A 528,021-nucleotide genomic window follows, 5' to 3' on the forward strand; every position below is an offset into this window, starting at 1 on the left:
ATTAGGGATAAAGAGATTGGGTGTTCTCTCATGATCAAATCTTCTATCCTTCCTTGGGATGTTTGGCCATGGTAAATTATAAAGATCATGCGATTCATGTTGATCATGTCTTCTATCGTCCATTAGGGGGTTCGGTGATAAATCGGGACGTCTTGGAATTCGAATATCATGTGTTCCTTGTCGATCGCAACTTTCCTTATTCATTAGGGTTTTGTGCGATGGTGTGTTCAGGTTGGGTATACCAAGGTCACGTGTTACATGTTGATCATGTCTTCTCTTATCCATTGGGATGTTGTGTGATGGTACATTCTGGCTGGGAATAACAAGATTATGTGTCCCATTAAGAGCATTTTTTTCCTCACCAATTGGGACATTCTTGGATTGTGTATTTTGGCTGCGAACACAAAGATTACGTGTTCCATTCGTATCTTGTCTTTCATTGCTTGACGAAGGTGTTGTAAGTGTGGTATTCCTGGAATTTTGGCTGCATAAAATGACTGGTGCAGCAGTAACATTTGCACCCCTAAACATATCAAACTCCCGACTGCTTCGAGTGTCCACCACTGGGTCACAAGCATTACAACTGTTAACACTTGACACATCACTTCGCTCAACAGCCCCTGATTCAACTACCGCAAGCGTACCTGAGTTTTCTACTGTCACTTTGCCATCTAAGTTCATGTTATGGTCTATTTCCATTGCTTCTTTACGGAGTCCCTCAAGGCCGTCTTCTTGGTCCACTGAAGGTTCTTTCTCTTTACTCACCGACTTACTACGTTTGTTGGTAAAGGTTTGTTTGGCCCTCTTTGATTTAGTTGCCTTTGACTTCGATTTAGCACCCTTTTTTGTTGCTGTGGATTTTTTGCTGTGCGCTTCCTTCATGTTCAAAGGTTGTTCCGTCGGAGTGTCATTCGAATTTGCAATCCTATTCGAGAGCCTCGTCTTCTTACTACGTTTGCTAGAACCCTTCGTTTTCGTTTGAGCAACATCTAACTCACCAGTGCGCTGGTTCCCAGTTGGCGATGAAACTCTCTCAGATGTCACCTTTCCCGTGAAAGCACTATCTGAGACATCAGCAGATATTTCAGATGCTTCAATATTCTTAGATGATTTCCCAGCTTCCACAACCGCAATTAATGATTCATCCGAAACATTAGTTTTGTCAGGAGATGCACTGATTGATGCTTGTACATCAGAGGAACGCGACCTCTTAGCTTTCTTGTTTGTTTTACCAGAGTCCGTGGATTTTCTCATTTTCCTTCCTGCCGCCCGTAGCGCTTTCCTTTCTTGTTCTTCCTCTCTTCGTTTCCTCACCTCTTCCCGTTTCTGGCGTCTCTCGTGTTCCCTACAGGGCAGGTGCAAGCGAAGGCAAACTTTCTGATTGAATGTTCTCCCGCACGTGTCGCACTTATGGGGCTTCTTCTCAGCGTGAATGAACTTGTGAGTGTGTAAGTGGGAATCACGCTTGAAACATTTGCCACACACCTGAAATGGGATAAGAGCAAAGACAACTGCCATAAGACAAACAATTTTTTTTTACAATGAGAAGTTAACTAAGTACTCGGCACCATAACCGTGCTACAAATAACGTATGAAACTTCAACAGAACCACATGAAATCCTTCGTTGGTTTCACAGACATGTTCCTTTTTTTTATTTGTGCTGCATTATTTTAGCTCTGTTTTTGGAACCTTTGAAATCCTTCTCATTGGAGAACACGTCTGTATTCATTTGGCTTTTAATTATTTTGATTCCATACATATTTCAGGTGTTCACGGTTTTACTGGCTGCATATTAAAAGCATTTTATTATAATCTCTCATAAGCCTTCTGGTTTGCCTGTTAATATGCATATTTGGTTTGGACTCATTTGAAAGCAAATTTCGTTGGGCAGTAAGAAAGTTTGGCTTTGGTTTTGAACTCTTACCTCGCATTTAAAAGCTTTTTCGGTTGAATGTGAATACATGTGGGATTTCAGAGATCTCTTCTTCGCGAAAGACTTCTCACACAGCGAGCAATTGTAAGGAACCATGGCCTCGTGCCTCTTAGTGTGCGCGTCGAGGAATATTTTGCTTGTAAACTTCTTATTGCAATAACTGCACCCGTGGGATTTCTCTCGATGGACAATGCCATGATTTCGCAAATAACCTAAAAATGAATAAGTAGGGTTAGTGTATAACTTGCTTATAGAGCCATAGTAAGTCAAGCCTTTGTTTTTTTTGTCCATTCAATTATCAAGACAAAATATAAGAAGCTTAAAATGGGGAGAGGATCTAAAACCAAAGTTTTGTACGTCACCTGCATGTACCATCCGTATTTACTTGAAAATATCAGTATAACTTCCTCAAATTAATAATCAGATATTAATCAGTTATTACTCAGCTACTAATGACAAGAGGGTGAGGGGGGGTCACTGTCAAAAAAATGACCTATTTTCTGCATATAAGTGGGAATTACGGCTGGAAATACGTTAACATTTTTTACAGCGATTTTTGCGCTATTTAGCGGATTTAGGGTTAATTTCTATTTCAGTTATCACTAGCGTGAAACATTCAAAAGGCAATCCTACACATACACATAGTTTAATACAACTGAATAAGTACCCCCCCCCCTGACCGTGATTAGTATCTGAGTAGTAACTGACTAATAACTGAGGGTTTAGTATCTAGGATCACCGCGGTGTACTTTGTTAGTATCACAACAATTCCCCAAATCAGCCAATGTTTAAAAGTCCTTTAGTATGTTATGCAATCGTTTGTTATCTAACCTTGGGTTAAAAATCCTTTTCCACACTTGTCACAGTGAAACGTCTTGTTATTCGTCTCCGGGTTCTGTTTATCGCTATGTAGAGCCCTGTGCCGGTTGAAGTAGTGGATGCTGCTAAACTTGCGCTGGCACATTTGGCACGGGTACCATGTATCTGGACTATGAACATCGTACCTATGTTTTGTCAGCTGATATTGGCTTGGAAACTTTTTATTGCATTTGCCGCATTTCTTTACTGGACGCGTGTGGCGTCGACCTGTAAGATGAACAAGACCCATCGCCAAGAAAAGTATTGTCGATCAACCACTCCTTTGTTACCAATTGAAAAAAAAACGTTTATTTACAAGGGAACTTTAAAAAAATCCACGAGTGACGTCTACTACAATATTAACGATATTTGATTGAAAATATCTTGGTTACTCGCTTGAATTAGCCAAACGAAATGGATTTTTCTAGGTTTCAATTATGACTCATGTATGGAAGTACTTTCCCAGGGGGAAGCATTGTACACCAAACGCCATTTAATATGGATTCTTTGGGATGTTACTTATCTAGGGGATTTTACTAGGGTTCACTCACGACTCAAAATATCTTATGGGGGTTTCAGCTTAAATTAAGATCTTATTTCACCCTCCCCTCCCCCCCTCATCACAAGAGTATGGAAGTACTCCCCCAGGTATTGTACACTACATGCCATTTAATTTGGGCTTTTTAAGGGTTCACTTATATCTCAAATGTTATTCAACCCCCCCCCCCCCTCATCTTCTATGCATGGGAGTAGTCCCACAGGGGAAAGGTATTGTACACTACATGCCATTTAGTTTGTGTTCTTTGGTCTCATGAGAAGGCTCCCGTTTGGCGACCTCTGTGTTGATGTGGATCCTGAGCACCTCTTTAAGGAGGAATTCCTTGCCGCAGTGGTCGCAGAAGTTCCTTTTTCCTTGGGGGTCATCAGGGCTGGAGTCGAGCTCAGAGTGTTCATCTTCCACATGGAAACGAAGTTGAGCTTGCCAGTAGAACAACGTGTCGCAAAACTGTTGAGTATTTAAAGAAGTCATATTTTGGGGTATTATATTGGAAAAAAAAAACAGAATCGAACAAACTGGCTGACTTAAAAAACGTTGAAAATCGGAAACGTTGTTCAGCTTACCATCGAAAGGCCATAAAGGACATATAAATACTGGGAGGCCACAATACAAGAGACTGGTCATTTCCTTAAAACTTCACTCAAACATTCACATGACCGAAGACCCGAGACAAGACAAGTTAATACCCCCAGACATACTCTCAAATTTTCAACAACAAGAATTTGATAGCTAAAAGGCAGTCCTCCTAATTGTTTACGTTCAGCATTATTACCTTACAGGGGATCGTCCTGGTTTTGGTTTTCGCCTTTTCTTTAAGTTCAAAACTGTCCGCTGTGGCATTATCATCATTATCATTTAGGACTCTATCAAGATCGCCTTCATCGCTTAGCTAAAGAAAAAATACACAGAAATATTAATCTTGGAAATTGGGTATGCTCTTTGGAATTTGGATAAGCCATAGAAAATCTGCTAAATATCTACGTGTTAGTTATATAGTTGAGTCTTAGCATGCTCAACAGGCGATAGTTGCGTGAAAGACAGAAAAGCCGAGATAGTCTGCTTGAAAAAGCTTTCAATTTTTGGCCGAGTGCTACGTCGGATAGAAGGGCTTTTTTCTAGGGCGATTTTTGAGAACCTGTTTCATAGGTTAAGCTGAATCCCGAGGACTCGAATACAGATCATTCGAATTCCCTGCCAACTTGACTGACACCAACAAGAGACAAGAGAATCTATAAGAATCCGCGCTATTAAACAGGCAAACTGCTCTAAATTATCAGTCACATCCTAAAAAAAAAAACTTCCAATATACACACAGCTTTCACAAGTTTGAAATACTTTTCGCGTTTTCCGTTAAAAATCATGGGAGATGGTTACGTAATCGACCGGAAGTAAACTGGTGATAATGCGGCTTTAACAGGGCTCCACTGTACGCACAAAGCACTCAACTTGAAGCCGCATTGTAACCAGTTTACTTCCGGTCGATTACCTAACAATATCCGATGATTTTAAACGGAAAACGCAAAAAATATTTCAAAATATTGGAAGCAGTGTGTCTATTGGAAATTTCTTTGAAGGTGTGATTGGTAATTTAGAGCGTATGGCCTGTTAAATATCTCGGGTTCTAATAGATTCTTTTGTCTTTTAACGGTTGAGGTTTCCGTCGGACCTCCAGAAGTAAACTGGTGACAATGCGGCTTTAATAATGGTTTTGGTAACAACACTATTATACACCAGTACCTCACTATTAACACCATCATCTTTCCTTCTTGTCTTTAGTCTGCAGCTGCGGCGCCGGCTCTTGCAAGGCGGCATGACAGCTTCCTTAAAAGCTTCTTTGTCGTACAGCAACACCTCGTCCACAATGTCCTCAAAGTCAGGGTCTGCATTCTTCTGCTTGTCATCTTCACCATTCGACTCCTCCTCAGATTCAGAAGATTGTGCTTTAGCTTCAGCAGTTGAGGTTTTTACTGTGTTTTCTTGAATAGCTGACTTGGTATGCCCTAATGATGATATGCCATATATTTTTTTCTTGTTGAGAGATTTTCTTCTTATAACAGATTTTCTTGTACCTGTTGATTGAACAAGAACTTATTACACTTAATTTTCGCGAATTCAAAATTGTGCGATTTTGAGATGCCTATTTCGTGTCACTTTATTTTCGCGATTGCGCTCTTTTCGAAATATAAAATAAAATTAAAAAAAAAGGTCACGATTTTGGTACAATCAAATCAAGCAAAAAATTAAATGGAATTAAAATGTGTATCAATCATCAGTAAAAATCAGTGAATGTTTTGCTATCGAATATTTGAATAAGCAAAACCCAACAAAAGATTTATTAACAGGCTAAATTGAATTCCGAGAAAAAGTCTTCCTTATCATACGACTCACTACCTTTGCTTACGTACTATATGTTCATTTCATGGATGAAGTATGGCACGAGTCAAAGGTAATATTTGGTCCCATATTTTCTCAATAAATACAGCTGGGAATGTTATTCAACTATCTTGAACACTCTGTGTTGGTATATATCTACCCTATAAATAAAGTATTGCGAATTAAAGGGGGAATTACTTTCTCCCTATAATGATGATGAATTTGCGGACTAAATAGATAAGGTGTATCAAAAAAGATTAATGTTTTTATTTTCATGTCACTTAATTCTCACATTCTTCTAAAATTGAGACATGAAGATAATATTGCATCAGTACCTTGATGTCTAGTCGTCGGTACTGATGGACTTGAATCATCTCCATTCCACCCCCCTGGTACTTGTATCTGGATAAGGGAGTTTTGTATACTGTTCACATCAAGAACTTGCAGGTCACTGGAAAGTAAGAGTAATTGATCAGCAAACAGCCCATCATGACTGCCATCTCTGGACATTCTCAGAAATTCTCAGAATCTCAGAATACTTTTTCTTTAGTATTTCCTCCAAAGACTAATTGTTTTGTTTTATACAGGTACTGTATAAACTGAATAATGATTTGAACCACTGAAAGAGCCTCTGAAACAATTCAGCCTCTTTTTGGCATTTTTGGAAAAAGTAAGACTCTTGTTTGTTTTTTGTTCTTTTTGTGGGTGTGTGAACTGTATGTCCCTCCCACTTTTAAGTGGAAAAATATGTTTACAGAAAAAAAAAAGATAAAGGGACAAAATGACAAAGACATATTGCAAATGTTAAATCAAAATGTAAATATTATATATTATCCTGGTTAGATTATTCAGTACAAAAAATAGTCCCATCTCCTTTTAGAATTAAAATGTATAAGGCTAATAAAACAGTATGTATACCTGTCACATGGCATGGCCGGGGAGACCACTGCGCTTTCCATTCCTGTATCCTACAGATAAAAAATTGATCAGTTACTTGATATTGAAAGCAGTTTACTTTTGGTCGATTACATACAATCTCCAATGATTTTTAATGGAAAATGTGAAAAATATTTCAAAATTGTAAAGAAGTGTGTGTCTTGTAAGTTACTTTGAGGATGTGATAAGTTAGAGCAAATGGCCTGTTAAAAATAGATATAAAAATATCATATAAAAATAGATATAAAAATATTCTAATAGTTTTTTTTGTCTCTTGTTGGCTGAGGTTTCAATCGGCCGTCCAGAAGTAAACTGGTGACAATGCGGCTTCACACTAATCTATGTATTACTTTGAAAAATTTGTACACATTTTTTCATAAGAACTTTAAATTTAAAGAGTTCATGAGGGGCGCAAAAGTGGTAGGGAGGATCTTTTTAAAATTCTTGAAGAAAGACTTGAACACAAGCAGGGTTAAAAAACTCATGGTTTCATTTGTTTAAATAATGCCATTTTAGCACCAATTTTTTCATTTCTATTACTACTGTGCCTATCATCATGCCACAGAAAAAAAACAGTACCTGCAAAGGTATAATGGGCTGGTCAGCATTTGAATAATTGCCCTTATGGTTACAGCCTGGGTACCAAGCATACAAATCTTTGCTCTCATCTTCTCTTTTCTTGGAAATTGATTGATGTGGTGACCTTCTGAGTAGCATTGAACTTTTGACTCCTAAAGTAACAGATTTTCTTGGATCTGTTAAAAATATACACTTCATTTGAGAGATGCATTATTATATTTTATAAAAAGATGTAAAGTACCTTGATGATTTAATGGTTTTGTTATGTGAGAAGAGAGGGCTTCTTTTGCACTCCATACTTCTGGGAGTTCTATTTTGATAAGCGACGCTTGAATTGCCTTGACATCAAGAGTCTTAAGATCACTAGAGTTTAAAAAGACAATATCAATAACAGCTAAATATGAACAGGCTAACAGTAGAATAACATGTGTCATCTGAGGGGCTACAATAGTATCAAACAAATGCTAAGAATCTGTCCCCAAAAATTGTTTTACTGAGACACCCATCAGCTCCTTCCAGCATAATTTTTGTAGCAGAAAAACATCACATGCTTTTAAAGTATGGCTACCTTTCCTCATCGGGCTCAGAGGATGTTTTCTCAATAGGTTCCTCTTCTTCTTCTTTCTATATAAACAGAAGAGACATTTAGAAAATAAATGGATTATCATACAAATAAAGATAATATCACTCTGCCTTTATAAACTACAGATAAACCGCATAGCTAAATTGGTGATGCATGACCTTGGGAATCCAAAATCCTTGTCTAAGTTGTAAATAGATCTTAGTCAGACAAAAGCTTTGGGGGCGGTCTGGTTTTGATTGTTTGGGTTGATTAACTTACTGTATGCGCTATTCCCAAATGAAAAAAAGGAATTTCGGATTGTGGGGATCGTGCAACAACAAATTTCGATATAACACCTATACATTCTCAATATATACACCCCCAAAGTACTGATTTCAAACTCTTTACTCAAATTATAAAAAAAAAAACACCATTAAGGCACCATATAACAAACACAATAAATTCAGTCCTAATAATCAGTTGTGTAGCCAGGATTTGCTGATGGGGAATTGCAGGCCGAGATTCTAAGATATAACGACACATTTTGGCAGTCTAGGGGTGAGAGTACATGAACCTAACCCCATCTATGGGGGTGTAGCTGAGCGTCATTCAAATCTTTGCCGGAACTAACCCAATTTGTCTTTGAAACCCGGATTCCCAGGACCATAAGGATAAGAAAAAATGCTCATTTTGCCATTTTGTGCTACTATGGAATTTCTCAAAGCAACCAATAAGCAAATAGTGTGCAAGGTTTTCACTTTTCATTTGGACTTATGATGAAGCATTGGTTGTTCATTGCCTTTATGTATCCCTGTTATCCAGTACTTTTATTGCTGGAACGCAGAAAATTTGAATGAGCTTTATGCTTTGGGCATATTATAAGGGGGAAAGGTTAGAGGATATACTGTATGCACCTCACTGCAAATTGGGGTTTGGGGAGGGGGGAGTAACAGTCAGATCTGACACAAGTCCATAACATGGCAATTCCATCGTACTAAAGAGTGTCATATTGGTATGAAAGAGAAGTCTTCAATAAGCTCAAATTGGTCATATTTTGCTTTACTATGCCCAAACACGACATGTTTTATTTTTTAAACACAATTAGACACAATTTAGTGCTGCGAGGATGGTAATGGATCATTGGGCAAGTCAAATTACAAATAACCATCATCTACACATATACAAACATTTCTAATTTCTAGTAGTTTATTGAGTATAACATCTCTAAGCGTTTCAACTTTCAGCTGATGTGAGAACCATCACACATTACAGCTCTAGAAATTACTTATTCAATACGAGATTCTCAGTTGAACAAGAAATGATGGATTAACGTATCCAGTATTTTCTCTTATTTCCAAACAAAATCTCTACATCCAACAAACAGCTACGACATTTTACAAGAATACTACTTAGTATTAGCCAAATATAAGCTTACTAAACAAGAACTTACACGTGAATTGGCAACAACACATCCAGACTGCTGGGCCAATTTCTCGATTATCGAGTGAAGTTTGCGCCTGCAAAACAAATAATTGAGGATTCAATCTAGTGTTTGTCATGAGAATGTACAAACAAGGACGATATAGCTCGCATACCCGCGACTTCGTGAAATATCTGTCATGTTGTGGACAACAACAACATGTCCCTACTTGTCTTGTTGCTTGCTGTCTAAACATTAGGTCCCAGGCCCCGCAGAACGCATGCGCAAATGACATCGCATGACAGAAACAACAACAAAATTCCTTGGAAAATAATTCTTGGAGTACTTGACAAAAGTAAAGGCTTACAAAAACTTAAACAAGTGCGCGACCCAACGTAGCGTACTGCGACTCTGAAATTATCTAACATTTCTTGTCTTTAAGGGGGATAGGGGGTGGGGGGGGGGGGGGGTACATAAAGAACACTGGCGGCCTAGGTTTATACCGTGTCTGAATTTCAGATAAAGTAAGGATTTACAGATGAAAGACTTAATTATAGAATCCTAGAATCTTTTATCGGTGCGTGGACCCGCGCGCGCTCGTGCAACATGACGCACACTAGTGACGCAACAATCAAACGTGTTCCAATTTTTGAGATTCTCATTTCTGCTCCCCGGTTGTCCAGGGAAGCACACATTTCCTTCATCACACATTTTTCAGTCGCAATGGGCGCCGCGTGTTGTACAGCGCATGCGAAAGAGCCCGAAGTGCTTCAACAAATCGAAGGAAAACCCGTGGGATCAGAAGCGACAGGATTAAACCAATATGTGAAGAGTATCAATTTTGATAAAAACAATGGAGAAGACGCGATAAATGAGACGCAACCAGACGACAAGAGAGAGGAGGCTGGAGAGGATGACAATAATGATAGTGGCGCGATAGAGGATCAGGGGACGGCTCCTCGAGTTAGACGTGTCCACGTGATGCACGTCGACATGCGAGAAGAGCTTGCAAGAGGCGACAAGAACTTCACAGAGATTCTCCACGGACAAGGCATGAAGTCCGCGCGCGCTGGGAGACTGGTTCTGAGTAGCCGCAAGGTGGTGACCAACAGACCAGGTACACCCGCGCCTTGTCCTACGAGCAGACAAACCCACATGGATGGGATCAAGAAGCTTGTTAGTTCAACTCCCAGCACAAGCACTACTCGGGGGTACAAGGAAAAGGTATGCAAGACCTGTGAGCTCGAATCACTGAAAGAAGGAAACACAAGAACGAGCTCGAGTGATGAGAAAGCTACCGATGGAAAAAATTCATCCGACCGTACTCCTCCCTCAGCCCGGAAGACAGCCTCGGTCAAGAAGATATTGAGGAAGCGACCAAAAGGCGCGCGGAGGAGGTCCCAGGAGACGATTCCTGAAGAGATGAAGGAAGACACCTCTGCAAAGCCACAAGCCAGGGTGAGCGCGTGGAGAGATCACCGCAGGTACTATAGCAGCCCTGAAAGCAGTGACATGTCACTGAAGAGCTTCTCCTCCTGCGATATCGATGAGGATGAAACCAGCCTGGACTCAAAGTTTGACAGCGTGACTGCTCTGGGCCCCAGCTCCCCTGCGAGTTACTGCAGCAACGGGTTTACTACATGTGGTACACCTCGGACGTCTTCGGATGAAGAGCTCGTCACCTTGTTGACATCTACGGTGGACGGTAAGCCTAGACCAGTGCTTGCAAGCAAGCAGGCGTACGACAGACTGGCCGAGACACACGGTATCGTGGCAATCATCCTGAAGGACAACCTTCCTGGTTACCCCACCCCCGAACGCATCTCCGACGAGGAGTTGACCAGGTACGTCGAGCGATCAGCGCTAGATGAGATGGTACAAACCGAGGGCTGGAGAGAAGTTGCAGGGCAGTATAACTCGGACTCAGACAGCGAGGCGGAGGAGGATGTGCCACTAGCGTTCGCCGCCATCAAAGGACGTGACCCTGAGAAGGCAGACAAGGAGCGAGAGAAGAACATGTGGGTCATGTATCGCGCTTATCGCGCCATGAAAAAGGCAAGCCGCCGAGGACGCAAGTTCCTGACAGAGGTGAAGGGGTACCTGCAAGACAGAAAGGTGCGCAGGGTGTCTCCACTATTTGCCGAGGAGTTGTTTGTCCCTGTAAGACGTGAAGAACAGCAGTCGCAGGTCAGTGGAGGACAAGTCAAGTATGAGGAACAGGCCAGAGAGGCACTGGCCGTAGTGGAGGACGATTTGGACATTCAGGACCTTGAGTGAGCGTAGCTCCTGAAAGGTCTACTATGTTTTCATAAGGTTTCGAATAATTTATCAGAATTAGTGTGTATGTCTGAGTGCGATAGACATTTAGACATTTATTATTTAGCTACTCTAAATAATATACATGCGCAGAAACGTGATGGCGAGAAGGCTTTGCAAAAAGGAGAATCACTCTGGCTTGAGAAAGAACTGGACTCGCGAGATAGAAGAGTGAGAAGTCTCTACCTATATCAACATGTGTGACAGCAGAAAAGCGTCAATACAAAATTAGACACGGGAACCTCGAGACTTCTGATAGAAGCCTTAACAATGTGCCCATACTATATGTACTTTATATTAGAATTAGTGTGTATGTCTGAGTGTGGTAGATTTAGCGACTGGGACCCTTTAGGAACGCAGAGACGAACAACAAACAGTTCTGAATTACGATAAAGCAAGAGATACACCAAAACGTTTTGAAGGATGAAAAATTACCAAAGCCAAATACAAATAAATGAAGGCTCGGATGCTGAAAGAAAGGGGTTAAAAATACACCAAACGGTCATCAAGAAACAGCAAAAAAGTGAATAAATAAACATATAGAGGATCAGAAAATTTCACGAGAAAAGACTACAGATTTAGTTACTCTCACTGTAGAACTGATGTGCTATAGCCTAAAGATAAAGAAAATTAAGTCAAGAGTCACCTAGACGAAATCCATTTGTGCGCCGAATGGCTTTAATGAAGATACAAACGTATCGCGATAGAAGGAAAAGTGAGACGAAGAAGATAAAAACGGCTGCGAAAAGAGAGCGAGCCACAAGGGGAAGTAGTCAAACAGGTTAAAAGTGTTTTGATGAGAAGTTAATTGGGAAAGGGTTAACACGAGAATGAGATAGAAGTGGGCATGGAAGAAAGGCAAATAAAAGGTTCAACATAGAAATGAAGAGGAGAAGCAGTTTAATAAAAAGAAAGGATTGAGATGCTGAGAATTAGGAAGAAGAAGAAAGCGACTGATCAGAATAATAAAGATGGCGGAACAAGGGTAGAAATACGGAACGAAGGCTTGAGATCGACGGAAAATGTGATGGAATGGATGCGGTAGAATACCGATGGAGGGACGAAGAAGGCTAGCGTAAATGGTCGTAGGAAATGGAAAGTAAGACGATGGAAACCAACAGCACCCAGTCTACGCATGCGTGAATTAGCGGAAGCAAGGATCGTAGGGCACCGATGGGTTGCTGTTGGTTAGATTGGAAAAGATGGCAGAAGGTGGGACGGAATGGGGGTGGGGTATTTAGGAATGAAAGGAGAGGATTTGGCAGAGGTGATTGAGATGGAATGGCGTTTCGTTTTGTTTGTAAGGTAATTGGAATTTTAGCAGAGAGGTATGTAAGAATGATATTGAGTAAGAGATTACACGGATGCAAAGGGGTTATTGATAAAGTTTATGTTTGAAATTGATTCGGTGGAAAAGTTTACGAGTAAATAGAACCAAGAAAGTCGAGAAGATAAGAGCATTGTTGAAGAAAACGAAAAGATGAAACAAATAATGGACTAAAAAGAAACTACAAAGTATAGAATTAGAATTAAAGATCAAGATGTTGATAGTATATTGATAAGTACAGAATAATGGAAGAATGTGAAAACTAAGTCTGAATACAAAAGACGAACGACGAGAAATGAGGACAGTAGAAAATGGGATGGAAAATAAATCGAGTGTTAAAAAAGGATATGAATGACTATTCAAAATCTTGGAACAGCACGACGAAGAAGTTGCAACAAGTCGTGGATAATAAATCAACGAATTGGAATAAAGGGTCCCAGTAGAATTAAGCTGTACATAGAACTACTTATCAGTAAGCAAGGTATTGATTAATAAATGTCTAGAAATTCAAATCTCTCTGGATATCATTCTCTTTTTTCGATGTCATGATAATCTTTTTTTTTATTGCTTAGGTGATAGAACAATAATTGAACTAAAACGGTAATCTAAATAGATAAATAGTTACGTCGGCAAAAGCGGGTTAGAAAAAATAGGTTCTGCTGAGATTGCTTTCATTGCACAACAGCCATTTAAATGAACACAACATGAAATGTTGAAAATAAGGATTTCATGAGAATATTTTTAATGCGATTTGTCCTCACGGTAAATTATCTTGTGGGTCCATAGATGCTTGTGAAGCTTGAAACATTTACCGCAAGTCTGAAATAAATACTGATTTTCTTTTAAGTTCAATATTTGACGATCCTTCAGTAAGATATGAACCGCTTTTTGGTGATCTAGGGGGGTGGGGGTGGGGGGGCAGGGTGGGGGGGCAGGGTGCACGCCTTAAATTCAGCAGGTCCTCCAAATGCTTATTTAGTTCGCAAGACCATGATTCCATTTGAAAGCCAATGGATGTGTTATCTGGAAAAAAAAAAAAAAACGGGTCCAAACGGTGCCATGGTTGCGATCTCTTATTGATATCGAGGGTGGATCTACAGGTGGACCGAGTGGGCCCTGCCACCCCCCTCCCTATTTTTAGATATTTGGCTGAAAAATGACAATAAAAATAAGGAAATCCTAGGATGAACAATGAGCCCGGGCTTGAAAACCTTGTTTCAACCCCCTATTTTGGAATTCCTGGGTCCGTCCCTGGATAAGTACCTTCAAACAGCTCTTAACGAAAGACGCAACAGCAGGATGCAGTAAAGCATTTTTACCTCACACTTGTATGGCCTCTCACTGGAATGCACAGTCAGGTATGTTTATTTAACCTTTAGCAGCGTGAGAGCTGAATTACAGGCTAAGCGCAACATTAACTAATTTAAACAATACAAATATTTAACAGTGACAAATTCAGAAAAACGTTTAGTGTGACATTTCTTAAATCTATGCGTCTGCTGGTGTCTTAACGAGTAATAGTTAGTCTTTTTCGATCTTCTACTATCAGCTATATGGTAGAGGCCAGACAGCCGCAGAGCATCCTGGTATTGGCAACCAGGTATAATTATCTTAAGTGCTCTCCTCTGGATCTTTTCCAGTGCTTCAGAGAGGTAACACGGAATATTTGAAAAAATGACTGAGACATATTCAGTGATAGATCGAATTAGTGAGCATAGTATACAGTTACCATATCTTCTACGGGTACACCACATTTCTTAAGTGTTCTTAAAGCATATAATCGTCGGTTGGCTTTCTTGATTATATAGTCGCAGTGGACCCCCATGACAGGTCCTAAGAAAGATAGACACCGAGTAGTTTAAATGATTTGACACGTTCAATGAGGATGCCATCGGTGGTAATGGGGGGATACGTACAACTATTGTAATCAAGGAAGTCAATCGACATCGACTTACACTTGGCCGGCTTTAATTTCATGTTGTTACTGAAAGCGAAATCTTGAATGTCATTCACAATATATTTCATGTAAGATGGTGAGTTCCTTGGGATTATCTCCAGGACTGTCAAGTCATCTACATATTTGGCACGCGTTGCCCACTTAGAAACAAGGCCATTTACCATGATAGAAAAGAGAACAGGCCCTAATTTTGTACCCTGGGGAATTCCTCCATTAAGGTAGCGAACAAACGATGAAGCAGAGCCTATGCGAACTGATTGCGAACGGCCTTGGAGGAAAGCAGCAATCCACCTAACAAGACATGGGTGTAAATTAAAATTACTCAGTTTGCGAAGAAGAACGTGATGGTCAATCAGGTCGAAGCCTTTTTTAAAATCCGCAAAAAAAGAGGTTTATACTACAACTACCATTGTCCAAAGCCTCTAGGGCTAGGTGAATAATATAGGCGATTGCATGTTGGGTTGATTTCCCTGCAGCAGAAAACTGTTTGCAATCGAGTTCCTCGTATACCCTTGGGAGTGACCTTGCAAGCGTTAATCCCTCAATGACTTTTGCGATCTGGTTAGTCAGCGAGATCGGCCGGATATCCTCATCAACCCTTTTGGGCGGCATCTGCTTTGGCAGGGGGGTCACCACCGCGCGCTTCATGGACGAAGGGAGTATACCTTGTCTCAAGGAGATATTATACATGTGCGCAACCAGCGGTGCGAGTTCAAACGCAAACACTTTCAAGACTATGTTTGGAATGCCGTCGGGGCCTGGGGCTTTCTTGATTTTGGTGCTCCGCAGTGCAACATAAACTTCGCGATCAGTCACATAAAGCACAGTCATGTGTCTTTGAAGACTTCTTTTTCGGGGTAAGATCTTCCAACAAGTGGTACATTCATACAGCCTTCTCTGCTTGGTGTGTTGGGTTTCATGAATTTTGAGATGATAAGAATCAAAGATGTAACGCTTATCATAGAACTTGCACTTCAAAGGTTTTTCTTTCAAATGAACCCTTTAGTGAATAGCCAATGATGCTGTGGAAGAATGAACAAATCTGTCATCGCTAGGTGACCATAATTGAACACAGAAAAGGATCCAAGAAGGTTGAATAGTTATAATGTAGCTTCATGTCCCTGATTCAAAGGTCACAGTGATGGCTCATGGTGGAGATATGCATCGTTTTTGCTTTTATTACAGAATTGTGAGAAAGGGGGTGCTAGATTTGTTGATCAGATTTGTTTTTGTGTGAAGACAGATACAAAAGAGTTTAAAGTCAGTTGATTCTTTGTAAAAAGAAAAACATCCGCCTGATGACTTTTCATCAAAATTTAGGTATTCTTTTAAACAATGATGCCGTGCCTTAATACATTCCATTTCACAAATGTTTGGCGGATTTATAGTGCCCGGAAGTTTTTCTAGCCACGGCTCTCAGAGATATGTCCCAATACTGTTGTATGTATGTGTTTTTAGTGAACCTAGGAGGGTGAAGCGTGCGTGAACCCACTTGCTATCCATAAAGTGTGTAATTTCTTTTTGAAGCAAATGTCAAATACTATCCTGACTGTGCACCCCCTCATCCTCAGCAAATCCTGGGGGTGCACCTGACTTGAGATTTGCCATAAATGTGGTTCCAGGCTCTCCTCTGTTGAACTAAGATGCCCCAAGGTTATTTACATAGTAATACTCACTTTTAAATTTCTGTGCATGAATCCTAGTACTGAACCTGAAACTGCTGGTTCTTACAGGCTGACTGGCATGGTATAGCTGTTTCGTCCTTCACAAAGGTCCTACCAAAAATTGGAAATATTGACTTAAGTTTAAATTGCACTATTGACTTTGTGGTTGGGTCTTAGGGAGGTTGGTTTATTTGATTTATTTACTTTTAGTCAGGTGATTCTATAAAAGACTATATAATAAAAAGAGTCTTATTTGCATTGGCCAGGCGATGATAAACAAAGCTGCCATATTATGTATGGTGCCACCATTTTGCTGTCAACGGGAAGTTTGTCATGCAAAAAGTCACAAAAAGGGGGCCGAAGCAAGGGTTTTAAGAAAGGGGGACCGGATCCATTGCTCTACCATGTATTTTCTTATAATTCTTGTAATTTTTAAACCAGATATCTGAAAATGGGGTGCGCCCATGCCTATTGTTTCAAAGGAGCTTGTTGTAACAGCAAGTAGCATATTGAGATATTGCCTCTGTCTTTGTTACGTGTTAGTTCCTAGGTGTTGGAAGTATACAGCAAGAGGGGTACAGGGGAAATGCATCCCTCACCCCCCCCCCCCCCCCCCCCGCCAAAAAAAGGCTTCCAGTTTTATCACATGACATTTTCGTCAATACCTTGTGCCTCCTTAATAATCATGATATGTTATAACAATGAAAAGAGCAGTATTTTTCAGTCAGTACAACGGCTTGAGTTTGAAAAAATATATACTACATTTTTGGTCGAGACGATGGCTCCATTCAAGACGTCCAATAAACATTGCACCTTTGGGGGGGAGGGATGGTAGTTTTCCGATGCATTTAAAGTACAACTTATTTCATTTGTCGTATGTGAATGACAATTGGGTTTTGAACTTGTCACTCAAGTTTTTGATCAATGGTTTTATTTTCGAAAGTAAAGAAACAGTGAAAAGGCGCTATGGAAAAGCGTATCAAAGAAACAAGAGGTCAAAGACGATAGAGGAGGCCTGGGTACTAATGTTTAGACGACGACGAGAGCTTTGCTGCTTCTGATGGTTCGTCCAAAATGAGAGAAATACCAAATAATCGCGGGTAAGGGACAGAAACATGTAAACATATCAACTTAAAGAGATGCAAAAACTTATGCCTCAAGGAATGGTTTACTGCTTTCAGGAGGAAACTGCTTTCAATCATCGACAAACTTTCGGATCGTCCCGTCACATCATCTCTGGATTCACGTGTGAGTTTCAAACCGTTTCTACAAAATTCCTACCAGTATAATACATCGATTCAAGAGCCGTGTATACTGGAAATAAGATGAAAGCTGTATACCAAGCTCTCTAATATCAATAAACCATTAGAATTCGCTTTGAGAACGAATGATTTGGTTAAATAAATGTTTTGGCGCGAAAGTTTCAACACGACATATATATTCAAGATGGCGTATAAACAAGCGATCTAAATAAGGAGGCATCCAAAATGAAACGAGCTCTCTCAGTGGCGGATCTAGGATTTAGAAAAGGGGGGTGACTTTTTTGACAGTCTGTCGCGATTATTCTTTTTTCAGAATTTTAACCCATTGACTCCTGGCTTTTTTGGAGCTGAATTTACAAAAAACAGACTGAAAACAGATACCTCCCCCCCTATTCTGAGTTTTATACAGCCCGTTAAAGTCAAACACAGCTGCACCTAGTCAGCGGTATCTGAGCTTTCCAACAGTGCTTTGCGGTCCCCACTTTTAATCCCTCGTCGTTGTGCTAAAGCCAGCACAAGTTGATGGTTGCTTGTATTTTTCATAAAAAATACAGCTATGAGCATATTAGGAGAGTGTCTCAGGACATCATGAAGTCTTTTGGGGCATAATTGAGTGCTTTGCTTATGGATATTTGCAAGCAAAGGTGGATTCATGATGATTTTTTCTTGTTTAGCTTTGCCCGGATGAGAAAATAATTTTCTAATGAATCACCACAGCTCTCCTAAATGCTGTCTTTTCTGAAACCAAATTGATTCCAAAATTGTTTACACTGCTACTCTGGGTCTGTATGACATGTAATTGATTTGTTTGGCTTCGGGGTGAAAAGACTTATAAAAGACTTAAAAAACCATCTGACTTTGGGGAGAGGAGTGTTGACTGGCCCTCCCCTCGTGAATTTTCCCCTGGATCTCCCAGAATGCTTTGCAATACGTAAATATATTTTCGTGATTGTATAATCCTTCAAGGAATGGACATTGTGTTTTGAGGCCAAGGAAATGTACCTGGAGGATCAGAATAAAGGTATCTATATTTGTGTCTTGAGCTGTGTTTGCTGATCTCTCTCCCTTGTGTGGTATTTTGAGCGTTTTATTGAGAGGGGTGATTCTGCTTTTCTCTCCTTGTTCGATTTGAGATTTGTCAAAGAACCTGTGCTATTATTTGGCTTAAGAGTAGATGCCAACACCTTGGTTGGATGCATATCTGCAAGACCATTTATCCCTTAGACTGATGCCTGAGTATCTTCATCTTGTTGTGTTTATTTTGAATTTATGAATTTTTTGGGTTGTGGGTACTTCCCAAAGCCAGTACAGGCCGGTTGAGGGGTCAATGTGTTAAGAAACATATTTCATATTACAAATTCATCTACAAAATCGTGTTACTTATTAAAGGTTTGAATGAGAGAACCAATAGCATAATAGCTGCTACGGACTTTACCGGAAGAACACTTAGAAAAGAAGATAACGCCATCCGCCATTGTTGCACTGCCAAAAACGCCTACGCCTACATTTCCCAAAAATCATCCAGTTTGCGATTTCTATTTTCTGGTGCAAGTGCATCAATCACAATGCAATTTATATAAAGGAATTCTGACGGCCACTTGTCAAAAAATTTGGAAAGCTCATTGGCATGTTAATAAGTCCCTCGCAGCTTCAACTTGCTTTTCCACTCTACTATGTGCGAGCATGAATTTTCCAGTTGCACTTTGTCTAGCGTGTGATAATATATACACTGGAAGAATACATTTTAAAGAATGCTAGATAGATATTTGAATAGAAAAAAGTATTTGATGTATAGTGGTGCCCCCCTTCATAGAAGTAAATCGCCCTATCTTTTAGGGCATTAAATGCAACCAACTGCTATAAAATTATTACGCTTTTGTTGTTCCTTAGGGAGTCTCACAGGTCTCACAGTGATTTTAGAGCTTCGACCACACCCAATGTACTATCCTTAAGGGTTAAAAAATGTTGTTGAAAAGTGCTATCCCTTAGAAGGTTTTCTGCTTTTCTGTTCTGCCATTCATACCGATCTGATTCATGTTCCTGTTTTGCCTAGTGCAGTGGCCTGGTATTTTATTGTGATCAAATACTGTATCGCTTCTCAACGGAAGAAAAAGATACTGTAGCATGAACTAAATAACATGGTTATGGTTATGGTTATTCTGAATAAAACATTAAAAAGTCTGCAAACACTTAACAAAAACATGCGGATGTGGATCACAGGTGTGGACATTAGATCAATAGATCCATATCCTGGGAAAAGATGAGTTCAATAAACTTCGCACTACAGCAACAGTCAAATAGTGCTGTAAAGTTTTTTTGATGACAAAGTCTGTGTGTGATCCACTGTAAAGCTGGAATACTGGAAATATGTTTTTAGTGTTATAAAAAAAATGATGCTCTCTACTCTTCCCTCCCATACTTATGGAATTAGGGCTTTTGCTGGTAATTTTACTGCTACTTACTATTTCATTATATTTTCTTCTTTTAGAACAATCATGAACATGGAGGACAAAGTCAATCGAACTCTGCAGAATCTAGCAGGTATAGAAAAGTCTAATTACTAGAAATAAAAAGCATTTTCTTCTTCTTCATCAAACAGTGAAACACAGGATCAATAAAAGAAACAAAGATTACAGTAATTACCAACAATGATGTTCAATTAAATCAGAGAACCTGGAGACATGTACTGTTAAGAGTGTCCAAAAGGAAAATTGTTGTACTGGTTCCTATACTCATTGTTGTACTGGTTCCTATAATCATTGTTGTACTGGTTCCTATACTCATTGTTGTACTGGTTCCTATACTCATTGTTGTACTGGTTCCTCTACTCATTGTTGTACTGGTTCCTATACTCATTGTTGTACTGGTTCCTATACTCATTGTTGTACTGGTTCCTATACTCATTGTTGTACTGGTTCCTATACTCATTGTTGTACTGGTTCCTATACTCATTGTTGTACTGGTTCCTCTACTCATTGTTGTACTGGTTCCTATACTCATTGTTGTACTGGTTCCTATACTCATTGTTGTACTGGTTCCTCTACTCATTGTTGTACTGGTTCCTATACTCATTGTTGTACTGGTTCCTAAACTCATTGTTGTACTGGTTCTTCTACTCATTGTTGTACTGGTTCCTCTACTCATTGTTGTACTGGTTCCTATACTCATTGTTGAACTGGTTCCTATACTCATTGTTGTACTGGTTCCTATACTCATTGTTGTACTGGTTCCTCTACTCATTGTTGTACTGGTTCCTATACTCATTGTTGTACTGGTTCCTAAACTCATTGTTGTACTGGTTCTTCTACTCATTGTTGTACTGGTTCCTCTACTCATTGTTGTACTGGTTCCTATACTCATTGTTGAACTGGTTCCTATACTCATTGTTGTACTGGTTCCTAAACTCATTGTTGTACTGGTTCCTATACTCATTGTTGTACTGGTTCCTATACTCATTGTTGTACTGGTTCCTATACTCATTGTTGTACTGGTTCCTATAATCATTGTTGTACTGGTTCCTATACTCATTGTTGTACTGGTTCCTATACTCATTGTTGTACTGGTTCCTATACTCATTGTTGTACTGGTTCCTATACTCATTGTTGTACTGGTTCCTATACTCATTGTTGTACTGGTTCCTATACTCATTGTTGTACTGGTTCCTATACTCATTGTTGTACTGGTTCCTATACTCATTGTTGTACTGGTTCCTCTACTCATTGTTGTACTGGTTCCTATACTCATTGTTGTACTGGTTCCTATACTCATTGTTGTACTGGTTCCTCTACTCATTGTTGTACTGGTTCCTATACTCATTGTTGTACTGGTTCCTAAACTCATTGTTGTACTGGTTCTTCTACTCATTGTTGTACTGGTTCCTCTACTCATTGTTGTACTGGTTCCTATACTCATTGTTGAACTGGTTCCTATACTCATTGTTGTACTGGTTCCTATACTCATTGTTGTACTGGTTCCTCTACTCATTGTTGTACTGGTTCCTATACTCATTGTTGTACTGGTTCCTAAACTCATTGTTGTACTGGTTCTTCTACTCATTGTTGTACTGGTTCCTCTACTCATTGTTGTACTGGTTCCTCTACTCATTGTTGTACTGGTTCCTATACTCATTGTTGTACTGGTTCCTATACTCATTGTTGTACTGGTTCCTATACTCATTGTTGTACTGGTTCCTATACTCATTGTTGTACTGGTTCCTATACTCATTGTTGTACTGGTTCCTCTACTCATTGTTGTACTGGTTCCTATACTCATTGTTGTACTGGTTCCTATACTCATTGTTGTACTGGTTCCTCTACTCATTGTTGTACTGGTTCCTATACTCATTGTTGTACTGGTTCCTAAACTCATTGTTGTACTGGTTCTTCTACTCATTGTTGTACTGGTTCCTCTACTCATTGTTGTACTGGTTCCTATACTCATTGTTGAACTGGTTCCTATACTCATTGTTGTACTGGTTCCTATACTCATTGTTGTACTGGTTCCTCTACTCATTGTTGTACTGGTTCCTATACTCATTGTTGTACTGGTTCCTAAACTCATTGTTGTACTGGTTCTTCTACTCATTGTTGTACTGGTTCCTCTACTCATTGTTGTACTGGTTCCTATACTCATTGTTGAACTGGTTCCTATACTCATTGTTGTACTGGTTCCTAAACTCATTGTTGTACTGGTTCCTATACTCATTGTTGTACTGGTTCCTATACTCATTGTTGTACTGGTTCCTATACTCATTGTTGTACTGGTTCCTATAATCATTGTTGTACTGGTTCCTATACTCATTGTTGTACTGGTTCCTATACTCATTGTTGTACTGGTTCCTATACTCATTGTTGTACTGGTTCCTATACTCATTGTTGTACTGGTTCCTATACTCATTGTTGTACTGGTTCCTATACTCATTGTTGTACTGGTTCCTATACTCATTGTTGTACTGGTTCCTATACTCATTGTTGTACTGGTTCCTCTACTCATTGTTGTACTGGTTCCTATACTCATTGTTGTACTGGTTCCTATACTCATTGTTGTACTGGTTCCTCTACTCATTGTTGTACTGGTTCCTATACTCATTGTTGTACTGGTTCCTAAACTCATTGTTGTACTGGTTCTTCTACTCATTGTTGTACTGGTTCCTCTACTCATTGTTGTACTGGTTCCTATACTCATTGTTGAACTGGTTCCTATACTCATTGTTGTACTGGTTCCTATACTCATTGTTGTACTGGTTCCTCTACTCATTGTTGTACTGGTTCCTATACTCATTGTTGTACTGGTTCCTAAACTCATTGTTGTACTGGTTCTTCTACTCATTGTTGTACTGGTTCCTCTACTCATTGTTGTACTGGTTCCTATACTCATTGTTGAACTGGTTCCTATACTCATTGTTGTACTGGTTCCTAAACTCATTGTTGTACTGGTTCCTATACTCATTGTTGTACTGGTTCCTATACTCATTGTTGTACTGGTTCCTATACTCATTGTTGTACTGGTTCCTATACTCATTGTTGTACTGGTTCCTCTACTCATTGTTGTACTGGTTCCTATACTCATTGTTGTACTGGTTCCTATACTCATTGTTGTACTGGTTTCTATACTCATTGTTGTACTGGTTCCTATACTCATTGTTGTACTGGTTCCTATACTCATTGTTGTACTGGTTCCTATACTCATTGTTGTACTGGTTCCTATACTCATTGTTGTACTGGTTTCTAAACTCTAGGCTATAATGTGTGCTGCTTTTTACTCTTTCACATCCAGATTTACGAGACTTTTGCACCACTCCCCATAAAAATTGAGATGGGCAACCCCTCTCAACACACTCAGCCACCCATCCAAAATGCTCAAATTTCTTGCGAGACTTTTGCACCACCCCCCATAAAAAGGGAGATGGGCAACCCCTCTCAACACACTCAGCCACCCATCCAAAATGCTCAAATTTCTTGCGAGACTTTTGCACCACCCCCCATAAAAAGGGAGACGGGCAACCCCTCTCAACACACTCACCCACCTATCCAAAATGCTCAAATTTCTTGCGAGACTTTTGCACCACTCCCCATAAAAAGGGAGACGGGCAACCCCTCTCAACACACTCACCCACCCATCCAAAATGCTCAAATTTCTTGCGAGACTTTTGCACCACCCCCCATAAAAAGGGAGATGGGCAACCCCTCTCAACACACTCACCCACCCATCCAAAATGCTCAAATTTCTTGCGAGACTTTTGCACCACCCCCCATAAAAAGGGAGATGGGCAACCCCTCTCAACACACTCACCCACCCATCCAAAATGCTCAAATTTCTCGCGAGACTTTTGCACCACCCCCCATAAAAAGGGAGATGGGCAACCCCTCTCAACACACTCACCCACCCATCCAAAATGCTCAAATTTCTCGCGAGACTTTTGCACCACCCCCCATAAAAAGGGAGATGGGCAACCCCTCTCAACACACTCACCCACCCATCCAAAATGCTGAAATTTCTCGCATTCTTCTTCATTTTTAAACTACATACTGTATTTAATGAAGCTATCAAGAGTAAGAGAATTGAATTGAAAAATCAATATGTTTTTTCTTCAAAATTTTGTTTTATAGATTTTTAGTAAACACACCATAACAATGCTGAACAGGAGTTTTCTTACCGCAATAGTAAATCCCTTGGGAATCTGTATTATAAGTTACTTCAGCTATTAGGACTTTTTTTCTTGCAGCGTGTCATCCAGCATTATTACCAACTTAACAGTTAATGGGTGTGACAGTGATGTTGTGAACATTCCCTCTATTGCTCTGGCTCCTAGAAGCCATATAATGGCATTGGAAAGCATCACAAAGAATATAGTGACAACATGCAACACAGGGCAAAATCAGCAGGAACTAAATTTATCCTGCAGAAATAAGGTTGTAGATTTGTCAACAAGCAGCAGAAGTCAAACTTGTGCTAGCAGTGCAGAATGGTTTGGCAGATTTAGAAATGATGTTGATCCATATTCAGAGAAAGAGATGATATCTGACAGCATCTGCAGTGACACTGTTTCCTCAATTCCTGACATTTCCTCCCTTGTTACAATTGTGATTTCTAAAGGCTCCGTGGGCACAGCTCAATCACCTCTGCTTCGAATGGAACATGGACTGTGTCGCTTGTGTTCTGCTCCTGTCAGCAGTTTGTCAGACTTAATCACTCACTTGCGCCTAGCTCATCCAGGTAATTATCTCTAATTATCCCTTTACTGTACTGCAAATTTATTCATTTTTTGATCTTCTTTAAAATAACAACCAACTTACACCAGCCTGTCTATAGTATCTGTCACTTGCATATTGGCTGATATTTATCCAAGTTCAAAATACAAAAAGGAAACCCAGGTAGCCCAGAAACAAGGCATGTTAAGGAAACAAAGGATGGACAGGAACCCAACTTAACATTTCTTAAACATCATTTCATAAACAAGATTTACAATTTATTATGTCTCTCTAATAAATCCCTAAGCTAACCAGCCCTTGCGTTGGGCTCAGTCCTCTTTCTTGAGAAATAAAGCCAATGCCACTGAGCCATCATGCTAGAATGATATTACTAATGATATTAGTCATTATTCAATACCTTATATGGTTATAATGAATGATATTACTAGTCATTATCCAATACCTTATATGGTTATAATGAATGATATTACTAGTCATTATCCAATACCTTATACGGTTATAATGAATGATATTACTAGTCATTATCCAATACCTTATATGGTTATAATGAAAGATATTACTAGTCATTATCCAATACCTTATACGGTTATAATGAATGATATTACTAGTCATTATCCAATACCTTATATGGTTATAATGAATGATATTACTAGTCATTATCTAATACCTTATATGGTTATATTGAATGATATTACTAGTCATTATCCAATACCTTATATGGTTATAATGAATGATATTACTAGTCATTATCCAATACCTTATATGGTTATAATGAATGATATTACTAGTCATTATCCAATACCTTATATGGTTATAATGAATGATATTACTAGTCATTATCCAATACCTTATATGGTTATAATGAATGATATTACTAGTCATTATCCAATACCTTATATGGTTATAATGAATGATATTACTAGTCATTATCCAATACCTTATATGGTTATAATAAATGATATTACTAGTCATTATCCAATACCTTATATGGTTATAATGAATGATATTACTAGTCATTATCCAATACCTTATATGGTTATAATGAATGATATTACTAGTCATTATCCAATACCTTCTATGGTTATAATGAATGATATTACTAGTCATTATCCAATACCTTATATGGTTAGAGTACTAAGCAAATATAATAATGAATAGTATCATTCTAACATACTTAAATTATATAATTCAATGATTGTTTCGGTAACTGTTTTGATTTTTTTTCTCATTCTAGGACATTGCGCAAAGGGTGTGAAGACTCATGGCTACATAGGGAAAAAGACACAACCAACAACTCCCAACATTCCAAGCTCTAGTTCTGTAAAAAGGAAGGCTTTGATTGAAAAAAGAGATGGATTGTCATTGAGTGTGACTAAACAAAAGCTCCCAGTTGCTCAGTCTATTACATCTACACCAAGAAGAGCAGTAGCCATGCCTATACAAAAACAACCAGCAGTACAGTCAGAAGTCATGTCAACTGAATCAGGTGCTGTTATGCCAGCTAACAATTCACCAGTGGAGCCAAGACAAACAATTTCAGTGATCAATCCAATACCCATAAGTAAAACACAACCAGCTGGGTCTTCAACAACTCAGGCAATTACTGTATTAGCGATTGCTTGTACATCAACTTCACATGTTAGTAGTACATCAACTTCATATGTAAGTAGTACATCAACTTCACATGTTAGTAGTACATCAACTTCACATGTTAGTAGTACATCAACTCCACATGTTAGTAGTAAATCAACTTCACATGTCAGTAGTGCACCAACTTCACATGTTAGTAGTGCTACTAGGAAGGCAGTTACAGCATCAACACAAACGTCAGGGCCAGTGATGTGCGAACGTTGCAATAAGTGGTTTGGAACTGACCATTTACTGAAATTCCACATGGCAGAAACACATTCAGAGGCCGCAAAGTGTTTGGCAGCATCTGAAATGCAGTCCATTAAAGCTGCTAAAATTACTCAGTCATTGCTGGCACAAGCACAAGGCAACCCAGCATCAGGAGTATCACCATCCTCTACAGCAACACTCAAAACAGTCCTGCTACTTACACCAGAGATTCTAGAAAAATTAAAGGCAGCAGGAAATATAGTTATTTCAACAACTGAGGCACAAAAGGGAATCACAGTCTGCCAGCCTGGGGCAGTAAATAGACAAGGACAACATAAGCTGGCGACAAAAGTATCAACAAAGATTAGAACAGTGAATGGCCAGGGCACAGGGTCAGCAAAAAGTAGTGAAGCTGTTGGGCAAGGAAATCCTACAGCCACATGCAAGGAAAAATCAACGAATAGCCAAGGGTCAGGGCAAGGGACAAAGGATACTTCAGGCGGAACACAGACCTCTATCCAACAAAAAGCACAGCAACAAGTAAGTACACCAAGAAGAGCAGTAGCCATGCCTATACAAAAACAACCAGCAGTACAGTCAGAAGTCATGTCAACTGAATCAGGTGCTGTTATGCCAGCTAACAATTCACCAGTGGAGCCAAGACAAACAATTTCAGTGATCAATCCAATACCCATAAGTAAAACACAACCGGCTGGGTCTTCAACAACTCAGGCAATTACTGTATTAGCGATTGCTTGTACATCAACTTCACATGTTAGTAGTAAATCAACTTCACATGTTAGTAGTACATCAACTTCACATGTTAGTAGTAAATCAACTTCACATGTCAGTAGTGCACCAACTTCACATGTTAGTAGTGCTACTAGGAAGGCAGTTACAGCATCAACACAAACGTCAGGGCCAGTGATGTGCGAACGTTGCAATAAGTGGTTTGGAACTGACCATTTACTGAAATTCCACATGGCAGAAACACATTCAGAGGCCGCAAAAGGTTTGGCAGCATCTGAAATGCAGTCCATTAAAGCTGCTAAAATTACTCAGTCATTGCTGGCACAAGCACAAGGCAACCCAGCATCAGGAGTATCACCATCCTCTACAGCAACACTCAAAACAGTCCTGCTACTTACACCAGAGATTCTAGAAAAATTAAAGGCAGCAGGAAATATAGTTATTTCAACAACTGAGGCACAAAAGGGAATCACAGTCTGCCAGCCTGGAGCAGTAAATAGACAAGGACAACATAAGCTGGCGACAAAAGTAGCAACAAAGATTAGAACAGTGAATGGCCAGGGCACAGGGTCAGCAAATAGTAGTGAAGCTATTGGACAAGGAAATCCTACAGCCACATCCAAGGAAAAATCAACGAATAGCCAAGGGTCAGGGCAAGGGACAAAGGATACTTCAGGCGGAACACAGACCTCTATCCAAATAAAAGCACAGCAACAAGTGGACTTAAGCAACAAAATGGCAAGTACTCAAAAAGCAAGCACATCACAAGTGGCTCTTGTAAGACGAGGCAAAGCATCATCTGTGCCTCTGATAGATGCAGCAGAAGCACTTGCAGCAACAGCTGTATCAGTAACTCCAACAGCTTCTATAATAACAGCTGAGGAAACAGCATCAATGCAGCCAGTAAAACAAGCAACAGTGCCAAGAAAACGCAAGCAGGTTCTGGTTGAAGCAGTTGAAACTAACGTTGAGGTACAACATGTAACAGCTCATGTGAAAGCTAGGGTTCCTGTCATAGAAGTTGACATGGATGAAACGGAGGAGGAAGAGATGGAAGAAGATGAGAATTGGGCCAGTGAAGGTAGCCCGTCAGAAGAGGAATCTGTAGACTTTGATGACGATCCCGAGTTCGAGTTTAAGGGGGAAGATATCGAGTCAGATGATGATGATGCCCTTGAAGCTGCTGTGGTACCAACCTCCCAAAGACGTCGTCGCAGCACTAGAATCAAGAGGCAACAAAGACAAGATTCAGACGAAGTAAGTCTAGTATTCTTTGTTAGAAATAGTTTTCCTGGCAACAACAAATCCCTCACCAGAAAATCCACTTTTTACCAACTAAGTCTGCTATCCATCTGAAACTTCACTAACCCCTACCCTCCTGACAGCCTACTCCACTTAACACTATCCCCATAATTACCCTCCTGTTCTCACCCCTGCCACCAACCTCTACCCATACCACAACCACTATCCCCCTTTATGCCCCCCCTTCATCCTATGTACCCTGGTATACGAGTACCCTCTGTCAACCGAAAGCCTGGGTGGTGCAGTTGGCAGAGATCACTTGTTAATGCATTAACTATTGGTTTGTTATAAGTCCTCAGGAGAAGATTCGGAAGATGATGAGAGCAGTAGCAGTGATGAAGATGATGATAAGTCCACTCCAGAGCTTGCAGAAGAAAACGAGCAATTAACAAGAAGTATTCCATGCAAGGTAAGAGATGTTTTCAGACCTTTTATCTATAACACTGCAATTTTATGAGTGTATGTTAGGGGGTGGGTTTAGTTCAGGAAGGTGTGTTTTTATGGTTTAGGTTGATTCCATTTTTCTTTTATTGCTAGTTGTTTCTCTTTTCTTTTTTTTAAACCTATTTTCCCGCATTTGTTTTTTTTTCAAATTTATAAAACGGGTTGCAGTTTAAAGAACCCTCAAGGCCCCCTGACACACCTTGTAGTTTTCACATCCCTTTTCCCATCGCATGTCAGAGACATGTATATCAGCAAAATGATTGTAAAATATGTACTATTTTATATTGTTCTGTTTCGTCCAGCATTGTGAAAAGCTGTTTTACTGGCAAGTCCACCTTCGCTTCCACGTAGAAAGAAAACATGCAAGCATAAGTTCTTATCAAGGCAAGCTTGCAAAATGGAATCAACCTCAAAACATCCAACATCAAGAATCAGGGGAATCGGAACAAAATCAGGAGAAACTAGTTGAAGGTCAAGAACAGACCAATGTAGATAACCTAGACGAGAAAAAGGACAAAACAGATCAAGAACAGTACAAACCTGAAAAAACAGGGCAGGAACAAGAGAAAACCGATCAAGAGCTGGAGAAACCTGATATGGTTCAGGAAAAACAAGATAATGAGCAAGAGAAACCAGATAAGGGTCAGGAAAAACAATATCAAGAACAGGGAAACCCAGATAAGAATAAGGAAAAACAAGATCGTGAACAAGAGAAACCAGATAAGGATCTTGAAAAACAATATCAAAAACAGGAGAAACCAGATAAGGATCAGGAAAAACAAGATCGTGAAAAGGAGAAACCAGATAAGGATCAGGAAAAACAAGATCGAGAACAGGAGAAAACAGATAAGGAACGCGAGCAACCATATCAGGAACAGGATAAACCAGATCAAGAAAATACTGAACCTGGACCAAAACAAATTGGACCAGATGAAAGTTCATTGAATCGGGAGAGGGATACAAAGCTTGCTGACTATCAACAGAAAAATACTCCTGCCAACCCCAACTATTGTGACCATTGTGACAGAACATTCTTATTGAAAGAAGCGCTGAGGCTCCATATTAAAAAGGTCGTATCGAGACTGAAAGGGAAAACTCAAAAGATTCAACATGAAGGTTTGATAGTCATCATGACCACTATAATTACAGTAAATGCTTTTAGCACCCTGGAAGCTTATGATTGCTTTTTATTTAGAGTGAAGTGAGTGCTTACATAGAGTGACAAAGTCTAAAACATAATACGTCATTTTTTAGGTATTTTTCAACACAATTAAAAATCATTGGAGAAGAAAACACAATAATAATGTTCCAGTGTATAACATTTTTCTCAAAGATCCCATATGATTTGCACGCTGTATCTTTGACTTGTATTACTATTGTTGATCATTGTTCTCTTTAGAACTTGAAGACGAACCTGATGATATTAGGCCAAAGCGAGCCCCCCGCAAACTAGCATGTCAACAATGCGGAAGTGTGTTCGCGCAAAGGCGGGGATTGGAAAGACATATCCTTTTTATCCATACTAACCAAACGCCAGTCAAGTGTAGTGTATGCGAGAAATGGTTAAGGAACGAGTATGCACTTATTGGCCACAATAGGATTGAACACGCTGTACGCAATTTCGTCTGCCAGCACTGCGGAAAGAAGCTTGCCTCTAAAAGTATGTTTTAGTAGGTATTAGCCTAGCAATATGATTAGATTATTGAACATATTCAAAGTGGATTACAGACGATCAAACGGTCCTAAGAGTTCAGCCGTAGCAGAGTTCAGCCGTAGCAGAGTTCAGCCGTAGCAGAGTTCAGCCGTAGCAGAGTTCAGCCGTAGCAGAGTTCAGCCGTAGCAGAGTTCAGCCGTAGCAGAGTTCAGCCGTAGCAGAGTTCAGCCGTAGCAGAGTTCTGCCGTAGCAGAGTTCAGCCGTAGCAGAGTTCAGCCGTAGCAGAGTTCAGCCGTAGCAGAGTTCAGCCGTAGCAGAGGGTGGGGCACTGGGGACACATTTCAGCCCCAATATTTTCAAACATAGGGAAATGACCAGGAAGGGCCTGGCGCCCGTTTCTCGAAACACCCGAGAATTCTCGGGACCGAAAACTTTATTTTGCATTTTTGATAAAAATTTCGCATGTTTTCCTTCTGGAGAGCCGCTTTCATGTTTTAGAAACAGTTTAAACTTCCTCTTGGTTCGTATTCCAAATGATTACGCTCAATAGGGCTATTTTCGAAGTTTTGCTAAAGCCAAAAAGTTACCCGAAAAGTCTCGGGTGACTGCGAGGTCCCAAGAACCTTCTTAATATTTTAGCCATGTGATTTTCGGGCCCGAGAAGTTAGGGAAAGATAAAAATCTATAAAACCAAAAAGAGGATTATCCTTCACATGAATCTTTGTGGTAAAATACGATGTTTGACGATATTTCAACACATTTAGATACCATAAATTTTAAAGGAATTAGCCAGCTTTTCAAATTTAAGGAATAAAACGTTTTCGGGCCCGAGAATTCTCGGGTGTTTCGAGAAACGGGCCCCTGGCTGTGCCGCCAACCCCTCCTTATTTTCTTATGTTTCTGTAATGTGCCCTCTCCCCCTGCTACAGCTCTGACTCTCATCTCTATTTCACCAAAGCTTTTATGAGATAACAGAGAGTTGCTCATTGTCCTTAAGTCGTTAAGTTTAAAGAATGTCGACCAACTTCTACTTTGTTATTTTTTTATAATTGGAAATACAGCGGTTATTTTGCAAGAAAACTTCTAAATAACCATACATAATTGAAGTCTGATACTGATATAATGATACTATTACTTGCTTGTATTAGCCGATGTTTTTTTGTGACTTGGCATTGAGCGGAAGCATAAAATGGCTCCGTGAATGGCGTTCTTTAAACATATTATGTTTCCCTTTTAAGAAACCCTGAAGTGCCATCTTCAGCACCACACAGGAGAGCTACCTTACAAGTGCCGATTCTGTGACAAGCGCTTCGGAAAATCGAACAGTCTATTTGACCACGAGAATAGGCATACTGGCGAACTCCCCTTTAAGTGCGTTGTCTGTGGCAAAGCCTTTATCTCTCCGCAAGCGCTTGGAAGACACGCATTGGTCCATTCAGACGACAAACCTTTCAAGTGTGATGTACGTATAGAGTGGTACCTTAGTTAAGCAGCTACTTCCAAAAGTCCCGAAAAACTGGTCAATCAAAGTTGTATACTTCTCATCACGCGAAGTAAATGTATACACTGGATTGCATTGTAGTTATTAATGAGCGCAAACCCAATATAAGATGAAATACATGAATAAGAGCCCCGCCTAAACTTGTTACATTTTGTCGACTTCGTTGACGGACGGGACTGTACGTTAGCAGAGAAGTAACGAAAACTGACAGTACAACCTGCCACAACATTTTTTGATTCGAAGCTTGTTTTGTTATTATTCTCGGAGGATTAACCTCTCACTTCAAAGAACGTTTTATCTAGAAATAAAACGGCGCCTCGCCTGGGACACTTCAGTAATTTTGCTTATCCTGGGACCGCGGAGACCATTTTAAAGTGAAAGGCTAAAAATTTGGCCAAGACATACAAGTACATATCAGGAGCCCTATAAAAAATATGGAGCCCTGGAAAAATCAACCCAAGCCAAAAAGTGGTAGGCCTATAGCACTAGGCTAAAAATTACAAAGGCTACCTTTCTCGCCGGTGGAAATCCATATTGTACACTAATGAGTTATGTATTGCTTGCGATTCATTGCAGGTTTGCGACAAGTCCTTCAAGTCGGCATACGCTCAGAGAGTTCACAAGAGAAGTCATACTGACGACAAGCCGTTCAAGTGCGACACATGTGGGAGGAAATTTAACCAGAAAATCTGCCTGACACTTCACCTTCCCTGCAGAGAGGAGGAATTACGCAAGAAACGAGAAGAGGCGCGAAAAAGACGAGAGGAGAAACTAGCCGAGAAGGAATCGAGCAAATCTAGGAATAAAAGAAAGTCGAAGGAACAAAGGGATGAGCCGTCTCTCAAAAGGAGTACAGCCACACCCAAGAAAACAAGGAAGACAGCTGCTAAAGATTCAAGTGAAGTGGAGCGAATTCGCGGCGCAGGTGAATCCTCCAGTGAACCGTCTTCAAAAAGAAGCCAATCCACCAAAGGTAGAAAGAATGTTAATAAAGCTCCCAGTGGAGTGGATGGACCTCTTTCAGACGCTTCAGGGAAATCATCCAAAAAAGCATCCAGTAAATCACCGAAAGTTACCAAAGTAAAGGAGTCATCGATCACATCACAAAAAGCACCTAAGTCATCCAAGCAATCATCCAGTAAATCAACTAAAGGTACAAAGAAAAGAGTAGAAGAGGCATCAAGCACATCACAAAAAGCTCTACCGTTAATGACTGTTGGAGGACATTCATCAAAGGAAGCAGAAATATTAGGCGATGATAAAACAGAGATTAGAACTCGAAGAAGGACGAACTTGAAAGACAGTGAACCAGCACAGAAAATGTCAAGGAAAAGACCAAGTGAACGAGCCAAGCAGCGACAGCAGCAGTTTAAAAAGACCCGTGAAAACAATCTCGGCGAGTCGGAAACGGAAAATAACAATGTCTCAATGGACCTAATAGATGGCCTTGAGAAACTCCGCAAGGAAGCCCTGGATATAGACCATAGCATTGCAGAAGAGGACTCTTGTAAGGACAAATGGGCTGTTTCAGCAGCTGCTGAGCCACTTAATGTGTCTAGTGCTACGACGTCTAGAGGTCGGAGGGGTCGTTCTAGAAATGGAAAGAAATGATGTATTACTATTATCACAGGATTGGCTTAAAATGCGACGCGAACCAAGGAAATTAGCCAATCGGAAATGCGAGTAACACTGTTCCCATTAAAGCTGCATCGTCACCAGTTTACTTCCGGTCGATTACGTAACAACCTCCTTTTATTTTTAACGGAAAAGGCGAAAAATATTTCAAAATTGTGAAAGCAGGTGTCTTTTGGAAGTTTCTTTGAGGAGGTGATTGATAATTTAGATGAATGGCCTGTTAAATAGCGCAGATTCTAAAATATTCTTTTGTCTTTTAAGGGTTGAGATTTCCGTCGTACCTCCGGAAGTAAACTGGTGACAATGCGGCTTTAACCCGAACTTAACAACCAGAAGGTTTCAGGCTTGTTTTGATGTGGACTTAAACATTTTTGTGCCATGCTAATTTGCTATTGAAGTTTTGTCGATTACACAATTAGACGCGTTTCTTGTATTCTTACTGTATAACTTCCTAAATCTTCCTAAAAGTGGCCATGGTAGCGCTCGCCATTAGTGATCGATGAGGGATCCGTGTAGTTCACATCAAAAGCTGTAATTTACTTGGCCTGCTAGACTAAGCTAGATCGGCGATCATAAGGGAGAGCTAATATAGACTAGCATGACTGGAGTTGTTAGGGGTTTTGGGGGTTGACGGAGGGTCTAAGACAGTTTTGAGAGAATAAATAACATCCTTGGTGTTTTAGGAGTTGGAAGCTTACTCCTTAAGCCTTCTTGTTAACGTGAAACAGGGGTAACTGGAGCAAATCTCTTTTCATCGATCTTTGTTCTAAGCGAACGGTTGAGATTTTAAGAGGGTCGTCAATGCTGTGCATGTTAATGGTGAAGTATCCCATAATGCCTAGGGCACAACTAAAGCCTGCCACCACCTTGTTTGTTATTTTTATCAGTTACACACAAAAATATGACACTTTTTTGTTGATCATGGTTGAGATGATGATTTTTAACCAATAAATCAACAATTCTACCCGGTATCGCTCATTGTCATTGGCTGATTAAGAATTTCAGGAAGGAAACTACAGATTTCTGCGATTTTGAGTAATCTGCGAAATAGGGGTGGGGTGGGGGACTCCGATAAAAACAGATTGGGGTGATCGTCGGCAAAATCGATATTAACCCTAAGGATGGCACTTTGGGTGTGGTCAACAGAAATTCTTACGCCTAAGAGATAGCAAATTGGGTGTGGTCGAGGGAGTTTTTAACCCCTCCCCCCTAAGAGATAGCAGAATCGAAATAAAAAAAACGTTAAACAACTCCTTAGGGATAGCAATTGGTCGAATTTTATAGCCCCCCCCCCCCCCCCCCCCGGGTGCTATTGCCCAAACCCAAAGAAAACCCTGATGACCACCCCTTTCTGTTTTATAAGAGCGTTGGCAACTCGAAAGGTGTTCAAGTGATCAATTATCGACTATTGTTTCTTAAGTGTTCACTTTGCTTCTTAACAAGGTCTGAAAGCTCGAATTAGCATTCCTCTCAGGTTCAAAAAAATAACGGAAACTCCTAAACTCTAAGCATTCACGTGGGTATCCTGTGCTCTTAGTCCGAGAGTGGCCTGAGCTCCAATGTTTAGAAGCCAAAGAGCAATAACTTGATATGTTGGAGTGTTTCATGCTATAAATCTACTAAAATACCTTCACATCGAAGGTGAGAAAGGTTTTACCAAGTCAATCTATATTCGTATAGTGTTTATAAGTATTATTTTGCTGTATAATCCATCTCCTTAGGCGAAAAAGCACTCGATTGTCGATAAAGTCGCAGAAGATCGCACCTCGGGACCTCACGTGTAAGTTCGACTCATTTTCGAATATTTCGAAATTCCTTCATCTAACCTCATTTATCTCCAAGTAAAACAACAAACGCCAAATGCATATGCTATCAGCTGCAAACAAAGTGAGCGTAATATTATCTTTTCTGTCTCTAGTGAATAAGATGTTTCGGAGCGAAACTACAAACTCCTATGTTTAAAGACCAAGTTGCCTTCAGTGAGACATGATTTTTTCTTTTGTTAAAAAAAAGGAAAGAAAAGAAAACATGCAAGATTATAAGAGATTATATGAATTTTTAAAGCAAACACTGTGGTAAATTGATCTTGGTTTAAGATAGAAATGTAATTTATGTTTTTTTTAATACTGTCCTCTTTTGTTATTGATACTCTTGAGTTTGATTAAAAATAGTGGCACAATAATGATTTTCTGTGAACTTTTACCAAATTGTTTATAAACAAGTTTTAAGTAGTCTTAGTTATTTTTATTTGTAGACAAGTCATTTTCATACAAAAACATTATACCTTTTGCTGTTCATTATCAGGAAAGGGACATTCATTTTTATGCAAAAAGTTACACTGATAACATGTCTTGTACGTTCATCAACATTGCACGAAACATCATTTAGCGTGACTCGACTTTTCAATAACAATGATTGAATATTTATGTACATTCAATAAAATCAACGGAGAAACATAACGCAATTGGACATTCAATTCAATTGAAACGTACATTCTTTTGCGCACAATGGAAATTCAATTGCACGTTTTGACAATCAGTAGCATTTAACCACAGTCAGTTATATGAAATAGAAAATTCATTATTGCTATTAACAATAACGACAAGCCTTTTCAGACAATCATGTTCATCAAGGTGACATTCATGAATGTGGTTTGACAATTATTTGTTCGATTCAAACAAACATTAAAAGAGAAGAAAATATCATTAGTTTTAGTGTTGTTTTCGATTTTTGAAGTGAAATTTATACCTGAAATTGATCTCTATTAACACAGCAAGGTATATAGGTTTGCATAAAACAAAACCATTGCCCACATTTTGCTCCCGTGATATAAAGTGACTGTGGTATTTCTTCCACTTTGACCACAGACTTGGCGGTACGCTCTCCCCCTCTTCTAGCTCTTCCTTGTGTTCGAGGGGGATACAGTTTCTTGGCGGCATGTCTCGTACAAACGTTTCTTTTTTTCTGTAGCTATCGAGTGAGTATATGAATTTTTTTTGCTTTTACAGTATAAGCCCTTGTCTTCTTTTTTGGTAAAAAGAATTTATAGTTCTATAATTCTCATAATTTTAGGAGCTCTTCGTTTAAAGAAAAGAGAAAAAAAGTAACTCTAATGAAATTTTATTTTTCCTTGTTGTTTGTTTAAATGGGATAATTGGTTGTCAAACCACATTGATGAACATGATTGTCTGAAAAATATTATTAATTGTAGTTTATTTTAATAACACTAATGAATTTTCTATTTTTTATAACTGATTGTCAATAAACGCTACTAATTGTCCAAACGTGTAATAGAATTTTCGATTGCATGCAAAAGAATGTTCATTCCATTCGAATGAATACCCAATTATGTTATTGATTGTCCGTTAACTCTATTGAATGTTCGAGCATTATCAATCATTGTTATTAAAGGTCAAGTCACACTAAGGATGTTTCATGCAATGTTGATGAACAGACAATGCACGTTAACAATGGAAAAAATGGGTTGTGTATATGTAAGAATATGTTGAAACAGTCAGCATTCCATATTTTGCAGATGTATATAGGTACATCGTATGACTTCAGACACATAAAACATCCAAGACGATGGAAAGATCTGAAAAGCATGGGTAAGGCCAGCTAATAGCACCTAAATGGATAAAAAAAATCATGATTTCATCAGTTATTTTATTGTTCATAGGGGGAAGCTTCTTTCCATCATTAGCAAACTTGCCGAGCGGACAGGCCCTCTTGATGAATTTGTAAGTTTCAAGCACCCTTTTGTCAACATTCATTTCAAAGGCAAAATTGACAGCACCTGTAAAGTGTATATTATCAGATGCCCTAGTTGTAAGGCATGGCTATAATCTTAGATCAAGCTGTCAACATAGCGATTTGCTACAAGGGACCTCAAACAGGCTGAACAATTTTGTGCCTGTGCGTTTCCAAAATTAGCTCTGTTAGTGTGCGTTTGTATATCTGACCATCACTGTAATTTAGCTTCACCTGCTGAGTGGTAAATAGACTAGTATTATTATTATTGTTATTTTTGTTGTTGATGATTTTGTCGTTGAAGTTGTCGTTGTAGTTATTATTATTATTAATGTTGTTGTTGTTGTTGTTATTGTTATTATTATTATTACAATTGTGTGAAAAATTGTGTATCCCTCTCAGTAGGATGTTTGCACATCAAATTTGCAATGCAATCTTAAACTTATCTGATCAAACCCATGTTATTATTGCCTTATCAATCTTAAACCTTTATTTTGTATTTTTTCAGGATAAAGAAGAAGATGGAGGAAGAAGTGGTGAACCAATTTCTGAGAGCTCTACAAGGTTTGTTTTGATAACAAGAAATCTATGGGAACATTGATAAACTGTCTTTAAGAATTGATCAATAGGTATTAACACCCCTACCCTAAAATAGTATTAATTTAGTTTTAGTCTGAGTTTAATGTCTTGTGTATGTCCAGATTTGTTTTTTTTTTCTTTCTAGTGTATCAACTAGCATAATTGACGAGTTAACAAATGACCAAGGTGTATGCGATGTCACCAACATCCATGTTGTCACAGTTGATCTTCCTGGCAGTTCTACCTCAACTCTGGATACCCTCTCAAAACATACCCTAACTACCAACACTTCAATAAACAAACAAACAAAGCGTTCATCACGGAAAAGGAGAGATGTCGACTTGTCTAATTACATCACTACAATAAATAAACAAAGGACGAAGTATTCAACAATACTGAAGAAAAAGACAATTACATTGTCCAATAGTAGCACTAGTAGGTTGAAGTTACAGCAGGGAAAGCATTCAGTATTGAAGAAGATTGTTGATTTCTCGTCTAACAGTGCCAGTTTAAGGAAGCAAGCAAAGAGTTTGACAGCCAACAAGAAGCCTATCTCTACCACTAGCACTAAAGTAAACAAGCAACTAACAGGGAATGTTTCGTGGAAAGAGAAGAGCGTTAATTTGTCCACAAAAACTCAAAATAAAATTCAAGAGAGCGATGATACTCTAACACTCCGCAAATTGGTAGAGCCGGCTCTTCAACATTCAGAAAGCAGAATTACAGCTGTTTCATGCAAAGAAAAAACTGTTAATTTGTCCACAAAAACTCAAAGTCAAATTCATAAGACCAATAATACTGTATTACTTAGCAAATTTATGGACCCATCTGTTCACAATTTAGGAAGCAGGGTCACGGCTCGAAGAGTAGTTCAAGAGTCGTCTTCCAGGACTACACCAATACGGCAAGCATTGCTCTCAGTGGGCAAGTCTGCACCATTTGGCAGATATACTCCGTCTCTTTTCAGACCACTTCCATTAGCATTGGCCCCATTCAACATTACTGGAACAAATTATTCAATAGCGCGACCAGTGGCCGTTTCAGGATGTAGTATGGCAACACCCTCAGCGGTGAGCAGCAATACAGAGGTAACTAGTTTTGCTGGAATTACTCAGACACAAGGATCCAATCAAGCCCATGGAATTGTTGAAACTGAAGGGACCCCTCAGACTGCTGGGCTATCTAGTATTGAAGGGAGTGCAGGAGAACACGCAAAAAAACATCCTGATTCTGGTGGTGCTCCTGCCGGTATACTAGATGATGAAACTGCTGCTAGGGCGCTACCATTACGGGAAGCGGTTAGTTTATCACTCATGCCAACTCCACCAGCAAAAATTGCACCAAACATTACCAGAACAGTTCCTCCTCACTTGGAACGGAAGCCTGTTAAGTGTGGCCGGTGTACTAAGTGGTATAGGAATGTTCATTTGCTAAAAAGTCACAAGTGTGCTCCGGAATGGTATCAGCCAGTACCCCAAGCGTTGGTTACCCTAGCTGCATCATCAACGGAATCATCCCCAGAAAGAGTACTTCTGCAGTTGACTCCTGAAGTAGTTTCAAAGTTGAAGGAAGCGAGTGATATTGTATTGTCACAAACAAAAGAAAAAAGCGCAGCGAACACATCCCAGACTAAAACACTGAATGAACAACATGTCTTGCTAGCTATCAAGGAACCAATGTTAAGTGAAAAAGGAAGAGTCGCTGGACAGGGAAGTAAAGTGGTCAGTGACAGTAAAGTTGACGGTGAAGAGACATCTAAGTCTGGAACAATAAGTGAACAAGCGACAAGAGTAATAAAGATATTGAATAAGCAAGGTACAACATCTATCCATTTTCTGAAAGACAACGAGAAAGGAACTATGAACGGTAACAGGACAAGCACTGCAATTACAATAACACCGTCTGCATCTGAGTCAGGTGTATCCACCACTGCAGGAGCATGTGCAACAGCTGCTTCTTCGGTGACCTCATTTGTAAAATTCATAGTCCCAACTCAGGCATTGGTGATACCTAGGCAGGGGGTATCTGCGGTGCAGCAAGGTAAACAGATGGTATCTTTGGGCATGAAGGATGATAAGCCACTTCCAACACGAAGTATTCCATGCAAGGTGAGAGATGCAGTTTGTTGCAAAAAGCTCCGGCGAAGGGCTAACGCTCGAAACGTCAGAGCAACCACTCTGTTTCACGGAGGCGTTTAACATACCTTTCAACCTTGTGTTGATTCATACCTTGTCTACACCACGCCTACGCAGACCATCTAGTTTTTCTACAGCTTGCCTGTAGTCTTTCTACTTATACCAGTTTGTAGGAATGTTCACTGGCAGGTATAAGAGCAGACATAGGAGTGCATTTTGGGAATATTGTATAATAGATGTTTTTGGGGCAAGTAAGTTGGATTTAGGTTTGTCCTAAAGGAATGGGTTTGCTAAAGTTGTCTTTTGTGGCGTAATCGCTCGAACAAGGGCCTCCCTCGAATAATCGCCTCCTTCAAAGTCTGATTAATGTTTTTTTATTTCTGTATGCTATCCAGCACTGTGACAAGAAGTTCTATTGGCAAGTCCACCTTCGCTTCCATGTGGAAAGAAAACACGCAAATAGAAATACTGAAGAAAGGACTACCACCATGGACACACGGGATGAAGATCAAGTACAGAAGACACCAGATCAGGAACAGGACAAACCAGTTGAAGACCAGAAGAAACCGGATCGAGAACTGCACAAACACGACCAAGAACAGGACAAACAAGTTAAAGACGAGAACGATTTCGATCAAAAACAGGAGAAACCTCATCAAAAACATGACAAACCAGTTCAGGAGCAGCTCAATTACAGCTCTACGGATAAAAAGGAGGCTACACCAGATCATAAGGAAGCCAACTTAAATGAAACCCGGATAACAGTTAAACCGGGTCAGGAGCAGAATGAAGCCAACCAAGAGTATCACAATCGAGGGTCCGATCCACAAGAAAGCATATCAGATCTAAAGCGGGACAAGCCAAATGAAACGCGAAAAAATTCCGACCAGGAACTGGGCAAAATTGGTCAGAAACTGGGTCAAGAGATGGTCAAACCTGTTCAAGGACACTCACTGGATGATAAAAATACCAAACTGGATCAAGCACGGACCAAACCGGATCAAGGACAAGCCAAACCAGATCAAGCAAAGACCGAACCGGATCAAGGAAAAACCAAACCGGATCAAAGACAAGACAAACCGGATCAAGTACAGGCCAAATCAAGGGACAAACCCGATTCGGAACAGCCCCAACCAGACCAAGAACAAACTGACCCCAAACATGATGGACAAAAAGTAACAGAAAAAGATACGAATATCCTAGGACAAGACGGGGATGATAAGACTAAATCTAATGTGCAGATTGACGCATCAAGTGTTGATAAGCCGCAGCAAAACCCTGCGAAAGAGGATCCCCGTGCCAATGAGAACTATTGTGATCACTGCGATAAGACATTTGACCAGACGGAAGCCCTGAGGCTTCACGTTAAGAAGGCCGTTTGGGTGTTGAAGGGGAAGCTGAAGGAGGTGAAAGGTGCGATATTCCAAGTATAATATTTCATGTGATCAAGTATAAGAATATATAAGGGAAAAATGATGGGTAAAAGTGAGTCGTTTAGGTTATTGTCTAATATGTTATAAACACTTGATAGCATCTTAACAATTATAAACATGTTTTCGTAGAACGTTTTTTAATCGTACTTAACGTTAAACCGCCGGGAGTAGCCATACTTTGCATACAAAAACTTTGAAACAAAATAGCTTCTTATGAAACAAAAAATTTAAAATAAGATATCCTCTGAATGTGAACATGCATTATTGGATATGACGTGATGCGGTAATCCCGGTGCACCGCTAGTGTGCTAAAATGTTCTTTCGTATATTTGCCCATAACTCCAGCGTACTTTGCGGGCGCTCCCAAAACTCACTACCGCAAAATAGCCGCTGGAAAAAACTCCTAGTAAGACTAATTATGGGGGCGTGACACGTCGGAAGCTTAAGCCAATTTAAAAAAGCCGATGAAATCAAAATTATTCTGACGGAATTAAATACAGTTTCTTTCTCCGAGATACCAAAATAGAACGTCAGAAATATGTTCCTTTTCGGTAAGTGCATACTGAATAATTGTCTTGTTTTTGATTAGTTTGAACTTTTTGGGAAAAAACGCTGTCGTAGACAAAATGTGAAAACTTAGCCTTTGTTCACGTTAACCTTTGTTTACGTTATTTTCATGCTGCACCCCGACTCTCCAGCAGGCTAATTTTCATTCGTAAGTTTATTCAAACTCAAAAAATTCGTCTCAAAATAGATCTGATCTCCAAGCGCTTGGAGCTTCTTTGCTTGCAGTTGGACGATCGGCTTAAGCCGGCAAACGACCACAACGACAGGGTTTTTCGGGAACATTCCAGTCGCCAATTTTGCGGGCTTCTTTGAAAAGAAATGGCAAGATTTGGAATACCAGGCTTTTACCGAAGACTGTCGGTAGCTGAGCAAAAACATCGCTTCTTCTCACTTAACACGACTGTATCAAAGGCAATTCATAGATCCGATCGCGCGCACGAATATCTAATCAGAAAGTAGCAAATAGAAGCCAGGGAAGTGCAACCCAAATGTCCCAGAAAAGTCCCACAAATTGCACAACATGAGATGAGATCAGTGAGATGAGATCAGTGAGTCCTGCTCGGATTTATCTAAAATACAGAGGTTTATAGCCGTTTTTCTGCGACTTGGGAAATAAAACACAGAAACCTAACATAATGGAAACTTGTCTTGTGGTCCAAGCTTGGTGAAAATCTTGTAGAGAAGCATAGAAAAAGATGATTACGAGTTTGGTTGTTGAATGGAAACGGCACGAATCCAGCTCAAAATACGAAAACTTGGAAGTGATTAAATAAAGCGGTGCTCTCTTCGGTAGGTACTATGTGTTTTCAAAGCTATTCTTGTCGACTTGCAGTGATTTTAGTGCGGGGAAAATAGAAGAGAAAGCCGAATTCGCTGTTTACGTCTGACTTCTTACAACAAGTTTTATCGGCAAACGTCAAGATTTACAGCAAAAATTCAAACGATAGTCTCATTCTTATATGTAATTGAATTAACCTAGGTAGTGTCAAACACAAGTTTAATGGTAGGAATGACACATTGCTCTTGTAAGTGGTTTTTTGCTTTTTTTTCGTATCTTCGTATTAAATTTTACGTGTTTTTCTACAATTTGAGTCTCATCTCTACAATAAAAGCGGCCGGTCATAGAAAACAGGGCACTGACCACCTAGCACTGACCTACGAGCTAACTGAGCTACGCTGACCGGAAAATGGTTATTTGCTTGTCCAGATTCGCAGAAAAATATCTCAAAATCTTTTTCGGCGTCGATTGCCGACTTTTTGTGGGACATTTGTGGGACCACATGGCTGTTATTGCACCATCTCTTTCCTGATTGGCTATTCGTGCGCGCGTGATTGACATGTCGGATCTATGAATTGTTCTGGCTTCAGAGTTTCTCTTATCGCACCAAAAAAGCAACTTGATCCTTCAAAAAGGCAAAGCATTTGTCAGAGACGTGAATTAGGATTACAAGTAAACACTGCTGTGCTGTGAGGAGGCCTTTTTTCCGCACCTTAAAAAGGCCCAATCGCAGCAAAGCAGCTCCCTGCGTTTTGGAACTCAAAATTGTTATAAACTTTTCCAGCGGCTCTTATGAAGTAGTGACCTTTGGGAGTGCCCGCAAAGTACGCTGGATCCTAGAGCATGCAAAAACTGGTAGTCGACTGCCAAATTTGCGTTTTATATAAGACTTCAAAACATCCGCTATTTTACGCCAATGAATAATGTATATGGCAACTACCGAGCAACAAGAAAGTGAGCTACATTCATACAATCTAAAATGTTATGATCGACTTTTTTACTAGAAGATTTACCACCCTTCCTATATCATTATCAAACTTATGTGCTCCCTTCCAAATTTATAATTGTGTTTTTATCTGCTTGCAGAGCGGGACATATCATGTCCAAAATGCGACAGAACGTTTACGGAAGAACGCCATATGAGGTGTCATTTGTTCACCCACCAGGCACAGGCGGTGAAATGTGATGTGTGCCAAAAAATGTGTCGCAATGAAAATGCGCTCAAGGTTCACAAAGGCCGAGAGCACAGTGTCCTAGAATTCATCTGTGAGCACTGCGGAAAGAAGCGTTTGTCTAAAAGTATGTATTTATGATGGTTGTATTGAGACATGCTCTACAAGTCATGCATCCGTAGTAAATGCTATACACTTATGAAAAAGATAACTGCCAAAAATTACTCTGTAGAACAACACCGTTGGGTTCTTGTGTACGTTTATAGGTTTTTGACGAGTTGGCTTTATGGCTCTTCTGGATTTTTGAAGAGTTGGTTAATCTGTGTCTCCGCTTCTTTTGGGCACTCCGACGAGTTGGTGATACAGTATCTGTTTCTTTTCTGGATTCTTGACGAGTTGGTATTGTCTGTTACTCTTCTGGATTCTGGATTCTTGACGAGTTGGTTCTATCTGTTACTTTTCTTCCGCAGGCTTGACGAGTTGATTTTATCTGTTGCTCTAATGGGTTCTCGACGAGTTGGTTTTATCTGCTACTCTTCTTTAGAGATTCTGGACGAGTTTTTTTTTATCTGATACTCTTATGCATTCTTGACGAGTTGGTTTTGTCTGTTATCTATCTTTACATTCTTGACGAGTTGTTTTTATCTGTTACTCTTCTTGTGGATCCTTGACGAATTGTTTTAATGTTATAGATACATACCATGTCAATTTTCTTCTTTTTAATTGTTAACTTATCGAATTGTTTTTTCTGTTTTTCTCCAGAATCACTCGGCAACCACCTAAGAACTCACAGAGAAAAAATCCATAAATGCGGCTTCTGCGAAAAGAGTTTCTTCTCTTCTAACCGGCTCCAGGCCCACCAGGCTGTTCATACTGGAGATAAGCCCTACAAATGCAAGGAGTGCGGGAGGGGGTTTGTCCTGTGGAAAGATCTTAGCAATCATGGCTTCGTCCACAAAACTGACAAACCTTATAAGTGTGATGTAAGTTGACGATTGCCTATACTATCCAGGGTCGCCCCCTGCTCTATACTAACCGCTTGCTACTCGCCATTGATTTATGCTAGCAAATACCAAGAGAGAGAGAGAGAGAGCATCCGTCTTCATTGGGTAGTTTGAAGTATAAGACTTTGTTTTCGGATGGTTATTTCACAACACAATTTGTTTCCCAGCGTTGAGTCGAGGCAATGCAAAGCTTTGACTGATTAGAGCTCTTAAATGAATTCTATGAATTGGGTTTTCTTAGTCGAGCCCAGGGCTTCTATCTACACTGGTCGTTTGGTTGCTTTGTAATGCTGTTATTTTCGCTACTGAGTTCCGCCCTCGATTCCCATGAGTAATTGGTGCGGTTCTCCGTTCTGAGCATTTTTTGGTGGTTTTTTCCTCTCGCTATTAAATAATCAAGTATTTCTTTGAAAGCAAAGAAAATATAAAGAAGCTGTGTTTCGGTGTCAAATATGGGTCTGTGTTGCCCCTTCTTGGTAATCTTGTACAAATGCCTTCGTAAAAAAGAATTTACCTGAATATGACCAGCTGACCTTAATATGGAGGGGTGGTTGCTGCTGTTGAAGATGCATTTTAGTTTCATTCTTTAACCTTGTTCAAACCACAAACTACTTCTTTTCAGCTGTGTTTTTCGAAAAGACCTTGTTGTAATAAAATCATCTCGTGCGATTTATTTCAGATGTGCGACAAATCATACAAGAGACCAGACGCTCTGAGAGTCCACAAGATAAGTCACTCTGAAGACAAACCGTTTAAGTGCGACACATGTGGGAGGAAATTCAACCAGAAAATCTGCCTGACGCTTCACCTTCCCTGCAGAGAAGAGGAGAGACGCCAGAAACGGGAAGAAGCGCGTAAGAGACGAGAGGAGAAACTAGCGAAGAAGGAATCGAGCAAATCTAGTAATAAAAGAAAGTCGAAGGAACAAAGTGGTAATCCGTCTTTCAAAAGGATTAAGTCCACAACCAAGGGAAGAGAGACGGAAGTTACAAAAGATTTCCCAGTTGTGGAATCCTCAGATAAATCTTGCAGTGATATGTCCATAAAAAGAAGCAGAAAATGCAATAGTAGAAAGATTGTTACTAAAGATTCTGGGAAAGTGAAGGGTCATGGAGTTTCAGAGGAATCATCCAAAATGCCACCCAGTGAATCGTCTAAAGGAGCATCAAGTAGAACGCCAAGAATACCAAAGTCATCGATCGACGAAGACCACTTATCCAAAGAAACGGAAGTACCAGATAATGGCGGCAGAGAGACCAGAAGTAAACGCAGGGAGCAAAATGCCCCTGAAGAAGATAAGACCGTAAAGAGAACCTTACGAAAGAGAACTAGTGAACCGACAAAGCAATATGAGCCGAAAACAAAACAAACCCGTACCAGCAGGCGTGCTAAGTCACCAGCAGGAGCTGAAAAGAAGAACCTCCAAGCGGCCCAAGAAGACGGCCTTGCGGAACTCCGCAAAGAAGCTTTGTCCATAGACCATAATATAGCAGGAGACTCGTGCAAGGACGCCGAGGGTTCTAGTCCAGGTGTTTTTGAACAACTAGGCGTGTCTAGTGGTCTTAGGTCCAGAGGCTCACGAATTCCTGGTACGGCGAATCCAGAAGTCAGCAACCAAAACGTCCAGGAATCTAATGGCAGACAAACCCATCATCGGAGTGTTCCAGAAAGGGTCCCCCAAGACAATTTGACTGGGACGTCACTTGATTCATACCTTCTTGACCCTAGCAACATCATCAGACGTTCAGAGCCTAGAATATACAGCACTATCACACAAGGTTCGTCATCCGTTGGATATTCCCCATTGAATACTAGGTTACCCGACCAGGCCTTTCAGCATATGACTGAGTGCTCATCACGGCCTGGCAGCTCTTCGTATTCTTTTACAACAAACAGGAATCATACACAGGGAAGGCACCCCTGTGCGCAGGGTCCCTTATCTACAGGGCAAATCCCATTGAGCGTTAGCGTAACCAATCAGATGGCAAGCCCGGACTCGTGCATGTACTCTTCCAATGCAACACCCTATATGTCTTATAACACTAACGCTTATACCCAAGACAGACCTTTAATGCCCCACAGTGGAACAGGACTTGCTCCATGTGATGATTCATTCCCAAGTAGCAACCAAGAGGATCTTAGCAGCGTTTTGTTCTCTGCGATGGATCCTGATAACATCGCAAGTCTAGTGGAAAATACAGACATGTTCCTTTAGAGATAATCCCTCGAAGATATACATAGTTACATTTTGCCATTCTAAGAAGTTGGGATAGATACTCAAAGTTCTTTCCAAATAGGCAACTTGTTGAGTTTTTGAAGTGCTTATTCGGTTAAGATAACGTTTTTTAAATAAATATTCATGATTGTCAAGATACAGCTTTCAAGTATCATTATATCATACCAATGTATCCAGTCACAAAAAATATGTGTATAAAAAGGGAGTTCGTGTAAAAGATTGTTGTTGTTACAAATCACCCAGTCCCGAGTATTGCATTAAGGGTTATGCTGTTGTGGAAAAGTGAAAAACTTCAACCGCGAAGTCTCTAGTTCCGATTGGATACAATGTCTGGAGAATATGTATGTAAAAAGCAGAAGTTGAAATATTCCAACGTTTCGCCGAAAGATTCCAACGTGTACACCTATTTCCCAAAAGGTTGTCCGTGCAAATTGCGAATGGAAAATGGTACCTGGCTTATGGGTAGTAATTATTCGTAAAATTTAAGGTGTTAAATAAATTCCAGTAATGTCAGAGCCAAGCATTGGTAACCTTTAATGGATAATTGTTTTGATTTATCCATATTCTTCGAGACGCATGGTTACTTTCGGTCGTAAAACTGCCATTTGCCATTTGCACTGACAACATCTATTCAAATAGGTGTATACACGCGTTATCCTTGTAACGGTTTTAGTAGCCGTCGTAATGAAGGACTGAAAGAAAAGTCCGAAGCGTTGGAATCGTTCGACTTCTGTTTTGTCTGTCTTTCTGATACTGGGTTATGCTTGGGTAAACGAAAAAGGGGGATCTCAGGTTGGTATGTGCCTATATTACGCCTTGTATAACTTGCTTATATTTTATAAGTATAGTCTAGTCGCAAAAGAATTTTGCGTTAACTACAAGTTCAGGATAATAAAGTGCGAGCAAACTCGGATCTTGCAATCTTGTATAAATTTTGAGCAACTTTCGTCATGTTATATTGACCGTTATCATCGAGGCTAATAAGGAGTTTTTTTTACCCCTAAAAACTGCTTAAATGAAATTTCTTTAATTAAAGAAAGCCAATCATGCGCCATTTTTGTACTCCCGCGCGCACGAGTGCCGAATGAATCGAGCTAATTGTAACTAATTGATAAAGTTAATTATAAATGGCATTATTTGATAATAATTGAGATCAATTTACTAAATGATTATTTACAAAATTGATGACAATTGATTATCAAAATTAGGGTGAGTCTTATTGATAGAAATTGATAACAGTTGATAATCAAAACTCTAATTGATATAAATCGATAAGTAATTTCTAGCTAGATTGCGCCAAAGGCCTTTGATAATAATTGATATCGATCAATAACGGGAAAAAATTGAGTAAGTATTAACAATTGCTGGCAATAGTTGATAGCCATTTAGTGAACTGATATCAATTATTGCCAATTTATCAGCTTCGTTTTGCACTTGGTCTTCCTGTGGCAATTCTAATTTGCCAAAAAAAAAAACAGCGCTTCTGAGATGCTCATGTAGTCATTATTTCGAAAAATGACCGATTGGAACATCTTCATAGATGCGACCACTCCACGAACGCTAAGACCACGTAACTCGTAAACTAGTCTAGCTGATAAATCTTTCAAATATTGACTGGGTCTCCTGTGTTTGTATGGGGGACAGAAGCCTGAGTTCTAATGTTTGGAAGGTAAGAACAACGAGGATGAAAGTGTGTGAGATGTGTTTCTTGAGGAAAAAATGACCGAAAAACCTCCACGTCGAAGGTAGGGGAGATTGTATTCAATTTGTCTTCATTCTTCTTGCGATTGTGACTGTAATTGTGTTTTATGATCCTTCCCCTCAGGCAGAAATTGCACTTGATTGTCGAGAAACTCACAGAAAGAGTCGGGCCCCAGGTTTCATGTGTGAGTTGATTAGATCATCACATTATTGAGATTGTCATTAGTATATATCCTAGAAATAGGTTATTGTTCTAGTACACGAGATAAAATGGCTCATCCCTGTTCATTCTCTCTTTATTACTTTGACGAATCCGATTTTTGGCGCGAAGACATGTTGCCGTTTACTATCAGTAGTGAGCATATCTTGAATACTGGGCATAATATATAGCAGGGCATGTTGTTGGTGGTTGGCTTGTGTTATTCCTTTTGGTATTCAGGCTTATCTTGTCTGTTGATGTTATTCGTTTAATGCATTACTTCACACAGGTATAGCCATAACGTGAAGGTTATTGGGTAGCCTTAGGAGCCCACCCCTTCCCCTCCCCATCCCAAACCCTTTCAAATAAGATATGGGATGTGAACGAAATTCCAGATCATAAATCATAGTTAACACGAATTGCTGTGCTAAAATAGCTATTACAGAAACAAAGATTTTCAGTCACAGCTAAGAGAATTAAATTGTCAGAAATCATGAACAGAATTGAGACCTGATTACTTTAAAAATTTATAACCATTCTGTTTTTGGGCATACTCAATACAACCAAATAATTAATCCACTATACTATGCCATGTTCACCTAAATGACCTTTGATTGATTTAGTCTCAGATCAGTGATGGCCACAGCAAACGACGAGATGTGAAACATGCTTGCCTGACTCCTACAAGGTCAATCAACCAGTCACACTTTAGCTAGAAAGACTATAAGCACGCTGTAGGAAAACTATAAATTATATGCCTTTGTGAAAACAGATTAGCTTTGCTGACCGTTTTGTATTCCGATAAACAGGCCTTTTGAAAAGTACCACTATCACAGGCCTCTGTAATTGAGGTAAATCCACCAAATTTACAGGTAGTAGAAATCACTTGTGTTTTGTGTGGAGATAAAAATCACTTTTCTTACAGTGTAACTTAGTATTCACCATTTTTTTTTTGCTTTTGTGTTAAAGTTGTGTTTATGTTATTCAAAGATATGTACTTATGTTGAAGTTGTCATGCCAACCATGCAAGAGTTAGAGATTTTAAGGGAATATATATTGAATTTAGATAATGTGTGTTGTCACATTGCGATGATGTCGTTAATTTTGCTTTTTAGAGCAGTGTTAACCTTTGATATATGTTATCCAAAAATGATCAATATTCTGTTCCAAACATTTTAGCAAAGTTCCAATTTTGCAGTTCAAATTTTCCCCTATTAAAATCACATCAAAATAGCCTCTTATCATTCTCAGAGGGCCTGGATAAAGATCTAATGTGAAGCATCAGTGCAGCTTCTCTGTTTTCACAGAGGTGCACAGCATACCAATTAAACCCAGTCAGCCATTGCCCTGTAGGTTGGCCAGTTAGTTAGTCAGTCAGTCAGTCAGTCAGTCAGTCAGCCAGTCAGCCAGTCAGCCAGTCAGCCAGTCAGCCAGTTATTTATTCACTCAGTTGGCCAGTCATTAACCCATTGACTTCTGGCTTTTTTGGAGCTGAATTTACAAAAAACATATTCTGAGTTTTATACAGCCCGTCAAAGTCAAACACAGCTGCACCTAGTCAGCGGTATCCAAGCTTTCCAACAGTGCTTTGCGGTCCCCACCTTTAATCCCTCGTCGTTGTGCTGAAGCCAGCACAAGTTGATGGTTGCTTGTATTTTTCATCAAAAATACAGCTATGAGCATATTAGGAGAGTGTCTCAGGACATCATGAAGTCTTTTGGGGCATAATTGAGTGCTTTGCTTATGGATATTTGCAAGCAAAGGTGGATTCATGATGATTTTTTCTTGTTTGGCTTTGCCCGGATGAGAAAATAATTTTCTAATGAATCACCACAGCTCTCCTAAATGCTGTCTTTTCTGAAACCAAATTAATTCCAAAATTGTTTACACTGCTATTCTGGGTCTATATGACCTGGAATTGATTTGTTTGGCTTCGGGGTAAAAAGACTTCTAAAAAACCATCTGACTTTGGGGAGAGGAGTGTTGACTGGCCCTCCCCTTGTGAATTTTCCCCTGGATCTCCCAGAATGCTTTGCAATACGTAAAGATATTTCCGTGGTTGTCAATCCTTCAAGGAATGGACATTGTGTTTTGAGGCCAAGGAAATGTACCTGGAGGATCAGAATAAAGGTATCTATTTGTGTCTTGAGCTGTGTTTGCTGATCTCTCTCCCTTGTGTGGTATTTTGAGCGTTTTATTGAGAGGGGTGATTCAGCTTTTCTCTCCTTGTTCGATTTAAGATTTGTCAAAGAACCTGTGCTATTATTTGGCTTAAGAGTAGATGCCAACACCTTGGTTGGATGCATAACTGCAAGACTATTTATCCCTTAGACCGATGCCTGGGTATCTTCATCTTGTTGTGTTTATTTTGAATTTATGAATCTTTTGGGTTGTGGGTACTTCCCAAAGCCGGTACAGGCCGGTTGAGGGGTCAATGTGTTAATTCAGTCAGTCAGGTAGTTCTTTAGTGAGTTATTCAGTCATTCCATCAGCCAGCCAGTCAATTGGTCAGTCAGCTGGCAGGTGAGCCGGTATTTCCAATCTGTTAGACTGCATCTTGCTATTTGTTTGTTTGTTTTGGTTTACAGTATGTGGCAATTTAAAAATTTCCAATTGTTTTTTTTTAATACTAAACCTCTATCATTTCTATGATTGTGTAAACGTTTGCAGTGCATCACCTAGCATCACTGATGAACTTAGAGCTGGAGGTGATGAAAATGATATTCCCCAAGTAGTCGTCAGACTTCCTTTTACTGAGAAGAATGCAAGATTATCATTGCCTGATTACCAATTATCACCCCTTGCCAAACTGTACGTGAGTGGGATAAAAGAAACCTCTTATACGGAACAGAATGATCAAGAGACGGACACTGCTAGTGAGGGGGAAGAAGATTCTTCAGAGGAAATAATGGTAAAAGACATTTGCTTGAAGAGTTATTGAAAATACCTACTGTAGCTATACAACAACCTAGCAGTTGCATGATGTTGTACACTCCTATGTTGCATGATGTTGTACACTCCTATGTTGCATGATGTTGTACACTCCTATGTACTTCTGTCAAAACCTCAAACCGCCTTGCTTTGTGTCTACCCTCTGTATTAATAATAGGGTAATTTACTGACAGTGGCAAGAGAATGCCGCCTTCTGCACGGTTTATTGCATGCACATGTTGATTTTTGCTGGCGTCACATACTGAAGAGGACGTGAAAAAGCATGAAATGCCAAAACCAGCAAGAAAGTGTGTGCATGCAATTAATGTGCGTGAGGCACTGTCCTCTTGTCAGCATCATGGATCTAAATCACCCCATATGCTTCCTCCACAAATCCCACAAGGGGTTAAGTATTTTCCCTTTCCATGTATTTTGCTATGACAACACAGTGTCTGCATCAGATATTAAACTCAATAAGAAACAGGGACTATGGTAAAGGTTGGGGGACACAGCTATAGAAAACATATAATGGGAGGTACACAGCTATATAAAACATATAATGGGAGGTACACAGCTATATAAAATATATAACGGGAGGTACACAGCTATATAAAACATATAATGGGAGGTACACAGCTATATAAAACATATAATGGGAGGTACACTGCTATATAAAACATATAATGGGAGGTACACAGCTATATAAAATATATAACGGGAGATACACAGCTATATAAAACATACAATGGGAGGTACACTGCTATATAAAACATATAATGGGAGGTACACAGCTATATAGAACAGAAAATGGGAGGTACACAGCTATATAAAACAGAAAATGGGAGGTACACAGCTATATAAAACAGAAAATGGGAGGTACACAGCTGTATAAACATATAATGGGATGTACACTGCTATATAAAACAGAAAATGGGAGGTACACAGCTATATAAAACAGAAAATGGGAGGTACACAGCTATATAAAACAGAAAATGGGAGGTACACAGCTATATAAAACAGAAAATGGGAGGTACACAGCTATATAAAACAGAAAATGGGAGGTACACAGCTATATAAAACAGAAAATGGGAGGTACACAGCTATATAAAACAGAAAATGGGAGGTGCACAGCTATATAAAACAGAAAGTGGGAGGTACACAGCTATATAAAACATATAATGGGAGGTACACAGCTATATAAAACATATAATGGGAGGTACACAGCTATATAAAACATATAATGGGAGGTACACTGCTATATAAAACAGAAAATTGGAGGTAGACAGCTATATAAAACATATAATGGGAGGTACACAGCTATATAAAACATATAGGCTATCATGGATTTTATAAAAACACATAACAGGAGGTAATCATGGATTTCAGCTCCCATGCCTTTTTTCTACAATGTCAGTCCAAAGGGGCAGTACCTCTGTACCCCTGGATCCGACACTTAGCTATTATGTATAAATGAGTTAGGTTTTTTAATGGTCTCTCTGTTTTACAGATCAATGTTGAGGATACTGATAGTGCTCCTGAATGTGAGATCGAAAAGGGAAAGCAACATTCCAAGAAGTTAAGGTGTGATGTACCACAATTACCAAAGATTCACAGGACAGTTCCGTGTAAGGTATGTAAAGTATTGCCCTTTATTCTACGTTTTCAAATGGCTTGGGAAAGGGGAGGGGGAGCTGGTTTTCAAAGCTACAAAACAAACCTGGCATGGGTGCGGCTGATGGCCAAGAGAGTCTAAACTTCTTAGTTCTATATTCTCTATTCTCTCCTCTGAAAATTCCAAAAAGAATGTTTCAAAACTTAATTATTGTTGTTATTCCCTTAATGGCTACTGCTGGTCCTGCATTTACATGGTCGTTCCTAATGAAGTCACCCAGTTGGTTAAGAAATTTAGCCAGCTATAAATACGGTGATACAAGTGAAGTACAGACTCAATATGTGTCAGAGAAATAGTCCAGCTTTGAACGCCACTGTGCCTGTTGTACATGTTTTGTAGGAACTAATAATAAATAAATACATTGCAAGCCTTGGTTTAATCTGTTCCTAAATACCAGTAAGATCATGAAAAGCGTTCACACACGTTTTTCCATTGTTTTATTGTAAGCTACAAGGGATTCTTGTTGGTTTACTATTGGAATTTTCCCATACCAAGGCCCTGATTTATACATCCTCAGTTCATCAGCCCAGCGGGCAAAGTAGAATTTGAAACTGGGCTATTCACCTAAGAATGAGCAAAATGAACTGGCAAACTGGCAAAACATAGGAACAACCATGAATGTAGGAGAAAGGACATGTTCAGTTTTGTTACGTATTTGTCTAATGAAATCATCGTTGTTGTAGTTTTGTGACAAGAAGTTCTATTGGCAAGTCCACCTGCGCTTCCATGTAGAGAGGAAACATGCTGATAAAGAAACTGCTGGCAAGTCACTTAATGTCAATGACGAGTCTGATAGTCAAGATCTGCAGGTAGACGACATACCACAGCTTGAAAGGAATTCAGACTCTGAACAAATGGTTAACAACAATCACGCTGATGATACGAATTCAAACTCTGAAGAAAAATTTGAACAAATAGTAAACAACACGCCAGACAATGAAAGCAAATCAAACTCTGGACAAACCTCTGAACAATTGACAAACAACACGGTCACCGAAGGTAGGTATGAAGACTCTAGACAAAACTCCGAAGAATGTGTGAACAGAAGTATCTATAAAGATAAGGATTTAAATTCTGATAACTCTGAACGATCAATTGACAACAGACTACCTGAAGAAAGGAAGTCAAAATCTGAACAAAAGTCTGAACAATTGACTAACAACAGGATTTGTGAAGTTAACAGTTCAGACTCGGAAAAATTGGTTTGCAGCAGGCTTCTTGAAGATAGTGATTCACCCCCTGAGCAGTTAAACAACCTTGGACCACAGAATAACCAGAATACAAATAGAGAGAATGAAGTTCTTAATGGAAATGGTAGTAATGGTGGAAATGGTGGTGATGGTGATGAAACTCAAACCACAGATACTAGTTTGGATAGTCAACAAGTTACGGACGATGCACAGAAGGCCATGAATGAACTGCTGAATTACTGTGATCATTGTAATAGAACTTTTTATATCAGAGAACTTCTGAGGCAACATATTAAGACTGTGGTAAAAAATCTTGAAGGCAAAATAAGGATTATTCAAGGTATGTGCTAAGACCATCCTAAGTAGAAATTCATTATTACACCATCCAATATTTACACCACAGTGAGCATGATTTTGTTAGATTGGAAACAGCTGATGACAGAGAGAGAGCTGGGACGAAAGCATGAAATCAGACAGCAAAGACAATATCTTGTGTAAAGAGTGTTTTACTATCAATCAATCATGTGCGACGCCCTATGCCCCAGTCCTCTCACGGCCATTAGTTGCTTAAAAAGATGTCTGGGTGCTTAGTCAGGATTTGCATAGAAGGTTATTTGGGGATGGGTGGGTATATATCATCCAAAAATGTGCAACTTCAGGGGAATCTTTAATAAGAATATACTACCTATCTACCTATATATTACATATCGGGGATTTTGGCTGAATGTACACAACTACCCTTAAATAAGGCAAAGTACGCAGCCATTTTACGCTCCCGCACAATAACGAGTCACTCGTCACTCAAAGATTCCATTTCCATCGGCTAATTCAAGCAAGTAACTGAGAAACTATCAATAAAATGTCATGAATAAAGTATCAGACTTGAATCGTGGATGGTTATTTATTTACAAAGGAGTGTTTGATCGACATCTTCGACATCTCTATCATCATTTGCATAGCCCGACCATAACAAACTCCATTTCTCAAATCTAACCTTTTGAGATCATGAAATTAATTATTTTCATTTTCTTTTTTGTTTGTTTCTTGTAGAATTAACAGAGCCACAAACCCGCGAGTTTAGATGCAAAGAATGTGGCGAATTGTTTCCTAAGGAAGACAAGCTTAATGCTCATGTGTTAAAGCATCCCAACTACAAAGCGTTTGAATGCCATATTTGTCACTCCTGCTATGAAACCCTTGCCTGTCTAAGGAGGCATGCAACAGTTCACACTACTAAGCAGCGGAAAGGCAGATATGCTTGCGCATATTGTGGGAAGATCATGGCCAAACCAAGTAAGTCTTGGAGAAACCTGTTGCCAAACATTTCATATTTTGAAATAACCGTTTTGAATTTCAAAATTAAAAACTTTTACAATTTTGAAATTAATACATGCACGCTGATTGGCTAGAATGGGTTGAGATATGTGTAATTAATCTGCCTAAACAGAAATTGAACAGGTTCACAAAATATTGAATTTTATTGCAAAACATAATTGGATCGCGAAACATTGAATTGGTTCACAAAACATCAAATTGGTTCACAAAATGTTGAATTGTTTTGGGAATATAATTGGTTCACAAAGTATTGAATTGGATTGCGAAACATTGAATTGGTTCACAAAAAATTGAATTGGACCGCGAAACATAATTGGTTCACAAAGTATTGAATTTGGTCGCAAAACATTGGATTGGATCGCGAAACGTGAATAGTTCACAAAGTATTGAATTGGATCGCCAAACATTGAGTTGGTTCACCATTTACTGTTTACGCTGACGTAAACGTCACGAAACATGAATGGTTGACAAAGTATTGAATTGGATCGCCAAACATTGAATTGGTTCACCATTTACTGTTTACGCTGACGTAAACGTCACGAAACATGAATTGTTGACAAAGTATTTAATTGGATCGCCAAACATTGAATTGGTTCACCATTTACTGTTTACGCTGACGTAAACGTTATAGCCAAATTCGTTGTTGCGCGACCTCCCAGAATCCAAAATTCCTTTCTTCGTTTGGGATTAGCGCGTAGTCAATCAAACCAAACAATCAAAACCAGACAAACCGCCCCCAAATCTTGTGTCTGACTACGCGCTATTTCCAAACGAGACATGGATTTTGGATTCGCCGAGGCAACAACGAATTTGGCTGTAACGTTTTTTATTAAAGTTGTAATTAATTTACAACCCAGAATGTTTTTGATTTATTGCCGCTGTAGTTTTGACTTATAATTTTCAGGCGCGTTAAAGGAGCACGAGGCACTGCATAGCGGGCCCAGGCCCCACAGATGCCGCTCGTGCAAAAGAGGTTTTACTACCGCGGAGAAACTCGAGGAACATGAGCTCTTCCACCTTGGTCTGAAAGAGTACAAGTGCACCTTGTGTGACAAGGGCTTCCCAAACCTCTCTGCTCTTAAGGGCCATAAGTTGTATGTGCATGGGGAGAAGCGATTTAAATGTGAGGTGAGTATATATGTGAAAGCAAAAACAACCACAAATGCTACTGGTGCTAGTGATCAGTTCTCTCATGTCAGTATCGGGTTGTCAGATTGGTAGATCTGTAAGGAGCAGCTGTTCCAGTAGACTGTGACATCTCCTTTGACCCGCCTGTGTTTTGGAAGTCCCACACCTCTGGAACATGATAATCTCGTAGCCTGTGTATGCTCAGACCTTTACATGATTCTGCAGAGTTCATAACGCTTACCATACATCCGTCAAGATCATGATTTCACATAGATGGAGACTATTCAAGGTGCCTTCTTTACCATCGTTGTAGCTCTGTCACGCAACGAAGCGTTGTGCGATTGCGTGACAAAGCTACGACGGCCTAATGAAACTAGCATCGGGTCCAAGGGTACGTAATGATTCTCTAGTCATGATTTCAAGTGTCGAAGTTCTTCAGCATCGAAGTTCTTCAAGTTTAAAAAAAAAACACATTGGCGCAACCGCTGCCAATTGTTGATTAAGGTACGGTAATACGAGCAGCAAAATCGTACAACTTTTGTGGCAGCATTTGCAAAAAAAAAAGTTCGAGGGCGATGTTGCGCGTTTTACTACCGGCGAACCAATGCCCCAATGCAGCAATGCTGCCACAGAAGTTGTACGATTTTACTGCTCGTATTACCGTACCTTTGGAGTTTAAAAAGGGAGAAGGCGGCTGTACATAAGCTACATTCTGTTGAAAGTAAATATACCACAAACATTATCCATTAGGGTCACTAGATCCGCTTGAAAGTAGCGATGACGTGGCATGGTTCTTTAATTTATTTCTTCAGGAAGTTTTCTATGGGCACCAATACCCTCAGCTACTAATGTAGAGGGTAGAAAGGGTAGAAAGTCTACGCTTTTCAATTATTCACAAGCGCTGTGATCAATATGAAAATACAACTCGTAAGTAGGCACCCACTGCACCAGCCCCACACGTGTGGGGAGCAATCCTTGAATTGCTCATCATTCCTGAGTTTGCTCACAGAACCCTGTGATCATTAGGTTTGTGACAAGTCCTTCAAGCGAGAAGACCATTTGAGGGTTCATAGTCGCATTCATTCTGAAGACAAGCCGTTCAAGTGCGACACATGTGGGAAACAATTCAACCAGAAGGTCTGCCTGACACTCCACCTACCCTGCAGAGAGGAGGAGAGACGCCAGAAACGAGAAGAAGCGCGTAAGAGACGAGAGGAGAAACTAGCGAAGAAGGGCCCTACAACAAGTACTTCAAGCAGCAGAAAAAGGAGGAGAAAGTTCAATAGGAACGGTAGAAGCGCCGCCATCAAAGCTGCGGCTTCCAAGCTTTCAGAGAACGAAGACGAAACTACTAAAGGTTCTCAGAATGAGGTGGAATTAAGTGACGCTAAAGATGTAATCAGAACTCCAGAGCATGGGAAGATAAAGAAATCAGAGTGTTCAGAGGAAAATCAAACAACAGAAGTCATAGCAGATAGGACAAGAAAAAAAGCTATAGACAAGTCAATAGATTCGACGGTGACTGAACAAACATCAAATGGAGGTGACTTGGGAAATCAAGAGACGAAACAAAATCAGGTTAGCAGAAATACAAGGAAAAGACCAAAACGAGGAAGCCAGCTCACTCCCACCAGGACGCCGAAGAGAGCAAAACAAAACTTGGAAAAACAATCCGCAAGAGAGCTTGACAATCAGTCAGAGGACAAAGAAGACGTCCCTGAGGAACCCTGCAAAGGAGCTTCAGACATTCGTGGAAGCAGTGTGGAGAACAAAGGGATAGTGGAAGGGCCCGGTAAGGAATCATATGGTACAGCCGTTATGCGGCAGATTGGTGAAGGAGCCTCAGCTGCAATCCATGGAATTAGGATAGCAAGGGTTTCTTGCAAGGAAGCGCAACTCGAATCTGTAGCTGTTGACCAGATAGGCATATCTAACAGATCTCAACTACACACCAATGGGGCAAATAAGCGGAGCAGTGTCCATGTACTTAATAGGGATAATGGTATTACACAGGCTTCCAGCAATATTACGGGTAGCAAGGGTTATGTTTCAAGTGGTTCTATATTACCACTGAGGTCTCCAGTTTGCAAGGAATGGCGTGGAGCCACTACTACGAACAACTATCTTAAAAGCAGCTATCCTGATCAAGGGTCGTACGACCCTAATGCACAAGGGCCCTTACCTGTAGGGGTTCATCCATCTAACAGCTATGGTGCACAAGGCTTGTTCCACACTAATGGCCAAGGGCTCTTATCCACAAGGGCTCATCTAACTTGTACCAGCAGCTATGCGACCCAAGGCGCATTCAATCCTTGTGCGCAAGGGTCCTTATCAATTGGGCCCCATACAGGTAGTTCCAGCGGCCACTCTGAGCAAAAAGGTGCTCATCCGCCTAGAAGCATCAGCTATTCTGTTCAGGGATCGTACAACCCATGCGTGCAAGGACCTAACTTGCCCAGTAACTATAGGTACCCCACACATAGTTCATATGCGTCTTACGCACATGAAAATCACTCATCCAGTAGCATGCTCCAGGAGATGCCAAACCATGGTCCCTGTTTGTTTCCCTCTAGGGACTCTAACACTCAGTACAGTTGGTCTCAAGGGAGATCGGGAAGAAACCTAAGTAATTCAGGATTTGCAAGCACCATGTCTAGTGGCGACAATAGAAACCATATGATTGACAGGCAGTATGTAGGAGAATATCCAAATGATATAAGTAGTGCCATAATATCTGCAATTAACTCAGATAGTACAGATTTTGTAGACCAGGCAAACATGTTTTACTCAAATAGGTAATGGAGTGTTATAATCGATAGTAACAGACTTCCTCTAGTTAAACAGATTGGAGTCTAAACAATTGTTTAGCTTAGCAAACAATAGCCTAATTTTCAGCTGTGTACAATAGTCCTTTGCACCCTTTGAGCTCCACCACACCTTTTGAGCTCTCTCTCGTATGCATTTGAAAATAAGGCTAAGCAAACAGTTACTGTAAAGTATGTTTAATAATTACACTATATTATAATTATTTTTTTTCCTTCCCAAGGCTGTGTGCCTCTGGCATTACTTCTCATACTTCCAGTCTTCATTGATTTTGACACGGCATCCATGGATGGACGTTATTGTTATTTATTTTTTTAAATACAATAGATCTTGCATAATTAGAATAAATTATAGTAAATTATAAGAAGGGATTTCCAAATCAGACAAGTATATACCTATTCCAAATATGGTTGCACTTGGAGAACGTGTGTTTTGTCTTGCATTTACCCATGAACTATGTGGGACTGTGGGTTACGATTCATCAATTTCGTGTGAAACGTTATTTGAAATATGTGTATAAAGGTTTATAAGAGTTGTGCTGTATTCTTGTTAAGATATCTGCTCTTATGTCTTTAAAAATGAATTAAAATATTCATATTCTTTGGATTTTTATTTGGTTTTATGTAATATTATTTAAATACAATATTCTATATGATGTGATGATGTGATGATGACAAACTTTTATACAAATAACCACCATATTTGTTAAAAAATATTTATAACATAAGCAGCCAGAACTTGTACCAGGCATGTGTGTACAAAACTGACAACTGAAACAACCCTGCTCTGGTAGACTTACACACAGGTATTCTTATTGGGTTCCCTAAACTTGAAGATGTCAAACATCCAAAACTCGTCAGTTGCCCCCTCTCCTCCCTCACCATAAAAAAATATTGATTTATCTCCAAACCAGGAATAGAAAATGACGAAGAGAACATATTGCTAGCCCATTTAAATAAACTTTTAAGGTGAAGCTCATTCACTTAATATACTCTGCCATAGCATGTTGTTTATCCAATAAAATAACGGTTTAATATCAAAAACACAAAATTGTTAGCCTGTTCACATGCATCATAAACTGTTTTGGCCAAAGCTCATTTCGTTCATATAGTCTGCAATAGCATCTAATATCTCTAATAGAGTCTCTCGGTTTAAGCTCCTTAGTGTCGAGGACCTGGCAATCTGCAAGGAAAAATAAAACAGGAATTGTCTGAGGAATACAACATTGCAACATAAGTCTTGCTTGTATTACCCTGGTCCCAGAGCCTCGAGCGTCTCTGTTCAGTGGCCAGCGAGGTTGAGACGAGGCTCTGGCCTCTAGAAGCGCTATTTCGACTTCTGCCTCACTTCCATGTTAACGTTTTGTGATTAGCATGTGTCAGTTTCACGTGGTGCTACCTTGGATGTAAATATCTCTTCGCTCGGGAATCGAATTCACGAGTATGAAAAGCGCATGAAAACCCGATTTAAAAACAACAAAATTCATCAGAAAACCCATCTCTGGTAATACTACAATTACTGTAGAGTTAGTGAAAAGAATATGCCCATAGGAATATAACATTTTCATTCTAGGGAATACAACATTTTCTCGGGAAAGCGCTTCAAGGAGGAGAAAATCGCGGATAAGCTCGCAGTTATCCTCGGAACGAGTCTATCAAAGAACTCAAGAGGAAAATAACCAGTACAATCGCTTGCTTGGGATAGTTGAATCCAATATCGTTGAGGCGAGAGCAAACGCCGGGAATAAGCTGGAAAATCAGCGATTTCCCCGTAGCCGATCGTCAGCACAGAGAAGACATCTCGCCGCTTGATTAACTCGTAAAGAGACTCCTCTTGAACAAACTTTACATTTTCAATACTGGTAAATCTTGTAACTAATTCGAACTGAGCACTATTAAAATTACGATCAAGATAATCTATCGCTCGTCTACTTCGTTCGTTTAGATGTTTGTTATTGCGAACAATAAGAATTAAAAACCGGTTTTGAGCTTTTGAACTTGAAGCGAAAATACGATAGAAAACTGTTAGAATTTTTTGGTTTCAAGACCACACACCACACATCAATTGGCCAATCAGCGACCAAGTTCAGATTCTGAACCTAGCAGAAGTCATAATTGACACACGAGGCTCTGGAACCAGGGTATGCTTGCATGGGTAACTGAGTACAGATGACAAGTCTAGACTTTGTTGATACCTAAAAATAATCAGCATTTTTTAAGTAGATAGTTGCTAAGCAAGAATAAAAATAATGTTTTGGCACCGCATTCATGGAGGCCTAGCGGTGGGAACTGCCCCCGTATTTGAAGTTGGCAAATATATTCCGAAACAACAAGTATCTTGGCAGAGTCGTAGCAGGCCACGTATAATTGGGGGGGGGGGGGGGGGGGGGGTTCAAAACAGAAACATTAAGAAAATATTGAGGGGGGGGGGGAGGGTAAGACACACCCCTTTTGGTCATTTTCATACAATTTTCTAAAATATTGGGGGACACATGCCCCCAGTGCCCCACCCCCTGCTTCGGCTCGCCGAGGGCGCGCAACAACGAATTTAACTGTAAATTACCTTGGGGAAGTTATGCACAATTATATCAAGCGCATGTTTCTTCATATCAACTGCACCGATGGTGCTAGCAGCTTCAAGGATCTGCAAAACAGTATTGAACCGTTTGAGTCACGCACTGAGCTGCATAAGTTGCTGATGAAGAATAATTGAAATATGTACACACCTCAACTACATTCTGAAATGACACATTCTTCTCCAGGTTTTCCTTACAAAACGCCTATGGAAGAAACAAAATATGATTTTGAAATAATAATAGGAAAACAACATTTTAGCCGTATATGGGGTTGGATTGTTTATGTTATAAAATCTCGGTCAATAAGCTAACAGGAAACATAGCCTGAGTATCAGTCGATTTTATTCATAGGAAACGATAAAAGAGCCTGACACTTAAGCTTAAGGAAACCTATAGCATCTCTACGACAAGAAACCCATGGCGTCTAGGTTTGTAAGAAGAATACATGATGGCGAAAGGGTGGCGGTGTTTTTGTATTCTATCAGAACCCCAATACACAGACTTGTAAGACAGACATGGTAATAGAACGCTCAAAAGCAATATCTTGTTTGTAAGGGAAAGGGTGTATTCAGGCATGAGGTGACTATAGCTTATTTATACAAACTATCGAGCAAAAGCAATTTCTTGTTTGTAAGGCAATGGTTGCATTCAGATTATCATGGAGTTGTATCGATAGTGTCAATTGTAGCAGGGAAGTGCACTTCCCTGATTGTAGCTTACGGTGTTTCATATAGTAACTTTTTGCACAAGAATGTTTTTATTTTGTTGAATGAAATCTCACCTGGAGTCTGTTGTTTGTAAAGCCAAAGAAGAACGGAGCAGATAGAAGATATCTGTTGAGTGTCAAGATGAAATATCAAACAGCCTAGATTGTAGAGTATTCCCACCCAGACAAGTACTCAACAGGTTTGGGTGAATATTGGCATGGTAAAATAAACATCTGATTCTAAAGTCCAGATATATATGTAGCAGCCCGCTCTTAAGGCGTAACTGGCTGGATTGCCCCATTGTTCTATTGCTTTTCCCCATTGTTTTGACTGTGGTACATCCAATAAGGTGTGATCATTCCAAATAAGATGTAACTTCTGAGGGATGCTACATGACCCCTTAAGTCACCAACATCAGTACAATTGGTAATGGGTGATTCAATTTTAACTTTTATCCCCAACACCTCACCCTTATCCACTATTAGGAAACTTACTATGGTAGATAATGGAAGATAAGATGGAAGGGTTAAAAGGGTTACACTTGAGCTGGAGCCGTGCTCTGTTGTGTCAACCTTACCGCTATTTCAATATGTGTAATAGTGGTAGAAGCCTTATAAATAAATAAATAAATAAATATCATATGGCCAATGTCAGTGCACATGTTACATTTATTTTTGAAAGCTAAGATCTAGTGTGTGGCCCCCCATTTTCAGCTGTTGTAAGTCTTCAGGTCACTGATGTTGTGATATAAGGATACAGTGAATCCTCTGGCGGCATGGTAACATTGCCAAAGTAGATGTACTTCAGTAATGAGTCAAAGGCCTTCTGTGAGGGCACTGTCTCGCCAATAGTGATCTGAAGGAAAGGTAAGCAACTAATAAAACTTATGTTCCAAAAGGGTGACTATTAAAGTGTGAGACAATGTGCTGGGATCATACAACTCAGGCCGGTAGCCAGGATTTCGAGCGGGGAGTTTGGTTTACCCATTTGGCAGACCATTTTCTCTTAGGTAGCTCGTTCTAGCTCAAAGTGGTACTAAATTGCCCTTCATTATAGACCAGACCTTCCAGTTGAGTGGGGGTCTTTCCAAACCTCCCAAACCCACATTGGCTGCAGGCCTGCAACTATATGATGATGCCTGATTTTGATAGCCAACAATCCAATCATAATGGCATCAATCAAGAACATCCTCCGTTAGACCCTTCAAGGAAACCTTACTGTCACAGTGTTGTTTTCCGGCATGAATGACCTAAACATTGCCTCAAAGTAGCTGCACCGGGCTGCCAGGATAGCCTGGAAAGTAACACAAAGTTATTAGAGCAGGGGCGGATCCAGGGTTTCAAAATGGGAGGTGAATGATGGCCGGATAGACGGCTTACAACTGATCCAGTGGTTCTTCTGTTCTTTGTAGGTCACTACATAGATCTTAAAATACTTCACGCTGACTTAGATTTGTCGTGTCAGCAAAGTCAAACAGGCAAAGGCATTTATTTTCTTTAAACAAGCATTTTTTTACTTGTAAAGACAAGTGTGCGGAAAACATTGGCCACCCAGATTGCATATGGCAACGATGGCAATTAGGTTCAAAGGGTGTGCAGCCAAACAAGAATTCAAGTCAGGTTTTCTTTTCCCAACACCTAGAGATGCCTGCTGCCGAAGGGAGGTTGAGGCCATAATCACTAAAGAGTTTCTTGCAAATAATTTATAACAGCCTAACAACCTATAGCTTGTAGAACTGCCACTTAAAAATTCCAATTTGCCATTTGTGGCGACAAGATTTTGTAGTATTATTATAATTATTCAAGGTTATGAAAGCACCCAAATACCAATTGATAGATGGTGATACCACATACCTTGTGGGCACCCACAGGGTTTCCATCAACCTTGAGAGTAATATCATGGAAGTCCTGCCCACTACACAGGAATCCTGTCATGGCCTGCTCAAGGGTCTGTTCTGTTCATTAAAAGTTAAATGTTATTGAGATTAAAGCTCTTAGAGAGTCCATCGCATAATTCTCACACCAAAGGAGCCAGTCCCAACCCCAGCACAGGAGCCAATATCAACCCCAGATCACATCAGCTTAAATATTCTCTACAAGGTAAAAGGCTTACTCTGTTGGGGACTGTGAATTCTTTGTCTACCCAAATTTCAGTTCAAGCCTGGGGCTTATTTTATATGGAAAACCCAAAAATTAAACTAGAGATCAGAGTTAAAGTCATTAGTAAGTTTGTTTAATATATCTTTAAATTAAAACAGCAAGCAAGCAGACAAACACAGGACGAACACGGAACGAGCAAAGCAAGAGAAAAACTATAAATTATTGAAGGGGAAACGATTTCAGGCGAGATTTAAAGACAGAAATACTTTTGCTATTTTTAAAATATGTTGAGTCCTAGGTCATTGGCTAAAAAAATAACAAGATACAGCAAATCCAGGGAAGAACAATGAATCTGGACCAACTGTCATGAAACCATTGCTTCTGCCCCTTTTTTTTATCTGACCCTGAACACTGCATTTAACCTTTTTTGGAGAAGACATAAAAGATTCATTGTCATACGGTCCTTCAGCTGTAGTTTTTACAGGCTAACTGAAACACTCTAGTGATTGTAAACTGCAATGGGATACTGTATTCCTACTGACAGGTAATTTAGTTGAATGTGAAGCGCAGGTGAGTATACCCACAGACAGCACAGAGGATACTCATAGTTGAATGTGAAGCGCAGTTGAGTATACCCACAGAGGATACTCATAGTTGAATGTGAAGCGCAGGTGAGTATACCCACAGAGGATACTTATAGTTGAATGTGAAGCGCAGGTGAGTATACCCACAGAGGATACTTATAGTTGAATGTGAAGCGCAGGTGAGTATACCCACAGAGGATACTCATAGTTGAATTTGAAGCGCAGGTGAGTATACCCACAGAGGATACTCATAGTTGAATTTGAAGCGCAGGTGAGTATACCCACAGAGGATACTCATAGTTGAATGTGAAGCGCAGGTGAGTATACCCACAGAGGATACTCATAGTTGAATGTGAAGCGCAGGTGAGTATACCCACAGAGGATACTCATAGTTGAATGTGAAGCGCAGGTGAGCATACCCACAGACAGCACAGAGGATACTTATAGTTGAATGTGAAGCGCAGGTGAGCATACCCACAGACAGCACAGAGGATACTTATAGTTGAATGTGAAGCGCAGGTGAGCATACCCACAGAGGATACTCATAGTTGAATGTGAAGCGCAGGTGAGTATACCCACAGACAGCACAGAGGATACTTATAGTTGAATGTGAAGAGCAGGTGAGTATACCCACAGACAGCACAGAGGATACTTATAGTTGAATGTGAAGAGCAGGTGAGTATACCCACAGACAGCACAGAGGATACTTATAGTTGAATGTGAAGAGCAGGTGAGTATACCCACAGAGGATACTCATAGTTGAATGTGAAGCGCAGGTGAGCATACCCACAGACAGCACAGATGATACTTATAGTTGAATGTGAAGCGCAGGTGAGTATACCCACAGAGGATACTCATAGTTGAATGTGAAGCGCAGGTGAGTATACCCACAGAGGATACTCATAGTTGAATGTGAAGCGCAGGTGAGTATACCCACAGAGGATACTTATAGTTGAATGTGAAGCGCAGGTGAGTATACCCACAGAGGATACTCATAGTTGAATTTGAAGCGCAGGTGAGTATACCCACAGAGGATACTCATAGTTGAATGTGAAGCGCAGGTGAGTATACCCACAGAGGATACTTATAGTTGAATGTGAAGCGCAGGTGAGTATACCCACAGAGGATACTCATAGTTGAATGTGAAGCGCAGGTGAGTATACCCACAGAGGATACTCATAGTTGAATGTGAAGCGCAGGTGAGTATACCCACAGAGGATACTCATAGTTGAATGTGAAGCGCAGGTGAGTATACCCACAGAGGATACTTATAGATAAATAGCAGATCCGTTTTTGCAAGGTTTTTTTTTAAACATCATGAGGGAAGGTAGTTCATACCTGGGTGGTTTGATTTATCACTGGGAGTCATTGCAGCAGTCTGAAGAAAAATGTATAATGTTGATTAGGATAAACCAAGGAATTGATATGTAGGTCTAGGTCTAAGATTCTGAATCTGTGGCAAGTTGGTGGGTAACTCTGACCTGTGGGTGCGCTTGTCTCCGTCGGATGATGTCTACCATAAGGTCACGTGGTACAGACTCAAATTCTTTACTCATGATAATGCTGCTGTAATTGGCCTCTCTTACAATAAATCGAAGACAAAACTCCTGGAAACAACAACAACAACAACAAGAAAGATAAAGCATTTATATAGTGCTTGTACAGTATAAACTATGTTCTAAGTGCTTCACATTTAGAATCCTATTACGTAGGAACACAAGTTTTTAGTAAGATCACCGGTAAATTCAACAAGTCAAATTCAGAGACAAGAATCAGAAAGATACTATCCATGTCTTGACCCAGAATTGCACATTTGAGCAGAGATAAGAGGCCCCATACTCTATGCACTAACAAACTGGCCCACTCATGATTCCCAACAACAACGAAGGAGAGAGAGCAAGAAAGGAAAATGTCCATTCATTAGGATTAGAATTTAAGATGGGTTTATATGTATGTACAAGACATGCTAGCCCAGAAAGATGCTTTCCACACCCTCCCCTTTTTATAGCTGAGACCCCCACCCTTTGAACATTGGCCCATACCTTGAGTGACTCAAGCTGTAACCTAGCAGCCCGCTCAAGAGCCACCAGTACATTGTCCTGTGTGATGGAAGCCTCTATGTACTGCACACACAGGTGCTCAAATGATCCAATCTCAAGCTAGTGATGAACAATAGTTGAACCATATTTTAGGCGAATACATCTGATAGTAGGCAGCTGTAAGTTATATAGCTATTGGACATGATAGGTGAAGGTTTAGGGAAAGGGACACGGTACCTTGACAGCAAGGCCATAGACATCCATCATCAGACTGATGGCTTCAGAGCCATTTACATCTGAAAGTAAAAACTTCATCAAAAAATTCATCTATAATCAGTCATATGTCTGTGTGGGTAATCTTGTAAGGATGTCAAAAAAATGATTAAGCCAGATGACAGGATTTTGTTTACAATTATTATTCTTACATTTCTCCTTCAAGTCAAGTGTGTGTTGTCAGGGGTGTGTGTTGAGGGGTAATGGTTCATTTACAGTCACTAAATTTGCCAATTACATAAAACAAAACTCTGTGCTTCATAACACGGTACTTTGTGTCTTTAAAGTCAACTATTACCTATTGCATAAAACATTTCAGCTTATACACTTCACAACATTCAACTTGTGACTGAAAGGTGAGATGTTGTCAATAAAAACCCTCCTGAGTTCTATGCCATTTCACCACAGGGGTTTCATTAGGCCCTGGCGGCCGGCGGAAGCACCGGCTATTTTCCATCGAGCGCCGGCTACTTTTTTTAAAAAGTCGACATAAGTTTTATTTGAACAACAACAACAAAAATCCACCCCCTACTTATCAACCTCCACCGCCTACTCTGAAAGTAAATGAAAGCCCTGCACCATACCTTTGACAAGAGAATAGATGCTGTCCGTGTACATGTAGTGCAGAGTTATCTCAAAAGCTCTTGGATGTGCATCATGCAGTCTGATTTCTATCTGGCCTTCCTCCTCACCTGAGCCCTGAAATCCCACATTTGGATGAGCTTTGGGGAAATAACGGGGTTGGATCTAGGGGCGGACGAGGTCCCACGCCCCCCTATTTTCAGACATTTGGCTTAGAAATTACAAGAAATATAAGGAAATCCACTGAAAAACAATAACCCTGGCCTCTTTCTTGAAACTCTTGCTTTGCCCCTCCTCCTCCACCCTTTCTAGAACTTCTGGACCCACCCCTCAATAAAAATTCAATTTTAAGATTGGCAAGTGCAAAACTACCTGTATAGTTTCCTTCAGGTGCAAGAGATGTCTTCGTAGCCATGGTGACCTGGCAGCAACAAGAGCAGTGTGTGCAGGGAAAATTTTGTCATCCTTTAAAAAGAATTTCAATTAAGATTAATTTAATAATAAGAACGTGATATTAATGCGTATGTTCGTACCTCTCCAACAACAAAGACCATGTCACAAAACAATGTGATATTAATGCGTATGGTCGTACCTCTCCAACAACAAAGACCATGTCACAAAACAATGTGATATTAATGCGTATGGTCGTACCTCTCCAACAACAAAGACCATGTCACAAAACAACGTGATATTAATGCGTATGTTCGTACCTCTCCAAAAACAAAGACCATGTCACAAAACAATGTGATATTAATGCGTATGGTCGTACCTCTCCAACAACAAAGACCATGTCACAAAACAACGTGATATTAATGCGTATGGTCATACCTCTCCAACAACAAAGACCATGTCACAAAACAATGTGATATTAATGCGTATGTTCGTACCTCTCCAAAAACAAAGACCATGTCACAAAACAACGTGATATTAATGCGTATGGTCGTACCTCACCAACAACAAAGACCATGTCACAAAACTGTTGACTGCCCAGGAGTCGACCAAAATCATCTCGGAGGGTGCATCGAGGGTAGCTTACAAGCTATAATAATAGTATAAAAAGTACAAAATTAAACATGACAAGGTTTAATATTCCATACAACATACTTATTAAACATTTTCTTTGGCAAATGAAATTGTAAGCAAAATCAAGGCAACATTCTAACATTTAAGTACCTGAAATCTATAAAGCTCGCCACTTCTGACGTTGTTATCAATTGTTCCACCAAAGATAAAAAATGCATCATCTATCCTGACCCCTGCATGGAAGAGACGCCCTGTCGGCAGCTGAAATGGACAAGATCAGTCAGCTAAACACAATACTGCAATATGCGCCACAGCATTCTGTACACACCTGGTTGTCAGATGAAGGCTGAACTATGTCCCATGTTTGATCATCTAAGTCAAACCTAAAATAATGAATGATAGGAGTTTTGGTCACTGTTGAAAAGTCTATCAGTCTGCTCACCTATATTAACTTGGTGATAGCAGATCGCTGATAGGTTATGGCATGATTGACCTTCCTTAATACATTGGAACCCAACTTTATGGATACTCTTTTAATACAGATACCCTGTTTTTCTGGACAGTATTCAAAGTCCCCACAAAATCAATACGGACAACAGTCACTTTTATGTGTCCCGAAAGAAATTTTTCATACAAAATTCACCCTGCTTTACCGACAAAAGGAATTTGAGCCAATGCTCTTTTAAAGGCTTTATCAGATGTCCAGTCAGTTTGGTTCAACTGGAAACTAGAAGTATCAGTTCAGAGCAAAGTCAAAGACTTCAGGGTCCTTGAAAATGCCTTCCGAGCAGAGTTTCACAATCTTTGTTGAATTACTGTATAACGGATTCAGTTAGACTAATTGAGTTGAAATTGGCAATCGCAAGTACAGTTTTGTTGTCACTATGAATTTGAGAAAAAAAGAAATAACCGGAACATGTCACTAGTTCGCAAAGTACTTTATCCAAATGTTACTTGATACTTGAGTTTAAAAGATTAAAATTTCAATATGAAACATGTTGTGTTGCTGTAGAATGTGTTCTGAGAGTTTAGAATGCATTCTTGACATGTTTTAGGGCAGCCAACTTAATACGGACATCTTGATTATACAGACACTTATGAAAGCACCGAGTGTCCATATTAAGGGGGTTCCACTGTAGAAACAGGGCTTCTGGAATTACGCGGGATTCTTTGCTAAATTACGCGGAAAATCAATCATTACGCGCTAAATTACGCGGGGTTTGCAATACATTTTTCTTTAAAAATCAAAATTTTGCAGGATTCTTTACTGAATTACGCGCTAAATTACACGGAATATCAACTGTTACGCCCAAACTACATTTTGTACTGAAGGAAAGTACGAAATAACTTGAAAAGGTGGGTTTTTTTTCGTGAAAATATCTTAGGCATGTTTTCATTGGCTCCTAGCTACCAGCCAATTAAAAAAAGGTATTTTATTATTAGTCCTAGGCCTTCGCGGTTTAGCAAAGAACGCCTAGTCATTTTATTTGTTTTCGAAATTCTACGGAGCCCGGGAAGGGACATTTGAAAAACCTACTGCAAATTTATTTTTCGTGCGGTATACTTTTCGCGTCGTGAGGACTAGGTTTCAATTTTGTGTCTTTTTTTTTTCGTGAGTTTATTTTTTTTTCGTGAGTTTTAATTTTTTTTCGTGAGTTTCATTTTTTTCGTGAGTTTTATTTTTTTCTTGAGTTTTATTTTTTTTCGTGAGTTTCATTTTTTCGTGAGTTTTAATTTTTTTTGTGAGTTTAAATATTTTTTATGAGTTTTAATTTTTTTAGCGAGTTTCTGTTGTAGGTCACGTGGTGGGTCATGGGATAGGTGGAAAAAAGCATTATATAGACGTAAACGTGCAACATGGCTGCTGCACTGAGAAATATCCGCGACGGTTTTATAAAGGAATATTTTCACATGGGCTTCAGCTGCAAGGGAATTTCCAGTTGTTTGCTGTTTGACCATGGAATTCAGCTTAGCGGAAGACAGATTAAAAGAATTTTGGCAAAGCAAAGCCTCGGAAGACGGCGTTTCAGTGACTTCGATGACATAATCAAGACAACTGAGGACGAGCTTAAAGGAAGCGGTAGCATTGTCAGGTACCGAACTATGTGGCAGAAACTAATAGTTGACCATCAACTGTCTGTTAGCAAAGAATTTGTGAGGAACGCATTACTCATATTAGATCCGGATGGCGTGGAGAGACGCTCGAGAAACAGACTTCAACGACGGCAGTATCATGCTAAAGGGGCGAACTTCATTTGGCATTGGATGGTTAAGATAAGCTTAAGCCTTACGGATTTTGCATACATGGCTGCATCGACGATTACTCGAGAAGAATCATGTGGCTAGAAGTTGGACGTACAAATAACAATCCGGGTGTCGTAGCAAGTTATTTTCTAGACTGTGTTGAAAGTGTAGGAGGTACGGCAACAATTGTCCGTGGAGATATGGGTACTGAGAATGGCAAAGTAGTTGCTATTCAGCGCTTTTTACGGGATGAAGCCGAAGATAGTTGGTCAGGAGAAAAAAGTTTCCTTTATGGACGATCGGTTTCTAATCGGAGGATCGAGGCGTGGTGGGGACAATTAAGAAAGGGTTCATCTGAGTGGTGGATACAACATTTCAAGGATTTAAGAGACAGGGGTCTTTTTTGTGACGCGGATGCTGTACACGTAGAGAGTCTAAAGTTTTGTTACATGGGAGTGCTCCAACGCGAACTTCAAAGTGTAGCAAGCCTGTGGAATACCCATCGTATTCGACCCTCAACAAGAAGCAACAGTTCCCCTCCTGGTCGACCCTGCTTTCTTTACCACTATCCCGAGATGACAGGAGGTCAAGAATGCAGGTTTAATGTTGACGCCGATAATTTAGATGTTGCCAGAGAACTTTGCTGCCATGACTTGCCCCAAAATTCATCACCCAACTTTACTGAACTTGCTGAACTGATCATGAGGGAAGAAGGATTAAGAATGCAAGAAAATGGCAATGATGCACGAGCTTTGTATCTTACTCTTATCCAAGAGATTGAAAGAATAATGTAACTTTCTGCTGTTCTCCAGTTTAAATCATTCCGCACAGACGCGAGTAATTTGTTGTACATTGTTACCGCAGCCTATGGAAATAGACTATTCTTACTTTCTTCACTTAAGTAGGCCACTTTGTTTTACTGATAGAAGATACTCCATTACATTTTGTCGGTATTTGCGTTCCAGTTGGACCCAAAAGTTTTTGCACATGGTTCCGGGCCTTCTTAACGCAGCATTGTGTTAGGGAAAATGTCAGACAAGCTTAACGTGATTTTGTTCTTTCTAAAATAAATATTGTTACCACATGGAAACGCAGCGTTTGTTTCTTAAAATTCTTGTGTGCAACGAAGCATATTAGGGAGCAGATTAAAACACTTGCAATTTGGATAAAGGAGGTGACGGTCACCGTCTGATATCCCACACCCCCTCTGATTTTGAACACCTTACTTTTCTTTGTAAGAGTGCTGTTCAAAATCTAAGAGCATTAGATAAAATGATGGGAATTGTTTGATGTGGTTCTCGTCGAATTTAGTTTCATAACTAAGAGCTATTTAAAATTTGTATTTGAATTTTTAATACATTTTTTTCTAATTCTAGGTGGTAGGCTGCTGTCAACCCCCCCCCCCACCCCTCCCTAAATTGGGTCTAGCCTGAGGGTACCTCTTTTTACCTTTTCCCTTAGCCTCTCTCCTAATTGCGCTCGTAAAGAATTCAGACAGCGAACGTGAAACTTTCTAATTACGATTCATTCTGAAGACGCTTTGAAATCCAAAACAATTCCTTGTAGGCCCACTACGCTTGCTGATTTTCAATATTCATGAATGAAAATGTGTTAACACTCTCACAAGAAATCCGACTAAATTTGGAAGTATGCTATGATCTTATTTACCTCACAAACATACAAAATAATGCTGCATATCCTTCAGAGAACAAAACATTGAAGAACGCTACGTACCATAGTACCAATGGAAAAGCGTTTTTTTGATACAGTGTTCTTGCCTTAAAGTGGCCCGCGGGTAATTATTCCAAAGCTGCATTTCTGAAATAATTACCCACGGGCCACCTTAAATTATACTGGTTAGAAATGGGTAGAACCCAGGTAGGTACTTTATTTATGGTGAATTATTGTGTCACTGGATGTACATTGGAAAGTAAGGCCATAACTAAAAAAAGATAAAACTCACGAAAAAAATAAAACTCTCGAAAAAAAATGAAACTCACGAAAAAAATTAACTAACGAAAAAATTAAGTAAAACTCACGAAAAAATATTAAAACTCACGAAAAAAAACACAAAACTCACAAAAAAAAAAAGACACGAGAAATTGAAAACGTCCTCACGACGCACGAAATAAAATTGCAGTAGGTTTTTCAAACGTCGCTTCCCGGGCTCCGTAAAATTCAGTTCGAAACATCGCACTCTTATGAAGAATATCTCTCTTTTTTTTACGAGAAATAGAGGTAAGAACCCTAAAAGAACACATCAGCTGTGCAATTAAATGTTTTGTTTTTCAAAATTTAGCCAAATTACGCGGGATTACGTGGAAATTTGTGGATTACGCGGATTACGCGAAAAAAGCCAAATTAGGCGCTTCCGCACAAGCGCGTAATTCCAGAAGCCCTGTAGAAATTTAACAAAGGGTCCAAAGTCATAGCCATGTATTAACTGTTTGCTTGTGGCCTAGAGCACACGCATGTTCCCACTTATCTATCAATGAAAGAAGCATTAATGGGCAATTTTCAGAATAAAGCTAACCTTCAAAATTAGAGTTACTCAGGCGATATTTCATTTGCTTTTTAGAGAGATTATCCAAAGGTAGGTAGCTACCAGGGGTGTATCTAGTGCTTCTCAAAGGGGAGCACCAGAAGATAATATTTCAGCTCCCAAACATTACGAAACTCTATCCTAATGGGACGGAACTCCACATCCCCACCCCCTGGATACAGGACTGATTATGCCCTTGCATAATGATCTGTTTGGTACCTGTGTAGGTCAGCTGGCAGTGCATTATCTGCAACACCCCCATACACATAGAGATGCCTGTCATATGCAACCATAGTATGCCCATAGCGGCGTTGAGGGGGAGGGGCGGATCCTCGCAGTAAGTGTGCAGCAGGAATGAGACTCCATCTAAAAAAAAGAGAAGACATATCAACAAATTTTCCAATACCAATAATTGGAATGAAGGATGTGTTGATTATTGCTAGAAACGTAGTACAGCATAGTACCTCTATTATTCAGCCACCAACTTAAAATAGAACTGCTCTTAAGGAGTGTTCATTAAATACACCGAAGGGGGGGGGGGGGGAGATATTTACTCTCAAGACACCTTAAAACTCAGAGCCCTCCTTTCATTGCAAACTTTTTTTTAGTGCCTCCCCTTTCAGAACCCCAAAATTTTCAGTCCCCCCCCCTTAAAACCTCAAAAAACAAAAAGTCTTTAAATCTGGAAAATGAATACTGCGAAGTTGCCCTCCTTGTCCAAGTTGCTGATCCAGTCAATTTATCATTATTTCAGAGTCTGACATCTCTTCTTCCAGCTTTAGGTTTGGCCTTCACAATTTCATAATTTTTTTGCATGTAGAATCATGTAAAATGGTGTAGGGTTGGGTTGCAGGGTGGCAAAGAAAAAGTCACATGGTCAGTTAACTAATTATCTGTTAACTAATAATAAACAGTATTGGTAAATCCAACTGTTGTATACTGAAAGCTGGATCAGTGAATCCAACTTTCATCTACTGAAAGCTGAAGAATCTATACTATGGTTTTATAAAGACAAAAGTATTAAAAAATGGTCACTTGGCTTAATATTCAATCTATATTTGTGCTACAAACTAGATCACATCAGCAAAATCTTAAAGCTGAAAAGTATGGCTCCTAAAAAATTTAGAGCCCCCCTTTAGAGGACGGGTTTTTTTCGGAGCCACCCCATTTGGTGGCTAAACATTTTCGGAGCCTCCCCTCAATATCTTTCCCTCCCCTCTTCGGTGTAATTAAAAAACACTCTCTTATTAAGCTCAAAACTGCTATATTATTATTATTATTTATTTATTCTGACCTGTTTTCTTTGAAGCTAAATTGGAACATATCATTGGTAATTTTGGCACCACTTTGCCCTGAGAAAACAAACATGCTGTCTCTCGCCACGGCGACAGGAAAGTTACAACATGTTGGTGGGCGATCTCCATACTGCTGTACCTGCACAGCAACATCATAGTGTGTTAAAGTAGTGGTTAATTGACAGTGTTAATACACAAATAACCCACAAATAGAGCTAGAGTGTATCAAAGCATGTGAGGAGCTGATTCATGTATTTATCCAGGGTTGTGGCTAGTATGAGGGCAAAGGGAGCATTGAGCAGGCCCTGCCCCACCACACCTCTGAAAAGCCTGAATTTTCCCCCTCCCCCTTCCACATCAAAGGAATCACTGGGTAAATGTTGTCATGCTTGCCATGTGTGGCTTTCCGCTGTCCTACGGAAACCTTTATCACATACCATCCGCTGGCTTACAGGACTGAATATATGCATGCTATAAACATGGACCACTCCTTCAGTTTGTCTGCTATATGGTATATGTAGTTCTACTAAGGTGCATAATGATGTTTCCTCCAGTGATGATTTTTCCTCATCACAAGCAAGCTGATTAGAACATTTTGACTGATGTGCTTACTTACAACTATGTGAACTTAAAATTCTGCTTGGGAGAACTTTGAATCTATTTTGAATTAGAAAATAATAGGGAAGAACTGAGCTCTCACTGCAAAACAGAAGGCGTCTGATTGAGATATTGAATACTAAAAAGAACCTGATACTACCTCTTGCCAGTGAGGATTAGCATCAGATAGCTGTATTATCCACATGTCATTCAGCCTTTTATTGCCATCATATCCTGCAAATATCCACAGAGTATCTCTGTAAATGGCAGCCCCATGAGCTGATCTTGCAGGTGGCAGCCTAATAGGAAAGAAAAACCAATAATTGCTAAGTAGGATGATTGTTGGGTGAGTAAGTGAGTAAGTAAGTGAGTGAGTGAGTGAGTGAGTGAGTGAGTGAGTGAGTGAGTGAGAGAGTGAGAGAGTGAGTAAGTGAGTGAGTGAGTGAGTGAGTGAGTGAGTGAGTGAGTGAGTGAGTGAGTGAGTGAGTGAGTGAGTGAGTGAGTGAGTGAGTGAGAGAGTGAGAGAGTGAGTCAGTGAGCGAGCGAGCGAGCGAACAAGTGAGTGGGTGAGTGAGTGAATAAATAATAAGTAGGATGATTGTTGGGTGAGTGAGTGAGTGAGTGAGTGAGTGAGTGAGTGAGTGAGTGAGTGAGTGAGTGAGTGAGTGAGTGAGAGAAAGAGTGAGTGAGTGAGTGAGTGAGAGAGTGAGTGAGCCAGCAAGCGAGTGAATGGGTGAGTGAGTGAATAAATAATTTATGTAACAATGCAGAAATATTGAGGTGTACATTCATCAGTTTTGTTATATATCTCCTTTAGTTACTGTTACTGACCTGCCTTCAACATTCCATTCAATCCACTGCCCAGCATTAAAGCGGTATTCAAATAGATCATTCTTATTTTGTAAGTTTGAGTTGGAATAAAGGTCACCTAAAACAAATAAATAAGGTTTATATCTCAGGTAATAATATACTGATATTGCTAAAAGTATTAGAGCATCAGAATTGTCTCTGTTACCTGTGTAACCACCAAAGATCAACATGCTCTGTCCATATATCACGGCTGAATGGTGGTACCGTGGAGCAGGAGGGGCCCCCTTGGTGACGGCCCTGTCAAGCACACAAATGATACATAATAAGCTCTTGCTCAAGAGCAGATTCAGAATTTCATAAAGGGGGATGGACATAAGTTATCAGACAATCGTTCTATACAAAACAAACAAAAAAATTAATGATAATGTTTATTTATTGCTATTGTAATTTGAAGCTAGATTAGATACACCCAGTGTCAGGACAGATAACACTCAAGATATACAATAGATTACATATTCCTCACTGTGGAAAAATTGACAAATAATGTGTTTTTACCAAAAGTCTTCGATTCTTTGATAGTTTCTGATCTAATACTATTAGATAGACTGTATACAACAAGATAAAATACAATTCTTATTATTCCAAGAGGGTGACTTGGCTAAGTATTCTCACAGGGTGATGAAGAGTATTTTCTTGATTCGTGATTGGCTTAAAATTAAATTCGTAATTCGTGAAAAGCCTAAAAATAAATTCTTGAATCATGTTCGAGTACTCTTTCGTGTTCCGTGATTGGGGTACTTTTACTTTTGTGACTCGTGATTTCGCATGGCTAAATTCGTAAAATGTAACCGTAGACACCGATAATTATTAAATCACGAAATTCATGTAAAGAGAGTGACTGCAAAACAGTGCTCAACTTGACAGGAGCTGTAGTACAATCACTCTGCATCGATTGTAACAGTTTTTTTCGCCATTCATACATTAATATATAGAAGTAAACTTTGATATCATTGTTTGTAAGTTTAACTGAGGAGTGGATCAACTGCAGCATTGATCTATGTATATTAAATCATATATTCAGGAGCAAAGCAAAAGTTAAAACCATGGTTCTTGAAAGCTTCTTATTTTAAATTCGTGATTCATGATGAGAACCCCCTCTTCACCACCTTGCTCTAACTCATGGCCCTCTAGATCTGCCCCTGCTGCTGTTGTTTGTTTGTTTGTTGTTTTTGATGTTGTTATTGTAAAAACTAGAAACTGACTCACCTGCTCCAAGAGCACTCCTTGATGTCAAATCTCAACATGTCATTCAGCATTCTTTTACTGCAGTATAAAATGGATTCAAGCCATTAGACATAAAAGGGCAAGAAAATGTCAATGAGATTGGTACAATAAGCACAAGTACGGTAACTTTGGTTTGGGCAGGTTTGACATTGGTCTTTGCTACCATTTTCAGCGACAGTGTAGCTCTTACAATACTAATGAATGTGAATGTACATGGTCACTATTGGTAATTGATTATTTGATTTATAAGACTTGTAACAGTAATCCATGCTTAAAATTAAAATATTTAGTGATAAAATCAAGACTTGGCTCAAAGAACAATACATTGAGATAGTGTACTGTCTACAGATGAATAGAAAAACTACCTGTCATTTGATCAGGGAAGTGTAAGGAGATGGGATTGCAACTGCACAAATTAAACAATTTCAATCACACATTCTATGTTTGGGTCCTACAGAGCATCAAAATCTGTGTATTGCTTGTTGAATTTTGATACTTTACACACAAATAACAAAATAGGTCGATAGCAAGATACCTAAAGCTTCTACATCTGAAAATCAGGGCTTGTTAGAGGTAGTGTTCACGGCAAAATGTGTACTGATGCTTGTAGTGAAAGGCGCGAAACAAACATTTCAAACTGCCGTAGCCAATCAGAGTGCACCATTCACCTTTAATACAGTATATTCAGTTGCGATTCCATCTCCTTATACACTTCCCTGATTTGATACAGTCTGCTCATTATGTATAATTATTTGCTATGCAAGTATCAGGCTTATAAAACAAATCACCATTTTCTTACCCATTATCACCCCCAAAGACGTACAGTGCATCACTCCATGCCACAATGGTATGCTTGCTCCGCCTGGGGATCAAAGGGGAGAGAGGGCCACTTAATTAGTCTGGTCACGTAGGCATGGGAAGGAGGGCATAATTCAAGAGTAGGTACTTATTTGGGAGTGGCAATAAAACCAGCATGCTTTGAACAAACATTTCCAAATAGTATTGACAGAGGGTGGAGGGGTTAGACATTGACATGGCTCTAAAGAAGGGTTCGGGACTGTGAGTCAAATAATATATATATATATATATATATATATATATATATATATATATATATATATATATATATATATGTATGTATAAAGTGATAATGCACTAATCATTTGAAACCCCCACCCAGGGAAGTGTGGGGATAATATGGGGTTTAGAGCACTTTTGAACAAGAATTAATCCCGAGGGAGTGGGGAAATTAACAGTTTTTGACCCCAAGACTTGTCCCCACTATGATGGCTTGGGGACAAATGAATAACATCACAAATATATTTTGCAAAAGTCATGTCAGTTTCTGGTTTGAGACTCTTTGTCTTCTGTAGCAAGCAATTCCATGTATCAGCATGTGGCAAGCTGTATGGTGAAATGTTAAAAAACAATTTGAAATGGTAACTAATGCCAGATGAAGATATTTTCCCATTATTTTGGTAACTATCATTTTCATAGTTTTTAGTACAAATGTACCCACTGAAGTGTACTGGCTTTGAAAGATAAAGGCTTATTTCAGATGAATTGTTCTCAGGTAATTGCCTATAGTTTGCATCCCGAGGGGTAGGGGCATTTGACTGCAAGGGGGTGAGGCTTTTCTCTATTTTGTACAGGGTCAAAGACTAATCCCCCACCCTTGCCCGGGACCATGGGGGGGGGGGGGGGGGGGGGGGGGTAGGGGGTTCAATTGACAAGTGCATAAGGAGTGGAGTGAATATTAAGAAACAATCTGTACCCACTATTTGCATCTCCCCTACAATAATGGTTAAAGAAACCCCCAACTTATCTGCCTTTTTCTTGTTCCATTTACATACGTATTTGACTCACTTTGCTCCCACAAACTCGTCACAATCCGGCATTTTTTTCCATCGGTTAGATTTCTCAAATGGACCAAAATCCAGCGACAGTGTGTCAATCACTTCAGCTGCGTCTTCCATCTTGAAGGCTGGCCTCTGATTTGATGCCTTGATGTTGCTCATACTTGCAGTAGTTGTACCGTAGAAGATACCTTTATCTGTAATAGATGCAGAAGGAACGAGCCCCAGTGAAATGGTCTCACGTTTTGGTCATTTTAGAAGACTTGTAGCTAACACAACTTCAAAAGTAGTAAACGGAACTCGAGAGGACTGAGCCCATTTGGGTGGTTATGAGATTTTCGAGAGCTTCTATTTAACACATCACATCTTCTCTTCCTCGTTTCTCTCGATTTCCGATTTGACAACCTGCCCCGGTTTATACGAGTTTGGCATTTATAACAAGCCTTTCTATTGGTTCTTTTTATAACTTGTCCAATTGAAATCGATGTTAGAAACAACATCAGCATGACGTCATTTGTTTTTGAGCTAAAAAGCCAATCAAATGTGGCGTTAGAAATTTTGTCCTCCGACCGTTATCTGAGGGAAGCTGGTACGAGATTTAGACAAAATGGCGGCTCGGTTGAGCCGGGTTTTGCACTTACGAAATAAAGCGCTATTTTCGGGCATACGGCGCCTTGCTCAATGGGAAACTTTACAAAGTAATGGTCCATTAAGGCAATATTGTGTTCGCACTGTTTTATACGAAAAGGCCCAGGCTGTCAGGTATTCAAAAGCAAAGACGTGGATCACAAACCATGGAATTCACGACGCCTACATTGTGACATGTCAAAGGAGTATTACAACTTTTTCACGAGCAAATGACTCAAGCATCGACAAAGAGCAGGTTTTAGGCAAGCGTTACTGTGACCATTAACTCCAACTTTTTTATTATCTTTGCCCGCATTCCCCTTCCTCCGCATAGGTTAGTTGAACCCCCCTCCCCCCCCCCTCCCCCGAGGGCCGTAGCAGGGGGTGGGGCAGTGGGGGCATGTGCCCCCCCCCAATATTTGAAAAAAAATATACGAGAAAATGATCTGTAGTGGCGTGGCTGTGCCCCCGATATTTTCTTAATGTTTTTGTATTGTGCCCCTACAACACAGGCCTCCTATGGGACAGCCCCCTCCCAACTATCTGAAAACATATTCTGAATAATATATCTTCAGTCCCCCTAGCAGCTGATACAATATTCTTTTTATTGCTAATTAGTATAAATCTACTCACATACTATCACGAATCCTGCAATTTGATTGGCTACCGTACTCACTATCTATTGAGCGATAGATAGCGAGTAGCGAAAAAACTGAGTTTTTCGCAAAAACAACATAAATTTTTATTAAAATCATCAGTTATTCGAAGAAAGTATGCAAGTAGATACTAAAACAATTAGACTATGCGTCCTCGTTTTCTATGAGTCACATACGCCCCTTGTTGACTATCTTTTGACTCAGAGAAATCTCGAACTCGTAGTCTAATTGTTAAGTATAATTTCCATTCACTTCTCCCATTTACCTTTGATTGCAATTTCATTTTTGCCCCTAACCTACAAGTAGGGCTTTGCCGGTGAGTAAATTGGATCTGGCACTTGTCCCTAGGCAAATGGAACTGGAGATTCTGATTCTGTAAGAATCACACAAGCCAGTGAAATATTACACAAGTCATTTAAAACCCCACCTCCATGGTCCTAGAGAAGGGTGGGGATTTGGTTTTAACCCTGAACAAAACTGATAAAAGCAACCACCCCCTTAGGAAAAACTCCAGTCAAGTTTCGTAACCCCTCAGGGTACAACTACTTGACGATAAGCCATCTGTAATGAGCCAGTGCTCTTGGGTCATTTTTTTGTTTGAGTCAAAAACTGTCAATTCCACCACCACCCCCTCAGGACAGATTCTTGTTGTTCAAAAGTACTCACCATTTTAACCAACTCCTCACTGGGACCATAAGGGGGGGGGGGGGGGTAAATGACAAGTGGATACAGGGAAGGTTAGTGATTTTCACATGCATGGTAACAATTTTACAAAAACTTCCAGACACAATAGATCCGCCAAACATTTGTGAAATGGATTGAATTTAGGCTTGGCATCATTGTTTACGAATACCTAATTTTTAATGACGTCATCAAGCGATGACATCATCACACGACTTCACAACAGAAAAATTCTATAATTTAAGCTGTTAAAGTTTAAACATTTTTGTGAGGGTGGTGCCTACAAAGTAACTTATTAGTTTTGAATTCTGCCAAATAATAAAATTTCGCTAAGTAAAGAGATATGTCCCAACACCCTTTAGATAGTCCTTCTCTATGCTCCACTTAATTGTGTTCTCTGGCATTTATGCCTTACTAAGTGTTGTGTTTTAAGATAACTGTTTTCCCACTCAGTTCTGTATTCTGGTTGAAACTATTGCTTTAACTCTGCAGATTATAAAAGTATTCCCAGGCTTGTCCAGGAGAGCTTGGCAAATAAAGGTCATAAAGATGATGTTATCCAGAGCCAAATAGCCATTCTCAATAAACTGATGCAAGTCAGAGAGAAAACAGCAAATATTGATGCTGTCAAGGAAATGACAGACAAATGTAAGTTTTAATCTAATGAAATATATGGCCAGGCAAGCAAATAGTACTAAATGTAACACTCTGTTTTCATTTGTAAAAAAAATAAAATGCTAGTTTTCACCAGGACGTAATGAGCAAGTGTAATGATAGAATTTTTTTCATACTTAAAACCAAGCATAAAAAATAAAATTCTTATATAATTAGATTCTTCTTCTGTTTAACTGGTTCAAACTTGTTTGTGGCTTGCATTTAATCTACAGTAGTTTTTGCATGCCAGCTACAATAAAAGCGCAATAGCTCCTTATTCCTTGGATCCGACTCCATGCTATACACTCACCAACCACAAGGTTCACATCTCCTTGTAAATTTATAGAAATTGAAAAGTTTTATCAAATACTCCTAATTTCAGTGCCTGATAAACTGGTATATGAGCTTGCTGCCACCGTCTTTGGTCTTTCATCCATTGGTAAGTTGCCTATAAATATTGAGAATTTGAGATGTACTGTGCTGATGTTTGTATGTTTGTGGACACAGTTGGTGAGGATGCTATTGCAATGTCTGCTCCTCTTTTCCGATTTGCTAGCTTGGCCGGCAACACTGATGCAAAGTACACATATGCCAAGCTCCTGCAATTAGGTAGGTATTACAAGCTCCAGCTCTTCTTTTCTATCACCCTGAGGAAGGCTGTTGTACACAGCCGAAATATAGGTGCTGTTGACCATAACAAAGTGTTATGATTAAGTGTCTCTTGCTATTAGTTAAATTGTATCGAGAATCTAGTTTTGACAACACAAAGAGATGCTTGTGATTTATTAATATTTATTCTTATTTATATTGAAATACAGTATAATAAGACTGCTTTCTCTGTTTTCTCTGTAAGGCGAGGGTGTCAGTCCGGATCCAATAGAGGCAGGAAAAATGTTCAAAGAGCTTGCAGAAAAGGGTCACCCGTTTGCACAGGTAACCACAAGGACAATTTTCAGTTCAGGCAACCAAATACCTCACTCCTTGCAATGAAATACCCTCTGAAATCAAGTGCATCTTAGGGCAGCCTTGGTCAGTCTTTGTATATAAGTGGAAAGGGGGGAAGGATAGAGTGAACATTTTCCTTGCCCAATCACTGGACTTCAAGATTTGTGGGGAAAGAAAAGAGGGGGCATCAAAATATTATTCATTATAGCACAACATAGACAATACTTACTCCAATCTGTTGTGACCCTGGAACAGTTGACCCACGTGTATTGCCGTTCAGTGTTTATTGCAATAGGGTAGGGTGGGAGGCTCTCAATTTTTTTCCAACTACCCCTTATGATATAAGGTATTATCATGACATTTTTTGTTGTTCAAATTGGCTTGGATTCACCACCCCCCTGCCCTCCTTTCCCCCTTATATTATCCATTTTTCTGGACTTGAAAGTAAGCAACATTCTGATCATAACTTTCCACTGATGCCTCTAATGTTGTAAAATTATTTCCTTGCCATGTCAGCAGATTGTTTGCTCACTTGTGAATCTTTATCTTATTCTATTCTTTATATAAAAGTTCAGTTTAGGCCAGTTGCATTATGCTGGTGTTGGTGTGGATCAGAACTTCAAGATTGCATTGGAACTATTTGAGGTAAGCATACCATTTCCATGTGTGTTTTGACGTAATTTATTAATTTGTTAGAGTTATTGAATTAGTTTATCAAGAGTGTATTCCCTCTCACCTTTTATATTTTATTTTTAGCTAAGTGCAAAGAATGGTATTCTGCCTGCCTATAGCCAATTGGGTAAGTTTGAGGAAATACTTCTTCCTATTTTACAGTCCCAATTATAAGTTTATTGGCCCCTTAGTAACAACTCTAGCTTGTCTCCCCACCCCCCAACCCAGGGGCATAGCCAGGGTGTGGCCTAGGGCCCCCCCTTTTTAGCAGCCAAAAATACAGTTAATTAATGAGACATTATCTAAAATATAGTAGAAAATGCCTTGAAAGTCTCTTTTGGGCCCCCTCCTGTTAAAAATCCTGGCTAAGCCGCTGCAACCTCTGCCATTCACTTGGCTCAGTCCCCTGGATGGCCACTAGATAGATGTAGGGGATCATATGCTTTGAATATTTAAGTTGCATCCGTCATCTGTTTCAGGAAACATGTATAGAACAGGTCAGGGTGTAGAGGAAAACCCTGAAAAAGCTTTTCAGATTTTCAAAGAAGGAGCAGATAAAGGTAATAAAAGAAGGTAATAATAATTAAATGTAGATCATAAAATACAATTTGGAGCAAAATATTGTTCAAACATGAAAAAAAATTTTTATGCAAACACTTGGCATTCATAGGATGCCATTTCTATTTTTCATATATCTATCAGTTCAGGCTTGTCCCAGGTTTGTGACTTTGGATTGCTCTCCATCTATGCTCAAGGAAAACTGTCTGAGATTGTGGATTGTCGAAGCACGGGTGGCCTAGTGTGTTAGCGCGTCAGCCTCTCACCACTGTGGGCCAGGTTCGAATCGTGGCTTTGACTGTGGATTTTTCTGGGTTCCTGCCTTGATTCGAATTTGTGTCACAAGTGAGTTGAAATTATTCTCCCGTGTTTCCAGTCTTCTCGGAGGACACTAAACTGGAAGTCACATCTCTTCAAGCTGCACTACACTAACCTGAACCAAAGGGACGTAAAAGAACCACTGGGGACGCAATAAACCCTCTGGCAGTGACCACCCCCAGTGACAGTGCTTACTAACCCAGGGCCATATGTTAGAAAACCGTATGTTGCCCTTGATAAACAAAGATTAATCTGAAAAACTGAAACTGATTGACAAAACTGAATTCTAATTTTATTACTTATGTTTATGTTGGTGTGTTCTTGTGCAAGTTATTTGTTGTAAGAGGATCATGTGTATTGTTATCTATTAATTTAAATGGCTAATTTTATTATTAATGATGTTCTGTGACAATGTTATTGCAGGAGACATATCAGCCCTCATGGCTGTGGCATACTGTTACAGCCATGGTGTTGGAGTTCAAGAAGACAGTTGCAAGTCATTCGAGTTTCACAAAAAAGCAGCCGATCAGGGTGAGATAATAGGCCTTCATTCCATGGCTGCACAAGTCTGCGTTACTGTAGCTAGCATGGGTCAGGGGATCTACACCTGATAACTTGAACTGTATCTGCCTGGCAAAATATAAAAGGCTTTCCCTCTCAAAGAAACGTTTCTATTGTAGCTATGATGCCGTGCCTGGATTATATTAATAATATATATTTATTTTCTAGGATACGCCAGTGCCCAGTATAATGTAGGGGTGCATTATTTTGCTGGACGTGGGGTGCAGCTTGACATGAAACTAGCTGCAGAGTATTTCCAATTGGCTGCTCAGCAGGGCTTTGAGTTAGCACAGGTGAGACAAGGTGCAAAGGGTCTTAGACTATCAAATGTTATGTTGGGACCCTTATCCATCTGTGTATCACATTGCGTCAAAGGAAAGGCAAAAATAAAAGTGCTTGAGATTTCAAGCCCTGAATAAGTTCTTCTTCTTAGAATGCAAAATCCCAATGAACACTGCATCATTTTTTTCCGTTTAGGCCACATAAAACATATTACGTTTCTTGGTCGCGATTTCTTACTAGAGAGCATTTTTTTTTAGGGGGGGCGGTTTTTATATTTTTTTTTTCTTCTTATCTCAAAATAAGGATTCAGTGCGACACTGTGAAAGGGTTTCCCGATGACAACTTTCGATGTATGGCTCGATTGGATGTCTATGTCTTGCTGTTTCGTGTAAACGTAAAAAAAATTGTGGCACAAATTCTGGATTCGAGAGACTACCGGATACGAAATTTTTTTGTGTGGCCTTAAAAAAGGACATATGTTTCACAAGTTTTGCCATTGTATTTCTCTTATTTTTTTTGTCTCAATTCCAGATTAACCTGGGTAATATGTACTACAATGGACTTGGAGTCGAGAAAAACTTGCTAAAAGCACAAGAGTTATATCAACAAGCTTCAAGAACAAATCCCAATGCTAAACTTCTACTAGAGGAACTAGAAAGCGAACTTAAAGGGAAAGATGATGATAAGAATAGCTAAACATTAATAGTTAGTAGTTATTGTACAATAGGTATCAAGGATTCATGGCCCAGTTAGGGAAAAGCTGTTTAATAAATAGAACCATTTCTAATTTTGAAACACGATTGGAAACTATTTTAAGGAAAAAAATACCAGCGTGTGAGTCCTAGACTACCAGGTTCGAGAGAGCTATTTCCCTACCTCGTGTCCTAGACTACCAGGTTCGAGAGAGCTATTTCCTACCTCGTGTCCTAGACTACCAGGTTCGAGAGAGCTATTTCCCTACCTCGTGTCCTAGACTACCAGGTTCGAGAGAGCTATTTCCCTACCTCGTGTCCTAGACTACCAGGTTCGAGAGAGCTATTTCCCTACCTCGTGTCCTAGACTACCAGGTTCGAGAGAGCTATTTCCCTACCTCGTGTCCTAGACTACCAGGTTCAAGAGAGCTATTTCCCTACCTCCTGTCCTAGACTACCAGGTTCAAGAGAGCTATTTCCCTACCTCGTGTCCTAGACTACCAGGTTCGAGAGAGCTATTTCCCTACCTCGTGTCCTAGACTACCAGGTTCGAGAGAGCTATTTCCCTACCTCGTGTCCTAGACTACCAGGTTCGAGAGAGCTATTTCCCTACCTCGTGTCCTAGACTACCAGGTTCGAGAGAGCTATTTCCCTACCTCGTGTCCTAGACTACCAGGTTCAAGAGAGCTATTTCCCTACCTCGTGTCCTAGACTACCAGGTTCGAGAGAGCTATTTCCCTACCTCGTGTCCTAGACTACCAGGTTCGAGAGAGCTATTTCCCTACCTCGTGTCCTAGACTACCAGGTTCGAGAGAGCTATTTCCCTACCTCGTGTCCTAGACTACCAGGTTCGAGAGAGCTATTTCCCTACCTCATGTCCTAGACTACCAGGTTCGAGAGAGCTATTTCCCTACCTCGTGTCCTAGACTACCAGGTTCGAGAGAGCTATTTCCCTACCTCGTGAGCTATTTATTGTGATGAGTGATATTCGTCCACTTGCTAATGGTACAAACGGACAAGGAGTTGAGCGGGATTCGGGTATTTTTTAGGGCCGGAAACGAGATCATGGAATACTGGTGATGGAATGTTAGCTTCTAGCAGGGGCGTACGCAGCCTATAGGCCTGCAGTCACTGGAGTGCATAAAACTTTGGCGATCTTATTTGCATAACGAGGTGGGGGGGAATCAAATGTTTACTCATTCATTTTTATGTACGTAGTTTTATACTGTATATTTGATGAGGGTAAAAACTATAATTTTCTTTATCATTATAGTCTACAGATGATTTCCAAACATATTATGTCGTTCAGTGCCACCGACGACTGAAGTCCTATTTCAGATCGAGGATGACAGAGGATCGTGAAATATTCTCAAAAGTCTGACGCATTGACGCTTCCCTGCTAGCAGAGGCCTCTTAGAGGCCTCTGCTAGCAGGGAACATTGACGCCAATTTCAAACTCAAAAGCGGGAGCTATGAAATCTTCACGGGGATGCGGGTTGAGGGGCCACGCCCTCATTCAGCTTCTGAATGCTTTGACTGCAACTTGTTAAAATCCTGCGTACGCCCCTACCTAGAAATGAGATCAGGATTTTTTTGTCAACAAGGACTAGAAAGATACCCTGAAAACGGCTAAAATAAAAGTTCGAGCAAAGAGAAGGGAGCAGAGTAAGAAGAAGAGAGAAAGCTGACGTCCCTTTCCATTTTTTAAACTAAAAGAGGATGGGAAAAGCCCCTCTACCCAATAGTACTGGGAAGACGAGATGGAAAAACAAAAGCGGCCAGAGATTTAGAATTGTCAAAATATCGACCATATTTGAAAAAAGAAAGGATTATCTTTTTTTTAATAGACCAGTGGTGACTCCAGCCGAAGATCTCTATAATTTTTTTATGTCCTCTATAAATTACTTTATGTTTTGATATTTTTACTGTACGTTCGCCTCACAGCCTAGTGTGACAGGAGTTGCGTGACTAATAACGCAACGCCAATTGCTCACCGGAAGTAGATGTATTTTTTTTAAGTTCGGTTTGTATTGAATTGTTCAAAATCCATGCAAAGATAACTTACGTAACAATTAATTGATAGACAACAATATAAATTAACGCTAAGAATTACTTTCAGAGCGAAATGGGGTGTCTTACCGGAAGTGCGTTGTGCTGACTTGGTGACGTCCTACTGACCTGTAATGTAGGAAATGTTCAAGTCGGCCGTCCACTCTTACTATAACAACATAAACCGAATGCACACTTCCCTTAGTCGAGAACGTTTTCCTTACCTGGTTATAGTTAAACTTTTTGTGTAAACTTGGTGAGTGAAATTCCCAGTAGAACATTCAGCGTTGATGGATCGAATTTGTTCCTTGTTTGGAGTTAGATACTGGACGCAGGGCTATTTATAAAAGATGGAAGGGCTGCAGACGGAAAGCGCAGACACGACAGAACTGTTTGAACCTGCGAAAAGTCAAACAGAGGGAGAGCAAAAAAGTAGGTATCCGACTTGCTGATAATGTGATAACAATTACATTGCGTTGCTGAGTGCTGCGATTTTTCGCCGTGCGATTTACGCTCCTATGAAACAAAGATGATATTCGAGTTTGACTTTGTAATTGTAGATTGTGAGTTGTAATAATCACATTTTAGTTCAATTCATTTTGTCGTAAGTACTGTAAAATATCACTGCATGGATCTCCAGTATCCGGACCACATTAGCAGCCGATAAAACCTGTTTTATAACCCCGTGCTAATGCCTTTTTTCGCGAGCATACCGCAGAGCTTGAACGCTACCGGTGTGGAAAGCTATGTTAGAACCACAATTATAAAGGCAGCTCGATTAAATTTTAATAGTATCTTTGGGGGAATAGATGGAACGAAATATCTTATGTACAGTTATGTTCTTGTGCTTCATAGAATTCTATTTCTAAGTTGTGTTATGTTGTTATATCCAGTTTGATAATATCATACAAAAGTAATGGGCCATTACGATGTGGCCAGCGGTTTTATTAAAGGAGAAAAGCATTCAAGAAATACCGCAAATCCCAAAATCAACTGCCGTTTTTTTTTTCTTTTTGCTATTTATCCGACAGAAAAATTAAGTAGTGCATACAAATGTTGTTTGTGAATATTTTTGTTTGTTCATAATTACTATGTATTGGTTTGGGGGAGGGGGGGGGGGGGTTGCTTCCCAACCCTCTGATAGCGTAGCAAATGCGCGGCCGATAGCTATCACGTGATCATGGATGAGTTACTCGGGTACACGATCGTAGAACTTCCAAAGCAAAATGTGAAAAATAAAGAGCAAAAAAATATGCCGGACGGCCGAGTTTGCCCCGATCACTTCAGGGGATGGCTCCTCAAATGGACGAACTACATAAAGGGTTACCAGAGACGCTGGTTTGTGCTTTCCAATGGTCTTTTATCGTATTACAGGTAAAGCCGCTCTCTTTCTATGAAATTCAAAATGGCGGAAGGATCGACCCACTTTCGCTTTGAATATCGTTTCTTCGTTTACCCCCTACTACCATGCTATCGGCTTTAAATGGGTCTTCATTGCTAGGAATCAAGCCGAAATGGCACACACATGCCGCGGGACCATCAATTTAGCTGGAGCTTTTATCGACACTGAAGACGCTTGTAGTTTCGTTATCTCAAATGGCGGTACGCAAGTTTTTCATCTCCGCGCATCGACCGAAGTAGAGAGACAACGATGGGTGACAGCTCTGGAACTTGCAAAAGCCAAGGCTATAAAAATGCTCGAATCAGGTTTGTGGTCTTAAGAGGGAGAAATATATTGCTGAGCTTGTCCCCAACAGTCATCATATTGCAATGATGATTGATCTCCATACTTAATAAGCTTACTATAAGTTACGTTAGAATAAGAAATATCAAGCATTAAAATGTTAGCAGGCGTTAAACGTCATTTGTTTCCCATTTGACATTTACTATAAAGAGGATGTACGTATATTTGAAGAACAAAAGTGATGGGAAATGTACACTATTTGTTAGTAACCTTTCCAGAACATTGTTTGAGCTTTCTGTGATCAGATTGCTGATTGTTTTGTGGTCTGGTGCTGTCTGGTTATCTCCCTATCACTAACCTGGCTGAAAGGATGGTATTTGTGAAGATTGGAGTATTTTTGGGGGCTATTTTGTGAGGCAACATTATTTGTGATTACTTCTGTTCTATATTTAGATTCCTCTTCATGAGAAAATATTCATTTATGGTGCAGCCTCGAAAAGCAATTTAAGATAACAGTAACTCTGGACAACAATAATCATTTGGGATTCCATCAACTGTAAAATAAATCGAAACTTTCTCAGTGGATCAGTTTTTTGATTGCTATTACACCTGAAATCTGCGTTGCTAGATTTCCCTTAGTCCAAATTCCTTGCATCATTGGGAAAAGCATCTGTAATCAATCAAACTTTCAGTGCAGGTTTCATTATTAGGTTTGATTGACTAAAACAAGATAGGGATTTTAGATTCTGGGGAGTCATGAAATTATAATTTCGGTTATTAACTTATAATTCTTTAGACCTATAATTCTTTAGAAAAAGAATTAAAATTGCACTACAGATCACTCAAATAATAATCAAAGAAGGCTTCTCTAACTATATTCAAAGATTGGTTTTATCTTAATTCCATCACAATACAACCTTTTGCTAAGATGCACATTTCTTTGCATGTAAAAACACCTAACACACATTGTTATCATAGCAATGTTGAAATGGAAATAGTCTACTTTTTGGCTGCCAAGGCAGGTTCACCCTGCACACTCTCCTGTGTTTGCACCTATGATTTATACCATGAAACGCCTAAATGTTTGTTTTTCTTTGACCTTATTTGTTAAAATTTCATTTTGTAAAATTCTTATAGCCAGGTTAAAACCTGTTATAAATATAGCTCACCTTACACTAAGAATTATTTTAATGTGTGGTCCAAATGAAGCATCCCTTGCTCTCAAGAGAATACTCTTTCTCTTTTTTTTCTGTTGCCTTAAATAATTGTTTAAATGTTTGAATTAGACTTTTTTCCTCTCAGAATCTCTTTTCCCTTTTATATTCAGCTATAATAAAACAAAGGTTAATGAGGTGGGGTTATAAAATTTGTAACCTACTTTGTGTGACATAAAATCTTCCCTCTCAAAATCAATTATCGTCTTTGATCTCAAAACCATTAGTGTGTCATGTCTAATGAATGAACCAATCACAAGCTACGCTGACTTTTGATATCTGGAGGCCATTTCTGTGTCATGAGTGTCAAATCGAGCCAATCAGAGACCTGAGAGGTGTTGTAGGGCCCCCTCAGGTGACTAGTTGATGCTCCCAGTGTCTTGGATCATCTTTGTCTATGTTTACCATATCATTATTTAATCAGCAAAAATACTATATTTGGAAAATCTAGTAGAAATCCCAGCAAGGTGCAGTGACCTTGTAGGAGGACTCTTCAGAAGGTACAGTTTATTTGGTAGATTTCTTTCACAAATTTTGAATCTAATTTTTTTAAATTTCATGTTTTTTTTATTCTTGTCATCATAGCCTGAGGTTTTACTTGTGACCATAAATACATTATGCAACTTTTATTTGAACTGAAATGCATAGATATCCATGGAACAGTATTCTGATTTACTCTTCTCGGTTCATCGCACTTTCTGCCCATTGATTGCCTACATAGTTTTTTAATTCAACCACTGAAAACATTTTTTCAGATTTTATAGCCCAGTGAGCACTGATCATGCGTTTAAACATGTCTTTAAACTATACAAAATTATAATTTACAAACAAGTGTCATTTTCTGTAAGGATGTCTTGGCTCATGTTTCTAATAGAGTGCTCTTCCATGTGAAGTGAAGGACTTATAAGTTCCATGGTATTTTTGTGACTTTAGTTTCTTATCCAAGATTTTTCACTGATAGAAGCAGGTACCTGCCAACTCAATTAAACATCATTTTTCACTCTCATATTCAAAAGTGACCAAAAAACTGTTTCCAAATTATTTATCCTCCAAAATACCACCTACATTTTTGTTAATCAACTTTAAATTATACTTTTTTAATAAAAAAGCATTATGTTCCAAATTTTTCCCATTATTATTTTTGCTTGTTTTACCATGTAATTTTCATTGTTTTAACCATAAATACCACAATATACAAATAAGGGCTAATAGTTTGAGGGCTGATGTATCACACTACATGCCAAGTTTTTTAAACAATTTTTTTCTTGTGTAAAACACAAGTGCATCTGCTGCAATTTAAGAGATTGAACAAATGCCTTTCGTCTCTGCACTGTGATGTTTGCATTCCGTGTGAGAAGACAAAACACAGTTGAGGAAATTGAACTTGTTGGGACTTTTCCAGACAAACAAACTAATGACCGTGTTACTGTGTGCAGAAGGCTTTCGGCTCTTTGTTTCAGAGCCAACTCCCATATAGGTATACTGTATCAGTCATTTAATGTTTATGTTAAGGGCTGAGGCACATTTATGCTATGTTGCACAAACATCAACAAAGACATGTAGAATTTATTATTATTATTATGCATCCTTTGCTAATGCAATAGCTGGGTTTATTCTGCTTTACATAATTGAAAACACCTGACATCAATGATTACAGTAGTGACAGAAAGTAATGCAACCAAATTTTGCCTAAATTCGCCGAACATTTGACAATAACATCCAAAAACATCCGTAATTTTGTTTTGCACACTCCCCAAATTTTGGCAAGTTTTCATTTAAGCAAGAATTTTAGGCAAATGTGGTTCTAGCTGAACTTCACCAGAATTTTGCTGTTCTAATTTTCGGATAGACTTATATGTACAGCAGAAATTCCTGAGACACTAATCTAATCTGCTAATGTTGGCAAAGCGATTTCGGAGAACACAAGTTTTCTTTTTTGTAGAGACAGAGGATTCTTCTTAATCGAAATCTCAAACTTCGATTCACTTAACATAGTCTACTGCTAAAGCAAAGCTTCATGGAAAACCAAAGCACATAATACATAGAAAGTACAGTGTACAGAAAAAGAGCTCATTTACAACAAATGTTGAAATCAAAAACCCTCAACTTTGCCGAAATTTCAGTACTGTATATATTTATTTAGTTTAGTACAAGAATCTGTAACAAGTACTGTATTTCACCGGGATGAGTTCTTAGAAAATAAGTTGTTCTATCAATATAAAGTATATCCATTGTCAAACCAGTTCACTTAGTCCTTTAGGCTAGGCTGGTGTAGCTCTTTATTCCTTTTTGCATAGCTCAGGCGAAAATTTTTCGTACTTAGACATATATATATTTTTTTACAAAACAGTCATTTATATCCCAATAAATATCCCTTTAAGTGTTCCAGCCGTAAAATCTGGCATAAGCAGGCTTCTGTTTTCAGGATAACATTAAGGGTTACCTTGGCTGTGAGGCAAAGCAATGGAGACTTTTTCAAAGCAATACATTTGCTTATTATTTGTTTTTTTGGATCTCAAGACCACATTTAATTGCCACATAGGAAATCTTATATGATGCAATGAAGTTAAAATTGAACAAAAATGTTTAGCCTGATTTAAAAGTTTGCAAGGGCTGAGGACCAGAGCTATTCTCGCAGTACTCTCAAATATTCAATAGCAACATCTGCTTTGATAGTTTTGGATTATCCATAGCCACATGTACAAAATAACACATTGTGCAATTAATTGTCTCTGTCAACTCTCAGGCTTTCCTAGTACATAGACCTGTTTACCTTCGAAATCTTGTCCAATTTGTGGTTTCGGACGAAGCTGTAAACACATCTAAAGGCCTATTTACACAAACACAATTTTGACTTTTACTTGTATGTAGTATAGTCAAGTCGCTAGTTTCAAGTCAGGCTGTGTAACCAGGCCTCAGATGTGCAGATGTGATAAGTCTTTATTTGAAGCGCGTGCACAATGCTGAAAACCACCAGCTGTAGTACGCATTTCTTAGCATGGCTAACTTTATTTGTTTCATGTAGACGAGGAGGAAGAAGGTGCAAGTGATCATGCGGAGAATATCAAGCCCCTGAGCAGTAAACTAAGCGACTTGCAGACATGTAATGACCTGGTGGGAAAGCATGGCTCAGCACTTCAGAGGGCTATCGGCGAGCTACAAGAGATCGAAGATAATCACACACTTTTTAACAAGCTCAAAGCTGTCAACGAGAAGGCAACACTCTTCAGAATAACCTCAAATGCCATGATCAGTGTAAGTGATCCACACGTTTTCAACATGAGGTAGAGAAACACGGGTGGAACAAATGGGGAGGGGGGCAAGTTTGCCCCATAGCCCCTCCCTTTATGGAAGAGTTTTTTAGAGGAAAGGGGGAGCTGAATTCCTGAATTCACTTCCAGCCATGTGTAGGGAGGTTATGGGCCTTAGAACTTGGGCATTGCATGTGAATGAGATATTATAAAATCTTGATGGTTTTGACGAGAAGATGTATAAATTAAAATGGTACTAATAGCTTAGCTATTTTGATTGGCAAATTTGGAAATTGATTTGGAATTTGGTAATCCTTTGACCCTTGAAACATAGAAACATTTTTACTTTCTAGGCCTGTGCGGAATTCTTGGAACTGGCCCAGGCACAGGAGAAGAAGTGGCAAAAATCACTCCAGTATGAGAGAAACCAGCGCATCAATCTTGAAGAGACAGTTGAAGTTCTGGGACGACAACACTATCTCTTGGAGCGCAAATGTCAGCGTCAGTCAGGCACTCCTGGAATGGGACCACCTACCCAGGGTCAGACAAATGATGATGACGATGACGAGGATGACTTCTTTGATGCAATATCTGAACACCCAGAAAAACTAGGCTTTCCACACACTGAGAGCAGAGAAAGTTTACAGAGCACTGCAAGCTCCGAGGAAAGTAGCTCTCTCAGTGACTTGTCAATACCTGCTCAAGATGCTTTATCGGAAACCCCTAAGACTGAAGCCAAAGTCAAGAATGATGTAAACATTTGTACCACAGTATCGACCATTCCTGCTATTGGGGCATTTGGCCATTTCTCATCATCGGTAAGAAGAGTAATTGAGTGTTCCATTTTGTTTGGTCAACCACCAGCCACACATTGTTTAATAAGTCTGTGCAAATACTCTATTGTCGATCACCTGGCTAAGATAAGAGCAGCCACAAGATATGTGGCAGTTACTGTATTATACTTGTTCAAGGCCAAATTTCTGTTGCTTTCAACAGTAACCTGTTTGCTGTTATTATCATATTGAAAGACAAATTACAGTGCTAATACTTTATTGTTGACCACCCTCGTAACTGTGCAACAACTGGTTGCTTACAGTATTAGGGCTGGCCTCTAATAAGAAAAGAAACTGAAAATATGGCTAAGATAAGAGCAGCCACAAAATACGTGGCAGTTATTATACTTGTTCAAGGCCAAATTTCTCTTGCTTTCAACAGTATCCTTTTCTAACTAATGTGCAATAGCCACAAAAGTTATCAAAAAATGTCTGCAGATTTAATCAAGAACTACAGTAAAAAGTCGCTGCAACAAATTCTGCTGTCTGATTGGTTCTAAGATGAACATGTACACAGGGGCCATATTTTCCTATTCATTTGCCTGCAATTAAAAGTTAGGAAAAAAAGCTATTTATAGGTTTTACTGTGACCTCAGTCTGAAATTGATACTCTTTTTATGAAGGACGCAAACTTAGGGTTGTGTTAACTATATTGTGTGATGCTAATTCAAGTAAATGTAGTAATCGTTGCTGATCCCAATTATAAAATGATCCAACCTTTAGAGTAATGTATATTAGTTTCTCTCTTGTGCTTATGTTATTTTTTTGTCCTAGCTCTCCATCGATAGAACCCCTCTCAAGACTTACAGAACATCCATCCCACCTAGGCCAGACATTAGCATTAACCTCTGGAGTATACTAAAGAATTGTATAGGAAAGGAGCTAACCAAAATACCTATGCCGGTAGGTCATGTTACTATGTAGTCGACATGGGATACTATGAAATGCATATGTTAACGACTGTTTATACTAATGATAACTTTTTGTGGATTTTTGCGGATTCACTATTTTCCTGTTATCAGCAGCCACTTATTAGGAACTCACATATGCCAGTGAGGAATCAATTTTCTTGTTCTTTTGATATCTTATGCAGTGATATGGAAACCATGAGTTTCTCATATTGGTCGATTGGGCTCAGAGATTTAATTAATTAATTAATTCACCCAGTTCAATTAATACATAAAGTACTGTACTACTTAATTGATTAAAGTAATTAAATTGATTGATTGATTGATTAATTAATTAATTGATATTTGTTGAATCATCCTGCAGGTTAACTTTAATGAGCCGTTATCAATGCTCCAAAGAATAACAGAAGAATTAGAATATAGTGAGGTCCTTGACAAGGCAGCCGCCTGTACCTCCTCACTGGAACAGATGTGCTATGTAGCAGCATTCACTGTGTCCTCCTACTCTACAACAAGCAATAGAACAAATAAGCCCTTCAACCCACTACTGGGGGAGACATTTGAGTGTGATCGCTCAGAAGACTATGGATGGAGATCTCTGGCTGAGCAGGTGGAGTTTGTGAATAACAGTCAGCTCTGGCTATTATAGCCTGCTTGCAGGCCGTACTCGCAGTTATTATTGCGGGAAACCCTCTCTGGTGATTGATCTTGTATTATAAGCTGCATGGTTCCTGGGGGCGAGCGCAAAAATGGATGCAGGGCAGGGGTGAGGGAGGAAAGAGAATGAGGAAAAAACCGCCTGCACTAATAACTGTGATTCACAAGTCAGCCCCTAACTAATAATGACTTCCGGTAGTCTTGTCACGTATTCTTCTCGAGCCAATCATAACCGAAAAATGTTTTCCTTCGCTTTGCTCTCCACTACAGCAAATAAAAAACATCTCTCTCTACGAATAATTTATTTTTAATCTCTAAGCAGAAAAGTATAAACAATCAGAATTCGAAGGAAAACCTGCAAGTCTGCTCCAGGCTGTCAGACAGAATTTGTAAGCATCCCATTGTTTTTCGATCAATCACAAACCCCGTCTGCTGGTGGACGGGATTCAAAGTTTGTCCTGAGAATCACGGGTACTAGTGCAGGCGGTTTCTCCCTCCTCTCTCCTTTCCCCCCTGCCCTGCGTCCGTTTTTGTGCTCTAACACTGAGTACTGCCTGCAAGCAGGCTATTGCTATTACAAACACCCTTGGATAATAACTAAGGGTGCGTTTTTTCACTTATGATTCCAGAATGAGAATGATTAGAATAGAAAGAGCTTGTGTTCATGTATCCTGCTTTTCCATTTCGGAATGGAATGGAGGCCATTCCACCTATTCTGCTACCTGTAGCAGAATGACTCGAATGCCATTCTGAACATTCTCAACCAACCATTCCCATTCCAGAACGATAGGAAAAAAAGACGTGTTTACTATGATAGAGTGAATGGTACCTAGATCTGCCTCTGAATAGTTTATAGTTCTGCTCCTGACCAATTTATGCATGTTATTTATTCATTCATTCATTCATTCATTCATTCATTCATTCATTCATTCATTCATTCATTCATTCATTCATTTATTTATTTATTTATTTATTTATTGGTTCACAGGTCAGCCATCACCCTCCAGCATCAGCATTTCATGCAGAACACAAGGACTGGATCTTCTGGCAAGAGTTCTCGGCCACCAGTAAGTTCCGTGGCAAATACTTGCAGATCATACCTCAGGGGATAGCGCACCTCAAGTTTATAAAGTCTGGTAACCACTACACATGGAGGAAAGTCACCACCACCGTGCATAATATCATTGTTGGCAAACTCTGGATTGATCAGGTACAGAGACAAAGTCTTTGTCTTCGCATTGAACAGATATCTCAGGGGGAGTGGGACATGGTCTGGTATTGAACAGATATCTCACGGGGGACATGGTCTGGTATTGAACAGATATCTCAGGGGGGACATGGTCTGGTATTGAACAGATATCTCACGGGGTACATGGTCTGGTATTGAACAGATATCTCAGGGGGGACATGGTCTGGTATTGAACAGAAATCTCAGGGGGGACATGGTCTGGTATTGAACAGATATCTCAGGGGGGACATGGTCTGGTATTGAACAGAAATCTCAGGGGGAGGGACAAGTTCTTGGTATTGATCAAATAACTCAGGGGGATATGGTCTGGTATTGAACAGATATCTTAGGAGAGAGGGATAGTTGGTTTCGGAAAACTAACCTATTCATGCAGTATAAACATGATGACATAACCAGGGACATGATAACAATATTTTTATTCAATAACTGCTTCAAGACAACATGGGGCTTGAAATCATGTAATTTTCTAGTGTAGCTATGCCAGCATGTGTGGCTGATAATGGTTGAATTTCAAATGACTTAAACAACAAGGAAAGCCAGGGGGGCTCAGGGGGGGTCGTCTGATTTGAAGGTCTGCTCAGAGCAAAAAAAAATAGATATAACGTTTGGCTGGATGTACCGTGCACATCAATATGTCTTTAAAATTACTATAAAAAAAACTTTTTATAATAATTATCTTTATTATTATCGCTATTTGTTAAAAAGCACCCTATTAATAACATTTTAAATACAAGATTTAATTTATTTGAAGTATTGATTGCCTAATGTAATAAGGCGAGGAGAGGGGTATACCTGAATTTGGTCTGCTGAAATGGAAAAACAAACCACCCTTCAAATCCTGGCTACAGCCTGTATTCTATAGCTCATCCCTGTCTCAAAGGTGTTTGTTTGTCTGATATTTTTTAATGATCGTGTTGTGTGCATCTTTGTGGGGTGTCTCTGTGTGACATTGTATGAGTAAAATGCCTTTTAAAAATATTTTCTGTTATAATTTCAGTCTGGAGAAATGGACATTGCCAATCACACAACCAACGAGAACTGTCACTTAAAGTATGATGCATATAACTACTTTGGGAGAGATACCCCTCGGAAGGTGTGTTGTGATTAACTTTGTGTTTTATAAGAAGTATTTCCTCTGATCTGTTGATCAACCACTGATATAGTTAACAATTGAAAATACTTTGTTAATTTGTACAAAATAACCATCCCCGATTAAAGCCTACACTATACCTTTTTCACAATATGGATTCTTTGGGTATTGTGCAGGAGCATAACAATTGGCCTTCTTTAATTGACATCTTGGTACATAACAGGTCACGGGAGTTGTAACAGACTCTACCAAGACTGTGCGCTATGTCATATCAGGAACTTGGGATAACAAAATAGAGGCAGCCAAAGTGGTCTATTTGAAGTCCCCAGGCGTAAAGGCCCAGGGATCATCCTCGCAAAAGGGGCAGCCTCAAACATTGCCTCCTGTCGTGCTGTGGAAAAGAGTTCTGCCTCCGTAAGTTATACTGGGATACACATAATTGTCATGAGATATTGAAAACTAAAAGATATGTTAGAGATAACAGCAATAAAACATGGGGTGTTGTTTGGGTTTCAGATATTAAAACTTTATGCTACAGTTGGCCTAGAAAAGAAATGATGGAAAAGCAAAGGTGTTTGCCTCTAGGCAAATACCCAAAATTTGCTGGAGGGGAGTGCACAGTTATATATCAGTATCCTATGGCAAAAGGATAGTATTTGACATCCCTTTAATAGGAAATAACCCATTTTTTGGCATCCACTTGGGGGATGTATGAGGTGCCAGGCTTCCTTTTATACATCCTACTTTTGTTTTCAAACATCATGTATGATTAAAAGATCCTTGTTATACACAAGATCTAAAAATAATTTGAATCCCAATAACAAGATTTTCGCAACAAAAGAATAGCAAAGCTGCATCCTTTTAGAATTCATCTATTAGTGAGCAATACTAACTACTTTGCACTTTACACAGCCCTGAGAATGAGAAGATGTATGCAATGACTTCATTCGCCATAACCCTGAACGAGCCAGAGGACCATGTAGCTCCCACTGACTCCAGGTTCCGACCAGACCAACGGCTAATGGAGAATTGTCACTGGGAGGAAGCCAATCAGGAGAAGCTACGGATAGAGGACCAGCAGCGGACGAGACGCCGCAAGAGGGAGCAGGAGGCAGCGGAGGCTCTATCAGATGGTATCTTCTATGAAGGGTACTCCCCTTCCTGGTTTGAGAAGATCGTTGATGAGCTTACAGATATGCCGATGCACGTTTACAAAGGGGGTTATTGGGAGGCTAAGGAGAAAAAGGACTGGGGTTCTTGTCCGGATATCTTTTGATTATGATAGAATTGGAGAGCATTTCCGATTGATACTAATCTGGAATAGCAGCTCTGTGGGAGAGCAATGGACATTGAGAAAGAAAGTTTACCAAGTAAAAACACATGGTCATTAGGTGATTTCTTGTCTGCCATATTTTTGAAGGAGCAATATCTTATTGGCCACTGTTGATCTGTTTAAAGATTTTATTAAAATACACAGTGGCTTGACCCTATTGCCATCCTAGGGCACAAATTTGAGTGCATTGCTTAACTACAAAGAAATAAAAATCAGTTATAGATGATGGTCATGAGGTGTGCCCCGCTGTGAGATTGATAGGAGTAGCATGTGGAATAAGAAGTAGCTTGCTGGCACAAGCTATGACTTTCAAGATGTTACAGCACTTACTCACAGCAAGGCACCATCCTCCACCACCTGTGAGCTTCACGTATGGTTTTACAGGAAGGGTATGGCTGTACACATGGTTAAACAAAGTTAGACTAGACACCCCAAGTCCTCTTAATACTGTGTACTGATGTTGACTGGGCATCCCTATACGTAAGGTTTTACAGGAAGGGTATGGCTGTACACAAGGTTAAACAAAGTTAGACTAGACACCCCAAATCCTCTTAATGCTGTGTACTGATGTTGACTGGGCATCCCTATACACATGGTTTTACAGGAAGGGTATGGCTGTACACAGGGTTAAACAAAGTTAGACTTTACACCACAAGTCCTCTTAATGCTGTGTACTGAAATGAAGAATCCATTGCTGCAAGTGCATGTGTTTGCCAGCTGTGATGCGAATGCTTTTAATCCTACGGCTCCGTAGTTGGAGGAGGATGAGCACTTAGATCTAGGGGTACAACCCTGCAACTCAGAGGGGAAGTGATGGTTGCATAAAATCATAGACATCTAAAGAACCCTCTTGCCATACTATCTCATAGTGGCTATGTTACTATTCCACTTTCTCAGTTTGCTCTTGATAGGTTCATACTATATTGTCTCTTGAGAGAATTATTACAGCTCAAAAATTCTGTTACAAATTTATTAAAGAAAATTAAAATTACTTTTTTGTCAAAAAGTAATCTTTTGATATTCTGTCAAAACATTGTCAGTGTTTTCAAAAATAAATCAGATAGGTATTAATTTGGTCATTGTAAAGGGTTAGTAATAACATTTTTATTTTAGAGTTTATCAAAGTGATATATTTATCACTGAATATTAGATGTCACCATTAATGCAAAGCAATAAACCATGTGGATTTGTGAGTTGTTGTTTTTATTTGTATGTCTGGCTGTGGGACAGTATAAGAATGTAGTACTATTTACAGTAATTCCACCCTTGCAATTTTGTTAATGTTTTATACCCTGGGTTTAAACTAACGTAAAATATTCACGCCTAATGGATCAGATGGATGGATGCAAATGGTTGAAACTGCTTGAGCCTTTTCATTCTCGCCCTAGCCTACTTGTAGGCTTTGATAGTTTTTCCGGCACGAAAACCCTGAAAACAGGAAAACACATTTGACAAAGTTCGCATACCATGGCCGCCATCTTGGATAAAGCACTCCGCAGGGGGAGGAGGAGAAAAAAAATGCATTTTTTTCTCCCCCTCCCCATGCAGAGCCACCATAGCACTATGGTGGCAGTGGGAAAAACTATCAAAACCTACAAGTAGGGTATTTTCCCCTGTTATAAATCTTGGCACAAACACATAAAAATAGACTGTCAAAATATCTGGCTAATAAGTTATCACACCCTCAGCATGAACAAGCCTCAACCTCATGTCTGTTTTGGACAACTATTTTATCATTTGGCAACATTATTCCTTCTATTGATTTAAATATTTCTTTCTGTTTGATTTCTTCAAGTATTGAGTCTACCAGGGCTTCAAAACAGTCTGTGACATTGATGTTTTTCTCTGCACTTGTCTCAAAGAATGGCAGACCAAGTTCCTTGGCAAGGCCTCTCCCCTCTGCCACAGATACCTCGCGCTCACAATCAAGGTGGCATTTGTTGCCAACAAGTACAGCTTTTGCTTCTTGTTCACAGTTGTGCTGCATCTCCCCATACCTGGTAAAAAAAAAATCACAAACCACCCTATAAAACACTATAGGTTCACAAACCACCCTATAAAACACTATAGGTCCACAAACCACCCTATAAAACACTAGGTTCACAAACCACCCTATAAAACACTAGGTTCACAAACCACCCTATAAAACACTAGGTTCACAAACCACCCTATAAAACACTATAGGTTCACAAACCACCCTATAAAACACTATAGGTTCACAAACCACCCTATAAAACACTATAGGTTCACAAACCACCCTATAAAACACTATAGGTTCACAAACCACCCTATAAAACACTATAGGTTCACAAACCACCCTATAAAACACTATAGGTTCACAAACCACCCTATAAAACACTATAGGTTCACAAACCACCCTATAAAACACTAGGTTCACAAACCACCCTATAAAACACTAGGTTCACAAACCACCCTATAAAACAGTAGGTTCACAAACCACCCTATATAAAACACTATAGGTTCACAAACCACCCTATATAAAACACTATAGGTTCACAAACCACCCTATATAAAACACTATAGGTTCACAAACCACCCTATAAAACACTATAGGTTCACAAACCACCCTATAAAACACTATAGGTTCACAAACCACCCTATAAAACACTATAGGTTCACAAACCACCCTATAAAACACTATAGGTTCACAAACCACCCAATAAAACACTAGGTTCACAAACCACCCTATATAAAACACTATAGGTTCACAAACCACCCTATAAAACACTATAGGTTCACAAACCACCCTATAAAACACTATAGGTTCACAAACCACCCTATAAAACACTATAGGTTCACAAACCACCCTATAAAACACTATAGGTTCACAAACCACCCTATAAAACACTATAGGTTCACAAACCACCCTATAAAACACTATAGGTTCACAAACCACCCTATAAAACACTAGGTTCACAAACCACCCTATAAAACACTAGGTTCACAAACCACCCTATAAAACACTAGGTTCACAAACCACCCTATAAAACAGTAGGTTCACAAACCACCCTATATAAAACACTATAGGTTCACAAACCACCCTATATAAAACACTATAGGTTCACAAACCACCCTATATAAAACACTATAGGTTCACAAACCACCCTATAAAACACTATAGGTTCACAAACCACCCTATAAAACACTATAGGTTCACAAACCACCCTATAAAACACTATAGGTTCACAAACCACCCTATAAAACACTATAGGTTCACAAACCACCCAATAAAACACTAGGTTCACAAACCACCCTATATAAAACACTATAGGTTCACAAACCACCCTATAAAACACTATAGGTTCACAAACCACCCTATAAAACACTATAGGTTCACAAACCACCCTATAAAACACTATAGGTTCACAAACCACCCTATAAAACACTATAGGTTCACAAACCACCCTATAAAACACTATAGGTTCACAAACCACCCTATAAAACACTAGGTTCACAAACCACCCTATAAAACACTAGGTTCACAAACCACCCTATATAAAACACTATAGGTTCACAAACCACCCTATATAAAACACTATAGGTTCACAAACCACCCTATAAAACACTATAAGTTTACAAACCACTCTATAAAACACTATAGGTTCACAAACCACCCTATAAAAAACTAGGTTCACAAACCACCCTATAAAACACTATAGGTTTACAAACCACCCTTTATGCCCACAAACCACCCTATATAAAGGACTATAGGTGACAGTTAAATAAACAACCCACAACACCCACCACCCTATAAAACACTATAGGTTCACAAACCACCCTATAAAACACTATAGGTTCACAAACCACCCTATAAAACGCTATAGGTTCACAAACCACCCTATAAAACACTATAGGTTCACAAACCACCCTATAAAACACTATAGGTTCACAAACCACCCTATAAAACACTATAGGTTCACAAACCACCCTATAAAACACTATAGGTTCACAAACCACCCTATAAAACACTATAGGTTCACAAACCACCCTATAAAACACTATAGGTTTACAAACCACCCTTTATGCCCACAAACCACCCTATATAAAGGACTATAGGTGACAGTTAAATAAACAACCCACAACACCCACCACCCTATAAAACACTATAGGTTCACAAACCACCCTATAAAACACTATAGGTTCACAAACCACCCTATAAAACGCTATAGGTTCACAAACCACCCTATAAAACACTATAGGTTCACAAACCACCCTATAAAACACTATAGGTTCACAAACCACCCTATAAAACACTATAGGTTCACAAACCACCCTATAAAACACTATAGGTTCACAAACCACCCTATAAAACACTATAGGTTTACAAACCACCCTATAAAACACTATAGGTTCACAAACCACCCTATAAAACACTATAGGTTCACAAACCACCCTATAAAACACTATAGGTTCACAAACCACCCTATAAAACACTATAGGTTCACAAACCACCCTATAAAACACTATAGGTTCACAAACCACCCTATAAAACACTATAGGTTTACAAACCTCTCTATAAAACACTGTTCACAAACCACCCTATAAAACACTAGGTTCACAAGCCACCCTATAAAACACTATAGGTTTACAAACCACCCTTTATGCCCAAAAACCACCCTATATAAAGGACTATAGGTGACAGTTAAATAAACAACCCACAACACCCACCATCATCAACTGGCCATTTATAAGACTGACCCTAACTGAAAATGAATTTCAGTTTAGTCTGACCAAAACTGAATTGTGTTGCCAGTAGCAAAAAAATTGGAACTGGCCTTAACTTTTTGAAGCATAGCAAGAAATAATGCCCTGTGTTCCCACAGACAAACCGGGGCATTAGTCAGTCTCGTGATATTATTTTCTGAACCACAATTCTCCTTAAAAACCACACACAAGGCTAATATCATTTTCCGGAAGGATCACGAGACTGACCAATATCTTGGTTTGCCTGTGTTGTATCTTGTTTTTGCAACTCGCAATGTAACCTGCAAAACTACTTCAGGATATAGCCAAATCTTAGCCTGGGTATCAGGCTATTTTATTTTTCAAAAGTCGGACAGGAAAAATAAAAGTCTTGTCATGTTTCTCGCCGGCGCGATAGAAACATAGGAGGGCCTGATACTCAGGTTAGCCAAATCCTAGATCCGCCATTGTTGATTCGAGTGTACGTACCAGTGACCGACGCTGCAAAACGACTGTCTGCTTGTTATATCATACACCAAGAGTACACCAGTTGCTCCTCTATAATAACTCGCCACCGCAGTACGGAAACGCTCATGACCTGCGGTATCCCAGATCTGAAGTTTGATTCGTTTGCCATCTCTTGTCAAAGTTTTGCAGCGAAAATCGACCCCAACAGTGGAGTGTAAACTTCTATTAAATATCTTATCTGTATATCTGTATAATAGCGAGGTTTTGCCGCACTTGTAGTCGCCAACGATAACGATTTTAAAGAAATAATCGGCGCGTTCTTCTCCCCTCGCAGCCGCCATATTGATGTTTACTTTCACTTCTCGTTTCGGAAATACCACAGGAAGACCAAAAGCATAACGGTGTCAAGGAGGCTCATTCCCTGCTAGCAGAGGCCTCTTTTCTCTGTATTTCGCTGGGCTGGAGTTCGCGAACTGTAAATGAATCAAAGGCTCCATAAAGCCAACTCGTGAATGCAAATTTATTTTTCTAGTTATTGTCTTGTGTGCATCAAAAATATACAGGATACTGAGCAAAGCATGAACACATCCAACATCATCATCATCATCATCATCATTATTAATATTATTAAAAATTAAAAAAAAAAGCAGAATAAATAGCGCTATCGGTGGGAATCGATACCGGGTCGCTACGGTCGGAATCAGTTTCCACACCCGCTAACGTGGCATTGCTGAATCAACTTGTAACTAAAATTACATTTAAAATCCTTTTGGTATCGTACCGAGTTGGGTGAGGGGTGGTTGATGGTTTCAGTGGGGAGGGATGGGTGGCGGTTTCAAATTCTTAAGCGCTTTTTATAAGAACGCGGGGGATATAACCTAGTTTTTTTAAGCACGGGATTTTAAATTGTTCAACAAATTTGTTGGCGGTTGCATATTTACCGCTTGAAATCCGTTGGTTTAAAAAAAACGTTCATATATAAAGAATCATTTGCTAAATAAAAGTGTGGGGGTGGGGGGGCGCTGCCCGCCACTTTTAAAAGTAGGGTGGGGGCTGGCCCTTGCTTGCCCCTCCCCTTCTGCTGCCCCTGATTTGATCATTAGGTCAACATCCTCGCTTCCTAGTCTTACCGTATACGCTGTGCATCAAGCTTGATGATCTATATCTTGTATTTGATGCTCGATAGCAAAGGCCATTATGTAAAGATAAAACCATCAAATGCCATTGTCGCTATCTCCCAGTTTTCTTCGCGTCAATCTATCAAGCGCCAACAAAACACTGAAGTTCAACCCGGTGATAAATCAAGAGATTCTTCTTCACGTTGTTTAAACCACACACTAGACGCCATTACACAATAACTCCACAACCTGAATGACTACGCAAAACTCATTAAACTGTGCAATGCCATGGTTTACTGCGTTCAGCTTTCTCTGTCTTCTCACCGGCGTTTACAGCCTAGTCCCAGGCGTTCCTATCGGGTTTCCTGTGGTTGGGTCTCCTGTGGATGGTAAGAGTTGTGACGTCACAGAAAAGCATCTCCCAGTGCTGAAAAAGGGCCCCGGTAGAGCTTCGTTTCAGGCTGCCCTTGGTCGTGAGAGAACTGGGAACTAGTCTACGCTCGGTTACGAACTTATCACACAAACGGCGGCGAGTTAATCCGAGATATTAAACAGGCCACCCGCTCTAAATTATCAATCACATCCTCAAAGAAACTTCCAATAAACACTGCTTTCAATATTTTGAAATATTTTTCGCGTTTTCCGTTAAAAATCATCGGAGATTGTTACGTAATCGACCGGAAGTAAACTGGTGACAATGCGGCTTTAACCCCTTTTGTATATAACTTAATGACATGTATACAAAAACTGGAATTAATTTTGAGTTTTAAATTAGAGATGTGGGTCAGTTTCAGCTGTTGTGAATTTCGAAATTAACAGTAAAATCTAAAAAAATACCTGGATAAATAGACTAACCTTAATAAGTTCAAGCCCTTATAAGTATTAGAAAAAGTGAGTGAGAAGGTAAATCTGAGTTATGGAGACGAGGCCTGCTGTAAACAATGTGCTCGGTTCCATAACTCAGACAGCCCTTTTTCGTAAATCCAAGTATCAAGCCAGTGCTGTTAATATTAAACCACTCCCAGAAAAACGTATCCATATTGGTTGTTCTAGCGACGATTTATGTCTTCATGTGAACGTTACTTGTATTTTTGGAAGTCTGGTTCAGCGAATTGTTCGGGAAAAGGTTCGGAACTCGCCGCCGTTCGTGTGTTAAGTTCGTAACCGAGTGTAGACTAGTTCCCAGTTTTCCCACGACCAAGGGCAACCTGGGTGATGGAAACGAAGCTCTACCGCTGAAAAACGCTAAGACTAGTTCCAGTACCGCGCGGTTAAACTAGCCTTTTTGTTTTGAACTGTCACATTTTGGCGAATGCTAAGAAAACTAGACCAAACCTAAGGCTATAATTTTCTTCATGACTCCCTCATTATCACACAAATCTGTCATCTTTTGTACAGTATGGTTTTAATGCTGTACAGTTAGTCAAATCAGCGACTGAAGTCAGCCTTTCGAACCTTTTTTCGAACGATTCAACACTACGATTGTGCTTGTTTTCGCCAGAGCACGCGCATGCGCATACGTTATTCAGCACTGTCCCCATCCTCCCATCTGTGGGTGAGCTCGTCACAACCCCCAGGCTACCTCACGGTTTATCTCTGAGCACAGGAAACCCAGTAAGAACGCCTGGGACTAGGCTGCGACGTGCAGATTTGTGCACGGCCTGAATCACGGAGGGTTTTAAGAAAAAGAAGATCTGGACAAAAATATCTGGGCAAAAAGCCAAAAAAAAATGAGAAAAAAAATTGTGCAGGCCGATCTTACCCTCACAAAGCTTTGTGCAGCAAGAAAAAAAATCGTGCAAACCTGAGGCTTCAAAAAAGAAATTATTCGAGCAGACAAAAAATAGCCCAACCCTCCCAATCCTTTTCTACTTGTCTGTACCTAATTGAATTTCGCGAAGATGCCGAAGGAAAAAACAGATAGATATAAGTACAAACTACTGGGGATCATAAACGAGGCAAAAGGGTCTTTTTTCTTGGTTTTATTCAAAGTACCCGGAGGTACCACACACAGACTAGATTATAGAGCTAAGCTTGCTGTACCTATAAGGACCAGACTGCAATCCATGTGGGAATCCTACATGATATAGTGAAATGAACGTAAAACAATCCAAGAGGGAACGGGGAGCATTGGATACGTTTATTATTATTATTTTTTTTAATGAACCAATCAGCTAAAAGAATGGGGGGGGGGGGGGCAAATCAGTTGGTATCTCGTCTTAGCGTATTTACAAAAAAAATCAATTAAGTGTTAAGTCAACTCTAGCCTGGGAAACAAACTTTCGAAAAGCGCCCAAGAAAAGCTACCGGTAGAAGCCGCACTTCGGCCGCGCTCGGCCGGGGGCGTGTACGCCTTGTGTACGCGCCTGCTCAAGGACTTCCGTTCCAGAAGAAAAAAAAACATTTTAAATGCACCTAATCAACCTGTCCACCTGCTTTATAACACTAGAATTCTTTTTCCATTGACATTATGCATATCTGTCAGGTGACCCTGCATACTGTGTCAGGGTTCTCCCCCCGTCAACAGCTAGTATTACTGTGCCAGGGTTCTACCCCCGTCAACAGCTAGGACCTGCCCAGTGACGTACCCTGCCTGGGCCAAGTACAGCACAGCCTCAGTGATATCTGCAAGCTCGCCCTGCCGGCCCAAAGGGACATTCTTCAAGATCTCGGCTTCCTTCTCCTCACTCCAGTCTCCAGGCACCATGATGAATCCAGGACTTACACCATTCACTCTCACGTCAGGGGCAAAATCCTTTGCCAGGGCCTGTGTGCACATGTGTAGGCCAGCCTTACTCACGCAGTACACTGAGTGATTTGCCAGAGGTCTTTCAGCATGGATATCAATCATGTTGATAATGGAACCATGTGATCTCTTCAAGTGTGGGAATGCGGCCTATAAACCATCAAAAATACAAATGTAGTGTGGTACAAGTAATGTGCAAACAATAAACAGTATGTAGTGCGTAGACAGTCAGCCAGGAGCCTAAGACAGTAGCCACTTACCCAAGTTCTTTAATGAGAAAAAAAATCACATTTGTTTGGTTGCCAAGTGGGTGTGTGCTCCCTTATGCTTACCCCCTAGCTACACATCAGGGTGTTGGTGGTGTTGGTGGGGGTAGGGAGGTTGTCTAGCTACACATCAGGGTGTTGGTGGTGTTGGTGGGGGTAGGGAGGTTGTCTAGTTACATATCAGGGTGTTGGTGGTGTTGGTGGGGGTAGGGAGGTTGTCTAGCTACACATCAGGGTGTTGGTGGGGGTAGGGAGGTTGTCTAGCTACATATCAGGCACCCACCGTGTTGGTGGTGTTGGTGGGGGTAGGGAGGTTGTCTAGCTATACATCACGGTGTTGGTGGGGGTAGGGAGGTTGTCTAGCTACACATCAGGGTGTTGGTGGGGGTAGAGGGGTTGTCTAGCTACACATCACGGTGTTGGTGGTGTTGGTGGGGGTAGGGAGGTTGTCTAGCTACACATCACGGTGTTGGTGGTGTTGGTGGGGGTAGGGAGGTTGTCTAGCTACACATCAGGGTGTTGGTGGTGTTGGTGGGGGTGAGAAGGTTGTCTAGCTACACATCACGGTGTTGGTGGTGTTGGTTGGGGTAGGGAGGTTGTCTAGCTAAACATCAGGGTGTTGGTGGTGTTGGTGGTGGTAGGGAGGTTGTCTAGCTACACATCAGGGTGTTGGTGGTGTTGGCAGGGGTAGGGAGGTTGTCTAGCTACACATCAGGGTGTTGGTGGTGTTGGCGGGGGTAGGGAGGTTGTCTAGCTACACATCAGGGTGTTGGTGGTGGTAGGGAGGTTGTCTAGGTTTCTGGACAGGCTTATCATAAGCTATCCTTACCTGAGATAAAAAGAATGGAAAACTCAAGTTCACACCCATAAGCTTGTTCCATGTTTCTTCTTGTACACTGCCTGATTCTGTTGGGCAGAATTGAGATGCATTGTTCACAAGAAGGTCCAGTTGTCCAAATGCTGTTACAGTGTCTTCTATTAGCTTTCTTGCTGTTTCTTGAATATTGGTGCTGAGGTCTGCCTTCAACATGATGGCAGAGTCTGAACGCACACTGACAACAAAAACAATAACAAAAATTGTCAAGTGATTGGAAAAAATAACTAACTAATTTGCTTCACCAGATCAAGGTGGCAAACAGACCCAACATGGCTGATAAAATGAAATGCTTGTCAAGTGGCTTGTTAAAAAAAAAGCTTGACACAGACTTAGCTTTTTAAGTATTTTCCCCCTTCTTCCTAAAACAACTCCTATATACAGTATTACATTATCATTGCATAATGAGTACAGGCCTTGTCATGCTTTATTTCTAAGAAGATCCTGGTCACAGGCAAAAGGGACTGCAGACTTTTGAATACATCATGTTGCAAGTGCTGAACTAAGGTGTTAAAAAGGCTTTATTTACCTGTTCATTTCCTGGACAATCTTCTCAGCATCTTCTCCAGAGTTGTTGTAATGGATAACAACCCTGAAACCCGATCCATGAAGTGCTCTTACAATACCAGCACCAAGTCGCTTGGCAGCTCCTGTCACTAGAGCTACGTGTTGGTTAGATGGAGTAATCTGGTTAGGCTCTCTTCCTGGACATACAACACCATATACGCTAGCACCATGGAGTTCACTATGCTCTGTTGCTTGTGCCTGGCTCTCTTTTATGTCTTTCTCAATGCCATCACCCTCACATAGTTCATTTTCTGTGAATACCACAGTAGGGTAGAAGCCTCTAAAACCCTTTTGTATATCATAAGGGAACCATGTATACACACTTTGAATGCATTTTAAGGCTTTGTTTTCCAATGATAAACCCTGTTCTGTGAGAATTTTAAGGTTTGGCGAAACATCAGCAAGAGGAATGATAGCTGGTAGGCACCTGCTACCAAAATAAACATACCAAAAAGGCTCATCACTGACTGCCAATTCCATCCCAATTATTGAAAGGGTCATTTTATGGCCATCATCATAGTGTGAATTGCAATCATCTTCTATCTCATTCAAAATGCCTCTCAATCTGAAATAAAGAAACTAGTACTGTAAATAATACATCATTAATGATATTATACATTCCCCAATTATTATATATTCCCCAAGCAGCATAACAGGATGAGGTGAGCCAGGGGATGAGACCATCCCACCATCCCAATTAGGGAAAGGTCATTATTCATGGTGACCCTCCCCCAAAAAGGTGACAAAAATAAAGGCCCTCCCCAAAACAAAAAGAAACTAAATCCATTAACTTTGTTCATTCTCCCAGGAGGACCAAACAATTTTATGATTGTATAAACGCTCTTGCTACAGTGCCGTGATGTAAAAAAATTAGACTGGGCACTTAACCAAGAAAAAAAATGCTTTATATTTTGTTAACTGGGAGACGGCCTGAATGTCACTGTTTTCAGTATGTGTCCCAATTGTGCTGATTTATATTTAGGCACTATTTTGTGTTTGGAGCACTATTTCACAAAAGGGAGTGGAAAAACTATACAAAAGATAAGGCCCTCACCTAAACCCTGTTTAAAAATTTAGGCTCTTCCTCAAATCTTCCCCCAAAATTTGCAACCCTCCCCCAAACATAGCCACCCTTTCCCCCTCTAAATAATGACCCTTCCCTTAGCAGAGGTTTTGCTTAGAACATAAAAAGAAATATATGAAAATGCACAGGGGAACAAAAAATATGAGTCCCCTTCCTTGAAATCCTTGCTTTGGCCCACCTTTTGGAACACCTGGATCCCCCTCCTTCATGATCAGCAGTGCAATGCACCAATTATCTTATAATTGTGATAAATTCGGTTATAAATTGAAATAGAGAGCTGAATTTTTAACAGAATTTTAGGCATTAGAAAGCCCAATTAAATGGTCAACAAGCAAATTTAATACTTGATTTTATATAACTTCTAATACGGGTGCACCCTTTATTAGCCAATCCTGTGTCTGATGAGCAGTTGTGAGATAAGATAAACATTATAGCTACAAAACCTGAAAAAGTAACTATAAACTCACCTAGCAGGATCAAGACTTATTTGTACCAAAGCTGCCATGTTGATTTTATGAACCCTGTGAATATAAGAAGAAATATAAGAAATTCACAGAGGAACAGTGCCTCCCCTTCCTTGGAATCCTTGCTTTGGCCCAATTTTTTTTAACTCCTGGATCCACCCCCCACCCCCTCCCTTTCCTGACCTGGGTAATTGCAATGTACCAGGAATATTACAATTATGATACATTTGTTTATAAAATAAAAATAAGCAGCAGAATTTTAAACTGAATCAAAAGCCCAAATTTAAAAGGGCAATGAGCAGGTGTAAAGCAGAAAGTATTCTTTTCTTATTGAAAAGCTGTAAATGAAATTTCTAATACAGGTGCACCTTTTTTGCCAATCCTGGTTTTTTGACTGATGTAGCAGTTGTGAGATAAGATAAACATTTCAGTACCATACTGAAACAATGCCGTAAATTTATTTTGTTGTCTTCATAAGAAAGATGACAATTCTTATGACCATTAAGATCTAACTCACATATCAGGACATTCACAGCTGTAGTCTTCATCTGGTCCTGGGAAGGTTGTGTGAAAAGCCTTGGAAAACTTTGCTACTTTCATCTTCTTCTTCAGAAGGCCAACAGCTCTTGAAACTTTCTCACATTGGTCGGTTCTAGATTCAATTGAGACAAGGTATTCTTTCCAATTGAGATCTTCAGCTTTAATATCTATAGTGGTTGTATTGTGGGTTTTTTGGTTTAGGTACAATTTGAGAGTGACTTTCACAGCTTGGGCATAATACAACTTAAGACAAATCCGAGCAACTTTTACTGCCATAACATAGACGCTATCCCTTTCACCGTCCAGATGTTCTCTGATATCTTTCAAATATTGGGAAATATGGTGTACACCATGGTAATATGCAGCGAAACATCTTGATAGACTTGGTTCCGTGAACTGTAGCACAACACTGGCAGATGTCTTTGGATAACCGTTAAGTAAGTCATCAACTTCCCACTGTACTTCATTCATGTTTTGTATGTTGCACTAAAAGTCAATAAATTAGTCAATAGATTAGTCAAGAAATGTTTATTCAAATGAAGCCATCTAATCAGCTTATTGCAATGATAAATTGTTATGCAAAACCATTCATCAACAAATTGTTATCAACAGTGAGCGATGCGTGGATTGAGAGATACGAGAAAGGTTCTTTGTAAATTTTTCAGAGCCCATGCCGGAGCTTCAATTCGCTTGAAGAAAAATTAAGTGTTTGCGAGGGGTGAATGTTTTAGTCAATCGATCTGCAGCTCTATGCATAATGAAAAGGTTAGGTTGCCCTTATTACGCCATTTTTTAATACTAAAAAAGGCTGTTGAACACACAGGCTGATGAATCCTAGACGTGGCGACAGGGATCTCTTAGGATTTGGGGTCAAAATCCGCCAAGCCGTAAATCAATCTGCCGATGAATCCTCCTTTTAAGTGTCGTCCCTCGATCTGCCCCTAAGAGCAGTGTCTCTGTTTTTGAAAGGGACGAGTGGCTAGATGGACTGTACATTATAATAATTTAGTGGAAAACCCTTTAAAACAACGTCTAGACTCCTCAAGAAAGATATTCATTACCTTAAGCGAAGATTGGAAGGAACGAGCAGCCAAGCGTGATGATAACCTTTTTTACGATGGTTGGAGTTGAAACTCAAGAAGCTTCGGGAGAGCGAAAGGGGACTCAAGATTATGGAGACACAGGAAGCCCGGTTTACACAGGCTGCCCTGGCTGGTCCAACCGAGATATACCATGCACGATAAATTTTTATGGTAAAAGCATAGTCTTTTTTTATGATGCATCACAGCTCTAAATTTCTTGTAAAATAAAGGGTGTCTACAAAACGAAGATCTAAAACCTGTGACCCCAAAAGCTATGACCCCCCAAAAATTTATATTATTTTTTAGTCTACCTTGTTTCCCAAATGGCTAACAGCGCGAAAGTTTCATATGGAATCAGTGATCCTAATGAGGTTATTCAGCGAATTTTGTTGTGCTTTTCATGGAGGAATTATTCTCATGTGCGTGCCAATGAACTATTTTAATCTTCGTTTATTTGTCACATTAAAAATCGTAGTTGCACTCATTTTTTAGACACGCTTCTTTGCCCGAAAAAATATCCCAAAAACTCTCCCGGTAACCTAACAGACCCGACAATTACCAGTAATTTAGAAAAACGCCCCCAGAAAAGTGCGCGGAAGAGTGTTTATAAAACAAAGCTTTTGCGTAGCGTGCCGATACGGGTTCCCGACAAGTAAATTATAATATTTCCAAAGTTTATGAATAGATTAGCTAAATAGTTATTGAAATCCTAGTTTTGTCGATGTCTGTAGACAACTTGCACCCCAAAAATTGCTGTGTAGCCATTTTGGGAAACAAGGTAGGCTAAATAATAACTGCAAAATTTTGGGGGTCGTAGCTTTTGGGGTCACAGGTTTTATGTTTTAGGTCTTCGTTTTGTAGTCACCCGCAAAATAAACAAAATGGCTTTGCTCAGATACTTTGCTCAGATATACAGTAAATCAATACACACATTAACCACCACACACCTCACAACCCCTCACAATCCATCACACACCATCACACACCATCACACTCCATCACAACCCATCACAACCCATCACACACCATCACACTCCATCACAACCCATCACACACCATCACACTCCATCACACACCATCACAACCCATCACACTTCATCACAACCCATCACAACCCCTCACAATCCATCACAACCCATCACACACCATCACACTCCATCACAACCCATCACACTCCATCACACACCATCACACTCCATCACAACCCATCACACCCCATCACACCCCCTCACAATCTATCACAACCCATCACACACCATCACACTCTATCACACTCCATCACAACCTATCACACACCATCACACTCCATCACACTCCATCACACACCATCACACTCCATCACAACCCATCACACACCATCGCACTCCATCACACTCCATCACACACCATCACACACCATCACACTCCATCACAACCCCTCACAATCCATCACAACCCATCACACACCATCACACTCCATCACAACCCAACACACTCCATCACACACCATCACACTCCATCACAACCCATCACACCCCATCACAACCCCTCACAATCTATCACAACCCATCACACACCATCACACTCCATCACAACCCATCACACTCCATCACACTTCATCACACACCATCACAACCCCTCACAATCAATCACACGCCATCACACTCTATCACACCCTATCACACAGCATCACACTCCATCACACTCCATCACAACCCCTCACACACCATCACAACCCATCACACCCCATCACACACCATCACAACCTATCACACTCCATCACACTCCATCACAACCCATCACACACCATCACACTCCATCACACTCCATCACACTCCATCACAACCCATCACACTCCATCACAACCCATCACACACCATTACACACTATCACAACCCATCACACACCATCACAACCCATCACACGCCATCACACACCATCACACTCCATCACAACCCATCACACCCCATCACACACCATCACAACCTATCACACTTCATCACACACCATCACACTCCATCACACACCATCACACACCATCACACTCCATCACAACCCATCACACTCCATCACACTCCATCACACCCCCTCACACACCATCACAACCCATCACACTCCATCACACACCATCACAACCTATCACACTCCATCACACACCATCACACTCCATCACAACCCATCACACACCATCACACACCATCACAACCCATCACACTCCATCACAACCCATCACACACCATTACACTCCATCACAACCCATCACACTCCATTACACTCCATCACACTCCATCACAACCCATCACACACCATCACACTCCATCACAACCCATCACACTCCATCACAACCCATCACACACCATCACACACCATCACAACCCATCACAACCCATCACACACCATTACACACTATCACAACCCATCACACACCATCACAACCCATCACACGCCATCACACACCATCACACGCCATCACACTCCATCACACTCCATCACACCCCATCACACTCCATCACACACCATCACAACCCCTCACACACCATCACAACCAATCACACACCATCACACTCCATCACACTCCTTCACAACCAATCACAATCCATCACACCCTATCACACTCCATCACACAACATCAAACTCCATCACACAGCATCACAATTAAGAAGAGCGAAATGTAATGAAAAAAAAAAACGCTTCAATCTCGGTATCACAGGACATCAATTTCAGTATCACAGGAACATCTGATGTTATGTTCATTAAAAAGTGTTCATTAAATACCCTGAGGGACTCAGGACACTTTTATAGAATTTCCTAGTTTTAACTTTACAAGATCCCTTAGGCTCTACAGTAAAATGACAAAAATGGATGCATGCTCCTTTATGGCATTATGTCGAGAAACCCATAAGGAGATGCAGGACTTCAAGTTTTGAGAGGGTAAAATTCCCAATTTTGTCAATTGCTTCAACTTCCTCTAACATGTTCATATTTTGGTAATCAAAGTGAAAAAAAATTCTATTGTCTAGTGACGATTTCCCCACATATAGCATTTTCTTTTGTACTAAATATACACAAAGAACAGATCGCTATTACAGGCCTAAGGCAAGAAATTGGAGCCTCCATTTGTTTACCTATTTAGCTGACCATTTCCCCTTGAATATTTCGTCCCAGCTCAAAGTAATTAGTTTTCTTAGGAGTGGACATGCTAGTTAAAAGGGCTACTCCAAATTTTTTATCTTTTTTTTCTTCTACGTCTCAATATCAGGCTTTTCGCGTAGAGAAAACTTATTCATTGATTCACTGTTGTATCACCCGGATTTGTAACAATCAACGGGATATGTAACAACAACCAGGTTTGTAACAACAATTAACCAGATATGTAACACAACCGGATTTGTAACAAAAATCAACCGGATATGTAACAGACTAGTCAATCGGATTTGTAACAAAAATCTACCGGATTTGTAACAACATTTAACAACCGGATTTGTAACAACCTAATGGATTTCGTCATATCGTTTGCATACAAACTCCATTTATAACAAAGGTGAAACATTCCAAGTCTTCGTTGGTTCTAAGGTAGGGGGGGAGGGGAATCTAGCGACAACGTCATCAAAATACCGTTCGGTGCATATCGTTGACTAGTTAGCCTGCGTATGTTGAGCAATCATAGTAATTAGGGACGTGTCATTATTAAGCGGGGGAGGGCTCTTTTTTGGGGAGGTCCTAATTTTTTTCGTATGTCTAAAGGGAGGTTCTTTTTTTTTCAAATCTCTCAAGAAAGGGTCCTAAATTTTTTTTCAAATCTCTTAAGGGAGGGTCCTATATTTTTTTCAAAATATTTTGTGATAATATATCTTTGCTCCATCACATAAACCTCAACATGGAACCCATTCATCTGCACAGTACTGTCTAGTATTGTGTTGCTTTACGAATCAAACACGAACCATATACCAATATTTCATATATAAAATTTCTATTTTCTAATAGAATAAAACAGACCCTGCAACAGACCCTGCGTCTCCTCAGGAACCTTGAATGTTACCTGTGTTAGTCTCTAAAGATATGGAACGATAACACTACTTATAACACGGCTTGCGAATGTTTTATTGTGTTACACCTGAAAAAGAGTAAAAATCCACTCGCAACGATCCTCGATATTTTTTGCCTAAATATTTGATAAAGCCACCATTTCAGTATTCCAGAACAACGGTATCAGGCTCTTTATTACCGGATAGATACTAGCGAGTAACGGAGGAAGCTTGGTCATGCCGCACAGCATTAAACTGGTCCTATCCATCGAACGAACACTTAGAGTGTTTATAAAAAATGTGATTTCGAAGAAAAGATTGAACCTTTGAAACGTGATTTCCGATTTTTGAAACTCATGAAACGTCTAGGGACCCCCCGTGAAAAACTTGACTTCTAAAAACTTCTTCCCAGTGCTTTTTTAATTTTATCAGAGCCTAAGTATTAACATTCTTGGAATGTCCAATGGTGGTCCATGAATATAATAAAAAGTGCACTGGTTATAGGAGGTGCATTAATTTTCTGATAAATCCATTTACACCTTGCGCACCTCCTAGCAAACCAAACAAGTATGTAGCATTCAACGCGCGGCAGCCGTATTTCTGGCGAGCCGACAGCATTCGGAGATCGGAATATTTTCTCTAGTTTCTTGCTTTCATGGCTAGGTAAAAAGTGTTGATTGGAATACTTGAAATGATGGATCTAGAGAGTATATTGTCAGCATTAAAGAAGATCGTTTTATCGAAAAATAGCGGGAAATAATTGAGGATAAATACATCAGACTTCGACAAGCGGACATCACAGTTTCAAATGGAGATTTCCCTTTTGAGAACTACTGCCTCTATCCTGGTGAAAATTAGCTAGTTACCAACTAAACCCCGTTGTATGGATAGAAGCTTCTTTTTTCGTGATGTGAACCTGTATGGTGATATTTCTTTTTACCAAATCAGACCGTTATGAATGTATGAATTCGATCATTTTACCACGTGCGTATGGGAAGTGCGCTCGCTAAGTTATTTGTAAAAACATTTCAATTCAGAACTACAAATTGATAAAAAAAATAACCTTTACTGAATCGCAAAACATCTGCCAAAGATCAAGGAAAGTACAAAGCGGTGTTTGATGGATATCTCGGAATTTTGGTATGTTTATTATGGTTCTTGATTAGATCTATTTCCCTGCTAGCAGAGGCCTCTTTTCTCTGTATTTCAGAAAAGAGGCCCTGCTAGCAGGGAATAGATCTATAGATTTGACTGGCAAAATCCATACGAAGACATCGCATTGTGGGATTTGAATACTTTCTAAGTTATTTGTTTTTGGTAAACAACAATTCAGGATATTAATAACTAATCATTACTTTCAATTGAGAATACATTGAAAATGTTGTAAACCGATTGTAAGTCAAAGAAACCATGGCAAACACTAAGATTATGTTCTCTAAACTTGGGACATCGAATAGAAGTCAATCGCAGTTGAAACCCGCATGTCTTGATTTAACCAATTCTTGACATCTTTTTCTCAAATAAATTTGTGAAAGTTATTCAGGATTAATGTGAATACTGTACATTAATTCTAATAACACTGTATTGATTCGTGTTATTATTAAAGATGAATTGTGTCAGAAGCATTTGTGTCTTGTTTCCTCATGCTGACTAAATTTAATATATCAACTCCCAATAAACTTGTGAAATAATCATATAGTTTTTAAACAGTTTAAGAATTTCATTTTCACATATTCGGGATTTTTTGCTTTTATGTAATATTGTCTAGCTATGTACTGCGCATATGCATTTTGTTTTCTGCTTGAGTGGATTTGCAAAACTTGTGAAAACCGCCAGGGAGAGAGGGAGTCCTGGAATGGGTGAAAGTGAGTTTTTTTCATACCTATATTGGATTGTTTGCAAATGTATGATTTCGATCTGTTTTGCACAAACTATTTTATTAAGTTAGGAAAATGTGGTGTGGCTTCTCCCTCTGCTCCTATGAAAGATTTCTACATGTGGTTATGATATGACTACAGTCACTCAGAGAAATACTTATTGAAGTATTTCACCATACTTGACTAATAAAAGCAAACACAGGAATGACACATATCATAGTGCAAAGAAAAATAATTGCATTCATTGTACCTTCCCCTAAAAAACAGATATGTCCTGATATCTAAGAAAAGCATACTGTTTATAATTAGTGGTAGCTACTATGGTTCAATAAATATTGTGAACACTACACGTATTTGATTAATCATTGTGCTGGTTATAATTTCGAAATTCAGAAATATTAGATTAACATTGATGATTGCAAAATATATTACAATTTAAATTCATTATAAATCAGAAACATTTTTATTAGAACATGCTAAGAACATGCCGAGGCTCAGTAGATAGCAGCAAAATATTGCTTTGTTAGTGTGATGGCCTTTAAAATGCAGAAACGAATTGCTTTCATAGTTTTTTTCTATTGATCATTTGTGTAATTCTTTGTGTAATTTATCAGCTTGAGGCTAATAATTGTTTTAGTATTATTACCCAAGTCAATCCTAAGATTTCACTAACAAAAAACAGTTCTAATTTATTTACTTTTGGGGATTTTTCTACATCACAATCGTGCATACACTTTTATGTTAAGTTCAAAATCTTGTACAATTTCTTATATATTCACTTGGGAAATTATACTATTAATACTATTAACCTCTATTGTTTGATTGCATGCTTTGGTAAATTAATGGCCAAAAAATGCCAAAATGGCCAATAGTCAACATGAGAGAGTACCCAGTGCAGGGAAGCCAGAGCTTTGTAAATGTTGCATTCAATTCACAAGTTGGCCAATAACATTGCTTTGGTTTTAGGTTTTCCAACAGTCATGGCTATATACAAGCAAGGAAAAACGCTCAAAATAGATTCGCTTGCCCTTCCTCCACAAATATACAATACTTTAAACTCACTAGGTCGACAATTTACTGTGATAAGTGTCACTTAAATTACGATTTTATAGTGTATACAGAGACAACGGAAAACATTCAATACGGACAACAAAGCTCAATTCAGATTCGCTTGCCCTTTCTCAACAAATAGAAAATACTTTGACCTCACTAGAAAGACAATTTACTGGGTTATTTGAATAAATTGATAACTGTCGGGCATTTAATCCATCCAAAGACCTGTCCCGACAGTCGGGCACATACCCACTGCGTATTTGATATGCTTCTATATTTCAATTTTGGTCTAATGTTTACAAGATGGTAGGCAATGTTTGGTTAGAATTTTCTTGGTGATACAGCAACCTTTCTTTGGGGGGGGGCTTTAGTCCAGACCTGGGACTCTCTTTGCGCTCGACATTCTGGCTCGCGTGAAAGAGGGTCCAGTATTTATTGCATGCGCATGTGCGAAAATACACCGCATATATGCTGTGTGGCCTGGTTGCTTAGTTCAAGATGGCTGCGGAAGGGACGAGCGAGGGTTTATTTCAGAAATAATACGCTGATTTTGGTCGTGGATAAATACTTAATTGTTAATCTTTTCTGAGAACAGGACAGATGATAATAAGAGTCTGGAAAATATATCAATCAAAGAGCTTTTCCGTTTTCGTTATTTTCACGCGCGCGCTTTAGGCAATAGCGTCATTTCAAACGAGCGCGCGCTTTTTTGGAATTTTATTTTCAATCACATTTTATCGCGTTTTTATAGAAAACAAATTCCAAGCAGTTCGCTGATATTCCTTCACATGTACAAAACATTTTTTTTAACTTAGCGATGATCGATTTTCGGAGCTCTGCACTCGACAAGGTCTAGCGGGAATCGACCCTCCTTAGGCACGTCCGTTATTGCGCGCACTCGTATTTCAACTTTTGCCGTGAAGATCGCTGATTGGTACATGTTCGCGCATGCGCATGCAATAAATACTGGACCCTCTTTCACGCGAGCCAGAATGTCGAGTGCAAGGAGTCCCAGGTCTGGACAAGGGGGGCTTATCAGAGAGGGGGCGCTTATTGGGGAGGGGGCGCATATTTCATTTCTGGGGGAAATACCAGTTTCAGAATCGATTGAAAAAAAAAACCCTTTATTTAAGAAACGACTAAAACAACAGTAAAAATGGAGGGGTCTTCATTGTTTTAAAAATCGATGATTAACACCGAGATTAACACCATTCAGGTTGTGCTTTTGTTGATATTTTCAAGAGGGAGAAATTCGAGGTCGCGAGTGTGTTTGTGTGTGTGTGTGTGTGTGGGGGGGGGTGCTTATCCGAATCATAACGGTATTTAAAGCCAGCTTTCCACTAGCGTAGGAAAAGGAGTCAGAGAAGGAAACGGCGAGGGAAGAGAAAAAACCGTTCCGTTTCTTCATTTTCCGCTGTCTTTCCTGCTTGTTTGATTTTTACACCCACAGTATAAGAAACAGGCGCGTTTCCAGGATTGGCCGAGGGAGAGGGGGGAGGGGTGCGTAGTAGTCAGAGTATTTAAAGATTCCTCAATAAGAAATGACTCACTTTTTGGCCGCAAAGGACGGGGGGTGCGCGCACACTCTACGCACCCCTCTGTGTACGCGCCTTAGAAAGGTATCAGACTACTGAGGATGCTAATAAATAATAATGACGTAGTCGACCCGACAATAGAGGTTTCATAGTACTTTTTGGTTCACTTCATTCAACCTTAGTTGCGTTTTCCATTTGAGTAATTGTTCGATGGTGACCATGTTCCCGCCACAAACGATGACCAAGGCTGTCTTGATAGTACCCAGTCTCCCGTCAACCTGCAGCTTTGGAAGAATGTTTTCGTAAATAGCAGCGAGTGTCGCACCACAGCTGGGCTCCACAAGCATACGGTGATCATCTGTCAAGGGAGAACAGCGTCAAAAATATGGGCCTTGGTACCTGTGTTATATACATCTTCCCCACTACTTCCCACAACTATTTGCGACGCGCGCGTGAAACTAAGGATGAAAGCAAACTTTGACGCCTACCTCGGTTTCACTCTTACGTCGCAAAGAGTTGTGGGAAGTAGTTGGGAGGGTGAATCGCGTGAAGCCTGGCTCAGGTCTCGTGGTTTGGAAATTTAGTCGGAAAAGCTCTAATTCTAGTCATACATGTCCGTGGTCTTGGATTTATAGACTTTTAATTGGCAGTGCACACAGATGCTTAGATAAGCATTGCAACGAATTTCAAATATGTTACCGGGTTTTGTCGCTCATTTTTTCAAAACAATGGCCACAATTCGGGCGTTGAATTCTTATCAGGTCGCTTGTTTGAGACCAAATTATATTGCTCAGTCGCATTTTAAAAAATCTAGGCGTAAAAACCCAAATTTTACCAAGCGGAAGAAGCCATGTTGGATTTGAGGCTTCCCGTGGTCCCGCGGGCAAAGAAAAAAAGTTCCCCCACCTCCACTTATTTTTATTCCGCTGACCCTTGGAACCACATGTAGGCTCATACCCAACTAGATTTCTGGAAGCCCTTCCTTTGGTGAATGCCAGTAAAAATAGGAGAAAAACATGTCCGTGCTGCGCGCGGTTCTAGGTCACCACAAGTTTGTTTGCGCATTAAGTGTATCGCTCTGCTCGCCAAGGGGAGGAGGGCCGTCAAAAGAAGGCGGTACTCCCCTGTGCCGTGACAAACCTATGGCCGCGAACCGCGCGCGCAACACGGACATTTTTATGCCTGGCATATTTATATCTATTTTTACTGACATTCGCCAAAGGAAAAGCTAGGCTGTTAGCAGTCTAAAACCCAATATGGCTCCCCCCCCCGTCAGTTCGCAGCTCTTACAAGCTGCAATTTGATTGGGCAAATGAAATTACTCTTGCTGAGTAAGTACGCAGCTGCTTTGTCTCCTATTATCTTTGTTCTACAAAGGAATTCTTTTGTCTCTATTCTTCTCGTTCTTTGTGTCGAGGTGCGGATATTGTTCATTTGCCCAATCAAATCGCAGCTTGTAAGAGTTGCGTACTGACCCCTTCCGCTTAGCCTGAGTAGCATCTGCAAACTGAGCGAAAAAGGGAGCGAGTTGTCCATCTCCCCAGGCGCGCACGTTTTGCCGTTTTCCCGCAGTGCGCTTGCTGAGTAGGCTACACACCGCCTGGTGGCATTTGATACCAAATGGTTGCGCACTCTGGAAAACAGTCACACAAAAGGAAAAAAAAGCAAAAGTTAAAAGAGTAAAAGACAAAAACGATCGCCCCTAAAACCACCCCAAAGTGACACGCTAACACAACAAATACATCACTTAACACTAAATATCATCTCTAAAAAAAGAAACGAAGGTAAATATAGACTGGGGCAACCAATTGTAGAACTTACTGGCAAATCTTTCACATGCGTTGACGGCCTGGCTATCTGTACACACGCAACTGATCACGTTGTGTTCCTTAGTCCATTCCAGTGCCCTTTCTGCAACACGTGTTGCACCCAAAGTTTTGGCAATGCTAAACGGAACATATATGAATTACTTCCACATGACAACAAAACATGGCTTATACAGTAAATATGAACCTTTGATGCAGTCGATGCTTAACTCTCAAGGGGACAGGGAGTTCTCAGATTTTTCAGGGGGGGGGGGGGGAGTTCTCTGATAAAAATCTGACAACCCCCGAGAGAACAAAAAGGGACTTTTTATGCCTTTGCAGTATCTCCACGGGACGTTTATTGTCAGATTTGGCTACATACCAGAGTGCACACCCCCCCCCCCCCCCCACCCTCGGTACGGGCCTGACTCTTTTGACGAAGTGTGCTTCCGCCAAGGCGCCATAACTTCCTGTACAGGCCAAGCAAATGTGGAGGTAAATATTCATGGTACAGCGCTATTTCTTTTTATTCTAAAGTGTTGCATTCCTATGGGAGGCCATTATGGGTTGTTCAGCCTGCGAATCAACCAATAAGAGTACATGTAAAAATGTAGCTGTATAAAAAAACCTTTTGCTGATATTTCCTTACGGCTGTTTTAATAAAAATATGTAATTGTCCCACCATTTTAAACCCAAATAATTACATTTTCAGGACGAGAATTTGTTAAAAGAAGTATTCAGGCTTTTATTACACTAGGTAATAATTCAACACAAGGTTGAAAAAGTATGTTGAACGCCTCTGTGAACAGGTTCACCAAAAAATGGTAGTCGACTAAACACCAAGTGATGCCATCTTAATAGAAATCACAACAAGCCATCAACTCACCTTCTGATGCCATCTAAAGTGACAAGTTCGCCGGCTTTTACTGATGCTTCAAAACTATTGGCTCCTTCAGTCTCCATGGCGATGACAGGGACGTCCTTCCAGCCAACATCATGTAAGCCTTGCAGTACACCGCACAACAGGCCTCCACCACCGACACACACCACCACAACATCAGGCTTGTTCTTGATCTGTTCCGATGATTCGTGTATGACAGATGCCACGCCTTCCCTGTCACAAAACTACTCTTAACATACACCTATTTCAATAAAGGTTGTCAGTGCAAATGGCGATTGGCAAATGGCGATTGGCAAATGGCAGTTCTACGACCGAAAGTAACCATGCGTCTTAAAGAATATGGGTAAATCAAAACAATTATCCATTAAAGGTTACCAATGCTTGGCTCTGATATTGCTGGACTTTATTTATAACCTTAAACTTTACGAATAACTAGTACCCATAAGCCATTTACCATTTGCCATTCGCCATTTGCACTGACAACCTTTTGTGAAATAGGTGTAACACTAGCAAGGATAACATCCCACCTTTCAGCCTTAATCTGGATATATTTTCAGTTGCAACACAGGTTATACAGATTGGAGTTTAAGAAGGGATTTAGATTAGCTTAAACCACAAAATAACCTTCCTCATATTTCATGCATTGCACCTCTTTCAAAAGATCCTTGATAAACCTCTGCATAATCTATACATTCTAATGTGCCTTTGATGGATAAGTATTGGAATCTTCATAATTTTAAGAAAAATGCTTTTCAAATCAAATGACACCTTTGACAACACTAATGATAAATGAATAATTGCAATTTCAATAACAACATAAAACTATACTGACCAGATATCAGGGTGGTTAAATGGTGGTACATAAGTGTAGCCTAAAAAAAGATGCAAAAATAAATATATATTCACTTATATTGGTTTTTACTCTGCTAATAACAGGGACTTTAAGATTTGTGATGGTGGAGAATCCACAATGGCACACGCAAATTTTTAGCACATATGCTAGAAAAAAGATGGTAAACATACTCAAATATTGTGTGTGCACCAACATAGACTCTCCCCATCAATGTTACGGTCCCTATTATCATGAGGGGGGGGGGGGGGGGGCACACTATAGGTCACAAATGCTGATAATATTAAAGGGCATCCAGGGTGTTGTACTCTAGGGGTAATTCACAGATTTGGAAGCTTGGAAGCTCTGAATGTCCAAATCCTTGACATGCAACTAGAATTCTCTGAGGCAGATTTAGGGGTGGGCTAAGCGGGCCCTGGCCACCCTATTTTCAAATATTTGGCTTAAAAATAACGAGTTATAAGGAATTACACTGAAGAACATTGAATCCGCCCCCCCTTTCTTGAAACCTATGCTTCTGCCCCCCCTGGATCTGCCCCTGATTCTACAAATGCTATTTCAGCTGTTAATACCTTTTTCTTGGACTAGTTTCCTAGCATACCCATCTGCTTCATCCCAAACCTTCCAAGAAAAAAAATGGTTAACAACTTCCCCACCTTTCATCTAGCAATTGGCCAATTATTTGGTAAATAGATCAACTTTTTGTAGTCTCCCGCTCAGCTATTCTTAGTAACTGTCAGGCAATGTTCCAATTCTAGTGGGGATGGGAGGATTGCATGCGATAGCCAATTTAGGGCAAAGTCACATGTGCTCTGGTTCTTGTTGACAAAATAACAACAACAAAAGCAAACTGTTCAGCGCTTAAGAATCAGCCAGAAAGTTTCTTTGTCAGAAAGGTTTTTATTTTCATTGAAAGATGTTGTTTTTTTTTCGTTGAGTGACAGCTGCAGCCATTTCTGTGAGCAGGCGCGTACCCAGGATTGGCTGAGGGGGAAAAGAGTAGTATTTAAAGATTCCTTAATAAGAAATGACCCAAGGGGGTGGAGTGCGTCCCCCTGTGTACACAACTGCTGAGAACAAAGAACTTCTTTATGTAGCTAAATATCCGTCCCCCACTTCCTTTTTCTTCTGACAATCAGTAGGAGTGGGGGAGTCTACAATTCATCACTCAAGAGTAACCATTATGGATGTTAAAAGGGGATAATCCTTGCACATAGCACACTCACATCACCATGCACTGTGACATTAGCTCCCTCTTCCCGGAGACGCACCACCATTGATTCTGGAGTAGTACTAGGTACTATGATGTCACAAGGAGTGTCAAGCATCCGTGCCGAGTAGGCTGCGGCAAGTCCAGCATTGCCACCTTACAACACCAAAAGAAAACTCAGATTTTATTTGGTAAGATAAAAGAATGGGAGGTAAGGTTCCATGCTAGCATAATCAGGCATTTTCATTTATCAATCATTCATCAACCGATATTTTTGCAGGACAAACCATTGAGACATAAAGTCTTCTATTCAATGAATTTGCAGTACACAGCCAAACAACACAGATCTACAAACAAAATAATCATGCCCCATAAAAAAATGAAAATTAGAAAGTAAAACAGTTTCTCCTTGCTTAACCAAAAAAATGAAATGTTTTCTTACATCTTTAATACAAGTAAGCACTATTGGAAAGCACAATGCATAGGATATGGAGCTACTTATTTGTCATTGAAAATCAAAACTAAATTAGTATGGGGGGGGTAAAATATCTTATAATTTTGAGACTGAATATCATACAAATACAGGAGGGTCTGGGGGCATACTGGGGCAAGTATGAAAACTTTGGACGAATGATAAAAGATACAGAAAATAGCAGTTTTTCTACCTTTTTACACTTAATTCTCGCAACATCAAAATTTCGCTTTTTTTGAGATGGCAATATTTCGCAACACTTTATTTTCGTGATTTTCCTATTTTCGTAAAAACCAGATCACTTTATTTTCGCGATTTTGGGATAATAAAATCAAGGAAAACAAGTGGAGTTAAAATGTATGTAATCATCAAAACTGAAACAATTTGTAACAAAGATGCGTGGGCTAAATTTAGTTTCATAAAAATCTATAAATACAAGTCCAACTCAACCCCTTACCACGTTAGATGACTAAGTAGACAAGGTGTTTTCATAAAGCTTATTAAACGGCCAATATTCCCCCAAAGGCTTCTTGTGTACTCACTTAATTTTCATGCATCCTAATTTTCGCGAATTTTGCGATTTTAAAAAATTCGCGAAAATGAAGTGATGCGAAAATTATGTGTACTAAGGTATTTCTTCCATATATACATGTTTTGATACCACCAATCTAATAAGTGTCCCCTGCCTTTTTCGCCACCTATGTCCACAAGCTCTGAGCGAGTATGGGTGAAAGGCTGGATGATGGGCTTCCTGTGGTGAGCTTTTTTAAAAGTTAAAATGGTGTCCCAATGGTCTCTTCACTCTGTAGGACACTGAAATCTAGCGTTCGCAAATCACACTTAAATGGCCCTAAACTCGAAAAATAATCACTTCACAGATGTTCATTAAGTATCTTTATTGGGATATTTCATCATTTAAAAGTTAAAAAATTACGGTTTAGAAGCGATATTTTGAATACATATGCATACCTGTCAACCTCCAAAAATCTCAAGGCTTGAGAATTCTTTGGGGGGGAGGGGTTGGGTATATTCTTTTTGGGGGAGGAGGGGTGTTTTATCTTGCAGGCGTTTGCTGTATTGAAAGCTCTCACGAACAAATCAAAATTGCGCTACGCAATGGAATTATTGTTTCAAATATCTTAACACATTGACCCCTCAACCGGCCTGTACCGGCTTTGGGAAGTACCCACAACCCAAAAAATTCATAAATTCAAAATAAACACAACAAGATGAAGATACTCAGGCATCAGTCTAAGGGATAAATGGTCTTGCAGATATGCATCCAACCAAGGTGTTGGCATCTACTCTTAAGCCAAATAATAGCACAGGTTCTTTGACAAATCTGAAATCGAACAAGGAGAGAAAAGCAGAATCACCCCTCTCAATAAAACGCTCAAAATACCACACAAGGGAAAGAGATCAGCAAACACAGCTCAAGACACAAATAGATACCTTTATTCTGATCCTCCAGGTACATTTCCTTGGCCTCAAAACACAATGTCCATTCCTTGAAGGATTGAACAACCACGAAAATATCTTTATGCATTGCAAAGCATTCTGGGAGATCCAGGGGAAAATTCACGAGGGGAGGGCTAGTCAACACTCCTCTCCCCAAAGTCAGATGGTTTTTTATAAGTCTTTTCACCCCGAAGCCAAACGAATCAATTCCAGGTCATACAGACCCAGAATAGCAGTGTAAACAATTTTACAATCAATTTGGTTTCAGAAAAGACACCATTTAGGAGAGCTGTGGTGATTCATTAGAAAATTATTTTCTCATCCGGGCAAAGCCAAACAAGAAAAAATCATCATGAATCCACCTTTGCTTGCAAATATCCATAAGCAAAGCACTCAATTATGCCCCAAAAGACTTCATGATGTCCTGAGACACTCTCCTAATATGCTCATAGCTGTATTTTTGATAAAAAATACAAGCAACCATCAACTTGTGCTGGCTTCAGCACATCGACGAGGGATTAAAAGTGGGGACCGCAAAGCACTGTTGGAAAGCTTGGATACCGCTGACTAGGTGCAGCTGTGTTTGACTTTGACGGGCTGTATAAAACTCAGAATAGGGGGGAGGTATCTGTTTTCAGTCTGTTTTTTTGTAAATTCAGCTCCAAAAAAGCCAGGAGTCAATGGGTTAATAGAAAATAGACAAAATGACGATTTTCTATAGAATACTTTTTCGGAAGTGATAAAAATCTCTAAAAAAGCGGAAGATTTGGTGCTCACTGTGCAAGAGCGGGAGAAGGGGTCCAAAATCTTGAGATTCCCACCTAATGCAGGAGAGTTGACAGGTATGCATATGAAAAGCCGGTTTAGCTTTTAAAAAATCTCACCACAGGAAGCCCATCATCCAGCCTTTCACCCGTACTCGCTCAGAGCCTGGGGGGCCTGTGCTATGTCTGCACATTTTCAAATATGCACGGCAGAAAAATGAGGGAGGGTGGGGCAGTAGTGTTGGTGAGAGAGGGAAGGGGTGAGCTGTGTGAAAGCAGAAGGCGTAGAGAACATTTATTCAATACAAACCTTAGATGCTAAAAACCCTGAAATATTCTCACCTGATGAGCAAACAAGGTGTTGCGATCCTCTCTGTACAGCCTGTAAAGGCAAATAAGAGGAATAAAAAAAAACAAAGTTATAAAACATGTGACATGGAAAACTTGGATCTTGGATCTAAAGGTGAAAATCACTTCAAGGTAAGGAAAACGTCTGATCTGTGGTCAAAACAACAACAACCTCAAACCTTTTGGCATAGATTTCCAACACCTCTTATTTTGAAAGAGCCGCACGGTTGCACGTTGTCTAGCTTGATGTAGACGGAGCACTTTGCTTTTCTCGAGAGAGGATGGCTTTCTAATAGAGGGGTCTTCACGTGTAAGGAATGCATGCTTCAAGCTTGTAGTTCAGATTATAAAAGTATATAAGCATTACTAAAAAGGATTAACTGCTGTGAGCCACACTATACGTGGCATTTCTTCAAATTTCAATATTTATATGTGGCCATTCGATTTTGTTCTTGTTGTTGTAATGTTTCCATGCTCCTGAGGCCTGGGCGCTAGACTCGTGATATTAGCCGCGCATGGCAATTTTTTTTTAAATATAAAATAGTGATTATTTTATCAAGCAAGCCGTCGTCAAATCCAAGAAAAGCAAGAATTTCCTTAACAGCTCATATAAAAACTAAGGTGAGAAAATGGAAATTGGTTGATTTTCTGTCCATAGGAATAGAAAAAATAAATCAACCAATAGGAAACGAGTACTTTTCTGACTTAAAAAGAATGTAATTCCTACAATGTTACATGTTCTTTGCTTACCGGCTAACATTTTGTTCAAGTATCTTAAAAAATTAAGTTAAAAGCTCTCTGCAAACTGTCCTATCTGTTAGGTATAATTTGTTGTAAATGTGAGAGCAAATGTACAAATATTTGGAGATATTCTATACATGGCCATTGATGAAAATAAAAAATCTTTGTACATACGATGTTCAGCAATGGTTTTGAACAGCGGTGAAACGCACCAGAATATGATTTGCGCATGTCAAGTACGAACTCTGCGCCTGCGCATACGATTACATCTAATTCTCCATCTGTGTTTTCGAAGGTTTTGCCTTAGCGTACGTTGTTGTTTAAAATAGTGTTTTAGTGTATACTTTGACATTTTTAAAATTCCACCAGGTCAGTTGCCTTTGTAGAGGATCCAGCTAGTAGTGTGCAAAGTTTGTCGTTGTTTCGTCCATTGCTAGTGACATAAACAGCCTCCATGTTTGACTTTAGCTGAAGGCGGGTAAATCTGCGGACAACCATGTAGTATGAAAGATACTCTGAATTTGGCGCAAAATTAAGCTGGTCTTTTGGTATATTTACCTGAAAATCTATTGGAGACTGTTGGAATTCATATCACCATGGACTACGACCACTTGGATCCCGAGGGGAGCTTGATGGATGTAAGCGAACGTAGTATTTGTCTATTTCAGCATCAAAGTACGAGTTTATTTTGACAACCCTGAAAATGTGTTTCTTTATATCTCCTTTTCGTTTATTTCTTTTTAGCAAATACAAGCATTGATACAACCACCATCCTCGGAAATCCCTGTAAAGAAGGCGAAGAAAACGGACAAAGAAGCTCGCAAAGTCGGACGTAGCGTTAACCACGACAATTGTGATAGTTGTGGGGAAGGAGGCGATTTGTTGTGTTGTGATCAGTGCCCGTGCGCCTTTCATCTCAGCTGCTGGTGAGTAAAGCTGTCCTCTCAACCCGCTCTTATATCTCCATGCTCTCCGGGTACTTGTGTTGTTTCTAGTCTCAAAACTACGTCGTAAATTGTTTGCAATGCTGCGCGCGTTTGTACGAGAATGGTATGTCGATCGCTGGTGGATGGCCCATAGTTCATTGCAAGACTGTTGAAAATCTCTTGAGTGCTTCTTCCTAAAATATAAAATTTCGTTTCCTTTGTTGTGTCCTTCGATTGATTCGCGTTCTAAGTTTAGCCGTGCTATTTCTAGTTTTGATTTCAATTGTTTAACGCCTCTTCTACAGTGATCATTTCCTCTTCTCTGACGAATTACCCGTCCCCCTCATGAATGCAAACAAATGTTCTTTGTGAAGAAGAGACTATCGGTAGATATGACCTTAATTTTCTTTACGTCTCATGTTTTTTCTAAAAAAAATAATAAGATTTTTGATGTGTTTTGTTTAAATGCCCTTGTAGATAGAAATGAATAATTAGTCTGAGCAAGTTTTTGTTTTTTACTTGAGAAAACTCTGGTGTTATTGGTTTAATCTTGCTATCGTGCAAGATGGTCAATGCCTTGACCCTGTTATATCTTTATTTTCACTTGATTTGAATGTAGCATATGCTTTCAAAACGTTTTTAATTCTTCACGAGTCATAAAAATCTAGTTTATAAAAAATTCTAAAAACATACCCTATGCATGTTGAAACTCCCACATTTTGCTTTGTATTGAAAAACATTAATAGAGCATTAGTGATTGATTTAGTGATGATTTTATTTATATGAATAAGTTATTTTAACTTACAGAAAGGTAGAACCGTGGAACCTGAATTTTACGATATGCCTCCAGAGAAATAAAATGTATTGTAAAATGGAGGTATCATTGCAAACAGGTCCTCCATTTCACAATATCAAGGAAAATCCATTGAAAATATTGTTGTAGCGAGAACGTGTTAATTTTCAACATTTATGCAAATTAATAATATGATAACTGTACTCTGTGTAATACTGTACAGGTACTCTCTTAAAGACTGTAAATCTCCATCTAATAAGATCTGTCAAGTAAAAAAAAATTAACTGTACTGTACGTGTGTGGTGTCTTGAGTTTTCTCTCTTTGTTGATTAACAGAATAAGTAATATCATTGAAACGAGGTCAAAATTACACTTTGGAGAACAGATTTGTATCGTAAAATTGAGAATATCGTTGTATCCAATATCGTAAGATCAAGGTAATTTCTTATACATTTTACTGTATTTCCACTGGTAAATAGGAATGTCATAGTAAAATCGAGGTTATCGTTAAATCCAGTGTCGTAATATCCAGGTCCCACTGTATAGTGCTTTTCTAGATCTATTTTACTGAAGTGTTCATAGAAGCATTTGTCCCACCTTTTAAAGTTCAGTATTAGCTATTAAAGTGAGATAAATGCAAGTAGAAAATAACAAAGTATTCAAGACTTTTAAACAAAAGTATTTTTAAATGGATTACAGGCTATTCCACAAGGACAACTAAACTTTGACTTTACTGAGGGTTTCAGAACTTCCACACTCAACAAAGTCAATAAAATGCATACACAAAAAATGTCTACATTATCTTTCTAAGCCACGATTACAAGCACACACTTTTCCCGGATACTTAACAGTAAAGAACTCTGTTTAGTACAAAATAAATGCTAAATTGCTTCCTTGATCAACACATGTCTGCAGAACAAATTCAAAGTGCCAAATTGTTGAACTGTTTGAATGCTTTCAATTACTTACATTCATAATCTACATAAACAATGACAAAGAAGTGCCTGGTTGCCTATAAGGAATGTGCTTGTATTAATTTTTTATAATAATGTCATAGTTTGGCTTTATTATATCACATAAAATTTTATGATTGATATTATGTTCATCTTCAGTGACCCTCCTCTGGAAGAAGATGATATCCCTGATGGAGAGTGGCTCTGCATTGAATGTCGCAATAAACAGAAGCAGGTGAAAGATTAGTTTGATTTCATCCTTAAGAGTTTTTTTTTTTTTTTTGCTAGCTGCAAGCATCGAAATGAAAAGTTTTGTGGCCCAACTGAATTTCTATTGTTATATCAAGATTTCCACTTGATAAGGGTCCATCATATAAAGTATTCACTGTCTTTCTACATAATTTACTGAAAAGATAGATGTTTTGTGCACAGTAATTTTCACCCGCTGTCAGCTTTTTGCCTTTTCAAGCTTTGTTTTAATGTTTGAAAAAGTTTTTTTTTTTAATTTTGAGGTGATTTTATTTTCCCCATGTTCATTTTATTGAAGGTGAAAAAACTCTAAATAAAAACATTGTTCCAGGACCAAAAAAATGGAAAAGAAGTGCCTGAAAAAGGCGGAGAGGAAAAAGAAAATGAAAAAGAAAAGGAAAATGAAAAGCGGACTGAAAAAGCCAAAGAGAAAGATGTCCAAGTGACTAAGCAAAATGAAAGTATAAACCCGGACTCACCATTCTCTACTTTGGTCAAAATGAGCACTGGAAAGAACCCGTCAACATTCCAGCTGCCACCAGAGCTCAAGTGTACCACGGTATTTCCTGGTAAGTCCGGTTCCAGAGCTCAAGTGTACCACGGTATTTCCTGGTAAGTCCGGTTCCAGGGCTCAAGTGTACCACAGTATTTCCTGGTAAGTCCGGTTCCAGGGCTCAAGTGTACCACAGTATTTCCTGGTAAGTCTGGTTCCAGGGCTCAATTGTACCACAGTATTTCCTGGTAAGTCCGGTTCCAGAGCTCAAGTGTACCACGGTATTTCCTGGTAAGTCCGGTTCCAGGGCTCAAGTGTACCACAGTATTTCCTGGTAAGTCAGGTTCCAGGGTTCAAGTGTACCACGGTATTTCCTGGTAAGTCCGGATCCAGGGCTCAAGTGTACCACTGTATTTCCTGGTAAGTCCGGTTCCAGGGCTCAAGTGTACCACAGTATTTCCTGGTAAGTCCGGTTCCAGGGCTCAAGTGTACCACAGTATTTCCTGGTAAGTCCGGTTGCAGGGCTCAAGTGTACCACAGTATTTCCTGGTAAGTCCGGTTGCAGGGCTCAAGTGTACCACGGTATTTCCTGGTAAGTCCGGTTCCAGAGCTCAAGTGTACCACGGTATTTCCTGGTAAGTCCGGTTCCAGGGCTCAAGTGTACCACAGTATTTCCTGGTAAGTCTGGTTCCAGGGCTCAAGTGTACCACAGTATTTCCTGGTAAGTCCGGTTCCAGGGCTCAAGTGTACCACAGTATTTCCTGGTAAGTCCGGTTCCAGAGCTCAAGTGTACCACAATATTTTCTGGTAAGTCCGGTTCCAGGGTTCAAGTGTACCACAGTATTTCCTGGTAAGTCCGGTTCCAGGGTTCAAGTGTACCCCAGTATTTCCTTGTAAGTCCGGTTCCAGGGTTCAAGTGTACCCCAGTATTTCCTTGTAAGTCCGGTTCCAGGGCTCAAATGTACCACAGTATTTCCTGGTATGTCCGGTTCCAGAGCTCAAGTGTACCACAGTATTTCCTTGTAAGTCCGGTTCCAGGGTTCAAGTGTACCACGGTATTTCCTGGTAATTCCGTTTCCAGGGCTCAAGTGTACCACGGTATTTCCTGGTAAGTCAGGTTCCAGGGTTCAAGTGTACCACAGTATTTCCTTGTAAGTCCGGTTCCAGGGCTCAAATGTACCACAGTATTTCCTGGTAAGTCCGGTTCTAGAGCTCAAGTGTACCACAGTATTTCCTGGTAAGTCCGGTTCCAGAGCTCAAGTGTACCACAGTATTTCCTGGTAAGCCCGGTTCCAGGGCTCAAGTGTACCACAGTATTTCCTGGTAAGTCCGGTTGCAGGGCTCAAGTGTACCACAGTATTTCCTGGTAAGTCCGGTTCCAGAGCTCAAGTGTACCACAGTATTTCCTGGTAAGTCCGGTTCCAGAGTTCAAGTGTACCACAGTATTTCCTGGTAAGTCCAGTTGCAGGGCTCAAGTGTACCACGGTATTACCTGGTAAGTCCGGTTCCAGGGTTCAAGTGTACCACAGTATTTCCTGGTAAGTCTGGTTCCAGGGCTCAAGTGTACCACGGTATTTCCTTGTAAGTCCGGTTCCAGGGCTCAAGTGTACCACAGTATTTCCTGGTAAGTCTGGTACCAGTGCTCAAGTGTACCACGGTATTTCCTGGTAAGTCCGGTTCCAGGGCTCAAGTGTACCACGGTATTTCCTGGTAAGTCCGGTTCCAGAGCTCAAGTGTACCACGGTATTTCCTGGGAAGTCCGGTTCCAGGGTTCAAGTGTACCACAGTATTTCCTGGTAAGTCCGGTTCCAGGGTTCAAGTGTACCACAGTATTTCCTTGTAAGTCCGGTTCCAGGGCTCAAATGTACCACAGTATTTCCTGGTAAGTCCGATTCCAGAGCTCAAGTGTACCACAGTATTTCCTGGTAAGTCCGGTTCCAGGGTTCAAGTGTACCACGGTATTCCCTGGTAAGTCCGGTTCCAGGGCTCAAGTGTACCACGGTATTTCCTGGTAAGTCCGGTTCCAGGGTTCAAGTGTACCACAGTATTTCCTTGTAAGTCCGGTTCCAGGGCTCAAATGTACCACAGTATTTCCTGGTAAGTCCGGTTCCAGAGCTCAAGTGTACCACAGTATTTCCTGGTAAGTCCGTTTCCAGAGCTCAAGTGTACCACAGTATTTCCTGGTAAGTCCGGTTCCAGGGTTCAATGTACCACAGTATTTCCCGGTAAGTCTGGTTCCAGAGCTCAAGTGTACCACAGTATTTCCTGGTAAGTCATGTTCCAGGGCTCAAATGTACAACAATAATTTCCTGGTACGTCAGGTTCCAGTGTTTTGTGTTTCCAAATACTGTAAGTTGTCATTGGTTTACCCCCTTCAATGAAGTAAGAAATTCATTACATATTTAGCAGTAAATGCTTGCTTTAGTCATTTAGGCACACATTCACATATTTGAGTCCTCAGAGGGTACACAAATCATATGTGGGTGCTTATTTATAACTCAGTGCTTATATTAGCTTCTATCTCATGTTTAAACCATGCCTGTAGTTATCTCTGCCTGTTTTGGTGTGTAAACCCTTATCAGGTATCACCCCTTCTACCTCCCCATCCACCTCTCCCTTGTTATGCTGTAGTAGGTCATTTCCTGCATGGAATGAATGAGACATTTATTCGTGTATATGTTTGCTATTAACAAGTCCATGATCTCTTCCTCTTCAGGTGACAGGAAAAGAAAAGGAAGCACTGAAGACAAAGGGTCTTCCTCAAAGAGTTCCAAATTGTAAGTGGACAAGCAAGATTAAGATATAGTATTTCTTTGTCTAGTAGTACTAATGTCTAGGTTGGAATCAAATTGATTAAGGATACCGTAGACCCAAGCAGTAATTACCCCTAATGTCCCAGCAAAATCGCTCACGCTCGCGTCGGATTAAAGCAAATGCCAACAAACTATATATCAAGTTAAAGCTTAATGATTGTACTTTCCTCCTAAGATAATCATTTATTATACGCGCTTAATTTTGAGTGCTTTTGCCTGGTCCAAAGTGCGAAATTGAACAATTTTAAACATGCAAATTATTTATACACACCAAAAGTGCGTAACCTCCCGGGTCTTTCGTCATGTACTAAACTGACAAACCGTGTCTACATTTGACGTCACACAGCCTTGTTGATTAATAATCAAGGGTCAAAGTTAGGTGTGGAATATTTGTGCCTGGTTACAACGCACTAATTAAGTCAGTAGCAAAAAAAGTGTACCTTTAATTCACATATTTAGATGTGAATTAAAGATAGTGAGATGGGGTGGAATTTGATTGCGAGATATCTGGGATTGAAGTTGTGTAAACATTAGAAGCAGCGTGACAGTAATGACAGACGAAGAGCAAATAGAGCCGCGTAAGGCAACCAATCACATTGCACGCTCTACACGCAGCGGGAAAACTCTAAGGCGCTCAAATGTCATAGCGCTAGTCGTGCAAATAAAGGAAGATGCCTAGACCGAAGCGAGCTTGCACCAAAGAAAAGAAGAGCGCGGAAAAATTACAAAGACCGTGAATGGAGACAACTCTACGTCTTGGGCTTTCTTCCTCGCTTAGCCTTCTTCGAAGTAAGCCAAGGATTCTTACTTAATCTTGGCGTAGTTTACAACTATGCAAAATTTAGAGTAAATGCTTATAAAGTTGATATAAATACGAATAAATATAGGATAAAACGTCAAAATGATATGACACGCTTGTATACTAATTTGAGGGAAAAGCCGGGGGGATGTTGATCGCGGGACTTTGAGCTTATTAAACAGGATTATGGGACGCTTTCGAGAATATTGACGCTTTCGAGAGTAACGCTACACTTGTTCGTATTCAGTTTTTCTTGAATATCTGGTGGAGTATTTAAGATTTTGGTGGTATTTTTTTGCTATTTCTTTGTGCCTATTGTCATCAAATGACATAATGAAATATAGCGTTTTTGGGTTGAAGATGGAGAGACAGAAGTAAGGCATGTCATTGTTGTCATGTCAGTAACATTTTTTTAATATTTTCATTGGAACCCTGTTTTGTGAACACTTGTAGTGATAAAAGATTACATATTCAATTATTACATCTTCCATACATTTTCTATAAATCATAACATTCTTAATAAAGACAGCTTGTTTTTGATTAACAACAAATGACTGTGGAAACTCTCGCTCATGTCCCCACATTCTCTTCATTTCCCACATGCTACCATTGTGCTATGTCGTATTGGAAAATTTGTTTTATATCTCCAAGGTAATTGTCCTCTGTTATTCCAGTAAACTTTGATTCTCATGTGCTGACTGATGTGTTTTTCAGGGCTGGGGAGGAAGATGGTTTTCCCCCAACTCGACTGTGCTTCACCTGTAGCAGGTACAAATACTTCTACCTCTATCATCACCATTAAATGGCCGCAGTACAGAGGAGGCCAGTGCTACCTACTCATTTAATGCTAATAAATTTAATCAAACAATATTGATGGCTAATTTTGAGCTAAAATGCAAATAATTTTGACTAGGCAATTCATATGAACAATCGATGTATACCATGTTTGATCTGACATGAACATTAAGATCATAAACTGTAAAAAAAGGCCAAGAGCAATGAGGTATACAGAAGTTTACACCTTTTGCTCTTGTCAATTTTATTACTTTTTATGTGTTTAAATATTATCAAAACAATTCTAAAACTACTGTAACTCCTCTGTTTTTTGTTTTTGTTTTTTTTTTTAAAGGACTGAATTGTTTGGCAAGCTGGTTCAGTGTGATTTCTGTCCGCTGGGATTTCATATGGACTGTATCAATCCTCCGCTGACCACACCCCCCTCTGGCATGTGGATGTGTCCAAACCATGCTGAGCATGCAGAGGTAATAAGATACAAAAAATATCAGAATCTCTTGTGGTTTTATAATTTCTTTGTGGCTGAATACTGTGAACCTAACAACAACCAATTGTGTTATGTGAAAAAATAAGTCTGCAGGTCTGAATTGTGTGACTATTTTGTTTTGTTGTTGTTTTGGATATTCAAAACTCTCATGGTTTTTAGAAATAGAAATCAAGCCAAGCTGTTTTTATTGATGGATGGTTTGTGATTCAGAGTTATTAAAGCAGATTTAATTCACCACTGGGATCTCATCCCATGCTAATCGAATCAACATTATTTCCCAGTTTATTTATTACTGCTGCAATTAGTAAAGGGTCATGGTATAACTGGACTTCTGATTGGTATTTTACAGCCAGGATTAAGGGATCCAAGATTTAGCAAGCGATGTCAAGCATACAATGACTTGAAAAACAATGTTTCTCAACACACTGTCAAACTGGATTTCTTGGATAGAGTTAAAAGGTCAGTACAACCCCAAACACTATTGAATTATATGTACCATGTTTGCATTTTCTCATTGGGCAGTTTTTTACAAAAGTACAAATAAGGGCTAACTGTCTTTTTCATAGGGCAAGAATTTGTTACAAAGTATATTTTATGCTTCTGCAAATATTAGGGTAGCAACTGAACTTAGCTCTAGGAAACATTCAAAAGGTATTCTATATGTGATGCATATTATTTTGTTCTTTGTGTACTACACTTGGTCAAGATTGACATGCATGTTTGCATTTTTAGAGCAGCATGGTACTCTATGGTTGATTCCAAAGTCAAAGTCCTGTTTTAAGGCTTACAATCAACAGCTTTTACCACTTATCAGGGCTTCTGGAATTATGCGAAAGCACGTAATTTGGCATTCTCCGCGTAATCCGCAAATTTCTGCGTAATCCCGCGTAATTTGGCTAAAGTTTAAAAGACAAAAAATTTAAGTGCACAGCTGATGTGTTCTTACCTCTATTTCTCGTAAAAAATGACAGATATTCTTGGTAAGAGTGCGATATTTCGAACTGAATTTCGAAAACAAATAAAATGACTAGGCGTTTTTTGCTATGAAAACTCACCTAAGATATTTTGGCGTAAAAAATAAACCTTTTCAAGTTATTTCGTACTTTCCTTCAGTACAAAATATAGTTTGGGCGTAGCAATTGATATTCCGTGCAATTTAGCGCGTAATTCAGTAAAGAATCCCGCACAATTTCGATTTTTAAAGAAATATGTATTGCAAAATCCCATGTAATTGAGCGCATAATGATTGATTTTCCGCGTAATTTAACAAAGAATCCCGTGTAATTTTAAGGTTTTTTCCGCATAATTACGGAAAAAAACTTATACGAGGATATGGCTAAGGATATCTGTATTAATATGTAAATGACTGACATCATTTGTTGTAGACTGAAGAAGCACCCATACTTCCGGAGAAAGCCCTATCTGCCAATAAAAAGACGCTCTTCCTTGGTATGTGATAAAAATTGGAGGCATGATTCACATGGGTCACCTCCCCAACAATTTGCATTGGTGGAAAATAACAAACATGAAATTCTACTATAACTAGGGCAGATACTGTTACAGTTGTTTTAAACCCTGATTATGGCAGCCAAATATTATTTGTATGTTTGTTTGTTTGTTTGTTTATGTATTCATTTACACCTAAAGATTTTGACTTAGCCTTACTTTAACCCCCTCCCTGTTTTTCTACGAACATGATTCTAGAGGGCTGTCCCCTTAGTGTTTAACTGCCGTAACTATGTATGTTTGCCGTAACGTATGTTTTTAACTTGTTAGGTTCCTCAAAGCATCAAGGACCACTATTCAATGCCTCCACTCACTCAACTGCCAGATCACATCAGAAGGATGCAGGAGCCTGTTCCTCTGTACTCCTTACCCTTAGCCACACCCACTAGTGAGGAACAGGAGGAGGTGAGTCCATCTTACTGAGAAATCCTAGGGATCTATTCACGCACCTTTACCCCTTATCCCTAGCCACACCCACTTGTGAGGAACAGGAGGAGGTGAGTCCATCTTACTGAGAAATCCTAGGGATCTATTCATACCCCCATACCCCTACCCTTAGCTACACCCACTAGTGAGGAACAGGAGAAGGTGAGTCCATCTTACTGAGAAATCTCAGGGATCCTCTTATTCATACCCCCATACCCATACCCCTAGCCACACCCAGTTATGAGGAACAGAAGGAGGTGAGTCCATCTTACTAAGAAATCTTAAAGCCGCATTGTCACCAGTTTACTTCCGGTCGATCACGTAACAATCTCCTATGATTTTTAACGAAAAATGCGAAAAATATTTCCAAATATTGAAAGCATTGTGTTTATTGGAAGTTTCTTTGAGGATGTGATTGATGATTAAGAGCGGAAGGCCTGTTTAATATCTCGGATTCTAATAGATTCTTTTGTCTTTTGACGGTTGAGGTTTCCGTCGGACCTCCGGAAGTAAACTAGTGACAATGTGGCTTTAAGGATCTATTCATGCCCCTTTACCCCTTACCCCTAGCCACACCCACTTGTGAGGAACAAAAGGTGGTGTGTCCATCTTACACTAGTGTGGAACAAGAGGAGGTGAGCCCATCTTGATAAGAAATCTCAGGGATCTATTCATGCCCCTTTACCCCTTACCCCTAGCCACACCCAGTAGTGTGTAACAGGAGGAAGTAAGTCAATCTTTCTAAGAAAATCTAGGAATCTATTTGTGCACCCTTACCCCTAGTCACACCCACGTGTGAGGATCAAGATTTGGAGTGTCCATCTTGCTGAGAAATCTTAGGGATCTACTGTATTCAATCTATTTGAGGGGACAATTATTGAAAATGTCTATGTCCTTCCATTATTGTTTGATCATTGTCATTTTTACAGTACATTACTGTGGATGGCTCCTATTTGCGTACTATCCATACAAAGATTGTTAGATTTTTGCATCTTCTTTCTTTTTTTTTCTTCTTCAGTGGCTGAAATGTGTGGTGAATCTCCAGTGCGGCATTGCCAAACACCTTTCTCAAGCTCCAAGCAACAAACTCTTAGTGTCCAGTTGTGCCACAAACCTTTCGGAGACTAGCACGTCAGTGAAGGCAGACACTCCAAGTGTTGCCACCGTAGCTTCTATGGTCAATTCCCTTGCAACAGGCACCATATCCAGGGAAGCTCTGTACAATGGTGTCAAGAGTGACATGGCGACACCTGTACCTTCAACAAGTAGTGTTGCCAATGCTTGCATCAGCAGAGTGGTTACGACGACGATAACAACATCCAGTGGTGGGAAGACAGTGACAAAGCCAGTCACTATACTTTATGCATCGCCGTCCAAGCTGCAAGCGTCAATAAATGGTCCCCTGAACTGTGCGAAGCCAATAGGTAGTACTGCTCTTTCTTCGCAAATCGCTGCCATGGCATCGGCTGGGTCCTTTACGAACTTTAATTCGGTTTCAATCAAGCGTGATCCTGGTGATACTGATACAAAACAAAACCCTACAGATGCTGTAAAATTCCTTAGTGACTTGGGCCACTTAAACAATCTCAAGGCAAAACCACCTGTTATTGGCACTTCGGTTATTCCTGGGACTTCGGTAGCTAGAACACTTTCTCAACAGTCAACATCAACTCTAAGCATGTTGCCTGGGGTGAGCAAAGTTGGTGCCAACACACCGACTAAACTTATTGTCCTTACGAGTAACAACAGTGGGAATATTATTAAGACTATTGGCCTTGCATCCAGCTCAGCTGGTCACATACCAGCAGGTATTGCCCTAGCTGGTACAGCAACTAATGTTGCCAGCTCCGTAAAAGTTACTTCAGCACCATTTACTGCAGGAACACTAACAGTTGGTGCGAATACAAGTCCAGGAAGAGTGCAAGGGGGCGTTTCTACTCCAATAGCTACTGCAAATGCAATAAACAGCATTTGTGCTGCAACCGGAGTGGATGCATTCAATGGTGAGTTTGAAGATTACACTTACTAGAGAAACGACCAGGTTTATTTGTTTTTAGTATTTAAGGATAGTCTTTTTAAAGCAAAACACTGTGTGTTTGGTGTCTTTATCCTCAATGCTTTCGTAATAAAGTCCAGAAAGTTGTGTAAAAAAATGTTCAAAGTGAGACAAATTGCTGAAGATGCTTTCTTAGCGGCTATGGAATCATCGATAAAATGTCCTTAAAAATGAAGTGTTGTTTCTGTACAGTAAGCTACATTTGTGTTTTAGAAACAGAACTGGGAAAACTGGATTCAAGACTTATACAAGTACTAGCCTATCAAAGATTGCAACAACTACTAACACAGACAAAGGTAACACTATCTTATCCCGAATTACGCACCTCTGAATCAGTGGAGAGATCTCCAGGCTCTATTTTAATTTAGAGCATTTTAGAGCATTGTCTTTTCTGTCGTATTGTAGTACCCTTGTGTTAACCATACCAATTCTATGTCATAATATTTGTTGCCAGTTTACTATACAAATCGGCAAAGTTGATCTTCCTAATTTTTGTCTTTCTATTTCTTCAGCCAGTACCTCCAAGCCCTGTTTCTGCTCGTAAAATCACTTTTAACGGCCTAAAGGACGGCCTGGTATTACCACACAATTCAGGTATGCTTAATACAATCTCCTATGCATCATTCATTTTTCTGTGCTTAAATGTGTCTTAAAGTTTGAAGAAAGCCAATAAGCATGCAAACCTCACTGTATTGATTGAAACAAACTAGGAGGATTGCGTCATGTTCTAATGAGCACTAATGAATTTCTTTGCCACGCTTGTGCATTAGTGAAATTAATGCCAATAAGATAGTACGTTTCTCGCATCCTTATTGGCCTACTTCACAAAACTGTCAAGGTGGCCACGGTAGCGCGCGTCGTATCAGATAACACGTTTCTCGCATCCTTATTGGCTTACCCCACAAAACTGTCAAGGTGGCCACGGTAGCGCGCATCGTATCAGATAACACGTTTCTCGCATCCTTATTGGCCTACCCCACAAAACTGTCAAGGTGGCCACGGTAGCTCGCGTCCCATTGTAAATGAAATACTTGAACACCTAGATGGAGTTTGATCATAGTATAAGGATAAGTTTAAATGTGATATTATCCATGATCCATATTCACTGCAAATGCATGCAAATAAATCAAGTCGATTGTTTCATCTTCATCTGCATGCATTAGCGTTAAATACGACTCATGGCCAATACGACGTCTGAACTTAGCTTAACTTTTATACAATTCTTTAAGTTCCGACAGGTCGGTCTATTGCAGTTCTTTGCCCTCTCACTGGGACAGGCCCATCAATGGCGATGGTCCACAAATGTCTCACTATAGGAAAAGGTACTGACATGCACCCATAACTCATTTCTAAAGTATTTGTCATGTAACAAGCGGGAAATGGGGATTGGCAAATGGTAGATCTACGGTCGGAGCTACCATTGGTTCTTATTATATTTCAACCAAATGCAGGAGAAAATGATCAATTATGTGATAATCCATTAAAGACCATCAATGTATGACTTTGGCATCGCTGGAGTTTTTTTTATAACTTTTATGTTTGCGAATAATTAGTAGCCATTAGCTCTTTTCGGGCTTGGAACTGCTATTCGCCATTTGCCGTTTGCACCGACAACGTTTTTTGAGAGTGTTTTTTTTTATCTAGAGCTATTCTATTAGCCATCAGCGTAATCAGAGTGATTAGCACAGCACAAACTAAAATGTCGGGTTTTTGTATTGTGATGTAAACGCAACAGATGATGAATATATGGGGAGAGCTGTAGGGTATGAAAGGATGGGGGAGTAGTATTTAGGTGTGATGAATATATGAATATAAACCATAGGGGTATCAGCACCCCACCCCCCCCTACAACGGCCGAAGGTTCACTTTCGGTTCTCGATAGACGTGCTATTTTTGTAGACAAAACTATAATACATAAGCTAGATCACTCTAGTATGTAGCCATATCTGACAATAAACTTCCCGTGGAGATACTGCAAAGGAATAAAAAAAAATCCTTTTTTGTTCTTTTTGGAGTGGTCAAATTTTCATCAAATATCCCCCCCCCCCCCCCCCCCCCACGAAAAATTTTCGGATTCCACCCCCACCCACCCCCCCCCCCCCCCCCAAGAAAAACCCTGGGTACGGGCCTGGGTAAAGACTTTGGTCGTGTTCAATGCGAACCTAGAGAGGGCAAGTACTAATTGTATGTAGTGATTGCAAACCATATAATTTCACTGCGGTCTCCCGTTAATAATCAAACAACTGCTGATATATCTATTCAAACCATGCTAGCCATGTTAAGTTCGATGCGCACGTTGTGTTTTTCAGGTGTAGATTCAGATGTCTGTCTTCAGGACTACAGCCCGTGTAACTTCGTGTCCGAGAAGCACTGCTGTATTTTCTATGACGAGGTAATTGATCAATAATTATGTTTAAATAGCTACATTTCCCTTCACTCTGTGCTTGCGTCTATTCGCGCCCGAGTCTCTTCTAATAAGCCGAATGAGCAAAGCCGAAAGCGTTAAGCCGATTTGAGCCTCTCGTCGTGCCTTCGCTTTTTTCGTATCGCTTGAACTCCTGAAAAAATCCACATATTAAAATAATCCCAAACTTTTCTAAACTTTAGATGGGAAGAAGTCTTATCCATGCAGTATGATTGTGATTGTATATATTATTGATTTGTAATTAGTAATTATTCCTGTTTTGTTCTGATTTTCATAGTCTTCCAAGCAATACGAACTAATCAATTACAGCGAGCATGGCACTTACGTAGATAACGTTCTCTACTCGTGCGACTTCTCGGACAAGCCTAACCGTCACGTGACCTCCTCCAAGGACCTCAACCCAAATAAGGTCAGCAAATCGAAGCTTCTAGAAACAGCAGACGCCAAAAAAACCAACAAGGTCGTGCGGAGAACTCTGGGTTTCGGCGTCCAGGAGATTAACAAGGCGTGCAATTGTACCACGAGCAGTTCTAACTTGATTGGTAGCAGCGGTGCAGGCTGGGAAGGCACGGCACTATTGCATCATGGGAGCTACATCAAGGTTGGCTGTGTGCAGTTCGTGTTCAGTATTACGAACAATGCGTCCAAGTTACCGCCCATCGCTAAGAACCTCACTATCTCGACCAACACCGTTAGCCACCCTACTCCGGTCAAGTGAACTGTTCTGTGTAATGTTTTAGTGCGACGCAAGCTTCCGTGGCCACCTTGACAGTTTTAGAGCACGGGAAGCGTACTGTTTGATTGCCATGAACTTCACTAGCCAATCAGCGCGGTGGTTCAGTGCGCATCAGAACACGGCAGAACACTCCTTGTTATTGAGTTTGTGTTAACCAAGCATGCTAAATTTCTCTTGTCTGTCTTGGTGGCCACGATAGTTTGACTTTGTCTGAACAACGTTTTTGTCATGAAGATGGTGCATTCTTTTATGATATCGTGTAAACGGTGCTTAATTTCGTGATATCGTGTAGACGATGCATTATTCAATGATATCGTGTAAACGGTGCATAATTTCATGGTATCGTGTGAACGATACATAATTTTATGATAACGTGTAGACGGTGCATTTTTTTTTCATGATATCGTGTAGACGGTGCATTCTTTCTTGATAGCGTGTAAACGGTGCATTCTTTCATGATAGCGTGTAAACGGTGCATAATTTCATGATATCGTGTAGATGGTGCATAATTTCATGGTATCGTGTGAACGGTGCATAATTTCGTGATATCATGTAGACGGTGCATTATTTCATGGTATCGTATAAACGATGCAATATTACATTATATCGTATAAATGGTGCATTATTTTTGTAACATAATAGCTTCGAGGCCTTTTATTCAAACAATTTCTGTGACATAAATGTACATATGTTTTAAAAATTAAGGTTTTTATCACCGCTTGTGAACCTAAGTACATGCTTCGAATGCGTTCTTCTCACCTATTTAATTTCTACACGGTGGTTATTTATTCGTTTTATGGATTTTAACCCCCTCCAGTAGGTTTCAACGATTTGGGTTTGCGTGAGCCAAGGCGGTCCAGCCATTCTTGGACCCAAGCCTTTTCTGCATAAAATGATCGAGGAGGCATTGAACCAAGGATGTTATTGTTTGGTTAGTGACGTCATCCCTTGATTAATGATAGCGTATCAAAGTAGATCTCTAGAAGACAACGGATGCAAACATACCATCCCATTTTATTTGCATTATAAAGTAACCCAGATATCACTATATAAATGGACCACAGCAATATTTGTGTAAAATTTGATATCATGTTTTCACGCCCTGGATTTGACTGACTGGTTCCATAGCGAAATGTCCACATTACCCCACGCTCAACACCTCGGACCCTATATAGGGTTGAGCCTTTAGGTACTCTCCTGTATTTAGCTCGTTGTGCTACGTACAATTTCTCGAATAAAAGACTTGATACGTAAGACATGTTGTGCTTATTGGCTCCTCTACTAAGCATTAGGCGTATACACTGTTGTCCTCAAAGTACACTTATCTTGTCAGCAAAACCTTTTGTTAGTTTTTTCATGATATATTGGAAAGCACACAATGTATATAAAAACTCGAAATAATTATTTTTTATCATTTTATTTTTTATTTTTATTAGATAATTTATTTACCAAATGCAATCGAAAATATCGCTTTTATCTTTTTTATTCGGTAAAACAGCAGGTGAAAATGGATGCTTTTTCACACTTTGTTAGGATAACAAAATAGCGGCTGACAGATGATGTTTAAACCTCCGCAGAAACTAAACAGTATATATCCTTGTTTACAATCTGACTCCAAATCTTCAGCAATTTCTTTTATGAAACACTGTAGACGGCCCGTGCGAATAAGAGGGCGTGGTATTGAGAAGAGTCGACTAGGAGTAAAATACGTCCTCCATATCTTCCTCATAACATGAAAGTTGATCCCCAAAATACTGAAGAAAAAAAACGCTCACCCCCACCTCGAAAAAATGTTCAAAGACGCCTCCCTTGATCCCGATCACTTCCTTTCCCAAGTGGTGCTTAGCTTGTGAGCACGGTCTGAAATCTAACTTAGACTTTGGATACTGGTTGTAATACCGAGGAGCAGAAGTTTCTAGGCGCGATGACGAGGCGGCGGGGAGGCTTGAGGATAGAAAAGGAGGGAGAAGACAACTTCTCGCTCCTTTCTCTTCTCTCGCCCCCTACCCCCCTCACCCCCTCCGCAGGCCCACGTTATCTCGCGCCTGTGACCCCGATCGACGCCCTAGGTTCCCGAGGATGTTCTAGTAGTATGACCACTTGTTCAAACAAGTCGAAATTAAGCGGGGGCACTGGGAGCATGTGCCCCCCTCCCATAATATCATAAACAATTATAAGGAAATGACCAGAAGGGTGAGGTTAGCCCCCCCTTCATCTTACGTGACATGCTGCTACGGCGACTCTGGAAACAGAAGATCATGCAAAGAATACGTTCTTCCGTAAGTATGTATATGTATATATATATTTTTTACAATCATTCCTCTCAGTAAGCCGGATCAGAGATTCCAGATTTTTGTTAAAACTTAGAAACGTAGTCTTCCGCGCATTAGAAACGTCGAGTCGTTTTAGTAAAAAACAATGAAGCTGAACATTGACCAATCAGAAGTAATGTTATGATCTCAGTAGCCAATCAGCGCGCGATTTTTCGGTTGGGTCAAGAGCGTGATCCATGAGGGATCAAATGCAAAGCGAGCACTTCGCGCCAATTGACCTTCCCTCACATAGCTCCGTGTCTTCGTAGAATTTATACAGATAGTAGTTTTATAATATATATCATAACGACATGGAGTCGGAGCCAAACTATCTACAAGACCTTCTAGCTGAAAAAGAAAGCTTAGACCCGTCATTTATCCATTGCATGAGGCTTTTAACATCGGGTAAGTTAGATCAGGCGCACTCGAGCAAAACTGCATGCATTCCTTCACCAGTTTGCTTACAAAACAATCAATCCTATGATCATTGAGCCAAACTCTCAGGTACTTAATTCATCCGCTAGATTTTCTTCATATTAATTTCAGATTTGGGTAGCGATTAGTCATTAAAATTGGGTCTTTGAGGCAGGTTTTTTAATGAATACATAACCAGGCTCGCTTGATGAATGCGTGAGCTGAAACTTGTCTTTACATCTTAGTTCGTTCGGCATGTATTCTCTGTAAATACCCACCAAAACTCCACATTAAAAGGAATTTCTCATTATCATCTGCGGCCAGAAGAAATTTATATTTCACTTTCACATTTAGACTCTTAAATTGATTAAAATTTTTAGAAAGAAAAAACCAAAGACATCGCATTCACATTTCACAACTCGGCGATTTTTGATTGATGAAAGATCATTTTTGTCATCTTAAATTTCTCCCTCCTTCTCGAATTCTTTCACGAAACGTTCAAGTACTCAGTCGCTGAAACGTTATTTCTACTATCCGCATTAAAACTTTCCATCTTGTCCACAAAATAACAAACATTTTCTTAAAGCCTGGCGTCTTTGTGATGTGTCCGCCATGTTTTCGTCCTGATTTCTAAATGTTGGTCTTTCTCGGTCAAATCTGCATTTTATATCACATTGTGGTCAATTTTTCCATAAAAGCATTGATAAAAATGCTAAAAATGAGAGGTTAAATGTTATGGTGGTGAAAGTTAGGATAGGGTCCTGACTATCTGTTGTCTGTCTATTGTTTCCCCATTTTGTATTTTCCCTGCTGTTTATTCGAATATTAATAATTACTTAAAAATGCACGATCCATTTTGCTATAGATATGGCTGTTTATCCTCATTATCCCATCCTCCAGATTACTTTTTTTGAAGCTTTGTATTGATATGAAATAAATTGCCCCTCAACACCGCTAACAAGGCCTTGTATTCTTGAACTTTATTTATAAAACCACTCATTTGTAAACTTTTACTGCAGAGCTAATTTATCACCGTAAAAGACGGAATAAAGTTAGATAATAATACGATTCGAGAGAGATGCTATATAGTATCCTTTTCGAGTTGAACAAGGTTTTGCTAGTATGGTGATGGTCAATTCGAGTACAATAAAATTTAGTGTAACTTGGACCATAGGAATACAGCACTAGAGATGCATCCTAGCGGAACAATGCAAATGCTGAAGTTATTGTATGCTACGACCCAGGGATTTTATTGGAATGCTATATAATCCTTAAGATTAGAATATATTGCATTCAGGTATGAGAGTGTACCATCTGTTTATCAATAAAGCATGCAATTTCAAACTAACCCAAGTAGGAGGTATTGTTAGGCCTCAGATAATTGCTCACCATACTGTACCTAATTTGGCATTGCCCTAGATACTTTCCCATGATAAAAGGGTGTTATACTTTTATTTATAGGGCAGCATTCAAATTGATATAAAAATATATTGTGCAATTGAGGCCTTGTTTTGTTTAAAATGCTACAAATGTTTGGGACATTGATAGCAATAGACTAACCATCATCTCTGGCCCAAAAACAAAGACCAAATTTAGACTGCTAGAGATTAGGGCAGATCTCCTGGTAATTCTGAAGGCGTTACATCAGTGCCAATATAATGGTTATGTTTGTAGAAATCAACAGGGTCCAAAGTGGCGGCACGCTTGTGATGTCCCCCATGTCTGAAGATGAAAAAGCAAAAAATGGAGAGAAGGGAGAAGGCAGTGAAGAGGACCCACTTGTAGAAGGGGGACAACGCCCTCCTAGGGAGCGACGTGAGCCTAGACAATGGAGAAGGCCCTTTCCCACTGAGGAAGGCAAACTATACAAGCCTGTTAAATTATCAGAGAAAGTCTTTATCCCAGTTAAAGACCACCCGAAGGTATTATAATATGGGGGAGTTTTTCCTATTTGTTCATTGCCTGTTGAGTCATTCCCAGATACAATGAATAGTGGAACAGCATTATCACACCCGAGAGACCAAAATTGGTTTAGTTAGTAAGGAATTTTAGGTCATATAATAGAAACAAGTCAAATACTCAGAGTTAGTTCAAGATAGTGGGAAATAAGAGTTGGCCAAGTTTTAGTTATTATGCTTCCACTGTAACTGTTGATGATCTGTGATATGAAACACTCTATTCCAGTTTAACTTTGTTGGCAAGTTGCTTGGCCCCCGTGGCAACACATTCAAGCGGCTGCAGAACAGCACTGGCACCAAGATGTCAATATTGGGCAAGGGTTCCATGAGAGACAAAGAAAAGGTATGTGGCTCTACACTGCTAGGCTACCATGCTAGCCACATTCCAATGTCGCAACTAGTACACAACTCCCAACACCATAAGGGAGTGTTCATTAAATACACTGAGGGGGGAGGGGGGAGATATTAAGGGGGGGGGGCTCCAAAAATTTGTTACCACCAAAAGGGGTGCTCTGAAAAAAAGGTCTTAACGGAAAAAGAAAGAAAATTTTGGGGTTCTATAAGGTGGAGCACTGAAAAAATGTTAACAATGAATGGGGGGGCTCTGAAATTTATGGGTGTCTTGAGTAAAAATACCCCCCCCCCCCTCAGTGTATTTAATGAACACTCCCTAAAGTAGCCATCCTTCATTCAGCAAACATGGCGAATGGCAGTTAATAATCTAGATCTTATTGGTACAAGGGCAAAAGGAAGAGCGGCCCTCTAGTAATGATTATTGTATTTTATATGATGGGGGTTCGGCTTGGAGATAGTAAAGAACTAAAGACCCTTCCTCTGCTGACAAAATGTATTACAGGTGATAATAGCATTTGATGCAACATTGTCACTCTATTGTTTTTGTTATGTTTATAATGATAGAGTAATAACTTTCTGTATGATTTCTCAGGAGGAAGAATTGCGTGCTACTGAAGACCCCAAATATGCCCACTTGGGTGAGGAACTTCATGTGCTGATTGAGGTGGAGGCACCCCCGGGTCAGGCACACGCCCGTCTTGGCATCGCCATAGAGGAGATAAAGAAATACCTGATCCCAGTAAGCTCACAGCATTTATCTTGTATGAAAAGTGACTGCTAAGAACCCTGGCCCGTGTTGCCTTTTCTTGTGACTGTGTTGGCACACTAGCTGTAAACTGTGTGGAATAGTCAATATCAGTTCTAAAGGGGAGTGTGTATGGATCTATGTTAGCACCATTAATGAACTAAAGACAAGAAAGTATTCTCAATCAACTTGTTTTTATCATTTCAAGGAGATGAACGATGAGATTCATCAGGAACAAATGAGAGAAATGGCTATCCTCAACTCAATAGAAGACACCAACAACAACCCAGCACCTCCCCAGGCAGCACAACCCTTACCAACACCCACCGCGCGAGGGAGACCCAGGCCACGCCCTATTGCTGCCACACCAGGCCACCCACTAGGGATACCTGTAAGCCGAACTGGACCCCCTATTGGCATGAGACCCAGAATCTCGCACCACCACCAGACGCTTACTGCAGCTGCCAGGTCTGCGGCAGGGCTGCCGTCGTCACCAACACTTGCACAGCCTGCACCTAGAGCGCAGGCTCCACACGCAGGAGATCCTTATGTAAGTTGCCCAGGAGATGCAAGCATTGTATTATAATGCACTAGTCATTTGAAACCCCCACCCCCATGGTCCCTGGGAAGTGTGGGGTTTATGTGTGGGCTTAGAGCACTTTTGAACAAGAATTTTTCCAGAGGGTGTGGGGAAATTGTCCCCACCATGGGGGCTTGGGGACAAATGAATAACATCACAAATGTACTTTGCAAAAGTCATGTCAGTTCCTGGTTTGAGACTCTTTCTCTTCTGTAGCAAGCAATCCCATTTATCAGCGTGTGGCAAGCTGCATGGTGAAATGTGCAAAAACGAACATGAATGATAACTAATGGCAGATGAAGATTATTTATTTTTAATTTTTTTTTATAACTGTTATCTTCATAGTTATTAGTACAAATTTACTCTCCAAAATGTACTGGCTTTGAAAGATTAAGGCTTATTTCAGATAACTTGTTGTCAGGAGTTGCCTATAGTTTGCATCCCGAGGGGTAGGGGCATTTGACTGCTGTTTTGTACAGGGTGAAAGTCTAATCCCCCACCCTTCCCCGGGACCATGGGGGTTTCAATTGACTAATGCATAAAAATGCAGTACTGTTCATACTGTTCATAAAAACATATTTTTTTATAGTGTTTTTATAGTTGGAACAACATGCTATATCAAGACCAAGGTTTAAGTTTGTTGCGTCTGATTATTAAAATGATAAAGTACATTAATAATTGTACGACCCCAGTTATAATTTTAAGAAGATGCCTATTCTGTAAAGTGGTTAATGGGTGATTGTCATACTGTCCTTTCATACCATATGAGTTCCTAATTGCCACTTAATCAAGATCAAAATATGATTTCATTAAACTTTTTATAACTAAAAATGCTTTTCAGCTATAAATATTATTGTTTGGTTGATGCCAAATGACTTCTTAATTGTCACTGTAATGTTAATTTTATTGAACATTTGATCTTTGTAATGCTGTGCAATTATAGATATATTGCTTATTATTCATATAACAAAGCTGGACGTTTTAAACTGTAAATATTATCGGTTGATATGACATGTTAATCTAGGTTATGCAACAGTTGATTATTCCAGATCAGACGCACCATCTGGAGCGTCTACCCATTCATGTAAGTTTTGCAAACTAAACATGCTCGCTCCTAAAACTCTTTTCTAACCAAATATCAATAAATACTTTAAAAATAATACATATTAATACTTAAAAATTATACTCTAAACATATAGAATAGAAGTCTTTCTAACAAAAAAGGCTCATCTACTGTTTAATGGTCTCCCATCTGTTTGTTTTTTTACAAAATGACAATTTGTTTAAAAAAAGATTTAGGTAAGACCTTCCCAAATGTGAGTGTTTTTTTTTTCCTATTGATTAATATGCCCTATACACCACAATCTCTGGGGGTGGGGGGTGGGAGATCAATGTTTGTTGCTGGGTTTAAGGTTTTCAAATGAGATTTACAACAAATGCTATATAGGGAAGTTCAAAGAGATTGATGATGGAGTGATCAATCACATGAATGTGAATTCATTTTTTATAGGCATTTCAAATGGTTTTTGATTTTTCATAGCAAGCATACAATGATATATGTCCACAGGCCCTTGAAATATAAAATATAACAATTTTAGTTTCCTTAACAGCTTGAGAAACTTTTTATGCATTTGTCATTGTAGTACTTTGTGCAAGTATATTAAGTAATTGTGTAATGTTCATATTTCTGATTGAACAGGAGACCTACGACCCCACATATGCTGCGTATGAGGCTGCTTACGCTGAGGCGGAGTAAGTAGAGCCTGGATAACCAGCTTCACCAGCACTGCTGGCCCCCATTGTTGACACTTCTTGTACTCCATGTTAGGAGGTGCTGCAGACCAGTTTGCCATTATTCTTTTTCTTGTGGTCAACCAAGCCAGGCAGTGCCAGCAGAAGAGAATGTTAGGAAAATCAATGCGATCAGCAAATTTTCTCAAAGATTGCATGGGCTTCTGATTTTCAATGTTCAAAGGACTTCAACTGCAGATTTTTCTTTGTTTGCTTGTTTTAAAAATGTATTTTTGAACACATCCTGAGTAATCTAGTCTCAAATACGACCTTTAGCTGTTGACATTTAGATCTGCCTCACTCCAACTACTCAACATCTAACATGTTTATTACTCTATAGCGATGTCCAGTACTATGACTATGGGCGTGGTCCCGCCGAGATCTATGAGACGGCCTACCCAAGTAAGTAATGAGAACCAAGCATTTAATCTTAGGATGTCTTTAAGTGTTTTTTTTTTTTTTTAAACTAAATCATCTTCCTTACGTGGTATAATAGCTTTTTTAATATCTTTGAAGCGAGTAAAGCTTTTGAGAAATTGGAAGTTAATACTTGTCAAATGCATATTTTAAACTTGAACTTTTAAATGTTCTGTTTATGTTAAAAGCTTGTTTGCGTTGAATAACAGATCTAGCTCCTCATTGATGTATTTTCGAAATGGCTTCTTGGTGATAAAGCGCTAGATAATGCTTAAATACTCTTAGGGGTTTCATTAGGCCCCAGCGGCCGGCGGAAGCACCAGCTATTTTTCGCCAAGTGTCGGCTACTTTTTTTTAAAGTTGACTTAAGTGTTCTTTGAACTAAAAAGATAAATGACTTCCACCCCCTACTTATCAATCTCCACTGCTTATTGTGAAAGTTAATGAAAGCCCTGACTCTTTTGGCTCACTTACCCTTATTACAAGTAAATCACTATAAAAAGTTTGCTTTTCTAATCATCTAAATTGTGTATATAAATTCCTTGTTCTAGCTGCTGTCAGACTTCAGCCCACTGGCTACAAGACACCTCAACTTAGGCCAGCAAAGAAAGTTGCGCGTGAAGCTACTTTGCCATATTAAAGCGATTTACATAAATGATCACCTGGCACTATTTTTATAGCCACTTTTATATGTTTTTGGTCTAGAACAGAACTTATGACCATGGGTCACTCTTGTTAGGGCGTGGGAAGTAAGTTATAGTGATTTCTTAGTTGTTTACAGCAAGTCATTGCCTACAGTAATTTAAAATGGAATTGCCTTCTGATTAAACTTTCCATAAAAAATATATTCTATATGACTAGTCCCATAAAATATCACAAGATGATCTGGAATTATCCTCCTAAAACTCTCTCCTAAACTTTACTTAAATAAGCCTTATTAAAACCACACACCTGATAATCACAAATAAATCACATCTGATAAATCGTAGGTAGTTTATACTTGTGTTCTTGCCACATATCACCATCTTTACTCAGTGCACAAGGAAATAAACTTATTAAGAATACTAATAACTTAACCCTTTCCCCTGTTGATGATTTATAGAGATGTGTGTTTTATGATAGGGCTAATAAAGTTTTATGGTTCTTTTGAGAGAAACCTATTGTAAAATTGCTTAACTGCCTTTATGATTATTGAATAATTAATAAAGAAGTGAACAATTAAAAATGTGTTGTTTTCCTAAACAAATCTAAATTTAAACTACCTCTAAAAACGTTGTATCTAATATTTGTCTTACCCAGATGCAGGTTTTAATGCAGCAACAGTCTGCAAGTTTAATACTAAATTCCTGAATAACTTTCTCACTTGTCCCAAATCTAAATTTGAATAAGGCCTGAAATATTAAATTATAAAACCATTGAAAACTCTACAGATATAAAATATTAAAGGCATCAGAAGGCATTCGCAAGTAAAACCTGGATGTGTTCTAACCGAGTTTCAGCATTTTCAATAAGAGTATTTTAATAAGATGACAGTCTTGTACAATTAGTCATCTAGCGTTTGTAAACATATTTTTGTATTGAGATTGATTTTTCTAAGGAAAAGGATATTTTTGACAATTCCTATCTTTTGTATTCATACTACTCATAGAAATAAAGGAATCGAAGTTGTTGCTTGTTTTGTAAAGAATTTAATTTGTTTCCATGATAAATTATGTTAATCCAGCGTAGAATTCAGGCAGTTGGTTAAGTGTCGGGCCAAATCATGCAACAAGGAATCCGACATCAATATCGAGGAGTTAGCTATTTGTAAATTTCTTCTGTTTTCTAAATGGTATATAAAAATCGCTTGAAACACTAACAGAACAATGTAACAAATGACAGTTATTCTACCAAGATATGTAAAAAACCTACAATTGGACTTAAAGACACTTAAATTATTTAAGCATGTGATTTAGAAATTTTGTGCCCTTGCCTTTTTGCCTGATATGGCTCGTGTTAGAATTGAAAATTGTGATATAAGTTTAGCTGGGATAAATAATTATCTAAGATTTCTAGCTTTGATGAAATGATAGTTCCCTAATGTTTGTAATATTTTTTTTCCGCCATGTTCTTTAAATAATTGTTCTTATAACTTGTAATCATGAATCTCTTAAGTTTGACTTCTAAATCAATCTAAGGAGACGCCAAGTGGGAATGTGCTTTCGATAATCATGTCAACTGATCACTCTTAAAAGGATTCACCTTTGAATAAGAACCTTGATCTGCGCAGTCCTTGATGAATGCACTGAGCATTCAATAACTGAGTCTCACTTGAAGCAGTAAATATCAACGTTAAACTGGACTGGGAGCTTAGGTTAAACACAGAGGGATGTGTGTCAGCGTATCTCCAAGGTAAAATATAACTTGAAGGGATCAGATACTAATTCTACTTGTTGATTAATCCTTTTCACAGTTCCCTGTGGTATCTTAACTAAGCCTTTATTTATGAGTGAGGTATTTATTGGCTAGACATTGTTAGGGAACACTTTTGAGAGCCTTAGTCTGCCACCCATTCGTCATTGACATATTATGTGATGAAATCTCCAATCCATTTGCTAGGATGCCAAAATTGTAGCTACAGTATGTAACGGTCTCTGACACATGCTTTTTTGTCGTCCTAACAAACCATTTCCATTGGCTGATTAGGAGAAGCTTTTGTGCTGTTTGTTAGGGACTGACAGTCAAATGTGCAAGGTTAAGCGTCCCACCCCCATCCCCCCCTACCCCCCTAAAGCCGATTATTGAGTTCATTCAAAATCTTGTTTGATTATTTCCTGAGAAGATTTTATTCTTGAAACGAGTTTTCGAATTTTTAAAGCAAACCTTGATAATATGGATAAGACTTTGTTGTTGTTTTATATTTGAATCGAGACCTATTTTACCCCATTATCAATCACTCAAGCCTTTTGTTGCTTGGCTAAGAAACAGTAGTTGGAATTTTGTCCTATTTGTTGAGATGTCATACAGAACACGACGAACCAAAAGAAAAGTGAGTCTATTCGAAAATTGGAAAACCTTTTTTCAAAAATGGAAAGTTCTTTGCAAATAATCAAATGAAATTTCAACTAATAATGATAATAGGCTTTAGGGGGGCCACGCTTGGCCTGGTTTGACTCTACACTATACATAATGAGCAGACTGGCTTCCTGATGATGACTTTGATCCCTCTCCAAATTACACAGGGGACAGTGAATAGGAGTATAACTAAAGTCTCTAAGGAATTTGAAGAGCCTCTTTCTCTTTAACATTTTCTTACCTCTAACTTGTCTCACTTTCTCTAATCACAACTCCTTATCAAAAAGGACTGCTAAATTGTGAACTGCCACTTAGTAGTAGCTATAATTAAAAACATTAAATCTTAACACTCACTACTTTTAAAATAAATCTGCACAGTTTCATCTGACAATACAAGAGACCATCACATTTGAATAATATCCCTATTTTTTCTTTTATAGTTGTGAAAAGAATAAAGCCAGAGAGGTGATAGTACAAATGTTGGCCAACAGAGATTTGTGGACCCTCTAGGTGTGCCCAAGGTCAACCACAGCACAGTACAGCAAGGGTAAGTTTATCTGTTCATACCCTCTGAGACTGTTTAGTGCACTAGAAGATCTACAGGGCGATATTGCCAATTACACCCCAAGAACTTCATAAAGACCTTTTTTGGAGTTTTTGAAGTGTGATAAACATGTCCATAAGATATTACATTGCTTCTCAATTGGAATGTAAAACTACCTCTGTCATTTGAAAATCTTAAAGCTAAGTGTTGAAAACACCCCACCCTTCCTTTCCGGGGCCCCCTCCTCTTTCCCTTGAATCAATGACCTCCACTCAAGTAAGCAAAGGAATTTTTACACTGCTATGTGTATCATCTTTGATGCCACTGATCTAATGGAAAGCTCTGTCCTTCTTTCTTCAGTTGTTGCCAAGAAGCAAGGCCATTGCCAAGTTTTTCGTTAAGTTCTGACGTTTCAGCAGAATCTAGTGTATTGTTGCCACCGGAATTCGAAAACCATGTCTTGCCTGCAAACACAGTATACCCAATTGCAAAACTGAACAATATTCAAATCTATTTCTGTAGACTGTTTTACCAGAAATTCCAGGAATTTCATTCTATAGCAGACGTAATAAGTCGTTTAAATGATAGAAAAATAAGGATCAGAGATCTTTCCGTATGTGATATGGTTTTGTGTTAAATTTTGAAAGCCATTTAGAAATTTAAAAAGTATTTCATAAAAACAACCGTCTAAACCAATCAAAGTTTGATATTTTCAATATTGTATCTCAAACAACAAAACATTGATTGGTCAAAGCAGTTTGATTAGGTGCTATTTACAGACAAGAAATTAATTTGGATTCTTTTCGGTTGCAAAACAAGGAATTTTTTAACGTATGCCTTAAACTGGATTGAAGGCTCTGTACAGAAAATAGTTTTACTCGTTTGATCTTGGTATTCAGGACGAAATATGTCATTTTTGCAATTTTTTGTCTCTTCTATTCATGGAATCACATGATTATTAGCTCAAGGGTTACTGTTACCAAGCAGGGTTACACTAAGTGGGTGAGGTGGGGTAAGGGGTAACTGTTACCAAGCAGGGTTACACTAAGCGGGTAAGGTAGGGTGAGGGGTTACTGTTACCAAGCAAGGTTACACTCAGCGGGTGAGGTGGGGTAAGGGGTTACTGTTACCAAACAGGGTTACACTAAGCGGGTAAGGTGGGGTGAGGGGTAACTGTTACCAAGCAGGGTTACACTAAGCGGGTGAGGTGGGGTAAGGGGTTACTGTTACCAAGCAGGGTTACACTAATCGTGTGAGGTGGGGTAAGGGGTAACTGTTACCAAACAGGGTTACACTAAGCGGGTGAGGTGGGGTAAGGTGTTACTGTTACCAAGCAGGGTTACACTAATCGTGTGAGGTGGGGTAAGGGGTAACTGTTACCAAGCAGGGTTACACTAATCGTGTGAGGTGGGGTAAGGGGTAACTGTTACCAAGCAGGGTTACACTCAGCGGGTGAGGTGGGGTAAGGGGTAACTGTTACCAAACAGGGTTACACTAAGCGGGTGAGGTGGGGTAAGGTGTTACTGTTACCAAGCAGGGTTACACTAATCGTGTGAGGTGGGGTAAGGGGTAACTGTTACCAAGCAGGGTTACACTAAGCGGGTGAGGTGGGGTAAGGGGTTACTGTTACCAAACAGGGTTAGACTAAGCGGGTGAGGTGGGGTAAGGGGTTACTGTTACCAAGCAGGATTACACTAAGCGGGTGAGGTGGGGTAAGGGGTTACTGTTACCAAGCAGGGTTACACTAAGCGGGTGAGGTGGGGTAAGGGGTTACTGTTACCAAGCAGGGTTAGACTAAGCGGGTGAGGTGGGGTAAGGGGTTACTGTTACCAAACAGGGTTACACTAAGCGGGTAAGGTGGGGTGAGGGGTTACTGTTACCAAACAGGGTTACACTAAGCGGGTGAGGTGGGTGAAGGGGTTACTGTTACCAAACAGGGTTAGACTAAGCGGGTGAGGTGGGGTAAGGGGTTACTGTTACCAAGCAGGGTTACACTAAGCGGGTGAGGTGGGGTAAGGGGTTACTGTTACCAAGCAGGGTTACACTAAGCAGGTGAGGTGGGGTAAGGGGTTACTGTTACCAAACAGGGTTAGACTAAGCGGGTGAGGTGGGGTAAGGGGTTACTGTTACCAAACAGGGTTACACTAAGCGGGTGAGGTGGGGTAAGGGGTTACTGTTACCAAGCAGGGTTACACTAAGCGGGTGAGGTGGGGTAAGGGGTTACTGTTACCAAACAGGGTTACACTAAGCGGGTAAGGTGGGGTGAGGGGTTACTGTTACCAAACAGGGTTACACTAAGCGGGTGAGGTGGGTGAAGGGGTTACTGTTACCAAACAAGGTTACACTCAGCGGGTGATGGGGGGTGAGGGGTTACTGTTACCAAACAGGGTTAGACTAATCGTGTGAGGTGGGGTGAGGGGTTACTGTTACCAAACAGGGTTACACTAAGCGGGTAAGGTAGGGTAAGGGGTTACTGTTACCAAACAGGGTTACACTAAGTGGGTGAGGTGGGGTGAGGGGTTACTGTTACCAAACAGGGTTACACTCAGTGGGTGAGGTGGGGTGAGGGGTTCCTGTTACCAAACAGGGTTACACTCAGTGGGTGAGGTAGGGTGAGGGGTTACTGTTACCAAACAGGGTTACACTAAGTGGGTGAGGTGGGGTGAGGGGTAACTGTTACCAAACAGGATTACACTCAGCGGGTGAGGTGGGGTAAGGGGTTACTGTTACCAAGCAGGGTTACACTAAGCGGGTGAGGTGGGGTAAGGGGTTACTGTTACCAAACAGGGTTACACTAAGTGGGTGAGGTGGGGTGAGGGGTAACTGTTACCAAACAGGATTACACTCAGCGGGTGAGGTGGGGTAAGGGGTTACTGTTACCAAGCAGGGTTACACTAAGCGGGTGAGGTGGGGTAAGGGGTAACTGTTACCAAGCAGGGTTACACTAAGCGGGTGAGGTGGGGTAAGGGGTTACTGTTACCAAGCAGGGTTACACTAAGCGGGTGAGGTGGGGTAAGGGGTTACTGTTACCAAACAGGGTTACACTCAGTGGGTGAGGTGGGGTAAGGTGTTACTGTTACCAAGCAGGGTTACACTAAGCGGGTGAGGTGGGGTAAGGGGTTACTGTTACCAAGCAGGGTTACACTAAGCGGGTGAGGTGGGGTAAGGGGTTACTGTTACCAAACAGGGTTACACTCAGTGGGTGAGGTGGAGTGAGGGGTTACTGTTACCAAACAAGGTTACACTCAGCGGGTGAGGTGGGGTAAGGGGTTACTGTTACCAAACAGGGTTACACTCAGCGGGTGAGGTGGGGTGAGGGGTTACTGTTACCAAACAGGGTTAGACTAGGGATGCAGCACTGACTAACCATCAGACGACAGAGCAAAAAAATGGTAAGTCTTCCCTAAATAAGGTCTGGTTAACTTCGGTAAGCTTGAATTTTCGCATAGAAGTTCCTTATGTAATGTAAACCAACATATCAAAAAGTGTTTTTCTTTGAAATGAGGCTTGAGTGCAATTTTCAATTCAGCAGACAAAACGCTAAAAATACCACACACGGGAAGAGATCAGCAAATACAACTCAAGACACAAATATATACCTTTATTCTGATCCTCCAGGTCACAATATCTACTCCGAGAAGGCTTCTTGAATCATCTTGCTGCCATTATAGATTGCAAAGGATTTTGGGAGATTCACGGACAAAAATTAGGTGTGAAATGATCAACACTGGTCACTCAGCCATTTAAGCTAAAAGCCAAACAAATCAATTCCAGGTCATACAGAGCCAGAATAGCAGTTAAAACAATTTTGGAATTAATTTATCAGATTAGGAACAAGAAGAATTCCCCATAAATCCACATTTGCTTGGAAAACATTCATAAGCACAGCACCCAATTATGCATCAATAGACTTGATGATGTCCTAGGGCACTCTCCCAATATGCTCATAGCTGTATTTTTGATGACAAATATAAGCAACCATCACCTTGATGAGGGATTAGAGATGGGACCGCAAAGCACTATTGAAAATTGCGTTACTAGTGATTTTGTTGAGTTTCAGAGCAGCTTTTATCCGCTAAATCGTTCGTAGTTTGTTTTGCTAGCTTTTTGTATGGCCGCGCGACAGTTCACTAGGTTCAGTTAGTAGTATAAAGCTGTAAGGTAGATAACAATAGCAACATGGCGGCTTCCAGAAATCGCTGCCGTGTGCTTTGCATGAGCCCGCTCTGTCTCCGCTTTCCCTGGGGCCACCCCTAGTGAAAACACTGCCTTGGTAAGCCTATGAAATGCCGTCCCTGGGCCACCCTTAGTGAAAACACTGTCTTGATAAGCCACCCCTAGTGAAAACACCCTCTTGACAAGCCACCCCTAGTGAAAACACTGTCTTGATAAGCCACCCCTAGTGTAAACACTGTCTTGATAAGCCACCCCTAGTGAAAACACCCTCTTGATAAGCCACCCCTAGTGAAAACACCCTCTTGATAAGCCACCCTTAGTGTAAACACTGCCTTGATAAGCCACCCCTAGTGTAAACACTGCCTTGATAAGCCACCCCTAGTGAAAACACTGCCTTGATAAGCCACCCCTAGTGTAAACACTGTCTTGATAAGCCACCCCTAGTGAAAACACTGTCTTGATAAGCCACCCCTAGTGAAAACAGTCTTGATAAGCCACCCCTTGTGAAAACACCGTCTTGATAAGCCACGCCTAGTGTAAACACTGTCTTGATAAGCCACCCCTAGTGTAAACACTGCCTTGATAAGCCACCCCTAGTGAAAACACTGCCTTGATAAGCCACCCCTAGTGTAAACACTGTCTTGATAAGCCACCCCTAGTGAAAACACTGCCTTGATAAGCCACCCCTAGTGAAAACACTGCCTTGATAAGCCACCCCTAGTGTAAACACTGTCTTGATAAGCCACCCCTAGTGAAAACACTGTCTTGATAAGCCATCCCTAGTGAAAACAGTCTTGATAAGCCACCCCTAGTGAAAACACTGTCTTGATAAGCCATCCCTAGTGAAAACAGTCTTGATAAGCCACCCCTAGTGTAAACACTGTCTTGATAAGCCACCCCTAGTGAAAACACTGTCTTGATAAGCCATCCCTAGTGAAAACAGTCTTGATAAGCCACGCCTAGTGTGAACACTGTCTTGATAAGCCACGCCTAGTGAAAACACTGTCTTGATAAGCCACCCCTAGTGAAAACACTGCCTTGATAAGCCACCCCTAGTGTAAACACTGCCTTGATAAGCCACCCCTAGTATAAACACTGCCTTGATAAGCCACCCCTAGTGAAAAAACCGTCTTGAGCCACCCCTAGTGAAAACACTGTCTTGATAAGCCACCCCTAGTGAAAACACTGTCTTGATAAGCCACGCCTAGTGTAAACACTGCCTTGATAAGCCACCCCTAGTGTAAACACTGCCTTGATAAGACACCCCTAGTGAAAACACTGTCTTGATAAGCCACGCCTAGTGTAAACACTGTCTTGATAAGCCACCCCTAGTGAAAACACTGTCTTGATAAGCCACCCCTAGTGAAAACACTGCCTTGATAAGACACCCCTTGTGAAAACACCGTCTTGATAAGCCACGCCTAGTGTAAACACTGTCTTGATAAGCCACGCCTAGTGTAAACACTGTCTTGATAAGCCACCCCTAGTGAAAACACTGCCTTGATAAGCCACCCCTAGTGAAAACACTGTCTTGATAAGCCACCCCTAGTGAAAACACTGTCTTGATGAGCCACCCCTAGTGAAAACCGTCTTGAGCCACCCCTAGTGTAAACACTGTCTTGATAAGCCACCCCTAGTGAAAACACTGTCTTGATAAGCCACGCCTAGTGTAAACACTGTCTTGATAAGCCACCCCTAGTGAAAACACTGCCTTGATAAGACACCCCTTGTGAAAACACCGTCTTGATAAGCCACGCCTAGTGTAAACACTGTCTTGATAAGCAACGCCTAGTGAAAACACTGTCTTGATAAGCCACCCCTAGTGAAAACACTGCCTTGATAAGCCACCCCTAGTGAAAACACTGTTTGATAAGCCACCCCTAGTGAAAACACTGTCTTGATAAGCCACCCCTAGTGAAAACACTGTCTTGATAAGCCATCCCTAGTGAAAACAGTGTTTGATAAGACACCCCTTGTGAAAACACTGTCTTGATAAGACACCCCTAGTGAAAACACTGTTTGATAAGCCACCCCTTGTGAAAACACCGTCTTGATAAGCCACCCCTAGTGAAAACACTGCCTTGATAAGCCACCCCTAGTGAAAACACTGTTTGATAAGCCACCCCTAGTGAAAACACTGTCTTGATAAGCCACCCCTAGTGAAAACACTGTCTTGATAAGCCATCCCTAGTGAAAACAGTCTTGATAAGCCATCCCTAGTGAAAACACTGTCTTGATAAGCCACCCCTAGTGAAAACACTGTCTTGATAAGCCACTCCTAGTGAAAGCACTGTCTTGATAAGCCATCCCTTGTGAAAACAGTCTTGATAAGCCATCCCTAGTGAAAACACTGTCTTGATAAGCCACCCCTAGTGTAAACACTGTCTTGACAAGCCACTCCTAGTGAAAACACTGTCTTGATAAGCCACCCCTAGTGAAAACACTGTCTTGATAAGCCACCCCTAGTGAAAACACCCTCTTGATAAGCCACCCCTAGTGTAAACACTGTCTTGATAAGCCACCCCTAGTGAAAACACCCTCTTGATAAGCCACCCCTAGTGAAAACACCCTCTTGATAAGCCACCCCTAGTGAAAACACCCTCTTGATAAGCCACCCCTAGTGTAAACACTGCCTTGATAAGCCACCCCTAGTGAAAACACTGCCTTGATAAGCCACCCCTAGTGTAAACACTGTCTTGATAAGCCACCCCTAGTGAAAACACTGTCTTGATAAGCCACCCCTAGTGAAAACAGTCTTGATAAGCCACCCCTTGTGAAAACACCGTCTTGATAAGCCACGCCTAGTGTAAACACTGTCTTGATAAGCCACCCCTAGTGTAAACACTGCCTTGATAAGCCACTCCTAGTGAAAACACTGCCTTGATAAGCCACCCCTAGTGTAAACACTGTCTTGATAAGCCACCCCTAGTGAAAACACTGCCTTGATAAGCCACCCCTAGTGAAAACACTGCCTTGATAAGCCACCCCTAGTGTAAACACTGTCTTGATAAGCCACCCCTAGTGAAAACACTGTCTTGATAAGCCATCCCTAGTGAAAACAGTCTTGATAAGCCACCCCTAGTGAAAACACTGCCTTGATAAGCCACCCCTAGTGAAAACACTGTCTTGATAAGCCACCCCTAGTGAAAACACTGTCTTGATAAGCCACCCCTAGTGAAAACACTGTCTTGATAAGCCACCCCTAGTGAAAACACTGTCTTGATCAGCCACCCCTAGTGAAAACACCGCCTTGATAAGCCACCCCTAGTGAAAACACCGTCTTGATAAGACACCCCTTGTGAAAACACTGTCTTGATAAGCCACGCCTAGTGAAAACACTGTCTTGATGAGCCACCCCTAGTGAAAACACTGCCTTGATAAGCCACCCCTAGTGAAAACACTGTCTTGATAAGCCACCCCTGGTGTAAACACTGTCTTGATAAGCCACCCCTAGTGTAAGCACCGTCTTGATAAGCCACCCCTAGTGAAAACACTGTCTTGATAAGCCACCCCTGGTGTAAACACTGTCTTGATAAGCCACCCCTAGTGTAAACACTGTCTTGATAAGCCACGCCTAGTGAAAACACTGCCTTGATAAGCCACCCCTAGTGAAAACACTGTCTTGATAAGCCACCCCTAGTGTAAACACTGCCTTGATAAGCCACCCCTTGTGGAAACACTGTCTTGATAAGCCTATGAGATGCTCGTGCGAGCAGCGAAGATGGTAAAATGATGTGAGATAAAGCTGTTTTTATCTCTTTTTTGGTGACACTGCAATTAGACATGGGCGCTTAAACACGAACGCGCGCTATAAAAGGGATAGCTCCAACACCTTTTTCGCAAGCTCTCGCGCAAGTCGTCGCCATTCAAAAGCTTCATTGAGTGAGGACCTCTGAAACTGCCAAAAGAGCAAAAAGTAAAGCCGTACGACAACTGTAAAGTACAAGAGTTTGTTTAAGAACTATCAGGCATATTCGGAAAAGTTTTTGGAGTCAATTCTCTACAAAAACTAGAGCAAAACCTGTCATTGAGAAATTAAACACAGCGCGCGTTCGTTTGAATTGAAAAATAAAATTCAAAAACAGCGTGCGCGCGCTCATTTGAAATGGCGGCATTCAGGTGCGCGCGCGAACAAACAAGAAAATTAAAAACAAAAGGCTAATAAATAGACTGTGTTTACTTCAATGATGTGTTTTTGACCAATTTTGAGCTTTACTATTGCTTTCTTAACTCTCTCTACGGAGCCCTGAACTACCAAGAGACCATGATACAGCTATGATATAAGAGAACGAATCCCGTGGCCCATACGTGGGCCCATGATGTCTTCCTTGAAAGCTATTTTTAGATTGCGCGAGCTTGTCAATCATATGGAGAACTGGGAAAAGCCCCACTAATAGTACAAATTTCTCCCCTGGTGGCAAAATATTGGTGCCGAATAAAAAGTAGGATATATGAAAACACCTTAGTGGGGGAAACGGCGTAGATCAGCCTATCTTCAACATCTAATGTCCCTGTAAGGTTTATCAATTCCCTATTTGCTTGGTGTGATTCAAAGACACTACAGGAAATAGATATTGAAGGCCAACAAATTCATACCCTAGGAAAATATATTAAGAAAGTACTATATAAAAGTTATTCAACATATTGGAGAACCCAGGCACAGAAAAATCAAAATAGTGTAAAGCTACGCACTTATTGCAAGATCAAGACAAATTTTAAACTAGAAAAATATTTATCAGAAGCTAATGTTAAACGCCGACAATCTATGACTAGATTGCGTGTCTCGGCACACAAACTAGCAATTGAAACAGGCCGCTATAAAAATTTACCTTATGAATTAAGGATTTATGAAAAATTTGAAAAAAATAAGGTTGGGGATGAGTACCATACCTTAATGGAATGCGACTATGTCAACGATATACGTCGAGTATTTTTTCATGATCTATTTGCAATCAATAACTTTTTTAAACTGTTAAGGCCAAAACAGATGACTCCATTATGAGCCTAGTCCTGGAATTTTGTGATGATGTAATTAAATATTATGAATAGAGAATAGGCATATAAGCCAACCTACTTTGTATATTATCCTAATATACCTGTATTGGTATTTATTGGAATAAAGTTATTATTATTATTATCATATCATGCATTTATGGTTCGTCGCGCCATATTTGGTTATGGACACCTCGCGAGTTACTACATTTTCACAACAAACATTGTTTATACGAAAACAACCGCCAATCGTGTACAATAACTCGTCAGTTTATGTCTATAGCATTCTTATGGCCTTTCAAAACAATAAACAAATTGCGCAAAACAAAATGTTGTTTGGGAGCATGCGTTCATTCTGTTTTTTCGCCTTAGAGCCTAATTGTTGTTCAGCTTATTTTTAACATACCTCATCAGTCCCGCTTTATTATTGAATAAAACTGTATTGTTACAACTTTATTGTTTCGTTTGAGCAAAGCGATAAATTAGAGAAAACTAATTTTCTTCGGTCTCAAATGCCGCTATATTTTTATGTCTGTGTTAACTGTATTCTCACCGCTATGTTAGTTTCTTCCAAATGAATAAAGCAAATTGGTCCGACGAACAGGAAATGTGATAATTCACATCCGATATTAGGTTCAAACGCGAGACAAACAATTTACAATTATTTCTCAAGGTAGTGAAATTTGAACAACACGTTTATAACAAGATATGGGATCCCAGGGATTGTTTTTAAACACTGATCATGAAATCGAATCCAGAGAACACACTTTTAAAAGCACACGTTATTTGTATTATTGCTCGAGGTTGAAATAAAGATTTACTTAGTATCAAATTAATGTGGCTTCTTCATCTTCGGCAATTATCGAAATCAAAACGTCTATCCTGAGATCATTTTTTATCTTTTTAGCATAGAGAAACGAGAAAAAAACTATGTTTTGATTTCCTGTTACCACTAGTCTTAATTACTAAACCCTGTTACCCCGATGGTGCATTTAAGCTTTAAGCGTTTTGTAATCATTTCAGGAGAAAAAGATACATTTGGTACAGCTAAAAGGGCCGAGTTGTCAAGGTCTATCCAAACGCTAGGACGGGATCGGTGCAGGTGCAAGCGACTTTTATTTGCTCTAACCCACCATACACAAGCCATTAAACATGCACTATTATCCCTCTTGTGCTAAAAAGCAAATCGTAGTTCGTTTACTGTCAAGAGGAGCCAATTACATGAGCGGCCCAATTTACATAGGAAGAAAGAGGCTATTGATTTCCTTGTTCCCTTATCAATCATGATCATCTCGAGGTTGGACGTACCATAATCTGCCTTGAAATCATGAACTCTACAAGAAATATATCGGACCCAAAGGAAACTCTTGACAGATTGACGTTGAATTCTGTTACTGGGGTATTGTTTATGATTTTTTACGTTACAGTATTTCTGCTCTCGCTTGTTGGAAACTCTTTGGTGTTACTAGTTTGCTACAAAAGCCTTCGCGGTCGTCGAGGATTCGAATCAGTCAAGGGCCCATTCTTTAATCAGTACATCGCAAATCTTGCAGTATCCGATCTCCTATTCACAATACTCACGCTGTTTGATGCGATGTACACGATAAATGGTGAGTGGATGACGGGAATCATCACTTGTAAGACTCAGGGATTCCTTCTGGAGACCTGCTACACTGCATCGATCCTTACCCTTATTGCAATAAGTCGCGAGCGCGTCACTGCTATCGCCTCGCTGGAAATGAGCTCCCGTGTGCAGAGGGGAAAAGAACGCCGAGTAAACATCACCATAGTTTGGTTGCTAGCTATCGTGATTTGTTCGCCTTTGTTGTTCGCGTACACACTGTATGATGACAACAACGGGTTTATTAAATGTCGCAACATGAACTGGGGTGACACCGGGCGTCGTGTGTACTACAGTTTAACGGCAGTCCTTCTATTTCTTTTCCCGCTTTTTCTCATGGCGTGGTCGCACGTCAAGATCAATCGCGTACTCAAGTCCCAAGTTGCGCCTTCAGAACACATGCTCAAAGCCATCCGTACTCGTCAGAAAAAGGCTAGCAGAATCCTGTTGATGGTGATCATGGTGTTTTTTCTCTTCTGGTCACCGTTTATCGTGATGCGGACGCTGCGATATTTTCGTTGGTACAACGCCATAGGGCCGTGGAAGTTTGTCCAACTTGTTGTTATAGCGTCATCTGCTACAAACCCTTTTGTGTACTGCTTCTACAGCGTTCAGTTCCGCAGACTGTTTAAGACTTTTGTCACTTGTAGATGTACTGGCCTGACGAGGAATGATACAAACACAACAAGTGAGCCGTCATTGACGAATGCAGCACTTTGAAGATATTGTCAGATAACACTCTTTTAAACGCCAAGGACAGTAAAAGAAAACCTTTGAAGCCAGCAAAATTATTTTTCCAAGAGATAGTCGATCGGGGGCTTCATTATGAGACTTCATTATGAAGTGGAAAATTCTGGATTCGTTAATTGAAAATTGAAATATTGGAAATGGAATCAAAACGGCATAGTTTATTGACAAACCGTAGCAAAAAAAACTCTAATCTTACACGCGCTGCTGTTCTTTCGGTTATATTATTTTTCTAACACTAAAAAACATCATTTCACAAATAGATTGACTGACTATTGTTACTCTTTTTTCTAATCCAAGCCAATTTAGAATGCTGTTTTACAGGAAGTCCGCGCTATATATTGGGTAACTATGATACTAGGTAATGATCAGTATCCGAGTCGGGGGAGGGGGAGGGGGGGTATTCCATAAGTTATGTTAGTATACTTTCTGTGTTTGTGCTTTATCATAAGTATTTCACATGTCGGTGCCATTGACGTCGGCAGGCGAGACAAATATTAGCTTCTCCACGCGAATATAAATAAACATTGTGAAAATACTTGATATGCTTATTATAACTAGTAGACCCCTGAATATACACCCAGCTTTATGCCAACTCCTCATTTTTAAATTGTAGCGTATTAGCAAAAACGGCGTTATCCGAATTCAAAACGAAGTTTTATAATGCAACGTGCGGGTCCTAAAATAACTCTGTACCTAAAGTAACCCGTTGCTTGGCAACCAAAGTACATTTTGCGAGCCAAAGTACGATCTGGTATGTTTATATTTTTGTTGTTTGTCTTTCAGCTTATCAATTGGCTCTAGGTTCGCACATTTCGTGAGATGTGTTGTGAGTTATGAAGTGTAATAAAAATCTCCAAGTGCAATCTTCGTGTTGTTGACCCTCGTTTACACCTTATGTAAAGTCAACTGATTGTATTAAATCTAAATCAGTTTTGCGTCTTCAATGGTGTTATCCGTGTTACTGTGTTTCCAAAGAACTCAATGCTCGTTTGTGAAAAGACTTGGTACGGCAACACTTTTTAAATAAAGGAAAGGGGCGGAAACATATTCAAATTCGCGCTTTTTTCTTTTTTGCACACCACTGCGCATGCCACTCAAACTATTCGCACTCTTCGCAAATACCGTGCTTTTGATTTCCGTCGTGTTTTTGTTTTCGCTCAAACCATTGATATTGCCGGGAAATATGTCAATGTATTAAAGGCTTTTTTTTCCAATGATTCCCTAAAAGATTATAAAATTGCTGATCACTAGGGATGTTTAGAAGTTTACTTCCCTCGAACGCCAGCCCAGCGAAATACAGAAAAGAGGCTGCTAGCAGGAAAGAAGATTACGACCGGCAAGTCCACAACAGTTGGATTAGGGAACATACAAAGTTGATTCATGTCTGTATAACAGTAGTAATTAAAGTATGAAGAGATAAACTATACTTGTGCCATGCTTAAAAGATGATTGCGTGTTTTTTTAGACTCAAGCTGGCAGCTGCCTCGCGTATCGTAGTTTACGCAAACCAAACAAACAGACACGTAGCATCATTTAGCAATTTATTGTTCTATGATCGTTGCGCAAATCACATAATTATTATAATCAGCAGTGACGTTATCGTGTCAAATATTAGCAATGACAAGTTCTCGACCAATCACCTCTCAGCATTTGTCCCTGTTGTAGCGAGCGTGATCGGGGTTGTACGTGGCCGCTTTGATGCATTTTGCGGCAGCTAAGTCGCATTCACACAGCTGGGACCTGCACTCGCCTTGACCTCTCACTGTGAAAGATACGAGGATTCATGGAATAAGCGGTTTCTTCGGTGATGGATACAAGCTTCCTTCTCAGTCAATTCTCCTCTTCTTCTCTTAAAACAAACCGGAACCGAGAAAATGGCGGTTGAAGGTGGCATGGGTGTCCGATGGCGAAGCGCTCCCTACCCCTCCCTCTCAATTTGTCACGTTTGCTCATCATTGGGCTACGCTCCCTCTCCCTCAATATTTCACGTTTGCTCGCCACAGGGCTCCCACGTGTTGATTTTTTTATTTTTTATTTTTGGTTTTTCCAACTCGCAAAGATGCCTGTTGAGGAGACTAGGGTATCATATGAACACGAGTGCTCTCCTCGAAGAGCTTTGAAAGAACTATCGCGCACAAAATGCTCTTCGAAGAACAGTACATAGGCTTATTCAAGTCCATAAACCCGGAGAGAGAAGTGAGACAAAGTACTTCAGTGAACGAATGATCTACAAACCCCACTCGGACTTATGCCCTATGAACAGGTTGTTCACATTCAATCCACGAGTTGCAGTCTCTGAAAGTCAATGTATCCCCCCTCCCTCAATGTGTACCCCTCCCTCATCCCTCCTCCCCCCTCCCACGGGATGTTTATATACCAACTATCTATCTCCTCACCCCACGAGTTGCAGTCGCTAGTGTTAAGTGTATCCCCCCCCCCCCTCCCTCACCGGATTGTCTATATACTCACCGCACGAGTTGCAGTCGCTAGTGTAAGTGTATCCCCCCAACCCCTCTCTCACGGGATTGTCTATATACTCACCGCACGAGTTGCAGTCGCTAGTGTAAGTGTATCCCCCCAACCCCTCTCTCACGGGATTGTCTATATACTCACCGCACGAGTTGCAGTCGCTAGTGTAAGTGTATCCCCCCACCCCCTCTCTCACGGGATTGTCTATATACTCACCACACGAGTTGCAGTCGCTAGTGTAAGTGTATCCCCCCAACCCCTCTCTCACGGGATTGTCTATATACTAACCGCACGAGTTGCAGTCGCTAGTGAAAGTGTATCCCCCCACCCCCTCTCTCACGGGATTGTCTATATACTCACCGCACGAGTTGCAGTCGCTAGTGTAAGTGTATCCCCCCAACCCCTCTCTCACGGGATTGTCTATATACTCACCGCACGAGTTGCAGTCGCTAGTGTAAGTGTATCCCCCACCCCCTCTCTCACGGGATTGTCTATATACTCACCGCACGAGTTGCAGTCGCTAGTGTAAGTGTATCCCCCCAACCCCTCTCTCACGGGATTGTCTATATACTCACCGCACGAATTACTGTCGCTAGTGTAAGTGTATCCCCCCACCCCCTTTCTCACGGGATTGTCTATATACTCACCGCATGAATTACAGTCGCTAGAGGTGGCGTATGTTTCCCGGTAGAGCGCATCTTCGTTTGGCCCGCACACCTGTGACTCACTAATCCCTTTGTAGCAACGGCCCTTCTCCATACAGCACCTAGAAAAGACGATACATAACGGATGAAATAACCATCATCGTCGTCATCTTTATTCATCTTCATAATTTATCATGAACTTCTTCTCGTCAATAATTTGTCATCACAAAACATAAAAAAATTCACATAGTAAACAACGACATGAAAATTGCGTTTACGTTTGCATCTTATTGATGTTTTTGGTACTTATTTAAAAATTTAACAGCGTCTTAAAAGCAAGCAAAACGAAAGCCAATAGTACCCGGACAGACGGTCACATCCTCGGGAACCTGGGGCGTCGAGGCCAGTGAGAACGAGGCGCGAGCCCGCCTGCCGCCTCGTTATGCCTCTACCGCGACGTCCTGGGTTCCTGAGACGTACATATAAAAAGAGATACTTACCTGTCAAGATCGTCCACTGGCTCGCCTTTGCCCTCGTAGCCGCAGTGGCAGCCATATTGGATGTACTTGAAGAGTGGCTTGCCAGTATGACAGAGGAGCAGCCTATTCATGTCCCTTAGTCCTCTTTTCGCATATGGTGCGTAACGTGCGTGTGGTGTCAAAGCCTGGGAATTCAAGACAGGTCAGGCCCGTACCCAGGATTTTTTTTTTTTTTTGGGGGGGGGGAAATCTGAAAAAAGTGGACCTAACTAATTTTCCCGGGAGGGGGGGGGGTGAGTTCTTTGATTAAAATCCACCACCAAAAATGACCACTCCCGAAAAAAAAAATAGGGATTTTTTTATGTCTTTGCAGTATCTCCACGGGGCGTTTTTTGTCGGATTTGGCTACATACCTGAGTGATCTAGCTTATGCTTTATAATTTTGTCTACAAAAAGCACGTCTATTGATAACCGAAAGTGGACCTTCGGCCGTTGTGGGAGGGGGGTGGGGGGTGCGTTCGCACCCCCTGCATCCCCCTGGGTACGGGCCTGCAGGTATTCCATATAGTGTTCGTTGGGGCTGGTGGGCTGGTGTCCATATGTTCGTCGCAGGCTCGGCACATTATGTCAGGCGATCGTGTACTATTATATGGAAACTCACCCTGCAATCGTGTGCGACCGTGTGCAAAAATATGGAAACTACTTTGCGATCAAACGGTCAACACCGACAAATCCCCCCCCCCCCTCACCCAGCCCCCCAAGACAGTAAGACAACTGTTCTACAAAATAATCATCTACATAAATTACTAGAGGCCACATGTCACATCGGATCATACCGATCGCACCCCGGCGAAAAGAATCCATATCAATCAATGGTTGTCGTATTTCTAAATGGTCTAAAAGAGCCTGGGGCGAGCGCGCGGGAGACCTGTGATATTCTAAAACGTAAGGGACTAGGCTCCATTTCCAAGATGGCTGCCAGCAAAATCGTAGTAAACACAAATTCCTGCAAGTTAACCTGAAAATTCTCGATTTACAAAGCCTTAGAGCGATAAAAAAAGAGATAATAGAGAAAAAGAGATGATTGAAGCGGACTCCCAAATATGGTAGGTAAAGCCTAATAAGGAAATGACCGAGCAAGCTCGAAAAAACGACAGTTTTTATAACAAGATTGACTGATATGCTGGCAGAATGTAACCTAAACGAAAAAATAAATATCCCACACCCCATGCGCCCCCCCCCCCCCCCCCCCCCCAACTCGAAAGCTTGTACACGTACCTCGCTCAGTGCGGCGATCACGACCAGGATACATAGTGACGTTATCGCCCTCATGATGACGTGGTGAGCCCTAACCTAGGGAAATAGAGGATATGTGTTTAGTAAAGAAATAAAAGTATACGTGGTGAGTTGACATAGACACAGACAGACGTAGTTTTATTAGGGTACTGTATAAGCTGCAATGACTTGGCATCTTTCGATCATCTAGTCATGTTAGAAAGCGCTATAGAAATCAATAAATTATTATTATTATTTTGTGATCAGCTCTCTTCTTATATTTACAGTGAAGAATATACTTGACAATGTGTTTTCTGTGTTTTTTGGGGGGGTCCATGAGATTTTTGGCTCAACACAGAAAAGAGACACAAGAGTTTTCTTAGCCTATTTTCAGATGCAAAGCTATTTTTCTCTTCTAGCTTTTTCTCTCTTCTGCTGCCTTAAAAGTTAAAAAAAAAAACATAGCTGAAATCACGATGAGGTTTGTCTTTGGCTTGGAAATAAGGTTTTGAAGTGAATCATTTCCCTAACCAGAACAAAGCTAGTATACCCTTTATGTTGAATACTCAAAATGAGTGCGCGCGACCAATTTTATAATTAGAGCACGAGAATTTTGATAAATAAGACAAAGACAATACAAAAAAAATGAGTGTAAAGGGTAATATGATAGAACGAATACTTTTTTGCTTTTTTATCTGTGGCAAAATTAATGTTAAGAAAAACGCCTTATTTCATTGATTTTTAAATTCTTATAAACTCAAAAAAAGTGTACGTAGTATGTACAAGTTATACTTACTTGGGTTTACAGAGCGGTTTGGTGAGATGAAGACTGGATTGTCTGCGTGTGAAAGTTCTGAGTCAGCAACGGTATATATAGCTGTCGGTCCTTGTGGAATTGCGCCTCAGATTACAACATTAATGTCCCAGTAAGTGTATAGGGTACTGGTGCTGATTACTACAGATAGTTGACAATGGAAATAAAGTAGCTTTATCGGATCGTGATTACACCCCCAATCTATTCCATTATCTTAAATCTTAAATTTTGGAAGTAGTCTTTTTACCGAGAGTTGGCTTACAGCCTTTTGTGAAAGATCGTCTAACAACACCCTATGGGGCCCAGAAGCTGAAAGTCTTTACCTGCCCCCCCCCCCCCTCTCGCTCTCTCTCTCTCTCTCTCTCTCTCTCTCTCTCTCTCTCTCTCTCTCTCTCTCTCCCTCTCTCTCTCTCTCTCTCTCTCTCTCTCTCTCTCTCTCTCTCTCTCTCTCTCTCTCTCTCTCTCTCTCTCTCTCTCTCTCTCTCTCTCTCTCTCTGAGAAGGAAGTTTTATTCATAAAAAGTGCAGTAATCAGAGAGTTTCTCGAGAAAGACAAAAATTTTATTCCACTTAAAAATTAGATTAAGAAATTTAGACTTTGAACTTTAAGTTCCAAAGGTCTTGAGATCAGATTAGTCTCTAAAACCATAGAAACCTAAGTTACAAGATAAAAGGTTTGAATACTTTGACAAAGAGATAACAGGAGTCTTTTTACAGGATTTTTCTGATTGAAAATGCGTTACCTAGTGCTGACGATAATGAGAGATGATAATCGTGATCCATTGTTCGCTCAACTATAACCACCTGAGGGGGGGAAGGGTGTAAAATCATCACATTTAAAAAAAAGGCATGTTCAAGAATAGAAAAGAATTGAATAGGCTGCCAAATGGTTCTAGTTCCTTCCTGAAGAAGAGGGATGGAGGGAGGCATGCGATGTAGAGTTTGATATTTTAAATATTTTATTTTTTAATCTGGCACCGTGTAAAAAATATTTGAGCGTGTTTCCAAACAAAGAATATAATTACAATAAATTATATCATATGCGAAAAGTCTGGCAACTCTTTATCGAGAGCAAAAGACTGAGTTCTTCAGCATAGACGCATCATAGCTAGAATTTAGTGAAGGGGAGTGAGCGAAATCCGAAAAAGTGGACCTAATTCTTCCTGGGGAGGGAGGGAGTTCTCTGATAAAAATCTGACCACCCCCGAAAGAACAAAAATGGATTTTTTTATGCCTTTGCAGTATCTCGACGGGACGTTTATTGTCAGATTTGGCTACAAAAAATAGTCTGACTTAAGGATTAATGACATACCAGAGTGATTAGCTTATGACTAGCTTGTGCTTTATAGTTTTCTACAGATAGCACGTCTATTTAGAACGCGTAATAACCACAGTACCCCTCGCAGCATCAAGTAAGTTACCAGCCCTATTTTACTGTGATCCCTGTTGCAGCTGATGCAACTAACTACGAGGCAAATAATCAACCTTTTTGTTAAATAACGTATAGCATTAGTTTGTTTGTAAGCGTGCTTGCAAAATCTGATATGAATCAGGCACGGCGACGGTGTGTAATAACTGGCTCTTAGCGTAATAACAAATTGCTCTTAATGTAAAAACGGCACGTAACGTAATACCACGTGGCTCTTAATGTAATAACCGTCTCTTAGCGTAATATCAAGTGGCTCCTAATGTAATAACTGGCTCTTAGCGTAATAACAAGTCGCTCTGTAATAACTGGCTCTTAGCGTAATAACAAGTTACTCTGTAATAACTGGCCCTTAGCTTAATAACAAGTTACTCTGTAATAACTGGCCCTTAGCTTAATAACAAGTTGCTCTTAATGTAATGTTGGCTCCTAACGTTATACCATGTGGCTCCTAATGTAATAACTGAAGCTGCAAAAGTGAGGTCCCCAAGTTCCACTTGTTATTACGCTAAGAGCCGTTATTACATTAATATCCAGTTTAGACTTAGGGCTTCACGGCTCGAATTTCATGAAAAAGCCGTAAAATGCGACTACAAACAACTTAAAAAACGAAACAGGCTCAGGACGTACTTTCTGGCTGCTCGTAAGTGCCAAATTAGTAGCTCCAAGAGAGCGAATGCTCTCCTGGTAGCTTGAGGATCAGGCGATTTTATTTTTTAAAAGTTGGAGATGAAAAATGAATATTAAGATAAATATTCGCTAAATAAAATAAGTAGATTATCGCTTCCCAGTGTATACTTCAAAGGGAACGATAGAAGGGCCTGACACTCAGGCTCAGGCTACTTTGCTTTTTGTTGTTGTTATTTCCCGCCAAAAGCCGGGACGCGCGCGAGTTTGGCACCCCAGAAATCAAGTCAAAGTAAAATCCAATGAATCGCAGCATCTGGCCTAGTCCCAGGATTTTTTACCCGTTTTTTTGGGGGGGTTCCTGTGGCTAAAAGTTATGACGTCATATAAAACCATCTGCCCCTAGCCTGACTTATTAGACGGCACGTGATCGTTCGTTTCACTTCCTGCTCCATGTTCTGTTGGTGAGCGCAGACATAGCACAGGAAACCCAGTAAGAAGCCCTGGGTCTAGGCTGATTGACACCTTTCCGCGCGCTTTCTGCACGGACTTTCTAATAAATTTCTGATTCCATCTTCCAATGACTGGTCGCCTGATGACCACTCATGCTCGTGAAAATCCGCGCATAATTCAACGCTCCAGCCGTCCAGCTGTTCGACCGAGAAAAGGAGTAAACACTTTTGAAGGAGCAGAAGCGTCTTCGACCAATTTGACCAGCGCAATGAGACTGCTTCTGTTCTTTACTGTGTTAGAGATAAGCTTGAGTTTTATACAGTCGGTGGATGGGAATGAATCTGATTGCCCTTGCGCGTCTCATCAGTGCGGTAACTGCTACTGTTGCTTGAGCGACACAGAGGAAAAGGTATTTTTATGACATTTGAAGTGTTTTATTAGGCAATAATGCTTACATTCCCTTATAAATAAATATATAAATAATATTGGGAGATTAAATTGGTGATACATTAAGGGCATTTAATCTAGAAAAACTAAAATGGAAAAACGTGTGATGTGTCATTAAACTAGGAAAAAACACAACGATGCCATTTCCATATACATCTGACCGGGCCAATACTACTAAATGAATTATGTAAATACATTTATAACAGAGTTTCTATTCTGTTTCTTGTATTATGGATATGCATATGTTTATTATTTTTTAGGCAATGGATGGGGCTGCATCACAAATTAAGAGGGCGATTTGCCCGTGTGTTTCGCAACAGTGCGGGAGTTGCTTTTGCTGTTTAAATCACAAGTAAGAGAAGGTATTTACCGCACTTAAAAACTCAATTTTGATAATTATTCTTCCAAGTCTTTTCAGACAGCACTCTTATACTTCGTAATTTTGAAATGTGATTATTCAAAACTGATGACGCGTTATCAATCTCGAAATAAATATGTAATATTTGAAGTTTTGGCTTGCAAAGAGAAAATGTAGCAAGATATATATATATATATATATATATATATAAAATGATGGTTGAAGGCTTTCATAGAAAGTGCTCAATACTCGAAAGTAGAAAGTATATATATATATATAAGGGCACATATAGAAAAACAAAAAAAAGGAAAAAAAGTGTGTAAACGGTGTTTTACTTAATTGAAATTTCAAATAAAAACCCATTGTTTAATATCCAGAGAAGAAAGGTGTGAAACAAATGGTGAATGTAGAAATTTCCCGTTTTGATTCAGATTTACTGTTTTCTGCAAACTGGCAAAAGACGCCACATGGTCCATCTACATCTGACCGGGCCAATACTACGAAATAAATACTATATTACCTTTTATAACAAAGATATCAAAGCTAAACCTGAAAAACTCAAGGTAATAGGTATCATATGAAACAAGGGTAGTATTTGACTTCAATTTGAAATGACCCACTTTTTGGCGGCAGTGGGGGAGAGGGGGGGGCACGCGACCCCTCTTCCCCCTAGTCTGTAAAACTTCTGAGTCACGCAATACTTCCGAATCTTTGCAACACTTCTGATTCTTTGCATGCTTTTATTTTTTCCGCTTGGGTTTCTGGTTATTCCGTTTTTAGGGAAACCAAATGATCGAAAATATTTTGCTCAATACGGTGGGAATTTTTGGTATTGACAACAAAACATATAGCTATCAAAAGCTACTAAGAGGTTTTACTTCGGATATGATGTCGGCCGGGATAAGGGTGGGAGGGCGCGGTGGACAGTTTCCCTTGGTAGAAACCTCTCGACAACACTTAGTCGATTTTCCCCTGTTTTTCAGTGATCGCTTCAGATGCGAAACTGGACAAGAGATAACAACGAGAACACTAAGTAGATAAGATGCGTTAAGTTTCAGTTTAATTCCTTCTTGGTACGGCTAATGTGTTTGCTATCTAAAAGAGCATAGATATAAAAAGTCTCTGGGTGTGCAACCAGAAGAAGAATGTTGGACAAACAAAGCTAGTTTGAACGGACAGTGGATAACGCATTAGCGAAAGGACAGTGTAGTCTCGTCTTTAACATCATTCATGTCATTTTCCTATGGTTTATTTTGTTATTGTTTTAAAAGCTCGCAGTTGTAAACTTGAAAAATACATTTTGTATCTTTTTCCTTTTTATTTGTTGTGAAAAATGTTGTGAAAATCAGGGCGAAGAAGACGCACGAGGAGAAGGAAGCGAGCGGGAAGGCAGGAAGGGGAGTTTTTCGCACAGGTATCCCAAGCTCACAGTTTGTGATCTGACTCTTAGTTTGTAGTAAACACATGGAGTTAAAATGAGCTGTTCATTCTACTATAAAATAAAATAAAATATAAAAAAACCTAAATAATATTTGCATTGTTGTGTCTTCAATGTAGTCTCGATGAAATTCTAAGCTATTTTAGCGAGTAGTGTGCGAGCTACGCTGTGGAGTTTCCAATATGTATGTATTTCATAGTATACTACTTTAAACTAAGAGTCAGATCTAATCAGATTACATACTGTGAGCTTGGGATACCTGTGGTTTTCCATGTGATTTCAAACGCTCTCCGCCTTGAACGGCTGCGCGGTAGAATGTTCACTCGAAGGTTGTAGCCAATGAATGTCTGCCATAACGAACGTTTTTTCGTGTTATTTTATAAAAAAAAATTTTGTTGGAGTGATAAACTCGTGAATCAAAGTGTGATAGTCAAATTGTAACAGTCAGGAAAACACAAAAGGGAACAATGGAATAAAAGAGCGTAATAAAGTGTAATTCACGGGTTACTGAAAAGCACTCTTTAAAACTTGCAGGTAGGGAAAGGTCATTATTTATCGGGGGGAGGGCTTCTAAGTTGAATTTTTTCCAGTTAAAAAATTTCGACCCTTCCCTTCATTTAAAGCCCAAAAATTGTGACCCTCCCCGAAAAAGGCGACGAAACATTAAGGACCTCCCCCCAGAACAAAAAGACGCTAAATCCATAACTTTATTCATGGTGTTGGTTTGAGAAAAATACAAACTACATAGGTTTCCCTACAGGTCTGTTTCGTGGTTGCCCACTCATCAGGGGATTTAATGAGAATATTCCTACCATCGTATATATACTATTAACATTGAAATTTACATAATAATAGACTGATAGTTTTAGCTAAGGCGGTAAGAGGAACAATAGCGAGTTACATAAATATGCAGGGCGGAACGTGTGAAAAATTGATAGCGCGAAAATTTAACGGTGACGGGATTAACAGTTCTAATTGTTTCGTAGCAGGGCTTTGTTTCTGTGGCTGCACGAGGACACGAGTTCATTGATCTGACTCTTAGTTTGTAGTAAACACATGGAGTTAAAATGAGCTGTTCATTCTACTATAAAATAAAATAAAATATAAAAAAACCTAAATATGTATTTACATAATAAATATGTATTTACATAATAAATATGTATTTACATAATTCATTTAGTAGTATTGGCCCGGTCAGATGTACATGGAAATGGCATCGTTGTGTTTTTTCCTAGTTTAATGACACATCACACGTTTTTCCATTTTAGTTTTTCTAGATTAAATGCCCTTAATGTATCACCGATTTAATCTCCCAATATTATTTATATATTTATTTATAAAGGAATGTAAGCATTATTGCCTAATAAAACACTTCAAATGTCATAAAAATACCTTTTCCTCTGTGTCGCTCAAGCAACAGTAGCAGTTACCGCACTGATGAGACGCGCAAGGGCAATCAGATTCATTCCCATCCACCGACTGTATAAAACTCAAGCTTATCTCTAACACAGTAAAGAACAGAAGCAGTCTCATTGCGTGTCCTCGTGCCGCCACAGAAACAAAGCCCTGCTACGAAACAATTAGAACTGTTAATCCCGTCACCGTTAAATTTTCGCGCTATCAATTTTTCACACGTTCCGCCCTGCATATTTATGTAACTCGCTATTGTTCCTCTTACCGCCTTAGCTAAAACTATCAGTCTATTATTATGTAAATTTCAATGTTAATAGTATATATACGATGGTAGGAATATTCTCATTAAATCCCCTGATGAGTGGGCAACCACGAAACAGACCTGTAGGGAAACCTATGTAGTTTGTATTTTTCTCAAACCAACACTATACACCGCTCTACTTTCGAGTATTGAGCACTTTCTATGAAAGCCTTCAACCATCATTTTAACTTTATTCATGTATATTTTCGGTCGCGTTAACGCTATTTCACAAAATGGAGTAAAAAAAGTATTCAGGTACAGTATATTACCTTCGAGCAGGAAATATTGAGAAAACGGGAAATGCTTAATTAAGGGAGAACCCAACGCGCGCCGATGATGATGCCGTTCGTGTTGACTCGCTTGACTTGCTTGACTCGCTTGACTCGCTTGACTTGCTTGACTTGCTCTCTATTATGTGTGTGAGGAGGGCAACTAAGCAGACAGCCAATGGAAGGGTCGGGGGAGCCCGCCTTTGAGCATCAAGTCAGGAGCAGTGTTGATTTCAAGCCCATATTCAAAGGGTATACACCTATTTCAACAAACGTTGTCAGTGCAAACGGCGAATGGCAATTGGCAAATGGCAGTTCTAAGGCTAATCACTGCTTATGGGTATAATTATTTGTGATTAAAGAAGATAAGTAATATAATCGAATAAACTATCAACATTTTCCTTTATTTAGTAAAAAGTTTAGGAGTTCCATGTTTTATTTTGACAGAGCGGTACCAGGCAACGTAAGATTTGTGGGGGGGGGGGGGGGGCACAATACAGAAACATGGAGAAAATATGGGGGGGGGGCACAGCCACGCCCCTTCTGGACAAAACAATACAACAACAACACTTTTTATTTTCTTTGTTCAAAGTTTACATATATGGGCGAGCATTCCCGCAAAAAGCATAGCATATAATCCTCAGTGAAATGTTGTTTATTATTATTTTTAAAACCTAAATTGCATCATAAGAGCTCCTCTCCACCAGAAGTTTTATATATAGTATTTATTTATTTATTTATTTATTTATTTATTTATCTATTTATCTATTTATCTATTTATCTATTTATCTATTTATCTATTTATCTATCTATTTATCTATTTATCTATTTATCTATTTATCTATTTATCTATGTATTTAATTATTTATTTATTTATTTATTTAATTAATTTTTAGGGGGTCTGGGGTTCTCCCACGAAAATTGTGAAAATCCAGACTATAAAAAGGCTCGGAAATTGATCAGAATACCTGCTTCAAAAGAAGGCCCTCCCCTAAACCGTGTTAAAAAATTGAGGCCCTCCCCCAAATTGGCATTCAAAAAATTGCAACCCTTCCCCCAAACATAGCAGCCCATCCCCTTATACCAAAATGCATTTCCATCGTCCTTTTTTTCTCTCTTCCGGTGAAAATGCTAAATAAGTCGAAAAGAAAATTCATGTGTTTTGATTTGCTATATGACTCGGATACTCGCATTGTTGTGTTTGTGGTTTGAAAATAGTAATTTTAACTGGTTTGTTAGTGGCTCTAGAGCGAGTTTACTAGAGTACCTGCCGAACACGATACAACAACGCTGATACTGAAAACCGCGCGAGTTCGCTAAACAACAACCACTTCAGCCAAACATCCCAAAAGGTAGGTCGGATTTCATACTCCATTCTTGAATTACATTCCGAATTTAATCTAAGGAACATAACATGTCAAATACTGTTACGTGAATGAATAACGCGATTGTGTTCACCAAATATAACAAACCAAACATCACTCTAGATATTTTTGTCACTTGACATGAATACCGCATAGCAAAACAAAAACATTATTTTTCTTGACTTTGCGTACACAGTCCTTTTCTAGTTCAATTCCCTCCAATACAAATCCGTGTTCCCCCAACATTGTTTGCTGATGGTACTTATTTTAGAAAAACAATACATCGGTATAAATTGTCTTTATTTTTTATTTGCATGGAAAGACTTCGTCAACCGTGCTCTCATTTGATTTCTTGAAACACATTTTTAATATTCTCATTTATAATACCTCTCCTCTACTTCCCTTAAGTATGGTCATGGTCGGCACAACAGAAAAATCTCCAACCAAGCTTCACTGGTAAGTGTTCAAGCGGTTGATTCCGTCCTGCGTAGAGCTTTCTGTGTCTGCGCATCATGGAAAGCGTTTGTGAAACACTTGTCGCAGGCGTGAATACAAGAAAAATTCTGACCTGTTTACGAGGAAACACTGGCGCTTCAATAACAAAATGAAGACGTGCAGCTCATACTTAACGTAATAACTAAAAAAATCTTGACCTGTTTACGTAAATTATTGTAAACATTTTTTGCATCAAGATAAAAAAAATAGAAACGCGGCTTTCTTATCAGCGTAAAAAGATAGTTGCGCAGGGGAGGGAGGTGGAGGAGAGGCGGTTAGGGCGAAGTGAACAATAAAAACACTTTAGCCCTTGTCGATAAAATAAAATAAAAAGTTTCTCGATAAAACTACCTAGACTTTAAACAGAACAAACAGAAACTTTATTTCTAAAATAGCGGGAAAAGCGAGTTCATATTCAAACTGTTCCCGTCCTAGCTAGACCGTAAAACGAATTTCACGTCGTTGTTTGGCGGAGAGCGGTTTTAAATCTATCGGACAGAACGCATTTTCACGCACGGCTTTCGGATTCCTAAATTAATTCCATTGTTTTCTACCATCGCCTCCTCGTTGCCGTATTGTTATCTACATGAAATGAACTGTCTGATACATTTCAGCCGTTTTCCTCCAAAACACGACGTGAAAACCGTTTCATGGTTTAAACGAGGACAAGCCCCCTTTTGGTCCAATAAGGCAGAAACCAGGCCTTATTCTTCCTTATTTGCAACCATAAAAACGTTTCTTTTTTTTTTCTAGTTTGGAGTTCACGTGATTACGGAAGCCCATGAGGGCCACTCAAGGTTTTCGTTAACAACATCTCACCTTTCGGTCACGACTTTGAACTATTTGCGTCACGACAACTCACTTTGAGTGTCACGACAAAGCACTATTTGATTATCGCTTAAAACATTGCAGGTTTAGTTCACCATATCGCACTTTGTGTCTCAAAACATCGCACTTTGTGTCTTAAAAAACTCATCATTTTGCCTATGCTTAAAACATTTCAGTATATCGTTCACGACACTCAACTTTGTGCTTATAACATAGCAACTATTTTCTATTGCATAAAATATTTAACTTTGTGCTTTATAACATGGGACTTTGTGTCTAAAAAAATCTCGCGATTTGCCGAATGCGCAGATCATTCCAGTTTTTGTCTGTGCATTAAATATTCAACTTTGTGCTTGATAACATGAGACTTTGTGTCTTAAAAAATCTCGCGGTTTACCGAATGCGCAAATCATTTCAGGTTTTGTCTATTGCATAAAATGATTCTTGTAATTTTTGAGGTGAGCTTACCCCCAGGGGCTTCGTAAACTTTATGACTTGTAAACAGAAGAGAAACACATTTTCTGTGACCATCTTTAGTTGGTTGAGCAGGTCCCTGAAAAGAAACTAACTTTCCTCGATATCAGACCCCCAAAACGACAACGTTTTCTTCATATAGAACACAAAATATGTTGTCGGCAATTTTGTAACCTGCACACTATAGTGTCATTTAAATGGATCTGGTACATGTCTATTTTTTCTCATTAATACAGAAGGTCACGTGACCTTGTTAGCATGAAAACGAGGCTCAATATTAAAGACTATCATACCATTCTCGTACCGTATTTTCAGTATACAGCACAGTAGTTAACATATCTCTTGAAAAGCGAATCATCATCTTTGCAAGAGACAAGGTGGTGTTGGGAGGGGGGATGGGGGCTGGAGAAAATCCATCCATCCCTCTTTCGTGCCTAAAATACAAATTCCGCATCGTTTGGTCCAAAGAAAAAAAAGCCCCACTACGGAAACTGTAGGCTTCTCTACAAGATCTTCTGAATTGTCATTTCTCTGACAAATAATACACAGCTTAAAAACAACTTTGCCATCATTAGATTCAGAGAGGTTGGTTGCCATTTCAGAAAGAGGCGGGAGAGGAACGTGCTCCACTACATACTCTGTAAATCCAATATGGCTGACCTCAAATATGATGAGAGACTCCGCTGACCAAATATATTCAAAAATACCGCTGACTAGCAAGTGTGCAGCATGTATGTCGTTCTTGCAATTTTGTTTCATTTAATAAGTGCTGACTTCAATAGAACAATTATAAATTTATCATTTACTTCTGCATTTCTGCAATAATACTATTCTGTGCTTCATGTTTTGCCTAGAGGTTCTAATCAATATAAACCACCTAAAAAGCCACCCTCAATGTTTTTGTTATTAATGCTTAGGATTTAAATATACGGCCTCGTTTTCATGCTGCAATTTACGGGGCCTTACTATACCAACCCCCCGCGAGCGCTGGTGCAGGTTACAAAATTGCCGACCACGTTTTTTGTGCTCAATAGGTTCCCCTTAATAAAACTAGATAGGTGGTTTGCTTTCACCACGAAAATCTCACGGGACTTTGATTCATGATATATGCTCCCTGACGATAAACCAGGCTAGGATCAGGTATAAACACATTTTTTTTGTTGCGATTGCTATCATCGTCATTGCTTTTCTTCCCACTCCAGGTTTTGGTTCCCTTCTTCCTTCAATAGCTGGTCTCCTTGGACGTGGAATTGGAGTTTTGTTGGAACTGCCTGTCGGGAAGGTGAACACCAAACAGCTGGCAACGAGGGTCAGATGAAGGCCACGCCTTCGCAGAAAAGTCCTAGTCCCGTGACCACCAAGTTGGAGGGAAAAACTGAGGACTAGGGATCAGTCCTGCGATCGTGTTGTCCGCGAGGAATTGAGGACCAAGCACTAATCAAGGACTAGTCCCATTTGTTGGCGGTGATGTCTTATAATACAGCCCCTCTCCCTTATGGTACAATTAGATAGGAAGCTGTTTTGAGACTGTTTAGAAATGATAACAGTGAAGAGTTATAAAGGGATACTAGTAAAAAAAAAAAATTTAGAAAGTCAAAACACGTGGTAATTTTTTTTTATATCAAAACAGATTGTTTGACTTAGAACCACTCTATTCTATATATGTATGTATCCACCAAAAATAAAATAAAAATCAACTGTCAAACTATGTCCGGACCCTCTAAGGGGACGACCATTTGACTTTTGCGGGGGGGGGGGGGGGGGGGGGGGGAGGCGCTTTTTTTGGATAAAAATATCCTGCACCAATTGGTGGACAAAAAAATATCCTGCAACGCCAAATGCTTTGAAAAAAATTTATAGAGGTTTGGCTCACATTAGTTTACAACTGAATCAATGGCATTTTTATTTTTGTTTTTAAATATCTCTTAAATTAATAAGAGGAAGAACCCAATATTAGACACTTGCATATTTTTGTTTCTCAGCCGAATAACCTCTAGCATGGAACAACAGGTCATTTACTATTCTTGGTGACAAACAGCTTTTCTTCGCAAGACTACTGTAGGTTATTACTCTAGTCTCTCATCCCCTTCTTGCACGTCTTTTAAACTAAGCACCTCCATGTTGCCACGCCCTCGCGTCTCGGCACGTAGTGTCTCATCAATACTTCTGTAACAACCGGGGTCAACCAAACAGACCTACAAAGAGACATACAATAAAAATAAAAACGTTTTTAAATTAGCACCATTCTATTGTTTCAAATACTAAAAAAAATAGGCAAAATAACAGAAAATGCCTCATAGCTGATCTGGTAAGAATACAAGAATACTAAGTTTTCCAAGATGTGATTCCAAGCATTGAGTGACCCTAATGCCCACTAGAAAATGTCGGTAATGAAAATTAAGAGATAATGCAGGTTTACTTACAATTTCCAGGTCCATATCCCATTCTTCGCTTTCGACTTTTGTCATGAGGGGTCTCAACTTTTCCTGGACCTTCTTGGCATCTTTACCCGGTAGGACCAGACGAAGACGCATTTGGGCACGGTCTATCTGCATGGTCTCCTTTAATTGCCGAATGACTTCAAGCGCCTATGATAAAATAAACAGCATCTAAAGTGGAACTTATCATTTGTGGCAGGGGGTATCATACATCTGACATTTCATTACATCACATGCAAATAAGGCCAACAAGACAAAGTTTTAAAGAAGGATAGCCAGTTATATGTGTTCTAATGACATATATGATAAGAATGCAAATGGACTGCCATTTAATGTTCTAGTGAGCATAGTATTTCCCTGCCTCACTGACGGCTGGATAATTGAAGTTGGTGGCGATCAACCAAACCCCGCATAAGATCCCATATTAAAGTGCAATAAATTTTACTATGGCCACTTTGAAAGTTTTGTTAAGACCGCTAAAAATGTGAGAACCATGCTTTTTTATTGATGTAATCATCACTAACCAATCAGAGAGAGGCAAAGAAATGGTTCAGAGCCCATTCAAACCCCGCATAAGATCACATATTACATACTAGTATCAATTTATTATATGGCTTATTTTTAGATATTTGTACGAGAAGGAAAACTTATGCTGCTAAAGTGAAAGAAGGAACTCTTTCTGGATCTACAAGTCACGAGTGCTCAACTCCAATGCTCGGAATAAGGAGTCGATTTGTAAAATGACCATGGAAAATTGCTTTTTACGCCGATTTAACCGACTTTCACATAAAAACATCAATTCTTTTATGTTATTTCATTTAGATTAGTTATGTTCACGGAAAATCGTCTTCAAACTCCCTGTTTTATGATAATTTTCCGCCATAATGATTGCAACGCGCGCCACAATTTCAAGTTTGCTGAAATTATATTTGTGATAGAAAAAGGTAGCAAATCGTCTCTTTATACGGGGAATAAAGGCAAATCACTTGAGGAATTTACCTGCATAATGAATCCTCATTCAAGAGAAGTATTTTAGTGAATATATCTTACTGTCTGTGGAGAATTCAAGTAAAAGAAAACATCTCTACGATCAGTTCGAGTAGAAAGTAACAATCAATTGGGACAAAATTATTTCACAAAATGTGTTGGTCAAAATTCAGAGGATGTCTTTATTAATTAGAAGTTCTGAATTTGTGGATGATTAAAAGCATTGTGTGGAAATACGAGCTGGATTTCACTGAATGGTCATTGCAAACAAAATCTTCACGAACATCAGCGAAACTGTCAGAAGCAACGAAAAAAGGTAAACAAAGTTGGAAATTATATTGAGGAAAAATAAATAAGTAAGCTTACGTAATAAAGCTCACTGCCAGAATATTAATATTGAAACTCATCGTTGTAAAGATGGCAACAAATTGCTATTACAGTGCAACCTTCTTGTTGTTGATTTTCTCTAGTGAGTTGTCTGTCCGGAAAATTTTTTGTAATGACCGCGGTCGTTACAGCAGGATTCGGACCGCTCAACAGCCAATCAGCGTGCGCCATTCCACCGGAAGTGGTTATTGCTATATAATAAAGTGCAATAAATACTACTATGGCTACTATAAATGCTACTATGGTTTAGAGCCCATTCAAACACAGCAGAATCCTCCTGGTTGTGAAGTTTGTTCCTATCAAAAGAGTGATTCTCCTTTTATTAATTAGTTAATTGTCTTGGTCGCCATGACAGCATGTGTCACCCTGTAAATTTGGTGGAAATTAATTGTCACCAGTTTACTTCTGGAGGTCCGACGGAAACCTCCGAGATATCTAACAGGCCATCCGCTCTAAATTATTAACCACATCCTCAAAAAGACTTCAAATAGACACACTGCTTTCAATATTTTGAAATGTTTTTCACGTTTTCTGTTAAAAATCATGGGAGATTGTTAGGTAATCAACTGGAAGTAAACTGGTGACAATGCAGCTTTAATATTGGTAAAAAAACAAATAATAAAAAAAAAGTTATGCCCTTGTTTCAATAATTACCTGTTGCTTAGAGCTTCTTGTTGGAATGACAGAGTAGTGAATATCCTTCATCGCACGTTCAATGACTCCAACAGGGTAAGGACGTTTTGTCTCTGGGTTGACACATTTATCTGCTACTATTGTCGCAATATCTCGGAATGATGACTCAAGTTGTTGATTTCTTTCTTTTTCTGATACCTGGAGTTCACCTTTAGCTAGAATCTAATAAACAAAATAAACTAGCTTACCGATCCGGTATGAAATCTGTCGTTGTAATTTGTCACTAGTGATTAGTGACAAATTACCGGATAGTGATGTTCAGGCCTGATTTCTAGCTGGGCTTTTACGGTCACTTCTCTATTTTATTCCATTATTATTTTTGTAGTTTTCTTGAGTATCTATTGTAACTTTATTTAATGATTTTCTTGTTAACTCATTACTGTTGAATCTGTTGTATCGCGACCAATGTTTTCAAAACATGATTTGTTTTAGTTTTTTGTTCCATCAGTAAAACCATTCTGAGCCAATGAGCTTTGTGCACTTCCTTGGCTATCCTCTGGACGAAAACCAGACAGTGTCGTGACAGAAAGCCAGGCAACTGCACTAGGCAAGAGATGGCAGAATCTGATTGGCTTAGAATAATTTGACTGGCGGAACAGAAAATCCTAAAAGACAAAAACAAATCATGCTTTAAAAAGGCTGTATTGCGATACAAAGGATTCAACAGTAAAGTTGGAAATAAAAATGGTTATGGGTATCCAGCAATAGCTACTTAGAGGCATTTTGAAATGGTGTCTCTTTTTTGAAAAAATCTTTTTTTGTGCCATCAAACATGTGTGTGTATGAAATACATTTTCAACAAGGTCCCCTTACCCTTCCCAAGTTTTGTCAATGCTACTCAAGGATCAAGCATGAGAAATAGGTCAGGAGAATGAGTTTCACTACCATGAAATCACCGTGCACATAAAGGAGGCTGGTCACATCACAAAGTGAGACCAACATCCCTGGTGTGCCTAGTTTGTCCTTTGAAGCCTGCTGTGTATTGATTAGAACTGCTGTCTCCGCTCAGTCGCTGACAGCAGCAATAATGTTCTCAGGAGAATACTTATTCCACTTTTTGATATGTTAGTTTTAAATATGGCTTTCCATATCCCCGGCACAATCTTGTTAAAAAATATGACAAAATTTCAAGGCATGAAATATAAAATCTTTGTTAAAACTCATACAGGTGTATTTTTCTCATAAAACTGGTACTAACCTTAAGACATATATCTGTTTGGTTGTCAGTGCCGAATGCTCTAACAAGGTCTTCATTCTTGGCGACTTGGCCTTTGGATACATTAGTAAAGACTGTGTGTGTTTGAAGGACTTCATCTATATCTTTTTCCCTAAAAAACAAACAAAGATAGCATAGTAAAACATGCTGGGAAAAGAGAAGTGACAAATTGCATTCATACATTAAAGTCCAACTTCTTTTCTTGGTATACTCATGAATTGATTCAAGGTCATTACTGATTACCATAGTCCTTATGTGAAGAACGATATTTCCTTATTTCCCTCCCCCTCCTCTCTTTTTGTTCATGCCCCCCCCCCACACATTTATTTCCCCTTCCCCCAATGTCGAGGACCAAGTTCCCAGGTGTCTGACAACAACATAATTGAAAGGGGGAGGAGTGGGTCTGAGGCAAAGGGGGTGGGTTAGAAAGGTGTTTTGTCATGACTTGAACACATGGAAAGTGTTTTTCGTTGAAAAAATTAACGACATTCAATTCGCTGATTGTAGCAAGGCAAAGAACCTACCCAATCACGAAACAAAGTTACTCTGTATTTCAAGTAGCGGTCTTACAAAAAAAGCATCAAATCTAGAAGATTCTTGCATCAGCTGTTCTGGACTGTTACAAGTACTAAAGAATGTTTATGCTAAGGAAAGACTTTGATGACGAGTTCTATGGTTTATAGAAGCCATCAGTCAATAATACAAAATTACAAAATCAATTAATAAATAACACTTGCTAGAAGTTACAAAGATATAGATCTTCAAGAAAGATGGAAGAGTAGAAATATTCCATTCATCACGTTTATAATCACAACTTTGATTTTGACATAACTAGTCACATGGAATCACAGTCTAAGTGCAAAAGCAATAATTGGGGAATTCAAAACATGACCTTACACTTTTGAAGTAATTCAGTGAAAAGAGCGACATCTCCATGACAGAATAGAAGAATATAAAACCCAGTAGAATTATTTAGTTTAACAATCCTCAAAATACCGAAGAATAGATCTAGAACAAGACGTGTACGTGACTTATTGTAGAGAAATGAAGTATAAAACTTACACGTTGGTCCTCCAAGACATAACTTTGTTTTTGTAGCAAGCAATCTCAAATCTTTTCCCAGACTTTTTTAGCCTCACAACTGCAACATTTGTAAGTTTGACTTGATTTGTAGGCGTGAAGATATTCGCCATAACTAACGGTAAATGTGAAATGGATAAAAAAGGAAAAATAATATTATATTATATAGAAATTTATGGCGACTTCGATTTACACTGTGGGAATAACCGCTGACCTCAGCACATTGTACTGTGACAATCCCGACACTGGAGGGGAGGGGGCAAGGACTCAATATGCAACCTCATGGAAATACCACAGGCATCCAGGAGGTGAGGAATGTTCAATTTGTAACCATGACAAAGATACGGTCGATAAAGAATGCGTTGCACGGGCTATAGGATAATTTGACTACAAAATGAAGTCTTATGTCTTGTTAGTGTTGAATAAAACACGTATCCCTACTTCAACTGGATGTATTTGCCTTGGTTTCGCTCCCAACTCCTTAACCTGGGACAACCACCTCAAGTACATTCACAATAAGATCTCCAAGCGACTAGGCTTGTTAAAAAGGACAAAGAAATTCCTGTCACTTAAAGCAAGAACCCTGTTCTACCATTCGCTCATACAGCCAATATTAGACTATGGTGCTATCGTCTGGGGCTCGACCAAAAAGCAACACATCGACGATATGGTCAAGTTCCAGAAACGATGTGCGCGGGTTATCCTCGATAAGAAATGGGATGCACCTTCAAAACCACTTTTTGAAGAACTAAATATTGTCCCCTTCGACAAAAGAATAATCTACCTACAACTTGTTTTGCTCTTTAAGGCAATGAACAATATGACCCCATGCTATATCAGAGATATGTTCGTTAAGTGTAGTGATGTACATAACAAGAACACTAAAAATGCAGCAAACCATAACTTAGTACTTCCAAAGGCTCGGACTACATTAGGAAAAAACAGCTTTAAGTTTGTAGCAGCTAAAAGGTGGAATGCATTGCCACTAGAAATCAAAGAAGCCAAGTCAATCACCGCCTTCTCCGCAAAACTAAGAGAATACATCACAACTCTGTAAATAAGTTTATAAATCAGCAAAGGATTGTTATTGTAAATAGTTTCGTCAAAGATTTTGCTGTAAACAGATTTGTAAATAGCTTTTATTAATTTTGTTTCTGTTGAGGGCCATGCTTACATTATCATTGTGATATTAAGTGAATCCCTTATTAAAAAAGGCATCTCTCTCTCTCCCACACAGCGAGCTCTGTCCCTACGAGGTAACTTGACCCCCAGCTGCGCATTTTTTCTCTTCTTCTATCAAATAGTGGTGAAGAGAAAAAGAGGTCTCGTGCTCCACTGATCTGCTCTCGAATTCTCACAAACAAATACACCTCGGTTTTCAAAACTCAATAAAGGCACGCGAGGAATTTTTTTTTTCGTAACACCGATTTTATACAGCCCCACCCCTCCCTAGATAAAACGGAAATAAATAACACATGAAAACGAGGTTAGGTTGTCTTGCCTTGATCTGTTCAGTAAATATATCTTCTGCATATTTTAGAATTTGGAAAGAAAACTTATCGAGAAGCCAGAAATAGCTATTATCACTCTATCTATTCGAAGAGAGGAAGCTGTGCGGTATCTGTGCATTGAGCGTTGGGTTACAATTCAACACAGCAGTGTAAATCCACTCCAAAAATGCTCGAAGGTGCTGACATTGACGGGGATAAGTCGCAAGTTTAGGGCAAGTGTGTCTTCGTACAGGAAGCGTAACTGTAAACTCTATACGGGGCCAGGGTCACAGAGTACGTAAGCTCAAGCTAAAAACACAAACACAACTGTTGCGAGTGTAATTTGCAAGCGAAGGGGACGATCAAGATCTTAGAGAGAGAGAGCAACGGGGTATTTTGTCTGATGTTCTCTTGCGCTTCACAGCTAGCCGTTTGAGTAAGACGTCCCGGGATTCTTTGTACTTGTATATCTCGTGGATGTGTCCAAAGTTATGAATGGTTTTACGGACTCTTCGCTAGAGTTACACATTCTAGAGCACAAACTTCGGGTAACCAACGTGAAGAAACATGCGATCAGCAACTATATGCACGCACTGGTCAAGATTTCCTTACTTCCACACTCCAGGTAGATAACTTAAAATATTGTTTACTATAATGTGCTTTCTTGGAGTAATTGTTTTATTGGTTTGCTTGCTATTCATTTTGCATGTGTTTATAGATGGGTGGTTAGTTTTAGATTTATTGATTTGGATTTGTTGGCTGTGTAAACCTGCTATTGTCGACCACATGAAAAGAGAATAACATTCTTTTAATGTTTTGCGTAATATGTTGATACCGAGGTGCTAGAAATAAGATCATTCCTTTCTGTTGCAGTCCAAAGTTTTTTAGTTTTACAGAGACCCGCGATGGATATACTGTTATCGCAGAAGATGAGCTTTACCGAGGTGTGTTGATTATGACTTATTTTTTTCTGAATTATAGGCGTTACACCAATTATATAACATAGGATTATTAAACATTTATTAGATGGTGAAAGGTTCATTATATGTTTCATAGGTTGTGTGCATATGATATTAACTAGTATCTATGGTTTTGCCTTTAGAGTAGAAGGTTTAAAAAAATCAGCAATATAGTAGTTTTTTTAGTGTGGGAAAGAAAAAACAATTTTCATAAAATCAATTAATATATTTATAATTCCTCTTAGTAGAGTGTCCAACATATTAACTTTTAAATCATTTTTCTAAAAATAAAGAGGTAAAATCCTCCCCCCTCCAAATAGTTGTTATTGTAAATTAGACTTTTACATTTTTGGGATTCTTACATCTATTGCCCAGCATGAAAATGCTTCAAATAGATACAAATATCCACAAAATACCACAAATCAAGAATTTTGTTTTTCAAATCCTCTTGTCAGAACTCAAGATTTTCAAGGCAAATTGTATTAATTCCAACTAAGCCATGATATATGGTTGTCCTCTCTATCCTAGTGAACTTGATATTACAAAAAAACAATTACATATAATAAAAATAGTCCTTCCTGCTGCAACCTTGATGGGTTGGGATTCAGCCCCACTAGCTTTCTTTTGCCTTAATCGTTATTTGGTCAAGTACAGTAAGGGTATCTTTACATGATCCTGAGGTTGAGCACCAAACCCAGCTAAAGGTCAACCCTGGTTCAATCCTATTTCCATAACCTCCTGTAAACCTTTACATGAACCAGGGACACTTCCCTGCATGAATCTGCCTCTAACCCACATTAATTTTCCTCCTGGGGCAACCTGGTTCTCAGATTGGGTTGATCGTTGGAAATCTGCCACATTTGTTAATTTTCCCATGTAAACACAAGTTCACTAGCCAGCATAGGCTTATGTTACATTTACTATTTTGTTATCAGAGCTGCCTGTAGGAGAGTGTATTGATGTAGCTGACCCCCTCTGGAGAGTGTTAACAGTCTCAGCAGGGGCACTTGGCTCATTAAACTTGACTGGCATAAGCAAGATTGTCAAGAGTGTCATTTCCCCTCTGGCAGATAACAAGATTTCTGTACTTATAATCTCCACCTACCAGTCAGATTATGTGCTAGTAAGTTCTTTTATTTGTTTAATCATTTAGTAATTTCATTTATTTATTTGTTTGTTTGTTTGTTTGCTTGCTTGCTTGTTTTTTTTTGTCTGTATGTTTGTTTGTTTACAATCTCCAATGTTAAAATAATAGAACACATGATTTAGAGTAGCATAAAAGAGCTTATATTGTGAATTAGATGGGGATAGGGGAAGGTTGGGGAAGGGTGACACTTTTAAAGCCCTTAAATGTGTTGTGCTCTTTCTACTGCCTTTTTCCCCCTGCCAGAAATAAAAGATAAGTTTGACAAAGGGGAGGATGGGGCAAGGGGGTTAACCTATCCCCACCCCCACCCCTGAGGGCTAACCTATCCCCACCCCACACCCCCAGGGGACTAACCTATACCCACCACCCACCCCCAGGGGACTAACCTATACCCACCCCACACCCCCGGTGGGCTAACCTATCCCCACCCCTCACACTGGATAGAGGGTGTACTGACATTAGTGTTGCCAGGGGCTCATGAGTAGGGGCAATCATCTGTATTATATAAGTGTCCAAGCGTTTCCAAGGATCAGGCTATTTTTAGACGCGCGCCCACGAACGGGCCAATCAGCTACTTTACCGTTGGTCGCGCGCGAGTGACGTGAGGCTGCACACGCAAATTGCAGTTAGGAAGAATATTTTTCTATCCATCATCCGTCCATTTTGTTTGTTTACCAATAAAAATGCAATTTAGAATAGGTAGGTTTGGATTCATATCAAAAAAGAGAGCAACAAAAGTCAAAGTACCAAAGAGAGAACATAGCTTTTTACCTGAGACTGCGGGTGCAGTTGAGCTCAGCCAAAACGTCAACTCAAAGGTCGAATCTGATTAGCTCATCTGCGCGTCTTAAAATAGCCTGATCCTAGGAAACGCCGTGACACCAATATAATACCAGAATGTGGGGAAGTTGATTGCCCCTACTCATGAGCCCCTGGTGTTGCTCAGTAACAACGTTGCTACGCTGATGGCGTTGAGCACGCGCGTACAAAACACCAAATTCGTCAGTCGCAAGCTTTCTTGAAATAAAAGAAACAAAAATATGCACTCAAAGTTCACAAAAAGGACTTTAACTTGATCTCAACCTTACCTTATTTCCCATGTTTGTAAAAACAAACAAACATTCCGCGAAGATTTTCAAGGCAATGTTTTTAAAGCCCAATTGTTCAATTTCCACTATATCTGTGCACACTGCAACACCGGTTGCAGACGCTCGCGCACGCACTAAAAATCTTATTTCAGAGTATGTATCCGAATTTATAAAATACTATTTCAGTTTTGATCATGACATGACAGATATCGTTCCTAAGAAGTGTAAATACCACAAAACAATATTAAAAATTTGTTTTTAAACTTCATTTCAATTTCATTATCAGATCATCTGAGATATCAGCATGTTTGAGCAGGCTGTCTGTGCACGCGCGGGCTTTGTTTTACTTCCGGTTCTGCGTTTTCTAAAAAAAGTTTTTATTGTCGCGAAATTATTTCAAAATGCAATATTTTTTCATTATTCCTTATTATTGAAATCTCCTTTATATGGCCAAGCATGGATTTAGCGTTAATCTAACAGAAACAGAAATTATATCAAATAATCTGGATTTCAGGACCTTTGAAAAATCGTCAAAATATAATTCCTGAATCATTTCTAAAACACATGCTTGGCTTAATGCGCCCACCTCTCAAGATTCATAAAACGTATTCAATTTTTATTTTCGAGCAAGTTTATTTGAAATATTTGCTTTTTTCTGTGTCTATGATGTCACACAATGGTGCCACGGGGTAACGTCATCATAACAGTCAGCACACTTTTGTTGGTCAACTTGGCAAATATCAGACACTTTCTACAAGGCTATATTCACTTTTCCTAAGCAACAGATGTCAGTACACCCTTAAAATTTTAGTTGAAATGTATGAGTCTACATTTTTAAGATTTTAATGCTTCAAAATGTAAATTATTATATACAAAATTCCCCTCATATTTTTCTATTGTACGACGGTCAAGTGCTAAGTGACTTTATTATCTCAAAACCATGACGTCATACAACGTCACGCAATCATACATAATACAACATCCCCCTTTCAGTTTACACAAGATCATGTCCATAAACTTATAACTAACAAACTTGAATTGGAACGGTCTAAATGCTAATTTGCATCCACACTAAATAATCATCATAATCAGGTGTTCAGTGACACTTGTGAACGTCCAACTAATAATAAATCATGTCTGGATTATTAGTGGGCTTTAAAAGTCTGCCCGACCTTCTAACTACTGCCTTAGATGGGCTAGGGGAGGGAGACGCAGCAGGTCCTGGCGATCCTTCTCCTCCTTCGCGTACTGGTGGTCGGTTGGAAGGGCTCGGTAGGGAGCTGGACTCTCCAGATGTCGCCACTGGTTCATGGACTAACGCTCTTCTGTTCCTTCTGATCTCTGAGCCATTTTCTGTTACCAGTTGGTAGGATCTCGGGCTTGCAAGTTTCTTCTCTATCTCTCCGTACCTTTGCTGGTCCCTTATGAACACCTTGTCCCCTTGGTGGAGTGTTGGGAGTTCCACAGCTCTGTGGCGAGAGTTGTAGTTACTGGAGTAGCGCTCTCGATATTCTTGTTCTCTCTTAAGCAGCTGTTCTTGGTCGATCTTTCGGGGTTTTAGGTTCTCGGGGACCGATGGCAACTTGTTACGCAGTTTCCGCCCCATCAGAATCTCACTAGGGGTTAGGCCGTTGGCCAGGGGGGGCAGAACGGTATGCTAGGAGACCAAGGTGTGGGTTTGTGTTCTTTCGCAGGATGTTCTTGGCGGTCTGAACCGCTCTCTCGACCTCACCATTTGCTTGTGGGTAGTGTGGAGAGGAGGTGATGTGGGTGAACCCCATGTCCTTGGCAAAGTTGGTAAATTCCTGGCTAACATACTGGGGTCCGTTATCCGAGACGACTGTGTCCGGTATTCCGTGCAGAGCAAAAATCTCGCACATGTGGCGCGTGACTGCAGCTGAGGTAGTTGATCCTAGCTTTCAGGATTCAAACCATCGGCTTGCGTAGTTGACAACGATAAGGTAGTCGGTCTGTTCTAGTTCAAAGAGGTCTGTACCGGCCCGGCTCCATGGTAGGTTTGGGAAAGACAGCGCCATAAGGGGTTCTCTTCGCTCTGGTCTGAGTTTGGCGCAAGTTTGGCATCTGTTGACCGTTGCTTCTATCTGTTTGGTTATGAGCGGCCACCACACCGAGGAGCTCGCGCGCCCTTGGCACTTGGTAATGCCAAGATGGCCTTCATGTAATCATACATCAGGATTCCTCGGTTGACCGTCAAGTGTTGCTTCTTCTCCCAGTATGGCTTCAGGAGTGGTAGGGATGGCATAATGGGAGGCCATCCCTCTAAGCAGTAGGTCTTCACCTGCTTGCATATGGCGTCGCAGTCCTGGGCTTCCTGGATGTCTTTGAGGCGCCGTTCCGTTGCAGGTAGGGACTCTAGGACTGATTCGCTGTGTTCTTCTAATTCCTCGATTTGTTTTAAGTCCTGGGGAGTGGGACTGCTTGTGGGTGCACGAGACAGGGCGTCTGCTGTGTTTTGGTGCACTCCTTGCACGTAAGTGACCTCTGGTGAATACCTGGCCATTCGGAGGCGAAACCTCAAAACCCTCGGGGGCAGCTTGGAGAGGTCTGTGCTTGAGAGAAGGGGTACCAGTGGGCGGTGGTCCGTTTCTAGGGTGAATGGTGTCCCAAGGATGTAGTCTGAGAACTTTTCACATGCCCACGTGGCGGCCAGCGCCTCCTTCTCGATGACTGCGTATCGCTTCTCCGTGTCGTTTAGAGAGCGTGAAGCGAAGGCAATTGGGCGCCGGTTACCGCTGCTGTCGCTTTGCAGTAAGACTGCTCCAAGCCCGTCCTGGCATGCATCGGCAGCGACGATGCTTCGTTTGTTTGGATCGTAGTGTGCCAGCATATCTGTAGAGGTCAGTTTCGTCTTGATCGCCTGAAAGGCCCTTTCCTGAGGCTGATCCCAAAGCCACTGCTGCTCTTTCTTAAGTAGCTGGCGTAGGGGCTCATTGATGGTTGCTAGGTCGGGTATAAATTTGGCCAGCTGGTTGACCATACCATTGAAACGCTGGAGCTCTGTCACAGTGGTAGGTCGGGAAAAATCTTGGATTGCTTTGGTTTTCTCCGGGTCTGCTTCTACCCCATCCTCCGAGATTACATGCCCGAGAAACTTCATGCGCTGTTTAGAGAACTCACATTTCTCGTTCAATGTGACTCCAGCGTCCTTGAGCCGCTGTAACACTTTTCGGACACGGCTGTCGTGAAGCTCCTGTGTCGGCCCATGTATGAGGATGTCATCCATGTGACAAACTGTGCCATCGAGGCCCTCTAGGATTCGAGACATGGTACGCTGAAATATTTCAGGGGCTGAGCTGATTCCAAATGGGAGGCGGTTGAAGCAGTACCTGCCAAATGGTGTGACAAAGGTGGTGAGCAACCGAGACTCCTCGTCGAGGGGTATTTGCCAAAATCCAGAGTTGGCGTCTAGCTTGGTGAAGACTTTGCTGTCCTTAAGCTTTGCCAAGTTCTCGTCGACACTTGCCATAGGGTGGATCTCTCGTTTTACTGCCTTGTTCAGCGGTGTCAGGTCAACGCAGATCCTTACATCACCATTGCGCTTGGGAGCGATCACCATGCCTGAGCACCAGTCTGTGGGCTCACTTACTGGTGAGATTACCTTCTGACGAACCATGGCCAGTAGCTTCTCTTTGACCTTAGGGAGAAGTGGGTGCGGTACACGTCGGGGTGTGTATAGACAAACTGATACTGCGTCCGGTTTCAGAGGTATCTTGTACTTATCCTTCATGAGGCCCAGCCCTTTGAATTCTGCCTTGAAATTAGGGGCGGTCTCCACATTGTGCACTGCTGCTGACGGTATTAACAGCTGGAGTGCCTGGATTGCTGACTTGGAAAGTAGATTCTTAGATTGGTTCTTCATGACGTAAACATTTTCGCGGTGTGTCCTCCCTCCGACTGCAAATAAGGCGTCTGTTATCTGTCCTTTTATCAAGTGGGACAAGTTCACTCCACCGGGTCCTCTGAACATGCTTGTCGCCTTGTCCAGTCGCCGGTTTTCCAACCACGGTGCCTTGTCGCCAACCACTGTCACCTTTGACCCACTATCAAGTTTCAAGGTACAGGGGTTGTGGTTTATGAGCACTTCCGCTGACCAGAATTCATCGTTGGTGGTGCTCACTTCGCCCATGAAGTAGCAGTCGTCTAAATAGTAATCTTCCTGGTAGCTTCCTTCCTCTTCTCTATTTACTTCATGCACTTGTTTGTTTGACCGACAGACTACGGCGTAGTGGCCTGTTTTGCCGCAGTTACGGCACTTTGCATCCTTAGCAGGACAATCTTTCTTGACATGGTCTGCCTTTTTTCCACACCAGTGACAGGAGGTGGAGGAGTTATGGCTTCCCGGGGTTGTTGGTCTACGGTCTTGGGTTTGCCTTCTTTTGTTGCCGTTTGTTTTTTGTTGTCCACCGTTGTTACCGTTGTTACCCCGGCCCTTTCTTTGGTTGTTTCTTCTGTTCGGCTGCCTCTTATCTGTATGGTGAATGGTTTCTGTCTGGCTCGAGTATGGTTTCCCGCTTATCACTTGTCGGTGAGTTCTTGAGATCTCGGCAGCTCGAAGGCTTTCAACCACCTTATCTAGGCTTGGCACCGGCCGTTCCCTTAAAAGGCGTTCACGTCCACTCTCATCGGTAGTACCTATGACTATCCGATCTCGGATGAGAGAGTCCTTCAAGTCACCGAACTCACAAGAGTTGGCTAGATGACGCAGGCGGACGACATATTCGTCGACGGACTCGGAGGGCTTCTGTGTTGCAGAGTTGAAAACAAACCGTTCATACAGCACGTTGCGTTGGGGTACAAAGTATTTTCTAAGCTCTTCTATAATCCTCTTCGGGTCTTTCCTGTCGGCGTTGGTCAGGGTGGGTAATGAGTTCATTATCTTCTTGCTTTCAGGGCCCATTACCGTGCAAAGTGTTGCGGCTACTATTTCCTTGCCTGGAGGGGATGTCAATTTCGACCTTAGATCGGTAGCAATGGTATAATAGTCCCATGAGGATTCGAAGTCCCGCCAGTTCTCCACTACGTCTCCCTGTAACGACATTGGGGGTGGGGCTGGGATCTGATATGTAGCCATTACTGTAAATGAATTCGCACAATAACAAAGACAGATTGATAATTTTATGAAGTAAATAACGCTTAAAAAATATCTGAAAAAATATGCGCGAAAAAACGTCGCGAAAAAGAACGTACTAGAAAATTATAGCGTATCATACATAATACAACATTTTCTACAAAACTGAGTAGGTTTTGTTTGAATCCTGATACTTAAGATCCCAGTTACAACTAGCTTTGTTTTCCTGTTGATCTTGATTTCCAGTATTTCCTTTATTTTTTTCCCCTAAATTCTAAATCCCAGTTCTAAATGAGGTTTTGTAAAACACATTTGTTTTGTTCTCAGGTAAAAGACTTAGATTTGCTTTCTGCAATAAACTGTCTCTCCAATAACTTCAAGGTCTTCATGGACAAAGGCTCTCGTCTTGAGCCTGTTTCTCCTACATTGCAAGAGAAAATGAATGCTATGCAACACCCAAGCACTGCCCCGCCAGGTGGGGATACCTGTGGTGAAGCATTACCTCCCTACCCATACTGCATTGTGTTTCAATTCTTACTATAATTTTACGGATAGATTTGCAGTATAGTATTTGATAGCTTAGGAGCATTTTTATGCATTTTTCTGAGTGATAAACCTTGATATTGGGTGCACTTTAATTTACCTTACCATGTTTTATTTTTATTAGGAGATTTTTTATCCAAAATCTTGAGAGAAGCTGAGTGTTGTTCTAGTATTCTTCAAATAAAGAAAATCCAAGAATACAACTTTGATTCGGAAAGTTGTTTTCAAGGATTCCTGCACTATGCTTTTCAAACAACAAGCCAAGTTTTAAGTATTTTTGTTTCAAGTTTGTTATGTCTGAGATGGGTGGGATAGGTTGGAGAAGCTTCAACTGCTGTAGAATCAGTAGTGATATACAGGGCCGTAGCAGGGGGCATGTGCTCCCCCAATAATTTGGAAAATTATACGAAAAGGAGTAGGGGCGTGGCTGTGCCCCCAGTATTTTCTAAATGTTTCTGTATTGTGCCCCCTAACATTTCGAGGACTGCTACGTCACTGATATAGTAAAAAATCTTTTAACCAACTTTTGTTTTCCTTTGCAGTTAAACCTCGGCCAATTACTCATCCATTTGTCTGCCCACTTAACAAGTTTTACATTTCAAGTCTGGACATGAAAACCCTACACCAACTGACACCTATTATACTAGACCTCATGTTCTACTCAAAGTAAGTGAACGCCCTACACCAACTAGCACCTTACACCAACTAACACCCTACTTCAAATAACACCCATCATACTAGACCTCATGTTCTACTCAAAGTAAGTGAACGCCCTACACCAACTAACACCCTATACCAACTAACACCCATCATACTAGACCTCATGCTCTACTCAAAGTAAGTGAACGCCCTACACCAACTAGCACCTTACATCAACTAACACCCTACTTCAAATAACACTCATTATACTAGACCTCATGTTATACTCAAAGTAAGTGAACGCCCTACACCAACTAACACCCTACACCAACTAACACCCATCATACTAGACCTCATGTTCTACTTAAAGTAAGTGAACACCCTACACCAACTAGCACCTTACACCAACTACAACACCCATCATACTAGACCTCATGTTCTACTCAAAGTAAGTGAACGCCCTACACCAACTAGCACCTTACACCAACTAACACCCATCATACTAGACCTCATGTTCTACTCAAAGTTAACGCCCTACACCAACTAGCACCTTACACCAACTAACACCCATCATACTACACCTCATGTTCTACTTAAAGTAAGTGAACGCCCTACACCAACTAGCACCTTACATCAACTAACACCCTACTTCAAATAACACTCATCATACTAGACCTCATGTTCTACTCAAAGTAAGTGAACGCCCTACACCAACTAGCACCTTACACCAACTAACACCCTACTTCAAATAACACCCATCATACTAGACCTCATGTTCTACTCAAAGTAAGTGAACGCCCTACACCAACTAACACCCTACACCAACTAACACCCATCATACTAGACCTCATGTTCTACTCAAAGTTAGTGAACGCCCTACACCAACTAGCACCTTACATCAACTAACACCCTACTTCAAATAACACTCATCATACTAGACCTCATGTTCTACTCAAAGTAAGTGAACGCCCTACACCAACTAACACCCTACACCAACTAACACCCATCATACTAGACCTCATGTTCTACTTAAAGTAAGTGAACGCCCTACACCAACTAGCACCTTACACCAACTACAACACCCATCATACTAGACCTCATGTTCTACTCAAAGTAAGTGAACGCCCTACACCAACTAGCACCTTACACCAACTAACACCCATCATACTAGACCTCATGTTCTACTCAAAGTAAGTGAACGCCCTACACCAACTAGCACCTTACACCAACTACAACACCCATCATACTAGACCTCATGTTCTACTCAAAGTAAGTGAACGCCCTACACCAACTAACACCCATCATACTAGACCTCATGTTCTACTCAAAGTAAGTGAACGCCCTACACCAACTAGCACCTTACACCAACTAACACCCATCATACTAGACCTCATGTTCTACTTAAAGTAAGTGAACGCCCTACACCAACTAGCACCTTACACCAACTACAACACCCATCATACTAGACCTCATGTTCTACTTAAAGTGAACGCCCTACACCAACTAGCACCTTACACCAGCTAACACCCTACTTCAAATAACACCCATCATACTAGACCTCATGTTCTACTCAAAGTAAATGAATGCCCTACACTAACAAACACCCTACACCAACTAACACCCCACACCAACTAACACCCATCATACTAGACCTCATGTTATACTCAAAGTTATTGACACCCTACACCAACTACCATTCAATGTACATACATGATACACATAGATGCCTATACAACACTTTCGGTATTATAGCAACACTGTTCTTGTTACTCAAAAATTAAAACTACATATTGCATATAATTTTATCAGTTCACGACCACAACGTGGAGAAGATTTTGAGCAGTTCTTTCACCTGTCAATTGTGGATGGTGATATTTCACTTTTGCTTGATGAACTTGCACTTTCAAGGTAATAATACATCATCGTTTTCATACCGTAAATGCTTAAATAAGCACACAGGGGGCATCATTTATTTGATGGGGTTTCACGGAGGGCTCTGATTCAAGGATGGGTCCTAATATGAAGCTGGGGGCCTATTTTAAATTAATACTTCTACTTCTTATGAGTAGATCATATTGTTTTCAATCGTTTGTATTTTGTAAAATAGACTGAGCATCAATAAGACAAACAAATCGACCACGAATCCGCAATAAAGCCCATAGAAACTCTAAATAGCTTTTCGTTACACGTATTGTATACAACATTTTGTTTCGGCATCATCCAGTCTACAGTCAATGCAGTTATTCAGATACAGTTCTTCCGATCCAGTCAGAGATTTTGGGGCCCATATTTCTATTTCCCTGTCAATCAGTAATGGTATCCACAGCGATTTTGCTGCAAAGTATACAAAACGTACTGAAGGCAAACAAGGCAAATAGGTGCTTAAATTACCCTAAACTTCAAATTACATCAATGAGGCCGCTTTTGCATAAAAATGGACGAAACTTTAACAACAAACAGATACATTTTCAAACTTCATGGCAAAATTCATTTTAGTCATATCTAAAAAAAATTACTGCAGGCTGTCAGTCCCCCAGTGCCCCACCCCCTGCTACGGCCCTGAGAATATAATGGCAATAACCAGGTTCCTAGTCCTGTTTAATAGGGTAAAACCACGCATATCTCGCAATTCTTTTCACCCCTTAGAAGTTACATTCTAACTACATCATCCAGCTATGATGAATTGAGTTAGTAAGTCTCCTTGAAGGCAGACGTTCCAGATTTTACCGTAACATGGGGTAAGTTTATGTCACTTCTTGTTCCAGATTTCCTAAGGGCAGTCTGCTGACATGTAACAGTGAGGAATGCTGGCGCATGATACGTATTGGGGATCATCCGCTTGGTTTTGGTGAGTAATACAACAAGGAACATGAAAGCTTGGTTTGTAATGGTTCTAGGATAATGTTTACTCCTTAATGCCTCACCCATGACATAAAAATTTATATAAGCGCCGGGGCGCTTTTTCAAGCATTTCAACATCCCCATGCCTTCCTCCGACTCTTTGTGATTCACGCGTGAACCCGAGGTCAGGCCGCAAACCTCGTCATCTTGTCAACGTTTTGTCTCCTCACCTCCCAAAGAGTTGTTGGAAGGCTTGGGAAAGCTGACTTGTGGTAATGTCAGATTCAGTTTTGTCCAATGACGTGTAAGGTGTTGCATTGTGGGTAACAGGGGACCATGCTGTTTTGCTACAAGCATGCACCACGATAATACCAACCAGAATGCTTTGCAGTGATAATAGCATGCTGTGCACGTCCCTAACCAGAATGCCTTGCAAAACTAACTGGTCTTCAGTAATAACCCAGCATGCGTTATGATGATCCTAACCAAAAAGCACTGCGACACTACCAATCTGCAAATGATATTTCAAGTTAACCAGCATGCTAAGCAGATAACCTGTTGCCTCCAGATGAGTGCGGTGTAGCAGCAGAGATAGCGGAGCCCCTGGCGGATGCGCAAATGACAGCGTACTACCTCAGTACCTACGCCTTGGGCCATACTCTGGTATGTTGAGCGGTGGGTGAGTCAAGCGCGCACAGACCAGACAATATCCGTGAATTATCGAGGCTCTGTTATAAGCGAGACATCACAATAAAACGTCTTTGGAAACCTTTGTCAAAGACTTTGGGTCTGACTTGTGTGGCTCCGGGTCTGACTTGTGTGACTCTGAGTCTGACTTGCGTGACACTGGGTCTGACTTGCGTGACTCTGAGTCTGACTTGCGTGACACTGGATCTGACGTGCGTGACTCTGGTCTGACTTACATGACTCTGGGGGCTAATTTCCTTGTCATTTGTTCTGACTTTCGTGACTCTGGCTCTGACTTGCGTGACCAGGGGTCTGACTTGCGTGACACTAAATCCGACTTGCGTGACACTGTATCCTACTTGCGTGACACAGTTTTTTTGTGTATATTTTGAATATCTTATCAATTTGAAAAATATAATTATCAATTTATTATTAGGATGGATTAAATCTGCAGTGATCTTATTCAGAGTCTGCGAAAAAGCTCACTTCGTTGTTTCTGTCTGCGCGCGATTGTCTTATGCACTTGCAATCCTGAGCTCATATGGTGAGACGGGCTCCCTGTGTCAGAAACCTATGACGGCCCCCCTGTGTCAAGGTTAATTTGATGGGTATCCTGTGTCATATTGTGGTTTACTGTTGATTGTAGAGCAGACGGGGGTTGTGGCGCAGGCCTCGGAGCCTTTAGCTGACGCAGACATCATTACTTTCTGTATCTGCTCTTACAAATATGATTACCAGCTGGTATGTATTGGAAATTCTCTAAAGAAGGCCAATTTCGCCAACTCCGCCATTTCACGCCCCCGCTAAATACCGAGCAACTCAACATATACATTTCTATCGGCTAAGAAGCGAATAACAAATCGAATTCCGTCGATAAAGTATCAGACTTCAATATTGAAGGATTATTTTGAAGGGTTATTTTGCAAAAAAAGGACTGTTGTATTTTCAAATGTAACATCCTAAGCTTAACTTCGGAATAGCGTGCCACATAATTGGGTTCCATTGTAAATGATGACTTGTTCTTTAAAAATTAAGGCGTGAAGTTGTTTTGTGAAACATTTGTTGGCAGGGTATTTTGGAGTTCCTCCCAATTACAAAGGAACGTCATGTCGACACTTTCCAACGTGATTCTGTGATATTGTATACGTTAACCAGGATTTAATTGATTTATTGGTCTACAAAATCAGAATGGAGTAAATACGAATAAGCATCCCATGTCGTATCCCTCAAGGTGTCCTATCCTAGCTCCCAGAGATTGTTTAGATAGAGAATCTCAAAATGGTGAATTTCCGATTTATGGACATGATGATATTGTGGTATTTAATATTTTTACATGACATTATGTCTATGACGCCTCCCTACAATCGTCCCGCCCGTACCACTACCCCTACCCCGCCCCCTAACGATTATAAAAACCTTGCCAAGTCCTAACTCGATACTGATACCTTTCATATTTTATTCAGTTTTATATGAAGTGTGTGACTGTCTCTTCTTCTTTTCTCAACAGATTCCAGAGTCCGAGCTACAGAATGCTTTGGATATTTTAAATCCCTTAAAAGTGTGACAAGCATCAGAGAAAGATTATAGGCATTTACTTAATAAAAGGAAAAATGCTTCTTTAATTAGCCCCGAACAATAGGATACGGATTACTTAGTGAACGATAGTGAGAAATAAAACAAATAATCCTTAATAAACTTCAAAAGACTAATAAGAAATTAGAAATTTTCAAATTACTCGAAATATCAGTTTTGATTATTTGTTGTCTAACAAACATTTTTGTTGTCTAACAAACATTTCTACGACGGGAGTTTGAGGGGCAAGAAAAAGTAGTTACCAGGACAGTGAGAATGAAAGAGGATGAAATTCCTGTATTTATGTTGTACAGTGGAAACTCGATACAACGATGATAACGATCACCGATGTCGAGTACGGACAACAGCAAAAGGAATTAATATGTTGATATGTGGGAAATGATCTTAACGATTACTCGTTATAATGTTGTAATGTGTTTGTCCATTGCATATCATCATTATATCGAGGTTACATTGTATATCAAATGTATTTGTAAAATTCATTATTTATTCTTTGCGAGTGAAACCAACCCTGGCACAGTATTCGGATCATATGTACACCCCTGTTAACACCAAACAAATCTGCTATCACTAAAGCGTGGGGAGGGTTTGAATAGATAGCAGTGAAATGCTGGGGTTGATGAATTATTAAACAGTAGCATTAACTTTTGATACAGGTGTCTACTAATAAGCCTTGAAAACACATGGACATACTTTTGTCAAGGCATTTACTTTCATTTTAAGGCAGGGCGGGGCAATACAGAAACATCAAGAAAATATTTTGGGGCACGGCCACGCCCCTACTGGTCATTTCCTTATATTTTTTTAAAATATTAGGGGGGGGGGCGTGCCTCAAGTACCCTACCCCTGTCTCGGGTGACAAGGAACTTTTTTTTCTCAGTTTTTGGCGCACGGAAACAAGCTGTTGCTATCTGCATTTTAGCATGAAAAAGTTAACATTTCCGTCCATGCATTTTCTTTTCTCTAGGGGCGTAATGGAATGCGACCCGATTACCGATTGGATAACAAAGAGAAGCATTCACTGTATTGTATTTATTTACTAGTGGGATAAAATACTTGATTACTTTAAAATACTACTTTTAAGTGTTGAAAAACATGTATCTAAGTACGTTTATATATTTTGTACTTATTGTACTTATTTACGGGTTTAATAAATATGTTTGATTTTATAAAAAAACATAATCTCGAAATATTCAATATTCTGGGTACACTTGTAAACGTTCCTGGAAACCTCATGTCGAACAACTATGCAAAAAGGCTAATACCCGCATATCCCTACTAAGCCGTATTGCTCCTCTCCTGACGTAAGCTGCCGCAATACATTACTACAATGCCTGCATTCATAGTCAGATCCTCTACTACGTTATCGCATGGGGCAATTCCTACGATTTCAGTGGACTCTCGTCTAGACATTGGTAAGGCTTCCGGAGTTTTTTTTTTTTTTTTTTTTTAAACTGCATCTCCTGAAATTTTCCGCTCCTTGACTAAAATTTTCAAGCTGAGTATATCCTCTGGTGTTATTCCTGATCCTTGGAAAAGTGCGAAAGTGTCACCACTTTTTAAAGATGGGTCTCTTTTTGACCGTACGAATTTTCGTCCCATCTCCGTACTTTGTATTCTATCCTAAGTTCTCGAGCGCCACACCTATACTAGGTTTTATAATTTTCTTACGTCTCAAGACCTCCTGACAGATGGGAACCTCATGTCGACAACAACAACTATTTTGCCGTGCATTCCGTTTTTATATCGACTGCCGTTCTGCTACATTTCCTAAACCCAGTCTAAAATGGGAAAAAAGTAACCCTAATGTGGTTTACTTCGTATTATATGCTGCTAACAGAAAACGTACATAATTTCCGACTTTCTGCTTTCTAGAAACCTTAGAGAAAAAGGTCGCCGTTTTCGTTCTTATCCGTGGGAATAGACCGATGATCAAAATTGTCGACATTTTTTAAGCGCATTCTATATCTGCAATTATAACATAGCTACATTCTAAAACGCGCTCTGATTGGCTCATTTTCTATGAACAAGAAATGGATATACCATAGAGATATACCATAAAAGAAAAAAAAAATCATTGCTGACAACAAAAAGTTCGCCAGATAAATACAACTCTACGACCTTTATACTTCCTTTTTGAGCTGCATTGTCTTTCTACATATGATGAATGAGGACGCATATTACTCGTGTTTTTCCCTTTAAGAAGGGAAAATGTTGTACCAATGGCAATGTTTTTAGAGAGCGAAAGTCGCCGATTTTCAAATCTGTCGGAAAAGGAACTAGAAAGCATTTTGTCAGAGAAACAATCAGAAAAGACAAAAAAGACAACAAATTGGTGTGTCTCCACGTTTAAAGGTACGGTACTATATATTTGAATTAAAACATTATTAAGAATTGTGCAATTTGAAAGGATAATTGTTAAGAATTACGTTAAAATTACTAAATAGTAACAGTGACAGTGACAACAAGAAAAACACCAATGAAACAGTTTTGCGAACTTTGTGGATTTATTATAAACAAATAATCAATTCTAACCTTTTTCCTGTATAATTACAGCTTGGTGCAAGGAAAAACAAAGACGTACTCCTGTAGAAGACATGAGCCTTGGACAACTTGATGCAAACCTCCGTCGTTTTTACGCTGAAGCAAGAAAAATAAACAGAGAAATGTACAGCAAGAAGGAACTACTCGGCTTTCGGCATGCCATTGAACGCCATCTCAACCAGCCACCCTTGTCGAGAAGCCTTAAGCTGTCTACCGACCCTAGATTAAAGTGGTCAAACGAGATGCTGGATGCTCAGCTTGTACAGATGAAGAGAAATGGCCTTGAGAACACCAAACACAAACCCGCCATCGAGGATGAAGACCTAAAAAAGCTCAAAACTTCCAAAGCACTTTCTCCGGATAGACCATCCGTCATCCAGTCTTCTAAGAAATGTGTGGTTCCACGTGGTCCTGCACTTTTGTAGAAGAGGTAGAGAGGGTCAGCGAGCATTGAAAAAAACGAGCTTCCTGTTTGAACAAGATGCAAGCGGCCGCCGCTACGTAACCATGTCGCACGACAAAGAACCATCCTGGAGGATTGAACGACAACGCGAGTTCAGAGAGACAAGCCCGAATGAATACCTGTCAACCCAAAAAATTTTTAAACCTGGAGATTCCTACTGGGAGGTTCGCGTATGTGTGTGTGTGTGGGGTGGGGGGGGGGGGGGGGGAGGAGGGGAGGTAGGCCTGAGTGATAATTGAATTTGAATTTGATATACGGGATAATGCACTGTTTTATTAGGTTTAGGTGGTCTATTTTGCTACAACTTTAATAACAATGCAAACAGTTTTACTTTATCATAATACACATTCCCATAAATGCACCATTTTCCACCACCACAACTCCATAACAACGATAAAAAGTGGCTTTTTCATATTCAAATCCACATACAATTATAACGATCGGCCCTAAGACAGACATGGTCTTTGTTATCCGACAGGGTGGTAACGGGTATTTTCGTGAAACAAGATTTGGCCATTTTTTACTGTCGAGAAACGACTATTTAAAAGGCTATTTGTCTGTCCGTGAAACGTGATCCATACCCCCTTTCACCACCCTGATACGAGTTACTACTTTCTCCTCACCATCTGGTAAAGAACCCCTCCCCCTGAAGTTATCTGCCCTGGGGCTCATCGGTGGTCCCGGTTGTAGACCAAAGTGGTGGTCTTGGCAGATTTCAGGAGCTCAGGAGGGAGCTTGATGCCGTCTGGCTGGTTGCTCTGCTCCAGCTTGACCGTCATGATGCTTGACAGCGTACCCTCGTGGTCTAAGCAGGAGCGGTAGGGTGTCATGTTCTTCTTTATCATGGAGAACACCCTCTCCTCAGCTGCATTGGAGTGTGGTATGGTCAATACCAGCTGGGCGACCTTGGAGAGACGCGGAAAGCGTGGTTGGCCATCAGGTGATACCAGGCCATTTAAGTAGCCCCACACAGCATCTGGCCTCAGGCACCCACCATCAACCAAGCTGGCTTGCCTGACAGCGCTAGGAAGGTCACCATCTGACATCAGAGAGAAGTCGTTCACCTCTCGGTAGAGGGCCTCCAGTTCGATGGCTGACCCAAAAGGGAGAAGGTTCGGATACCTATAAAAATGTGCAAACAAAATAAATTAATCGACAAAAACCAATGTGGTCGCGTACGAGAGCAATGAACAATAAATAGCATACTATTTCTAATCAGCACAGTTACAAACCTCTGAACAAAGAAAACCGGCATGTCAGCATCGATGGTCTCTCGCTCTTCAAAGTGTACAAACCCTGCGTTTACTAGCAGGTCTTCCTTAAAAGACATGCGCTTAAGGGCGTACTGGAAAGCTGAGGCATAAAACAGGTTGGTTCCCTTGTAACATGTTGATGCGGCGTCAGGGCTAACATCGCCGGCGGCAACAAGCTAATTCAAAGAAGTCTTCGTGATAAGCCCAACATCCACATTGGACTCTATGAATAAATATTGAGGACATGGGGGTTAGTAAATATTGCCACGAACGCATTACTGAAAAACCTCCGTAGATAATTTCAATGTTCACGACGGCAAAAAAAAACTACATGGAGAAATTGCAGCGTTTTCATGTATGGAACCGATCGCCTAGATACAGTTAACACCCACATATAAGAACACATGGATAAAGAACATCAGGCTGAAATTTGGCAAATAAAGCACCACTGTTATAAGAACAATATCAGCCTGGAAAAAAATGTTCTTATAAAATGGGAAGGGTGTCAAAATTACACAAATTACCATAAGAACTATACAAGTCATACACCCTTCTTGGTTACTGTTTTGTTTCATTACTGATTTCAGTAGACTATTTGAACATTAGGTTTTTAATTATTGTTCCATCAATTTTATATAAATGTCCGAAAACATGATTAAAATTTTTAGCAACATTTTTTTATGCTGTACAGCACTAAATTTAAAAAAAAAATTAAGAACATTTAAGAACATCCTGAGGCTGATTTTTCACTAAGCATTCTATAAATAAGAACACAATCAGTCTGACCTCTGAAATTGTGTGTTCTTATATGCGGGTGTTTACCGTAGTGCGCCAGGCATCTTGTTGCCACCAAGTTAGATTGGTGGTCTCATTCGAGTGAGAGAAAGATGAAACCGTGAAAATCCAACACATTGTCTCTGATCATAATTGAGGACCTAGCCGTCTTATGATTACTAACGTGAGTGTGACATCTGGTTTTGTTACCAACCTGGCAAATGCTTGGATGCATCCAGGAGCTCTTCCATTGACGCTGCTTGGTGGACGGTCTTTCGTGGGATAAACTTCATCGCCAGCTGCTGGAGGAAGCGTTTAAGGCTCGAGCTAATGGCGCCAATGAGAGGGTCGTCTCTCTGAAGAACTAGGTTGAGGTTTAGGAAGATCTGCAAGGCGGCCTGATAAAACAGGAGATAGACCTCTGTCATGGGGTTTCCGAAGGTTACTTTAAGCCTCTTGAAGCGTGGTGCACTTTCCCCCTCCGACAGGAAGTAGGATCGTAGTGTAGGATACCGTGTAAGCAGCCGGGTTACCACTTTCTCCATGCTGAGCCATCTAGTACTTCCATATTTCAGGATCTTATGATACTCTTGATCACAGAACTGAGCATACTCGACTAGCTTCGCCTTCCGCTTTGTTGATTGGTCGAACCAATAAAACACATCCACCATAAGATCTTGGACGTCGAATCCGGTTGCTTCTGTCAGTGCAGTCGAGGCCTCCATTGCAGTGTTGTGTACCACATGGCACTGACATCCACTGAAATACACCACGTCGTTCTTCGACTGGACCCTCGTCATGATGGAGCTACGTTTCCCGACGTTAACGCTGGCGTTATCAACTAAAGATAAAGCAACAACAAATTAACACCCGTTTAACTAAAAAAGGACGGTGACAGAAGCAGATTATAAAAACGTACGCGGCTATCATTGGCATGGGGTTTCATAACACCGTCCTCCGAGGCTACCAGCCCATGTACATCAGGCCAATTTAAATTAATATAGCGATATAAAAAATACCGTGAAACCTCTAAAACCCCCACCCCTTTACTCCTAAGCGCTTGCGATACAGCCTCGTGTACTATAGTCTCATGTAGCCTAGCGTCCTATACAATACCTCCAAATGCCACGCAATTTTGCCAAGGAATATCAAGAGATGTCAGACCATCCATCTATGCTGGCGAAGATATCCTCAGCTGTACCCCCACTTGTCATGCAGATGTCGAGGAAGCTTGTCTTCACCCGCTGCAACTGACTGTCGTATATCCTAACCGTAAGCGGGTTCATCTTCTGCGTGCCATTATCGTTGGATCCGTCGTCGGCTAGGGAAAAAGGTGAAGATTTCATGCCCTCGACCAATGCGCTTCTGTTCAATAAAAAGACGTTACACATTAATAAATGCAATCATGGCCTGGGTTTTAATTGCGATTTTAACTAGGAATTTGTAAACACTAACTAGGCATTCTAAACATCTGGTTGGGGGGGGGGGGAAGGGGGGGGAGAACACATTGAATTGGATGTATTTATACATGCCATCGCAACAAACTTGGCAGTTTGATTTTTCAGACGACAGAAATGCGTACTCGGAGTTTGAACTTTGTGTTTGTGCGAATGGGGTTATAGTCCGAAAAAAGAATTAAATAAAAGACCGCTCGGGCATATAATATCGCATACGCAATAATCGCAAATTTAAACTAATCCGAAATTTAAACTGCCATTACGCAGTTGAATTATTTAGTAAGAACGCGTTGTCGTTCCCCTGTTGTTGTTCAGATTGATTTTCTTCAAAGCAATTGGACGCCAGGAGGGGGGGGGGAGTACTCTATCATGTTGACTATACGAGGATGCTACGCCCGAAAGGGGTCCGTTTGATGCTCGAACTGTACGAAAGGATTACAATTTTGCGGTGATTTCACTATATACAAGAATAGCGGATTCGCGATTTTCACCATAATACGGTGTTTTTGCTTTCATAACTTTTTGCTTTCAACTTTATAAAAAGGGTACTTTTTCAATTCACTATATAGGTCCAAAGTCTGGGCGGAGCATCCCTGTATACAGATCTTCGAAGAATAACTCTCCATGGACCCGACCGGTCAATGAAATTTTCATCTCTATTTCATTTAATTATTTCCTTTTGTGGATCTGCCAGCCCAGCGAAATAAAGAAAAAGGACTGGCGTCTATATAGCAGGGGATCTGTGGGGAAAAAGTGACAACTCCAGCCCCTCCCCCAGGAGTCGAAATTGCCTGATCGGCCATGAATGAATTGTCCTAGACCTAATTAAATTCCTACTTTAAAAATTAATATATTTTGGCCGGTTGTTTCCAGCAACTTTTTTTGAATCCACTTCATTACAGTGGAATCATTTATTTATGCTCCAGCTAATGCAAAAGACACAATTATTTTTCTAAAAGTGTAGGAAACGATCAATGCTAGTGGAAAGCGTGTGGAATTTTACGAATTGCTGTTTGTTGGCAACGCAAAATAGTCGATTTTACTCACCTGGCGAATTAAATGCTTGCGTCTGAACGTCAAGTGGAGCTATATCTTTCAGCTTTTTCTCCACTAGGTTTCTTAACCCTATGAATCCCGAAGGAAGTGCCCCTAAAAACTCTCTTTGAATGCCACCGAAATCGATGGTTTGCGCCATGTTTACAGATGGCACAGTGTCTGGCTTTTTGGGGGAAAAACCGCGTACTACTCCACGTGCGTGACCTATGAGACGATGCATGCAATTGGCTTATAACTAACCAATCAACTCAGCTGATGTATTTTTTATTTCTATTACGGTCAATGGTTTGTCTACTGCTTAACCAATCATCCCATATGTAGTTTTATATCCCCTGTCTGGCATCGGTTTCTCGACGATTCGCAAAAAAAATAACTCACACGTGTTTTTCAAAACATTGTATTCATCATCACAGAGTTTTCGGGCAATTACAACTTAAAGTCTCCGAGAATACTACTGAAACTGGAGATTTAGCGTTAAACCTGGAGACCTGGAGATTTGCTGCAAAACCTGGAGACTCCCGGTTTATCCGGGAGAGTTGACAGATCTGCGAATGTACGAGACAGACCACCCCATCCGAAAAAATAAACTCATAAAAATGTTTGAGAATATAATTTAGTTTATTTTTTTCCATAAGCTTGAGATGCCGCTTTCGTATGATGGCTTCAAAGCTATTCAATTGTATATTTCGAAACTGAATCCCAAATGTGAAACATTTTTCCAGTATCCAAAGAAATGCTGGCGTCCCGACGACGACGTGTGGTTTGACAACAAGCCTGTCGGAGTAAACAAACTGGACGGTATGATGAAAGAGATAAGCCGTGAAGCAAACCTCTCACGTTAATACACAAACCACTGTGTCAGAGCCACTGCAATAACTTTGATGTCTAATGCTGGAGTTCCAAACCGCCATATTATGGCCATTTCTGGTCATAGAAACGAGCAAAGCTTGCCGCACTACAACACATGGCCGTCTACAGAGCTAGCTTCACCATTGCTCCGATGTTATTTCACGCAGTTTGACCTCAGGACAGTCCGTAGTCCCGATGAATCCTCAACAAGAAGCAGTGAGTCTTTCGACGGCTGTCCAGCAGAATAATGTGGTCGCTAATGTTACCAAGAGCCAAGACATGCCATTTGGATCCTTGTTCAGTAACTGCACAATCCAAAATGTGCAGGTTGTGATGGAAAAAACTGATCACTGAAATCGAACTGCAAGTGAAACCCCGTAAAAGCTGTAGCAATCTTGGTTTGGAAAAATTGTTGTAGAAACTTTTTAAAGACTTTTCTTTCCATTTTCTACTCAGTAGTAGTAGGTTTCCCGTAAGATTGGACTCTTGGATTGTCATATGTTGTAGAGAGAAGTGTTCTCGAAATCCCGTAATAAAAATTTTGCTAGTGTGTTGAGCACGTGTGTCTGGGCACGCACGATGATTATGTAATCACTTTTTCGGAAATTAAATTTTCGCTCTTTGCTATGTTATAAAAGCAATGGTTCATACTTAGCGTGCGTATTTCCAGTTCTGGAAGCACTTGCATAGTTTAAAGAGCACTCTGGCAGCTAGAGTAGCACCCGGCTGCGACTCTTACGCCACCATCGTGCTCTCACAGGCGTACTAGAATCAGTCCCTTGTGATCCTTCGGGAAAATAAAATATCATTTGAAGTTTTGTCTTGACTGTTTTCTGAATAAAGCTAGTTACATTACTATATTAGCCTCGTCTTTATCTTTAATTAGGATAATTGCCCCTAGCAAGCTAATCCGGCAATGAGCGGTCGACGACCAAGGACCAATGGATAAAAAAAAAAAAAAAAAAAAAGCTGACTACAACAACAGAATAAATAAATAAATAATAATAAATAATACATAAATAAACAGTACAATCAAGTAATAATAATGATACACAAAAAACACATTAAAAACAAATAAATAAAGCATACGATCATTGCAGGATTAGCTCGCTAGGCAAGGCCGCACGAAATTGTGTTACAGTTGATATATTGTTAAAGCATGATTGAGACAGTGAGTTCCAAACTGGAACAGATCTTACATAGAACGAAAACTTGTAACAATTTACTGCTGGTGTTGGATGGTCAAACTGGAAACAATGACGGGCACTAGTCCTAGTAGCATAATTGAAGTGTCTCAGCTTAATGTCAGTGGGAAAGTCAATGTTTACGTGATGAAAATTAACATTGTAAAATAAAGAAATATCATTTACCACTCTACGATTTTGTAACGATTGCCATCCTAGTTGGGCAATCATGTTTGAAACACTACTATCTCTACGATAATCGTTTGTGACAAAGCGGGCAGCGCGGCGTTGAATTGACTCGACACAGTTGGTGTCCTTTTGAGTGTGTGGAGACCACGCTGGGGAGGCATATTCAGCTACAGGACGCACAAGACTAATGTAGGCTTTCTCCTTGACCTCAGCGGGACATGATGATAAGTTCCTCTGGAGAATGTTTAGCACCCTGTTCGCTTTCTTCTTGATCTCGTCACACTGTTTGGACCAGTTAAGACTAGGCGTGATGTAAATGCCTAAGTACTTTTGAAACCGCACACCTTCCAGAACAGAACCACATAATGTGTAGGAACCTTGAAATGGGAAGCGCTTCAAAGTGATCGACATCACGTAGCATTTTTTAGGGGCGAATGACATCTGCCACCGTTTGGCCCATTGCTCAAGGTAATGCAGGTCTTGTTGTAAGATTGCGTAGTCGGAATGGTCATGGATGGGGCGATAGAGTACACTGTCATCAGCAAAAAGCTTCACTTGTGATTGGATACCAGATGGCATGTCATTGATGAACATTAGAAATAATATTGGTCCCAATACAGTGCCTTGCGGCACTCCAGACAGCACAGTTGACCAGCTTGAACAGGCACCATTTACAACAACTCGTTGCCTACGGTCAATCAGAAAGTTTCTAAGCCATATAAGCATTTTTCCTCTGACACCATAGAACTGAGCCTTAGCAAGAAGACGTTCGTGGGGAACAGAGTCAAATGCTTTGGCGAAATCCAAAAAGATGACATCTACTTGGCCATGAGCATTTAACACTGAGGCCCAGTCATGAATCACTGAGACTAACTGCGTTGTACAGGAGAGACCTTTCTGAAAACCATGCTGGTGGTGTGAGATAATGCTATGTTCCGAGAGGTGGCTTGTGAGTTGTTTACATACTATATGCTCCATGACCTTGCATACGAGGGAGGTTAGGGATACCGGTCTGTAATTCTTTGGGTCAGCTCTGTGACCCTTCTTGAAAATTGCAACAACGTTCGCATCTTTCCAGGAAGATGGCAGTTTTCCCGAGTCGTACGACTGCTGGAAGAGAGAGGCAAATATTGGCGCCAGTTCACAAGCGGCCTCTTTGAGGAGACGCGCGGGGATAGAGTCAGGTCCGCAAGCCTTGTCGGTCTGAATAAGTTGGAGTTGTTTTTGTATACCGGCCGCGGAGAAAATGATGTCTGTGACGTCCGGGAAAGGCGAGCCGTCGAGAACAGGAACATTTGTGAGATCTTCGTGTGTAAACACGCTATCATATTGTGCCCTTAGTGCTTCCGCTTTCGCAACGTCTGACGCGCACACATGGTTGTCCCAGAATAGGGTTGGTATTCCAAGAGAGTCGGACCGCAGGAGTTTCAAGTAGGACCACGCCCTTTTGACCCCGTGAGGTCGAGAAGTTACAGAATCGGACGCAATCCCGTTCATCACCTCATTGATGTATCTGTTATGCTCTTCTCTTATGCGTTTACTTGCGCTGTTACGTAGATTCCGGTATGAATTTAGGTCTTTATCTTTGCCACTACGTTTTGCCTTTTTGAAAGCCCTATCACGTTTCCTCATCAAACGTTTGACGGATGGGTTTATCCACGGCAGGTGACGTTTGCCTTTAGTCATCTTGTGGGGTATAAATCTGTCCATAACGTCTGTGATGCAGTTAGAGACATCTGACCAGTTCTCTTCAACGGACCTGTGTTGACAATCTGTAAGGTAGCCCGACGCGAAAGATAACAAATGAGACCTTAGGCCTACAAAGTCGGCTTTGTGGAACTGGTAAGTGTGTTATAATTAAGGGAAATTGTGGCGCAGAAAGGGTTTAGTCCCTCGAACTAGCTTTATTGAGAAAACAGTCAAGACACAACTTCAAATTATATTTTATTTTCCCGAAGGATCACGAGGGACTGATTCTAATGCTGGTCCGCCTGTGGTACTCTCTAAACTATGCGCGTGCTTCCAGAACTGGATATACGCACGATAAGAATGGACCATCCCTTTAATAGACGGCAAACCTGTCCGTATTATTCTGCAAAAAGGAGGGCCATATATTATTAAATTGTAATAGGTTATTATGCAACCCTCTTGAAATTAAGTTTATTGTATTGTATTGTGGGAATGATCAAGGCTTTTGCAAAGGACATTAAGAGGAGTTCGCCAGGACTCTTTACATCTCCTTTTACGCCTTACGGAAATAAAGTGGAAACAAGTGCCTACAATAGAATTGATGGAAATTTAATTTGTTTGCTGAATGGCAATGAAATCTACCATCCAATCTTAACCAATTGTAACATACATTAGGCAGTTGGCAGGTGTTAATGATAAAATATACTGTTATTGGTTATGAATTTCAGCCCCAATACGCTGATGCAACAATTGAAAAGTAATTCAAAGAGGTTATACAATGCTATGCTACGAAGTTCTCCAATGGTATCACACATCAGTGTGGTTTAATCACTATTAAACTCCGCCGCCCAAGAAAATATGACAAAAGCAAGTGACGTGCATTCAGAGTTAATTAAATTCATTTGGTTGCATCGTATTTTCTATTCATTTAGAAACGTTCGGAGGAACAGTGCAAATAAGACGAGGTCGCACATAGCTCGTTTCTAAGGTAAACAAAATGCAGGAATTTTAAACGTTAAAAGAGCGTACATACAAGCTTAATTTTTCTATATTTCTATCTTATGCTTATAGGTTTTATACATAGCATACTAAAAGCTTTATATCTGATGTTTTAAAAGTCAATCGAACAGGTGCAGTTAAAATCATCTCCGATTTTTTTATGGGTTTTAAAATCAAACATTCTAAACATTCATCGAGTACAAACCTCAAATGTTATACCCGGAGCTGTTTCCCATGTTGCGATTTCTTTGGTGTTTTAAAATTATTTTTGAAACAGGTTTTTTATTCGATCATACATTCTCAAACTCATGAATTAAAAAAAAAACTTGAAAACATAATACAATGCGAAGTATTTTAAATAGTTATTGTTATTTATTCAATAAAGCACATTGTTTGTACTTGATGAAGACACGAAACTTGTTTTCTTGTACGTTTTTAAACCAGATTAGAAGGTACCTCGCGCCTTATTCGTGTTTTATATTACTTCCTTGAGTGAGCAATTTAGTTTGGAATAAGTTTATTCGAAAGGCTTCATGAAATTTGCCGATTTTTGTTAAAGCCCTGCTCTTCTACGGGACCCTAGCTGCTTCTCAATGCTTACCCTGTTGTCTTCATCATTATTCAGATGAACTCTTGGGAGCACTTTTGTTTGATTTATAATTCTTTATCTACTTATGAGAAAATTTCGAGCGAAACTCGAGTTAAAATGAGGTCAAAACAAATGCAGGGCGACTAATAAGTTTTCCTGGGCAAAAACCCCCCACCGTAGCAATTCAAGAGAAAAAAGGAGCCATTTCATGAAAAGCTTATTTTTGGCGTAAATATGTTTTGGGCCCGACTCGAGCTCATTTTAGCCCGGGCGCAGCGAGCGTTCGATTTCAATGTTTGACAAACATCTTTGAATGTTTAGCCAAGCTTTAAGGTAAGCAAAATGCAGACATTTTAAACGTTAAAAGAACGTACATACAAGCTTAATTTTTCTATATTTCCATCTTATGCTTCTATACAGAGCATACTAAAAGCTTTATATCGGAAGTTTTAAAAGTCAATCGAACAGGTGCAGTTATAATCATCTCCGATTTTTTTATGTGTTTTAAAATGCTGGGCGACTTATAAGTTTTCCTAGTGGTAAAACCCCCCGCACTAGCAATTCAATAGAGAAAAAGGAGCCATTTCGTGAAAAGCTTATTTTTGACTAGATGTAAAAGTAAAGCTAGTTACATCACTATATTAGACTCGTGTGTTATAATTAAGGGAATTGTGGCGCAGAAAGGGTTTAGTCCCTCGAACTAGCTTTATTGAGAAAACAGTCAAGACACAACTTCAAATTATATTTTATTTTCCCGAAGGATCACGGGGGACTGATTCTAATGCTGGTCCGCCTGTGGTACTCTCTAAACTATGCGCGTGCTTCCAGAACTGGATATACGCACGATAAGAATGGACCATCCCTTTAATAGACGGCAAACCTGTCCGTATTATTCTGCAAAAAGGAGGGCCATATATTATTAAATTGTAATAGGTTATTATGCAACCCTCTTGAAATTAAGTTTATTGTATTGTATTGTGGGAATGATCAAGGCTTTTGCAAAGGACATTAAGAGGAGTTCGCCAGGACTCTTTACATCTCCTATTACGCCTTAGGGAACAAAGTGGAAACAAGTGCCTACAATAGAATTGATGGAAATTTAATTTGTTTGCTGAATGGCAATGAAATCTACCATCCAATCTTAACCAATTGTAACACACATCAGGCAGTTGGCAGGTGTTAATGATAAAATATACTGTTATTGGTTATGAATTTCAGCCCCAATACGCTGATGCAACAATTGAAAAGTAATTCAAAGAGGTTATACAATGCTATGCTACGAAGTTCTCCAATGGTATCACACATCAGTGTGGTTTAATCACTATTAAACTCCGCCGCCCAAGAAAATATGACAAAAGCAAGTGACGTGCATTCAGAGTTAATTAAATTCATTCGGATGCATCGTATTATCTATTCATTTAGAAACGTTCGGAGGAACAGTGCAAATAAGACGAGGTCGCACATAGCTCGTTTCTAAGGTAAACAAAATGCAGGAATTTTAAACGTTAAAAGAGCGTACATACAAGCTTAATTTTTCTATATTTCTATCTTATGCTTCTAGGTTTTATACATAGGATACTAAAAGCTTTATATCTGATGTTTTAAAAGTCAATCGAACAGGTGCAGTTAAAATCATCTCCGATTTTTTTATGGGTTTTAAAATCAAACATTCTAAACATTCACCGAGTACAAACCTCAAATGTTATACCCGGAGCTGTTTCCCATGTTGCGATTTCTTTGATGTTTTAAAATCATTTTTGAAACAGGTTTTTTATTCGATCATACATTCTCAAACTCATGAATTGAAAAAAACTTGAAAACATAATACAATGCGAAGTATTTTAAATAGTTATTGTTATTTATTCAATAAAGCACATTGTTTGTACTTGATGAGTACACGAAACTTGTTTTCTTGTACGTTTTTAAACCAGATTAGAAGGTACCTCGCGCCTTATTCGTGTTTTATATTACTTCCTTGAGTGAGCAATTTAGTTTGGAATAAGTTTATTCGAAAGGCTTCATGAAATTTGCCGATTTTTGTTAAAGCCCTGCTGTTCTACGGGGACCCTAGCTGCTTCTCAATGCTTACCCTGTTGTCTTCATCATTATTCAGATGAACTCTTTTAGACAATCAACAATTAGGGGTTTACACTTTTTGGGAGCACTTTTGTTTGATTTATAATTCTTTATCTACTTATGAGAAAATTTCGAGCGAAACTCGAGTTAAAATGAGGTCAAAACAAATGCAGGGCGACTAATAAGTTTTCCTGGGCAAAAACCCCCCACCGTAGCAATTCAAGAGAAAAAAGGAGCCATTTCGTGAAAGCTAATTTTTGGCGTAAATATGTTTTGGGCCCGACTCGAGCTCATTTTAGCCCGAGCGCAGCGAGCGTTCGATTTCAATGTTTGACAAACATGTTTGAATGTTTAGCCAGGCTTTAAGGTAAGCAAAATGCAGAAATTTTAAACGTTAAAAGAGCGTACATACAAGCTTATTTTTTCCATCTTATGCTTCTATACAGAGCATACTAAAAGCTTTATATCGGATGTTTTAAAAGTCAACCGAACAGTTGCAGTTATAATCATCTCCGATTTTTTGATGAGTTTTAAAATGCTGGCCGACTTATAAGTTTTCCTAGTGGTAAACCCCCCCGCAGTAGCAATTCAATAGAGAAAAAAGGAGCCATTTCGTGAAAAGCTTATTTTTGACTAGATGTAAATGTTGTCGTAACTGATGCGCCGTCTTTAATCACACAGATGAAACAATCAGCAAACATCGAACAGGATGAGCTTGCCACAGTTGTCCTCGAGGACTTCAAGTCTAACACCACCCTCCACGGGCTTCCTCATGCCCTAAACAGCACTCGGAATTGGCGCAAGGCACTCTGGGTCTGCCTGACGCTCGGGTCAGCGGCAGCGCTTGTAACCCAATTGACCGAAAACTGGGAAACTCTTTTTTCTTATGAAATCGTAAAGTTGTCAACCCCGAAGTTACATGAGAATCTTACCTTCCCAGCAGTGACGATCTGCAACGAGAATAATCTACGAAAGAGCAAAGTTACAAACACTTCATTACAACAGGTGTATGAATACTTACGAAATAAAACAATTGGTAATGTGACAGATCAGGTCTTAGATTATCCGTTAGGGATGACAAAAGTGTTTGGAAAGGACGGCCATGACATGAGAGACATGCTTCTTACTGCATCCTGGAACGGACTTGTTTCTGTAACCTCCCAAGACTTTCAGCCCTACTTTTATTCAAAGGTAAAGTCCTTTTTGAGAATCTTATAAAGTGGTGCATGAAGGGCGTGGCGTGGAGGAAGAGATGGGTTCCATTTGTGCAGTTGTCCGTTGTTTAGTATATGATAATACTCTTTGATTAAGCAGCATTGTCACCAGTTTACTTCAAGAGGGCTGACGGAAACATCAACCGACAAGAGACAAAAGGATCTTTTAGAATCAACGCTACCCTCAAAGAAACTTGATAGATAGATACACTGTTCTTACAATTTTGAAATATTTTTCGCGTTTTCCGTTAAAAATCATCGTAGATTGTTGCATTATCGACTGAAAGTTAACTGGTGACATCGCCGCTTTAATGTTAGCAGTTATTTGATCTGTTTTCTCAAACCTTTGCTTTTTTATTTAAAGTTTGCATTGGTTGCAAATGTTATCCTTTTATTGCCTTATAAGTTTAAATAAGGAAATCAATCTTTATTTCAGTATGGAAAATGCTTTGTATTCAACGGTTCACAAAACAAAACAAGTCCCGCAAGAACAACTACACTTAAGGGCATGGGGTCGGGATTTGAGGCGCTACTCGATATTCAGCCTGAAGAATACATGGATTTATCATCTAATGAGGCATCTAGCGCGATTGGACTTGTAGTTAACATACACGATCAGCACCAGGACCCCGCGATAATAGATACAGGAGTATCAGTTGCACCTGGATCAAGAGTAGATTTTGCCATAAAGCTGACACAGGTGAGCTAGTACCACCACCACCATCATCACCACCACCACCACCACCACCATCACCACCACCATCACCACAACCACTAACTACCGCCACCATCATCATCATCACCACCAGCACCACCGCCACCACCACCATCATCACCACAATCATCACCACCATCACCACAACCACTAACTACCACCACCACCAACACCACCATCACCATCACCATCACCACCACAACCACCGTCACCACAACCACCACCGCAACCACTAACTACCGCCACCACCACCATTATCATCATCACCACCAGCACCAGCACCAGCACCACCACCGCCATCACCACCACAAAACCACCACCACCACCATCATCATCATCATCTCCAAACTACCATCATCTAAATAATAGTCATTACTATCACCAAAATCAGACCCCACAAGTCCTCTTTCGGTCCGCAATAGATGTGCTATTTTGTAGACAAAACTATACAGCACGGATAAAAAAGGCAATCTAGATCACTCGGTATAAACCTAAAAGTCAAACTTTCTTTGTAGCTTAATCCGAAAACAAATGTCCCGTGGTGATTGCAATGGCATAAAATGGCCTATTTTGTTCTTTCGGGGTGGTGAGATTTATTATCAGAAAACTCACCCCCTTCCTACGAACCCCTTCCCCCGGAAAAAAAATAGGTCCACTTTTCTGATTTCGCACCGTGTCTAACTACTGAGAAAATCCTGGGTGCGGGCCTGAAAACAGTCATAATATCATCATCAGCGAAAAAAAAAATGAAAAAAAATTCAAGCAACGCTTGGGGTCGAATAATATTCACCAGCCAAATGAAGTCACGAGAATACAGTATATAACATATAGTCCTAGAAAAGTGATCATTATTCGTTCAAAAAATAAGGCCCTCATCTAAATCCCCCAAATCCGAGCGTCAACATTTCTCCCATCCCCCACTTAATCATTTAATCATGATTATGACTGCTGCTCTCTCACAACAGTATTTCACATTGCGGTTATTCCATATGTACTCATAAACATATTTACTCTTTGCAGCAAAAGCGACTACCATTCCCTTACCCATCTAAGTGCGAAAAGGTGGAAAAAGCAAGGCTCCCATTGACTGACAGGGTTTATTCTGTCAGTCGATGTGAAGAAGAATGCAGAGCCAAAGATTTGGAAGATAGGTGTGGATGCAGGTTTCTGGACTTCGCCAATGGTAAAAGATTCTAATGTGAATTAAGCTTTTACCGTGAAAGCTTGTGAAAGCTCAAATGTTACCACCCTTGCATTCCAGACAAGGATGTTCCCTACTGTACACCAAGAGACAAGAAATGCACAATGAGTAAGTAGAGGGGAAAAGAGAGGGGCATTGTAGCTCCCTACTGTACCATGAAAGCGATATGTGTTTGTGTTTTCTTTGCTTGCCTTGTTTGCCTTATTGCTAATAAATGAATGAATGAATGAATAAATAAATGAACGCTCCTAGTGATGGGCCCACTCATATTATTTATATCACAGCTGTACGGTTCTAGTGATGGCCTCACTCATAGTACCTATATCACAGTTGTACGGTCCTAGTGATGGGCTCACTCATAGTTCCTATATCACAGTTATACACTCCTAGTGATGGGCTCACTAATAGTACCTATATCACAGTTGTACGCTCCTAGTGATGGGCTCACTCATAGTACCTATATCACAGTTGTACGCTCCTAGTGATGGGCTCACTCATAGTACCTATATCACAGTTGTACGCTCCTAGTGATGGGCTCACTCACAGTACCTGTATCACAGTTGTACGCTACTAGTGATAGGCTTACTCATAGTACCTATATCACAGTTGTACGCTCCTAGTGATGGGCTCACTCATAGTACCTATATCACAGTTGTACACTCCTAGTGATGGGCTCACTCATGGTACCTATATCACAGTTGTACACTCCTAGTGATGGGCTCACTCATAGCACCTATATCACAGTTGTACGCTCCAAGTGATGGGCTCACTCATAGTACCTATATCACAGTTGTAAGCTCCTAGTGATGGGCTCACTCATAGTACCTATATCACAGTTGTACACTCCTAGTGATGGGCTCACTCATAGTACCTATATCACAGTTGTAAGCTCCTAGTGATGGGTCACTCATAGTACCTATATCACAGTTGTACGCTCCTAGTGATGGGCTCACTCATAGTACCTATCACAGTTGTACACTCCTAGTGATGGGCTCACTCATAGTACCTATATCACAGTTGTACGCTATTGGTAATGGGCTCACTCATAGTACCTATATCACAGTTGTACGCTCCTAGTGATGGGCTCACCTATAGAACCTATATCACAGTTGTACGCTATTGGTAATGGGTTCACTCATTGTACCCATGTCACAGTTGTACGCTCCTAGTGATGGGCTCACTCATAGTACCTATATCACAGTTGTACGCTCCTAGTGATGGGTTCACTCATTGTACCTATATCACAGTTGTACGCTCCTAGTGATGGGCCCACTCATAGTACCTCTATCACAGTTGTACGCTCCTAGTGATGGGCTCACTCATAGTACCTATATCACAGTTGTACGCGCTCCTAGTGATGGGCTCACTCATAGCACCTATATAAAATTTGTACGCTATTGGTAATGAGCTCACTCATAGTACCTATATCACAGTTGTACGCTCCTAGTGATGGGCTCACTCATAGTACCTATATCACAGTTGTACGCTCCTAGTGATGGGTTCACTCATAGTACCTCTATCACAGTTGTACGCTCCTAGTGATGGGCTCACTCATAGTACCTATATCACAGTTGTACGCTCCTAGTGATGGGCTCACTCATACTACCTATATTACAGTTTGACGCTCCTAGTGATGGGCTCACTCATAGTACCTATATCACAGTTGAACGCTCCTAGTGATGGGCTCACTCATAGTACCTATATAACAGTTGTACGCTCCTAGTGATGGGCTCACTCTTAGTACCTATATCACAGTTGTACGCTCCTAGTGATGGGCACACTCGTAGTACCTACATCACAGTTGTACGCTCCTAGTGATGGGCTCACTCATAGTACCTATATCACAGTTGTACGCTCCTAGTGATGGGCTCACTCATAGTACCTGTATCACAGTTGTACGCTCCTAGTGATGGGCTCACTCATAGTACCTATATCACAGTTTTAAGCTCCTAGTGATGGGCTCACTCATAGTACCTATATCACAGTTGTACACTCCTAGTGATGGGCTCATTCATAGTGCTTATCACAGTTGTACACTCCTAGTGATGGGTTCACTCATAGTACCTATATCACAGTTGTACGCTCCTAGTGATGGGCTCACTCATAGTACCTATCACAGTTGTACGCTCCTAGTGATGGGCTCACTCATAGTACCTATATCACAGTTGTACACTCCTAGTAAAGGGCTCATTCATAGTACCTATCACAGTTGTACACTCCTATTGAAAGGCTCACTCATGGTACCTATATCACAGTTGTACACTCCTAGTGATGGGCTCACTCATAGCACCTATATCACAGTTGTACGCTCCAAGTGATGGGCTCACTCATAGTACCTATATCACAGTTGTAAGCTCCTACTGATGGGCTCACTCATAGTACCTATATCACAGTTGTACGCTCCTAGTGATGGGCTCACTCATAGTACCTATATCACAGTTGTAAGCTCCTATTGATTGGCTCACTCATAGTACCTATATCACAGTTGTACGCTCCTAGTGATGGGCTCACTCATAGTACCTATATCACAGTTGTAAGCTCCTACTGATGGGCTCACTCATAGTACCTATATGCAGTTGTACGCTCCTAGTGATGGGCTCACTCATAGTACCTATATCACAGTTGTAAGCTCCTATTGATTGGCTCACTCATAGTACCTATATCACAGTTGTACACTCCTAGTGATGGGCTCACTCATAGTACCTATATCACAGTTGTACACTCCTAGTGATGGGCTCACTCATAGTACCTATATCACAGTTGTACGCTCCTAGTGATGGGCTCACTCATAGTACCTATATTACAGTTGTATGCTCCTAGTGATGGGCACACTCGTAGTACCTACATCACAGTTGTACGCTCCTAGTGATGGGCTCACTCATAGTACCTATATCACAGTTGTAAGCTCCTATTGATTGGCTCACTCATAGTACCTATATCACAGCTGTACGCTCCTAGTGATGGGCTCACTCATAGTACCTATATCACAGTTGTACACTCCTATTGATTGGCTCACTCATAGTACCTATATCACAGTTGTACACTCCTAGTGATGGGCTCAATCATAGTACCTATATCACAGATGTACGCTCCTAGCGATGGGCTCACTCATAGTACCTACATCACAGTTGTACGCTCCTAGTGATGGGCTCACTCATAGTACCTATATCACAGATGTACGCTCCTAGCGATGGGCTCACTCATAGTACCTGTATCACAGTTGTACGCTCCTAGTGATGGGCTCACCTATAGAACCTATATCACAGTTGTACGCTCCTAGTGATGGGCTCACCTATAGAACCTATATCACAGTTGTACGGTATTGGTAATGGGTTCACTCATTGTACCCATGTCACAGTTGTACGCTCCTAGTGATGGGCTCACTCATAGTACCTATATCACAGTTGTACGCTCCTAGTGATGGGTTCACTCATAGTACCTATATCACAGTTGTACGCTCCTAGTGATGGGCTCACTCATAGTACCTCTATCACAGTTGTACGCTCCTAGTGATGGGCTCACTCATACTACCTATATCACAGTTGTACGCGCTCCTAGTGATGGGCTCACTCATAGCACCTATATAAAATTTGTACGCTATTGGTAATGGGCTCACTCATAGTACCTATATCACAGTTGTACGCTCCTAGTGATGGGCTCACTCATAGTACCTATATCACAGTTGTACGCTCCTAGTGATGGGCTCACTCATAGTACCTATATCACAGTTATACACTCCTAGTGATGGGCTCACTAATAGTACCTATATCACATTTCTACACTCCTTGTGATGGGCTCACTCATAGTACCTATATCACAGTTGTATGCTCCTAATGATGGGCTCACTCATAGTACCTATATCACAGTTGTACGCTCCTAGTGATGGGCTCACTCATAGTACCTATATCACAGTTGTATGCTTCTAGTGATTGGCTCACTCATAGTACCTATATCACAGTTGTACACTCCTAGTGATGGACTCACTCATAGTACCTATATCACATTTCTACACTCCTTGTGATGGGCTCACTCATAGTACCTATATCACAGTTGTATGCTCCTAGTGATGGGCTCACTCATAGTACCTATATCACAGTTGTACGCTCCTAGTGATGGGCTCACTCATAGTACCTATATCACAGTTGTACGCTCCTAGTGATGGACTCACTCATAGTACCTATATCACAGTTGTACACTCCTAGTGATGGGCTCATTCATAGTGCCTATCACAGTTGTACACTCCTAGTGATGGGTTCACTCATAGTACCTATATCACAGTTGTACACTCCTAGTGAAGGGCTCATTCATAGTACCTATCACAGTTGTACGCTTCTAGTGATGGGATCACTCATAGTACCTATATCACAGTTGTACGATCCTAGTGATGGGATCACTCATAGTACCTATATCACAGTTGTACGCTCCTAGTGATGGGCTCACTCACAGTACCTATATAACAGTTGTACGGTCCTAGTGATGGGCTCACTCATAGTACCTATATCACAGTTGTATGCTCCTAGTGATAGGCTCACTTATAGTACCTATATCACAGTTGTACGCTCCTAGAGATGGGCTCACTCATAGTACCTATATCACAGTTGTACACTCCTAGTGATGGACTCACTCATAGTACCTATATCACAGTTGTACGCCCCTAGTGATGGGCTCACTCATAGTACCTATATCAAAGTTGTACGCCCCTAGTGATGGGCTCACTCATAGTACCTATATCACAGTTATACACTCCTAGTGATGGGCTCACTCATAGTACCTATATCACAGTTGTACACTCCTAGTGATGGGCTCACTCATAGTACCTATATCACAGTTGTACACTCCTAGTGATGGGCTCACTCATAGTACCTATATCACAGTTGTACGCTCCTAGTGATGGACTCACTCATAGTACCTATATCACAGTTGTACACTCCTAGTGATGGGCTAACTCATAGTACCTATATCACAGTTGTACACTCCTAGTGATGGGCTCACTCATAGTACCTATATCACAGTTGTACACTCCTAGTGATGGGCTCACTCATAGTACCTATATCACAGTTGTAAACTCCTTGTGATGGGCTCACTCATAGTACCTATATCACAGTTATATTCTCCTAGTGATGGACTCACTCATAGTACCTATATCACAGTTGTACGCTCCTAGTGATGGGCTCACTCATAGTACCTATATCACAGTTATACACTCCTAGTGATGGGCTCATTTATAGTACCTATATCACAGTTGTACGCTCCTAGTGATGGGCTCATTTATAGTACCTATATCACAGTTGTACGCTCCTAGTGATGGGTTCGCTCACAGTACCTATATCAGTTGTACACTCCTAGTGATGGGCTCACTCATAGTACCTATATCACAGATGTACGATCCTAGTGATGGGCTCACTCATAGTACCTATATCACAGTTGTACACTCCTAGTGATGGGCTAACTCATAGTACCTATATCACAGTTGTACGCTCCTAGTGATGGACTCACTCATAGTACCTATATCACAGTTGTACACTTCTAGTGATGGGCTAACTCATAGTACCTATATCACAGTTGTAAGCTCCTAGTGATGGACTCACTCATAGTACCTATATCACAGTTATACACTCCTAGTGATGGGCTCATTCATAGTGCCTATCACAGCTGTACGCTCCTAGTGATGGGCTCACTCATAGTACCTATATCACAGTTGTATGCTCCTAGTGATGGGCTCAATCATAGTACCTATATCACAGTTGTACACTCCTAGTGATGGGCTCACTCATAGTACCTATATCACAGTTGTACACTCCTAGTGATGGGCTCACTCATAGTACCTATATCACAGTTGTACACTCCTAGTGATGGGCTCACTCATAGTACCTATATCACAGTTGTACGCTCCTAGTGATGGACTCACTCATAGTACCTATATCACAGTTGTACGCTCCTAGTGATGGGCTCATTCATAGTGCCTATCACAGCTGTACGCTCCTAGTGATGGGCTCACTCATAGTACCTATATCACAGTTGTACGCTCCTAGTGATGGGCTCATTCATAGTGCCTATCACAGCTGTACGCTCCTAGCGATGGGCTCACTCATAGTACCTATATCACAGTTGTACGCTCCTAGTGATGGGCTCACTCATAGTACCTATATCACAGTTGTACGCTCCTAGTGATGGGTTCGCTCATAGCACCTATATAAAATTTGTTAGCTATTGGTAATGGGCTCACTCATAGTACCTATATCACAGTTGTACGCTCTTAGTGATGGGCTCACTCATAGTACCTATATCACAGTTGTACGCTCCTAGTGATGGGCTCACTCATAGTACCTATATCACAGTTGTACGCTTCTAGTGATGGGCTCACTCATAGTACCTATATCACAGTTGTATGCTCCTAATGATGGGCTCACTCATAGTACCTATATCACAGTTGTATGCTCCTAGTGATGGGCTCAATCATAGTACCTATATCACAGTTGTATGCTTCTAGTGATTGGCTCACTCATAGTACCTATATCACAGTTATACACTCCTTGTGATGGGCTCACTCACAGTACCTATATCACAGTTGTATGCTCCTAATGATGGGCTCACTCATAGTACCTATATCACAGTTGTATGCTCCTAATGATGGGCTCAATCATAGTACCTATATCACAGTTGTATGCTCCTAGTGATGGGCTCACTTATAGTACCTATATCACAGTTGTACGCTCCTAGAGATGGGCTCACTCATAGTACCTATATCACAGTTGTACACTCCTAGTGATGGACTCACTCATAGTACCTATATCACAGTTGTACTCCTCTAGTGATGGGCTCACTCATAGTACCTATATCAAAGTTGTACGCCCCTAGTGATGGGCTCACTCATAGTACCTATATCACAGTTATACACTCCTAGTGATGGGCTCACTCATAGTACCTATATCACAGTTGTACACTCCTAGTGATGGGCTCACTCATAGTACCTATATCACAGTTGTACGCTCCTAGTGATGGACTCACTCATAGTACCTATATCACAGTTGTACACTCCTAGTGATGGGCTCATTCATAGTGCCTATATCACAGTTGTACGCTCCTAGTGATGGGCTCACTCATAGTACCTATATCACAGTTGTACGCTCCTAGTGATGGGCTCACTCATAGTACCTATATCACAGTTGTACGCTCCTAGTGATGGGCTCACTCATAGTACCTATATCACAGTTGTACGCTCCTAGTGATGGGCTCATTTATAGTACCTATATCACAGTTGTACGCTCCTAGTGATGGGCTCACTCATAGTACCTATATTACAGTTCCACGCTCCTAGTGATGGGCTCACTCATAGTACCTATATCACAGTTGTACGCTCCTAGTGATGGGCTCACTCATAGTACCTATATCACAGTTGTACGCTCCTATTGATGGGTTCACTCATAGTACCTATATCACAGTTGTACGCTCCTAGTGATGGGCTCACTCATAGTACCTATATCACAGTTGTACGCTCCTAGTGATGGGCTCACTCATAGTACCTATATCACAGTTGTACGCCCCTAGTGATGGGCTCACTCATAGTATATTACAGTTGTACGCTCATAGTGATGGGCTCACTCATAGTACCTATATCACAGTTGTACGCTCCTAGTGATGGGCTCACTCATAGTACCTATATCACAGTTGTACGCTCCTAGTGATGGGCTCACTCACAGTACCTATATCACAGTTGTACGCTCCTAGTGATGGGCTCATTTATAGTACCTATATCACAGTTGTACGCTCCTAGTGATGGGCTCACTCATACTACCTATATCACAGTTGTACGCTCCTAGTGATGGGCTCACTCATAGTACCTATATCACAGTTGTACGCTCCTAGTGATGGGCTCACTTATAGTACCTATATTACAGTTCCACGCTCCTAGTGATGGACTCACTCATAGTACCTATATCACAGTTGTACGCTCCTAGTTATGGGATCACTCATAGTACCTATATCACAGTTGTACGCCCCTAGTGATGGGCTCACTCATAGTATATTACAGTTGTACGCTCCTAGTGATGGGATCACTCATAGTACCTATATCACAGTTGTACGCTCCTAGTGATGGGCTCACTCATAGTACCTATATCACAGTTGTACGCTCCTAGTGATGGGCTCACTCATAGTACCTATATCACAGTTGTACGCTCCTAGTGATGGGCTCACTCATAGTACCTATATCACAGTTGTACGCTCCTAGTGATGGGCTCACTCATAGTACCTATATCACAGTTGTACGCTCCTAGTGATGGGCTCACTCATAGTACCTATATCACAGTTGTACGCCCCTAGTGATGGGCTCACTCATAGTACCTATATCACAGTTGTACGCTCCTAGTGATGGGATCACTCATAGTACCTATATCACAGTTGTACGCTCCTAGTGATGGGCTCACTCATAGTACCTATATTACAGTTCCACGCTCCTAGTGATGGGCTCACTCATAGTACCTATATCACAGTTGTACGCTCCTAGTGATGGGCTCACTCATAGTACCTATATCACAGTTGTACGCTCCTAGTGATGGGCTCATTTATAGTACCTATATCACAGTTGTACGCTCCTAGTGATGGGCTCACTCATAGTACCTATATCACAGTTCTGCGCTCCTAGTGATGGGCTCACTCATAGTACCTATATCACAGTTATACGCTCCTAGTGATGGGCTCACTCATAGTACCTATATCACAGTTGTACGCTCCTAGTGATGGGATCACTCATAGTACCTATATCACAGTTCTGCGCTCCTAGTGATGGGCTCACTCATAGTACCTATATCACAGTTCTGCGCTCCTAGTGATGGGCTCACTCATAGTACCTATATCACAGTTGTACGCTCCTAGTGATGGGCTCATTTATAGTACCTATATCACAGTTGTACGCTCCTAGTGATGGGCTCACTCATAGTACCTATATCACAGTTGCTTGCTCCTAGTGATGGGCTCACTCATAGTACCTATATCACAGTTGTACGCTCCTAGTGATGGGCTCACTCATAGTACCTATATCACAGTTGTACGCTCTTAGTGATGGGCTCACTCATAGTACCTATATAACAGGTGTACGCTCCTAGTGATGGGCTCACTCATAGTACCTATATCACAGTTGTACGCTCCTAGTGATGGGCTCACTCATAGTACCTATATCACAGTTGTACGCTCCTAGTGATGGGCTCACTCATAGTACCTATATAACAGTTGTACGCTCCTAGTGATGGGCTCACTCATAGTACCTATATCACAGTTGTACGCTCCTAGTGATGGCCTCACTCGTAGTACCTATATCACAGTTGTACACTCCTAGTGATGGGCTCACTCATAGTACCTATATCACAGTTGTACGCTCCTAGTGATGGGTTCACTCATAGTACCTATATCACAGTTCTACACCCCTTGTGATGGGCTCACATATAATACTTATATCACAGTTGTACACTCTTACTGATTGAGTACTGCAACACCAAATGGTAGACTTTTTGCATGATGTCTATATTTCCTCCTCTCCCCCTCCTCAGCACCCCTAGCTCCACCCCTGTGATTGCAAACTAAACATGATTATCATGTCACAGAGGTGCCATACACCCATACAAAATGCTCCTGTCCCACCCCGTGTGAGGAGAATATCTACGAGGTCAGGACCTCTGCTGCATATCACCCAACAGACTACTTCCTCAAACAGGCAGCTCGGCTCTACTACAACGTCACAAACCTCACCACGGAGGCGTCCATCCGGGACTTTGAGCAGTTTTACAGGTGCATATACCTGTCAAACTTTGAAAATCTCAAGACTTGATAATTTTTTCGGGGGAGGGGTGGGTTATATTCATTTTTTCGGGGGGAGGGGTGGGTTTAGCCTTGCAGGCGATTGCAGTATAGAAAGCTCTCACGAACAAATCCACTTATCGATCTCACGAGGTTGTTAGATTAATTGTGCTACACAAAGGAATTATTGTTTCAAATATTTTCAATAATAGAAAATAGGCAAAATGACAATTTTCTATAGAATAATTTTTCGGAAGCGATAAAAATCGCTAAATAGCGGGAGATTTGGTGCTCAACGCGGGAGAGCGGGAGAAGGGGTCCAAAATCTTGAGACTCCCACCTAATGCGGGAAAGTTGACAGGCATGATTATTGTAGGATTCTAGTCCCTGGCATTTTCGGGTGTTTGAGGTTTGCTGTGATTGAAATTTGACGTCACCTGGCTCATTCCAGCCCCTCTGCCTCACGGCCACAGGGATCCCAAACAGAACGTCAGGGACTAGGACGAGTCGTCAGGCGTATGAATTTTATATTATGGGGAGGTAGGAAATATTTGGGGGTGCAAAATGTTTGAAAAGTGATTTTGTGAAACTATAAACATAATACAAAAAATAAACATAATACAAAGTGCAAGTTCATGTCTATCACCTTGGAACATTGGACATTTTTGCACATTTTCGATGTTCATATTTTATACATCGATACCAATCAGAGCGCGCTTTCTTATAATATAGTTTTCTAAAAAAATATATTTTAACTTTTTCTTACAAAATGTTTTTTTGTGTGGTTTGTAGGAAGCGAGCCGCTTACATCCGCGTATACTTCGAATCTTTGACCTCGGATCTTATCGAAGAAAAGGCTACCTACGAACTGCCCAGTTTTTTATGTAAGTAGATGAATGTCTGAATTAGCGGCTGAATTAGAAGCAAATATTAGCAATATCGCATGGAACATGCGAGATGTTCGTGTTTCTTGGAAGGGAAGTAGCAGAGGGTGTGGCACTGGGGGCACATACCCCCCCCAATATTTTGAAAATTAGGAAATGACCAGTAGGGGCGTGGCTGTGCCCCCCAATATTTTCTTGTATGGTGTCCCCCCAATCTTACGTGGCCTGCTAAGGCTCTGCTTGGAAAGTGATAACGTCGTAACAGTGAATACGATTGGTGAGGTCTCGACACAGGTAGCCCAGGCTCTGTCAATGAGTAATTTGAACCGACCGCCTCATTGACCGTTAATAGAGAGAACATATGGAGTTGTTACTTTATGCAAGTATTCCTCCATAAAAATGTAATCAATTCAATCCAACGTGATGTAGTATTTGTAGCCGTCTATTATTTCCACGTTTAAGCGATCTAGAGCGCAGTTGGGGCCGCTTTAGCGCTGATCGGTGAAATTTAGAATTCCCTCGCTCCAAATGCGCTCTAAATCGCTTAAACGTGTAAATAATAGACAAATACAACTACTATCTCAAGTTGGATTGAATTGATTACATTTTTATGGAAAAATACTTGCATAAAGTAACAACTTCGCCGGTCGGTTTAAATTACTCATTGACAGAGCCTGGGCTACCTGTGGTCTCGAGAGGTATGACAGTGCGTAGGGCCACGCGACTATATTATTCTTATGCATATGTGATAAAAGATTTCCAATTTTTTTCAAAAACTTAATTTCAGCTGATATCGGCGGTAGTGTGGGACTGTTTCTCGGCTGCAGTGTCCTGACAGCTTGTGAGTTCCTGGAACTGTTCGCTGTGACGGTCGCTTCTCTATTCATGAAGTTTTTCAGACGCAACAACAACAACGTTAGAGATTTTAGGGCATAAACTTCATACCAGAAGATTAATCAAACACTACAAGGTATAAAACGACACTCATTAATCGAGCCTGTGTTATTAGAGGAGACACGCACGCTTGGCGTCAGCATGAGCGCGATCTCCCCAAAACTAGATTGTAATGTAAGATAACATTTTAATTGTTAAAAAAAACAAATAGATCTCATTTTTTTTGTGCGTCCAGGCGTCTGTCCTCTAATAGATGCGCAGAATAAAGACGTCACAGCGTCTTGGCGCAATTTGTAATACCTTTTGCAATTTGTAATAAAGTTGTTGCGTACTCGACTGGGTCTTGTTGCGTACTTTTTTTGTGCATGACACGCCGTGACGTCAACTGTTCATCTATTAGGACAGACGGACGCAAAAATGAGATCTATTTGTTAAGTACTCTTTTCACTATTTTTTTTTATAAGAACGTCTAATTTTCAGTTGAGGTTGGGCCGTTCTTATTTTGGGAGAATTTTAAGGTAGGAAATGTTCTTAAGGATGTTCTCTTCTATGATTATAGAAGAGAACAACTGATCAATAGCAATAATATCTTAGGTTGCTACTGTGAACACAATTAGATTTTGCATTTTAGAACGCATCAGACGCATTTCAGAACGCATCAGATGCATTTTAGAACGCATCAGACGCATTTTAGAACGCATCAGGCGCATCAGACGCATTTTAGAACGCATCAGATGCATTTTAGAACGCATCAGACGCATCAGACGCATTTTAGAACGCATCAGACGCATTTTAGAACGCATCAGACGCATCAGACGCATTTTAAAACGCATCAGATGCATCAGACGCATTTTAGAACGCATCAGATGCATTTTAGAACGCATCAGATGCATTTTAGAACGCATCAGACGCATTTTAGAACGCATCAGACGCATCAGACGCATTTTAAAACGCATCAGATGCATCAGACGCATTTTAGAACGCATCAGATGCATTTTAGAACGCATCATTTTGCTGCTATCTGAGCCTTGGCATGTTCTTAGAATTTCTTATAAAAAAGATTCTTATATAAAAAAAGAGTGTATGATAAAAAATTTGCAGGCATCATTTGTCTGATCATTTGTAAGAATATGGAAGAATGTGTCAACAATCCAAAACAGGGCTGTTTGTAGCTGGCTCTGATGTGGAAACAAACCTGGGGGAAGGGGGCATAATAGAAACGCTGGAGAAGTATGCCCGTGGTACCGTATACAGTGACTCATAATTGAATTGGGCAAAAATCACGTACCGAGCATAGTTTTTTTTTTGGCTCAGTGAATATATAATAAATAAGTTACGTGACATTTCTAGCTTTGCAAATGCCTTTTAAGGTAGAAAACCTTTTTAAGATCAACTCTGTATATAATAGTATCTTTATTATATAGCCGACTGTGTATAAAAATATGTTTGTGTATATAACTAAATTCTCGGCAGCAACGTAGAATGTGTAATGCGTTTAAGTAAAATTGGGCATGGCTATTTTGCTTTTATCATTATTACAAGATGGACACCTTTTCCATTGTTCTTGCAAGTCCAGGCCCGTACCCAGGGGGTGCAGGGGGTGTGTTTGAACCCCCCCCACACACACACACACAACGGCAGGCATATCAAGAAAATTCAGCAAAAAATTGTCGTTTTTGCCAAACGCGTTCATTTCCATATAAGGAAACTAATATATTCCTTATTTGTAAAAAGCTGCATGATTCTTGTCATTTTTAAGGTTGTCGTATCGCAGGGGCTTCGTAAACGTTGTGGCTTGTAAATAGAAGAGAAAAACAGTGACTGTGACCACCTGTACTCTATAGAGAAAGCATCTAAAAACAAACTAAGATTCCTCGGTACCCTAAGATTCCTCGGTACCAGACCCCCAAAACGACAACGTTTTCTTCATATAAAAATCCACTTCCGATCAGCAATATACGTAGTATTTGTAGATGAAACTTTAAAGGACAGCGAATAAGATAAAAAGGCATTCTAGATCACTCTGGTATAACATAATGTGTCAGACTTTTTTGTGGCAAAATCCGAAAAAAGAAGTCCCATACGGCATTAAAAATCCTTTTTTTTATTCATTCGTGGGTGGTTTCCATGGGTACCAAGAGCCTCCAGACTTCTCTCGTCCAGTGACTTTCAGCCAAAATGCCGCGGCTGGCTGAGCGTCTCGTCCAGTGAGGACGAGAGAAGTCTGTAGGCTCTGGTACCCATGGTAGGGGGTGGTCAGATTTTTATCAGAAAACTCAGAATACTAATGAAGGATATGAAACCTTGAATAGAAATGAGCAAAAAAACAAAAGTTTTTCGTCACAGATTTAATAATAAGAACGATTGAATATTAACAATACATCGATTCAATTGTCATGAAAGCAAATTTTGTATTTGTAACCCTTGAAATTCAACAATAAGTTCAGCCGAATTTTAATGTGCAATTTTGTTAAACTCATCGTCAGATAAGTTGGGGTCAGGTATCGGAGCGCGTACTGGTCGCCCAACCAGGTGCTTGAAAAGAAGGGACTGTGGCTCGGCTACCATGGGACCTCCTGACCCCAACAAAACCAAGCACCAGCCACAAGAATGAACAGGAGGTATCTTTTATTAAACCAAACTAGCAGAAGCGGCTGCTAACGCCTCTACGGGGGTACGGATGTAGCCTTTATACGCGTCACTAAACCAACGGCCAACAGATTGAATCAGATGATCTGAGAGCCCATTCCTAGCCGCCACGGTGGCGGCACCAATACGGAAGCTGTGGCTGGAGTAATCACCGGCGAAACCTGCTGCTCGCATAATCTGTCGCAAGCAAGACGTCAGGATAGGTTGAGATAAGGGCTGACCCGACTGCAACAAAAAGAGAGGACCCGGTGTACCTCCTCTCAAGTGCAAGTAAGCTAGGATGGCCTCAACCGCACACAGGGTAGGTCTGGCTTTACCAATATAGATAAAGGTTCCTTTGCGAAAGGGGTCAGTCTTAGAGGCCTTGATGTTGACATGTATGTACTTGGGAACCGACATGGAATCTAAGGTAATGTCCTGAGGCTGAAGGTGTCGCTGTGACGAGAAGCTGTTCAACGAGTCTACAGTAAACTCAGATGCTCTCTGAAAGCCAAAGTAGGCGAGGCAGCAGGCAGCTCAAAACATTAGGTGATCTGGAATCCCGAGGTCAGGTGGCGGTGGATAATATACATTACCTCATCGGTAATCGGTAACCGGGACGAGGGATTCACACCGCGAACCCTTCTGATGCCCCTCAATACTCTCTCGAGTCGTAAACAGCCCGCAAGAGGGTCCTGGAACCCCTGTTCAATGTGCATAGCACGAACTCCAGACAAGTAAACCTTGATTGACGACGGCTGAACAAAATCCGCAAGAAAGGAGGCAAACAAGCAAAGCGTCCACTCATCTGCCGGGCATGGAGACCCGGTCAAGGGGTTGAGCTTTCCCAATTGCGCGCAAAAGTTGACAAACTTCCGCTGAAATGTAGCATACGACTTACGAGTGGACGGGGCAAGTCCCTCGGAGATGAACCGCCAGCACCTTGTTTCTAAGGGTGAAAGATATCCGCCAGAAGCCACGCTGGGATGGGAGTAGGGGATGTACGTGCCCAAGGCGCCAAGCGCAGAAATTCCTGCCAATTGAAACGGGACAGAGCGATTTTCAATCCCTGGAACATGGGCTGCAGCGAAAGAAAAACCACATCTCGCAGCCCACATGAGTAGCCTACGCAGCAATTTCATGATGCACGGAACCTTCGAGGTCCTAGAGTTAACGATGTGAACCACGGCTTCATTGTCAGACCTGAAAAGGACATGTCCCCTACCCCATCCGTGTCCCCATACATGCGCTGCGATAATAATAGGGAAGAGCTCCTTGTAAGCTATTGACTGCGAGGTCTGAGAGGCGAACCAGAGCCCATTAAACCACTCCGACCCACAATAAGCTCCATAGCCAAAGGCGCCTGCTGCGTCAGAGGTGACGATAACCGTAGGAGTGGCTTCTAAACCAGGATAAAGCAAGAAGCTGACACCGTTCCAAGATTCCAAGAACTGTTGCCACCACGCCAAGTTGCGACGAGTTTCATTGTTAATGCGAATTGGGTGTCTGTCATGTCTGAAGCATCGGAGTTGATCGATCAAGCGCCGGATGAACGCCCGGCCAGGCCACACTACTTTACAGCGTGATAAAGGTGGCCGATTAAAGATTCTAAATCGTGCCTAGTGCACCAATCTAGGCGAGACCACTTATTAATGAGTGCGCGTAGTTCGCCAACTTGTCTGCTGGTAACCGGGCTACGCGGTTGACTGAATCTAGTTCTATACCTTGAACGGTAAGTGTCGAGGAGGGGCCATCACACTTGCCCGGGTGCAGAGGAAGGCCAAGATTGGTGCAGACCTGTAGCGCCACTGACAGAACTCGCACAAACCGCGGAGAGTCGGGTTGGCCCGCCAAAATAAAATTGTCAAGGTAGTGCATAATGTCCGACACCTGGTGATTGGTGATTGGATTGGGACGTTCCGGTACGCCGACATGACGTCGAATTTTGCAATTAAAGCCCCCGGGCCGAATTTGTCTACGATGCGAATGATATCGTTCACTCGTATGTAGTGCAAGGTAAACTGTTCGGGATCAATCCCGTCATTCACGCTTGCGCCTTCAGGCGATGATAGGTCGACAATCAAACGCCACTTCCCGGGCTGCCCGCTCTTAGGGATCACCCCAAATTCGCTGATGTGTAGGTTGGGGAATATAGGGTATGCAAACGGCCCAGCCACTCTACCTAGCGATACCTCATTCGCCAGATAATCGCCGACCACCGAAGGGTGCTCCTGTGCAGATTGCTTATTCTTTTTGCTCGACTGGAGTGCTGAAGACCCGTCAAATCCTACTCTAAACCCATGGCGTATACCATCCAGTACATATGCCACCAGGTGTTGATCGGGGTGTTTAATCAACTGTGCAGCGAACCTGTCGGGCTTTAGAGGCGTCACCGATGGGACTGATGCGGGCAATGCTGCAACAAAATGTCACTCATCAACTCCCAAAACCACTAGAGCAGGCAGGCTGAAAACAGAGGAGGGGAGGGGGCAAGCTGGCCCCTGCCGCGAGCTCAGAGGATCCTTGAAGATAGAAGTACCTTAGTAGTTGGTGAACTTGGGTGAAGTGTGGAATCCCGCGAGCGGTGTCGAATAGCTCGATGAATGGTGGTGAACCTTAGCACCACGCGGGCGTAGATCGAACCCCCCTCGGAGCAGATCTGGTCGTACCAACCACTCTTCTTGAACACCCTGTTCGAATAAGCGACCTGTGATAAACGCAAACCTTGCTATCGCGCATGCAAAGTAACACCCAGCGCGAAGCATCCTGGGAGAAGGATGACGAACTATATCACGTGCGCAGCAAAGCCCTACGCGAAAAAACACGTATGAGCGACCTTTCACCGCGTATGTACCGAAACAACCCGGCGCGAAGCATCCTGGGAGAAGGGCGAACCTTTCCATTCCGCATGCGCAGTAACAAACCCTGCGTGTAGTATCCAAGGAGAAAACCGGTCCGAACCAGGTCACATGCGCTGTAACAACCCTGCGCGAATTATCCTGGGAGAAGGGCGAGCCTTACCATCCCACACGCGCAGCAACAACCCTGCGAGTTGTATCCTGGGCGAAGACTGAACCGAAGCAAGTACCGTGCGCAGTAACAACCCTGCGCGAAGCATCCTGGGAGAAGGGTGAACCTTTTCATCCCGTATGCGTAGTAATAACCCTGCGCGACGCATCCTGGGCGTAAATTTGAACGGACAAAGTTGCGTGCGCAGTGACAACCCTGCGCGAGTAATCCCGAGAGAAGGGCGACCTCACCATCCCACATGCGCAGTAACAGCCCCGCGCGAAGGGCCCCGCTTGAGACAACGTGCGTGCGTGGAGGACGGCAAACCTGTTCAGCGCCGAAACCACACTGCATTATTATTATTATTATTATTATTATTATTATTATTATTATTATTATTATTATTATTATTATTATTATTATTATTATTATTATTATATTATATTATATTATATTATATTATATTATATTATATTATATTATATTATATTATATTATATTATATTATATTATATTATATTATATTATATTATATTATATTATATTATATTATATTATATTATATTATATTATATTATATTATATTATATTATATTATATTATATTATATTATATTATATTATATTATATTATATTATATTATATTATATTATATTATATTATATTATATTATATTATATTATATTATATTATATTATATTATATTATATTATATTATATTATATTATTATTATTATTTTTAATTAATGTTCCAACCAACCTACGTGCGCAATATCCCCCACGGGAAGCATCCTGGAAAGCGGGCGAGCCTTCCTATCCCCACCGGTGCCGCAACCTGCGCGAAGAGTCCGGGAAAAGGAATAACCTCAACATACTCCGCCCCTCTTACCGGGTGTAATAACAACCTTCGCACTCGTAGTAGCGGCGCGGTATCCTAGACCAGAAGCGAAGTCCGAAACCTAGACTTGGCCTCGAGGGAGGGAAGAAGGTGGGAAATACCAATCACGTGCCCGCAACAACTCTGCGCTAAGTATGCTGGGAGACGGCACGCTAATATAACACCTAACACCATAGAATAAAGCCAAAGTCATGTATATGTAACGGTACCAAAAGAACTTGTGGTTAATAGAGCTCGACTGCTCTTGACAAGTGCATCCAAAAGTTAGGCTAACCGAGCCTAATACTACATACACAATAGATGCTCCTACTAATTGACTACGCAATAATGAGCCTAGTGAGCATAAAAAGTGTCACTTATCCGACCTATAGGTTAATATAGGTTTGCAAAGTCAACATCTACAACCTTATCGGTGATGGCGTTTCGGAGGCTTGGTGCTGGGAGAGGAGGAGCGCGCTCTGTTTGGTTTGCGTCCCCGGCTAGCACACTCCACTTGTGGGTGAGGTCCGGAACAGGTCGCACAGCGGTGGGAAAACTGACAGACAGGAAACGTCGGTGAAGTGAACTTCCCACGATTCCACGAGTAACATATCCCGTCAGCAGATGAGGATGCCCGGGGCGATGCACCTGACGTATGGAAGCTAAACAGCTGTGCGTCTATCATGGGACCAATCGGTCAGTTGGTTTGCGGCTGCCTGTTCTCGAAAGGCACGATCGTACGACAACCAAGCTTTCTCACCGAATTGACGAAAGGTAGCAGAATGGAAAGTTTATACTTTGTGAGATCTTGCCACCGATCAGGAAAATAAGACACTAGTACCGTCGAATAAATAGTGAAGGCTTCGCACCACGACACGACGTCCTCCAGCCGCCTTTTCGGTTTCTTGGAGCGGGGAGCCGACAACAACAATGCCCGTCGAGTAACAATTGAGGTTCAGGCTCGGGCATTGGCGAGAGATTTGCTGGTAGCAACTCGGCGAGGTCGACAAACTTATTCGACACAATCTGAAGAACCACCTTCGAGGGGATCGGGGAATAACCCTGGGCCCACCACAAACGGCTTGTGTAAAATTGGGACTGTTGATAAGGGACTAGTTGTCGCTGGGGTGGACAAAGTTGACACGAGTGGAGTCATCAGTGGAGTAGACCCGGCCAACGATAAACCAGAGCAAACCGCTGCGAGCGATGTTGAGGAAAACACTTGTAAAGATTCTGGAACCGACCTACCTCCCGGGCAAACCGGCGACGGTGCAACCGAGGTGCTTGCCTGGGGCAGTGAGAAGGAATTTGACGTCGTCCCGGCCGCCGCAACCACTGTTGTGCCTGCGCTAGAGACAGGAGTTTTGTTGTTACATGGTTGGTTGTTAGCGCTAAGTTGTGCCTGAAATGCCTGCTGCAAGGCCATTTGAATCGCTTCAATCACTTCAGAGGCCAGACTAGGTGTTGTTGTTCCGGTAGGATTCATAATTGGCTCTTTTTTGTGAGTGAAAACTATGATCTTTTTGACTGAAAAGCGTGGATCATAGGTTAGCTTCACTCGAAACGCTGCCAGTGCAAGAAAGGCGCGGGGTGGTCCTTCTCCTGACCAGGGGCCGGCATTCGGGCCCCAGGGCGCGCGACCGTGACTCGGTTTAACTTCATCTAAATTTCATTCAGGCACATGAAAATTACTCCACCAGCAAAGTTAGGCTGTGGTGTGTCTATCTGAGGCGTCTACTCACTCGTTCCGCTTGTTCATTGTCGTCGACATTACACTTCTTGAAAATAGATATTTGGCGTAATGAAAATAAGTCGCTCTCCTTCGCTGTCAGTGAGCTCCATTGTTGCAGCGTGCTCACACTAGCTCACACTGTAACTCCGGGTTACGGAAATTTTGCAATTAACTCCACCTTTTGGAATTGAGTCTGTGCATGGATGAGCCCCGCTCTATATAAATGTTAATTTTGATTGTGTACAGTATTGATCTAATGAGCTTGTCAAGTTTGTGCAATCAACCAACAACTCTCCCGGGTATTCTTGCAGGTCAATAATGATCTGAACCTCGTTTTTTTATCCAAAAAAGTCAACTATTATTGAGGTTTGTTTCTTTTTCCCCTGTTTAAATTGTTATTTACTGCCTCCGTCCTCGGTATTTAACCCTTACTTATTCAACTGTAGACTGTGTAAGGGATAAATAAAACATACTTAGTGTAATAAGTTGACTTGAAGGCCTTTTATTCACCTATTTTGTTAACACAGTACAAAACATGGCGGACTACACGAGGAACTCAATCCGGGTGCGCATGTGCGAAAGATATGCTAATTAACCGGAAGTAAAACTATAACATCCCCTTCTCTAAGCTGAAAAGCTGAAAAATTACATGAGTACAAATGTGACTGGTAGTGTCCAATTAGGGGTGTAAAAAAAAACAAAGAACTTTGCAGTACTAATAATAACATAGTTCAATATCTAATGTTTGTGTAGCAAATGCTACAAGTTCAGTCTGTCTGGGGGCTTCACTGTCCGTGTTGATCTGCGTAATGGTGGACCACTTTGGGTAGGTGTGGACTTCGCAGGGGTACCAGGTGTAGACGTCCTTGGCTCTGTTGGGGGTTGGTTGCCGTTAGGTGCTGGTTCTGCTACAGGCTCGTAGTCATCAGTAGCTGAGGTATTATTCAAGCTTAGTTTTTCACCTGTGGGACGAATGTGTCTGCGGTTTCTGGTGAGAGTACTGCCATTGGCCATGTCCACAATGTGCGAGCGTGGGGTTGGCGCAGCGGCTCGAACTATTCCTGGCTCCCATTTGGAGTTGAGGGGGTTGAAGACTCTGACAGCGTCCTGAGGGTAGACAGGCTGTAGACACTTGGAAGTCCTGTCGTAATATGATTTCTGTCGGTCTTGTCTGGCTTGCAGCTTGACATTGGCATCATAGTCAGGTTTGTTCAGTAGTGCATGCCTGGAAGTAGCTGGCAGGTTAGACTGATATATTCTGGAATTTAGCAACTCTGCTGGTGATGGCAGGGTGTGACCCAAAGGGGTTGTTCTCAGGCACAGCATGGCTAGATGTGGGTCTTGTCCTGATTCCTTGCACTTTTGAAGGAGATCCTTGACAGTTTGCACATTTCTCTCTATGAAGCCATTAGCCTCCTTGTAGTATGGGCTTGTAGTTGTATGAATAAATCCATAGGTGCTGCTGAAAACCTTGAATAGAGCAGACGTAAACTGGGTGTCATGTCCTGTGACAAGTTTGTCTGGTATGCCATGTTCCTCAAATATTCCTTTGAGGTGAGCGATGACAGTAGATGATTGGATGTTAGTTAGCTTGCGCACAATTGGGAACTTACTGTAGTAATCAGAGAGTAGTAAGTATGGTGAACCGTTCCAGGAGAACAAGTCAGATGCTAGGGTGTGCCAGGGCCTTGGTGGAACATCATGAGGCATTAGCGGTTCTTTAGTGTTCATGGACTGATTATGCTGACAGGGAGCACAACTCTTGACCATGTTGTCGATGTCGGCATTGATGTTCGCCCAAAAGACTGATCCCTTGGCTCTGAGCTTGCATTTTTCCGCACCCTGGTGTGCATAGTGTAGCTGCTGTAGAACATCTGGTTGCAGGGTCTTTGGAATTACAATTCGGGTACCCTTCAGGACCAATCCATCGGCGACAGTAAGTTCGTCACGATAGTTCCAGTATGGGTGTAGTAACTCAGGGCATTCAGCTCTTTTGTTTGGCCAACCTTGGGCGATGACGGCACAAAGTGAGTGAAGTGTTGTGTCCTTCCTCGTCTCCTCTTGGATCTGCGTTATCCTAGTAGGGCTAGCATTGAGGTGCAAGTGTAGCTCATGTATAGAGACATCAAGTCCAGCGATAGTGTCACCGGGACTTGGGTTAAGTCGTGAGAGGGCGTCGGCCAGGGGTATGTCCTTCCCTGGGACATATCGAATGTCGATGTCGTATTTCTGTATCCGCAGCATCATCCTGGCAATGCGGGGTGGCGCGCTGGCCAGATGCTTTTTGAATATTGCCTCCAGTGGCTTGTGGTCCGTGTGGACCTGGACGTGGCGTCCATAAGCGTAGTAGTGGAATTTCTCGAGACCATGGACGACTGCAAGCATTTCCCTTTCTATGTTGGAGTACCTCCTCTCGGTTTCAGTGAGTAGCTTACTTCTGTACTCCACAGGGCCTTTATCTTGGATGAGTGTCGCGCCGAGGCCACGTTGAGATGCATCCACCTGGATTACGACAGGCTTGGTGCTGTCGAAATACTGCAGCGAGGCTGGCGATGTGATGAGTTTCTTGATGTCATCTACAGCTTTCTGGTGTTCTGGGCACCACTGGAATTGACTACTTTTCCTTGTCAAGTCCCAGAGGACCGCTGCTGTTGAAGCGAGGTTGGGTATGAAACGGCTAAGGTATTGCGTCATACCTAGGAAGACTTGGAGATCTGTGAGGCTCGTTGAAGGATCCATGTTGTTGATGGCTTCAACCTTAGCAGGGTCAAGTTTCAGACCATCTGCACTTAGGGTGTGTCCGAAGAAGACAAGTTCCTTGCTGGCAATTTTGCATTTGTCAGCATTGAATTTCAGACCAGTTTCACGGGCACGCTCCATTACTGCTTTCAGGTTATTGTCATGCTCCTTACGGTTGCGTCCGTAAACAACTATGTCGTCTGTGATGCCTGTCACCCCAGGTAAGTCACCAAAGGTTTCATCGACCTTCTTTTGGAAGATGTCCTGAGCACAAATCAGACCAAAGGGTAGTCGTAGGAATCTGAATCTTCCATGGGGAGAGTTGAATGTTGTATAGAGTGAGCTTTCCTGGTCAAGCTTTATGTTCCAATAACCGCTGCGGGCGTCAACTATGGAGAAGTACTCGGATCCACTTAGCTTTGATAAGACTTCATCAAGAGTGGGTGTACGATGATGTGGACGTTTGATGGCGCAGTTGAGGTCCTTTGGATCAAGGCAGAGTCGTATGGAGCCATTCCGCTTTGTGGAACAGACTAGCGAGTTGACCCAGTCAGTGGGTTCATCAACCTTGGTGATGATTCCTTGCTGTATGAGGGATTCCAACTCCTTGCGCAGAGGCTCCTGAAGTGCTTCAGGGACTCGTCGTGGCGGGTGAACCACAGCGGGTACTGTAGGGTCAAGTGTGATATGGAACTCTCCGCTGAAGCATCCGATGCCTTCGAAGCAGTCAGCATACTGTCTTAGTAGAGCTGCCTTTGCCTCAGGGTCATCCTTGGGTACTTGAGCTGGTCGTATTTCGGCTGGCTCAGCCTGGTCTTTGCTTAGACTGTGGTTAAGGGTTACAAGCTTCATTGCAGTACATGTGGGTAGTCCTAGGATTGTAGGTCCTGTCGTGTTTACAACATGAAATTCATGAGGGCTGGACTGACCGTTATGTAGTAAAGTGAGGTTGCAGGTACCGTAGTGTTGTACTTCATGGCCTCCATATGCTGTTATCCTTGTATCTGATGGGGCTAAGCTGAGGGGCTTGCCGTCTATGTCGCAGAGTGACTCTGGATAGATGTGCTTGTAGTTGCTTAATGGGATCACATTTCCTTCAGCACCAGTGTCAATCTTGCATAACAGTGGTAGTGTCCCGTTACTCGAGTTAACCTGTATGTTGACGAGCGCTTGAGTGATCTGTCGAGACATACTATCAATGGTCAGAGAGTGAAAATATAACTGTGGGGAATCTAGGGGCTCAGGTGCAGTGCTAGCATTCTCATTGCTGAGGGTGTTTATCTGTTGCTTTGATTTGTTCCAGTTTCCCCGCCTGCCTCTTCCCCTCGGGGTGGGACCTTGGGGTTTGGTGGAACGGCAAACCTTGGCCCAGTGGTTTGGTTTCCCACAGTTGCTGCATTTTGTTCCGTTTGCGGGGCACAGGGATTTTTGTGTCACATTATGGCTAGTGCCACAGTTCCCACAAGTTTGTATTTGTTTATTTTCACGTGAGTGTGTCTTGGGATGTGAAGAAGGGCTTTTGTGGGTTGTTGCGTGTACAGGTATAGTGTTTGTGCCTCTAATATCTTGTAACTGAGCCGAAGTGGCTTCCTCAGTCCTGGCTATGTCTATTGCCTTAGCGAGCGTTAGAGTTTTGTCTAACTCGAGGAGTTTAGCCTGGACACGTGGGCGGCGAGACCCGAAAATTAGAGCGTCAATAATGTGTTCGTCTACATTATCATACCTGCATTCGCTGGCTAGCAATCTTACTTTCTTTATAAATGAATCCACTGGTTCATCGTCCCTTTGCTTCAGAGTGCGTAGTTTAAATCGTGCTAAGCGAAAATTGCTCTTGGGGGCGACGTATTCTTCAAACTTCTCCCAGTAAGTTGACAGCTTTTTCTTCTCGTCTGAGGTTAGCGACCACGTAGAAACTAATTCAATTCCTTCTTCTCCCGTCCATATCAACAGATAACTGACCTTTTCTTCCTCCGATTTGGACTTAAGCGGGCCAGAAAAGTACAATTCGACGGTTGCCTTGAACTTTTTTTAGCGCTTGTTGAAGATCGGTTGCATTCCAGTCCATACGAGGGCTAGTGAGTCCAGTGAGTTCGGCCATTTTCCTTGTGTAAACTTGCTAGATTTCTCGTAAAATACCGACCTGGTATGTTTGAGAGTGATTTTCCTTCAGTTTGCTTCTGACACCATGTAATAAGTTGACTTGAAGGCCTTTTATTCACCTATTTTGTTAACACAGTACAAAACATGGCGGACTACACGAGGAACTCAATCCGGGTGCGCATGTGCGAAAGATATGCTAATTAACCGGAAGTAAAACTATAACACTTAGAGACCAAAAAGATTATGCAATTGCTTTCCAGCCGATAAATGTCTTTTTACTGGGATACCTGTGGTAGCCCAGTCATAAAATGCAACTGGGTTTTTTTTGCTCGCGATACCGCCATCTTTGATTTTGAGATTCCAGCTTACAGAGACAGTGCTGAAAAAACGCAAGACTAATTCCAGTACCGCGCGGTTAAACCAGCCTTTTTGTTTTGAAATGGCGGCGTTTTACCGGCGAACTGTCACATTTTGGCGAATGCTAAGAAAACTAGATCAAACCTAAGGCTAAAATTTCATTATCAAACAAATCTGTCATTTTTTGTACAGTATGGTTTTAATTCTGTACAGTAAGTCAAAACAGCGACCGAAGTCAGCCTTTCGTACCTTTACTCGAACGATTTTGTTTGCTTTCGCCAAAACACGAGCATGCGAATACGTTATTCAGCACTCTCGCTCTCAGATCCATGTTATTTGTGAAGTTGAAGGCCAGATTCGCGATTTCATTACTGCATATATTACCATAGTCTCAATCTCTACCATGTAATTGTGCAAAATTATCTCTTTAATACTTTAATAAATTACTCCCCTATACAATAGTATAAAGTAGCTAACGCTAATACTGGGGAGGGCACAGTCAGTTTACAGCCGGCGGAGATGCGGAGGCACCTTTAGTTGCCTGATGGCTGGCAAAGCTGCTGTTTTAAAGGACTCCAGATTACTTAGGTTTACAATATTATCAGGAAGTAAATTCCATGCTCTTATTGTTCTAGGAAAAAAAGAATAATTAAAGGAAAGAATATTCGAGTGCAATTGTTGAAAGCTGAGTGAGTGCCTCCGAGTGGATCGATTTGTCGGAACGACACAGCTAGGGAGAGGACAAGCCACGAGATTATTACAAAATTTATACAGTAATACTATTTGATGGTAAAGTCGCCTTATTTCCAATGTGTCCCTGTTTAGCTGGTTAACCAGTTCAGATGATCTTGCTTGGTAGTTATAATTGTTGCAGACAAAACGAGCAGCGTTCTTCTGAACTTGCTCCAACTGCAAAACATCTGTGTCAGTGTAGGGACTCCAAGATGTTGACGCATACTCAAGTATCGGTCTAACAAGAGGTACGCACGTTCCTTAACTGCAGGGGCACAGGGTTTTAAAGTTCTTCTGATCACACCCAGTGTTCTGCTGGCCTTTGTAGCTATTTTGGCACAGTGAGGGCCCCAGCGCAGTTGCTCGTTACACCGTACTCCTAGGTAATCTTGATCTGATACTTGGGCAAAGGACGTACTTGCTGTATACTGATAACATGACGGTCTCCGCTTCTTGGTGACTGACAACAAGTAACACTTGGTTACATTAAACTCCATCTGCCAAGCTGCTGACCAATCAAGTACATTATCCATATCATCTTGAAGTGCAGTATGGTCATCCATGGAAGTGATTGGGCGGTATATGATGGTGTCATCTGCAAATAGCCTGATTTGAGAATTTGATGCTTTAGAGATATCGTTGATATACAACAAAAACAGGGTCGGTCCCAGTACGGAACGCTGTAGTACTCCTGATGTTACTTGTACTTTATCAGAGTGGGTGCCATTGACTGCCACATACTGGGACCTCTTATTTAGGAAACCAGATATCCAAGCCAATGTTTTTCCCCTCATGCCATAATAAGAGAGCTTTTTCAAAAGCTTTGGGTGTGACACTTTGTCAAAAGGTTTACTGTAGTCTAGGAGCAGAGCATCCACTTGGCCATGATGGTTTAGCACGGTTGCCCAGTCATAAAATGTGAGGATTAGTTGGGTCTCACAAGACAAACCCGCACGAAAGCCATGTTAAATATTGATAATATGTTGTTAGATGATATGTGTTTGTTCAGATGGCTGAGAACAATGTGTTCCATGATCTTGTAACTGATACAGGTAAGAGAGATAGGGCGATAGTTTTCCGGAAGATCTTCAGCTGACTTTTTATGTATTGGGACGACCATCGCATTTAGCCAAATTGCTGGTAAGGTCCCCTCATTGTAGCTTTGGTTGAAAATAAAGCACAGCATCCCGGAAAGTTCCTTTGCCAGATCCCGTAACACACGGGGTGAGATACCATCAGGACCACTGCTCTTGGATACATTTAATCTCAAATCTCAAGCTGGATTGATTTCGCTTTATTTACTCGTGTTTCCATTTGCGACCCGATCAAGACCCGGGACACGCGGCAAGGCTCGAGATTATTAGAATTATCTATTGCCTGCTTTAGACAAATGCAGTTTACTTCAAGACGTAATTAAATGTGCTCTGGACACTCATGAATGGACTCGAGGTATTTACCTTTATTACTTAATCTATTTTGAAGTGGAAGTAATTGGAACTTTTTGATAAAAAAAAGTCTCCTACAAATCGCTATGAATGAGTCTCAAAGAAATAACCTGAGTATCAGGCCCTTCTTTGTTTCCATCGCGCCGGCGAGAAACAAGACAAGGGCCTGATACAAGAACTGTTCAAATCTCATGTTCTCTTGCCGGATTCCGTCATGGCTCCTGATTGGTAAAAATACAAAGGGCACTTGAATGGGACGCGCTGATTGGTTCAGCTATATATATAGTACCCTAACCCGTCGGATGCTCGTTCTCAGAGTAATGGTGATGTGAAAATCCTGTAGTAATTTAGTGTTATGTGGATCTGCAGTCATATACTTAAATCGTAAATCTCCTCAGCTGTCGTTACTAAAATTATTACCCTTGCATATAACAACAATTAATGTAGTTTTGTTTTACATAAATGATGTTTATAATTTGATTTGGGCATTTGATTGTGCCACCCCACGAGTCATTGGAAAATTGACAGCCGACGTATTTTGACAGAGGAGCGGCAGGCGTCGCGTCTAGTATTTGTGTCAGGCGTACTTTTATTTTTCCTCTCCAACTTTTGAAAAATAAAATACCCTGATACTCAGGCTACAAAGAAGTGACTACCTTACATCGCGACACTTAACTGGCTAACCATAAGACAAAGTTTGTTTTCTTACTATAAAATATCTTGATCTCTCTTATTGAATGTCATGATTTTATCATGACATATGTGTAAATTGAGACAAGTTCCAACAGAATATCGAGCAGTTTTCATCAATATTCGTAACAAAAATTGTATTAAGTAACTCTAACTTTTTTAGAAAAAAACATGTCAGTAGCCATGTGTAGTGTAAGATATGTAAAACTATGAAAATTATTTTTGGTATTTTAGTGCTTACTTATTTTTTTTTGGTATTTTGTTCCTTCCTTTAGATAATTTATGTTTTTTTCCAAAATACCTTTTATCCCTCATTGAATGTTATTTTAGTTTTATGGAACATTTTCAATGAAATCTAGAGCATTGAGTTGTCTTTCTAGTGCTGTTAATGATATGTATATGCTATATTTCAAGTCTGGATATTCTATAGCCCTCTCATTTACTTCAAAATAAAAATGTTTAAACAATATGATAGCATAAATAGATATTGCTGTTTACTTTGCACATACATAAATGAAATAATAAATTAAATCTAAATTATATTGTTAATACAATATGGCTCACATTGGGTGTTAAAATAAATTTACCCCTAACACATTCTCATTTTTCCTGAATTTTATTTCGGTGCTACCTCTGCTGCGGGGAAATTATTTGTAAGATTTGTTACACTGCAAGAGATGGGACAATCAGCCCCATCTAATTAAATGGAGCACACCTCAAGTCCACCCCCACCTCAAGAGATGATGCTTTTTACCTTTCTTGCCCCAATCATTGTTGTGATATGGCATTTACAATAAAAGCAAGATTAAAATATATTTTTATTATATCCAAAGGTGGTGGGCAGTAGCTATCTTTCTCATACATGTCACAACACAGGGCCCAAACAAATTGCAGATCTCAGGTATCCCAGTCAACCCTGCGCTCAGGGTCTAGTTAAAATAAGGTTGCGCCCTTGATAATCCATGTTTCGTTAGCCGTATAGCCTATGGGTAACTATATGATAAATATCAGAATCCTGTTTTTTTTAAAAACACGTGTTAGGCACATATACAAGAATACTACAACTTTCATAGCATTGATTTCTTTTTATTTACGCTTTTATAACACTTATTTGATACCCATGAAAAACTGTGGGTTACATCACAGGATCTCTTCGAGTGCAACCTCGTTTGAAATACGAGTATAACCACAGGTAGCCCAGGCAATGGTTGCTTGTCGTAGCAAGCAACCATTGCCTGGGCTACCTGTGGTATAACATCGAATAGAAGTTCATGAGCGAAAAACCCCTATTTCCCCGTAGCTACATCACCTGCTTAGAGCTTAACAAAGCCAGTATTCGGTTATAAGATAACAGAGTTATCATCCATCCATTGACGTCATACCTGACAGAGTCAAGTGACATTTGGTTATTGTAAAAGCTTTTTCGTTTATATAATTTAGCAATTGGATAAAGGTAGCTTAGACTGACTGTTCATAAAGTAAATTGAAATACCCGCGCTATATGAGTTGAAAAAGGTAAGTTCAAACGGAAAGTAATCGCAAATGGTATAGGGTGTTCAGCAATGACAAAAAACAGTTTTTTGACAGGGAGCGTTCGAAAGGGCGAAGAACAAACGGTTTTCGCTTCCTTCCTTATCAAGGAACAATCGGTTTCTCAACTCAAGGAAAACTTTACGCTGTCACAAATAGCGCAGACACTATGTTCACAATAATCAATTCATTTCAGCGCTTTAAAGTGCTGGCAGTGTTAATTGAGTATCATTGGTTGAAAGAGAGCAAAAAGAAGATAAATGTTATAAAGTGTTTGGTGAGGGGACGACGCTATGCTTTGGGGTTAGCAAGAGGTTATTGCATACAGGGTAAGATGTGGTTTGTAAAACATAATTTGTAGATTTATGGTAATAGCATATCAAGTCTTTGGTACATTGGTACAAAAATATTTCTGATAAAATCGGAGAAAAATAGTATATGTAGAAAAGGCACAACAAAACAATTGCAAAACCCCCTCTACCGAGGGTTTTGGCTACTTTACGCCATAACATTCTCAAGGTATGAGTATTGAAGATATATAATATAATACTATATTAGTATACTTTCATTTTTGAGCCCTCTAAAATCTTTTTATTCTAGAGTTCAAATCAAAGTTGAATGATAATTGTGATATGGACTTTGTTGTTCTAATAAAACAAATATTGTGTTTAATTCCCCGGAAAAATGATAGCGCATCGGTTTGAGGTGTTTGTCAGAATCAGAATTGAAATCAATTGTAACGACGGGGACCTTAACAGTGGAAAGTCGAAAAAAGGAAATAGAAGATAATCTTGAGTTGGGGATTGAGAAATATTCGCTGATAATTACAGCTTTGTGGTAAAGAAAACGTTTCTCGCATCGGTAAGTTCTGACAGATTTGGAATAAACGAATAGCAAGGCAGTAGCAAAAACATTATTCTTATGGGGGCAAGCCTCAAATATTTCTAATTTACTTTGGGGCCAGACGCTACTTTTTTTATGTATTTTGCAAAATTCCTGCTCTTTTAAGGATACAGCTACCCTCCCTTGCTCCCGTGCTAGCTACAGCCCTGAATAGGCAATTCAAAATGGATTTCGTACGATGATGTTCGATGGTGATACTTTTCATATTTATCAGGATTAGGCAACAGAATATGATTAGTAGGAAGGCAGCGGGCGCGTACCCAGGATTGGCCGAGGGGCGGGGTGCGCATGCGCAGTCAAGGGCATCGTGTGGAAAAAACACAGTATTATTTGAGGATTGACCCAGTTTTTGGCCGCAAAAGGGAGGGGGGGGGGTGCGGCCACCCTGCGCACTCCCCTGGGTACGGCCCTGAACAGGGTGTGTACACATAGGGCTGATGCATAGGATGCGCGCGCAACGCATCTTAGCCGCCAAAAAGTGGGCCATTTCTTCTTGAGCGCTCGTCAAAGACTACCCTTTTCCCCATATCAAACTTATATTGCAATATGTAATGAACATTTAGCTTTTGCTAGTGCCCAGGTACACTCGTATGATATTTTACAACTGCGCATGAGCTAAAGTATCACATTTCGCCGGAGTTTAGTCAACATCATGGAGCCATTGCGGTAGTTAGGCCAAAGAATAATTCGACTGAGATTATATTCTAGGTTTTCGATGAAAGAATACCTAGAATTATTAAAGTAAGCAGTGTATTGGTCGAGAACTATATCCTGCGATTATCAACGATGTAGACAAAACCCGAAACAGAGTGACACTTTGTGGGATATAGTTCTGCTGGATGATCGGAGGACACGCAGCAAAGACCGACCAGGGTTCCACCATTTATAGTCCAACGATATTCCTTCAGGCTCTTCTCTGTCGAAAGAAAATGCGCTACTTATGGGGAGCTATACCAGAAAATTATTATTTATCTAGGACTAAAAGATGGTGGCAATGATATTTTATATCGCCTTTTATTCGTGAGGAAATACTTTGAGAAAAAAATACAAGCGCGCAAAACTTTGCAACCCATTACCTATCTCAACGAAAATATAAGTATTAGGTACGAAATTGAGTGAAAACAATAATAAATTTCAAATTTGTCGAGTAATTGTATCGATCTTTTAACATTGAGAAGCAAAAGGTCTAATTCTGGTGTGTTTGTTTATCACCATGTAGCCTGCTGTTTATGAGATGCCAACTCCAAACTTTCAGTCCCGAAAACCCAATCCCAATTTCTCGATAATCAAAGTTATTCTCATTGATTTTTAAAGCTTAGATAATGGTCTTTCTAGAATCGATGGTAACACGTGCATCATTGTAAAAGAATTGAGTGGAAAAAAACAAAATCTTCTCGGTGTTTTGATTACTGACATTGAATCTACTGTAAATTAGATGCCAAATCGAAACTTTCAGTCCCGGAATGGACGCCAATCTAAGACAGAGTAAGAAACCAAAGAAAAACAAGTTTTATTTTCTTTACCTTTTTAGTAGTATAACACTGACAACAAGGACCCTATTTTTTCAGACCCGGGTTACGACGTAAATATAAGAACCTACTAGACTCAAAACGTTTTTTACCACTGGTGACAACCACTGGTGACAACCACTGGTGACAACCACTGGTGACAACCACTGGTGACAACCACTGGTGACAACTACTGGTGACTACCACTCGTGACAACCACTCGTGACAACCACTCGTGACAACCACTCGTGACAACCACTCGTGACAACCACTGGTGGCAACCACTGGTGACAACCACTGGTGACAACCACTCGTGAAACCACTCGTGACAACCACTCGTGACAACCACTCGTGACAACCACTGGTAAGAAAACCACTGGTGACAACCACTGGTGACAACCACTCGTGACAACCACTTGTGACAACCACTGGTGACAACCACTCGTGACAACCACTCGTGACAACCACTCGTGACAACCACTGGTGACAACCCCTCATGACAACCACTCGTGACAACCACTGGTGACAACCACTCGTGACAACCACTCGTGACAACCACATATGTGACAAACACATGTGACAACCACTCGTGACAACCACTGGTGACAACCACTGGTGACAACCACTCGTGACAACCACTCGTGACAACCACTCGTGACAACCACTCGTGACAACCACTCGTGACAAAACCACTGGTGACTACCACTGGTGACTACCACTCGTGACAACCACTCGTGACAACCACTCGTGACAAAACCTCTCGTTTGACAGCTACTATTTGAAGACCGTTCGTGACAATAATTTTCTTCCATTACACATAGGCTTTTTCTCAATCGCTTATTAGATACAAACGTACAATTTAACTCAATACTTTAGCAATATAAAAAATAGCGTAATTATTAATTTGCTTCATTGTTTAACAATTATAAGTTTGTTGTCGGCATTTATCAGCAGCTTAGATTTTTTTAAGAAGGAAAGAAATGTCATACCATAAACATAAAAAGTATTTGTGTAATGAAATCCTTAGATCAAATTACGCAACTTCGTGTTAGATTCTATATTCTGAGAAACATGAAAGTAAATATTCATTTTATACTATTTCATTCCGGTTACCTAAGTCACTTGGTAACGAGGTTTGAGACCTCGAGGGGAAATAAAAAATACTTAAAAATAGTAATGTTTTTTTTTGTAAAAAAAAAAAAAAAAACTAAAACTCGCTGTTTAGTATCGCGGTGTTATTTACATACATTTAAGGCGCCTGTCAGGGAATGCGGCGCTTATTCATTCATACTAAGATGGGGAGGGGTGCTAGAAAATTTATTTCTAATGAGGCTGTCAATACATACTACAGTGTATTGCCCCAATTACGGAAAGTTTTTGCATTTAGCACCATAACTTTATAGGAATAAATAGAACACTTTTGATATTTTGCCAGTAACAAGATTAGACGTTAACCTAAAAAAATACTTATAATATATATACATATTTTTTTCAAGTTTAGGGCGCCGTGCTCGAAAAGCATGTGTCACTGATTTGCCCTAATCCCGGTCTTGGTAGATCTTTCATCCACGTTAATTACATTGAGACGCTTTATTTTCCTGGAAGAAATTAATTAAAAATTGGCTTTTATTCGATAGCAATTGATCCTAATCAAACCAAACTCATACAGATGAAGGGTCTTAGTAAGATCTTTCATCCACACTAATTAAATTGAGATCGCACAAATTTCCAGAAAGAAATTAACAGAATACCACTAATTGATCCGAATAAAACCAAACTCATACAGATGAAGGGTCTTAGTAAGGTCTCTCATCCCTGTTAATTACATTGAGATCGCACCATTTTCCAGGAAATAATAAACAGAATACCACTCGTAACAATTAGCTTTTATTCGATAGCAATTGATCCGAATCAAACCAAACTCATACAGATAAAGGGTCTTAGTAAGATCTTTCATCCACACTAATTACATTGAGATCGCACCAATTTCCAGGAAGAAATTAACAGAATACCACTCGTGACAATTGGCTTTAATTCGATAGGAATTAATCCGAATCAAACCAAATTCATTTCAGATAAAGGAACTTTATGGTCTTGCCCATTTACCGCCATGACAGGTTATTTACGGAGAGGGGAGGGATGGCATGTGTCGGACAAGGTAACTGACCTCTTATAGTCTAGTTACGAATGTAGTACGAAAAATTGCTTTTAAGCACTGAAGAAAAGATATGAACAACGCTTCTAACAAGACCCTCTTCTAGACAAGGTTTTTTTTATTGATTTCTTATTCGGAACTTTCAACGGAAATCGGAACGCTAAACCTACGAAGGCTAAAACTACGAACGCTTGCATGTGTTACCTCTGACAAGACGCGCTTTTAAAACAAGGGTTTTTTGTTACTAATCCGATAGCAGATAGATCTGCTTGCATATGCAACAGGACGCATTTCTCCGGATGGCTGCTTCTGCATGAGTACTGCCCCCAATCGAAAGCTGCGGAAACTACAGTCTCTTTCTCGGGGCTATACAGTGCAAGCACTCTCTCTGAAGCCATTTCTTCTTTCAAGTCATCGAAGGCATTATCTTGCGCCTTGCCCCAAACCCATGCGCTATTCTTCTTAAGCAGGTCGCGAAGTGGTTGCGTCCTCTCTGCCAGATTGGGACAGAACTTCATTAGTTGGTTCATCATCCCGAGAAATCGTCTCAGGCTAGGGATGTCCCTAGGTACATCCATGTCGACGATAGCTTTCACCTTGGCGGGATTTTTCTTGATCCCCCTCGTTATCGATTACCTGTCCAAGGTACTCAATCTTCTTCTCTGAGAACTTACACTTGTCTGGGTTCAGTGTCATGCCGATTTCCGTGATGCGGTGAAGGACGGCAGCCAGCATCTTATCGTGCTCCGCTTGGTCTTTTCCAACGACCAGGATGTAGTCCATATGACATAGTGTGCCTTCTAGTCCAGCCAGCTCCTGGTCCATTTTCTTCTGAAAGTATTCCGGTGCAGAGGAGATTCCGTATGGCAGACGGCGAAACATATACCGCCCAAAAGGAGTGATAAAGGTAGTAAGCTTAGCGCTTTCCTCGCTTAAGGGAACTTGGTGGAAGCCTGAGTTAGCGTCAAGTTTGGAGTAGATCGATCCTTTGGCTATGTTTCCGAGAGTCTCTTCCACTTTAGGCATTTGGTATACTTCTCTTCAGACTTCTTTGTTGAGCTTTGTGAGGTCGACGCATATTCGCACGGTTCCATTTGGCTTTGGTACCACTACTATCGGTGCGCACCAGTCCGTGGGCTCGTCTACTGGTTCTATCACGCCGTGCTCCACCATCCGGTTTATCTCTTGCTCCACTTTCTTTTGCAGTGGGAGCGGTACTCGTCGAGGGGTTGTCAAACAAAATGACTTAGCTCCTTCCTTAAGACGGATCGTGTACTCTCCGCTTAGTTTACCTAGACCATTGAAGAGGTGTGGATTCTTGCGAACTATGGTTTCGTTGTTGATGAATGGTTCTTCATTTTGCTGGTTGGCGCTGCAATCGATAGCCCTGACACTGTAGGTATTGGGGATTTCGTGTATTAACCCTAGCTTGCGGATAGCTGGGATCCCTACAAGCAGTTTTGTTGCACCTCTCACTACGTAGACACATTCTTCGATGCATGCTTCCCCGAGCTGTAGGTTCATGATTGTTTGTCCAACAGTTTCTAGTGGTGTATCCCCTGCGCCTATCAGCTTTCTGTCTGACGGCGAGAGTTTCCCATACACCTCTCTGTACACGGTTTCCGGCATCACAGAGACCTGGGCTCCGGTATCAATACACCACGTTAGCTCGCGTTTCTCTACTCTCAGCTTCACATGCCATCCAGGATCGCGAATATAATCGGTAGATATCTCAGGCATTAATGCTTCGGCCTCACTGACTTGATCTTCGGAAGACGTGATGTTGACGTTTTTATCTTGATCCGGTAATGTATTATCTGTTTGAGGGACTGCCAAAACCCGTCCCACGAATGTCGGGTTATGCTCTAAAACCTCACCCTCATGTGCATCTTCTACTTGACTTACTCTTGTATTCGGTTTGCTTCTACATACAGCAGCGAAGTGCCCAACTTTGGTGCATTTATCACAACGCACGTTAGCTGCTGGACAGTTGATTTTGCCTCGAGGATGGTCTCTGCCACAGTATCCGCATCTATCAAGTGGCTGTCTCCGTTGACTTTTTGTCTCGGACCGCTGTGCATACTGGGGTGCTGTTTTTCCAGGTGCTCTCAATCCTACTCTCTCGATTGTTGCTGTCTTTGATTCTTGTAGTTCCCGACTAGATGCTTCTTTCATCGAGAGGATTGTTATTGTTTTATCGAGTGAAAGCCCTGCCCCTTCGTCGTACAACTTCAATTTAGACCTATCATCTACACAGGAAAAGGTAAGCATTTTCCCTTATAGCTTGCTCGAGGAATTCGGGTGGGAATTTACATTCTGCAGCCCTTTCTCTTACAGTGACTACCCAGGAGTCAAAACTCTGATTTGGTTCTCGTTGGAGCTGGCACCAGAACTTCTCGCGGAGCATTAACTGTGGGTCTCGTTTAGTAAAATATTGGTCAAACTTCTCTATCACCGTCTTGTAATTATCCGGGTTTTCGCCCGGTATAGGGTCTCCACCATCTGGGTTTGGTTGATCAGGGCGAAATACAAAGTTACTATATATTTCTAGGCATTTGTCTCCAATATGATTGAGCAGTAAACCCACCTTGACTTCGTCAGGCTTCGTGGAGGTGGCAGTGGCCGTCAAATAAATTTCGAATTTTTGCTTCCACTTTTTCCAAGCAAACGCTGGGTTTCCGCTTGAAATTTCCAATACTTCGGGTGGTTTCACGAATGGCGTGCTGCTTGCCATCTTCTGGCACCATGTAGTAAGACGTTTATTGTGTCTAAGATACTCTAAGGTGCTACCATACAAACGTAGTCCGATCGCTCTAGGAGGCCGCCATCTTACTTCGACCCAGTCCCTCTAGTCCCTCTGCTACTACAGGTAGCCCAATACTACACCTATAACTAAGCGAAATATACTGGTTCCGCCGGTTCCTCTTTTTAGTAATGCCGACATTCACGTGCTCTGCTGCTAAACGGAGCTGTGCACATGAGACTCCATCTGCTACAAAAGGTCAAATTAATTACTCAATGTAATTAATGTCGATGAAAGATCTCACTAAGACCCTTTATCTGTATGAGTTTGGTTTGATTCGGATCAATTGCTATCGAATTAAAGCCAATTGTCACGAGTGGTATTCTGTTTATTATTTCCTGGAAAATGGTGCGATCTCAATGTAATTAACAGGGATGAGAGACCTTACTCAGACCCTTCATCTGTATGAGTTTGGTTTGATTCGGATCAATTGCTATCAAATTTAGCGCCAATTGTCACGATTGGTATTCTGTTAATTATTTCCTGGAAAATGGTGCGATCTCAATGTAATTGTTGTGGATGAAAGATCTTACTAAGACCCTTCATCTGTATGAGTTTGGTTTGATTCGGATCAATTGCTATTGAATAAAAGCCAATTGTCACGATTGGTATTTTGTTAATTATTTCCTGGAAAATGGTGCGATCTCAATGTAATTAACACGGATGAGAGACCTTACTAAGACCCTTCATCTGTATGAGTTTGGTTTGATTCGGATCAATTGCTATCAAATGTAGCGCCAATTGTCACGAGTGGTATTCTGTTAATTATTTCCTGGAAAATGGTGCGATCTCAATGTAATTAATGTGAATGAAAGATCTTACTAAGACCCTTCATCTGCATGAGTTTGGTTTGATTCGAATCAATTGCTATTGAATTAAAGCCAATTGTCACGAGTGATATTCTGTTTATTTCTTCCTGGAAATTCGGTCCTATCTCCATCTAATTAACGTGGATGAAAGATCTTACTAAGAACCTCCATCTATATGAGTTTGGTTTGATTCGAATCAATTGCTTTTGAATAAAAGCCAATTGCTATGAGTGGTATTCTGTTAATTTCTTTTCTGGAAACTGTTGCTATCTCAATGTAGTAAACGTGAAGGAAAGATCTTACCAAGACCCGAACAATATCTCTATTACACTTCGAATTTTTGATCAAGCGTTGAGTTAAATTGCACGTATTTTTCTTTCTTTTTAATGGCCTCTTATAGCCAAATTTATTGTTGCGCGACCTCCCAGAATCCATAATTAGCGCGTTAGTCAACCAAACCAAACCGTCAAAACCAGACAAACCGCCCCCAAAGCTTTTGTCTGACTACGCGCTATTCCCAAACGAGATAAGAATTTTGGATTCGCCGTGGTCGCGCAACAACAAATTTGGCTATAACTTATTAACGTTAATTATTGTTACGAAAAGTTTTCAAGACGCTTGTGTTCTTCACGAGTGGTTGTCACCAGTGGTTTTGTCACGAGTGGTTGTCACGAGTGGTTGTCACCAGTGGTTTTGTCACCAGTGGTTGTCACGAGTGGTTGTCACCAGTGGTAAAAAACGTTTTGATCCCTGCTCATAAGAACAGCTAATGATATTATCCGCTTTCAGGAATCTTAACAAACAATGCACCACGGATATCTCGCCATCAGCTGGATTTTAGCATCCACTGTCCAGTTCACCACAGGCTCAGGCGATGGCCTTCTGGTGAGCGACTGCGGAAACAAGCGAAGCGGTGTGACACACAGGGTACCCAACCACACTTTAGCGGCGCCTGTCTTGTTTGTGAAGACAGTAGACTCCGAGATGGAGTGCCTCATAGCGTGTGTGCGAACGAGCGGCTGCCTGTCCTTTGACGTGGAGGTCTGCACAGGCGGTCAGCGGTGTTATTTGTATAACACTGATAAGTATCGTGAACCCGACAAGTTGGCGCGGAGAGCTGGGACCGACCATTTTTTCTTTGAGGTATGGGAGCATCCGTGTTGACGATCAACTATTCGATGAATCAGCAGCAAAGCGTTTGTACTTTCCATACCATTCCCAAAAAGTGGTTGTATTATATACAACCTATAAACTGATCGAAAATCGCGAGAGCCCTTTGTCGATAAATACAGACAAATAAAGGGGGGGGGGGGGGGGGGTGGGGATGGGCTATTCGACGCTTGTTCTCGGCTACATATAACAGGCTTCACCAGAAACTGTTTTTAACATTAAAGCTCCTTAAAGTGGCAATCCCAACAGTTTACTTTCGTCGGGCCGAAGGAAACCTCAACTGATAAAAGACAAAAGAATCTATTAGAATCTGCTTTACATATTTAACAGGCCATCCGCTTTGAATTATCAGTCACATGCTCGAAGAAGCTTTCAAAAGGCACATTACTTTTATAATTTTGAAATATTTTCGCGCTTTCCGTTGAAAGTCATCGAAATTGTTACGTGATTGACCGGAAGTAAGCTGATGACGTTGCCACTTTAAGTGAGTGCTTTAGACTTGAAAGTCGTCATCTTTTCCAGAACTCGTGCACTTCAAACTCGTGTTGCCATGGCTACACCTGCATCCCAAGATATCACAATCAATCGTTCAGTTGCGAGTCAGCGCCGAACAGCACAAAACGTACGTGTCTCCTTAGATAAGCTATGAGACCTGAAAAAACCCTAAAGGTTACTTCACACACGCGCTACTTCGAGTAAGCTGCTTCCACCTATTTCAAATTAGGTTGCACACAGAGAATCCATGTCGTAATGCAAGGGTATCTTCGTGAGTATCAAATAAATAAACAAATGAGCGTAAATAAAATCAAATACAGGTTATGAAAATTATAGACCCTATCGGCTAAGGGTGTTTACGTCTTGTTACCACCCAATTCACTTTCAATTAACTTTTGTTTGTTTTCACTACATTCGTGCAATCGGTCGAGTGAGGAAAATTTTACAATTGTAACCACCCAAAGGAATCATCACATGATCTGAATTGGGTGGCAACAAGATGTAAACACCGTTAGCCGATAGGGTCTATTGATAGTTATTTACTGTGCCTGTAAATATAATCACGACTTTCAAAGACCTGGTTTCATCCATTAAGACGACGTACCCATAAGCACTATAAGCCATTGCGGGCTGCGACATACGGATTCTCGAATGCAACCTTACATGAAATATTTGTGTATTCATACCAATACACCTAGGGTAAAGGTGGTACACTGAGAGGTAGTGTATAAATAAATTTGGGATGCTTATCACTCTCTTTGCAGCTGTGGATTACGAGAGTGCGTTACAAATTGGCCGAGCCAAAGACATTCGAATTGGCGTAGCCACAGAACACACCTAAGATCGGAATTGGTGGGGGGGGGGGGGAGGTTCTGGAGGGGGGGCTGGTTGTGGATGGGTCGTGGGTACTGTAGCGAAGATCAATTTTCAAATACATAATGTGTATTCTTCCGACCATTTTAACTCTTGAGGGGTGGGTCCCTTTTATTTTTCAAAAATCATGCATGTCCTTTGGGTGTCAGAAAAATTCCCTACTACTACTGGTACAAAGAAAAGAGCCCCATTACATGATATGAAAAACATCTTACACATATATGAAAACATATGCTCAACTGAGAAGCTTTTCTCAAAAATTAAATAGTAGACCAATAAGGAGGAATAGGTTCCCAGGGACACAGGCTTCCCAAAGAAATGATTGTGTTGATTGAATGTCACATGAATGTTGTTTTCCGACTCCAGATTTTGGTCTTCGTGTTTTTATGATATCGGACTCCAAAAAGTACTGGTCCGTCGACACCAGTAAAAATCTGGATGGTGCTGAAGTCAAGCTCTCGGAGGCCAATGGCTCGCAGTTCGTTATCCACGTGCAAGAAGGACATGACGGCGTTGGTCAGGTCTCATTTGAAATGATGGAGAACCCGGGGTATTACGTCACACACAACGATGACACTAGTACACCACTCCTTTTAAAGCATTGCCAATCATTCGAAGGTAAACCTTGCGGTGGTTGCTAGTGAAAATGAAAGTAATGTTGGTGCATGATTATGACGTATTTAAATACAAGCTTCAAAAGTCATTGCGTGATCATGCTAACAAGGGGGTGCATTTCATAATTAAAATAAATTGTTACCATACAAACGCCTTAATGTGCAACGATGACAATAGCGATGATGATGATGACGATGTTAGTGATGATACGCACACGAGAATAATATTTGCTTTTTATAGGCCGAAAAGAGATATTCCACATGAAGCATTCAAGATCGAACAACACCGTGTTATTTACTCTTCAAAACCCTGAGCAAAACACTATACTACAAGAATTTTACAATGTTTACCTGGCATTCGAGGAAACCAATGGTTCCCTTTTTGGTTGGGAATGACTTACGATGCAACCCATGGTATAGTTCCTAATCAAGAGACTATTAAAACTACTTTGCTTTTAAGGAAACCAATCACTCCAGAGTGGGAAAGATTCAAAGATACAGTGTAAGTATTTGCGTAAAACTACAAATAAGGCGAGCAGGGGATGAATAAAGACAAAAACATCGACAAATAAATAAATAATATGAAATCAAAATGCGATTTAATTATATACAACTAAATCATCATAAAGTAATCTTTTTCAAAGTTTATTCAGACTCTCTTGCTTGATATGCTTGGCTGAATGTTCAGCACTTTCTCAACAACATCAACAGATTGAGTTGGATCTTCTCGATCAACTACAAGTTTTAAGAATCGATCCTCGCGTCCTTGTGAAGGAATCGACTTGCACTAGCAAAACCATGTGACATTTTACGAAACAACGTGACAATTTCGCGCTTGTGCTTCGAGTATTGGCGGGAAAAAAGTAAAATTAACATGGCGACTTAGCCCTTTTCGCCCGACAGAAATCAACAAATGTTTCCCTTACTATATACCTTTACGTGTTGACAAGGCGCGCGTTTGTTACGCATAGAGTAACAGCTGGTGTAACTGCCTATGCTTATAAGGAGAACCACAATTGATCATGCGGGATGCAAAGGTCGTTACTTATACTTTATTTTGGAAAGTATTGGAAAACCTCTAAATGTCCTTTTGACCTGGTCTCATCGATTGGGTCTTACCATCAATTCCTTCTCGGCGCCTAATGAGCCGCAAAACGTCCTCTCTCTCATACTTAAGTAGGTCCAAAACGTCGCTAACACATTAGTATTTCAACATCTCATTTCTTTGGCTGCTTTGGCTCCAAAAAGTCGATCGATTGCTGAAGAACGTGCCCTTTCTTCGACCCATGATAGATCCCTCAACTATTTTGTTACCGTTAGCTGTTTTTTGCCCTAAAATGAGTGAAACCGTGTTAGCAAGTGCTTTTATGATGATGGGGTGATGATTATGATGATGATGATGGTGGTGGTTGTGGTGAAGATGGTGATGATGATGATGGTGATGGTGTAATGGTGGTGGTTGTGTTGATGATGATGATGGTGATGGTGTAATGGTGGTGGTTGTGTTGATGATGGTGATGGTATGGTGATGTAATGGTGGTGATGATGATGATGGTGGTGATGGTGATGATGATGGTGATTGTGATGGTAGTGATGGTAATTGATGGTGATGATGATGATGGTGGTGATGGTGATGATGATGGTGATGGTGTAATGGTGGTGGTGATGGTGGTGATGATGGTGGTGATGATGGTGGTGATGGTGATGGCGGGGTTCTTAATTACAAGGAATAATGTCGATGACGATATTTAAAGTCACTACATGATTGTATCAAGAATAATGGCAGAGAGTTGGTGGTGATGGTGGTGATGATGATTCAAATGTCCAAATGGTGATATCAGCATTGATTGTTATCGTTATGGTGACCGTTATTATTCGGTGTATATGAAAAAAAGGACTAACTAAGAACCTAAACAGCCTGAGTTGTCAAAAAGTACCCCGATTAATGAGAACCTATCAAGCCTGATCTTGAAAATTCTTGGGTTGTATGTACTAACTTCCACCAGCTATACTGGGGCGGTAGACACAACAGAGCTAGGCCCCACATCAAGTGTCCCCGTGTTTGTATTGTTAGTAAGCACTGTCACTGGGGGTGGTCACTGCCAGAGGGTTTATTGCGTCCCCAGTGGTTCTTTTACATTCCTTCGGTTCAGGTTAGTGTAGTGCAGCTTGAAGAGACGGGACCTCCAGTTTAGTGTCCTTATCCGAGAAGACTGGAAACACGGGAGAATAACTTCAACTCACTTGTGACACAAATTCGAATAAAGGCAAGAAACAGGAAAAAATCCACAGTTTGTGCCAGGATTCGAACCTGAGCCACAGCGGTGAGAGCCCGATGCGCTAACACACTTGGCCACCCGTGCTTCCATCTACATATCGGTCATGTCAGGTTCTTATATGCAGGTCTTTACGGTACCTTTAGAGTGTTTAGGGCACACTTCAAGCCCATCCCGTCCGCTACATCCCTCAGATACATAATCTCTTTCTCTGTCAGCGTTGTTGGGAATGTCAACTCCTTCACCTGGTTATCAGCCGAAAAGTTCCTGTAAATCAATAAGGACATGTAAACATCTAAACTTGACAATAATCGAAAAGACCCTGAAATAGCGAAATATCAACAAACAAGCTCTACCGCAATGGCACTGGATATCGTGAGGAAAACAAACGCCCCACTCTAGAGTCTACCGCAGTGTATCAACACGTACATCACATATGAGTTGTTGATAAAAACAAACCGTAATGTTCCAATATTATTCCACAAGGCCGCGAGAATCGCAGAATGTTCATTGGGAAAGTTTTTCTTTTCACAGGAAAGAAACCAGAAAATGGAACATTCAGAGTCGAACTCTGAGAGAAAGTCTGAATGAGTTTATGAAAATTGGTATAGATATACAGTACCTGAGTCTCTCAGATAACTCATCAGTTACAGGTAGCGGTGCATCTGTTGTGGTCTCCCCCTGTGCCTTTCCTATGTAAAGGTATCATACAAACATGACTTAGAAAAATAATTTATAACATTTATACAGCGCTTATACCATGTTCTAAGCGCTTCATATTCAAAATTCTATTACGTATGTATTAAGAATGTCTCATACTGGAACTGAGGAACACAGGCTTCTAGTAAGCTCACATATGTCCAACAAGTCAAATTCAGGGCCGAGAAATAGAAAAGATACTATCCATGTCCCGAACCCGTTTCAGCAGAGGTGAGAGCCCAATACTGGGCTAACACACTGTGCCACCCGTGATTTCCAACTTAGTATGGAAATCGACCACAGATACCATTACTGTAGCACGATCAAGTACTGACCATTATCCGTCACATTCAGGCCTCGAAACATCCTCATACACTGCTCCTTCTCCAGGGCCTTGAACCGCTCCACATTCCTGCAACACAACGATCTACTTAAAGCGGCATTGTCACCAGTTTACTTCAGGAGGGCAGAGGGAAAACTCAACCGCCAAAAAAACAAAAGAATCTGTTAGAATCCACGCTACTAAACAGGCCATCCGCTCTAAATTATCAGTCACATTCTCTACGAAACGTCTAATAGACACACTGCTTTTACAATTTTGAAATTGTATTCGCGCTTTCCGTTAAAAATCATCGAACATTGTTACTTAATCTACCCGAATAAAACTGGTAACAATGCCAAGGATGTTTGACTGATTGAAGTATATCTCCATTACTTGCTTGGGTTAGTGGATGGGAATCAAGGCTTTCTTTGGGTTGGTATTGTAAAGGAGCGTAAAGTGCCGGTGTGACAAGCTGGACGCGGAAACAAAAAGGCAATTTAGTAGGTGGAAATTATTGGCGAGAGTTTCGAAAACCGTAGTAATGACAACTAAAGTCAAAACATTTGTCAATTTGTTCACATGGCTGCTACAATGTGAAGGTAATGTATTCTTCTTATACATTTACAGCCCATAGAAGCTTTTTTACTAAAATTATAAGGAAATGACTAGTAGGGGCGTGGCCCATCCAATATCTCTGTATGGTGCCCCTCCTGTATATTAAGACTCCCTATGGCCCTGCAGCCCTATAGTACACGACAAGATGTCAAAAATGTTTCTTTTATTTTTTTGCATTAGAGAACATCAATGCAATGGGTGCAAATGTATACTGTATATAGAAAGGACATTAATTAATTCTCATTAGACAAAACGCAAGATAAAAGACGGAGAGTTTTGATAAGGCTTGTGAGGGTACTACTTACTTGTCCAGGGTGACCAGTGCGTCCCTGATGTCCTTACTTCCTGGACAGTAACGCCGTGCCTTGATCAGGTTATCACGTGCCTTGTCAAACTCTCCCTGCTTCATGAAGGCCTAGAATCAATAAAACCACAATTCTTCTGTTACAAACATTCATGTACCGTTCTTAAAATCCCATTTTTTTCTGGATCAAAGTTTTACAGTGTACTGTACCTTTCCCATTTTGTAAAATGCCTTTGGGTTCTTGGGATCAATAAAGAGCACCTGAATAAATCAAAGGTAGAAAGGTAAGAACAACATTACAAAACAGCTACTTGTTTGTTCTTGCGCAAACTTTTTTTCTTTCAAAGACATTTCAATGACATCACATATGGAGGTCAATATGGTTCAGAACATGCGCCCTAGCACTAGAAATGTAATGCCATTCATTTTGTGGTTAGGTGGAAGGTGGAAGGGGAGGCAAAGGGAGGAGGGGGTAGAAGTCAGTCTTTGATTTTTTTTTTATCCGGCAGGAGAAGGGAGGAGTTGTACTATCAATGTCAGTTCTTAGGAATTGTGTGATGCGTATGAGTACTTTCGTACACCAAAAAAACAAGGACAAAAAACAGGTAAACCAGGCATTCATTTGAGTAGCAAACTAAATCCACTTGAATCAACAGACCATTTCTATTTCAAAGACCATTTCCATTTCAAATAACGCATCATTTCATGTTTCCAAAAATATGTCTTTTTTATGATTTTTTATTATTACACATAATGTGAATGGGCTAACTTAAACGCAAGGCAAAGATGGGTGATTTCCTAATTCGATTATTCTGCTACACGTCTCAAGAGCAATATTTTGGATTGCAAAATCCAAATCTTCAACTTGAGTAGTATATTATGAAATATTCTTTTCTATATGTAGATCAACATTTTGACTTACTGGATCAGGTATGCCTTTTACTAGCTATACTGTACCTAAGTCATGCTAAGTCATGGGAACCTGTCCTCATACACTAACCTTCCTGGCGTACTTAATGCACCTTGCCTCTTGGTTCTGGTCCAGAGCACATTGCGACATGTTGCTGTATAGTTTTAAAAGAACCTGGTTCATCATATTCTCTTCATCTTCATTTTGAAGTCGACACTCCTCCAACAGCTTGGTGGCCTGGTGGGTCAAACAAGGATTAGAAGTCAGTTGATTGGTGGATTGTTTTGACACTTCCCTGACGCTAATATAATTACACTACAAACTATAGAACAGAAAAAAAAAGTATGAAGAGGGGAAAGTAAACGGATGCTAGATCCCTGTGAAGCCAACCCCTACACTATGGATATGGCAACTGTTTACAATAATAACGATAAAAGTTGAACTACCTTATTCTTCTCTATTTTCACACATTTTAAATTTCACAAAAAAAATTCTTGGCACATTTCGAGTCTTTAATTTCGCGATCGCAGTGAAAAATTATGTTTGCGGCGGTTTTAATTTCGGGAATTTGATGTTTAAGTTAATTATTTTCGTTTCATTGAAACAAATCGAAAACGCTGTCCATTAGTGGCAGTTGAATATAAATCGCCTGAAAAGTCAGTCTTACAGTAATGTGGACAAGTGTTGTTCTCTCGATTCAATTATCAAGTAGTGTTACATTTCTTCAATAAAAGATCCCCAAAAAAATTCGTGGGATCAAAGTTTGCGCTCTTTATTTTTTGAAATCAATAAAAATGTGAATTTTTAAAGTACGCTCGAAAATTAGGCAGAATAAGGTATAATTGTATACGCCTATTTTAAAAAACGTTGTCATTGCAAACGGCAAATTGCGATTGTCAAATGGCAGTTCTACGACCGAAAGGACCCATGGGTCCAAAAATATTTGTTGCAGATTCAGAAAAATATAAATAAAACATACAACTGTCCATTTAATGTAATTAATATATGGTTCTGACATCGCTTGAGTTTATTTATCACCTTTATTTTTACAAATAAATACTACCCATAAACACCTTTCGGTTGTAGAACTGCCATTTGGCAATTGCCATTTGCTGTTCGCACTGACAACCTTTATTGAAATAGGTGTAAACACTGTAGAGTGATTAGCATTAGCTCGGTTTTAGTAATCAGTAGATGGTGTCTATGGCAGTGTTGTGAGATTGTGACAACTTTTCCTTCATTTCAGTCTTTTTCCATATCTTACCCTTGAGTACTTGGTAAAAGCTTTGTGATACAACTTCTTCTTATAAAGGTCATTTCCTGTCTGAGATCAAAGTATTCAGTATTGATCAGTATGTAAACCCAAACTCTGTTCAAAATCAAAATTCATGAGTGACGCAGTTCTTCTTACTTCTCTGTCACCATTGGCAACCGCCAACAGATGTTCAAACGAAGCTTTTCTTCTCTCTCCCTATCAAAAAGTCACACAACAGAAATTTTATTATGCCCTGAAGGGGGGGATACAACATCCAACAGACCTCTTCCCCATGCACAAAGATCAAGCACTATGGAAAAGCCTGCAAAGTCTTCGAGCATTTCCGCTTCCCTGGCTCTATTCCTGTGCTATTTTTCTACGAGCATGTCCACTGTAGTAGACCGTAGTCCTGTGCTCTTTTATAAGAGCATGTCTCCTTCATGTCTTCTTTCCCTTAGAGGGTCCCTCATGGTAATGTTGACATCAAATGAAAAGAGGTCTTATTAAGTATATGGCTATGTTGTTTGTGGTGTCCAAGTCTACTATAAGTATGGTACAGTATATGTGTATTATTTATCTATTTTTAAAAGTAGAAAAATCGGAATAAATAAAGCACTTAAAAGTGGCTCAGATCGGGAAGCCAGAGCAGTAGCTGGGCAAATAAGATAGGTTGGGGGGGCACAATACAGAAACACTAAGAAAATATTGGGGGGGGGGCACAGCCACGCCCCAACTGGTCGTTTCCTTATATATATATTAACAAATATTGGGGGGGGGGCACATGCCCCAAGTGCCCCCTGCTAGAGCCATGTAAGCAGTCGTTACTGAACTAAACTGTATTGTGTGATAGATTAGAGTGCTAGATTATAAATCAATATTAAAATGTTCTGCTTGTACCTCAGGGAAGTTGGATTCCAGGTCACCTTCAGGCCCATGGTCAACAAAGCTCAGCAACTCAACTTCCCACATCACTAGCAAGCAATGAAATCATTGAAGAAGCACACAGTCTTATTAGGAAAAAATGATTTGTAGGAAAATTCACAAAGCCAGAGAAAATAACAAAACATCAACAAAAAGAAACAACAACAAGAGCTGGAGCTGTTTCTTGTAGTCACCTGTAGCACCAGGCACCCTGGGTTCACATCCGAGATCTTTGAAGACATACTCTTTGTCAAACAAGAATCGTGAGAGTTCTCCTTTTCTCATGGTTGATACACCAATGTCCAGTCCGGGGAAAGCTCCTGTTAAAACAAGCATGCATGCTGTTAAAACACTGTTTTATAATTTCTTTTTGAATTGCATATATAAGTGACCTTATACTATACGTTTTGTACCTTCGCCAAGTCTCATTTGCTCTGGCTTGCCTCTAAACCGTGATGAATCATATGGTTCATCACAGAACTCCTTGTAGCCATTTGAATGGACTGAAAATTTGAAATAAGTGCAGATACGAATATCACTACCAAAGAATGATTTACAATACTTTGTTTTAAATTCAAACATTTCTCAAATCATTTACAATGATAAAAGCTTTAGAGGAAGCAGGGCTTACAGCGAACAGTTGCAGTTTTAGGCACCACAGGGCCAGTTCCTTGGCGGATGATTTTTTTCAGCACCCCACCATCACCAGTTAGGTCTTCCATACCTTGGGCCATCTTCTCAAATGGTGTCTAAATAGTAGAGACAATCATGAGAACATTTTCTGAATTGGACTGTACATCAGAAATGGAGTGACACTTTTTCCCAACAAAGCTTGTAAGTAGTTACGGATTATGAAATCACAGGTGGCCTAGTGTGAACTGCGCTTAGAACATGGTTTGTAAAATGCTATATAAATGCTGTATTTATTCATTCATTCATTCATTCATTCATTCACTCATTTATTTATTTTTAAGGATGGATTTACCAGGGCTCAATTTTTTTAAATTTAAACTAAAAGAAAACTAAAAACTTCATGCTGAAGTTTTCTTTTAGATTGGTTGTGTAATGGACTTGACATCTAAAAAAATGGGAAACGTGCATGTGGTTGGGCTTCAGGTACAGTGGCTGCACTTAAAAACTATACCCTACCATGGAATAAAGTTGTGTGCTTTTTTGTGGAATGAGGAAAACTGCAGAGCATATAGAAATGCCCCTGGAGCAGAAGGGGAGAACCAAGTAACTTAATCAATTGTGGAGCTATAGTATATAATTCAAACCCAGGTCCTAGTGGTAAGAGGCACTGAGACTGCACATCAACACTGCCAACTGCATCACTTCCCAGGCAAAAGTGTACAGCAATGACTAATATTATTGTAACATTTTCCACGGCAAAAACGTGGCAACTGTGTCCAAGATTTTTCCACAAGGCGTGGCCGAAATCTGCAGTTATGTTAACAAGAGTTAGGGTTATGTCATTCAAAAGTGAAACCACAACTGTTTCTTTCTAGTACAGTACATTACTAAGTACATACCTTAGAATTGTTTTCTTCATCATTTACACTATCTTCATCATCATCTACTCCAAGGACTTCATGATTTAATTGCTGGAACATTTGCTCCGAGTCAAAATAAGGCCCAGTGTCCTCGTCATCACTGTTATGGACTGCAAACAATATTAAGAATGTCATAAGAGAAAAACAAAACTACAAAAAGTAGTAGTATTATATTAGTAGTATTTTGCAATCCAAGAGACCTAGAATTTCCGATATTTGAATATCACTTCTTTGCAACCACATTTTTGGGATAAAACAATCACAAATGAAATCATTTAGTAGTTACTGGGCTTGAACTATGGCCAGCGATAGAAAAACTATAAAAAAAAAACATCAAGAAGTATGAGGCTAGCAGTTGTAGATAAGAAATGTTTCAAATTTTTCAATTGCAGCTTTGGCAGACAGATATTATACAATAGCAATACTGTAGCAGTAAACTTTGTTTATCAAGCAAAATGGGTACAATTGAGTCAAAGAGACGCCAACAAGAATGTGTAAAATATAGATAAAAATAATGTAAAGCCAAAATAATGGTTTTAAAAGGCTGCCAACAAGTAGAGCAAAATGCTTATGAACATCTACTGTCCGGATACTGACAGTCATGTTAATGACAATATGCAAAACATGTAATTTATTACAGTACCAGAATAACTTACAATCATTGTTTTGTTCATCAATCTCAAAGAATGCACCCTCTCCTCTGCGCAGCTGTGCAAGGTCAACACCCTCTTTCAGGTTAACAGCATATCTGTTAGGGACCTAATATCACAGGGTTACATTTGAATGAGTAACAAAATAACAGGTTACTTTTGTGTGTATTTGAGGTTTTACAGAGAAACCTTAAGAAAAGAGAAAAATTAAGGAAAGAGGCCAAAAAATGCATCGTTTTATTTTACAACATTTCCAACACATATATTTTATGGTTGGTGAAACCAAAAATCAATATTGTTATGCCAAGATCATAGTTGAGATTACTGTATTATATCAAGTATTGTGATACTCAGGATGCACTCTACTTTATGCATATGGGAAAAATTAAATGTCTACCTTACAAGTACTTTATTTTTATGGTATTAGAACCTAAATAATATCTGACACTTCAGATTTATGCTAAAATACCTCGCATACAAAACACAACCACGACTAAGGTCTTTTTCTAGACATAGGTGATACAATTTTGTTTGGTGATTGTTCAGCAGTTTAATAATAGGGAAACTATAGACTGAGGAACAAACAATTCAATTTATCATGAAATGCCTAAGGGAAAGTCCGTTTATTATCCCGAGGGGGGGGGGGGGGTGTGAGGATTTGGATAAAAGTAAGGGATAAAATTAGTTGACCCCCCCTTCAGGAGGAGCAAAATTTTCCATGCCCCCCTTACCTTCCCCCATATTTTCGGTGCCCCCCCCCCCCCCCCCCACTGAAAATCATAGAAAGAAGAGCAAAGGCAGGAATGGCAATTGACAATGTGAAAGGAATGCGATCAAGAGATTAGCTGCAAGCTGGACAGAAAGTGAAGGGGAAGAAATTGGCTGAAAACATTTTAATTAAAAAAATGAGGCACTCTATTTCTCAAAGATGAAAATAACTCCAGCTTGCAACTTGATAATGGTTGATGCTTTAGATGACGTAAAAGAAGCAAAAAAGGCTTTTCGATCATCTTCTTGCAAGAAAAGCGAAGCATGAGAAAAGAGTAAAGACAGAAAGCGAGGAAGACAGCGAATCAGATATGAGAGAGGATTTTGATGATGGAGAATAAGCGCTTATAGCATTAAAATGTTCTATTTATATTTTAGATATGGAACATAAGCATTGGAAACCATAAAAAGATGTATTTAGGGTGTATACAGGTTTGCATTGCATAGATAAAATGTGGCTTTATACATATACTGGACTCCTGGATTGTGCATGCCAAATAACTGCCCCCAAACCCAGCCAAGTTACACCAAAAAGTCTGATTAGACACTTTTTCAAATCATACAGTAGAGACAACACCCAAAGAAATCAGTGACCCCCCCTTTTAAAAATCCAAACACTTTCGATGCCCCCCCTTTAGACCTCAAAAATTTCTCAAGGCCCCCCCACACTATCCTCAGTATCCCCCCACAGTAACCCCCCCCCTCCCCCTCCAGATAATAAATGAACTTTCCCTAAGGACCAAAATAGCATCCTCGGACAATGGCGGATTTGACGAGTGACTTTCATCACAATTGGTTATTGTGGGACTTTTTTTATGGCTTCTTTTTATCTTCGCTGATTCAAGTCAAAGAGAAGATTTCAAACACCATTTTGTGGTGCACAAGAAAAGATTATTTCTGGTTTTGCGAATTTTCGGACTATGATTTTTTTTCGAGTCCTCAATAAGAGAGCTCTCGAATGATTAATAACTAGATGAAGTGGAACATTCTTGTCTATAACAAACAAAAAGCGCTAGAAAACTGTTTTCTCTAGTGTCATGGAACGAAAGGTGTCAAAATATATAATGACATCTACATCTACATTGTTAATCCACAAAGGGGTTACCATCACTGTGGATATAAATTAATTGTATAAATAAATACATTAATTAATTAATTAACTAAAATAAATAAAAAAAATAAATAAATAAATAAAAATAAATAAAAAAAAATAAATAAATAAAAAAACATAAAATAAAATGATAATAGAAATAATAATAATAATAATAATAATAATAATAATAATAATAATAATAATAAATAAAAAATAAATAATAATACAAATAAAAATAAGGCAGAATAAAAATAATAATAAGGCAGAATAAAAAAAAAGATTAAATAAAGTAAAAAGATAAAAATCGTTTAAACAGCATTATTGGTATTAATATAATTTTATTGATTTAATTTAATTTTATTCGTTCTCTAAAAATATCTGCACTAGTGGAATCCAGGGTAAGGCGGGGCAGCTTGTTCCATTCTTTTATTGTCCTACAGAAAAACGAGTTCTTATAAGCTTCTGTTCTTGGACATAACTCAATAAATTTATCTGGATGAGAGCTGCGTAATTGGCAGGTGCGTCTATCAATATTGTCTGGTATCTCAAGTGCTGATTTTTTGTTAACAGCCTTGTAAAATAATGTAAGCCTGGCATCCTGGCACCTTTTAGAGAGAGGGGGCCACTCCAAATCGTTTAGGATGTTTGTGACTGTGCCAGGAGTCCTATCCCAGCAATTTTTAACAAAACGACCCGCCCTCCTTTGAACCTTCTCAATCTGTTTGACGTGTTTCTTCAACCATGGATCCCAGGCAGAGCTGGCATACTCTAAGTGTGGAAAAACGAGCGATTTATAAGCAGCTTCCTTAATGTTCTCTGGGCAGTTGCTTAGGTTGCACCTAAGAAAACCTAAGGTCTGGTTGGCTTTGGACACTTTGTTGTTTATATGCCAGCTCCAGTCAAGTGTGTTCGAGAGCTCGACGCCTAGGTATAGATGGTGTTCAACTGGTTTAAGGATGTGGTTCATCAATGTGTAGTTAAATACTATAGGTTCCCTATTTCTCGTGACTCTCATGACAAAACATTTTGTTGGGTTAAAGGACATGAGCCATTTCTCTGCCCATTTCTCGATGGAGGTAAGATCAGACTGGAGCTGATGTGCATCAGAAGTTGCCTCGATGACACTGTATAAAAGAGTATCATCAGCAAACAATCTTATGGTAGAAGATTTACAATCATTGCCGATGTCATTTATGTAGAGTAAAAGCATCAGTGGGCCGAAAACGGTCCCCTGGGGCACACCAGATGACACACTTATAGGGGCAGATGAGACTCCATCAACAAGAACGGATTGTTCCCTGTGTTAACCAGGTTGTAAGCCAGGTCTTTAGGAGACCCCGAATTCCATAAAAATCCAGCTTGGAAATAAGCCGCTGGTGGGGAACAATATCAAAGGCTTTACTAAAATCCATGATGATCAGATCAGTTTGTCTGCCGAGATCTAGAGCTTTCCCCACATCCTCTAGGGTGGTTATTAATTGCGTTTCACAGGAAAAGAACCTGCGAAAACCATGTTGGAACTTGACGAGGATATTATGGGTATCAAGATGATTCATTATGTCATGGAAAATAATGTGCTCAAGTATTTTACAAGGTACAGCAGTCAGTGAAATAGGACGGTAGTTGGAAGGGATATTCTTATTTCCCTTTTTGAACACTGGGGTCACATTTGCACTGAGCCAGTCATTCGGGAGAGTACCGGTCTCTAAAGATTGTGTGAACAAGAACGTCAGAGCTGGGGCGATTTCATGGGCAGCTTCTTGTAAAATTTTACAGGGGATTAAATCAGGGCCATTAGCTTTCTTCAGGTTAACATTTTAAAGTAGTTTGATAACACCGTTGTTGTAATATGTATATTGCCCTCCTTGGGTTCCCTGTGGCCCCTGATGTTTGATTGGGACCCCCCGTAGGGGCTGGTTCCTCGTTGAAGCTCGGAGTTAGTTGTAATTTAGATTTTGAGAAATATTAGTTGAATTAAACCACAAATTGAAAGCATAATCGTGAGGATCTGAACTTATAACATGGTGTCAGAAGTCAAGTAAAAGTTTAACGAGAATCAAGGTAAAGAATATCGAGAAAAGAATTGAAATTATGGCAGAAGTAGAGTCGCACAGGACTCCTGGTCCACTGGTGCTGGATGCCCAAGCCTCAGAAAATTGGAGGAAATTTATTATGCAGTTCGAAATTTACCTAGTGGCGAAAGGAAAGGATGAGAAACCTGACAAGTTGAAGGTGAACTTGCTACTCAATTGTGCTGGAGCAGATGCAATTGAAGAATATAGTCATTTTGTTTTCAACGAAGGAGAAAGCAATGAATCTTATGAAGATGTGTGTAGAAAGTTCAAGGAACACTGTCAGGGAGCTAGAAACGTCATCTATGAGCGCCTTGTGTTTAATCAAAGAAACCAGAAAGAAGGTGAGAGGATGGACAATTTCGTGAGTGAGCTGAAACGCTTATCGTTGACATGTGAGTTTGGGACCCTCAGAGATAAACTGATCAGAGATCGTATTGTGGGAGGGGTGCTCTCAAATGAGTTGAGAGGGGAGTTGTTAAAAAAGCCAGATTTGACACTCCAAAGTGCCCATGATTACTGTAGAACCTATGAAGCTGCTGAGTTGCAGAAATTCAAGTTTGCTTCACCAACTGGTTCACAGCAGCCATTGAGTGTACACCCAGTTCAAGGAAAAGAGAGATCACCTAATCCTACCTGTAAGTTTTGTGGTTTTCAGCACCGTTTCACAAAACCAAGTATTTGTCCTGCCTTAAGAAAGAAATGTAGAAATTGCCAACAAGAGGGACACTTTGCAAAGTTGTGTCCTCTTAAGGGTAAGAAAGAAACACCGGTCAGCACAGTAGAGCAAGAGAACCAGTTTGAGAGTATGGGCCAAGGTGATCGTGGGGGTGATCCACACTTATACTTTGGATCAGTAGAACTTGGGACTGTGTCCAGCCCCAATAGCACAAAGAAGAGCGTGATTACCCTTAGGATTGCACAAAAAGAGGTAAAAGTGAAAGCTGATACAGGTGCAGAGGCCAATGTGATGCCATATCATGTATATAAGGCCATCACTACACAACCGCTACGAAAGATTCATCAGCCTCTTAAAGGATGGCTCGCAGACAAGGCAATTCATCCTGTTGGATGTGTTCGCCTTCCAACCCAGTACAAGAACCGAAAAATAGATCTGCTGTACCTTGTTGTGCATGGAGAGTTTACACCCCTGTTGAGTTGTGAAGCCTGCCTAGACTTAGAGGTGCTCAAGTTTATGAATCTTGACCTGATAGACACACCAGAAAGACTGGCTAAGGAGACCACACAAGGGAATGGCAACAAGCCGAATGCAGAATTGTTGGTAGAAGATCCGGTTCTATCCCAGTACCAAGATTGTTTTAGTAACAAACCGGGAAGACTGCCAAACAAGGTACACCTAGAGATAGATCCATCAGTGCCTGCAGTAGTCCACCCCCCTAGGAAGATCCCCATATCCCTGCTTGAACCGACAAGAGAAAAACTCCAAGAGATGGAACAAGATGGGATTATCGTTAAAGAAGAAGAGCACACACCGTGGGTGTCTTCAATGTTGGTTGTTGACAAACGAAAAGAGAAGGACAGAGCCAACCCACCATCTAAAGACAGTGTCCGTATCTGCATCGATCCCAGGGATCTGAATAAGGCCCTCAAGAGGCCACACTACCCCATGGTCACTGTTGAGCAAGTTGCCAATCGCCTTTCTGGAGCTACAATGTTCACCACACTGGATGCATGCAGTGGATACTGGCAGGTGGAGGTAGATGAGGAAAGCTCGAAACTTCTGACATTCAACACACCTTGGGGACGGTATAGATTTACACGGCTGCCATTTGGAATTTCATCTGCTCCTGAGATATACCAACGAGAGATGGACAGGCTCTTCGCTGGAGTTGCAGTTGAAATAATTGTTGATGATTTTTTAATCCATGGAAAAGATATAAGTGATGTTGATAGGAAGATGATAGCAGTACTTGAAAGAAGCAGAGAGGTGGGCCTGAAATTTAATCCAAAGAAGATCAAGCTTCGAGTTCCAGAAGTAAGCTATGTCGGACATGTGTTCACATCCGAGGGTTTGAAACCAGATCCTGAGAAAGTGCGTGCAATTAGTGAGATGCCACCCCCATCAGACAAAGATGGCGTGCAGCGATTCTTAGGAACAATCAACTACTTGGACAAGTTCATTGAACACAAAGCTGATCTGCAAGGCCCAATCTCCCAGCTGACCCAGCAAGTAGCAGTTTTCACCTGGGAGAAGCCTCAACAAGAGGCATTCGAGAAGCTCAAAGCTGTGATCACCCATGCACCAGTGTTGGCCTATTTTGACAATCACAAACAGACCATTCTGAATGTAGATGCGAGTAGCACTGGCCTTGGTGCAGTCATCATCCAAGAGGGTAAGCCGATTGCCTTTGGTTCAAAGACTTTGTCGTCTTGTGAGCAGAGATATGCTAACATTGAAAGAGAGTTGTTAGCTATACTATGGGGAGCAGACAAGTTCCACACGTATGTATATGGCAGGCGAGTGATTGTAGAAACTGATCACAAACCATTGGAGGCAATTTTTAGGAAGCCCCTAAATGAATGCCCACCACGATTGCAGAGAATGCTTCTGAAGCTAACCAAGTATGATTTGGATGTGAGATATGTCCCAGGCAAGAAACAAATCATCTCTGATTGTTTGAGTAGAGCCCCACTCACTGACACTACGCCAGTAAGTGAACCAGAGGATGTGATTGGAATCAATCTGATTGAAAATCTGGGAATTGAGAATTCCACATTAAAGAAATTCAGAGATGCATCAAGTAACGATGAAACCTCACGAGTAGTAATGGAATATGTCCTAGAGGGTTGGCCAGAAGACAAGGATCAGGTTGACGAACTGGCAAGAGAATACTGGAATTACAAGGAAGAGATTAGTGTTGAAGATGGTTTGCTGTTCAAATCTGATAGAATTGTAGTACCAAGATCCATGAGAGCTGAAGTACTTGAAGATATACATGGAGCACACATGGGTGAGAGTAAGAGTCTGAGTTTGGCAAGAGACTATGTCTTTTGGCCCTCCATGACTGCCCATATTAAGGACCGAGTACGTTCATGTCAGATTTGTAATGCATTCCGCAACCAACAGCAGAGAGAAACCCTACATCCACATGACCTTCCAGGTCTACCGTGGCAGGTTGTTGTAACTGACCTTTTTGAATTTGCTGGCCATTCCTACTTGATTGTGGTTGATTTCTATTCGAAGTATTTTGAAGTTGAACTACTTCGGCAGTCCACTGCCATGTGTGTTGTCAACACCTTGAAGCAAATCTTTGCAAGATTTGGCATTCCAGCCAAAGTGATCAGCGACAATGGCCCACAATATAGTAACACCCGCAATATTTTCAGTACTACCCATGAGTTTAAGCAGTTTGCAGAAGCTTGGGGATTCCAGCATGTAACCAGCTCACCCGAGTATCCCCAGTCCAATGGTGCTGCGGAAAGAGCTGTCCAGACTGCAAAGCGAATCTTTAAGAAAGCAGCAGCAGAGAATAAAGACCCATTTGAAGGTTTATTAAAGTACAGAAATACACCTTTTGACGACATAGGTGTCTCACCTGCCCAACTACTCATGAGTAGGCGTACACGTTCAACACTACCTACCCATCGACGTTTGTTGGTACCTCACCCAGTAGACCCTCACAGAGTGGTAAAGGCATTAGCCCATCGACAAGCAAGTTCACGGATGAGCTATGATCAACACAGCCGGGACCTTCCCCCTTTGGAAGTTGGGGACAAAGTTAGAGTTCGTGTAAACAAAGATAAAGAATGGTGTAAAGCAGAAGTCCTGCCAAGGTCATATGTAGTTGAAGATGAGAAAGGACGTGTATTTCGAAGAAATCGAAGGGACATCATTTCTGTCCCGAAGGACACACCCATGAATCCGAAGATGCCAGTGGCTCCCACATACATGAGTCCTCAACCTCAAGTGGTCGCTAGGAAAGCGCAGATCAATGAACCGCCAAGTCCATTGAAAGTACAGGAAGATCAGAGAGAAACAGAAGCACATTCACCCATCAGAACAAGAGCTGGTCGTGAAGTGAAGAAGCCACAAAGACTTATTGAACAATGTTAAGAACATTTTTTGGGTTTTCTTTGAACGTTTATTGAAGTTTTGAAAGGGGGGAGATGTTGTAATATGTATATTGCCCTCCTTGGGTTCCCTGTGGCCCCTGATGTTTGATTGGGACCCCCCGTAGGGGCTGGTTCCTCGTTGAAGCTCGGAGTTAGTTGTAATTTAGATTTTGAGAAATATTAGTTGAATTAAACCACGAATTGAAAGCATAATCGTGAGGATCTGAACTTATAACAACCGTCTATAGATATTAAAGTAGACGGTATAGTCGGATAAGGACTTGGTCCAAGTGTAGGTATAGAACTATTATTTTCATGAGTAAAAACGGACTGGAACTATGAACTCAGAGCAGGTGCCTTACCAAGACTGTCACTGACTAATTCACCCTTATCATCGCGTAGGGGAGCAACACCAACATCATGGGTCTTTTTGGACTTGGTGTACGTCCAGAACCGTTTGGTTATGGTATGGTTTGCTGTTTCACCACCCTCTGGGACTGTTAAGAGCTGGGACACATACTCGCTGTGTGCCTTAGCGAAATTTTTCTTTACGAGTTTACACAAGTCTTTAATTTTTTTCCAAGCAGCAAGGTTGTTACAGTGTTTGGCATGGTTATATAGACGTTGCTTTTTTCGGATTAACCTTTTAATGGAACTAGTGATCCATGGCAAGTTCCATCTACCACCGATGTTTTTTTGTGGGATATGTTTTTTCATGATCTCAGTGATTGTGGTTTTAAAGAAATCATAGTTTTCATTGATCAATTTATGATAGGCCTCATTGTTGAAGTAATTATCAAGATGTTTTTTAAGGTCAGTTTTCACTGCCCCCATATTACCTTTCTTAAATACAAAGACTTTACGAGGCTTTTTCTTGTTGAAAGAGGGCTTCAAGTTTAGATCAAATAACACCAGATCATGATCACTCATGCCGGGCTCAACCACTAGGTCTAATACCATCTCTGGGCAAGTGGTGAGAACAAGATCGAGGGTGAAACTCGAGATCTTTACACAAAACATGAAATACGTGGTCATTTCACTTACATATCCATCATTACTAGAAAGCATAAGGTCTTCAAAAGATTCTACGGGCTCTGGATCTTCCATGTCGGACTTCTTCGTTGAAATATCGCAAAAATATACAGAAATCCCCTGTACAAGCCACTAACGCGGCGCTCTCTGACAAGACATGGAAGTGCCAGGCATTACTCGTATACCTACGAGGCACTTTGTAACCACAGGTAGACCGGTAACGCAAAAAAGATCAGGAAAAATGATGGGAAGAAAAAGGCCAGAATAAGAATTCTATTTAGTCTTTATTTCCATAGGGGATAAGCGGAAGTATAAGAAGAGAGAGCGCCTTCAAGTTGGATTCCTCATCAACTCCCCTCACGTCCTAGCCCTAGTATCAGGCGATTTTATTTTACAAAAGTCGGATAGGAAAAAAAAAAAAAATATCCCTTCCCGGTATATACTTCATGGGGAACGATAAAAGGTCTAGTTTGCTCATGCTCGTCAACACAGCTGCCGCTGGTATGTGCGCAGTGCGTGGGCGCGAATCAAAATTTACAAGATCTTTCCCTATCAGAATGTTGTGATGCTCCCATATGTAACCTCCTTTTTCTCGGCCGTTTGCCGGCAGATCTCGCCCGATCGGGAATTTTAATGTAGCAAGAGATGACTTCGAGGATGAAGTTACGGGTTTCAACGGATATTTGCGCGGATTGCAGCGCTCCCGGTGAGAAAAGTAGAAGCGTGATTTGATTTGCAAACACCTCGTCAAAACAATGCGGCAATTTTGTTTCCCTTTCTCTGTTTATTTGTTTCTTTTCACGGGGCTAACAATTGAGGGGTATTTGATCTCTGCTCTCTCGTTTAGCGCCAGAATGGGCTTCTCTGAATCGCTGTGTGATGATTTGCGATGAGTGTTGTAGCGTTCACAGAAGTCTTGGCCGCCATGTCTCGCAAGTAAAGCATTCAAAACATCCAATATGGCCTCCAACCTTACACACGGTAAGTCAAATAAAAACCCGTCAATTCCTGAACCGTAAAGCCTTCCTAAATGTCCCTGCACCCTCCCCTGCTTTGCGTGCTCTGATAATGGGGCCTCACGCACTGGCGTCTAGTCTTTACCAATTTCTTGTTCATTCGACACACAATCTTTATCAGATGATCTCCGAGGTCATGCTTTCGTCTCAAATCATATATAATTGTACTTATCGGAACTCATTGCACAAGTTTTGAGCATTCTAGAATCACCCTTCATCGCAAATGGAAGCCGAAAGCTAGAGTGAATGCCCCCTTTGTACAGATTTGCCATTTCCTGTTCAGCTAACGCTAAATCGAAAACATTCTGACATGTTGTTTTCCCGCAATATTTATTCTTTGTATTACCTACACGGAAATCAATCTCTAAGGCGTGTGTCTCGCGTATGCTGTTCCGAGGGCATGAACATACCTTTTCATGTTATTTTTGAATTTCTTACGTTGATATTCAGGCATTGGGCTCTTTGAATGGCTATTATAAAGCACTAATCACTTAGCCAAGTGTCACTTCGTTGTATTGTTCAAGTGAGGATATAAGATGCTGTTAACATTTTAACACGCCAAGAACAACTTTGACTGGTGAAATGTTTAAAGAAACTTCTTGTATAAAAACAAATCTCCCAATTATTCTGTAATCTTCAATTCATTGCAGGGCCCATTTAAATGCAAGTAGTGAATTCCTCCTATCAAAACCCCAGAAGCTAAGCTAGCTGAACGGTCAGATGTCTAGTTTTTGATGCTATTGCCCCAAGCTATATTGATTTTAGAGAGTGATGTAGTGGTGATAAGATGGATTATGCTTAATTTTAGAATAATATTACTGTAACCATGCTCTATGTTTTAGTTGACATTTTAAATTTTGATGTTTTTGATGTGACATATACTATATGCATTATACTGTATGCATTATACATTATGTTGTTGGGTATTTTGTTATTGATTCAAGAAATGGTAGTTCAACAATATGTCACACTAATTGTGTTATAATATATGCCTGCTTTCAGATGGTGGTTCAACTTGTCAACCATGGTGCAAACTCCATTTGGGAACACAACTATTGTACTCCCACGATGGAACATGGACAGTCAAAAACCACTATCCGGAAACCAAATCCTAAAGATAATGTGCAGTATGTATCTCTTGTTACAAAGGGCATTTAAGAAGGCCAGTCACGCTGCCATTTTACGCTCCTGCTCAATGGCGAGTCACACAAAGCATCCATTTTCATCAGCTTATTCAAGCAAGTAACCAAGATATCTACAATCAAATGCCGTCAATAACATATCAAACTTCATTCGGAGATTGTTATTTTGAAGCTCCCTTGCGAATAAACTGCTGTATTTTCAATGATAAACAAGAACATAGGATTGACATTCTCTAACACTGACTGCTTTTGTACTAAACACAAAAGACTTCACATCATAGGATTTGTAGAAAACTTTGAACAACAATTATGTTAGGAATCTTTAAACAACAGTTAGTGCATTGCTGTCATTAACATTGAATAACAACAATTGACCACAGCAGTTCTACTGAATTCCATTTATACCCCCACACCAGGTGCATTGACCACACCCTTAGCATTAGCTGAAAATCAAGCCCTTCCCAAAGGCTTATCTACTCAGTGTTCACTAATTCAACGCTTAGCAGGCCATGCTTGAGGACCCAAGATAATCTCTAGAGATGATCTCTATAATGATTCTCAGAATATTGGACTGGTTCTCCCATTTTTTCATACCTCCATGTATGAATATACATTAGATTTCCATCGCTGATTGCTACATTTTAATGCACATTAAATTGCCTTTTAATCAAATATTATAAAATGCACATCATACTGTATCATTATCACTTGCAGTCCAACAAAGTCTAACTTCATCAAAGCCAAGTACCAAAAACTATCATTTGTACACCGTTTATCCAGTAAAGATGACGATGCCTCACAGTTGGGCCTGGTATGTATTTAATATGTATTGGCTAAGTGCATGGAGTTGCTACCCAATTGCGTTACATCCTAAATTGAGCGTTCCATTTTAGCGTTCCCTTTTGAGCGTCGTTCCCTTTGAGCGTTCCCTTTTGAGCGTTCCCTCAAAGCTAAAAAAGTAAATTTAGCAAATTTACCTGAAAATTCTAAATATCATTTTTTTGTCATAATTTTCCAAGCAGGCGGGTACTTTTGTTTGTCTGATAAAGTTATTAAAAGAACAATCCAGCCCTGTTATGTACATGTACATGAAATAACTTTTTCAAGTGAATAGCAAAGAGAAAAAATTCAAATATATGTCTCAGCCCCTTAGAATAAAAAAACATCTCTTGTATTTCACATACACCTATGGAAAGGTACTGGGGAAGCATCCTTCACAATTTAACACTCTGTCTATAAATCATTTCAACATACATTTAATGTTACAGTGACATTACAGTTTTGATTTCATTTTAATTGACAGCAACTGCATTCTTGTGTGAGAACAACCAACCTAGAAACTAGCTTAAGGCTGTTATCAATGGGAGCACCAGCGAACTACATGCATCCTGTAAGTACTGAGATATACACCTGATTCAAATTACGTTGTCAGTTCAGAAAGCAAATGGCGAATGGCAGTTCTACGACCGAAAGGAACCATCCTCTCAAGATATTTTGTCCAAAGAAAAATAACGGCTATTAATACATGATTCAGGCATCATTGGAGCTTATTTATGACCCCTTTTTCTTACAAATAATTTGTACCCATCAGCACCTTTTGGTCGTTGAACTGAATAGAAATGGCCAAACAACCCCCTCCAAATGCCTTAAATTCTGGCTACGCCCTCCGCTCCCCCTGCTTAAATTTCTGGCTATGCCCTCCCCTCCCCTCCCCTCCCCTGCTCAGAATCTAGATAGGCCCTTCCCCCTTCTCAAAATCCCAGGAATGCCCTCCTCTTCCCCCTTCTCAAATTCCTGGATACGCCCTTCCTTCCCCCTGCTTAAAATGCCGGCTGTAGGCCTGCATAATGCAAAACACGTTTTTTTCAATTACTAGACCTGGACAATCTATTGCAAGATTTTTATTTCAGCATAGATATCAGCATCTTCCATTATTCCTATTATAATATACATATCTAAAATTACTCAATTCTGATTGGCTGAGAGCAGTGCTTTTTCAGGTAATTCGTTGCAGAAAAAAAGGTAATTCAGTGCAGTATTACTGGATGCTGATTGGCTTACAAACAATTGAAACAAATTTGAACCAATCAAATCACGGTAAAACAGTGTGCGCTCTTGTCAAAATTGGCGTGACTCCTCAACAGCGTATGCAATGAGTTGTGAACGTTAAAAACTTTTAAATCGAAATCATTATTTGTTGACTTTTTCTCAACAAATAATGTGTCTGTTTCTATAAAATGTTGCCATGTATATTATAAAAAGGTTATCATACAATTTCTTGTTCAATTTGGACAAAATTGCCACTCGTGAGTTTTTCAAAAGCTGAAATTGCACTCGCCGAAGCAGCTTGTATAATTTGAGCTTTTGAAAATCTCCTCATGCAAATTATTCACAAATTGAACTCAAAACCATAAGATTACCTATACTAATAGTATTGGAGGGTCAAATATATGTCCTTTTCATTTACCAATGAAATCTATAATTCCTGTGGGCATGTCATTAATGAGTAAGTGAACTCTGAGAAATATGGTCTGAGGGTAGTATGTACAGCAGGAATCAGTAATATTGTATTTGTAGGTGCTTTAATATTTATCCCTGCTCCCTTTTCTAGGAGAAAGGCAACAGCCCACTTCACATTGCCGCTAATGCCGGGCAGGCTCTACAAGTTGAGCTTTTAGTTGTCCATGGTGCTGATCCAACGATATTGGATATGAATGCCAAGACACCAATAGATTACGCAATGTGAGTCATATTATCCTACCCTGCATTGTGCAATACTGGAATATGTGGAAGCACGGGTGGCCTAGTGTGTTCGAATCCTGGCTCAAACTGGGGATTTTTTCGGGTTCCTGCCTTGATTCGAATTTGTGTCACAAGTGAGTTGAAGTTATTCTCCCGTGTTTCCAGTCTTCTCGGATAAGGACACTAAACCAGAGGTCCCGTCTCTTCAAGCTGCATTACACTAACCTGAACTGAAGGGACAAAAAAGAACCACTGGGGACGCAATAAACCCTCTGGCAGTGACCACCCTCAGTGACAGGGCTTACTAACAATACACACACGGGGGCACTTGATGTGGAGCCCTAGCTTTGTTGTGCCTTCCGCACCAGTATAGCTGGTGGAAGTTAGTACAAAGATCTATTACATATGAATACCAAGACACCAAAATAGACAATGCAATGTGAGTCATATGACCCCACCCTATAATATTAGATATGAACGCCAAGACACCAATAGATTACACAATGTGAGTCATATTATCCCACCCTACAATATCTGATATATAAATACCAAGACACCAATAGATTACACAATGTGAGTCATATGACCCCACCCTACAATATCTGATATATAAATGCCAAGACACCAATAGATTACACAATGTGAGTCATATTATCCCACCCTACAATATCTGATATATAAATACCAAGACACCAATAGATTACACAATGTGAGTCATATGACCCCACCCTACAATATCTGATATATAAATGCCAAGACACCAATAGATTACACAATGTGAGTCATATTACCCCACCCTACAATATCTGATATATAAATACCAAGACACCAATAGATTACACAATGTGAGTCATATGACCCCACCCTACAATATCTGATATATAAATACCAAGACACCAATAGATTACACAATGTGAGTCATATGACCCCACCCTACAATATCTGATATATAAATACCAAGACACCAATAGATTACACAATGTGAGTCATATGACCCCACCCTACAATATCTGATATATAAATACCAAGACACCAATAGATTACACAATGTGAGTCATATTACCCCACCCTACAATATCTGATATATAAATGCCAAGACACCAATAGATTACACAATGTGAGTCATATTATCCCACCCTACAATATCTGATATATAAATGCCAAGACACCAATAGATTACACAATGTGAGTCATATTATCCCACCCTACAATATCTGATATATAAATACCAAGACACCAATAGATTACACAATGTGAGTCATATGACCCCACCCTACAATATCTGATATATAAATGCCAAGACACCAATAGATTACACAATGTGAGTCATATTATCCCACCCTACAATATCTGATATATAAATACCAAGACACCAATAGATTACACAATGTGAGTCATATGACCCCACCCTACAATATCTGATATATAAATGCCAAGACACCAATAGATTACACAATGTGAGTCATATTACCCCACCCTACAATATCTGATATATAAATGCCAAGACACCAATAGATTACACAATGTGAGTCATATTACCCCACCCTACAATATCTGATATATAAATACCAAGACACCAATAGATTACACAATGTGAGTCATATGACCCCACCCTACAATATCTGATATATAAATACCAAGACACCAATAGATTATACAATGTGAATCATTTGACCCCATCTACAATATCTGATATATAAATACCAAGACACCAATAGATTACACAATGTGAGTCATATTATCCTACCCTACAATATCTGATATATAAATGCCAAGACACCAATAGATTACACAATGTGAGTCATATGACCCCACCCTACAATATCTGATATATAAATACCAAGACACCAATAGATTACACAATGTGAGTCATATTATCCCACCCTACAATATCTGATATATAAATACCAAGACACCAATAGATTACACAATGTGAGTCATATGACCCCACCCTACAATATCTGATATATAAATGCCAAGACACCAATAGATTACACAATGTGAGTCATATTATCCCACCCTACAATATCTGATATATAAATACCAAGACACCAATAGATTACACAATGTGAGTCATATGACCCCACCCTACAATATCTGATATATAAATACCAAGACACCAATAGATTACACAATGTGAGTCATATTACCCCACCCTACAATATCTGATATATAAATACCAAGACACCAATAGATTACACAATGTGAGTCATATTATCCCACCCTACAATATCTGATATATAAATGCCAAGACACCAATAGATTACACAATGTGAGTCATATTATCCTACCCTACAATATCTGATATATAAATACCAAGACACCAATAGATTACACAATGTGAGTCATATTATCCCACCCTACAATATCTGATATATAAATACCAAGACACCAATAGATTACACAATGTGAGTCATATGACCCCACCCTACAATATCTGATATATAAATGCCAAGACACCAATAGATTACACAATGTGAGTCATATGACCCCACCCTACAATATCTGATATATAAATACCAAGACACCAATAGATTACACAATGTGAGTCATATGACCCCACCCTACAATATCTGATATATAAATGCCAAGACACCAATAGATTACACAATGTGAGTCATATTATCCTACCCTACAATATCTGATATATAAATACCAAGACACCAATAGATTACACAATGTGAGTCATATGACCCCACCCTACAATATCTGATATATAAATACCAAGACACCAATAGATTACACAATGTGAGTCATATGACCCCACCCTACAATATCTGATATATAAATGCCAAGACACCAATAGATTACACAATGTGAGTCATATTATCCCACCCTACAACATCTGATATATAAATACCAAGACACCAATAGATTACACAATGTGAGTCATATGACCCCACCCTACAATATCTGATATATAAATACCAAGACACCAATAGATTACACAATGTGAGTCATATGACCCCACCCTACAATATCTGATATATAAATGCCAAGACACCAATAGATTACACAATGTGAGTCATATGACCCCACCCAACAATATCTGATATATAAATACCAAGACACCAATAGATTACACAATGTGAGTCATATGACCACACCCTACAATATCTGATATATAAATGCCAAGACACCAATAGATTACACAATGTGAGTCATATGACCCCACCCTACAATATCTGATATATAAATACCAAGACACCAATAGATTATACAATGTGAGTCATATTATCCCACCCTACAATATCTGATATATAAATGCCAAGACACCAATAGATTACACAATGTGAGTCATATTACCCCACCCTACAATATCTGATATATAAATGCCAAGACACCAATAGATTACACAATGTGAGTCATATGACCCCACCCTACAATATCTGATATATAAATACCAAGACACCAATAGATTACACAATGTGAGTCATATGACCCCACCCTACAATATCTGATATATAAATGCCAAGACACCAATAGATTACACAATGTGAGTCATATGACCCCACCCTACAATATCTGATATATAAATACCAAGACACCAATAGATTACACAATGTGAGTCATATGACCCCACCCTACAATATCTGATATATAAATACCAAGACACCAATAGATTATACAATGTGAGTCATATGACCCCACCCTACAATATCTGATATATAAATACCAAGACACCAATAGATTACACAATGTGAGTCATATGACCCCACCCTACAATATCTGATATATAAATGCCAAGACACCAATAGATTACACAATGTGAGTCATATTACCCCACCCTACAATATCTGATATATAAATGCCAAGACACCAATACATTACACAATGTGAGTCATATTATCCCACCCTACAATATCTGATATATAAATGCCAAGACACCAATAGATTACACAATGTGAGTCATATGACCCCACCCTACAATATCTGATATATAAATGCCAAGACACCAATAGATTACACAATGTGAGTCATATGACCCCACCCTACAATATCTGATATATAAATGCCAAGACACCAATAGATTACACAATGTGAGTCATATTATCCCACCCTACAATATCTGATATATAAATGCCAAGACACCAATAGATTACACAATGTGAGTCATTTGACCCCACCCTACAATATCTGATATATAAATGCCAAGACACCAATAGATTACACAATGTGAGTCATATTATCCCACCCTACAATATCTGATATATAAATGCCAAGACACCAATAGATTACACAATGTGAGTCATATGACCCCACCCTACAATATCTGATATATAAATACCAAGACACCAATAGATTACACAATGTGAGTCATATGACCCCACCCTACAATATCTGATATATAAATACCAAGACACCAATAGATTACACAATGTGAGTCATATGACCCCACCCTACAATATCTGATATATAAATACCAAGACACCAATAGATTACACAATGTGAGTCATATGACCCCACCCTACAATATCTGATATATAAATACCAAGACACCAATAGATTACACAATGTGAGTCATATTATCCCACCCTACAATATCTGATATATAAATACCAAGACACCAATAGATTACACAATGTGAGTCATATTATCCCACCCTACAATATCTGATATATAAATGCCAAGACACCAATAGATTACACAATGTGAGTCATATTATCCCACCCTACAATATCTGATATATAAATACCAAGACACCAATAGATTACACAATGTGAGTCATATTATCCCACCCTACAATATCTGATATATAAATGCCAAGACACCAATAGATTACACAATGTGAGTCATATGACCCCACCCTACAATATCTGATATATAAATACCAAGACACCAATAGATTACACAATGTGAGTCATATGACCCCACCCTACAATATCTGATATATAAATACCAAGACACCAATAGATTACACAATGTGAGTCATATGACCCCACCCTACAATATCTGATATATAAATACCAAGACACCAATAGATTACACAATGTGAGTCATATTATCCCACCCTACAATATCTGATATATAAATACCAAGACACCAATAGATTACACAATGTGAGTCATATTATCCCACCCTACAATATCTGATATATAAATGCCAAGACACCAATAGATTACACAATGTGAGTCATATGACCCCACCCTACAATATCTGATATATAAATACCAAGACACCAATAGATTACACAATGTGAGTCATATGACCCCACCCTACAATATCTGATATATAAATACCAAGACACCAATAGATTACACAATGTGAGTCATATGACCCCACCCTACAATATCTGATATATAAATACCAAGACACCAATAGATTACACAATGTGAGTCATATTATCCCACCCTACAATATCTGATATATAAATACCAAGACACCAATAGATTACACAATGTGAGTCATATGACCCCACCCTACAATATCTGATATATAAATACCAAGACACCAATAGATTACACAATGTGAGTCATATTATCCTACCCTACAATATCTGATATATAAATACCAAGACACCAATAGATTACACAATGTGAGTCATATTACCCCACCCTACAATATCTGATATATAAATACCAAGACACCAATAGATTACACAATGTGAGTCATATGACCCCACCCTACAATATCTGATATATAAATACCAAGACACCAATAGATTACACAATGTGAGTCATATGACCCCACCCTACAATATCTGATATATAAATACCAAGACACCAATAGATTACACAATGTGAGTCATATGACCCCACCCTACAATATCTGATATATAAATACCAAGACACCAATAGATTACACAATGTGAGTCATATGACCCCACCCTACAATATCTGATATATAAATACCAAGACACCAATAGATTACACAATGTGAGTCATATGACCCCACCCTACAATATCTGATATATAAATACCAAGACACCAATAGATTACACAATGTGAGTCATATGACCCCACCCTACAATATCTGATATATAAATACCGAGACACCAATAGATTACACAATGTGAGTCATATTATCCTACCCTACAATATCTGATATATAAATACCAAGACACCAATAGATTACACAATGTGAGTCATATTACCCCACCCTACAATATCTGATATATAAATACCAAGACACCAATAGATTACACAATGTGAGTCATATTATCCTACCCTACAATATCTGATATATAAATACCAAGACACCAATAGATTACACAATGTGAGTCATATGACCCCACCCTACAATATCTGATATATAAATACCAAGACACCAATAGATTACACAATGTGAGTCATATGACCCCACCCTACAATATCTGATATATAAATACCGAGACACCAATAGATTACACAATGTGAGTCATATTATCCTACCCTACAATATCTGATATATAAATACCAAGACACCAATAGATTACACAATGTGAGTCATATGACCCCACCCTACAATATCTGATATATAAATACCAAGACACCAATAGATTACACAATGTGAGTCATATGACCCCACCCTACAATATCTGATATATAAATACCAAGACACCAATAGATTACACAATGTGAGTCATATGACCCCACCCTACAATATCTGATATATAAATACCAAGACACCAATAGATTACACAATGTGAGTCATATGACCCCACCCTACAATATCTGATATATAAATACCAAGACACCAATAGATTACACAATGTGAGTCATATGACCCCACCCTACAATATCTGATATATAAATACCAAGACACCAATAGATTACACAATGTGAGTCATATTATCCCACCCTACAATATCTGATATATAAATACCAAGACACCAATAGATTACACAATGTGAGTCATATGACCCCACCCTACAATATCTGATATATAAATACCAAGACACCAATAGATTACACAATGTGAGTCATATGACCCCACCCTACAATATCTGATATATAAATACCAAGACACCAATAGATTACACAATGTGAGTCATATTATCCCACCCTACAATATCTGATATATAAATACCAAGACACCAATAGATTACACAATGTGAGTCATATGACCCCACCCTACAATATCTGATATATAAATGCCAAGACACCAATAGATTACACAATGTGAGTCATATTATCCCACCCTACAATATCTGATATATAAATACCAAGACACCAATAGATTACACAATGTGAGTCATATTATCCCACCCTACAATATCTGATATATAAATACCAAGACACCAATAGATTACACAATGTGAGTCATATTATCCCACCCTACAATATCTGATATATAAATACCAAGACACCAATAGATTACACAATGTGAGTCATATGACCCCACCCTACAATATCTGATATATAAATGCCAAGACACCAATAGATTACACAATGTGAGTCATATTATCCCACCCTACAATATCTGATATATAAATACCAAGACACCAATAGATTACACAATGTGAGTCATATTATCCCACCCTACAATATCTGATATATAAATACCAAGACACCAATAGATTACACAATGTGAGTCATATTATCCCACCCTACAATATCTGATATATAAATACCAAGACACCAATAGATTACACAATGTGAGTCATATTATCCCACCCTACAATATCTGATATATAAATACCAAGACACCAATAGATTACACAATGTGAGTCATATTATCCCACCCTACAATATCTGATATATAAATACCAAGACACCAATAGATTACACAATGTGAGTCATATTATCCCACCCTACAATATCTGATATATAAATGCCAAGACACCAATAGATTACACAATGTGAGTCATATGACCCCACCCTACAATATCAGATATATAAATACCAAGACACCAATAGATTACACAATGTGAGTCATATTATCCCACCCTACAATATCTGATATATAAATACCAAGACACCAATAGATTACACAATGTGAGTCATATTATCCCACCCTACAATATCTGATATATAAATACCAAGACACCAATAGATTACACAATGTGAGTCATATTATCCCACCCTACAATATCTGATATATAAATACCAAGACACCAATAGATTACACAATGTGAGTCATATGACCCCACCCTACAATATCTGATATATAAATGCCAAGACACCAATAGATTACACAATGTGAGTCATATTATCCCACCCTACAATATCTGATATATAAATACCAAGACACCAATAGATTACACAATGTGAGTCATATTATCCCACCCTACAATATCTGATATATAAATACCAAGACACCAATAGATTACACAATGTGAGTCATATTATCCCACCCTACAATATCTGATATATAAATACCAAGACACCAATAGATTACACAATGTGAGTCATATGACCCCACCCTACAATATCTGATATATAAATACCAAGACACCAATAGATTACACAATGTGAGTCATATTATCCCACCCTACAATATCTGATATATAAATGCCAAGACACCAATAGATTACACAATGTGAGTCATATGACCCCACCCTACAATATCTGATATATAAATACCAAGACACCAATAGATTACACAATGTGAGTCATATGACCCCACCCTACAATATCTGATATATAAATGCCAAGACACCAATAGATTACACAATGTGAGTCATATTATCCCACCCTACAATATCTGATATATAAATACCAAGACACCAATAGATTACACAATGTGAGTCATATGACCCCACCCTACAATATCTGATATATAAATGCCAAGACACCAATAGATTACACAATGTGAGTCATATTACCCCACCCTACAATATCTGATATATAAATGCCAAGACACCAATAGATTACACAATGTGAGTCATATGACCCCACCCTACAATATCTGATATATAAATACCAAGACACCAATAGATTACACAATGTGAGTCATATGACCCCACCCTACAATATCTGATATATAAATACCAAGACACCAATAGATTACACAATGTGAGTCATATGACCCCACCCTACAATATCTGATATATAAATGCCAAGACACCAATAGATTACACAATGTGAGTCATATTACCCCACCCTACAATATCTGATATATAAATACCAAGACACCAATAGATTACACAATGTGAGTCATATGACCCCACCCTACAATATCTGATATATAAATGCCAAGACACCAATAGATTACACAATGTGAGTCATATGACCCCACCCTACAATATCTGATATATAAATACCAAGACACCAATAGATTACACAATGTGAGTCATATGACCCCACCCTACAATATCTGATATATAAATGCCAAGACACCAATAGATTACACAATGTGAGTCATATTACCCCACCCTACAATATCTGATATATAAATGCCAAGACACCAATAGATTACACAATGTGAGTCATATGACCCCACCCTACAATATCTGATATATAAATGCCAAGACACCAATAGATTACACAATGTGAGTCATATTATCCCACCCTACAATATCTGATATATAAATGCCAAGACACCAATAGATTACACAATGTGAGTCATATTACCCCACCCTACAATATCTGATATATAAATGCCAAGACACCAATAGATTACACAATGTGAGTCATATGACCCCACCCTACAATATCTGATATATAAATACCAAGACACCAATAGATTACACAATGTGAGTCATATGACCCCACCCTACAATATCTGATATATAAATGCCAAGACACCAATAGATTACACAATGTGAGTCATATGACCCCACCCTACAATATCTGATATATAAATACCAAGACACCAATAGATTACACAATGTGAGTCATATTATCCCACCCTACAATATCTGATATATAAATACCAAGACACCAATAGATTACACAATGTGAGTCATATTACCCCACCCTACAATATCTGATATTTAAATACCAAGACACCAATAGATTACACAATGTGAGTCATATGACCCCACCCTACAATATCTGATATATAAATGCCAAGACACCAATAGATTACACAATGTGAGTCATATTATCCCACCCTACAATATCTGATATATAAATACCAAGACACCAATAGATTACACAATGTGAGTCATATTACCCCACCCTACAATATCTGATATATAAATACCAAGACACCAATAGATTACACAATGTGAGTCATATGACCCCACCCTACAATATCTGATATATAAATGCCAAGACACCAATAGATTACACAATGTGAGTCATATTATCCCACCCTACAATATCTGATATATAAATGCCAAGACACCAATAGATTACACAATGTGAGTCATATTATCCCACCCTACAATATCTGATATATAAATACCAAGACACCAATAGATTACACAATGTGAGTCATATTATCCCACCCTACAATATCTGATATATAAATACCAAGACACCAATAGATTACACAATGTGAGTCATATTATCCCACCCTACAATATCTGATATATAAATACCAAGACACCAATAGATTACACAATGTGAGTCATATTATCCCACCCTACAATATCTGATATATAAATACCAAGACACCAATAGATTACACAATGTGAGTCATATTATCCTACCCTACAATATCTGATATATAAATACCAAGACACCAATAGATTACACAATGTGAGTCATATTATCCCACCCTACAATATCTGATATATAAATGCCAAGACACCAATAGATTACACAATGTGAGTCATATGACCCCACCCTACAATATCTGATATATAAATACCAAGACACCAATAGATTACACAATGTGAGTCATATTATCCCACCCTACAATATCTGATATATAAATGCCAAGACACCAATAGATTACACAATGTGAGTCATATGACCCCACCCTACAATATCTGATATATAAATACCAAGACACCAATAGATTACACAATGTGAGTCATATGACCCCACCCTACAATATCTGATATATAAATGCCAAGACACCAATAGATTACACAATGTGAGTCATATTACCCCACCCTACAATATCTGATATATAAATGCCAAGACACCAATAGATTACACAATGTGAGTCATATGACCCCACCCTACAATATCTGATATATAAATACCAAGACACCAATAGATTACACAATGTGAGTCATATGACCCCACCCTACAATATCTGATATATAAATACCAAGACACCAATAGATTACACAATGTGAGTCATTATATCCTACCCTACAATATCTGATATATAAATACCAAGACACCAATAGATTACACAATGTGAGTCATATGACCCCACCCTACAATATCTGATATATAAATACCAAGACACCAATAGATTACACAATGTGAGTCATATTATCCCACCCTACAATATCTGATATATAAATACCAAGACACCAATAGATTACACAATGTGAGTCATATTATCCCACCCTACAATATCTGATATATAAATACCAAGACACCAATAGATTACACAATGTGAGTCATATTATCCCACCCTACAATATCTGATATATAAATACCAAGACACCAATAGATTACACAATGTGAGTCATATTATCCCACCCTACAATATCTGATATATAAATACCAAGACACCAATAGATTACACAATGTGAGTCATATGACCCCACCCTACAATATCTGATATATAAATACCAAGACACCAATAGATTACACAATGTGAGTCATATGACCCCACCCTACAATATCTGATATATAAATGCCAAGACACCAATAGATTACACAATGTGAGTCATATTATCCCACCCTACAATATCTGATATATAAATACCAAGACACCAATAGATTACACAATGTGAGTCATATTATCCCACCCTACAATATCTGATATATAAATGCCAAGACACCAATAGATTACACAATGTGAGTCATATTATCCCACCCTACAATATCTGATATATAAATGCCAAGACACCAATAGATTACACAATGTGAGTCATATTATCCCACCCTACAATATCTGATATATAAATACCAAGACACCAATAGATTATACAATGTGAATCATTTGACCCCATCTACACAATATTGGGTAATTCCATAAAATATTCGTACCCCCACAATGGGAGGCTTTATTTCCCTCCCCCCCCCTATGCTCCTGGAAATTCTGAAATACTCAGCCCCCCCCCCCCCCCCTGTGCTTTAGGAATTCCGAACTACCTTATCCCCAATACTTCCAGAATTCTGATTTCTTGGCAAGACCCCCTCTTGCCCTCCAGGAATCTTTGGGTTTTTTTAATTATTAAGAAAATGCAATAATTAAGTTATTCAACATGCAAATTAAATGGGAGTCACTATTTACATGCAAAATTCTTTTTATCTGTACTCAAAACTAATAAAGAGTCACTAACATCAAGTAAATTTTAGGATTTATTTTAGGATTCCATCTGCAATTGCTAATGTCACACTTTTCCTTGTTTCACATCTTCCTTATACAGAACCCCAATGGCGTCTTAGTCTTCATTTCACCACTGGATTCCCCCCTCATACCATCCTGGCTTGAATGCTGTTCCTTTCAGATCCTTATCTGACAATAAAACTGCTACCTTTCTCCCAATTTTCTGGAATACCCATTAAATATAAATGTCAAGACACCATGAAAATAGATAATGGAATGTGAGTCATTTGCTCCATCCCACAATATTTGGTATAGTTACCAAAACACCAATAGATAACACATTGTGAGTCATATGACTCCATATTGCAAGCCTCTGTAAACTTTAGGTAATACTTTAGTATTTACTGTATTGTTTCCCCGTAAAGAATGATGCACAGGCATTTCTAACTCCCCTTGGTCATGCACCAGGCCTAAAGAATAATAACATTACTGCATAAATAAATTTATACATCAGTGAGCTTGTATTGTATATTCATTTTGAAGGAAGTGTTATTTGATTTTTGTTTCACAGAGAAGCCGGCCACAGGGACTTAGCCCAGCGACTGTTTGAGTTACAGTTTGACCTGACAGACAGGTTGACATACTACTTGTGCGGAAGAAGACCAGGTACATTAGATAAATCTTTAAGTCCCATTGTCACCAGTTTACTTCAAGAGGGCCGATGGAAACATCAACCCACAAGAGACAAAAAAAATTTCCAAAATCTGTGCTATTTAACAGGCCATCTGCTCTAAATTATCAGTCACATTCTCGAAGATTGACACACTGCTTTGGGACCACCCCTCCCTTACACCATATCCACCAAATCCACCATTTGCCATAGCCCTATGCCTTGGCCATGCTACTTGCAGTGTTAAGTATCTGCTAAGTATGGGGGACCACCCCTCCCCCTAACTTTTCACCAAATCCACTATTGGTTATGGATTGATTCGTAGAGCCACTCCTCCCCCATCCTACAGCATTATTTCCATTTGGCTATTTGCCACTAGTGCTTGACAAATGGACATTCCAAATGACAAATTATCTATGTGGGACAGTGTTGGACAGTATTGAAAATTTGATACAAACTTGTGGCCCTCCGTAAAGAATCAACAATCAAATTACAATAATTATAATAATCAATAATATTTATAGTGAAATAGATTGAAAACCATGTCCGAGGCTTGACATTGGGAGATAGTGTAAGCGTATTGCAGCTTTGAAAGATATGTATCAAATGAATGAATGAATGAATGATTAAATGAATGAATGAATTTGGTGGTACACATAAGATCCTTAGCATGCAACAAACATTCTTTATTGATTGTTAAATTTTAGCTCTCAGTTAAGCTTTATTGAAAAGAATAATGTTGCATTTAAAGTGTTTCTAAAATAAATGGCTTTCTCAAAAGACTTCTATTGTCTTTCCAGATCACCATAGTGGAGCTAGATACCTTATACCATCTATTGCTGACAGGTAAGTCTACTCAACTGTTCGAGTGTCGGTCATTGGAGAGTCAGGGTGGACATGCCAACTGGCAGAGTAACTACAGAGCTATTAACTTATCTGCATTAGAAGGGGGGGCCAGAATTTGGTCCTCATAACAAGCCTAATTTTTGTGAGAATGTTCATGAACATTATCACAAAAATTAGGCAGAGAATGTATGAATGCATTATCTGTATCCACCTGTATTGCTTGGGTTTTTTCACATATTATTTACTGTATTTCACCCGATTTCACTCTTCTGTTTTACTTTTTTCTTAATTTTTGTAGTTGCCTGGATCTGTCTGTAGATGCACAGAAAGCAAAGTTAAAATTAAAAGCAGTGAGTATCCTTCATTCAAATACTGGACAATAAAATATTTAGACAACCGTGTGATAGTATATTCATTTTACAGCTCAGCAACCACCTATTTGAAGAGCTTGCTGCTGATGTGTATGATGAAGTTGACAGAAGAGAATGTGACTCAAGTATGTTTTACTTTTCATGTGTACAAAGACATCCTTTTTCATTATTTTATGGTATAGCTTTAGATTTATGTTAAAAGACTAAAACACTGTACTGCCATGAGAAGCATTTCACAGAGGTTGAGCATTTATACAAACAGGAATGCCTATAATAAAAATAAAGCTTACCTAAATGAACATGGAATAACATCAAATAAAAATAAACTACTGACTTGTTTACTTAAAACGTTTGTCTGTAATGTTTCTGGATATTGTTATGCAGTTTTTCGTAAGATTTGCTTGGCTAATTACTGTATACTTGAATCACATCTTAGACAATTCATCCAGTATACAATTGTTATTTGCATTTTAGTATGGCTGGCAAATCAAAACCACAGTGCACTAGTTAATGACACAACTACAGTCCCCTTCTTACCTGTAAACCCTGGATTCTCATCTACACGCAATCAGGTGAGTTATTCATTTTGGGTTTTGTTGGTGTAGATTGTTTAAAGTCGCAATCGCACACGTTTACTGCCAGTCAATTACATAACAATCTCCAATGATTTTTTAACAGACAATGTGAAAAACATTTCAAAATTGTAAAAGCTGTGTTTATTGGAAGTTTCTTCAAGGATGTTCCTGTTAAATAAGCGCAGATTCTAATAGATTCTTTTGTCTTTAATTGGTTGAGGTTTCTGTTGGCCCGACGGAAGTAAACTGGTGCCGCTTTAACGCTTAAAATTTCACAATTAGTTTTGTCAGTCACAATACAGTATGTTTACATAAAGATTTTTGCTTCTTATTTCAGGGAAGACAGAAACTCGCATTGTTTAATGCCCAGGAGCTCACTACACTCATCATAGATATTTTAAATGAAGCTCGGCGAAGGGAGCAAGACTCGAATCCTGATCTTGCACAAGGTAGGCGACATGCCTGTATTTTGACAGAGCGACGAGCATTAGCGTGGTCACCTTGCATGAACATGAACCTCACTAGCCAACCATTGAAGAAAAAACGATTAAGTTCACATCAGATCACGACAACATCCTCATAGTTATGGAGTTTGTGTCAATCAAAACTAGGAATTCCCTTTGAGATTTGTGGAGTATAGCTAAATATTTAAAAATAGGCACAGTCTAGGCCTGCTTGGACCATTCCCTAGATCTGCCCCTGACCCTGACTATTCCCATGGTGGTTAAAATAAGAGTTAAAGGGACAAAGAATTAAAATACCTCAATAAAATCCTACCCAAAGTAACACCTATGTCTCAGAGGTCTAGTGCACACTGCATGAATTCTCAAGCCTAATGCATGTGGTATAGTCTCCATGCTACATCAAGTAAAGTACATTCCACTAAAGGGTCTACATAGCATAAAAATATAATGGTAAAAGCTTGGTATTAAAACTCTATGGACTTTTCATAGGGTATATGGACTCTGGTATATTCCCGATTGAGGAGGACATGTCACATGACTACGATGAAGTGCCGTCTGATGATGAACATGCTCCATCAGAACAGGTATACATGTGTATTGAGGTAGTACTATTGAGCAGGTATGCATTTTTATTGAGGTAGTACTATTGAACAGGTATACGTCTGTATCAAGGTAGTACTATTGAACAGGTATACATGTGTATTGAGGTAGTACTATTGAACAGGTATGCATCTGTATTGAAGTAGTACTATTGAACAGGTATACATCTGTATTGAGGTAGTACTATTGAACAGGTATGCATCTGTATTGAGGGAGTACTATTGAACAGGTATACATCTGTATTGAGGTAGTACTATTGAACAGGTATGCATCTGTATCGAGGTAGTACTATTGAACAGGTATGCATCTTTATTGAGGTAGTACTATTGAACAGGTATACATCTGTATTGAGGTTGTACTATTGAACAGGTATGCATCTGTATTGAGGTAGTACTATTGAACAGGTATACATGTGTATTGAGGTAGTACTATTGAACAGGTATGCATCTGTATTGAGGTAGTACTATTGAACAGGTATACATGTGTATTGAGGTAGTACCATTGAACAGGTATACATGTGTATTGAGGTAGTACTATTGAACAGGTATACATCTGTATTGAGGTAGTACTATTGAACAGGTATGCATCTGTATTGAGGGAGTACTATTGAACAGGTATACATCTGTATTGAGGTAGTACTATTGAACAGGTATGCATCTGTATTGAGGGAGTACTATTGGACAGGTATTCATCTGTATTGAGGTAGTGCTATTGAACAGGTATACATCTGTATTGAGGTAGTACTATTGAACAGGTATACATCTGTATTGAGGTAGTACTATTGAACAGGTATGCATCTTTATTGAGGTAGTACTATTGAACAGGTATACATCTGTATTGAGGTTGTACTATTGAACAGGTATACATCTGTATTGAGGTAGTACTATTGAACAGGTATGCATCTGTATTGAGGTAGTACTATTGAACAGGTATGCATCTTTATTGGGGTAGTACTATTGAACAGGTATACATGTGTATTGAGGTAGTACCATTGAACAGGTATACATGTGTATTGAGGTAGTACTATTGAACAGGTATACATCTGTATTGAGGTAGTACTATTGAACATGTATACATGTGTATTGAGGCAGTACTATTGAACAGGTATGCATCTGTATTGAGGGAGTACTATTGAACAGGTATACATGTGTATTGAGGGAGTACTATCGAACAGGTATGCATCTTTATTGAGGTAGTACTATTGAACAGGTATACATCTGTATTGATGTAGTACTATTGAACAGGTATACATGTGTATTGAGGTAGTACTATTGAACAGGTATACATCTGTATTGAGGTAGTGCTATTGAACAGGTATACATGTGTATTGAGGTAGTACTATTGAACAGGTATACATCTGTATTGAGGTAGTGCTATTGAACATGTATGCATGTGTATTGAGGTAGTACTATTGAACAGGTATACATCTGTATTGAGGTAGTACTATTGAACAGGTATGCATCTGTATTGAGGTAGTACTATTGAACAGGTATACATGTGTATTGAGGTAGTACTATTGAACAGGTATACATCTGTATTGAGGTAGTACTATTGAACAGGTATGCATCTTTATTGAGGTAGTACTATTGAACAGGTATACATATGTATTGAGGTTGTACTATTGAACAGGTATGCATCTGTATTGAGGTAGTACTATTGAACAGGTATACATGTGTATTGAGGTAGTACTATTGAACAGGTATACATGTGTATTGAGGTAGTACTATTGAACAGGTATACATCTGTATTGATGTAGTACTATTGAACAGGTATACATGTGTATTGAGGTAGTACTATTGAACAGGTATACATGTGTATTGAGGTAGTACTATTGAACAGGTATACATGTGTATTGAGGTAGTACTATTGAACAGGTATACATGTGTATTGAGGTAGTACTATTGAACAGGTATACATCTGTATTGAGGTAGTACTATTGAACAGGTATGCATCTGTATTGAGGGAGTACTATTGAACAGGTATACATCTGTATTGAGGTAGTACTATTGAACATGTATACATGTGTATTGAGTTAGTGCTATTGAACAGGTATGCATCTTTATTGGGGTAGTACTATTGAACAGGTATACATCTGTATTGAGGTAGTGCTATTGAACATGTATACATGTGTATTGAGTTAGTGCTATTGAACAGGTATGCATCTTTATTGAGGTAGTACTATTGAACAGGTATACATCTGTATTGAGGTAGTGCTATTGAACAGGTATACATCTGTATTGAGGGAGTACTATTGAACAGGTATACATCTGTATTGAGGTAGTGCTATTGAACATGTATACATGTGTATTGAGGCAGTACTATTGAACAGGTATGCATCTTTATTGAGGTAGTACTATTGAACAGGTATACATCTGTATTGAGGTAGTGCTATTGAACAGGTATGCATCTGTATTGAGGGAGTACTATTGAACAGGTATACATCTGTATTGAGGTAGTACTATTGAACATGTATACATGTGTATTGAGTTAGTGCTATTGAACAGGTATACATCTGTATTGAGGTAGTGCTATTGAACATGTATACGTGTGTATTGAGTTAGTGCTATTGAACAGGTATGCATCTTTATTGGGGTAGTACTATTGAACAGGTATACATCTGTATTGAGGTAGTACTATTGAACAGGTATACATCTGTATTGAGGTAGTACTATTGAACAGGTATACATCTGTATTGAGGTAGTACTATTGAACAGGTATACATCTGTATTGAGGTAGTACTATTGAACAGGTATACATCTGTATTGAGGTAGTACTATTGAACAGGTATACATGTGTATTGAGGTAGTACTATTGAACAGGTATACATCTGTATTGAGGTAGTACTATTGAACAGGTATGCATCTGTATTGAGGTAGTGCTATTGAACAGGTATACATCTGTATTGAGGTAGTGCTATTGAACAGGTATGCATCTGTATCGAGGTAGTGCTATTGAACAGGTATGCATCTGTATTGAGGTAGTACTATTGAACAGGTATGCATCTGTATCGAGGTAGTACTATTGAACAGGTATGCATCTTTATTGAGGTAGTACTATTGAACAGGTATACATCTGTATTGAGGGAGTACTATTGAACAGGTATACATCTGTATTAAGGTAGTACTATTGAACAGGTATGCATCTGTATTGAGGTTGTACTATTGAACAGGTATGCATCTGTATTGAGGTAGTACTATTGAACAGGTATGCATCTGTATCGAGGTAGTACTATTGAACAGGTATGCATCTTTATTGAGGTAGTACTATTGAACAGGTATACATCTGTATTGAGGGAGTACTATTGAACAGGTATACATCTGTATTGAGGTAGTACTATTGAACAGGTATACATCTGTATTGAGGTAGTGCTATTGAACAGGTATACATCTGTATTAAGGTAGTACTATTGAACAGGTATACATCTGTATTGAGGTAGTACTATTGAACAGGTATACATCTGTATTGAGGTAGTGCTATTGAACATGTATGCATGTGTATTGAGGTAGTACTATTGAACAGGTATGCATCTTTATTGAGGTAGTACTATTGAACAGGTATACATCTGTATTGAGGTAGTGCTATTGAACAGGTATGCATCTGTATCGAGGTAGTACTATTGAACAGGTATGCATCTTTATTGAGGTAGTACTATTGAACAGGTATACATCTGAATTGAGGTAGTACTATTGAACAGGTATACATCTGTATTGAGGTAGTACTATTGAACAGGTATACATCTGTATTGAGGTAGTACTATTGAACAGGTATACATCTGTATTGAGGTAGTGCTATTGAACAGGTATACATCTGTATCGAGGTAGTACTATTGAACAGGTATGCATCTGTATCGAGGTAGTACTATTGAACAGGTATGCATCTGTATCGAGGTAGTACTATTGAACAGGTATACATCTGTATTGAGGTAGTGCTATTGAACATGTATGCATGTGTATTGAGGTAGTACTATTGAACAGGTATGCATCTTTATTGAGGTAGTACTATTGAACAGGTATGCATCTGTATTGAGGTAGTACTATTGAACAGGTATGCATCTGTATCGAGGTAGTACTATTGAACAGGTATGCATCTTTATTGAGGTAGTACTATTGAACAGGTATACATCTGAATTGAGGTAGTACTATTGAACAGGTATACATCTGTATTGAGGTAGTACTATTGAACAGGTATACATCTGTATTGAGGTAGTACTATTGAACAGGTATACATCTGTATTGAGGTAGTGCTATTGAACAGGTATACATCTGTATCGAGGTAGTACTATTGAACAGGTATGCATCTGTATCGAGGTAGTACTATTGAACAGGTATGCATCTGTATCGAGGTAGTACTATTGAACAGGTATACATGTGTATTGAGGTAGTGCTATTGAACAGGTATGCATCTTTATTGAGGTAGTGCTATTGAACAGGTATACATCTGTATTGAGGTAGAGTAGTACTATTGAACAAGGGACAAGATCTCAACACAAAAAACATTGTCAAATTTGGTGACTCTTCTTTGTCACACAACCTAGTTTGTCAATTAATTAATTACTATGTGCAGTTAAACGGCTTCTTGGAGTGATACATACTAGTAAACCAATTGCTTGGATTTTTAAATTTATATGCTCCTTTCATTGTTTTGCCTTCAAGTATGAAAGGATCGTATCTATAGCTATATTATCATAAGCTCTTTTAATCACTAGTCACGTTTTATTAAATTCACAGCAAAATGCAGTCCTGCCAAGATCTCAGAAACTTAGTTCGATTGAAAAGGTATGTTGCAGAATGGCCTATGAAGCACACCCTTCAGTTGAGGTATGAGGTAATGATGAGGTAATGATAAGGTAATGACCAGTAGGGGCGTGGCTGCCACCTCTTTTTCTTGATGTTCCTGTATGGACCCCCCCCCTCGCCCCACCCCGCCAGTATTTGAAGGCCTGTTACTACTATCCTGGTAGAAATAATAGGGACTTTAAGATGCGACAACGGCTACGGCTAGGACGGAGTGACCGAGATAACACTTTAACGCTAAGCGACAAATTCCACTATAGTTTCAATAAAATTATCTAGACTTTATATTCAGGAACAAACTGTAATTAACCGTAAACTTTAATTCTAGCATAGGAAACAGAGAAAGGTGAATTTATACTCCAACCGGCCACGTACTCGCCAGACCGTATAACTTGGAATTTTACGTGGTGTTTCGGCGGAGAACGGTTGGAAATCTATCAGACAAAAGCATTTTCACGTGCATCCTTTCAATTCTCAAATTAAATTCATTGTTTTTTTACAGTCGCCGTACTCGTAACCGTGCTCATATCTTAAAGTCCCTATAGCATTTTGTTGGATGTTTTAACTGAACAAGACCACTTAATTTGCTGACTTGTTTTAAAAAGATGTTTTGAAGTCCATTCAAAATTTGATCTGTTTGTGCATTATTTAGGGCACTTCGACAAGCTTTGTTCTGGAGGACACGGTGCCAATGGAAAATTATCTTGAGCTAAAGCGTGCATTAGCCACAGCGGAGGTAATTGTAATCCCCACCAGGCGCGTAGGCTAGATTGGAGTTGGGGAGTGCTTTTTTACAAACAGCCTTTGTCAGCCGCCATTTTGTCTTCTAGCAAAATACCAAGTGGGAAAAGCATCCATTTCCATCGGCTGATTTGGGGAAGCCAATGTGGCGTTTTCGATTGAATTTTTAAAATAAAGTATTTTACTTTGTTAATAGACGGTTATTTCGAGATTTTAACGCATTATCTGCCTTCCAATATTAAATGAAAAAAATAACAAAGGTGTGGCTGACAATGGCACTTCCCTTAGGACACTATTTCCCCATTTAAAGTCCAATTATATACTTTAGTCAATAGAAGCCGCATTTCCACTTAGACGCGAAGGATTACTTTACCTTGGTCTAATTTTAAAAACATTTTTGAAGGGTTTTTTTAATAGTCATCTAAATTAACGGGAGAAATGGGCAGCGTAGGACGTGCATCTTCTCTTTTATCGCTTGTCAACTCTCTGCTCAACTTTCTAACTTATAACTTCTCCTAACTTTATAACCCTTTATAGTGGCCTATTGTTATAGGGTTTCGTTTCACCGAAAACAAAAACAAAAAGACAATGAAAATTTAAACTCGACTTTATTCTTTTATGATAATTAATATTGTGTATTGCAATTTAAAAACTTAAGTTTTCGATATTTGTCTTCAAAAATCCATGGAATAAAAACATTGATGCCCACCTTAGAATATAAGTAAAATATATATATATAAATCAAAATATTTCTCTTCTGTCTTTCTGAAGTTATTTATATTCGATTATTTATTTATTTATTTATTTCTTGCTACTGTGAAATAACTGTTACTCTTTGTGTTGTTCACTCTGTTTGAATTCCATTCTTTCTCCTCAGGCTCGCATCCAGCAGTTGTTACAAGTTAACGCTTCTATGAGTCAAGGCATACAGGAGCTCCAGTCAGTGGTGTGTGAATGCTGAATGCACTTTTTTTTAATAAAAATTATTAAATTTTGGGGCTGTTCGCTATTCTCCTAGGAGTTTCCCCACCCGTTGGTCTCTAAGTGGTCAATTATTTGCCCCTCACTAGAAGAGATTCTCATTCTTTTTATACATAGGTTCAGAAGTTACGCGAGGACAAGCTGATACTCCAACGGCAACTAGGGGTCGCAGACGATCTCCCTGAGGCCGATTCTGTATTCGATAGCTTGACCTCGCCACATACTTACGATAACGCTCATCAGTACAGCAACGCAGACATTCTACTTAGTCTGGAAAACGCAATGCCGGTGAGTGCATTCTAAACGAAGTATTCTTCATTTTGTAGGTTGTTAAACCTCTATTAATCCAACTACTCCTTTACCGACCAAAACCGGCTCCGAATATTACAGCAATGTCGACTGTCTTCTTAGCCTGACAAATACAATGTCGGTGAATGTGGCACAAATAAGGGAACTTCTATGAAAACCTAGTGCTGATAATAACCTTGATGTGCTAGTGCTGATAACAGATATTATAATATAATAATTATAAGTGTTTCAAGTATAAAAAGTTCAAGAATAAGATTTTGTTATCTTTTTCTAGCAAATTCCACTCGCACCAAACGAAGATGATGACGACGATGATCACGTGGATATCGACGAAATCACGCCTTACGCATGCCCAGGAGCCCTGCTGAAGAAGAACGCATCGCAGGCTCAAACACCAGCTATGGAACAGAGAAGTGATCAATCGCCTGGTGGCAAGAAGCCAAACCCGTACGACAACGTACCCAATGAAGACGTGGATGATGAGGAGGCCCCACGCATTAACGCCTCAGAGGGGAGACGTAAGTAGGGGGGGGGGGGGGGTATGTGAACGCATCAGGGGAGTTAGAAAGAGCTTTAAACTTATTAACACGGGCAAGAGAAATAAACGCCAGAACACGAAGAAACACTTCACCTGTTGGGAGTGTCTACATTGGTGCAAATGGCAATTTTTTGGTCAGAGAATGCTCAATGCTTTGTTTGTCCCGGATGCATTGTGTACGGTGACTTGAGTGTTGACTCTATGTTCTATTATATGACTCGACATGAGTTTTGCATCGATAGCCTCTTATTTTCTTGGCGTACCAGGTGAACCAACTGATAGCCAGATCGACGAGGAGGCCGAGCGCCTGATCCATGAGGCCGAGGATATGGTGTCTGCAGCAGCGCGTGAGTTTGAGCCTTCCCAAGAGGACGTGGTCAGATGCACAGAGCAGATCACCAAGAAGATCCAGGAGCTACTCCTGTCCGCACAAGCAGGCAGACATAGCAGGTAACACACTGAGCGTGACAAGGTAACGCAACACACCAAGTGTGACTAGTTAGCGCACATAGAGCTACAAGGTAAAGCAACACACCTAGCGTGACGTGTTAAAGTAACATACCTAGCGTGACAGACCAATTAAGGTAACGCAACTGTACAGGACCCAAAATGATCCTGTACACAAGTCAACTAGCGTGACAAGGGAATGATGCAACACACCTTGCGTGACAGGATAACGCACTACACCTAGTGTTACAAGGATAAACGCAACAATGTTCTGCAGTGCTACTACCGTGACTAAGGGTAGACGAAGTAGGTAAAGCAAGGAGCCTTGGATGATTTGGCAGTTGATGTTATTTATGAAAACCTTATCATCACTCATGTCTTTTTCAGGTTTATACCTTGTTCCAGTAATATATACACCGCCGTTAACGACATGGCTGGACTTTTCCCCGAGGTAAAAAAATAAGCTCTCATGTAAATTATGCGCCTCACTTGCATCTGTCCCGTTCCCAAAAACAGTTCAATGCAGTTGCCTTTGCAGTAGCCTGCGCAGTAAGCGTTCTGTAGGGTTTCAGCGGGAATAGAGACCGAGAGAGGATTATGCGCGGAGAATGGATGAGACGAAGAGTGGGAAGAGAGGCGAATGAAAGTTTCCTTATTCAGCCGCAATCTTAAAAAGTCACGTGTTACTGACTTGCATTCTAGAACCCGGATGTCGATGCAGTGCGCGTGTCCTTGCAGTTGATGGTCAGCAGTGCTGCTCGTCTGCAGGTGGAATGTAAGAGTGCGGTGTTGCCTGGCAACACCGTGGACATGGCTTTCCTCACGCAGCAAGTCATCCAGTGCGCGTACGACATCGCCAAGGCGGCCAAGCAACTCGTCACGACCTTCTCTGTGGAGTAGACTTACCGGGCGCATTATGTAGCTCGCCTCACCCCACCCCACCCCCCTAAGCTACGTCTATCGATTCTTGTCATATAACAACGCCTATTAAAGGCTTGTCATATAACTGGGATATATGTACATTACTGCTTTGATGTTGGTGCATTTTGAGACTTGAGTCGCTTTACACGGCTCGGATGGAACTATCGCCTGACCTAATGTAGAGCATGACACCGATGCGTTGCGTGACTTGGATTTCTTGAAGGATACATTACATGACCTGATGTAGAGTAGGAATGCGATGCGTTGCGTGACTTGAATTCCTTTATGGATACATTACATGACCTGATGTAGAGCAGGAATGGGATGCGTTGCGTGACTTGAATTCCTTGATGGATACATTACATGACCTGATGTAGAGCAGGAATGGGATGCGTTGCGTGACTTGAATTCCTTGATGGATACATTACATGACCTGATGTAGAGCATGACACCGATGCGTTGCGTGACTTGGATTTCTTGAAGGATACATTACATGACCTGATGTAGAGTAGGAATGCGATGCGTTGCGTGACTTGAATTCCTTTATGGATACATTACATGACCTGATGTAGAGCAGGAATGGGATGCGTTGCGTGACTTGAATTCCTTGATGGATACATTACATGACCTGATGTAGAGCAGGAATGGGATGCGTTGCGTGACTTGAATTCCTTGATGGATACATTACATGACCTGATGTAGAGCATGACTCCGATGCGTTGCGTAACTCTGATTTCTTGATGGATACATTGCGTTACGTGACCTGATGTAGAGCATGACACCGATTCGTTGCGTGACTTGAATTCCTTGATGGATACATTACGTGACCTGATGTCAGTTGCTGTTTTGATACAAATCGTAGCGCACTGAGTTACGGGTGTAATAATTTTGTCTGCTTGAGGACAATACGTGGCATAGGTGTAACGTCATGTAATGTGACCAAGCCATAGGTTGCCATATTTTAAGGGGAGGGGGGGGGGGGGGGCGCTGATAGAATCTAAAAGAAGTCTCACCAAAAAATAGGTAACAACATTAAGTAGGGGGATGGCGCTGTTACTTACTATCTAAGAAAATGTGTCCATGTCATTGGTAGCTACATAGGAGACTACAAGAAATCAGAGTTGTCAAGTTAGTAGAAATAAAGCAGAAAGTAGCGGTGAGAGAGATTTGCTACGCGTGAAAATATCCTCTTTTGAAATGTTTTGATATTAATGACGACTAAATCAAGATTTCGATCCATGCCCACGTGATATATATAATCTCAAAACGTTTACCTTAGGTTTTTCAATTTACGACCAATTTATAGGGAATCCAAATATATAACATTAAAAAATAGCATACTAAAACTACTATACTATTTGAAAAGTACAAATAAATGATATAAAAAAGCTCTCGCATAATTGTTTTACCGGTGGCGCGGCTATTCTCACTACTAACGTACTTGGAATGTCACGGGGTAATCTAGAGTTATCCAATAAGATAGTACCTAGGGGTGTGGATACCCACGTGTACCTGGGATATATAATGATAATGTCCTGACTCATTCTGGGAAGAAAGGAGCCCCACCCACCCCCCCCTAATGACGGTGCACACACTCTAGCATACCCTCATCGATACCCTTTTGCCATAGCCAGGAGCGGGTACTTCCCGTAACTTAGTATACCCGTGGCATGACAATAGGGAGTGGTGAGGATATGTAACTACCCTCATCGCTACCCTTTTGCCACAGCCAGGAGCGGGTGCTTCCCCTAACTTAGTTTACCCGTGGCATGACAATAGGGAGTGGTGAGGATATGTAACTACCCTCATCGCTACCCTTTTGCCATAGCCAGGAGCGGGTGCTTCCCATAACTTAGTATACCCGTGGCATGACAATAGGGAGTGGTGAGGATATGTAACTACCCTCATCGCTACCCTTTTGCCACAGCCAGGAGCGGGTACTTCCCATAACTTAGTTTACCCGTGGCATGACAATAGGGAGTGGTGAGGATATGTAACTACCCTCATCGCTACCCTTTTGCCACAGCCAGGAGCGGGTGCTGCGCATAACTTAGTATACCCGTGGCATGACAATAGGGAGTGGTGAGGATATGTAACTACCCTCATCGCTACCCTTTTGCCACAGCCAGGAGCGGGTGCTGCGCATAACTTAGTATACCCGTGGCATGACAATAGGGAGTGGTGAGGATATGTAACTACCCTCATCGCTACCCTTTTGCCACAGCCAGGAGCGGGTACTTCCCATAACTTAGTATACCCGTGGCATGACAATAGGGAGTGGTGAGGATATGTAACTACCCTCATCGCTACCCTTTTGCCACAGCCAGGAGCGGGTGCTGCGCATAACTTAGTATACCCGTGGCATGACAATAGGGAGTGGTGAGGATATGTAACTACCCTCATCGCTACCCTTTTGCCACAGCCAGGAGCGGGTGCTGCGCATAACTTAGTATACCCGTGGCATGACAATAGGGAGTGGTGAGGATATGTAACTACCCTCATCGCTACCCTTTTGCCACAGCCAGGAGCGGGTGCTGCGCATAACTTAGTATACCCGTGGCATGACAATAGGGAGTGGTGAGGATATGTAACTACCCTCATCGCTACCCTTTTGCCATAGCCAGGAGCGGGTGCTTCCCATAACTTAGTATACCCGTGGCATGACAATAGGGAGTGGTGAGGATATGTAACTACCCTCATCGCTACCCTTTTGCCACAGCCAGGAGCGGGTACTTCCCATAACTTAGTATACCCGTGGCATGACAATAGGGAGTGGTGAGGATATGTAACTACCCTCATCGCTACCCTTTTGCCACAGCCAGGAGCGGGTGCTGCGCATAACTTAGTATACCCGTGGCATGACAATAGGGAGTGGTGAGGATATGTAACTACCCTCATCGCTACCCTTTTGCCACAGCCAGGAGCGGGTGCTTCCCATAACTTAGTATACCCGTGGCATGACAATAGGGAGTGGTGAGGATATGTAACTACCCTCATCGCTACCCTTTTGCCATAGCCAGGAGCGGGTGCTTCCCATAACTTAGTATACCCGTGGCATGACAATAGGGAGTGGTGAGGATATGTAACTACCCTCATCGCTACCCTTTTGCCACAGCCAGGAGCGGGTACTTCCCATAACTTAGTATACCCGTGGCATGACAATAGGGAGTGGTGAGGATATGTAACTACCCTCATCGCTACCCTTTTGCCACAGCCAGGAGCGGGTGCTGCGCATAACTTAGTATACCCGTGGCATGACAATAGGGAGTGGTGAGGATATGTAACTACCCTCATCGCTACCCTTTTGCCACAGCCAGGAGCGGGTGCTTCCCATAACTTAGTATACCCGTGGCATGACAATAGGGAGTGGTGAGGATATGTAACTACCCTCATCGCTACCCTTTTGCCACAGCCAGGAGCGGGTGCTTCCCATAACTTAGTATACCCGTGGCATGACAATAGGGAGTGGTGAGGATATGTAACTACCCTCATCGCTACCCTTTTGCCACAGCCAGGAGCGGGTGCTTCCTATAACTTAATATACCCGTGGCATGACAATAGGGAGTGGTGAGGATATGTAACTACCCTCATCGCTACCCTTTTGCCACAGCCAGGAGCGGGTGCTGCGCATAACTTAGTATACCCGTGGCATGACAATAGGGAGTGGTGAGGATATGTAACTACCCTCGTCGCTACCCTTTTGCCATAGCGAGGAGCGGGTGCTTCCCATAACTTAGTATACCCGTGGCATGACAATAGGGAGTGGTGAGGATATGTAACTACCCTCGTCGCTACCCTTTTGCCATAGCGAGGAGCGGGTGCTTCCCATAACTTAGTATACCCGTGGCATGACAATAGGGAGTGGTGAGGATATGTAACTACCCTCATCGCTACCCTTTTGCCATAGCGAGGAGCGGGTGCTTCCCATAACTTAGTATACCCGTGGCATGACAATAGGGAGTGGTGAGGATATGTAACTACCCTCATCGCTACCCTTTTGCCATAGCCAGGAGCGGGTGCTTCCCATAACTTAGTATACCCGTGGCATGACAATAGGGAGTGGTGAGGATATGTAACTACCCTCATCGCTACCCTTTTGCCACAGCCAGGAGCGGGTGCTTCCCATAACTTAGTTTACCCGTGGCATGACAATAGGGAGTGGTGAGGATATGTAACTACCCTCATCGCTACCCTTTTGCCATAGCGAGGAGCGGGTGCTTCCCATAACTTAGTATACCCGTGGCATGACAATAGGGAGTGGTGAGGATATGTAACTACCCTCATCGCTACCCTTTTGCCACAGCCAGGAGCGGGTGCTTCCCGTAACTTAGTTTACCCGTGGCATGACAATAGGGAGTGGTGAGGATATGTAACTACCCTCATCGCTACCCTTTTGCCACAGCCAGGAGGGGGTGCTTCCCATAACTTAGTATACCCGTGGCATGACAATAGGGAGTGGTGAGGATATGTAACTACCCTCATCGCTACCCTTTTGCCACAGCCAGGAGCGCGTGCTTCCCGTAACTTAGTATACCCGTGGCATGACAATAGGGAGTGGTGAGGATATGTAACTACCCTCATCGCTACCCTTTTGCCATAGCCAGGAGCGGGTGCTTCCCATAACTTAGTATACCTGTGGCATGACAATAGAGAGTGGTGAGGATATGTAACTACCCTCATCGCTACCCTTTTGCCATAGCCAGGAGCGGGTGCTTCCCATAACTTAGTTTACCCGTGGCATGACAATAGGGATTGGTGAGGATATGTAACTACCCTTATCGCTACCCTTTTGCCACAGCCAGGAGCGGGTGCTTCCCATAACTTAGTAAACCCGTGGCATGACAATAGGGAGTGGTGAGGATATGTAACTACCCTCATCGCTACCCTTTTGCCACAGCCAGGAGCGGGTGCTTCCCATAACTTAGTATCCCGTGGCATAACAATAGGGAGTGCTGAGGATATGTAACTATTCGTTTTTCGCGAGCGCGGGAAACCTATTATGTTCAAAAGCGTTAGGGCCTGGGCCTATTTTCAGAATGGCGGCCTTAAAAATCGTAGAAAACAGGAATTCCTGGAAGTTTACGTGGAAATTCTTGACGTACACAGCTCTAGGGCGCCAAAAAAGCGAAACGATGATTAAAGCGGACTTCCAATGGTATGTAATGTCCTAATAAGTATTGATTGATAATGATATGGGCGAGAAACATCAAACCCCGAAGTTTTGGCCATTGTTTCATTGTAAAGCTGTTGTAGGTCTGATCCTACCCCAGGCTTGCCTTCCGCGCCAATAAAGGAATTGGGAAAGAGGCTGAGTAAACTTCACCTCAAAGATTTCTACGGACATACCAATTTATCTTCATGCTCGAATTAATAAAATAATCTTAGTTGGGAAGTAAATGTCTCTGTTTGTGTTGACGTTTCTTCCTTAGAACCTCGAAATTTACGATTTTAGAGCGATAAGTTTGTCTTTCATTTCTGTGTCGATACTAAGAATGTTAAAGGGACAGGGGGTACTTACCATAGAAGTAGACGGGAGTCATCGTCTTACCTTTTATTGTATAAACTCTATCCCTTAGGGTCTGTTCAAAGATTGTTCCGATTCTGCTGTCTCTTAGAGGTTTTGGCTTCAACAGTTTCGCGGAACGCCTAAATCTTCTTTTACAGGTCAATGCAACTGAGCGATTAATATACTGCCTGCTTTTGTTGCAGGTACCTAACGGCAGTGCTATCTCTTAGGATTAACAATTGCAACAACACCCAATATAATGTCTCTTATAATAGGGATAATAATTTTGTGGACCACACCCAAAGTGCAACCCTTTGGGCTTAGATATCACCCCCGTCTGTTTATGGAACAAGGCTGGCAATTTTATTCAGACTACCACAGTCTCAACGCAATTTTCTACAGTCTACCTATAGGCGGTGGAGTTTTATTTCAGCGAGAAAAGCCTGAGTTCGTTATTCGGCCGCAGCGCTACCTGTTGACGTATAGGGACGCGTGACATATAGGGGAGTTCGTCAAAATTTCCTATACGGACGCTCAAATCACAGGTAGCCCAAGCTCTTTATTTTCCCTATTGATTTTACGGTAAACATAGGGCGAAAAACAAAATTAGTGAAAAATAAAAAAGAACTGGTTGAAAAGACTTGTGTAGTCTAGTGTTGTGTTTATGTTGACTTTTTGCGTGTTCTTTGGCCTTTTTCAAGATTCACGATTTGAAATTTTAAACGAACGAAGACACGACACAACACTGTTTATTTATTTTTCACTAATTTTGATTTTCGCACAATGTTTACTGTAAAACCAATAGGGACAAATAAAGAGTTTGGGCTACCTGTGGGAAAATTAGACCTAGCAAAATTGTTCTTGCCGTGCTGACAACAGCGATGGCGTATAAATTTTTGCCGGGGCCTTCGCGGGCAAAAATACAACTTCTCTTTCTCAATCTTTTCTAGTAAATGTGTTTTTCATCCTTACAAAAGGACAATAAAAGTAACGAAGACTGCAGGGTTTTGAAGGTAAAGTTTTCAATTTTCGTTTATCTGCGCGCGCTGCAAACACCGGTTGCATGTGCTCGCGCACGCACTAGAAAACACGCCATTTCAAACGAGCGCGCGCTGTTTTGATTTTGTAAAATACTGTTTTCGTTGTTTGTGTTGTAGCAAAAAAAAATTTCCCATAGTTTTCCGTGGTATGTACTTTTATACACTACGATATTCGTCATTTCATGTTCAAAATTTACAGCGGAATCTGTCGAAAATAACAATGCAAGATCAACTTTCCACACTCCCCCACACGGCAAGAAAAATTTTGCTTGTATGAGCACAATCATATGTATACCACTGTATACGTGTATACCACTGTATACCACTGTATTTTTAACCGTCTGTCAAATGTTGGAAATGTGTCAATACAAGTACTGTTGAAATTGTTTTCGTCACTCGTTGTACCAGTGTTACTGTACGGTTGTGAAATTTGGGGTACATGCCTTTTAGGAAGGGCTTCATCGTATAAAATTTTTAAGACTAAATTTTTCAAAGTATCCAATGATTTCGAAAAACTACAACTGAAGTTTTTCAAGCGTATACTAGGAGTCCACTCAAAAACTACAAATTAAACTATATATGGAGAACTGGGAAAAGCCCCACTAATAGTACAAATTTCTTCCCTGGTGGCAAAATATTGGTGCCGAATAAAAAGTAGGATATATGAAAACACCTTAGTGGGGGAAACGGCGAAGATCAGCCTTTCTTCAACATCTAATGTCCCTGTAAGGTTTATCAATTCCCTATTTGCTTGGTGTGATTTAAAGACACTACAGGAAATAGATATTGAAGGCCAACAAATTCGATACCCTAGGAAAATATATTAAGAAAGTACTATATAAAAGTTATGCAACATTTTGGAGAACCCAGGCACAGTTAAATCAAAATAGTGGAAAGCTACGCACTTATTGCAAGATCAAGACAAATTTTAAACTAGAAAAATATTTATCAGAAGCTAATGTTAGACGCCGACAATCTATGACTAGATTGCGTGTCTCGGCACACAAACTAGCAATTGAAACAGGCCGCTATAAAAATTTACCTTATGAATTAAGGATTTGTGAAAAATGTGAAAAAAATAAGGTTGGGGATGAGTACCATACCTTAATGGAATGCGACTATGTCGATGATATACGTCGAGTATTTTTTAATGATCTATTTGCAATCAATAACTCTTTCAAACTGTTAAGGCCAAAAGACCTTTTTTTGTATATTATGAGCTTAACAGATGACTCCATTACGAGCCTAGTCCTGAAATTTTGTGATGATGTAATTAAATATTATGAATAGAGGATAGGCATATAAGCCAACCTATTTTGTATATTACCCTAATATACCTGTATTGGTATTTATTGGAATAAAGTTATAATTATCATTATTTGTAAAGCATATTATTATCATTATTTTTAACTTGTATTATCCTTGAATCTTGTTATCTGTATTATATATTATTATGTTAAATTTTACTCGATGTAAATTGCCCGATTCAACCTTTTCGCTGCAATGCAATAATTTTTCACATTTGTGTAAGTTTCACAAATTTTATTACAGCTCTTGAATGTACGAACAGCTCTTGGAGATACAATATGTGTGGGGCTCTGCTTTGGGCTGTTCCTAAATATAATATGTCTTATCTAATATGTCTTAAATAAACTGTCATAATAGGGGATCAAGTTATTTTTATTTCAAACTGTTTTTAATGTTCATGTAGATGAACAAACGTGAGGATCTTAATTAACTATTCGCTATGATAGTTAAAAACAGTAGAAAGTCGAGTAAATATGGCAAGCTACAATCGTGGTCACATGACCTACAATCGTGGTCACATGATCTACATCGTGGTCACATGACCTACAATCGTGGTCACATTGCCTTGTGACACAGGTTTCCGGTGACATTAAAAAAGCGTGCGCGCATAATCTATTTTTGTTTTGACTTGAATGCTCCTATAGAACCTATAATGTCAAAATAACGCAAATCAGGACTGTTTTATAATAAAGTTAATTCTATTTACTATTAGCTTAGCGTTTATGGACTTCGCGAAAAGAGTTTTAACATCCAAGTTATAAGGCCTTGAGTGCTGCTTTCACATACTTTATGGAACGCGCCATTTATCCCCCCCCCCCCCCCCCCCGCCCTCTGTCTCCCCCCCCCCTCCCTCTTCAATTTTGGATGATTTTTACCATGATTGTAGTTAAAAGTTCCTAGGCTGTGCTGCGATCTGTGGTATTTGCTTGATAGCATTTTTTGCCTTATTTTGCAGTGAGGCCGACGAGGAATTAGCTTCCCTGGCTAACCACCTCAGCTGTTCTGTTATCAACAACGATAGCGACTTCTTCATATTTGATCTTCATACCAAGGATTCATCCCTGTACTACCATTGCAATAGGCTGGGCAACGCATCTCGGCTGAGCTATACATCAGAGATAAATGTGTGCGCTATCTCGGCCTTAGTCCAGATCTATTCCCGTTATTTGCCTCACTACTGGGTGATGATTTTGTAAGCTTCGAAATGTTACAATATACTAAAAAATTCGTAAAACAAAACACATGGCCTCCGCTTATTCATCGAATCACAATTTTGTGTCTTTCAAGACTGACACGCATAAATTGTATGACAGTAGTGTGATTAATTGTGGTGGTTAATTCAGTTTTATGTCCGGAAAGAATAGCTGAAATTTGACATGCTCTTAAAAGGCTTTCTCGAAATGCAATAGTAATACAAAAAGTATGAAAACTAAATTTTAGTCCTACTCACGACAGTGGTTCAGCGGTTCGGACATTTTGTTTTCGTCCGCAGTATTCACGAGTTGGCTCACAGAGCCTTTTATTTTATATGCTATCTATGACTACACGCTGCCTCAGCAAATCCTGCCCACACATAGGTTAGAGCAACGCTATAGGGTAGAGCGACGCCAGAGGTTAGAGCGACGCCATAGGGTAAAACGACGCCATAGTGTAGAACGACGCCATAGGTTGGAGTGACGCCATAGGGTAAAGCGATTACAAAACCAATAAAAATGAATGCAGCCAAAACCGGAGAGAGAGAGAGAAAAATAATAAACGAGATGCAGACTAGAAAATAAAATGCACGACTAAACTCCCCACCCCACCACAGTCCCTCAATGTCAATCTCATTGTATCTGTTGTGATGATCTGATTGTGATGATTGCGTATGCCGAGGTTTGACATCTCTATTGTTATCTTTGTCTTTTGTTTAGGGAAGAAGCCAGAGTCATTCGCTTCTGATGTCTCTCTGTATCACAGTCTTTATAATGCGATAACTAGCAAGGATGCTCTGGAAACGAGTATGGACTAAGTTGCACTTCCCCTGTAGTCCTGTGTTATGGCGGTATAACCATCTCAGTAGATTTTGACTAGCAAGTTCTTGTGGCAACTTCACTGTCGTTGATATAGGAATGCCAACTTAATGGCTACCCCTCCACACCCAATACATCGTATATATAGGTATTGTGGGGTACTAGTCAATGGTATGAATATTACAATTGAGACTATAAGGTTAGTTGCTGTTAGGTTGCGAGCATAGGTGATGGCAATGCAATGATATGATTGAATAGGGCTTTGTTAGCTAGTTTGGCTATCCGACGGAGTTTTAGACTAGCAAAGGTCGCATGCGTGATCCGCACAATTGGCATCACGCTAGCCCGGTCGCAGCTCTAGATCCCACATGGATCTGAGCTGTGGTTTAAAGCACTTCGTTCGAGTCGAAGTCGCCCTGCAGTTTTTTTGCCGATGAAGTTTAACTGAGGCAAACCGGCTATGCCATGCTGACGAGTCCTAATAAGGACGAAACAGCTGTCCATGGTTGCCGAACTACACGGGTAATAGACTGTGCTAGCGTCCCGTCTTGGCCCGACTGGTGCCAATGTGTGTATGCTAGTGTGCTTCTAAAGTTCGCTTTGTTAGCAATATAAAGGATTAGTATTGGCGATGTTATGTAGATTTTAATGATATTTTAATGCACTATAGAGGACCTATGAACAGCGACCAGGCCCGTACCCAGGGGGGTGTACCCCTCCCCCCCCCAAAAAAAACGACCGATGGTCCACTTTTGGTTGTCAATAGAAGGGCTATTTGTTGACAAAACTATAAAGCATCAGCTAGATCACTCTAGTACGTAGCCCAATCCGACAATAAACGTCCTGTGGAGATAATGCAAAGGCATAAAAAATCCCTCTTTGTTCTTTCGGGGGTGGTCGGATTTTATCAAGGAATTCCCCCCCCCCCCCCTCCGGAAAAATTAGGTCCACTTTTTCAGATTACGCACCCCTACCCCCCCCCCCTCCCCCCCCCCCCCCCCAAGAAAAATCCTGGGTACGGGCCTGGCGACGTCGACTTTGATGCATAGTTTGGAGGGGTTGGTTATGGTTATAGTACATCGTCGGGTGTAGTATCTTGAATATAATTTATACAATTTTCGTTCTCTATAAAAAAAATGTCTGTAAACAAATTGTAAACCAATAATTCTTGATGCTACTTTTGCAATATGTAAAAGGACATTTGAATGAATTTGTATAATTATTTTCTTGCTGCACAAAGCTTTTGTGGGGGTTAGATCAGCCTGCACAATTTTTTTTCTTTATTATTTCCTTGCTCGAATAATATACTAGAATTACTATACTATAAGTACAAATAAAAGATATAAAAAAACTTTCGCGTATAGTTGGTTTACCCGTGGCGTGGCGAGTTGCATCAAACCACGGAAGTTTTGATTTTTACAGTAAAAAAAAAACTGGGTTTTTTAAAATGTTCACCCCACTATAAATGGACGTTATTTGCATCTATGTAAAACCGAAATACTATGAATGACACAAAAGATCGTGGACGATTTGAGAGGAGCGGTGACAACTTGCATGAGGAGTACATGCCTAGCTCAGGTGGCTGAGAGGGAAAATTTAGTTTCAGAAAAGACAGCATTTAGAAGAGCTGTGGTGATTCATTAGAAAATTATTTTCTCATCCAGGCAAAGCTAAACAAGAAAAAAATTACATGAATCAAGAAAATGAAAACCATGTAATAAGCACAGCACTCAATTATGCCCGAATAGACTTAATGATGTCCTAGGGCAATCTCTCAATATGCTAATTATATTAAAAATACGAGCAGCCCCCCAATCTTTGAAACACAAAAATCCCTCCAATAATAAGCCCCCCCCCCGAATATAGCCCCCGGGGGTTATACTCGGAGGGCTATATAAAAGCAATTTACATCCTTTGAACAAGTACCGTCAATGACCTTTATAATAAACGCCGCCATCTAATGAACGCCCCTTCCCCTCCGACCATCGGGTATTTATTAGAAAGGGGCGTTCTTTACAACTATGAAAATATAACAAATCCATTCAAGTGCAGTGAGGTTCTCTAGTCTCAGCCAGGCTCACTTTAAATTATAGCCTGCGTAGCAAGCGTTTACCGTGCGACAAATGAAATGATTTAACGGTGCAAGTATGCAGTAAACGGAAACGATAAGTAGGCCTTGTTATTCCTGGATGCTTGACAAAAGAAAATTGCTGACATCCTAAGCTATGAGATCAGGAACGTTAAAGAGCGGTACCCTTATTTTGGACCTTACATTGAAAAAGACGCTTCTTGCTTACCAGTGTTGATTAAGCTGATTAAGATGACAATTAAATTACCATTTATATTTCCGGAATTCCAATGTCGTTTGTTTTCAAGCTGGCAGGAAAGGAAGCGGGGGGGGGGGGGGAGGGGGGGGATAGTGGTGTTTTATAGAGAGGGCGATTATAAGAGAGGGGCGTTTATTAAAAAACTTGTAAGCTTAGGGGGGGGGGCGTTCATTACATCAGAGGCGTACTTAAGAAGGGGGCGTTTATTAGGTCATTTACGGTAATGGCTGTTCAATTCAACGTTATTTGTTCTCAAGTCGGCCTAGTTACAACCTTTGACAAAGTCTTTTCTTATTGTCCTTTTCGTAACCGATTTTTGATCAACGATTTTAAGTCGATCATGTTAAGTAGTAACGGTTGTGTTCTCAATAAAATCATTTTTACCAAAAAACCGGGCCATGAACACAGTAATGTTTAATGCCATAGACAATGGTCAATGTTTCATTAAGACCAATAATAAGCTCCCCCGAATATAAGCCCCCCCAAAAAGGCCCTTTAAAATGTATAAGCCCTTGGGCTTATTATCGGAATTTTACGGTATCTGTTTTAGGTGTTTTTTTTTTGGTAAATTCAGCTCAAAATAGTCAAAATCGATTAAAAATTGGGGAAACTATTCACTCTCGTTACAGCTGGAATGCTTCATCATGAGAGCGCAGATTCAGACATGGAAGAAAGGAAGTCATCAAAGGCACCTCAGGTAGCCGCCGCACAGGTCTGATCCGACCACAGGCTTCCCGCGTGAGTGAAGGAGTTAGGAATAAACTTCACCATAAAGATTTCTACGGACATAGTAGAAATCCCCTGAGATATACCTTCATGCGCTCATTCACGAAATGAACTTAGTTGGGATGTAAATGTCTCTGCTTGTGGTGTTGCTTCTTCAATAAAACCTCGATTTCAAGATTTTAGAGCGATATAGGCTTGTCTCCCATTTCTGTGTCGATATTTGTCGATACTAAGTATGTTAATGGAGAGGGGGGACTTAATAAAAGTTAAAAGTAGACGGGTTTGATTGCCCTATCTTTTTGGTAAAAAATTCTATTGCCATCCCTGAGGGTGTGTTCATAAAGATTCTTCCGATTCTGATGTCCCTCAGGAAAGAGGGTCTTGCGCCAAAGCACACAGCTATTTGTCCCAATACTTTTGATATTACGGTAAACATAGGGCGCAAAAAAAGTAAACATAAACACAACACTATAGACTAAATTTGACTACATTTGTCATTTCAGCAAGTTGCTTTTTATTTTTCACCAAGAGAGCATAAGATAAGAGAGAGATACTTTGGTATTACTCGCGCGCCATGTCGATTCCGAATCTGGCTATTTTTAGTAACCACCACCCCACCACTGCGCGTGAGGATTTGCTCAGTTTATTTTGGCCAACTCCCCCGCGGGTTGCGTGTTGTTGTTTTGCCAACTCGATAGGAAATTATATTTACCCGGAGGGTCAGTTTACTTACCTGACGGGGAGATGTAGTTCTTCGAACTCCTTCGTAGACTGATACGAGCAATACATATGCAGATCGCGGCCGCGCGCAGTCTGGGTACCACCTTTAAAAAAGTTGCAGGCGTTCCTAGCTTCCTCTTTGAGAGTAGTGCGGAGGTATCAACAAACGAATGACAGTAACAGGGCGGGGAGGAACAGTATAATGTCCACTCCGGATGGAGATCTGTATTGCTCGTATCAGTCTACGAAGGAGTTCGAGGAGCTACATCTCCCCGTCAGGTAAGTAAACTGACCCTTTCTTCACTCCTTCTCCGACTGATACTCCCAATACATATGCAGATTTCGTAGAGTTACTGGCATGAGTATAAATATAACTCTGAATGTAACTAAAGAAACTTTTAATTAAGCCATAGTAACTACTGAAATACAGGACTCTATTGAATCTCACTGAGCCTATAGTTCATGGAGCCTTCCAAGGCTAAACAATAACTAACAACTCTACCAGTAAGTTAGGTCAATGCACATATCTAAATGTAAATACAAGCTATTAATAGCTGTGAATTAATGTAGATAATCACAAAACTGTTCTGACTAAAAGGTCAGAATAACAAGGAAACTCATGTTAAATCATGTATTGGACAGTGTGTCCAGCACAGCCCTTGAAAATTGTCCCTTCTCTGGGGATCTCAAATAGAATTTCCTAAAAGTCTGTGCTGACGACCAGTCTGCAGCTTCTAAAATGACCTCTAGGGGGATCCCTGCTTTGGCGGCTGCAGATGTTGAGGCGTTCCTCGTAGAATGGCCAGTAAACTGGCACAAGATCCCTGCAAGTCGCATAGAGGTCCTTAGCCACCTTGCCAATGTCTGACTAGAAATGGGCCGATGAGGCCTGACGTAAGATATCAGGAGATGTGAAGATTTCCTGATCTTCTCAGTCTTCATCCGGTATTCTTGCAATGCCCCTACCACGCAAATCCTGGGGTTGCTTGGATAGGCAGGCAAGTAAATCTGCCTGGGCGGGTGACCTGGTCGAGACACCTTTGTGTGTTCTGCCAATGTAAAAGTCCAAGAGTCCTTCTTGACAGACCTGAAGTCCAGGTCTAGTTTGACCAGTTCATGTGCCCGTGCAGATGAGGTCAAAGCCAGCAAGGCACCCAGGTTAATGGACAGCTGTTTCAGGGAAAGCGTACACTGCTGATTCCAGGTTGCCAAGAATTCTAGAAGGCATTTAACATCCCACGTCGAGCTAAGCCGTAGGGTTGGAGGCTTCAGTCTAAATATCCCTTTCATGTCCTGTATTCTAGAGGTCTCTCAGAAAATACTTCCGTCAAAAAGGAAAGGACTTCATTAACAGGTGCTGTCAAGGGGCACAGACCTAGAAGAACACCACTGGGACCAGCATTTCCAGGGACCCTAATAACGTTTCTTGGTTGACTCAGACCAGGAAGCCAGTAAAATATCTGTCACTGCTGCTGAGTAGCCTATAGCTTGGTATGCATTCCCGATAGTGGCCATGCAGTCAGATTGAGGGATTCGCACAGTGGGTGTACAGCTTCCAGATCGAATGGGAGTGTCAGAAGTGTCTTGCCTTTGGGGAGTCGATAGGGTGCCCCTGTTAGCATCGACAGAATCTGAGGATACCAGGGCTGTCCCGGCCAGTTCGGGGCCACTAAGAGAGTTGTGGCCCTGTCCTCGCGCACCTTCTGCAGGATACGAGGAAGGAGCATCACTGTTGGGTGAATGAAGCTCGTCCACTGACCCCAGTTCAGTCGGAAAGCATCCACTGCTGAGGCCCCGGGATCCGGGTACCTCGACACGTACAAGGGCACCTGATGGTTCAGACGAGAAGCGAATAGATCTATCTGAGGAACATAAAAGCGGAGTGTTATGTCCCTGAAGACATCCCTGCGTAGCATCTATTCCGTCCGAGAGTTGAACTCCCTCGACGCTGTGTCCCCTTCGACATTCAACACGCCCCGTAGGTGTCTGGCTGTTACCCAGGAGCCCCTGTTCAACAACATAGACCAAATCTCTAGTGCTAGAAGGGGACAGGGTGGGGGAACGTGTCCCTCCCCTCCGATTGACATATGCCACTGCAGTTGTATTGTCCATTTCAAGAAGAATGTGACGTGGGGTGGTCTCCATCGGGCTTAGGAATGATTGAAGTGCTAGAAGTGCTGATTTGAGCTCCAGACAGTTTATGTGTTGTTTTGCCTCCGATGCACTCCAACGTCCCCCTGTAACTGTCCCATTGCAAGTCACCCCCCAACCCTTTAATGATGCATCGGTTCTTATGGAGAGATCGAACGGGGGTGGAGTGAAATCCTGTTTGTTGAGTGTGTAGGGTGTTGGGGACAACCACTACTGCAGATCCTGCAGTGATGACTGCGTAAGAACTAGCCTTGTTTTCCGCTTCCACCCCATGCTGTGGAGTGTTTGCGCTTGTAGCCTTTGAAGGGAACGATAGTGGAGAGGTGCCGCCCACAGGGCCGTCTGGGTTGCGTAGCTCATCCTGCCTGATAGGCTTGACAGCTCCCCTAAAGATGTCTCCTGTGACGTCACTTGTCCCTGACAGCTGTTCACAATTTTCTGTATTTTCTCCTCGGGGAAAGAGATCGTCATCTGCACTGTATCTAGCACCGCTCCCAGAAACACCAATTGTTGCGTTGGGGCCACTGAGCACTTTTACGGTTTCACTACAAACCCCAGGTTGGATAGCATATCCAGGACTTGCTGGAATATTGTCCTTAGCATATGGTCTTGATGATGAATGATCAATATATCGTCGAGATAGATCACTGTTCGTAGTCCCTCGGAACGGAGTTGTGCTATTGTCGGACGCATGACCTTTGTGGATACTCGAGGCGCTGTCCCGAGACCGAACAGGAGACATTGGAATTCGTACACAGTCCCTACGAACAGAAACCGAAGGTATTTCCTGGACTCTCTGTGGACTGGAATTGAGTAGTATGCATCCTTTAGGTCGAGTTTCATCATAAAGTCCTTCTCCTGAAGGAGAGAGCATGCTGTGTGTAGGCCCTCCATTTTGAATTTTTCCTTCATCAGGAATCTGTTCAAGGCCTTCAGGTTGATGACGGGGCGGAATTCCCCGGAACCTTTGCCCTTTTCTACTAGAAATACTGTTGATAGAAATTGCTGGGGGTGCGGTTTCACCCCCTGGACCGCCCCTTTTGTCAGAAGAGACTGTATGGCCTCCCTTAGGAGGTCTGCTGGTTGACCCTTTCGAGTAACGGTTACCCTTGCCCGCCACTGTCGTGGCGGTCTCACAAATGGTATCTTGTACCCTGATATTGTGTTCAGAGTCCACCTGTCCCTTGTTAACATTTTCCAGTTTGTAAGGAAATGTCTTAACCGGCCAGCATTGCCATTGGCGAAGTGAAAAGCTGATGGTAGATAGTCAGCTACTGCTGGGTCGTGCTGTGTCTGTAGACGGTCTGGACCTTCCATCTGGCTTGGTATACTTGTTTCCAGAGCCTCCTGATTTGTTGAAGCCGGACCACGACCTTTTTTCTGTCTGAGAAATTAGACCGCCCTCTTCCCCTAGTTTGGGAAGAACCACGAAATGGCTGTGAGCGATTAGTGAAGGGAAGTATTTCCTTTGGCTTGCTAATTAGCTTCGTATTTGAGGAGCTGTGGTCATGCTCTGACCGTATCTTCTCATGGAACTTATGTGGGAAGAGGTGCTTGTCAGTTGGGATTCCCCTTGCGAATTGTCCTCTTGCCGATCTAGGTGAGGAATTCTGAGAAACGTCGTTGACGCCATTCATTCAGTCTTGAGTTATCATTTCCAAGCATAACAAGGGCGTCTTCTAGCATACCCTTCATAGAATCAGGGTCTGCCCCTTCCTTGTCATCTTCCTCTGGTGTGTCGGTCATACTCGTAGAAAAACTGATGTATTTCGGTGTAAAATAAGTAGGAAAATGGCTTTGCAAGAAAATGGCGGTCGACCGTAGCACGCCACGAAAGAAAGAGGAAGCTAGGAACGCCTGCAACATTTCTTAAATGTGGTACCCAGACCGCGCGCGGCCGCGATCTGCATATGTATTGCGAGTATCAGTCGAAGAAGGAGTGAAGAAGAATGAAAAGAGATCATGTAAAATAACTCGGAAGAAGATAACAAGTCTAACTTAAGTAAGCAAGATTGGCAAATATACTCACAGAAAGCTAAATCCCCGAATAGTTTGACTGTTTTGTTAGTGTGAGCGGCGAAGGCAAGTAAAGAAGAAAGAAAAAACCGACGAGCGATAAAATGGCTGTGATGCGTTTGATTCAAATCCCGACTCCAGCTTGTATAATAACAACATAATGATATAACATATAATAATAACAACATCAAAGAAGTACAGTAATATATCCCTTCTCTTTTTCTCACTATTACAAAAGCTCAGATACTTCAGCTTGCTGGCTTTGATCATCACAAAAATGCATTCCCTCGCTAAAAGGATAGTTTTATGAAATGTAAGTATTTTTTCTCGAACCCTTCTCAATTCACCGGAATATTCACAAAAAATCAATATCATATCTGATGTCTAACTTACAGATTTCGATTGACCAGTAGGAAGATAATAAATGTTGAGAAACCACGAAGAAGCTGCACGTTAGAGCGAAAACGGTGTTTGAAGCACGAGGTTTTCCGCTCTCGATTTTGAATGATGATTTTGAAGTCTCGTTTTCGAAATCTTGCAATCTTGTAATAAACCGCAACTGCCCGTATCATTAATGCTAGAATAAAGTTTTCGATGGTATTTGTGCAAATAGGTTTTTTTTTTCGGTTTCGAGTCACAAAACAGCTGCAAACAACAAGATGTAAATGCCAAAGCGCGGGGGTAGGGTGAGTAAAAATGCTCACTCGCAGTGGTGGGGTGGTTACTAAAAATAGCCAGATTCGGAATCGACATGGCGCGTGGCAGGGGCTCATAAGTAGGGGCAATCATCTGTTAAACTCATCGTCTGATAAGTTTGGGGTCAGGTATCGGATAGCTTGGTAACCGCCTAACCAAGCGCACCCGAGGAGCCGGGCCTCCGGGCCACAGCTCCCCGCCAAACGGTGCTTGAAAAGGAGGGACTGAGGAACGGAGAGAATGGTGCCTCCTGACCCCAAACATCATGTAACAAGCACCGCTGAACGACTACACGGTACCGAGAACCGTAAATCTAGATGAGCCTCCATGTTTCAAGCTGACGGTTAAGAGCTTTTGGGCTTAGGGCAGACCTAACGAACCCTGCGGCCAGCGGCTGGCGGCTGGCGGCTTAGAGCTTTTGGGGCTTAGGGCGGATCTAAGGAACCCTGCGGCCAGCGGTGTAGAGCTTTTTGGGCTTAGGGCGGACCTAACGAACCCTACGGCCAGCGGCTGGCGGCTACCTTTTGCTCGTTTCATATACAATTCGCAGTCGCAGGCAAAACAACTAAACAGATTTTAGTCTATCTTTTACATTTGATATAGAATCTTAGTTCACTACTTTGTTAACAAAGCCAACAGACGGCTTTATGCTCTACAACAACTGAAAATCTTTAAGAAAGACTGTGACTATCCTATAGCCCGTAACATTCTTGTTTTTGTGCGTGTGGACATCCATAGCATGCGTAGTGGCGGTTATGTTGAGTTAAAGAGCAATTTACGCGAACTCGTTCGTAGTTTGTTTTATCTTTTTGAATGGCCTCAAGGAGCTCGTAGCTCGGGGCTCGTGAATGGCCGCAGTAGGTGCTCGTGGGCTCAGGTGTCCCTCTAGATCGGGTGAGCGCTCGGAGATGGTTCGGAGGAACCGCCTTCGGCAGTCACACAATTGTCGCGCCTAATTTGGGGACTTTTTGGGCTCTCCGCCGAAGAAAAGACGGCTAACAGTGCAGTGCGTTACCTATTTGGAGCGCCAGTGTTGAAAAACGCAAGACTAGTTCCAATACCGCGCGGTTAAACCAGCCTTTTTGTTTTGAAATGGCGGCTTTTTACCGGCAAACTGTCACATTTAGGCGAATGCTAAGGAAACTAGACCAAACCTAAGGCTATAATTTTCTTTATGCCTCCCTCATTATCACTTAAATCTGTCATCCTTTGTACAGTATGGTTTTAATGCTGTACAGTTAGTCAAATCAGCGACTTAAGTCAGCCTTTCGTACCTTTTCTCGAACGATTCAACACTACGATTGTGCTTGTTTTCGCCAGAGCACGCGCATGCGCATACGTTATTCAGCACTGTCGCACGGAGCACAGCCTCAGTTCAAATAGGAGAAAAAATCAATTAAATTTTACCAAACACTAACGGACAAATATCTTCCAAAAGTCTCCGTCTGTCGGTGTATCTCCCAGGTCGTCACAATTGTGTTTTACAGCCCAAATATACATGTCTCTCTCAAAGAGCGAATGGTCATACATCCTTTGATACGGAGGCCAAATGATATCTGTCTCTCCCCAGAGTCCCTTATAGTAGTGGCCAAGTGCGTCTCTGCCCCATCTCTCACACCGACCGCTTAGCATCGAGTTGTCTGTGGCGCCCCTGGTGAAGGAGCCACAGGCAGCTGGGAAGTTGTTTGTCTTCGCGGTGAAGAAGTCCACGACTGCTTTCCCCTTGCTGTCCGGGGTTGTGATGATGTGCAGAGTTCGCCCCACTTTCTGCTTGTGGCAAACGAATCGCATTTGGGTGAATGAGGTCAACTGCTGGAGTTCTCTCAATGCATCCATGGTTATGCCTAAAAGAGGGAGACATGGCCTATCAATAAGTCTTGTTTTGAAAACTGTCGTTTTTCTTGTTCGCTCGGTCAATTAGGTCTATTACATACCATATTTGTAGGGCGTACAGACACGTACAGACACGTGCCCCCCCCCCCCCCTAAAAAAAATTTAATTTAAGGAAATGACCAATGGGGGCGTGGCTTTACCCCACATACTTTTTTGTTTCTGTATTGTGCCCACCTTAACAATTTATTTTAAACAGTTGAAGAATCGTCAAATATTTTCCGTATGATACAATATGGTATGTAGTCCCGTAGCAGTTATAGTTTCGTATCACTCAGCATTTGATTTATCTTTTTCTTAATCTTTTTTTTCTTTTTTTTTTAGATTTGAAGCATCCAAAATTACCTAAATGAGATAGAGGATAAAAACTATAATTTTCTTAATCATGGTAGTCTACAGATGATTTCAAAAAAATATTGTTATGTCATTCAGTGCCACGCGACGGCTGAAGTCCTAATTCAGATCGAAGATGACAGAGGATCGTGTAATATTCTCAAAAGTCTGACGCATTGACGCCAAATTCAAACCCCAAAGCGGGAGCTATGAAATCTTCACGGGATGCGGGTTGAGGGGTCACGCCCTCATCCAGCTTCTGAATGCTCTGACTGTAACTTGTTAAAATCATGCTAATGGTTTGTTCAGAAAGTATTTATTTGGAAGCGTTTTTCATAATTGTTACTATAATGAGCGGCGTTTACTGCACAGTGAACTGAGGATGTCCTAATTTTGATACGAGTTCTCAGAAGAATGTTGTTTTTGTGTATGGGTTTTTTCTGGCTGGATGCGATATTTTCGATTTACATTGCTTGAGCCCTGTTGAGGCCACATTAGTAATAGGCCACATTTGTAATAAACTGATTTCTCATGAAAGAAACATCGTATTATATCCAAACTTCGTAGGTGCCATGAAGGTGTCATGGGGTTCGCAACCAGATGATCACGTGATATGTGACGTCATACATGACGTCATTTAAAAATAAGAAGCAAAGATAAAAGATATGTCATGATAGACACATCGTCAGGCTGTAAAACAAGATGCCATGAGAGTGTCAATGACGTGAGACAGAATGGTCACGTGATATATGACGTTATGGACGACGAAATCGAAATATTCATATCCCAAGTTGAAACATCGTCAGAAATCCAAACTCGGAAGAATATCATGTAGCTTAGGCAGGCGTTAAGGCAGGTCCAAAAGGTAGATCACGTAATGTGCGACCTCATCGATAGCGTCACCAGCAGTCGTAAACCTTTATATTAAAATTATCGGACAAAAATAATCAAAGTTCTGGTTTCGAGCTCTGCTTTTAGGCAGTGCCTTAAGTTATCTGATAAACAAAAAGAGTTTGAATTTTCTAAGAGAAAGGAAGACGTTATTCAAAATGACGTCATCGATTATGCAAACTCAAGTCGATAATGCAAACATCAAGGATCATATCTTATCCCGTAAAAGAAAGACTAATATGCTCTTGACAACAAAATGCATATTTAGTCATATCACGATAAAACAAGGGCAATTCTGATCATTAATAATAATCAACTATTATTCTCGCAATCAATGTGTTCCCAACAGTAATAGTAATTAAAAATGTTTCTTAATAAAGTAAAAAATTATTTTGACTCAATAATAATAAAACACACGCCCTATCATGTTATAAGATTGATAGCAGGTGATTACAATGATACGAGTGTCCATCTGGCATTCCATGTACGCGCCCATCTATCTCGGGTGAAAAAAATTTTTTTAGACACATACACAAGGCGTCACAATGCACGCCCTTTTAGATCGACTAAAAACTAAGCGTTTGCCCTCGACTCACTGTGTGGTGGATCTTAAAATAATATTTTTTTTGCCCAAGAGATGGGCGCGTGTATATCGGGGTTCTACTGTATCAATAACATAAATTACTCTCAGTTTGTTTGCCTTGATAAGCTTGGTTCTTGAGATATATATTTTTTTCCTTTGATGACGTCATCGATGACGTTACACTGCCTTAACATTAGTGTTGTCATACGATTGTTCCTTCATGAGATATGGATATTTTTATGACGTCATCGATAACGTCACACATCACGTGACCATCTCGTTGCACCCCCTTGATACCTACATGACACCTATCAAGTTTTATTGTCATACGTGCTTCTTTCATTGGATATGGATATTTTTGTTTTTGGTGACGTCATTGATTACGTCACATATCACGTGATCATCTGATTGCACCCCCCTTGACACCTACATGACACCTACCAAGTTTGGTTGTCGTACGATGTTGCTTTTCATAAGATATCAGATAGTTTATTACAAATGTGGCCTACCTTATTACAAATGTGGCCGTTATAACAAATGTGGCAGGTTATAACATACTCTATGGGCCTCAACAGGCCCTCCGCAAAAACGATACGGCAATTTTAATATAAAGTGATACGGAACTGCTTATCGTACTATGTACCCATTGCAAAAACCCTGGATGCGCACAATACCTAACCTGATATGTAGTGGAAACTTGAAAACTCGAACCGTTGCTAGCTCAAGGTGATTTCTTTTCCCCTTAAATCATTTTTATTTAATATTTCAACAATTGGATACTCGAATTACCTATCCGAACTATTTCCGATACCCCTTGACCCCTTGGAGGCTAGATTTACTGTAGTTAAAAACTTAGATATATCTATCTGACTGAGGTTGTAGAAAAGACAAGTTCTTATAGTGAAATCGTTTGTAAGATGCTGATGACACAATCCCTAACATTACAGGTGACCATCGAAAGTGAATAGATAAAAGATCTATCCGGAAAGATTTGTCATACCCATGTATCCCTCTCGGAACTTTGCCATTGAGCGAAAAGATTCCTCGGGCGTGAAGGTAGTGTTCCGTGAGGCCTCATATGTCAAGTTCAGCGTCATCGTCCACCCTCCTGGAAAATTTTTACATAAACATCATATACTAACGATTATTTTTTTCGGGGTCCGGTATCCATCAAATTGCGCGCTCTGATTGGCTCTCTTGAGGTCCGGTATCCTACGATCCGGACCCCGCGATAACGGACCGCTCACCTCCAAAACTGATTTGTAAAATGCCCATCAAAAACGGGATTTTTACCCCCGAGGTTATAGATCTTCAAACTAAAACGGCATTTTATTTGTTATTTTATCTAGAATCCTTAACTTTACGGAAAATCGGCTTCAAACTCACTGTGTTTTGACAATTTCCCGCCATAATGATTTTGGAACGCGCGCGACAATTTCAAGTTTGATGTAAGTTTATTTGGGATAAAAAAGGCCGCAAATCGTCTCTTCATACGAAAAAAAACGACAAAATCACTCTGGAATTTACCTGCATAACATATCCACATTCAAAAGAAGTCCCTTAGTGAATATATCTTATCGAACAAACAGTGTGTAAAATAGATATTACCGTCTCTTTTTGTAGGTCCCAAAAATTGAAAACGCATGACCAAATTTTGCTACAGCACTCACGTCACTTTAACCTTACCACCACCGTTTCCACACGTCCCTTCAAACATACCATCCCCCCCTCCCCACACCTCCCTTCAAACATACCATCCCCCCTCCCCACACAACACTCCAAGCATACCATCTCCCCTCCCCACACGTCTTTCCAAACATACCATCCCCCCTCCCCACACGACACTCCAAGCATACCATCTCCCCTCCCCACACGTCTTTCCAAACATACCATCCCCCCCTCCCCACACCTCCCTTCAAACATACCATTCCCCCTCCCCACACGTCACTCCAAACATACCATCTCCCCTCCCCACACGTCTTTCCAAACATATACCATCCCCCCTCCCCCTCACAAACACGCACACGCAACACCCTCTGAAAACAATCCTGAATCCTACCCTGCAGCTGCCAATTATTATATGATGTACCTTCTTCGTCCGCCATATCGCAATATACAGGGAATGCCGATCCTGTCTTTTCCGGGTCGATGTAGTACTTCCCACTTCCGCAGCTCCTTCCTTGGTCCATGATATCTTTGCATGACAAACCTGGCGGCTCTGAATGATAAAATAACATGTGCGTAAGATCCTTATCGTAACTGGTCTTTTCTGCACTTTAGAGGATGAGCTATAGATGTCCGTAAATAGCATAATCGCACAAAAATTTTCCCTATGCTTTGCGCGTTCCGCAATTACATAAGCCCTTTGTAGAAATAAAACTATAAAAGCCAAACCTAAATTGGAAGCAAGAAACAAAATGCACCCCTTGAAAATCAGATGCATGTTAAGAAATTAACTTTCAGCCCAAATAAATTTGGATAACTGGAAGTTTAAAAATCTGGACGAGCATACCAATCTTTATCTTGGACTAAACCAATTTCCCATCAATAAAGTGCAAAAACGGATAAGAACGGATAAGAAGTCGCACAGCACGATTTTCATAGAAACAATAAGGGGGATTACGTTCGGTTAAGTTTTCACGAGTTTTATTTAATTATATACAGTAACTAGAGATTTCTTTCCGAGTAGCGTTAAATATGTATGCCATCAAGGATGTTTTCTTTGTAAAATGTCATCCAGTGAAAACCTTCTATGGCAACCCTAGGTGTACTTGAGTTATTAATATCGATATACTAATAAATTCTTAGAGTTTTTACGAAGCTTTCATATATTAAAATGTTTTGATTGCAGATGTGTCTTTCGCTTGATGAATAATAAATGGGTCACAGATAAAAATGCGTGCACTTAAGGCTAAGTTCAAAAGTCGCATTATCCATGAGCCGTATTCAATGCAAATGCGTGCAAATAAAGATAAAACAATCGGCTCGATTCATTTGCATGAACTTATATTGAATACGGCTCATGGATAATACGACGTTTGAACTTAGCCTAAGGGGTGTTTTTGGTTAGTCTTAAAGCCGCATTATCACCATTTTTACTTTCGAAGGTCCGACGGAAACCTCAACCGTTAAAAGACAATAGAATCTATTAGAACCAGCGCTATTTAACAAGCCATCCGCTCTAAATTTTCACTGTTTAGCGTTGTTTTTAGTAATACTTAATTCAATAGAGAATGGCTACAAGTGCCATTAGGGTCATACAAGATATTTACAGCACCTTCACAATGTCTCCCTGTGTACCCAGCATGACATGCACACGTATAATTGTCGTCATGGTAACGTGCTTGGCAGCTGCCGTTATTCAGGCAAGGTTGGAAAAAGCAGCGGGTCTGTAAAGATCATATAAAAAAATCTTCAGTTGTAACTCATGGTCATACAAACCTATCCGCGCCTTAGCAGCTTAGAGATTTTCAAAAGTTTGACTGTGTTTTCTTTTAAGTGCATATCGCTTTTCTGCATTGTGACTTTCTTTTGATTAACATTCTGATGACTTACGCCTAAAAATTGTTTTTTTTTTTTCACAATTAACAGCTTTTAAATCAAACTTTTTTCCTAGCTAAGAGCCGTAAGGACATAACTTTCCATAATTATTCAATTGTGACATATTTCACAACAATAACCAGGCTGGCCCGGATCTCATGACAACAAAAAACATATCCGGGGCTAAAAAAGCAGAAATAATAAAAAATCTTGATCATAAAATGACTTACATCAATACTATAGTGGGTCCAGCTTGTGTTTGTCTGTATTTTTGAGGACGAGTTATAGATGTCGGTAGATAGTACCTCGCACAAAAACTTGGATCTGCCGTCAGACGTTTTCTCGAGGTTCAGCGAAAAGCAAGAGTCATTTCGCAGACACGCCAAAACACACGCGCCTGGTCTTTCCACCGTCAATGTTAGTTTTTCTGACACATTCAAGAATTTGTTGCTGTGTTTACGGAATTTCCCAAGACTTTTGGCATTTCTCCTATTAAGGCTATTTGAGGCAAGAAATATCTCCGCATTTACTGACAATAAGTATGACAACTGGACAATAATGTAGCACGATAATGCTGCATCCATCTCTTTGGCAGCTTTTCTTTATTTTCAGGTAGAAACGTTGAACTATGTGTTACTAGGTACCTTAACTTAACCAATGAACGATCAACTTGAAGCATTTGTCATCAAAAGCCCCCCTTTGATTCTCGGATTTCCCACCGTTTAGGATAATGCGTACTACACAATCGACTCGGTAGTTCACTCTGCAACTATACCATTGCACCTGTCAGGACATAGATATTGTAAGGATTCTTCAAAATACGTATCTAGCCCAGCCCCTTGCGCATGAATTCCTTTAGTTTGCCGTGAGGGGCTGGGGAGACGTACCAACTATTACTGACTACAGGAAACCCTATTAGAAACCCGTGTAAGGAGGCTTGGGACTAGGCTGGTACATATATAGTTCCATTTTTGAGTAACTAGTTTAATTGGAAAAAATATATATAACTCCAAAATGGTGGTAGCGGCTATGAAAAGTCGCTTGGAAAAGGGGTAAGGAAAACAGTCACTAGGATATAAAATGGATCGAAATCGAAATGGAGCAACACTGATTTAGCTAAAACCTTTAAAAGAAAAAGTCGACAACAACGCAGATTTATGTTTTTTAGAACGATATTTCGGCAGGCCAATACCTGCCTTCTTCAGCTTATACGCCGGTTAAAGCCACCGTCAGTGTCAGCGCGAGCTATCAGTGTGGCTTCTCTTGCTGCCAGTAGCCATCAGAAAAGCGAGCTCAATCAATTTGGGTTTCCCTTGGAACGAGCCGGAAACATACATTGCAATATACCACTCTTGCATTGGTTAATTTCCTTTACATTCAGCTGTAGGTCTTTTTGTCCCATTTCTTTTATTGAGTTGTTGCATCAAACGGGAGGCCTGTGCTCCCAGTAATTGATTAATCATCCGCTGTCCAGAAAAATATATCGTGGACGCACTTCCCTCTCCGCCCGGAAAATTGTTTCCTTTTCCCTACGTAGTTCATGTCACACACACGGTGTGATTTTATGATCGCCATATAAGTATGCGTGCGCCCGAGTAAAGGGCCGAAGCCTTATTAGACCGGTAAGTGAACCTTATAAAGACATTAGTGAGTGCTTTCTTGAGTAAAATATGGTTTGTTTTGGGTAAAACCACGAACATCGCGTCTATGTGAAGTGGGTGTGTCGAATATTTTGTAAGTTGAGATGTCTTTTGCTGGCTCGTTTTGGCCGTAATCTCAGGTTATACGCCATATTTTCATATATCAACGTGTTTGTAAGCTAATTTATTATATTTATTGTCCGTTGTTGTGCATTTTGACTTATTTTTTACGGGTTTGTACGATATGTATGTCGCTATTTCTGCTTTCGCTTTGAAACTTTGCTCGTGGGGAGGGGAGGGAGGGAAAGAGCGAGGAAATAGCAAATGTTTCATGATAGTTAAATATGGTCCACTCTTTTGGAGTCTCTAGAATGAAAAAAATCATTCAAATTCTTTCCACACATCCATTTAACTTGACCAACAGATTCTTTAGCCAGTTAAAATTGGCTAGTTGAGTAGTAAAGAAGGCAGAGTTATAGAATTTTTGTGTATTTGGATAGAAAAGGTTTAAATCTAGATGGGTCTTGTCCCTGTTTACTGGAGTTTAAAGAATGGCTTAGAAATTATTTGCCAATTTCAAACCATACCAATGTCACAGAATTACTGCTGCCCACAATGCATTTATCTCCCATGTAGTTCTTTATTTTCTAGATTTCTTTAAGTAAAAGGTTATGCAGACTTTAACAATAAATGATTTCTTTCGTTCAGGAATTATGGCCTCTGACTCCCACCGCGAGAACTTCCTGCGCCTTTTGCAACTGCTGATAGAGGGGGGTACGACAGCACTGAGAACATACTTTGATGCCATCCACCCCCCTGCCACCCTTGCAGGGGTTCTCGCCGCCAAGCACAGTCAACTCCAAAACTTGTACAAGAAAGGCATCATAAATTCTTCCCAATGGCCATTGCTTTATCCTCCAAGTGGAAATCCTGATTCTAAGCTATTTGATATAACTCTGCTGACCATGTTACTAAGAAATATCTGTGGAATCCTGACTCCCACTGATCCATTCTGGAGTACTTACCCACCTGACACAGATAACTCTGATAAGGCTCATTTAGTGAGGATACGGATGTTGAGAAATGAATTTGGCCATCGCACCACTATCACTATCAATGATTCTGACTTTGAGGCCTATTGGCAGAAGATCTCAGATGCACTGGTGTCCCTTGGGGCCGAAAAGGCTGAGATTGGTGAAATGAAAACAAGGCCCCAGGGAACCAAGGATTATCATGGGACTCTTCAAAGATGGATTCACTGTGACTTACAAGAGCTGAAAATGGAATCTGAAAAAGTGCAGAATATGGGTATGTAAGGCTTAGTGCAAGGGGCAGGGGCTGTCTGGAAAGGAAACTTTGTCTAACCTTATCAATATACTAAGATACACAAAACATAAATTATGTTCGATAAAATTATTCTTTTTCTGAAGTCGTATTTTGAAATTACGTTTGCAAATTGATTGGTTTTATCGATAGAATATGAAATTATACCTTAATTGACATTGGGTGACATTGAATTGTCATTGAATTTCTTGTTACACAGCAATCCTTCTCAAGGATTTCCAAATATCGTCACAGCTGTCACAGTTGTGATATCCAGGGGGTTGGTCTTGGTTTTTGCTAAGGGAAAGGGGGGGGGGGGGAGGGTGAGCCAATGGTTATTCCATCATGATTTTTAATTCTTGTAACCAAACCGCAATGCAAACACAATGCAATATATAAAAAGCAGTCCATACACATATTTTTGTCAGGTGATAGTTTGATACACCTTGAGTAGAATATAAAACTCTCTTTTGTATCCTTGGAGTAAAAAAAAGGTTTAAATATGGTGAAGTTGGGAACTGTGAAATCTGCACTCTTAGTGGGGAAGTGTGAAATCTGCCCTCTTAGCGGGGAACTGTGAAATCTGCCCTCTTAGTGGGGAACTGTGAAATCTGCATTCTTAGGGGGGAACTGTGAAATCTGACCTCTTAGCGGAGAACTGTGAAATCTGCACTCTTAGCGGGGAACTGTGAAATCTGCACTCTTAGCGGGGAACTGTGAAATCTGCACTCTTAGTGGGGAACTGTGAAATCTGCACTCTTAGCGGGGAACTGTGAAATCTGCACTCTTAGCGGGGACATGTGAATTCTGCACTCTTAGTGGGGAACTGTGAAATCTGCACTCTTAGCGGGGAACTGTGAAATCTGCACTCTTAGTGGGGAACTGTGAAATCTGCACTCTTAGCGGGGAACTGTGAAATCTGCACTCTTAGCGGGGACATGTGAATTCTGCACTCTTAGTGGGGAACTGTGAAATCTGCACTCTTAGCGGGGACATGTGAAATCTGCACTCTTAGCGGGGAACTGTGAAATCTGCACTCTTAGCGGGGACATGTGAAATCTGCACTCTTAGCGGGGAACTGTGAAATCTGTACTCTTAGGGGGGTCTGTGGGCATGCTACCTCTGGAAGATTTTGAAAGCTTGGAAATGCTGGAAATTGCTATTTTCAGCTCATTCTTTGTAGTGTCTCCCTGCTCTTTTCTAACTTAACAATTAGTGTTATAAACACATTTTACTTTGCAGCCCAAGGAGAGGGGGGAGGGAGGTTAGCACCCTTGTAAACCTATTACTCTACAAGTGTCTGTCTCTCCTGCTCTGTCTTCTGCTGACTGATGGCTAAATGTATCGAAGTGTCCTGCCCCAGTCAATGTTCTTACAGAAAGTTGTCTTTGTTGTTCCAGGTGGGAAGGTGAATAGTAAGGATGCCGATGGGGGTGTGGCCAAAAAAATGGATGAGGTGACTGAGAAAATGTCTGAATTATCATCTACTACTGAAAAAGCTACTGGGGATATTCAACAGCACATGTCTGAACTGTCAGCTGAAGTCACATGTAAAAGTGATTCAAATACAGAAAAGATTGTGTCTGAAGTTAAAGGTGATTTGAAAGAAATTAAAGAAAAGATTGTGTCTGCAATAGCCTCACTCCAAGTTGAATCACCAAGTAAGCGAAACAGCGTTCTTTCCTTTTTCTGCTCACATGTTCATCAATGATGTAGAATTCATTTTAGACTATTATACTCTGTTCCCGTCAGTGTGTTAACAGCAAGGTGTTGTTTCAGGTCGGAAGATAGAGAGCAAAGATGCGGCCACTATAACTGAGGAAGACAAGGCTGCATCTATGAGGTAAATCCACATTATCTTTTATGTAAAAGATACACAAAAGGGCAATTAAAAAGAAAAGATTTAGCCAGAGACTGCTAGGAATTTCTAGAGCACATCGATTAAAAGCTCTAGATTCCTATATTGAAAATTGCCATTTATAGCCAAATTCGTTGTTGCAGGACCTCCCAGAATCCGGCAATAGCGCGTATTCAATCAAACTAAACAATCAAACCAGACAAACTGCCCCCAAAGCTTTTGTCTGACTACGCGCTATTCCTAACTGAGACAAGGATTTTGGATTCGTCGTGGTAGGGCAACAATGAATTTGGTTGCAATATTTCGAAAGGGCCTTAAAAGCAGAGGTCTATACTTCTGTGTGTAAATTTGTCATACCATTGTGTGTGTTTAGGGAATTTTTTTCTTTCTCCAAACAAAGTGATGTTGCCAACTTTTTTTCATACATACCATAATCATGTTTTTTTATTGGGTCACCATGTGTGCACTTGTGGGAATTTCTGATATTTCTTTCTCCAATCAAATAAAGTGATGTTGCCAACTTTTTTTCATACATACCATAATCATGTTTTTTTATTGGGTCACCATGTGTGCACTTGTGGGAATTTCTGATATTTCTTTCTCCAATCAAATAAAGTGATGTCGCCAACTTTTTTTCATACATACCATAATCATGTTTTTTTATTGGGTCACCATGTGTGCACTTGTGGGAATTTCTGATATTTCTTTCTCCAATCAAATAAAGTGATGTCGCCAACTTTTTTTCATACATACCATAATCATGTTTTTTTATTGGGTCACCATGTGTGCACTTGTGGGAATTTCTGATATTTCTTTCTCCAATCAAATAAAGTGATGTTGCCAACTTTTTTTCATACATACCATAATCATGTTTTTTTATTGGGTCACCATGTGTGCACTTGTGGGAATTTCTGATATTTCTTTCTCCAATCAAATAAAGTGATGTTGCCAACTTTTTTTCATACATACCATAATCATGTTTTTTTATTGGGTCACCATGTGTGCACTTGTGGGAATTTCTGATATTTCTTTCTCCAATCAAATAAAGTGATGTTGCCAACTTTTTTTCATACATACCATAATCATGTTTTTTTATTGGGTCCCCACGTGTGTGCTTGGGGGAATTTCTGATATTTTTTTTAACCTGAGTATCAGGCCCTCCTTTGTTTCTATCGCCCCGGCGAGAAACAATTCTCCAACTTTTGAAAAAAAAAATCCTCTGATACTCAGGCTAATATTTCTTTCTCCAAACAAATAAAGTGATGCCGGCAACTTTGCTTTGTTACAAGATGGTGGTAACCTTGTTTGTTTATGTGTTAGTTTTAAATGTACAGTACATTACCTTACTTGTATTAGTTTGTTCAAACCCAGGTCATCAGGCTCAGATGATAAAGATCCCCCAATGAAAAAAGGTAAATATCTTAATTTAAAATTTCATTACTTTATACAGTATTTAAAAAAGTAAGCTCTGTACTTTGGCTTTTCAAAGCCATTAAAATCTCAAATATGTTTACTTGAATATGAAGGTTAGATGTGATAAGGGGCAAGGAGTCTCACTTTTAATAAGTCCTGATCTCTCCCATGTGTTATGTTTTATCCCAAATTAGTCACCACTACAAAGACCTCAAACCTTGCCGTCTACAGGTTATTCTCAGTCATGATATTTTAGTGATGCAAAAGGTGAAATGTTGGCAACAGAGATACTGAGGGGTTGTTTAGGCTTTGGATTACACACTAACTGGGTATAGAGAAAAAATAATGAAACTGAATTTTAGATCAGAAAACAATGAGTCTGTCAGACTTACATGTCATTTGCAATGTTCTGAGGTTTCATTTTTTTTCTGTTGTCTATTTTTCATTTTCATGCCAATGCTTTTAGAATTTAGAAACATACAACTATTTGCGACCCATTTGATGAGAGGTTTCTATCTAGATTTCCCTGCTAGCAGAGGCCTCTTTTCTCTGTATTTCGCTGGGCTGGAGTTCGCGAGGAAAAGATACCTCTGCCATGGGTCGAAACTGTCTCTGTTTCGCATGCGTTAGCGTTAATAAGCGACCGACGTGCCAAAACCAGTACCATCGCGCGAAAGCTGTCAATATGCTAATATACTTTGCATGGGTTTAGTCGGAAATCATGAATCAAACTCCGGTTAGTTCTCCTCTCCGAAAAAAAGAACAAAACTGTTCAATTTCAATCACCTAAAACGTCACTAAAAAGATTGAACAACGAACGCAGCAAAGACGAGTTTTGTCTTGTTTGTGGGATTAATTTTAAGACATCTGGGCAGGCGAGTTTCTTCAATGTAAATATCGCACAGTTGGATTCGAAGAAAATGTTACAAAACTTTTTGGTAAACTTAGATCAGCTATTCCCAGAAGAATATGCAAAACCTGTAAACGGAAGATTGACTCGTTAGTCAAAAGAGAGAAAATTCTGAATGAAGATAAGGCATTGAATGGCTTCTTTTATAATTCGTCGCGTGATATTTCTACGGAGGACGCCGTTTCGAATGCGGGCTTATTATCCCGCAGCGGATATACGTTTTATGCATGCGCTAGTCATTGTGGGCTCAAATAGTGGCCAGTAATTAATGAACGGAGCATGCGCTCTGGATCTCGTCCACGATCGTGGACGGCGGTTTGATCAAACGAACTTGCGACCCATGGCAGAGGTATCTTTTCCTCGCGAACTCCAGCACAGCGAAATACAGAGAAAAGAGGCCTCTGCTAGCAGGGAATATCTAGATCTGCTCTGTGTCTAATTGATGGCATTTTTGTTTGTTTTAGTGATTCAAGACTTTGTTAAGTATCTTCATCAGAGGTACACCACAGGTGAAGATATATCAATAGAGCCACTTGAAGACATGGGTGACGGCAACTTCACGCTAGAGAACATGTTCACAGAGCTGGAGATCACCAAGAAAGACACCGAAATCAAGGTGCCGATGTATGACATCTTTACTGCTAGTGAACCATCCAAGACGGTACGGAGTGTTCTCCTGGAGGGGGAATCTGGGGTGGGCAAGACCACCTTTTGCCAAAAACTTGCTTACGACTGGGCAAAGGGGGCCTTGCCCAAGTCTTTCCCCCAGGTGGAAATACTCCTCTCTCTTAAATCAAAAGAAATGAGCGGTGGTGGCTTATGGAAAGCCATTAGCGAGCAGCTCGTTCCTGAGGAAACTAATGACGATGAGAGAGAGGAGTTATTCCACTATTTAAAAGAGAACCAAGAAAAGGTCTTGATTATTTTAGACGGTTATGATGAATTGCCCTCACATGCGAGTGTCAAAGAGAGCATAAATAAGGTAGTGAGCAAGGAAGCTTTGCCTTTCTCCTATACTCTCATAACAAGTAGACCAGAGAAGAGGCTAAGTAAGTATTTTATAGGGGGCAATGTGCTACAAGTCAAGGGGTTACATGATGTAGCTAGTTACGTTAGTAATTTCTTTAATTCTGTTGAGGAATATGTTGAATTTCCTTTAGAGCGCATTTCAAAAGGAATATTTAATTTGGACTTATCAAATCCGCTTACATTAGTACTGTTCTGTTTATGTTACAAAGAGTACTTTCAGACTAGCCAGGAAAAAGGTTTCCTAGAAGGCATGACCCTTAGAGAACTGTACGAAAAGATAGTGAACTCACGAATCAGGAGAAACTCTGAAAAGCTTAACCGCGACTTAGATGAAGAGGAAATCCAAGAGCTGATTTTAAAAATAGGGAAAATTGCTTTCGATGCCCTTAAAGGTAACACCGTAACTTTCTCTATTAGTAAAACATCACAACACCTCATCAACGAAGGATTTTTTGTCAGGCAAAAATCGCTTAGTGTATTTAGACCAGTGGAGACGTTTGCATTTTCCCACCAGTCCTTCCAGGAATATTTCTGTGCCGCATATTTAGCGAGCAGACTTGGGCAAGGAGTTGTTGAACCTGAAGTAATTGGTGATCTGCGTTTATTTGATTGCGTTGATTGCTATAGCCTCGCTGCGATGGTGGGTAGTAATGCAGTGAATGTTGTTGAATCTCTTGCTCGGAAAGTTTCTGAATTTCCACCACAAGGTATTCCTATTTGTGATGATGATATTGGCTCTAACGCTCTTCAATTGCTGTGTCAGTGTCTTGTGGAATGCAAAAAAGTAGCAAGCGAATTTGTCAATTTGTTAAAAAACGTGTACCAGTTTTTACCGTGTAGAGTTTCTGTTTATTCTGATCGTTCGTCCACACTGTTAGGACTGTCATATTTGTTATCTCAAGATTTGACTTATTTTGAGAGCCTGCAAGCAATTAGTTGTGTCAGCGGTTCGCGTCCTCTTAGTGACCTTACTATCATTACAGTTTTATTAAAATAGCAAAGATATTGGTATGGCAACTGTGATTCCTGGTCAGTTAACAGAAGTGTTAGCCGCTTCTTCATCGGTTCAAAAGCTCTACATCGTGTTCGAGGCGTTCCCATTTCATGATGGAAATTTTGAAAAAGCCATGGCTAATGTGCTATCACGTAACACATCTTTGCGGTATCTCCGTCTGTGGTGTATCTTCGATGAGCCCGAGTACGAGATGGGGACGAGTTTATTCAAATCTCTGAAGAACAACTCAACACTGTCAGCAATTCACATTCATTTCAATAGCTTAGGTGATGCATGTGCAAGCGAGCTCGCCAAGGTCTTAGTAGTTAACACTAGTCTCAATGTTGTTTATATTGGTGGTGAGTATTTAGGGGATGCTGGTGTTGCAAGTATTGCTGAAGCATTGATGGTCAATACAACGGTACGAGCTCTCGGGATAAGAGGTGATAACATGACGCCTGAAGCAGGACGAGCATTGGGTGAAATGTTTAGACACAACACTACTATCACTTGCCTTTCACTATTTCATGGTAAAATTGGTTATTCCGGTGCACTGTGTATCGCTTCTGGTTTTTCGCAAAACACAACACTCGAAAAGATTCAAATAGAAAATGCTGGTATAGGTGCCACCGGCGTTTCGGCTTTAGCAAAAGTCATTCAAAATGCTACGCATTTAGATTTGTCAAGGAACATTATAGGTACAAAAGGAGCAAAAGCTATTGCTAAAGTTATAGAAAACAGTTGCAAGCTCAAATATCTACGTATTGATCGTTGTAATATAGATGTGCTTGGTGTGAGAGATATTGCTAAAGCCTTGTCAAAAAACACAAATCTAGAGGAACTGTCCGTAGCTTGTGCTGGTATAGATGACGAAGGAATGTGTGAGCTCGCCCGGTCTGTGGCTAAAAATAAATCCCTGCAGGTTCTTATCATCACCTACAATAACATCAGCGAGGTAGGTAAGCGGGCTATAATTGAGGCATGTGCGGAGAGTCAGTCGCTAAACCACCTGTTCCACGAGAACGACCCGATTCTCAACACATGCCTCAAGCCTCACTCGGTGTGTCTCCGCAGCCGTGAATTCTTCTATCGATTCTTGTTTTCTAGTTCCTTGCAGGGTTTTACCTTAAAATTCCCAGAGTACAAACAATACGAGCAAGGTTAGACAGTAAAGTTCAGGATTTCGTTATAGCTTTAGAGAGATATGCTCGTGAACGATTTGGTATTTAGTTGCAGCTATCGTCTTGTCTTATCGCGTGACGTAGAGGGGATATGCGGGATATTTTTGTTTCCCGAAAATCGCATGAGGCATTTTATATATTCACGGCCAATAAAATGACCTCAAAGCTTATCACTTTTAGATGATTGTAGATGGTCTAAATGAAAATGGTTCCCTTGGTTTACGTTTTTTTATGTTTTTTTTTCTTCTTTTTTTGCGGCGCTTTATCGAGTGGAATTTATTAGTGATGTTTTTCACCTCCTTATAATGGTAGTATATTTTCCTTTGATGAGGTATTCCTCGACAGTATATCTGTAAAAAGCATGTTTTTAAACAAAACAAAAGTTAGAACGGTTAAGATTAAAATAAGCGCTGGCCCAAGAGACCATTTACATTTATACACTTTTTCAACTTCTTCAATCTTTTCATCTTCATGTTTTTGCAGAACTTTATTGAGTAGATAACTTAGTTGATTTGTGATGTTTTGCGCCTTATTATAATGGCCCGAAAAAAAAAACGAGTTTCTTTTTAAACCTGTGAACGAATGTGATAAAAAGAAAACACGAAATGGAATAATGACACCACAAAAAGGTGTAATATTGCTATGGTGTACTTCACGGGTTCATGAAAGCCTCTCTAGTAGCACTGTTAATGATATTCATTTCTTTATACCTGCCTCACAATGACGGCATGGAGTTTTTCTTTACTTTCCCTTCACTTTTGGAAGTAAAAATGCTATGGCGCTTTGTCAAGTATATTTATCACTGTAGCAAGTGTTTTTACTGTACCTAATGTAAATATTATCTGAATAAAAGAAAAAGAACTAATGGCACCGTTTTGCTTATGTTTATTGCTGAAGACCAGAAGCCTATGGAAGTTTTGAGAGGGGGTCATCATCTAGTTCTCAGGGGAGGGAGAGTGATATTACCTCTACCTTTATAAAACGGCCGCGGACAACCTTTTCTAGTCCCGAATGTCTTATTTACTGTTACTTTTACCTTTATTTAGCGGCCGCGGACACCCTTTTCGGGTCCCGAATGTGTTATTTACTGTTACTTCTACCTTTATTATGCGACCGCAGACACCCTTTTCCAGTCCCGAATGTGTTATTTACTGTTACTTCTACCCTTATTAAGCGGCCGCGGGTGGTTGGCCGCTTTATAGAGGTACCACTGTATACATCACTTGGCACGGTCCCTAGGGTGGCCGCTTAGTAGAGGTAACACTGTATACATCACTTGGCACGGTCCCTAGGGTGGCCGCTTAATAGAGGTACCACTGTATACATCACTTGGCACGGTCCCTAGGGTGGCCGCTTAATAGAGGTACCACTGTATACATCACTTAGCACGGTCCCTAGGGTGGTCGCTTAATAGAGGTACCGGTATACATCACTTGGCCCGGTCCCTAGGGTGATCGCTTAATACCACTGTACACATTACTTGGTACGGTCTCTGTATTTCCATGGTGCCCAGGAGGAAGCTATAAGGGTATCTTATATATTTTTGAGATTACACATAACTCAAGCAAATGACTTAATTAATCCATTTTACAGTAAAAATTTAACTTTTTCTCGCGAACTAGAAGCACGAGCTCCCACGGAGCCGCAAACTAATGATTTTCAATTCCAAAATTTCTTCTTTGAATTTTCTTGTGCCTCCTCCCTCCCCCCCCCCCCCCCCCCCCCCCCATACACACTTTTAGGAAAGCCCCGCCGCTCCTGTTAGATATCTCCACACTTCCACACACACACACACATCAGCTTTCCCAAGGAGATGTTTGTCAAGGTTTTATACAACAAAGGCTGACGATGACCAAGCATGCCATGCCCGCTCGACACCGAAACTCGATTTGCCTATATCCATCTTCGCATTGTTTATTTGTGTGAACAAATCAACGATTATTTTTGACGACAATCGGATAATCTCTATTTTTTCGCACGAGCCCCAACGGAGCCGCAAACTAATGATTTTTAATTCCAGAATTTCGTTTTTGAATTTTCTTGGCTTGATAAGTATCCGGAATCTATCAACTGCTCAGACGTTAGAAATACCGCTTATTCTGAATAAATACACATCACAAGGCAATGAGAGTTTATTGTGACCTTTATTCTAGGATATAAGACAATTACAAGAGGTGATCGATCGTGGAAATATACGAGCTAGTTACTGAGATTGACTAGAGACTGACTCAGAGAGGTTGGTAAGCCTGTGTATGGCCCCAGTGACCCAGAGACCTATAAAAATCTGAGATTATGATTACTTATGGTGACTTACAGCCAAGTTCGTTGTTGCGCGACCACAACAACATTTTTTGAAAATATTTTTTTTTCTTTCTTTTTTTTTTCTTTCTTTCTTTCTTTTTTGTTTGAACTGATCAGAAAGTGGTCCAGAAAATTATGAAGATCTCATAAGGAAAAAATCGCCTTCTTTCGGATTATTTGATTTTGTCCCGGTCAATTTGAGTCCAGTTTATATTTAACTCTCCGTAATTGAAGCGCAGTTGATGTAGCTAGCGTGACGTCCAAGCGCGTGATCCAAGCGTGACTCGGCGCCAAAAAGTACAAAAGTAGACGATTGCTGTTTGAAAACTTAGCAATAACTAAGCGCTAAATCGGTATAGAAACGTTTTATAAACGCATATTATTGCTATTTCCTTACGTATTACATAGAAATTTGCAAGCGTCTAAACCAGAACCTTTTCATAAGAATGTCCAGCCTGAGATTTCGCCAAATTTTAAGAAAATGCTAAGAACATGCCGAGGCTCATATAGCAGAAAAATATTTCTTAGTCCTGGTGCGTTCTAAAATGCAGAATAAAATTGTGCTCATAGTAACAACCTTATTATTGCTATTGGTCATTAGTGTAATTCGTTTCCTAATAATTCATTGGGTATTATATTCTTATAAACACTAAAATTTAAGAACATCGTTAAGAACATTTTCAGCTTTTTTAAAGAACGGCCCAGCCTTAACTGAAAGTTAAGATTGTAGTCAAGCGCCAAGTCAAGCGCCATAAAACCATTTGACTGCATGGTTTCATGAAAATTTGGACAAAGCGGTTTGACTGAATACTGGGGAAGGGGATAGGGGTATGCTAGGGATATTTCCAGACATAATGGAGTTTGATATTCTGACTTCGTGTCGGTACATCGAATTTGATTCAGCAGCGCGGCGAAGTGTTGAGTCGATGCTGACTCATATGGCTCTACTTGTGAGATTATTGTTGTACAGTATCACATACTTGAAATATGATGTCTGATCTTTTTTTGTGATATTTGTTTAGGTTGTCCCGTCAAGCCTGGTTTGCGGATAAGAGAAAGCTGTTAAGACCTTGATGTGTTATCAGAAAATGCAATGGAAACTTATTCTTGGTGTGAACCGTTGTGTATGTGAAAAAATAAATAAACGTTTAAATCAAAAGAACAACAAATACTTCATGTAATTAATACCCTGACGCGTGTTAATACCCTGACGTGTCTTGATTTATATGGGATTTCTTTCCCTGTTCCTCCCGCCCTTGCTCTCATCTTGAAAAAGACGTTTTGGTTTCGCGCGCTACCTCCTCCGCAGGCCTCTCGAGTGATTTGGGAAAAAGACTTTTTTCGAATTCGGGCTTCCTGTGGTGTGTTCAAGAAAGAGTGGGGGCCTGGGTTAGGGAAAAAGAGATTTTCTTTTCTTTTGTCCCCCTTTTCTCTTCCGGGTTTTCGCTTCAACTCGCCACAGGAACCCCGATCCATAAAAATACTGAAATATTACAAAAACACTCGAGATGCCTGCGAAGGAGGCTATCCTAGAACGATAAAAGCGACCGGCTATGCATGACACCAAAATCGAGATGGGTTCGTGCATGACGATCAGTTCCAATAGTCCGAGTCAGAGACAGAAAACTCGCCGAAGGAACCCCGATAATAGGGGCCTTATGCAAGGACGACGCCGACGGCTAAGAAAACGAAATCGAAAGAGATGCGTTCGCGCTTGGCGATTAGTTTCAATATAATTGCAATGAAATAACAAAAGCATTTTCTATCAGAGACTGAAAAAAATAAACTAAGGACATCATTTCTACAGTAGCGAACGCAGTTAGAGGAGTTTACAGTAAAAACGTCCGCGTCCTCAATTGACCGTGGAACTTGGAGTTTTCACCACGTCGTGGTTTGGTGAAAAACGGCTACAATTTATCAGACAGGACGCATTTTCATGTACTGTTATGGAATTCTGAATCAAATTCCATTGTTTTCTGCCTTCGTCTTCCACGTTGCCGTCATATCAATATTTGGGTGACCTTCAAACCCGCTCGGTCAATCTCTGGGAGGCCTGGGTCTAAGGGCTTTTCAAGATTAGTGAGATGAAAATTTAACCAAGCTGTCAGGTTTTTTTGAACAAATTCTTGCCACGAGTCTCAAATTGACAGGAATCAGCATTTTTCACCATATTTTCTGGAGATCAGGGAGCGGGAAAACTTTAGCTCTTCTAAATATGGGCATCAATGACCATATAAGGCAATGCAAACGAAGGACACTATCCTTGGGGAATATGTTTGATATGGGTCAAACAAATCGTTTCCAGATCCAAGGAACCCAGAAAAAGACTGAAAACAATTTTTGAATAAGCAGGCAAAAGAGGCACCGCAGTGCATTGTTGGGAACTTCAATGCACACTGTCTTGGGCCAGCGGTAGCTAGTTGTTTGGAGGGGGTGTTTTTCACCTAATTTTGCTCAAATGTACTCAGGAGTAAAGAGGATAGAACACAAGGATATTCGATCCATGTTTCGCGAGCGCGCTTCAGCTATTTAAAAAGGGTCCAAATCCAGTTTCCCGGCCGTTATTCTCGCAAAATCCCGATGTATTATACAGGGGAGGGGGTAGGGGGGTGGGGGAAGGGGGGGGGGGGGAGGCTAAAAAAGGAAGGCCTAAATTTTGAAGGGTTTGCAGTCTTAGAAAGTGAAGTCCGCTGAACAGCAAGGCAAGCATAAACAAGAAGAAATTTGAAAAATTCCGTTCCAGGTAAACAAATTTCGTTTCCGGTAGCCCTAATCTCGTTTTCCCGGCCCAAAATAAGGAGAATCCCGGCTCCCGTTTTACAACTTCAGAATCCTCTTTAAAGCCCCCCCCCCCCCCCCCTTCATTTTCTTTGGTTCCAGTGCTTTATCAACACCTTCCCTTTGCTGACATATATCGCGCGTGAAACACTGCTGTACACCACGGGATCAGCAACTAGGGACGAGTCGACTATGCTAGTAAAACTAGCATAATATGCTAGTAGCATTGCTCGATTTTAATCAAAATTTTGCTCAAATTATCTTGCTTTTGAAGTATGCCCATTTTTTCCAACATTATGCTCGACAAAAAATGGGAAAAACATTAATGAAAAGTGGATCTTTAAACTTTATGTTGATCTTTTTTCTTTAAGAACATGCCGAGGCTCAGATAGCAAAGACAATTACCCTCGCAAAATAAGTTTGTTGGGTAGGATTAAGCGATTAAATGAGAACAATTTGTTTATCGATTCCACCAAGAATATCTGGTAAAACCCTGACAAGCCTTTGCAAAAACCTTGTGACTTTCCTCCCGCCAAACTATGAATGCCAACCAACGCCCCCGACTGGTCTTCCAAAATTAAAAAAATAAGGCGATGGTTGCATGCTCGATTTCTTCCTGGATTTGCTTGTTGTGTTTATTGTTTATAATTAGGGATAATGTATTCTAAAAATGATTTTAGTATCCAACACAGAAAACCTTTGAAACCAGAGATAATCAGTCCTGCGCACGGTAGCTTCTATTTATAACGATGCTAGTTTTGTACGATGGACTGTGTTCACCTATAAAAGTCGCCATAATATGGGCTTCCCTTCTTTCTTGATCAATATTTCCTAGAAGCTTCTATTCATATTAAGGATTATTTTTATTCAAGAATTTCACTACATTAAACTATAGACTGCTCCCAAGGGGCAACACTTTTCAAAGTCCATAATGCGCCTTTCTTTCAATCATTTCAAAAATCTTAAATCATATAATTTTCAAACTTTGCTTTATCCTTGCAATGGCATCTAAGTATAGCAAAGAATTCGGAAATTGTCTTAATCAGCGAAAGCCGACTGCTGCTATACCAAGAATTAAACACAAATAGGGGTGAGTGGCTGGTAAAATATGGTCATGGCATACATAACTTGATGCATGGCCCCAGTGATCCTTAGGGCCCATAAACAACTGAGATTATTAGATTACTTATAAGGTGAAATAGCTTTGTAAGCTTTTTCCATAAACTGTCTTTTTACTCTAATTACGCCTTGAAAGAGTAAAGGAAAGTTAATGACCCGGAATGAAGTAAAGTATTTCTAAGGTTAACAGTCGTTGGTTTGCTTGTTAAATTCTTTTTGTCTTTCTATTGTGTTCTCTCCTTTATTTTCCAGAACAATGGGATAATCTCTATATTTTTCTTGTTAAGCAAAGTCTTGCTGGAATTTCAGCGATGCAAATGGGGGCAGTGTGGCGTACCGGAGGTATATAATAGACTAGATTTTGTCCATGTGATAAGTTAAGTGCTATCTCCGATAGCAACCCATACAGACGCCCGCCACCTGAATCTCTCGTCGAACCATGTACCATCATAAAGGGTCATTTAGCTTTTGTGTCATCCGCTTCATGTGTATGTTTGGGCTCAAATCTCGTGGCGCGTTTTGCCACTTTTTTAAAGCTGAAAAACTTGCTTAATTGTCATAAAACCATAAAACCAACGCCATAAAACCATTTGACTGTATGGTATCATGAACATTTGGAGGAGGGGAGGGATATGCGAAGAATATTTCCAGATTTCCAATTCCAGGGGTAGCAAATGCATGGCATCATTGATTTTTCGATGTTGATCTATACCTTACCTATACCTATGCCTTACCTATCCTCTACTGGAGACCTAAGATCCTACGCAGATGATGACGTTTTGGCACGCAGTTGTCTCTTCGGCTATCGACTAGACGGCTTGAACTCAGCCGGTGATACCCTGCCAGAAGGTCTCTAGCAGTTTTGCCGATAACAAGGAGATAATAGAATTGTGGTCTGTTTCCACAGGATCACACGATGAATTCCTTACTGAAAGTGGCTGTTGTCTGCCTTGTGATGCTTGTTGGTATGAAGTAGCGGTAAGTGGCTGTTGTCTGCCTTGTGATGCTTGTTGGTATGAAGTAAGCGGTAAGTGGCTGTTGTCTGCCTTGTGATGCTTGTTGTATGAAGTAGCGGTAAGTGGCTGTTGTCTGCCTTGTGATGCTTGTTGTATGAAGTAGCGGTAAGTGGCTGTTGTCTGCCTTGTGATGCTTGTTGTATGAAGTAGCGGTAAGTGGCTGTTGTCTGTCTTGTGATGCTTGTTGTATGAAGTAAGCGGTAAGTGGCTGTTGTCTGCCTTGTGATGCTTGTTGTATGAAGTAAGCGGTAAGTGGCTGTTGTCTGTCTTGTGATGCTTGTTGGTATGAAGTAAGCGGTAAGTGGCTGTTGTCTACCTTGTGATGCTTGTTGTATGCAGTAAGCGGTAAGTGATCAGGTTTCTCAAGGCTTCATTTGATGTTTTAGAAAAGAAAATGACGTATCGCTATATAGTGGTCCCACTGTATTGCCTTTGTTCGTATTGATCATAATATAACTTGCCGTAGCTATAGAAAACTACGGGGAGGGGCAAAGCCTCAGTCGTTTATTGGCTAGCGGGCAAGATGCGTTTCAGTAATCTCGAGCTTGTTTTACGAAGGTAAAATAATGACGACAATTTTTTGGTCAACCCCGCCTTGGCAGAAAGCTAGATCCGCCCCTGATAAAGTATATATTTAATCATTACTAGACCTCGAGGCTGATTGGACTATATTCACACTCAAATTCTATTCAAATTCAAATTAATTGTTTAGAATTCACCAACTAATTATACCAAATTATACCTAATTATACCACCAACTGCCATTCAGAATTACATAGGCGAGCCATTGCCGATTGCTGTCGAGGTCGCGCTAAAAATTATATGTATTACCTCAATTTATTTTTCAGTTGTTTTCTTGCCATTGAAATCCTCATTCATTCAGCCGCCATTTTCCCGAGCATTTCGCTACTCATTGTCATCACTAATAGACCATTAGTAGCTCAGCCAATCAGAATGCAGGATTTGTGACTTCTAAATTTGTGTAATGTAGGTATATACAAGATAATAGCTGGCGAAAACATTCGCGTTTAGCATAAAGTATTTTTTATCTTTTCATAAGCTATTATCATTAGTTTTTTTTTATCTTTTCATAAGTTGTTATCATTAGGTTTTTTTTTATCGCTTCAGCGCTTGCGGCACAAGGGCACACACCCTTGATCGGCCCTTTTAGGCGAGTAGGAAAAAAACACGGAAACATCTTTTTGATAATAAATTCTACCTGACTAAAAAGTGCACCCTAATTACATGGTCATCACCTTATAAAATACCCATTTGCAACATTGTTCCTTACGTTTTACTTTCTCTACAAACTCGAGTTTGTTTGAATGTCTCTACAAACTCAAGTTGTTTGAATGTCTCTACAAACTCAAGTTGTTTGAATGTCTCTACAAACTCAAGTTGTTTGAATGTCTCTACAAACTCAAGTTGTTTGAATGTCTCTACAAACTCAAGTTGTTTAAATGTCTCTACAAACTCAAGTTGTTTGAATGTCTCTACAAACTCAAGTTGTTTGAATGTCTCTACAAACTCAAGTTGTTTGAATGTCTCTGCAAACTCAAGTTGTTTGAATGTCTCTAGAAACTCAAGTTGTTTGAATGTCTCTACAAACTCAAGTTGTTTGAATGTCTCTACAAACCCAAGTTGTTTGAATGTCTCTACAAACTCAAGTTGTTTGAATGTCTCTACAAACTCAAGTTGTTTGAATGTCTCTTCAAACTCAAGTTGTTTGAATGTCTCTACAAACTCAAGTTGTTTGAATGTCTCTACAAACTCAAGTTGTTTGAATGTCTCTACAAACTCAAGTTGTTTGAATGTCTCTGCAAACTCAAGTCGTTTGAATGTCTCTACAAACTCAAGTTGTTTGCATGTCTCTACAAACTCAAGTTGTTTGAATGTCTCTTCAAACTCAAGTTGTTTGAATGTCTCTACAAACTCAAGTTGTTTGAATGTCTCTACAAACTCAAGTTGTTTGCATGTCTCTACAAACTCAAGTTGTTTGAATGTCTCTACAAACTCAAGTTGTTTGAATGTCTCTACAAACTCAAGTTGTTTGAATGTCTCTACAAACTCAAGTTGTTTGAATGTCTCTACAAACTCTAAGTTGTTTGAATGTCTCTACAAACTCAAGTTGTTTGAATGTATCAGGAAGGTGTGGGAAAAAAGTTTCAAGCAAGCTTTTTAATCTAGTCAGTTTTGCTGTGTTTGCAATCAAATTTCGTGTTGTGAGTCAGGTTTTGAACATCTGAATCCAATCAGTGAGGGAGGTTCGGTGTCGTAGTGCCCTATGGGCGATATAACGGTGTTGAATTTTGGTTCCGCCAATCGAGTCTTTTGGTCCCTTGCTTGCCATAATCGTGAGATCGAGCTTCTATTGTGAGATTATTGTTGTACAGTATCACACTTGAAATATGACGTCTGATCTTTTTTTGTGATCTTTGTTTAGGTTGTCCCATCAAGCCTGGTTTGCGGATGATAGAAAGCTGTTAAAACCTTCATGTGTTTTTAGAATATCCAATGGAAACTGATTTTAGCAAAAAAAAAAAAAAAGAAGAAGAAGAAAAAACTATCTTGGTGTGAACCGTTTTGTATGTGAAATAATAAATAAACTTTTAAATCAAAAGAACAACAAGTACTTCATCTATTTTATAATTATAGTTAATACCCTGACATGTGTTGATATATATTGGATTCATTCCCCTATCTTGAAAAAGATGTTTTGGTTTATCCCGCGCGCGATAAGACTTTCAGCCAATAGGCGCCCGCAAATGATCCCGCCCGCAAATGAACCCCAAAAAGGCAGACGCAAGGCCCGCAAATGATCCCGCCCGCAAATGAACCCCAAAAAGGCAGACGCAAGGCCCGCAAATGATCCCGGCCCGCAAATGACCCCCCCCCCCCCCGGAAAAAAAACATAGCAGGCCCGCAAATGATCCCGTAATAATTTACGGAATGGAACACGGAATGAAGTACTCGATAAAAAAATAACCTTTTCTTTCTGTAAAAGGAAATTATACATTTTAATTTAAAAAATGAAAATACATTAAAAAAATAAAGCAATATACTTTCTCTTAACTCTCTGTATTTATGTGCAAAGACTAGACTTCTATCACAATAACCTATGATAAATGTATGCAGGATTTAGCGTGTTTTTAGCGACCGGGATACGGGAATTCTAGAAAAACACATGCGGAATTCAATCCAATATTAGATTACAACAAGAGAGTATTATGATAATCTCTTGCTTACAAATATATTTCTAACTTGTTTTTCTCTGACTTCGTGGATCACACATATTCGATAAAAGCGCAAGATTATTGTTCCTAAAGAGTTTCTTACTATTGACGATATGAGGAAAAATTATTTGGGATAACGGGATCTAGGGAAAAGTTATTTTAAAACTGTCACATGTGACAACAAGAGACTTGGAGTCGATAAAAAGGCGATAATACTGTTGACATTATCACGTTTTATGTTTATTTCTTTATTTTTTTTTTTAATATCAACGTCGATTATCTAACAAAAGCGTAAAATAAATCTGATATTTTCACCTTTGGTAACACAATAAAATATAAAAATGCCTATCAAGTTCATTATTTTCAATTTCTGACTACATCAAGGGGACACAACAATTTTTTTCTAATTTTAAACACGCGATTTAGATTATAAGTATAATCAATCCAAACTAAAGAATATATAATTAAAAAACTCTTGATTACAATAAATGGTCGATCAAATCAAAATGTAATTTTGTGAAGTTTGAAATAGTGCAGAGAAAAGCTGACGTTACAATGATTCTATTATAAATATAGTATATTGCTTTGTTTTTTTTTATGTATTTTCATTTTTCAAAGTTCATTTAAATTTATTTTACAGAAATGAAGTGTTCTTTTTTCATCTTGCATAGAGCCTATCAATCAATCAATCAATCAATCAATCAATTTTATTTGGTACCCTTATACATGATTATATATCAGGTGTTTTTCCAAATAGTTAAGATAAAAAGGAGGTTGTCATTATCCGTGGTGTGCATTTATTCTTTTTGGCATTCAAATCTTTTTCTTGTGCAGTCAAAAATATATTTTGCAGTTTCCCTGTTAATGATCTCGTTTCTTTGATCCATGGTAATAATAAAAAGGAAAGCTCTTTCAGATGTCATTGCATTTAAGTTGATATTAGTTTTGTCTTTGATAACACTATAGTATGCCTTTCTAATCGCGTTGTATGTAGGGCATTTTACAAGAAAGTGTTCTTCGTTTTCTATTCCATTTTTGCAAATCGTGCACCTCCTCTCATTTGGGGGCACATATGGTTTGGCATGTCTACCTGTTTCGATGGCCAAATTATGATTGCTTAGTCTTAATTTTGTGACGGCAATTCTGTGTTGTACATTATTAATTTGGGTAAGATATTTTTCAAGTTCGTAGACCACCTTGAAGGTCCTGAAAGTTCGCAATTTATTCTTTTGGCGTGGGTCTCTTCTACTATCATTGTGAATCTCACTTAGCCACACCTGTCGCTCGATATCTTCAAAGCGCATCTTTATTAAATTTATAGACGTGTTTGGGGCATCAAGCCATATATAGCCCAAGCCTGCTCGATCTAAAATGTTTTTCAGTTTGTGCACCCAAGTTACCTTGCTGTTATTTTCTAAAGAATCTAGGAAAGCCAACACAGCAAGTTTACTGTGGTCAGAATTTATCATTTTTTGCCAATATTTTATTGCTCTACATTTGGCTTTTAAACGCATTGGAAATCTACCGACCTCGGATCTACATGCATTAGAACTGCAGTACCTGTTGACGCCTAGCAGCCAACGTATAAACCTTGTGTGTACAGATTCTATGGGGTCTTTTTCTAGTTTGTCATTGCAGTCTGTTCCCCACACCTCGCTACTATATAATAGAATTGGGGTTACAAGGGTATCAAAGAGCCTAAGTGTTAGAGTTATTTTGTCTCTAAAGTGGTTTCCCATTTCTTTTCGAAGCTTATACAAAGCTTTTAGTCCGACCTTCTTTATTTCTTGCTTTGCTAGGCTGAAGTTCCCAAAGGTGCTAAAATGCACCCCAAGGTATTTATATGACTTGACAATGTCAACTTTACTGTTTCTGTATTTAAAGAGATAGTTGTTCATTGTTTTCCCAGAGTTATTAAATATCATTATCTTAGTTTTTTCTAGATTAACAGTGAGTTTTGCTTCATCACAAAATTCGCTTAGTTTGTCTAAATATTTTTGTAGCCCCGTGGCAGTCTTCGAGACGATTACCAAATCGTCGGCATAAAGTAAACAACTAATAGGTCGTGAATTGAGTTCGACATCGTTGCAATTTCTTACTGTATTTAGTTCCTCGGACAAGCTGCTGAGATAAAAATTAAATAGTGTCGGGGAAATCATACATCCCTGTTTCACTCCGTTGTAACACCTAAAGGCTGGCGTTAACAGATTTCTAATTTTGACTGAGGACTTATCATTTGTGTAAATTGATTTCAAAACTTCAAGAAATCGCCCTGTTACGCCTGAACGCTCTAGCTTATCAAAAAGTTTGTGTCTTGGTACTCTGTCGAAAGCTTTACTGAAATCAACATAACACGTAAATAGGAAGTTTTGTTTCTTTTTTGGCTTTGCTTTAACGTATTTGTCAATCAAAGATTTTAGGATGAAAATACTATCCACTGTTCCATGCTCTTTTCTGAATCCTCCCTGCTCAGGTTTGATTATTTTTCTTTCGACAAGGTAATTGTACAATCTGTTGTTCATTATGGATGTGAAAACTTTTCCTAGTGACGAGAGTAAGGTAATACCTCTAAAATTTTCCGGTTTACTAGGATCTCCTTTTTTCAGGATCGGTACTATCAGACCATAACTCCAGCTAGATGGGTATTCCCCACTATTCAAAATTTTATTAAACAAAATTTGTAATGGCTTTTTCAGAGTTTCTTCGCCGCACTTTAATACTTCGTTTAAAATATTATCAGCGCCGGGTGCTTTACCCGTTTTTAGACTTTTTATGGCGTTAGTTATTTCGAGTTCCGTGAATTCGTGATCCAATGGCCCTTGCCTATTGTTTATTCGCGTTTTTTCTACTTCTTCCATTGTATTTTGTGATTCTATTGTCGCGTTTAATTGTTCGAAGTGCTGATGAAAAACAGCAGCTTCTTCGGGTCTAATTGGATGTGATTGTTTATGTGTATTGCTGTTGAAAATCCTATTTATTTGTTTCCAAGTGTTTTTAGAGTTTCTGAAATCGATACTGTTTACTATATTATTATAATGCGTATACTTTTTCCGCCTACAGAGTTTTTTAAAAGACTTCTTTTTTTCCTTCAAGACGGCTCCTAGCTCGCGTTGGTCAGGCTGCTTTGAAAGTAATTTGCCTAGTGAGCGTAAATTTTCTTTTTCATTTTTACATTCCTTGTCGAACCACATTTTGTTAACGCTGCTCTCTTTAATGTCATTGTTTTGGTAGCGCAGTCCTGCGTTTTCGCATGCGGATAAGAGCGTTTCTGTAAAAAGATCTACTGATGTGTCTACGCAATTATTATTTAAAGCCGCATTTAAATTTGTTTGCATTTCTTCGGACTCGAACAATAGCTTTAACTCGCTACTGATCTCGTTATTCCAGCGCAATCTTTTGAGCTCACTTAGTTGTACGTTTTCTGAATTATCCTTTTGTTTAAATGTAAATTTCAGGTTTAGACTGCATGAAAGCGAACAGTGATCAGTCAGGTGTGGCTCAAGCGGATTCACAATGAAATAATCAACAATGTCTAAACTTTCATTATTTACAATTATGTAATCAACAACGCTGCTTCCGTTGTATCGAAAGCAGGTTTTCTTACCTTCAAGGTCACCTACTACTCTGCCGTTCAAAATTCGCATATTGAGTGCAGTGCACGTTTCTATTAAATTTCTTCCTCGGCTGTCAATCACCTTAGAGTCTTGTGAATTTCTATTATTTGGAATATCAATTTGGTAATCTTTTGGTAGACCCATAAATTCGTCATTTTGTTCATCATCCAGAGCAAATTCTTGCAAAATACCCGTTCTTGCATTAAAGTCCCCTTGGATAATGACATCCCCCTTTAGAGAGAGCCTTAATATTTCAAATTCAAGTTCTTCTAGAATGTCTTCTTCATAATTATTACATCGCCCGTTTGCTGGGCTTAGATACACAGTTCCTAAATAAATGTCTTTTTGTAAGTTGAAAATATTTTTACACAATTTAACCCATAGGACATTTTCATTATCTGTTGGTATATATTTAACTCCACTGGAAATATTTTCTCTGATGTACACGGCTATACCCCCCGATTTTTTGTATCTTGTTGAATCTCTATGTTTTACAAAATGTTTATAGTTGTTTATTTTGAGATCGGAATTTTGATTTGCATGCGTTTCCACTATCCCAAAAATGTCGTGTCTTTTAATAGTGCTTAAAGTATCATTAAATTTTAACTTATTTCCCACAACCCTACTGTTGAAACCGTTTAAGTTCCAACAACCAAAACGAATCTTTTTCTGATTACATGTGAATTAAATTGTTTAAACATATGCACTTATCTTGGACGGTGCGCAAACCCCTGTCTTTTGAAATATTCCGCCAATGCGTCAAGTGCTCGGAAAGGTGGTGGAAGTGTCGGAAATGCTTCATTATAGCTTGAATTCCATGGGGGTCTTTGTCTTCTTTGTCTGTTAAATTTCCTAGCTTGTTGTCCTTCTCGATTGGATTCCTTGTCTTCGCTTCTCAGACCAACTTGTACCTTGATGTTCGTCACTAACTTTTTGGTACCAACTTGATTGTTCAAGTGGATGTCATCGTAGAAGGAGTCCTCATCGATGTTTCCAAATCGGTCCGCAGTGACTTTTTGATTGTTGATGAAATTACATAATCCCTGATTGTTCCGACAGATTTCTTCGTAATAATAATTTACGTCATCTACTTTTACATTGTCTCCCTTGAGACTGTATAAAACTCCCGACACATAGATGTTTGCTTTCGGCCAACGTGATTTTAATTTCTGAACACATCTTTGCATGTTGTCAGCGATGTCTGTTGCTCTAGACTTCCTTAAATCATTTACCCCGGAGTGAACCACAATACATTCGTAGTCGTTTTTGTCTTCTTTTGTAAGCGAATCGATGTACTCCTCCATTTCCTGCGTTCCACCTTGTACGTATTGCTTATTTACAAATCGGCTTGGACAGAATCTACGGTTGTTTATACCTCTGAGAACGGAATCACCCAGTAGTAGAACTGGTCCATTACTACTGCCACTGGTTTGCGCAGCACTGCTTGGTTGATTGGGGCGATTTTCCCGTTGCTGAGTCCTTGGGTGGCTAATAGTATCCCGAGGTGTTTCAAGTCGGCTGTTTCTGTGACTAGCATACTGTCTGTTTATATCTATTGCCTCTCTCTGACCGGATTGCCGTGACTGATCAAGTATTTCAATTCGGTGACTTTCGCTGGTTTCTTGACTGCATACTTTAATTGCTTCCGTCTGTTCGCGTGAGTGGGTTGATTGCGTGGTCTCGTGAATCTGCGCCACTGTTTCTTCTGTCTTTAGGAGTTGATCCTTAATTTCTCCTAAGTCGCCTAATATTTTGAGGATTGTTTCCGCTGTTGATGCAGATTTATTTTTGACGGACTTAAACTCGCTTGTTACTTTGTTTGACAGGTTGGAGACTTGTTTAGCGACATCTTTAATACTTTCGCTTATTTCAAACTTGAGTGAGTCGATTTGACTTTCACAATGCATCTTCACATCGGACAGACCATTCTTTATCTTCTGTTTCCAATCCTCCAAATCAATACTTTGCTCCCCAATCTCGATCGTATTTTTGGAAACTTGACTTTCTATTTTCGAGTTAAACTCTCTTTGAGTTGCCATAAAAGCTTCGATCTCTTCATAGCGAGCATCATGCATCGCTTTTTCGCCTTTCTCTTCGTCCTGTTTCTTGCTCGATTGTGATATCTCTTCGCCCGCTTCTGCTTGATCAGTTTCGGTCTCAGCATTTTCGTTATTGCCACTATTTGTGTTTACTAGATCGGTGAGTTTTGAGATATAACCATCTTTACCCGCACCTTGTATCTGGAGTGTATTCGTGCTGGTGTAGAAATTAACCGTCACCGATTCAAATTTAAGTACCCTTGTTGCTCCATTCCTACTTATGCTGACAAATTTATCGTTATTTCCTTCCTCTAAGTAGGACAACAGAAATTCTTTTAGTTGATCAGAGTCTCCGCTCCATCTGAATTGCTTTTTCTTGTTAATACTTAATAGTTTCTTGTGCTCCGTTATCCCAACTATGTCCGCCATGACTTCTCTTCACGCACACTTCATTCCGCGTTCCATTCCTCAAATTATTACGGGATCATTTGCGGGCCTGCAAGGTGGTTTTTGGAGGTCATTTGCGGGCCTTGCGTCTGCGTTTTTGGGGGTCATTTGCGGGCCGGGATCATTTGCGGGCCGGGATTATTTGCGGGCCGGGGATCATTTACGGCCCGGGATCATTCGCGGGCCGGGATCATTTGCGGGCCGGGATCATTTGAGGGCCGGGATCATTTGCGGGCCGGGATCATTTGCGGGCCGGGATTATTTGCGGCCGGGATCATTTGCGGGCCGGGGATCATTTACGGCCCGGGATCATTCGCGGGCCGGGATCATTTGCGGGCCGGGATCATTTGAGGGCCGGGATCATTTGCGTGCCGGGATCATTTACGGCCCGGGATCATTTGCGGGCCGGGATCATTTGCGGGCCGGGAATCATTTGCGGGCCGGGATCATTTGCGGGCCGGGGATCATTTGCGGGCCGGGGATCATTTGCGGGCCGGGATCATTTGCGGGCCGGGAATCATTTACGGGCCGGGGATCATTTGCGGGCCGGGATCATTTGCGGGCCTGGGGCTCGTTTCTCGAAACACCCGAGAATTCTCGGGCCCGAAAACGATTTATTTCTTAAATTTGAAAAGCTGGCTAATTTCTATAAAATTTATGGTATCTAAATGTGTTGAAATATCGTCAAACATCGTAGTTTACCACAAAGATTCATGTAAAGGATGATTCTCTTTTTCGATTTATTGATTTTAATCTTTCCCGAACTTCTCGGGCCCGAAATTCACATGGCTTAAATATTAAGAAGGTTCTCGGGACCTCGCAGTCACCCGAGACTTTTCGGGTAACTTTTTGTGTTCAGCAAAACTTCAAAAATTGCCCTATTGAGTTCCGAAAAACGGGTGACTGTCAGACCTGCACAAGCTGATCACGTGACCTTTGAGTGGCAAATTCAAGCCAAAATAAAGACGGAAATGACTGCGCCCATCACGCCAGAAAACGACGAAAAAATAAAATCTTTAAATGAAAATAAGCCTCCATAAGTCCGTAAAATATGGGCCCAACTCCAAAACGTCAGAAATGCAAACTAAATATCACCAGACCCGGATACTCATAGATTCATCAGAGGGATAGATGGTCTTCAAAAGCGCATCTATGCAATGTAACACAAAATTTTAACCTTGATTTCTGAAAAAAAAACTCGTAGGTGAACTTGACTAGTTTTGTGGAGTGGAGGGGGGGGGGGGGGGGTCACTCTGTTGGTTAGGTGGGGGAGCAAGAGATAACATGCCCCATTTGGAGCTCTATACCTACAATGCATATTGACTTCCAAATAGAATACACCTGAACATACACCACGCTTTGAAGGGGCTACTAAACGGACTTTAATTTGAACGATTACCCGCGATATAATACTCCTGTTTTTTCTTTTACAAAAGCTCGAGTGTTTTCGACATTTTTTTTGGAAAAAGGGCTTTTATCGATTTCGGGCTTCCTGTGTCGTGATCAAGAAAGGGATCGATTTGATCATCTTCCGGCTCCGGTTCACCCCGCCAAAGGAAGCCATATCATAAAAAAGTTCCGAAAAAGTACAAAAACACTGTCAAAATGCCTGCAGAGGAGGCTACTAAAATACAGTAAGGCTAAACTGCAGAATACACGTCCACTTATTTGCATTTTCCTTGTATTTACTGCCTCGTTCTATAGAAATCGAGGTGTGAAGTCTCATTGTTAACTCTTTGTGGACGGGTATAATGCAGTTGCTTCTACAGTAATTGTTGAATTTGAACCTTTGCTTGACAAACAACCTCAGGTACTGGGGAGGGGGAGGAGGCTAATCCATCCATTTCGCAAGCGCTTTAGCATATTTTTATTCACATCCCCCCGCCCCCGATCATTTTTTGCTCTGGCGTCTACACCGCGGGCTCGGATACTGGCACATATATCACGGATTTGCTGTATTCGAAAGATAAATCATGCGTAATGACAAAGTAATAACCTGTATCTAGCCGTTTGTGTACTTCTAGCTATATTTGCAGATAGTCTTAGCATGATAAATGTTATATCAGTTTCCCGATTTTCATCCGTAGGCAGAGGCACGGAAAGTTCGTCTGGGAACTGCAACACTGTTGTTTGGCTCAGAAGACTTAATGGGACTATATGACTGCAATGGTATCTTAGACAATACTGAAGAGCTGAGGAAGCAGATGGATGAGCAAGGGTATTAGAGTGCATGACATAACGCAATCACAGTCATACAGCGCACCAGTGAAAGAGTCACAGAGTGAGGAAATGGCGGGAGGGGAGGGGTAGGGGGAGGGGGAGGGGGCAAGACGTAGACAAGACATATCCTTATGAAAAGTCATTTAAACCTACAATATATATTGACTTAAATCCAAATATATGTCTCTTCAAGCTGAACTACACTAACCTGAACCAAAGGGAGGCAAAAGAACCACTGGGGATGCAATAAACCCTCTGGCAGTGACCACCCTCATTGACAGTGCTTACTGAAAATTCACTCAAGGGGGCACTTGATTTTGAGCCTAGCTCTGTTGTACCTTCCGTACCAGTATAACTGGTGGAAATTCAATAAAATATAAAACAAATTATTTTTGTTGGAGTTTTATTTGAAATTTTTTCACGTGCTCTAATCCCTTAAGGATTTTGGGTAGATGCACTTGCACAGTTCTACACAAAGTAGGGTTTTGTATGTTGCCCTTGCCATCGCCTATGACGCAGAACACTTTATTAGCATCAATTGCATTTATCTACACTAGTAAATAATAGTACACTGCACTCAGTATGTTGATGCACTATTTGCAGTATGGTGTTAACCTTTGTTTTTTAGATATTTGTTCATTCGCCAGCTGCATAACAGAGATGATGTGCTCAGTGCAAGGGAGGCTGTGCTTCAGCACATTCAATCCAAGGTACCAGAAGCATTTGACCCAGACAAACCCCTACAAGATGGGGTTTTGAAATTGGACACAGAGGATAAGAAAAACAAATTCAAAGAAGTAACCAGCAGAATACAGGTATGTTGTACACCATGTGTACTGTATGTGAAAAATGGTGCTATTTACTATATATACTATTTTCTACTATTTCTAATAAATCATGGTGAAAGTCAATCATCCAAAATATATTTCTGATATATCAAACAATGCAGGGAAAGTTTTTTCAAAATTTTTCAAAATAATGAGAGTTTTAGATAAATTCAAGAAAAATGAAAACAACAGTATCAAACAAAATTGAACAAACAGACTTACATTCAAACTAGGTCAAGCGTGCCCCCCTATTAATGAGTTCAATTTTCAAAATGTTGTTTGATTATTTGCTGAGAAGTTTTCATTCTTAAAATGAGTTTTCAAATTTTCGAGTCAAAGCTTGATAATCTTGGTAAGACTTTGTCATCATCAAGAGAACCAGAGGCAAATAGTAAATTTTCAAATAATGAACTCAATGATTGGCACTAGGGGGACATGCTAGACCTGGTTTTACTGAAAATCTTTATATTTTTTTATTTATTTAATCAATTGTTTTTGTTATAAACTTCTTAGTTGTATTACTTTGCTATTACTTTAATTATAACTATATTCTTTAATCTACTCTGACATAATTCCTAATAAAATGTAACAAAACTCTAATTATTTCATCAAATTCTGCAAAGGGTGACAATGATCTAGTGTGCTGTGAAGCTGTCAAGAAAGTGCTGGAAGGTGATAGTGGTAAGGAAGTGATTATTTGTTGTTGTTGTTGTTTGTTTGTTTGCTTTTTTGAGATGGACAGTTTTTCTTATTGCAGTCAAACAATTCTTCAGGAAGTTTTTTGGACAAGATTCAAAGACTTTTACTTATAAGTGGTTAAGGTTGGTGCAGATTCAATTGTATTGGGCCTAACCTAATAGACACAAAACACTTAAACTAAAAGACAACAATTAAAAGACAAAAAAAACACCTCACAAATACTAGCCTCCTGCTCAGGCGTCTCGAGTGTTTTGGGGCTTTTATTAGGAAAAAGGGCTTTTATCGATTTCAGGCTTTCTGTGGTGTGATCAAGAAAGGGAACAATCATTTTTTTGTCCCCTCCCCTCTTTCCGCTTCCAGTTCCGGTTCAACTTGCCACAGGAAGCCCAAATCATGAAAATACTTAAAAAGTACAAAAAAACATTCAAGATACCTGCAGAGGAGGCTACTAAAATGCAGTAATTGTTGAGTTTGAACCTTTAGCATGACAAGCCTTAAACCCCGGACATGCTAACCAGATAAACAACCTCTGGCACCGTGGGGCAGAGGAGCTGGGCTTTAAAAAAGAAAAAAAATGAAACAAGTTTTTCCGTCTGTATTTCGCTCTATTCTCTGTATTCTCTCTAATTCCAAACATTAGGCATTTTTCGAGCCCCCTGTGCTTTCCACCACTTCTCTACTTTATAATTAGCTTTTTTAATTAATAATTAATCTATAACATTTGTTATCACTATCTTGTTTACAGGGCTGTAGAACCATGTGGATTCACAGGTGTCCATGTTGATAATGTGTACATGTCACGTGGCACTGACAAGCTTCTCACTGTCTGGACTCCCTTCAGTGATGTTACCATGGAAATGGGATCACTGGCCATGTGCGAAGGTTCACACAAACTGCCAAGGTACCCCTCTTGTGCTTTTCACATTAACATGGAAACGTGGTCACCACAAAAGTAATGTAAATGGGAGTCACAGGTGGCCTTGTGTGTTCGCATGTCAGCATATTGGGCCTCTCACCTCTGCTGAAATGGGTTTGATTCCTGGTTAAGTCATGTATCTTTCAGTTTCTCTGCAATGAATTTGATTTGTTGAATATATGTAATCTTACTAAAAGCGTGTGTTCCACAGTTACAGGATGGGCGATTCTCATTGTTTGCTATATAGATTCTATATAATTATTTAGTAGATTGATTTAGCAATAGTTTACCACTTGCATGGCCATCAAGTTCAAAGTCAGGATCAGTTAACCCATTGACTCCTGGCTATTTTTGAGCTGAATTTACAAAAAAAAACAACTGAAAACAGATACCCCCCCCTATTCTGAGTTTTATACAGCCGGTCAAAGTCAAACACAGCTGCACCTAGTCAGCGGTATCCAAGCTTTCCAACAGTGCTTTGCGGTCCCCACTTTTAATCCCTCGTCGTTGTACTGAAGCCAGCACAAGTTGATGGTTGCTTGTATTTTTCATCAAAAATACAGCTATGAGCATATTAGGAGAGTGTCTCAGGACATCATGAAGTCTTTTGGGGCATAATTGAGTGCTTTGCTTATGGATATTTGCAAGCAAAGGTGGATTCATGATGATTTTTTCTTGTTTGGCTTTGCCTGGATGAGAAAATAATTTTCTAATGAATCACCACAGCTCTCCTAAATGCTGACTTTTCTGAAACCAAATTGATTTCAAAATTGTTTACACTGCTATTCTGGGTCTGTATGACCTGGAATTGATTTGTTTGGCTTCGGGGTGAAAAGACTTATAAAAACCATCTGACTTTGGGGAGAGAAGTGTTGACTGGCCCTCCCCTCGTGAATTTTCCCCTGTATCTCCCAGAATGCTTTGCAGTACGTAAAGACATCTTCGTGGTTGTACAATCCTTCAAGGAGTGGACATTGTGTTTTGAGGCCATGGAAATGTACCTGGAGGATCAGAATAAAGGTATCTATTTGTGTCTTGAGCTGTGTTTGCTGATCTCTCTCCCTTGTGTGGTATTTTGGGCGTTTTATTGAGAGGGGTGATTCTGCTTTTCTCTCCTTGTTCGATTTGAGATTTGTCAAAGAACCTGTGCTATTATTTGGCTTTAGAGTAGATGCCAACACCTTGGTTGGATGCATATCTGCAAGACCATTTATCCCTTAGACTGATGCCTGAGTATCTTCATCTTGTTGTGTTTATTTTGCATTTATGAATTTTGGGTTGTGGGTACTTCCCAAAGCCGGTACAGGCCGGTTGAGGGGTCAATGTGTTAATAACATGGACCTTAAGCAACGACGACGGCAACTCGGACGCTGACGGCAGAAAACATCATCACTGACATTACCATCATCATCACTGGCATCAATATCACAGACATCACAATTATCATGACATCATTATCACTGACAACACCATCATCATCACTGACAATATCATCATCATCACTGACAACACCATCATCATCACTGACATTTCCATCATCATGACTCGATCGTCGGATGGTCGGATCAATCATCCGTAAACTTTTTCTTGTCTTTCTGTGCTTTAGCAACACAGCGATCCTTAGATCATATGTATACTTCCGGTGTTCAACTTCCGGCTAAAGCCTAGTACCATAAAAGGAGCGCTACGATCATTCCTTAGTATGACCGTAAAGTATATATAAGCTAGTTTCTTCAGAAAAGTCTTCCATGTGGATTAAGCGTGCGCATGCGCCTTCGTCACTGACGTCAATCGGTCTACTACGGTTCAGTCCAATTCAAGCGGTTAGTTTGCAAACAAAACAAGTAAAATGCTAGAGCAAAGCTTATAATTCTCTTTGTTTTAGTACTTGCCAATTCGCGTCTCTGGGTTTTCGCGTTGTTTGTTTGAATTTGTGCTCAAAGAGCGACTAGCCAAAACTGCGACTTTTAAGTCCGAGAAACACAAGGGAAAAGCCTCTGTTAGCAGGGTCTCTGTTTGCAGAGTAATAAAAAACGACTCTGTTAGAAGGACAAAATTATACTGTTCTTGTGTGTCATGACATCGAGAAGAAAAAAGGTATAAGGACATTTTTATGTACTCTCAGTATCCTGTATATCTTTTATGCACACAAGATAATAACTTGAAAAATAAATTTGCATTCACGAGTTGGCTCACAGAGCCTTGATCATTACCTTCATCATAGTTGCCATCTTTATCACTTGTTACTTGTTTATGTGACACTTCTTCTTTTTTCCAGCTTTGACCATTTCCAGGACACTTATGGTAGCTTAGATCTTGATAAGGAGGGTGTGGTTGGTTCTGGCTGGTTTTCCGAGGATGCAAATGAGATAACTCAGAGATTTGGAGGCAAATGGAAGACTGCAGATTTTAAAGCTGGAGATGTACTTATATTTACTCAAAGGTATCATTATTAATGCTTTAGTCCTTAAAATTGAAAAGAGAAATGGTCCTTTTTAAAGATAAAAAGTTCTGCTTTAATTCTAAATTGGGAGAGTCAATTGTTGGGTTGAGGGCTCCTCACAGAACAATTTTAGATGATACAAAGTTGCTTTGCCGCAACACCTTTATTCTTTTATTTAGAAACTTTGTGTTTTGATGTATGGAAAACTATCCGCAATAATCCTTGTTCATTCAACTACCACCAAATCCCAATAACCTGAACTCAGAAATAAGATAATTCGAAATCGGATAACTTGAAATCTGAGGATTCAAATTCAAACAACTTAAACTCATATTTCGTTTGTTTTTTCACTTCCCTAGACGGTTGATATGTGTAGCTATATAGTTCCCAAGGTGAGAAATTTTACCTATCTGGATAAACAGTGTTTCTTTGTGTGTCTTTTTACAGGACAGTCCACATGTCTAGTGTGAACGCAACTCAACGTGTGCGAATCAGCTGTGACACAAGGTAAGACAGTCACTCTGAGAATACTTAGATTTATTCCAAGAAGCACGTGATCTGCATATAACACCATATATGGGCGTCTTATCGTTATGCCTGTTTCTTATAGGCTCATCTATTCAGGTTACACTCGATACTGTGTCCTATTTCCGCCCTCTCGTTCTTTGTAGGTCTTATCTATTGACGTGATTTGCACGTGATACTATATGCTGTGACTTCTCTCTCCTTTTGTGTGGGTGTTATGGGGTAATTTATTCACGTAATTTCCAGGTGATACTATGGGCTGTGACCGCCCTTTCAACCTGTGTGGGTCTTATGGACTTATGGGGTGATTTATTCACGTGATTTGCACGTGATACCATGTGCTTTGGCCTGCCCTCTCCACTCGTCATGTGTGGGTCTTATGGACTTATCTATTCACGTGATTTGCACCTGTTTCCATGTGCTATGACCCCATCCTCTCCTTCATGTGTGGGTTTTATTGACTTTTCTATTCACGTGATTTGCACTTGATGCCATGTGCTATGTTTACGGCCCGCCCTCTCGGTCTACCTGCATCACTATATTTATCTACTCACGTGATTTGTACAGATGGCTCGCCGAAAGTGACGTCGCAGACCCTCGCTACATGGCGCCAATCGCACCCCGTAAGCCCAAATATGGCTCATTCGGGCTTGGAGTCCAAGTTGCCCCAGATGCTGTGACAATGGAGAAGAAGAAGAGAGAATGGGGGTTTCTGTGACTTTCACGTGATTTGCACGTGATACCATCATTTGCTATGACCATACTCCGAACGGTTAGACAACTTAGATGGTTTAGAATTCTATAAGAAGATTTTCAATAAGGACGTTAGCTTTGTATAATTACAGCGGTGTCGGTTAGAGAGATGGAGTTTTTTTTTGGAAGCTAATGACCGCTGATACAACTTGGTCGAGTCGAAGGCATAGAAACCGCCTCAGACATCCAGCATACGACTCATATCTGACCAACCGGACAGCTTAGATCAAAACTTGTTTTTTTGTGAAGGGAGGAAAACCCTCATAGCAAAGACGACAACCGGCTCTGACTCATCTCACGTAGGGATCCGGAATCAAACCCAGAACCCAGTGGTGTGAGGCACCGGCACTACAGAGCGACTGGGAAACCTGTGGTGTGAGGCACAGGCACTACAGAGCGACTGGGAAACCTGTGGTGTGAGGCACAGGCACTACAGAGCGACTGGGAAACCTGTGGTGTGAGGCACCGGCGCTACAGAGCGACCGGGAAACCTGTGGTGTGAGGCACCGGCGCTACAGAGCGACCGGGAAACCTGTGGTGAGAGGCACAGGCACTACGGAGCGACCGGGAAACCTGTGGTGAGAGGCACAGGCACTACAGAGCGACCGGGAAACCTGTGGTGAGAGGCACAGGCACTACAGAGCGACCGGGAAACCTGTGGTGAGAGGCACCGGCGCTACAGAGCGACGCTCTGCCAACTGTGCCACCTAGGCTCCCCTTGACAGTTGAACGAAGGCATTGAGATGAGAAGGGGGACATTGGGACGTGGTATCGGCACCGGACAGGGCGTGTTATGCATGATTTTTGCGATTGAAATAAAATACAAAAGCTTAAACATTCTCCGACGTATTTTCAAGAACCAAAGACAGTGTATTCATATGTAAACTGATTTATCAAGAAAATGCTGGCCCTGTACACCTCAAAATCGAACGATTTGTGTTATGTTACGCCGTTATGGGCACCTGAAAAATGTTTCCAGCTCCTATCTCAGGCCCGTAGTCATGGGAGGGGGGTCATTAACCAATTTAGCGTGGAGATATTTTCTCATCTCTCAATTCATCCCCAAACTATACAAATATCGTCACTATGTAAACGACTATGCCCCAGCGGACAAGTAGGAATTTCACGGACCACGTGACCAAGTTCCACCACATTGAAGGAGCGTGAAAACGCTCCCTGAGCAACCAAAACTCTGTTTATGTCAGTAAGTCGTCCTTAAAAAACAATACTTCGCAATTCTCTCGCGTTTTTAACGTTGTACTTTTCTGATCATGCGTTCTATTTTAGGCATTGAAAGGGTTGGTGTGGTTTGATTTTCACACCAATTCATACGGTAAGCTCATAACTACAATCTAAATATTTATTTTGTTTTTATTACCCTCTTACTAACCGAGAGTGAGGTCATGCCGAGAAATATCCGGGAAACTTCAAGGCATACCGTCTTGGGTCAGCGGTAGCTTAGCTAACTGATATTGTTGGACTTGAAATAGGGGGGTCTGTTTTCAGTCTGTTTTGTTTACAATTTTGCTCAAAAGTTCCCAGGAATGAAAGGGTTAAAGTTTTTAATAGACCAAGCGAAGGGAAAGCACTAAAAATAAAATAATATTTTTGACTTGACATTTTTTTAAAACCTAGGTCACTGTGATCACTATTATGTCAATGGACCTATGCGAATCAGTCTGAAGTTTCGTGTTCACTTACATCCTTGCCTCTTGATAAATTCACCATTCCATTTCAGAGTTGAAAGAACTATTAACTGTTTATTTAGCTCATATTTAACCGTACGGGCAGATAACACGAGCATTTCGCAGGTGATTTTAATAGGACGGGGGTTGAATACAAAACTTCGGCATTTTTTGAATTAAAGTCACATAGTTGGTAGTTGGCAGTAAGTACTCCTTTCTGATCATTTAGTTTGCCCCTCTTTATCGCATAAATATCTCATGGACTCTAGCAATTGATGCAATTTATGGTTAATCTTTGGCTAGTAGTGTTTGCTATTAGCGTGAAAGCTGTGATTTTCTTTTTTACATAAGATAGCGATATTTGAGTAGTTGACTTGATAATTTGATAGTTGATAATTTCCTCCTTGAGATGAATTTGACACATCTTTCCCATTCATATTTAAACTTTTTTTAGGTATCTGGTCAAAAGAGCGCGACATTCTAGAACATTTTGGGGGCTGTTCTAACAAAGGTAATTGTCTTTATGGGTTGTGTAGTTCCAAAAAATATCCATTCCCCCCCATCCCCCCTCCTATTGAGGGGTCTGAGGTATGACCCCCCACCCCTCTGGAATTTCCAACCCCCTAAAAAAAATAAATACAGTAACTGTTAAGGAAAAAGGGCAGGTTAAATTATATAAAAATAACAGATATTCTTGTAGAATACTAAAGTTATAACAAACCTTCACGTCAATGATTGAATAATTTAATGACTGGACGAAATTAACGAAGAAATGTCCTGTCGAATTGATAGAGCAAAGGAACTAAAACACAAAATCACGAACTTCAAACCAAAATTTCCGTCTGTCGTCGCTTTTACACTGCGCGATGACAAAAAGCGAAAAGCGGAATTCGATTTAGTATTTGCCGAATGTGTTTATTTATACGAGCAAATGAAATTCAAATGTATATTTGTCAAATAAAACTCGCGTAGACGCCGTGTCCGCAGAAATGCCGTATTCACGCGGCACCGTGTCCGCAGAGCTACCAAACCCCTCTTTTCTTTAGTCCCTCTCTATAAAGTCCCTATTTTCTTAAGCCCCTTCCTTTCTACCAAGCCCCTATTTCCATAAGCCCCTGCCTTACTAACAAGCTCCTCTTTTCATCCCCCTTGCTATAGTTCTATAACGTAATGGAACTCACACAACGATGTAAGCGCTGAGTAAGTTGCTTTTTGTTGCTGTTATTTTGCCGCTAAAAGCCTGAGCGCGCGCTAGTTTGCCGCCAAAACAGTCACGTGGTCTCTTAGCGCAAGGCCTCTATTTGAGAATCGTAATCAATCAAGCTCGCTAATTTATGTGGTTCGTAGTTAGAGTAAAGGGTTGAAATGTTCTCAAGGAGAAATGAAAATAGTTCGAGTTGATAGGAACGTCGAGCAGTTAGGGTCATACTGTACCTAAAAAATTGGAGGTATCAGTTTACCTAATTATTATGCAAAATGGCGGCCATAGCCTCAGCGAGAGAACCACTCAGAAAACGTTCTTCTGTCGGCGGAATAATACTCCTACCCATGATTTGTTGCGTTTAATGTATGCTAGAGAAACCCGGACGCTGTATGGAGAATCAGTGCGATCATGGGCGAGAAAATATTTATTTCAAGATTTACGGCCAAGGTCACTCAAAATTTCTCTCCAATATGTGCCCGATCGATCTGAGAATCGTTGGAATTTTCGTTAGGTCCGGACGGTGTCAGCATAAAAGGGAATACAAAGCGAACACCTCGTGGGTACCCCATGGGTACCCCGCCATTTAGTTGTTTACGTTTTCGCAAGTGACATGCCGTATCATGGAATCTCACGTTCAGTACCTGAGAGCGTGTTTGAGGTAACTCGCATACATCAAAGTCGCAGAAGAAAGGTGGCCGACTAAAACAAGCAAGAAGCAGAGTTGTGGTCAACCATTTTTGTCTTGTCTTCACTTTTTGGTTGGGGTGCTTTGCTAGAGTTGCGAAGATAATCGTTGAAACTGAAAGGGACTGGCCTAGTGAAGTGAGCACTTGCGTATGAGCTTATTTATCTGGGATATTTTTTTTCAAGGGGTATGCACTTGGGATACACAACGAGTGGGATATTCAATATTCTGCAGTATGAAGTATGCCATAATAAATCATTGTATAACTATTTTATACCATGCTAGATGGCAACTTATTATACGTAAATCCAGTGCACGATGCAAAGTTTGAGTGGATACTGTCAAATAAACAGCAATTTCTGCATTCTGATTTGCCGTATTTTCTTTGGCTTGGTATAAAGATACATGCCTACATTTAAAGACTTCTGCATGGAAAGGAATCAGAAGTTTAGTGCTTATACATTTGTTATCTTTTCTTTTATAATGGTGGAATGTTCATGTAAACTAAGTCAGGCATTGGACAAAGTTTCTGTTCAAAAGAAGAAAGTACATGTGGGTGTAATTGTTATTTTCGAAACATTGTCGGGCTAAAATGGGATGCCTGATTTGATATCAAAAATATAATTTTTAATGTTTGAAAATGATTCTGTCTGTTGTCCTATATTTTCTGTAGGGCTTTCATGTCTATACCTCATTCCAATGAACACACCCATACAGAGACAGATCCAGGGGTGGCAATGGGGGTGATTTTCTTCTGAAGACATTTCTCATATAACCGTCACGAAATTTTCCTCATATGTCATGCTTATAATTTTCACCCTCTGCTCATTGCTTTCCTTGTTGGTTTTCTGGCCAATGATGGTGGCTAGTTTTAATTTCTGGTGCACACTAGCAAAGCACAGCATCACATAATTCCCCCGCTAGAATACGAAAAGTGACTAAGGAACACAAAATACTAGAAACAATGCAATCTTAGTATATAACATTCAAAATCATGACATATTTCATTCAAAACCATGATCATTTCTGCTGCTTTACCACACTTAGAGGCCAAAATAATGCAGTATTGTTGCTAGTTTGCACTAGACTTGTAAAATTTAACAAGATTTTATGAATTTTAGTTAGTTGACATGGTGGCAAATGACATTTCACCAGGAGGGGAAGTTATACACAAGGAGGGCTTGAACAACAATTTAGTAAAGTACAGAAAACTATTATTCATTGCTTAGCACCTTAAAAGCCCCTTTTATGCTAGAGTACTGGGATTGTGTCCAAAAAATAAAACCCTCCTAATTATAAATACTGTCACACTTTAAAATCTATAGTAAAAGCTCTGATAATAAAGAATTAAATTATGAAATAAACTACATTTTGGGGGGATATAAACTAGTGAAGCAAAAAAATATTTTAGTGTCCAGTGGAGTACAATGACTGTGGTCACACAAGTAAACTTGCACCCAGAATACTAGGTTGTTCAAGTTTGTGGGAGCATCTACACATTTAAGCCCCCCCCCCCCCCCCCCCTCTCTCTCTTTCGCTTATTTTTTATAAGTACTTCATGTTTGATACATTCACTGTAGGTCTGTTGCATTTTGATCAAACGTGAAACTATTGAGAAAATTAAAATCCCCGGCTTTATAGTAGACCCCTGGTATGAAGTTGTTGCCTTGAAGAACAGTCTAAATAACTAAAATACCTCGTGGTTTAGATAGAAACACAAAGGGCATAGTTAGAAGTTCTCTATTTAATTTTGTATCAAGTGAAACTTTGACAATAGTGTTTTAGTTACTGTACATAGCTTATTACAACGCATTCGCATGGGATTCGCATCAAGTCGACAGTGCTTCCCGGTTCTGTGTTCATCGTTTAGCGAACTATAAGTGCGTTGTTTTTCGATATTGAATGTGGCATATCATTTTCAGGGTGTCAAACAGCTTCAAAGAAACGGTTAGGCTGTATATTCGTACTCCCCTTCGCGCCGCCATTTTGGGTAATCTGCTGTGATTGGATAATTTCTTTATTTACAAAATGCCTCCGATTTTAGTTATGACCCTAACTGTCGAGTTAACCTGGTTACTGAACTCAAGGAAAACCAAACTCAGTTCGAGTTTGTGGGCTTCGAGTTATCCGGGTTACTGAACTCAAGGAAAACCAAACTCAGTTCGAGTTTGTGGATTTCGAGTTATCCGGGTTACTGAACTCAAGGAAAACCAGCTTCAGTTCGAGTTATTGTGGACTTCGAGTTATCCAGGTTACTGGACGAGTTAACCAAACTCAGTTCGAGTTATTGTGGACAAAAGCCAAGGTAATCCATACTTATTTGAGTTGAATTTGACTAGTTATTAATTAAAATTCGAGTTAGCGGATTTACTGATTATTTTGTACCGCAAAATGAAATATTTTAGAATAAGGGTCCCCAAATGGTCTTTGGCGAGCACCCCGTTTCTTATGCGAGACCGAGCATTTTTAGGCGGAAAAATTGCGCGAGCGTGCGAGCATTAGCCGAAAAATTTCGCGACCTTTCGTCCAGCGGTAAGGCCGTATTACGTTTTTGGTCGCTATTTCTTCCGGTTTTTATTTTTCCTTTTTTTTTTCATTTACTTATCAACTCAAAATTAGGCTTTTTCGCGTGAAGAAAAATGATTCATTCTTAGTGAAGTTAAAGGGTTTCCCGAACACAGCTTTCGATTTATGGTATGATCGAATGATATCTTTTGCCATTTCCTGTCATCGAAGAGCGCAAAAGTAAAAATAAAGTCACACGATTCTAGAGGTTTTTACAGAAAATAATCGAAATAGAAAATAAAAAAGGGACAAATTTTGGACAAGGGGGCGACCAGAAAATACAATGTTTTTTTTTTATATGGAACGAATTACAAGCACCAAACTCCGTTAAAAATGCTTAAAATTCCAGTTCGCGACAAAAATATTTATTATGATATATGGCCTGGTATAGGCAATTTTCTGTGGCGTTATGAATTACCCACCACATTTTGGTTAACCTTGGTTTCATATTGGGTGAATAGGATTTATCCTGGTAAATTGTGCTTGCTATCCTTTCGTAAAAACTGTAGCTTTAAGCTTTAGAGGTAACATAAACTAAATGTTTTCTGTGGAAGTTCTCCTCAAAAACAGATGTGCTTTATATAATGTACTTTTCATGGAGTCAAGAAGTCTATTCTGTTTTCCTTTTATCATTAAAGCAGCAAACGTTCAGAAGCTCTTTAAGAGTTTTTTAAAAAGAAAAAATGTTCATAAGCAAAATGGTAGTTTTTTATGGAATTAATTAGTCGGCCTCTTTTGTATGGCAACTTTAAAGGGGAAGCGTCCATATGTGATCTACCGGCTCTGTTCCGGCTGAAAATGTAAAATGGGCTCTTTTTCCTTTTATCTTTCACAAGACAAATAAGAATAGCGATACGTGTGGGAGATGTAATATGTATAAAAAGATGTATAAAAATCCTACAAAGTACTATATGAATTTTATATAAATTTTATAAAAACGCTATCGTTTCTTGTTAACACTTTTTTCCCTATTTTCAATCGTTCTTAATACTTATCCTGAAGAGATTTACGAAACCATCGCATATGCTCTTGCAATTTCTTCTTCGAGTGTCCCTTTTTCTCTCGGGATTTAACCCGCGTGTGTCCTTCTTCCCCGCGGGATAGGTTATCACGTGTGTCCCGCTTTCCCTCTTGATTTAACATGTTCTCCCGCGTGTGTTCTTCTTCCCCGCGGGATAGGTTATCACGTGTGTCCCGCTTTCCCTCTTGATTTAACATGTTATCCCGCGTGTGTTCTTCCCCGCGGGATAAGTTATCACGTGTGTCCCACTCTCCCTCTTGATTTAACATGTTATCCCGCGCGTGTTCTTCTTTCCCGTGTAATAAGTTATCACGTGTGTCCCGCTTTCCCTCTTGATTTAACATGTTATCCCGCGCGTGTTCTTCTTTCCCGTGGGATAAGTTATCACGTGTGTCCCGCTTTCCCTCTTGATCTAACATGTTACCCCGCGTGTGTACTTCTTTCCCGCGGGATAGGTTATCACGTGTGTCCCGCTTTCCCTCTTGATTTAACATGTTATCCCGCGTGTGTTCTTCCCCGCGGGATAGGTTATCACGTGTGTCCCGCTTTCCCTCTTGATTTAACATGTTATCCCGCGTGTGTCCTTCTTTCCCGCGGGATAAGTTATCACGTGTGTCCCGCTTTCCCTCTTGATTTAACATGTTATCCCGCGTGTGTTCTTCTTTCTCGTGGGATAAGTTATCACGTGTATCCCGCTTTCCCTCTTGATCTAACATGTTATCCCGCGTGTGTCCTTTTTTCCCGTGGGATAAGTTATCACGTGTATCCCGCTTTCCCTCTTGATTTAACATGTTATCCCGCGTGTGTCCTTCTTTCCCGTGGGATAAGTTATCACGTGTGTCCCGCTTTCCCTCTTGATTTAACATGTTATCCCGCATGTGTCCTTCTTTCCCGTGGGATAAGTTTTCCATTGTGTATCCGAGTGTGAAAGAGCGGGTGACCCACTATTCCACATTGATTGCGTTAACCCATGTGCGTATTCCTTCCTGCGGGATTGAACAGGCTATCCGGTGTCTTATGTCGTTTCCGCCGGAAATGGTTATCCCTTAGTTGGCCAATTTTCCAATGGTCAAATTATTTTTTGTTTTTCTTTTTACCGCAAATACCTACCTATATCTCGTTGGCATGGTCTTGATTTTGTTTGTTTTTTATGATTTTTTTCTATTGTGCAAACTATCCCGGTAATAAAAAAGGTCCAACAGCTTCTCAACATATAGTTTCACCTGAGTGCTTCGACTTCTTACGAACAAGAAATTAACCTCCTGCAGCATGTTTTCAAACCGCCACAATCCACTCCACATAAAAGGCAACCCTTTGGCTCCTTGTTGGCGGGAAATCTCGCGATTTGCAACCGGTGATGGCTTCCCGCTGTTTCCTCCACGCTTGTCTTGTTAAGTCAATTAGCAAATCTACTTCCTATTTTGCAATTTAGAGATTTTACGGTCGCTCATTTTGTATTTTTTTACATATCTCTTTTGAGCTAGAACCTCAAAATAGGCCTGATCAATTTTTTTCAGATTCGATGATCAAAATCGAATTCAACTTTGTTTCTAGTCTAACATATTTGAAGTGCTATCCGTTCCAATCCTTTGTATATTTGACCAATCTTTCTATATAGAAATTAAATTTTGTCTCATAAACACTTTTTCCCTAAAATTCGTCATAAATAATTTTGAATTTTGATTCTCAAAAAGCTTAAAAATTTTTCCTTCAAATTATATTGATATTTACCGATGTATTCTCTGGCGTAGCTTATTTTATTTGAATTAGATTTTTATTCACTCTAGAGTATTCAGCGCTCCATTACACGCCTCCATTCGCGGCCCCACACGACGAGCGAAATTAAGTGGCAATAAAAGTAGCACGATTTTTTTTTTATTTCCTTTAATTATTTAGGTAACTGGTGTCTTGGAAATATAGGCGTTCCGGTTTGTCTTTTATTTCAGTTTTATTATGTAATAAGATGCATAGACCCACTAACTGTCTGCAGGAGATGGCTATCTCACGACTGGGCATGTTGGTAGGATTTCTGCTAGATTTTACTCGCCTGAGTATCAGACGAAATTATTTTTCTAATATTGGAGAGGAAACATAAAATTACCAATCACAAAGGAGAATGAGAATCTCGCTCTTGTCAGTCTTTAAATAGGACTAAGTTAAACGCATAGGATTCTGGATATATAAGCTTGACCACCGACCAGAAATACTTTATTTTGTGTTCCTCGTTACCGTTTTGTTTATCAAGGATCGGCAAAAATGTCTGTCATTATGTTTTAGAATGGCTGCATTTGTCATGAAGTCAAAACAACCTTTGGAGATAGAAAAAGGGTTTTTGTTAGGTCTAGAATTATTTACTTTTTTTTTCTTTTTTACAATTTTTCGAGTTTGAATTGTGTAGTTCCAGAAAATTTCCATATCCCCCCCCCCATGGAGAGGATTGGAAATTCCGGGGGAGTGAAGATTATCTCACACAAGTTAAAAATGCAGTTAATCACAGAATTGCGCTAACAAAGCCTAGACTAGGCAACCACAAACTAGCTATCGAAACAGGACGCCACACAAAACCGTACACTCCCCCTGAACAAAGAATGACCTGCCCAATATGCCTGTTCACTTCATGATAAAATGCCCGGCATATAGTGAATTGAGGGAACAAATGTATAGGTTTTTTCAATCCGCAACAAATAAGAATCTAAAAGCGATGACTCCTGCCATAGCATTTTTGAAGGTGATTACTCTGAATTAGTTTGAGAGTGCAACCAAAAAAAGAAATAGCTCAATTTGTTTGGGAAGCAACAACAATAAGGGAAAGTGCTTTGTAATGAGAACTATAAAATTACATCGCTACAAAGTACGATGATAGAGAATTTATTGTAAATAGAAATATAATTGAAAACCAATTGTAAATTTTGTTTTTCAATTTGAATGTATTTGGAGCAACGCCCGTGAATCCATGATGAAAAGGTTCCAAATAAAATAATTGAATTGAATTGTTTGAGGGTCAAACGCCCAGGAATTTCCAGAGGGAAGGGAGAGAAGGGATAAGGGGGGAGGGGGGTAAATGCCCTTTTTCCTTAACAGTTACTGTATTTATTTTTTTTCCAGGGGGTTGGAAATTCCAGAGGGGTTAGGGGGTCATACCTCCGACCCCCTCCATGAAATTGGTTTATCGAGATTACTTGGACGAACCGTTATTCTGTCAGAAAAAGGTTTTTTGGTTAGGTCTAGAATATCTTTTTGTTTTCTTCTTTTTTGGCGTGCTACTTCACATATTTTTACACGCAAATCCACCACCATTTAATACTCAACGTGGTGATTTATGCAAGTGCGCCGGTGTTTATAGAACCCAATATTGAGTCAACCTTTCCGTAAAATTTGTTATATCGCTGTTTATTGCTTTGATCCACTAATGAATTTAACGTTGGGACGCGTGTCTTTGTCTTTAGTTGAAAGTGCCGTTTACCCAGCAGGAAAGGCTGTATTTACACAACGTATTTCACAATAGGGACTTCTGTAATGGTCAGAACAAATAGACAAAGAGTTGAGAAAATAAGAGAAAGCTAGAGCTCCCCTTAAGACAATATCCTAAATAATGCACTACTATTAAACAAATCATTTAAGATCCGCTTTTTTCTGAGCGAAATGTAATCACGAGCCAACTGAAGTCACACTATTTTGTTACACGCTCTTTAATTTATCGAGCTAAGTCATTTATCACAAACTACTGGCAAGCATGTGAAAATTAAGTCACAAGTAATGAGCGTACTTTGTAGTTTTTTATGCACCTATTGACTGGCCGTGGTTGGTAAGTCACGCAAATATAATTTTTCAATTTTTTATGAGATATCCAGATCGTTTTGTCAAGATTAGTCAAAAATGAAGAAACAAATATATATAAGTAGAAGTATTTTTATAGAACTAAGCAGATTTGACTGACCTCTATTGTGTGCTTAGAACATTTCAAGCGTCCAAGGTTAAAATTTGACACTAAATTTATCTTATCACCTTTTTTTACGTTATCGTGAAAATATGCGCTTACATACCTAAAATAGACAGGAGTTTAAAAAGTAATTTTAGGAATATCATGAGTCAAATCGGCCTCATCAATTTTGATAATGTGTGAATAAAACTTTGTTAAAGGCCAAAGTTTATTTTTTGGTATCACCAGTGTTGTCTGTAGCTTTCTAAGTTGTATACACTACACGTTGTATACACTACACGTGTTCTTTGTCAGCGCCTTTGTTTTATTTCTGCTTTATTACTGTAACAAGTCAGTTTTGTTCTTAATTTGGAAGGCTCCTTTTAATGGAATCATTCTAAGGTTTAACACATTTCCAGTTTGAAAAATAACTTGCTCAAAAGAACAAAGTAAATTCCATTTGTTCTTATAATGGTCCTTTATCTAAAAAGGTTGAAGGATGAAGCATTTGCCCCGCTTCCGCTTTTCACTCCGGAGTCAACCTGATTACTGTAGCACAGGATGTATACTTTAATTCCATTCTTACTCTCCATCGCTTTTTATTCGTTTAATTAGAAAATACTCTCTAACAATTTTTCACATCTATTCTAAATAGTTCATATGTTAGTATAGACTATGTTTCCTCGGATAAATTAGGGCCGGATTGCCGTCGCAAATTCGACCTTTATTGTGGTAGGGGCTATATTCCCGGTGCTTTCTTCACCTGCTGAACAAGATGCCGTACTCTACTTTGTTTTGAATCCCCCAAAAGTAATTATGTGTAATATTTAATTTATAAGGTCGGCGCAGCGTCCGCAATACAGTTTGTTATCGTTGTCTTTCATTTTAATTGGAACGCGGCATGTGAGTCTATTTTTGCGGAATTAAACGTTTTGCCGTCGCCCGGCCTTCTCATCTCAACAATTTCGCTGTCTTCAGAGAACCCCGTCACTGCTCTATATGGAAAGCCCTTTGAGTGTCACGTGATTGGCAGCTGTTTCATCAGTCGGTTGTTTGGTGAGAGTGTGCACCTGCCCCTATTCAAAATAAATACTTCATCTATAACCTTCTGAAAGACATTGCAGGCGTTCCGCATAAAGTGCTCTGGGCGGAAACGCCGCACTTAAAACAAATATCCTTCCTTACTTTATGACATAAATTTACGAATAAAAAACTGCATTGGTAATTTTCGATTTTTCAGCACTGAAATGGGTTCTCGTTTTGAAGCACTTAAATGGTTTTGAACGGCGTGTCGTAGGTCCGGATGTGAAGGAAACTATAAGACAGAGCGCTTATGAGATATCGAAATTATCTTATTCCGGAAGGCTTGTTCTGATGTTAGTAAGAGAGTCACACGTGGACCGGAAAAGAGCATTTTCCCTGAAAAACTCGTAAACATAGCAGCAGATGTCTTTTCTTGTCTAATTCCGTCGGGACCAAATTGATGTTCCCTAATTCACGGCAGAAATTTAATGGAGAATATGAGAAAAAACAAACAGATCTGAAATCTCGTTCGCAAATGTAAGTCACCGAAGGACCGTTTCAAGGTGATTTTATTTTATCATTTTTATCGTAAAAGTTATTTTCTTATTATTTTTTTGCGTAAGATAAAGGTAGTTCGCTAATTTTAATTTCGCTGAGAGTAATTTCTTAGTTAAATAGTGGAGTTTAATTTCGTTCGGACAGTAGATGAATGTGTGTTCAGCTGTCTGCCGTGTCTTGATTCAGGTTGGCACCGGGCGTGAAAACACACTGTTTCTCTGACGAGTTTACCAAAGGCCTAAGATTTTTTTATACAAATTCCCCTCTTGTTCAATACAGGTGGACCGTGCGACTTTGCATAACAATACTCATTATACAAGCGGACAAGGAAAAAAACGATAGTGAGGAATTTCTTCATAATTAATCCGAGTTATAGGAGAGAAAACTAATGGCAGAGGCTAAATCACCAGTACTGCGTCATTTATAAGTTTCTTTACATGGTAAGTCATGGGAAAGTGTTGGGAATTGAAGGTCGGCGATAAGGAATGGATTCTAGAGTTGAAACTGCGAAAACCGCGCTGAAAAGCGACCGATTTCATTCAGCGGAGAGACGTCACACACACTGGACATCAGATCGAGGCTATTGTGACTGGCGAAGAGCGCTCACGGCCACAAACTTTTGTCTGCTTACGCGCAGGTTTTCCCCTTCGCTTCGTCGGATTTGACTCTGTGAATATCCACGATTACTAAGAACGGGCAGAGGAACTTCGCCCGATTTGTTCGCCTCAATGGAATTGAGGAATGGATGAGTTTACGTTTTCTGTTGGGGATGTGGTTTTAGCAGAGTGGGAAGACAAACTTTTCTACGCGAAGATTCAGAGCATCGATCCAATCTCGTCCTACTGCAAACTGATATTCGACGATAACTCCGTCGAGGAATGCCCCTTCGCCAAAATCCATAGTGGTGTGTTATACCACGTTAATTCCTTTATTCAATTTTGTTTCCTACGCTGGGGAAAATACGGACACTTTGAAATCCGGTCTTAAAGAGAGAACTAAAAGTTTGTGTGTATAACATGGATACTTTGTGACGGACAACGCAGCCATCGCTGGTCTTTAAACTAAGTTTAGAATGGAGACCCGAAGAAGCTAGGATTAGAATTGAATCAATGCAGTACTAAGACGTGGTTTTTCTCTCTAGTAACGGAGACGACTGCCGAAATTGTGTGTATTATTTGCAAAGACGGAAATTCAGCGTCACCGAACGAAATCGTCCTTTGCGACAAGTGTGGAATTGGTGAGTACGAAAGTCTTATTTTGAAGTTTTATTAGTCACGATGGAGGAGTAAGGCGCTCTCTCGAATTCTCTTTACATGTGCTTGATCTCCGGTCGCCATAATAAAAAGCTCTGACCGTCGGTAATGTCCCACCTGCTTTTACGTCTGTTTCTCGATCCTCTAACAACCAGTTTGCAGGTTTCTGCTACGTGGATAAACGAACAATACTCGACCAGAAAAAAATATTTCTTTTATTTCTACCTGTCGCAAGTAAGCATCTATTAATATTCTCGAGCAAGAGAATTATTTCTTGTGGAATTATTGTTACCATCTGTTCCGGCGTTCTGCCGACGTTATAAAAAGGTTTAAATGGATATGTATATATGCGTTTGTCGTATTTATATGCTATAGGCGAGAATCTATTTTCAATTCCAATACTCTAAAAATCTGTTTTTATAACGATCGTAGACTTTTAGGAAGTATTGCTCTTAGACGCCTGATAGGATCTTTAAGTTTTGCAGTGCGTGATGAAAAAAACTACCAAAAGCGCTAGTGTGAACAATCGAATAGGTATTTTGACGGCCACACATTTGGTTGTCAAGGAGCCAGAAGTTTGGAAAGTTAAATAATTCTTGAGAACAGATTTAAGGCGTTAAGTTACGACGGAAACCGAACTGTTTCTCATATCGAACCTAATGAATGTTATCATATCGACGATACGAGAGGAAATTACGAAATTGGTTGTGATATTCCTAGGGTCGATGACGTAAATTTGTTATTTCGGGATACTTCACAATTGATTAATAGAAAAACTAGACTGTTTTGCTTAAAAAGAGAAAGATCTATGCAATTTTACGAGCAATCAAACGACTGCAAAAAAAAAGTCATAAAGTAAATGGGAATTAAAAAAAAATACCGCGACCGATCTTATGTTGTCTAGTTATGGACCGTGTTTAAACAGAAGGTTTGGTACGGTATACGGCTTAACTAGATTCTCATCTCGCTCCCCGCAGCTAAACTGATTAAATAAAGAAGTGTTCTCCCTCGCGAAAAGGGATTATTACAATTAAGTCATTTCACGGGATTCGCCATGCGAGAATATTATTTAGTCTTACAACCGATGTGTGAACTTTCATCATTGCCATTTCATCCGTCTAACTTCCGTACTTTGTTACATTAAAGTGTCAGAAAGTTCTTCAGGTGATTTGGACTTGTTTTGTCGATATGAGTGTTGTATGAAAGAGATATCGGCAGAGAAAAGCGGACTATTTTTCGCTGTTTCTGTAATCATCTGATAGCAGCTGGCGATGAGCCGAGAGAACTTTCCAAAGACTATCACTCTTCGTATCAAACGCCATTAAAATTTAAACACCGCAGTTAAATATGAATCCGCGTTAAGTTACTTAGTCCTAGAGGGAAAAAAAAAACAATATTACCATTTTATTACAAGGACGAAGGAGTTTATTTGAAACGGTTCGGTGTGGATGCTTCGAGTTTTATTTGATTCCGCGTCTTGCCGCGATGTTAAGTACTTTGTGCCATCTGCTGGGTCACCACGGAGATGGTGTCTCGCTGCTAGCCTTCTAACAACCTGGTTCAACCTTCCACTGAATTTCACTCAATGTTTTATGCGGCTCTTAAGTGAAACTCAGTGGTAGAGTTATTGGCTTTAATATTTAATGCCATTTTCAATGCGTTTCACGGCGGGTTTTGGAGCTAGTCTTACGCTTATATGTGTAGCAGCAGCTGTCAGGGGAAGCCAGATTGTGTATAAAATATTTAATGTTTTTTTTCTTATCTAGATGCATTATCTAAAGCTCTTTGCCAAGCTGATCTTTACTAATATTGTTACCTTTTATTGATATTTGCCCACGCAAAAAATACAGTCTCACTAGGAATTTCAGTAAACCCTTAGTATTATTGTGCTTCTTTTCAATAACTTCGGAAAAATCGGAAACGACTCAAGTATTATCTTCAATGTTTCCGACCTATTTCCGATGTATTATGATTAAAGAGCTAAAAATTAAAACCAATTATAACAATTTCTTAAGTTAAGGTCTCTCGGGTGACCAGGTTGCCATAGCATTATGACTACAGAATTTATGTCGTTGCTAGGCTACGCCACTTTTGGTGTCCTGATACTAGAAGCTCTAAGGATCTTTTTTTTCGAGATTTGTTCTAAACTACCTGCTTATAAGTGAAAGAAACATGTGATGCATAAGTTGAAAATTTAGAGAAAAAATATAGTTTAATAGTAATGGCGATAGCGAAGATGATGTTGGTGGCGATGAATATAGAATGAAATTTTAGTCTCGCCTCATGGATATCTTTCAAGCTACTTACACGAGAACCATGTGACTGGACATCCGAGAGATAGCCCCGCGGTATATGTTGCTTAGCAACACTGTCTGATACATTTCAGCAGTTTTCCTCTAAACCAAAACCTAAAAATACCACTCAGCAGTCTAGTGAGGACAACGACTTTGTGCTGTAAACCTGACTAAGATTTTTCGCGATGGTGGAAAGGTTGGTGTAAGTGGTGGTGATAACAATGGTAGTGGTGATGATGATGGTGGTGGTAGTGGTAGTGGCAGTGGTGGTAGTAGTGATGATGGTGGTAGTGGCGATAATAATAATGGTGTTAGTAGTGATGATGATGATGGTAGTGGTAGTGGTGGTAGTAGTGATGATGGTGGTAGTGGTGATAATAATAATGGTGTTAGTAGTAGTGATTATGGTGGTAGTGGTGATAATGATGATGGTAATGGTAGGGATGATGATGATGGTGGTAGTGGTAGTAGTGATGTGGTAGTAGTGATAATGATGATGGTGTTTGTAATGATGATGATGGTGGTGGTAGTAATAGCGGTGATGATGATGGTGGTAGTGTTCATAATGATGATACTGTCGCCGCTTCGCTCGCTCAACCCACAGGCCAAAAAAGTAGGCGAACTGCTACCCAGCTCTTGCTAACATGCAGCTTAATAAGCGCCAGCATTACTGGACTAGCGTCTCGCCAGCGCTTTACCTGCAATGTTGGCGCTGTTTTGGTGCTTAAGACCAAACCATCTGTGGTTCCTGGCTTAAAGCCGCATTGTCACCAGTTTACTTCCGGAAATCCGACGGAAACTTCAACCGTTAAAAGACAAAAGAATCTATTAGAATCCGAGATATTTAACAGGCCATCCGCTCTAAATTATCGATCAAATCCTCAAAGAAACTTCCAATAGACACACTGCTTTCAATATTTTAAAATATTTTTCGCGTTTTCTGTTAAAAATCATCGGAGATTGTTACGTAATCGACCGGAGGTCAACTGGTGACAATGCGGCTTTAAATAGCTCGGTTAGCACTCCCGTTATTTTACAGACATAATCATGGCAGATGGAAGCCTTATTAAGAAGTAATTGAGAAAACCTCAAGAAAACCTTTTGTCTATTTTTGTTGCAATGAATTTCCTCGCTTTAATTAACCATTCGCGACCTTTATAAGTAATCTTATAAAATAATCCTCTTATCATAACAACCGCGTCCGTGGTGTATGAACTGTTTTTTAGATCATCTTCGGGCGTTGTCCCTAAGTGGTGGTTTTGCTCGTTCCCTCTTTTGCCTTATTCTGCTCTCCCCACCCCTACGCCTCCCCTTGCACCCCAATCCCCATCCTACCTATCCTCCTCTTCGCACTGAACTAAATTTATTACGCTAACTTTGTTTTGTCCATTGAGGCGTTTTTTTATTCCCTCGAGCGCCGCCGATACGGACGCTAGATTTTTATTGCTGTGACTTATGCGAGAACAAATTGCTTTTCTCGATCGACTAATAGTGCATTTAGTTCTCATTTTACATGCATAGCCGACTCGTATATCCTGCCTTACAGCGCGATTAAACGCTCATTGATTTTCTGATGACCTTATTAAACAATTCGCTGTCAACTTGTTAAGCAAACGTGAAATATAGATCAGTTTAGGAGGTGTTTTCCTTATTCTTGATCACGTTCTTGGAAATCATATCCTTATTCCGAGATAACCGAAGGGTTTTCCGGGTGCTAGTGGAAACGTTGCTTGGATGGTCACGCGTCCCACATGGCTTGCATTAACGCGTGTCTATATTCCACCTGATCGACTACTCATGTGCTTATGCTCACGACTGGCACTTTAAGAAATTGTGTCAGCGGCCATTTTAATGTTATTCTAGCAAAATACCAAGCGTGAGAAAGTGACCATCTCCACCGGCTGATTTAGGAATTGGATTTGGTAAATGAATGTAACTTTTTGTCTTTTTGAATTTTTTTTCGCTCAAGGTTGTCTTGTTAATGTTGAATAAATCTTAAACAGAGGTGTGGGCCTTGATTGAAGAAGACACGCGATATCTTTTTCTAGTCAAATGTTCGGCACGAGAAACAAAGGAGAAACTCCCGAGATTCCCAAGCACGTTTATTATCATACTATTTTTCTACCATCACATGCACTTAACGATTTTGTCGTAGCGATTAAGCTACGGGACCTACTTATCCCAATAATATTTATATCATTTATTGCATTATTTTATTTTAGTCCACTGAGCACCCCCTCCCCCCCCCCCCCCCCCTACCCACTTCTTTCTTTGGAACCATTGTTGGAAAATCCTAGTTAAAATCGAAATGCTAAGCAATGGCCGAAACAGAATAAAAGATCAAGCAAGAAAAAATGATAAGCATAACAAACAACACCGGTACCCTTAGCAAGTTGTTAAGGTACTCAGACACTTTTGAGTTGACATTATATTGTTATCCTATAAACACTATCTAGAAAGTGTTAACACGAATTCAGTTGTGTATAGTTACACTCTTTCTTGACTAATATTAGGATTTTTGTTTTGTTTTGGACAACCGTTCTAGAATCACTCTTTCCAAACAAAACTTTCTATGTGCCTTTTTAACTGCAAATTACAGTATTTATTTTGCCAGCCCATTAAAGTTCTGTTCTCAGGAAGAACTGCACCAATGAGATTCTTTATAAGACTTCCCGAAACCCCGGAAACGACATCTCATTGCTAATCGTTCAGTTTGAATTAAATATTCGCATTAAGACAATGCAGTCTGTAGTTGAGAACGGTTTCAAACGGAGCAGGCAATAAAACCGGTAGGAATCATTCGTATCTACAAAAAAAACTACGAGTTGCTTTAAGGTGAGATTAGAAGAGGCGAGAATTTGCATCTAATTAAGTAAACCTCATTTTTAGCGTACAACTCCAAACTAACTTCTATAGGGACGTGTATAAATCTTTTATCATTAAAACCTTAAATTGGCAAGCATCGAGAATACTTAGAAAGTATGAAGTATAAGAATATATTATTTAAGCTGCTGATTATATCTTTTAATATATTTTTATATTTTGGCATTCTGCACTTATTATTTATGCTTTCTTAAGTTTTTTATTGCTATTCGGAAGATGTCCTTTTCATCGCCCCGCGCACCGGGAGAGCAATAGTTTTCACCTTATTCTTATTTCCTCCGGTTTCTATTTCTTTCATCGCAATTACCCCTAACCCGATAAAGAGACCCAAGGTCCGAGTAAATAATCACATCCCGTTTCCGCTGTGGCTTGATGGCTTTATTGACTGTGTGAATAGGAACGTGGATTTTATTGGCGCATGAAAACCTCGTCCTTAAATTTCTGTCATTGTAGATTAAGGGCACTGGTGTCTTTACCATTATATATCACAAAAAGAAGCTCTTGACTGGCACTTTTCCGGCGTTTGTTATTGAAACTATACTGTTCACCGGCTATGGTATTAATCAAGAATGATGAGAACTTCATCTGACCAACTGCACGTTCTAGTTTAAATAGATAACAATTTCACTCACAAAATCAAATAATGCCGAGTGTGTGTGTTTGACACCTTTTTGATGGCTCTCTGTCCTCTGTGGTTTACATTAGTCTCTGACACTCACATGATTGATATTACTAACACTATTTTAACGCTATTAAGTGCGAAAAGTAATCCCCTTCTACTTCAGTGTGTTTGTATGTGAAAGCACTTATTTCATTTTGTAGTAGTCGCGAAAAGAAATACGAATTTTGGGGAGCACCTTAAAATTTTAATCAACGTTTATTGCATCTTTTTTCTTGTTTTGGTTGATTTTTCCTTGTTTGGCTTGATGTTTGTATTATGATGAGATATTTCATAAGGAAGCTTCCGTTTTAAGAGAGAATACTCTTATTGTTTATTTTCACGTAAGTTTGAAAACGAAAATATGAGCCGTCGAATATCGCCTTCCTCAGAATAACTCAAATCTATATACAAAATTGTGTTTTTTTTCTAGGCCTCCTAAGATTTACTTTTATTTTCTTTCTTTTTTTTATGAATGTCATGTGATATGAGTAATTTTCCTGGTTCCCGCTTTTCGCTTTTCAAACCGCATTAATTTCGTTAGGTAAAGATGCCATAGAAAACGGCCCCCAAAAACCTTTCTGTTTTTTTTTTTCATAATATCAGTGAGAAGTTTTCAAACCCTTGAAGTATACAGTATTTATTTAAAGAAATATCGTGTGGTAATTGTGGCTTTAACGTTTGTTAAGGCCTACATAAAGTCCTTATAAGTACCAAAGTATGTGGCTTGTGTACCGTTTCTATAGTTCCACATATTCATCCGAACTTTGCTAAATATTTACCGTCTATAAATTGGGTCGTTCTTTACCCGGGGGTTACGTTGTCATGCAACGGCTAAATCAGCTCTCATCGCAACTTAGCAACGTCTCCCCTTTTATAACGGCAAAGCATGAGCGTCAGGTTCTATTTCAGCTTTAAAGAATGTCGATCAACTAATAGAACGGTCTATTCACAACAAAACTTCAAAATAATAATCCACGAATGAAGCCACATATTTTGTTGACTGTTTGATTGAAAATTTCTCAGATACTCATTCGAATTAGCCAATGGAAATGGGTGGATTAATGACTTGGTTTTGTGCGGGACCTTAAATAATATGCTCTGAGGTTGGCCTTCCAAATGGTAAGAAAGTGTTTTTGTTCTTTTTGGTACCATTTTAACAGTGCTCGACTTGCTAAGGCGTAAGTCCGTGAAGGGTTATTAAGTACTTTGTATTGTCGTAACACGTGTGTGTGGATGTGTCCAGCGGTCTTGTCTCCCCGTGCATGCCCAGACGTTCTTGTCGTTTCTAAGATATGCGGCGGCTGTGGCACATATGGCTAGTTTCCATGGCAACTGTCTGGTAACCAAGTGCGGTCACGTGAAATTGTTATTCTGCAGCTGTAGGATAAGGAGGTAAGATAGGAACTGAGCATGTGAGTGAATCAGCTTTGGCATATGATTTACAATGTCAGGATTAACGCGGTCATAATATGTACTCTCCATATTATTCTGTCAATCGCATTTCTTCAACGTAGATTTTGTTGCAATGCATTTATTTTCAATAAAACCAATACCTTTTTTTTAATTTAAAGCGCTTAAAATTTGTTTGTATACGAAGTATATTTATTGGTATAAAGATTTTGACGCCTCCGGTGCCTGCATGCTGAGTAGGGAGAGGAGATGAAGAGAGTTATTTTAGGCAAAAAGACAAATGAAACTTTTTATAGAAAACCTAACTAGATTAAAATACAAGTAGAAATTAGACCCGCGAAGACCCGCGCGTAGAAATAAGTGATTACAGTAAAAATATTATTTGACATTAAAGCTTGTAGCTTAAATGATATATATTTTAGTAGAAAAAGATATTGCATATCTTTAAGTGTGTGCACATGTTTTGCGACTTCTTTTAACGATTCTAGGCGCTAATACTGCGTTGCGCACCTAAAACGGCGAAAAAAAAAAGAAAAAACGGCGACCCATTCAACTGTATTTTTTGTTTGTCAAATGATACCTCGTAAATAATTAAAGAGGGGGTGGAGGGGGAGGGGCTAAGAGCGTCTTTTCCCTCTAGGGCATAGTTAATTTGTCTAGGGCTAGTGAATGGGCTAAGCAAGCACTTATAGCATGCGCTGCTTAGCTAACGAACACTGAGTTTATTAAAGAATGTCAAACACCAACTCCTTTGTTATTTTGTATCATTAAAAATACAGCGGTTTACTCGCAAGGAAACTTCAAAATAACAATCTTCGAATGAAGTCTGATACGATATTTGATTGGAAATATCTTGGAAACTTCGTTGAATTAGCCGATGGAAATGGATGGAAATGGACTCGCCATTGAGCGGGAGCAAAACATGACGGCTTGATTGGCCTACTTTAAGCATTTCGTTTTTTAATAAGAATTACGCATCGAGTGCATTAAAGTCCGTGAATCCGACTTGTGTGACACTGTTGTTTTGTTTTTGTTTTGAATGTTTAGAACTCCCATCATTTTGAAAAATATAACTTACCCAGCATTGTTTGATATCGTAGAAATATAATCGAGTCGATTTTATTGTAGGATGGATTGTATTTCAGCATGATTCAAACGGATTTAATTCACATGCATGGTGTTTTCATAGCCTACAAAACCACGCGTCACGTAAATTGGATCGACTGGCTTTAAATTAGAGATTGAACAGTGCCGCTGGTCTAAATGGTAAGGGCGGGGATCTGACTCTGTCCCGGTCTGGAAAGTCCTTGCTATGATCCTTTTTCATTGGCGAGTATTCAAGCATAGTATAGTATACAGGGTTCGCTTTGAAATAACAGTTTGCGACTATTGACCTAAGTAGTGCGAGTATCCGACCGATTTTCAAGAAACATTCGGCGCAATAGATCATATCCATAATATGTTAAAATGTGGCGATGTAATAAATTAATATTATTTTGTTAATATTATTCGGGTCCCTCCCGCTCCCACCTGTCTTCCAATTGACAATGTAGACAGTGTTCGCATGCACCTGCCTCTCTCTCGCGCCCAACTCGTAGAATAAATCCATACATCGATATTGTACAAGTTTTTTTTCGCAGTAATGGCCTTTCCAAGGGATAATATCCAAACACACAATCATAAATGATATTCGTTCTATGAGACATCAAGTGGGATCATATTGCCTAAACTCTATTATTGTTCGGAAATAAAAGTGTTAATCTATATCAAATATAGTGTGGTAGAGAAGATTTGCAGTCTTAAATGAAGCAATTTTCATGCAATAAAAACGATCGTTTAACCTCGGAGAAGAATTTTTTAATGTTTACGAGAAATGCGCGCCAATTAAATTTTTATTGCTACCGTGAATGTTCTTTTTTGTTGTAAAATTTGAGCATTAATTTTTCACCCGAATCAGGTGTTTCAGCGGGATTAAGAAAACATATCTTTTTAAGTGTTTTTTGTTTATTCCGGGCACGGAAGTCCTCTGTTGATTGACTAAGAGAGAAACTGGTCATGTGCACGTGTGTTAATGACTTGGTACACGAGCCGTGGTGTCTCTGCTCACCCCAGAGCCGTTATTCCAATCGTCAGCAAGTGACCCATAGTTTCTATCTTGTCCTGGTCATTTCCTAGTATTTTATCTACGATCGATATATTCCTCATGTATATGTGCGATCCGCCAATCAGTAGGCTTTTCCGCGGATTACTCGCGCCAAATAACCGGTACTCCAGTCGGTATCTGGGGATTGAGTAGCTCAGAATTTCCGGCCCAGCTGAGCCATCTCAAATATAATATTACGCTAAAAGGTTGTTTTGAGTTCGCTCATGTAGCTAAGCAAGCGTAGAATGATATGGAGAAAAGCATTTCTTTCCGCGCGTCACAACAAGCTGTGATGACTCTTTGCGAGCGATTTGCCCTTTCGTGTGGCGAAAAAAGACGGAAAATTCGCGTTAAACAAACCATGTCAGTGAATTTGCGATAAACATAAATGAATTGATCTTGCAATAAAAGCAGTAAGACCTCCCCATCAGGCCAGATCCGGTCTTTCGGAGGCGCCATTATTGGTAAAGCGGTAATCCGTAGGCTAAAATCGGAGAGTCTCAAGACTCTCAAGTATTTGCTGCTTGTCTCTTCCATCCTATGACGTCATCAGGAAGCTATCAGAATTAGATGAAGCCCAAGTATTAACCGATCAACAGTAAGACGGATAGTCTCGCGCGCCATCGACGCTACACTCTCTCACTCGGCTCAAGGGACAGCCTCATGCAAGTAACACATCAACCATGCTTTTCACCAAGGTAAAGTGTGGCAAATTGCTAGTTCCTTGGCATTTAATCCACGTTTATTTTATTCTTTCACCTGCCACGGTGATGGTTGATCAGAGGGTGCAGTAATGCTAGAATTGAAGCGAGTCTTGTTGCACGAAAATTGTGCGTTTTATCGACCCCGAGTCAACTCTATGTGCTACCTTAATCGGTTGAATTTCAACAAAGCGAAGACAAACCGTCGTGACTTTCATCATCGCTCGAAGCGAATCACGGAGAAGCTGAGAGCCGCCAGAGTCTTAAAACCAGCTGCACAAACTCGGCGTCCTAGGGATTTTCAAACCACTTTAGATGCAATGAATTCACAATCAAAAGAGCCACCAAGAGTGAAGGTCGTATTCTGGTCGCTTCTTGAGAATAACGGCTAGCTTTGAGCTCTCGCGGTGAAATTTAGACCGATGCGCGGAATTATGAAAATCTTATCGCTCGACATTCAAATGGACGTCAGGTTTAATTTCAAAGCCGCCACAATGGCTTACAGACATTCAATTTAAATAATAAATAACATCTTTAGATTACTCGGTTTTATTCACGGCTGCAGTTGTGAAGTTTTAAACTTTAACGCTAATGGGTTATGGCGCCTGGTCTGAAATTTGTCTATTTCGGGATGCCTGTGCTCAATTGATTTCTAGGATTGTGTTCGCGGCAAAAGTAGAGCCCACAGCGTTACCATACTAATTAAGGTGAAAATACACGGGTGGAGTAAAGCCTAAGAGGAGTTCCTTAGCTTAGAACTTATGCTTGTGTTTACACTTGCTCTTTTGTGTATAAACAGCAGTTGCAAGCCACTGACAAAACCGAAACCTGTGTAAACGCACCTGACTTTCGGCATTGTGTGCGATTAACTCCGGATCTGATGACTTCTACGTGCGCGGACCCATTTTCACGCTAAGAAAGACCCCTGTGGTCCCTTATCGCTAATGCTCTCGTATCGCTGTTAATTACGACCTAGCTTAGATTGCTGCGAGCCGCGTGTGATAGCTACCTCACCGTCATATCGCGTCTATTAAGTCAACATAATTTTCCTTCCGTACACTATCCCTTCCGATCGTGCTTTCTCTTATCTTCTCTTACTTCCTGTGATGTGCCTTTGGCGCACCATTCGCACCGCTTCCATCCTCAATGCCGGCTTTAGCGAGATGATAATCCAGCATATCTCTCTAGTACCTTACTTCTCCTCTTAATACCGCGTTCGGTACGAGTAGAAAGTCCTCACTTTAAATGGCGCGCGCCCTGGGCTCGACGTGTATTTATGTACCTATACATCCGACACTAATGACATGTTTATCTCTCTCGCATCTCGAGCTCCTGACCCCCCATTCACTGCTAAATAAATCCCTGCGGTTATTCCGTCGTGTGGATCTTCTTTAAGTGTTCCTCTCTCATCTCTCGACTCGATCACTGGTTGTTATTTCAAATGCTTTCCGCTGAAACCTTTTTGTGTGATATTAAGTCCACGGAGCTTGAATATTGGTCAGGAAGTAAGTTTGACAAGCGTACGACTAAAGCGTCGGAAGTGAAACAGTCGTGAACAGGTGATACGTATAATATGTACATGAGCTCTCTTTTTACCCTGTCTGGACCTAATCAATGAAAAAAGGAACACAATGTCTTTTTTTAAAGCCGTCAACAATAGAAAGAGTAGTTGACGGGATTACAAACATGTGACATATAGCCTAACCTCCTGTACTTATCGACATTTCTTTTGTTGCCTTTTTCATTTTGCGGTCATGAGATCATAATGAGCGCTTACCGTGCGAAATTCTCGAATGCAGCCTTTGAAAAATCTGCCGAGTGAACAATAGTCAGCATTTTCTATTATCCGAAGATAACCAACGGTTTTCCGACCTCTTAATATTTAAGTCGTCCTTTATGCCAAGATGGATTTGGGATTAGTGATGTTTTCTCTCGCAGAATTGTGCTTTTATCGAATTAACGAGTTCGATCCATTAGCCTTTAAAATTTACCCCCAAAAAAAGTGTTTCACTTTTTTTATAGATTTAAAAAAAATCATTCTTTAATTTTTTCGTGTAAACGGCTGGTCGATTGGTCATTCCGTTTTTCTTTCCGGAAAGTCAGTGGGGTATCCTTTCTTAAAGATTCCTTCTCTCATTGGGAGCCGGGAAAGCAGTAGGAAAAAAAAGCATGCGCTTTCACTTGTTGTTTGTTTTCTCCCGTCTATTAGCATCAACGTCTCCAAAAGCATTCCCAGAATTTAAAGTGACTTTAAATAACACACCCTCTCTCGTCGTTTCCTCATTTGCCGTGTACTTGTGCGCAGTTTGTATAGATGTGAATTCGTGAGAGCAGTTTTGTTTGCGTTTTAATGTCTTATGTGATGCGCGCCGCCATGACACTCAGGAAACGAGTTTTGTTCCTAATTTCCTGTGTTTTAGTTGTTCGTTCTCATCAGGGCCTACAGCTGACAATGACCCCAAATACACCTGAACCCCATTGGCCCCAGTCGCAGGCTTTGTTTGCCGGTGATTACCATCGCGCTCTCCCATTCACAGTCAACCATAGTAGGACGAACTTCACCACTCTTTCGTCCAGTTTCCCGCGTAAACATTCGGCACTGGAATAATTTCAACTGTTGAACCAGTTGCTTGGCCTTCATTGTTTCACAAATGGCCAGTAATTGAACGAAATTATTGTGCTTGGGATTTTTTACAGCTCGTTGTATCAGCTGCCTGGCGAAATTATTCCCTTTTCTTCCCAAACACGGCCGGTGGTCATCGTCTCGCGGGGAAGATTTCCGCAGATCTGCGGGGAAATTTCCGTAATCGAAACTGCTAGAAATCGCAGGCAATTCAAGAAGTGCCTTCTAATATACTGCTTCGACGAATCTTGACTAAATGTTTCTGCCGAGGTAGGTGGAAAGCTAATAGCAACGTCGACTATGATCGATGAAAATTAAGCTCGAAAATTAAAAGTCGATGGAGCTAAAAGCCGCCTTTATAATATCGCTTTAAAAGGCTTTTTTTTTTTCTGGTGGTCGCGAAGGTTTCCGTAAAAGCCGTGTGTGTGGTTTTACGTTTTTCAAGGATAATCTCTTGAGTTACGTGCTTGCTTTTCAAGATACAAGGGGCCTTTTTGTGTTTCAAACAAATACAAATAACTTTTATATATGCTATACATGTTATCTTTTAGCTCTCGGGTATGGTCAGTGTTTGATGACTAACTTTTATGATTATCAGCTACCAGTTCAATAATTATTGCATAGCTTGTCTTAACTAGACGGCTATGCTATATTCTCAGATCCAAATATGATAGAGAAAACCGAGCAAAGAATATGTTTTGTTTTGTTCTCGTAGCCAGAAAATCGTTTTGACATTTAAGAATATACAAATATTCATATTGGCTTTGTATTTTGTCGGTAATATTGATGGAAGCATTATCTAAACCCAAGCTCTTTTAGCATCTCAAGATATATTTCCACTCTTCGCGGATTATTTCTGGGTATTAGTGTTTATATTTAAGAACTAGCGTTTATGCGAGAGCTCTATCACCTGCAATATCGGGTAATAAATCCCGATATTGTGCTCAAAAGTTAATTCTAGAATTGAGTGTTTTTGTTTTATATGCAAGGTGTTTTCGGCATCCCTAATGATTAGATTGTGACTTGTTTGGTGTTCTGCGAGCGAGAGCTAATCTTTTATTTTTCACTAAATTAACTTTCGTTTTCATTCCGCATCCCCCGTGAAGTGACTCTATTCTTAGAGTGTGAGCAGACCTCGCTAATATCTGTACTTATTAAGTCACGAGAGAGAAGCCGAGTCATGCGAAGACCCGAATTTTTCTCCTCTGTATTCGCTCTCTGTGTGTGTGAATGGCGCGCTAATGCCATCTGCGTGTCTCTATTCATTTCGTCTTGCATCTTCCCCCAGCGGGTGGCTGTGCTCCCGCAGGGATAAACAACTCTCACCTACTCTCACTCAAAGTTATTTTTTTCGCATAAAAGCTTCTAAACTTGTGAGGTATCTAAGGCGCATTAGACCTTGCCACCGCTGACCACATAGCAGGCTCCTACAAATCATCAGTCCTAATCAAAATGATTTCACTCAGAAATTTCATTCTAAATTTGACTGGTGTGAAATAATCCACGTTATTTGGCTTGTGATTGAATGAGTTATGATTCTTTGAACAAGGTGTCGATGTCGAATGGTGAACAGAAGTTTCATGGCCAAATGTGTGCTTTCTTGAAAGCAACTAAAAATGGCAACATGAAGCTAGCTAACAGGGTAGCCGAGGGGTTGCGTGTGATTGTCACATCTGCGCCCACCTTAGACAGAGAATGCCATTTAAAAGCAGCTGCTGTCAATTACCGGCACCGAGGGAGGGGAATAGGGGGGTGAGGTTGGAGGCAGGAATTTTATTGTATTTTCCTTGTTTTTATAGAACTTCGAAAGCTCGATATAACGTTATGGCTAATATAGAGGAATTCTTTATAACGATATTATCCCATATGTTTATTGTTGGCGGAATCCGAATTCACGAGTGCCATGGTCCCATTTTAAAGCCATTAGAAAAAGTTTTGCCTCAGGAGGAAACACAGAGAGGAGCTCGGCATTCAAATATTAATGGGAAAATTTCCTTGCTAATACGTACCTGTTAAAAATATTTGTATATTTATTTTCCTAAATATTAAAAAAATAAGTTAAGTAGCTTATGTCTTATACTAAAAATTTTTATCCAATAATAACAAGCAGTTCACATTGAGCAACTATATTTGTTACATATGTATTACATATGTAAATTTGTTTTTATTTCTGAACATTTTAAAAGATCCTAATCCACACTCGTAGCTCATTTGGACGGAAAAATGATTTTATCTGCTCATTGAAGGAGGTGTTGTTATTATTTCATAAGTTCCGTTTCACTTTTTTTTTAATTTTTAAGCACGGATGTTCTATTATTTCAACATTTCCGAACTCGTCTTCACTCGTCACGTTCGAGTCTTGTCGATCACGTCTCAGCCAATCACGTCGATTCAGAATTGTGCTACAGAAATCCGTGTATCTAAGACGTTTGTCCTTCGTTTCTGTTGCTCCCGGCGTTCCTTGCGGTCTCCTTAGACTTTCGAGCTTGATTTAGACTTGATTATGTACAATCTAGAGGGTCCCCTTCTCAATGGGAATAAGTAGTGTTCAGAGCTGTTAAATGGCTCCCTATCGAGTGTTTTTCAGACTCATACCAAGCCCACACTCTTAACGGTGACGAGTGTGGGAAGTTTTGCGTCGTGTTCGCGTCGGGATGCAGCACCCATTTTAATGCACTGCATAGAGCTTGACGATTGTCACAACCCGACACGAAAAAGCTTATCTCGCTATACCAATCAAAATTAGAAAGTTAACCCTTGGCTTCCATGGCAACCCACCTCTAATTATCCCATTTTCATTCGGTCGACACGCCGAGTGACTTGATGTGTCGGGGAGACACACGCAGCGCCATCGTGTACAATCATGTACTGTGTTGTGTTCTCTCAGCTTCTTAAACACGTACGGTCTGAGCAAGCCACCTTACGCGCGTACAATCATGTACTGTGTTGTATTCTCTCAGCTTCGTAAACACGTACGGTCTGAGCAAGCCACCTTACACGCAGACTGAGTGGCGATGACAAACGTCTGTGGCCTGTGTTTGTAGAGTTGTCCCAAGACGTCTCTCCACGTCGAATAGTACCTATTTTGTGTCAAGTCAGGGGATCGTGTTTACTTATCCTTTTGTGTGTGTGGTTTTTGATGCGTTTGATGCGTATTAGCGGGAAAAGTGCTTCTAAGCTTCATTACTATTAGGAAGCCTAGTCTTCTCAGACTAAGTGCACTAATCTCTGTTGTATCTATGATTTATGATTTCTGTATTTATTTGTAAAGAGCGTTTGTTTCTAAAACATCTGCATGGTCACTCCAATTGTGAATTGCGTGACAAATGGCTCTCCGTTATAGGGCACTATGCACAATGCAATTCACCCCCCCCCCCCAAAAAAAAAATAATAATAATAATAAAATTAATATGTCATCATTCGCATATCCTGGAAACAGAGCCTTTAGTGTTTTTGTCAATCTAACAGGGGGTAGGTAAAACGGAGTTTTAGCCTCTTTAACCTACAGTATCATTATCCACCATTAATGGCGCTTTTTATGGCGTAACTGACTTCTCGCTTTGCGTGACACACTAATCGATTCTTCTATGTTCCAGGATACCATCAGCTGTGTCACGACCCTTCCATTCCTGCGAAAGCCGTCGAGCCGGATGAGCCTTGGATGTGCAGATACTGTTCTGTAGGAGCGTTCTGCCCATACCTTCAGAACCCCTTTGAGGCGAAAGACAAGAAACAGCCACTGCGCAGACGCAGAATTCATACGGTGAGTTGCACACGTTACCCAGCATGCATTGCGATAACCCAACATTTGTATTTCAGTGGTTTATTATGTTTTGCTTAATGCACTTAAATGGTCTAAAAGAGCCTGGGGCTAGCACGCGGGAAACCTGTGATGTTTTAAAAGCCCCAATGCCTCGGCCTTTTCAAAATGGCGGGCTGTAAAATCGTAGTAAACAAAAATTCCTGCAAGTTTAAGTGGGACTTTTTGACGTACACAGTTTTTGACGATTTAAAAGCAAAATAAAATAAAAAAGATTGCAGCGAAATTCCAAATATGGTATGTAATGTCCAAATTAAAGAATTGACCAAGCGAGTGAAAAAACGATAGTTTTCAAAACAAAATTGATTGATATGGTCAAGTATAAAATTTAGTTTGCCGACAAAATGCGTGGTAATGTTCTGGGATCAAATTTACAGTTCGGGTTTCACTTACAGTTTGACGATAGCAGCGGTGTCAAAATTCGGTAATGCGTTACACTTTTTCGAACGCCTTAGTAACACTTCCTTGTAGCGCGCTGAAGGTCGGTTCTCACTTGGGCATAAGCGCTAGCGCAGCGCACGTCATTTTCCGATTCTGGCTGGAACGCAAGCGCAAGAGGAAGCGCAAGAAAACGCAACTGCTTGATTTTCGTGCGCTTGCGCTTGTGTTTGACCGATTCTCATTGGCGTTGTGCTTCCGTTTGCGCTTGTATCCTAGTGAAAACCAATCTTGAAGGGAACGGTTGCAATACGTGTCACGCTAGCTGTGGCTTTACCTGTGTCGTGATCGACAATGCGTGACAAATAGCGCAACTTCCACGTTTTACGTCTCAGTAACACTTCTTTGTAGCGCGCTGAACGTCGAATGATTGTATCGTCAGTTGTTCTTGCTTAATACTCAATAAATCTTAAGGAAATTCGCGCGGAATGATTGCCACCAGATCCGATAAGTCGAGAAATTTCAGCGCAGCTTTTAGATTATCAACAACCAATAGCAAGACCGCTTGGTCGGGTTTCAGAAGTGTTTTATATTGGTACTTCATTGGATTGATGTATCGATTTGTTGTTGAGCAAGGAGAATCATCGTTACCCAAGTGAATGCAAGATAGAGAATTTGCGCGACGCAGTATTTTGTGTCTAAGGTTCGTTACCGTTTATTGCGTTTTGTCTTTCTCTCGCAGGTTTTTTGACAGATCAGAATCGTTTGTTCTCTGTATTGGTAGTGTTCACTACATACCAATGACCTGTTATTCTAATGTGTTATTGATATATTGTTGATATTATATATTGGTGATGTTGAAATTCGATAACAGTATATAGCAATAGAATGAATACTTTTTTATTCACATCATTTTTCACTTTTTATTTTAGCGAAACAGCTTTTTCCGTGTTTGTAAATGCCACAGAATAACACTTCCTGTGTGTTCTCCCATTAATTTCTGTACACATTTCGAGATTCTAAAACTATTTGCTGACACTTACTGTTTACACTACTAAGTTATTTTACTACAGCTTAGATTTCGATTTATATCGCTTTAGGATTCGATAGAATGTTTGATTAGTCTGATGTTATCGCCGGAGAAGAAGCGCATTAGAGCGTAAGTGTCAGATAATCTCTCAGACTAATGACTGCTCCACCACGGTGATTAAACACTTTCAGGATGCCAACATAATGGGACAGAAAATTTACATGTCTCAGTCAAATAAACACTATAATTCCCTTTTAACACTATTCTACTTTGGCTTTTTATTTGTCAGTATATCTGACCCAAATACTTGTGCAAATCACGGGCACTTAGTCCATTTTTTTAGTACAGAGGAGTATCTCAGGATAATTTCATGAGACTGTACCGATTTCATTTACATTTCAGATACGTAAAGAGGGCAGTTTAAGTTCGGGTAATTCGACGGAGGACGAGGATAGGAAAGGCCTTCCTCGTGAAATGTCGAGTTACTTTTACTCGCTTCCTTCACAACACCGAGACGGACACAGATCGCGTGGGCGTCCACCACTCAGCCACAACAGGCACCCCAGTGACAAGAAGACAGCCCGCGAGTCATCCCGCGGGACGGTACGAACACCTGCGAGGACACGTGACCAGCACGTGGACAGGGAAAACGACATGGAGTTGAGCTCTAGAAAAACCCATGGAAGACACGGAGAGCGCACGGAATCGCGTTTTCACTCCCCAGGGAGATCAAAGTCTTCTGATGATCTAGCAGAGCCCGCTAAAGATCGATCGCGTGAGACAACGCCTACAATGGATCAAAAAGGAGAGGACTCGAGCAAAAAGAATTATCGTCGCGAGTTGCCGCGCGAGAAACAGCGCTTAACGCAGGATTTAGCGAAGCAGAAGAGACTTCTAAGCGAGGACTTAGCAAGGGCTCAAACGTTACAACGGGCTCCCGTGAAGAGCGAGACTGGGGATAGTGAGGATTCCCCGAGGAGCCCCGCAAGCGACTGCTCCACCGGGCGAGATTTGAGCATGTACGAGAAATGCTACGGAGGTTTATCTCCTGATAGTCAAAGCAGTGCGGCGATTCCAGAAAAAGTTGAAAAAGCTACGGATAAAAACAAGTGCGATACTGTCGGGGAGTCGCTATTTGAGCGCGTCCTGCAACGGAGTACACAGGAGAATAAGAAAATTGAATTTGTCAGTGATGACTCTTTGGGTATGTGCGGAGGTGGTGGTAGCCATAGCAACCACATTTTGACTGACAGTAGCCATGGTAACGTCACAAGGACCGATAAAGTCGCTCTTCCAGTGGTCGAGAATGTCACTGACGATGAGCTTCCGGTGGATGCTCGAAGTGTTGAACTGACTGTGAATGGAGTTGCTTCGCCAGATAACGTCCGGGATGCCTGTGGTGAGATGGATAAAAACTCGACACAAAATGTGGATAAATTGCCTGGGGATGGATCTGTTAACAATTGCGCATGCGCAGATCAGCCAGAGGGGTATTTGGTTAATGGTATTGACGATAAGACCAAATCGCCAAAATCAGATCACAGTATCAAAAGTGACATCAAAATATTGGATAATGACGAAGTTCAGTGTGAGCACTCGCATAAGTACGGCAACGCGCATGAAAGTGATGATCACGCATGCGCAGAATCTAATTGTAAGGATGACCATTCAGAGAAAGAGGCTGAAGACATGGACAATAATGAAGGAAAAAGCAGCACACTTTACGGACAGGAATCGGACTCTAATAATGAAGGAATGTCGGATGCGGAGGAGTTGAGTGATTCTGAGCTCGCCTCATCAGGGCGGTCTAAAGTGAAACGAAAAAAGAAAAAGAAGTGTAAGTCCAAGTCCCCAACAAAGGCTGATTCGCCTCAGAGACCGCTCAGGCGAAGCAAATCGAGTAAAAGGATCGGTCGCCCACCAAAAACAAATAAGAAATCTCAACCGCTTGATTCGGACAGTGAAGAAAACGTGGAACAGCTTGAAGAAGAAGAAAACGCGGAAAACTTGGATTCAGTTAATATCAACGAAGATGTTGCGGGGGATAGCAAGCGAAAGGAGGAAGAGAGAGGCGAGGGTGGGGAAGAATTTTCCCCCGAGGAGGGTACTGAGGGTAGAGACGACGGTAGTCCCTCACATCAGGATTCAGACACGGAGGATAACAGTCAGGATATTTTTTCCCTGACGGAGTCGGAACGGCTGGAGCTTGAGGAGCAAGGACGAAGGGAACGAGCTCGCAAGGAGAAGCGAATCGCCGCGAGACACAAACGCAAAAGCGAGGAGAAGGACAGAGATAAAGAACGCGCAACACCGCCTCATTTGATCAGCCAGAATCGCTTTGCACGCGACCTGCCTAGGCACAACTGGCTGGTTGAGAGGCTACTGCAGCAGAAGAAATTAGGGCAGGAAGCCCTGAAACCAGGAAGTGACGAGAATCCAGATAACGAAGAGGAGGAGGAAGGGGAGGAGGAGGGTGTCAAGGAGGAGGAGAAGGGGGAAGCAGAGGTAGCGGAAGAGGAGGCGGTACCAGTGGGTGTGGCACCTCCTAATAAGGTAAAGCCCGTGGACGACCAGGAGCCCGGTAGCCCTCACAAAGACGAATTCCAATCTGAGCTTCACAAGAGCTTTCTCAGGAGGAGTTTCCCTTCTAAGGTGCCGCGAACACCGCCCAAGCTGAAGCCGTCATCTCCTGACAACAACACCGGCGACAAGCCTGTGCCTCCTCCACTCAAACACAAGCTACAGCACAAGGAGCTCTCGGCGCTTGAACCTGTGCCCAAACTAAAGAAGATTGTCACAGAGTCAGAGAAACCAGAGGAAACACCGGCAGAAAAACAGAGCGAGAGACCTGAGAGCCCCAAGGAAGGTGAAAACAACAAGTCGCAAAGCCCAATAGAAATCCTAGACGACGAGGAAGACAAGAGAAATAAGTTCGGCGCAAGTGAATCTCAAGACGGGATCAAAACCGAGAGGTCCGAGTCACGGGAGGATAGTGTTTCCCCGGAAAAGCGTTCAACGTTTTCTCCGGCCAAAAAAGGCATCGCTTTCTCTCCGCCTAAAAAAGTCGCCCACTCGGTTAGTCCGACTCTGCCCGGAAGCGGAAGCGAGTGCGGTAGTCACGTTACGCCACATCACAGAGCAGCAATACTTATTCCAGTTGTGCCGATGCACGATGTAAATGGGGTCCCTATTCCGCCGAGTATGGGTCCTTCGTCACCTCACTTAAACGGACGCTCACCGAGAACATTCACCCCTCAGTTGATAACCCATAATGTCCCTTTCTCGAGTTCAGGCATGTTTGGCTCTCCCCTTCCACCGAGTCGCTACACCGCGGGCTCATGCATGCACCATATGCTCCCTGGACACAAGGCCAGCCCGTGTAAACGCGACGTCAACTGCCCATTTCATGGAGCCTCGCCCCGCGGGATGCCGCCCTCGGGAATCCTCGGGCTCCCTTCGCATCATGGGATGATCCCTTCGTACGGTCAACATGGACACGACTTCTCGCAAATACTGGGAAGGGAACAACGGGAGTGCGATAAGCCGCACTGCACAAGCGCTGATTGCAAACTACGGCACGACAAGGGGTCGCCCAAGCCGCGCGACAATGAACAGGGGGGCAGTGACAAAATGGCCACGCCCAAAGTGGTGAAGCCTATAGCGCACGTTCCTGGAAGGCGACCTCCACTAATGTTGTCCCATCTGCAGCAAATCGGAGGGCGACCTCCCCATGGTTTCGGCGATATCGACCCTCTGATGGAAGAGAAGGCCCGGAGAGGAATCGAGCCTCTTACATCCCCACACGCAATGAACAAATCACCGGAGAGATCTCCACGCGAGGGAGCTGACAGACGGGGGTTGCCCATGACCCTGTCCGACTTGAACCGTAGGCGTGAGCAGGGCGTGCCTTCGGAAGGCCCAATTCCCGGACTCAAGCGACCGGATTTCTTACTGCCATCTTTCGGGTCGCCCCCGGGAGGTCTCAGTAAACCTGGTTTATTACACCCGAAGGATGCTGTGATGTTTTCGACCATTCGCGGACAGCCTTGCGTTGTTTCCCAAGCGGATAAGCGCGATGCCATTCGGCGAATGGAGGAAAGAGAACATGCTGCGTATATGGAAAATCTGCTGAAGTCCGGCCCCCCACGGCTACGTCCACTTGAAGAGCACGCCAGAGAGCTTGGAGCGCTGAGAAACTACAGTGATCAGAAGAAACGAGAAGAGATGGCGATGAGAGAGAGCTTCCTTGCGCGTGAACAAAACGCAATGCTTTATAGAAGATTCGGCAAGGAGCACGCGGGAATTCCGCCGGCGAAATTATTCGATGAACGGTCCGTTCCTCCAGCTTCTAGAGAGTCCTTCATTAACTCGCTTGCTAGAACCAAGGAGGCCGATTTTCGGCTGCTTGGAGCCCATGGCAATTCGTCTATCATGAGTGGGAGGAGCATGGAGGAACGAAAGACTAGTGTGGAGGAAGAAAAAGGGGGGCTTGATGCGGATAGCACTCGACGAAGCTCATCTGCGGATACGGAAAGGCGTGAGCGGGAAATGCGCGAGGATCAGGCGATGAAGGAACTCGATCGTCGACGCAACATCGAACTGATGCACGAGAAAGAGCAGGAAAAACGTATGAACGCCGAGCGAGAGGCGATTCGCAATCAGGTGATGGTGCGAGAAAGAATGAAGGAACTACATGGCGCAGAAGCGGAGAAGCATTTTAACTTGTTTAGACACCCACGGGACACATCACCGCCTCAGTTTCTACGCAGGGATTTCTACTCGGACAGGCTAATGGTTGGCGACCTAATGCGGCCAGACCACCGCCTGGATCTGAGGGCGGCGGCGCTGCAGGATCTACAGAGACGTCACGAGGCTATGAGAGCGGGAGAGGCATCACACAGGGAACTACTGGGGAGAATGGCCTCATCACACAAACCTGGTATGTGTACTTTATTGTGTCTTTGCCGCATTTCCAGTATTCGTATCACCTTTTAGCCTCAGGGGTGCATCTTGGGGTTGTCACAGGGAAGGCACCGGAAGTGGGTACTCGTAGGAGCGCATCTAGGGGTTGTCACAGGGAAAGCACCGGAAGTGGGTACTCGTAGGAGCGCATCTAAGGGTGGGCACAGAAGCGTACCTTCAGGAGCGGATCTAAAATCTTATATAGCGGGATAGAAAAGAGGGCCCAGATATAGGTTTGATACTTTATTTGTTATTTCATAACGAAGAAAGAGACTCAAAAAGAGGTGGGTCTCAATCCAACCCCTCCCCTCTTGTCCCCTCAGAGGCATCGTTTGGTTATACGAATTTACATATTGTTGTATAATATCTTATTGTATAAATACCGCTAAATCAAATCCAATCTGCTAGGTCCCCCAGGCGATCGTCCCGTACACCCAGATGTCAGTCGGTCGCTAGGAGACGTTCGTAGCCACTCCCCCCTCACTGCATCCCGCTCCTTTCCCCTGTCCATGGCGTCCCGTCAAGCGATGGACCGACTCGCTGCCGCTGCGGCCGGCAAGAGTACATCTCTACTGAAGGAGCCCGAGAAAGACGTGTCTCCCCACATCAGAGCGGTAAGGAAGCTTCTCGGGATTTGTGAGAGTGAGGGTGTGGCACGGCAGAAAGGGAATTTATTTGATAAACTCGGGTGGTTGATTTGGTTATTCCGTCTTAATCCAAGTACATGAATGATTAGAGTATTCGATACCATGTATAACTCAACTAGCGTCTGAACCGGGAATAGCGCTACTGCGCTAGGAACTGTGTGTACTGCGCCACGCCAGGCCCCGAAATCACTCCTAAGTGGTGGAAGTGCCACTTTAATATTCCTCCACGAGAAGCAAAATGATATTAAAGTTTGCTAAGCCTTATTTTTCTATCTAATGCTAATTATCTCGTTGGTTGTCAGGAAATGGAGAGAGAACGTGATCGAGAGCGACATCGTCTGAGTCTTGAGCAAATCGACGCCAATCGGCGGTTGCTTCACGCGGAGCTTAAAGACAAGGTTAATCCACTAGTATTGAACCGCGATCTGGGGCCGCGAGACCGCGAGAAAGAGATCGCGGCCCTTCGCGCGCGGGAGCGCCTTATGACCATGGAGCGCATGAATGAGGAGCGGAAACGCAAGCTAGACGAGCCTGAGGGGATCCCAGGTAGGAGGATGTCATCCCCGCAATTCGGACATCCCTTGGACCGTGCGGAGTACGAGAGAGCAAAGAGACTCAAAACAGGCGTTGAGCCTCCCACGGGAATGCCTCGGGTCCTACCCGCGGGACACCCGTTAGAGGGTAAACCAAAGGACGATCGAGGTCGTTCTATAGAGCTTGATCTCGGCAAGCCTCCAGGCGCAGTCATGGATCGTGAAATATGGATGCGGGAACGAGAGCGCGCCTTACGGGCGCGGGAGGAACTTTCCCGTATGAAGGTGGGGCTTCCCCCGCACGTTCAGGGTTTCGGTACACCCAAAGACAGGCCGGACGGTCCCCCGCGAGAGGGCGTGGCACGCCCCAAGGGGGAAGAAGATGGTGTGAATCTGTGTTCGGTGTGCAAGAGAGATGCGTCGTTCTTGTGCTCTGGATGTCAGGGAGCGTGGTACTGCAGTGCCGAGTGCCAGGTGAGAGATCCTATCACTATATTTAAAGAGCCTTTGTTTGTCCCCTTTCACCATCCTTGGAGAAGCACCAAGTGCGAGAGAGAATTCATCTATATCGGCTGATTTAGGCATGCTTAATTAAGTTAAAAAAGTTTTTTTTGTATAAAACAAGTTAACTTTCAGTTTCTTTTGCCCCGACGAAGGGCTAGAGCTCGAAACATCAGCGCAACCACTCTGTTGGATAGAGGCGTTCGACATTTTTTTTCCACCTTGTGTTGATTTATAGCTTAACTATAATACAACAGTATAACAATATAACAATTTGATAGTTCTCGATCTTGAACTTGAATTAGTCTTCCTGTACGATACATTCTTCTTTCACATCAAATCTAAAATGTGTTGCTTATAAAGCATGATTTTCCTGACAGGTGTTTTCATTTTGTGTCTTTAGTTATCCGCCTGGAGCAAACACAGCCGAGACTGCGGTCAATCCCAGAGACAGTGATGTATTCAGTGGCCACTACAAGCACACGCATGCGTCAAAATTTAGAATTATATTCTTGGGAACTTACTCCCATATATATACGAATGGGAAAAAGAATTGAACGCTTAATGATGTTCGTGAAGCTCACATAGAAAACACTTCTTAATTGTACATTATGTTAGAAATGAAGCCCATTTAGATATTTATTTATGTATTTATTCAATCTTATGCACCTTAGGGGTTTATAAAAGCGTTATTTTTTCGAAATGTGTGCATATTTTTGTCGTATTTTTTACTTTAAATATCAATGTAGGAAAACAAATAACGTTAATTGTTGTAGTATATGGCTTCAAAAAGTCATGTAATCGGTTTTAGTTTGTTTGGTGTAACCTTATACGGCTGAAATTCAGTCATCAAATTATCTAAATGAATGACACTGCCTAGGTGTCAAATCCCAAAGTATTGATTCAACGGTGAGTCGTGTTTATATGACAGGTGAAAGTAACTTCGAGCTCTCATTGGCTCGCTGTTTTCCAAATATTATTTTAGATCAATGAGCGTTCATAGTTTCAGTCACGTGACATAAATGCTGCCTTACCTGACGCAATCAACCTCGTTCTTAGGGTCTCATTGGGACGAGGCTTTGATGCAGTTGAGCATGCACTGGCTGGTGATTGTCTTGCGGTGAATACCAAAGAGCATGCGCAATAGAATCACCAACTTTTGGTGCCAATGGAATAATGAGAAATAATAAGTAAGTTAATTTTGAGTTAAGTTTGTGTTTTCTCTATTTTTTACATTTAAGAGTCATGCCTTGTCAGCAGATACGCGTGATATTTATTCGTAGTATTTATTTCGTGGCATGTATTGGTATCAGATAATGAGGACTTTACTCACAACGCATTATTTTTTCCTCCAGAATTAAAGAATTTCGGTGCGATTCATAAAAAAGTCGTAATGCTCAGTTTAATCCTGTTTGACTCTTAAGCCTGCTGTAATAAGGCAGTGGGTGCGTATCGAATTGTTTTGGTGTAATGGAGGCCTTGTGAATTGTTCATACTAATATACGTGTACGTAAAACTGTATATGTATTTGATATTTCATGTCTGGAAATAAAAACAAATTTGTTTTACACACAGTGTGATTCTACTCCTTGTTCTCCTGAAAAGATGATCGGCTGAAGTCAGATGAACACCTCCCCACTCCTCTAAGGATTCACTCGCTCAGGCTCCCCAAGGGCCGACTCTCCTCTCGAAGAATCTCTCACTCCCCAAGGGCTAACTCCAGTGTTACCCTCCCCCCCCCCCCCCCCCAAGTAGCTTTTCCCTCCAAGGGCCCACTCTCCTCTCTCAAAGACGCTCTCCCTCCCCCCCAAGATCTTTTTGCAGGGTCAAACTACCCCCCCCTCTCAAGGAACTCCCCTCAACTATTAAGCAAAGTATTCTTGAAGTATGTTCTCTCAACTCCTTACACTGGATTCGAATACTCAATACTGCAATTTGGATCTTTTTAGTTTCAGCAAACACGGTGGCGGAACCAGATGGTCTAGTTTTTTCCTATTTATTCCCAATTTTAGGAGAAATGTATTTGGTATATTAGTTACTACATTACCTCATGATTGTCATATAGTGATGCTTTATTTATCTGTTTTTTGGACCTGTCCCGGCTTTCGCAGGCCCGTACCCAGGATTTTTTCTTGGTTGGGTGCGAAATAAAAAAAAGGGGACCTAATATATGGCGGGGAGGGAGTTCTCTGATAAAAATCTAACCCTGCCTTTGCAGTATCTCCAAGGGAGGTTTAATGTCGGATTTGGCTACATACCAGAGTGAGTTTTGTCTATTAGCATTTGTCTAAGCACGTCTATTGAGAACCGAAAGTGAACCTTTTGGGCTACCCCCTAGGTACGGGCCTGTTTCGGAATGATATACCCCTGTCCCTCCTGTTCCGCCCCCTGAATCCATTGAAACGCGTTTGTGTGCTTTCCCGGCACCTGATGATAACTTTGTATAGATACGCTGATGTGCAAATAGCATTAAGCGCTCTATTTTCATTCAGTTTCATTATTTGGCGGGAACCGCAAGCTCCCAGTCCCATCTCTAGCGTGTTTGACACGCAAACTACAATGACCATCATGCATTGCGCCATTTCTGTTATCTGAAGAACTGAAATTCGCACGGTAACCGCGGGTCGCAGCCGTTAGCTCTCGCCTTTTGGCGCTAGAACCCTTAACTAGATTTCTCAAGGCTAGCTCCTGAGCTATGATCGAAAATGAGTTTGGAGTTTAACGTGGACGAAAGGCAAAAGGCGTTGGAATTCTTGCAGCAATTCGTCGCAGATAAAGCCGATATCAGTGAAAATGACACGCTACCATTCCGTGTTGTGCCTTTCTCTATTCGTCCCGAGGAGCTACGAGGCGAGTGTATAGATTGGACTTTAGAGTACTGCAGAAGAAGGCAAGTATTTTTTTTAGAGAAGTAGCTAATGCGCTCGATGAATGTAGTGATTTTGCGGGGGTTCGTGCAACTAGGCCCGTGTCGGAAGGTTTAGTTTACTGACACATTTCACTCATTGTTTACACTAATGTGTAAAAACAGTTGAGACCATGACAAGACAACGAACAGCGTAACCGAAAAATGTTTGCGTTTTGTTTACCTAATTCTATTAACTTACTTGGGGCCAGGTAGCGTCTTTACAGCTCAGCTTTGAAGATATGTGTTCTTTGTGAATTAGCGAAGAACCTCAATTCGTCACGTACAGTGATTGCGAAAGGTTCTAGAATGGATTTGGAGTTCTGTTTTACATGTGTTGTTGTATTATTCTAGTCAATACACTTGTGTTCTGCCAAAATCAATTAGTCATATTTACCAACTGTAAGCATCTGCCATTTTTATCTAAAATATTTAACTTTAGGGCTTGTATCCGAACAATACACCACACACAACTAAGCTCACACAACTAAGCAAAAATCGTTGTTACGTTTTACATGAAATTCCATCGGTGTCAACAAATTTCTTATTTATTTTAAATATTCATTTAATCAATAATCAGAATCAATACCAGAAATGTTCATAAAACAAATTGATAACTGTAATATTACTGTAGTGAGTATGTACTCGTTCATACTGCGCCTTTAATCTAACGGCTGAAAATTCAGTTTGGTTAGCATGTTCAAGTATACTGTAATAGCTGTCAAAATTCATGTACGCACCTAGACACAAAGGTCAGCTTTTTTCGCGTGCGATGGTAGATCCATTGGGGAGGAGATCAAAGAGGGTGGGCTTGGCAACTGGCTTCCCCTTCAGACTGTGCTTTTAGTGGGGAAATGGGAGGTAAAATGTAAAAAAATTACCTAGTGCCATATGTTTTATATAGCGCGCCCCTCCCCCCCCCCACAGACACACATGGACCCCCTGTTAAGAACGATAAATCATTGATCTACTGCAACTTTGTGTTTGGGAGAGAAAGGTTGTAGCGGGAAGTCCTTATTCAACAAGAAAAACATAGACTACCAAACTGATATCACCAAAGAGATCAGGGCCTGGATTGAACCTGGGTTTAGAAGTGAGAGGCTAATGCACAAGAGTGCTAGGATAAAAGCATAACCCCTGGCTTTTTATTCCCCTCCCTTCTCCTTCCATATTGTTGAGGATGAGATATCAAAGTACTACTTTATATGCACAACAATCCAAAGTTTCCCCCAAGGCAGGATTTTCCCCAGCCTCCCATAACACCAGACTTGTGGAATATCTTAGAGAATGTAATAGTTAATAGTTCACAGCATTTATTGGATAAGCTGTTTGACCCAGGGAAATTGTCTTTTAGCAAATGTCCTGAGCAGCTAGCAGCAATCATTACTCATGAAGTTACTTCAAATGTTTGTCAGACTGATCTATCAGATCTCAAGATTGAAAAAGAGGACCGTAAGTACCATATCTTGATAAACATTTTGATGATGGATTTTCTAAAGATTTTAAATACTAAGTTAAGTGCCAAATTGAGGTACCAATAGGAATAGAAGTACCTACTGGATAAATCTTAAAATTTAATAGAAGTGCCTACCTGCTCTCTCTTCACCATGGCCAACATTTTGCCAAAATGTTTGAATATATAGTAGCTAGTAAGCTTTGTACTGCACATAATTTTTCATGAGCCCTACCCAAAAATCCTAGAGTTTTCTATAAACTTAAAGCCGCAATCACACCAGTTTACTTCTGTCTGGCTAATGGAAGCATCATCCGATAAAAGACAAAAGAATCTATTAGAATCTCCACTATTTAATTGGCTATCTGCTCAAAATTATCAGTTACATGATCGAAGAAACTTTCAAAAGACACACTGCTTAAACAATTTTGAAATATTTTTTTGTTTTCCATTCAAAATAATTGGATTTGTTGTTACATGATTTACTGGAAGTAAACTGGTTATATTGCTGGCGATAGCTTACTGGCCAGATCATTCGGTGTACCAATAAATATTATTTTAGGTTCTTTTTGCACACTGTAATGAGAACAATTGTGGTTCCATGATTGCAGAATATGATGCTTCCAAACTTGCAAGACTTGTCTTCAACACAGTTCACCAAGTTTGCCAGAAGTGGAGTGAAGAGCCACCTACATTCTATAAGTCCAGTTACACATATGAGACATCTGTGTATGCAATTAAGAACACACGTCGTAAGATGGAGGACAAACATGTTATAATGCCTCACTTCAATAGTCTGTTTGGTCTTCCCAAGGTACATTACACACAACCTAACTCCTGAAAAAAAAAATACATTTAATTTCAAAGTTTCATGCTGCATTAGGCTCACTTTAGCCCCTGGTGAATGGTTTCAACAAGCCTTTGACAAGCATTCAGTTTTATTGAATGAATAGTTCAGTTTTGATGGTTGGTTTGTTATCCCAATTAATCATGGTTGAATGGTATTGAGCACAGAATTAGCCTAATTGCTTTCAAAGACATTCAATTTTTTATTCAAGATCTATTCAACACTTCTACTGTATTGTTCTTGAGATAATCACATGGAAGACGGGTCGTTTATCTGTTTAGCTGGGTCATTCGATTTTGTTTAATCCATACATGCACAGTACTTTCTCTCAGAAAAATATTTCTTTGTCCCCTGAAAATGTGACAACACAAGGATTTATCCTTTTCACAATAACTATCCCATTGCTTGTTGCATGTGTTTTTCATGTTCAAAATCAACTTCCAGATTCCACTTTAATTTAACTCCCGTACATAAGTTACTAACTCCTATTGTTCAAATTTTTGGTACCCAGGGTGGTATGGGAGTAAACCCTTTTAAGCGACCAGCTACTGTACTTAACAACCCCAATTTTTAGGTTGTGCTTACAAAAACTTCAACTGTACCTGATCTGACATTGGGTAAAAAAGTCTTCAAGGATTCTAACAAAAGTTAACAATAATACAGTAACAATATTATATTCTTTTTGAAAGCTGTACATATCGCACAAATTCATGTTTTGTGTCAAGTTTATAACTTTTTATTGACTAGAAGTGTTCTTTGATGCAGAAACTGCCTTGTTAGAGATCACACTTGAAAATCATTTGAAAATACAGTACCTCTACTATTATAATAGATCATTATAATGTTATTTGATATTTGATAAATGACTCTTGCATTATAATTTTTGGCGCCTCTTAGTTTAGTCTGAAATTTGCCTCAAAAGGGGAATGAATTTTTTTATAAAATGATGTTTATCAAACTGTATTCTTGACTGTCAGGATTCTCCCAACTATGCATATTTTGCTGTATTTGATGGCCATGGTGGAATTGATGCTGCAACATTTGCCGCCACCCATCTACACTGCTTCTTGGCTCAGAACGAACATCTAGTCAAAAACCCAGGACTTGCACTGCATGAAACATTCCAGAATACAGACTGCAGCTTTGGCGCAAGAGCTATATCAGAGGTGAATTATATACTACTGTGCAAGGATACAGCATCCTGTTACAGTGTGAGCAGTAAAACAGCGAACAGTGGAAATATTGTATGTTAACCATAGGAATATTTGTTGTGATGAGTCAGATTTAAGGTATCCTAACAGTCAAATGAAACATTTCTTGACATTTTTCCGTTGTCTGAACCCTTCCTTGTCATCTGTCAGAAGGTAATCATCATTTCATGCACAATTTTAGGTCTCCTTGTTTATACTGGTTGTGCTGTTATTAATCAGATGCAAAGCAATATACCCTTGACTTTCCTTGTTCAGTTTAAAGCCTTAGAAAACCTGACACACACAAAAAAGTTTGCTTCTTGTTGTTTGCTTATTTCCAAATACATGGGAAGTTGGTAAGTCCTTTCATGATGAAATGTTTAACAACTTACAATTACTGTACAAATATGTTTCTTTCCATGTCTCCAATCATATAAGATATAATGTACAATATAGCAGTCATCAAACTGTAAACTGTTAGAAATGTATATAATTATATGCCTATGTCTTGTTTTAACATGTGTATTTAATGCAAGTGTGTTTATTGCCTTACAATTAGGGCTTGCGAAGTGGCTGCACTGCTGTCTCAATTTTAATTACAAATGAAGCCCTATACCTTGCCTGGCTAGGTGACTCTCAAGCAATCCTATGCAAAGATGGAGAATTCATAGAACTTATGCAGCCACATAAACCAGAAAGACAGGTATGTGATTGATTTAGGGGGTGTGCACACAAGTGTGTATGGGTATATTTGGATATTGGTGAGGTGAGATGCTTTTCTGTTTTTAAGTTTATTTTTGCTGTTGTCTCCAGGATGAGAAAGATCGCATTGAAGGGCTAGGTGGGTGTGTCATCTGGTTTGGAGCTTGGAGAGTCAATGGAAGCCTTTCAGTCTCCAGAGCAATTGGTGATGCTGAACATAAGCCATTTATATCTGGGGAACCGGATGTTGCAGAGTATACCCTTGATGGTGAGCAAGGTTGATTTCAAATTAAAACAAACATAGATATATCAATTAAGATGCATTGGCTGCACTGCTATTTTTGGTACAGAATGGAAATGAAGCATGGTGAAGAGGGTTGGAACACAGTATACTGTATCTTTCATATGCACAGCCAATGAAATAAGCATGTCTTGCTTGATAAAAGGCTGCTCATTCCATTACTGTCAAGTTATTTAATGGAAATGAATTAAAAATAATTTGAAAACAAATACGCTCAGGCCCATAGCCAGGATTTTGATCGGGGGGAGGGGGGGTCCTAGCTTGCATTGGTACTCAATTTTTCTTCATCAGAGCAGACCTTCCAGTTGAGTGGGGTGGTTCTTCCGAACCCCTCGAACCCCCCCTGGCTACGGGCCTGATGCTGTCCATTGGTGAACCACCTGCTTTAACAGTGCTGTGTAGGGACAAGTGTTTGTATGAAACCATTTGTATGCACTTTTAGACTGCTGTTTGTTTGCTTCTAGGTGATGAAGAATTTGTGATCCTTGCATGTGATGGGCTTTGGGATACTGTAAAGCCAGAGCAAGCCATCAAACTTGTGAAAGAACACATCGCAAGTGGAAATGACAGATGTGATGTGGCAAAAGTTCTTGTTGACGAGGCCAAGCAGGAGGGATCAAGCGACAATATATCTGTTCTCGTAGTATTCTTAGATGCACACAGAAAAGAAAAAAAGAAAAATTCATCCATTTCAACACCAGTATCCAATGCATTAGTTGATAAAATAAGTGAATCCCATCGATGTGCTGGAATTGGAGATGGTTTGGAGAATGATGAAGACTCCTTAGGATCTTTAGTAGCTAAAGTGAAAGTATCAACTGAAACTACCATAGAAGAAAGAACAGATAATTTTTCTTGCAAAGTTACTTGTACAGATGACAATCACTGTATGAATGAGGTAAAATCTGAAGATAATTGTCATCATTTTGACATAAAAACAAGTGATGAGTCCTAAGATCAGATTCTGTTTAGTCTATTTAGGGTTTACCAGAAATGTTGTTTTATGGTCAAAGTGTGTTAAGCTGTTATAAAGAAGCTACAAATGTATACCTATATTTTACATAAAAATTGCATCCATTCATGGTAAAATTGCTTGAAAGTCCTTTTGGCTTTTGCCAATTTATCAATGTAACTATGGGTGCTACCGAATCATATTCTATATATTATATAAACCTATATCAAATTAATTTTATTTTTATATAATTCAAAGGCTGCAGTCAAGGCTTAGTTGGAAGATTTGAAAAAAAAAACAACTCTAATTGATTACACTCATTTTATTCATTATTGTTACTGAAATTATTGTTACTGAAAAAAAAAAGGGTAAATGTAAAAACAAGCTCTATGTCTTCCCAGTTGTGGCCCTATATGCTGTGGATTGAGATCCTACCCATTCATTTGTATATTACTACTAGTGAAAAAAATAAACTTTATATTTATTGCTGTTTCATTTTTTTTGTAATGTACAGCGTACAGCCCAGTATACATATAAATGCATTAATACATTGCAAATCATTAAATTATTATTTCATTTACATTTATGGTTGGAATTGAAGCTCAATCAAAGTTTAGCTGCACATGAGAACATGTTATGCATTTTTCTGCGTGTTGGATGAACATGCGAAAGGCTTGATTTAATTGCTCCAACTCTTTCTGGGCCATGTTGATGGACTCTTGTAAAACTCTGTTGTCATCCTCTAGCTGCAAAAATTGTCGTCGCCTAAATTAAACAAAATTGTCGTTAAAACAAGAGAAACTACATTTTAAAGAGAAGTAGAACAAATTTGAATCTTTATTTCCCCTACTTTTTTGCTCGATATTTTCGACTGCTGATGACGTTGCGAGCTCGCCTGTTCTGGTCGGTTTTGTACGTTCTCGTCTTTTCTGTGACAGCATTGCTAAGATTTTCAGGATTTTCGAAATAAATCCCGATAGTCGGCTGCATCTGGTTTTGATGACTAGCTTCCGCCAGAAACTGCATTGTGAAACCAATTGAGAAATAAGTTTTAGTTACAAACCAAAATGTTTTAAGTATGTTGCAACAACCGGACATTACAAACAAAAGGTGGTTATTTTATTTTCTATAAATCTGGCGAATACTTAGATCACTACTTACCCCTGGTCCTTTTTGCTCGAAGAAGTTGTTAAGGTCTAGTAAAGAAAAACTCATTTTCCAAAGAATTTACGTCGAATTGTAACTTTGTGGGACGTCACTGTTTGTTTTGAAAAAAAATTGTTTTCAAATTTCCCGCGGTGGATGACGCGCGTGTGACTAGTGACGTCAGCATGGCGCCAACATCCTTTCAGCCAATCAAAAACAGCTACAAGAATGTGATATTTATCATGAGGGGGAGTCGGTTCCCTGCTAGCAGAGGCGATAATGGGGGCAATTTCCAGGCTAATTTTTTTTTCGTTCTCTTAACCTACTATCAAGTAGCATGCTATAGTATTTTTTTTTCAATCGCATACTGATGTCTCGGGTTTTGACTATAGCCCTTCTAGAATGGATAATGGCAAATATTTGATTGAAAAAAAAAACTTCTTATTCGGTACGTAATTTGATTATATTGATTTGATGGGACCGCTAGGGAATGCGCGAGGCACAAATTCTGAATGCCTAACATTTTTATTTCAAATCAACGAAAATTTCCCTCGGTTTCTAGCAACAACCAATAGAATTCCGTGTTTTAAGTCACGTGATATAAGTTGAGCTTCGAGAGTTGATGGGAACTATAAATTTGTAATGGTTTGTATAAGAAGATTATTCACCCCGAATTTCTCCGTTGCATTACCGCAGTGAGGACAGGAAAGGAGAGTTAGAGATGGAGGAAAACTCCGTAGAGGTAGGGCTTCAAATATAGATGAATCCCATTGCTTTTAAAGATAAATATCACTTGTGTTTCAATCGGGGTTTCAAACCGTCCGCCATCTTTTGACAAGTGCTAGTTTTGGTACTGTTCTCTTCTGAATTTTATCAAAATGTATAACTTAAATGTCTTTTCTGTAGGACATAAGTTAAGTTAAACACAACTATTTGATATAATTTCGGCGCTGTCGGCATCAGATTCTGGTACTCGTTTTTTTTTCGAGAACAACCGTCAACCTACTTTTTTTCCATAAAAAATCCAGTGAATTTTTTAACAGAATTTTCAATCGGCGGCTAATGGGTGATTATTTTATGTGTGTGTTTTAAAATTTCATGTTCTATTCTCGTTGATTTGATTAGGTAAAGCAGTTTTATAATTATTTATATTTTTTGAAACAGTTTCTTTTTAAGGCTGGAAAGAGGATGACACTCACTTCTATTCCAATTTGTTTTCGAATAAATATAAATGTATTCTCGTTATATACTTGTCATGTATAGTGATAACATGGGTAAAAACAGAATTTTTTTCTCGCGTCCCCTTAATTATTTGTTTATAACTATGATTACTTTTTAATTGCATGCATTAATTGTATGAAATTTTCGTTGTTGTTGCTGCCATTGCTATTGTTGTTGTTGCTTTGTAGTTATTCGATATTAGATTTGGACTCTTATAGAAATGATCTAGTTGCTCTTGCCATGTTATTCAATCTCGGTGCATAAACAGGAGCATCCGTACTACTACATGTACTCAGCATTAATAGAGTTATCCTAAAACACTATTTAGATTGCAAACAATAAATTTGTTTATGGATTATTGTAAGGATCAGATTTCTCCTCACACAGATTTGTTGTTGCATGTTGACTGAGTATCCAAATCCAATTCTGGGAATAGTCAATCATACCACCGTGATCAATCAATTCCCTTGCTTTCTACCTTAAAATGGTTTATGACTTGACAGCAAAAACATGAAAGCCATTGATTGGTCTAGATCGTTAAATGCCTACACCCCCTACTGCAAAGCAAGATGAGGATTTTGGATTTGCCAAGGTCATTTAATAATGAATATAGCTATAAAGTTTGAAATAACTATTCATGTGAAAAAAGATTATAAAATTTCCATAACAAGGAGGAAATTTTGTTCCTATCACAGATTACCCCCTTTGCCCCTCCCCACTTTTCTTTCCTGGGTACTCTGGGAGTATCCTAGATTATTGTCTTGCTGACTCCTTGATTTTCAAATACCTCCCTGTTATTTTAGCTACCTTATCATACATAATTTTCGTGACATAAAAACTTTGAGATAGTTTGGCAATATTTTGCGACAATTTATTATAGCGTTTTCATTATTTTTGTACAAAAAAAAAACAGGTAGCTTTATTAAAAGCTTGGGTGGCTCCTTTTTTTTTCTTTACAGTCTCACATAACAGAAATATTCTTGTATGCATTTTTTCTTACTTTTCATTTATTTGTTGTTCGCATCTGAATCAGCTTTTATCGGGACCAAGTGGAGAGAATGATCATTGGGAGTCTAATGAATCAGGCTACTCCTTCTAACAACTTTAGTTTCCTAATCGTATCCACTGCTAATAAGGAATCTGGCGAGGCATATCCACAAAATATACTGAATCATATGAATCCGATATATATTTTGTTCTATATTCAAAAAGGTTTTCTGTCCATGTAGCATACTTATCGGATTGTAATCACCTTTTCACACCTATCAGATGATTCCAGATTTACTTCATACTCAGGTATTTGCACTAAGAAAACTGTAACTTTTTAGGTTGTGGCCATCATTCCAGAACACGATGACAACAAAAAAAGTATTTCAATTAAAATAACTTTTGGGTGGAGAAACTTTCTAGCTGATTCACAAGTGCAGAATGCTGTATGTTGTTATTTTGCCAAAGTCGAAAAGTGCTCAAGTTTGCCACCCATAAAATCACTAATGATTTCTTATTGCAGACCGCTAAATATCAATCAATTAAATTGTATGTTTTTTAACTATATCACAGGCTAGCTAGTAATCAGCGACATCTATACTTTTATTTGCAACATTTTATTTTTTTGTTTGTACTGTAGAGTTTGTCTGAGCTGTTCCGATGCTTCATTTGTATGGAGCGTTTGCAGGATGCTCGGCTATGCCCCCACTGCTCCAAGCTGTGTTGCTTCCTGTGTATCAGGGTATGTAGAGCATTCATTAATGAATTTCATACTTTAGTGGCATTTTGAACATTATTATTCTAGTCTCGGCCAGTCTTGAAACAACTCTCACTGTACCCAAGGAGCCAAGAAATGCAGACATGTAATAGCATAACTAACTGCTAAAATCACTTACAGATTCTAATAATTTATCTATTTATATTCAGATACTACTTGACCAACACTTATAATTCAGCTGAATGGCTACAATTATGGGCAAATACTGTAAAACTATTCAATCATATTAAACTCTGCAACTCACGAAACCTAAGGGGCCAAGAAATGCAGACCTGTAATAGCATATAACTAACTGCTAAAATCACTTACAGATTCTAATTATTTATATATTTAAGACACTACTTTGACCAAACCTTGTAATTTAGCTGAATGGCTACAATTATGGGCAAATACTGTACAACAATTCAATCAATTATGTTTCTTTTTATTGAAAGTTTCTCCACTTTTCTTGTTGAACTTCTCTGACTTCCTACATTTTACCAAGAGTGCAGAATCAATAGATGATATTGATAGGTTGTTTTACTTTTTTCTTCAGCGTTGGCTCACAGAGCAGAGACCACAATGCCCACATTGCAGGTACATTTTTAAATGTAAAAATTGCTTTTTTAGTGCTTGAAACACCTTGAATTTGTTGCTTAACTTAAACTTTATCAAGGATAATTTACAAACAGTAGGAGTATTTGATTCTTAGGAGTAGGAGGAATATTTGTTTTTTTCTTTTTCCAGTCTCTGTTTAACACAAACAATACATACATTATACATTTACACATACTGTAGATATTATTTCCTGCACTTTTTTTGTCTAAACCTGTCTAAAAATAACTGTTATCAGCTTTGTTTTTGTTGTGTCATGACTGTGGCTTACTAAAAGAACCTCACTTCCTCCCTTTCTGCTTCATCTACTTGCTTCAACTCCTACCACCTATTGTCCCTGTATCCTTCCTCCAATCCAAGTGTCTTTGTGTGTGTTTTGTTACCAGAGCTTCTGTACATCTCCATGAGCTTGTGCATTGCCGTTGGGTAGAAGAAGTCACACAGGTACTTGCATCTGTCACTATTAACCAGAAATGTTATGTTTTTCTGCCAAGGCTCCCCCCTTCCATTATAGTACTACACTTAGTTTAGTCTACATTTTTGTTCCTTTCCCCTCCCTTCTTGAAAAGGAGACTCTTTTTCCTTGTACACACCCCCTTTCTCCACTTGTATCCATATCCCCTTTCACCTCCTACCCATACTCCCTTTCATCTCCTACCAAACCCACTTTCACCTCTGACCCATACCGTATTTACCGGCGTATAATGCACACTTTTTTACTCCCAAAATGACTCCCAAAAACGGGGTGCGCATTATTTGTGAAATCCATTGTTATCAGTATGATAAAAAGCAGAAATCAATAAGAAAATGCAGCGATCCCATTTAGTAGGTGAGAAACAGTCACAAAAATCGCTTTAAAATAACCAGTAAAAGGTAGTCTAAACATGGAATATCGTAAATTTCGCCATCATGTGTTTTGTAAGAAAATAAGCCCAGAAACACAACAAGTATTTATGCATCCTTCACGATTTTCTTGTTGTCTGCCATGTTGGAATTTACTTTACTCAGTCTCTCCAAGGTGAGGGACAACAAGAAAATCGCAAAGGATGCAATAATGCTGTTTTTCTGGCGAGTTTCCTAGCTTAATATTTTCTTACAAAACACATACGCTGCTTATGCCTAAGAGGTTCAAAGTGATTATCACCTTCAAGTTCAGATAAGCATTTAGCGTACTTATGTATAAATATTAGATTAATGTATAAATATTAGAATTGTGAATCGGAATATTTATCTTATCTTGATACTTCTGTTTCTTTTTTGGTTGTTTCTTATTTCTTTCTATTTCTATTGGGTTCATATTATACGCGGGTTTTCGAATTTTCTTTTTAAAAAAGGCCTTGAAAATTGGGGTGCAGATTATACGTAGGTGCTCATTATACGCCAGTAAACACAGTACCCCCTTTCACCTTCGACACATACCCCCTCTCACCTCGGACCCATTACCCCCTTTTACTTTCTACCCATACCCCCTCTCACCTTCTACCCATACCCCCTCTCACCTTCTACCCATACCCCCTTTCACCTCCTACCCATACTCCCTTTCACCTCCTACCCATACCCCCTTTCACCTCCTACCCTACCCCCTTTCACCTCCTACCCATACCCCCTCTCACCTCCTACCCATACCCCTTTCACCTCCTACCCATACCCCCTTTCACTTCCTACCATACCCCCTTTCATTTCCTTCTCATACCCCCTTTCACCTCCTACCCATACCCCCTTTCACCTCCTACCCATACTCTCTTTTACCTCCTACCCATACCCCCTTTCACCTCCTACCCATACCCCCTTTCACCTCCTACCCATACTCCCTTTCACCTCCTACCCATACCCCCCTTTCACCTCCTACCCATACCCCCTTTCACCTCCTACCCATACTCTCTTTTACCTCCTACCCATACCCCCTTTCACCTCCTACCCATACCCCCTTTCACCTCCTACCCATACTCTCCTTTACCTCCTACCCATACCCCCTTTCACCTCCTACCCATACCCCCTTTCACCTCCTACCCATACTCTCTTTTACCTCCTACCCATACCCCCTTTCACCTCCTACCCATACCCCCTTTCACCTCCTACCCATACTCTCCTTTACCTCCTACCCATACCCCCTTTCACCTCCTACCCATACCCCCTTTCATCTCCTACCCATACTCTCTTTTACCTCCTAACCATACTCCCTTTCACCTCCTACCCATACCCCCTTTCACCTCCTACCCATACCCCCTTTCACCTCCTACCCATACTCCCTTTCACCTTCTACCCATGCCCCCTTCCACCTCCTACCCATACCCCCTTTCACCTCCTACCCATACCCCCTTTCACCTCCTACCCATACTCCCTTTCACCTTCTACCCATGCCCCCTTTCAACTCCTACCCATACCCCCTTTCATCTCCTACCCATACCCCCTTTCACCTCGTACCCATACTCCCTTTCACCTCCTACCCATACTCCCTTTCACCTCCTTCCCATGCCCACTTTCACCTCCTACCCATACCCCCTTTTACTTCCTACCATACCCCCTTTCATTTCCTTCCCATATCCCCTTTCATTTCCTACCCATACCCCCTTTCACCTCCTACCCATGCCCCCTTACACCTCCTTCCCATACCCCCTTTCATTTCCTACCCATACCCCCTTTCACCTCCTACCCATACCCCTTTCACCTCCTACCCATACCCCCTTTCACCTCCTACCCATACCCCCTCTCACCTCCTACCCATACCCCTTTCACCTCCTACCCATACCCCCTTTCACTTCCTACCATACCCCCTTTCATTTCCTTCTCATACCCCCTTTCACCTCCTACCCATACCCCCTTTCACCTCCTACCCATACTCCCTTTCACCTCCTACCCATACCCCCTTTCACCTGCTACCCATACCCCTTTCACCTCCTACCCATACCCCTTCCACCTCCTACCCATACTGACTTTCACCTCCTACCCATACCCCCTTTCACCTCCTACCCATACCCCCTTTCACCTCCTACCCATGCCCCTCTCACCTCCTACCCATACTCCCTTTCACCTCCTACCCATACCCTCTCTCACCTCCTACCCATACTCCCTTTCACCTCCTACCCATACCCCCTTTCACCTCCTACCCATACTCCCTTTCACCTCCTACCCATACCCCCTCTCACCTCCTACTCATACCCCTTTCACCTCCTACCCACACCCCCTTTCATTTCCTACCCATACCCCCTTTCACCTCCTACCCATGCCCCTCTCACCTCCTACCAATGCCCCTCTCACCTCCTACCCATACCCCCTTTCACCTCCTTCCCATGCCCCCTTTCACCTCCTAGCCATACCCCCTATTACTTCCTACCCATACCCCTTTCACCTCCTACCCATACCCCCTTTCACTTCCTACCCATACCCCCTTTCACCTCCTACCCATGCCCCCTTTCACCTCCTTCCCATACCCCCTTTCATTTCCTACCCATACCCCCTTTCACCTCCTACCCATACCCCCTTTCACCTCCTACCCATACCCCCTTTCACCTCCTACCCATACCCCCTCTCACCTCCTACCCATACCCCTTTCACCTCCTACCCATACCCCCTTTCACTTCCTACCATACCCCCTTTCATTTCCTTCTCATACCCCCTTTCACCTCCTACCCATACCCCCTTTCACCTCCTACCCATACTCTCTTTTACCTCCTACCCATACCCCCTTTCACCTCCTACCCATACCCCCTTTCACCTCCTACCCATACTCCCTTTCACCTCCTACCCATACCCCCCTTTCACCTCCTACCCATACCCCCTTTCACCTCCTACCCATACTCTCTTTTACCTCCTACCCATACCCCCTTTCACCTCCTACCCATACCCCCTTTCACCTCCTACCCATACTCTCCTTTACCTCCTACCCATACCCCCTTTCACCTCCTACCCATCCCCCCTTTCACCTCCTACCCATACTCTCTTTTACCTCCTACCCATACCCCCTTTCACCTCCTACCCATGCCCCCTTTCAACTCCTACCCATACCCCCTTTCATCTCCTACCCATACCCCCTTTCACCTCGTACCCATACTCCCTTTCACCTCCTACCCATACTCCCTTTCACCTCCTTCCCATGCCCACTTTCACCTCCTACCCATACCCCCTTTTACTTCCTACCATACCCCCTTTCATTTCCTTCCCATATCCCCTTTCATTTCCTACCCATACCCCCTTTCACCTCCTACCCATGCCCCCTTACACCTCCTTCCCATACCCCCTTTCATTTCCTACCCATACCCCCTTTCACCTCCTACCCATACCCCTTTCACCTCCTACCCATACCCCCTTTCACCTCCTACCCATACCCCCTCTCACCTCCTACCCATACCCCTTTCACCTCCTACCCATACCCCCTTTCACTTCCTACCATACCCCCTTTCATTTCCTTCTCATACCCCCTTTCACCTCCTACCCATACCCCCTTTCACCTCCTACCCATACTCCCTTTCACCTCCTACCCATACCCCCTTTCACCTGCTACCCATACCCCTTTCACCTCCTACCCATACCCCTTCCACCTCCTACCCATACTGACTTTCACCTCCTACCCATACCCCCTTTCACCTCCTACCCATACCCCCTTTCACCTCCTACCCATGCCCCTCTCACCTCCTACCCATACTCCCTTTCACCTCCTACCCATACCCTCTCTCACCTCCTACCCATACTCCCTTTCACCTCCTACCCATACCCCCTTTCACCTCCTACCCATACTCCCTTTCACCTCCTACCCATACCCCCTCTCACCTCCTACTCATACCCCTTTCACCTCCTACCCACACCCCCTTTCATTTCCTACCCATACCCCCTTTCACCTCCTACCCATGCCCCTCTCACCTCCTACCAATGCCCCTCTCACCTCCTACCCATACCCCCTTTCACCTCCTTCCCATGCCCCCTTTCACCTCCTAGCCATACCCCCTATTACTTCCTACCCATACCCCTTTCACCTCCTACCCATACCCCCTTTCACTTCCTACCCATACCCCCTTTCACCTCCTACCCATGCCCCCTTTCACCTCCTTCCCATACCCCCTTTCATTTCCTACCCATACCCCCTTTCACCTCCTACCCATACCCCCTTTCACCTCCTACCCATACCCCCTTTCACCTCCTACCCATACCCCCTCTCACCTCCTACCCATACCCCTTTCACCTCCTACCCATACCCCCTTTCACTTCCTACCATACCCCCTTTCATTTCCTTCTCATACCCCCTTTCACCTCCTACCCATACCCCCTTTCACCTCCTACCCATACTCTCTTTTACCTCCTACCCATACCCCCTTTCACCTCCTACCCATACCCCCTTTCACCTCCTACCCATACTCCCTTTCACCTCCTACCCATACCCCCCTTTCACCTCCTACCCATACCCCCTTTCACCTCCTACCCATACTCTCTTTTACCTCCTACCCATACCCCCTTTCACCTCCTACCCATACCCCCTTTCACCTCCTACCCATACTCTCCTTTACCTCCTACCCATACCCCCTTTCACCTCCTACCCATCCCCCCTTTCACCTCCTACCCATACTCTCTTTTACCTCCTACCCATACCCCCTTTCACCTCCTACCCATACCCCCTTTCACCTCCTACCCATACTCTCCTTTACCTCCTACCCATACCCCCTTTCACCTCCTACCCATACCCCCTTTCATCTCCTACCCATACTCTCTTTTACCTCCTACCCATACCCCCTCTCACCTCCTACCCATACCCCTTTCACCTCCTACCCATACCCCCTTTCACTTCCTACCATACCCCCTTTCATTTCCTTCTCATACCCCCTTTCACCTCCTACCCATACCCCCTTTCACCTCCTACCCATACTCCCTTTCACCTCCTACCCATACCCCCTTTCACCTGCTACCCATACCCCTTTCACCTCCTACCCATACCCCTTTCACCTCCTACCCATACTGACTTTCACCTCCTACCCATACCCCCTTTCACCTCCTACCCATACCCCCTTTCACCTCCTACCCATGCCCCTCTCACCTCCTACCCATACTCCCTTTCACCTCCTACCCATACCCTCTCTCACCTCCTACCCATACTCCCTTTCACCTCCTACCCATACCCCCTTTCACCTCCTACCCATACTCCCTTTCACCTCCTACCCATACCCCCTCTCACCTCCTACTCATACCCCTTTCACCTCCTACCCACACCCCCTTTCATTTCCTACCCATACCCCCTTTCACCTCCTACCCATGCCCCTCTCACCTCCTACCAATGCCCCTCTCACCTCCTACCCATACCCCCTTTCACCTCCTTCCCATGCCCCCTTTCACCTCCTAGCCATACCCCCTATTACTTCCTACCCATACCCCTTTCACCTCCTACCCATACCCCCTTTCACTTCCTACCCATACCCCCTTTCACCTCCTACCCATGCCCCCTTTCACCTCCTTCCCATACCCCCTTTCATTTCCTACCCATACCCCCTTTCACCTCCTACCCATACCCCCTTTCACCTCCTACCCATACCCCCTTTCACCTCCTACCCATACCCCCTCTCACCTCCTACCCATACCCCTTTCACCTCCTACCCATACCCCCTTTCACTTCCTACCATACCCCCTTTCATTTCCTTCTCATACCCCCTTTCACCTCCTACCCATACCCCCTTTCACCTCCTACCCATACTCTCTTTTACCTCCTACCCATACCCCCTTTCACCTCCTACCCATACTCCCTTTCACCTCCTACCCATACCCCCCTTTCACCTCCTACCCATACCCCCTTTCACCTCCTACCCATACTCTCTTTTACCTCCTACCCATACCCCCTTTCACCTCCTACCCATACCCCCTTTCACCTCCTACCCATACTCTCCTTTACCTCCTACCCATACCCCCTTTCACCTCCTACCCATCCCCCCTTTCACCTCCTACCCATACTCTCTTTTACCTCCTACCCATACCCCCTTTCACCTCCTACCCATACCCCCTTTCACCTCCTACCCATACTCTCCTTTACCTCCTACCCATACCCCCTTTCACCTCCTACCCATACTCCCTTTCATCTCCTACCCATACTCTCTTTTACCTCCTAACCATACTCCCTTTCACCTCCTACCCATACCCCCTTTCACCTCCTACCCATACCCCCTTTCACCTCCTACCCATACTCCCTTTCACCTTCTACCCATGCCCCCTTCCACCTCCTACCCATACCCCCTTTCACCTCCTACCCATACCCCCTTTCACCTCCTACCCATACTCCCTTTCACCTTCTACCCATGCCCCCTTTCAACTCCTACCCATACCCCCTTTCATCTCCTACCCATACCCCCTTTCACCTCGTACCCATACTCCCTTTCACCTCCTACCCATACTCCCTTTCACCTCCTACCCATACCCCCTTTCACCTCTTACCCATACTCCCTTTCACCTCCTACCCATACCCCCTTTCACCTCCTACCCATACCCCTTTCACCTCCTACCCATACCCCTTTCACCTCCTACCCATACTGACTTTCACCTCCTACCCATACCCCCTTTCACCTCCTACCCATACCCCCTTTCACCTCCTACCCATGCCCCTCTCACCTCCTACCCATACTCCCTTTCACCTCCTACCCATACCCTCTCTCACCTCCTACCCATACTCCCTTTCACCTCCTACCCATACCCCCTTTCACCTCCTACCCATACTCCCTTTCACCTCCTACCCATACCCCCTCTCACCTCCTACTCATACCCCTTTCACCTCCTACCCATACCCACTTTCACCTCCTACCCATGCCCCCTTTCACCTCCTACCCATACTCTCTTTCACCTCCTATCCATACCCCCTTTCACCTCCTACCCATACCCCCTCTCACCTCCTTCCCATACCCCCTTTCACCTCCTACCCATACCCCCTCTCACCTTCTACCCATACCCCCTCTCACCTACCCATACCCCCTCTCACCTTCTACCCATACCCCCTTTCACCTCCTACCCATACCCCCTCTCACCTTCTACCCATACCCCCTCTCACCTTCTACCCATACCCCCTTTCACCTTCTACCCATACCCCCTCTCACCTACCCATACCCCCTCTCACCTCCTACCCATACCCCCTCTCACCTTCTACCCATACCCCCTCTCACCTTCTACCCATACCCCCTCTCACCTTCTACCTATACCCCCTCTCACCTTCTACCTATACCCCCTCTCACCTTCTACCTATACCCCCTCTCACCTTCTACCCATACCCCCTCTCACCTTCTACCTATACCCCTGTATTGGCAAATGCTTACTATTGAGATACTGAAGAACTAGTCTTGCTGTTGTAGCAAATAGACTCGCTTCAGCTGACGGTCCCAAGCAAGGCTCGAGAGGATGCAGATAAAGACAGGTATTGGAAACTGAGCTAATATTCCAGCCTTCTCTTTCTCTTTCATCAATATTATTCTATGTTGCTCTTCTTTAAGCAGTTCTTATGTCAATATTATTCACTCTGTTCACTCTCAGAAAAAGAAAAAGAAAAAGATTGACAGGGGCGGATATTTTGTCCTAGAATAAGGGGGACTAGGAGGCGGTTATAATTCGGATGTAGCTACTAGCTAATTTATTAGTGACGTTTTGGTACTTCATGTCTCACAATTCAGCGCATCGAAAGGTTTGGATAAGTTACGTACGTATAGATATTGTGTTTTGTTTTGTTTTTCATTCATAAAGCGATCCATCATTCTAAAATTCATCGTATTTTAATAACTAAATCTTAGTCTACTCTAGTATAAAAATAGCTCTATTCTATTTTTAAAGCATGAAATAATTGATGATTATATTTTCAAAATGAAAGTGTGAAGATGTTTCCAAATTCAAAATAATACAAAACAATGTCGCGTTTGTCTTTAATCGATGTTTTCACATGGGGGAGTCTGAAATATTTATTATTTAAAAGATATTGCGAGATTGCCCTTGATTTTGAAAGATATTTTAAACAAGGTTTACTGTACTTTTCAGGATATTAGCATGTACATATGCTAAGTCTAAGTCTATGACGCCAAAGGAAATCCCAATTTATAAATTAGGATTGCCGAGCAGGTGAAAAAGATAGGACTATCGCTCCATTTTGGACATGCACCCTGAACATTAAAATAATAAAAATAAAATATAAAATCTAGCGCGCGCATCTTTTTTAGCGCATCACGGTGGTAAAGGTAAACCGTATTAACCTGGAAAAATATTATTTTACCCGAGCATGTTCCCAGTGCGACAGGACAACAAGCCGCCGATGTTGATCAACAACCCACACGAATTCAATATCCGTTAAAATAAATGTCATGTTTGCGATAATTTTAAAAAAGCTTATTCTAGTTTACGATCGTCAGCAGAGTTCAATTATATTTAATCTAGGTGGTTTGTACAAGTGCACACAGCGTAAAAGCACTTTGAAAAAAATCCCTTATTGGGCTTATTTTCCCCTAGAAGAAGGAAGGGCTTAGACATGGCTTAGACATGTGTGTGTGTCGGAGGGGGGGGGGGGGGGGGCTCAAAATTTGATTTTCACCATTTTTGATATTTGGTATTTGGCCCTACCAAAGTATCAGATGAAGTAGTTTGCTACCGTATACCGCTTGTCTTTTCACTGTCGTTTCTTAAGTACCCTCGTCCTTGTTTCATCTATCAAATTCAATCGAAAACATCGCAACAGCTTCTGCGGTTCAGCCGATGGACATACTTTCCTAGGATGGCAAAATGGTAGATGACAGAGGTTATTTAAAGCATTAGAATAGCTACTTATACTCTTTGTAAAGTCTTATGGACTCGTAGGGGAGGGGAGGTGAGGGGGCTTAATAGATATGCAATAGGCTTATTTGAAAATCTGGTCTCGGTGGGGTGAAGGGTGGGGTGAGGGGTGGGGTGAAGGGTGGGGTTGTCGCGAGTGTTGTTCCAATGTTTGTAGGGTCTAATCGGTTTACTTCAGTTTTGTTGTTGTCTCAAGCCAAACAAACCGCCGTTTGCAACTATTCTGAATTACCATTATGAAAAAAGGAAACTATTGTGAATTACTATTATGAATGTGGTTTATGCACGTTTGATATTGTTATCACAGATTTAAAAAAAAACTTTCGAAACCAACTAAGCACTTCGTTCAGTCATGACCCATTTTGCACTGGCTTCTTTTACGTCGGTGAAATTCACCGTCAACTGAGTGGAGTCACTTTCACGTAAACTGCTCATTTAAAAAATATGTAACATTAATCAATTAATTCGTGAAGCCTCTAGAATTCAGCGCAAACGATTCTCCCGAACCTGTTCGCAAAACAGAATTGGCGATTGATGAGAATCGACCTGTTTTTCTGATGGAAGAGCCTAGATAATTCATTACTACAACCGCGTGTGACGGGATGTGAAATAGCGGAAGTACTATAGACGTATGTGCGAAGTGGGCGATCCTCATTGTAGAGTGATGCGCTTATTGACAATGAGTTCCCTTGTACAAAGACTTGTGCCTACGAGCGCCTCATTTGCATCCGTTTCCGACCCCGTAATGTATGCACCCCGTCAAACACCTGGGAGTCTGCACGATTCAAACAACGCGTGATAACATTTCTCTGCGCTCAGAAAAAAAATGCAAAGTCCGGAGCTCCTGGAGGTGGAAATGTGTCAGTTGTGGAAAATCAAATGTAAGAGAGACTACAGCTTGGACCGACTTCGTATCCTTGATTGCCGTTTTAGATGCATTTTTGCCTTCGTTTCTGTGTCTTTCTAAGGAAAATAGGTATTGTTTCAGTGGGAGCGCTAAAGCAGTCGGTAGTTATTTGGTCGTGGAAGATTTCACAGAGACCGTCTTCTTCTAAAGATAGGTACAGTAAACCTACTACACACTCACAATCGCTCTATTCCATGTTTATTTGCAGCCGTCCACTGCTTGCTCATTTCATGTTTGTTTTTTGAACTACCCATACTCAAATGGCTGGGAAATAAACACATAAACAACAGAAACACTCGTGGTTTTTTCTCGCTCGCGCTCGTTACGCCGCTTTTATTTACCTTGTTGCGGGTGGTGTTTCATCGTCCTCGTCTCTTACTCGCTGTCTTTGCGAGCAGAGCAAGAAAATACGTCATCTCAAATGGACTGGTCTTTTTTAGTCTTCTTTTTATATAGCTGCTGTAGTTTCTATTTTGCAAGGGAAGAATAGAAAATACAATTTTCGGCTTTCACCGAAACTTCCCCCGCATGTTGTAGCTTGGTATGATTCAAACTACCAAAGCTAAGCTTTAAAGTGCAAAATTTGCCCACAATAAGATCTAAGAGGTCATAGCACATTTAAGAATTCTTTATATCCCCAACACGATGCCTTAATCGTTAGTTGTGTGTGCGTGTATTTGTAACATGTGAATTCAGGGGATGGGGATGTATGAGTACATAATCGCTAAAATAAAGTACTTCTGCCAATATGGACACATGTCTGCCCGTCTGTCTGTCTGCTGTCTGTCTATCTGTCCGCCCTTTTGTCTGTCTGTCTGTCCATATGTCTGTTTGTCTGTCCGTCCGTCTCTCTGTATGTCTGTCTGTCTCTATGTCTATATGTCCGTCCGTCCATCTGTCTGTCTGTCTATCTGTCCGCCCTTCTGTCTGTCCATATGTCCGTTTGTCTGTCCGTCCGTCTGTCCATATCTCTGTCTGCGATCTGTCTGTCTGTCTGTCCGCCTCTCTGTCTGTCTGTCCGTATGTCTGTTTGTCTGTCTGTCCGTCTGTCCGTCCATCTGTCTGTCTGTCGGCCTCTCTGTCTGTCTGTCCGTATGTCTGTTTGTCTGTCTGTCCGTCTGTCCGTCCATCTGTCTGTCTGTCCGCCTCTCTGTCTGTCTGTCTGTCTCTATGTCTATCTGTCCGTCCGTCCGTCTGTCTGTCTGTCCGTATGTCTGTTTGTCTGTCTGTCCGTCTGTCCGTCCATCTGTGTGTCTGTCCGCCTCTCTGTCTGTCTGTCCGTATGTCTGTTTGTCTGTCTGTCCGTCTGTCCGTCCATCTGTCTGTCTGTCCGCCTCTCTGTCTGTCTGTCTGTCTCTATGTCTATCTGTCCGTCTGTCCGTCCATCTGTCTGTCTGTCCGCCTCTCTGTCTGTCTGTCCGTATGTCTGTTTATCTGTCCGTCCGTCCGTCTGTCTGTAACAAAGATATTAAGAGAATGATTAAGTGAAAAATTTGTAATGTTCATTAGGTTTCTACTAGTTTTACAAGTTTCTAACTTTGATTCACTTTTACTTATAACAGTATACCAAATCCAGTATAACTTGAGCAACACGCTTAACTAATATGATTGTTGAGTGCACCTAGAATACTCTCGCTAAACCAATACAAACGTGGTGCCGCGCAGTTGGTGAAGATAGGATAATATAGAAACTGGTCATACCAAGTGGTATACTACCAAACCATTTAAGGGTTGCCTAGCACCTGCAGCATACTCTTGCCCATCACCATCTTCACAATCAATAGTTATTTGGTCGTGGAAGGTTTCACAGAGACCGTCTTCTTCTAAAGATAGGTACAGTAAACCTACTACACACTCACAATCGCTCTATTCCATGTTTATTTGCAGCCGTCCACTGCTTGCTCATTTCATGTTTGTTTTTTGAACTACCCATACTCAAATGGCTGGGAAATAAACACATAAACACTCGTGGTTTCTTCTCACTCGCGCTCGTTACGCCGCTTTTATTTACCTTGTTGCGGGTGGTGTTTCATCGTCCTCGTCTCTTCTTACTCGCTGTCTTTGCGAGCAGAGCAAGAAAATACGTCATCTCAAATGGACAGGTCTTTTTTTAGTCTTTTTTTTATATAGCTGCTGTAGTTTCTATTTTGCAAGGGAAGAATAGAAAATACAATTTTCGGCTTTCACCGGAACTTCCCCCGCATGTTGTAGCTTGGTATGATTCAAACTACCAAAGCTAAGCTTTAAAGTGCAAAATTTGCCCACAATAAGATCTAAGAGGTCATAGCACATTTAAGAATTCTTTATATCCCCAACACGATGCCTTAATCGTTAGTTGTGTGTGCGTGTATTTGTAACATGTGAATTCAGGGGATGGGGATGTATGAGTACATAATCGCTAAAATAAAGTACTTCTGCCAATATGGACACATGTCTGCCCGTCTGTCTGTCTGCTGTCTGTCTATCTGTCCGCCCTTTTGTCTGTCTGTCTGTCCATATGTCTGTTTGTCTGTCCGTCCGTCTCTCTGTATGTCTGTCTGTCTCTATGTCTATATGTCCGTCCATCTGTCTGTCTGTCTATCTGTCCGCCCTTCTGTCTGTCCATATGTCCGTTTGTCTGTCCGTCCGTCTGTCCATATCTCTGTCTGCGATCTGTCTGTCTGTCTGTCCGCCTCTCTGTCTGTCTGTCCGTATGTCTGTTTGTCTGTCTGTCCGTCTGTCCGTCCATCTGTCTGTCTGTCGGCCTCTCTGTCTGTCTGTCCGTATGTCTGTTTGTCTGTCTGTCCGTCTGTCCGTCCATCTGTCTGTCTGTCCGCCTCTCTGTCTGTCTGTCTGTCTCTATGTCTATCTGTCCGTCCGTCCGTCTGTCTGTCTGTCCGTATGTCTGTTTGTCTGTCTGTCCGTCTGTCCGTCCATCTGTGTGTCTGTCCGCCTCTCTGTCTGTCTGTCCGTATGTCTGTTTGTCTGTCTGTCCGTCTGTCCGTCCATCTGTCTGTCTGTCCGCCTCTCTGTCTGTCTGTCTGTCTCTATGTCTATCTGTCCGTCTGTCCGTCCATCTGTCTGTCTGTCCGCCTCTCTGTCTGTCTGTCCGTATGTCTGTTTATCTGTCCGTCCGTCCGTCTGTCTGTAACAAAGATATTAAGAGAATGATTAAGTGAAAAATTTGTAATGTTCATTAGGTTTCTACTAGTTTTACAAGTTTCTAACTTTGATTCACTTTTACTTATAACAGTATACCAAATCCAGTATAACTTGAGCAACACGCTTAACTAATATGATTGTTGAGTGCACCTAGAATACTCTCGCTAAACCAATACAAACGTGGTGCCGCGCAGTTGGTGAAGATAGGATAATATAGAAACTGGTCATACCAAGTGGTATACTACCAAACCATTTAAGGGTTGCCTAGCACCTGCAGCATACTCTTGCCCATCACCATCTTCACAATCAATAGTTATTTGGTCGTGGAAGGTTTCACAGAGACCGTCTTCTTCTAAAGATAGGTACAGTAAACCTACTACACACTCACAATCGCTCTATTCCATGTTTATTTGCAGCCGTCCACTGCTTGCTCATTTCATGTTTGTTTTTTGAACTACCCATACTCAAATGGCTGGGAAATAAACACATAAACACTCGTGGTTTCTTCTCACTCGCGCTCGTTACGCCGCTTTTATTTACCTTGTTGCGGGTGGTGTTTCATCGTCCTCGTCTCTTCTTACTCGCTGTCTTTGCGAGCAGAGCAAGAAAATACGTCATCTCAAATGGACAGGTCTTTTTTTAGTCTTTTTTTTATATAGCTGCTGTAGTTTCTATTTTGCAAGGGAAGAATAGAAAATACAATTTTCGGCTTTCACCGGAACTTCCCCCGCATGTTGTAGCTTGGTATGATTCAAACTACCAAAGCTAAGCTTTAAAGTGCAAAATTTGCCCACAATAAGATCTAAGAGGTCATAGCACATTTAAGAATTCTTTATATCCCCAACACGATGCCTTAATCGTTAGTTGTGTGTGCGTGTATTTGTAACATGTGAATTCAGGGGATGGGGATGTATGAGTACATAATCGCTAAAATAAAGTACTTCTGCCAATATGGACACATGTCTGCCCGTCTGTCTGTCTGCTGTCTGTCTATCTGTCCGCCCTTTTGTCTGTCTGTCTGTCCATATGTCTGTTTGTCTGTCCGTCCGTCTCTCTGTATGTCTGTCTGTCTCTATGTCTATATGTCCGTCCATCTGTCTGTCTGTCTATCTGTCCGCCCTTCTGTCTGTCCATATGTCCGTTTGTCTGTCCGTCCGTCTGTCCATATCTCTGTCTGCGATCTGTCTGTCTGTCTGTCCGCCTCTCTGTCTGTCTGTCCGTATGTCTGTTTGTCTGTCTGTCCGTCTCTCTGTATGTCTGTCTGTCTGTCTCTATGTCTATCTGTCCGTCTGTCCGTCCATCTGTCTGTCTGTCCGCCTCTCTGTCTGTCTGTCTGTTTATCTGTCCGTCCGTCTGTCTGTCTGTCCGCCTCTCTGTCTGTCTGTCCGTATGTCTGTTTGTCTGTCTGTCCGTCTGTCCGTCCATCTGTCTGTCTGTCGGCCTCTCTGTCTGTCTGTCCGTATGTCTGTTTGTCTGTCTGTCCGTCTGTCCGTCCATCTGTCTGTCTGTCCGCCTCTCTGTCTGTCTGTCTGTCTCTATGTCTATCTGTCCGTCCGTCCGTCTGTCTGTCTGTCCGTATGTCTGTTTGTCTGTCTGTCCGTCTGTCCGTCCATCTGTGTGTCTGTCCGCCTCTCTGTCTGTCTGTCCGTATGTCTGTTTGTCTGTCTGTCCGTCTGTCCGTCCATCTGTCTGTCTGTCCGCCTCTCTGTCTGTCTGTCTGTCTCTATGTCTATCTGTCCGTCTGTCCGTCCATCTGTCTGTCTGTCCGCCTCTCTGTCTGTCTGTCCGTATGTCTGTTTATCTGTCCGTCCGTCCGTCTGTCTGTAACAAAGATATTAAGAGAATGATTAAGTGAAAAATTTGTAATGTTCATTAGGTTTCTACTAGTTTTACAAGTTTCTAACTTTGATTCACTTTTACTTATAACAGTATACCAAATCCAGTATAACTTGAGCAACACGCTTAACTAATATGATTGTTGAGTGCACCTAGAATACTCTCGCTAAACCAATACAAACGTGGTGCCGCGCAGTTGGTGAAGATAGGATAATATAGAAACTGGTCATACCAAGTGGTATACTACCAAACCATTTAAGGGTTGCCTAGCACCTGCAGCATACTCTTGCCCATCACCATCTTCACAATCTGCGCCTTCTTCCTTTCCAGCCATTTGTCCACTTAGTTTTCATCTTGAGGGCCTGGCGGGATGGTGAGGAGGTCCGTACGGACGCCAGGTATCATGGCGTTTAACTGCTGGCAAATGATCTTCATGTCTTTGGCTTGGTTACTCATCATCTTGTAGGGCAGCGCTTTGGGGTCTTCTGTAGCTTTTCTCCCATGGTCTTCAAACGTTTGAGGTCCTCTTTCATCACGCTGAAGAATCCGGCGGCTTTCGAAAGCCCCTCAATAAAGGACTGACGGGCGGGGATCAGCGTTTTGCTCACAACTAGGTCTGCAGCCTCGTGGATCTTGGACTCCGCTCCTTTTGCTATGCCTTCAGCATAGTCGTCGTCAGCAGAGGCCGCTAGCAATGGGGTGGCAATAATGTTAACAAAAGGTATAAATGCGAGGCCCACAGCCCAACCTTTCTTGGTATCAACTCAACTTTCTAGTTCCACCTTCTTCTTCTCGTACTCTCTTGCAGATCCTTTGATTCTTTAACAATAAGGTGAGCCTCGTCTTGCCGCTGCTTCAGTGGCACCATTATGTCCTCCTGCTATTGGAGAAGGCTTTCAGCTAGATGCTTGTACGCTGTTGTTTCTTCCACTATATCGGGTAGCATCTTGCACAAGTCTTTTTGTGTCATCGCGAAGCCTGCAAAATTTCTGCAGAGCAGAAGTTGTTATGCCAACCGTGTTACTGCCGTAATAAAGATCTCATTGATAAGGAAAAGAGACGCATGTCTCTACCCATCTCTACCAAGGACTGTTTGAGGGTACATAGCGCCTGTTCTCCGCTTTTTTGCTTGCCATCTAAGCAAAAACAAGTTTTGCCACAATGTACATACAAGTATACAGAAATGAGAAGCAAACGATAATAAATAAATAGATAAATAAAAGAAAATGTTAATGTGTTAAAGAGATTCTATACAGTTTACCAAATTCCCAACAGTCCTGTCAATCACAACTCGTATCTTCTGCTACAGAGATCAGATCATCAAACTATTTGGCCATTCCATGTAGCTGGGGATGAATTTTATAAAATGTAACATGTGATTACAATGCTTTTCTATGGCAACAGAACGGTGAACCTGTTAAATTCACTATTCAGAAAGTGCTGTTCACTACACGGAACAAATAAGCTATAGGATATTGTACACCAAACGTTGGTCGATAAGAAGGAATATTTATTAAAATCTATAAGAGGAATTCTGGTATATTGGCATGTGTTTATTTTCAGTCCTTCTGTTATTTACCTACTTTGAAATTCTTTGAAATATTTGGATTTTTACCATTGTTATTGAGCTACCTCTTATTTCTAATAGCATACCAAATATGAAAGCAATCGGTTTTGTTGATTGATGCTTAAGGGGCCGTTCCTGGGACTTTAGAAAATTATTGGCAAATAAATACATAGTACAACATGATTTATAATATTTTTGTAGATTTAAAGCTTTTTTGTCACAGGACAATGAAACTTTGCCTACTTCTTGCATGGATGGTTACTGAAGTAATACTTACCTGTTTGTGTTTTATGTAGGTGTGAGATTCACCATGAGAAGCTGAGTGTCTATTGTGCATCATGCAAGAAGTGTATCTGTCATCAATGTGCCCTTTGGGGGGGAATGGTAAGGATAGGTCACAAAATAGCCACCAGGGGAGGGGTGGGGATGCATCAGTCATCAATGTGCCCTTTGGGGAGGAATGGTAAGGATAGGTCACATAGTAGCCACCAGGGGAGGGGTGGGGATGCATCTGTCATCAATGTGCCCTTTGGGGAGGAATGGTAAGGATAGGTCACATAGTAGCCACCAGGGGAGGGGTGGGGATGCATCTGTCATCAATGTGCCCTTTGGGGGGGAATGGTAAGGATAGGTCACAAAATAGCCACCAGGGGAGGGGTGGGGATGCATCTGTCATCAATGTGCCCTTTGGGGGGGAATGGTAAGGATAGGTCACATAGTAGCCACCAGGGGAGGGGTGGGGATGCATCTGTCATCAATGTGCCCTTTGGGGGGGAATGGTAAGGATAGGTCACAAAATAGCCACCAGGGGAGGGGTGGGGATGCATCTGTCATCAATGTGCCCTTTGGGGGGGAATGGTAAGGATAGGTCACATAGTAGCCACCAGGGGAGGGGTGGGGATGCATCTGTCATCAATGTGCCCTTTGGGGGGGAATGGTAAGGATAGGTCACATAGTAGCCACCAGGGGAGGGGTGGGGATGCATCTGTCATCAATGTGCCCTTTGGGGGGGAATGGTAAGGATAGGTCACATAGTAGCCACCAGGGGAGGGGTGGGGATGCATCTGTCATCAATGTGCCCTTTGGGGGGGAATGGTAAGGATAGGTCACAAAATAGCCACCAGGGGAGGGGTGGGGATGCATCTGTCATCAATGTGCCCTTTGGGGAGGAATGGTAAGGATAGGTCACAAAATAGCCACCAGGGGAGGGGTGGGGATGCATCTGTCATCAATGTGCCCTTTGGGGAGGAATGGTAAGGATAGGTCATATAGTAGCCACCAGGGGAGGGGTGGGGATGCATCTGTCATCAATGTGCCCTTTGGGGAGGAATGGTAAGGATAGGTCACAAAATAGCCACCAGGGGAGGGGTGGGGATGCATCTGTCATCAATGTGCCCTTTGGGGAGGAATGGTAAGGATAGGTCACAAAATAGCCACCAGGGGAGGGGTGGGGATGCATCTGTCATCAATGTGCCCTTTGGGGAGGAATGGTAAGGATAGGTCACAAAATAGCCACCAGGGGAGGGGTGGGGATGCATCTGTCATCAATGTGCCCTTTGGGGGGGAATGGTAAGGATAGGTCACAAAATAGCCACCAGGGGAGGGGTGGGGATGCATCTGTCATCAATGTGCCCTTTGGGGGGGAATGGTAAGGATATGTCACAAAATAGCCACCAGGGGAGGGGTGGGGATGCATCTGTCATCAATGTGCCCTTTGGGGGGGAATGGTAAGGATATGTCACAAAATAGCCACCAGGGGAGGGGTGGGGATGCATCTGTCATCAATGTGCCCTTTGGGGGGGAATGGTAAGGATAGGTCACAAAATAGCCACCAGGGGAGGGGTGGGGATGCATCTGTCATCGATGTGCCCTTTGGGGGGGGAAGGGTAAGGATAGGTCACAATATATTCACCAGGGGAGGGGTGGGGATGCATCTGTCATCAATGTGCCCTTTGGGGGGGAATGGTAAGGATAGGTCACAATATATTCACCAGGGGAGGGGTGGGGATGCATCTGTCATCAATGTGCCCTTTGGGGGGGAATGGTAAGGATAGGTCATATAGTAGCCACCAGGGGAGGGGTGGGGATGCATCTGTCATCAATGTGCCCTTTGGGGGGGAATGGTAAGGATAGGTCATATAGTAGCCACCAGGGGAGGGGTGGGGATGCATCTGTCATCAATGTGCCCTTTGGGGGGGGAATGGTAAGGATAGGTCACAATATATTCACCAGGGGAGGGGTGGGGATGCATCTGTCATCAATGTGCCCTTTGGGGGGGAATGGTAAGGATAGGTCATATAGTAGCCACCAGGGGAGGGGTGGGGATGCATCTGTCATCAATGTGCCCTTTGGGGGGGGAAGGGTAAGGATAGGTCACAAAATAGCCACCAGGGGAGGGGTGGGGATGCATCTGTCATCAATGTGCCCTTTGGGGAGGAATGGTAAGGAAAGGTCACATAGTAGCCACCAGGGGAGGGGTGGGGATGCATCTGTCATCAATGTGCCCTTTGGGGGGGAATGGTAAGGATAGGTCACAAAATAGCCACCAGGGGAGGGGTGGGGATGCATCTGTCATCAATGTGCCCTTTGGGGGGGGAATGGTAAGGATAGGTCACAAAATAGCCACCAGGGGAGGGGTGGGGATGCATCTGTCATCAATGTGCCCTTTGGGGAGGAATGGTAAGGATAGGTCAAATAGTAGCCACCAGGGGAGGGGTGGGGATGCATCTGTCATCGATGTTCCCTTTGGGGAGGAATGGTAAGGATAGGTCACATAGTAGCCACCAGGGGAGGGGTGGGGATGCATCTGTCATCGATGTTCCCTTTGGGGAGGAATGGTAAGGATAGGTCACATAGTAGCCACTGGGGGGGGGGGGGGGGGTGGGGGGTAGGGATGCATCTGATATTGGTGCATCCTTTGTGAGAAATGATAAAGATAGGACATAAAATAGCCATCAGGGGAGGGGTGGGGATGCATCTGATATTGGTGCATCCTTTGTGAGAAATGATAAAGATAGGACATAAAATAGCCATCAGGGGAAGGGTTGGGATGTATCTGTTATCACTCTACCCTTTTGGAAGGAATGGTAAGATGTGTAAGAGAAAGTCTGTATGACATGCTGTCATAGTTCCATGAGGGGGTGGGCGGGGATGTGCGGTATCTTTTAGCATTAAGTAAATTATTAAAGACAGAAGAAAATAAGAAAAAGGTTACTGTTGCTGCTTATTATAGGAAGCCTATGTTGATAAATTCTTTGCAATACCATATACCTTGAGAGCCTTTTATATGATTTCATTTTTTATTTTAATATTTAGCATTCTGGGCACACTTTCAAGCCACTAGATGAGGTGTATGACCAGCATGTGTCATCCATTACAGATGAGGTGAGTATCCCTAGATATTACATGTGTAAGAAAATGTGTCATCCATTAAAGATGAGGTGAGTATCCCTAGATATTACATGTGTAAGAAAATGTGTCATCCATTACAGATGAGGTGAGTATCCCTAGATATTACATGTGTAAGAAAATGTGTCATCCATTACAGATGAGGTGAGTATCCCTAGATATTACATGTGTAAGAAAATGTGTCATCCATTACAGATGAGGTGAGTATCCCTTGATATTATATGTGTAAAAAAATGTGTCATCCATGTGAAAATCTGTGAGTGTCTAACAAAACAAAACTGTTAAGAATTGGAATTATTTTCAAGTTTTTTTGTACAACCTTAATTCTTCAACCATGTGAATCCCCTCATATGGAAGATAAGTGGCAGAATACTTTCTTGCCAATAGAACCAGTCTTAACTATTTTTAACATTAGGTGGCTGCTCTTCGACGGAGACTTATGGAGCTTATCAGCCTTGTCCAGGAAGTGGTAAGTTTTCCTGGAAAGTCATGATCTGGGATAGGTTGAGGCAGAGCCTCACTCCGTTGCACCTATGCCTCTCACCACTGGGTTTCCAGGTTCAAATCCAGGATATGAGACAAGAGGACAAGAGTTGACATGAGTTTCCTGGTTCCTGCCTTTGCAAGTTTTTTTTTCTCCAGGTTCTTTTGTTTTACTTCCTAAACAAAAACAGCAAATGCGATCTAAGCTGTGTCTGTCATCAGAAATAAGTTGTTTGGTGGCTGCCTGAGGTTACTTTGATGCCTTTGAGTTGACTAGGGGGAATTTGCACTCATAGCTCATCATTCGAGCTGCGAGGAGGGTGATAATCTTCTCAGATTCGTTTATTTATTTAGTTCATATAAAACAAGATGATCAGCTGGCTGAGGCATCCCTTATAACATTTAGTGCATAAGTCATTAATTTAAACGTATTCATCAAGTTTATCATTAGTTAATTGATAAATTTCATTGTGCGATTCCAGAAATTAATGCCACACTCCAAAGAAATGAAATGTTACCCCTATGCCCTCAGAAATGATGCACCTGGACATTTTGCTGAAATAGAGTTGTTTGCACATTACAAAAAGCACATTTCGTTATTAGATTCAAAATGAATAAAAAAATGGAATTGATTGTCTGAACAGCTCATTTAAATTTATTAGAATACTATAGGTAAATGATATTGACCTTTTGGAAACTGATAGTTAAGGCTGCTTGTTTGATCAGGAACGAAATGTGGAAAGTCTAAGAGAGGCTAAAGAAGAGGTAAGCTATTTATCATAGCCTTTTTTTCACACCTGGTTCTCCAAATAATTGCTCTTGTTAAGAGGTGTTGCTCCGTAAGACTTGTTTGAAGTACTTTATTTATCACTGTGTAATGGGTATACGTTTTGACGTTGCTAATCTTTTTTTTTGTTTTGTGACTTATGTAGTCCTTTTATTGTTTTTGTGCAAATGTCAGTGTTTTGGTTTTCAGCATGTAAAAGGGAGATTCATTATGTTGTTTTTATTGTACAAGCAGGATTAGTAATGATGTTGCTATTAGCTTTGTGTGACTTTTTTTAAATTTCGTTTACCTCCAGCGTGTAAGGGAGATTCGTAATGCTGTAGAGCTAATGATTGCTCGGCTGGACTCTCAATTGAAGAGCAAGTTACTTACTCTTATGGGTATGCTATATCCACCTTTCATTGTGTTATCAATTTCATTTTTTTTATCCCCTTATGTTTCACTTCTCATAATTCTTTTCTCATATCCTTCACTTCCCCTCCCCAAAGTTCACTGCATATCCTTCACTCCCCCTCCCCTTAAGTCACTGCATATCCTTCACTCCCCCTCCCCTTAAGTCACTGCATATCCTTCACTCCCCCTCCCCTTAAGTCACTGCATATCCTTTACTCCCCCTCCTGTAAGTCACTGCACATCATTCACTCCCCCTCCCCTTAAGTCACTGCATATCCTTCACTCCCCCTCCCCTTAAGTCACTGCATATCCTTCACTCCCCCTCCCCTTAAGTCACTGCATATCCTTTACTCCCCCTCCTGTAAGTCACTGCATATCATTCACTCCCCCTCCCCTAAGTTCAATACATAACCTTCACTCCTCCTGGCCTAAGTTTGCTGCATATCCTTAACTCCCCCTCCCATATGTTCACTCTATGTTGTTCACTTCTCACTCCTTTAAGTTCACTTGATATTGTTTAATAACATCTCCCTTTAGCTCTTAAAATATTGTTCACTACCCCCTCCCCTAAGTTCACCCTGTGTCAATCATTACCGACTCCCCTAGGTTGGCTTGATAATGCTTCCCCTAGTTAATAGCCCCTATACTTCATTACCCCTTCCTCCCCTCATCTTAAAAGATCACCATGTCAAAAATAATAATTTCATATTGGTAATTCTTTTCAATGGATTTTAAATCAATACAAATTCCAAGCCACTAGTTTTCGTATAGAATCCTGCTTACTGACTACTGAAATGATAAAACTAGTTCCACAAACAAAGATTCTGTCCAGAGATCTCCCAGAGGATGTCAGTCTGTATGTTTTTTTAGGGCAAAAGAACTCCTTGACCCAGGAAACAGAACTCCTTGAATCATTACTGCAAGAAGTTGAGCACCAGGTGAGTGTAGTGGTGGGAACCCTGTGTTAGAGAATACTCGCCCTAGGAGCGGCCATATTGGACTTGGGCCTGCCATTTTGGACATGTGTTAGGTTTTGAGGACTATGGCTTATGTAGACTTGTTTTACATGCCAAAAACATTTGTGTACATTTGATGGCTTGCAGCATGTACCTGATTGATTATCTGTCTCTGGGCCTTTTTGCCTGCATCGGTTAAGCTGTCTTTTCATTAGCAAAGGAAACAGAGACAGATAAGGAAGCGCAGATGTTAAAGCTAACATTCATATGAAAATCAGCGCAAAGGAGACGCAATGGGGAAGGAGAATAAGAGGGGCATTCTGTCCTTCCTTCTCTGTTTGCATTTCCTTGATTGTCGCACATGAAAAATGCTTTTTATGGTCTTCATGTTGTCTGCTGCTCTTTTCCTGATTGTTTTATTTTTTGTCTGTTTTTGCACTTCCCACCGCTGTCCATTCTTACGCTTTTGTTCCTTCTCTCACTCTTTATTATCACACTTTTTATTCACAATTGTTTTATGGTTTGTCTGTCGTTTGTCCTTTTTTCTTGTGTCTGTTTGTTTGCTTGTTCTTTTTCTCCTTTGCTTGTGCATCTCTGGTCGGTTTGTTTGTTTCCTTGTTCATATGTTCTGTTCATGTCCCTTTCACCCTACTGTAGCTCCACTCATGCTCGAGAAGTGAGCTGATTGGCAAAAGCGGAGATCTCTTGCAAATGTTTAACCAAGTCCACAGGAAACCGATGGCATCTTTTGTCACCCCTCCCATTCCAGCTGACTTTACCAGGTAATGATAAAGGAGTATTTGTATAGTAAACCCGAATTGCATGCTACTTACATAGCATTGAAAGATTTTAAACTTTCATGAGTAAACTATCAATTAATATATGAGAGCAATTAAGTTTGAAAATTCCAAATAATCAAAAACAAAACAGTGTACCATTCTGGATTCAATGTATTTTCCACTTTTTATAATTCATTAACCCTTTTTCTGTTTTAGTGAGATTGTTCCTTCCTATGACACCAGTACGTTTTGCATCACAAACTTCAGGTATCTTAATTCTTTTAAACTCTTAGGTTGAATTCCAACGCCCTTTCTAATCCTGCCAAGCCCAGTGCCAACAGCGCCAGCATTGCTTGTCCTAGCACACTTTGCCCCACCCCTCCCCCCACTCATCCTGCTCCTGGCACACTGAGATCTTGCCTAACCCATCCCCCACTCCGCCAGCTTGTCAGATCTAGCGATTAGTGTCCTAAGCAGGCTAAGATCTTGCCCTGCATGAAAGCTTTTCCTTTTTGTGCTCCTAGCATGCTCAGGAGGAAGGCAGACCCTGTCTATAGCGAAGCCCTTAAAGTCAATGGACTTAGCTGGAGACTCAAAGTGTACCCGGTGAGTAGCACCCAGAAATCCACTTTACCATCCATCATGGCATATTTCAATCCACCATCCATCATGGCACAATCCAATCCACCATCCATCATGGCACAATCCAATCCACCATCCATCATGGCACAATCCAATCCACCATCCATCATTGCAAAACCAATCCACCATCCATCATGGCACAATCCAATCCACCATCCGTCATGGCACAATCCAATCCACCATCCATGACAATGTCACAATCCAATCCACTATCCATCATGGCACAATCCACCATCTATCATGGTACAATCCAATCCACCATCCATCATTGCACAATCCAATCCACCATCCATCATGGCACAATCCAATCCACCATCCGTCATGGCACAATCCAATCCACCATCCATGACAATGTCACAATCCAATCCACTATCCATCATGGCACAATCCACCATCTATCATGGTACAATCCAATCCACCATCCATGACAATGGCACAATCTAATCCACCATCCATGACAATGGCACAATCCAATCCACTATCCATCATGGCACAATCCAATCCACCATCCATCATGGCACAATCCACCATCTATCATGGTACAATCCAAGCCACCATCCATGACAATGGCACAATCCAATCCACCATCCATGACAATGTCACAATCCAATCCACTATCCATCATGGCACAATCCACCATCTATCATGGTACAATCCAAGCCACCATCCATGACAATGGCACAATCCAATCCACCATCCATGACAATGGCACAATCAATCCACCATCCATCATGTCACAATCCAATCCACCATCCGTCATGTCACAATCCAATCCACCATCCATGACAATGGCACAATCCAATCCATCATCCATCATGTCACAATCCAATCCACCATCCATCATGTCACAATCCAATCCACCATCCATGACAATGGCACAATCCAATCCACTATCCATCGTGGCACAATCCAATCCACCATCCATCATTGCACAATCCAATCCACCATGTACCACCAGGTGTACCATCCATTATGCTACTCAGGGTGTACCATCTATCATGTTACTCAGGGTGTACCATCCATCATGTTACTCAGGGTGTACCATCCGTCATGTTACTCAGGGTGTACCATCAATCATGTTACTCAGGGTGTACCATCCATCATGTTACTCAGGGTGTACCATCCATCATTTTATAAGAACATTTTTTTCACCGGTAATTTCTCTATTCCCCGCCAGACATGAGCTCTCTGTTGGCGCTAATCCCCTTGTGTTATTTAATAACTTGTTCCCTGTTTACAGGATGGAAATGGTGTTGTCCGTGGAAATTACTTGTCTGTTTTCTTGGAACTCACAGTGGGATTACTGGAGACCTCAAAGTAAGCTTTAATCAGCCTATGCCAGCCGCTATTTTGTCATCCTAGCAAGCGTGAAAAAGTATCCACTTTTATCGACTAATTTGGGGAAACTAATGCGATATTTTCGATTGAATTTTGTAAATAAAGTATAAAACTTTGTTTTTAAATTGTTATTTTGAGATTTTGGCACATTATCTGCCTTCCAATATTAAATGAAAACAATAACAAAGGTTTGGCTGTTAAGTGCCCTTTAAGGTGTGCCTTTTTTGTTGCTGTTTTTCACAAGCCTTCTTGGTAAAACACTAGACGCTACCTTATCCTTGTTTTATGGTGTTCTCCTTGTTAAATTGCTCAATCATATACAGTTCAAGCTTTATCAGGCCGCCCTTTTTATAATCCCTACTTTCCCATAAACCCCATTTTAGAATTCCTCCCTCGGTGTATTTTCACAAGCCTTCTTGGTGAAATGCTAGACGCTACCTTATCCTTGTTTTTAGGGTTTAAAAACCCTTCTAGAGTATCTCAGTGATTTTAATAATAATAAGACCCCCTGGGTCTTTTTCGAGCTTTTACATTGTTTTATTTTTATTATGTTATTTTTATTATTGTTTTATTTTTTTCAGGTATGAATACCGTGTGGAAATGATCCATCATGCCTCGCCAGACTCCAGCAAGAATGTAGTCAGGGAATTCGGTAAGGCCTGGTAGGCTTTTGAAGGCTGTGAAACACTATGCAAATGAGCCTGCTTGTACCTTTCGATGAAACGTCCAATAGACACACTCCTTTTACAATTTTGAATTTTTTTTTTCGCGTTTTCCTTTAAAAATCGTGGCTTCTCAAGAAGCTCGGGTGCTCGGAGATTGGTACGTCATCGACCGGAAGTAAACTGGTGCGATTGCCCAATCCAATCTACCATCCATCATGGCACAATCCAATCCACCATCCATCATGTTACGCAGGGTGTACCATCCATCATGTTGCGCAGGGTGTACCATCCATCATGTTACGCAGGGTGTACCATCCGTCATGTTACTCAGGGTGTACCATCCATCATGTTACGCAGGGTGTACCATCCATCATGTTACTCGGAGTGTACCATCCACCATGTAACTCAGGGTGTACCATCCATCATGTTACTCAGGGTATACCATCCATCATGCTACTCAGGGTGTACTATCCATCATGTTACGCAGGGTGTACCATCCATCATGTTACTCGGAGTGTACCATCCACCATGTAACTCAGGGTGTACCATCCATCATGTTACTCAGTGTGTACTATCCATCATGTTACGCAGGGTGTACTATCCATCATGTAACTCAGGGTGTACCATCCATCATCTTACTTAGGGTGTACCATCCATCATGTTACTCAGGGTGTACCATCCATCATGTTACTCAGGGTGTACCATCCATCATGTTACTCAGGGTATACCATCTATCATGTTACTCAAGGTGTACCATCCATCATGTTACTCAGGGTGTACGATCCATCGTGTTACTCAGGCTGTACCATCCATCATGCTACTCAGGGTGTACTATCCATCATGTTACTCAAGGTGTACCATCCGTCATGTTACTCAGGGTGTACAATCCATCATGTTACTCATGGTGTACCATCCATCATGTAACTCAGGGTGTACCATCCATCATCTTACTTAGGGTGTACCATCCATCATGTTACTCAGGGTGTACCATCCATCATGTTACTCATGGTGTACCATCCATCATGCTACTCAGGGTGTACTATCCATCATGTTACGCAGGGTGTACCATCCATCATGTTACTCGGAGTGTACCATCCACCATGTAACTCAGGGTGTACCATCCATCATGTTACTCAGTGTGTACTATCCATCATGTTATGCAGGGTGTACTATCCATCATGTAACTCAGGGTGTACCATCCATCATCTTACTTAGGGTGTACCATCCATCATGTTACTCAGGGTATACCATCTATCATGTTACTCAAGGTGTACCATCCGTCATGTTACTCAGGGTGTACCATCCATCATGTTACTCAGGGTGTACCATCCATCATGTTACTCAGGGTATACCATCTATCATGTTACTCAGGGTGTACCATCTATCATGTTACTCAGGGTATACCATCTATCATGTTACTCAGGGTGTTCTTTCCATCATGTTACTCAGGGTGTACCATTTATCGTGTTACTCAGGGTGTACCATCCATCGTGTTACTCAGGGTATACCATCTATCATGTTACTCAGGGTGTACCATCCATGTTACTCAGGTTGTACCCGGTAAATACGACCCTGCTTTAATGACTGGATGGTTTTCTTACAGCGTCCGATTTCGAGGTTGGAGAATGCTGGGGCTACAACCGGTTCTTTCGGCTCGATCTCCTGGTGAGATACCATGCTTTTATATCAATAGTGTGGAATAGTTTGATATTAAAAGTCAGATAACGGTCACTTCTGTTGAGCTCGTTTTTGCCAACAAACATTTTTGATGTGCCTATTGTAAATGAAAACTGATTAAGAATAAACAGTCTTTGTCCATTTTTATACCCCATTGTCCTGAAAGTGACCTTGTCGGCCACACCTTTGTAATTGTTTTCATTTCATATTGGAAGGCACATAATGCGTTAAAATCTCGAAATAACCGTCTAAAAACAAAGTTTCATACTTTATTCGCGATATTTAATCGAATATATCGCTACAGCTTCCCAAAATCCGTCGATGGAAATGGATGCTTTTTCAAGCTTGCTACTTTCCTAGGATAACAAAATGGCGAGTGACAGAGGCTTTTTAAGGAAGGGGACTAAACTGGGAGTTAAAGATCAACCACTCTTTTAATATTGTTTACGATTGAAAATATATCGGTTTATTTGCAAAATAACCACCCACTATTAAAGTTCAATACCTTGTTAACTATATTTCATTGAAAGTGTCTCCGTCACTTGCTTTAATAAGTCGATGGAAATGGATTCTTTGAGTGAGTCGATATTGTGCGTGAGCATATAATTGCGGCGTGATTAGCCTTCTTTAATGTTGATTTTGTGAATTACTCTCTTATAGGGAAGCGAGGGTTATTTGAACACCGCAAACGATACGCTTATTCTACGTTTTCAAGTTCGTCCACCCACATTTTACCAGAAATGCCGCGACCAGCAATGGTAAGCATCTTAAGAGTCCAACTTTATGGGAGTTAGGTTTGCCGAATTATAGGCAAATATTCTATAATAAACATGAGGGTGTTAGGGGTTTGGGTGACATGTGTCAATCTGTTGTCACGCATAAGGTACATTTGTCAACTGACTGTTCTTATTCTTGTGTGGCATGTTGGTTATTCCTTTGCGGATCGATCAAAATTGACACAATGTCTTCAAATTCTGTTTATTTTTGTAAAGCGCTAGAGGGTCATTAGTCATGTTAACACACAAAGTTATAGCCTTTTCTATAGTAGTGGTATGTGTCGTTATTTTCGTGTCAAACGCTAACGCACGCTTCATCTATAGGTATATAAACCAGATGGAAACTGGGAAACTGCAGTACATCCAACAGATGAATGACCTAAAAGAGGTATGCGAGAATTGCCCGATATTGTTGGATCTACTGGTACACAACGACTTTAGCATCCTTGTGCAGGGCCAAGGGAAATTTCAAAATGCGAGCTTTACCTGATTTTTTAAACTCTGTTTTTCTGATATTTTTCCCTCCCCCCCCCCACCTTCCTCTATATCTATGGTCATTTTGCTAAGCTCTTAGTGATCAACTGGAAGCTTTAATAGAGCACCTCTAACCGCGTTCATAACTCACCTTCTTCGACCTCATTCAACAGAGACTGGCAATTGAGTTGTCACGCAACCACGCCGCACCCCCGCGCGCCTCCTCGTGTGCGTCGGATGATATCAGCAGCGTGTCGCTCTTAGAACAGTCCATCGACGATACCGATGATACCGCTGACCATGCCGCTGTCAAGCAACCGTGGGACAGTCACGTGGCGAGCACGGGTGCCAGCAAAGGAAGCGGTACCGTCGTCTCTAAGAAGGGGCGCAAGCGGGCTGCCGTGCACATCGCCTTAGACGTCGAGATGGCTTCAGGTAAGGATTATGACAGGCTGTAGTCAAGTCCAAGGATCAGCTAGGAGCTGGTTGTAGTACACCAGTCACACCAGTCACAGTCTCATTCCCAAAGCTCTTGTTGGTAATGGATAACGTTTCAAAGAATACAATTATTTTAGCACAGGATTAAGTCTATATTTTAAGTGTCTTCACAAAGATGTGCTTGTGACGTAGGGTAAATCGGGAAACTGTGAAACGGGCGAACACTGTGAAACGGGTATGGAATTATTGTCCGTGTAGACGACCTACCTGTGACTACATAACAATCAACTGGGGGAAAATGCATACCATCAGATACAACTTTTGCATGGCTTCTTCAATCAATACAAGGAACACAAGGGAAAGTTTTCATTCACACCTTTTCTGATTCCGAGAAAAACTCGCGCCCATGCTCTCTTTTTCGTAAGAGCTCTTCCTACGTAAAGGACGGACCATAAGAAGGCAGGGCGGGGAGGTTTCAGACGTGCATGTTTTGTTTTTGTTTTTTGTTTTTGTCTCCAAGACTTGCATGATTTTTTTTATCGGTATATGCATTTTCATGCATTTTTTTTCAGGCTTTTCATCGTGTATAAAATTACTTTTTTTTTGTTCCTTACCCACCCCCCACCCCGTTAACATTTCTAATGGTTCGTCCCTAACTTTCCAGGTCCAGCCTCGCAAGCATCCGAGGAAGGGGAGGAGATGATCACGGAAGGTGAGGCTGCCGCCGACGAGGAAGGTGAAGAGGAGGAAGAGGAGGAGGAAGCCGAGGAGGACACAGACGTGGAGACGGATGAGGATGATCTTGAGATACACGAGCAGACTTACGAGGGAAGCGCCGCCAAGACCTCTGACACAGAGACCAGTGCCCATCAACAAGGTGATAACCGTTATGGTTTGAATAAGCGCCCGAGGCAGTTAATAAGACCTTAATTAAAAAAAACATACACCATTCAAGTGGTGCTTTTGCTGAGATCGTTTTTAAGAGGGCACTTGAATACCCGTTGTTTGGATACTCTAGTACAAAGGGCGTAAAATCACTTGAATACCCCTGTTTGGATAGTCCAGTACTAGGGCGTAAAATCACTTGAATACCCCTTGTTCGTTTCACAGCTAGCAGCGATGGGTGCTCCTTCCCTGAAGTCGAAGATACCTATTATGACATACCGAGCAGCCACCAGCACTCCTCGAAGACGCCTGACCCAGGGGGGAGGGAGGCACCTGACCCAGAGGGGAGGAGTGCGTGGGAGTTGTCAGGAGGATATGACGATGGCTGGACTCTGGAGGATGTGCAGTTTGAGCTGATTGACATGAATGAAGAGAAACCCGTCGATGAGCCTGTAGCTGGTAAGAAGTTATCTTACGGTGACGCGTAATAAGCACGGGTTGAATAAATATGAAAATAGATCGATGTTAGAGACATTCCAAGAACTCTTCATCACTGCCTACTGGTACCATATATGTTTGATATATCGCGGGTACGTAAATATTTCGCGAAAAATGGGTCAACGTATTTGGTGTCGGCAATTTTGCGAAAATAAGCTCTTACCACCTCTCCTTGTCCCACCTGGACAAATATAAGCGGACTTTAAGAAATTGGTAGGAGTTTTTTGTGCGGATATATTTATTGTTAAGAGGAACTGAATTAGGTTAGAATTCCATGTTTTGCTATGCATACAATATTACGAGCCAAAAAAACTATATAATTCACTTTTTTAGTTATACATTTTCTTAAAAAAAGAAAGAAAGAACACCCCTAACAATGCCCTAGGCTGTACGCTCGCCAATAATTATAACGAGATTATCACAAAGCATCCATTTTTGCATCGGCTAATTCATCGAGTAGCTGGTATACCTTTAAACGGTTATTGTGGATGCATCGGGAATCCTGGAAGTCTTTACCTTTGACTTCAAATTTAAACAATACCAAAGAGATTTCTTGTGTTTTGTCTACATAGAGCCAAAGCCTGAACCGCCGCCCCAGCCAGACTCTGCGCCAGGGGCATCCTCGTCACCAAATTCATCCGCAGCCGCCGCGCTCACACTAGTAGATCCCGAGGCACGGGCCCTGCTAAACCTTCTCAAACTCGGCGAGACACGCTCGCGATGGAAGAGCGGCCGCAATCCCGAGAACGCTCGCAAGACGGTGTCCTTGATTGAGCAGTCACGTGCGGAGGAGCGAGCCGCATCCTCGAGTCGCGCGCGATACGAGCGCTGCACGAGTATGCTAGAGAAGCTCCAGAGCTGTCTGAACCGAGCCGAGGCCAAGAACTCAGCCGCAGCACTGGACACACTCAAGAGTATAGAAGGTACGGGCGTGTACACACTCAATAGGTCCGCTTTAGTAAGGACTATAGGAAAATCCATAGACACACTCAAGAGTATAGAAGGTACGGGCGTGTACACACTCAATAGGTCCGCTTTAGTAAGGACTATAGGAAAATCTATAGACACACTCAAGAGTATAGAAGGTACGGGCGTGTACCCACACAATAGGTCCGCTTTAGTAAGGACTAAAGGAAAATCCATAGACACACTCAAGAGTATAGAAGGTACGGGCGTGTACACACTCAATAGGTCCGCTTTAGTAAGGACTAAAGGAAAATCCATAGACACACTCAAGAGTATAGAAGGTACGGGCGTGTACACACTCAATAGGTCCGCTTTAGTGAGGACTAAAGGAAAATCTATAGACACACTCAAGAGTATAGAAGGTACTGGCGTGTACACACTCAATAGGTCCGCTTTAGTAAGGACTAAAGGAAAATCCATAGACACACTCAAGAGTATAGAAGGTACGGGCGTGTACACACTCAATAGGTCCGCTTTAGTGAGGACTAAAGGAAAATCCATAGACACACTCAAGAATATAGAAGGTACGGGCGTGTACACACTCAATAGGTCCGCTTTATTAAGGACTATAGGAAAATCTATAGACACACTCAAGAATATAGAAGGTACGGGCGTGTACACACTCAATAGGTCCGCTTTAGTAAGGACTAAAGGAAAATCCATAGACACACTCAAGAATATAGAAGGTACGGGCGTGTACACACTCAATAGGTCCGCTTTATTAAGGACTATAGGAAAATCTATAGACACACTCAAGAATATAGAAGGTACGGGCGTGTACACACTCAATAGGTCCGCTTTAGTAAGGACTAAAGGAAAATCCATAGACACACTCAAGAATATAGAAGGTACGGGCGTGTACACACTCAATAGGTCCGCTTTAGTAAGGACTAAAGGAAAATCCATAGACACACTCAAGAGTATAGAAGGTACGGGCGTGTACACACTCAATAGGTCCGCTTTAGTAAGGACTAAAGGAAAACCTGCACGTGGAGGAGAACCACCCGGCTCCACGCACGGTCTATTGAGGACGGGAACACTTGTGCTGTAAACTCAACTAATTGTATTGGCCAAAGTAGAAATTAGGTCGAAGCTAAGTTTCTTTGTTTTTTGTTTGTTTTTTTTTTTGTTTTTGTTTTTTGACAGACTAAAGGTGATCACGTGACCTTTCGGTTGTCAACCTCGCGCGTGCTCAGACTTTTAGCGGCAAAATAACAACAATAAAAAGCAACAGATTTTGAGAGTTTTTTTTTCTTTTTTTTTTTTTTTTTTTGTCAAAATGGGCTCTGGTGTGACGGGCGCAGTCATTTCTTTATCTATTATAGCTTGAATTTGCCCCGATTTTTTTATTCCCTGAAGGGGGGAGCTCTGAAAATATGTCAGTATATTGAGTAAACTCTCCCATGGGGACACCCCGAAAGGTGTATCAGGGCTTTCTGGGCCTGGCTCAAACCCGAATCAAATAATACCAAGCTTTCCCTGCCCCTGCTGTACATATTTCCCGATTTGTACGCATGTGATCTACAGATACAATGTCAAGTGTGACGTCAGCACGGCATTCCCGACCCCATCGCTGTCAGCGGAGAGGAGCCTCGCTTCCAGTTCTAGACAGGGAACCCAAAGCTAGAAAATCGCCCCCAAAGCGTAAGTACTGATTCAGTCTTGAGTTCGGTGTATATTTATTTTATGTACAGAAAATCTATTTTGGAGAATATAATGATCTACTCATTACTGTATCCTCTAGCAACATAATAAACAGCAGCAAATATTTTTTGTTTTCGTTGCTTGTTTGTTTTTATTGCTGGTTTGTTTTCATTCTTTGTTTTTATAGGTTGTTTTTTTCTGTGCAGTTTCTACTGTATTCATTCATTGTCAAAACTTAATTCATTGCTTCTCAAGCCCTGGAATTATTTGCTGAAATGTTAACGCCAATCATAACATGCCCCGTTATCCTTATTGGCCTACCCCACAAAACTGTCAAGGTGGTCACGGTAGCGCGCGTCGTATCAGATAACACGTTTCTCGCATCCTTATTGGCCTACCCCACAAAACTGTTAAGGTGGTCACGGTAGCGCTCGTCGCACTGAAACAATTGAACTTCTTGCACATCTACCACAGGAAGCCAAAAGGCAGCCGTGACAGCAGACCTGGACATGGGCGGGTGCAGCCCAGAACAGGATACCACAGGGAGCCCGCCACATCACCTGCCTGAAAAGATTGACAGCTCGACATCGTCGAACTCCAGGTCAATATCACACGCGATGTACCAGATCGGCCTAAACAGTCATCTGAGTTACTCAATTACTAGGGGTGGATCATTGTTTATTCACCAGCGCCTTAACAACACCCATAAGGGTCGGCCCGAGGGGAGGGGGTAAATTATAAAGAAAAGACTAGGAAGGGTGTGTCTCTGCCCCCCCCCCCCCTGTTTTCTTACTGTTTCTGTATCGTGCCCCCTCGCTACGGTATTGTCACATTTAGATTCTTTTTTATTTATTCTGCTGCAGCTCTGGCAGTAAAGAGACCGTGCGCAAGGTCGCCAAGTCGCCATCGCAAACAATAGTAGGGATGGATGGTAAGCACTTTCTTCCATTAGATACTTCCTAGAAAAGTTTCTAGAAAAAAGGCATTTCTCTTTACTCCTGATCCTCGCTATAGCTAGCCTGTCGAGGGCAGTTCGCGCGCCACAGGGTAGTAGCTCCGATTACGCTACGTAACTTGACACGGAGAGCGCGTCGCAAACAAGGCGCATTTTAGCCAAATAAGAGGGAAATTCGGGTTTTTTTTATCAGAATTTAGCCTAACAATCACTTTTCCTACAGCCCTTGAGAAAGCGACGGAAAAAAAGGCCCTCAATGAAAATAAGAACATTTTTCACACAAGTCGAACCAACGGACGTTGTGGAATATTTGCCGCATGGCTATTGCTTTTTTTCCAGGACTGCAGAAGAGCGCACAGTTGCTCTCGGAACTCAAGAGAACTGCCACTTTTAACAAAGCATTCCGCTTGAGCTACACAGGGCCTGATGAAGACGACCTCGAGTCTACGATGTTACATAACACGTCCGACCTTCTGAACGAAGGTAAATAATGACATCCTGCAGTTATATCGCAACTTACAAAGCACTTATGTTTTATGTTGAATCTTGTATTTAACTGCACTTTTTTTAATCGCGCTTTTTGAATCCAAATAAATACAACTGGCCGAGAGTAGCCTAGGGAGGATAGAATTTTAGTATCTTGGTGTGCCGTGACACGGAGGCATTTCGCAGTCACGACCACTGTTAGACAGCTAACCAATCAGAGAGCGCGTACCAGGCTTAAAAAAAGCAGACAAAGATACGTCCGGGTTTTTTTTCGTGGTGGCCGCGTAGTTTTGAATACCTTGGTAACCATACCTATGTAGTCACCAATGTGGCAGGTATATCTATTTTATCAATTCTCCCGATAACTGGAAACTTTTGCGGATGACCACGTGACGTAACCCGAAATGGCTCTCCCCAACCACTTCGGCCAACCACAGAAAACTCCGAAAACTGAGTCAGAAACTAGGCTGGCGTAACGGTTGTCTAAAACTAGGCTGGCGTAACGGTTGTCTAAAACTAGGCTGGTGTAACAGTTGTCTAAAACTAGGCTGGTGGAACGGTTGTCTAAAACTAGGCTGGTGGAACGGTTGTATAAAACTGGGTTGTTGTTGCCCTTGATAGGTTCGTGCGAGGAAGACAGCGTGTTGTACGTCAGCACTCACTCTTCAGACGAAGAAGAATTTGGTTCAACCCTGAGATTAGGAGAGGAAGCTGGTGTCCCTCCCGTCTCTACCCTTGCTGGGACAGCGTTTGCTTCAGGGACGGACACGACTGTTGCGACAACGACAGCAACTAGCCGTAAGTCAACTCTGTTTTTTTAAGAATCATCCAAAATATCCAAATAGTCGCGTTCGTAAACCAGAGTTATTAATACGATCGACTATTGTCGAGTACTGGTAGTCGGTGGACCTGACATTTGAAGAGTCTTTGCCGGCTGCCATTTTGTCACCAAGTTTGAGAAAGCTTTCATTTTCATCGGCCAATTTGGGGAAGGCATTGCAAAACCTTCGATGGAATTATTTCTAGATTTGATCACGTAACTTTTCCAATAGTGAATGTAAGATGCGAAACAAGTTTAATTGTGCTCTACTCAAGGCAAACTTGAATAAGACTGGGTGGGGCAGGCTAGAGATGATGGGTCAAGAGATGAAAGCCGAAAGTTTGTGCTACATGGGACAGGGGCTTGCTTCCTCGAAAAAAAGTTGTTTTATTTTTAAGTGATTTTTAAAATGATGTTCAATTCGTGTGAGATTCTGGAGCATGCCCCTTTAATTATATCAAAAGTTTGTTTGTTTGCGGCCCGCTTTGGTAAAATTACTAGGAAGGTTTCCTACGGGTGACTTTAGGGCTTTACTAAAGTTTAGAAAATAACGTTAGCATTTTTTTCGATGGAATATAAAAAAAAGTTAAAAGACTCGAGAAATGTAAAAGCAGTTCTAATAACAACTTATCGAGACCGAGACTTTCCGGTTGTGCCGAGAAAAGCTCCTCAACTTTCGCGGCTCTTGTGATGTTGTTTGTGGGCAACTCATATCCAGTCGCTAAAACGGGAAAGAAAACCATGATAAAATAACAGTCTCTTATAGAGACTGTGTACGAGCCTTGTTCGTGGTCTCTCTATGCGTTGCATAGTTTTGATTTGTCACCTTTTCCTTTTATAGGAGCAGAACAAACCGAGATTCAAGCGACCTCCAACCCAGCTGAAAAGTCTTGAACAGTTGGAAAATAATAGCTACCAGTAAATCACTATGGATAATCGACTACAAAAAAGAAAGAAAATCGGGACCAAAAACAGAAGGAAATCAAAATACAGTTTAAAGAAATACACCGTTTCGCTCAATGGAGTTTGGTGTTCAGCTAACGTGACCTAGCTGATACTCTTAGAAAATTTAGCCAAAGTATCGTAAGATGAATATAAATGGGCGATTACAAATAAAAGGGCGCACGTAAAATATTCCGAGAATCCAACAATTTGGTGCATTTTCCCATAATCCAATGCCCGATAGTCAGCGCATTGTTTTTCTCGATGATCAGTTGTGCTGGGAAAACTCGCTTTTGTTCGTTGTTATTTCGAAATGACTGCCGGCAGTAATGCCCCACGCTAGCTGGCTGATAGATATGTGAGAAATATTTTTTGTATGAGAGTTATGTATATAGAATGGCTATTGTGCGAGAGAACACACGAATAATTGCTGCTAATAGAACTGACAAATGATAATACAGATAAAATATATAAAAAAATGTATAAAATAGTTTGATTTGCTTGGATGAAAGTATTATATTCTTGTACAGTTATTTGTTAGAAATAAACGTCATTTGTCTGTCGCCCGGCCTTTATATAAACCTGGATTTGCGAGGATGGCAGAACCGGCGACAGAAACTAGAAATAAAAAGCCCCCTCCCCTCCCCCCCCCCCCCCCCAAAAAAAAAAAAGAAAGAAAATAAAAGAACAGAGATCCCTCATACAAACGGTAGAAAACCGAAAAAGTCACACGGTTAGATCTCGATAAACTTTGCGAGCTCTCATAAGCTAACCCATTGACTCCTAGCTATGTTTTGGCTAAATGTACATAAAAAAACAGACCCAAAATAAATCCTCCCCTATTTTGATTTTTTACAGCTATTCGGCTGCATCCAAGCTTTCCAACAGTGCTTTTTAGATTTATTCTATTTCCACCAGTTATACTGGTGCGGAAGGCACAACAGAGCTAGGCTCCAATTCAAGTACCCCCTTGAGTGTATTGTTAGTAAGCATTGTAAGCACTGTCACTGGGGGTGGTCACTGCCAGAGGGTTTATTGCGTCCCCAGTGGTTCTTTTACGTCCCTTCGGTTCAGGTTAATGTAGTGCAGCTTGAAGAGACGGGACCTCCGGTTTAGTGTCCTTATCCGAGAAGACTGGAAACACGGGAGAATAACTTCAACTCACTTGTGACACAAATTCGAACCAAGGCAGGAACCCGGAAAAATCCCCAGTTTGAGCCAGGATTCGAACCTTGGCCACAGCGGTGAGAGGCCGACGCGCTAACACACTCGGCCACCCGTGCTCCCATCTCTCATAGCAAGCACAATTTGATGGTTTGCTTTTATGTTTCATCAAAAATACAACTATTACAACTGACATATTGGGTGGGTGTCCTAGGACATCATTAAGTCTATTCGTACAATCTATTTCTGTGCTTATGAATATTTGCAAGCAAAGGTGGAATTGATTTGGCTTTTGGGTAAGAAGCTTTTAAAATCTGTCTGTCCCCCACGGTGCTTTGCTATCTGTAATGGAAGAAAGATGATCCCAGAAGCCTTCAGGGAGTGTGTTTTTAAGCAATCAAAACGGACCTGAGAATCAGAATAAAGGTTTCTATTTGTGTCTTAGGTTGTGTTTGTTGATCTGTTTCCCTTGTGTGGTATTTTGATCTAGCAATTCTGCTCGTTTTCCTAGATATGGGATTTGTCAAAGAACCTGTGCTATTATTTGGCTGAGGAGTACTTGCTATCACCTTGGTTGGATGCATATCTTCAGGACCATTTATCCCTAAGACTGATGCCTGAGTATCTTGATCTCATTGTGTTTATTTTCATTTGTGAATTTTTTTTTTGGCTTGTGGGTACTTCTCACGGGCGGTGCAGGCCGGTTTAGGGTCAATGGGTTAAACGTATCGGGAATTACTTCTTAAAGACGAGGATGCAGAAAAAACTGATCTGTTTACGAAAAAAGGGCTAAAAAATGGCGCCACAGAGTAAAGAAATGCATCTAATCATTAACCTGTTAACGTACTAACATTTTGACCTGTTTACGTCATCCTTCTTGAAACCTAAAACTTGATTGGCTATAATTAGTGGTGTATATTATGGTGAGATGATGTCATTGATGGAATCAAATTATGTGTATATTATGTGTGATTAAGTGTAAAAACTTTTTATTCCTCTGAAAATAAAAATCCGATAACATTGATTTATCATAAATGGGAAAGGGCAATTTTAAAAACTTTTGTAATCATTTATGTTAATCTTAAATTTCAGAATTTGAATAAAAATACAGAACATTTTGTTGTGCTATTCTTTTTAAAATGACAAACTTAGTGTTGACCAGGATAAGTATGGTGATCATGGCAACTACCCTGTACCAAACAAAATACCATCAGTTGGGAATTATTTTCCTGAAGATTCATTCTAATGCGGGGAGAGTTGACAGGTATGTGTAAGTTTAACGGGTTCATGTAACCTTGTTATATTTTGGTAGAAGAAACAATTGCTAAACTCGTGAAAGTAGTCATGGATATCGTGGATCCAGCGTTTTCAACTTAAGTTCACAACCGTAAGGCCTTGTCCAAACGTCGTATTATCCATGAGCCGTATTCAAAGCAAATGCTTGCAAATGAATCGAGTCGATTGTTTCATCTTCATTTACATGCATTTGCATTGAATACGGCTCCTTGATAATATGACGTTTGAACTTAGCCTTAGAGCATGAGTGAATGATATTTGGTCGCCCCATGTAAGGTAATCCAGAATCCGGAATCCAGGTTTTTAGGGCCCTTGGAATCCGGAATCCAGAGATTGGAATCCGGAATCCACAGTCTGGAATCCAGAATCCAAATAGTTTCGAAATCCGGAATCCATACTTTTCATTCAAATTAATGACTTAAAAAATCCCACAATTACCACACAAGCGAAGAGGAAGATTGAGTAGCCGAATAAAGTGCCACGATGTTCCTCAAGCCCTTGCCTTTGTTTGCATTTCTAATGAGGAGGTGTGTCTGGTTAGTGTTTAGCATAATTGATTGAAAACTCATTGTCGATCATTGTACAACTTTTTCCGGTCTAATTAGCTTCAATTGGCAGAATTCTTACATTCTTTTAAGAATGTAAGTGAGTGTTCTTAAAAGAACACTAGTAAGAGTACAAAACAAGTTCTCCAGTTAAGACTCACAGTTCACAGTTTTATTTTGCCAGTATTTTCCTTATTAGAGTTACAATTCATAAAATTGAGTAGGCAAGGATATCCAGAGAAGCCATAAGCTTATAAAATAGGACTCCCTTCTAACATGCATTTTACGGGAGATATACGCATTTTAGCCTGATCTCCCGTTCTTGTTAGAATGAGCGAATTTCATATTAATGTCGAAAATTTAGCCAATCGGGAATGGAAGCCATTCAACAACAAACAAATCAGGAGGCGAAGAATGTCAAATTTGCGTTTATCCTTGACATAAGTACTGGCGCGTTTTGATTTAGTTTGCAATTTCATTGGCTAAAATTCAAAACACTATACCCTAAACCAATAGAAAAGCAAACAGAACGCAAGCCTGACGTACTTTTACTTTTTACACTCATCCGAAATCCGCTCTATGAGAAAGAAGGGTGTATTGCACAGAGTATAGCCATTCTCACGTGCACACGTCACCAAAAACTCGGTTTTGTTCGTCTTCCAATAGACCATTCCAGCTAAAACGCACGCGCGCGGCATGACGGTAGTTGTGGTAGATTCGTCGAGCAAACTGTAAAAAGTGCGCGTTGCATTCTGGTTCTGGTAGCTGTGGTAGCGTCCTCGGCATTTCTGATTGAAAATATGCAGTTATAGCTGGAATCGCCTATTACTAAAGTGGAAATAATCCTTCAGTGCCTGTGAAACTTTTCGTCAAAAGAGCGAGTGAGTTTGCACTCAGACGTTAATCCATATCAATTGTTTTATTTCCGAGACCCGAGTTTGAGCAACCCTTTTATGATATCTGTCTGATTATCGATACATTGACGCGAACGCGTGCACTACGAAAAAAAATCGGTATTATCGATTTCCGAACTCTTCCCTAACGATTTTTAACGATTTCACAGATCAATCGATAAAAATCGGTTATTTTTATCGATTTGTATCTATATCTATTTTTAACGATTGACTAGACCGGGATCTATTTTTCAGGTACCCCCTATTAGGCTTGATTACCGGCTGTTCCTGTGAGCCTGCAGTACTTGAAGATCGTAAGGCCGCAAGGCCTGACATCGGCTGAAAATAGAGCATTATCTGTTTTTAGAGGCCCTATGGAGGCCCTCCACTTTCATCCAACCACTTGGACTTGGAAAATAGGACACTTGTGTCTTAACCCGCCTTGCAGCTACCCTAGTTCCAGAGTCTCCTTTATTCCTTCCTCTGAACTCAGGGTACTTCGCAGCATGGGTAATGTATAAATGACAATCACAGTAAAAATGACAATAACAGTTTCTAAAAATTACATGATTTATTGATTATTGATACTGATTACAACCCTCCGTCAAACCGTCATTCCTCTATTAGCATTATCTAGCTGTAGTCATTGGCTGAAAAAGGGGCGTGGCTGTGGGACATTGTGTTGAATAAATCTGTCAATATCTGAGATGACCCAGTCAAGGGGATAGATGCCTTGTGAGTAGTTCTGCCAGTCAAACTGAGACTCGAACCTCCACAGATGGACACAAGACACCGTCTCTTTTGTACCATCCAGGACGTCATCTAGACCATTCGGCAGTCTCCTGCAGATGAAGAACCTACAGCAAAAAGGGCCTTCTTTAATTATAAATCCATAACTGAAATAAGGTTTGAAAGTTGTTCTGAATGCCCGACCACTGCCTGGCTTGTTAAACAGCTTAATTTTTAATCAGAGTTCCTCCGGTGGGGGAGGTGGAGAGGGGCGAAATTGAGAAATCTTTAAAACTATCTAATTGCTGTAACTTGAAAAATGACACTGGTCATGTTTTGTGCTATGTACCTCTCGCGAGTCATAAACTTGACATCAATCTGGAACCTGAAGCCTTCATCAAAAGCTGCTCGTGCAATGTCTCGGCAGTGCTGCATGGAGAAGGATGCTATGCCTACAATCAATTCATATATCTTTTAGAAAAGTCTTCGGACAGCTGTAGAAATCCTACACTCATATTTATAATGGCCTTGTTAAAAGCTTACATAAATTATAACTATTTTGATTGCTTCAAAAGTCAGTTCAGCCTTTCTGAAATTGAAACAGAAATCTTTTGAAAGATTCTGGAGATGCCTTATTTGACATGGTTGTCTTGCTTTTATTCTGAGCTAAAAGGGAGGAGAGGGGGTGTGGGCACAAAAAAACCTGTGGATATTGCAAGCAGCCACAGGTGTATATATATTCACATCACGTTTTATCATTTTTAAAAATATAATTATCAGCTATTGCTGGATGAATTGGTGTTCAAAGCCATCCAAGGGGACTTTTTTGCTACTGTTTGCGACTGGTGAGTGCATCTCATTGGAGTTGATTTTTTTACTGGTATCTAAAAGATTTGACGAGTTTGTCACACATGTTCGCTTCATAGTCTTCAATTTTACAGTAGCCTACCATTAACCATTGGCTCAACTTCTGATGCAGGGATAATACATTGCTGGCCGAGAAATTCAGCAAAGACGTAGTCATCTCCCGCATCATCAGGGCCAACCACAGAACGTATACCTGTAAGGTGAAATGATGATAATCAATCACTTGCAAAACAAGAACATAAAAAACAAATTAATCACTTGAATTCTCAAATTCCATTAGACTTTTATAACAAAAAATTAATACACTTAAAAACCTCTGTAAAAAATAATCTTTTTACCTGCAATGCTAAGATTCCTGATCTTCTCCACCTCCTTAAAAAAGGAATTTGATTGTGGTTAAAAGATAAGTTTGTTACAAACAATAAAGTCATGTTGTTGAGGATCAATACTCAACTGATAACGATTTCAGGATACAGGATTTATAGAGACTGTGACAGCCCTAAATATTTCCTTACCAAATGCATGCGTAGATCTCCATTATCACTGGAAGAAGTCTTTAACTGGTCAAGTGCCCTTTGAGTATTCCTATAGAGAGCTTTGCCTACAAAGCGAGAAAAGTCCCTAGTTTACATTCTTGAGGAAAAGCATGCGGCTCATGTAGTAGGCATTTAATAAAAATGTTCAACTGTTTACAAACCATCCTCGGGGACACAGGGCGTCATGGAGATCGGGCACATAGGGAGCGCTTGAGAAAGAAAGAGCTTCTTTCACTCCTTTTCTTTCTCCAAGCTCAATGAGTGCCCGATCTCTGCGATGCCCTGGGTCGCTGAGGATGTTTACAAACCAATCTAAACTTACTTAGCAAATTTTCCAGTTTATTTTCACAGTCTAAAGTTGCCATAAGCCGCGTACATAGTAGAATACAATCCTAGAAAGAACACAGAAAACATTGATAATCAAAGGTGTCCTCTTTTCTATGTTCAAAAGTCAAGTGGATGGATCAAAAGGTAGACCTAATATAAGTTTGAGACTATATTTGTGCAAATCAAAGAGACAGGCTTGTACTTTCTTTAATCAAAAAGGGGGTTGGACATCCCTCCCATCCATCCAATGAATCTAGAGTAAATGTTTTAAAAATGTTTAAACCATTCACAATGAGAACTTATGCCTGTGGGGACTCTTCATAAAAGTAGACGAGGGTGATCGTCCTATATTTTAGAGTACAAAACTCTACCAACTACTGTCTCAGTGGGTGTTCAATTTTTTTCTGCTTCTTCTAGCCCTTAGGGGGTTTCAAGCTAGTGGATCATCACATTCTATAATAAAACCTCTGGAGAAGAAGTCAGAAATGGGATGTGCTCCATGGTGGTGCCTTAAGGATCACAATTCAGAAAAAAATGTGTTTGTTTTTATTGCTTTTAGTGATGAGTGAGTGAGTTAAGAGATGGGAGTTTCTATGAGGGCCCCCTCCAGGGACTTGTGCAAGGAAATATGGAAATGAATTATTTACCTTTGCAGAATACAAAAATTCTTTTACATCTAAATTACCACTGTGAATATATAAAAAAAAATAATGAAACACCATGAAAATTAGCACAACACCATGTCTTTTTGTCATGTTATCAAAATCATTCAGTAACTAAATATAATCAGCACATCACATGTATTTATATATGTATATATATTACCATAATGATTAGAATAAGAAGCCAGAGTACTACTTATTAATTTTTCGGTCTTTAATTCGGTCTTTAAGGGGGCACTTATTGGAAAGGGGGGGGCATACTTTATCTTGGTTAAAATTACCAGTCTCTGAATCAACTGAGAAGAAACATTTGTGCACATAGGTATAAAGAAGTTGAAGTGATAATAAGTAAATGGCCTCTGCATATTGCTGCAGTTGTACAAGGCTAAGAAGCTGTTTGTTCCATGTAGTCAGGCGATGGTGGTGAAGGTGGTAGATAGTGTCAAGTACGGTGTTTGAGATCATTCTGAGTTCAGGGACAGGTCAATGAAAGCGGTGAATGAGGTCACTGTAGCGACAGGGGTAAGCCAGTCTTCGCAGCAATATGCAGAGGCCCTCGATTCCATTGCACACTATTCCTTGGAGGCAGAAATAGCTGTCAGGTAGGCCCATGGCCTCGATGAGAACAGGAATATGGTGCTTTTTCCTCTGGACCTTTGTCAAGGACTCTGCATCATTGACATCGTCTAGCGAAAAAGCCTCATCTCCATATGGTAATTATGGGATTTTGATGTATTAGCATTGCACAAAAGCATAAATTCATTGTCATAAAAAATGTTGTCCATGTAGGCATCAATGACTGCCTCTCAAGCCAGGCGAAAAGTTGCCATGCTCGTTAAATTGAGGTAATCCAAGTAAAAAAGACATACAGCCATCTCAGAGAAAGCTTAATGTTTACATTTTGCCTGACGTTGGCAACGGCAGTCCCAGTCAGCTTGCGCACCGCCAGCCGTTGTAGACCCTGACAACATCGGATCGTAAGGTCTCTAGTTTTTAGTGGGAGGGGGTGCTTATTCCAAAATTCGAGTTCGAGGGGTTCGAAGGTAGGCCATATTTTTTAATCATTACGGTATGTCTTAACTAATCTCACTTGTACTCTAATGTAATCAACACAAATAATCACTACCACTGCTTGTTTAGCACTATCATCATGTCATCATTAAAAAAACTGTCATTTTATTATCATCCTTACCAGCACTATCATCATCATTATGATATCACCATTATCATTAACAACATCATTGACATCTTTATCTCAATCATATTATCACCAAAACACATAATCATGTTCGTCATTTTTGCCATGTATCCACCAAAACACATCATCATCATTATCAGCATATTGTCCATGTAATCACCACAACAAATCATCATTATTATTATCTTTGCCATGTATCTACCTAAACACATCATCATCAGGGGCATACGCAGGATTTTAACAAGTTGCAGTCAAAGCATTCAGAAGCTGAATGAGGGCGTGGCCCCTCATCCCGCATCCCCGTGAAGATTTCATAGCTCGCACTTTTGGGTTTGAAAATGGCGTCAATGCGTCAGACTTTTGAGAATATTACACGATCCTCTGTCATCCTCGATCTGAGATAGGACTTCAGTCGTCGTGTGGCACTGAACGACATAACAATATTTTGGGAATCATCTTTAGACTAGAATGATTAAGAAAATTATAGTTTTTATCCTCATCATATATATAAAACTACGTACATAAAAATGAATGAGAAAACATTTGATTTTTTCCCTCATTATGCAAATTAGATCGCCAAATTTTTCAGGCCTGTAGGCTGCGTACGCCCCTGATCATCATCATCATCATCATCATCATCATCATCATCATCATCATCATCATCATCATCATCATCATCATTTTTATCAATAGTTAGGAAGTAGTGTTACTTACTCGGGAACTTTTCGGAGCGATCTTGCCAGAGACAAACCTCCTACCAGACGATGTAAAAAAGGACTCCGTCCATAGACATCTATGAGAAAAAAAAACAAATTATAAAAAATAACTTTAGTTAAAATTTAACTACTTACCTAACAACGGAAATTGGTCATTTTTACCTGCTAGTTGTTGGGCCCACGGAAAAACGACCCCTCCACTTGAAAAACAGCGCACAGGAAAACTGTGTAAAGCGTTATATTTTCTCGTGTAACGCGTCAGTATCCCCGCGAGAAATAATTCATTTCTGGGGATAAATGGGCTTACTCGTCTCAAAACGCAAGCACTGCAAGTCGCCATTTTGAATTTGAACTTTCGTGTTGTGTTGCTCAGCCCCCCTCGGTTATCCTAACTCAAAGGAATACCAAAACATTGTTTAATGTAACTCAGACAACATATATTCTTAGCTTTTCCAACTCATATCATCTATAATTTGGGTATTTCATAAAGTATCCAAATTTCTACATTTTCCTTTTTTTTATATATAAATATATTTGCAAACTTATCCCAAGCTCTACTCCGATTTTATCCCGGCAGCTCTCCGAATGGCTTCCGAGTATCCGCAATGCGTTGTGAATCCAAAATGGCGCTTGGAAAGGCTGTGGTTTACGGTTCGCTCGCATTAGGCATCGTAATCCTCATATTAGTGCTAAACTTCGCTTATTTGCCAAACCGAAGACTTAACCAAGACTTTAATCTATCGACTCAAAGCGACATTGACAGTAAAAGACCAACGATCTCCACTTTAACAACAGGAAATGCAAGGAGTTTCACGCCGAAGGTGGGTTTCATGCCTTTTCGTCATGTTGTTGATTTCATGGATAAATGTTGAACGTTTTAACAGACTTGCTAACAATATTTTGCGCCTACTAAACTATAATACCTTTGGCTGCATTTTCACCACTTCTATATAGATCCATTTATTTTGTTTATACTAAAGTAGTTTAGGACAGCTTTGGTACGTGAAAGAGAGGCTGCTACTAATTGTAAATTACTGTACTGGGTAAATTTTATTTTATGTCTCAAAGCTTTTTCGTCATCTAACTTATTTTTCAGATGTATAGCTTTATAATGATAATTGAAATATGGAAGGAATTGAAAAGTTAGTTAAAAAAAAATAAGAAAAACAGTCACTAGTACATATCATTAGATTTAGTGGGTAACCATGAACAACCATTCACGCATTAAAGTTACGAAGTTTTTCATCCTCTCAAAGTTTTATTGACCCTCTTCCCCAACCCCCCATACAAACCCTTTGGCCCTTTTTTTACTATGCTGCTTTCCTGCCCATCTTGATAATCCTGGTAAGACAATGATTTTCACATGTAGATCTTTCAGGTCAATCATGCTTCTTTCATTAGGCAATAAATAAATGCATAGACATGTGACATACTAGATATGTTGTCCCATCAAAAAAATGTTTAACAAAGCCAATGATAAAGAGTAAAATATAGACAAGTCCTGTACATATGTTGCAAAAGAATGGCAACAGTACAAAAAAAACTCAACACTTTTTTCTTGATTAGGACCCATCTGTCATAGTCTCCTTCCCCTTAGATTTTCTTGGGATTAAAACCCCACTAAATTTAAACTCAACTACAACCATATGTAATTTTTTATTCTATTTGTCACAGTTCACGCAAAAACTAGACATGGCTTCATTAGCATACCATTTTCATCCATTAAGCAAGCGCGAAACTTGCCGTTTAGCAAAAACAAGCTTTTCGTTACACGTTATAAGCCTGCCATTTTGGTTTCGAGGGCTTTCCATAACTTGGGCTTGCCGTTTCGCCAGCGCAAGCCTTCTGTTTTTATTCTGTACTATTTAGTACTAGACAATAACAGACATGTTTTTAGTAAATGCCTTTGTTTTGTGGATTTTTTTGGAGTTGGGATTTGCTCGTCTTTTGGGGTGGGTGATTGGGGTTTAATAAAATCTTAATCTCAAAGTTGTACAGGTTTTACATTTTGCTTTTGTATCCTGTTTTTGTTTTTTAGTTTGAAGATCCCGAATTGTCTCTTGAGGACTACAAAACACGGATGTGGAATTGCAGTAAATCAAATTCTATTGAAAAAGTGAGCTGTTATGCAATATTCTGTGTGAAACCTCTGTGAATCTGACACATGACTTAGACCTTATTATTATTATTATCTGGAAGGTCTGCATGTTTGTACTTATTGACAAATCAATGAAATATGACAGAACTTGTAACAAACAATGTCAAATCTTACAGTTACTTCATTGAAGTGTAATTCTTTAAGAAAGGAACTAATTTTCTGTGGAATGGGTTATATTCAGACAGTCTTGTTAGTTTGATTTATCCAAGTCATTGTCTAAATAACCTATTCCAAATCCTAAAAAACTATTATTTTAAATTCATTTCCACTGCATTCATTAATGCAAAAATTTCAAACCATAAGGGTTATGTTATGAACCTGGATTGTTATTCCTCATCATTTTAATGACATTTCATCATAAGCATGACTTCTTCCACTCACAAGTGACATTTCACTAAAATACACCTAATTCTAGCAAAAATGCAATGTTAACATGTGATATTTAAAATACTGAGCATTTCTGTTGTTGTCCCACACTTTTTTAGTTGTGAGATAACGCTATTATGTGGCTAGTGGGCACCAGCATTACAAGCTTTTTGAAATAACGTTAGAGCCATTCAGAGCTGTTAAATAGATTAACTGCGCTTGTGAACTTAAAGCCTTTTTATTTGTGTACTATTTTTTCTTACTTGATTATTATTTTTTCCTGTTTTTAGTCAGCCCTTAAAAACTCCAGTGTGTCCCTGTGTTATGATATGTTGAAAGATGTAAGTATACAAATGAGTGACTGGCATGATTTTGTAGACTTTCTAAAAGAACCACTTTAAGTGGTGAGAATTGCGTTTACAGTGCAACCTGTAAAACAATGAACACAGTGAGATATGCAAAAAAGTCAACTAGAAACATGTCTCAACAAGTCGTAGTGTCTAAATTCTTGCATCTGATTTGTCAGAAGATAATAAACATTCCACATATATTTCAAGTGTTGGCGGTTTACCTGTTTGCCCTGTAACCCAATTTCTTGGGTTTAACCTGAATCATTTGTTAGAAGTTTCAAAGATTAAAGGCTTTTGGTTGTATACCTGATCCAAACAGTTCTCACCCTGATCATACCCAGAAAAAAACCGGCATTTTGGTGAGGCAGTTGGCAGTGTTGCCCCGTAGTGCCTTTCCCTCTGACCACTTTGTTCCAGGATTTTATGGTATATCTATATAAACTTTCTTATGCCTTCAACTTGACCACATTGTATTTTCACTTTTTGAAATTAAGCAACAAGGTCATTGGCACCCTTGACCCCTTGCCACCCTTTATTGTTGTTTATTTGGCATATGTAGAATCATGCTTACAGTAATCATGCTGTATACAGTAATCATATTTAGTGTGCTAATTATGTATGTTGTATCTAGCCATTAATGTGTTTTATGGACCCCGTACATTGCAAACATCCGCCAGAAAAGTAAGTGGAGAATATTTTGCAGATACTGTATATATGTTTGAATTATTATATTTTTGGTATATGTACTGTACAACCATTTCATAAAAGTTTGCACTTGAACGATTCATGTTGATTCATGATGTAGTAACCCACAGTTGTATCCAATAAATGAAATGATTATCAAATGTAAGCAAAAAATAAAAAAGCAAATTCAGGTTGAGAAAGTTTAGAGACCAGGGGCCGGTTCCTGCAAAGTAAGATAAATTTATCTGTCGATAGAAGTTATTAGTAGGTTAAACTTACTTAGCAATGGATTGCTATTCATCCGACACATAAAATCTGGCTCTTGAAAGTAAAGTTATCCATCCGATTGCTATTGGTGGATAAGTGACAAGAAAAAGTAACCATGGCAACAGCTCATCCGCCATCTTGGATTACATGACTTATCGGGAGATAGCGACTTATTAGGTCCTCCCAACCTCTGCTAACTTTATCTGCTTCTTAATCAGACGATAACTTTATCAGATGTTTCAGAAACCCAATTTTATCTACAGATAGATTTATCTGAGAATAAAGTGCAGATTTGTCTAATGATAACTGCTAACTGAGCTTCTAGGAACTAGCCTCTGGCTTTCTTAGATCACAATGCTGCCATTTATAGATTACCCAAGAAGCAATGCACGTTACAACACAAGGAATCTGAAGTGTTACATTATTGAAATAGGTTTAAAAAATTATTTTAGACACATTTTTGTTGTAAAATAACTATAAAACCTGAGTATTCATTTTTTTTTCCTGGTGGCCTTTAGGAAATCTAGTAGGAATTATCACTGGCCTCGATACGGAGAGTATGCCTATTTACCTCGTTCCAAGTGGCCTCTTGTTATGTTGGTGAGTAAGATCTAAGAATCCCCATCAAGTGCATATCTTTTCTGACTAAATTCCTGTCCAGTTGTTATTTGGGGATTTGATGAGCCACCAGCATGAAACCCCTAGGGGCTGGCAGAAGCTAAAAAGAACACCCCCTAAGGAATAACAGGATGATTACTCCCCGTCTCCTTTTATTTTTAAACAAAAACAATTAATTTTCAAGATGATTTGGAATCTATGTAAATAATAATTTAATTAATTGCAAAAATTCAAAAAACTTTAGTACTAGAAATGCAGATGATTAAGTTCAATACTGTTTTTTTGCTTTCCAAACATGAATGAAGTTGGATGAGATTCTAGACTCCTAGATGTCACTTTTCTAACGAGTGCATAAAAAATGCTTTAAAGAATTATAACAGTTTTTGAAAATGATAGTATAAATGGTTGTTTCAGCATGGTGGTGTGGTATTCCTCTACGATCCGTGTGCATCGCCTGAACTTAAGGAAGACCTCAAGGCATTAGCAGGAAGCTGTCTGCACCGTTTTGTGATCACTCCCTATGAACACTTAGCTCCAGGACAGGTGAGCATTAAGTCAAATTATAGTTACACTGTATGAGTGAACATGCAGACTTCATCATCACTTCATTCTCCTGACCAAACACAGGATTACCTACAGTGTAAGTAATTACCTACTGGATCACACACCTGTTTGTATCATTTGAACCCCCTCTATGAAAATCATCGCTATGCTAGGTCATATCCCTCTATAAATCATAGCTACAGTATGTTGCACATGGGGCTAGTACCTATGTTTTTTGTAACTCCACTTTGCAAAACGAGCACAGCTCAATTTTAACATATTTTTGCCAATATTCCTAAGTTCAAATAGACATAATAAACCGGGTTTCAGTTTTAGGGTTGTTTCCCTAAAATACATATATATATATATATATATATATATATATATATATATATATATATATATATATATATATATATAGTGTTGGTTTGAGAAAAATACAAACTACATAGGTTTCCCTACAGGCCTGTTTCGTGGTTGCCCACTCATCAGGGAATTTATATATATATATATATATATATATATATATATATATATATATATATATATATATATATATATATATATATATATATATATAAAATGATGGTTGAAGGCTTTCATAGAAAGTGCTCAATACTCGAAAGTAGAGCGGTGTATAGTGTTGGTTTGAGAAAAATACAAACTACATAGGTTTCCCTACAGGTCTGTTTCGTGGTTGCCCACTCATCAGGGGATCCCCTGATGAGTGGGCAACCACGAAACAGACCTGTATCCCCTGATGAGTGGGCAACCACGAAACAGACCTGTAGGGAAACCTATGTAGTTTGTATTTTTCTCAAACCAACACTATATATATATATATATATATATATATATATATATATATATATATATATATACTGTATACTACTGTATATTACTGTATAGTAATATATATATATATATATATATATATATATATATATTACTATACAGTAGATTTACCAAAGGACAGTAGCTTAACCAAAGGAGATTTCCTGGTGTAAGCAGGTTAAAGGAAAAATCATTCCTTGAAGCCTTGTTAAAGGTCTGCTATCACTTACTCTGTGTACACATTGTAGGATTTTGCTATCGTCACATGGGGTTGCCTTCACTCCGGTAAAGAACTCAACCTGACAGCAATGAAGCATTGGATTCGAGCCAAAGCAATGAACGCCCCTGCCACTCATGTCACCAAAACTGGAGACTTCAAAAAGGGATTGATACAGCCAGCGAAAATTGTTTCAGACATACATGAAACAGAACTATGCCCTTCAAATGATGTATGTACATTGTTTTTATTCTGAATTAATTAATCTGCACCTAAAATTTGTGTGGTACTGTATGACTTACTAAGAGCTATTGTTGATTGCCGTATTGATCACACGCATGTTTTTGTAGCAGTTATCCAGTAGAAGATATTGGGGGAAGGAAATTATTATGTGAAAAAGATGCTTTAAAATATAATTACCCCCTCGCCCCCTTTGTCCCTGGACCAAACACTACCTACAGCGAAAAGCCTCCTTCAAAGTGAAATTCAAGAAGAACAAGTATTTCCCTCCTGCCATTTATTTATATATCCATGACCCCCTCCCCCTTTAGGTTAGTTCCCCGTTCGTAGTTTCCTGGAGGCGCCCTAGATTAAAGTCAATATTCTTCTAATTATACTCTCTTTCATGTAGTCCAAATTCGTGCTGAGTGATTCATCGGAACAAAGCGAGAGGAGAACGGAGTCAGACAGTAACCAGAACACCAAGTGGGAGGAGCACCTGTCAATCAAAGAGAATGTTGTCATTGTTCAAGATAGTAAGGGCAAGCCTATGTTAAGACATAAGTTCGACAGTGTGAATGCTGCCTGGGCTCTAGGCAGCCTCATCTTCCTCTGCCTCATACTCACGAGTGTTATGATGTACACAAGGCCTTGGAGACAGAGGGACTTTTGGTGGAGAACCGATGATATCACTTACAACAGCAACTCAAGGTTTAATATGCTCAAGAGTAAATCACTCAGTTTTAATTGGAGGGGAAACAAGAGAAGGTCATCCGCGCAGATGAGGCTTTTGGGCCCGATTCCAGAGGAACCTGATGACGACATATAGCAGAAAATTAAATTATATAACAATCTTTTTATTGTACATTGGCTACCATACCAAACGGGCTGGGAAAGAATGATATGGAGTTCTCTCCCTGTCTGGCCTGGACGTCGCCCCATAAAGTCTTAACTCAGCTTTCATGGAGCATCCGCCGATGAGAACAGCTTTATCAATGAAATACCACTCCGATATCTGAAGTGGCTGTGAAGCTAATGAAAGAATTACTGAGCGAGCGGGAAATATTGCTTCAGTTAGTCTGGAGGATTGCGATTGTTAGCCTGGAGGATTGCGTCCTCTTCGGAATGGCGTATCGCTTTTTAAGCGTATCGCTGTTCGCCAAAATACTTCAGACTCACAAAAATCTTGTGATCTTGTACACTAAAATGTGCAATAAGATAATATAGTTATTGTGGCCCTAAAAGACTTATGGCTGCATCAAACCCCAGACTTTTTTAGAAATATCAAGAATACACAAAATTTAAGGCCATTTGCCTTAATCTCTGCATTATGCAGATATGTTTAATTTATAAAGGTATTTGTTACTTGAGTTTTTTCCCAATGTAGCCTCCTCTGAAGGCGTATGTATGTCTGTTTCCGGCTTATCGAGTTTGTTATATTTTGACTTGTGGAGAACCCGTTTTTTACAATATTGGTTTTCTTGTGGCAAACCAAGAACAATAAGGGAAATGTCATCTGGAGGTTAATAAATCAAAACTACAAAAGATATAAAAGTAGAGACCACACTTTAGGTAATAATGATTTACAACGCCAGCCAAACGAAAGTAATGAAAGTGCAAGCAGAAGTCGCACCTTATTTTGTATAGGGTCTGGGGTTCTCCCCAGAAAAATGTTGAAATTCCAGACTTTTAGACTAAGTTCAAACGTCGTATTATCCATGAGCCGTATTCAATGTAAATGCGTGCAAATGAAGATGGAACAATCGCCTTGATTCATTTGCACGGATTTGCATTGAATACGGTTCATGGATAATACGATGTTTGAACTTAGCCTTAGGAGGCTCGGAAATTGATCAGAATACCTGTTCAAATAAAAAGCCCCCCCCCCCCTAAACCATGTATCAAAAATTAAGGGCTGTACAAGACCCGAAAAGATCCCAGGACCCGAAACGATCCCCAAAAGTACCCCAACTGATCCCGGGACCCGAAACGATCCCCAGAAGTCCCCGAAATGAATCCCAAGGAATTGCAGTAATGGACAAACAAAAGGAATGTGGAAGGATTGGCTCTCAGTTTTAAAAACATATGAAACATTTTAGCGTTATTTGTGTTACCATAAGGAATTAAATTAACTAAAACCATAGTATTAAGAGTTTAATATACGACTGCGCGGGAAATACAGTGGTTGAGTCAGAAATTGTGGACAGCGCTTATTGTCTTTCAAACCCGTATATATACTTTATATTGGTATCAGTAATACATTTGTTTCAATTCAAGACATTTTACAATTCCAACGGTAAAACTAAAGAACAAAAGTTGTACTTCAGAAAATGCGTGACGCTATTTGAAGTTCGTGCTAAAACAAATGTTTCGTGGGATACCTGTGGCTTAGATCAGCATTTAAACGAGGCTATTGCGTGGAGCCAAAGATCATGGCGGCCATATTGCTTCGGTACGTCGTCTGAGCAAGTGTAGAAAACCTTCTGCAAACTTCTGGTTAGCAACACCACAAGAACTTAACTATCTTCCAGGGACTTAACTATGTATTGCTTACAGTGGCTTTTGCCCCTGCTTCTTATTCCAAGGCCAATGAATCCGTTTTTGTTGAACAATCACTCGATGTTTATGACTCTTTATTTGGCAAGCTTCTTCTTGGAGAGACGACCCTGTACGATTTGCACTGTCGTCTTTGTGGCAGCTGTGTTCTTAATATGCTACAGTGGTCTTGGAAACTGTATATTTAACAGCGAATGTTCGACGTAGCGAAGGAAATAAGCCATTGTTGTTTCAATGGTTGGAGTTTATGAAAGTGAAAGCAAGTTGCCGAACCCTCCGTCTTGTAGTAGATGGCTTGGCTACAACAGTCTCATCCCTAAAAATTGTCTACAGCTTCGCGATGGGCCTAGTGCGATACTTTTTATTAGTGGGAAGTGATCAACTATGATGAAAAGTTCGATTTCTCGGAATAACTGGAAGTATTCCGGTGTAAACACAGCAGCGCTCGTATCACTTTGAAAGTGTGCTAGAAACTGCCATTACCTTATCCACTTCGATGTTTTTTTTCTTTCTAACTGAGAAAAAATAATTTAATGGACAAGGAACTCCTGAACACTTGTTTCTCCAAGACTCACTATATCTGTCTGGCTCAATTTTCTAACCGGTGGAGAAAGGGATATCCTGAAAGAGACAACCAAGGGGATATCATAGCAAACTCTGGAGTGTACCCTGTCTACAGCATTTTCTCTAGGAATGCACAACCTCACAACCTATGCTTTAGTAGCATCCAATAAGAAGAAGACTTGCAAGTGCGTATTCACAGTTAGTATTGTATCTTGGAGATTTTTTTTTTCTTACAGTGAAGCATGGTTTCCTAGAGAGGACGCAGGTACATACCCATGTTTTTCTCGGAATGGGGAGGGGCACAGTCATAGGAATGATATGGAAAGAAGATAGTACTTGACTCTCCTTGAATGAGCACCCCCCCCCCCATGTATGTATCTGTAAAGGTAGAAAATTAGAAACTTTGCCAAGACTTCTTCTTGCTTAACCTTACTCTATTATAGGGCGATTCTCCCGTCACGTGTGTGACTTTCACACAAACATTTTGTTGATTTGCTAGGTTTAAAGCTAGGGCAAATAATTGAGACCTTGTATTTTATAGAATATTTATTGTGTCTTAGTTAATCTCTATCGGTACATATAAGTAGTGTTACTTTTACAACTCCGCTGCCAGAGATACAGAGGCAAATGTGTTGTGTCACGTTTGTGACTCACAAAGCTGCAATTACCAAAAGTTCTAACAACAAATGCAAATCTCTGTGAAGTTTGGAAGTATACGAAAATAAAACCCACAAGAGATAAAACACCAAATAACAATTTGTGAAACTGGAATAGACTTTCATATAAATAACCAATATTAATGATGTACACAACCATATAAGGTCTGTTATGTGTGTGACACATCTGTCACGTGTATGACAGAGTGTGAAATATTTAGAATTCATGACAGAAATTTAGCAAAACTGAAATGAATGTCCTGGTAATTTGGCCAAACTGCAAAATACAAGCAATTGTGTATAGTCTGTTTGGACTGGATGCTAATTATAAGCTGCTTTTAAACACTTATCATGAGATCTTTTAAACTTTCTGTGTACGAAGATGAGAAGGAGAAGTGGCGATTTGATACTGGTTCAGGAATCTCACTTAGCTTAACAAGAACTTCTCTCATTGGCACAACATCTGTGTCTAGGCACTTCCCATCTGATGATTGGCGCCAGATAAACTTATTCTCAGCAACAGGCTTCATGAAGGAAACAGAGATTTGGCTGTCGGTTGAAACTGAATCGACAGATCCCGGCCACCACTGATCATCGTAGATGACAGCAACCCAATCCCCTGCAGCGACATCATCTGGTACTGAAGGAGTGGGAGGATATGCACCTGGGCCTGAGTTAGGTGTGAGCTGGGCCTGAGCAGTATCATATAATACAACTATATCAGGCTGTGTTTGGCCAGTCACATGGCAGAGCTCTACCATATGCTTCTTGAAGATGCACTGAGCATCATGACAGCTGCGGATTCCAACAGCTGCTGGTGCATCTTCCCACGGATCGGCTAATGCCACTGCCTCATCAATTTGTTGCTGTGCAATATGAAATACTGTGGTTGATGCCATCAGCTCACTTGCTTACTTAGCAAAATCTTTGGAGCTTTAGACGGTATGAGCACCATCCTTACTCATAGACTTCTGGCGAACTAAAGACTTCGCTCAAGCGCCCACTCCACCAACCACGCCTTTGCCATGTGAAGTGGCAAAGTATTTCCATGAGAAATTTTTCTGGAATTTCTGGGCTAGGCAATAAAGAATCTTCATGCAGAATTTGTTTTTTTAATTCTGAGGACTGCCCATCACTAAATATGACATCACCAGCACCATCAGATGTGGGAACATCCTGCACAATGTGGTCATATAGCTGGTTGATAAAGGTATATACAGTATCCTTCCCTTTATCCTTTGTATCTGAATATATCAGATATGTCTTAGTTGTTTCTTTGTAGAATACTTTTGCCGTGAACAGCGTAACACTTGCATGGCTTCAGAGCGCGGATTGTACCTCATCTTGGTACTCACAAGAGTATGCCATAGCAAAATCTATCTGCAAAATCCGATTGCTTTTTTTGAGCATTTCAAATGCATCACTTTGGATCCTTTTGACTCTTGTGTGCTCCTGTGCTTCTGGAAGTGTCTGTATGACAAGCTCTACAAGTTCCCCATAGCAGCATAGAAACCATTCCGTTTCTTTAGACATGTCAAGCTCTGTGGAAAACTTAGCTTCTAGCAACTTCCCATCTTTACATGTCTCACAGATTCCCATCCAACAGTTTGACTGAAGGTCACTCGAGCCTCAAAGAATGGTCTCCCAGACGTCGTGCTTGACAGTACTGTCAAGACCTTTTAACTTCAAACGAAAGTTCTCATGAATCTTGCACTTGCATTGGTCTTTTGGAGTATTCTTCAGTAGCAGTACATTTGCAGGTCGTAGGCGGCAGAATGTCGAGAAGCCAATGCTCACTGCAGTATGTGTAGCTCGAAAGACTGCAAACGCTTCGTGTAAAAACATGGTCAGATATTGTTTACGAAGGTGTTCTTTCTTCCCATTCTTCCAGAGAGTCATCTCATCCTTTAGTCCTGGCATGGTGTATGACACATCAGATCTAAAGAAGAAGTGGAGGACTGTGCTCCGCACTTCATCAGACAGGGCATTTCCACCTCCTGACAACGAAGCTTCCGGTTCTTTTTCTACATTTATGGCAAAGCGTTTTGCAAGGCCACTGACCACCATGTCTCTTCCTTGGAGACTGGGGCAAAGACCTAATCGTCCTGTTTATTGCCTTTCCAAGGGACTGCGGTCTTTTAAATGGCTGATAACTGGTTGATGCTGAAGGACTTGTTGTTTCTGTTGAAGAAGTCCCCCTGCTTTCTTCTACCTCTTTCTGCCTTTTTAGCATGCGACTTTTTCTTTTGCGGTCAGCTGCTGCCATCTTGTACTTCTTCAAGTCTGCTTCAGACATTTCTGAAACTCTTCTCTTCCTTCTTTTCTCAATTCTCTGGCTCTCAGCCCCCTTCTTCTCACGCCGTCTTTTATTTCTTTCAGATCCTGATAGTCTATTAAAGAAGAAAAAATCAAACAAAAATTAATATATTATTGAACAAATATGCATAAAATTTGAATAGAATAACACATTTTCAACATTGATTAAATTCACACTTTCCTCAGTCTAAAAATGCATTTTTATGGAATAATACAGGCAAGAATTTGTGCTTTTCAAGTAATTGATAATAAATTTTGATAATCACTAACCTTGGTGCTGAATTTGATGCTTTATTTGCATCATTTGCTTCTCTGGCCTCCATCATTCAAGTCCTTCACTAGGTCATATGCAAATCTCTTGTGCTCATGTGCAAAGTGAATTACAGCTGAAGCCAAATATTGCAGGCTGTAATAAAAGGTGTTTACTTCAAAATTCGGTTGTTTTTTTTACAATAAAGCTCTACAAAATCAAATCTACCGAGTGAAAAAACTACAACATAAGACAACGAGGAGCTCTATGCTCGGGGGGCCCATAAGATAAATAAGGGGCCACAGGGGGCCCAAAACAAATAATATTATAACATCTCCCTTCTCAACAAAGTGTTAGGTTAAGTGTTCAATAAATGTTCTTAACAATGTTCAATAAGTCTTTGTGGTTTTTTGATAACCCTGCCAGATGCTGTGCTCATCGGTGTCGTCTCGTGTTGCCTCTCTGAAGACTTTGGTGGTGTAGGCGATGCTGTCACATTATTGCTTAACTGTGTGGGGTTGTTGGTACTTTCTGGTGGTAGTTGAGGAATGGCTGGTATAACAAAAGGACTTGTGCTCATCGATTGATCATTAGGTGTTGAAATGATTTGTCGTCGATTTCTCCTGAAGACACGCCCACGCTCATCTCCTAATAAGTACGATCGGGGCAATACTTCTGCTTTCCTCCACTCAGCCTCCCGGTTTGGACGGATACGCACCTTATCTCCAACTTGTAAAGGAGGGAGATCATGACTATGACTATCATAATACTTTTTTGAAACACTCTGACGATGTTTCAATGTCTTCACAACTTGATTTGGGTCAACAGGCTGAGGCAGTAGCAAACGTCGATGAGTCGGTAGTTGGGTACGTGTTCTCCTACTCATTAGCAGCTGAGCTGGAGACACACCTAAGTCATCAAAGGGTGTATTCCTGTATTTGAGTAATCCTTCAAAAGGATCTTTGTTGTCAGCAGCCGCTTTCTTTAAAATCCGTTTTGCGGTCTGAACTGCTTTCTCGGCAGCTCCATTTGATTGTGGATACTCTGGAGAGCTTGTGGTGTGACGGAAACCCCACTCATCTGCAAACTTTTTGAACTCATGTGAACTATTAAAAAGGTTTCTAGTGTTACTGTACTGGGAGCCATTGTCGCTCAGAACTTCCACCGGGATCCCAAACCTTGCAAAAATCTTCTTTAAGTTATTGATAACACAATTAGCAGTGGTTTGGCGTAACAACTCAATCTCAAAGTACTTTGAATACAAATCGGTAACAAGCAAATAGGAATGTCCGGCATATTCAAAGATGTCAGTACTGATCACTTGCCAAGGCAATCCAGGAACCTCACGTGGTAGTAGGGTCTCTCTTGGCTGTTGGTTTCGGAAGGCATTACATATGGAGCAGGAACTAATCTTGTCTTTGATCTGTGCAGTCATTGAGGGCCAGAAAACATATTCTCTTGCAAAACTGAGACTTTTGTTCTCACCCATGTGTGCGCCATGAATTTCTTCTAGCACCTCTGCCCTCAACGATCTCGGGACAATGATTCTGTCTGCTTTGAATAACAAACCATCTTCTACGCTAAGTTCCTCTCTAAAACTCCAGTATTCTCTCGCTAGCTCATCAAGTTGATGTTTTTCTGCTGGCCAACCTTTAACGACATATTCCATGACCACTTGAGAGGTAACATCGCAGTTTGATGCTTCCTTGAATTTTTGCAAAGTGCTTGAATCTACACCAAGACTGTCAATTAAGTTGATTCCAATCATCTCTTCTGGTTCACTAACTGGTTTAGTGTCACTAACTGGGGCTCTGCTTAAGCAATCTGAGATGAATTGTTTCTTTCCTGGCACATAACGAACATCAAGGTCATACTTTGTCAGCTTTAACAACATCCTCTGCAATCTCGGTGGTGCTTCATTCAAGGGCTTTTTGAAGATGGCTTCTAGTGGTTTGTGGTCGGTTTCAACTACAACACGACGTCCATAAACATAAGTATGGAACTTTTCAGTTCCCCAGACAATTGCCAGAAGCTCTCGCTCGATGTTGGCATACCTTGTCTCAGCAGGTGATAGTGTTTTTGAGCCAAATGCTACAGGTCTTTCGTCCTGCAGAATCACAGCACCTAATCCCGTGCCACTTGCATCAACATTAAGCACTGTCTCTTTGGTGTTGTCAAAATAGGCTAAAACTGGCGCTGAGGTAATGACTGCTTTGAGCTTGTCAAATGCATGCTGTTGAGGTGTCTCCCATACGAATGCGGTATCATTCCTTGTTAGCTGCGAGATAGGGCCCTGGAGATCAGCTTTATGTTCAATAAATTTATCCAGATAGTTTACAGTTCCTAGGAAACGTAGTATGCCATCTTTATCGGTCGGGGCAGGCATCTCGTTGATAGCTCTTACCTTTTCAGGATCAGGCTTTAAACCGTCTGCAGTAAATAGGTGTCCAACGTAGTTGACTTCAGGAACTCGAAGTTTGGCTTTACGTGGATTGAACTTTAGACCTATCTCACGGCTCCTCTTCAATACTGCAATCATCTTGTGATCTAGCTCACATTGATTTCCACCATGTATCAAAAAGTCGTCAACGATTATTTCTACTGGTACTCCTGCGAAGAGTCGGTCCATCTCTCGTTGGTAAATCTCGGGCGCGGAACTTATGCCGAATGGGAGCCGCAGGAATCTGTATCGACCCCAGGGGGTATTGAAAGTCAGGAGCTTCGAGCTTTCTTCGTCTACTGGTAGTTGCCAAAAACCGCTGCATGCATCCAACGTTGAGAATATTTCAGCACCGGTGAGTTTGTTGGCAACCTGTTCCACTGTGGCCATCGGATAATGGGGTCTCTTGAGGGCTCTATTGAGGTCACGTGGGTCTATACATATTCTGATGTTGTCTTTGGTTGGTGGGCTTTTCTTTTCTTTGCCTTTTCGTTTATCGATTACTAACATCGAAGAGACCCAAGGGGTATGTTCTTCTTCTTTAACAATGATCCCATCTTCTTCCATCTCTCTCAGCTTCTGTTGAGTTGGGTCTAACATGGATACTGGGATCTTTCTGGGTGCGTGTATAACTGGAGTTACTGCAGAGTCTACCTCTAGGTGTACTTTGTTGGGTAACATTCCTGGTTTGTTACTGAAGCAATCAAGGTAATCTTTCAGAACAGGGTCACTTGTGAGGGTTGTGGTACTTTTGCTTTGTTCTCTGGACAAGTCGATGTTTGATGTTTGTGCTGATGGTGAATCTAGCAATGTGAGATCCATGAACTGTAGGACTTCAAGATCAAGGCAAGCCTCACAACTTAGTAGTGGGGTGAACTCTCCATCAACTACAAGATATAACAGATCTATCTTTCGATCTTTGTACTGTGTTGGAAGGCGGACACATCCTTTAGGGTAGATGGGCTTAGTCGCAAGCCAGCCCTTCAAAGGCTGGTGTACACGTTTCAACGGCTTGTTGGTGATGCTCTTGTACAAGTTGTAGGGGATGACAGTAGCCTCCGCACCCGTGTCTGCTTTCAGTTTGACCTCTTTTCCTGCTATCATGACTTTTATCAGGCTCTTTTTGGGTTGCTGGTTCTGTAACACGCTTCCGACTTCAATGGATCCAAAGTATGTGTGGGTTTCGTTGCTGTCACTTGAGTCATACTCCTGTTCCACCACATGCACTTCTGGATCTTTTTTCTGTTTGTTTTTACACATCTTTGCAAAATGGCCTGTTTTGCTACAAATCTTGCAATTCCTTTTAAAGGCTGGGCATCGTGTTGGGTGTGCAAATGAATGGCGATATCCACAGAACTTACAAGACGGCTGTTCTTTCTTAACTTGGACTGGTTGCACAGACACTGTTTTACTTGGGACTACTGTCTGTGGAACAAACTTATACTTCTGCAGCTCAGTCGCCTCATAAGTTCTGCAGTAATCATGCGCGGTTTGTAGGGTAAGGTCTGGCTTTTTCAACAACTCCCCTCGCAATTCATCGCTGGTTACTCCCCCCACAATACGGTCTCGTATCAATGAATCTCTAAGTGCTCCAAAGTCACAGTTTAATGAAAGCCGTTTTAGCTCACTAACAAAGTTGTCAATTCGTTCACCCTCCTTTTGGTTTCTAAGATTGAAGAGCAGTCGCTCATAAATGACATTCTTAGCTCCTCGACAAAGTTCATGGAACTTTCGGCACACATCACCATAAGATTCATTACTCTCGCCTGCAGTATACACAAAGTGGCTATACTCTTCAATTGCACTCGGTCCAGCACAGTTAAGTAACAAATTAACTTTTAACTTATCTCCCTTGTCGTCCTTTCCTTTTGCAACCAAGTAAATTTCGAACTGCATTAGGAACTTTCTCCAATTTTCTGATGCATTCGCATCCAACACCAAAGGTCCCGGAGCTCGATGATAAATTTCCCCACTTTCGGCCATCGTTTCCTTGTTTTGTCGACTTTTCTTTAACAATTAATATTCTCCAGTGGTTAACCTCTTCTGACACCATGTAATAAAAGGTGTTTACTTCAAAATTCGGTTGTTTTTTTTACAATAAAGCTCTACAAAATCAAATCTACCGAGTGAAAAAACTACAACATAAGACAACGAGGAGCTCTATGCTCGGGGGGCCCATAAGATAAATAAGGGGCCACAGGGGGCCCAAAACAAATAATATTATAACACAGGCTCAAAAAGGAATTTATAATTTATACAATAACCTATCTAGTTGGATGGAAATTTTACTTATTTTTAACTAATGTAAAGCTCTTTTTTGTAGATATTTTTAAGATGTCACCACACGTAGCAGTCACACACGTGACAAAATTGTCATGTGTGTGACAAAAACTTCTCTTCCACAAAACCTGATCTAATGTAACCTGTAAGACTGTTTTTATTTTATACAACAAGGCTGCTCTATTGATTTATAATCTGAAATATAAAGCTCATAGATAATCAAATATTTCATTTTTGAAAAAAAATGTATTTCTTGTGTCACGTGTGTGACATGATAAATTTCCTAAGTGTAGTTTGACCCCATAAAATAGAGCAAAATTAAAATCCAAAATAATATTCATTCTTAAACACTTCAGTAGGTTCTGCTGCTCATGCTAATTTCATTGGTATATGAAATATTTTTGTTTTGGTCAACTTCCAAGCCATAATACCAAAAGTGATTTATATCAACAATAGCCATACTAAAATAACGTAGTTCCATTAAAAAGTTTTTTTCTTGTGAATATCTTTAAAAATAGACATTTTGAGTGCATACTAGCAAAATATAACATCCATAGCTTTGATTGAAATCAATAAATGCAATGTTCAGAAAGTTTTAAAAATTGGGAATACAGGCTCTATTTCCAGAGAATCGCCCTATACAGTCCTTACTCTGAATACTTAGGTAATGCTCTACGGACAGACATACACTGTTAATAGAAAGTCTATGCTTGTTGACTGGCACTATTGCCAGTTCACATGCCATAACCTGATCAGTGTAAACCAAAACTTAGATCTAATAAAAAGAAATCATTTTAAAGTTTATGAACAACAGTATGGCAATTGTAATTGTAGTTGTTCCTATACTGTCATTATATTGAGCAATTAATCACAGTATATGATTTGATAAAGGTAATTGAAATAATTGTATGATTCAATTTATTTAAGTAAAATATGTTGATAGTGAGTTCAACTGAATAGACAGAAAGAAAGTAGTGCTCTCACTAACCCTGAGGCAGACATGCAAGCAAATATGATGACAAAAACATCTATAAATAAAATTATCTATTATTAGATGGGTTCATTTTATATTGGATAGATTGGATTGGCACAATGAAAAATCTGCAATGAGATGCTCTATCACTTTATTAAAGTCCTCTTTACAATGAATGGTCATCCTACTTGGCCTATGTTTTAATTTTTACTAAACTGCTAAATTATCAATGCCAGGATTGCCTAGGAAAAAGATGTAGTATTGTAATGCCTCACAGTGCTTTCCCTGCAAACAACAATTGCATGATGTAGCATATTTCCTGTGTTTTCTTATTTCCTGTATTTTCATGTGTCTTGTGGTCAGGGCTGAACAGTGCTGGCCATGTTTGTACTAGACACTGGCAGACAAGTTAAGTGTTGTTGAAAAAAACATGCAGAAGATTTTGTCCAAAAAAGGAAAACAGCTTTACAACATTTCCAACACTACATAATAGTATGAGCCAGAAACCAACAAAAACTTGCACACATGCAAAGACCTCTTACACCCCCCCCCCCCCCCCCACCTTCCACACTCATGCACACGCTAACGCCCATGCAGAGCTCCCTAACTCCTTGATGCGTATCAGTGCTTGCAGGAGCAGATCTAGGAGTGGGTGGAGGGGGTCCTCCCCCCCTATTTTCAGACTCTTGGGATATAAAATAACAAGAAATTTGGAAATTAAGGAAGAACTATGAATCTTGCCCCCCCTTTCTTGAAACTCTTGTCCCCCCCCCTTCCTTCCCTGGCTTGTACCTGAGAATTAATCTAAACAATATGCTGGCACTGTTTTACATGGTGTTGTTTAAAAGATTACACTGTCGCGTGATCAGCACGTGATTCTTTTTTAGCCAACTTCAAGCCTCTCTTTCTCTTTGCTGCAGCCTCTATATCTTTAATACGCATGCCTAAAGTGCGGTCAGCCGTTGTACGGAGGTCGCCGTTGCTGAGAGAACGCTTGGGCTCAAGGGAGCTCTGTTGTGCCATGGTACTCAACTGTTCTGACCGTGACGTTACCATAAAGATCTTGAATTCTAAGGTTCCTGATTCAGTGAATCTGAAATACAAATCGGAACACCTTTATAATAACTTTCCGTAGAAAAAGGCTACACTAGATTTGCCAACTGACATTGATATCAAGCATGATGTTGTCCTTCGTATTGGTCTATTGAGACTGACGCAAGAACGCATGTATGTATTACGGAAATGGAGGATATTCCTAAAAGTCTAATGCTGATACGAACGTCAAAGAAAATTGAGATTTGCTTCAAGTTTAATACGTAAATTCCTGATTAAGACAACAGTCTCCCACCCACTCACTCCCGCTGCAGTATTTCTGTCGCTTCCATGTTATTACTCTTATTACAACGTCACCGCATTCTTTTGCAAGCAACGCGTCTTACCTTTTCCGCGGAATATCCTTCAACTCCTTGAGGGAGAGTGTCTTCAAATAGCCGTGAACCCTCTGGTAATGATCATGGGACGGGTGTTCGTACATTACTTTTACCCCTCCTGGTTGCCTAGACAAGTCTAGGAGATCCCGGGGGGAGTACTTTTTGGCTGTCATTCTATAACCTTTGCTCTGTGTTGAACACAAAGTGAAACTTGTTTTTATGACGTCATGCACTACCAAGGTCAATATGATGTTAGCGAAATGGTAACTAATCTCAATAACTCTACATAGAATACCTTTGGCAAACAAGACGGATCTTAGCCTCCCTCGCAGGCGTTTTTAGGCAGGCGTCAGCGAGCGACGCCTGCGAAGGTGGCTAGGCGGATCCAGGTGTGGGCCAAACGCATATTTCAGGATTTTTTTAAGAAGTAAATACAATTTCTTTTAATGACGGCTTGTTGAGTAGACCATGGCGCAAGGAAAACGCATTAATCAGCCCCTCGTTACCAGTCTCACCTCGAAGAAGCTGTCACGCTGCTTTCTGTCCCCGTTTACGTCACCAATCTTCTGCCAGTCAGCCCACAGCTTGTCCGTGAATCCATGATGCAATAGGAACTCAGGGGCGTTAGCCGAGCTGGTTGAGCACATGGTCCCACCGCGCCCGCCGATGCGGCAGTGCATGTTATTATGAAGAGTGTCACGCAACACCATCTCGAACTTGGTGAAGTCGTTCCCAGGAACACGGTTAAGCTCGTGAACTGCTACTACATCTGGTGGGTTCCCTGTGGTGAGATAAAATGCGCAGCGCACTTAGATACTTGTCAATTGAGGGAACAGCTATAAGGAAATACCGCTCTTGTTGCCATATAAGGGAATACCGCTCTTGTTGCCATATAAGGAAGTACCGCTTTCGTTGCCATATAAGGAAGTACCGCTCTTGTTGCCATATAAGGAAGTACCGCTCTTGTTGCCATATAAGGAAGTACCGCACTTGTTGCCATATAAGGAAGTACCGCTCTTGTTGCCATATAAGGAAGTACCGCACTTGTTGCCATTCAGCCTATTTAAAATGTTTGGCGCGTGGTCTTTGCGCGCTTAACTCAAAAACGTCACGTAAAGGACACATTCTCTCAACGATCACGTTTATGCCTCAAAAGTTACACCAATTTAAAGTTACATATATTACCGTTAAAACTTCTCTTTAAGCACCCGTGTCTGTTGGATGGGGTGGTCTTCCAGCGATTACTACGAAAAGGCCCGTTCACGACACACTGTCCCCGGCCGCCATTACCTCCGAAACCCCAAGGGGCGCTAGAAAAGACGTCATTAAACTGAAAAACAAAACGGACAAAGGTTTAGTGAATAATCACATGGGCGTTACGTCACATTGTAAGATAGTCACGTGGGTTTTAGTGGTTGTTACGTCATATTGTATAGTAGCATTAGTGTTACATCAGGCTGTACAATAGTCACGTGAGTGTTACGTCATTTGCCCAATAGTCACGTGGGTGTAAGCATATATTGTACAATAGTCACTTGTGTGCTACGTCATGCTTAACAATAGTCACGTGAGCGTTACGTCATTTGCACAATAGTCACGTGAGTGTTACGCCATGCTGTACAAAAGTCACATGGGTGTTACGGCATTTTGCACAATGGTCACTTGGGTGGTATATCATGCTGTGCAATAGTCACGTGGTTTTTTACGTCATGCTGCACAATAGTCACGTGGTTGTTACGTCATGCTGTAGGACAGTCACGTGGGTGCTAATAAAGCATAGCAATCTAATGTGTTACATGACACGTTTTATTATCGCCTCATACCCCTCGTTTCCATGGTAACCCAGAGAACAGACTCCAGTCCCAGTAGGGTAGAGTGACGACTGGGTCGACTCTCCGCAGAAGGTTTTCGATCTCCAGCAAATAGAGGCGATGCCAGGGAAGAAACTGATCCGCCCTGAAAAGCAATCGAACTCATTATCATTGGAGAGACGTAACCCCCCCCCCCTCCCCTCCCTAAGGGATAGCAATGCAAATTCCCAGGAATCCCCAGAGACTTTTGTAGATTTTCCAGGTTCAAAACTAGGTCAAGTCTCTTTATACTGGGGACTGTGACGCCCTCGTGGATCGTTCATGTCAGGCCAATAATCTTATAAAGCAGTCCGGATAAGACCTTATATGGTCATATATTCAGAGTAGTCATTAGAATTAGTTTGCGTTTGAACGCTTGCTTGATTTTACTAGTATAGAAGGCTATACTTACTTATGAATTCCGTTTTTGAAGTTGTTTGTGTGCGTCGCAATAAGTTGGTCGTAAGATCTTTTGTAGGGGTCCTGTGTAGAAACTTTAATCAAAGCGTTGATAAACCGCATCCTCTCCTTCCATGGCATGGAGGTAAAGTCCCTCCGGATCCGAAAGCAATCCGTCATCCCGCCCCTCCTACACGTACAACGCTCGCTTTTCCCATTGAACGCGACCTGGCCTTCACTGCACGAGGCTTGGCTACCAGGCTCACCAAACGGCTTCAGATAACACTGACATGCTTCAGTCACATGACCTTGAAAGTACAAAGATTTGTGAAAGTGGACTAACCATGCCGCCATTTTAGCACAATACGTAGTCACACAAAGCATCCATTTCCATCGGTTAATTTAAGCAAGTAACTGAGATACTGTAAATGAAATATCGTTCATTAAGATTAGCCTTCTTAATGGTGGATCGATATTTTGTTTTTTTTTTTGTAAATAGATCGCTTCATTTTCAAATGTCCCCCGTTAGCCTTAGAGCACAGCTCCCGGTACCAAAACCACATTGCCTCTTCAACCCATCCCCATCACAGCATTCATTATCTGCCCAGTTGTTTTCTTTTTTTATTATTATTTCAGAAGCGGCGGATCATTTCTCTAGCCTAAAATTGTAGCCTTGAAAATATGCTTCACTGGGAAAGAGTCATCAGCCCCGAAACCTAGAAACGTACCTGCGATGAAGGTGATTAAGACGCAGCATAAATACACGAGACTTGTCGTGGCAACTAAAAGAGAAGTAATATGACAATAAGCAAAGTCTATTGAAGCCGTCATTTACTTCCATACGGTTCGGACCTCACCCTTCTCCGAGATGTGCTGTCAGAAAGAAATTACGTGCTTAACCTCTAAATTAATTCGACGATACACGGTCGACGTCTTTGTCTGTAGCTTTCTAAACCTGCGTTTGCTTTTGTTTACGCTTATTTTTTTATTCATTTGTTACCAATGAACCACTGCGGGTTATGTTACATTCATTCTCGGGTGCATGATTAAAATAAGTTTAAACGCAGCCGAAAAAATCATACCAACAATTCAGGCAACGCACACATTAAAAGGCTGGTTCTCCCTAGTAGAAAAGCACAACCCAAGTAGGAATGAGCGGGTGTTAGATGCACAAGCGCAAGAAAAGTGTGGATCTGATCAATCAAACTTTGCGTTTACGATGAAAACCAACCAAAGTTCAGGTTTATTTGTCATGCGCAATCGGGTAGGAGTACACTCAAATACGACCAGAGAAAGACGCGCAAGACACAGCGTTGCGATTAGGCGAAAGCATTATTTGTTTGCGATACAATTAGAAGATGAAAGCACGATGAGACACACCGCTCAAGGCTAAGCCTCATTTTAATCCACATGCTGTTGCCTATGAACGATGTCTAGTAGGGGACGCTATCCAAGGACTCTTGTTTCTAGAGCAATTTCTTCAGCATCGTTTATGCAGCAGAAAAAATGCATTGAATACAAATTATTTTGCGAAAAAACTTGCCGAAAACGACTTTTTGTGTACAAATGCCATCCTTGGATTCTCACAGTTGCTAAATTCTTGCAGACATTTTTTTTTTGCATATGCGATTCTCAATCAGGAAAATAAGGTTAAAAAGCTAGATTAGAAAATTGAATTAGAAATATTACTCATGGATAGACTACTGACTATCTTGCAAAGAAAAAGTTGGGGGAAAAAACGTGTTACGCGTAGTCGGCCATAGCAACCGTCAATTAAGTCCAATTCATTTCTCATTAAATAGGCAAAATATTAAAGAGCTACAATAATGCGCGGCTCAGGATTGCCACGCGAATTTTTCCGCCTTTCCCTCGTGTAAGATGCAACAAAAAATAAAAGTTTTAACAAAATTTTTCTCATGATTTGAGTAGAAGTCCATTCACACTGTAAAGGCTTATTTGATCAAACCATTTCGATATCTGCTTTACCTTGCATTTTCCTGGTGCTTTGGTAGGGATCCTGGCTGTGCGTTGTGTCGAGGCTACAACAAACTGAGGCACAAAACCAACGCTTCGCTTCCTAAAAACTTTACGATTTGGTGACCTTTAAATCCCTAATCAAGCTAGAAAATGCCAAGTATAGCTTTAAAGGTTAATTGTCTCTCTTGACGTAAAAGCAAACAATGCATATTCCACCAAAGAAAACGGGGCTTAACACAATCCTTGAGTAAACTATATTCGCCCGCAGATGTGCAGTGATGTGAGACAATAAAACTAACAAAAGTTCATACCGTAAATACTCCTTTCTTAGTTTTATATATATTTAGGTCAGGAGAGGGGGGAGGGGCTCCGAGGGGGGCTTTCCCGAGGTCGGGTACTTATTTGAAGAGGTTCAGCGGTACATTTACAACTTCATAGGAATCAGCTTCAAATGCAAAAGTCAAATGATGAACTAACTAAAAGAGGTGTTGTACTTCACTACATGAGCATCCCGAACTCATAACATTTATTTTACTATTGTGCTGCTATTCTCGAGGTTATCCGAAAGAAGACTGACTTTTCTTTTAAGAGACCATCTACTTCTACCACAATGCATCATAATCTATTTCTTCATTAAACAAGGAATTTAAAGAGAGAACGGAAGGAGAGAGGGGAAGAGGAGAGAAGGTGAGGGAAGAGGGCTAGAGGGGAGAAGGTGGGGAAAGAGGGGAAAGGAGAGAGAAGGGGAGGGGAGAGAGGGGAAGTAGAGAGAAGGGAAGGGGAGAGGGGAGGGGAGGGGAGGCAATGTCTTTCTAACTGCGTTTTACAACAATAGCCTTTCACTATTTATTGAAGGAATAACAAAAAGAATGGCTCAACTAAAATGGCTTTTCCCCGGATGAAGTTCTCTCTCTAGTCAGCCGCCATTTTGCCATCGTAGCAAAATACCAAGGGTGAGAAGATGTTCATTTCCACCGGTTGATTTAGTGAAAGTATTTCAATATTTTCGTTAATTTTGTTCAAAATGTTTAGTTGGAGATTTCTACAAATAATTGAAAACAATAAGGTATAGCCGAAGGCTCTTTTATTTGATGTGTGAACCCGAGTGGAGGGGGGGGGGGGGGGGTACATATCCCTGTTTGTTTATAAGGGCGCCTCCAAGGGTATGTAGCCCTGATCCTGTTTACAACAAAATATCTGAAAAGACATAGCCTATTTAGGACAACCACGCTAATTCTCATAGCTTCCTCAGACAACCGCCTTTTTCTTTGGAGGTCTTCTCAGGAAAACAACACGAAATGACTCCAATTTTTGGCTCATACTTTTTCATATTCTTTATTGAAAATACATATATTCTTAAAACTCCTTTATCAAGCATTTAACTCTGGGTTTAGTTTAGAAACATACTGCCACTTGGCTACTAAAAGTGGTGTATAAAGAACGGAAGTAGCTTCTTACAAACTGCATTTTTTACACACAATGCTCTGGTTCTCGACTGGTATGGTGCGGCCGTTGACTTAATGCGCGGCTTGTCAACATCGGTCCAAAGGCTAGATTTTATTTCCAAATAACAGCAAAAAATAAACAATGATATTATTGCGCAAATCGGAAAAACCCTACTTGGAAATTTACGTTAAAATGAAACTGATACCCTGACAGGGGACCGGGAATTTATACCCCGTTTGAGCCCTTAAACCCATACCTTTAGGGCAGGGAAGGTGAAAGCCTCTATCTATCGACACGTCTCCGTATATATAATAAATCCCCCCCCCCTTGCAGCTATATGAGGTTGTAATGCAACATCAGTTTATTTGTCTTTTTTTTAACAAATCACAACCGTCTATGAGTATTAAAAGTGGAAATACTGGCGCTACCCTTCCTACCAGATTTTGCGTTTCAAGAGAAAATTCCAAAAAAATCCAAATATAACTTTCAAGCGCTGGTGTCCGTGATCTACTTTGGACCACAGGGAGCTCACCTCTATGGTTTAAATAAAGTTAGAATTCTTTTTCAGCTTTGCGTTGTTGTTGATTTATAGTGGAAGAAAATGGTGCAGCATCGTTCAAATTTGTGGAACATTTTTGAAATTTGGCACAGTGATAGAGAATCTCGCACTGAGCAATTCTGGATATGGACCCACCCCCAAAAATGTATACTTACAGTACTTTTCATGATACGGTCACGAAACTTAGTCCAGTGATGGACATTAACACATGCTACAGTTTAATAAGAAAATAAACCACGCCCCCTTGATCATTACAGTTTTAAGGGGTGGAATAAATTATTTCCTTTAATCAGCATTAAAACCAATACTATTTATTGTACAACTTTCGAACTCCACATAATTGTAGTACTCTTTACAAAACTTCATTCGAGATATGGACCCACGCCCAGATGTGAGTACTTACAGTCATACTAGAGATGATACGAAAGAGGCATATTGCTTAGAGTGCCTTTCAATACAAACTGAGAGATAAGAATCCATACTAACTTATAATGGTATATTGCAAGATATTTCCAACCATATAGCCACGCCCCTATTGTACTATAGATGGCACGCAAAAGGTGCTCGCTTATATAGTTTGCCTTTCAATACGAGCTATGAGCTACAAATCAACATGCTTACTTATATTGGTATATTACCGGATATAATCAATTGCATTACCACGCCCCTATGGTATTTACAGTTATACTAGAGATGACGGGAACGAAGGTATATTGTCGCTTTTACAAAGTGTCTTCCAATACGCATTTCAAGCTAAAAATCAATATACTCGCCGATATTGGTATATTGCAGGATATAGTTAAATGTATAATCATGCCCTTATAGTACTTAGAGCCCTTCTAGAGATGGTACAGATGGAGTTTGAAGAAAGAACGTCCTTCCATTCGAACTGCACATGACAATTGTACATAATAACACAGTTTCACAAATGTTTGGTCTATCAAAATACAAAAAAACGTGCAGGGCATTGCCCAAATGGCATTAACAGTTCTAGATGAGATGAAACAAATTGAAACTTTTTTAAAAAAAAAAGCTGGGAAGCTGAAATTAATAGAGACTGTTTCATTTAAGACACCAATAATAAATGAAGAATAGGCAATATACTGAAGAATACTTTACTGGGGTGGGGTCCCATAAGCATGTGGGTTGTTCAACCCACATGCTCAACATCTGTTCCCGTGTCCACCGGAGAAGCACTGTTGATAAAAAAAAAACGTTTCAGTGAGAAATTTAGTTTTTTAGTTTCAAGAACCCATTCAATTCTTACCTGTCTCTGTTTAATTGCCACTCACAGTCCCCAACGCACCTGCAAAGAGCAGTGCATTTTAGCCCCGTCTTGATGCACCTGCATCTCCTTATCCTTTAAAGTGCCAGCCCGATGGCTATTTTTATACAGAGAGAGAAACACAATTCGTGGCGGGCTTCAAACTCGCTCTACTGACATTCTATCGGCAAAATTAAAATAAAATAATACTCAAACTCAAACTCAATATAACATGGTCTAAAGTTTTATTTTTCACGATAGAGTATTTTTTCGCTAACATATAAATTCCCCCATACATTCCTTTATAAACCACTGACAGTAGCCTTGGGCTGCCTGTGAAAAATACACAGTCTACGACTACACGCAGCTTCTCTTTTATTAAAATCACAATGTAGAACTGAATGACACAGGAAGCTGAACATGACTGCTATAAGGAGGCTAAACTGCATACAGCTATAGTTGACATGACATGGGTATATTACTTGTCTTTGAACAATCTGGAATATATTGATTTTTATGTCATATGGACATGAAACAAACATAGGTGTAAATGCATTTTACAAAGATATTGATTATAAAGGATTTCTGAATGTGTAAGATAAGTCTAATTTAGAGGAAATAGCTCCCAGAAGGGAATAGTTTTTGCACTCCCTAAGGAGTTCAGTTATAGCTCCCATAAGGGAAATGTTTTTGCACTCCCTAAGCAGTTTATTAGCTCCCAGTATGGGAATCATAGCTCCCGAGGGGAATATAACTCTTGAAAAGAGTTAAATAACGCCAGGTTTTTGTTCATTGATCGGCCGCCATTGGGGAAGCGTTGTTGTTTTGCTGATACGAGTGCGGTTTTATTCGCACTTAAGCCAGATGCGGGTAATCTTGAAAATATCCCTGATAAGAAATGATTCAGAAATGCGTAGAAAACTGTGCCTGGTTCTTGACGTAATCAATGATAAAATCATGATATTAATTAACTTACCATGGAGTCAACAATGATCTGGTCTGGTCAGAGAGAGCACATGGAAGATCGTATGACGACACGTGCACTCGATAAGAAGTCGGCCTCGAATTCGTAACACGATAATGGTAGCTGAAGACCGTCGGCCTTGACCGAACGTAAAGATCCGTACAATCGAAGGATCCTAAATGATCCAAAACCGCGAACATAAGACAAATTAATAATAAAAACACTCAACAACAATTCACTTAGCCTTATAGGGAAATTCTTCATGAAAATACACCTGTTCACAATTGTGTACCGATTCACAACCGAACCGACTCCGATTTATTCCCGAATATCACTCACTCTATCATCAAACCGATAGCATTACCGCTTCGCACATCTTCGATGAGAGAAGCTGCAAAAAACAACTCTAACTTTATTCAAACCGTAGATGTGAGCTCCCTGTGTTTTGACATTAGGGGCCAGTAGATGCTTGTGCCTAAAAACTTTGCCTTTCCAATCTGCTAAATAATCAACCGAACATATGGTGATTGTTTATGGTAATTGTTTATACAAAAGATATTTGCCGTTCGTCTGATATTTTCCCATCCTGACTGATCACACTCAGAACAAATTTAGTAAACAATCGTCAACTGCCACTAACACTATAATTTTAGTGTTTTTGATCTGCATCTATAAACGTAGCTAAAAATGTGAGAAATTTCAAAGTTTAAAACCTAAAAGCATAGTTAAAAAGTTAAATATCTTGGTAACTTTTATGCGACTTTGTAATAAATATAAGCAACTTTTCGGCAAATTTTAAGCACTTTTATCGCCAAATTTAATTTGAACAAATCATTGTTGAGATGTTTCTTTTTTTATATAAAAGCGAGAGTGTTTTTGTCATACTTCTAAATCTACGAGTCGCGGTCTTTTCTTGTGTGTCCTTCAAGCACTTTACAGTTATTAATATCAAAGTCGATGTTGACAAAGCCTGCTTGCTGCCTGTTGCTAAACGAGCCTCGATGCCAATTCGAAACGCCCTGGTCGCCAGCTATGTATCTCACCTGGCTTGTGCGTGAGGTCTGGGTTACATCGCTAGGTGTTACTCTTCCTGGAAATATCATATTCTTCAGCTGTGACCTGAAGAGTCTTGAAGACGAGAAGTAAATTATTGGGTTGAGAGCGCTGTTTGATATCGCTAAAACCCCAGCCAGCATCCTCACAGAGTAGTCTAGCTCATAGCTTAGCTCTAGATTAGCAAAACGTTTTCCCAAGTTATAGAGGAAAAATGCCGAGTATGGGATGCAGAAAGCGAAAATAACTTTAACAAATATTTGGAGATCCTTTAAACGCCAAGCCTGTGAGGCGTTACAGTGTATATTCGCGCTGTTTCTTATCTCACGCTTTCTTTTTTGTAGGAACCTAGACAAGCTAGCAGCGGTGAAAAACATGATAAGGAAAGGCACAATATAGACCAGAAACGTGACAGCACCGAACACTAGCTTCTCCCAGGCTCTTTCGCTACTAGACACACAGGCGTACGTGAAGACGGTTGCGTTTACCTCTATGTACTTGTGTTTCATTGGAAGGTTGAGAATGGCCGCGAGAGTTCCACCCACGATCCACGCGGCAATGACTAGTTTTTTCGCGAATTCGCGCGTGGGCGCACGAAGGGGAAAGAATACCGCTATGTACCTCTCCACACTGATGACTACTAGATTCATGATTGTTATACATGGGAAACAAAAGAAGGGGAAGTTATGAACAAGGCAGTGCCAGTCCTTCCTGAAGATGTCCGCGAAGAGAAGGATTTGAATCAAAGGCACCCCAATAACCAAACAAAACAGATCTGTCAGCGCCAAACTCTTCATGAAGTACAGCGTGAGAGTTCGCTCAAGGACCTTGCGCTTTGCCGGCGTATCAGCATCTTTACGCTTCTTCCACTCGAAAACCAGTACTATGGTATTGCCCAAGATTCCCACCACTCCAAAGAATACAAATGCTGTCACTAAGGCGGCCTTGGTGGGGGCTGGTACAGGGGTAAACATGTAGACCCGGGTGTGGTTCTGTGAAGGGGTCGTAGTGTTGTCCATCTTCTGTGTTGACCAAGTCAAAGCTTACTGTTCGTTATTATCACAAAAAAATATGGAAATAAGAACAGTTTTAAAACAGAATGAGTAAACAATATTAGAATCCCCGAATGATTAAAATAATGATTAAAATAATGTCGCGTTCTCGAGAAATTTTTTGAGTGCATACAGTGAGAGCGTTTGAATTGCTGAAACGCTTGTAGTTCTAACGCATGGTTTCTTGAGTGCTCTCAGTTTTATGTTGATGCTCATCTGCTCGACAGTGCTCACCAAACATCACTTGGCGCCGCCCTCTGATTGGATAACCAAACAATGGACAACACTTGTTAATTATGCTTGAATAGGGCGTGCACGAAAAAGTCTTCCTAGCTCCCCGAAAAGGCGCCTCACAGCCATATTTGTGTATTGTGATGTTTAGTACTTGAAAGCCGATGGTGTTAACGTCAATACGTCGATAGTTTTACAAAGGCGTCTCACTGTTTATGAATCTGGAACTGAGTGAATAGATCCCCTCCCACGCCCTCACTTATATACTGTCTATACTATCAGTCAAGTTTAGTTTCCAAGTTTGTGGGCTCTAAGTACGAATGTGGTGGCGCCGCTAAGTCTAAAAGGTTCTGTTAAGACCGTTTGAATCTTTGTATTAGAAGCATGGGGAAACAGTATGATGACTGTGTAGCAGGCGGCTACTTTAGGCGGCCAAGTAGGGGTGCACACCACGACCACTTCCCTCTTCTCTCGCTGTTGTGCACTGAGCTTTAGGTCCATTAACAAGTTGAATGTTTATACCTCTAAAAACACCCTGGGATTCCAGTAATTTTGTTATGAGAAGGAGTGTTGTGTTATATATTCTCATTATGTCGCAGCTATCCAAATAAAGATTCATTTATCTGCGACCGAAACAGATTAAACATTTGAAAGCAACAGCTTGCTCCGACTTAACATTTGATAATCGTATATGATAATGTTATGTGACATCAGTAGACTGGGCCGTTCTTATTTTTGGATATGTTCTTAGCGATCTTCTAAAATTTTATTGTGTATGAAAATAATACCCAATGAATAATAGAAAGAGAATTACTAAAAATGATCAATACAATTTTATTGTGCATTTTATAATTATTCTGCTATCTGATCCTCGGCATGTTCTTAGCATGTTCTTAAAATTTGGTGAAATCTCAGGTTGGTCATTTATTTAAAAAAAAGGTTTTTATAAAAAAAGATTGTATAACGAATTAGAACATGGATGTACATGTATTTTGCGGCGTAAAAACCCCTCCTAACAATGTTGATACGACCACCAAAACATCCAACATTAATCGTTGGGGGATGGGAGGTGAGGTGCCTATGACTTGGTGCGATAATTAATTTGTTATGTGAACGCCTTCGTCCCAAAGTAAATTGTTGTAGTGATTGTAGTACATTTTCACAACAAGCTTTTTCCCCCTAGACACTGTACTTTTCAACTTTTTTTCGCTGACGACTTTTAATCCTTTTAGCTACTTGTCAAAGCTTCTCATAGTTTAAATATTTTATTACACTTTGCTTTGAAAAGTTATTACTTTTCGCGTTAAAGAGTTATTACATTTATCGTCGAAATTATTACATTTCGCGTTAAGATTGCATTTTGCGGCGTAACAGCCTTTTCATTTTGTGACGTCAAAATTGCTCAAGACGTTGTGTTGCTAAGATACGTGAGTTCGCTAGCCAATCAAAGACGTATCTAAAAATAGCTTAACAGCCAAATTCGTTGTTGCGCGACCTCGGCGAATCCAAAATCCATGCCTCGTTTGGGAATAGCGCGTAGTCAGACACAAGCTTTGGGGGCGGTTTGTCTGGTTTTGGTTGTTTGGTTTTAATGACTACGCGCTATACCCAAACAAAGAAAGAAATTTGGGATTCTGGCAGGTCGCGCAACAACGAATTTGGCTGTAAAGGACCTACAACCCTCATATAGAGGAGATTCATTCTTTTATATCATACTCTCTCGCTGAAATTTAAAAGAAATCAATAGCGGATCTAGGGGAGTGGTTTAAGGGGTTTAACCCCCTCCCTTTTGGGCTGCCAAAAAGCCATATGTATAAAAAAATATACCCCTCTCTAGATCCGCCCCTGAATATTGTATGAGTATATACTACTTTTCTTGGACAAACAAATCGAAAATTCTTAGTCAACTAAGCTCTGGGCATGAAAAATAACAATGTGGACAAAAAACGATAATCAAGGATCAAACTAGGATCCAATTTCATGCTGTAACCCTCCCCCCTCTATTTGTCTTGTTGCTCACCACAGGGCTACCACGTATAGGTTCTCAATTCGCTTTGGTTTTCGACTCCTAACATCTAGAAATGCCTGAGTAGTGTATGTTTCTCGGTCACGCAATCCTAGCTGTCGCCGTTGTCGCATCTGAGTTCCTATTATGGTACGGAGGGTGCCCAATGAAGGGAAAAACTAGCATAATGCCTGTTCTACTTCTAGAGGGTGACCATCTCAAATCCCCCTTGCTACGCGTGCTCTCATTGGCTAAGACCAACTGTTATGGTACACCTGTTGAATTTGCTAGTTACCAGGCCATGCGCAGCAGGGCTTAGCTTGCAGTAAACGGAACACGAATAAAACACCAACCATATTCCAACTTTTAAATTAAATTTTCTCAAAAATTCAGGGGAAATACAGCTTACACAAAAATCAGCGACCATATATTAATTTGTTTTCTCTATACATTCAGAGTCAAGTTTCGAGGTTAATTTCAAGTTGATTGATTCGAAACATGTATCGTGTTTTGCTGACATGGCGGATACAACCCCTTCAATCAGACGTCCTCCCATCGAAAGACATGGTCGATAAGCTCCCCATTTCTTCAGTCGTCACTCACTAGCCGTCAAAGTGTGGCACCCTTCCCTCTGACCCCCTACACACTGTCAATAAACTGTCTTAAGACACTCGACGCTAATCGAGGGGTTAATGGCGTGTGCATGGGAACTGTCTATCGTTGTTACGCGACTTTAGTTCCTTTGATATTGCTATCGGTCTTTTAATGATGATAAGCTCTTGCCTGAAGGCCTGCAATTGAATATGCAGAGAGGAAATGTACATAGTAGATCAAAGGAAATGAGGAACAGAATGTTCTAGAGTATAAATAATAAATTGGTTAAGCAAAATTTATCTAAAGTGGAAGAGAAAAGATCAATAGCTTAATTTAGAAATCTATCCATTTATAGGTTTCTTCTTCAGTTCGATAACCCGGTATTTCCGGCTGATAAATTATCCATAACTATGGAAATCTAGTGAAATAGTAATGTCACGTGACCCTGCGAGGTAACGCGTATGTAAGGTGCGTATAAAGATATTTGTCATATTTAACTAAAAGCGACTGCTTGTTGTAAGGACCACAATATCACTTGGTGGCTGTTACGGCCCACATAAAACGTATCTATGACAAGCATGTGATCCATGGTAAAGATAATGCGATTAAATTAAAATTGGCAAGCAGAGAGTTACATGTTCTTTATAAGAACCTTTTAATAAGAACGTCCAGGCTGAGATCTCACGAAATTTTAAGAACATGCTAAGACACGCAGAGGTTTAGATAGCAAATGCATTGCTTCGTTAGTTTGATGCGTTCTAAAATGCAGATTCAAATTGTATTCAAATATCAATAATATTAAATGCTGTTTAAAAACCATCAATATTATTGCTATTGATCATTTGTGTATACTAACTCTCTTAACAACAACAACAACAACAACAACAACAACAATATAACTTTATTTATACCACACACAGAAATTACAGTAAGAAAATAAATAATAATTACAGATTTTGGGTATTGGCTGCCTAGAAGTAACTAAAAAGCTAATCTGGCTAGGCAGCACAAAATAGTTCAATTAAATGGAGCGTATAGCAAGGACGTACAAGGCACGAATACAAAATACATGAAAGCAGCAGCAAAATAAAATGCAATAAAACAAAAAAACTAGATAGAGGCTAATAATTTTCAAGGATTGAGGTCTTTATTGCAGCCTTGAAGCTAGGCAAACGCATGGTTTTGGTAGGTTCTTTGATGTTATTCCAAATTGAGGCACCTTTAAAACGAATATTAAACTTTCCTCTTGATCTGAGACTTTCTTTAAGATGATGTCGTACTTTTCATTTAGAAAGTCAAGAGACGCCTGTAATGGCGCCAGTTTCTTGTCGAGTAGTTCTTCCAAAACCTCTCTTGTTAAAGCCATGGCCACAAAAAATAAAGAACAAATAGACACATACGACAACACTAAATATTTGAATTACATATATGAACTTAATGCACATGAAAGTGCAAACAACGACTTCAAAACGCGGAGCTAAAGCTAGGCACGTCCAACCACGCCGCTGTCATTATGCATAATTGATAACTCTTGCTAACAATTAATTGATTGTTATACTTGCATATACACCAAAATATAAGAACATCTTTGGACATTTTCTGCCTTAAAAAACTCCAAAAATAAGAAGGACCCAGCTAAAACTGCGAATTAGGCGTTCTTATAAAAAAAAGAAAGTGACAAATTCCAAAAAGACCTGCGCACGCAACAAGTATTGGAGACAATCCAAAGGTTTGGGAACCGAATAACATAGGAAACCTTTAATTGTTTTTTCAGATTATTTCGTTCGGCCAAGTACATTGTTAATTCTGCAGCCAAGGATGGTTTGCGCGTCGTGCCTCACCAATACTGCGGCTCATGTTGCGAGTTCATTTTGTGGTTATTTTGCGCATGTATCGCACTTTCGACCGCGATATTGCGCGCAAAATTTGCGGTTCTGTGATTGAACTTCTATATCAATCACTGCTTGGCTCGCACTTCTCGCTACATGTAATAAAGAAGCTTCGTGTAAAATAAAAGTTAGCCCCATAGGCATATTTACGCTGATATGTGCGTATCTTCGTTGTGTCTGTGAATGTCGATGAATCTCTCTCTTTTTTTTTTTTTTGCTACATGCCCCCTTGCATATGCAAGGGGGCATGTAGCAAATGTTAGGGTTGGTTCTCACTTGGACGTAAGCGCAAACGGAAGCGCAACACAAATGAGAATCGGTCAAAGATAAGCGCAAGCGCAAGAATCAAGCAGTTGCGTCCTCTTGCGCTTACGTTCCAGCGAGAATCGTAAAACTACGTGCGCTGCGCTTTCGCTTACATTCCAGTGAGAACCAACCTTCACGCGCCTATAACGTGCGTGTATATTTCATAAACAAGGCTGTCGCGCGTGGGAAACTCTCCGATTCCAAGGCTGCAGTTCATCGTTTATCAGTGTATCTTTATGTTGTTGTTCGTTTAGATTACGAGTTAGTGTTGGGTTCAAGTGGGCAACTTGATAAAACCTGCAAACTCGCGCCCTCCTATTGAGCCGTTGCCAAAAACACAAGTTAAAGTCGTCAATTGCTCTTACAAGTGCCAGCTTATAACAAAGGGTTATTGTGCCGTACCAATGACTCCTTTGACGTCACTGGTTTGTATTGGCGCCAAAAAAGAGTGAAAAACAAGTATAGACTGATAGGTTTTTATCGTCTTACTTCATATCAGCTCACTGCACAGATGGTGCACGCTTATAAATTCTGTTACATAATTGCATCTCCGTAGAAAGCGAAGGTTGTTCTGTTAACGACTATCTAATGTTTGACACAGGAGGGAGGTGACGGGTTGTTTCCCTCCTTGATATTTTCGCGCTCAAATTTGGTCAGTTGGTGTGCTTTATTTTCTCACTGGGATTTCGCTTTTGTACTCAAGGCGTAATGTAATGCAGAAGTCGATAGCTCAGGGAAATAAGTAACCCACTAAATTAGCAGTCTGGAAGTAGATTTTACGGTTTCCTGGGGAGTTTTTCAAGATCGATAAGAATCCTTTTTTATGAATAATGCCAACGCCCATTCGCAACATTTGGCAAGACAAAACCTTCCTGTAGCGATAAGGGCAAAACGCCATCAATTCGGTAAGGTTGCCTAAACAATGGGTAAATCACTGTAGTAAACAAACTTGTATATATCTGCATTGTATTACTAGAACCACGGGATTAGAAATGCTAGAACGTGTGGCGTTTTGTAGACAAGCTGGTACTGATCGGTCGTCTTGTCGGCCCCCATTCTTTTCAATTCAATTCGTTGTTCAATTTAGCTCGGCGCGATTATAGACATCGATGTGCGCTCTTGCAGTAGATATACCGGACCGGAGAGATGATAAAAATTCTTCTTTTAAGAAAAATAATAAGAAGAATATGATCCTTTGTAGAGGAAACATGTATGTACGCACTCGTGAGTGCCTGCCTTGGTAAGGATACTCAGGGGGATACAGCAAAACTTCGGGGAATATAGAACAGTTTGGGCAATACAGGGCGCTTCGGACAATACAGAACACTCTGGGACCTAGGTCAATAATACATTTTGTGGCCTTTGGGGAATACAATATAGTTTTGGGAGGTTAGAGGAAAAGATCATAGAGCAAAACCCTAGAGGAAGAAAGAGACAAAGTTATTGCAGAAGTTAATTGGGAATCACAAGTGAACTAAGTAAAATAACTAAAGTGAGTTACATACGGTAGCTTTAAGTTTACCCACTTAATTAAACCAACGGTGTCTTCAAGATAAATCTGATATCCCAACGTCATCCAAATCTTTAGTTTTATTGCAAAGTGTCGTACCCCATACTAAGTTTTGCCTACTATGAGATTATCATCTCATGATCTCCAGTGCTCTCCTTGTAGCGCCTCAAGCCTGCCATCTGGCGGGACCTGTCAGGATCGTCGAGGAGGGCCTTGTGATCTCGTTGGATACAGCCCCCCACTTGAGCACAAAAGCCAAGCAGATATATACAAGCCTCGGGGATACCATTGTTTATTCAATAAACATTGCTTTATGTGTTTTGTCGTTTGGAGCGTACCCTGCGTACTCCAAGCTTCGCGGCGACAACGATTTGAGCGAAAGAGCGGTGAACAAATGGATTCTCTTCTTGAGTGACAATCAGGTCCGTGAAATTGTAAGAAATGTTTTTTCTTAGGTAAAAAAAAAAATGGAAAATAAAAAATTATTTTTATTCCAAAATATTTTTTTGACCCTGCTATATATCAAAGGCCCTAAGATAAGCAGAGTTTGTATTGATTTGTCCTTACTGCGGAGGGCCGTGAAGTAAATTTTCCACTGCTTCACTATTAGTTAAATTTTGTACATCTTAATTCTATTTGGGGAAGGGGCGCTGCTGGAGGAGTGACCCATGAGGGAGTGGGGAAGGGAGATGGATGGAGGGGGTTGGGGTGGGGATGTGTGTGTGTGTGTTTGTTGGGGGGATGGGGGAGTGGGGGGAGGGGTGGGGATGTATGGATGTGTGTGTAGGGGAATGTGGTGTGTGTGTGTGGGGGGGGGATGCGTGGGGGGAGGGGTGGGGATGTGTGTGTGTGTGTTGGGGGCCGGGGTGGGGGATGTGGGGGGGATGGGTGGAGATGTATGTGGGATGTGTGTGTGTGGAGAGGAGTGTGGTGTGTGTGTGTAGGGGGGGATGGGGGATGTGTGGGGGATGTATATTTGGGAAGTGTTTGTGTGGAGGGGAGTGTGGTGTGTGCGGGGGGGGGGGGGGTGCATTGTAGGGAGGTATACATAGGATTTTTTTGTCTGCAAGTGCTCTGACTTGTCTTTGGCGAGTACTCGCGAACAGGCGATCAATAGCATAATTTGCCCTGCATAATTAGAAGTACGCAAGTAAATAAACAATAATTCAAAAACAAATGCAAGGAAAAAGTAAGAGTGCTCTCCGTCTTCCCAGTGGACATGAGTAGAACATAGCCTGGAAAGCCTAACTAGTGAAATCACAGATAAAAACACTGTTTTAACCCATTAAAATGACTCCATAGAAAAGTCTGTCCTTATGAAACAGAAATGGAGCCTTCTTTTACATCGGGAAAATTGTCTTTAATTCAATGACGAGGTGGTCAGGTGCTCCTATAGTATAGCGGGGTTCCACTGTTAAATATAGCCATCAGAGGCGCGTAAAAAACAAGAGGCTTGATACCACCCCTCCTCACAAGACATGACACATATTAAGGCGTGTGAAGCTATTGGATATTTTTGCGGTTTGTGAGCAGGAAGGGGGCAGGAGATTGCCGACTCACAGCTAGCCAGATGGTCTCTCGCGTATTCTCGCAGTCTACACGCGTGGGCGTGGTGTACAGACGCTACTCCGTGCGCACAAGAAATAAACTGCTTTTACTCGTACGTGTACTTCGTTGTAATGCAGTCACACCTCTGAAAATGGTCCGCTCACGAGAATATTAAATTGTTGCAGTGTTTGTGAAAGAGTTAAAAGGGATTGACGAGCTCAGCTATGTGTCCGTTATTTAGGCTATACGCTAAGAGTCTACTCTCGGTACTAGAGACTGCTAAAACTTTATTTACATATTATAAATGGCAAATATAGCATTACGGAGCGCTTTTTTATCTTTACATCGCAATATATCGATACAGCCTAACCTTCCTACCATATCGTCCACCTCTTATCTCCCTTCCTTCCTGTTATTCTGATAACCGAGTCCGTAACTTTTTCGGCGAATTACGTCAAGTTTTGCGAATGTCTAGACGCGCGCTCAGGCAATTACCCGATCACAAACATATATTTTGCGGCCTTGGTGTGATGATAGCCGTGAAAAGGGCATGGTGTACATACGTAGTTGTGTTGAACTACATAACATGCGTACAAAACAAAAGCTGTTGAACAACAGATTTCTAAGAATAGGTCTCACTATCTTAATACCCTACACCCATCAATAATAGTGTTACCACATTTTATAACTTTTATAAATGTTATGATCAAATAAAGATGAAGTGCGTGAGGGAGTTTATTGGGGAAGATGTGGGTATCTCAACTGCTGGTATGATTTCTTGTATGAGTTGTTGCAGGAAATATGATTCTACAATAACACATCCTTGGGACAAGAGAAAGTCATTGATTTTGTGAGACAATGTAAGTGGTGATAGAAGAAGCTTTGGATAAGAAATCTCTTGCATTAAATTTGGAGACTTCAAAACCTCATGCCCCTTACATACAGACGCTTTAACTGTGGGTCATTTTTAGCGTTCATCTTCCCTTCCCTCATTCCCACATAAAATATTCGCTGTCTGTAAGGGATTTCTTAAAAGATGAATGAACTTTACCTTCCTGATAATTACGAAAAAAGACAATATTAATCATGACAAAGCAAATGGTTGAAAGAGTTGATAGGAGCCTGTGAGAATGGCTGAATGAGTGCGATAGCGTCATATGAGACTTGGTCAGGAAGATATCATGAGAATAACACCCAGATAACACACTTGCACTTTATGTAATCATAATACAAGCTATTCATACGATAATGACTCGGATTTCTAAATACCTCTTCAGAGAATTCCTCCATCGCAAAATAACATGACATAGTTGTCACAGAGAGTACCCAAATTGTCTAAGTATTTCCTGGGTATATCCTCTCTCGTCAGAATGTCTGCATCTAAACTCTAATCCACACGGGACTGCTCTACCTGTACAGTAACGAAATAATTGTATATCCCTCCGCTTCCCCTGGAGGGAAAATCCGTCAATTATTCACACTTCACTTACAGCTAATCAAATTGGATAACAAATCAATCAAAACGGATAAATGTTTATTTAATTACACAGCTGAAGGACAGCATGCTGAATGTCGCTGGGATACCGAGCTTACACAAGCGAAAAATTGGATGCGCGTGCACTTTTATGGTAAGTCAGTGTAGTGATTACTTGCGCAAATCGTTCGTCTTTCCTAGTAACGGAAATACTTCCTCCACTCCCATCCTTCTAGTGCCGGAAAAACTGCGCGTTTCTCGCGACAAGGTGGACTAATGAGTTACCGTACACTTCCGGATACAAAATTGGACTTCGATTACAGTCAATTTAAACTTTTCCGGTTCTCAATTCCCGAAAAATTACAGGGTATCAAAATTCCGTAAAGCGCTTATGTCAAGTGTCCGGCTTCACGTGAATGACCGGTCGGGTGAGTGACAGAAATTGGGACTTTTGTTGTTATCTAAAGCAATATATCGATCCTCCAATAGGATTTTCATCGACAAAGCATTGCGAACGCCAGAAAAAGAAACAAGAGCGAATCAGGGGGGGGGGGGGGGGGTGGGGGGTTCTTGCAATGTTAAACGGATAGGGATGCTCGTCGTATTTTTTCTTTGTATTCCCATAAATCTTGGAATGTTAAGCGGTCCGTTTAATGTTATCAGCAGCGCTAGGTTTGCCTCTGGTGGGGAAGGATAGGTTTTATAAACGTTAATGATTGCGCAGGCTATTTTATGTTGCGCAGGCTATTTAAGCAAGACCTATTGACAAAGTAGTGACGCTCAGACAGGCCCCCACTCATATCACCAACAGACGTAAACACAGTCTCTCTTTAGTGGCCCCACCTCAGACATAAGCACAGTCTCTCTTTAGCAGTTGGGAGGCCCCACCTCAGACATAAACACCGTCTCTCTAGAGACTTTTACCACCATACTGAGTCAACTGTCAAGAGTGTAAGATTACAAAAAACCCTTCAAACCAAAGACTATAAACCCATATGGTTCGTGCTTTGCTGCAGTGGGTGTGGCGTACACTGGGGGCTAACTCGGTCAGCTAATCAGCCGCGTAGGTGCGGAGGGTGCGAAGGGATGGGCACGCGCACCCAACTGTCTTGGCCCTACAAAAGAGCTTTATTTATTTATTTTATTTATTTATTTTTAAGAAAAACATCACCTGATCTTTTAGAAAAATACTCTATGGCATCACCTACCCCTGTGACCATCTTTAGTCAATGGAGAAGGTCTTTAAAGGGAAACTAAGATTCCTTGTTACCAGACCCCCAAAACGACAACGTTTTCTTCATATGCTCGAATCTGCTTGTAGCTCGCAAATGTTTGACAAGTATCATTTCGTCAGTCCAATACTATGGGAACACAAAGGACGGCTTTAAAGCAAACAGAGTCATTCCACTGACCACTACATGCGAACTGCTTAGACATACCAACCCAAGGGATGCAATCTCGAATAAAAAAAACATCTTCGGACAGGTACAACCAGTGCAACGTTGCTGGGTGAAAGCATTATTAGTAAAGTGTCGTTTTGTATGCCATAAGGCACACCAAATGGTCCTTCTTTTTCATTTGCGCGCCTCAGAGACCCTTCGGTTTTTGCGCGGCAGAAGGAACTGGCTCTGGGTCCTCGAGCATAGCGCTTGCGAGAACTCGGGTACCAGTAAAATACGGCCAGCAAATTGTGAGGACTGCCGTAAAAACCGTGAACACAAAGCGCAATCATACGAGCATACTACCATAGAATTGCGAATACATATCCGAATTTCTATCTGCGCACCATTCGGAACGCTGCTATGTGCGTTATGTTGAGCTACGTAAAACCCCAGCCAACGTTTGCAGACATGCATCCCACTTATGAGGTAAAAGCTGATAAAGTTTTGCAATTCATAAATTATCACTGGTGGAATGCATCGAGTTACAGAGCAGTCTCACCGTCGTCTTCACTTGACAAGATACTGTTACGCCTAGCAAAGACCGCAAAGGAAGCCGAGTGTCTTTTGTGGTGATTGTGGTATGTTGCCGGAGATCCGCGCTTCCTCATGTTTGACACATTATTACACTTCAGAACCTAATGAACCTGAATGATTAGTAACGAGACTCGCGCATACCTAAGGTGAAAAAACATCAAGAAAACAAGGAGGGTCTAGTCTGGACAGTATTTCTAATATTATCTGGATATGCACAAGGAAGTAAAGATAAGATACATGCATTTCTAAATTTGGTATTGATTCCATTTTCGTTTTGCAATATTCTTTGCCTATGGGGCTCATTTTTAACGGATTTAAAAAAAATTAAAATCTCTTTTATCCGGTTTCGACCCTGAAGGTTCTCCAAAGCTCTTTTTTTATTTATTTATTTATGCCTTAAGACAGGGTTTCTGTACACTATGTACACATGTCTTGTATGGGTCAATCTCTTATAAATAGATGTTTGATATTATTCTCAGTTCACCGACAATCTCTTGGCGCCGGGTTGTCTACATTTTCTCGTGCCCTTTCAAGTTATATTTTAGCAATAAAATGCGAATAACATGACCCTACTATGACCGATCTCTTGCGCGTGGCAGCTAAGAAATGCCTCCAAATCCATAAACAGCTTTCACCTGTAACACCTACAGTCATATGATAGCTTTTCCAGCTTATGTCGGCCAATACTAGTAGCAAAAGTTTCTTTATTGTTAGACGGTATTACAGTCTCTTGCTAACGATGCCGAAATTGCGAGTTACGTGTTTTAGATGAATATATTGGGAATATATTGTGCACTCGACTGCAGAAGACTTTCGTGTCATTGAAAGCTATAAAATGTGCAAATCTTTATCTCCATCTGTTATTTGTCTGATGTGGAAAATATTTATATAACCAGCTCCTGTCAACGCCGAGTAATCATAGCTAAAACGCGCACAAATTTGCGTAAACATTTTTCTCGAGCTGTCCACCAAGACAATAACAAAACCATATTCTTCGTCTCCTCGACTTTATAACAAATAATAATATCAAGTGATGTTTTATTAAAAGCCGGTATCCGAAGAGGAGCGTTCGCATGCGTGATACGGGAGGAAACTCATGTGTTTTACATAAACTTTTCTAAACGGATTAAAAAATTTCGTCGACTAATTCTAGGGGTTTCCCTTGCAAGCATGCCCTGGCCCGCGTCTGTCAGAAGCATAGGAATACTGGATAATGTAGCCGAGTAGCAATCCTAGTCATTTTTTGGCAAGTATCAGCCCTTCCAACCATTGACCTTTTCTGCACCTAAGAAGTTATTATCATGTAAAGAGAAAACGAATGATGTATCTTCAATGAGAGTGGGGTGACTTTTTACATGAACCTCTCAGCCGCAGTCAAAAGAAACTTGAAAAATTCCGTGCAGCTTTGCTGGTATGCATAGTTGCCTGTCAATAAGATTTTAAAAGAAAGGCGATTGAAAAGCCAAGCAAAAATACTTGTAATAAGTTCTGCAAACATTTGCAATTTTTTTATGGACAGTTTAATCCCCTTCCTGCAAACATTTAAAAACACCCTCGTCACGATTCAGGACTAGTTCACAAGAAAAACAACTTGCTCTCTCCAAAATTAAAACAAGTGAAGAGTGTTAGCTTGCGACGCAACCCAGGCCGTATTTTTAGCTAGGGGCTCTATGCAAAAAACATGCGGTTTACAGCTTAGCAGCCTGTGTAAATATTTTCGTCACGTTTACAATAAGCAAATCAAGCGAGATCAAGGTCGCCAGTGGTTCTCGCTGAGGAAGAAACTCGGCGCAGACGATCGACTCCGGCTCTAATCGGCTCTCGCACGGTTCAAGGATTCGAGATAAACGCGCCCCACCTCGGAAGCGATCATAATCCCAAAAGCTGATCGCGACGCGCGCGCATGGGACGCGAGACTCGCGATCTACACGTAAGGTGAAAAGATATTTATTTTGGCACGAGACGCGGGTCGGGTGCTTTGATTCTCGATCTAGTTCCACCAGGAGGAAGTATATGACGATCGGGAAGTGCTCGTGGCTGTTGCTCGACTAGTTGTATGCCAAGTCTGGCTTTTTAGCGCGCGTCTCGCTCGATTCAACTCGTGCCTGAACGATGAACTTTGTAATATGATATTAGGTAAAAATATCCCCAGAAAATACAATCATATGCCTTCGCCTGGCTGGCTCCGAACCTGATACGTATATTGTTCAGACACGTGACAGCTGTCAAAACGCAGCCTTCTGATTGGTGGAAATAGGCTTTTTATTTGATGTGCACGTGATGGGAGCTTATTTTCATCAGCGCCTGTCACACGTGTTGTTGCTTATATACGAGCCTGTCGATAGAGAGCGAAGAAATTTTTTCGAGGTTCGAAGACAAGAGGTGAATTACAGAGCTAGCATGAGAGCGCCCGAAGAGCTTAAACTGGAACCGGACGAGAAACGCATAGCGAAAGGCAAGAGATTCGTCCATCTACCTCCCATAACTATTCCTAATGCGACATTCACACAAGCGGCTCAAATGAGGGACCGTGATTTACCGTACACTAATTGGCTTGGTAGTCTATCTGGGAGCGAGGGCCGTGCGCGCACGGAGAAAGACGATGAGACGGAACGCATAAAGCGGCCGATGAATGCGTTTATGGTGTGGGCTCAAGTAGAACGACGAAGATTAGCTGACGCAAACCCTGAGCTTCACAACGCCGAGCTCAGCAAAATGCTGGGGCTAACTTGGAGAGCGCTAAACTCTACACAGAAACGTCCTTTTGTGGACGAAGCAGAGCGACTTAGACTTCAGCATATGCAGGACTACCCTAACTACAAGTACCGGCCACGGCGGAGGAAACACTCTAAGCGAGCTGCTAAGCGCTCTACTGGCGCTGCTGCAGGCAGCAAAGTGAACGGTACTGCCTGCGAAAAGAGCTCTGGACAGGAGACAGTCTCGCGATTCAATTGCCTGGTAGAATCCAGCTTTTTCCAGGTCCCTGGAACACCAAACAGCCCGATCCCTAGCCCTGAACCTAAACCTGGGAAATCGCAATTTTCAGCACTTACTGATCCGGAGGTAAGCATGCTACCGGCTCCGTTCCCTAACCTGGAAGATATCGATCTGCCGACGCCAGAAAGCAGCCCTGGCCGGGCCGAGACAAGTAAAGTATTTACTTTCCCTACGGCCGCCGTGGCTGCCGCGGTTGAGTTTCGTAGCACACTCCTTGGCATGCTTGCCAGTCAGAGCGCCAGCGTGCACTCGACGCACAACACCAGCCTCTTTGGTACCGGAAATGTGTCCTATTCGAGCCAATCGAGCATCGTTAACGCACAGGCTAGCACCGGTCCACAGCAATCGATACCACTCTCGGATCTTTTGCTTGATGACTTGAACCTAAACACAAATGAACTGGATCAGTATTTGGACGGGACTGAGCTGGATGCATTCGACTATGTGATCTAATTACTGTCGAGATCAAACCCAAATTCCAATTGGGGTCTAAAAACTTTGTACAGTCTCCCGGAGTGCCGATACATCTGCCAAAGTACATTTGACATTTTTATAAATACATTTTTGTAGAGAGCAAGCTTTTGATTTGTTCTCGATAAGAATTGTACGTCGTAGTTGTACGTTCGCATGCTTCACATTGAAGTTTGGCTCCGCAACTGGAATAATTCCTTAGTCTTATTAAGGTTTTAAGAGCGTCATTCTCTCGAATCTAGATGTGGCTATTTTCAGAGCCACCGTTCATCGCACCCCAGAACAGATTTAATTTATACGTGACGAGAGATGCAAAGGTTTTTTTTGTTAGGTTATTTAATTATTATTGATAGCTACAAGGGTAAATATGTCTTACAAGCATGGTCGTAATAAAAATTGCTTACGCAACGTTTTGCTTTTTCGATGCTTATTTTGTGTTTGCTTGCTGTGCAATAACAAATCGAAATTGGACTGAGACTCTAAGGTCACGGCTGACAAATACTTCAATATGTACAAGTTTACGAATAGATTTACATCTCTGGTTTTATCCTGATTGGTTGGTTAGTGTCCTTGGCCGCCCGACGTCCTGTCAAATTCGAGTCTCCCTGCCCTTTCTATGTATTCAAGTTCATCGTCCAAATGTAAATAATATTAAGATACAGAGCGTTTAAATGTGAGTGATAACTCGAGCCATCGCCGAGATTGAAACCTTGTGCTCTTTTTAGAAAATATGCCCTAACTTCCAGCGAGCGTAGCTTTTGCATGTGTTTTTAATTGAGGCGAATTTGCCATTTTAAGTAAATCAAGAAGTACCTCTCACACAAGGTTAGCCGTGATGCATCCATAGCAGACTTTTCCTTGGTAATGCGCGATTTGAGTGACACATTGACAGTGTGGTTTGACTACTCGCATGATTAAAACTTGAATCCAAAAGCGCTCGGTTTTTCTAACGTATTTAATCCATGGTTAAAGACCAAGCTAAATAGCACAAGCTAAAGTCTACTTGTCATCCACAACCTCTCGCCGCTGTTATCTTCCACTCATCTCGACCGGAAACGATTCTTGTTCGAACATTAAGCAACACAAAGGGTTGGTGATTTGTACTAATTAATATTAGCACTGCCTGGATCTTATTACTCTTGCCCAAGGACTATTTACATACTGTCCCACCGCAAAAACTCAGTGACACAATCCAGGAGTTCATTTCGCCTCCAGCTCTCCTAGCAATTCCATTGAGATTCTCAAGAGTGACAGCAGAACACCACAATTCGAGTGGATGGTTCCAATTTCTGCTGAACTTGAGTAGAGATAAGACGTCTCTCTCAGCGCGATGCTTAGCGGTTTACGCTCGTAAATTCACTCCCTCACTCCCCGTGATTAACCTATAAATAAACTCAAAACGGACGTTGTTTGGCCATGAAATCTCCACTTTTCCTGAAAGCTAACACGACGGAAAATAAAGCTGTGTTTGTTGGCGATAACCCGGTCGTCCTTGTATGGACTGGTGGCTTGTTCAATCTGTCGTTGCGCCCTCCGCGTGTTATCAGCTTCGACGGACGGAGTGGCGGCACAAGCGGGGACAAGGAATAGATGAGCGAGATTGAGTCAGTGCTTAGATCTGTTAGATCCATCCCGCGATACAATGAGTTCTAGAAAAATAGAAGACATGAGATAAAAAGTGGGAGAGAAGGGAAGTGAAAGTCAAGAAATTAGAGGGTTGATTTTATTTATCACTTAGATATAATGAATGACAAGGTTGCATACGTTTGAAGGAGGGATTCGAGCGGGTGTTTTAGGGTGATAAGGCTGATTAGGCGATTCCTTTCCTATGATGTGCACTGAGTAAATGACGACATGATATTATTTTTATTTCAATCTCTATATGACACAGGAAACTCTCTTTATAAGATGTCCCTCGTGGTTACCACTCGTAATTACACCTCAATATAGAGGACACTTTTCACCCTCACCTCCGTACAACGAACGCTACTAGAACCGCCCATTATTCTGTCCCAGCGCACACGTAAACACACGTTTCAGTACATTTTGCGTGTTTTGTAAAAAAGCAATAGCTTGTGACTCTTGTTCTTAATTTTTGAGAAGTCAAATTGATAGGCTACTGAGAAAGACGGAATGAGTCGTCCCTTCACCCCTAAAAAGTGCTATTACAAGAGGGTCTACTGGGTTTTTTGTTTGATTTGTTTTTCGTGTGCAGCACCCGAATTCTACAAAGCCGCCGCCCAACCTTATCCTGGTCCCGTCCCTGTCCATTGTAGACCATAAGTACATTTGTAGTACTACATATTATGGGATTATAAGAATTGACTAAAATTTCTTTTGGTAGGAAATACAAGAAGCGAGATGGATAAAAAAAAAGTCGACATCCAACGCGTTTATGCGTTTTTAAAGCAGTTCAGTAAACTCGCAACTGTGTTCTTCAAATCGGTGAATTCTTTCAGTCATCTCCCTCCGGTGACCTCACTCGAGAAAACACAACCGCTTTTTTTTAAACAACACTTCACATACGGTCGGTGTTATTGAATGATATCGGCTATCGGTATAATCTCTTCTCAAATACAGCTAAGACTACGGTTATGATCTCGCTGAAAACGCAGAATTTGCGGGACGCGTCAAAGATGGCGATGGCGGCGGTGTGAGCGAATCTGTGTTGTTCGCGATAAAAATACACTTCATTGCCTGCAAGAATACTTCTAACTTACCCGAGTTTCTTAACTTCTTTAAAAATATATATATATACACTCTAGGAATGAAGAAAATGATAACAAAATAGGGAGACCCTTGTAGTTCCAGTTTTCAGGAATATTTCGGATTTACGTAAGGTTTTACGTAAGAGATACTCATTAGCTGATTTATTTGTCTACGATTGATTTTGATATAATAATTACTTTGATATCCTGCCTCTGGCGGAATAACGTAAGACACGAGCCTAAAGTTAGTCATTAATCACAGGAAATCTTCTTGTCGTAATTAGAAGCCGGGAATTTGAGTGACGCGAAAGCACTATCATGGGCTTTTTTTATACATGAAGGTCAAAACGGTTATCAAACTTGGACGTAGAAATCGTGTGTGTAAAGGAAGATTGTGTAAAGGAAGACCTTCTTAGACCCTAGGGGAGGCAATAAAGGGTTAGTCGTTTGCAAGTACGCGTGTTCCGGTTTTGAAGAGCTCTCCTGCAGAGAACAAGGTCGAACCGAACACTGATATAGTTCAATCTATACTTTTTTCATTTTTATTTTTTTGCTTGCAACAGCTTTGAAAAATTCTTGAAAGGCTCAACACCTGCATATGATCTTTCTGGGCATAAAACGAGGAACTAGCATGATATATCAGACGAACGGAGATCAGAAGATCTTCAGGGTTGGATGGGTTGGATGGACAGACCCCAAGTTATAAAAATATATTTGAAAATCTTTCCAAGTTTTTTTTTTTTTTTTTCGCGCGATGATACGGGGGCTTAGACGGGCGCGCGCCTTCAACAATCCTAATTATTTAACAAAGAATTTAACACTTAGACGGTGCAAATTGTGCATGTGAACAATTGCACTTTTTGAAAAGCGCCCTTGTACAACTTTGAATTTTAAAATACTTAATATATACTTCAAAATACCGATATTCATTTCTGATAACATCCAGTGTTTGTTTTATTGATTTGTGTAAAACATCTGTGCCCCAATTGTACGACGAACCGCTCAAAATGAATGTTTTGTATTCATTTTATTTATTTTAGTTATAGCTGAGAAAATCAGAGTTATAGGTATAGCTGAGAAAATCAGATTTGATTCTTTACAGTAGACGATTGTAATAAACTAGAAGATACAAGATACAAATCCCACGCTATGCCTCCCGCCCGACATCTCTAACCCTTTGAATCCCCGTATCCTGGTCGCTAAAAACGGTAATTTTCGCATCCTGAAAAACCTACTGTGGACCCTCTTTTGACAAATCAGGCAGATGATTAGGTTCTTTATTGGTTCGTATTTTTCCACCAAACAATTATGACTCATAAATCATGTTTTAAATTGTTCTCACTTGTTTTATTTAAAAGGTTTCACATACGTTATATCCAGATTTTTGACAAACAACATTTGATCTTTCAAATTAGAACCTATTCTTTTCCACCAGGATGATCAGGTTCTTATAAAAAAATAAATAATCTAAATCTCTAGAGGCTGTTCCTACGAGTGTGTTAACTTTATTTCTCCCATCACTTAAACACTGTAAATACTTCTAACCAGGGGCTCTGGGATTAAAGCAGGCTATCAATGCCAGATTTTAATACTCCCGCGTAGCAGCAAGTCACATAAAGCATCACTTCAATCGGCTAATTCAAGCACGTAACTGAGGTACTTTTAATTTATGTTATTATTATTATTTTTTACTTTGCCACAAGTGGCAGGGTTCCCGCAACAGCATAGCCTTTTACTGCTGGCCCTTTAAAAAGAAACAAGAAAATACTCTACGATTCACTGGTTTTTTTTGGCGAATAAACCATTGTACCATCATATTTGCATAAGAACAAAGGAGGAGTTGATCGATATTTTATATAAAATTGCACTTTCAGTGACCGATAAAATTGCGCCAATCACACCATGTAACGGTAGTGCCGAGGCCCACCACGCAGTGTATCAACTTAAGTATTAAGGGCCATGCACGTCCAACCCAGCCATCTCATCACGTCTCACAGGTAGACCGACTGTGAAAACCAGTCGGAGATCTACTTAAAAACGCGGGCTTCCTGTAGCTCACGGCGAGAGACTAGGACCTTTGGGTTTGACCCTTGGGCTCCCTGTGGCTTGGGACTTAAAGATGGTTGAAGATGGTTTGTGTCGATCACGTCTTGCATTTTTCTCGTTTTTGAAGTGCCTTGCGGAATTGTAAGCATTCAAGGGATTTGAAAGCCTTTATTAGAGGTACACAATTCTCAAGAGTTTCGTAACAACATATTTGATGGCACTGGTTGACATAAAGGTTCTTTACCATGCACCGATACGAGTCTAGCCAAGACGGAAACACTAGCAAAGTCTTATTATGTGCGATCATGGATTGTTTGAGGCAAACTTGCTATGCTGATGAGAATCCAATCAAAGAATACACAGGAGCGGATCTAGCTTCTCGCTAAAGGGAGGGTTTGGCTCAGTTTAAAAGTGGGGAGGGGGTAATTTGTTTTGTTACATATGGCTTTCTGGCAGCCCAAAGGGGGGGGGGGAGTTAACTCCTAAACCCTTCCCCTAGATCCGCTTCTGATACAGCTATGCCCATGGGTTGCAGACTTGCAGCACGTGTAATTTGGTAGTAGATTAGCTTTTAGTCTTGGCCCGACTGGTGCCGTTGTGTGTGAAGCTATTTTTTCTTGTACTCAGAGCTTTAGACTTTTCTAATATCAGTTGATATTTTGTCATCAAAAGTTACAGGTCTTACAGTACTTTTCGACTGAATTGTACGTTTAACAAAGTATGACACATTTTTACTTCGTTTTTCCTCTAGACATGTTTTCAGATGGTATTAGAGATTTCACCACAAACTTTGTCAAATCTTGAATGAAGACAATGACAAAGAGCGGCTGACTAGGGATCGGATCTTAAAATTAAACATATTTATATTTTCAACAACAATGAACTGCAATGCCACGCCCATTATGAATAAATAAGAAAGACACCCTCTTTTCCTAGGAAGATTATGATCGATAAGAACCTCGCTTGGGTAGCTTTTGCATGCTTACTGGCAAAGCAAGCAGTTAATCTCCTTATTGTACCAATAAGCCAGAAATCCTTCTCAAGGAGACAGAATACCTTGAGACTAAGGGCGCGCTTTTTTACTCGTGATTCCGGAATGAGAATGATTAGAATAGAACTATCACACGTGGCTCACGTGACAAATGCACGTGAAAACGCATGGGACATGAGAGGCATTTAACATAATGATCTTGTGAGAATGATTATTTACTAGCAGTGATGAACTAGACGCGCGTGGATTCCGCGCGTTTGAAGTCATCTACTTAATTGTATTACTAGCAGTATTGAACTAGACGCGCGTGGATTCCGCGCGTTTGAAGTCATCTACTTAATTAATTTTACTAGCAGTAATGAACTAGACGCGCGTGGATCCCGCGCGTGAGTAATCTACAAAATGATTACTTACAGTGACGGACTAGACGCGCGTGGATCCCGCGCGTGTGAGGTTATCTACAGAATGATTATTAGAAATTAAAAGAAGTTAAAATTTCAGCAGATATCCCGTTGTGCAAAAAAATGTTAGCATTGATAGTTTTTGTTTTGGAAATTCTTGAACTATAGGGTGATCTAGTCGGAGGATAG

At 40.7% G+C, this 528,021-nt stretch overlaps 36 protein-coding genes, 5 long non-coding RNA genes and 1 pseudogene across 78 annotated transcripts in view; 24 read left to right on the forward strand and 18 right to left on the reverse strand.

Annotated features, from left to right (window-relative positions):
• LOC116620246 (protein suppressor of hairy wing) overlaps nt 1-9,506 on the reverse strand; it is an 11,127-nt gene extending 1,621 nt beyond the window's left edge. Inside the window, exons 1-13 of one of the 4 annotated variants that reach the window (XM_032385964.2) lie at nt 9,397-9,506; nt 9,252-9,318; nt 7,808-7,863; nt 7,481-7,602; nt 7,240-7,391; nt 6,643-6,692; nt 6,060-6,175; nt 5,089-5,420; nt 4,124-4,240; nt 3,579-3,798; nt 2,766-3,020; nt 1,926-2,146; nt 1-1,485 (exon numbers count right to left, since the gene is read on the reverse strand). The exon at nt 1-1,485 is cut by the window's left edge and continues 1,621 nt beyond it. In XM_032385964.2, coding sequence (XP_032241855.2) covers nt 1-1,485; nt 1,926-2,146; nt 2,766-3,020; nt 3,579-3,798; nt 4,124-4,240; nt 5,089-5,420; nt 6,060-6,175; nt 6,643-6,692; nt 7,240-7,391; nt 7,481-7,602; nt 7,808-7,863; nt 9,252-9,318; nt 9,397-9,422 — 3,219 coding nt within the window. In that variant the 5' untranslated portion in view covers nt 9,423-9,506. Of the gene's footprint in view, nt 1,486-1,925; nt 2,147-2,765; nt 3,021-3,578; nt 3,799-4,123; nt 4,241-5,088; nt 5,421-6,059; nt 6,176-6,642; nt 6,693-7,239; nt 7,432-7,480; nt 7,603-7,807; nt 7,864-9,251; nt 9,319-9,396 lie in introns of those variants that run through there. The other 3 variants (XM_032385963.2, XM_048726779.1, XM_032385965.2) reach the window with 3 other exon arrangements.
• A 7,921-nt stretch (nt 9,507-17,427) lies between these two features.
• LOC116620212 lies at nt 17,428-35,052 on the forward strand. 3 transcript variants are annotated; one of them, XM_048726882.1, is made up of 11 exons: nt 17,428-17,585; nt 17,667-17,733; nt 20,236-20,288; nt 24,472-24,962; nt 26,193-27,337; nt 28,265-28,804; nt 29,142-29,258; nt 29,596-30,409; nt 30,693-30,953; nt 32,186-32,409; nt 33,025-35,052. In XM_048726882.1, the coding sequence occupies exons 1-11, from the start codon at nt 17,560-17,562 to the stop codon at nt 34,057-34,059; spliced, it is 4,773 nt and encodes a 1,590-aa protein (XP_048582839.1). In that variant the 5' UTR covers nt 17,428-17,559; the 3' UTR covers nt 34,060-35,052. The 3 variants fall into 3 exon arrangements, with proteins under 3 accessions (XP_048582839.1, XP_048582840.1, XP_048582838.1); XM_048726883.1 differs by having other exon boundaries at nt 26,193-26,430; nt 27,406-28,804; XM_048726881.1 differs by having other exon boundaries at nt 26,193-28,804.
• Nucleotides 35,053-35,624: 572 nt separating this feature from the next.
• LOC116620211 lies at nt 35,625-47,954 on the forward strand. 2 transcript variants are annotated; one of them, XM_032385905.2, is made up of 10 exons: nt 35,625-35,724; nt 35,805-35,863; nt 37,619-37,691; nt 37,763-37,823; nt 38,342-38,397; nt 38,558-40,520; nt 40,943-41,960; nt 44,412-44,624; nt 45,260-45,480; nt 46,181-47,954. In XM_032385905.2, exons 3-10 carry the CDS (start codon nt 37,669-37,671, stop codon nt 47,714-47,716), a joined length of 5,091 nt encoding a protein of 1,696 aa, XP_032241796.2. In that variant the 5' UTR covers nt 35,625-35,724; nt 35,805-35,863; nt 37,619-37,668; the 3' UTR covers nt 47,717-47,954. The 2 variants fall into 2 exon arrangements, with proteins under 2 accessions (XP_032241796.2, XP_048582841.1); XM_048726884.1 differs by lacking the exons at nt 35,625-35,724; nt 35,805-35,863 and adding an exon at nt 36,931-37,060.
• A 1,406-nt stretch (nt 47,955-49,360) lies between these two features.
• LOC116620253 lies at nt 49,361-61,322 on the forward strand. Its single transcript, XM_048726885.1, has 9 exons — nt 49,361-49,482; nt 49,563-49,623; nt 50,261-50,325; nt 52,308-52,548; nt 54,076-54,198; nt 54,924-55,770; nt 56,481-56,723; nt 57,670-57,893; nt 58,920-61,322. Exons 1-9 carry the CDS (start codon nt 49,457-49,459, stop codon nt 60,690-60,692), a joined length of 3,603 nt encoding a protein of 1,200 aa, XP_048582842.1. The 5' UTR covers nt 49,361-49,456; the 3' UTR covers nt 60,693-61,322.
• On the forward strand, nt 52,557-53,859 carry LOC125561927. The gene is made up of 2 exons (XR_007307631.1): nt 52,557-53,258; nt 53,383-53,859. It is a non-coding gene; the product is annotated as an uncharacterized LOC125561927 (long non-coding RNA).
• LOC5516080 (leucine-zipper-like transcriptional regulator 1) lies at nt 61,308-81,644 on the reverse strand. Its single transcript, XM_048726886.1, has 24 exons — nt 81,237-81,644; nt 80,170-80,232; nt 79,353-79,409; nt 78,292-78,383; nt 78,108-78,204; nt 77,437-77,575; nt 76,679-76,818; nt 75,604-75,750; nt 70,927-70,981; nt 70,749-70,859; nt 70,522-70,614; nt 69,948-70,040; nt 69,578-69,692; nt 68,958-69,016; nt 68,724-68,840; nt 68,163-68,288; nt 68,020-68,059; nt 65,852-65,952; nt 65,217-65,291; nt 64,756-64,853; nt 64,073-64,124; nt 63,442-63,495; nt 63,279-63,359; nt 61,308-61,898 (listed from the first exon to the last, which is right to left on the reverse strand). Exons 1-24 carry the CDS (start codon nt 81,386-81,388, stop codon nt 61,788-61,790), a joined length of 2,268 nt encoding a protein of 755 aa, XP_048582843.1. The 5' UTR covers nt 81,389-81,644; the 3' UTR covers nt 61,308-61,787.
• A 154-nt stretch (nt 81,645-81,798) lies between these two features.
• LOC5516085 (sel1-repeat-containing protein YbeQ) lies at nt 81,799-87,975 on the forward strand. Its single transcript, XM_048726887.1, has 11 exons — nt 81,799-82,116; nt 83,683-83,838; nt 84,227-84,283; nt 84,352-84,453; nt 84,698-84,777; nt 85,360-85,434; nt 85,546-85,588; nt 85,941-86,021; nt 86,761-86,868; nt 87,067-87,191; nt 87,712-87,975. Exons 1-11 carry the CDS (start codon nt 81,834-81,836, stop codon nt 87,874-87,876), a joined length of 1,275 nt encoding a protein of 424 aa, XP_048582844.1. The 5' UTR covers nt 81,799-81,833; the 3' UTR covers nt 87,877-87,975.
• A 1,318-nt stretch (nt 87,976-89,293) lies between these two features.
• Nucleotides 89,294-90,284, reverse strand: LOC116620254. Its single transcript, XR_004297098.2, has 3 exons — nt 90,146-90,284; nt 90,012-90,050; nt 89,294-89,442 (listed from the first exon to the last, which is right to left on the reverse strand). It is a non-coding gene; the product is annotated as an uncharacterized LOC116620254 (long non-coding RNA).
• LOC5516087 (oxysterol-binding protein 1) lies at nt 90,212-103,333 on the forward strand. Of its 2 annotated transcripts, XM_032385983.2 has the most exons (10): nt 91,087-91,295; nt 91,423-91,628; nt 95,845-96,074; nt 96,424-96,888; nt 97,678-97,806; nt 98,176-98,421; nt 99,457-99,678; nt 100,715-100,810; nt 101,031-101,221; nt 101,720-103,333. In XM_032385983.2, the coding sequence occupies exons 1-10, from the start codon at nt 91,102-91,104 to the stop codon at nt 102,081-102,083; spliced, it is 2,343 nt and encodes a 780-aa protein (XP_032241874.1). In that variant the 5' UTR covers nt 91,087-91,101; the 3' UTR covers nt 102,084-103,333. The 2 variants fall into 2 exon arrangements, with proteins under 2 accessions (XP_032241875.2, XP_032241874.1); XM_032385984.2 differs by lacking the exons at nt 91,087-91,295; nt 91,423-91,628 and adding an exon at nt 90,212-90,353.
• LOC5516079 (ras-related protein Rab-3) lies at nt 103,327-108,625 on the reverse strand. The gene is made up of 3 exons (XM_032385986.2): nt 108,443-108,625; nt 107,334-107,785; nt 103,327-104,137 (listed from the first exon to the last, which is right to left on the reverse strand). The coding sequence occupies exons 2-3, from the start codon at nt 107,651-107,653 to the stop codon at nt 103,825-103,827; spliced, it is 633 nt and encodes a 210-aa protein (XP_032241877.1). The 5' UTR covers nt 107,654-107,785; nt 108,443-108,625; the 3' UTR covers nt 103,327-103,824.
• A 1,772-nt stretch (nt 108,626-110,397) lies between these two features.
• LOC5516091 lies at nt 110,398-116,161 on the reverse strand. Its single transcript, XM_032385969.2, has 6 exons — nt 116,033-116,161; nt 114,949-115,457; nt 114,435-114,488; nt 112,846-113,448; nt 112,272-112,494; nt 110,398-111,326 (listed from the first exon to the last, which is right to left on the reverse strand). Exons 2-6 carry the CDS (start codon nt 115,440-115,442, stop codon nt 110,964-110,966), a joined length of 1,737 nt encoding a protein of 578 aa, XP_032241860.2. The 5' UTR covers nt 115,443-115,457; nt 116,033-116,161; the 3' UTR covers nt 110,398-110,963.
• An 8,499-nt stretch (nt 116,162-124,660) lies between these two features.
• LOC5516082 (L-serine dehydratase/L-threonine deaminase) lies at nt 124,661-132,959 on the reverse strand. Of its 2 annotated transcripts, XM_048726467.1 has the most exons (9): nt 132,510-132,959; nt 132,325-132,364; nt 129,305-129,444; nt 128,651-128,699; nt 128,061-128,100; nt 127,214-127,441; nt 126,344-126,468; nt 126,120-126,155; nt 124,661-124,880 (listed from the first exon to the last, which is right to left on the reverse strand). In XM_048726467.1, the coding sequence occupies exons 1-9, from the start codon at nt 132,651-132,653 to the stop codon at nt 124,669-124,671; spliced, it is 1,014 nt and encodes a 337-aa protein (XP_048582424.1). In that variant the 5' UTR covers nt 132,654-132,959; the 3' UTR covers nt 124,661-124,668. The 2 variants fall into 2 exon arrangements, with proteins under 2 accessions (XP_048582424.1, XP_048582425.1); XM_048726468.1 differs by lacking the exon at nt 126,120-126,155 and having other exon boundaries at nt 132,510-132,955.
• A 360-nt stretch (nt 132,960-133,319) lies between these two features.
• On the forward strand, nt 133,320-149,782 carry LOC5516092 (PHD finger protein 12). Of its 2 annotated transcripts, none has more exons than XM_048726466.1 (16): nt 133,320-133,709; nt 133,816-133,997; nt 135,903-135,978; nt 136,324-136,561; nt 139,202-139,262; nt 140,812-140,865; nt 141,227-141,359; nt 141,729-141,838; nt 142,765-142,828; nt 143,156-143,290; nt 144,330-145,314; nt 145,587-145,663; nt 145,880-145,961; nt 146,597-146,689; nt 147,677-147,759; nt 148,070-149,782. In XM_048726466.1, the coding sequence occupies exons 1-16, from the start codon at nt 133,668-133,670 to the stop codon at nt 148,508-148,510; spliced, it is 2,856 nt and encodes a 951-aa protein (XP_048582423.1). In that variant the 5' UTR covers nt 133,320-133,667; the 3' UTR covers nt 148,511-149,782. The 2 variants fall into 2 exon arrangements, with proteins under 2 accessions (XP_048582423.1, XP_048582422.1); XM_048726465.1 differs by having other exon boundaries at nt 133,321-133,709; nt 145,581-145,663.
• Nucleotides 149,783-151,035: 1,253 nt separating this feature from the next.
• LOC5516078 (KH domain-containing, RNA-binding, signal transduction-associated protein 2) lies at nt 151,036-161,619 on the forward strand. Of its 5 annotated transcripts, XR_007307556.1 has the most exons (10): nt 151,036-151,245; nt 152,929-153,176; nt 153,439-153,555; nt 154,159-154,305; nt 154,520-154,861; nt 155,916-155,975; nt 156,591-156,643; nt 157,023-157,084; nt 160,594-160,700; nt 161,058-161,619. XR_007307556.1 is itself a non-coding variant. In XM_048726506.1 (9 exons), the coding sequence occupies exons 1-9, from the start codon at nt 151,152-151,154 to the stop codon at nt 157,737-157,739; spliced, it is 1,212 nt and encodes a 403-aa protein (XP_048582463.1). In that variant the 5' UTR covers nt 151,036-151,151; the 3' UTR covers nt 157,740-158,769. The 5 variants fall into 5 exon arrangements, 3 of the variants coding, with proteins under 3 accessions (XP_048582463.1, XP_048582464.1, XP_048582465.1); XM_048726506.1 differs by lacking the exons at nt 160,594-160,700; nt 161,058-161,619 and adding an exon at nt 157,651-158,769; XM_048726507.1 differs by lacking the exons at nt 160,594-160,700; nt 161,058-161,619 and adding an exon at nt 157,651-158,769 and having other exon boundaries at nt 155,928-155,975.
• Nucleotides 161,620-171,048: 9,429 nt separating this feature from the next.
• LOC5516090 (QRFP-like peptide receptor) lies at nt 171,049-173,180 on the forward strand. The gene has a single exon (XM_032385972.2). The coding sequence runs from the start codon at nt 171,193-171,195 to the stop codon at nt 172,204-172,206; it is 1,014 nt and encodes a 337-aa protein (XP_032241863.1). The 5' UTR covers nt 171,049-171,192; the 3' UTR covers nt 172,207-173,180.
• A 584-nt stretch (nt 173,181-173,764) lies between these two features.
• On the reverse strand, nt 173,765-178,003 carry LOC116620215 (neutral phospholipase A2 homolog taipoxin beta chain 2). Its single transcript, XM_048726324.1, has 5 exons — nt 177,900-178,003; nt 177,107-177,181; nt 175,850-176,013; nt 175,353-175,471; nt 173,765-173,998 (listed from the first exon to the last, which is right to left on the reverse strand). Exons 2-5 carry the CDS (start codon nt 177,158-177,160, stop codon nt 173,880-173,882), a joined length of 456 nt encoding a protein of 151 aa, XP_048582281.1. The 5' UTR covers nt 177,161-177,181; nt 177,900-178,003; the 3' UTR covers nt 173,765-173,879.
• A 2,441-nt stretch (nt 178,004-180,444) lies between these two features.
• LOC116620235 lies at nt 180,445-183,172 on the forward strand. 2 transcript variants are annotated; one of them, XM_048726961.1, is made up of 3 exons: nt 180,445-180,831; nt 181,130-181,221; nt 182,211-183,172. In XM_048726961.1, the coding sequence occupies exons 1-3, from the start codon at nt 180,550-180,552 to the stop codon at nt 182,266-182,268; spliced, it is 432 nt and encodes a 143-aa protein (XP_048582918.1). In that variant the 5' UTR covers nt 180,445-180,549; the 3' UTR covers nt 182,269-183,172. The 2 variants fall into 2 exon arrangements, 1 of the variants encoding a protein (XP_048582918.1); XR_007307651.1 differs by having other exon boundaries at nt 180,458-180,831; nt 181,130-181,231.
• A 2,609-nt stretch (nt 183,173-185,781) lies between these two features.
• On the forward strand, nt 185,782-189,517 carry LOC116620236. Its single transcript, XR_007307657.1, has 3 exons — nt 185,782-186,000; nt 186,421-186,468; nt 189,012-189,517. It is a non-coding gene; the product is annotated as an uncharacterized LOC116620236 (long non-coding RNA).
• A 131-nt stretch (nt 189,518-189,648) lies between these two features.
• Nucleotides 189,649-194,822, reverse strand: LOC5516077 (ribosome maturation protein SBDS). Its single transcript, XM_001636187.3, has 5 exons — nt 194,593-194,822; nt 193,513-193,642; nt 192,276-192,476; nt 190,233-190,397; nt 189,649-190,004 (listed from the first exon to the last, which is right to left on the reverse strand). Exons 1-5 carry the CDS (start codon nt 194,721-194,723, stop codon nt 189,876-189,878), a joined length of 756 nt encoding a protein of 251 aa, XP_001636237.2. The 5' UTR covers nt 194,724-194,822; the 3' UTR covers nt 189,649-189,875.
• A 1,272-nt stretch (nt 194,823-196,094) lies between these two features.
• Nucleotides 196,095-211,863, forward strand: LOC5516139 (cytosolic arginine sensor for mTORC1 subunit 1). Of its 5 annotated transcripts, XR_004297083.2 has the most exons (10): nt 196,095-196,725; nt 196,974-197,044; nt 197,995-198,182; nt 204,711-204,858; nt 205,469-205,592; nt 207,375-207,473; nt 208,331-208,413; nt 208,975-209,069; nt 209,740-209,834; nt 210,601-211,863. XR_004297083.2 is itself a non-coding variant. In XM_032385940.2 (9 exons), exons 1-9 carry the CDS (start codon nt 196,592-196,594, stop codon nt 210,655-210,657), a joined length of 999 nt encoding a protein of 332 aa, XP_032241831.1. In that variant the 5' UTR covers nt 196,095-196,591; the 3' UTR covers nt 210,658-211,863. The 5 variants fall into 5 exon arrangements, 4 of the variants coding, with proteins under 4 accessions (XP_032241831.1, XP_032241832.1, XP_048582466.1 ...); XM_032385940.2 differs by lacking the exon at nt 208,975-209,069; XM_048726509.1 differs by lacking the exon at nt 209,740-209,834 and having other exon boundaries at nt 196,096-196,725; nt 208,975-209,085.
• A 506-nt stretch (nt 211,864-212,369) lies between these two features.
• On the forward strand, nt 212,370-218,819 carry LOC125561818 (annotated as a pseudogene).
• Nucleotides 218,820-222,861: 4,042 nt separating this feature from the next.
• Nucleotides 222,862-229,072, forward strand: LOC5516141 (acid-sensing ion channel 1). Of its 6 annotated transcripts, none has more exons than XM_048727055.1 (6): nt 222,862-223,132; nt 223,216-223,274; nt 226,490-226,999; nt 227,459-227,722; nt 228,758-228,920; nt 228,999-229,072. In XM_048727055.1, exons 3-6 carry the CDS (start codon nt 226,490-226,492, stop codon nt 229,052-229,054), a joined length of 993 nt encoding a protein of 330 aa, XP_048583012.1. In that variant the 5' UTR covers nt 222,862-223,132; nt 223,216-223,274; the 3' UTR covers nt 229,055-229,072. The 6 variants fall into 6 exon arrangements, with proteins under 6 accessions (XP_048583012.1, XP_048583009.1, XP_048583008.1 ...); XM_048727052.1 differs by lacking the exon at nt 223,216-223,274 and adding an exon at nt 225,155-225,210 and having other exon boundaries at nt 222,863-223,132; XM_048727050.1 differs by lacking the exons at nt 222,862-223,132; nt 223,216-223,274 and adding exons at nt 224,933-225,089; nt 225,155-225,210.
• A 9,427-nt stretch (nt 229,073-238,499) lies between these two features.
• On the forward strand, nt 238,500-242,026 carry LOC125561952. The gene is made up of 3 exons (XR_007307662.1): nt 238,500-238,721; nt 239,523-239,614; nt 240,402-242,026. It is a non-coding gene; the product is annotated as an uncharacterized LOC125561952 (long non-coding RNA).
• A 7,487-nt stretch (nt 242,027-249,513) lies between these two features.
• LOC125561819 (uncharacterized protein K02A2.6-like) lies at nt 249,514-263,939 on the reverse strand. Its single transcript, XM_048726294.1, has 3 exons — nt 263,510-263,939; nt 263,159-263,406; nt 249,514-253,473 (listed from the first exon to the last, which is right to left on the reverse strand). The coding sequence occupies exons 1-3, from the start codon at nt 263,937-263,939 to the stop codon at nt 249,514-249,516; spliced, it is 4,638 nt and encodes a 1,545-aa protein (XP_048582251.1).
• Nucleotides 258,251-270,264, forward strand: LOC116620224. 2 transcript variants are annotated; one of them, XM_032385924.2, is made up of 5 exons: nt 258,251-258,332; nt 267,315-267,668; nt 268,218-268,317; nt 269,430-269,681; nt 269,919-270,264. In XM_032385924.2, the coding sequence occupies exons 2-5, from the start codon at nt 267,330-267,332 to the stop codon at nt 270,071-270,073; spliced, it is 846 nt and encodes a 281-aa protein (XP_032241815.2). In that variant the 5' UTR covers nt 258,251-258,332; nt 267,315-267,329; the 3' UTR covers nt 270,074-270,264. The 2 variants fall into 2 exon arrangements, with proteins under 2 accessions (XP_032241815.2, XP_048582079.1); XM_048726122.1 differs by lacking the exon at nt 258,251-258,332 and adding an exon at nt 258,339-258,676.
• Nucleotides 270,265-270,713: 449 nt separating this feature from the next.
• LOC5516143 (inactive peptidyl-prolyl cis-trans isomerase FKBP6) lies at nt 270,714-288,401 on the reverse strand. The gene is made up of 16 exons (XM_032385923.2): nt 288,234-288,401; nt 279,189-279,291; nt 278,512-278,642; nt 277,611-277,728; nt 277,393-277,482; nt 277,174-277,299; nt 276,956-277,029; nt 276,215-276,274; nt 276,068-276,127; nt 274,894-275,040; nt 274,104-274,154; nt 273,895-274,004; nt 272,988-273,064; nt 272,576-272,645; nt 272,094-272,220; nt 270,714-271,009 (listed from the first exon to the last, which is right to left on the reverse strand). Exons 1-16 carry the CDS (start codon nt 288,294-288,296, stop codon nt 270,980-270,982), a joined length of 1,437 nt encoding a protein of 478 aa, XP_032241814.2. The 5' UTR covers nt 288,297-288,401; the 3' UTR covers nt 270,714-270,979.
• Nucleotides 288,402-288,735: 334 nt separating this feature from the next.
• Nucleotides 288,736-319,025, forward strand: LOC5516103 (ARF GTPase-activating protein GIT2). The gene is made up of 21 exons (XM_032385922.2): nt 288,736-288,927; nt 289,069-289,202; nt 290,240-290,364; nt 291,094-291,190; nt 291,683-291,769; nt 292,991-293,121; nt 305,960-306,054; nt 306,859-306,904; nt 307,203-307,254; nt 307,328-307,400; nt 307,750-307,847; nt 308,188-308,299; nt 308,804-308,898; nt 313,642-313,689; nt 314,360-314,443; nt 315,326-315,394; nt 315,547-315,717; nt 316,013-316,256; nt 316,543-316,726; nt 317,111-317,174; nt 317,426-319,025. Exons 1-21 carry the CDS (start codon nt 288,867-288,869, stop codon nt 317,621-317,623), a joined length of 2,268 nt encoding a protein of 755 aa, XP_032241813.2. The 5' UTR covers nt 288,736-288,866; the 3' UTR covers nt 317,624-319,025.
• Nucleotides 319,026-336,952: 17,927 nt separating this feature from the next.
• LOC5516144 lies at nt 336,953-344,163 on the reverse strand. 2 transcript variants are annotated; one of them, XM_001636190.3, is made up of 5 exons: nt 343,614-344,160; nt 343,121-343,232; nt 341,933-342,061; nt 340,844-340,951; nt 336,953-337,990 (listed from the first exon to the last, which is right to left on the reverse strand). In XM_001636190.3, the coding sequence occupies exons 1-5, from the start codon at nt 343,965-343,967 to the stop codon at nt 337,560-337,562; spliced, it is 1,134 nt and encodes a 377-aa protein (XP_001636240.3). In that variant the 5' UTR covers nt 343,968-344,160; the 3' UTR covers nt 336,953-337,559. The 2 variants fall into 2 exon arrangements, with proteins under 2 accessions (XP_001636240.3, XP_032241761.2); XM_032385870.2 differs by lacking the exon at nt 340,844-340,951 and having other exon boundaries at nt 343,614-344,163.
• Nucleotides 344,164-344,876: 713 nt separating this feature from the next.
• On the forward strand, nt 344,877-354,596 carry LOC116620245 (protein NLRC3). The gene is given in 7 exon segments (XM_048726636.1): nt 344,877-345,005; nt 345,732-346,331; nt 347,747-348,007; nt 348,126-348,189; nt 349,576-349,616; nt 350,992-352,550; nt 352,552-354,596. Coding segments are annotated over 6 exon segments (3,684 nt in total). The 5' UTR covers nt 344,877-345,005; nt 345,732-345,736; the 3' UTR covers nt 353,716-354,596.
• A 10,408-nt stretch (nt 354,597-365,004) lies between these two features.
• LOC125561909 lies at nt 365,005-367,936 on the reverse strand. Its single transcript, XM_048726712.1, has 2 exons — nt 367,014-367,936; nt 365,005-366,829 (listed from the first exon to the last, which is right to left on the reverse strand). The coding sequence occupies exons 1-2, from the start codon at nt 367,934-367,936 to the stop codon at nt 366,796-366,798; spliced, it is 957 nt and encodes a 318-aa protein (XP_048582669.1). The 3' UTR covers nt 365,005-366,795.
• A 4,247-nt stretch (nt 367,937-372,183) lies between these two features.
• On the forward strand, nt 372,184-378,850 carry LOC5516105 (1-deoxypentalenic acid 11-beta-hydroxylase). Its single transcript, XM_048727057.1, has 9 exons — nt 372,184-372,266; nt 372,366-372,496; nt 373,127-373,313; nt 373,949-374,006; nt 374,083-374,146; nt 374,770-374,925; nt 377,219-377,383; nt 377,831-377,890; nt 378,476-378,850. Exons 1-9 carry the CDS (start codon nt 372,252-372,254, stop codon nt 378,624-378,626), a joined length of 987 nt encoding a protein of 328 aa, XP_048583014.1. The 5' UTR covers nt 372,184-372,251; the 3' UTR covers nt 378,627-378,850.
• A 12,316-nt stretch (nt 378,851-391,166) lies between these two features.
• On the forward strand, nt 391,167-418,734 carry LOC5516107. 8 transcript variants are annotated; one of them, XM_048726310.1, is made up of 8 exons: nt 391,167-391,300; nt 392,463-392,558; nt 405,364-405,559; nt 408,886-409,052; nt 410,920-415,456; nt 415,888-416,093; nt 416,429-417,133; nt 417,564-418,734. In XM_048726310.1, the coding sequence occupies exons 4-8, from the start codon at nt 408,951-408,953 to the stop codon at nt 417,615-417,617; spliced, it is 5,604 nt and encodes a 1,867-aa protein (XP_048582267.1). In that variant the 5' UTR covers nt 391,167-391,300; nt 392,463-392,558; nt 405,364-405,559; nt 408,886-408,950; the 3' UTR covers nt 417,618-418,734. The 8 variants fall into 8 exon arrangements, with proteins under 8 accessions (XP_048582267.1, XP_032241791.2, XP_032241790.2 ...); XM_032385901.2 differs by lacking the exon at nt 391,167-391,300 and adding an exon at nt 391,637-391,761; XM_032385900.2 differs by lacking the exon at nt 405,364-405,559.
• Nucleotides 418,735-419,733: 999 nt separating this feature from the next.
• LOC5516147 (protein phosphatase 1E) lies at nt 419,734-426,005 on the forward strand. The gene is made up of 7 exons (XM_032385967.2): nt 419,734-420,050; nt 421,420-421,517; nt 422,130-422,332; nt 423,343-423,531; nt 424,115-424,258; nt 424,369-424,525; nt 425,023-426,005. Exons 1-7 carry the CDS (start codon nt 419,866-419,868, stop codon nt 425,511-425,513), a joined length of 1,467 nt encoding a protein of 488 aa, XP_032241858.2. The 5' UTR covers nt 419,734-419,865; the 3' UTR covers nt 425,514-426,005.
• LOC116620251 lies at nt 425,971-426,830 on the reverse strand. The gene is made up of 3 exons (XM_032385968.2): nt 426,672-426,830; nt 426,361-426,530; nt 425,971-426,275 (listed from the first exon to the last, which is right to left on the reverse strand). Exons 1-3 carry the CDS (start codon nt 426,723-426,725, stop codon nt 426,113-426,115), a joined length of 387 nt encoding a protein of 128 aa, XP_032241859.1. The 5' UTR covers nt 426,726-426,830; the 3' UTR covers nt 425,971-426,112.
• A 414-nt stretch (nt 426,831-427,244) lies between these two features.
• Nucleotides 427,245-468,030, forward strand: LOC5516148 (E3 ubiquitin-protein ligase TRIM37). Of its 5 annotated transcripts, XM_048726302.1 has the most exons (29): nt 427,245-427,398; nt 429,505-429,606; nt 430,178-430,218; nt 430,623-430,680; nt 438,546-438,607; nt 447,752-447,839; nt 450,771-450,839; nt 451,279-451,332; nt 452,073-452,111; nt 452,429-452,513; nt 453,397-453,464; nt 454,140-454,264; nt 454,478-454,528; nt 454,786-454,867; nt 456,144-456,220; nt 456,823-456,893; nt 458,510-458,571; nt 459,244-459,341; nt 459,684-459,747; nt 460,007-460,268; nt 460,936-461,148; nt 461,382-461,615; nt 462,227-462,577; nt 464,148-464,264; nt 464,739-464,865; nt 465,128-465,195; nt 465,559-465,702; nt 466,327-466,503; nt 467,367-468,030. In XM_048726302.1, the coding sequence occupies exons 1-29, from the start codon at nt 427,378-427,380 to the stop codon at nt 467,417-467,419; spliced, it is 3,063 nt and encodes a 1,020-aa protein (XP_048582259.1). In that variant the 5' UTR covers nt 427,245-427,377; the 3' UTR covers nt 467,420-468,030. The 5 variants fall into 5 exon arrangements, with proteins under 5 accessions (XP_048582259.1, XP_048582260.1, XP_048582261.1 ...); XM_048726303.1 differs by lacking the exons at nt 427,245-427,398; nt 429,505-429,606; nt 430,178-430,218; nt 430,623-430,680; nt 438,546-438,607 and adding exons at nt 440,146-440,885; nt 440,993-441,065; XM_048726304.1 differs by lacking the exons at nt 427,245-427,398; nt 429,505-429,606; nt 430,178-430,218; nt 430,623-430,680; nt 438,546-438,607 and adding an exon at nt 444,364-444,414 and having other exon boundaries at nt 467,367-467,524.
• A 3,887-nt stretch (nt 468,031-471,917) lies between these two features.
• Nucleotides 471,918-476,780, reverse strand: LOC5516149. 2 transcript variants are annotated; one of them, XM_032385873.2, is made up of 9 exons: nt 476,563-476,780; nt 476,399-476,477; nt 474,472-474,511; nt 473,820-473,889; nt 473,477-473,562; nt 473,300-473,333; nt 473,044-473,154; nt 472,444-472,546; nt 471,918-472,222 (listed from the first exon to the last, which is right to left on the reverse strand). In XM_032385873.2, exons 1-9 carry the CDS (start codon nt 476,738-476,740, stop codon nt 472,009-472,011), a joined length of 915 nt encoding a protein of 304 aa, XP_032241764.2. In that variant the 5' UTR covers nt 476,741-476,780; the 3' UTR covers nt 471,918-472,008. The 2 variants fall into 2 exon arrangements, with proteins under 2 accessions (XP_032241764.2, XP_032241766.2); XM_032385875.2 differs by lacking the exon at nt 473,044-473,154.
• A 185-nt stretch (nt 476,781-476,965) lies between these two features.
• On the forward strand, nt 476,966-484,202 carry LOC5516110. The gene is made up of 8 exons (XM_001636153.3): nt 476,966-477,221; nt 478,439-478,516; nt 479,215-479,265; nt 479,906-479,955; nt 480,744-480,825; nt 481,258-481,386; nt 482,469-482,669; nt 483,069-484,202. The coding sequence occupies exons 1-8, from the start codon at nt 477,006-477,008 to the stop codon at nt 483,483-483,485; spliced, it is 1,224 nt and encodes a 407-aa protein (XP_001636203.3). The 5' UTR covers nt 476,966-477,005; the 3' UTR covers nt 483,486-484,202.
• Nucleotides 484,203-489,377: 5,175 nt separating this feature from the next.
• On the reverse strand, nt 489,378-493,421 carry LOC125561820 (uncharacterized protein K02A2.6-like). Its single transcript, XM_048726301.1, has one exon. It carries the CDS (start codon nt 493,419-493,421, stop codon nt 489,378-489,380), a length of 4,044 nt encoding a protein of 1,347 aa, XP_048582258.1.
• Nucleotides 493,422-495,475: 2,054 nt separating this feature from the next.
• LOC5516151 (hemocyanin, beta-C chain unit D-like) lies at nt 495,476-500,491 on the reverse strand. Its single transcript, XM_048727106.1, has 8 exons — nt 500,357-500,491; nt 499,099-499,152; nt 498,384-498,678; nt 497,945-498,077; nt 497,307-497,451; nt 496,637-496,902; nt 496,131-496,309; nt 495,476-495,784 (listed from the first exon to the last, which is right to left on the reverse strand). Exons 1-8 carry the CDS (start codon nt 500,361-500,363, stop codon nt 495,541-495,543), a joined length of 1,323 nt encoding a protein of 440 aa, XP_048583063.1. The 5' UTR covers nt 500,364-500,491; the 3' UTR covers nt 495,476-495,540.
• A 3,642-nt stretch (nt 500,492-504,133) lies between these two features.
• Nucleotides 504,134-504,811, reverse strand: LOC125561870. Its single transcript, XR_007307571.1, has 2 exons — nt 504,593-504,811; nt 504,134-504,504 (listed from the first exon to the last, which is right to left on the reverse strand). It is a non-coding gene; the product is annotated as an uncharacterized LOC125561870 (long non-coding RNA).
• Nucleotides 504,812-505,473: 662 nt separating this feature from the next.
• On the reverse strand, nt 505,474-506,652 carry LOC5516152 (tachykinin-like peptides receptor 86C). The gene has a single exon (XM_032385911.2). The coding sequence runs from the start codon at nt 506,650-506,652 to the stop codon at nt 505,474-505,476; it is 1,179 nt and encodes a 392-aa protein (XP_032241802.2).
• A 13,335-nt stretch (nt 506,653-519,987) lies between these two features.
• Nucleotides 519,988-522,094, forward strand: LOC5516111 (transcription factor SOX-18). The gene has a single exon (XM_001636155.3). The coding sequence runs from the start codon at nt 520,499-520,501 to the stop codon at nt 521,666-521,668; it is 1,170 nt and encodes a 389-aa protein (XP_001636205.3). The 5' UTR covers nt 519,988-520,498; the 3' UTR covers nt 521,669-522,094.
• Nucleotides 522,095-528,021: the final 5,927 nt, after the last annotated feature.

The sequence above is a fragment of the Nematostella vectensis genome, chromosome 4 (genome assembly GCF_932526225.1).
Source record: "Nematostella vectensis chromosome 4, jaNemVect1.1, whole genome shotgun sequence".
Taxonomy (NCBI): domain Eukaryota; kingdom Metazoa; phylum Cnidaria; class Anthozoa; order Actiniaria; family Edwardsiidae; genus Nematostella; species Nematostella vectensis.

Coding starts and splice junctions, on each gene's coding strand:
- LOC116620212 (XM_048726881.1), top strand. CDS start 17,560: ATGAGAGAAATACCAAATAATCGCGG. Junction 17,586..17,666: donor GAAATACCAAATAATCGCGG/GTAAGGGACAGA, acceptor TACTGCTTTCAG/GAGGAAACTGCTTTCAATCA. Junction 20,289..24,471: donor AACTCTGCAGAATCTAGCAG/GTATAGAAAAGT, acceptor TTTTTCTTGCAG/CGTGTCATCCAGCATTATTA.
- LOC116620211 (XM_032385905.2), top strand. CDS start 37,669: ATGGAAAGATCTGAAAAGCATGG. Junction 38,398..38,557: donor ATTTCTGAGAGCTCTACAAG/GTTTGTTTTGAT, acceptor TTTTCTTTCTAG/TGTATCAACTAGCATAATTG. Junction 45,481..46,180: donor ACAAACCTTATAAGTGTGAT/GTAAGTTGACGA, acceptor GATTTATTTCAG/ATGTGCGACAAATCATACAA.
- LOC116620253 (XM_048726885.1), top strand. CDS start 49,457: ATGACCGAAAAACCTCCACGTCGAAG. Junction 49,624..50,260: donor TCGGGCCCCAGGTTTCATGT/GTGAGTTGATTA, acceptor TGATTGATTTAG/TCTCAGATCAGTGATGGCCA. Junction 57,894..58,919: donor AGAAGCGATTTAAATGTGAG/GTGAGTATATAT, acceptor TGTGATCATTAG/GTTTGTGACAAGTCCTTCAA.
- LOC5516080 (XM_048726886.1), bottom strand. CDS start 81,388: ATGAGCAACATCAAGGCATCAAATCAGAGGCCAGCCTTCAAGATGGAA. Junction 70,615..70,748: donor GCGAGCTTTATAGATTTCAG/GTACTTAAATGT, acceptor CTATTATTATAG/CTTGTAAGCTACCCTCGATG. Junction 65,953..68,019: donor TGATAAATCAAACCACCCAG/GTATGAACTACC, acceptor TTTAATGAACAG/AACAGACCCTTGAGCAGGCC.
- LOC5516085 (XM_048726887.1), top strand. CDS start 81,834: ATGGCGGCTCGGTTGAGCCGGGTTTTGCACTTACGAAATAAAGCGCTA. Junction 83,839..84,226: donor CAAGGAAATGACAGACAAAT/GTAAGTTTTAAT, acceptor TCCTAATTTCAG/TGCCTGATAAACTGGTATAT. Junction 84,454..84,697: donor TGCCAAGCTCCTGCAATTAG/GTAGGTATTACA, acceptor TTTCTCTGTAAG/GCGAGGGTGTCAGTCCGGAT.
- LOC5516087 (XM_032385983.2), top strand. CDS start 91,102: ATGGATGAGTTACTCGGGTACACGATCGTAGAACTTCCAAAGCAAAAT. Junction 91,629..95,844: donor TATAAAAATGCTCGAATCAG/GTTTGTGGTCTT, acceptor TGTTTCATGTAG/ACGAGGAGGAAGAAGGTGCA. Junction 101,222..101,719: donor TGGAAAAGAGTTCTGCCTCC/GTAAGTTATACT, acceptor CACTTTACACAG/CCCTGAGAATGAGAAGATGT.
- LOC5516079 (XM_032385986.2), bottom strand. CDS start 107,653: ATGGCGGCTGCGAGGGGAGAAGAACGCGCCGATTATTTCTTTAAAATC. Junction 104,138..107,333: donor TTTTGCAGCGTCGGTCACTG/GTACGTACACTC, acceptor TTTTTTTACCAG/GTATGGGGAGATGCAGCACA.
- LOC5516091 (XM_032385969.2), bottom strand. CDS start 115,442: ATGAATGAAGTACAGTGGGAAGTTGATGACTTACTTAACGGTTATCCA. Junction 114,489..114,948: donor AGCTGTGAATGTCCTGATAT/GTGAGTTAGATC, acceptor TTATATTCACAG/GGTTCATAAAATCAACATGG. Junction 111,327..112,271: donor TTCCATTCTTTTTATCTCAG/GTAAGGATAGCT, acceptor GATGGTTTATAG/GCCGCATTCCCACACTTGAA.
- LOC5516082 (XM_048726467.1), bottom strand. CDS start 132,653: ATGCATTCCTTACACGTGAAGACCCCTCTATTAGAAAGCCATCCTCTC. Junction 127,442..128,060: donor TTTAACCACCCTGATATCTG/GTCAGTATAGTT, acceptor GTTTTGTGACAG/GGAAGGCGTGGCATCTGTCA. Junction 126,156..126,343: donor CGCATGTGAAAGATTTGCCA/GTAAGTTCTACA, acceptor ACTGTTTTCCAG/AGTGCGCAACCATTTGGTAT.
- LOC5516092 (XM_048726465.1), top strand. CDS start 133,668: ATGGACTACGACCACTTGGATCCCGAGGGGAGCTTGATGGAT. Junction 139,263..140,811: donor TCCTCAAAGAGTTCCAAATT/GTAAGTGGACAA, acceptor TGTGTTTTTCAG/GGCTGGGGAGGAAGATGGTT. Junction 145,962..146,596: donor GGTATTACCACACAATTCAG/GTATGCTTAATA, acceptor CAATTCTTTAAG/TTCCGACAGGTCGGTCTATT.
- LOC5516078 (XM_048726506.1), top strand. CDS start 151,152: ATGGAGTCGGAGCCAAACTATCTACAAGACCTTCTAGCTGAAAAAGAA. Junction 153,556..154,158: donor CCATGAGAGACAAAGAAAAG/GTATGTGGCTCT, acceptor ATGATTTCTCAG/GAGGAAGAATTGCGTGCTAC. Junction 154,306..154,519: donor TAAAGAAATACCTGATCCCA/GTAAGCTCACAG, acceptor TATCATTTCAAG/GAGATGAACGATGAGATTCA.
- LOC5516090 (XM_032385972.2), top strand. CDS start 171,193: ATGAACTCTACAAGAAATATATCGGACCCAAAGGAAACTCTTGACAGA.
- LOC116620215 (XM_048726324.1), bottom strand. CDS start 177,160: ATGAGGGCGATAACGTCACTATGTATCCTGGTCGTGATCGCCGCACTG. Junction 175,472..175,849: donor CCAGTGGACGATCTTGACAG/GTAAGTATCTCT, acceptor CGTCTTTTCTAG/GTGCTGTATGGAGAAGGGCC. Junction 173,999..175,352: donor TAGCGACTGTAATTCATGCG/GTGAGTATATAG, acceptor TATCTTTCACAG/TGAGAGGTCAAGGCGAGTGC.
- LOC116620235 (XM_048726961.1), top strand. CDS start 180,550: ATGACTGGTCGCCTGATGACCACTCATGCTCGTGAAAATCCGCGCATA. Junction 180,832..181,129: donor TGAGCGACACAGAGGAAAAG/GTATTTTTATGA, acceptor ATTATTTTTTAG/GCAATGGATGGGGCTGCATC. Junction 181,222..182,210: donor TTTTGCTGTTTAAATCACAA/GTAAGAGAAGGT, acceptor CCTGTTTTTCAG/TGATCGCTTCAGATGCGAAA.
- LOC5516077 (XM_001636187.3), bottom strand. CDS start 194,723: ATGGCGAATATCTTCACGCCTACAAATCAAGTCAAACTTACAAATGTT. Junction 193,643..194,592: donor ATGTCTTGGAGGACCAACGT/GTAAGTTTTATA, acceptor TTTGTTTTTTAG/GGAAAAAGATATAGATGAAG. Junction 190,398..192,275: donor CAAGAAGCTCTAAGCAACAG/GTAATTATTGAA, acceptor ATTTTATCATAG/GCGCTTGAAGTCATTCGGCA.
- LOC5516139 (XM_032385940.2), top strand. CDS start 196,592: ATGAATGGTTTTACGGACTCTTCGCTAGAGTTACACATTCTAGAGCAC. Junction 196,726..196,973: donor TCCTTACTTCCACACTCCAG/GTAGATAACTTA, acceptor TTTCTGTTGCAG/TCCAAAGTTTTTTAGTTTTA. Junction 207,474..208,330: donor GATGAACTTGCACTTTCAAG/GTAATAATACAT, acceptor TTCTTGTTCCAG/ATTTCCTAAGGGCAGTCTGC.
- LOC5516141 (XM_048727055.1), top strand. CDS start 226,490: ATGAAACAATCAGCAAACATCGAACAGGATGAGCTTGCCACAGTTGTC. Junction 227,723..228,757: donor TTGCCATAAAGCTGACACAG/GTGAGCTAGTAC, acceptor TACTCTTTGCAG/CAAAAGCGACTACCATTCCC. Junction 228,921..228,998: donor GTTTCTGGACTTCGCCAATG/GTAAAAGATTCT, acceptor CTTGCATTCCAG/ACAAGGATGTTCCCTACTGT.
- LOC125561819 (XM_048726294.1), bottom strand. CDS start 263,939: ATGCCTAAAGTGGAAGAGACTCTCGGAAACATAGCCAAAGGATCGATC. Junction 263,407..263,509: donor TCAAGAAAAATCCCGCCAAG/GTGAAAGCTATC, acceptor CCAATCTGGCAG/AGAGGACGCAACCACTTCGC. Junction 253,474..263,158: donor ATCTATCTGCTATCGGATTA/GTAACAAAAAAC, acceptor GGCCCGCTTAAG/TCCAAATCGGAGGAAGAAAA.
- LOC116620224 (XM_032385924.2), top strand. CDS start 267,330: ATGCACCACGGATATCTCGCCATCAGCTGGATTTTAGCATCCACTGTC. Junction 268,318..269,429: donor AGCGCCGAACAGCACAAAAC/GTACGTGTCTCC, acceptor TTCCGACTCCAG/ATTTTGGTCTTCGTGTTTTT. Junction 269,682..269,918: donor GCATTGCCAATCATTCGAAG/GTAAACCTTGCG, acceptor TGCTTTTTATAG/GCCGAAAAGAGATATTCCAC.
- LOC5516143 (XM_032385923.2), bottom strand. CDS start 288,296: ATGGAAGATCCAGAGCCCGTAGAATCTTTTGAAGACCTTATGCTTTCT. Junction 278,643..279,188: donor TGATGAACAAAACAATGATT/GTAAGTTATTCT, acceptor TATTGTTTGCAG/TCCATAACAGTGATGACGAG. Junction 277,483..277,610: donor TAAAACTGCAACTGTTCGCT/GTAAGCCCTGCT, acceptor TCAAATTTTCAG/TCCATTCAAATGGCTACAAG.
- LOC5516103 (XM_032385922.2), top strand. CDS start 288,867: ATGACTTCGAGGATGAAGTTACGGGTTTCAACGGATATTTGCGCGGAT. Junction 288,928..289,068: donor CGCGGATTGCAGCGCTCCCG/GTGAGAAAAGTA, acceptor TCTCTCGTTTAG/CGCCAGAATGGGCTTCTCTG. Junction 308,300..308,803: donor GAATCCTGATCTTGCACAAG/GTAGGCGACATG, acceptor GACTTTTCATAG/GGTATATGGACTCTGGTATA.
- LOC5516144 (XM_001636190.3), bottom strand. CDS start 343,967: ATGGATGCAGCATTATCGTGCTACATTATTGTCCAGTTGTCATACTTA. Junction 343,233..343,613: donor GGACCCACTATAGTATTGAT/GTAAGTCATTTT, acceptor TGATCTTTACAG/ACCCGCTGCTTTTTCCAACC. Junction 340,952..341,932: donor CGATATGGCGGACGAAGAAG/GTACATCATATA, acceptor AAAATTTTCCAG/GAGGGTGGACGATGACGCTG.
- LOC125561909 (XM_048726712.1), bottom strand. CDS start 367,936: ATGGGTCTACCAAAAGATTACCAAATTGATATTCCAAATAATAGAAAT. Junction 366,830..367,013: donor GAAGAAGTAGAAAAAACGCG/AATAAACAATAG, acceptor ATTTTGAATAGT/GGGGAATACCCATCTAGCTG.
- LOC5516105 (XM_048727057.1), top strand. Junction 374,007..374,082: donor AGTGCTGGAAGGTGATAGTG/GTAAGGAAGTGA, acceptor TTCTTATTGCAG/TCAAACAATTCTTCAGGAAG. Junction 377,891..378,475: donor CGAATCAGCTGTGACACAAG/GTAAGACAGTCA, acceptor TGATTTGTACAG/ATGGCTCGCCGAAAGTGACG.
- LOC5516107 (XM_032385897.2), top strand. CDS start 392,063: ATGGATGAGTTTACGTTTTCTGTTGGGGATGTGGTTTTAGCAGAGTGG. Junction 392,226..392,462: donor CTTCGCCAAAATCCATAGTG/GTGTGTTATACC, acceptor TTTTCTCTCTAG/TAACGGAGACGACTGCCGAA. Junction 415,457..415,887: donor GGCCTCATCACACAAACCTG/GTATGTGTACTT, acceptor CCAATCTGCTAG/GTCCCCCAGGCGATCGTCCC.
- LOC5516147 (XM_032385967.2), top strand. CDS start 419,866: ATGAGTTTGGAGTTTAACGTGGACGAAAGGCAAAAGGCGTTGGAATTC. Junction 420,051..421,419: donor TTAGAGTACTGCAGAAGAAG/GCAAGTATTTTT, acceptor ATTGTCTTTTAG/CAAATGTCCTGAGCAGCTAG. Junction 422,333..423,342: donor GTCTGTTTGGTCTTCCCAAG/GTACATTACACA, acceptor CTTGACTGTCAG/GATTCTCCCAACTATGCATA.
- LOC116620251 (XM_032385968.2), bottom strand. CDS start 426,725: ATGAGTTTTTCTTTACTAGACCTTAACAACTTCTTCGAGCAAAAAGGA. Junction 426,531..426,671: donor TCGAGCAAAAAGGACCAGGG/GTAAGTAGTGAT, acceptor TTCACAATGCAG/TTTCTGGCGGAAGCTAGTCA. Junction 426,276..426,360: donor CGAAAATATCGAGCAAAAAA/GTAGGGGAAATA, acceptor TGTTTAATTTAG/GCGACGACAATTTTTGCAGC.
- LOC5516148 (XM_048726302.1), top strand. CDS start 427,378: ATGGAGGAAAACTCCGTAGAG. Junction 451,333..452,072: donor TCAGCCTTGTCCAGGAAGTG/GTAAGTTTTCCT, acceptor TTGTTTGATCAG/GAACGAAATGTGGAAAGTCT. Junction 454,529..454,785: donor TTTTGCATCACAAACTTCAG/GTATCTTAATTC, acceptor TTGTGCTCCTAG/CATGCTCAGGAGGAAGGCAG.
- LOC5516149 (XM_032385873.2), bottom strand. CDS start 476,740: ATGGCGACTTGCAGTGCTTGCGTTTTGAGACGAGTAAGCCCATTTATC. Junction 476,478..476,562: donor GTGGGCCCAACAACTAGCAG/GTAAAAATGACC, acceptor TTTTTCTCATAG/ATGTCTATGGACGGAGTCCT. Junction 473,334..473,476: donor GAGATCTACGCATGCATTTG/GTAAGGAAATAT, acceptor TCCTTTTTTAAG/GAGGTGGAGAAGATCAGGAA.
- LOC5516110 (XM_001636153.3), top strand. CDS start 477,006: ATGCGTTGTGAATCCAAAATGGCGCTTGGAAAGGCTGTGGTTTACGGT. Junction 477,222..478,438: donor CAAGGAGTTTCACGCCGAAG/GTGGGTTTCATG, acceptor TTTGTTTTTTAG/TTTGAAGATCCCGAATTGTC. Junction 478,517..479,214: donor AATCAAATTCTATTGAAAAA/GTGAGCTGTTAT, acceptor TCCTGTTTTTAG/TCAGCCCTTAAAAACTCCAG.
- LOC125561820 (XM_048726301.1), bottom strand. CDS start 493,421: ATGGCCGAAAGTGGGGAAATTTATCATCGAGCTCCGGGACCTTTGGTG.
- LOC5516151 (XM_048727106.1), bottom strand. Junction 498,679..499,098: donor CTTAATCACCTTCATCGCAG/GTACGTTTCTAG, acceptor TGTACTTTCAAG/GTCATGTGACTGAAGCATGT. Junction 497,452..497,944: donor GGTTACCATGGAAACGAGGG/GTATGAGGCGAT, acceptor TTTGTTTTTCAG/TTTAATGACGTCTTTTCTAG.
- LOC5516152 (XM_032385911.2), bottom strand. CDS start 506,652: ATGGACAACACTACGACCCCTTCACAGAACCACACCCGGGTCTACATG.
- LOC5516111 (XM_001636155.3), top strand. CDS start 520,499: ATGGGAGCTTATTTTCATCAGCGCCTGTCACACGTGTTGTTGCTTATA.